This window comes from Periplaneta americana, chromosome 8 (assembly GCF_040183065.1).
Source record: "Periplaneta americana isolate PAMFEO1 chromosome 8, P.americana_PAMFEO1_priV1, whole genome shotgun sequence".
Taxonomy (NCBI): Eukaryota; Metazoa; Arthropoda; class Insecta; order Blattodea; family Blattidae; genus Periplaneta; species Periplaneta americana.
Genome location: NC_091124.1, coordinates 142,365,089 through 142,941,804, shown reverse-complemented (window position 1 = coordinate 142,941,804; position 576,716 = coordinate 142,365,089). Strand labels below are relative to the sequence as shown.

General features: G+C 35.2%; 3 protein-coding genes and 2 long non-coding RNA genes across 23 annotated transcripts; 2 read left to right on the top strand and 3 right to left on the bottom strand.

Annotated features, from left to right (window-relative positions):
- Window positions 1-111,827: 111,827 nt before the first annotated feature.
- On the bottom strand, window positions 111,828-118,010 carry LOC138705122 (uncharacterized). The gene is made up of 3 exons (XR_011333628.1): window positions 115,854-118,010; window positions 115,628-115,770; window positions 111,828-112,391 (listed from the first exon to the last, which is right to left on the bottom strand). It is a non-coding gene; the product is annotated as an uncharacterized lncRNA (long non-coding RNA).
- Window positions 118,011-255,304: 137,294 nt separating this feature from the next.
- Window positions 255,305-285,273, bottom strand: LOC138705119 (vacuolar protein sorting-associated protein 52 homolog). Of its 3 annotated transcripts, XR_011333624.1 has the most exons (4): window positions 284,699-285,273; window positions 275,577-275,652; window positions 267,983-268,160; window positions 255,305-264,134 (listed from the first exon to the last, which is right to left on the bottom strand). XR_011333624.1 is itself a non-coding variant. In XM_069833773.1 (3 exons), the coding sequence occupies exons 1-3, from the start codon at window positions 284,765-284,767 to the stop codon at window positions 263,887-263,889; spliced, it is 495 nt and encodes a 164-aa protein (XP_069689874.1). In that variant the 5' UTR covers window positions 284,768-285,241; the 3' UTR covers window positions 255,305-263,886. The 3 variants fall into 3 exon arrangements, 1 of the variants encoding a protein (XP_069689874.1); XR_011333625.1 differs by lacking the exons at window positions 275,577-275,652; window positions 284,699-285,273 and adding an exon at window positions 274,672-275,561; XM_069833773.1 differs by lacking the exon at window positions 275,577-275,652 and having other exon boundaries at window positions 284,699-285,241.
- Window positions 285,274-301,531: 16,258 nt separating this feature from the next.
- Window positions 301,532-506,408, bottom strand: LOC138705117 (CD2 antigen cytoplasmic tail-binding protein 2 homolog). Of its 8 annotated transcripts, XR_011333622.1 has the most exons (14): window positions 504,965-506,408; window positions 499,850-504,500; window positions 499,581-499,726; window positions 498,616-498,711; window positions 493,460-493,582; window positions 472,492-472,638; window positions 459,424-459,602; window positions 448,134-448,344; window positions 393,823-393,969; window positions 388,290-388,463; window positions 364,860-365,033; window positions 349,807-349,892; window positions 320,218-320,321; window positions 301,532-304,012 (listed from the first exon to the last, which is right to left on the bottom strand). XR_011333622.1 is itself a non-coding variant. In XM_069833769.1 (8 exons), exons 5-8 carry the CDS (start codon window positions 489,642-489,644, stop codon window positions 440,205-440,207), a joined length of 504 nt encoding a protein of 167 aa, XP_069689870.1. In that variant the 5' UTR covers window positions 489,645-489,833; window positions 493,460-493,582; window positions 498,616-498,711; window positions 499,581-499,726; window positions 499,850-503,319; the 3' UTR covers window positions 437,381-440,204. The 8 variants fall into 8 exon arrangements, 6 of the variants coding, with proteins under 6 accessions (XP_069689870.1, XP_069689872.1, XP_069689873.1 ...); XM_069833769.1 differs by lacking the exons at window positions 301,532-304,012; window positions 320,218-320,321; window positions 349,807-349,892; ... (3 more) ...; window positions 472,492-472,638; window positions 504,965-506,408 and adding exons at window positions 437,381-440,305; window positions 489,632-489,833 and having other exon boundaries at window positions 499,850-503,319; XM_069833771.1 differs by lacking the exons at window positions 301,532-304,012; window positions 320,218-320,321; window positions 349,807-349,892; ... (2 more) ...; window positions 393,823-393,969; window positions 504,965-506,408 and adding an exon at window positions 437,381-440,305 and having other exon boundaries at window positions 499,850-503,313.
- LOC138705121 (uncharacterized) lies at window positions 385,652-441,511 on the top strand. The gene is made up of 3 exons (XR_011333627.1): window positions 385,652-386,532; window positions 422,451-422,505; window positions 426,923-441,511. It is a non-coding gene; the product is annotated as an uncharacterized lncRNA (long non-coding RNA).
- On the top strand, window positions 506,054-576,396 carry Blos3 (Biogenesis of lysosome-related organelles complex 1, subunit 3). Of its 10 annotated transcripts, none has more exons than XM_069833758.1 (7): window positions 506,054-506,083; window positions 520,771-520,860; window positions 524,189-524,285; window positions 530,663-530,806; window positions 541,812-542,080; window positions 572,595-572,742; window positions 574,768-576,396. In XM_069833758.1, exons 1-6 carry the CDS (start codon window positions 506,069-506,071, stop codon window positions 572,724-572,726), a joined length of 747 nt encoding a protein of 248 aa, XP_069689859.1. In that variant the 5' UTR covers window positions 506,054-506,068; the 3' UTR covers window positions 572,727-572,742; window positions 574,768-576,396. The 10 variants fall into 10 exon arrangements, with proteins under 10 accessions (XP_069689859.1, XP_069689857.1, XP_069689865.1 ...); XM_069833756.1 differs by having other exon boundaries at window positions 574,764-576,396; XM_069833764.1 differs by lacking the exon at window positions 572,595-572,742 and having other exon boundaries at window positions 574,764-576,395.
- Window positions 576,397-576,716: the final 320 nt, after the last annotated feature.

The window sequence follows — 576,716 nt, the reverse complement described above, 5'->3', positions numbered from 1 at the left end:
CTTAGCTATTTTCTGAAAATATTAATTTCTGTTAGGAATTGGACGTCTACGCAATATTGTACAACTATTTAAAATAACTTAAATAAAAGGGCCTCGTTAATTAATTAACTGTCACGTGATTTCCCTCCTTACTACGACCCTGCGACAACACCATTTGGACGGACAGTAAACAGTATGTCTGAGTAATGTTATCTTTTCTGATCGGGCAGAAGTGAAGATTGAATTTACAGTACGTTAGGTAGGGGAGATGGAGGCAGGTTGGCTATCGTCGAGGCACGTTGGCACAACAGTTTATTTAGGTAGTTATGCAATGGATTGCAGCACCACGCAGGCAATATGATCCCTGCTTTATAAAGCACATTCCACGGAAGCGTCAGACTTTTGTGGCAAGCGGTAGAAGAAGGAAGCTGTAAAGTTGTTTTTTCAGCAAGATAAATAAATTTTCACCATCTCGTGATTATTTTTTTACAGGTTACAAATGTAATATTAGGTGAACTTTAAATACATCGTTGGAAAGTACTTTTAATTTGTTCTGTTTCGTGCTAATTTCATTTCGATCGTTCATTATTCTAATTCGTAATTTTTAACCCAAATCAAATATCTACACCAGTGGCAAGTTGGCACAGTTGTTAGGGGGCAGATTGTTACGGTGTTTAACCTACCCCGCTGTGTTACTTGAAATGATTATATAAATTATACAATAGATAATTTACTTATTCATACAATTTGTAATTATATAAGTTCAATTTAATTGATTGTAAATATAAAAAATATATGTTCATTGCAGTGAATGAGAAAATGAGGACTTTAAAAAAACTGACAGCGCAATTACTTCTACTGATAATGTGATGATGCCACGAGCTGTCAGTGCTGTAAAGTCAGAAAACGCTCGTATGAAAATTATAAAACTCGCTTGCGCTCGTTTCATAAATATACTCGTGTCTTAATTACTACCATTATAGGCTCGTTGCATTATGTACTATTAGTTTTGTCTTATAGCTGCGACGCCCAAAACATAGACCGACGATGCTCCAGGGCGTCGCGACGCACAGTTTGAGAATCCCTGCCCTAAAAGATAAATGTCGCTTCCCTCTTGTTGTTTCTAGAAATTCACCCTACATAATTTTTATACATCCAAAACATCTATAATTTTTAAGCAAAAACAAGTAACCTTAGAAACTGTAACAGGAACTATTAACAATATGCACATACAGTAGAGTATGTCAAAATATGATATGCGAATATACAAATGAAACAAAGTAGTTGTAGCCTATGCCAGAAAAAGTAAAATGTTATGTCAAATTAAACTAGATGAAAAATAAATAAGCCAAATACTTGTATGCAGTGTTGCCACGACCTACTCACAAAAATCAGGAGAAAATCACCGAAAAAAACAGGAGATTACAGTAGATTAAATTAACATGAATTTCCTCTTTGTACTATATTAATTACAAAACAGTGTACTGTAAGAAAGATGATTCTGTTGTATTACTATATAGCACATCCCTAACCAATGAAATGGAACAATTTTGCTAAATGAGGGGGTCAGAAGCAAAGGAATATAAGTGCACTTAAGTTATTTGTGAGAAAATGTGGTTGAAAGTACTTAAGATTTCGTAAATTCCGTGAAATTTTTTATTTCAATTTTAGTGTGTGATGTGATTAAAACATATATCTCTTTGCCACTAAAATTGTAAATATTTTGGCTTGCCCTGGATGCACTTAACTCATGTTTTTAGAAATGTCACTTGTATCCCTTTGCTTCTGACTATTCAATTTTGTTTTTACACAGCAATGTCTTACTGACAATGTTTCGCATTAAAATATATTAATCAGGAATTTTTCGTGTATTTACAAAAGATTTTCAATACGACGAGATTTATTTTAAAGGTGATATTAAATACAGTACTGCATTAGCTGCGACTATAACAGATGAAAAATTACCCCCTTTCCTGCTTTTGCATAACTACTCTTTAAATTGTTCATCATTTTCCCACTCTGATTTATAATATTCTGGGAGTATTTACTTTTCTTTCTTGCTGGGACACTTTCACTCATTTTAAAAGATCACTGTGCAAGATATGTAACACAAAAATGCCATTACCTACACTTCACTCTCTCACTGTTTCACGTGCACACAATCAGAAACAAACTTCACTGCTGAATAAGTTTTGTTCTTCCTCTGTTCCCCGGGTCCCCAAAACAATAATGAAATAACTTAATTCTGTCGTCGATTTGCAAAAGGGGATACGTCCAAAATAACAAAGTGCTGGAAAATCTCAACTAAAAAATCATAACACACTTAAAATATTAAAATGTTCATGGATCCTGAATGTATGTATCGATAGTGATCTAATTAGAAAAAAAAATTATATATATATATATAACTTAACTTATAGTTTTTGCGATTTTCCAACACTTTGTTATTTTCGACATGTCTCATTTTGCGAATTGACGACAGTTATCACATGCTTACGTTGCATGAAGATTATATACTTGTGTTTGTGTGCGTGCGTGCGTGCGTGCATCCTTTCGTGGTAAGGTTTCAAACATTCGTTCTCTATGATTCTGTAATATTATGGAGAGACCCATAACTCTGAGCCATGTGCATAGAACATGGTCTTTATCTGCTGTGTGCTGCTATCATAATCCGTCGCTGGACTCCAGGCGAGGGAGACGAAAACATTGACTTGTGTATAAGATGCAAAAATAAGACATGATGACAATATATGTGTACTAAAGTAATGAGTTGAAAATCTGGACGTAGAACTAGGTGACTGCAGCATGCCAAAAGGCAGGAGAAATTCGGACTTTTGACAAAAAAAATCAGTAGAGCAGTAGAATCAATGAAAAACAGGAAATCTCCTGCTAAATCAGTAGGTATGGCAACACTGCTTGTATGTAAAATAGGTTTTGTGTCAAATAACTTTATGTCAAATAAAAGTAGGTGAAGTGCAGTATGTCAATCCACCCGGAACCGAATGACACCACTGGATATTCGCTACCAATAAGAATTCAAGTCTCCGAACTTGTGCACAGTGTCTGTGGATATCCAGAGTACTGCAATCCTTTACACCGGAAATGCCGACAAATCAGCTATTTTTATTCCAGCGCATCCTATTTTCCGTATACACATATATAGGGAATGAATGTAGCCTAATTCATAATGAAATTCTTTTAATTTTAAGTGCCATGAACACTGACCTAAATTGAGTTTTACTTTAAATGTTCCTATCTCAAGCGTGTTGAAATGGAATACCAATTGCGGCCGAATAGTTGATTGCGCTACTCTGGATATCCACGGACTCTGCTTGTGCATAGCTGAAAGCGCCACTAGTTCAGAATGTAAACAATTACTTACCACTGTCAGTGAATTCTCTGTCTAGGAAGCAATGAAACAGGTAAGTCTCCAGGAACAACAGCTTCCTCCACTCCTCCGTGCGGACTAACTCTTCTTCCCACTTGGCGAACCGTCTGCTGGTTTTCTTGAAGTAGTAGCTCTTTGTGGTCTGAGAGGCAGCGTCTACCAGATTCGGATTTCTATTTCGTCGCACTGAAAGGTAGTGTAATTCTGAGTTGAAATTTTCGTAATACACTGATTGCTAACTATGAAGAGTTACGTCAAGATTAATTTTTTGGTCCTACAGAATTTATCTGTTATGATAACAATGATTGCTAGAGGAGAAAAATTTGCTCTGGCGTCGGGGATCGAATCCAGGTCCTTGGTTCTACATATCAAGTGCTCTAACCACTGTCATCATAACAGATAAATTCTGTAGAACCAAAAAAAAAAAAATCTTTATGTAGATTCTTATCCCAAGAGTGCATATACATACTCTGGGATCCCGGCCACCAAATCACTGAATTGAGTGCGCTCCTTGTATCATGACTAAAGATGAGGGGTTTGTGCGCAGCACGAAAAACACGTTGACTCGACAGGGAGCATAGGTGGACAGACAGGTGAACGACTACGACCAGTGCAATCAAAAGAAATGCAACTACACGCTATCCATTTGCCTACTTACCGTCTTATCATAACAACACGAGACGAACACAGGCCTTCATAGTCCAATGCACTGCAGTAGTGAACGGACGTAGTGAGCAGTAGTTACCTACAATGACGGGAACTATAGGGCATAGCAATAATAAAAGAGGTGGCAGAAAAAATCAAGAAAGGACATGCAGGACCTTGCACACAGCGAATAAAGAATAAATAACAGAAAAATAAGAGCTATTTAACAATTTGTAACAGGCTGAATAATGCAAAATCATCAGACAATAGGGCAGTATACTTAACGTCCTGTGACGTTGAAAGAAGCTTTTCGCAGTTCAAAAACTGTTTGAGTGATCAACGACGACGTTTGACATTTGATAATTTAATAGTCTGTAGTTAGTGCAATTTGGCTTCTGATTGCTCTGAAGCTATGGATGAATCATAAAAGCAAGTTTCTTCTTCTAACTATACTAATGTTTCTACATATTCCTCATATATTTTGTAAATTGTCATCTGCTAGACATTAACGGAGTGTTGCATTTCTCATTTTTAGGCTGTACCCTTCGCATGGTTTGTTTACGTCGGAATTCAACACAGGCACTGGGCATACAGCTGTGTAACGTCTATGCACACGCAACCTGACGACAAACCGCACAAATCCCTCATCTTTAATCATGACAGTTGAATTAGTATATGTCAACATATGTCGAACATAGAGTACGGTCACATAGGAAAAAACAATAGAAGAGGGAGATTCGATCCGGTGCTGTGGATTGAACTTCGGCGTAGCTCAGTGGTTAGAGCGCTTGGTACGTAGAACCAAGGACCTGGGTTTGATCCCCGGCGCCGGAGCAAATTTTTCTCCTCTAAGAATCATAACTATGAAGAGGATAAATAAATGCTCTCCAGTCGAATGGTTATGTCGCATCCCGGTTTGCCCCACTGTTCCTCATGTCCTCTCTGTAAGGGCTAGTGGATGAGCTGTTAGGTCTTCTCTGCAATTATTTGCTGTATGAAATTGAAAGTTTACGTAGTATTCTAAAACTGTTTAAAATAATTTAAAGAAAAGGGCCCCCTTAAGTAGGTAACTGTCATGTGATTTCCCCCGTTTTGACGACCGTGTGACATAACCACTCCGACGGACAGTAGCATGACAACACATATGTCACCAAACTATTAACATTAACTGAATCATAAAAGTGAAGTCTGAAAAGGAATCAAAACGATGAAGCACATAGTAACGATTACTTCTAATGTAAAAATAAATTCAGGGAATTGAAATAAAAGAAGTTTAGACTTTTATTAAAAAATGAAATTAATTTATCCATATTCTTTTATTTACAGATGGCTCCTAAATGCTGAGTGGCAGTGTGCACCAGCAATTATTAGAGAGCTATAAGTGAGTATGTTATGTTCAGGCTTAGAGACTTTAGACCCGATAGACGAAAACAGTGCGGTTTCAAGTTGGAAAGCAGGACGATAGTGGGAGGGGGCAGTGATGGTAGCGACCTACCTGTCACCCCATGTGCTTTATTTACTCAGATACTCATAAGTAGGCCTGTGACATTGGAGCATGTTTACAGTGAAAGGAAACCAATTCACTACAAGATAGACACAGAGTACGCAAGTGTAGGTGTGTACGGAGACGACACAACCGCCGCGGTACAGTTCATTCAAGTATAATACAAACTGTCGTTAAGTGTAGTGCGCTCTGCAGTATGGCTCAGAAAGAAAGAAACACGTTTTGGAAACTAGAATATTTAGTTGCACAGTATGGTGCATTCTAAATAGCAATCTGTATTGTAAACTTTGAAATGTCAGAATTACATCTGCTAAAAACAAGGAATATAATGTTCAAAGGCACGTAAGTACAATGAAACATAAACGGCTGGAACAAGGAAATGTACAGAAGGACTCTTTGTCAAATTCAACATTTTATGAAGACATGTGTAAGGCATGTATAGTACTATGTCGAGAAAATTTACAACACATGCATTACTGAGGTCAGAGATAAACTAACAAACCAACACATATGGGTGTCAATTGATGAGACGAGGATGCTTTTGGGCGGCATGTAGTTAATGTGATTGTTGGGGGTCTGGATCCGGAAGGCCCTGCTGGATCATATCTATTGTCCGGTAATGTTATAAATGCTGTGAACAATTCTACAATATGTGGGGGATTTTCAATATGCAATGCAATTATTATGGCCATTAGGTAGGTATAGAAGATGACAAAGGACTTCTGATTGTTACCGTTGCTGCATCCTAAGTGTTAAAGGCAGTAACTATATTAAAAACAACATACAGAAAGATGGTAAACATCACAGTTTACCCTGTCAGGTAGCTAATATTCTGCCGGATGATAAACACACTGCAGATAATTTAGATGTCAAATATTTCACATATGCAACTATCGTTTCTCAGTTTTCTGCATTCAAATCCATACTAGACAGTAGTAGACACTCATTCGCTTTCGAAACTTTGAGGATGCATCTTGTTGTTCACTGTAATTACAAACTAAACACGCAATAGACAATAAATCTAACCCAACATGTGTTGAATGGAATTTTCTAATAGTTGAGATGAAATTAAATAAAGATGATTCAGTGGGATGTGTGTATTATTCTCTTCTGCAGACTGTACCGTACGGTGCTGTGTACTCTGTGCATATCCTGGAGTGAGTTGGCTTTCTTTCACTGTACACATGCTCCAATGCCACAGGCCTACTCATAAGGCAGGTACTGTTCTGATAATAAAAACAGTCCCGTACACCTAGTTCACGTTGTCAGAAGAGAGGACAGGAGATAGCAGTCTATAGTTTTGATGTGTGCATGTGGTTATCTATCTGATTAGTCGAAGAATATAATTAACAGTAAGTATGCCAAAAGTGAAATACTCTAAGACGCATTTATTTGTGCAGGAGTCCGGAAGTGATTATTTTGAAGTTAATGGGGACCATGTTACAATAAACTGTGTCATGTCAGACTAAGGGGAGACACAAACGATACATTGGGACCCACTGTAACTCTCAAAAACACATTTCACATATAAACATTTTGTCTCTTAACACAGAAGAAATTCCACCTGTGACAGACTAACGTATAAATAAAGAATCCTAGTTCTTCCTAGTTCTATGTGAAATGATGGTGGCTGTAAACATATCATTTAATAAAATAAATAACCCTAATTTCAAAGCTTTCATGGAAAATTATACCAAGAGAATAGTCCCTACTGACTCGACGTTTCGGCAGACTTACTTGAGAAAGTGATACGATAGAACATTAAGTAACATTAGACAACAAACAGCAAATAATAAAATCTGGGTGTCGATAGATGAAGCCACTCATAGTCGGAACCCTCGTGACTGACAGTTCAGGAACAAAAAATTCTACTAACCAGTGAGGTTATAGAAATGGTCAATTATTCGTCTGCTGAAGCTCTAAGATTAATTGAGGAGATAACAAAAGTAATTCATCAAGAATCCGCTACACCAGCTAGTAATCGTGTTAAACAGAAATTAAGCTCAGTTTTGTGTAAAAACAGTGGATATGCTATATTCTGTGACATAAAAGACATGCTAGCAGGGAAGAAGTCTACGGACACTGCTGAGGTAGCGAAGACAGATTTCAATGATTTAGTGTTTTATCGTTTTGCACCCATTACATCATGTGATGTAGAACGGAGCTTCTCCCAATACAAATTTTGTCTTGCCGACAACCGAAGAAAATTTAGTTTTGAGACCTTGAGAATGTGTGTTGTAGTACATTGTAACAGTTCAAATAGTATTCTGGAAGATAAAGCTGGAAAATAAACAAGTTGAACAGAACATAAATTCTCATTACATTATATTGTAAATATATTATATAGGCTATATTGTGGGGATATCATGGATTGCACATTATAAGTTGTGTATATTGTGTATGATTCTTATGTATGTTGTGTAAGTATTGCACATGTGCTTATGGAAGAAGCCGAAAAGAAATGTATATTAATTTAGTTTGAAAATTTCGCATTATAGGTTTGTATTTTAATCTACGTATAGATTTGTTTTTGGTCCTACAGAATTTTTCTCCTCTTACAATTATTTTATTTTAATGTTTGATAAATTAGTTGTCTTTCTTTGGAACGTCACTGTACAGCACCAGAAGACTGGACTGGACTTGGTTTCATGTAAACATGTCTCTCCTTCTGCCGACTCCCATCCCCCTCTAACACAGTGACAAAGCTGCCTATAGTATGGACTTAGTAAACTTGTTCTATCAGGTCCAAAATCTCGATGTCTGGACTTATGTTACAGTTCTCAAATTTCCAACTGAAAAGGATGTTATGTGGGTGGAAGCTACTCGTATACCAAGAAATGTCTTCACGCCAACAAAGCATTCAGTTGTGTCTATTAAACACTTTGAAGTAAACTATTTGTATCTGACACATATTTCTAGAGACAGAGGAGGAAATGTGCAAGAATAGCCCCGAAACAGATCTCTCTTAAAACAAGAATATTTCCAGGTTTATCAGAATGGTTCTAGATAATTTTATTCCTCAACGAAAATGGACCCTGCTAATAGGTGGCAGAAGTACAGAGTTCAGAGATTTGAGCAGCAACAAATTAAGTGGTTGCAAATGGACAAAATTAATTCGTTTGATGACCCGTGTAACATAGATACTTTAAAAAATATAGCAAGTGGATTATTAATGTCAATGCAATGTTTGTGTACTTTTTGTTTGTTAATTTTAAGACTATTAAAATAGGCCTATATGAAAACATCTTTATATCCTTTAGTTTTGTTGCTAATTTCTAGTTTGCCCCTTACTCAGTTATATTGTTTAATTTAAATTTCAAAATTGTATTAAATTTTATTTTGTATAAGACAGTTTGATATGTTTTTAGATAATATTGTTTTAAAAAATCTAAAATCATATTGAAGACAACAATATATTCCGACAAAAGTTATAATAAACAACATTCTGTGCAATTATTGTGTGTAAATAATCAAAATTATATTCACTGCATCACAGATTCGGTAACTGCAAACATGAAAACAGAAATGTGGTCCCAATTTTAGAAAATTCTTCTGAAGTATGTAAATTATTCCATAATAATTATTACAGTGTCATTGCTAACATTGAAAGCATGTTGGTCACGTTTGTATGTTTACTTAAATAGAATAGGTACTTCATTGGAGGAAGTATTCAAAAGGCGCTTGTTATGTTTATTAGAACAAATTTTAAATTCAATAAGTCTCTTAAATTGGTGGGAGATTTGTCCATAACCATGGATCAAGTCAATAAGGGACCTGCCCTAGTAGTGACACACATATTGAAAACTATTCTGGAGAAAAATTTAGAATATTCTTATCTTTCTCAGATACGAGATCAGCTAGCAGCTGCTGAAAATCGAACAGAAAACAGTGACAGTGAAAACATTCGGTATTTTAAGTTTGTTCCCGTCACGTCATTGGAAAAATCTTCGAATGTTCCTAGTCATACACTGTAATAAAATGTACAGAGACATAGAATATGTTGAAAACCAAGCTCTCACACTCATTACTGGTGGAATCAAAACAACTCCAATAGATTCTATGAGATTCCTCACTAATATTAACAGCATCAAAATGACAATAGAAGAAAAAGCACTGATTCAATATGAAAAACTTATCAGATTACCAGGAAACAATTGGCATTCATACAGTCCTCTCTGTAGATTGAAAACTCAAAAAAGTTTCATATCCATTGTTCAAGAATTAAAACAGAAAATCAATATCCCGAATTTAAAAGAAAACCTACAAATTAAACCAAACCCTTTAACTCTATTAAATATAGAATATAATCTAAATTTAACAGAAGAAATACTGAAATCAGAAGTAAACATTGAAATACTAAAACAATCGTCTTTAGAGACAATTAATATTAGGTACCCTCCACAAAACTGGCTTCATTTATACACCGATGGATCCTTGATCTCCAGAGAACAAGGTGCCAGTGCAGGTGTTACGTGCTGTCTCTTCTCACTTTATAGATCTCTTGGATATGGAACAACAAGTTTTGATGGTGAAATCATTGCAATAAGTGAATGTCTCAGGAACCTTCCATGCCACATTAATAAATTTAGGAATGCAGTTATATTGTCGGACTCCAAAGCAGCTATTCTATCAATCGTCTCTAAACACACACCTTCATCTCAAACAGCAGATATAACTAAAATGCTCTCTAATTAATATCACTCAATGAAAGAACTGTATTCCAATGGATACCATCCCATTGTGGAATCCTGGGGAACGAGAATGCGGATGCTTTAGCAAAGAAGGGCAGCACTGCTACTTACAGACCTGTTACTAAATCTACGTATTGCTCTGTGAAGAGATTTATTAAACCTACATACTTAGACTTCAACAAACAAAATTTGATAACTCAATCCCAAGGGAAAAAATGGAACTCCCTGCATCAAAACCCACAGTTAATTCCCGATTTACCACGAAAATCGTCTGTAGCTGCATTTAGATTGGCAATAGGCCATGATTGTTTGGCCAAACACCTGCATAGAATTGGAATATATCAGTCCCCTAACTGCCCATTGTGCAACTCAAACCAAGAAATGGATTCGGAACACCTCAAAATCTGTGCTTCAGTGGCTGGTCATGATAATATCTTTGAAAAATATTGGAGTGCAAGAGGTCAAATGACTTTATTGTCAAACACCTGGCATTAGAAAACAACAACAACATAAAATGTACAGAGAACAGTAAATTTTATATGTTGCTCATGTTTATTATTATTATATAGGATGCAGTAGCGGCTGGTGGTCAAAATAATGAGTGTGCTACAATCTCTATATTGGCCTACTGCACACACTTATATGTATTTATCTCAATTTGAGACTCGCCTAGTGACGAAATATGAAGTCCATACGACGATCCTTCCTACTGCAGAACTTGTCAATTACCCTGGAGTTAAATCCCTCCATCTTGGACATCATACTCTTTTCTATTGACACTATTGCAAGAGCAGTGAGGCGATCCTGGGCCATAGTGTTCCTTAAAAACGTTTTTATGCGTTTTAAGCAAGAAAAACATCTTTCTGGCTCAGCAGTGGTCATTGGTTTTGTAACCAAAATATTTAATAATAATAATAATAATAATAATAATAATAATAATAATAATAATAATAGTGGTTTATTTTAACTGGCAGAGTTAACAACTTCGTTACTTCACAGAATGGATCCTGTGAATTGTTGGAGGCTATGTTATGTATTGTAACAATTGAACAGCTGCATCTATATTTCGGAAGTCGGGTCTTCCATATAGAACTCCAAGTTGTATCTTTAACACTCTTTTGTTCAGTACAGTATAGCTATTGACAGCAACTTCAAGTTCGCGTTCAGGAAAATTATGCGAAAAATTGTCAAAAAATTTGCTGTTTAACAATTTTGTTGCGTCTAGGTAGGTTAAAGTCTGAAGCGATAAGTAGTTTCCTGAATTATATTGTCACATAATTCCTTGGCTTCAATTTTCTGGACCGACTGATTCAGGAGGAACCTCAAAAACCAGGTAGATGGCAGCAGCGGTCGGACCCTTGAATTGCCAAACACATTGTGCATAGTTCCGAGATCTTCCACAAACAAGCATTCTTTCATGCAAATCTAGTCTTTCAGGTGAAGCTCCCTGTAAAGCAGATTTGAATAATTTCAAGGGAAAAATTGTTCCGGAACAATTTTTCCCTTGAAATTATTCAAATCTGCTCTACAGGGAGCTTCACCTGAAAGACTATACGTTACTGTGTACTTTAACAGAAAACCACAATTCCAAGTCACACAGAGATTGTGTGCACTCGTTGTGGGTCTCTGGCGTTTCGTCAGCCCACGCGAGTTGTGTGGATATAAAGGGAAAGGTTGAGACGGTGTCGGGTAGAGTTCCCGGGTAGCTCAGTGGTAGAGCGCTGGTACGTTCAACCAGAGGTCCCGGGATCGATACCCGGGCCCGGAACAATTTTTCCCTTGAAATTATTCAAGCATTCTTTCGTTACGCTTTACTTTTGTAATCTCCAAGCTGTGTTGTGCTGAAGCTGACTACAGCACTTCCCCGCGTAAAAATAGCCAATAAGAGCAGTGATTTCAGCTTCGCACATGCGCATTAGTTGTCTACATTCTCATGTAGACCTTTGAGTAGCACAACGTACCCCCTGAGGCACCAAAGAGCGAAGAGTGAAGACTAAACACTCTATAACGCGTCGTGAACATAACCACTGGAAATTGTCAAATGGCAGATCAAATACTATGGTATTGTAAATACATTATTTGAGCAAAAATTATCATTGTGCTGTAGCACTGTAGCACAAAAGGACGGGCCGCCACTGATAGAATGTTTCCGAGGTGGTGTTACAAACTTTGTTGCGAAGGGCACATGTATCAATTTGAGATAAGGAACCATGGTCCGGAAATGACTGAGTCGAAAGTTATAAGCAAAAATAGTTGTGTGGAAATGGAATTGTAATTTGGCACCACGTGTCCTCCTGCCCTTCACCTTTGGAACAATCGTGGAAAGATGGTATGGGCAGGATGTCTCCTACGTGGGTACTTGTCCCGATACAATCTGGAGCTTGTCTACTGTTCTCATAGGCTCATCCGTATTCGAAAATCAGGTCTGCTTATTCTGCTCTCGTGTACTCCTTCATTTCACTAGGACTGATCGACTGGACACTGCATCTTGTACACATACACTGCCGTCTACAGACGTGCATATCAGAGCCGACCATGTCCGTTACACATTATGCTATCTGCATTGCTTTAGTGTAGTTTCCTGTCCCCATTCGCTCAGACAGGGCACTGAATGAAATACTGTAAGTAGACAACGTAAACAACATTGTATAGTGAAAAAGGGTTAAGAGAAGTGAACAAGTGACAACATGAAATTAGTACTAACTTTTGAACGTTAGAACAGTAAATGAATATGAGAGAAAGATAGGAGAAAAGGCCAAAGAACAAATAGGACAAATAATTCAATGTGATAATTTATAGAGAAAAACTGAAATCGAGATTTTAGTGAATAGTAGTTAGAGAAAAAGGGGGTTTGAAAGACATATATAATATTGGATATATTAGGATTAATGAACAAAAAGAGAATAGCAAATGAAATGTAGGGGAAATACTGAAGGGGAGATTGAACAAGTAATGAAAAAGATACATTGTGTAATTGGGAGAATTTGTGTAGACGCGTACTGCAAATAATGTGTTTCTGTAATATGTTAATGATGACACCGGATACAGAAATGTGACGTACACCATTACATGTAAAGAAGTGCTGTGACGAAATATATCATATCATATCATATCATAAACAACGTTGTATGTGTAAGATGTACAGATAAATACATATAAATAAAGTGTACAGAGGAATAGAATTATTTCATTTTCACACAACTATTTTTGCTTGTAACTTTCGACTCGGTCACTTACGGACCAGGGTTCCTTATCTCAAATTGATACATGTGCCCTTCGCCATCATCCCTGAAAGTTTGTAACACCACTTCGGAAATGCTCTGTATATATGCTATAAAATTACGTGTTTCAATCTACCATAATATTATCAACATGTTGTTCCAGCCAGATCTAGCAGATCTGACAGTACGGTACCTCTGTACTGAAAGCGGAATTTGTTGACACTGAAATCGGGTCGCTTAGCCACGTGCAAGTTCCTAAGTTTCGAGCTTTGTTTATTGTTTTAAACCATGAATTTAAATACAAAAAAAAAAAGCTCATTCTTCCTTCCTTTCATACACTTCATTTTCATCTGAATTTACTTAGAAAATGTGGGAGAGAGTACCGGTATTTCGGTTTAATGAATAGGAAATTTGAAATAAAAATATTAAAATTTTGCCCTGAAGGTACTATTGGTAGCCGTAACTGAATGTTTACGATAAATATAGTTGACTTACTATCAGAGGCGGCTCCTCAGGGCAGGCAGGGTAGGCTAAGCCTACCTCAACACATTTAGAAAAACCTAAAAGTGGATATTTATTAACTACCCCAACACATTTGGAAAACCTTATTATATAATTATATACTCTTGTCTAGGTGCTTAGATATTCTTCAATTAACTATGAATGGGATTTTTTAGGGTTAGTTGGACGTTGCTTACTACTGGCAGTTCGATTTATGCGACAAGAATACACTGGACAGATCACGATGCGTCAGAAGGTAGGCAGAAGCGAAGTTAGCCGACCTTCCACGTAACTTCAAAGCTGGCCCTGGAGTAAGCATTAAAAGAGATCGCTATTCTAAATGCTTTCTTAGTGCATGCGTTCTATGCTTAAGCCAGCGCGCTAGAATTCTGCCTGCCCTAACGAGAACCCACGAGCATTATCGAACATCTACGATTTGCGAAATTTCTGATTGAAAGTTTCACGAGTTGGAACGTAGATTGTTACGAGTAGTATAACAGTTTTTAAACAGTGTGTTTTAAAAGATGTTTTTTTTAACAGTGTATTTTAGAAAATGTGATTTTTGCAAGTACGTACTGTACATTAATGTTACGTATATTTGGTGATTTATAGTTAATGTAAGCGATAACAATAATATTATATTATGACAGATATAATAAGTAAACTGTTACGTTGTCCGTTTTCGCGTCGTAATGACACTGAAAAGTGAAGTATTTTGGACAATGGACGACCCACTCCTGCATTAAGCTCTATTGTTCATAAAGTCAGTGCTAAAGGTGCAAGAAAATTTAATCCTTCATGGTATGAAACACTATGAAAAAGAAATATAAAAATTGGAGGTTTATCTTTCGAAAAGGTGGAAAAATTCAAATATCTTGGAGCAACAGTAACAAATATAAATGATACTCGGGAGGAAATTAAACACAGAATAAATATGGGAAATGCCTGTTATTATTCGATTGAGAAGCTTTTGTCATCCAGTCTGCTGTCAAAAAATCTGAAAGTTAGAATTTATAAAACAGTTATATTACCGGTTGTTCTGTATGGTAGTGAAACTTGGACTCTCACTTTGAGACAGGAACATAGGTTAAAGGTGTTTGAGAATAAAGTTCTTAGGAAAATATTTGGGGCTAAGAGGGATGAAGTTACAGGAGAATGGAGAAAGTTACATAACGCAGAACTGCACGCATTGTATTCTTCACCTGACATAATTAGGAACATTAAATCCAGACGTTTGAAATGGGCAGGGCATGTAGCACGTATGGGCGAATCCAGAAATGCATATAGTGTGTTAGTTGGGAGGCCGGAGGAAAAAAGACATTTGGGGAGGTCGAGACGTAGATGGGAGGATAATATTAAAATGGATTTTAGGGAGGTGGGATATGATGATAGAGACTGGATTAATCTTGCACAGTGTAGGGACCGATGGCGGGCTTACGTGAGGGCGGCAATAAACCTGCGGATTCTTTAAAAGCCATTTGTAAGTAAGTAAGTAAGTATGGTATGAAATACATAAATGGCTAACAGGAAGTGAAGTTAAAGCTAAGCTGTAGGTGATCACGTTTGTTATTGTAATCTAAAGAAGGTACTTGGAATCAGATCATATTTGTAACTCGGTAAGTCTAAAGAGACTTGAAAAGAATTTGAATCCTATTTCGGAAATGTTGTCTGAACAACAAGGGTTGCAAGACAACAGTATAACAATAAACTAGAAAAAACCGACAAATTATGAGACGGCTCATTGATGTAACAGTATTGTTATGTAAGCAAGAGTTAAGTTTTCGGGGGGCATGATGAAAGCGAGCTGTCATTGAATCGCGGGAATTACATAAAAATGTTCTGTAAATTTTGCCTACCCAGGACATTTGACTACGAGCCGCCACTGCTTACTATAGTCACTGTGAACAGAGCGCAACTCTTCACCATTATTCGGAATATTACCTTCATCATCTCTACGAGCATCTATGACGGCGTTCCTGTACATGATCTTCGCCCTCTCCAGAGCCATCTTGATGTCAAGCTGGCTCTTGTTCGGCATAATTCCTGTCAAGCAATGCAAACATTGAACAACATAACTAAATTGCACACTTTGAAGTTTGTTTTCTCAAACATCTTACTTTGTTCGTATTACTTTGACCTTATAAGACATTTTAAAATCCACCCGTAGCCAGTAGCAAAGCCTATATAAATCATGAATGTTTATTTAATTGACTTACAAATCAGTGCATTGTGATGGAGGATATATTTTTTATAATTACCGTATTTACTCATATAATTTCCTCCCCTCGTATTTCCCCCCCCCCCTAGATTTTTCATATATAATATTATAAGATAAAATATATTTCTCGCGCAATTTTCCCCTCTGATACAATGTGAATTACCTAGGCCTAAAATTTTTGGACACCCTTATGAAGATTTCAGATACAGCACAACGGAATTCGTGGAAAACCCATGGTCGAATCCATCTCCTTTTACAGACCCCTAATGGTACCTCAATCTCCGTCACCTGCGCATCTGTCGATATTTGGTCAGTCAGTCAGACTACGGTTAGGTATCATTGTGCATAGGTTACAATGTTATTGTGTCACAGCGCCAGTGTAGTTAATCTCAACTATGGGGAGAAAGTTGTCAGGGATGAGTCCGAAGTCGGCCACAAGATGCCGGCAATGTAACCAAGACACAGCTTACAGGACGAAAAAATCGCAAAACTTTAATAATTCGTTTAAGTAATTACCAAAATTGTCACTGATTACAGTTATTTTGTACTAAAATTATTTAAGCTTATTACATTAGACCAGGCCTGCACAAACAGCGCTCAACGAGCGCACGCGCTCCTTCGGAGCGGGAGAGTCGTGTTTACCGCTCGCCGAAACGGAGAGGAAGATAGGCTACGTCAGAATGGCATAGACTTGCTATAGGTAGAAGAGAGAGAAACGACCACTCATCTTGTGGAGTGCAGTGTGTAGGCCTATTCTCGGTAACTGTTTCACGTTGCTTACCTACTTCTACAGTACAGTATGGAGGAATCTAAAAGACGGAACATAACATTTAACATTTAACGATTTACAGCTCGAACTTATTGATCTTCAATGTGACCTAAGGGCTAAGGTTCTTTGAATAATACTACTAGCCTGGATGAGTTTTACAAGACTAAACATTAACAATAATATCCACGACTACACAGGCTGGCTGTGAAAATGATTGCTATGTTTGGCTCAATATTTATATATTTTGTGAGCAACTGTTTTCTATAATCAACTTTAATAAAGGCAGGCATCGAACATCTGTAACTGATGTTTCATTACGATCAGTAGGCTACTATTCCTTTCAGCTGCCAATAGCATAAAACCTCGTTTTGATGTACTGATAAATAAAAATATAACAAAATGATATTGTACATTTAAGTAGCTATAAAATTTCTATTATTTCTGTAAAATAAATATTTCTTTATTAATTAATAATAGTCCAAGATAGTTTTGCAAACACTGAACGGGAATTCATTTCATAAGCACTGGTAACAGTACTTCCTTTTCTGTATATCTTGTACGAGATCACCACTTCTTCCAGTCCACTCTTACACAGAGCGCAGCTAATATCTGCATTCCACTCATTAGCTGTGAGCCGGCTCGGAGAGCCCAAACGTTGTGCAGGCCTGCATTAGACTTTCAACAGTGCACTATTTGTTTGATGTTATTTATGACCAGTTTACCCCTAATATTTTTATAGTCATCGCATAACTCCCCCCTCCCCCCGAATTTTCGCTCCTAAGCCGTGAAAAAAAAAAAAGGGAGAAATTACGCGAGTAAATATGGTATTTATAATTAGGGCTCGGAAGTTAATGGCCTAAAAGTCACAGGAAAATGGCTTATAAAATGACCTTAACTTAGTGAAAATGTGACATCAAAATTTAAGAAAACGACCAAGATTTTAATAATAATAGTAATAATAATAATAATAATAATAATAATAATAATGATAACAATAACAATAATAATAACAATAATAATGATTCGTAGAATCTAGGGTTTGAAGGATCACCGGTTTTCTTGAAAATTAAAAAACTCCTCTCTACTTCAACTGACGTCATGGGCATATACTTGAAGTGACCAAAGTCCGCTGGTGAAAAATATTCATCAAAAACACTGAAGTCAATGTTTTTACCTTGCAGAACTTTCTCGACTTTAGACATTGACTGGTATCCAATGTTGTTTTCCAGTACTTTTTTTTTTTCATTTTCTCTCTAACTTCTTGTCAAATTTTTCTTACTCACTGTTGCAAGTGTTCTTCAAAGCCTTTAATCTTTTTAACAGCTGAATGAATGCTCCCATCTCTTTTCTCTAGCCATGGTAATGTTTTTGCTAAAATTGAAAAGTTACCATTGATATATGACACATCCCTTAATTTGAGGATCAGCCAGCAAGTCTTGAGAAACTTCTATAGAAACAGCACTTTCTCTATCAATGCTGTCTTCACTTGTAAGATACAAAATGCTGACTGCGAGCACTGCAGCTGCAGTACTTGTACTGTTGCGCTGAATCGGGGCAATCACGTTACACATACCATCAGGAGTTAAGATTTTTCCTGCATGGTGCAATCTGCATTAGGTTTTGGAATTTAGGCTATGATTACATCGTAAAAAAAGTCCGTTCAAAAGAACAAATATAACAAAAAGTAGAACATTTCCTATAAAATGACCTATAAACAATAATATACCAAAAAATGCAAATAAACTCAAAATCAAATTATTCTATATTGGTTTGTATTGGAGTGAAATGAATTTATATTGCATCCTTCATTGTCTGTGATGTCTCAGAAAAAATATATTTCATCAATTTCTGAGCCCTATTTATCACTCACCAACTCACCACTATTTTCCCACCTCACTTCTGATATTCCCATCACATCCACTCTGTTTTTTCTCATTGCTTCCTTCATGTTTTCCAACTTACCTGGCAGCGGTGTAGTATCCAGATAACTCGGTGCAGTATTCGGTCTTCTGTCCCACGTTGCAGTCGTCGATCTTCTTTCCAACGGTGCGCTCTTCATTCTTCCTTTCTTCTCTATGTTGTGATACGTCATGACATGACCTTGCCCAGTATCCCCCACCCGGACATCCGATTGGGGGGATAGTTTACGTCCGGAATTTTTTACAAGACAAGGTCTCATCATGCAATTCTTTTATCTTATTCTTCTTGGGATGTAGAAAATGCGGAAGCTTCCCATTGCTTTCCGCACACCACTCTCTCTTTCGCATCTTAAAAGATCCCAGGGGGCCCCAGCGTGGCGGTGAGGAGAGTGGATTTGACTAATTAGGCCCACCGGACTTCACCGAAATTCACCACAAGGGTTAAATATCAGTTTCATCAGGGTTTTTGACCCGATCAGAGACTGGGAAATCCCAATTAGCCTTTGCCCCCCTTACTGAGTCTAAAACATTATAAAGGTCATCAATGTAAAAAGATAACTAAGATACTTATCGAGCATGACACAAGAAAGTTAGTCTTCCAGGATGATTATGATTAAAGTTGTCATTAAAATACTATATATGTAAAATTAACGTTATAGGAGAATGAGAGAACTAATGGCTTCATTGTCAAAGCCACGCATTTGATAACAACAACAACAACATTATTAGTAGACTGCGGGAGTGCGGGCCCTAAAACGGCAATTACAGTTGACTATGCAGACGGGTATAGAGTATGACGTAGGTAAGTCTCTCTCGCCTTTCGTCGTACTGTTCCGTGCATCGGATCCGAAACATTCAGAGTGTGTTTAGCTGTCATACTAAAGAATTGCTTGTGTGAAATGACACATATTGATGGCCCAGAACCAGATTGTTCCAAGTCCATTTTACTATTTTTTTTTCAGAAGAGTTATTTTAAGCTCCTGACATTCAAAGCTTCATGAGACAATTTGGAATAGCTTCATAGCAACCTTATGGAGAGGAATATTTACAATTTTGTTCGATTCATATATGCAGACAAAATCTGAAACACAATGAAACACAGATTTCTTTCTTATAAAAAGTTGGACTTAGAACAGTCTGGATCTCAGCCAACGATATTACAATGCCTAAAACAACTCGCTCACGAAATGCGATACTAAATAATTTGATGGAACAATTCGGAAGCGATATATTTAACCCAAGGAGAAAATGTTGTATGTGTCGTGTATAATTTCAGATTATTACGAACTAAGAAGTACTATTTTGAAAGACACTGTAATAGTAAAGCACACAAGGAAAATGTTGAACGCAATTCAAACAAGAACCAATCGAGTTCAAATAGTCGGTCATAATTCAATATAGACTTATGTGACATATTAGTACACACAAACATTCCATTCAGAATTTTGGACAACCCCCACTTTAGATCATTTCTGGAAAAATACACAAATCTACATATTCCAGGAGCAGCAACAATACGTAAAGAATATTTACCAATTTCGTACCAGAATACGATTGCCAAAATATTAAATTAATTAAGAAAGTATCGGAAACAATTAACAAGGTATACCAAGGACTGTATCCTGATAAGGTAAATGACAAATTACATACAGTAGTGTAATAAAAAATAATGGCTATACAGTGTTGAACAGTTTGGTGAAAAAACAGGACAAAAACTTAAATGACAATGTAAACCTTTTCACTTACTTTCCATTAACCTCATGTGATGTCGGAAGAAGATTTTCGCAGTACAAACATATTCTAACTGATACACGCAGAAGTTTCTCCTTTGACAATCTACATATGTACATAGTTGTAGTCGACACCTGTGGAGTAACGGTCAGCGCGTCTGGCTGCGAAACCAGGTGGCCCGGGTTCGAATCCCGGTCGGGGCAAGTTACCTGGTTGAGGTTTTTTCCGGGGTTTTCCCTCAACCCAATACGAGCAAATGCTGGGTAACTTTCGGTGTTGGACCCCGGACTCATTTCACCGGCATTATCACCTTCATATCATTCAGACGCTAAATAACCTAGATGTTGATACAGCGTCGTAAAATAGCCCAATAAAATAAAAAAATACATAGTTGTAGGAGTATATTGTAATTCCTTATTGTAAAGAAAAGGATTCCGTCGACATCACATCAATTAGATAAGTACGAAATGTGTGATTATTGTATGTATGCAATTCATATACTCAAGACTACGTCTGAAGCACGCACAGTGAGTTGCTTACCTGAGAGTTCAGTACACTCGCCACGTAACGCTCCAGTCATACTTAACTTGACGGTAAAGGGCCCGCACTCCCGCAGTTTAATTATTAGTAAAAAATAAACATGATGTTCTATCTACATTAAGAATAAGATTATTAGAACGACATCATTTTTAAATTCACAAATACCATTAATGCTTGGACGAGATGATATATTGAAGCTGGGTTACAACAAAACCTGAAGTTAGTAAAATACAAGCGGCAGAGATGAGATTCTTGCGGAAAGTAAAAGGATGCACGAGATTAAATAGAATTAGAAATGAAGATATTAGGCAGGAACTAGGAGTATAATCACTTATTGATAAAATAGAAAATTATAGACAAGATTGGAAATTAGATGTAGAGAGAATGGACGACTACAGACTTCCTAAAAAAGCAATAAGTTATAAACCAAAAGGACGAAGAGATCAGGGACGACCGATGAAAAGATGGAGCGAACTTTGAAGCCGGAACGGGCAATTACCTATACCATCGTAGAATTCAAGATCACCAGTAGTTCAGGAGACACTGATGAAAGATTAGAATTGCATAATATATACGTCACTGTGTACGACGGGCAGCCACCATCTCTGCTCTTCCAGCCCACTATCTTGCCACACCGGGCAGCCACCATCTCTGCTTTTCCAGCCCACTATCATGCCACTCCGTTCAGCCATCATCTCTGCTCCTCCAGCGAACCATCATGCCACGCCGGGCAGTAACATTCTCTGCTCTTCGAGCCCACCATCATGCCACGCCGGGCAGCAAAAATCTCTGCTCATCCAGCTCACAATTACGCCACGAAAGGCAGAAAATATATCTGCTCTTCCAGCCCACCATCATGCCACGCCGGGCAGCCACCACCCATGCAATTCCAGCCCACCAACATGCCACGCCGGGCAGCTACCATCTCTGTTCTTCCAGCCCACCATCATGCCACGCACGGCAGCCACAATCTCTGCTCTTCCAGCCCACCATCATGACACGCCGGGCAGCCATCATCTCTGCTCTTCCAGCCCACCATCATGCCACGCCGGGTAGACACCAATTCTGCTCTTCCAGCCCACCATAATTCCACGCCGGGCAGCCAACATCTCTGCTCTTCCAGCCCACCATCATGCCACGCTGGGCAGCCAACATCTCTGCTCCTCCAGCGAACCATCATGCCACGTCAGGCAGCAACAATCTCTGCTCCTCTAGCGAAACATCATGCCACGCCGGGCAGCAACCATCTCTGCTCTTCCAGCTCACAATCACGCTACGCCAGGTAGCCACAATCTCTGCTCTTCCAGCCAACCATCATGCCACGCCGGGCAGCCACAATCTCTGCTCTTCCAGCACACCATCATGCCACGCAGGGCAGTTACATTCTCTGCTCTTCGAGCCCACCATCATGCCTCGCCCGGCAGCCACTTTCTCTGCTCTTCCAGCTCACCATCATGCCACGCTGGGCAGCCAACATCTCTGCTCTTCCAGCCCACCATCATGCCACGCCGTGCAGCCACCATCTCTGCTCTTCCAGCCCATCATCATACCATGCCGGGCAGGCAAAATCTCTGCTCGTCCAGCAAAACATCATGCCACGCCGGGCAGCAACCATTTGTGAACCTCCACCCAACCATCATACCACGCCGGTCGGCCACTATCTCTACTCTTCCAGCCCACCATCATGCCACGCCGGGCAGCCACCATCTCTGCTCTTCCAGCCCACCATCATGCCACGCCGGGCAGGCACGATCTCTTCGCTTCCAGCCCACCATCATGCCACGCTGGGCAGCCAACATCCCTGCTCCTCCAGCAAACCACGTCGGGCAGCTACAATCTCTTCTCCTCCAGCGAACCCTCATGCCAAGATGGGCAGGAACCATCTCTACTCTTCCAGCCCACCATCATGCCACGCCGGGCAGCCACCATCTCTGCTTTTCCAGCTCACCATCATGCCACTCCGGTCAGCCACCATCTCTGCTCTTCCAGCCCACCAACTTGCCACGCCGGGCAGACACCATCTCTGCTCTTCCAGCCCACTATCTTGCCACGCCGGGCAGCCAACATCTCTGCTTTTCCATCCCACTATCATGCCACTCCAGTCAACCATCATCTCTCCTCCTCCAGCGAACCATCATGCTATGTGAGGAAGCAACCATCTGTGCTCCTTTACCCAACCTTTCTGCCATGCCGGGCGGCCACTTTCTCTGCTCTTCCAGCCAGCATCATGCCACTCTGGGCAGCCAACATCTCTGCTCTTCCAGCCCCCCATCATGCCACGCCGGGCAGCCACCATCTCTGCTCTTCCAGCCCACCAATATGCCACTCCGGGCAGCCACCATCACTGCTCCTCCACCCAACCATCATGCCACGCCGAGCAGCCACCATCTCTGCTCTTCCATCCCATAATCATGCAACGCCGGACAGCCATCATCTCTGCTACCCCAGCTAACCATCATGCCACGCCGGGCAGCCACCATCTCTGCTCTTCCAGCCCGCCATCATAACACGCCAGGCAGGCTACATCTCTGCTCCTCCAGGAAACCATCATGCCACGCTGGGCAGCAACAATCTCTGGTCCTCCACCCAACCATCATACCACGCCGGGCAGCCACTATCTCTACTCTTCCAGCCCACCATCATGCCATGCCGGGCAGCCACCATATCTGCTCCTCCAGCCCAACATCATGACACGCCGGGCAACCTGCTCTTCCAGCCCACCATCAAGCCATGCTGGGCAGCAAACATCTCAGCTCCTCCAGCGAACCATCATGCCACGTCGGGCAGGAACAATCTCTGCTCATCCAACGAACCATTATGCCACGCCTGGCAGCCAATATATCTGCTCTTCCAGCCCACCGTCATGCCACGCCGGGGAGCAACCATCAATGCAATTCCAGCCCACCAACATGCCACGCCGGGCAGCTACCATCTCTGATCTTCTAGCCCACCATCATGCCACGCAATGCAGCCACCATCTCTGCTCTTCCAACCCACCAGCATTCCACGCCGGGTGGCCACCATCTCTGCTCTTCCAGCCCACCATAATTCCACGCCGGGCAGCCACCATCTCTGCTCTTTCAGCGTACCATAATGCCACGCCAGTCAGCCACCATCTCTGCTCTTCCAGCCCACCATCGTGCCACGCTGGGCAGCCAACATCTCTGCTCCTCCAGCGAACCATCATGCCACGTCGGGCAGCAACAATCTCTGCTCCTCCAGCGAACCACCATGCCACGCCGGGCAGCTATTATCTCTGCTCTTGCAGCCCACCATCATGCCACACCGGGCAGCCAACATCTCTGCTCTTCCAGCCCACCATCATGCCACGCCGGGCAGCCACTATCTCTGCTCTTCCATCTCACGAACATGCCACGCCGGGCAGCCATCATCTCTGCTCCTCCAGCGAACCATCATGCCATGCCGGGATGCAAACATCTCTGCTCCTTCACCCAACCATCATGCCATGCCGGGCGGCAACCATCTCTGCTCTTTCAGCCCACCCTCATGCCACGCCGGGCTGCCATCATCTCTGCTCCTCCAGCGAACCATCATGCCATGCCGGGAAACAACCATCACCAGTAGTTCAGGAGACACTGATGAAGACGTAACATCACGTCGAAATGGGCCGTCTGACCAAGGTATATACCTTTTTTAAAAATTTCAACACTTTTTAACATGTGACTAACCAATTTTATGTTTTTAACAAACAAAGTGTTAACGTGAACTATAATCAATGATTCTTATGTAGTTACTGGCAGACAAACCGACACAACTAGAAGCATTAACGCTTTTCGTGTATCTCAAAGTTGAGCATCATAATAATATCAAATAAGGGTTCTAAATAAGAGATACTATCTCCTAAAAGCACCCATAGGTATCTCTTAGTAGAGAACGGAATAAATAAAAGTGAAATACCTAACCAAGGTTATAAATTATTCTCTTCCTTGTTAGCAATCTATTATATTATATGCAACATTTTGCTAGCACTTTTATAAAATTAATAATAAGTTTGTTGTAGCTTACATTAACTGTTGTTCACTTCTTCAACAAAAACCACTAAAAAGTTCCAAAGTGTGAAAAATTACTTTGGCTGCTCTCAGCTGCTAACTTGCAAATGAGGTTAGACAAAGAACACGATGCCTTAGAAGGACAAACATTGAGCAAATCTAATCTTTCAGGTAAGGCTCCCTGTAAAGCAGATTTGAATAATTTCAAGGGAAAAATTGTTCCGGGGCCGGGTATCGATCCCGGGACCTCTGGTTGAACGTACCAGCGCTCTGCCAACTTACCTTCCCAGAAACTCCACCCGACATCGTCTCAACTTTTCCCTTTATATCCACACAACTCGCGTGGGCTGACGAAATGCCAGAGACCCACATCGAGTGCACAAACTCTGTGTGACTGAAATTGTGGTTTTCTGTTAACGTACACAAGCATTGACTTTACAGGAAGCTTTACCTGAAAGATTAGATTTGCATAATGTATACGTCACTGTGTACGTTAAAATAAATTAAACAAATTAAATAAATAAATCAATATGTAATTAAGTAAATAAATAAATTACATAAATAAAATAATATATACATAAATAAGTAATTGAATGAATATATAAATATATAAATAAATTAATTAATAAATTAGCAAATTAGTAAATAAATAAATTATAAACAAATAAAAAATAAGTAAATAAACAAATTAAAAATTTAATAAAATATATATAAATATATAAATGAATAAATAAGTTAGTAAATAAATAAGAAATAAATAAATAATTTAATTAATTAAAATTAAATAATTAAATGAGAAAATAAAAAATATAAATAAATAAATAAATAACAAAGTAAATACATAAACAAGTAAATGAATAAATGAAAATTAATAAATATATAGAAATAGATAAATAAATAAATAAATAAATAAATAAATAAATAAATGCACTCTTAATGAGATGGTCGTCGTTCCTCACCTCTGTATTCACCAGATTTGGCCACCAGCGACTTTTTTTTTTTTTTTTGTTTCCGAAGATGAAATTGAAGCTACACGGTCACCGTTTTAGCACTGTGGAGGAGATCCAACGCGAATCGCAGAAGGTGCTTGACAGGCTTCAAGAACGCGACTTCCAGGAGGCATTCCAAAAATGGCAGGCACGCTGGGATCAGTATATATTGCTGCCCAAGAGGACTACCTTGAAGGTGATGGCAGCCACATTTAAATGAGGTAGTTTTATTTCCACTTATGGGACAGGTCTCGGAATTTAATGATTATACCTCTTCTCTCCGTTAATGTGGGCAGACTGCTTGTTGGAGTACAACTTACTGGCAGCAGGCAGCTCTTCTTTCAGTCATTATTGTCCTCACTCGATTTATAATGATACTTGGAGAAAAGTAGTTCCCTGCTGCATTGAAGTGAACAGGTCAGACAGCTTAAAAAATATATGAGGCCTAATATTTCTCATCAGTTTAATAATACAACTCCCGTGTTACTGAGATATCACACACGACTTTGCGAAAACCAAATGATAATAACTAAATATTTTCTTATAATTACTTACTTACTTACGGCTTTTAAGGAACCCGAAGGTTCATTGCCGCCCTCACATATGCCCGCCAGCGGTCCCTGTCCTGTGCAAGATTAATCCAGTCTCTACCATCATACCCCACCTCCCTCAAATCCATTTTAATATTATCCTCCCATCTACGTCTCGGCCTCCCTAAAGGTCTTTTTCCCTACGGTCTCCCAACTAACACTCTATATGCATTTCTGGATTCGCCCATACGTGCTACATGCCCTGCCCATCTCAAACGTCTGGATTTAATGTTCCTAATTATGTCAGGTGAACAATACAATGCGTGCAGTTCTGTGTTGTGTAACTTTCTCCATTCTCCTGTAACTTCATCCCGCTTAGCCCCAAATATTTTCCTAAGAACCTTATTCTCAAACACCCTTAACCTATGTTCCTCTCTCAAAGTGAGAGTCCAAGTTTCACAACCATACAGAACAACCGGTAATATAACTGTTTTATAAATTCTAACTTTCAGATTTTTGGACAGTAGACTGGATGATAAGAGCTTCTCAACCGAATAATAACAGGCATTTCCCATATTTATTCAGCGTTTAATTTCCTCCCGAGTGTCATTTCTATTTGTTACTGTTGCTCCAAGATATTTGAATTTTTCCACCCCTTCGAAGGATAAATCTCCAATTTTTATATTTCCATTTCGTACAATATTCTGGTTACGAGACATAATCATATACTTAGTCTTTTCGGGACTTACTTCCAAACCGATCGCTTTACTTGCTTCAAGTAAAATTTCCGTGTTTTCCCTAATCGTTTGTGTATTTTTTCCTAACATATTCACGTCATCCGCATAGACAAGAAGCTGATGTAACCCGTTCAATTCCAAACCCTGCCTGTTATCCTGAACTTTCCTAATGGCATATTCTAGAGCGAAGTTAAAAAGTAAAGGAGATAGTGCATCTCCCTACTTTAGCCCGCAGTGAATTGGAAAAGCATCAGATAGAAACTGACCTATATGGACTCTGCTGTATGTTTCACTGAGACACATTTTAATTAATCGAACTAGTTTCTTGGGAATACCAAATTCAATAAGAAAATCATATAATACTTATAATTATTAACTATAAAAGCGGATTATTTTATAAGTAGTCTTTAGGTCTACAGCGGATTGAGACATTGCCGCACATAAAAAATACAGTTCAAACTTGACGCCATTGTGAAAATTTAGAAACGTTATTACTGTGAAATTATATAAATTGTTAAATATAAGAAGTTAGGGTTTATACAAATTATACTACATTAACTTTTTAAAATCAAAGTGTATTGATTAAATAGTGTATATTAAATTGTTTAATTTCTTTATTACTAGTTTCACAATCGAAGTTTCATCACTGCGTATTGGAGCAGTAATAAACTGTTCATATTTTCCTACACACATCTTGTTTAATTGGTACGTTTATTTAAATTAAACGTGGCATTAGCAAACAAAAAGTGAATATATGTTTATTATTGTACCGTAATCTTAAAAAGGATGATTGATAAATGTATTTCTGTAACACTGAGTAAGAATTAAGTACCAACTAATTGGTTATGCACCGTAACTCTGCAGTGCTCGGGAAAAGTGACACAAGTCAGTTTTCACAAACCTTTGATAATTTATTGACAACTTACGGAACATCTGCTAGCTTGGAAAAAATATATATAAGTATTTCTCCCATTACAATAATTCATACAGAAAAAAATCAAATCGACATAAACCAGTGTAACTTGTCAATAAAGTATCAGAAAAGGTTTGTGGAAACTGACTTATGTCACTTTTCCCAAGCACTGCAGAACTGATGAAATAACTATTAATTCACAAACTAATAACTAAGTAATAAAACTGGTTACTAACTACAAACTTTACAGTTTATAGCATGTAGATGAAATGTCCAGATCTACGACAATGGCAGTGTCCTAGGTAAGCCAGCTATTGTCTATTACTAAAGATGTTTTATCAGTAGTGTTATTGAACTTTAGCTCTTATGTTAGTGCTAACGTTTCTCAATAGGCCTATACAACAACAATAATAATAATAATAATAATAATAATAATAATAATAATAATAATAATAACAATAATGGATTTATTTAATCTGGCAGAGTTAAGACCGTAAGGCCTTCTCTTACACTCAACCAGGATTAAAACTTACTTACATAATTGAACATAAAACTGGATCAGAATTAAGTAATTACATACTGATACAATTTAGGTACATAATGAAATCAAAAGAGATAGTTACATAAAAATTTACCTCATAAAATAAAAATAAATATAGTGAAATACATATTAATGTTGTTAGAATCAAATACGAATCACATAAAAACAGAAGCCGATAATTCAATAAAAAATGTACACATAGAAATAAAAATAAGTTGATGGTCATATGTACAATGTGTCGTCGAACTGAGGTATCCCATGTTGTGACATTAATTAAATTTACTCACCGAATGGTACATTTCCACGGTCCAGAGAAGGAAGTTCGGGTGCTTGTGGCCACACTTGATGGACATAGCCATTCCCAACTCACAGATGTATAGATGTGAGTGAAAACTGAGAAAGTGAGCACTGTTAATCTCAGTTTCAGACGAAAGCAAATTGTCAACATCACACTCCCACCACTTGGAGGTCCGGCGTTCGAACACTGAAGTCCGCTATCCTGCCAGAGATTCACATTGTCTTCATTTCTACAAGGTAAATAAATGCTTGGATATAACTTTAAAATAGAACACGACCGCTTTCTTCCAAAGTCTCTCCTATTCACATAACAATTCTACACATTTCTGTTAGAAATGAGGATAGGATTAGTTCCACCCTTGTGACAGTTACAGAAGCTGACAGTTCTATATTTAATAATGCTTTTAACGTACAAGTGTAATATATAATTGGATAGCTCACAAGCAAACGTTCTGATGGGGGCAGATAAAAAAGTATTTTTTTCTTCCACCATGTTAACAATGTCAAAAGAAGTACTTATACAAAATTTGGGCACTCGACCGCAATTACGAGTCCGTCCAGAAAGTGATTTTCCCTGGGGCCGTTTATAGAAAAAAAGCACAATTGCATGGAAATATTTATTAAAACAGATAGAGCTATTGTTGCGCTATTTGTTAACACATCCCCCAGTGGAATTGAGACATTTGTCATAACATGGGATCAATTTTTGTGTTGTAGAAGTCAGCCGCCTCAGATCGGAACCAGCGTTTGACTGCGTCTGCACCTCTCTCTATCGATCCCATGATATGAGAAATGTCTCAATTCCGATGGAAAATATGTTGAAAAATAGCTCAACAACTGCTGTGTCTGTTTCAATAAATTTGTCCATGAAATTGTGTTTTTTTTTCTGTTAACGACCCCTGGCGAACTTATTTTTTACGGACCTCGTAATTGCGGTCTAGTGGCCAAAATTTGTATAAGCACTTCTTTTGACATTAATAACATGGCTGAAGAAAAAAAATAATAATTTTTTTATCTGCCCCCATCAGAACATTTGCTTGTCAGCGGTAAAATGTTGAAAAAGACATTTTTATATCCTATTGCAACGTTTTAATATAAACTCTGTTGGTGGAAAATGGAAGTACAACCTTCAATACAGCTTGTAGAATCTAGGAGGTTTATAGGTTATGAGAAAACGTCACAACGCTAAGCATCAACAGCGTTGCCAATTTAGCCCTTTTCGGGCTAGATCTAGACGTTTGTACTTCGCTTTTGGTCGTGCGATTATTTAATTAAATTTATTAGTTCGCTGTCAGTTCATTCTCACACTTCCTCACTGAAGTAGGGAGATAGAACCGATATTTAGTGTATTGAATGTAGCGAAAAACAAACCAAGAAATAGAATGCATCTTCATTTGCTATTTCCATTTCTCTCAACACGGTATGGATTAAAAAGAAGTGACAGCAATTGTTACACATATAATTAAGTTACCAGATAATGTTATTGACCGCATAGGAACGAGTGTTGTGTATCAAAGTGGCGATAAAGACTGTGAAAGTGGATCCTCAAGACAGATTGAAACAGTAGACGAAGAGGAGGAAGACAACTGCTTGGCGATATAAACATTTTGGGTGGAATGACACGGTTAGAGAAGCATTAATTGAAGCTATATTATTACTTTTAGTAGGTTATTTTACGACGATTTATCAACATCTTAGGTTATTTAACTTCTGAATGAGATGAAGATGATAATGCCGGTGAAATGAGTCCGGGGTCCAGCACTGAAAGTTTCCTAGCATTTGCTCATATTTGGTTGAAAAAACCTCAACCAGGTAACTTGCTCCGACCGGGAATCGAACCCGGGCCACCTGGTTTCGCGGCCAAACGCGCTAACTGTTACTCCACAGGTGTGGACTATATATATGTACAATGAATTCAAACTTTATTTATGCCCCCTTGAGAAATCCACTCGCTTTCTATCATATTAACACGAACGTTTTGTTCAATAGTAATATTGTAAAGTCACACACAGTTTAAAGGCAACGAAACTGACGCAGAAAAACATACAGGCGACTCCACGAAATGCAATGTTAGCAGATGAACACACAAGATGCTTCCCGATTGTCAACGCACGCACGCACACACACACGTGTATGTGGTGCAGCGACCGTGAGAAAGATAGACAAGAACAGATTTTTCTGTCCATGTGCAGGTCTGTCTAGCTTCATTTTCTTACATTGCGAATTTTATTTTCCAACCGCAATTCAGTCTTTACTTTCTTGAAGGATGACCGAAAATCACATTTTCTGTTTCTGCTTTTTACTAATTCAACACTTGTTCTCTACGTCTTGTCTCTAATATAAGGTATATGTACACCTTCACATACAAAAATTTTTGTTTTGTAAACTTTTGCTCTGTAAAATTTTTATACAATTGAGAATGGTATCAGAAAGAGAATGAAGTGAACAGATCCCTTGAAATTATGTCTAAATTGTTTTTAAAAATTATTTTGTTTATACTTTTGACATGCAACTTGAAACATGATAACTCATGCAGTTTTTAAGATAGAGACATTTTTTCACTGTTTTATAGCTAAAACTATTCTTTAGTGCCTGACATAGAGCTATTTTTTATTTTTATTTACATTAATTAAATATTACCATATATGTAATTTACAATAATAGTTTATGTTCCATAAATCATGTAAAAATCCATAGATAATTATTAATTATATTAATGTTATTTTACTCATTGTCAGGCACTAGGGGACATTTCAAGCTTGCAAATGACACCAATATCTTCTTGGTATCAGCATATTTGGCTGAGATATCATGTTTGAAAGAATTAAATATTCTAAAATTACTATTTACAGGAAATGAGTCACAAACTTTGAGAGCCTAGAAGACTCCATCTCGTTTTTCCAGAAATTGTTAAAGTTATATTTCTTAAAATTTTCACTAATCTCCCAACTATTATACATATGTGCAGTATGTGGATAAGCTTAATACAGTCTGCAAAAATGTATGGTGGGGTTTCATGGGATTACTCCAATATGCTTTTATTTAATTCAGTAAGTCGGTCTCGGTAGCGCAGTTGGTATAGCGCTGGCCTTATGTGCTTGAGGTTGCGGGTTCGATCCCGGCCCAGATCGATGGCTTATGTTAGTAGATTTACTTGCATGTAAAAGAACTCCCCTGGGACAAAATTCCGGCACACCGACGACGCTGATATAATCTCGGCAGTTGCGAACGTCGTTAAATAACATACTTTTGTTTTAAATTCAGTAACTCAGAAAGATTGCCTTCTTCTGTTGTTCGCTCTGTCAGTATAGTAAATTGATTACTTCTCTTGCTTTTGCCTTACTAATTCACAAACTAAAAACGATTGTGTTCATGTATTTCTATCTAATACCATTGTTGTTGTTGTCGTTGTCATAATAAAGCCATTGTAGTTAAATTAATCATTTTTACTTAAAAGGAACGGGAGAACCTCGAGAAAACCCCTCTGCAACGTCTGCTTTGTCCACCACAAATTCTATCATGATCTCCCGGGGGTCGAACACAGGTCACTAGGATGGAAGACCAGTCCGCTGGCGGCATAGGCGCGGCGATTGACAAGGGAGCACACTCTACCTGAAATTTTGGAGATGCTGAGATACATAAAAAATAAAGATAACCTGTAAATATTATCTACAAATTTCAACTGAAATACTTACGGAAACAAGTTGTGTAAAATATCGCTGATTGAAGTTGAGGAGCCTTCTTTCCAGGGCTACCACTCCACTCTAGCTCCGCCTTCTGTTCGTCTCGACCCTCGTACAGCTTGAAGTTAAACCAGCTGCAAATTTGTTATTGTGAGAGATGTAGTAAAAAAATTAATACTAAGCCTCTTCACGAAAAGTGTATTATGAATATAATAAATAAATAAATATTATTATTATTATTATTACTACTACTATTATTATTTGTTAGTGATTTACTAATCCATACTTACACTAAGTCGAGTAAGACAATTTAATATTTTCATTCATTCAGCCTTTCATAGTTGTCTGCGCAAAGACAGGTCTTTCACTCCAAATCCAGCTTCCTTCAGTCTTTCCTATTTTCTGCCTTCCTCTTCTCTCCGCATATGATCCACATAATATCTTAATGTCGTCTATCATCTGATATCTTCTTCTGCCCCGAAATTTTCTCCCGTTCACCATTCCTTCCAGTACATCCTTCAGTAGTCAGTTTCTTTTCAGCCAGTGACCCAGTCAATTCCTTTTTCTCTTCCTGATCAGTTTCAGCATCATTTTTTCTTCACTCACTCTTTCCAACACAGCTTTATTTCTTATTCTGTCTGTCCATTTCATACGCTCTATTCTCTCCATATCCAAATTTCAAGTGTTTCTAGTCGGTTCTCTTCACTTCCTCGTAATGTCCATGCTTCTGCCTCATACAATGCCACACTTCATACAAAGCACTTCACTAATCTCTTCCTTAGTTCTTTTTCCAGAGGTCTGCAGAAGATGGTCCTTTTTCTATTAAAAGCTTCCTTTGCCATTGCTGTTCTCGTTTTCACTTCCTGGCAGCTCATGTTACTGTTTATAGTACACCCCAAGTATTTGAAGCTGCCCACTTGCTCTACTGCCTCATTGAGAATTCGCAAGATTACCTTCTTTATTTTTCTTCCAATGACCATGCTCTTCGTCTTATTTGCATTAATCTTAATTTCATTCTGCTCACAGCTGTCATTTACCTTCAGTAGCATATCCCTTAGTATCAGCTCCTCTTCTGCTAAAAATGCTGTATCATCAGTAAATCTTACGCACTTTATTCATCTTCCTCCTACTATCACTCCTCCCATGTTCTGAAAACAGTTCTTCACTAAATCCTCCAGTATATGTTGAACAGGGTAGGTGATAAAGAGCATCCTTGACGTACTCCTCTCCCTATTTCACTTCTTTCAATTACTATTTTAAGAAGTAAAAATAAAGAAACAGGGCGCTCACAGGTTGCAGAGAAAAGTACCGGGGCGGCGCTTCATCGCACCCTGACTGCGCCCCTGCAGTTATTGTATAACGTTGTTACACTTGTATTGTGGTTGGTAAATCACGGAGTGGTTGAAACACAAATTAATCGTGCACCAAGCACACCGGATTAAGGCATTTTAACACTCTTCTCGCTCACAATGCTTACACTGCTTGTTAGAACAAAATTCTGTGGGGATTTGAAACACCGTTCGTTGCTCTGGTAGCCTATGTGTTTTGTTCGCCGGCAAAAAATCCTGTAAATTGCTTTCCATAATCGGACACACGACCGACCTGTTTGTAGCATCGTCAAATCCGTCTCGAAAACTGTACCTGCAATGACGGAAGAGTTTTGCCGTTCCCTTGGGTCACACACGCCTCTTTCAACATAGTGCTTCTATATACAGTGTGGCTTTTTGCTAAGTTCTATTCTCTGTTTTTAAGTTTATTATAGTTTTAACTTCTGTTTTTAACTTTATATGCCAAGTGTTCACTTTTTATAACATATTCTATTCGACCTACACGACCTGAAGATGCCAATCAAAATTGGCGAAAACGTTTGTTTTTAAATCTGTTTAAATGTTGTTATAACTTGTTTTATTGTGTTTTCATGTGAAGTATTGACTGAATAGAACTCATTTATCAAGTAACACTGAACTTAACGGAACCAATATGCCTTTAAAATTATTTATTGCGCTTACGTCCAAGTTAAGTCTAAAATATTTAGTTAATAAGTCTAACACAACGAAACAAGTGCCACTTCCATTTTCATAATTTTCCTCTTCCACACCATAGAAAACAATTTTATTTCTTCTGCTTTCAATTTCCCATCTTTTCACTATTGCTTTTAACACAACCTGCTCTTGAATAACCTCTTGTAACTTATTTTCCACTTCATTATACCTATTAACTAGTGTATCTAAGTCATTTGAAACATTTTTTAGTAGAACACTTGCTTTCTGTCTCGTTTCTTTCATGTAGTTTATCCATCCTCTTTGAAACACTTCATCACTGTTGTCTCTTCCTTCCCTAGAGCCTGGCCCAGGGTTTAACTCCACATTTCCAATAATTAATAGGATTGATAAAACAGACGCGGTCAGAAATATATTGTATCTATCTATCTATCACTACAGCGTTTTCACATTTTGTATGCCTGTGGTAATGCCCTGCATTATAGCCTCTCATCCGCGCTCTGTAGGAAACTAGGTCGTCACCCATAACTTCTTCACACACGCTAACCTACTTATAGACACTGTTTACCACTCGACCGCTCTCTACGACTGCACTTTGTGAACTGGCATTCGAATATAAGACTATTTCTTTTTTTCAATGAGGTGTTTTTATGAGCATCCCTTGCCCATTTTATTAATACGGCAGTTGATTTGTTAATTCTTTTCAATGGAAAAGCCCGATCAAAAATATATGTAACAATGTTTATAAATGTGTCTGCCTTTTTCTCAATGTCACTTTCGTTTAATACTTCATTCCAATTATCCTTAGATAATAAGAAGTTAAATTGTTCAATATTTTCAGCATTATAAATCTTTTCCATATGCAAATGTTTTCATTTAGATTATTTTTGTTTGTTTTGGTATAGTTACATGTAACAGGACTGCATTATGGTGAGATAATCCTAGATCTATGTTCTCTGTGTTAAATCGATTTATTACTAAATAAAAAGAAAGAAATGGCGAAAGAAGAGATGCAGCTCTTTGCTTGTTTCATTCTTGAACTGAAACAACCCAGAACTCACCACGTGGAGGTGGCTGCATGTCGAGTTCCGCCCTGCCCATCCCAACCTCCCTACCTTGTGGGCAAGTCCATTTCATTATTCATTCTTTGTTCTTTCAATTATGTTCATACTCTTCGACTTGAATCAGTATTTAGATTTCCACTTCATATCTTTTTTGTCTCAATTTATGAAAATCACATTATTAAGATATTCCAGTACAATATAATCAATTACTGTATATCAGTGCAACAAGATATATGAAAAAATGCTCGATGTCATTCTTGTCGTCTGTCATTTTTTTCCCTTTTAGCTAAAGTGTAGGATAACTTTCGGTATGATGAATAATATTTTGTGACAAGAATTTAGTAACTTCTATTTCTTGTTTCTCTATTTTATGGCTTTCTCTCTTTCTTCCATTTCTTCTCAATTTTTTTATACGTATTGAAGTTTCTCTCTTTCTGCTCTTGAAATACTGTAATTAAATAACATTTTAATTGGAAATTGTAAAGAAATATGGAAACAAACATGTCAGTATCCACTGTCAATATTTCTAGCAATTTTTTTTTCATTTCAATAACGATTTATTCTCTTAGGACGTCAAGTGTGTATCCGGGTAGGAGAGGATCAATGGTTGCCAGCAGCAAGTCTCTCAAATTCCTTTGCCAACGATCCGCCTACTGGACTAGGATCTATACCTTTCCCATCGAAGGCAACTGCTGAAAGTAGGACGCCGTTAAACGTAAAGTAAAGTATTATTTCGAAATGGTGAATTTTCCACCACACCTGAAGAGACGTTGAAGCACCTCCACATTTTCTGCGAATTTTTCAGCAAATTCTTTTCTCGGCATGTGTCTTAACTATCTGAATTGTGAAGACTTCCCAAAATATATGCTTCCCTTCATATGCTGAAGTTATTACATTTATATAATATATAATTTTATAGATTTCTTCCGTCTGCCTTAGAGGTGTACATTTTTACTATTTTTTTTTTGTTACATTTCAAACATGATATTTTCTTTCATTTAAAGGAAGCTTTACGTTATTTAATGTTCTCGGACATTGTCTTAATACACTTTATTGTCCTTTTTCACACCACTGTTGTTCTTATTACTGATCCAGGTCTTCGTACTGTACAAGATAATAATATCAGGAGTTATTTTCAGAGTCTGTTATATTGAGGCGATGAAGATGTCTTTCCATGCTGTTCTCACTATTTGAGGATATGAATAAGGCGACTGCGTCTCTTCTTGTTTTACGACTAACTTCCATCCAGAGTTCACTTGCCCTCTCTGTTAAGTCACATTTTCGTTGCACATCATTGCAGTGTAGTCCAACTTCGGTTTTGTTACACGTTTAATAAAGTATTGTGAATTTTTTCTTTCAGCACAATTGCAAACATAAAAATTCGAACGATTATTCAGTGATAGATGTTCTTTCTTAAATAACTGGAATGATGCAAATTTTCGAAAATTAATATTCTGATGTATATTTTGTATCTAAAATTTTTACATTGTTGTAATGTAAAAGATTATTGAATATTGTAGATGGTATAATAAAATTTATTGTTATTTTAAAAATTACGATTTTATCCTTCATCATGGTGTTGCAATATCAAAGTTTAAAGTTTTCTTTGCGATGGTGTAAGCCAAGAAATGATGAACTATTTTCAACGTTGTATATATTGTGAAGTGTATGTCTTTGTAGGGTACAATTTTAATTCTGTTTCATACTTTAATTTCCGTTATTACATCCATATAATATTTCTTCAGTAAAATAAATGCTCTCGAATAGGAGATTATTAAATTTGTATAATATGTAATGAGATTTCTTCAAATCATTGCTCAAAATTTAGAGAAACAAATGTTTTATGTTATAAAATTGTAGTGACAGATGTTCTACTATTCGGTGAAATAATTTAGAGAACCAAATTGTAGACCATTATTTGAAGTTAGCTGTGCATTTTACTATGGATTATCCATGTGAAATTGAAAGGATTAGATTATTTTCTTTATCGATAATACAGTCGCATCCAAAGAAACTACAGACTATACCGAATTCGACGATTTAATTTTAATTTAATAACATCTTATCATTAAGTACATATGGTAAAATTAAATAGTACATACTACAACTGATGTATTAAATTTGAATATATATACAGAATACAGAAATATAATTACAACAGTAGAAATAGAAATGTAGCTAATATAGATGTAAATGTAACGCATGCGTAATAGGTACCAACTACTTCTAATCTAACGATCTCTATCGGTCAAGATATTCCGAGAGTATTATACCAGGTGGCCCATCTGCGCCGTTTTAAAAACTATTATTGAAAACCCATCAAACAGAAGAGCACGAAACGAGTTTTGCATTACAGGAGCAATGTCTTCATGAAATCAATGTGATGGCGATTGTCGCTGGTTTCTATCCATGGCTAAATATACTGAAAGGGATTTATAGCTTGTAATTATTGTGATGATGATGATGATTATTATTATTATTATTATTATTACTATTATTATTATTATTATTTTTATTATTATTAACATCACTTTCAAATCACTGCCAGTAAAGCCTACGAGCTACAGCTGCATTTTGCAGTGTTTCACCAAAGAGTAAAACAATGTCTGTGTACCAGGAATACTGCAGTTATCATTCATTAGTAGCAAAAGAGGAACGAACTAAATGAAGCGGTTTCATAACCCTGTTATTACTGTAGTTGTGCTTGATGTTTGAAACAGTGGACACTCGAGTCAAACACTTGCATTTGTTTTGGGATCCGTTCTCTAAGCCTCTAGGCAACTATTTAGCGTTTAATACCCGAAGGGAAGTGTAGCTCAACAAAAGACGGCGCAGATGGATCACCTGGTAGCTATGCCACACTAGCGTTGAAATGAACAATGCTGTACATACGAAATTAGCCAAAATTGAAGTCAAGTGGTCACTTAAACAAACTTACATTGCAAGACACTTCTTTCGACGTCGCAAAAAGTTTTAGAAGCTTAAGAATAACATGAAATGTCAGTGATGATTTTACATGATGAAATAGTCTGAAGAGTCGATCGAAAGGTAGAAATTAAATAATCCACCATAACTATGAATTGTACAGTTGGCTGACAAATAAATATCACATCACATCGCATCACATCACCATGATAAATAAATAAATAAATAAAGAAGCGAACAAACAAACAAACACACAAAAAAACCAAACAAACAAATTAATAAATAGATTAATATATAAATTAATTAAATAATAAAAAAATTAATAAATAAATATAAATAAATAAATGAATTTATTAATTAATTAATCAATATGTAAATTAATAAATTAATAATTTAATAAATGGGTTAAAAAATTAAACAAAATTAATCAAGTAATAAATAAATTAATTAATAGATAAATTCATTAATTAATTAATTAATATAAATATATAGATATTAACAAGTAAATAAATTAATAAAAAAGTAAATTAATAAATGAAATAATTAATTGAAAAATTTCTACATGGATAAATATATAAATAAATAATTTAATAAATTAATAAATACATTAATAAATAAATTAATAACTAAAAAAAATATAAAGTAAATAAATAAATAAGTGAATAAATAAATAAAATAAATAAATAAATATATTCATTAATAAATTCATAAATTACTAAATAAATAAATAGGTTAATAAAGTAATAAATAAATAAATAAGTAAATAATTAATTAAACAAATATATACATATATATAAATAAATACATTAATTAATTCATAAATCAATACATAAATAAAATAATAAATTACTCAATAAGTAAGTAAATAAATAATTTGGTAAGTAAATAAATAAATAAAAAATTAATTAATCAAGTAATTAATTAATAAAATATATAAATATATAGGTAAATCAATATGTAAATAAATAAGTAAATAAAGCAGTAAATAAAAATAAGTAAATAAATAAAGACATAATTTAATAAATAAATATAAATATAAATAAATATATAAATATATGTATTAGTAAATAGATAAATAAATAAATAAGTTAGTAAATAAATACATAGGGAAGTAAATAAATAAATTATAAAATATAAATAAATAAAAAATTAATTAATTAATTAATTAATAAAAAGATAATAAATGAATAAATATGTAAGTAAATAAATAAATAAAAAAGTAAATAAATAAATGAAAATAAATAAATAAATACATATATGTAAATATATATAAATATATAAATAAGTGAATAAATAAATAAATATATAAATAATTTAATTAATTAATAAAGTAATAAATTAATAAATGCATTAATACATTAATAAATAGATACATAAGTAAATAATTCTATTAATAAATTGATTAATTAATACATTAAAAAGTAAATAAATAAATAAGCAAGTAAATAAATAAATAAAAAAATGAATAAGTACATAAATAAAAAATAAATAAACACACAAAAAACCAAACAAACAAATTAATAAATAGATTAATATATAAATTAATTAATTTAATAATACATAAATTAATAAATTATTAAATTAATATAAATAAATTAATGAATGAATGAATTAATTAATCAGTATGTATATTAATAAATTAATAATTTAATAAATGAATTAATAAATTAAAAAAATAATCAAATAATAAATAAATAAATAAAAGATTAATTAATATAAATATATATATTAGTAAATAAATAAATTAATAAAAAAGTAAATTAATAAATTAAATTATTAATTAAAAAATTTCGAAATGGATAATTAAATAAATAAATAATTTAATAAATTAATAAATTAATTAATAAGTAAATTAATAACTAAAAAAATATAAAGTAAATAAATAAATAAAATAAATAAATATATTCATTAATAAATTTATAAATTACTGAATAAATAAATAGATTAATAAAGTAATAAGTTAATAAATAAGTAAACAAATAAATTCATAAATAAATTAATAAATAGCTAAATAAATTAATACTTATACATAAATAAATCTAATCATATCAGTAAATAAATAAATAAATAAATAAGCAAATTAAATAATTAATTAATTAATAAACAAATAAATAAATCAACATATATATATATATATATATATATATATATATATGTAAAGAAATATATTAATTAATTCATAAATCAATACATAAATAAATTAATAAATTATTCAATAAGTAAATAAATAATTCCGTAAGTAAATAAATAAATAAAAAATTAATTAAATAAGTAATTAATTAATAAAATATATAAATATATAGGTAAATCAATATGTAAATAAATAAGTAAATAAGTAAGTAAATAAAAACATAAGTAAATAAATAAAGTAATAATTTAATAAATTCTTATAAATATTAATAAATATATATATTAGTAAATAGATAAAAAAATAAGTAAGTAAATAAATAAATAAGGATGTAAATAAATAAATTATAAAATATAAATAAATAAAAAAATAATTAATAAATTAATTAACAAAACGTTAATAAATGAATAAATATGTAAATAAATAAATAAGTAAATAAATAAATAAGTAAATAAATAAATGAAAGTATATAAATAAATACATATGTATATAAATAAATATATAAATAAGTGAATAAATAAATAAATAATTTAATTAATTAATAGAGTAAAAAAATAATAAATGCATTAATACATTAATAAATAGATAAATAAGTAAATAAATCTATTAATAAATAAATTAATTAATTAATTAATACATTAAGAAGTAAATAAATAAATAAATAAGAAAGTAAATAAATAAATAAGAAATTAATAAGTATATAAATAAAATATAAATTAAGAAATAAATAAATTAATTAAGGAATAAATGAAGAAATCTATCATTAAATATACATAAATAAATAAGGAAATAAATAAATATTAAAAAATATATAAATATAAATATATGAATCAATAAATAAATTAATAAATTAATAAATTAATTAATAAATTAATAAATAGATAGATAAATTTATAAATACATAAATTAGTAAATAAATAAATTAATAAATGAATAAGTGAATACATAAATAAATAAATAAGTAAATAAATAAATAGATAAAGAAACAAATATCTAAATAAATAAATAAAAACATAAAAAATTAATTAATTAATTAATTCATAAATAAATTAATTCATAAATTAATAAGGAAATAATTAAGTAAAAAGATAAAGAGATAAAAAATAAATAAATAAATAAATAAATAAGTAAATTAATATGAAAATAAGTAAATAAATAAACAAATAATTTAATAAATAAATAAATATATAAATTCATGAATATATAAAGTAGTAAATCAATAAATAAATAATTAAATAAATAAATAAGGTTGTAAATAAATTAATTAAAACATAAATTAATTAATTAATTAAATGTTAATAAATACATAAATAAATAAATAAGGAAATATATGAAAATAAATAAATATATCAAAATAAAGAAAGAAATATATAAATAAATAAACAATTTAATTAAGTAATCAATTAATAACATAATAAATTAATAAATACAATAATAAACTATTAAATAGTTAAGTAAATAAATTAATAAATTTTTTAATATATTCAGAAGTATATAAATAATCAAGTAAATAAATAAATGAATAAATGCACAAATAAATAAATAAAGAAATTAATAAAGAAATTTAAAAAATAAGTAAATACAAATATATATATATATAATTATATAAATTAATTAACTAATAAATTAGTTAATATATTGATAACTTAATAAATAGATAAATAAATAAATACAAAATTTGTAAATAAATTAATTAATAACTTAATAAACGAATAAATTAATAAATCAATATGTAAGTAAAATAAATAAATAAGGAAATAAATAAGAAAATAAATAAATAAATAATTAAATAAATATATAAATATTAAATAAGTATATATATATAAATATATAAACAAATAAATAAATTAATTAATAACTTAATAAATACATGGGTAAATTTATAAATAAATAAATAGTTAAATATATTAGGAAATAAATAAATGAATAAATAAATAAATTAACTAATAAATAAGTAAGTGAATAATGAAAATGTTAATAAATAAAAATAAGTAAATAAATAAACAAATAAATAAATAAATATATCAATAAATAAACTAATCAATTGATTCATAAATAAATAAATTAATTAATTAATAAGGAAAAAATAAGGAAACAAATAAGTAAACAAATAAATAGACAAAAATAAATAAATAAATGAAATACATAAATAAGTAAATAAATTGTAAAGAAATAAAAAATAATTTAATGAATAAGTATATAAATAAATACATATATATTTAAATTAGTAAATAAATAACTAAATAAATATGGAAGTAATTAAATTATTTAAAAACATAAATAAATAAATTGATTAATAATGTAATAAAAATTGATAAATAGATATATAAATGTGTAAATAAATAATAAATATATGAAAATAAATAAATATAAATGAATAAGTAAATAAATTCATTAATTAAGCAATAAATTTTAATAAAATAATAAATTAATAAATACATTAATAAATTAATGAATAGATAAGAATATAAATTAATTAATAAATAAATTAATTAATACATTAAGAAGTAAATACATAAATAATCAAATGAATAAATAAATGATAACAGTGAATAAATACATAAATAAATAAATAACAAATAAATAAATTAAGGCATTTGTAAATAAAATTAAAAAGTATATACAAAAATATATAAGTAAATAAATAAATATAAAATAAATAAATAAATATATAATTATACAAAATAATTAAGTAATCAAATAAGTAAAAAAGTAGATCAAAAAGAAATAAAATACATAAGTAAATATGTATATATGAATAAATAAAGAAACAAATGTGTAAATAAATTATTATATAAATTAATAAATACTTAAATAAACACATAATAAAATAATTATGTAATTAATATATAACTAAATAAATTATTAATTTGTAAATAAATAAAGAAGTAAATACGTACATAAATAAGTATGTAAATAAATAAATAAATAATAAGTAAATAAAGAAATAAAAAAAAATTAATTAATTAATATTTATATAAATTAATAAATTATTGAATTAAGAAATAAATAAATATAAAATAAATAAATAAATTAATTTATTGCTACAAATAAATAAATAAGTAAATAAATCAGTAAATAAAGAATTAGTAAATAGAACAAGAAATCAGTTAATAAATAAATAAATATATAAATATATATAAAAATATATAAATTAGTAAATAAAAATAAATAAGTTAGTAAATAAATAAATAAGGAAGTAAATAAATAAATTAAAAAACATAATAAATAAATAAGTAAATTAAGAAAAAGTTAATAAATTATTAAATATATAAACAAATAATAAAATAAATAATTAAGTAAATAAATAAATGAGTATATATAAATGAATATATAAATAAGTAAATATATAAGTAAATAAATAAATAATTTAATTAATTAAGTAATAAATTAATAAATGCATTAGTACATGAATAAATAGATAAATAAGTAAATAAATCAATTAATCAAGATCAACTCATTTTGAAACACTACAAACAATTCAAAACATTCATACAATCAATAGACTTTAACACATTATAAACACGAATACAAATAAGTACAACACATTGTAAACATGAATCCAAACAAGCATACAATTATAAGATTTTAAATTGTGGATCTGTGATGTACAATTCAAATATGACTCCGTCTATTGCAATAGTGTATTGTTAAATGACTGTGAACATGTATGTAACGTAAAAATAGCATACAAATATATTAAAACACATGTACAACATTGTCTTGTAATGTATGTAAGCATAAGCCTTATATTTGGCTAGCTTATCATCCATTGTACAGAGTAGAAAATGTTATTTAAATTTGTGATTTGTAATGTATAATATTTTAATTGTGAATTTGTAAGGTGCAATTTAAATTGTGGATTTGTAATGTATAATATTTTAAATTGTGAATTTGTAAGGTACAATTTAAATTGTGGATTTGTAATGCATATTTTGAAATTTTGGATTTGTAATGAATAATATTTTAAATTGTGAATTTGTAAGGTACAATTTAAATTGTGGATTTGTAATGCATATTTTTAAATTTTGGATTTGTAATGTATATTTTAAATTATGAATTGTAGGGTACAATTTAAATTGTGGATTTGTAATGTATAATATTTAAATTGTGAAATTCTAAGGTACAATTTAAATTGTGGATTTGTAATACATATTTTTAAATTAGTTGATTTGTAATGTATAAATTAAATTGTGGATTTGTAATGCATATTTTAAATTTGTGGATTTGTAATGTATAATATTTTAAATTGTGAATTTGTAAGGTACAATTTAAATTGTGGATTTGTAATACATATGTTAATTTTTGGATTTGTAAGGTATAATTTAAATTTGACTCTATCTATTACAATAGTGTATTGCTAGATAACTATGAACAATTCTACGTATATCAAATTCGATTAATAATATAAACATAGTATGTAATATTGCAACACTGGGACAAAATTTTTCTTATAATGCATTTAGGCATAAGCTTTGTAAATGGCGAGCGGATTGATTCTATATTGTACATGGATAATTTAATTGTGGATTTGTAATGTGTATTTGTAATGTATTAATTAATTGTGGATTTGTAATGTACTTAAGCATAAAACTTATAATTGGCTAGATGATCATATATTGTGTAGAGAAGATAATTTTTATTTATTTTAATTTTTGTATTGTAATATCTATTTTAACCGACTCTGTATATTGCAATAATGTACTGCTATATGAGTATCAACTATGAACTATAAAATATGTAACATAAACATAGCATGTAGTATTGAAAATCTTGTATGCAATGGAACATGCTGTTTTAGCACAATAAAGGGAAAAATAAATAAGTATATAAAGAAATGAAAATAAATAAATATACAGGTACATGATTATATAAATAAGTAAATAAATAAATAAATAATTTAATTACTTAATTAATAAAGTAACAAATTAATAAATGCATTAAAACATTAATAAATACATAGATAAATAAGTAAATAAATCAATTAATAAATCAATTAATAATATAGTAAGAAGTAAATAAATAAATAAATAGTAAATAAATAAATAAAAAATGAATAAGTACATAAATAAAAAAATAATTAATTAATTAAGAAATTAGTAAATAAATTAAGGAATAAATAAATATATAAATAAATCCATAAATATACATAAATAGGTAAATATTAACAAATATTTAAATATACATATATAAATAAATTAATTAATTAATAATTTGATAAAAAAATTAATAACAATAAATATATAGATAAACAAATAAATAAACAAATAAATAAATAAATAAATAAATTAGTAAATAAATTAATAAATGAATAAGTGAATACATTAATAAATAAATAAGTGAATAGATAAAAAATGAATAAATAAATAAATAAACATAATAAAATAAATAAATAAATATATAACAATTAAATTAATTAATTAATAAAGAAGGAAATAAGTAAATAAATAAATAGATAAAAAATAAATAAATAAAATACATATATAACTAAATAAATACATAAATAAGTAAATAAATAGGAAATAATTTGACAAATAAATAAATAAATAAATAAATAAATATACAAATAAATACATAAATATATAAATTATTAAATAAATAAATAACTAAATAAATAAATAAGGAAGTAAATAAGTTAATTAAATACATAAATAAATTTATAAATTAATAAATAATTAAATATATGAAAATAAATAAATATATCAAAATCAATATATATATAAATAAATAATTTAATTAAGTAATAAATTAATAAAGTAATAAATCAATAAATACGTTAATAAGTTAATAAATAGATAAATAATTAATCAAGTGAATAAATAAATGAGAAGATGTATAAATACATAAATAAATAAATAAATACATAAGTAAATAAATAAATTAACTAATAAACAAAGAAATTTAAAAAATAAATAAGTAAATATAATTATATTTATATACACAAAAATGAATTAAATAAATAATTATTAAATAAATATATATAAACATATAATTATATAAATTAATTAATTAATCAATTAATAAATTAATTAATAACTAAATTGATAACTTAATAAATAGATAAATAAATACATAATTTAGTGAATAAATTAAAAAATTAAGAAGTGAATAAATTAAGAAATTAATAAGTAAGTAAATAAGTAGGTAGAAAATAAATAAATAAAATACCTGAGTAAATATATATATAAATAAAGAAATCCATATGAAAAAAATAAATAAATATATACTCAAATAAAATAATTAATTAATTAATTAATATGAAACTAAATAAATAAATAAACAAATTAGTTAAGAATTAAAGACATAAATAAATACATAATGAGTAAGTAAATAAATAAATAAGTAATAAGAAAAGAAAAGAAATGAAATAAATAAATTAATTAATAATTATATAAATTAATAAATGTTTAAATTAAGAAATGAATAAAGACATAAGTAAAGAAATAAATAAATAACTAATGAATAAATATATATACATATATATAATAGAAAATAAATATGTTAATAAAATAAATATATAAATAAATATATCAGTAAATAAATATTGGAATAAATAATTTAATTAGGTAATTAATTAATTAATTATTTCTTAATACATTAAGAAATAAATAATCAAGTAAATAAATAAATGAAAAAATGAATAAATACATAAATAAATAAATAAATAAATAAGAAATTAATCAATTAAGACATTATAAATAAATTTAAAAAATATGTAAACATTAATATATAGATGTATATAAACAAATAAGTAAATAAATAAATGAATATTAAATAAATATATATAATTATATAATTAATTAATTAATCAAATAATATATAAATTGGTAACTAAATAAATAGATAAATAAATACATAAATGAGTAAATAAATTAATTAATAAATTAATAAGTGAATAAATTATTAAATATATAATTAAGTAAATATGTAGATAAAAGATAAATAAAATACAGAAATAAATAAATAAATAAATAAATAAATAAATAAATATATATATATATATGAATAAATAAAGAAATAAATATGTAAACAAATTATTAAATAAATAAATACATAAATGAGTAAATAAATAAATCAAAATAAATATGTATGTATATAAATATGTAAATAAGTATATATAAATAAATAACTAAATTAATTATTTAATTATGTAATTAATTAATAACTTAATAAAGTAATAATTTTTAAACAAATAAATAAATTCATTCATTAAGAAGTAAATAAATAGATAAATAAATAAGGAAGTAAATAAATTTATTAATTAATTAAAAAATTAATTAATTAATTACGAAATTATTAAGTAAATTAAAGATTAAATAAATAAATGTATACAAATAAATAAGTAAATAAATAAATATTAAATAAATATATCTATTAATATGTAAATAGAAAAATAAATTAATGAATAAATTAATAAATAAAGTGATAAATAAATTAATTAATGACTTCATAAATATATATAAATAAATAAATAAGTAAACAAATAAATTAATAAATTAACAAGTGAATAAATAAATAAATAAATAGGGAAGTAAGTGTATAATAAATAAATAAGTCTAATTAATCAATTCATTAATCAATTAATGAGTAAATAAATAAATCATAAATATATAAATTAATTAATTAATAATAAATAATGAAATTAATTCATAAATAACACATAAATAAATTAATAAACTACGTAAATAAACTATTAATTTAGTAAATAAATAAAGATTAGTTAATTATTTAATAAATAAATAAATATTAAAATAAATAAATATGTAAATAAATAAAAAAAGAAACAAACAAATAAGGAATTAATTTAATAAATGAATATATAAATAAACACATAAATATGTGATTTAGTTTATAAATAAATAATAAATAAATAAGTTGGTAAATAAATAAATAACGAAGTAAATAAATAAATTAAGAACCTAAATAAATAAATAAATAAGTATATAAATAAGTAATTAATTAAATATATATATGTAAATATGTAAATAAATATTTTAATTAATTCATTAAGAAATTAATAAAGTAATAAACTAATAAATACATTAAGAAATTAATAAATAGATAATTAAATTACTTAATTAATTGATATATTAAAAATTAAATAAATAAATAAGGAAATAAGTAAATAAAGTGTAAATGAATAAATACATAAATAAATAAATTTATTAATCAATTACGAAATCAATAATTAAATTAAAGAAGTAATAAATTAATAAATATAAATAAATAAGTAAACAAATACGTATTAAATAAATATATAAAATGAATAAATAAATGAATGAATTAATTAATAACTTAATAAATAGATAGATAAATAAATTAGTATATAAATTATTTAATAAAATATTAAGTGAATAAATAAATAAATAAATAAGGAAATAAATAATTAAGTAAATAAATAAATAACAAAATGAATAATAAATAAATAAACAAATATGTAAATAAATAAATTAAATAATTAATCAATTCATTCATTCATTCATAAATAAATAAATAAATGAATAACTTAATAAAGAAGGAAATAAGTCAGTAAATAAATAGTTCAAAAATTAATCAATTAATTAAATACATGAAGAAATATATATATATATGTAAATAAATAATGAAATAAATATATCCATAAATGAATGAATAAATAAAGAATTAAATAAATTAAGTAATTAATTAGTAAATAAATAAATACATAAAGAAGTAAATAAATAAATAATTTAATGAATGAATTAATTAAGAAGTATATAAATTAATAAATTATTAAATTAAGAAATAAATAATTAAATTAATTAATATATTAATAAATAAATAATGCAATAAATATAAAATAAATATGGATGTGCAAGATGGCGGACGAGGCTAACACGCTTCTCGAAAGTGCACTAATACACCTAGAGAATATCGCTGATGAAGGCGGATATATGAAGAAATGAGCAAAGGAAGCCATGCACAAAGATGTGACATTAGAAACAGTTTTAATGAATTACAATTCGCCCTAGATGATAGAACTAAGGCTCAGAAGAGGCCTCACAATGAGGTTGGAATAGATAAAGCAACAAATACGGAGGGAGACGAGAATCGACCTAAGGGACAAATAGCGACATCTGCCGGCCCCTGCGCAGGAAGCTGCCAGCGGAAACCAGTCACTACCGACGCCTACCGGACAGCAACGTAATCACGTCAGCCAGGAGACTGGGGATGAAAAGGACTTCCCCCACCAGACGACACCTATAGAACAGACCCACATAGCATACTCAGTCACCGAAATGGAACACAAATCACTAAAAACGTAACACAGATGCTAAAAAACATGATGGATAGCTTCACGAGTAATATCTGAAACGTGATAAGAGAAGAAGTTACAAACAAAACAAACCCAAAACTGACGGCTGATAAAAAAAATCGTTCAGATGCAAACACCTCAAGAGCAACCACAGAGAGACAAAGAACTATGGACAACTGTAGTCACTAAACCCTTAACGCCCAAGGAAAACAGCGCGAAAATGAAGGCCACAACAACCGTGGGTACAAGAAAACCCGAAAATGAGAATGATAACCAACAATCGCAACCAGGACAACTGCAAGCCGCAGAACGCAGAGCCTGGTTATACATAAGGAAACTACACCACAATACAACCGAGGAAGCAGTTAAAAGACATCTCACAAATTTACATGTAACCAACGTAATGGAATGCGAAGAACTCCAATCAAGAGGCACACTTAAGGCATACAAAGTGGTGATCCCTCTGACAGATGTAACAAAAGTCAAGACACCGGAGGCGTGGCCAGACGGAGTCGTCATAAGACGCTATTGGCTTTTTCGGCCACAGGGAGCAGGAGCCAGACTACCAGTTTAGTCTACTTCTGTGGAATGTAGAAGGGATAAAGAGCGCCCTAGCACTAACACTAATAACTTTCTGCACACACATGACATAATAGTCCTCGTAGAAACTCTGGCAACTAAAACATTAGAAATAAACGGATTCTACTCACAACACATACCTGCAACGCAAGGTCCAAGACGACGGCCAAAGCGAGGAACCTCCTGTTTCTTCAAACCTCAAATGGGAAAATTACTAAGCACGCATCAGGATCAAGACACACTAGTGATGAATTTCGAAAACCTCTCCGTAATAGCCATATACACAGAGCCACTAACCCCAATAGAAGACATAATAGAAACCATCATGACCGCCTTAAGGCACGTTGCGCCAGGGCAAAACATCATCATAGCCAGGGACCTGAACTGCAGACTAGACGTCGCCAGTCACAGAGCAAACGAACTGCTAGACATGATGACGGAAGAAGGTTTCACCCTTGCCAACAAAGCAGACGAACGAACATACTTCGCACACTCCGGATGTAGCACCATAGACCTAATCTTCTTCAAAGGACCCAACATCTCGCTCAATAATTACAAAGTTTGTTACACAGCAGATGAAACACCCCTAAAGAAACACTGCCCGGTTGTGGCCAACTTCCGCATCCCAAAAGTGGAGAACAGAGTAAAAATCACAGCTACCAAAACCTCACGACAGCTAAATAACCAACTACTAAGCCAGAAGACAAGTGAATGGAGAGAATTTGAAAACCACATAAAAGAAAACGATATTGAATTGGCAGCCATCACACTGGAAAAAACCATTCAGTCTGCTATGGTATACAACCCCGAAAGAAGAGCACAGAAATGGTTCGACAAAGAATGCTATGGAAAAAGAAGAACCACCCTCCAGGTGCTGCATACGGCAAGATCCAGTAGAAGCCCAGAAGACCTCAGATACTACAGCCAAAACAGGAAAGAATACAAAGACCTCCAGAAGGCCAAACGCAAGTACATGGAACAGGAAGAAACTAAGATGGTGGAGGAAGCCAAAAAGGACCCGTACATAGCATTGAGGCCGCGAAGAGCTCAGAGCAGCGGAAAAATGGACATAAGAATCTGGGAAGAACACTTTAGCAGCATTCTCAACATAGAAAAAACCACCTCAGCATATGAACCGATCACTGCGGGGATACACCTAGCGGAACGAACCCCTTCACGATGGAAGAGGTGCACGAGACAATAATGTCTCTGAAAAAGAAAAAGACTCCAGACCCAGATCGGATATGTAACGAGCATATCAAAGACTCAAACCTAATACCACAAGCAATCACAGACATGTTAAATCTATGCCTAAAAAAGGGCAACATACCAGATATAAGGAGGCTCTCGACAATAAAAATGTTATTCAAAGGGAGAGGCGACCAAATGGACCCGAATTCCTACAGAGGCATCGCCCTGGAGAAAAGCATACTGAAAATACTCACAAGCATAATCACAAAACGCATCTGCAAGGAAGTAGAACACAAGATACCGGAAGAGCAATTCGGATTCCGAAAAGGCCGGAGCACACTACATGCCATCAAGAACCTGCTAGATGACACTAAGACACCCCTGAAGAAAATTCCACGCAGTCTTCGTAGATTATACGAAGGCCTTTGATGAATTAAACAGACGCCTTCTAGTATCGAAGCTGGAACAAATAAAAGGAAAAGATAAACTCACAGTGCTGATCCATAATATGCTGACAGCCAACGTCATCCAGATCACAGACGACGTAACCACATCGAAAACAATAAGGCAAACCAACGGCGTATTGCAGGAGGACCCATTAAGCCCCCTACTCTTTAACATTGCCACATAGGATGTTGTTCAGATGATTAAACAAGAGACGGAGGAAGTCAAAGTCTACATATACGCAGATGACATGGTCATCGGATCGAACTCCACACACACCCTGCAAAGAGCAACCAACCAACTTGAGAAGTGGGCATGGGAAAACAAAATGGAAATTAACATGGAGAAAACGGTACAGATGACATTCCGCAACGGAGGCCGAGAAGCTAAGGAGGACAGAATCTACATAGGATAAGAACCTCTCAGGACAGTTAACAGCTTCAAATACCTGGGTCTAACTCTGCAAACCACCGCCAGGTCATTTAGAATACACATAAAATCCCGAGCAGCAGCAGCAGCCACAAAAGCCATGTTTGACATCCAGGCGATATCCAGAATATCACTCAAAACCGCCATGGCCTTGTTCAACGCAAAAATAGTTCCCATCGCAACCTACAGAATAGACCTCATCTGGGAAAAGCTGAGCCTAAAAGACTTAATGACTCTGCAAGCAGTGAAGTCACGATTTCTGAAAGCCACCTTGGGTATCTCCAAATACACAAAGTCGAGGCTAGCATACGAACTCGCCAGGGAACCCTTCTTCATAGAAGACCTACGTATGAGGCTCCCATCTACCGACAACTCAAAGAAACTTCTACACGAAAGGGAGAAAAAGAGAAGGGACATATGGTTGGATTTTTATACAACAGAAGCCATGACAAACAGATCCTGGACCGAAGCAAATCAAGATCTCCGACACCTAGTGAACTCAATAGCGGTGCATGGATACCACCACAAAATATGCAAGACTAAGTGCTTCCACGAACCTGGGAACAACTGTGTGTGTGAACTGCGCGAGCAACCATGTGACCGATACCACGTAACCAAATGCAAAAAACGAATGAAATCCCTGGTAGAATTCTGTGAATAATGAACAAGGTGAACCGTTAGAGGGAAATCCTCGGTAGAACATTGAGCACAAACAATGTGAGCAACAGAGTGCTAAGTTCAATCTGCAGCTTATGTAGCTTAACTACCTTATGCACGACTTGTGCGCATTTATTCTATTATTATTATTAATAAGTAAATAAATATATAAATATTAACTTAAATATATATAAATAAATAAATAAATAAATTAGTAAATAAATTAATGAATAAATTAATAAGTGAAGAAATTAATAAATAAATAAGTAAATAAATAGATAATAAACAAACGAATTAATTAAATACATAAATATATATACATAAATAAATATGTAAATAAATAATGAAATAAATAAATAAGTAATAAGTAAATAAATATAAAATTAGTAACTTAATTAATTAATAATTATATAAATTAATAAATGATTAAATTAAGAAATAAATAAATAAAGTAATAAATTAATATATTAAGAAATAAATATATAAGTAAGCAAATAAATACAAAATAAATAAATATATTAATTAATTAAATTAATAAATTATAAAAGTAATTAATAAGTTAAGAACTAATTAAATATATTAATTAATTAATTAATAATTAAATTAATAAATTAGTTAATAAATTAGTAATTTGTTAAATAAATAAATAAGTAGATAAATAAGTAAATACTTTAATTATCTAATTAGTAATTAATAGATTAATAAATAAATATATAAATTAATAAATAAATTAATAAACGAATAAATTAATTAATAAACTAATATGCTAGTAAACTAATTATCAAACAAACAATGAAACAAACAAACAAACAAATCAATAAATAAAGAAATCAATCAATAAATACAATTATCATATTGTACTGTACCTTACCCTAACCTACCATACCATACCATACCATGCCATGCCATATCGTATCATCATATAATACCATACCATACCATACCATACCATACCATACCATACCATACCTTACCATACCATACTATACCATACCATACCATACCATATCATATTATAGAAACATTGGAGTATTGAATACTGAACACTGAATGAATGCAAGAGTAAAATTCTGAGAAAGGGTCAGTAAAAAGTAGAGCAAATAATGTAATATTGCAATGTAAATGAAAAAGTGGAATATAGATAATTACCGTCAACCGGGTATACTTTACACAAGGGGGGTAACTTTACACATTTCTAGAAAAAATGTTTAGATGGCAGCAAATTACAGACAATGTGTAGCAACTCCGTGGAACTGATTCTGTGTGACAACAGCACATGTGTGTAGTAGTCTGAAGTGTGTGCCATTATTAAAGCTGTTATACACCATTGTTGCTGGTGAATTTCACGAGGCAAGTATTTTTACTCTTTTTTTATGTGTAAAAACTTTGTGTTGCACTGAACAGTTCAGTTCACACATTCAATGTTGACTAGTATTGTATGAAATTATGAAGCTTTCGGACTGCCTGACCAGTTTTTCGTTACATGTGCTATCCTGCGAGAGGGAAAACAAGAATGATAATAACCTAATGTACCTCTGAACGGGGCAACTTTACACAGATGTGAAGTGTTTATGGACACTAATTAAAAATAAAAATTCTTTTTAATATGATATATAATGTCACTATTAATGGTAGTAGGATCGATTCCCGTCAATGATAGGGGAAAATAAATGACTTTCAAAACAGACAAGGTTGTTACTTGTAGATTATTATTATCATTACTATTATCATTATTATTATTTTAAATAATCCGTGGCACGTCAGCTCTGAAGGATCAATGCCAGTTGGATCGGTTACTGCATCTAGTAGGTAGCAGTATAGTCATGTGGTTAGCATGACGCTATCCCTCAACCGTTGGACCGTCACCAGGTTCTGAAAGGCTTCCTACAGCACCTTCCCAGGAAAATCACAATGTAGCAGCGCGTTCATGAACAGCATATAACCATTTATTGTACTGTTATTACATTTCTTTACTTTTATATAAAATATTTCATTTTCAGGAATTTACCTATACATTTTATTCCCACTGTGCTAACTGTAGTGGGCTAATAAATTGCGAAACACGTCATGTTCAGAAATGTTTTACCTTTCCAATCCCAGTACTTAAAACAGTGCAATGATGGACCATATGGGACAAAATACTCGATTATAAGACAAAGTAAATATGTGTGTAAAGTAACCCTGTAAACGGAGCATCTTTACACACGTGATTATTTATTTACAAGTGTGTCATAATGCATATGTACAACCACTAGATTTTCAAATTTACTCAAATTAACCAGGAACATTCACATAAAAATTAATTTGTGTATCTAACTTTATAATCTTCAATTATTTTAACGAATAAGCAAAAAAAGTGTGTAAAGTAACCCCAGTTGACGGTAGTGAATATTAGTCAGAGATAGTCCCCGTGTGGGACCTTGTAACCCCTATCGGGCGCGTCCCTCAGGTGGCGGATGAGGGATCCCACCAGATATGGTGGGGTGGTCCGAATAATTAACAATAAAGACCCGTGGACCAACAAGGAGCCCAATTCCTGGGGGCTTTAAAATACTGGGACACCCTCTCTCCAGGGGACATAAATATGGAGAGCCCTGCCAGGGTTATGGTGAAGAAGACCTTAACGGCGACTCAGGCGAAGAAAGACTCTTTCAACACGGCTCAGTCGGCGGAGAAGGCACCCCTCCTGTTTGGGGAATTAAACAAGGATGCCAGTCCAGAGGCATTAAGATGGCAGCCCCATCACTGGACTAACCCATCAACAGGCTCGTAACCTGTTATGGGGACATTTTTATACTGACAATCCTCAACAAATGAAGCCGGACGGAAACAATGGTGACGACCACAGCAAGAACAAAGGAAAACGAGTAGGTATTAAAGATATAATGAACTTGGGAGTATGGAATGTAAGAGGACTACGAAATAAAGAAAAAGAATTGGAAAATGAACTTATGTCTAAGAGAATAAACATAGCAGTAATATCAGAGACAAAATTAAAATGTAAAGGAACGAAAGACCTAGATAATTATGTAATGATTTATAATGGAAAACCTCAAAATGAAAGAGCTAGCAGTGGTGTCGCAATATTAATAGATAAGAAATGGAAAAATAAGCTACATAGCTATACTTTCATAAACGATAGAATCTTAATGACGAGGTTTAATATAGAAAGAGGACATCTAACCATAATTGGAGTATATGCTCCGGAAGAAGGCAAAAAAGAAGACACAGAAGAATTTTACGAAAATCTTCAAAAACAACTACATAAATGGAATAAGAAAGACTATCTTATTATTGCAGGGGATTTAAATGCTAGGGTTGGGAATATAAATATCCCTAATGTAATCAGAAAATTTGGAGAAGAGGCTATAAACAAAAATGGAGAAGAACTAAAAGAGTTTGTAACATATAATGATCTTAAAATAACAAACACATTTTTCAGGAAGAAACATATTCACAAATATACCTGGAGCGCTAGAGGAAGTAGATCAATTATAGATTATGTAATTGCCAATAGAAAGATAGCATCACAAATAATTGATACAACGGTTTATAGAGGAAATGATGTGAACTCAGATCATTTCCTAGTAATGTCAAAAATCCAAATAATGGCTAGATGGAAAAGAAATAAAATAAAAAATGTTCCACCAACAGAGACACAGATGTACAAGATCTACCTTCTGAATCAAGAAAGTATCAGGAATCTATATCAGACACGAATAAATTCGATCACAGCTAATACCCCAATAGATTTGGATATAAATAAAGAATGGAACAATATACAGGGAATCATAAAAATAGCAGCAAATGAAGCTTTAGGATCAAAAACCAAAAATAGAAGAAGGAAGGGTTTAAGAATTTGGACACCCGAGATAGCTGCAGCCATAGAAGAAAAGAAAGAAGCGTACAAAAAGATGCTACAACTAAATACAGAAGAGACGAAAGAGATATATAAACAAAAACGAAACTATTCAAAGATATTAGTAACAAAAGCACATCAAGAATCCTGGGACCGGTTTGTAAGTAATATTGAAAATGATATTCATGGAAGACAAGAAATAGCTTATAAAATCATGAGACATTTAAATACGGAAGAAAAAGATAATGCAGAAATAAATATCATTAAAGAGAAGGGATGGTTGGAGCATTACAGAAAATTATGGTATGATCCAGAAATTGAAGAGGAGGATTCAACCTCATATGAAGTATATAACATCGATCCACTCACTATGGATGAATTTGAAGAGGCATTACAAAAATCAAAAAATAGGAAGGCTCCGGAACTTGATGGAATTAATTTAGAGTTGATCAAATACTCAGGAACAACATTAAAACAAAGATTATTACATCTTCTGAATGTATGCTGGAAGAATTGCAAAATACCAGATGAATGGACAAAATCGAAAGTAATATCTCCTTTTAAAAAGGGAAACAGAAGCTCACCAGAAAATTATAGAGGAATTACGTTATTAAATGTTCCATATAAGATATATACGAAAATTATAAATAAAAGATTTACAACTATATCTGATAAAATACTGCTAGAAGAACAAAATGGGTTTAGACATGGAAGATCTTGCATGGATGACATATTTACATTTAACATGGTTATACAAAAGCGAAGAGAGCATAATTTAGAGACACATATTGGCTTTATCGATTATGAAAAAGCCTTTGATACACTACATCGCAAGACATTATGGAAAATCATGGAAAGAAGAGGCATTCCACTGCACTTAATACAAGTTATAAAATCGATTTACGCCAAAACAATGAACAGAATATCAATAAAAGGAAAATTATCGGAAGAATTTATGATTAATAAAGGTGTCAGACAAGGATGTAGTCTATCACCAAATCTTTTTAATATATACATAGACGACATTCTTAGAGAATGGAAGAAATGTACTAATGACGGGATTTCGTTAAATCGACAAAACATTTTAAATACCCTTTTATTTGCAGACGACCAGATAATTATTCAGGATAGTGAAGATAACTTGCAAAAGGCCATACACAAATTAAATACAATATGTGGAGAATATCATCTAAAAATATCAATACAAAAGACAAAAGTAATGGCTTTCAGAGGAAAACATCAAGTTAGAAGTAAAATAATAATAAATAATACTGTTATAGAACAGGTGAGCCATTTCAAATACCTAGGTTGCGATATTACTTATGATTATGATAAGGATGTGAATATTAAAACACAACGCTTCCAGGCTATATGTGGCACAATTGCCAAGAATTTAAAGAAGAAAACAAGGAAAGAAACGCAAATAAAATTTTATAAGACAATGGCTATACAAACTCTCTTATATGGATGTGAAGCATGGACCCTGAAGAAAAATGATATTAATAGAATCCAGTCAGCGGAAATGAAATTTCTCAGAGGAGTAAAAGGATGTACAAGATTGGATAGATATAGAAATGATGACATAAGGAATGAACTAAACTTGCTCCCAATTATAGATAAAATAAAGAAATATAGAATTCGTTGTTCGAATCATTTGAGAAGAATGGATAAGGAACGAATACCGAAACAGGTGTTGGATTATAAACCACAAGGGAGAAGAGATATTGGTCGGCCAAGAACAAGGTGGAAAGTTGAGGACGGAACAGGAGACTCTCCTACTCCATGAAGAGAAGAAGAAGAAGAAGAAGATATAAAAGCTTGAATATAGACAGAAAATTAGGGACAATAGTAATGAAATGTAGCAATAAATAGTAGATTGTAGCCGAGAATGTTTTAAACAAGAGCAATGTATACAAGTATTGCTGCAGTAGAGGGAAGATAGAGGAGTATTGCCACTACCATCACTGCTGCTGCTACTGTAAATTCTTGTTGCTTTCTATTACTTTTTACAATGAAACGACTTAGGAGCCATAATCAGATAGTTGACCCTTTTCAATTTTCGAAAATAAATATAAAATAATTGTTATTAAAATAATACATTTTCCTATACTCATATTAACGTTTAAGTGCGCTTTGATATCCGAAAATTTTGCATAACCAACTGTGTGTTTAATAATATATATATTTTTAATTTCTACTTTTGAGTAGTGACTCTTATCTCCCCCCCCCCCCGGAACGAAATCACAGCCCTATTGTCACAGAATCAGTTATACTGGCCTGAATATTTAATAATTTAATTCACTAAATGGAACGGAATTTCCTTATGACCTGCACATAAACCGATACACACCCTTCCCCATCCCTACTCAAGGCATACACAGATACACAATCTGTCAGTGACCTGCTTATACTATTCAAGATACATGTAAACCTTATTCTTAAGGGTATGGATTGTATAATTTGAACTTTTTCCTATTTGATGGTCATTTTTAATTTTTGTTTGGACTCTCACTTTGAGGAAAAAACAGAGATTGAAGCTGTTTGAGAATACTGTTCTTAGCAAAATGTTTGGGGATAAGAGGGATGAAGTTACAGGACAATGGAGAAAGTTAAACAACACAGAACTGCACGGATTGTATTCTTCACCTGAAAATTAGGAACATTAAATCCAGACGTTTTGGATAGGCAGGGCAAGTAGCACATATGGGCGAATTCAGAAATGCATACAGTGTTAGTTGGGAGACGGGAGGAAAAAAGACATTTGACGAGGACGAGACGTAGATGGGAGATTAATATTAAAATGGATTTGAGGGAGGTGGGACATGATGATGGAGACTGGAGTAATCTTGTACAGGTTAGGGACTGATGGGGTGCTTATGTGAGGGCGGCAATGAACCTGCTGGTTCCTTAAAAGCCATTTGTAAGTATGTAAGTAAGAAATATCGTTGCTGCAACAATTTAAATTTAAGATTAGTAAAAGAAAAGGTTCAGAAATCTTGGAAAAAAGTATCAGGGCACTTCAGTTCACCACAGAAATTCGAGAGTTTGAGGGAGCTATGACTTATCAAACTGTTGTTTGTTCTGTTGTTTATTAGGCCTACAAGAAATCTATAGGTATCAGCGATTTATTTTGTTTTATTTTTTAGTAGTTTATTTTACGACGCTGTATCAACATCTTAGGTTACTTAGCGTCTGAATGAGATGAAGGTCATAATGTCGGTGAAATGAGTTCGGGGTCCAGCACCGATAATTACTCAGCATTTCCTCATATTGGGTTGAGGGAAAACCCCGGAAAAACATCAACCACGTAACTTGTCCCGACCGGGATTCGAACCCAGGCCACCTGATTTCGCGGTAGATACTTCATTTTTGTATTATAATTGACGATAACTGTTTCAATATTTTCTGTGAATATTCGGATGTGCATTATGAATTTTGTGTGTAATTCAAGATTTTTGTGATGTCTTCTGATACGTCCCTAGTTACGGATAAACAACAGTAGTCAGAAAATGATATTGACATCGTTGAATCAGTATTTGTAATGATTAATTTAAGGGGAGGAGATCGTATTTTTTGTAAAAATGAATAAATAAAAAAAAATCTTTAAAATACTCTGTTATATGTGTGGAATACATTGCATAAATTTTGTGGGTATTTTTGCCCTTATTGGATGTTGAGATGCCATTTTAAACTTCCTGCACTCTGGATTTTTAAATCACATGCCCCCTTTGATTGTTGTTTCCGCCAACTTCATTTTTTTTGCTACATTGCCAAACAAAAATGGATATAATTTCTAAACTATTAAAGATACGTGCATAAAATAGAACACATATTCCCTAGACTATTAGGAAACTTTTTTCTGTAACAGAATTTTGGTAATTGTTTTCATTTTAAAAATATGTCTGTCTGTTTGCAAAAAAGGAAATCAAAAAAGGGTTATTCAATTTTAATTGTTTATTTTACAAATGTAAAGACTAATATCAACATTCTGTGACAGACAGTTCGTACACATTGCTTTTACAAGTGAAATGGAAAAAAAAAATGTTGAATTTATCTTTAAAAATGGCTTAGATATATCGGTTTTAGTAAAATCCTACATTGAGTACATTTTTTTTTCAAATCTGAGTCCCAAAATATATATATATTTTTTTTTCAAAATATTTATATTTGGTTGAGTTTCTATAGCCATGAGCTCTCTACATACAAAAAACAATATTTTACACCAAATAGAGAAAAAGTTTTAACAAATACCGTCTCTCCCCTTAATAACTGTGACTCTCATTCTCAGACTGCGTGCATTCACTGTGGAAAATTATTCAAATTCGCTAAAGGTGTTAATATTCATGTCACAAAAGTGCATCCAGAGCTACATCGTACATGGTTAGTGAACAGACAGATAAATGACCCATCTAATAATTCTGTTACTTCTAAATCACAAGTGACTTTATTGTTACCCCTTGAACAGGAAACCAGTAATGGAGTTAAGTCTAACAATAATAGTCAACAACAAAATTCAGAATATAAGCAAATGGTAATGTAGAGAAGTAAATTAAATAATGATATCGATGATAATACGTTTTTCTCATTAGTAGACGAGTTTGTAGCTCTTCTTAGCCAAAGTCATTGACAGACTTTTTTCAGATAAGTTACTAATAAATTAATTGTATTGGGTTACTGTTCAGTCTAAACTTGCCACTATCCAATATCCACCTACAACTATCATTGTATTTTAATTATTTTACCTGGCATATAAGACATATATAATGTGCATAATATTGTATATTTCTGGTTCTTCCATATTGAACAATAATATGCAAATGCCTCATAAATTATATATGCATCCTGACATGCTCCTAAGCAAATCACCGGTATTTCTAGTCTTCATCGCAATGTTGTAATTCATGCATATTATATGTTGTTAACCAGATGCTTTATAATGTGTTTCTGTTATGATCATGAAACCTGGTGATGCTGTAAGGCGAAAGCGCTCGTCATATAATAAAATAAAATATATTTACATACAATGATATAATTCATTGTGTAAAAGTGATAAGTTTTAACTGAACAGTAACCCAATATAATCAAATTAAAGCCATTGATTTTCTGCCTGCATCTAAACATCCAGTGAAAAAATTTGAGGCACGTCAAAGGAAAATTAACGTTACTACAGAGAGATCATATGCACATAATTCAAATCCTGGTTAAATCCAATGATAGGTTGCCAAGTGTCATGGCAGGCGAGCGCAAGGCTACTACGTCATTCAAAATTATGCACGTATAAATTGCAGCCAACACTACACTATTTAGCGATGAGAGAAAGCCTGCAATCATGTATTTGAAAAGCCAATAAGTTGTGACTATGAAATCGTGGACGTAGTTTATAGACACAACACCAGAGTCGCATTGATACGATGCATCCAGCACAGTAAACCCGTGCGGTACAGCAAGTGTTGATCCAACACATTAATACCCGGGATCGATACCAGTATAGAAGTAATTCTTTGGGAAATGTATGAGAGAATTGCAAATTATGGAAAAATTAGGAACTTATACATCCAATGAGAGGACAGGGAAAGGACTGACAAGACGGAGACTGGACTGAGAGCACATAGAGCGCACTGGGAAGATATAGAGTAGACTGAGAGGAGATAGAGTGGACTGAAAGGACATAGATTGGGCTGAAAACATATAGAGTGCACAGAGAACACATAGAGCGTAATGAGAAGATATAGAGTAGACTGAGAGGAGATAGAGTAGAGTGAAAGGACATAGATTGGACTGAAAACATATAGAGTGCATTGAGAGTACATAGAGTGTACTGAGAGGACATAGAGTGGACTGAGAAGATATAGAGTAGACTGAGAGGAGATAGAGTTGACTGAGAGGACATAGAGTGGACTGAGAGGACAAAGAGTGGACTGAGAGGACATAGAGTGGACTGACAGGACATAGAGTGGACTGAGAAGATATAGAGAAGAGTGAGAGGACATAGAGTGGACTGAGAGGACATAGTGTGGACTGAGAGGACATAGAGTGGACTGAGAAGATATAGAGTAGACTGAGAGGACATAGAGTGGACTGAGAGTACATAGAGTGGACAGAGAGGACATAGAGTGGACTGAGAAGATATAGAGTAGATTGAGAGGAGATACAGTGGACTGAGAGGATATAGAGTGGACTGAGTGGACATAGAGTGGACTGAGAGGATATAGAGTGGATTGAGAAGGTATAGAGAGTGGACTGAAAGAACATAGAGTGGACTGAGAGGACATAGAGTGGACTGAGAATATATAGAGAGGACTGACAGGAATTAGAGTGGACTGAAAGTACATAGAGTGGACTGAACAGAAGTAGAGTGGACTGAGAGGACATAGAGTGGCCTGAGAAGATAGAGAGTGGACTGAGAGGACATAGAGAGGAATGAAAGGACATAGAGTGGACTGAGAAGTATAGAGTGGACTGAGAGGACATAGAGTGGACTGAGAAGATATAGAGTGGACTGAGAGAACATAAAGTGGAATGAGAAGATATAGAGTGGACTGAGAGAACATAGAGTGGACTGAGAGAATGTAGAGTGGACTGAGTGGACATAGAGTGGAATGAGAAGACAGAAAGTGGACTGAGAGGACACAGAGTGTACTCACAGGACGTAGAATGGAATGAGAGGAGATAGAGTGGACTGAGAGGACAGAAAGTGAACTGAGAGGACAAAGAGTGTACTGAGAGGACGTAGAATGGACTGAGAGGAATTAGAGTGGACTGAGAGGACAGAACGTAGGCTGAGAGGACACAAGAGTGTACTGAGAGGACATAGAGTGGACTGAGAGAACATAGAGTGGACTGAGAGAACAGAGAATGGACTGAGAAGATATAGAGTGGACTGAGAGGACATAATGTGGACTGAGAAGATATGGAGTGAACTGAGAGAATATAGAGTGGATTGAGAGGATGTAGAGTGGACTGAGAGGACATCAAGTGGACTGAGAAGATATAGAATGGAATGAGAGAATATAGAGTGGACTGAGACGACATAAAGTGGACTGAGAAGATATAGAGTGGACTGAGAGAACATAGAGTGGACTGAGTGGAAGTAGAGTGGACTGAGAGGACATAGAGTGGACTGAGAGGAGAGAAGGTGGACTGGGAGAATACAGAATGTACTGAGAGGACATTGAGTGGATTGAGAGGAGATAGAGTGGACTGAGAGTAAAGAAAGTGGACCGAAGGGACATAGAGTGTACTGAGAGGTCGTAGAATGGACTGAGAGGAGATAGAGTGGACTGAGAGGACAGAAAGTGGACTGAGAGGACACAGTGTCCTGAGAGGACATAGAGTGGACTGAGAGAACATGAAGTGGACTAAGAGGACAGAAAGTGGACTGAGAGGACACAAAGAGTACTGAGAGGACATAGAGTGGACTGAGAAGATATAGAGTGGACTGAGAGGACTTAAAGTGGACTGAGAAGATATAGAGTGGACTGAGAGAACATAGAGTGGACTGAGAGGATGTAGAGTGCACTGGGAGTACAGAAGGTGGACTGAGAGGCTACAGAGTGTACTGAGAGGACATAGAGTGGACTGAGAGGAGATAGAGTGGACTGAGAGGAGATAGAGTGGACTGAGAGGACAGAAAGTGGACTGAGAGGACACAGAGTGTACTGAGAAGACATAGAATGGACTGAAAGGAGATAGAGTGGACTGAGAGGACAGAAAGTGGACTGAGAGGACACAGAGTGTACTGAGAGGACGTAGGGTGGACTGAGAGAACATAGAGTGGACTGAGAGGACAGAAAGTGGACTCACAGGACACAGAGAGTACTGAGAGGACATAGAGTGAACTGAGAGCACAGAGAGGAGACAGAGTGGACTGAGAGGACAGAAAGTGGACTGAGAGGAAACAGAGTGTACTGAGAGGACATAGAGTGGACTGAGAGGACATAGAGTGGACTGAGAGAATAGCAAGTGGACTGAGAGTACATACAGTGGCCTGAGAGGACAAAAAGTGGACTGAGAGGACACAGAGTGTACTGTGAGGAGATAGAGTGGACTGAGAAAACAGAAAATGGACTGAGAGGACCAGAGTGGACTGAGAGGTCTCAGTTTGGACTGAGAGTAGAAAGTGGACTGAGAGGACATACAGTGGACTGAGAGGACAAAAAGTGGACGGAGAGGACAGAGTGTACTGAGAGGACATAGAGTGGACTGAGAGGACATAAAGTGGAATAGAGTTGAGTGAGAGAATAAAAATTGGACTGAGAGGACACAGTGTACTGAGAGTACATAGAGTTGACTGAGAGAATAGAAATTGGACTGAGAGGACATAGAGGGGACTCAGATGACAGAGTCTACACTATCATCTCTCAGTCCACTCTATGTCCTCACAGTCCACTCTATCTCCTCTCAGTCCACTCTATGTACTCTAAGTCTACTCTATGTCCTCTCAGTCCACTCTGTCTCCTCTCAGTCCTCTCTATGTCCTCTCGGTCGAATGTATGTCCTCTCAGTCCATTCTATCTATTCTCAGTCCACTCTATGTCCTCTCAGCCAAATCTATGTCATCTCAGTCCACTCTATATCATCACAGTCCACTCTATGTCCTCTCAGTCCACTCTATGTCCTCTCAGTCCACTCTATGTTCTCTCAGTCCACTCTATCTCCTCTCAGTACACTCTATGTCCTCTCAGTCGAATCTATGTCCTCTCAGTCCAGTCTATTCTCAGTCCAGTCTATCTAATTTGAGTCCACTCTATGTCCTCTCTGTCCTCTCAAATCGTCTCAGTCCACTCTAAGTCCTCTCAGTCCACTCTATGTCCTCTCAGTCCACTCTATCTCCTCTCAGTACACTGTATGTCATCAGAGTCCACTCCCTGTCTTCTCAGTCTACTCTATGACGTCTCAGACCACTCTGTGCTCTCAGTCCACTCTATTTCCTCTCATTCTATTCTATGTCCTCTCAGTCCACTCTATCTCCTGTCAGTACACTCAATGTCATCTGAGTCAACTCCCTGTCTTCTCAGTCTACTCTATGTCCTCTCAGTCAACTCTATGTCATCTCAGTCCACTCTATGTCCTCTCAGTCCTCTCTATCTCCTCTCAGTCCACTCTATGTCCTCTCAGTCGAATCTATGTCCTCTCAGTCGAGTCTATCCATTCTCAGTCCAGTGTATCTCATCTGAGTCCACTCTATGTCCTCTCAGTCCACTCTATGTCCTCTCACTCCTGTCTATCTCCTCTCAGTCCACTCTATCTCCTGTGAGTCTACTCTATCTCCTCTCAGTCCACCCTATGTTCCCTCAGTCCACTCTATGTCCTCTCAGTCCACTCTATGTCCTCTCAGTCCACTCTATGTCCTCTCAGTCCACTCTATCTCCTCTCAGGCCACTCTATATCTCCTCAGTCCACTCTATATCCTCTCAGTCCAGTCTATCTCCTCTCAGTCCAGCATGTCTGCTGTCAGTCCAATCTCTGTCCTCTCAGTCCTCTCTGTGTTCTCTCAGTCCACTCTATATCCTCTATGTCCACTCTATGTCCTCTCAGTCCACTCTGTGTGCTATCAGTCCAATCTTTGTCCTGTCACTACACTCTCTGTCCTAGCAGTTCAGTCTTTTGCCTCTCAGTCTTATCTCTGTGCTGTAACTACACTGTCCGTCCTACCAGTCCATTGTCTGTCCTCGTAGTTCACTCTATGACCTCAGTGCAATACCTTTCCTGACATTGGGGCATTATATGTCCTAGTATTACGATTATTTGCATATCTGTGGTACTTATAGGCTACATGTTTAACGGAATTACATTTATACGGGGATCGAACCCGGGTAATAATTTGTTTGGTCAACAGATTCTTTGCCGTACGGTTTTCCTGAGCTGGAAGCATCGTGTCAATGCGACTCTGGTGTTCTGTCTGTAAACTACGTCCATGATTTCATACAGTTACAACATATTGGCTATGGAAATACATGATAGCAGCTCTTCTCTAATCGCTAAGCAGTGTAGTGTTGGCTGCCATGCATACATGCTTAATTCGATTTACGTAGTAACCTTGCGCGCGTCCGCCATGACACTTCGCCTCGGCAACCTAAAGGTGGATTTAATCATTATATTATATGCATTCTGACATGATCCTAAGCAAATCACCGGTATTTCTAGTCTTCATCACAATGTTGTAATTCATGCATATTATATGTTGTTAACCAGATGCTTTATAATGTGTTTCTGTTATGATCATGAAACCTGGTGATGCTGTAAGGCGAAAGCGCTCGTCATATAATAAAATAAAATATATTTACATACAATGATATAATTCATTGTGTAAAAGTGATAAGTTTTAACTGAACAGTAACCCAATATAATCAATTTAAAGCCATTGATTTTCTGCCTGCATCTAAACATCCTGTGAAAAAATTTGAGGCACGTCAAAGGAAAATTAACGTTATTACAGAGAGATCATATGCACATAATTCAAATCCTCAAAAAGCAACTAAAAGAAATAGAGAGAAAAGAAGAGATAAATACTTTTATCAACTAACGAAATACCAATTTTATAATCAGCGTAGAAAAGCTATTAGAACAGTTCTTAACGATAAGAGTGACAGATGTCAGATATATTCGCAGAAAATTTTTAGATATTTTGACGACCTTCTAGGGCAACTGAACAATTTAGAAAGAGACCATTATTCCACTGCAACATGGGAAGTTAAATCAGCTGTTGAAAATGATATCTTTAATCCCATTGTTACTAAACAGGAAGTACAACAGGCCACACAAAAAATTGCAGTTGACACTTCACCGGGTTCAGAACATGTCATTGTATGCACCATAAAGAGTGATATCGCTTCAGATAATAATAGGACTGATTGCTACTCGCATGTTACAAACAGGAATAATACCAGTATGTCTTAAGAAATTAAGAGCAGTACTTATATTCAAGGGTGATGCTAGAGATGACATTGCTAATTGGTGATCTATTACGATCTATTCTGTTTTTCGGAGGGAATCGAAAGGGTTTTGAATAACTCCTTAGAGAATACATAACCTTTAATCCTCAGCAACAGGGATTTACATCATCTGCAATTGCAAATATAAATACTTCTACCCTTGCCTCAGCATTACAGTCTGCTAGAATACAGAAATCAGATGTTACTGTAATATTCCTAGATGTCAGAAAAGCTTTTGACAGCATTGGACATAATCATCTAGGTGAAACTTTAAAAACAGCAGGAATTCCTAAAAAAAACTGACTGAATTAATAATAAATCTACAGACTGATAACTTACTGGAATAGAAACAAACAGTGAGAAAACTGCTGATTTATATATCAGAAGAACTGTTATGCAATACTCGCCCCTTTCACCTATTCTGTATAATTTGTCAACATATCATATTTTAGATGAACTAACTGAAGATGCAATAACTTCTCACTATATGTTTTCTCTGGTACCCAATCTGGCGCCTTTAACAATAATGGGATTTGTTGACTATCTGGTTTTAATAGAGAATAATCAAAAGTTAGCTCTGGAACTCTCAAAAATCATCACAAAAAGATTCCAGCAAATAGGATTTTCTATAAATCCGAACAAATCCACAGCAATTTATATTGAGCAGAGGAAATTGAATGAAGACCCTTTTGTATTTCGGAATATTGAAATTACAACTTTGCTACATGGAGAAGCAATTTGTTACTTGGGTGTAAATTTTTCCAATGAAATTACTTTTAAACCAGTTCAAGGACTGCAAAATAAAATAGAAAAACTTGCTTCTTCTCCATTATTACAGACAGACCAAAAATTCATTGTAATTAATACCGTCATTTGTCCTGGACTAACTTATCCATTCCAAACCACCAAGCTACAAAAAATTCCTAAAAAAATTCTTAACTGATACTGATATTTTGATAAGAAGTGCCCTTAAAGAAATAATTCAGATACCTGCAGACATTCCTAATGCAATGGTGTATGCGGAAAGAAAGAATAAAAGTTTGGGACTCTTCTGTGCTAAATGGGAAGCGTATCTCCAACATATTAAAATATGAAGTGTGTAGTTGCAAAATCAGATACATCACTTTTTTTTTAAATGAGTTAATGTTATACAGGGTATATCAAGAGATCAGGTCAGTCCTTAAGGAGGTGATTAAGGACCTTACTTGCAACAAAAAATCCTAAGACACTTTTTCAATATTCATCCCCGTTTCCGAGTTACACGAATATCACGTACCGTATCTATCCCCATTTGATTCCATACCTAATGAACCTGTCTGATTGAGAGAAGGTAGGCTAATTGTCAGTTGTCTAGAGCAGATGCTCAAAATGTCCCATTCTCGCACGACAGCACGCCGTCTGAACTCTCGCTGCCCATTATCCAATCCGGGCTGGTGTATCTCCATTGCATCCGTGTTAATCTTTGCAACGAGCTCTTCCCTACTTACTATCTCAGTTTGGTACTCTTTCTCCTTCATGCAGGCCCAGAGAAAGAAGTTCAATGGTGTTAGGTCTGGGGACCGAATTGGCCACGCAATTGGACCACTCCTTCCAATCCATCTACCTGGAAAATGGTGAACTAACCATTGGCGTACTGGAAGTCTAAAATATGCTGGAGCACAGTTTAGTTGATACCATAGTTGTCTGACCAGCCCGGTCCCCAGACCTAACACTATTGGACTTTTTTCTCTGGGGTTGTATGAAGGAGAAAGTGTACTAAACGGAGATAGTAAGCAGGGAAGAGCTCGTTGCAAAGATTAACACGGCTGCAATGGAGATACACCAGCATGGAAAGGATAATGTGCAGCGAGAGGTCAGACGGCGTGCTGAAGCATGTGTTCGTGCGAGAGAGGGAAATTTTGAGCATCTACTCTAGACAACTAACAATTAGCCCACCTTCTCTCAAGCAGACAGGTCAATTAGGTGTGGAATCAAATGGAGATTAGATACGGTACATGATATTCGTGTAACTCGGAAACGGGGATGAATATTGAAAAAAGTATATTAGGATTTTTTTATGCAAATAAGGTCCTGAATCACCTCCTTAAGGATTGACTTGACCTTTTGATACATACTGTATATTTTTATATCTTCATATGATTCTACAACTGCTATAGCACTATTATGCTCCAAAACCAGATACATCACATGGATTTGTATGATGAAAGAATAGTATTGGTTGTAAATCCTTGGTTCCTTGCAAACACTTTTCCTTCATACTGAAAATTATGTTTTAGTGATGTATCTGATTTTGCAACTAAACGCCTCATATGTAAAGTGTTAACCGTCTCAAGTAATGATTATATATACGCCACAAAAAACCTGGAAAAATAAATATCTCTATCACTACAATCACGATGATCTTAAAATTCTCACTTCCATATTATCGATGCAAGGAAAGTGATAACGAAGCTAAGAACAAGGGCCCTCCAAGAGTAGAGTAATTTGCAGCATAGACCTAAAGGGAAAGGCGTATGTCTATACAAGGAGAATACACCCACTAACTCATGAATCTGAGACCATCGTGGCTTGTCAAGCAGTAAATGGCGAGAGACTATCAAGATGACAGAAAATTGTTTCTGCAGTTAGATCTGTACTGGGACGATCTCAAACCGATTATCTTTGTAGGCACTGCCGCAGAGGTAGGAACCCTTGCGCATGTTTAGGGATCCTGCTCTCACAGTGATTTATTAAGGAATACGCGTTCTCATAACATTTGCTCCATTATAGCTGGAGCACTAAGAGATAATGACTTCAAGGTTTTCGAAAGAAGTCCACGGCCTAGCAGAAAATGGAAGCCGCAGAAGAATCATTGTAATTGCCTTTAAAAACAAAAGTGAAGGTTACATTATTGACTCAACCATCAGATTTGAAAGCCATCAGTCCCAGCCTTTAGAAGTTCATCAAGAAAAGCAGAGCATTTATACACACGCATCATTTCATATTATAAAGAAAAATACGAACTCGACGATATGGAGGTACTTGGTCTACTCGTTGGTGCTAGAGGAACAATTCCAGGCTTTCTAGCAACATTTTGGAAATCTCTTCTCCTGCCAACATCTATCTTAAAAGAAATAACTATTGCCACTATCAGGGGTTCCCTACAAGTTAAAAAAAAAAAAAAAACTTTCTATTATCCACCTTAATTATTGAGCTTTTCAGGATTTTCACTGTTGTAAACTTGTATTTTCTTTAATTGAACACTGTATTTAATGCATTACATAAATTCATTATTATCTGGTATGCCTTGTCTACGACCAACCTCAAAATACGAGGAAGCAATAAAATAAAAAATGAAAATATATACAGTATCTCAGCCATTTTTAAGATGAATTCAGAAGCTCTTAGTTATTTTACTCCTAAAAACACAGTGTTTAAAATGTCTGTAGCATTATTTTGATATTCGCTTTCATAATGTTAAAATAAAGAATACATCTTAATCAGTTTTAGAGATACTTTTATAGAATACATCTTAAGAATCAATTTTAGAGATACTTTTATAGAAACATGGGAGGATATTTTTCAAATGCAACAAAATAACAAATCTCTGTTATACAGAAAAGTTTCCTGATCGCCTAAGAATCTGTGCTCCAAATATCATGCTTGTAGCATTAATATTTCCGAAGTTATAAAGATATTAACTCTTCTGTGAGAATAAAGCAAAAAAATTAAGGTTACCAGAAATTGCAATCCAACTTTATTGTCATTTAAAAACCCTGTGCACCAGAGCTTTTAAAATGACAGCTAAAAGGGCTATAAATGTGCATTAAATGTTGTGTGATGAAATTTTCACATTTCAAAGATTATTTTAGCAAGCATTTTTCCTTGTAAAAATTACTGGTTTTGTACCACATTATGATATCTGATATTTTATTACCTTACCCTTTCAACATTTATAAAAAATTGAAATTAAAATATTTAAATGAGGAATTCTACGCGACCACACGTGCTTAATAAAATTGTCACCGCATTTATTGGAACCAAGGGATGGAGCGTGAGATTCAGACATTATTTTAGTGCAAAAAGAAAAAGGCCGCCAAACAAAATGAAAGTTATAATGGTTGATAACATTAAGGAATGTACATAATGTACTAATACTGTAACAGAATTGCTTAACCCTTTCCAGCCCAATGATTCCATCTGGCATCATACACTTTACCTGCTCTGAAAATGCATGTAAAATGCCAAATGTCTCCATATGTTATCATAGCCATATTCTTAGTTATTATTTAAAATAGCTGGCATCCCTGAAATCCCGAAACAAAACACTATCGGGCAGCGTTTCTCCTTCATGTCAAAATCTATTTTTTTTTTAATTTTCAATTTAATTTGGGCTGGAAAGGGTTAACTGTGAACAAGATGAGGGAAACAGAAACACACTAAGGGCGATCTATCTAAAAATGGCTCTTAGACAACAAAATTTATAACTACTTACGCCTAAAAAGACGCAATAAGAATCTAAAACATGACAAGAAGCCACGCTTCTTTCTTCTCTTACCTTTTTTTTCTGTTGCTAGGTGCTCCAATGATGGTAGTGGCATGGGAACAGGCACGGACTTTTGCAAGGGATCTAGTATGGGATCTTTCCTGGGATCTGACATCGAATCTAGCATAGGACCTTGCATGGGACCTGGCATGGGACCTTGTGCGCGTAGTGGCATAGGAGATAACATGTTATCTGTCATGGGGTGTGGTGTGATAGTTTGCATGGAAGCTGCCAAGAACGTGGGATCAAATCTGTCATGAGAGCTAGCATGGGAGCTCGTATGAGATTTTATATGGCAGCTAGCATCGAATCTAGCAAGGGAGCTGGCAGGAGAGGTGTCATGGAATCTGGCATAGGGTCTATCATCGGAGCTGGGTTTGGATTTCCCGTGGGAGCTGATATGAGATGTGACATGGGAGATGGCATTGGAAATGGTATGGAAAGTGACATCTGACCTAGCATGGGCGCTGGCATGAGAGGTGGGTTGGAACCTGGGATCGGATCTGCAATTGGAGAGGGGCTCGGATCGGGTGTGAGAGGCGGCATGGAATCTGGCATCGGGTCTATCATCGGAGCTGAGTTCGGATTTCCCGTGGGAGCTGATATGAGATGTGACATGGGAGATGGCATTGGAAATGATATGGAAAGTGACATCTGATCTAGCATGGGCGCTGGCATGAGAGGTGGGATGGAAGCTGTGATCGGATCTGCCATTGGAGATGGGTTCGGACCTGGTGTGAGAGGTAGCATTGAATCTGGCATCGGGTCTATCATCGGTGCTGGTTTCGGATTTCCCGTGGGAGCTGATATGAGATGTGACATGGGAGATGGCATTGGAAATGGTATGGAAAGTGACATCCGACCTAGCATGGGCGCTGGCATGAGAGGTGGGATGGAAGCTGGGATCGGATCTGCCATTGGAGATAGGCTCGGACCTGGTGTGAGAGGTGGCACGGAATCTGGCATCGGATCTATCATTGGAGCTGGGTTCGGATTTCCCGTGGGAGCTGATATGAGATGTGGAATGGGAGATGGCATGGGAAGTGGGATCGGACCTGCCATTGGAGGTGGGATCGGAGTTGGTATGAGAGGTGGCATGGGAGTTGGGATCAGATCTGCCTTTGGAGGTGGGATCGGAGTTGGTATGAGATGTGGCATGGGAGATGGCATTGGATCTGGTATGGGAAATGACATCGGATCTTTCAAGGGAGCTGGCAGGAGAGGTGGCATGGGAGATGACATTGGATCTGGTATGGAAATCGACATCAGATTTAGCAAGGGAGCTGGCAGGAGAGGTGGTATGGGAGCTGGGATCGGATCTGCCATAGGAGATGGGATCGGAGCTGGTATGAGAGGTGGCATCGGATCTATCATGGGAATCGAGTTCGGATCTCGCGTGGGAGCTGATATGATTTGTGGCATGGGAGATGGCATTGGATCTCGCATGGAAACTGACTTCGGACCTAGCATGGGCGCTGGCATGACGGGGGGGATGGAAGGTGGGATAGAATCCGACATTTGAGACGGGCTTGAACCTGGTGTGAGAGGAGGCATGGAATCTGGCATCAGATCTAGCAAGGGAGCTGGCATTAGAGGTGGCATGGGAGCTGGGATCGGATCTGCCATAGGAGATGGAATCGGAGCTGGTATGAGAGGTGGCATCGGATCTATCATGGGAGCAGGGTTCGGATCTCGCGTGGGAACTGATATGATATGTGGCATGGGAGATGGCATTGGATCCGGTATGGAAATCGACATCAGATTTAGCAAGGGAGCTGGCAGGACAGGTGGTGTGGGAGCTGGGATCGGATCTGCCATAGGAGATGGGATCGGAGCTGGTATGAGAGATGGCATCGGATCTATCATGGGAGTCGAGTTCGGATCTCCCGTGGGAGCTGATATGAGTTGTGGCATGGGAGATGGCATTGGATCTTGCATGGAAACTGACTTCGGACCTAGCATGGGCGCTGGCATGACGGGGGGGATGGAAGGTGGGATAGAATCCGACATTGGAGATGGGCTTGAACCTGGTGTTAGAGGAGGCATGGAATCTGGCATCAGATCTAGCAAGGGAGCTGGCATTAAAGGTGGCATGGGAGCAGGGTTCGGATCTCCCGTGGGAACTGATATGAGATGTGGTATGGGAGATGGCATTGGATCTCGCATTGAAATTGACATCGGACCTATCATGGGCGCTGGCATGAGGGGTGGGATGGAAGCTGGGATCGGATCTGCCATTGGAGATGGGCTTGGACCTGGTGTGAGAGGTGGCATGGAATCTGTCATCGGAGCTGGGTTCGGATTTCCCATGGGAGCAGATATGAGATGTGGCATGGAATCTGGCTTCGGATATCGCCTGGGAGCTAATATGAGATGTGGCATGGGGCATGGCATCGGATCTAGTATGGGAGCTAGTTTGAGATGTGGCATGAGAGTTCACATCGGCTCTCACATCGGATCTGGCATGGGAGCTGTCATGTAAACTGGTATGGAAGTTTGCACTGGAGAAGGCTTCAAATCCGACATCGCCAGTGGCACCAGTGCAGGCTGCGAAGCTGCCATCGGAGACAGCATCGAAGATACCGGAACTGATATCGGAGTCTGTTTCTGATTGGAGCGGTAGGATAGGTGGCAATGCCCTGCAGATTTCTTCGAACTCTGCGAGAAACAAAATAAACTTGATCGTTAAGCATGTGCCATTGCATTCATAGGATTTCTGTGAATGGCATATTAATAGGGTGAGGATTCTTATGCAACTGTATATTTTTACTGTCCATTTACAAGTCGTAGAAAACCATTGTAAAGGCCTACCTTCATTGAATGACTGTAATGACGAATATTTAAAATTAATTGTATAGATTTCAGACGTTCCTGTACATAATCGACTATTGAGCATGTAATGTAGCATATTTTCAGTATTTTATGGCATAACGGGCCAAATTAGCATATTTTGTAAAAACAATAATATTCTAAATTGTTTCTAAGCACATAATTTTTTTCTCTTAATTGTACTGTTTGGTAGAAAATTTCTTGCATATGCAGTGTGGGTGTGGGAAACCAAAACAACCACACTATGCTTTTGTTCCATTATGCCACTGTCGGTAAGCACGTCTAGCCGCGAAACCAGGTGGCCCAGGTTCGATTCCCGGTCGGGGCAAGTTACCTGGTTGAGGTTCTTCCGGGGTTCTCCCTCAACCCAATATGAGCAAATGCTGGGTAACTTTTGGTGTTGGACCCCGGACTCATTTCACCGGCATTATCACCTTAATCTCATTCAGACGCTAAATAACCTAAGATGTTGATAAAGCGTCGTAAAATAACCTACTAAAATAAAAAAAAAATTATGCCACTGCACAAACTGCACAACAAGAAGCATTCCCAAACATCTCTACCTGCCTTACTTCTTCATCATCATGATCATCATAGGAGTCTACACCTGTGGAGTAAAAATCAGCGCGTCTGATCAGGTGGCCCAGGTTCGAATCCCGGTCGGGACAAGTTACCTGGTTGAGGTTGTTGCCGGGGATTTCCCTCAATCGAATTCGAGCACATCTGTTATTTGATCCATACTAACGTATTTTGTTTCTAATTTTGTTCATTACATCCTTGTACAAAGAGGGAAATAATTTTTCCGTAATGTTGACTCGCTGGGAATATAGTCGCTTTGGTAGTGAATGGTTCTATTCCACAGAGAGCAAGTTTCGAGATAAAGTGATTTGAAATTTTTGTGCAATCAGAAAAACTACATTATTTAACATTGTGAGAGTAAATTTGAAATTGAAATGGATTTGATATTCTCATACAATTAAGAAAAATGCTATACTATGTTTCATTTAATTAAAATATTTAAATATCAAACTTATATTTTATAATGTGGCTTAGAATCTTTCACCATATTTATTAATTAGGGATTATCTAACTTAAATTGATGAAATGACATAACCCAAATCTGATAATATGAGACAAAAGTATTGTAGATGATGCTAAAGACATGTAACTTATTTAAAATATTATCAATTACGGAAAAATCAGTGTATTTAATCCTTTCTAGCATCAATTTTTATTTGCAGCACAATGCAAAAAACCGTTCTAAGTGTTATTATTTAAGGGATCCTCAATCTCATTTAAGGCCCAAAAATAAATTAATGTCAAATATCTTCAGAAATGTTTCCAAATTAAGAATTTACACTTAAACTTACTATATTTTTTAAATTCGGATAAACTGTTTTTGAAAAAGTGATGTACACATGCGTGAAAGGGTTAATACTACATTGAACAAATGATACAAAGCATTAATTATATATAAGTCATCTTCTTCTGATGACGTCACTGTATCTGAGCAGAGTATACTGTTATCACTAGTAAGAAAATCTGTTTCTCTTCGTTTAGGTATCTTTTGTCACTGTGATGGTTCGAAATTCTAGGTCACTCAATCTTTCTAGAATAATATGCGGGTTGAATTTCCTTTTCTGCATTGCAACTATTTTACCTTCAACCAGTTTAGTGTATCTCCATCCTCATACTTGTTCTTATTAGTTATCAGTCCAGCAGAGAAGCTCTTAAAATCAAAGAAATCAGCGAAGTCCATTTCAACTACCCTATAGAAAGGGTTTCATATTTTGGCTGTTCGTACCATCTATCTGGGGTAAAAATAACAGTCTTGTCTCTACCTTCAATGGCAGAATAGATACTATCACATTCCATTTCAGAATGACAGACTCCATAAATTATTGGTTAATCACGTTGATAGGTAACATTATTACAGCAAGCTGAAACATAGTCACATTTATATGGCTACGGTTCTGTCCTGATGCTGTTTCCAAATAGATAGTCGCTTCTTGTACTGCTGGATGAAGATTTCTTATTAAAGTTTCCCAAAGACACATTGCTATTTCTTAGGACCTTCATGCTACATAAAATTTACAGCCTCAGAGTTGCCCAAATTATATGTAGTGAAATTAAAAGTTTTCAATTTCTGTATGTAATATAGTTTTCCAATATTCAACGCTGGTGATGTGACAAGAATTTCTTACACATACATTGTGAAACAGGAAATGAATTTTCAGATTTAACTCTTCTTTTATTAGCTGTTTTATATACACTTGCTTCCTGTTTCCTAGCCACATCCAGATCCATATTATTCTTGAAGTTCTTGTTATCCTGCCTCATCTTTGTTATTAAAAGCATACAGAAATCACATTGATCCTTTTTCGGCTTGTGGAAACCATAATTAAATACAGTGGTGACTTTTTTTATAATAACTGGCCTTCTCGGGAGTTATGCCAAGTTCTGCACAGTATTCTTTATAGTCACTGTATAGCCTGTTTTCGGATAAGCCAGAAGCAAGGTACTTCATTTTAGCAGAACTTCGACAGTAATGTGAATGATACTACTGGTAATGGCTATATTATGAGACCTTATTATGTTTTTCGCACTCTCTATTTTCTTGTATGGTAGGCGTTTCTTGCCCCTTTATCTGTCTCTACTGTACCAGTATTTGTAATTTATTTTGAACATTACATTTCCATTTTGTCGAATTTCGTTTCCTTTTCTTAGTTAAATTGCTGTCCTCTGTTACATCTTCATTCCTCTCGCTTATCTGATTTTTCTCAACTTGTTCTGTTATCTTCTGTCCATCAGAGTGTGCTGGTGATTCTAAATTATCTTCAGAAGTTGTCTCTTCATCATCCCCTTCTGGATGGTATGGCCGATCATTGTCACTTATATCCCCAAATAATTCATCACTACTGTTTTCAAAGTCTGGATTTATGTCAGTTTTACCAGAAGTTGATTTTGATGGCTCAGTACACAAAAAATAATCAAACAATGGTGCCACAAGTCTAAATTCCTAAGCTTCCAGAAATTAAAAACAAGATAATTTAAGCATTTTATGTGGTTTAAGCCTCTTCACAATTCACAACCTTTCGAGCATCCCTGTTCAAATGAAATTGTGAATGGATGTAAGACACTTGCAGGTGGATTAAGACCCTTCACAACCGTACAAACATTCCAGTTCCAATGGAACTGTGAATGGATTAAGACACTTAAGTCTATTCACAACTAAGTAACTGTGGTATAGGGCTTTTCACAAAATTCAAATATCTCCTTATTTTTTAAATTAATCACATATTACCTTTAACAAATGTAAAATTTAGACTTCTTAGACTCCATAAATGGTTCTAAGTCGAAAATAAAAATTTTGTGGGTTAGGCCCCTTCACCACCAAAGCGACGATATGTCGCTTTGTATATTTACGTAGAAAGTCTAAAATAATGTGGATTGTCTAATTTTACAATGGAATATTTGCACCGATCATCATAGCATACAAGTCGTTGCACAATGTCGCATTTAAATTTGCATCTGATGTCTTGCATATATTCCCTGCGATATCTGCTGTTGCAGTGCCTTTCTAATTGCCATTTTTCGTAGCTCTTAACATCACTTTACATATATTACACGTAATTATTTCTCCTTCACTGCTGAAGATATTATCTCCGAACTGGTGTACAAGACGTTCACTTTTTTCACTTTGCGCATATTTTTCCTTAGGCATTCTGACAGTTTATACATAACAACACCAATACCACACACTTGTTTCTAACTGCTCTGTTTAACTATAGGCCCACTACTATGCGTAGTTCATCAGATACGTCGTATTTCCAAATAATAACTCCGCATTTGCTTTCACTAGTAGTATCATACGCCACCTGTTTGCAAAGCGGAACGTGATGTTCCTACTACATACTGTATAATTCTTTACCCACTGTCTGTACCTACGGAACAAGTGCCGAGACTTTCTGCTCTGCATCAGTAACGTGAAGTCACGGAACCTGTTCACTCTGATCCGCCCTCTGATCATTGATCATCATCATCATCATCATCCATACATCCATGAATGGCGCAGTTGGTATAGCGCTGGCCTTCTGTGCCTGAGGTTGCGTGTTCGGTCTCAGCCCAGGTTGATGGCATTTAAGCGTGTTTAAATGCGACAGGCTCATGTCACTAGATTTAGTGGCATGTAAAAGAACTTCTGCGGGACAAAATTCCGGCACACCGGCGACTCTGATATAACCTCGGCAGTTGCGAGCGTCGTTAAATAAACCATAATTTTAAATTTTTAAATTTGCCATACAAGTATTAGGCCATGTAGCCTACTACGATCTCATAATAAAGAGGAATTTTCTCCCTAACTCTTTCCAGAACGTCCCAAAGATCTCTCCCCATGGAGTTGATACTGAAGCATGGCGTTTGAGATTCTGTGGGATCTCATACATCACAAATAACTCATCCAGTTGTCCTGATATTTCTGTTTGAAATGGAATACTGATTCCACACCGAGTTCTTTCATTACTTTATCGTTGCGTTTATGGTCCCATTTTGTACATAATGCTGTTCTTCGCCCTCGGTAACGTAGTTCGTATAGCGCTGGCCTTCTATGCTCGAGGTTGCGGGTTCGATCCCGGCCCACGTCGATGGCATTTAAGTTTGTTTAAATGCAATTTACTGGCATGTAAAAGAACTCCTGTGGGACAAAATTCTGGCACATAGGCGACGCTGATATAACCTCTGCAGTTGCGAGCATTAGATAAACTATAATAATAATAATAATAATAATAATAATAATAATAATAATAATAATAATAATAATAATTATTATTATTATTATTATTATTATTATTATTATTATTATCATGCTGTTCTTCGCAAGAGCATGTACAACATGCATGCTATTTTGTCCACCACATTCATTGGCGAACAGCCTAATACATTTGGTGAACTGTCGAAATTAAATTCACTGTTAAATGTAGTGGCACAAGATTCCACTTCAATAGCGCCCACCCAGCCTGTGCTTCATTTCATGTAAAGAAACTTAGCCTCTGTGAAGCTTTTTCAGTTACACATAGGATATAGAAAGCTGATTGTCTTGAATAATAAACTTCACTTATGCTGAGTTTCGAGAGCGGTTGCTGTTGCTGTAAGTCGAAACAAAATGACTGTGTCTCATTAGGTTCTGTTCTCATAATTTTATGGAACGTATTGGCACGAAGCTTAAGTGCGCCTAAATCGACTAAGAGCCTAGTCTTTTTCAGTGTATCATCGCAGTTTCTTATTGGGAACAGCATGGGTGCGCAATAACTGCATTCACCATTGGCCAGTGTACAAAATCCTATAGCCTATTGAATTCTGTTCCGAGAAATATTTGGAAAAAAAAAAAAAAAAAAAAAAAAAAAAAAAAAAAAAAAAAAAAAAAAAACAAAACAAAAAAAAAAACAAAAAAACAATCTTTTTACTCTTAAGTCTGGTATTAACACTTTAATTGTACATTTTGAAGAGCTGTGTAATATTTAATTCGGAAGCCAAATAAAGTCTCTGACTTTTACTTCTATTGTAATGTGAACCCCTTGCTCTTTCTTATAGTAGGTTATTTTACGACGCTCGATCATCTTCTGAGGTTATTTAGCGTCTGAATGAAGTAAAGGTGATAATGCCGGTGAAATGAGTCCGAGGTCCAGCACCGATAGTTATCCGGGATTTGCTCATATGGGGTTGAGGGGAAAACCCCGGAAAAGAACCTCAACTAAGTAACTTGCCCCGAACGGGAATCAAACCCGGGCCACCTGGTTTCGCGGCCAGACGTGCTCACCGTTACTCCACAAGTGTGGACCACTTGCTCTTAATTTAGAGATAAATTACACTACTTCCCTCTTCTTAGCTACATATAGTTCTCTCTTTCGGGTACCACCTCTCCTCTCTCTGATTCCCTTACTGCTCTTAATAGATATTGCTAGTGTACATACCTTGATAATCACAATGTTATAAAACAGTGGGAAACTCGATAATGGTAGGAAGATACAGCATGATGCCAATGCTGTCCATTTAAGATTTTAACTAATGGAAGTTGTACATAATACGATTTGATCCGACACATCATTGGAGTTGAACATAATACGATTTGATCCAACACATAATTTTCAACATAGAAAAAAGCCGGGAAAGAATACGAATTGCTCCAATATGAGATCAGGGTCTTAAAGAATACCGTCTCAGCTATGCGAAACCACTTCAAACTAAATTTCGACCGAGGATGTATTTAATACTATTTGAAACGACACGCCACAAATGTAAAGTTGTCGCCTTTACATGCACTGAAGATATTTGCGAGCAAAGGAGGTAGAACATCACGCCCAAATTTCCTCCCATAACTAGTGAGAAGAAAATAACTAGGGGATTGTAAATAGACAGAATAATTAAATAACATTACTTCATAATATGAATACACTACTTGAGGTTGTTCCACTAATTTATCTTCACAGACCTATAATAAAGTCAGGCCTTCTCTCTTTCTGCGATGCATAGTGGTCTGTACTGTATAAAATTCCTAATAATAAGTGTGCATTATGATAACTTGAAATTACAATATTAAAACTTTTGCTTATGGACATGCTTGTTCAGCTTCGTAGTCAACGTCATAAGCTTAACACATCGCAACTCCAGTAATCACACGTGCAGATACGTTGATATATACAGTGGCGTCATTCTAATTTTTTAACAACCGGTTCTCTGCGCTAATGACCGCAAATTTAAAAATATTAAATAACATAACAATAAACAGCTAAAAATAAAGGCAAACTGCAATTCAACATGTTCTTGCATAACAAAACTGCGTGCATAATTTAAAATGCTGACTCACGTCACGAAGAAGGGGAGTAGACTTCTGACACTTCATCTGTGCGCTCGGCCGACGTCAGAGCGGCAGAGAGTTGCCTCGCTACAACTCACTACAGAAATATATCATATCATTACAGCATCATACAGGAACATAATTTTATTTTTACTTCAATTTTTATTGTACCTGAGTTTTTTAATGTACTTCACTCCCACCCCGTCTATTAGTAAACTTCCAACCGTTATCAACATAGAACCAAGCGCATACAATCAAAGTCGCTTTACGGTCATAGTAAACACAAACAGTACTGAGTTAGTGAGTATAGTACGTTCCAGAAATATGTTCGCGTTTTCCAGTGACGAAAGAGCTTTCAATATTGAATCATATTTTCGCACAGGTACTGTCGTCCGTTTGCCTACGTCGCATCCCGGTTTCCCCCACCCACTTCTGCTCGCCCCTCTGTAGAGACTAGTGGCTGGGCTGTCTTAGCTATTTTCTGAAAATATTAATTTCTGTTAGGAATTGGACGTCTACGCAATATTGTACAACTATTTAAAATAACTTAAATAAAAGGGCCTCGTTAATTAATTAACTGTCACGTGATTTCCCTCCTTACTACGACCCTGCGACAACACCATTTGGACGGACAGTAAACAGTATGTCTGAGTAATGTTATCTTTTCTGATCGGGCAGAAGTGAAGATTGAATTTACAGTACGTTAGGTAGGGGAGATGGAGGCAGGTTGGCTATCGTCGAGGCACGTTGGCACAACAGTTTATTTAGGTAGTTATGCAATGGATTGCAGCACCACGCAGGCAATATGATCCCTGCTTTATAAAGCACATTCCACGGAAGCGTCAGACTTTTGTGGCAAGCGGTAGAAGAAGGAAGCTGTAAAGTTGTTTTTTCAGCAAGATAAATAAATTTTCACCATCTCGTGATTATTTTTTTACAGGTTACAAATGTAATATTAGGTGAACTTTAAATACATCGTTGGAAAGTACTTTTAATTTGTTCTGTTTCGTGCTAATTTCATTTCGATCATTCATTATTCTAATTCGTAATTTTTAACCCAAATCAAATATCTACACCAGTGGCAAGTTGGCACAGTTGTTAGGGGGCAGATTGTTACGGTGTTTAACCTACCCCGCTGTGTTACTTGAAATGATTATATAAATTATACAATAGATAATTTACTTATTCATACAATTTGTAATTATATAAGTTCAATTTAATTGATTGTAAATATAAAAAATATATGTTCATTGCAGTGAATGAGAAAATGAGGACTTTAAAAAAACTGACAGCGCAATTACTTCTACTGATAATGTGATGATGCCACGAGCTGTCAGTGCTGTAAAGTCAGAAAACTCTCGTATGAAAATTATAAAACTCGCTTGCGCTCGTTTCATAAACATACTCGCGTCTTAATTACTACCATTATAGGCTCGTTGCATTATGTACTATTAGTTTTGTCTTATAGCTGCGACGCCCAAAACATAGACCGACGATGCTCCAGGGCGTCGCGACGCACAGTTTGAGAATCCCTGCCCTAAAAGATAAATGTCGCTTCCCTCTTGTTGTTTCTAGAAATTCACCCTACATAATTTTTATACATCCGAAACATCTATAATTTTTAAGCAAAAACAAGTAACCTTAGAAACTGTAACAGGAACTATTAACAATATGCACATACAGTAGAGTATGTCAAAATATGATATGCGAATATACAAATGAAACAAAGTAGTTGTAGCCTATGCCAGAAAAAGTAAAATGTTATGTCAAATTAAACTAGATGAAAAATAAATAAGCCAAATACTTGTATGCAGTGTTGCCACGACCTACTCACAAAAATCAGGAGAAAATCACCGAAAAAAACAGGAGATTACAGTAGATTAAATTAACATGAATTTCCTCTTTGTACTATATTAATTACAAAACAGTGTACTGTAAGAAAGATGATTCTGTTGTATTACTATATAGCACATCCCTAACCAATGAAATGGAACAATTTTGCTAAATGAGGGGGTCAGAAGCAAAGGAATATAAGTGCACTTAAGTTATTTGTGAGAAAATGTGGTTGAAAGTACTTAAGATTTCGTAAATTCCGTGAAATTTTTTATTTCAATTTTAGTGTGTGATGTGATTAAAACATATATCTCTTTGCCACTAAAATTGTAAATATTTTGGCTTGCCCTGGATGCACTTAACTCATGTTTTTAGAAATGTCACTTGTATCCCTTTGCTTCTGACTATTCAATTTTGTTTTTACACAGCAATGTCTTACTGACAATGTTTCGCATTAAAATATATTAATCAGGAATTTTTCGTGTATTTACAAAAGATTTTCAATACGACGAGATTTATTTTAAAGGTGATATTAAATACAGTACTGCATTAGCTGCGACTATAACAGATGAAAAATTACCCCCTTTCCTGCTTTTGCATAACTACCCTTTAAATTGTTCATCATTTTCCCACTCTGATTTATAATATTCTGGGAGTATTTACTTTTCTTTCTTGCTGGGACACTTTCACTCATTTTAAAAGATCACTGTGCAAGATATGTAACACAAAAATGCCATTACCTACACTTCACTCTCTCACTGTTTCACGTGCACACAATCAGAAACAAACTTCACTGCTGAATAAGTTTTGTTCTTCCTCTGTTCCCCGGGTCCCCAAAACAATAATGAAATAACTTAATTCTGTCGTGGATTTGCAAAAGTGGATACGTCCAAAATAACAAAGTGCTGGAAAATCTCAACTAAAAAATCATAACACACTTAAAATATTAAAATGTTCATGGATCCTGAATGTATGTATCGATAGTGATCTAATTAGAAAAAAAAATTATATATATATATATATATATATATATATATATAACTTAACTTATAGTTTTTGCGATTTTCCAACACTTTGTTATTTTCGACATGTCTCATTTTGCGAATTGACGACAGTTATCACATGCTTACGTTGCATGAAGATTATATACTTGTGTTTGTGTGCGTGCGTGCGTGCGTGCGTGCATCCTTTCGTGGTAAGGTTTCAAACATTCGTTCTCTATGATTCTGTAATATTATGGAGAGACCCATAACTCTGAGCCATGTGCATAGAACATGGTCTTTATCTGCTGTGTGCTGCTATCATAATCCGTCGCTGGACTCCAGGCGAGGGAGACGAAAACATTGACTTGTGTATAAGATGCAAAAATAAGACATGATGACAATATATGTGTACTAAAGTAATGAGTTGAAAATCTGGACGTAGAACTAGGTGACTGCAGCATGCCAAAAGGCAGGAGAAATTCGGACTTTTGACAAAAAAAATCAGTAGAGCAGTAGAATCAATGAAAAACAGGAAATCTCCTGCTAAATCAGTAGGTATGGCAACACTGCTTGTATGTAAAATAGGTTTTGTGTCAAATAACCTTATGTCAAATAAAAGTAGGTGAAGTGCAGTATGTCAATCCACCCGGAACCGAATGACACCACTGGATATTCGCTACCAATAAGAATTCAAGTCTCCGAACTTGTGCACAGTGTCTGTGGATATCCAGAGTACTGCAATCCTTTACACCGGAAATGCCGACAAATCAGCTATTTTTATTCCAGCGCATCCTATTTTCCGTATACACATATATAGGGAATGAATGTAGCCTAATTCATAATGAAATTCTTTTAATTTTAAGTGCCATGAACACTGACCTAAATTGAGTTTTACTTTAAATGTTCCTATCTCAAGCGTGTTGAAATGGAATACCAATTGCGGCCGAATAGTTGATTGCGCTACTCTGGATATCCACGGACTCTGCTTGTGCATAGCTGAAAGCGCCACTAGTTCAGAATGTAAACAATTACTTACCACTGTCAGTGAATTCTCTGTCTAGGAAGCAATGAAACAGGTAAGTCTCCAGGAACAACAGCTTCCTCCACTCCTCCGTGCGGACTAACTCTTCTTCCCACTTGGCGAACCGTCTGCTGGTTTTCTTGAAGTAGTAGCTCTTTGTGGTCTGAGAGGCAGCGTCTACCAGATTCGGATTTCTATTTCGTCGCACTGAAAGGTAGTGTAATTCTGAGTTGAAATTTTCGTAATACACTGATTGCTAACTATGAAGAGTTACGTCAAGATTAATTTTTTGGTCCTACAGAATTTATCTGTTATGATAACAATGATTGCTAGAGGAGAAAAATTTGCTCTGGCGTCGGGGATCGAATCCAGGTCCTTGGTTCTACATATCAAGTGCTCTAACCACTGTCATCATAACAGATAAATTCTGTAGAACCAAAAAAAAAAAATCTTTATGTAGATTCTTATCCCAAGAGTGCATATACATACTCTGGGATCCCGGCCACCAAATCACTGAATTGAGTGCGCTCCTTGTATCATGACTAAAGATGAGGGGTTTGTGCGCAGCACGAAAAACACGTTGACTCGACAGGGAGCATAGGTGGACAGACAGGTGAACGACTACGACCAGTGCAATCAAAAGAAATGCAACTACACGCTATCCATTTGCCTACTTACCGTCTTATCATAACAACACGAGACGAACACAGGCCTTCATAGTCCAATGCACTGCAGTAGTGAACGGACGTAGTGACCAGTAGTTACCTACAATGACGGGAACTATAGGGCATAGCAATAATAAAAGAGGTGGCAGAAAAAATCAAGAAAGGACATGCAGGACCTTGCACACAGCGAATAAAGAATAAATAACAGAAAAATAAGAGCTATTTAACAATTTGTAACAGGCTGAATAATGCAAAATCATCAGACAATAGGGCAGTATACTTAACGTCCTGTGACGTTGAAAGAAGCTTTTCGCAGTTCAAAAACTGTTTGAGTGATCAACGACGACGTTTGACATTTGATAATTTAATAGTCTGTAGTTAGTGCAATTTGGCTTCTGATTGCTCTGAAGCTATGGATGAATCATAAAAGCAAGTTTCTTCTTCTAACTATACTAATGTTTCTACATATTCCTCATATATTTTGTAAATTGTCATCTGCTAGACATTAACGGAGTGTTGCATTTCTCATTTTTAGGCTGTACCCTTCGCATGGTTTGTTTACGTCGGAATTCAACACAGGCACTGGGCATACAGCTGTGTAACGTCTATGCACACGCAACCTGACGACAAACCGCACAAATCCCTCATCTTTAATCATGACAGTTGAATTAGTATATGTCAACATATGTCGAACATAGAGTACGGTCACATAGGAAAAAACAATAGAAGAGGGAGATTCGATCCGGTGCTGTGGATTGAACTTCGGCGTAGCTCAGTGGTTAGAGCGCTTGGTACGTAGAACCAAGGACCTGGGTTTGATCCCTGGCGCCGGAGCAAATTTTTCTCCTCTAAGAATCATAACTATGAAGAGGATAAATAAATGCTCTCCAGTCGAATGGTTATGTCGCATCCCGGTTTGCCCCACTGTTCCTCATGTCCTCTCTGTAAGGGCTAGTGGATGAGCTGTTAGGTCTTCTCTGCAATTATTTGCTGTATGAAATTGAAAGTTTACGTAGTATTCTAAAACTGTTTAAAATAATTTAAAGAAAAGGGCCCCCTTAAGTAGGTAACTGTCATGTGATTTCCCCCGTTTTGACGACCGTGTGACATAACCACTCCGACGGACAGTAGCATGACAACACATATGTCACCAAACTATTAACATTAACTGAATCATAAAAGTGAAGTCTGAAAAGGAATCAAAACGATGAAGCACATAGTAACGATTACTTCTAATGTAAAAATAAATTCAGGGAATTGAAATAAAAGAAGTTTAGACTTTTATTAAAAAATGAAATTAATTTATCCATATTCTTTTATTTACAGATGGCTCCTAAATGCTGAGTGGCAGTGTGCACCAGCAATTATTAGAGAGCTATAAGTGAGTATGTTATGTTCAGGCTTAGAGACTTTAGACCCGATAGACGAAAACAGTGCGGTTTCAAGTTGGAAAGCAGGACGATAGTGGGAGGGGGCAGTGATGGTAGCGACCTACCTGTCACCCCATGTGCTTTATTTACTCAGATACTCATAAGTAGGCCTGTGACATTGGAGCATGTTTACAGTGAAAGGAAACCAATTCACTACAAGATAGACACAGAGTACGCAAGTGTAGGTGTGTACGGAGACGACACAACCGCCGCGGTACAGTTCATTCAAGTATAATACAAACTGTCGTTAAGTGTAGTGCGCTCTGCAGTATGGCTCAGAAAGAAAGAAACACGTTTTGGAAACTAGAATATTTAGTTGCACAGTATGGTGCATTCTAAATAGCAATCTGTATTGTAAACTTTGAAATGTCAGAATTACATCTGCTAAAAACAAGGAATATAATGTTCAAAGGCACGTAAGTACAATGAAACATAAACGGCTGGAACAAGGAAATGTACAGAAGGACTCTTTGTCAAATTCAACATTTTATGAAGACATGTGTAAGGCATGTATAGTACTATGTCGAGAAAATTTACAACACATGCATTACTGAGGTCAGAGATAAACTAACAAACCAACACATATGGGTGTCAATTGATGAGACGAGGATGCTTTTGGGCGGCATGTAGTTAATGTGATTGTTGGGGGTCTGGATCCGGAAGGCCCTGCTGGATCATATCTATTGTCCGGTAATGTTATAAATGCTGTGAACAATTCTACAATATGTGGGGGATTTTCAATATGCAATGCAATTATTATGGCCATTAGGTAGGTATAGAAGATGACAAAGGACTTCTGATTGTTACCGTTGCTGCATCCTAAGTGTTAAAGGCAGTAACTATATTAAAAACAACATACAGAAAGATGGTAAACATCACAGTTTACCCTGTCAGGTAGCTAATATTCTGCCGGATGATAAACACACTGCAGATAATTTAGATGTCAAATATTTCACATATGCAACTATCGTTTCTCAGTTTTCTGCATTCAAATCCATACTAGACAGTAGTAGACACTCATTCGCTTTCGAAACTTTGAGGATGCATCTTGTTGTTCACTGTAATTACAAACTAAACACGCAATAGACAATAAATCTAACCCAACATGTGTTGAATGGAATTTTCTAATAGTTGAGATGAAATTAAATAAAGATGATTCAGTGGGATGTGTGTATTATTCTCTTCTGCAGACTGTACCGTACGGTGCTGTGTACTCTGTGCATATCCTGGAGTGAGTTGGCTTTCTTTCACTGTACACATGCTCCAATGCCACAGGCCCAAGAGGAGTAGAAATTCTACTCCTCTTGCACAGGCCTACTCATAAGGCAGGTACTGTTCTGATAATAAAAACAGTCCCGTACACCTAGTTCACGTTGTCAGAAGAGAGGACAGGAGATAGCAGTCTATAGTTTTGATGTGTGCATGTGGTTATCTATCTGATTAGTCGAAGAATATAATTAGCAGTAAGTATGCCAAAAGTGAAATACTCTAAGACGCATTTATTTGTGCAGGAGTCCGGAAGTGATTATTTTGAAGTTAATGGGGACCATGTTACAATAAACTGTGTCATGTCAGACTAAGGGGAGACACAAACGATACATTGGGACCCACTGTAACTCTCAAAAACACATTTCACATATAAACATTTTGTCTCTTAACACAGAAGAAATTCCACCTGTGACAGACTAACGTATAAATAAAGAATCCTAGTTCTTCCTAGTTCTATGTGAAATGATGGTGGCTGTAAACATATCATTTAATAAAATAAATAACCCTAATTTCAAAGCTTTCATGGAAAATTATACCAAGAGAATAGTCCCTACTGACTCGACGTTTCGGCAGACTTACTTGAGAAAGTGATACGATAGAACATTAAGTAACATTAGACAACAAACAGCAAATAATAAAATCTGGGTGTCGATAGATGAAGCCACTCATAGTCGGAACCCTCGTGACTGACAGTTCAGGAACAAAAAATTCTACTAACCAGTGAGGTTATAGAAATGGTCAATTATTCGTCTGCTGAAGCTCTAAGATTAATTGAGGAGATAACAAAAGTAATTCATCAAGAATCCGCTACACCAGCTAGTAATCGTGTTAAACAGAAATTAAGCTCAGTTTTGTGTAAAAACAGTGGATATGCTATATTCTGTGACATAAAAGACATGCTAGCAGGGAAGAAGTCTACGGACACTGCTGAGGTAGCGAAGACAGATTTCAATGATTTAGTGTTTTATCGTTTTGCACCCATTACATCATGTGATGTAGAACGGAGCTTCTCCCAATACAAATTTTGTCTTGCCGACAACCGAAGAAAATTTAGTTTTGAGACCTTGAGAATGTGTGTTGTAGTACATTGTAACAGTTCAAATAGTATTCTGGAAGATAAAGCTGGAAAATAAACAAGTTGAACAGAACATAAATTCTCATTACATTATATTGTAAATATATTATATAGGCTATATTGTGGGGATATCATGGATTGCACATTATAAGTTGTGTATATTGTGTATGATTCTTATGTATGTTGTGTAAGTATTGCACATGTGCTTATGGAAGAAGCCGAAAAGAAATGTATATTAATTTAGTTTGAAAATTTCGCATTATAGGTTTGTATTTTAATCTACGTATAGATTTGTTTTTGGTCCTACAGAATTTTTCTCCTCTTACAATTATTTTATTTTAATGTTTGATAAATTAGTTGTCTTTCTTTGGAACGTCACTGTACAGCACCAGAAGACTGGACTGGACTTGGTTTCATGTAAACATGTCTCTCCTTCTGCCGACTCCCATCCCCCTCTAACACAGTGACAAAGCTACCTATAGTATGGACTTAGTAAACTTGTTCTATCAGGTCCAAAATCTCGATGTCTGGACTTATGTTACAGTTCTCAAATTTCCAACTGAAAAGGATGTTATGTGGGTGGAAGCTACTCGTATACCAAGAAATGTCTTCACGCCAACAAAGCATTCAGTTGTGTCTATTAAACACTTTGAAGTAAACTATTTGTATCTGACACATATTTCTAGAGACAGAGGAGGAAATGTGCAAGAATAGCCCCGAAACAGATCTCTCTTAAAACAAGAATATTTCCAGGTTTATCAGAATGGTTCTAGATAATTTTATTCCTCAACGAAAATGGACCCTGCTAATAGGTGGCAGAAGTACAGAGTTCAGAGATTTGAGCAGCAACAAATTAAGTGGTTGCAAATGGACAAAATTAATTCGTTTGATGACCCGTGTAACATAGATACTTTAAAAAATATAGCAAGTGGATTATTAATGTCAATGCAATGTTTGTGTACTTTTTGTTTGTTAATTTTAAGACTATTAAAATAGGCCTATATGAAAACATCTTTATATCCTTTAGTTTTGTTGCTAATTTCTAGTTTGCCCCTTACTCAGTTATATTGTTTAATTTAAATTTCAAAATTGTATTAAATTTTATTTTGTATAAGACAGTTTGATATGTTTTTAGATAATATTGTTTTAAAAAATCTAAAATCATATTGAAGACAACAATATATTCCGACAAAAGTTATAATAAACAACATTCTGTGCAATTATTGTGTGTAAATAATCAAAATTATATTCACTGCATCACAGATTCGGTAACTGCAAACATGAAAACAGAAATGTGGTCCCAATTTTAGAAAATTCTTCTGAAGTATGTAAATTATTCCATAATAATTATTACAGTGTCATTGCTAACATTGAAAGCATGTTGGTCACGTTTGTATGTTTACTTAAATAGAATAGGTACTTCATTGGAGGAAGTATTCAAAAGGCGCTTGTTATGTTTATTAGAACAAATTTTAAATTCAATAAGTCTCTTAAATTGGTGGGAGATTTGTCCATAACCATGGATCAAGTCAATAAGGGACCTGCCCTAGTAGTGACACACATATTGAAAACTATTCTGGAGAAAAATTTAGAATATTCTTATCTTTCTCAGATACGAGATCAGCTAGCAGCTGCTGAAAATCGAACAGAAAACAGTGACAGTGAAAACATTCGGTATTTTAAGTTTGTTCCCGTCACGTCATTGGAAAAATCTTCGAATGTTCCTAGTCATACACTGTAATAAAATGTACAGAGACATAGAATATGTTGAAAACCAAGCTCTCACACTCATTACTGGTGGAATCAAAACAACTCCAATAGATTCTATGAGATTCCTCACTAATATTAACAGCATCAAAATGACAATAGAAGAAAAAGCACTGATTCAATATGAAAAACTTATCAGATTACCAGGAAACAATTGGCATTCATACAGTCCTCTCTGTAGATTGAAAACTCAAAAAAGTTTCATATCCATTGTTCAAGAATTAAAACAGAAAATCAATATCCCGAATTTAAAAGAAAACCTACAAATTAAACCAAACCCTTTAACTCTATTAAATATAGAATATAATCTAAATTTAACAGAAGAAATACTGAAATCAGAAGTAAACATTGAAATACTAAAACAATCGTCTTTAGAGACAATTAATATTAGGTACCCTCCACAAAACTGGCTTCATTTATACACCGATGGATCCTTGATCTCCAGAGAACAAGGTGCCAGTGCAGGTGTTACGTGCTGTCTCTTCTCACTTTATAGATCTCTTGGATATGGAACAACAAGTTTTGATGGTGAAATCATTGCAATAAGTGAATGTCTCAGGAACCTTCCATGCCACATTAATAAATTTAGGAATGCAGTTATATTGTCGGACTCCAAAGCAGCTATTCTATCAATCGTCTCTAAACACACACCTTCATCTCAAACAGCAGATATAACTAAAATGCTCTCTAATTAATATCACTCAATAAAAGAACTGTATTCCAATGGATACCATCCCATTGTGGAATCCTGGGGAACGAGAATGCGGATGCTTTAGCAAAGAAGGGCAGCACTGCTACTTACAGACCTGTTACTAAATCTACGTATTGCTCTGTGAAGAGATTTATTAAACCTACATACTTAGACTTCAACAAACAAAATTTGATAACTCAATCCCAAGGGAAAAAATGGAACTCCCTGCATCAAAACCCACAGTTAATTCCCGATTTACTACGAAAATCGTCTGTAGCTGCATTTAGATTGGCAATAGGCCATGATTGTTTGGCCAAACACCTGCATAGAATTGGAATATATCAGTCCCCTAACTGCCCATTGTGCAACTCAAACCAAGAAATGGATTCGGAACACCTCAAAATCTGTGCTTCAGTGGCTGGTCATGATAATATCTTTGAAAAATATTGGAGTGCAAGAGGTCAAATGACTTTATTGTCAAACACCTGGCATTAGAAAACAACAACAACATAAAATGTACAGAGAACAGTAAATTTTATATGTTGCTCATGTTTATTATTATTATATAGGATGCAGTAGCGGCTGGTGGTCAAAATAATGAGTGTGCTACAATCTCTATATTGGCCTACTGCACACACTTATATGTATTTATCTCAATTTGAGACTCGCCTAGTGACGAAATATGAAGTCCATACGACGATCCTTCCTACTGCAGAACTTGTCAATTACCCTGGAGTTAAATCCCTCCATCTTGGACATCATACTCTTTTCTATTGACACTATTGCAAGAGCAGTGAGGCGATCCTGGGCCATAGTGTTCCTTAAAAACGTTTTTATGCGTTTTAAGCAAGAAAAACATCTTTCTGGCTCAGCAGTGGTCATTGGTTTTGTAACCAAAATATTTAATAATAATAATAATAATAATAATAATAATAATAATAATAATAATAATAATAATAATAATAATAATAATAATAGTGGTTTATTTTAACTGGCAGAGTTAACAACTTCGTTACTTCACAGAATGGATCCTGTGAATTGTTGGAGGCTATGTTATGTATTGTAACAATTGAACAGCTGCATCTATATTTCGGAAGTCGGGTCTTCCATATAGAACTCCAAGTTGTATCTTTAACACTCTTTTGTTCAGTACAGTATAGCTATTGACAGCAACTTCAAGTTCGCGTTCAGGAAAATTATGCGAAAAATTGTCAAAAAATTTGCTGTTTAACAATTTTGTTGCGTCTAGGTAGGTTAAAGTCTGAAGCGATAAGTAGTTTCCTGAATTATATTGTCACATAATTCCTTGGCTTCAATTTTCTGGACCGACTGATTCAGGAGGAACCTCAAAAACCAGGTAGATGGCAGCAGCGGTCGGACCCTTGAATTGCCAAACACATTGTGCATAGTTCCGAGATCTTCCACAAACAAGCATTCTTTCATGCAAATCTAGTCTTTCAGGTGAAGCTCCCTGTAAAGCAGATTTGAATAATTTCAAGGGAAAAATTGTTCCGGAACAATTTTTCCCTTGAAATTATTCAAATCTGCTCTACAGGGAGCTTCACCTGAAAGACTATACGTTACTGTGTACTTTAACAGAAAACCACAATTCCAAGTCACACAGAGATTGTGTGCACTCGTTGTGGGTCTCTGGCGTTTCGTCAGCCCACGCGAGTTGTGTGGATATAAAGGGAAAGGTTGAGACGGTGTCGGGTAGAGTTCCCGGGTAGCTCAGTGGTAGAGCGCTGGTACGTTCAACCAGAGGTCCCGGGATCGATACCCGGGCCCGGAACAATTTTTCCCTTGAAATTATTCAAGCATTCTTTCGTTACGCTTTACTTTTGTAATCTCCAAGCTGTGTTGTGCTGAAGCTGACTACAGCACTTCCCCGCGTAAAAATAGCCAATAAGAGCAGTGATTTCAGCTTCGCACATGCGCATTAGTTGTCTACATTCTCATGTAGACCTTTGAGTAGCACAACGTACCCCCTGAGGCACCAAAGAGCGAAGAGTGAAGACTAAACACTCTATAACGCGTCGTGAACATAACCACTGGAAATTGTCAAATGGCAGATCAAATACTATGGTATTGTAAATACATTATTTGAGCAAAAATTATCATTGTGCTGTAGCACTGTAGCACAAAAGGACGGGCCGCCACTGATAGAATGTTTCCGAGGTGGTGTTACAAACTTTGTTGCGAAGGGCACATGTATCAATTTGAGATAAGGAACCATGGTCCGGAAATGACTGAGTCGAAAGTTATAAGCAAAAATAGTTGTGTGGAAATGGAATTGTAATTTGGCACCACGTGTCCTCCTGCCCTTCACCTTTGGAACAATCGTGGAAAGATGGTATGGGCAGGATGTCTCCTACGTGGGTACTTGTCCCGATACAATCTGGAGCTTGTCTACTGTTCTCATAGGCTCATCCGTATTCGAAAATCAGGTCTGCTTATTCTGCTCTCGTGTACTCCTTCATTTCACTAGGACTGATCGACTGGACACTGCATCTTGTACACATACACTGCCGTCTACAGACGTGCATATCAGAGCCGACCATGTCCGTTACACATTATGCTATCTGCATTGCTTTAGTGTAGTTTCCTGTCCCCATTCGCTCAGACAGGGCACTGAATGAAATACTGTAAGTAGACAACGTAAACAACATTGTATAGTGAAAAAGGGTTAAGAGAAGTGAACAAGTGACAACATGAAATTAGTACTAACTTTTGAACGTTAGAACAGTAAATGAATATGAGAGAAAGATAGGAGAAAAGGCCAAAGAACAAATAGGACAAATAATTCAATGTGATAATTTATAGAGAAAAACTGAAATCGAGATTTTAGTGAATAGTAGTTAGAGAAAAAGGGGGTTTGAAAGACATATATAATATTGGATATATTAGGATTAATGAACAAAAAGAGAATAGCAAATGAAATGTAGGGGAAATACTGAAGGGGAGATTGAACAAGTAATGAAAAAGATACATTGTGTAATTGGGAGAATTTGTGTAGACGCGTACTGCAAATAATGTGTTTCTGTAATATGTTAATGATGACACCGGATACAGAAATGTGACGTACACCATTACATGTAAAGAAGTGCTGTGACGAAATATATCATATCATATCATATCATAAACAACGTTGTATGTGTAAGATGTACAGATAAATACATATAAATAAAGTGTACAGAGGAATAGAATTATTTCATTTTCACACAACTATTTTTGCTTGTAACTTTCGACTCGGTCACTTACGGACCAGGGTTCCTTATCTCAAATTGATACATGTGCCCTTCGCCATCATCCCTGAAAGTTTGTAACACCACTTCGGAAATGCTCTGTATATATGCTATAAAATTACGTGTTTCAATCTACCATAATATTATCAACATGTTGTTCCAGCCAGATCTAGCAGATCTGACAGTACGGTACCTCTGTACTGAAAGCGGAATTTGTTGACACTGAAATCGGGTCGCTTAGCCACGTGCAAGTTCCTAAGTTTCGAGCTTTGTTTATTGTTTTAAACCATGAATTTAAATACAAAAAAAAAAGCTCATTCTTCCTTCCTTTCATACACTTCATTTTCATCTGAATTTACTTAGAAAATGTGGGAGAGAGTACCGGTATTTCGGTTTAATGAATAGGAAATTTGAAATAAAAATATTAAAATTTTGCCCTGAAGGTACTATTGGTAGCCGTAACTGAATGTTTACGATAAATATAGTTGACTTACTATCAGAGGCGGCTCCTCAGGGCAGGCAGGGTAGGCTAAGCCTACCTCAACACATTTAGAAAAACCTAAAAGTGGATATTTATTAACTACCCCAACACATTTGGAAAACCTTATTATATAATTATATACTCTTGTCTAGGTGCTTAGATATTCTTCAATTAACTATGAATGGGATTTTTTAGGGTTAGTTGGACGTTGCTTACTACTGGCAGTTCGATTTATGCGACAAGAATACACTGGACAGATCACGATGCGTCAGAAGGTAGGCAGAAGCGAAGTTAGCCGACCTTCCACGTAACTTCAAAGCTGGCCCTGGAGTAAGCATTAAAAGAGATCGCTATTCTAAATGCTTTCTTAGTGCATGCGTTCTATGCTTAAGCCAGCGCGCTAGAATTCTGCCTGCCCTAACGAGAACCCACGAGCATTATCGAACATCTACGATTTGCGAAATTTCTGATTGAAAGTTTCACGAGTTGGAACGTAGATTGTTACGAGTAGTATAACAGTTTTTAAACAGTGTGTTTTAAAAGATGTTTTTTTTAACAGTGTATTTTAGAAAATGTGATTTTTGCAAGTACGTACTGTACATTAATGTTACGTATATTTGGTGATTTATAGTTAATGTAAGCGATAACAATAATATTATATTATGACAGATATAATAAGTAAACTGTTACGTTGTCCGTTTTCGCGTCGTAATGACACTGAAAAGTGAAGTATTTTGGACAATGGACGACCCACTCCTGCATTAAGCTCTATTGTTCATAAAGTCAGTGCTAAAGGTGCAAGAAAATTTAATCCTTCATGGTATGAAACACTATGAAAAAGAAATATAAAAATTGGAGGTTTATCTTTCGAAAAGGTGGAAAAATTCAAATATCTTGGAGCAACAGTAACAAATATAAATGATACTCGGGAGGAAATTAAACACAGAATAAATATGGGAAATGCCTGTTATTATTCGATTGAGAAGCTTTTGTCATCCAGTCTGCTGTCAAAAAATCTGAAAGTTAGAATTTATAAAACAGTTATATTACCGGTTGTTCTGTATGGTAGTGAAACTTGGACTCTCACTTTGAGACAGGAACATAGGTTAAAGGTGTTTGAGAATAAAGTTCTTAGGAAAATATTTGGGGCTAAGAGGGATGAAGTTACAGGAGAATGGAGAAAGTTACATAACGCAGAACTGCACGCATTGTATTCTTCACCTGACATAATTAGGAACATTAAATCCAGACGTTTGAAATGGGCAGGGCATGTAGCACGTATGGGCGAATCCAGAAATGCATATAGTGTGTTAGTTGGGAGGCCGGAGGAAAAAAGACATTTGGGGAGGTCGAGACGTAGATGGGAGGATAATATTAAAATGGATTTTAGGGAGGTGGGATATGATGATAGAGACTGGATTAATCTTGCACAGTGTAGGGACCGATGGCGGGCTTACGTGAGGGCGGCAATAAACCTGCGGATTCTTTAAAAGCCATTTGTAAGTAAGTAAGTAAGTATGGTATGAAATACATAAATGGCTAACAGGAAGTGAAGTTAAAGCTAAGCTGTAGGTGATCACGTTTGTTATTGTAATCTAAAGAAGGTACTTGGAATCAGATCATATTTGTAACTCGGTAAGTCTAAAGAGACTTGAAAAGAATTTGAATCCTATTTCGGAAATGTTGTCTGAACAACAAGGGTTGCAAGACAACAGTATAACAATAAACTAGAAAAAACCGACAAATTATGAGACGGCTCATTGATGTAACAGTATTGTTATGTAAGCAAGAGTTAAGTTTTCGGGGGGCATGATGAAAGCGAGCTGTCATTGAATCGCGGGAATTACATAAAAATGTTCTGTAAATTTTGCCTACCCAGGACATTTGACTACGAGCCGCCACTGCTTACTATAGTCACTGTGAACAGAGCGCAACTCTTCACCATTATTCGGAATATTACCTTCATCATCTCTACGAGCATCTATGACGGCGTTCCTGTACATGATCTTCGCCCTCTCCAGAGCCATCTTGATGTCAAGCTGGCTCTTGTTCGGCATAATTCCTGTCAAGCAATGCAAACATTGAACAACATAACTAAATTGCACACTTTGAAGTTTGTTTTCTCAAACATCTTACTTTGTTCGTATTACTTTGACCTTATAAGACATTTTAAAATCCACCCGTAGCCAGTAGCAAAGCCTATATAAATCATGAATGTTTATTTAATTGACTTACAAATCAGTGCATTGTGATGGAGGATATATTTTTTATAATTACCGTATTTACTCATATAATTTCCTCCCCTCGTATTTCCCCCCCCCCCTAGATTTTTCATATATAATATTATAAGATAAAATATATTTCTCGCGCAATTTTCCCCTCTGATACAATGTGAATTACCTAGGCCTAAAATTTTTGGACACCCTTATGAAGATTTCAGATACAGCACAACGGAATTCGTGGAAAACCCATGGTCGAATCCATCTCCTTTTACAGACCCCTAATGGTACCTCAATCTCCGTCACCTGCGCATCTGTCGATATTTGGTCAGTCAGTCAGACTACGGTTAGGTATCATTGTGCATAGGTTACAATGTTATTGTGTCACAGCGCCAGTGTAGTTAATCTCAACTATGGGGAGAAAGTTGTCAGGGATGAGTCCGAAGTCGGCCACAAGATGCCGGCAATGTAACCAAGACACAGCTTACAGGACGAAAAAATCGCAAAACTTTAATAATTCGTTTAAGTAATTACCAAAATTGTCACTGATTACAGTTATTTTGTACTAAAATTATTTAAGCTTATTACATTAGACCAGGCCTGCACAAACAGCGCTCAACGAGCGCACGCGCTCCTTCGGAGCGGGAGAGTCGTGTTTACCGCTCGCCGAAACGGAGAGGAAGATAGGCTACGTCAGAATGGCATAGACTTGCTATAGGTAGAAGAGAGAGAAACGACCACTCATCTTGTGGAGTGCAGTGTGTAGGCCTATTCTCGGTAACTGTTTCACGTTGCTTACCTACTTCTACAGTACAGTATGGAGGAATCTAAAAGACGGAACATAACATTTAACATTTAACGATTTACAGCTCGAACTTATTGATCTTCAATGTGACCTAAGGGCTAAGGTTCTTTGAATAATACTACTAGCCTGGATGAGTTTTACAAGACTAAACATTAACAATAATATCCACGACTACACAGGCTGGCTGTGAAAATGATTGCTATGTTTGGCTCAATATTTATATATTTTGTGAGCAACTGTTTTCTATAATCAACTTTAATAAAGGCAGGCATCGAACATCTGTAACTGATGTTTCATTACGATCAGTAGGCTACTATTCCTTTCAGCTGCCAATAGCATAAAACCTCGTTTTGATGTACTGATAAATAAAAATATAACAAAATGATATTGTACATTTAAGTAGCTATAAAATTTCTATTATTTCTGTAAAATAAATATTTCTTTATTAATTAATAATAGTCCAAGATAGTTTTGCAAACACTGAACGGGAATTCATTTCATAAGCACTGGTAACAGTACTTCCTTTTCTGTATATCTTGTACGAGATCACCACTTCTTCCAGTCCACTCTTACACAGAGCGCAGCTAATATCTGCATTCCACTCATTAGCTGTGAGCCGGCTCGGAGAGCCCAAACGTTGTGCAGGCCTGCATTAGACTTTCAACAGTGCACTATTTGTTTGATGTTATTTATGACCAGTTTACCCCTAATATTTTTATAGTCATCGCATAACTCCCCCCTCCCCCCGAATTTTCGCTCCTAAGCCGTGAAAAAAAAAAAAGGGAGAAATTACGCGAGTAAATATGGTATTTATAATTAGGGCTCGGAAGTTAATGGCCTAAAAATCACAGGAAAATGGCTTATAAAATGACCTTAACTTAGTGAAAATGTGACATCAAAATTTAAGAAAACGACCAAGATTTTAATAATAATAGTAATAATAATAATAATAATAATAATAATAATAATAATGATAACAATAACAATAATAATAACAATAATAATGATTCGTAGAATCTAGGGTTTGAAGGATCACCGGTTTTCTTGAAAATTAAAAAACTCCTCTCTACTTCAACTGACGTCATGGGCATATACTTGAAGTGACCAAAGTCCGCTGGTGAAAAATATTCATCAAAAACACTGAAGTCAATGTTTTTACCTTGCAGAACTTTCTCGACTTTAGACATTGACTGGTATCCAATGTTGTTTTCCAGTACTTTTTTTTTTTCATTTTCTCTCTAACTTCTTGTCAAATTTTTCTTACTCACTGTTGCAAGTGTTCTTCAAAGCCTTTAATCTTTTTAACAGCTGAATGAATGCTCCCATCTCTTTTCTCTAGCCATGGTAATGTTTTTGCTAAAATTGAAAAGTTACCATTGATATATGACACATCCCTTAATTTGAGGATCAGCCAGCAAGTCTTGAGAAACTTCTATAGAAACAGCACTTTCTCTATCAATGCTGTCTTCACTTGTAAGATACAAAATGCTGACTGCGAGCACTGCAGCTGCAGTACTTGTACTGTTGCGCTGAATCGGGGCAATCACGTTACACATACCATCAGGAGTTAAGATTTTTCCTGCATGGTGCAATCTGCATTAGGTTTTGGAATTTAGGCTATGATTACATCGTAAAAAAAGTCCGTTCAAAAGAACAAATATAACAAAAAGTAGAACATTTCCTATAAAATGACCTATAAACAATAATATACCAAAAAATGCAAATAAACTCAAAATCAAATTATTCTATATTGGTTTGTATTGGAGTGAAATGAATTTATATTGCATCCTTCATTGTCTGTGATGTCTCAGAAAAAATATATTTCATCAATTTCTGAGCCCTATTTATCACTCATCAACTCACCACTATTTTCCCACCTCACTTCTGATATTCCCATCACATCCACTCTGTTTTTTCTCATTGCTTCCTTCATGTTTTCCAACTTACCTGGCAGCGGTGTAGTATCCAGATAACTCGGTGCAGTATTCGGTCTTCTGTCCCACGTTGCAGTCGTCGATCTTCTTTCCAACGGTGCGCTCTTCATTCTTCCTTTCTTCTCTATGTTGTGATACGTCATGACATGACCTTGCCCAGTATCCCCCACCCGGACATCCGATTGGGGGGATAGTTTACGTCCGGAATTTTTTACAAGACAAGGTCTCATCATGCAATTCTTTTATCTTATTCTTCTTGGGATGTAGAAAATGCGGAAGCTTCCCATTGCTTTCCGCACACCACTCTCTCTTTCGCATCTTAAAAGATCCCAGGGGGCCCCAGCGTGGCGGTGAGGAGAGTGGATTTGACTAATTAGGCCCACCGGACTTCACCGAAATTCACCACAAGGGTTAAATATCAGTTTCATCAGGGTTTTTGACCCGATCAGAGACTGGGAAATCCCAATTAGCCTTTGCCCCCCTTACTGAGTCTAAAACATTATAAAGGTCATCAATGTAAAAAGATAACTAAGATACTTATCGAGCATGACACAAGAAAGTTAGTCTTCCAGGATGATTATGATTAAAGTTGTCATTAAAATACTATATATGTAAAATTAACGTTATAGGAGAATGAGAGAACTAATGGCTTCATTGTCAAAGCCACGCATTTGATAACAACAACAACAACATTATTAGTAGACTGCGGGAGTGCGGGCCCTAAAACGGCAATTACAGTTGACTATGCAGACGGGTATAGAGTATGACGTAGGTAAGTCTCTCTCGCCTTTCGTCGTACTGTTCCGTGCATCGGATCCGAAACATTCCGAGTGTGTTTAGCTGTCATACTAAAGAATTGCTTGTGTGAAATGACACATATTGATGGCCCAGAACCAGATTGTTCCAAGTCCATTTTACTATTTTTTTTTCAGAAGAGTTATTTTAAGCTCCTGACATTCAAAGCTTCATGAGACAATTTGGAATAGCTTCATAGCAACCTTATGGAGAGGAATATTTACAATTTTGTTCGATTCATATATGCAGACAAAATCTGAAACACAATGAAACACAGATTTCTTTCTTATAAAAAGTTGGACTTAGAACAGTCTGGATCTCAGCCAACGATATTACAATGCCTAAAACAACTCGCTCACGAAATGCGATACTAAATAATTTGATGGAACAATTCGGAAGCGATATATTTAACCCAAGGAGAAAATGTTGTATGTGTCGTGTATAATTTCAGATTATTACGAACTAAGAAGTACTATTTTGAAAGACACTGTAATAGTAAAGCACACAAGGAAAATGTTGAACGCAATTCAAACAAGAACCAATCGAGTTCAAATAGTCGGTCATAATTCAATATAGACTTATGTGACATATTAGTACACACAAACATTCCATTCAGAATTTTGGACAACCCCCACTTTAGATCATTTCTGGAAAAATACACAAATCTACATATTCCAGGAGCAGCAACAATACGTAAAGAATATTTACCAATTTCGTACCAGAATACGATTGCCAAAATATTAAATTAATTAAGAAAGTATCGGAAACAATTAACAAGGTATACCAAGGACTGTATCCTGATAAGGTAAATGACAAATTACATACAGTAGTGTAATAAAAAATAATGGCTATACAGTGTTGAACAGTTTGGTGAAAAAACAGGACAAAAACTTAAATGACAATGTAAACCTTTTCACTTACTTTCCATTAACCTCATGTGATGTCGGAAGAAGATTTTCGCAGTACAAACATATTCTAACTGATACACGCAGAAGTTTCTCCTTTGACAATCTACATATGTACATAGTTGTAGTCGACACCTGTGGAGTAACGGTCAGCGCGTCTGGCTGCGAAACCAGGTGGCCCGGGTTCGAATCCCGGTCGGGGCAAGTTACCTGGTTGAGGTTTTTTCCGGGGTTTTCCCTCAACCCAATACGAGCAAATGCTGGGTAACTTTCGGTGTTGGACCCCGGACTCATTTCACCGGCATTATCACCTTCATATCATTCAGACGCTAAATAACCTAGATGTTGATACAGCGTCGTAAAATAGCCCAATAAAATAAAAAAAATACATAGTTGTAGGAGTATATTGTAATTCCTTATTGTAAAGAAAAGGATTCCGTCGACATCACATCAATTAGATAAGTACGAAATGTGTGATTATTGTATGTATGCAATTCATATACTCAAGACTACGTCTGAAGCACGCACAGTGAGTTGCTTACCTGAGAGTTCAGTACACTCGCCACGTAACGCTCCAGTCATACTTAACTTGACGGTAAAGGGCCCGCACTCCCGCAGTTTAATTATTAGTAAAAAATAAACATGATGTTCTATCTACATTAAGAATAAGATTATTAGAACGACATCATTTTTAAATTCACAAATACCATTAATGCTTGGACGAGATGATATATTGAAGCTGGGTTACAACAAAACCTGAAGTTAGTAAAATACAAGCGGCAGAGATGAGATTCTTGCGGAAAGTAAAAGGATGCACGAGATTAAATAGAATTAGAAATGAAGATATTAGGCAGGAACCAGGAGTATAATCACTTATTGATAAAATAGAAAATGACAGGCAAGATTGGAAATTAGATGTAGAGAGAATGGACGACTACAGACTTCTTAAAAAAGCAATAAGTTATAAACCAAAAGGACGAAGAGATCAGGGACGACCGATGAAAAGATGGAGCGACCTTTGAAGCCGGAACGGGCAATTACCTATACCATCGTAGAATTCAAGATCACCAGTAGTTCAGGAGACACTGATGAAAGATTAGATTTGCATAATATATACGTCACTGTGTACGACGGGCAGCCACCATCTCTGCTCTTCCAGCCCACTATCTTGCCACACCGGGCAGCCACCATCTCTGCTTTTCCAGCCCTCTATCATGCCACTCCGGGCAGCCATCATCTCTGCTCCTCCAGCGAACCATCATGCCACGCCGGGCAGTAACATTCTCTGCTCTTCGAGCCCACCATCATGCCACGCCGGGCAGCAAAAATCTCTGTTCATCCAGCTCACAATTACGCCACGAAAGGCAGAAAATATATCTGCTCTTCCAGCCCACCATCATGCCACGCCGGGCAGCCACCAGCCATGCAATTCCAGCCCACCAACATGCCACGCCGGGCAGCTACCATCTCTGTTCTTCCAGCCCACCATCATGCCACGCACGGCAGCCACAATCTCTGCTCTTCCAGCCCACCATCATGCCACGCCGGGCAGCCATCATCTCTGCTCTTCCAGCCCACCATCATGCCACGCCGGGTAGACACCAATTCTGCTCTTCCAGCCCACCATAATTCCACGCCGGGCAGCCAACATCTCTGCTCTTCCAGCCCACCATCATGCCACGCTGGGCAGCCAACATCTCTGCTCCTCCAGCGAACCATCATGCCACGTCGGGCAGCAACAATCTCTGCTCCTCTAGCGAAACATCATGCCACGCCGGGCAGCTACCATCTCTGCTCTTCCAGCTCACAATCACGCTACGCCAGGTAGCCACAATCTCTGCTCTTCCAGCCAACCATCATGCCACGCCGGGCAGCCACAATCTCTGCTCTTCCAGCACACCATCATGCCACGCAGGGCAGTTACATTCTCTGCTCTTCGAGCCCACCATCATGCCTCCCCCGTCAGCCACTTTCTCTGCTCTTCCAGCTCACCATCATGCCACGCTGGGCAGCCAACATCTCTGCTCTTCCAGCCCACCATCATGCCACGCCGTGCAGCCACCATCTCTGCTCTTCCAGCCCATCATCATACCATGCCGGGCAGGCAACATCTCTGCTCGTCCAGCAAAACATCATGCCACGCCGGGCAGCAACCATTTGTGAACCTCCACCCAACCATCATACCACGCCGGTCGGCCACTATCTCTACTCTTCCAGCCCACCATCATGCCACGCCGGGCAGCCACCATCTCTGCTCTTCCAGCCCACCATCATGCCACGCCGGGCAGGCACGATCTCTTCGCTTCCAGCCCACCATCATGCCACGCTGGGCAGCCAACATCCCTGCTCCTCCAGCAAACCACGTCGGGCAGCTACAATCTCTTCTCCTCCAGCGAACCCTCATGCCAAGATGGGCAGGAACCATCTCTACTCTTCCAGCCCACCATCATGCCACGCCGGGCAGCCACCATCTCTGCTTTTCCAGCTCACCATCATGCCACGCCGGTCAGCCACCATCTCTGCTCTTCCAGCCCACCAACTTGCCACGCCGGGCAGACACCATCTCTGCTCTTCCAGCCCACTATCTTGCCACGCCGGGCAGCCACCATCTCTGCTTTTCCATCCCACTATCATGCCACTCCGGTCAGCCATCATCTCTCCTCCTCCAGCGAACCATCATGCTATGTGAGGAAGCAACCATCTGTGCTCCTTTACCCAACCTTTCTGCCATGCCGGGCGGCCACTTTCTCTGCTCTTCCAGCCAGCATCATGCCACGCTGGGCAGCCAACATCTCTGCTCTTCCAGCCCACCATCATGCCACGCTGGGCAGCCACCATCTCTGCTCTTCCAGCCCACCAATATGCCACTCCGGGCAGCCACCATCACTGCTCCTCCACCCAACCATCATGCCACGCCGAGCAGCCACCATCTCTGCTCTTCCATCCCATAATCATGCAACGCCGGACAGCCATCATCTCTGCTACCCCAGCTAACCATCATGCCACGCCGGGCAGCCACCATCTCTGCTCTTCCAGCCCGCCATCATAACACGCCAGGCAGGCTACATCTCTGCTCCTCCAGCAAACCATCATGCCACGCTGGGCAGCAACAATCTCTGGTCCTCCACCCAACCATCATACCACGCCGGGCAGCCACTATCTCTACTCTTCCAGCCCACCATCATGCCATGCCGGGCAGCCACCATATCTGCTCCTCCAGCCCAACATCATGACACGCCGGGCAACCTGCTCTTCCAGCCCACCATCAAGCCATGCTGGGCAGCAAACATCTCAGCTCCTCCAGCGAACCATCATGCCACGTCGGGCAGGAACAATCTCTGCTCATCCAACGAACCATTATGCCACGCCTGGCAGCCAATATATCTGCTCTTCCAGCCCACCGTCATGCCACGCCGGGGAGCAACCATCAATGCAATTCCAGCCCACCAACATGCCACGCCGGGCAGCTACCATCTCTGATCTTCTAGCCCACCATCATGCCACGCAATGCAGCCACCATCTCTGCTCTTCCAACCCACCAGCATTCCACGCCGGGTGGCCACCATCTCTGCTCTTCCAGCCCACCATAATTCCACGCCGGGCAGCCACCATCTCTGCTCTTTCAGCGTACCATAATGCCACGCCAGTCAGCCACCATCTCTGCTCTTCCAGCCCACCATCGTGCCACGCTGGGCAGCCAACATCTCTGCTCCTCCAGCGAACCATCATGCCACGTCGGGCAGCAACAATCTCTGCTCCTCCAGCGAACCACCATGCCACGCCGGGCAGCTATTATCTCTGCTCTTGCAGCCCACCATCATGCCACACCGGGCAGCCAACATCTCTGCTCTTCCAGCCCACCATCATGCCACGCCGGGCAGCCACTATCTCTGCTCTTCCATCTCACGAACATGCCACGCCGGGCAGCCATCATCTCTGCTCCTCCAGCGAACCATCATGCCATGCCGGGATGCAAACATCTCTGCTCCTTCACCCAACCATCATGCCATGCCGGGCGGCAACCATCTCTGCTCTTTCAGCCCACCCTCATGCCACGCCGGGCTGCCATCATCTCTGCTCCTCCAGCGAACCATCATGCCATGCCGGGAAACAACCATCACCAGTAGTTCAGGAGACACTGATGAAGACGTAACATCACGTCGAAATGGGCCGTCTGACCAAGGTATATACCTTTTTTAAAAATTTCAACACTTTTTAACATGTGACTAACCAATTTTATGTTTTTAACAAACAAAGTGTTAACGTGAACTATAATCAATGATTCTTATGGAGTTACTGGCAGACAAACCGACACAACTAGAAGTATTAACGCTTTTCGTGTATCTCAAAGTTGAGCATCATAATAATATCAAATAAGGGTTCTAAATAAGAGATACTATCTCCTAAAAGCACCCATAGGTATCTCTTAGTAGAGAACGGAATAAATAAAAGTGAAATACCTAACCAAGGTTATAAATTATTCTCTTCCTTGTTAGCAATCTATTATATTATATGCAACATTTTGCTAGCACTTTTATAAAATTAATAATAAGTTTGTTGTAGCTTACATTAACTGTTGTTCACTTCTTCAACAAAAACCACTAAAAAGTTCCAAAGTGTGAAAAATTACTTTGGCTGCTCTCAGCTGCTAACTTGCAAATGAGGTTAGACAAAGAACACGATGCCTTAGAAGGACAAACATTGAGCAAATCTAATCTTTCAGGTAAGGCTTCCTGTAAAGCAGATTTGAATAATTTCAAGGGAAAAATTGTTCCGGGGCCGGGTATCGATCCCGGGACCTCTGGTTGAACGTACCAGCGCTCTGCCAACTTACCTTCCCAGAAACTCCACCCGACATCGTCTCAACTTTTCCCTTTATATCCACACAACTCGCGTGGGCTGACGAAATGCCAGAGACCCACATCGAGTGCACAAACTCTGTGTGACTGAAATTGTGGTTTTCTGTTAACGTACACAAGCATTGACTTTACAGGAAGCTTTACCTGAAAGATTAGATTTGCATAATGTATACGTCACTGTGTACGTTAAAATAAATTAAATAAATTAAATAAATAAATCAATATGTAATTAAGTAAATAAATAAATTACATAAATAAAATAATATATACATAAATAAGTAATTGAATGAATATATAAATATATAAATAAATTAATTAATAAATTAGCAAATTAGTAAATAAATAAATTATAAACAAATAAAAAATAAGTAAATAAACAAATTAAAAATTTAATAAAATATATATAAATATATAAATGAATAAATAAGTTAGTAAATAAATAAGAAATAAATAATTTAATTAATTAAAATTAAATAATTAAATGAGAAAATAAAAAATATAAATAAATAAATAAATAACAAAGTAAATACATAAACAAGTAAATGAATAAATGAAAATTAATAAATATATAGAAATAGATAAATAAATAAATAAATAAATAAATAAATGCACTCTTAATGAGATGGTCGTCGTTCCTCACCTCTGTATTCACCAGATTTGGCCACCAGCGACTTTTTTTTTTTTTTTGTTTCCGAAGATGAAATTGAAGCTACACGGTCACCGTTTTAGCACTGTGGAGGAGATCCAACGCGAATCGCAGAAGGTGCTTGACAGGCTTCAAGAACGCGACTTCCAGGAGGCATTCCAAAAATGGCAGGCACGCTGGGATCAGTATATATTGCTGCCCAAGAGGACTACCTTGAAGGTGATGGCAGCCACATTTAAATGAGGTAGTTTTATTTCCACTTATGGGACAGGTCTCGGAATTTAATGATTATACCTCTTCTCTCCGTTAATGTGGGCAGACTGCTTGTTGGAGTACAACTTACTGGCAGCAGGCAGCTCTTCTTTCAGTCATTATTGTCCTCACTCGATTTATAATGATACTTGGAGAAAAGTAGTTCCCTGCTGCATTGAAGTGAACAGGTCAGACAGCTTAAAAAATATATGAGGCCTAATATTTCTCATCAGTTTAATAATACAACTCCCGTGTTACTGAGATATCACACACGACTTTGCGAAAACCAAATGATAATAACTAAATATTTTCTTATAATTACTTACTTACTTACTTACTTACTTACGGCTTTTAAGGAACCCGAAGGTTCATTGCCGCCCTCACATATGCCCGCCAGCGGTCCCTGTCCTGTGCAAGATTAATCCAGTCTCTACCATCATACCCCACCTCCCTCAAATCCATTTTAATATTATCCTCCCATCTACGTCTCGGCCTCCCTAAAGGTCTTTTTCCCTACGGTCTCCCAACTAACACTCTATATGCATTTCTGGATTCGCCCATACGTGCTACATGCCCTGCCCATCTCAAACGTCTGGATTTAATGTTCCTAATTATGTCAGGTGAACAATACAATGCGTGCAGTTCTGTGTTGTGTAACTTTCTCCATTCTCCTGTAACTTCATCCCGCTTAGCCCCAAATATTTTCCTAAGAACCTTATTCTCAAACACCCTTAACCTATGTTCCTCTCTCAAAGTGAGAGTCCAAGTTTCACAACCATACAGAACAACCGGTAATATAACTGTTTTATAAATTCTAACTTTCAGATTTTTGGACAGTAGACTGGATGATAAGAGCTTCTCAACCGAATAATAACAGGCATTTCCCATATTTATTCAGCGTTTAATTTCCTCCCGAGTGTCATTTCTATTTGTTACTGTTGCTCCAAGATATTTGAATTTTTCCACCCCTTCGAAGGATAAATCTCCAATTTTTATATTTCCATTTCGTACAATATTCTGGTTACGAGACATAATCATATACTTAGTCTTTTCGGGACTTACTTCCAAACCGATCGCTTTACTTGCTTCAAGTAAAATTTCCGTGTTTTCCCTAATCGTTTGTGTATTTTTTCCTAACATATTCACGTCATCCGCATAGACAAGAAGCTGATGTAACCCGTTCAATTCCAAACCCTGCCTGTTATCCTGAACTTTCCTAATGGCATATTCTAGAGCGAAGTTAAAAAGTAAAGGAGATAGTGCATCTCCCTACTTTAGCCCGCAGTGAATTGGAAAAGCATCAGATAGAAACTGACCTATATGGACTCTGCTGTATGTTTCACTGAGACACATTTTAATTAATCGAACTAGTTTCTTGGGAATACCAAATTCAATAAGAAAATCATATAATACTTATAATTATTAACTATAAAAGCGGATTATTTTATAAGTAGTCTTTAGGTCTACAGCGGATTGAGACATTGCCGCACATAAAAAATACAGTTCAAACTTGACGCCATTGTGAAAATTTAGAAACGTTATTACTGTGAAATTATATAAATTGTTAAATATAAGAAGTTAGGGTTTATACAAATTATACTACATTAACTTTTTAAAATCAAAGTGTATTGATTAAATAGTGTATATTAAATTGTTTAATTTCTTTATTACTAGTTTCACAATCGAAGTTTCATCACTGCGTATTGGAGCAGTAATAAACTGTTCATATTTTCCTACACACATCTTGTTTAATTGGTACGTTTATTTAAATTAAACGTGGCATTAGCAAACAAAAAGTGAATATATGTTTATTATTGTACCGTAATCTTAAAAAGGATGATTGATAAATGTATTTCTGTAACACTGAGTAAGAATTAAGTACCAACTAATTGGTTATGCACCGTAACTCTGCAGTGCTCGGGAAAAGTGACACAAGTCAGTTTTCACAAACCTTTGATAATTTATTGACAACTTACGGAACATCTGCTAGCTTGGAAAAAATATATATAAGTATTTCTCCCATTACAATAATTCATACAGAAAAAAATCAAATCGACATAAACCAGTGTAACTTGTCAATAAAGTATCAGAAAAGGTTTGTGGAAACTGACTTATGTCACTTTTCCCAAGCACTGCAGAACTGATGAAATAACTATTAATTCACAAACTAATAACTAAGTAATAAAACTGGTTACTAACTACAAACTTTACAGTTTATAGCATGTAGATGAAATGTCCAGATCTACGACAATGGCAGTGTCCTAGGTAAGCCAGCTATTGTCTATTACTAAAGATGTTTTATCAGTAGTGTTATTGAACTTTAGCTCTTATGTTAGTGCTAACGTTTCTCAATAGGCCTATACAACAACAATAATAATAATAATAATAATAATAATAATAATAATAACAATAATGGATTTATTTAATCTGGCAGAGTTAAGACCGTAAGGCCTTCTCTTACACTCAACCAGGATTAAAACTTACTTACATAATTGAACATAAAACTGGATCAGAATTAAGTAATTACATACTGATACAATTTAGGTACATAATGAAATCAAAAGAGATAGTTACATAAAAATTTACCTCATAAAATAAAAATAAATATAGTGAAATACATATTAATGTTGTTAGAATCAAATACGAATCACATAAAAACAGAAGCCGATAATTCAATAAAAAATGTACACATAGAAATAAAAATAAGTTGATGGTCATATGTACAATGTGTCGTCGAACTGAGGTATCCCATGTTGTGACATTAATTAAATTTACTCACCGAATGGTACATTTCCACGGTCCAGAGAAGGAAGTTCGGGTGCTTGTGGCCACACTTGATGGACATAGCCATTCCCAACTCACAGATGTATAGATGTGAGTGAAAACTGAGAAAGTGAGCACTGTTAATCTCAGTTTCAGACGAAAGCAAATTGTCAACATCACACTCCCACCACTTGGAGGTCCGGCGTTCGAACACTGAAGTCCGCTATCCTGCCAGAGATTCACATTGTCTTCATTTCTACAAGGTAAATAAATGCTTGGATATAACTTTAAAATAGAACACGACCGCTTTCTTCCAAAGTCTCTCCTATTCACATAACAATTCTACACATTTCTGTTAGAAATGAGGATAGGATTAGTTCCACCCTTGTGACAGTTACAGAAGCTGACAGTTCTATATTTAATAATGCTTTTAACGTACAAGTGTAATATATAATTGGATAGCTCACAAGCAAACGTTCTGATGGGGGCAGATAAAAAAGTATTTTTTTCTTCCACCATGTTAACAATGTCAAAAGAAGTACTTATACAAAATTTGGGCACTCGACCGCAATTACGAGTCCGTCCAGAAAGTGATTTTCCCTGGGGCCTTTTATAGAAAAAAAGCACAATTGCATGGAAATATTTATTAAAACAGATAGAGCTATTGTTGCGCTATTTGTTAACACATCCCCCAGTGGAATTGAGACATTTGTCATAACATGGGATCAATTTTTGTGTTGTAGAAGTCAGCCGCCTCAGATCGGAACCAGCGTTTGACTGCGTCTGCACCTCTCTCTATCGATCCCATGATATGAGAAATGTCTCAATTCCGATGGAAAATATGTTGAAAAATAGCTCAACAACTGCTGTGTCTGTTTCAATAAATTTGTCCATGAAATTGTGTTTTTTTTTCTGTTAACGACCCCTGGCGAACTTATTTTTTACGGACCTCGTAATTGCGGTCTAGTGGCCAAAATTTGTATAAGCACTTCTTTTGACATTAATAACATGGCTGAAGAAAAAAAATAATAATTTTTTTATCTGCCCCCATCAGAACATTTGCTTGTCAGCGGTAAAATGTTGAAAAAGACATTTTTATATCCTATTGCAACGTTTTAATATAAACTCTGTTGGTGGAAAATGGAAGTACAACCTTCAATACAGCTTGTAGAATCTAGGAGGTTTATAGGTTATGAGAAAACGTCACAACGCTAAGCATCAACAGCGTTGCCAATTTAGCCCTTTTCGGGCTAGATCTAGACGTTTGTACTTCGCTTTTGGTCGTGCGATTATTTAATTAAATTTATTAGTTCGCTGTCAGTTCATTCTCACACTTCCTCACTGAAGTAGGGAGATAGAACCGATATTTAGTGTATTGAATGTAGCGAAAAACAAACCAAGAAATAGAATGCATCTTCATTTGCTATTTCCATTTCTCTCAACACGGTATGGATTAAAAAGAAGTGACAGCAATTGTTACACATATAATTAAGTTACCAGATAATGTTATTGACCGCATAGGAACGAGTGTTGTGTATCAAAGTGGCGATAAAGACTGTGAAAGTGGATCCTCAAGACAGATTGAAACAGTAGACGAAGAGGAGGAAGACAACTGCTTGGCGATATAAACATTTTGGGTGGAATGACACGGTTAGAGAAGCATTAATTGAAGCTATATTATTACTTTTAGTAGGTTATTTTACGACGATTTATCAACATCTTAGGTTATTTAACTTCTGAATGAGATGAAGATGATAATGCCGGTGAAATGAGTCCGGGGTCCAGCACTGAAAGTTTCCTAGCATTTGCTCATATTTGGTTGAAAAAACCTCAACCAGGTAACTTGCTCCGACCGGGAATCGAACCCGGGCCACCTGGTTTCGCGGCCAAACGCGCTAACTGTTACTCCACAGGTGTGGACTATATATATGTACAATGAATTCAAACTTTATTTATGCCCCCTTGAGAAATCCACTCGCTTTCTATCATATTAACACGAACGTTTTGTTCAATAGTAATATTGTAAAGTCACACACAGTTTAAAGGCAACGAAACTGACGCAGAAAAACATACAGGCGACTCCACGAAATGCAATGTTAGCAGATGAACACACAAGATGCTTCCCGATTGTCAACGCACGCACGCACACACACACGTGTATGTGGTGCAGCGACCGTGAGAAAGATAGACAAGAACAGATTTTTCTGTCCATGTGCAGGTCTGTCTAGCTTCATTTTCTTACATTGCGAATTTTATTTTCCAACCGCAATTCAGTCTTTACTTTCTTGAAGGATGACCGAAAATCACATTTTCTGTTTCTGCTTTTTACTAATTCAACACTTGTTCTCTACGTCTTGTCTCTAATATAAGGTATATGTACACCTTCACATACAAAAATTTTTGTTTTGTAAACTTTTGCTCTGTAAAATTTTTATACAATTGAGAATGGTATCAGAAAGAGAATGAAGTGAACAGATCCCTTGAAATTATGTCTAAATTGTTTTTAAAAATTATTTTGTTTATACTTTTGACATGCAACTTGAAACATGATAACTCATGCAGTTTTTAAGATAGAGACATTTTTTCACTGTTTTATAGCTAAAACTATTCTTTAGTGCCTGACATAGAGCTATTTTTTATTTTTATTTACATTAATTAAATATTACCATATATGTAATTTACAATAATAGTTTATGTTCCATAAATCATGTAAAAATCCATAGATAATTATTAATTATATTAATGTTATTTTACTCATTGTCAGGCACTAGGGGACATTTCAAGCTTGCAAATGACACCAATATCTTCTTGGTATCAGCATATTTGGCTGAGATATCATGTTTGAAAGAATTAAATATTCTAAAATTACTATTTACAGGAAATGAGTCACAAACTTTGAGAGCCTAGAAGACTCCATCTCGTTTTTCCAGAAATTGTTAAAGTTATATTTCTTAAAATTTTCACTAATCTCCCAACTATTATACATATGTGCAGTATGTGGATAAGCTTAATACAGTCTGCAAAAATGTATGGTGGGGTTTCATGGGATTACTCCAATATGCTTTTATTTAATTCAGTAAGTCGGTCTCGGTAGCGCAGTTGGTATAGCGCTGGCCTTATGTGCTTGAGGTTGCGGGTTCGATCCCGGCCCAGATCGATGGCTTATGTTAGTAGATTTACTTGCATGTAAAAGAACTCCCCTGGGACAAAATTCCGGCACACCGACGACGCTGATATAATCTCGGCAGTTGCGAACGTCGTTAAATAACATACTTTTGTTTTAAATTCAGTAACTCAGAAAGATTGCCTTCTTCTGTTGTTCGCTCTGTCAGTATAGTAAATTGATTACTTCTCTTGCTTTTGCCTTGCTAATTCACAAACTAAAAACGATTGTGTTCATGTATTTCTATCTAATACCATTGTTGTTGTTGTCGTCATAATAAAGCCATTGTAGTTAAATTAATCATTTTTACTTAGAAGGAACGGGAGTACCTCGAGAAAACCCCTCTGCAACGTCTGCTTTGTCCACCACAAATTCTATCATGATCTCCCGGGGGTCGAACACAGGTCGCTAGGATGGAAGACCAGTCCGCTGGCGGCATAGGCGCGGCGATTGACAAGGGAGCACACTCTACCTGAAATTTTGGAGATGCTGAGATACATAAAAAATAAAGATAACCTGTAAATATTATCTACAAATTTCAACTGAAATACTTACGGAAACAAGTTGTGTAAAATATCGCTGATTGAAGTTGAGGAGCCTTCTTTCCAGGGCTACCACTCCACTCTAGCTCCGCCTTCTGTTCGTCTCGACCCTCGTACAGCTTGAAGTTAAACCAGCTGCAAATTTGTTATTGTGAGAGATGTAGTAAAAAAATTAATACTAAGCCTCTTCACGAAAAGTGTATTATGAATATAATAAATAAATAAATATTATTATTATTATTATTACTACTACTATTATTATTTGTTAGTGATTTACTAATCCATACTTACACTAAGTCGAGTAAGACAATTTAATATTTTCATTCATTCAGCCTTTCATAGTTGTCTGCGCAAAGACAGGTCTTTCACTCCAAATCCAGCTTCCTTCAGTCTTTCCTATTTTCTGCCTTCCTCTTCTCTCCGCATATGATCCACATAATATCTTAATGTCGTCTATCATCTGATATCTTCTTCTGCCCCGAAATTTTCTCCCGTTCACCATTCCTTCCAGTACATCCTTCAGTAGTCAGTTTCTTTTCAGCCAGTGACCCAGTCAATTCCTTTTTCTCTTCCTGATCAGTTTCAGCATCATTTTTTCTTCACTCACTCTTTCCAACACAGCTTTATTTCTTATTCTGTCTGTCCATTTCATACGCTCTATTCTCTCCATATCCAAATTTCAAGTGTTTCTAGTCGGTTCTCTTCACTTCCTCGTAATGTCCATGCTTCTGCCTCATACAATGCCACACTTCATACAAAGCACTTCACTAATCTCTTCCTTAGTTCTTTTTCCAGAGGTCTGCAGAAGATGGTCCTTTTTCTATTAAAAGCTTCCTTTGCCATTGCTGTTCTCGTTTTCACTTCCTGGCAGCTCATGTTACTGTTTATAGTACACCCCAAGTATTTGAAGCTGCCCACTTGCTCTACTGCCTCATTGAGAATTCGCAAGATTACCTTCTTTATTTTTCTTCCAATGACCATGCTCTTCGTCTTATTTGCATTAATCTTAATTTCATTCTGCTCACAGCTGTCATTTACCTTCAGTAGCATATCCCTTAGTATCAGCTCCTCTTCTGCTAAAAATGCTGTATCATCAGTAAATCTTACGCACTTTATTCATCTTCCTCCTACTATCACTCCTCCCATGTTCTGAAAACAGTTCTTCACTAAATCCTCCAGTATATGTTGAACAGGGTAGGTGATAAAGAGCATCCTTGACGTACTCCTCTCCCTATTTCACTTCTTTCAATTACTATTTTAAGAAGTAAAAATAAAGAAACAGGGCGCTCACAGGTTGCAGAGAAAAGTACCGGGGCGGCGCTTCATCGCACCCTGACTGCGCCCCTGCAGTTATTGTATAACGTTGTTACACTTGTATTGTGGTTGGTAAATCACGGAGTGGTTGAAACACAAATTAATCGTGCACCAAGCACACCGGATTAAGGCATTTTAACACTCTTCTCGCTCACAATGCTTACACTGCTTGTTAGAACAAAATTCTGTGGGGATTTGAAACACCGTTCGTTGCTCTGGTAGCCTATGTGTTTTGTTCGCCGGCAAAAAATCCTGTAAATTGCTTTCCATAATCGGACACACGACCGACCTGTTTGTAGCATCGTCAAATCCGTCTCGAAAACTGTACCTGCAATGACGGAAGAGTTTTGCCGTTCCCTTGGGTCACACACGCCTCTTTCAACATAGTGCTTCTATATACAGTGTGGCTTTTTGCTAAGTTCTATTCTCTGTTTTTAAGTTATATTATAGTTTTAACTTCTGTTTTTAACTTTATATGCCAAGTGTTCACTTTTTATAACATATTCTATTCGACCTACACGACCTGAAGATGCCAATCAAAATTGGCGAAAACGTTTGTTTTTAAATCTGTTTAAATGTTGTTATAACTTGTTTTATTGTGTTTTCATGTGAAGTATTGACTGAATAGAACTCATTTATCAAGTAACACTGAACTTAACGGAACCAATATGCCTTTAAAATTATTTATTGCGCTTACGTCCAAGTTAAGTCTAAAATATTTAGTTAATAAGTCTAACACAACGAAACAAGTGCCACTTCCATTTTCATAATTTTCCTCTTCCACACCATAGAAAACAATTTTATTTCTTCTGCTTTCAATTTCCCATCTTTTCACTATTGCTTTTAACACAACCTGCTCTTGAATAACCTCTTGTAACTTATTTTCCACTTCATTATACCTATTAACTAGTGTATCTAAGTCATTTGAAACATTTTTTAGTAGAACACTTGCTTTCTGTCTCGTTTCTTTCATGTAGTTTATCCATCCTCTTTGAAACACTTCATCACTGTTGTCTCTTCCTTCCCTAGAGCCTGGCCCAGGGTTTAACTCCACATTTCCAATAATTAATAGGATTGATAAAACAGACGCGGTCAGAAATATATTGTATCTATCTATCTATCACTACAGCGTTTTCACATTTTGTATGCCTGTGGTAATGCCCTGCATTATAGCCTCTCATCCGCGCTCTGTAGGAAACTAGGTCGTCACCCATAACTTCTTCACACACGCTAACCTACTTATAGACACTGTTTACCACTCGACCGCTCTCTACGACTGCACTTTGTGAACTGGCATTCGAATATAAGACTATTTCTTTTTTTCAATGAGGTGTTTTTATGAGCATCCCTTGCCCATTTTATTAATACGGCAGTTGATTTGTTAATTCTTTTCAATGGAAAAGCCCGATCAAAAATATATGTAACAATGTTTATAAATGTGTCTGCCTTTTTCTCAATGTCACTTTCGTTTAATACTTCATTCCAATTATCCTTAGATAATAAGAAGTTAAATTGTTCAATATTTTCAGCATTATAAATCTTTTCCATATGCAAATGTTTTCATTTAGATTATTTTTGTTTGTTTTGGTATAGTTACATGTAACAGGACTGCATTATGGTGAGATAATCCTAGATCTATGTTCTCTGTGTTAAATCGATTTATTACTAAATAAAAAGAAAGAAATGGCGAAAGAAGAGATGCAGCTCTTTGCTTGTTTCATTCTTGAACTGAAACAACCCAGAACTCACCACGTGGAGGTGGCTGCATGTCGAGTTCCGCCCTGCCCATCCCAACCTCCCTACCTTGTGGGCAAGTCCATTTCATTATTCATTCTTTGTTCTTTCAATTATGTTCATACTCTTCGACTTGAATCAGTATTTAGATTTCCACTTCATATCTTTTTTGTCTCAATTTATGAAAATCACATTATTAAGATATTCCAGTACAATATAATCAATTACTGTATATCAGTGCAACAAGATATATGAAAAAATGCTCGATGTCATTCTTGTCGTCTGTCATTTTTTTCCCTTTTAGCTAAAGTGTAGGATAACTTTCGGTATGATGAATAATATTTTGTGACAAGAATTTAGTAACTTCTATTTCTTGTTTCTCTATTTTATGGCTTTCTCTCTTTCTTCCATTTCTTCTCAATTTTTTTATACGTATTGAAGTTTCTCTCTTTCTGCTCTTGAAATACTGTAATTAAATAACATTTTAATTGGAAATTGTAAAGAAATATGGAAACAAACATGTCAGTATCCACTGTCAATATTTCTAGCAATTTTTTTTTCATTTCAATAACGATTTATTCTCTTAGGACGTCAAGTGTGTATCCGGGTAGGAGAGGATCAATGGTTGCCAGCAGCAAGTCTCTCAAATTCCTTTGCCAACGATCCGCCTACTGGACTAGGATCTATACCTTTCCCATCGAAGGCAACTGCTGAAAGTAGGACGCCGTTAAACGTAAAGTAAAGTATTATTTCGAAATGGTGAATTTTCCACCACACCTGAAGAGACGTTGAAGCACCTCCACATTTTCTGCGAATTTTTCAGCAAATTCTTTTCTCGGCATGTGTCTTAACTATCTGAATTGTGAAGACTTCCCAAAATATATGCTTCCCTTCATATGCTGAAGTTATTACATTTATATAATATATAATTTTATAGATTTCTTCCGTCTGCCTTAGAGGTGTACATTTTTACTATTTTTTTTTGTTACATTTCAAACATGATATTTTCTTTCATTTAAAGGAAGCTTTACGTTATTTAATGTTCTCGGACATTGTCTTAATACACTTTATTGTCCTTTTTCACACCACTGTTGTTCTTATTACTGATCCAGGTCTTCGTACTGTACAAGATAATAATATCAGGAGTTATTTTCAGAGTCTGTTATATTGAGGCGATGAAGATGTCTTTCCATGCTGTTCTCACTATTTGAGGATATGAATAAGGCGACTGCGTCTCTTCTTGTTTTACGACTAACTTCCATCCAGAGTTCACTTGCCCTCTCTGTTAAGTCACATTTTCGTTGCACATCATTGCAGTGTAGTCCAACTTCGGTTTTGTTACACGTTTAATAAAGTATTGTGAATTTTTTCTTTCAGCACAATTGCAAACATAAAAATTCGAACGATTATTCAGTGATAGATGTTCTTTCTTAAATAACTGGAATGATGCAAATTTTCGAAAATTAATATTCTGATGTATATTTTGTATCTAAAATTTTTACATTGTTGTAATGTAAAAGATTATTGAATATTGTAGATGGTATAATAAAATTTATTGTTATTTTAAAAATTACGATTTTATCCTTCATCATGGTGTTGCAATATCAAAGTTTAAAGTTTTCTTTGCGATGGTGTAAGCCAAGAAATGATGAACTATTTTCAACGTTGTATATATTGTGAAGTGTATGTCTTTGTAGGGTACAATTTTAATTCTGTTTCATACTTTAATTTCCGTTATTACATCCATATAATATTTCTTCAGTAAAATAAATGCTCTCGAATAGGAGATTATTAAATTTGTATAATATGTAATGAGATTTCTTCAAATCATTGCTCAAAATTTAGAGAAACAAATGTTTTATGTTATAAAATTGTAGTGACAGATGTTCTACTATTCGGTGAAATAATTTAGAGAACCAAATTGTAGACCATTATTTGAAGTTAGCTGTGCATTTTACTATGGATTATCCATGTGAAATTGAAAGGATTAGATTATTTTCTTTATCGATAATACAGTCGCATCCAAAGAAACTACAGACTATACCGAATTCGACGATTTAATTTTAATTTAATAACATCTTATCATTAAGTACATATGGTAAAATTAAATAGTACATACTACAACTGATGTATTAAATTTGAATATATATACAGAATACAGAAATATAATTACAACAGTAGAAATAGAAATGTAGCTAATATAGATGTAAATGTAACGCATGCGTAATAGGTACCAACTACTTCTAATCTAACGATCTCTATCGGTCAAGATATTCCGAGAGTATTATACCAGGTGGCCCATCTGCGCCGTTTTAAAAACTATTATTGAAAACCCATCAAACAGAAGAGCACGAAACGAGTTTTGCATTACAGGAGCAATGTCTTCATGAAATCAATGTGATGGCGATTGTCGCTGGTTTCTATCCATGGCTAAATATACTGAAAGGGATTTATAGCTTGTAATTATTGTGATGATGATGATGATGATTATTATTATTATTATTATTACTATTATTATTATTATTATTTTTATTATTATTAACATCACTTTCAAATCACTGCCAGTAAAGCCTACGAGCTACAGCTGCATTTTGCAGTGTTTCACCAAAGAGTAAAACAATGTCTGTGTACCAGGAATACTGCAGTTATCATTCATTAGTAGCAAAAGAGGAACGAACTAAATGAAGCGGTTTCATAACCCTGTTATTACTGTAGTTGTGCTTGATGTTTGAAACAGTGGACACTCGAGTCAAACACTTGCATTTGTTTTGGGATCCGTTCTCTAAGCCTCTAGGCAACTATTTAGCGTTTAATACCCGAAGGGAAGTGTAGCTCAACAAAAGACGGCGCAGATGGATCACCTGGTAGCTATGCCACACTAGCGTTGAAATGAACAATGCTGTACATACGAAATTAGCCAAAATTGAAGTCAAGTGGTCACTTAAACAAACTTACATTGCAAGACACTTCTTTCGACGTCGCAAAAAGTTTTAGAAGCTTAAGAATAACATGAAATGTCAGTGATGATTTTACATGATGAAATAGTCTGAAGAGTCGATCGAAAGGTAGAAATTAAATAATCCACCATAACTATGAATTGTACAGTTGGCTGACAAATAAATATCACATCACATCGCATCACATCACCATGATAAATAAATAAATAAATAAAGAAGCGAACAAACAAACAAACACACAAAAAAACCAAACAAACAAATTAATAAATAGATTAATATATAAATTAATTAAATAATAAAAAAATTAATAAATAAATATAAATAAATAAATGAATTTATTAATTAATTAATCAATATGTAAATTAATAAATTAATAATTTAATAAATGGGTTAAAAAATTAAACAAAATTAATCAAGTAATAAATAAATTAATTAATAGATAAATTCATTAATTAATTAATTAATATAAATATATAGATATTAACAAGTAAATAAATTAATAAAAAAGTAAATTAATAAATGAAATAATTAATTGAAAAATTTCTACATGGATAAATATATAAATAAATAATTTAATAAATTAATAAATACATTAATAAATAAATTAATAACTAAAAAAAATATAAAGTAAATAAATAAATAAGTGAATAAATAAATAAAATAAATAAATAAATATATTCATTAATAAATTCATAAATTACTAAATAAATAAATAGGTTAATAAAGTAATAAATAAATAAATAAGTAAATAATTAATTAAACAAATATATACATATATATAAATAAATACATTAATTAATTCATAAATCAATACATAAATAAAATAATAAATTACTCAATAAGTAAGTAAATAAATAATTTGGTAAGTAAATAAATAAATAAAAAATTAATTAATCAAGTAATTAATTAATAAAATATATAAATATATAGGTAAATCAATATGTAAATAAATAAGTAAATAAAGCAGTAAATAAAAATAAGTAAATAAATAAAGACATAATTTAATAAATAAATATAAATATAAATAAATATATAAATATATAAATTAGTAAATAGATAAATAAATAAATAAGTTAGTAAATAAATACATAGGGAAGTAAATAAATAAATTATAAAATATAAATAAATAAAAAATTAATTAATTAATTAATTAATAAAAAGATAATAAATGAATAAATATGTAAGTAAATAAATAAATAAAAAAGTAAATAAATAAATGAAAATAAATAAATAAATACATATATGTAAATATATATAAATATATAAATAAGTGAATAAATAAATAAATATATAAATAATTTAATTAATTAATAAAGTAATAAATTAATAAATGCATTAATACATTAATAAATAGATACATAAGTAAATAATTCTATTAATAAATTGATTAATTAATACATTAAAAAGTAAATAAATAAATAAGCAAGTAAATAAATAAATAAAAAAATGAATAAGTACATAAATAAAAAATAAATAAACACACAAAAAACCAAACAAACAAATTAATAAATAGATTAATATATAAATTAATTAATTTAATAATACATAAATTAATAAATTATTAAATTAATATAAATAAATTAATGAATGAATGAATTAATTAATCAGTATGTATATTAATAAATTAATAATTTAATAAATGAATTAATAAATTAAAAAAATAATCAAATAATAAATAAATAAATAAAAGATTAATTAATATAAATATATATATTAGTAAATAAATAAATTAATAAAAAAGTAAATTAATAAATTAAATTATTAATTAAAAAATTTCGAAATGGATAATTAAATAAATAAATAATTTAATAAATTACTAAATTAATTAATAAGTAAATTAATAACTAAAAAAATATAAAGTAAATAAATAAATAAAATAAATAAATATATTCATTAATAAATTTATAAATTACTGAATAAATAAATAGATTAATAAAGTAATAAGTTAATAAATAAGTAAACAAATAAATTCATAAATAAATTAATAAATAGCTAAATAAATTAATACTTATACATAAATAAATCTAATCATATCAGTAAATAAATAAATAAATAAATAAGCAAATTAAATAATTAATTAATTAATAAACAAATAAATAAATCAACATATATATATATATATATGTAAAGAAATATATTAATTAATTCATAAATCAATACATAAATAAATTAATAAATTATTCAATAAGTAAATAAATAATTCCGTAAGTAAATAAATAAATAAAAAATTAATTAAATAAGTAATTAATTAATAAAATATATAAATATATAGGTAAATCAATATGTAAATAAATAAGTAAATAAGTAAGTAAATAAAAACATAAGTAAATAAATAAAGTAATAATTTAATAAATTCTTATAAATATTAATAAATATATATATTAGTAAATAGATAAAAAAATAAGTAAGTAAATAAATAAATAAGGATGTAAATAAATAAATTATAAAATATAAATAAATAAAAAAATAATTAATAAATTAATTAACAAAACGTTAATAAATGAATAAATATGTAAATAAATAAATAAGTAAATAAATAAATAAATAAGTAAATAAATAAATGAAAGTATATAAATAAATACATATGTATATAAATAAATATATAAATAAGTGAATAAATAAATAAATAATTTAATTAATTAATAGAGTAAAAAAATAATAAATGCATTAATACATTAATAAATAGATAAATAAGTAAATAAATCTATTAATAAATAAATTAATTAATTAATTAATACATTAAGAAGTAAATAAATAAATAAATAAGAAAGTAAATAAATAAATAAGAAATTAATAAGTATATAAATAAAATATAAATTAAGAAATAAATAAATTAATTAAGGAATAAATGAAGAAATCAATCATTAAATATACATAAATAAATAAGGAAATAAATAAATATTAAAAAATATATAAATATAAATATATGAATCAATAAATAAATTAATAAATTAATAAATAAATTAATAAATTAATAAATAGATAGATAAATTTATAAATACATAAATTAGTAAATAAATAAATTAATAAATGAATAAGTGAATACATAAATAAATAAATAAATAAATAGATAAAGAAACAAATATCTAAATAAATAAATAAAAACATAAAAAATTAATTAATTAATTAATTCATAAATAAATTAATTCATAAATTAATAAGGATATAATTAAGAAAAAAGATAAAGAGATAAAAAATAAATAAATAAATAAATAAATAAATAAATAAATAAATAAATAAGTAAATTAATATGAAAATAAGTAAATAAATAAACAAATAATTTAATAAATAAATAAATATATAAATTCATGAATATATAAAGTAGTAAATCATTAAATAAATAATTAAATAAATAAATAAATAAGGTTGTAAATAAATTAATTAAAACATAAATAAATAAATAAATTAATTAATTAAATGTTAATAAATACATAAATAAATAAATAAATAAATAAGGAAATATATGAAAATAAATAAATATATCAAAATAAAGAAAGAAATATATAAATAAATAACCAATTTAATTAAGTAATGAATTAATAACATAATAAATTAATAAATACAATAATAAACTATTAAATAGTTAAGTAAATAAATTAATAAATTTTTTAATTAATATATTGAGATGTATATAAATAATCAAGTAAATAAATAAATGAATAAATGCACAAATAAATAAATAAAGAAATTAATAAAGAAATTTAAAAAATAAATAAGTAAATACAAATATATATATATATATATAAATAAATATAAATATATAATTATATAAATTAATTAACTAATAAATTAGTTAATATATTGATAACTTAATAAATAGATAAATAAATAAATACAAAATTTGTAAATAAATTAATTAATAACTTAATAAACGAATAAATTAATAAATCAATATGTAAGTAAAATAAATAAATAAGGAAATAAATAAGAAAATAAATAAATAAATAATTAAATAAATATATAAATATTAAATAAGTATATATATAAATATATAAACAAATAAATAAATTAATTAATAACTTAATAAATACATGGGTAAATTTATAAATAAATAAATAGTTAAATATATTAGGAAATAAATAAATGAATAAATAAATAAATTAACTAATAAATAAGTAAGTGAATAATGAAAATGTTAATAAATAAAAATAAGTAAATAAATAAACAAATAAATAAATAAATATATCAATAAATAAATTAATCAATTGATTCATAAATTAATTAATTAATTAATAAATAAGGAAAAAATAAGGAAACAAATAAGTAAACAAATAAATAGACAAAAATAAATAAATAAATGAAATACATAAATAAGTAAATAAATTGTAAAGAAATAAAAAATAATTTAATGAATAAGTATATAAATAAATACATATATATTTAAATTAGTAAATAAATAACTAAATAAATAAGGAAGTAATTAAATTATTTAAAAACATAAATAAATAAATTGATTAATAATGTAATAAAAATTGATAAATAGATATATAAATGTGTAAATAAATAATAAATATATGAAAATAAATAAATATAAATGAATAAGTAAATAAATTCATTAATTAAGCAATAAATTTTAATAAAATAATAAATTAATAAATACATTAATAAATTAATGAATAGATAAGAATATAAATTAATTAATAAATAAATTAATTAATACATTAAGAAGTAAATACATAAATAATCAAATGAATAAATAAATGGTAACAGTGAATAAATACATAAATAAATAAATAACAAATAAATAAATTAAGACATTTGTAAATAAAATTAAAAAGTATATACAAATATATATAAGTAAATAAATAAATATAAAACAAATAAATAAATATATAATTATACAAAATAATTAAGTAATCAAATAAGTAAAAAAGTAGATCAAAAAGAAATAAAATACATAAGTAAATATGTATATATGAATAAATAAAGAAACAAATGTGTAAATAAATTATTATATAAATTAATAAATACTTAAATAAACACATAATAAAATAATTATGTAATTAATATATAACTAAATAAATTATTAATTTGTAAATAAATAAAGAAGTAAATAAGTACATAAATAAGTATGTAAATAAATAAATAAATAATAAGTAAATAAAGAAATAAAAAAAATTAATTAATTAATATTTATATAAATTAATAAATTATTGAATTAAGAAATAAATAAATATAAAATAAATAAATTAATTAATTTATTGCTACAAATAAATAAATAAGTAAATAAATCAGTAAATAAAGAATTAGTAAATAGAACAAGAAATCAGTTAATAAATAAATAAATATATAAATATATATAAAAATATATAAATTAGTAAATAAAAATAAATAAGTTAGTAAATAAATAAATAAGGAAGTAAATAAATAAATTAAAAAACATAATAAATAAATAAATAAATTAAGAAAATGTTAATAAATTATTAAATATATAAACAAATAAGAAAATAAATAATTAAGTAAATAAATAAATGAGTATATATATAAATGAATATATAAATAAGTAAATATATAAGTAAATAAATAAATAATTTAATTAATTCATTAAGTAATAAATTAATAAATGCATTAATACATGAATAAATAGATAAATAAGTAAATAAATCAATTAATCAAGATCAACTCATTTTGAAACACTACAAACAATTCAAAACATTCATACAATCAATAGACTTTAACACATTATAAACACGAATACAAATAAGTACAACACATTGTAAACATGAATCCAAACAAGCATACAATTATAAGATTTTAAATTGTGGATCTGTGATGTACAATTCAAATATGACTCCGTCTATTGCAATAGTGTATTGTTAAATGACTGTGAACATGTATGTAACGTAAAATTAGCATATAAATATATTAAAACACATGTACAACATTGTCTTGTAATGTATGTAAGCATAAGCCTTATATTTGGCTAGCTTATCATCCATTGTACAGAGTAGAAAATTTTATTTAAATTTGTGATTTGTAATGTATAATATTTTAATTGTGAATTTGTAAGGTGCAATTTAAATTGTGGATTTGTAATGTATAATATTTTAAATTGTGAATTTGTAAGGTACAATTTAAATTGTGGATTTGTAATGCATATTTTGAAATTTTGGATTTGTAATGAATAATATTTTAAATTGTGAATTTGTAAGGTACAATTTAAATTGTGGATTTGTAATTGCATATTTTTAAATTTTGGATTTGTAATGTATATTTTAAATTATGAATTGTAGGGTACAATTTAAATTGTGGATTTGTAATGTATAATATTTAAATTGTGAAATTCTAAGGTACAATTTAAATTATGGATTTGTAATACATATTTTTAAATTAGTTGATTTGTAATGTATAAATTAAATTGTGGATTTGTAATGCATATTTTAAATTTGTGGATTTGTAATGTATAATATTTTAAATTGTGAATTTGTAAGGTACAATTTAAATTGTGGATTTGTAATACATATGTTAATTTTTGGATTTGTAAGGTATAATTTAAATTTGACTCTATCTATTACAATAGTGTATTGCTAGATAACTATGAACTATTCTACGTATATCAAATTCGATTAATAATATAAACATAGTATGTAATATTGCAACACTGGGACAAAATTTTTCTTATAATGCATTTAGGCATAAGCTTTGTAAATGGCGAGCGGATTGATTCTATATTGTACATGGATAATTTAATTGTGGATTTGTAATGTGTATTTGTAATGTATTAATTAATTGTGGATTTGTAATGTACTTAAGCATAAAACTTATAATTGGCTAGATAATCATATATTGTGTAGAGAAGATAATTTTTATTTATTTTAATTTTTGTATTGTAATATCTATTTTAACCGACTCTGTATATTGCAATAATATACTGCTATATGAGTATCAACTATGAACTATAAAATATGTAACATAAACATAGCATGTAGTATTGAAAATCTTGTATGCAATGGAACATGCTGTTTTAGCACAATAAAGGGAAAAATAAATAAGTATATAAAGAAATGAAAATAAATAAATATACAGGTACATGATTATATAAATAAGTAAATAAATAAATAAATAATTTAATTACTTAATTAATAAAGTAACAAATTAATAAATGCATTAAAACATTAATAAATACATAGATAAATAAGTAAATAAATCAATTAATAAATCAATTAATAATATAGTAAGAAGTAAATAAATAAATAAATAGTAAATAAATAAATAAAAAATGAATAAGTACATAAATAAAAAATTAATTAATTAATTAATTAAGAAATTAGTAAATAAATTAAGGAATAAATAAATATATAAATAAATCCATAAATATACATAAATAGGTAAATATTAACAAATATTTAAATATACATATATAAATAAATTAATTAATTAATAATTTGATAAAAAAATTAATAACAATAAATATATAGATAAACAAATAAATAAACAAATAAACAAATAAATAAATAAATAAATAAATTAGTAAATAAATTAATAAATGAATAAGTGAATACATTAATAAATAAATAAGTGAATAGATAAAAAATGAATAAATAAATAAATAAACATAATAAAATAAATAAATAAATATATAACAATTAAATTAATTAATTAATAAAGAAGGAAATAAGTAAATAAATAAATAAAATACATATATAACTAAATAAATACAAAAATAAGTAAATAAATAAGAAATAATTTGACAAATAAATAAATAAATAAATAAATAAATAAATATACAAATAAATACATAAATATATAAATTATTAAATAAATAAATGAATAACTAAATAAATAAATAAGGAAGTAAATAAGTTAATTAAATACATAAATAAATTTATAAATTAATAAATAATTAAATATATGAAAATAAATAAATATATCAAAATCAATATATATATATAAATAAATAATTTAATTAAGTAATAAATTAATAAAGTAATAAATCAATAAATACGTTAATAAGTTAATAAATAGATAAATAATTAATCAAGTGAATAAATAAATGAGAAGATGTATAAATACATAAATAAATAAATAAATACATAAGTAAATAAATAAATTAACTAATAAACAAAGAAATTTAAAAAATAAATAAGTAAATATAATTATATTTATATACACAAAAATGAATTAAATAAATAATTATTAAATAAATATATATAAACATATAATTATATAAATTAATTAATTAATCAATTAATAAATTAATTAATAACTAAATTGATAACTTAATAAATAGATAAATAAATACATAATTTAGTGAATAAATTAAAAAATTAAGAAGTGAATAAATTAAGAAATTAATAAGTAACTAAATAAGTAGGTAGAAAATAAATAAATAAAATACCTGAGTAAATATATATATAAATAAAGAAATCCATATGAAAAAAATAAATAAATATATACTCAAATAAAATAATTAATTAATTAATTAATATGAAACTAAATAAATAAATAAATAAATTAGTTAAGAATTAAAGACATAAATAAATACATAATGAGTAAGTAAATAAATAAATAAGTAATAAGTAAAGAAAAGAAATGAAATAAATAAATAAATTAATAATTATATAAATTAATAAATGTTTAAATTAAGAAATGAATAAAGACATAAGTAAAGAAATAAATAAATAACTAATGAATAAATATATATACATATATATAATAGAAAATAAATATGTTAATAAAATAAATATATAAATAAATATATCAGTAAATAAATATTGGAATAAATAATTTAATTAGGTAATTAATTAATTAATTAATTAATTATTTCTTAATACATTAAGAAATAAATAATCAAGTAAATAAATAAATGAAAAAATGAATAAATACATAAATAAATAAATAAATAAATAAATAAGGAATTAATCAATTAAGACATTATAAATAAATTTAAAAAATATGTAAATATTAATATATAAATGTATATAAACAAATAAGTAAATAAATAAATGAATATTAAATAAATATATATATAATTATATAATTAATTAATTAATCAAATAATATATAAATTGATAACTAAATAAATAGATAAATAAATACATAAATGAGTAAATAAATTAATTAATAAATTAATAAGTGAATGAATTATTAAATATATAATTAAGTAAATATGTAGATAAAAGATAAATAAAATACAGAAATAAATATATATATATATCTATATGAATAAATAAAGAAATAAATATGTAAACAAATTATTAAATAAATAAATACATACATAGTCAAATAAGTAAATCAATAAATAAATATAATAAGTAATTAAAAAATCAAATAAATAAATCAATTAATAATTATATAAATTAATAAATTATTAAATTAAGAAATAAAAAAATAAATATAAAATAAATAAATATTTAAATCAAAAACTAAATAAATATAAATATGTAAATAAATAAATAAATAAAGTAAATAAAAACATAAGAAAATAAATAAGTAAATAAATAAAAAAGTAAGTAAATAAATAAAGAACTAATTTAATAAAAAATTTTATATATAAATATAAATACATTATTATACAAATTAGGAAATGGATAAATAAATAAATTAATATATAAATAAATAAATAAATAAATAAATAAGTTAGTATATAAATAAATAAGGAAATAAATAAATAAATTAAAAACCATAAATATATAAATTAATTAATAAATAAATTAATAAAAGTTAATAAATAAAGTGATAATAATAAATAAATAAATAAATATAAAGATCACAGCATGTAATATTGCAAATTATTGTATGCAATAGAACATGCTGATTTAGCACAATAAAATAAAAAAAAAATTAATAGATAATTAAATAAATAAATACATAAGAGTAAATAAATAAATCAAAATGAACATATATAAATATATAAATAAGTACATATATATAAATAAATAATTAAATTAATTAATTATTTAATTAATTAATAACTTAATAAAGTAATAAATTTTAAATAAATAAATAAATAAATTCATTCATTCATTATGAAGTAAATAAATAGATAAAGAAATAAGGAAGTAAATAAATTGCTTAATTAGTTAAGCAATTAATTAATTAATTACGAAATTAATAAATGAATTTAAGAATAAAGGAATAAATGTATATAAATCAATAAGTAAATAAATAATTAAGTAAATATATCTATTAATATGTAAATATATAAATAAATTAATGAATAAATTAATAAATAAAGTGATAAATAAATTAATTAATGACTTCATAAATATAAATAAAGAAATAAATAAATACATAACTAAATTAGTAAATAAATTAATTAATAAATTAACAAGTGAATAAATAAATAAATAAATAAGGAAGTGTTTAATAAATAAATAAATAAATAAATCTAATTAATCAATTCATTAATCAAATAATGAGTAAATAATGAAATAATAAATTAATTAATTAATAATAAATAATTAAATTAATTCATAATTAACACATAAATAAATTAATAAATAAGTACGTAAATAAATAATTAATTTAGTAATTATATAAAGATTAATTAATTATTTAATAAATAAATAAATATTTAATTAAATATATAAGTAAATAAATAAAAAAAGAAGTAAACAAATAAAGAATTAATTTAATAAATGAATATATAAATAAACACATAAATATGTGATTTAGTGTATAAATAAATAATAAATAAATAATTTGGTAAATAAATAATGAAGTAAATAAATAAATTAAGAACCTAAATAAATAAGTACATAAATAAATAATTAATTAAATATATATATATATGTAAATATATAAAAAAAAATTTAATTAATTCATTAAGAAATTAATAAAGTAATAAAGTAATAAACTAATACATACATTAATTTAATAAATAAATAAACATATAAATAAATAAGTATATAAATTAGTAAATAAACAATAAATAAGTTAGTAGATAAATAAATAAGGAAGTAAATAAATTAATTAAAAAAAATTAATTAATTAAAGTTAATAAATAAATTGATAATAGTAAGCAAATAATTGATAATAATAAATAAATAAATAAATAAAAATATCATAGCATGTAGTATTGCAAATTATTGTATGCAATAGAACATGCTGTTTTAGCACAATAAAATAAAAAAATAAATAAATAATTAAATAAATAAATACATAAATGAGTAAATAAATAAATCAAAATAAATATGTATGTATATAAATATGTAAATAAGTATATATAAATAAATAACTAAATTAATTATTTAATTATGTAATTAATTAATAACTTAATAAAGTAATAATTTTTAAATAAATAAATAAATTCATTCATTAAGAAGTAAATAAATAGATAAATAAATAAGGAAGTAAATAAATTTATTAATTAATTAAAAAATTAATTAATTAATTACGAAATTATTAAGTAAATTAAAGATTAAATAAATAAATGTATACAAATAAATAAGTAAATAAATAAATATTAAATAAATATATCTATTAATATGTAAATAGAAAAATAAATTAATGAATAAATTAATAAATAAAGTGATAAATAAATTAATTAATGACTTCATAAATATATATAAATAAATAAATAAGTAAACAAATAAATTAATAAATTAACAAGTGAATAAATAAATAAATAAATAGGGAAGTAAGTGTATAATAAATAAATAAGTCTAATTAATCAATTCATTAATCAATTAATGAGTAAATAAATAAATCATAAATATATAAATTAATTAATTAATAATAAATAATGAAATTAATTCATAAATAACACATAAATAAATTAATAAACTACGTAAATAAACTATTAATTTAGTAAATAAATAAAGATTAGTTAATTATTTAATAAATAAATAAATATTAAAATAAATAAATATGTAAATAAATAAAAAAAGAAACAAACAAATAAGGAATTAATTTAATAAATGAATATATAAATAAACACATAAATATGTGATTTAGTTTATAAATAAATAATAAATAAATAAGTTGGTAAATAAATAAATAACGAAGTAAATAAATAAATTAAGAACCTAAATAAATAAATAAATAAGTATATAAATAAGTAATTAATTAAATATATATATGTAAATATGTAAATAAATATTTTAATTAATTCATTAAGAAATTAATAAAGTAATAAACTAATAAATACATTAAGAAATTAATAAATAGATAATTAAATTACTTAATTAATTGATATATTAAAAATTAAATAAATAAATAAGGAAATAAGTAAATAAAGTGTAAATGAATAAATACATAAATAAATAAATTTATTAATCAATTACGAAATCAATAATTAAATTAAAGAAGTAATAAATTAATAAATATAAATAAATAAGTAAACAAATACGTATTAAATAAATATATAAAATGAATAAATAAATGAATGAATTAATTAATAACTTAATAAATAGATAGATAAATAAATTAGTATATAAATTATTTAATAAAATATTAAGTGAATAAATAAATAAATAAATAAGGAAATAAATAATTAAGTAAATAAATAAATAACAAAATGAATAATAAATAAATAAACAAATATGTAAATAAATAAATTAAATAATTAATCAATTCATTCATTCATTCATAAATAAATAAATAAATGAATAACTTAATAAAGAAGGAAATAAGTCAGTAAATAAATAGTTCAAAAATTAATCAATTAATTAAATACATGAAGAAATATATATATATATGTAAATAAATAATGAAATAAATATATCCATAAATGAATGAATAAATAAAGAATTAAATAAATTAAGTAATTAATTAGTAAATAAATAAATACATAAAGAAGTAAATAAATAAATAATTTAATGAATGAATTAATTAAGAAGTATATAAATTAATAAATTATTAAATTAAGAAATAAATAATTAAATTAATTAATATATTAATAAATAAATAATGCAATAAATATAAAATAAATATGGATGTGCAAGATGGCGGACGAGGCTAACACGCTTCTCGAAAGTGCACTAATACACCTAGAGAATATCGCTGATGAAGGCGGATATATGAAGAAATGAGCAAAGGAAGCCATGCACAAAGATGTGACATTAGAAACAGTTTTAATGAATTACAATTCGCCCTAGATGATAGAACTAAGGCTCAGAAGAGGCCTCACAATGAGGTTGGAATAGATAAAGCAACAAATACGGAGGGAGACGAGAATCGACCTAAGGGACAAATAGCGACATCTGCCGGCCCCTGCGCAGGAAGCTGCCAGCGGAAACCAGTCACTACCGACGCCTACCGGACAGCAACGTAATCACGTCAGCCAGGAGACGGGATGAAAAGGACTTCCCCCACCAGACGACACCTATAGAACAGACCCACATAGCATACTCAGTCACCGAAATGGAACACAAATCACTAAAAACGTAACACAGATGCTAAAAAACATGATGGATAGCTTCACGAGTAATATCTGAAACGTGATAAGAGAAGAAGTTACAAACAAAACAAACCCAAAACTGACGGCTGATAAAAAAAATCGTTCAGATGCAAACACCTCAAGAGCAACCACAGAGAGACAAAGAACTATGGACAACTGTAGTCACTAAACCCTTAACGCCCAAGGAAAACAGCGCGAAAATGAAGGCCACAACAACCGTGGGTACAAGAAAACCCGAAAATGAGAATGATAACCAACAATCGCAACCAGGACAACTGCAAGCCGCAGAACGCAGAGCCTGGTTATACATAGGGAAACTACACCACAATACAACCGAGGAAGCAGTTAAAAGACATCTCACAAATTTACATGTAACCAACGTAATGGAATGCGAAGAACTCCAATCAAGAGGCACACTTAAGGCATACAAAGTGGTGATCCCTCTGACAGATGTAACAAAAGTCAAGACACCGGAGGCGTGGCCAGAGGGAGTCGTCATAAGACGCTATTGGCTTTTTCGGCCACAGGGAGCAGGAGCCAGACTACCAGTTTAGTCTACTTCTGTGGAATGTAGAAGGGATAAAGAGCGCCCTAGCACTAACACTAATAACTTTCTGCACACACATGACATAATAGTCCTCGTAGAAACTCTGGCAACTAAAACATTAGAAATAAACGGATTCTACTCACAACACATACCTGCAACGCAAGGTCCAAGACGACGGCCAAAGCGAGGAACCTCCTGTTTCTTCAAACCTCAAATGGGAAAATTACTAAGCACGCATCAGGATCAAGACACACTAGTGATGAATTTCGAAAACCTCTCCGTAATAGCCATATACACAGAGCCACTAACCCCAATAGAAGACATAATAGAAACCATCATGACCGCCTTAAGGCACGTTGCGCCAGGGCAAAACATCATCATAGCCAGGGACCTGAACTGCAGACTAGACGTCGCCAGTCACAGAGCAAACGAACTGCTAGACATGATGACGGAAGAAGGTTTCACCCTTGCCAACAAAGCAGACGAACGAACATACTTCGCACACTCCGGATGTAGCACCATAGACCTAATCTTCTTCAAAGGACCCAACATCTCGCTCAATAATTACAAAGTTTGTTACACAGCAGATGAAACACCCCTAAAGAAACACTGCCCGGTTGTGGCCAACTTCCGCATCCCAAAAGTGGAGAACAGAGTAAAAATCACAGCTACCAAAACCTCACGACAGCTAAATAACCAACTACTAAGCCAGAAGACAAGTGAATGGAGAGAATTTGAAAACCACATAAAAGAAAACGATATTGAATTGGCAGCCATCACACTGGAAAAAACCATTCAGTCTGCTATGGTATACAACCCCGAAAGAAGAGCACAGAAATGGTTCGACAAAGAATGCTATGGAAAAAGAAGAACCACCCTCCAGGTGCTGCATACGGCAAGATCCAGTAGAAGCCCAGAAGACCTCAGATACTACAGCCAAAACAGGAAAGAATACAAAGACCTCCAGAAGGCCAAACGCAAGTACATGGAACAGGAAGAAACTAAGATGGTGGAGGAAGCCAAAAAGGACCCGTACATAGCATTGAGGCCGCGAAGAGCTCAGAGCAGCGGAAAAATGGACATAAGAATCTGGGAAGAACACTTTAGCAGCATTCTCAACATAGAAAAAACCACCTCAGCATATGAACCGATCACTGCGGGGATACACCTAGCGGAACGAACCCCTTCACGATGGAAGAGGTGCACGAGACAATAATGTCTCTGAAAAAGAAAAAGACTCCAGACCCAGATCGGATATGTAACGAGCATATCAAAGACTCAAACCTAATACCACAAGCAATCACAGACATGTTAAATCTATGCCTAAAAAAGGGCAACATACCAGATATAAGGAGGCTCTCGACAATAAAAATGTTATTCAAAGGGAGAGGCGACCAAATGGACCCGAATTCCTACAGAGGCATCGCCCTGGAGAAAAGCATACTGAAAATACTCACAAGCATAATCACAAAACGCATCTGCAAGGAAGTAGAACACAAGATACCGGAAGAGCAATTCGGATTCCGAAAAGGCCGGAGCACACTACATGCCATCAAGAACCTGCTAGATGACACTAAGACACCCCTGAAGAAAATTCCACGCAGTCTTCGTAGATTATACGAAGGCCTTTGATGAATTAAACAGACGCCTTCTAGTATCGAAGCTGGAACAAATAAAAGGAAAAGATAAACTCACAGTGCTGATCCATAATATGCTGACAGCCAACGTCATCCAGATCACAGACGACGTAACCACATCGAAAACAATAAGGCAAACCAACGGCGTATTGCAGGAGGACCCATTAAGCCCCCTACTCTTTAACATTGCCACATAGGATGTTGTTCAGATGATTAAACAAGAGACGGAGGAAGTCAAAGTCTACATATACGCAGATGACATGGTCATCGGATCGAACTCCACACACACCCTGCAAAGAGCAACCAACCAACTTGAGAAGTGGGCATGGGAAAACAAAATGGAAATTAACATGGAGAAAACGGTACAGATGACATTCCGCAACGGAGGCCGAGAAGCTAAGGAGGACAGAATCTACATAGGATAAGAACCTCTCAGGACAGTTAACAGCTTCAAATACCTGGGTCTAACTCTGCAAACCACCGCCAGGTCATTTAGAATACACATAAAATCCCGAGCAGCAGCAGCAGCCACAAAAGCCATGTTTGACATCCAGGCGATATCCAGAATATCACTCAAAACCGCCATGGCCTTGTTCAACGCAAAAATAGTTCCCATCGCAACCTACAGAATAGACCTCATCTGGGAAAAGCTGAGCCTAAAAGACTTAATGACTCTGCAAGCAGTGAAGTCACGATTTCTGAAAGCCACCTTGGGTATCTCCAAATACACAAAGTCGAGGCTAGCATACGAACTCGCCAGGGAACCCTTCTTCATAGAAGACCTACGTATGAGGCTCCCATCTACCGACAACTCAAAGAAACTTCTACACGAAAGGGAGAAAAAGAGAAGGGACATATGGTTGGATTTTTATACAACAGAAGCCATGACAAACAGATCCTGGACCGAAGCAAATCAAGATCTCCGACACCTAGTGAACTCAATAGCGGTGCATGGATACCACCACAAAATATGCAAGACTAAGTGCTTCCACGAACCTGGGAACAACTGTGTGTGTGAACTGCGCGAGCAACCATGTGACCGATACCACGTAACCAAATGCAAAAAACGAATGAAATCCCTGGTAGAATTCTGTGAATAATGAACAAGGTGAACCGTTAGAGGGAAATCCTCGGTAGAACATTGAGCACAAACAATGTGAGCAACAGAGTGCTAAGTTCAATCTGCAGCTTATGTAGCTTAACTACCTTATGCACGACTTGTGCGCATTTATTCTATTATTATTATTAATAAGTAAATAAATATATAAATATTAACTTAAATATATATAAATAAATAAATAAATAAATTAGTAAATAAATTAATGAATAAATTAATAAGTGAAGAAATTAATAAATAAATAAGTAAATAAATAGATAATAAACAAACGAATTAATTAAATACATAAATATATATACATAAATAAATATGTAAATAAATAATGAAATAAATAAATAAGTAATAAGTAAATAAATATAAAATTAGTAACTTAATTAATTAATAATTATATAAATTAATAAATGATTAAATTAAGAAATAAATAAATAAAGTAATAAATTAATATATTAAGAAATAAATATATAAGTAAGCAAATAAATACAAAATAAATAAATATATTAATTAATTAAATTAATAAATTATAAAAGTAATTAATAAGTTAAGAACTAATTAAATATATTAATTAATTAATTAATAATTAAATTAATAAATTAGTTAATAAATTAGTAATTTGTTAAATAAATAAATAAGTAGATAAATAAGTAAATACTTTAATTATCTAATTAGTAATTAATAGATTAATAAATAAATATATAAATTAATAAATAAATTAATAAACGAATAAATTAATTAATAAACTAATATGCTAGTAAACTAATTATCAAACAAACAATGAAACAAACAAACAAACAAATCAATAAATAAAGAAATCAATCAATAAATACAATTATCATATTGTACTGTACCTTACCCTAACCTACCATACCATACCATACCATGCCATGCCATATCGTATCATCATATAATACCATACCATACCATACCATACCATACCATACCATACCATACCTTACCATACCATACTATACCATACCATACCATACCATATCATATTATAGAAACATTGGAGTATTGAATACTGAACACTGAATGAATGCAAGAGTAAAATTCTGAGAAAGGGTCAGTAAAAAGTAGAGCAAATAATGTAATATTGCAATGTAAATGAAAAAGTGGAATATAGATAATTACCGTCAACCGGGTATACTTTACACAAGGGGGGTAACTTTACACATTTCTAGAAAAAATGTTTAGATGGCAGCAAATTACAGACAATGTGTAGCAACTCCGTGGAACTGATTCTGTGTGACAACAGCACATGTGTGTAGTAGTCTGAAGTGTGTGCCATTATTAAAGCTGTTATACACCATTGTTGCTGGTGAATTTCACGAGGCAAGTATTTTTACTCTTTTTTTATGTGTAAAAACTTTGTGTTGCACTGAACAGTTCAGTTCACACATTCAATGTTGACTAGTATTGTATGAAATTATGAAGCTTTCGGACTGCCTGACCAGTTTTTCGTTACATGTGCTATCCTGCGAGAGGGAAAACAAGAATGATAATAACCTAATGTACCTCTGAACGGGGCAACTTTACACAGATGTGAAGTGTTTATGGACACTAATTAAAAATAAAAATTCTTTTTAATATGATATATAATGTCACTATTAATGGTAGTAGGATCGATTCCCGTCAATGATAGGGGAAAATAAATGACTTTCAAAACAGACAAGGTTGTTACTTGTAGATTATTATTATCATTACTATTATCATTATTATTATTTTAAATAATCCGTGGCACGTCAGCTCTGAAGGATCAATGCCAGTTGGATCGGTTACTGCATCTAGTAGGTAGCAGTATAGTCATGTGGTTAGCATGACGCTATCCCTCAACCGTTGGACCGTCACCAGGTTCTGAAAGGCTTCCTACAGCACCTTCCCAGGAAAATCACAATGTAGCAGCGCGTTCATGAACAGCATATAACCATTTATTGTACTGTTATTACATTTCTTTACTTTTATATAAAATATTTCATTTTCAGGAATTTACCTATACATTTTGTTCCCACTGTGCTAACTGTAGTGGGCTAATAAATTGCGAAACACGTCATGTTCAGAAATGTTTTACCTTTCCAATCCCAGTACTTAAAACAGTGCAATGATGGACCATATGGGACAAAATACTCGATTATAAGACAAAGTAAATATGTGTGTAAAGTAACCCTGTAAACGGGGCATCTTTACACACGTGATTATTTATTTACAAGTGTGTCATAATGCATATGTACAACCACTAGATTTTCAAATTTACTCAAATTAACCAGGAACATTCACATAAAAATTAATTTGTGTATCTAACTTTATAATCTTCAATTATTTTAACGAATAAGCAAAAAAAGTGTGTAAAGTAACCCCAGTTGACGGTAGTGAATATTAGTCAGAGATAGTCCCCGTGGGGGACCTTGTAACCCCTATCGGGCGCGTCCCTCAGGTGGCGGATGAGGGATCCCACCAGATATGGTGGGGTGGTCCGAATAATTAACAATAAAGACCCGTGGACCAACAAGGAGCCCAATTCCTGGGGGCTTTAAAATACTGGGACACCCTCTCTCCAGGGGACATAAATATGGAGAGCCCTGCCAGGGTTATGGTGAAGAAGACCTTAACGGCGACTCAGGCGAAGAAAGACTCTTTCAACACGGCTCAGTCGGCGGAGAAGGCACCCCTCCTGTTTGGGGAATTAAACAAGGATGCCAGTCCAGAGGCATTAAGATGGCAGCCCCATCACTGGACTAACCCATCAACAGGCTCGTAACCTGTTATGGGGACATTTTTATACTGACAATCCTCAACAAATGAAGCCGGACGGAAACAATGGTGACGACCACAGCAAGAACAAAGGAAAACGAGTAGGTATTAAAGATATAATGAACTTGGGAGTATGGAATGTAAGAGGACTACGAAATAAAGAAAAAGAATTGGAAAATGAACTTATGTCTAAGAGAATAAACATAGCAGTAATATCAGAGACAAAATTAAAATGTAAAGGAACGAAAGACCTAGATAATTATGTAATGATTTATAATGGAAAACCTCAAAATGAAAGAGCTAGCAGTGGTGTCGCAATATTAATAGATAAGAAATGGAAAAATAAGCTACATAGCTATACTTTCATAAACGATAGAATCTTAATGACGAGGTTTAATATAGAAAGAGGACATCTAACCATAATTGGAGTATATGCTCCGGAAGAAGGCAAAAAAGAAGACACAGAAGAATTTTACGAAAATCTTCAAAAACAACTACATAAATGGAATAAGAAAGACTATCTTATTATTGCAGGGGATTTAAATGCTAGGGTTGGGAATATAAATATCCCTAATGTAATCAGAAAATTTGGAGAAGAGACTATAAACAAAAATGGAGAAGAACTAAAAGAGTTTGTAACATATAATGATCTTAAAATAACAAACACATTTTTCAGGAAGAAACATATTCACAAATATACCTGGAGCGCTAGAGGAAGTAGATCAATTATAGATTATGTAATTGCCAATAGAAAGATAGCATCACAAATAATTGATACAACGGTTTATAGAGGAAATGATGTGAACTCAGATCATTTCCTAGTAATGTCAAAAATCCAAATAATGGCTAGATGGAAAAGAAATAAAATAAAAAATGTTCCACCAACAGAGACACAGATGTACAAGATCTACCTTCTGAATCAAGAAAGTATCAGGAATATATATCAGACACGAATAAATTCGATCACAGCTAATACCCCAATAGATTTGGATATAAATAAAGAATGGAACAATATACAGGGAATCATAAAAATAGCAGCAAATGAAGCTTTAGGATCAAAAACCAAAAATAGAAGAAGGAAGGGTTTAAGAATTTGGACACCCGAGATAGCTGCAGCCATAGAAGAAAAGAAAGAAGCGTACAAAAAGATGCTACAACTAAATACAGAAGAGACGAAAGAGATATATAAACAAAAACGAAACTATTCAAAGATATTAGTAACAAAAGCACATCAAGAATCCTGGGACCGGTTTGTAAGTAATATTGAAAATGATATTCATGGACGACAAGAAATAGCTTATAAAATCATGAGACATTTAAACACAGAAGAAAAAGATAATGCAGAATTAAATATCATTAAAGAGAAGGGATGGTTGGAGCATTACAGAAAATTATGGTATGATCCAGAAATTGAAAAGGAGGATTCAACCTCATATGAAGTATATAACATCGATCCACTCACTATGGATGAATATGAAGAGGCATTACAAAAATCAAAAAATAGGAAGGCTCCGGGACTTGATGGAATTAATTTAGAGTTGATCAAATACTCAGGAACAACATTAAAACAAAGATTATTACATCTTCTGAATTTATGCTGGAAGAATTGCAAAATACCAGATGAATGGACAAAAGCGAAAGTAATATCTCTTTTTAAAAAGGGAAACAGAAGCTCACCAGAAAATTATAGAGGAATTACGTTATTAAATGTTGCATATAAGATATATACGAAAATTATAAATAAAAGATTTACAACTATATCTGATAAAATACTGCTAGAAGAACAAAATGGGTTTAGACATGGAAGATCTTGCATGGATGACATATTTACAATTAACATGGTTATACAAAAGCGAAGAGAGCATAATTTAGAGACACATATTGGCTTTATCGATTATGAAAAAGCCTTTGATACACTACATCGCAAGACATTATGGAAAATCATGGAAAGAAGAGGCATTCCACTGCACTTAATACAAGTTATAAAATCGATTTACGCCAAAACAATTAACAGAATATCAATAAAAGGAAAATTATCGGAAGAATTTATGATTAATAAAGGTGTCAGACAAGGATGTAATCTATCCCCAAATCTTTTTAATATATACATAGACGACATTCTTAGAGAATGGAAGAAATGTACTAATGACGGGATTTCGTTAAATCGACAAAACATTTTAAATACCCTTTTATTTGCAGACGACTAGATAATTATTCAGGATAGTGAAGATAACTTGCAAAAGGCCATACACAAATTAAATACAATATGTGGAGAATATCATCTAAAAATATCAATACAAAAGACAAAAGTAATGGCTTTCAGAGAAAAACATCCAGTTAGAAGTAAAATAATAATAAATAATACTGTTATAGAACAGGTGAACCATTTTAAATACCTAGGTTGCGATATTACTTATGACTATGATAAGGATATGAATATTAAAACACAACGCTTCCAGGCTATATGTGGCACAATTGCCAAGAATTTAAAGAAGAAAACAAGGAAAGAAACGCAAATAAAATTTTATAAGACAATGGCTATACCAACTCTCTTATATGGATGTGAAGCATGGACCCTGAAGAAAAATGATATTAATAGAATCCAGTCAGCGGAAATGAAATTTCTCAGAGGAGTAAAAGGATGTACAAGATTGGATAGATATAGAAATGATGACATAAGGAATGAACTAAACCTGCTCCCAATTATAGATAAAATAAAGAAATATAGAATTCGTTGGTCGAATCGTTTGAGAAGAATGGATAAGGAACGAATACCGAAACAGGTGTTGGATTATAAACCACAAGGGAGAAGAGATATTGGTCGGCCAAGAACAAGGTGGAAAGTTGAGGACGGAACAGGAGACTCTCCTACTCCATGAAGAGAAGAAGAAGAAGAAGAAGAAGAAGAAGAAGAAGATATAAAAGCTTGAATATAGACAGAAAATTAGGGACCATAGTAATGAAATGTAGCAATAAATAGTAGAGGAGGATTAGTTAGATTGTAGCCGAGAATGTTTTAAACAAGAGCAATGTATACAAGTATTGCTGCAGTAGAGGGAAGATAGAGGAGTACTGCCACTACCAGCACTGCTGCTGCTACTGTAAATTCTTGTTGCTTTCTATTAGTTTTTACAATGAAAAGACTTAGGAGCCATATTCAGATAGTTGACCCTTTTCAATTTTCGGAAATAAATATAAAATAATTGTTATTAAAATAATACATTTTCCTATACTCATATTAACGTTTAAGTGCGCTTTGATATCCGAAAAGTTTGCACAACCAACTGTGTGTTTAATAATATATATATATTTTTAATTTCTACTTTTGAGTAGTGACTCTCATCTCCGCCCCCCCCCCCCGGAACGAAATCACAGCCCTATTGTCACAGAATCAGTTATACTGGCCTGAATATTTAATAATTTAATTCACTAAATGGAACGGCATTTCTTTATGACCTACACATAAACCGATACACACCCTTCCCCATCCCTACACAAGGCATACACAGATACACAATCTGTCAGTGACCTGCTTATACTATTTAAGATACATGTAGACCTTATTCTTAAGGGTATGGATTGTATAATTTGAACTTTTTCCTATTTGATGGTCATTTTTAATTTTTGTTTGGACTCTCACTTTGAGGAAAAAACAGTGATTGAAGCTGTTTGAGAATACTGTTCTTAGCAAAATGTTTGGGGATAAGAGGGATGAAGTTACAGGAGAATGGAGAAAGTTAAACAACACAGAACTGCACGCATTGTATTCTTCACCTGACATAATTAGGAACATTAAATCCAGACGTTTTGGATAGGCAGGGCAAGTAGCACATATGGGCGAATGCAGAAATGCATACAGTGTTAGTTGGGAGACGGGAGGAAAAAAGACATTTGACGAGGACGAGACGTAGATGGGAGATTAATATTAAAATGGATTTGAGGGAGGTGGGACATGATGATAGAGACTGGAGTAATCTTGTACAGGTTAGGGACTGATGGGGTGCTTATGTGAGGGCGGCAATGAACCTGCTGGTTCCTTAAAAACCATTTGTAAGTATGTAAGTAAGAAATATCGTTGCTGCAACAATTTAAATTTAAGATTAGTAAAAGAAATGGGTCAGAAATCTTGGAAAAAAGTATCAGGGCACTTCAGTTCACCACAGAAATTCGAGAGTTTGAGGGAGCTATGACTTATCAAACAGTTGTTTGTTCTGTTGTTTATTAGGCCTACAAGAAATCTATAGGTATCAGCGATTTATTTTGTTTTATTTTTTAGTAGTTTATTTTACGACGCTGTATCAACATCTTAGGTTACTTAGCGTCTGAATGAGATGAAGGTCATAATGTCGGTGAAATGAGTTCGGGGTCCAGCACCGATAATTACTCAGCATTTCCTCATATTGGGTTGAGGGAAAACCCCGGAAAAACATCAACCACGTAACTTGTCCCGACCGGGATTCGAACCCAGGCCACCTGATTTCGCGGTAGATACTTCATTTTTGTATTATAATTGACGATAACTGTTTCAATATTTTCTGTGAATATTCGGATGTGCATTATGAATTTTGTGTGTAATTCAAGATTTTTGTGATGTCTTCTGATACGTCCCTAGTTACGGATAAACAACAGTACTCAGAAAATGATATTGACATCGTTGAATCAGTATTTGTAATGATTAATTTAAGGGGAGGAGATCGTATTTTTTGTAAAAATGAATAAATAAAAAAAAAATCTTTGAAATACTCTGTTATATGTGTGGAATACATTGCATAAATTTTGTGGGTATTTTTGCCCTTATTGGATGTTGAGATGCCATTTTTAAACTTCCTGCACTCTGGATTTTTAAATCACATGCCCCCTTTGATTGTTGTTTCCGCCAACTTCATTTTTTTTGCTACATTGCCAGACAAAAATGGATATAATTTCTAAACTATTAAAGATACGTGCATAAAATAGAACACATTCCCTAGACTATTAGGAAACTTTTTTCTGTAACACAATTTTGGTAATTGTTTTCATTTCAAAAATATGTCTGTCTCTTTGCAAAAAAGGAAATCAAAAAAGGGTTATTCAATTTTAATTGTTTATTTTACAAATGTAAAGACTAATATCAACATTCTGTGACAGACAGTTTGTACAGCATGCTTTTACAAGTGAAATGGAAAAAAAATTGTTGAATTTATCTTTAAAAATGGCTTAGATATATCGGTTTTAGTAAAATCCTACATTGAGTACATTTTTTATTCCAATCTGAGTCCCAAAATATTTTTTTTTTTTTCAAAATATTTATATTTGGTTGAGTTTCTATAGCCATGAGCTCTCTACATACAAAAAACAATATTTTACACCAAATAGAGAAAATGTTTTAACAAATACCGTCTCTCCCCTTAATAACTGTGACTCTCATTCTCAGACTGCGTGCATTCACTGTGGAAAATTATTCAAATTCGCTAAAGGTGTTAATATTCATGTCACAAAAGTGCATCCAGAGCTACATCGTACATGGTTAGTGAACAGACAGATAAATGACCCATCTAATAATTCTGTTATATCTAAATCACAAGTGACTTTATTGTTACCCCTTGAACAGGAAGCCAGTAATGGAGTTAAGTTTAACAATAATAGTCAACAACAAAATTCAGAATATAAGCAAATGGTAATGTAGAGAAGTAAATTAAATAATGATATCGATGATAATACGTTTTTCTCATTAGTAGACGAGTTTGTAGCTCTTCTTAGCCAAAGTCATTGACAGACTTTTTTCAGATAAGTTACTAATAAATTAATTGTATTGGGTTACTGTTCAGTCTAAACTTACCACTATCCAATATCCACCTACAACTATCATTGTATTTTAATTATTTTACCTGGCATATAAGACATATATAATGTGCATAATATTGTATATTTCTGGTTCTTCCATATTGAACAATAATATGCAAATGCCTCATAAATTACATATGCATTCTGACATGCTCCTAAGCAAATCACCGGTATTTCTAGTCTTCATCGCAATGTTGTAATTCATGCATATTATATGTTGTTAACCAGATGCTTTATAATGTGTTTCTGTTATGATCATGAAACCTGGTGATGCTGTAAGGCGAAAGCGCTCGTCATATAATAAAATAAAATATATTTACATACAATGATATAATTCATTGTGTAAAAGTGATAAGTTTTAACTGAACAGTAACCCAATATAATCAATTTAAAGCCATTGATTTTCTGCCTGCATCTAAACATCCAGTGAAAAAATTTGAGGCACGTCAAAGGAAAATTAACGTTATAACAGAGAGATCATATGCACATAATTCAAATCCTCAAAAAGCAACTAAAAGAAATAGAGAGAAAAGGAGAGATAAATACTTTTATCAACTAACGAAATACCAATTTTATAATCAGCGTAGAAAAGCTATTAGAACAGTTCTTAACGATAAGAGTGACAGATGTCAGATACATATAAGACATGTCTAATGTGCATAATATTGTATATTTCTGGTTCTTCCATATTGAACAATAATATGCACTGCCTCATAAATTATATATGCATTCTGACATGCTCCTAAGCAAATCACCGGTATTTCTAGTCTTCATCACAATGTTATAATTCATGCATATTATATGTTGTTAACCAGATGCTTTATAATGTATTTCTGTTATGATCATGAAACCTGGTGATGCCATAAGGCGAAAGCGCTCGTCATATAATAAAATAAAATATATTTACATTCAATGGTATAATTCATTGTGTAAAAGTGATAAGTTTGAACCGAACATTAATCCAATATAATTAATTTAAAGCCATTGATTTTCTGTCTGCATCTAAACATCCAACGAAAAATTTTGAGGCACGTCAAAGGAAAATTAACGTTAGTACAGAGAGATCATATGCACATAATTCAAATCCTCAAAGAGAAACTAAAAGAAATAGAGAGAAAAGGAGAGGTAAATACTTTCATCAACTAACGAAATACCAATTTTATTAAACAGCGTAGAAAAGCTATTAGAACAATTCTTAACGATAAGAGTGACAGATGTCAGATATATTCGCAGAAAATTTTTAGATATTTTGACGACCTTCTAGGGCAACTGAACAATTTAGAAAGAGACCATTAGGGAACCCCTGATAGTGGCAATAGTTATTTCTTTTAAGATAGATGTTGGCAGGAGAAGAGATTTCCAAAATGTTGCTAGAAAGCCTGGAATTGTTCCTCTAGCACCAACGAGTAGACCAAGTACCTCCATATCGTCGAGTTCGTATTTTTCTTTATAATATGAAATGATGCGTGTGTATAAATGCTCTGCTTTTCTTGATGAACTTCTAAAGGCTGGGACTGATGGCTTTCAAATCTGATGGTTGAGTCAATAATGTAACCTTCACTTTTGTTTTTAAAGGCAATTACAATGATTCTTCTGCGGCTTCCATTTTCTGCTAGGCCGTGGACTTCTTTCGAAAACCTTGAAGTCATTATCTCTTAGTGCTCCAGCTATAATGGAGCAAATGTTATGAGAACGCGTATTCCTTAATAAATCACTGTGAGAGCAGGATCCCTAAACATGCGCAAGGGTTCCTACCTCTGCGGCAGTGCCTACAAAGATAATCGGTTTGAGATCGTCCCAGTACAGATCTAACTGCAGAAACAATTTTCTGTCATCTTGATAGTCTCTCGCCATTTACTGCTTGACAAGCCACGATGGTCTCAGATTCATGAGTTAGTGGGTGTATTCTCCTTGTATAGACATACGCCTTTCCCTTTAGGTCTATGCTGCAAATTACTCTACTCTTGGAGGGCCCTTGTTCTTAGCTTCGTTATCACTTTCCTTGCATCGATAATATGGAAGTGAGAATTTTAAGATCATCGTGATTGTAGTGATAGAGATATTTATTTTTCCAGGTTTTTTGTGGCGTATATATAATCATTACTTGAGACGGTTAACACTTTACATATGAGGCGTTTAGTTGCAAAATCAGATACATCACTAAAACATAATTTTCAGTATGAAGGAAAAGTGTTTGCAAGGAACCAAGGATTTACAACCAATACTATTCTTTCATCATACAAATCCATGTGATGTATCTGGTTTTGGAGCATAATAGTGCTATAGCAGTTGTAGAATCATATGAAGATATAAAAATATACAGTATGTATCAAAAGGTCAAGTCAATCCTTAAGGAGGTGATTCAGGACCTTATTTGCATAAAAAAATATACTTTTTTCAATATTCATCCCCGTTTCCGAGTTACACGAATATCATGTACCGTATCTAATCTCCATTTGATTCCACACCTAATTGACCTGTCTGCTTGAGAGAAGGTGGGCTAATTGTTAGTTGTCTAGAGTAGATGCTCAAAATTTCCCTCTCTCGCACGAACACATGCTTCAGCACGCCGTCTGACCTCTCGCTGCACATTATCCTTTCCATGCTGGTGTATCTCCATTGCAGCCGTGTTAATCTTTGCAACGAGCTCTTCCCTGCTTACTATCTCCGTTTAGTACACTTTCTCCTTCATGCAACCCCAGAGAAAGAAGTCCAATAGTGTTAGGTCTGGGGACCGCGCTGGTCAGACCACTATGGTATCAACTAAACTGTGCTCCAGCATATTTTAGACTTCCAGTACGCCAATGGTTAGTTCACCATTTTCCAGGTAGATGGATTGGAAGGAGTGGTCCAATTGTGTGGCCAATTCGGTCCCCAGACCTAACACCATTGAACTTCTTTCTCTGGGCCTGCATGAAGGAGAAAGAGTACCAAACTGAGATAGTAAGTAGGGAAGAGCTCGTTGCAAAGATTAACACGGATGCAATGGAGATACACCAGCCCAGATTGGATAATGGGCAGCGAGAGTTCAGACGGCGTGCTGTCGTGCGAGAATGGGACATTTTGAGCATCTGCTCTAGACAACTGACAATTAGCCAACCTTCTCTCAATCAGACAGGTTCATTAGGTGTGGAATCAAATGGGGATAGATACGGTACGTGATATTCGTGTAACTCGGAAACGGGGATGAATATTGAAAAAGTGTATTAGGATTTTTTGTTGCAAGTAAGGTCCTGAATCACCTCCTTAAGGACTGACCTGATCTCTTGATATACCCTGTATAACATTAACTCATTAAAAAAAAAAAAAAAAGTGATGTATCTGATTTTGCAACTACACGCTTCATATTTTAATATGTTGGAGATACGCTTCCCATTTAGCACAGAAGAGTCCCAAACTTTTATTCTTTCTTTCCGCATACACCATTCCATTAGGAATGTCTGCAGGTATCTGAATTATTTCTTTAAGGGCACTTCTTATCAAAATATCAGTATCAGTTAAGAATTTTTTAGGAATTTTTTGTAGCTTGGTGGTTTGGAATGGATAAGTTAGTCCAGGACAAATGACGGTATTAATTACAATGAATTTTTGGTCTGTCTGTAATAATGGAGAAGAAGCAAGTTTTTCTATTTTATTTTGCAGTCCTTGAACTGGATTAAAGTAATTTCATTGGAAAAATTTACACCCAAGTAACAAATTGCTTCTCCATGTAGCAAAGTTGTAATTTCAATATTCTGAAATACAAAAGGGTCTTCATTCAATTTCCTCTGCTCAATATAAATTGCTGTGGATTTGTTCGGATTTATAGAAAATCCTATTTGCTGGAATCTTTTTGTGATGATTTTTGAGAGTTCCAGAGCTAACTTTTGATTATTCTCTATTAAAACCAGATAGTCAACAAATCCAATTATTGTTAAAGGCGCCAGATTGGGTACCAGAGAAAACATGTAGTGAGAAGTTATTGCATCTTCAGTTAGTTCATCTAAAATATGATCTGTTGACAAATTATACAGAATAGGTGAAAGGGGCGAGTCTTGCATAACAGTTCTTCTGATATATAAATCAGCAGTTTTCTCACTGCTTGTTTCTATTCGAGTAAGTTATCATTCTGTAGATTTATTATTAATTCAGTCAGTTTTTTTTAGGAATTCCTGCTGTTTTTAAAGTTTCACCTAGATGATTATGTCCAATGCTGTCAAAAGCTTTTCTGACATCTAGGAATATTACAGTAACATCTGATTTCTGTATTCTAGCAGACTGTAATGCTGAGGCAAGGGTAGAAGTATTTATATTTGCAATTGCTGATGATGTAAATCCCTGTTGCTGAGGATTAAAGGTTATGTATTCTCTAAGGAGTTATCCAAAACCCTTTCGATTCCCTCCAAAAAACAGAATAGATCGTAATAGGTCACCAATTAGCAATGTCATCTCTAGCATCACCCTTGAATATAAGTACTGCTCTTAATTTCTTAAGACATACTGGTATTATTCCTGTTTGTAACATGCGAGTAGCAATCAGTCCTATTATTATCTGAAGTGATATCACTCTTTATGGTGCATACAATGACATGTTCTGAACCCGGTGAAGTGTCAACTGCAATTTTTTGTGTGGCCTGTTGTACTTCTTACTTAGTAACAATGGGATTAAAGATATCATTTTCAACAGCTGATTTAACTTCCCATGTTGCAGTGTTAATGGTCTCTTTCTAAATTGTTCAGTTGCCCTAGAAGGTCGTCAAAATATCTAAAAATTTTCTGCGAATATATCTGACATCTGTCACTCTTATCGTTAAGAATTGTTCTAATAGCTTTTCTACGCTGTTTAATAAAATTGGTATTTCGTTAGTTGATGAAAGTATTTACCTCTCCTTTTCTCTCTATTTCTTTTAGTTTCTCTTTGAGGATTTGAATTATGTGCATATGATCTCTCTGTACTAACGTTAATTTTCCTTTGACGTGCCTCAAAATTTTTCGTTGGATGTTTAGATGCAGACAGAAAATCAATGGCTTTAAATTAATTATATTGGATTAATGTTCGGTTCAAACTTATCACTTTTACACAATGAATTATACCATTGAATGTAAATATATTTTATTTTATTATATGACGAGCGCTTTCGCCTTATGGCATCACCAGGTTTCATGATCATAACAGAAATACATTATAAAGCATCTGGTTAACAACATATAATATGCATGAATTATAACATTGTGATGAAGACTAGAAATACCGGTGATTTGCTTAGGAGCATGTCAGAATGCATATATAATTTATGAGGCAGTGCATATTATTGTTCAATATGGAAGAACCAGAAATATACAATATTATGCACATTAGACATGTCTTATATGTATCTGACATCTGTCACTCTTATCGTTAAGAACTGTTCTAATAGCTTTTCTACGCTGATTATAAAATTGGTATTTCGTTAGTTGATAAAAGTATTTATCTCTCCTTTTCTCTCTATTTCTTTTAGTTGCTTTTTGAGGATTTGAATTATGTGCATATGATCTCTCTGTTATAACGTTAATTTTCCTTTGACGTGCCTCAAATTTTTTCACTGGATGTTTAGATGCAGGCAGAAAATCAATGGCTTTAAATTGATTATATTGGGTTACTGTTCAGTTAAAACTTATCACTTTTACACAATGAATTATATCATTGTATGTAAATATATTTTATTTTATTATATGACGAGCGCTTTCGCCTTACAGCATCACCAGGTTTCATGATCATAACAGAAACACATTATAAAGCATCTGGTTAACAACATATAATATGCATGAATTACAACATTGCGATGAAGACTAGAAATACCGGTGATTTGCTTAGGAGCATGTCAGAATGCATATGTAATTTATGAGGCATTTGCATATTATTGTTCAATATGGAAGAACCAGAAATATACAATATTATGCACATTATATATGTCTTATATGCCAGGTAAAATAATTAAAATACAATGATAGTTGTAGGTGGATATTGGATAGTGGTAAGTTTAGACTGAACAGTAACCCAATACAATTAATTTATTAGTAACTTATCTGAAAAAAGTCTGTCAATGACTTTGGCTAAGAAGAGCTACAAACTCGTCTACTAATGAGAAAAACGTATTATCATCGATATCATTATTTAATTTACTTCTCTACATTACCATTTGCTTATATTCTGAATTTTGTTGTTGACTATTATTGTTAAACTTAACTCCATTACTGGCTTCCTGTTCAAGGGGTAACAATAAAGTCACTTGTGATTTAGATATAACAGAATTATTAGATGGGTCATTTATCTGTCTGTTCACTAACCATGTACGATGTAGCTCTGGATGCACTTTTGTGACATGAATATTAACACCTTTAGCGAATTTGAATAATTTTCCACAGTGAATGCACGCAGTCTGAGAATGAGAGTCACAGTTATTAAGGGGAGAGACGGTATTTGTTAAAACATTTTCTCTATTTGGTGTAAAATATTGTTTTTTGTATGTAGAGAGCTCATGGCTATAGAAACTCAACCAAATATAAATATTTTGAAAAAAAAAAAATATTTTGGGACTCAGATTGGAATAAAAAATGTACTCAATGTAGGATTTTACTAAAACCGATATATCTAAGCCATTTTTAAAGATAAATTCAACAATTTTTTTTCCATTTCACTTGTAAAAGCATGCTGTACAAACTGTCTGTCACAGAATGTTGATATTAGTCTTTACATTTGTAAAATAAACAATTAAAATTGAATAACCCTTTTTTGATTTCCTTTTTTGCAAAGAGACAGACATATTTTTGAAATGAAAACATGAAAATGAAAAAATACGGGGCATAATTTCAGGTATGTATTTCCCACATGTAGACAATCAAAATAGTTCATTACAACATGTGTCCGGAAATGCTTCATTTCCGAGTTATGGCCTTCATAACATTGAAATTCACCGGAACGTTTTTCTTTCAGCAGGTCATTGTCATTACAGAAGATGTTCAAAATGTCCACCTCCTGCTTGAATACAGACCTCACATCGATGTCTCATTGACCTGTGAACACGATCCCAGACTCCAGGAGTATTGCGTATGTCCTCAGAACATGCCACAATTCGATTCCAAAGGGATTCCAAGTCAGGCACCGGAGACGAATAAACCAATGATTTTAAATGGCCCCACAAGTAGAAATCGAGAGGGTTCAGATCAGATGAGCGTGGAGGCCAAGCAATTGGGTCACCTCTACCTATCCATCGATCAGGAAACCTTCGATCCAAGTACCGGCGAGCCGTACGACTGAAGTGTGCAGGAGCGCCATCATGCAAGAAGTGAATGTGTTGACGATTGATCAGTGGAGTGTCTTCTAAAACATGAGGTATGGTGTTTTCCAGGAAGTTTGTGTATGCCTGCCCCGTAAGTCTGTTTACAAGTACATGGGGTCCAACTAATCGATCACCAATGATACAGGGCCCACATGTTGAGGGAGAACCGCACCTGGTGATGAGATGGAACAGTTGCACGTGGGTTTTCATACGCCCATACATGCTGATTGTGGAAATTTGTTATGCCATCTCGTGTGAACTGTGCTTCTTCTGTAAATAATACTAAGGCAGGAAAGTTCGGATTTACACCACACTGCTGCAAGAACCACTGACAGAACCTAACTCGTGCAGGGTAATCTGCTGGTGACAGGGCCTGTACACGTTGCAAATGATAAGGATACAATTGATACTCTTTCAACAGTCTCCAGACAGTCGTATGAGGAACACTGACTTGCAACGCTGCCCTTCGTGTGCTAATAGAAGGAGTTATGTTCACAGCCTCCAGAATCTCCTCCTGTGCCTCTGGAGTTGTAGATCTTGGTTGTCCCCTTCCCAAACCAGGAGAGTTAAATTTTCCATACTCACACAGACGGTAATGGAGACGTACAAATGTCTTCCGATCTGGACATTGTCACTGTGGGTACCTATCCTGGTACAAGCGACGAGCCAGCGCAGCATTGCCGTCCACCTTACCGTACATGAAGTGTATCTCTGCCAGATCTTGATTTGAATACATGTCGCACAGTCTAACGCCTACACAACACTGAATGTAACCTTCGCCTCGGAATGAACTATCAGAGTGCCCTCTTAATGTCTCCTTTGATGGCAACGACCTGCGGAAAGGAAAACGTTCCAGTGAATGTCAATGTTGTGAAGGGCATAACTCGGAAATAAAGCATTTCCGGAAACATGTTGTAATGAACTATTTTGATTGTCTACATGTGGGAAATACATACCTGAAATTATGCCCCGTATTTTTTAAACACCCTGTATATACACTGACTGACCAAAAAAATCACGCACCAAGAAGGAGTTGTGGGAATTGCATGAAACCTAATGTGGATGATCGTTACATTGATGTATGTAAATGATTACAAAATTAGAGCAAAATAATAATTTTATTGCTGAAAACTGACCACCTGGATTGAGGCTCTAGTACCCTGTTTGCCCACCTCTAGTTTGGATGCAAGCTGTAATACGGGCGGGTATGGAGGCATACAGATTTCGTATGGTATCCTGTGGCATATCTGTCCATATTTGCCAGAACTGGTTCTCTATATCTTGTAAACTCCTAGGCTGCTGAAGTTGGCGTCCCAGGTGATCCCAGACATGTTCGATTGGTAACAACTCTGGCGATCGTGCAGGCCATGGAAGTGTGACAATATTACGGAGGCATTCCGGTGACATCCTTGCTGTGTGCGGCCGAGCATTATCCTGCTGGAAAAGACCTCTTGGAAACCTTGCCGTGAGTGACAACACATGTGGCCAAAGGATGTCCTGCACATATCGCTGCACTGTTATTGACACTCGTATCATTACTAGGGGTGACCGACTGCCATACGTGATGACCCCCAGACCAACATGCTAGCAGTGGCTGCAGTGTGTCGCGCCACAGCAAATGTAGGATTGAGGCGTGCACCACGAGGTCCCCAGACACGAACACGACCGTCGTCAGAACTCAAAGAGAACCTGGATTCGTCACTAAAGACAACCCGGTTCCAGTCTTCAGTAGTCCAGGTTTGTCGCTCACGACACCACTGCAAACAGAGGCGACAGTAGATGTGTGTCAATGGCAGGACACGTAATGGGCGCCGTGAGACCAAATTTCCTTCAGCCTAGTGCCTGGAAATGGTTCGGGCAGACACAGGGGCCTGTAACGATGGTGCTACCTGTCTCAGGATGGTAGGCGGTGAAACAGTTGGATCTGTTCGGGCTTGTCAGAGGATCCGACTATCTTCTCTCCTGGTGGTCAGTCGAGGGCATCCTGAGCCCAGTCGCCATGTGTACGTGCCCTCACGCGTCCACTGGTCCCAACACGTCCTAACAGTGTGGTCAGAGCGGCGTAGGTGGCTGGCGATTCGCCAATACGACCATCCTGCCTCGCGCATTCCAATAATGCGCCCCCTCTCAAACTCCGTTAACTGGGTAAAGTCTCTTCGATTGCGTCGTAGAGGGATGTCGAATAATCGACGACTTTTATGCAACCGGAAATGACAGTCCACTACGTTCGAGCAGCCTGTGCAAGCCCTTTAATAGGCCGCGGATGACAGCCGGTTCACAGCCTCTGGTGGCAACACCATTCAACTAATTATGTTACCATGCTAATCATTTGACTATCTCCCTGAGATGTAACTGTATGCCGAGGTTTGCAGCAAAACGACAACTCCTTCTTGATGCGTGATTTTTTTGTCAGTCAGTGTAATACGCAACATGCTTCATTACAGAAAGACATATTACAAAAAATCTAAAATTGATTACTGGATATATACACGAGTCTACTTTTAAACACAAGGCCTGTTTAACCCATAATTGTGTGAACAAGTTTTATAGCTTGTATGTAAACGTAAGTATATTTCACAATAAATTATTTAACAACATTCACTTTTTATACTAGTACTTATAATATATAATGTATTACAGAATGAAATACATCATAACCAGGCTCAACATCCAGTTAATAAAATGTATCTACGATCTACAAGTCGCACTCTCAAACCTCCTGACGTTTTGCGAAAGCCAGTAACATGCGAGTGCGACGTTGTCACAACTACTCTCTCCATCTCTGTCTCTCAGCGGGAGTACTTTAAAACTGTGGAGCGCGACCTTTTACCTGAGGTTGGTTTGATAGGAAGATGCAGAAGACTTAATAATAATAATAATAATAATAATAATAATAATAATAATAATAATAATAATAATAATATTTTATTACTATCCTCATTGCTGTATAATGTACCATTCCTTAGATATTAGTTTTGAATAAATTTTTAATCGCTAAATTTATATTTCGTCAATATGCACGAGGCGATGAATGGTTTCAAATTTCTCTTAATAATAGATTTAATAAATTGAATTTAATATATGCCTCACAAGACCAATATAAACAAACTGATTTGTTGTTCAGTCCTATCTGCACAGTTGACTAAACAACAATCACCATCATCCTATTGTCCTAGAATTTTCCAGTGGAGGACACAATATTAAAATAGAAAATTTATTCATAATAAAATACTGAAAAACTAAAAAACATAATTTTTCATTTTCGGCCAAAAGTTGACTGATGTATTGCCTTAAGTTTCTTGTCATTTTACTCGTAAATGCACATTCTTTTAAACGTCTGCAGTATAATTTTGATATTCGCTTTCAAAATTTTAAAATGAAGAATATATCTAAAGAATCAATTTAAAAAATACTTTTATAGAAACATGGGAGGATATTCTTCAAAGGCAACAAAATAACACATCTCTGTTATACACAAAAGTTTCCTAATAGCCTAAGAATGTGTGTTGCAAATATCATGTATTATGTAGCATTAATAGTTCGGAAGATATAATAGTACATTATGAAACGAGCCTATAATGGTAGTAATTAAGACGCAAGTATGATTGTTTACGAAACTCGCTTGTGCTCGTTTCATAATTTTCATACGAGCGTCTTAATTACCATTATAGGCAAGTTTCATACGACTTTTTATGCTCGACCATATTTCTAACTTGAAAGTATTCAAAATTATGGTTATGTGCGAACTGACCTGAATTGTGAGATGTGCGCAGACGCGAAAGTATTGATTTTTTCCGAGGCCGAATTTCATTGACCTTGGCACAGAATAAGATGAACATTACTCTGATATAACCTGAAAAATGATTTAGATTTGAAAAACGAGATGACAAAATTGAATTTATTTGAATATTATTTACACTTAACTCTAATTATTATAGTAACAGAACATAACCTTCTGCGACAGTATTGGATTTCCAGCCTCCGTGACTTTTCGCATATTGCACATCCGAGAATAATCGATACTTGCGGTTTTATAATGGTACAAAGCTGACTTGTCATTGGCTGAACACCTGTACTTTAATGAGTAGGTGTACTTTAATGACATGCATTAACCCATTATATCCCAGTGGCAACTAAAGTTGCCAAGGCAATAATGCTTTACTGAATGGTTGATTTCAATTTTTTTTCTTTATTCACAATAATTGGTATAAAGATTAAAATATCCTCCACTAGTTCGTGTTGAGGGTTAGCTCATTCGTTCGTTACGTCGTTAGTACAGAAGAAATTAATGAGGAGTGCACACAAAAGTTTCTAGACTGCAACACATTCCTTCAATAATGTAAGTATAATTATATCTAACAATTGCTGCACAACAATTTAAATTACATAAATCTATTAAGAATATGTGCAATTTTATTATATTAACCAAATTTTTAATGTACAACTTATCACAATTTCATTAGAGTGGTTTGAATTTGTGTGGCAACTTTAGTTGCCAGTGGGCACTTACGATTGTTTGTTTATCCATTTTACAAATTCTTTCAAATTTTACCATTGCTAACGCTGGAAACGAACAATGACATAATATAATTTTTTTATAGCAATTCTTTCCTTCACTATTGGCTAGTTCGTAGTTCGATTCCGTGCTGTAGTACATTTTTATTTACGTAATATCTGGAACTAATATGTCTGATTTTCATCTGTTATTGCATTATCGTTTCATAGGTAGGCTATATATAAAACTGTAAGTATAGAGATTTTATACATTCATTATGAAGTAATTGCAATAAAATTTATGTTTATTTTAGGATTTCACAAAATTCCAAGAAAAGTAAAGGTAAAATCTTTAACAGTTCACAAAATTCTGGCTATTGCAGAAGACAAAGAAAGCAAGGTGAATAACATAGCAATCGGTCCTCCATTCGAGGAGAAGGAAGCTGAAACAGATCAGGATTTAGACCTCTCGTATAGTGAAGCTCAAGACAAAGTTGATCACCTTCCAGCTAGAATACTTCGCTCTCGAGCTCCCCTAGAGTTTGACGCTGGGTATCATTCAGACACTTCTGCTGTATCTAAAATTACAAGAACTTTTGGAATATATACTAAGTTACTCCTACTAATACTAATGCTCTACTCCTGCTATGGTATCTTCATCCATGGTTCCAATGAAGTCTAATGTTTTGTCAGCGACCCAATGTTCATTTGCAGGAAATGTTCCAATACAGCCTCGAAAAATAATGAAGCTAACTACTTCAAATCTAAAATGGAGCAAAGGCAGCAGAGTAAAAACTTCAGAATCAAGAAGAGAAGTCCTGATATTCGACCATACGCTAAAGATCTACTTACAGAGAAAGAGCAAAATCCCCTTTATATGCTCTTAGACCAGAGATACAGAACTGGCGAGAGAGGAGTGGAAAAGCATGAGGAAAGTGTTGGTTCCCCGGCCACAGTCACGTCACTGTCTGTGACCCGTACGCATTCACATACATAGACAGTGAATACAAATTCCCTCTTCTACCAAGTCAATGACACGGGGAAGAAGGCAGGAATGAGTGACGTATTCTGATGAGTGATGCAACGCCACAATTGGCGCCCACTTCTGCGAGCCTGTCTTAGACCCTTTTTCTCTAGAGAATTACTTCAGCTTATAGTTATGGAAACCAACAGATATGCAGCTCAGCCAGCATCTTAGGCATAATTTGGAAACCAACAGATATGCAGCTCAGCCAGCATCTTAGGCATAATTTGAATACCTCAATGGAAGAGATTCTTATTCTAATCGGTATTCTACTTCTGTCTGGGTACCACAAACTGCCATCAAGAAGGCTTTATTGGAAAAGCGATTCGGATGTTCATGTGCCACTAGTGCCAGAATCTATGCGACACAACCGATTTGATGAACTACTGAGATTCCTTCACCTAACAAATATTGACGGATTAGATGTTCTGATTCTCTCTATAAAGTGAGACAACTCTTCCATATACTGAACGCTTCCTTCAAACAGGTGTCTGGCAAATATGTAAGCATTGATGAAAGTATGATCCTATGAACTGTCTAGCACCAGGACAATTCATAAGGGGAAAGACTGTGCGCATCAGATTCAAATGCTGAACCATATTGTGGAAGTTCAACTTGCCTTCCTGAAACAGATCCTGGCCAAGGAAGTAATGTTGTTTTGGGATTGGTTGCTCATGTGCAGTTACCACAAGGAAAAAAATTCTACTTCGATGATCTCTTCACAACTGCAGTTTGCATTTTTATTTTTCCTGATTCGTGTCTCAAAACATTTCATGATGCATGAGGACTATTTGGTGTTGAATAAAATCGACTCTTCCCTTAAATTAGACATAATAATTATGTACTGAGTGAAAAATAATTGTCTAAAGCGATGTGGTGTTTGTTCTAAATAAAACAAAAGCTTTTATCGAAGTAAGATGCATTTATTTCACAATAACAAAATATTAGACACGCAAGTGCCCAGTGGCAACTAAAGTTGCCAGCCTAGAATGGTACTTTTGGTTGAAGGTACATGAATGATATAAAATTATAGTGCTTAGGGTTCTTCCAGGATCACATAACAGAAATATCACGCTAAAATTACGGGCATTAATGGGTTAAAGGACTGCTACCAGGCGTATAATTACTACATTTCGGCCAAGCCAAGCCAAGCCAAGCCAAGCCAAGCCAAGCCAAGCCAAGCCAAGCCAAGCCAAGCCAAGCCAAGCCAAGCCAAGCCAAGCCAAGCCAAGCCAAGCCAAGCCAAGCCAAGCCAAGCCAAGCCAAGCCAAGCCAAGCCAAGCCAAGCCAAGCCAAGCCAAGCCAAGCCAAGCCAAGCCAAGCCAAGCCAAGCCAAGCCAAGCCAAGCCAAGCCAAGCCAAGCCAAGCCAAGCCAAGCCAAGCCAAGCCAAGCCAAGCCAAGCCAAGCCAAGCCAAGCCAAGCCAAGCCAAGCCAAGCCAAGCCAAGCCAAGCCAAGCCAAGCCAAGCCAAGCCAAGCCAAGCCAAGCCAAGCCAAGCCAAGCCAAGCCAAGCCAAGCCAAGCCAAGCCAAGCCAAGCCAAGCCAAGCCAAGCCAAGCCAAGCCAAGCCAAGCCAAGCCAAGCCAAGCCAAGCCAAGCCAAGCCAAGCCAAGCCAAGCCAAGCCAAGCCAAGCCAAGCCAAGCCAAGCCAAGCCAAGCCAAGCCAAGCCAAGCCAAGCCAAGCCAAGCCAAGCCAAGCCAAGCCAAGCCAAGCCAAGCCAAGCCAAGCCAAGCCAAGCCAAGCCAAGCCAAGCCAAGCCAAGCCAAGCCAAGCCAAGCCAAGCCAAGCCAAGCCAAGCCAAGCCAAGCCAAGCCAAGCCAAGCCAAGCCAAGCCAAGCCAAGCCAAGCCAAGCCAAGCCAAGCCAAGCCAAGCCAAGCCAAGCCAAGCCAAGCCAAGCCAAGCCAAGCCAAGCCAAGCCAAGCCAAGCCAAGCCAAGCCAAGCCAAGCCAAGCCAAGCCAAGCCAAGCCAAGCCAAGCCAAGCCAAGCCAAGCCAAGCCAAGCCAAGCCAAGCCAAGCCAAGCCAAGCCAAGCCAAGCCAAGCCAAGCCAAGCCAAGCCAAGCCAAGCCAAGCCAAGCCAAGCCAAGCCAAGCCAAGCCAAGCCAAGCCAAGCCAAGCCAAGCCAAGCCAAGCCAAGCCAAGCCAAGCCAAGCCAAGCCAAGCCAAGCCAAGCCAAGCCAAGCCAAGCCAAGCCAAGCCAAGCCAAGCCAAGCCAAGCCAAGCCAAGCCAAGCCAAGCCAAGCCAAGCCAAGCCAAGCCAAGCCAAGCCAAGCCAAGCCAAGCCAAGCCAAGCCAAGCCAAGCCAAGCCAAGCCAAGCCAAGCCAAGCCAAGCCAAGCCAAGCCAAGCCAAGCCAAGCCAAGCCAAGCCAAGCCAAGCCAAGCCAAGCCAAGCCAAGCCAAGCCAAGCCAAGCCAAGCCAAGCCAAGCCAAGCCAAGCCAAGCCAAGCCAAGCCAAGCCAAGCCAAGCCAAGCCAAGCCAAGCCAAGCCAAGCCAAGCCAAGCCAAGCCAAGCCAAGCCAAGCCAAGCCAAGCCAAGCCAAGCCAAGCCAAGCCAAGCCAAGCCAAGCCAAGCCAAGCCAAGCCAAGCCAAGCCAAGCCAAGCCAAGCCAAGCCAAGCCAAGCCAAGCCAAGCCAAGCCAAGCCAAGCCAAGCCAAGCCAAGCCAAGCCAAGCCAAGCCAAGCCAAGCCAAGCCAAGCCAAGCCAAGCCAAGCCAAGCCAAGCCAAGCCAAGCCAAGCCAAGCCAAGCCAAGCCAAGCCAAGCCAAGCCAAGCCAAGCCAAGCCAAGCCAAGCCAAGCCAAGCCAAGCCAAGCCAAGCCAAGCCAAGCCAAGCCAAGCCAAGCCAAGCCAAGCCAAGCCAAGCCAAGCCAAGCCAAGCCAAGCCAAGCCAAGCCAAGCCAAGCCAAGCCAAGCCAAGCCAAGCCAAGCCAAGCCAAGCCAAGCCAAGCCAAGCCAAGCCAAGCCAAGCCAAGCCAAGCCAAGCCAAGCCAAGCCAAGCCAAGCCAAGCCAAGCCAAGCCAAGCCAAGCCAAGCCAAGCCAAGCCAAGCCAAGCCAAGCCAAGCCAAGCCAAGCCAAGCCAAGCCAAGCCAAGCCAAGCCAAGCCAAGCCAAGCCAAGCCAAGCCAAGCCAAGCCAAGCCAAGCCAAGCCAAGCCAAGCCAAGCCAAGCCAAGCCAAGCCAAGCCAAGCCAAGCCAAGCCAAGCCAAGCCAAGCCAAGCCAAGCCAAGCCAAGCCAAGCCAAGCCAAGCCAAGCCAAGCCAAGCCAAGCCAAGCCAAGCCAAGCCAAGCCAAGCCAAGCCAAGCCAAGCCAAGCCAAGCCAAGCCAAGCCAAGCCAAGCCAAGCCAAGCCAAGCCAAGCCAAGCCAAGCCAAGCCAAGCCAAGCCAAGCCAAGCCAAGCCAAGCCAAGCCAAGCCAAGCCAAGCCAAGCCAAGCCAAGCCAAGCCAAGCCAAGCCAAGCCAAGCCAAGCCAAGCCAAGCCAAGCCAAGCCAAGCCAAGCCAAGCCAAGCCAACATGAAACAGAAGGCCTTCCTCCCATACATAGAAGGAACCACAGACAATTGGGAAATTACTGAGGAAATTCAATATCAAGACGGTATACAATGCCCCACACAAAATCTCCCACTCATTAGTCAAAGTCAAAGATAAACTTCCATACCTCCAATCAGCCGGAATATACATCCGACTCTGCGAATACGGACCATACGAAAAATCAGCAATAGCCTTACACTCAGCAGATTCAGGCCACGCCATCGAATTCGACATCAAGATAATAGATAAAGAAGGCAACTTATACAGAAGACTGGTACATCAAACAACATCAACAAGGACGAGGGGTTACAACTCAGCAACTCATGGGAAAGTCTATTCCAAGATCATATTTAGGAACGAGAAGCCAGGTCTCCACATGTACGCGGCGCCCCCCCCCTTCATCCGGACATCGGGCACGATACAAAGGTAACTCCTTCGGACCTTATGAGGGCCAGTATTTAATATGAATACTCCCCTCCATACAGACCTCAACCAGATTGGACAACGAAGGACCAATCAGATGCCAGAAGGAGAACCTGCGATAGTTAGGAAGGCTGACATTAATATGTACGATTGTTGTACGCACACAGTACTAAAAAGTCAATGAAATTCAGTATTTTCATCCTGATTCATAAAAAACCGTAACCTTAATCAAGCAGCCACCTGATAAGACGACCATTTTACAAGGTAACTTCAGATGGCCGCTTTAGACAGGTTTCACTGTAGTTTGGTTCTTGAAAAGTTCAGTTTCGTGGTCCATGTTGCCTTAATCATCGCTGGTTGCTATACTACACGCCTTCCCACTACTGGCCATCTCCGTATAATCTTGCGAACAGGAGGTAGTACACAAATTTGCCGCTCTGTCGCTTATAGCGTGGTACAACTCGACCCACTGAATACTTATTGCCGTGAGTCAACAGTACACAGCTTCAGTTAGTTTGACAGCCTAACGTGATGTGTTCTTAAGTAACGTATAACACGAAGGTATCAGTCTTCTGTGTTAATATGTAATTATGGTGTATTGCTGTGTACCTTTCATTTCATGAATTTCCTGTTAATGCAGAGCGAGCTGAAGCATGGTTGAAAGCAATTTCAAGAGACAACTTCCTACCGAATTTTAATTCAAGAAGTTCTGTAGTGTGTAGTTTACCAACCTGGACTGAAAATAAGGAAACTAAAATATGATTCTATTCCCAGTGTTTTCAGTGAATACCCTTCTTACAAAATTACACCTAGAAAGGCGCGCAGAAAACTTGTCTGCTAATCAGAGAGGTACAAAGAGGAAACGTAATAATAGTCCTGAATGCAATACCACTATTACCGAAAATGCAAATGACGTGGATACTGTTACTGATAAGTCATTCCACTCCGTTGCAGTTCAAACTGAAAGCAACATTCAACATAAATTAAGAGATACTGAGGCAGAAAAAAGAAAACTTCGATTGAAATTGTGGTGGGCGAATGTAAATATACGAAAAATAAAAGCTCAGCCTACAAGATGCCAACAGGAAATTAGAAAAATATAAAAACAAGTATTACGAGGCTCTTTCTGCCATATTAAATATCAATGAAAATGATCCCTCGTATCTTAAGGCCTCAATGTTATTAGACTTAATAACAAATTTTCAGAAGAAATATCCTAGATGGTCGGAAAGTACAGTGAAGCACTGTGTGATTTGGCAATATGCGAGTCCTAAAGGGTACAGTCATGCCAGAAATTACATTTTCGATATCCCTAGCAAGAGTACACTTTCCAGATATGTAGGGTATTTGTCATGTGACACTGGAATAACACCTCTCATAAAAAGTCGTCTCCTTCTGGAATCGAATCAACTACACCAGGCAGAAAAATTGTGTTCATTAATAGTGGACGAAATGTCAATCAAGCAACAGTTGATATATGACAAGAAACTAGATTCTTTCTTCGGTGAGTAAGATACTTCTGCCCATATTGCAAATTTATACAATGCAGAAGATAATGATAATAGAGAGGGTAATAAGAAAACAACAGAGAAGCAAACCATCTTGGCAAATAACCTTCTTTCTTTTTTGATATTATGATTGACAATGCAATACAAACTTCCTGCAGCATACTTCTTCTCAAAGAGGCTTTCTGGTGCAGACCTCCATAAACTCACTCTGTCCGTAATAAAAGAAATCGAATCTTGTGGGTTCTTAGTGTTACGTGTAGTAACAGACAATCATAAAACAAATATAAACATGATGTGTAAACTGTCATCCTCGAAAAGTGTGAAACCAAGAATACCTCACTCCCACAAAGTGAGGGACCTCTTTATCTTGCATTCGATCAATGCCACATAACTAAAGAACATAAGAAATGCATTCCTAGATAAAGTTATGTTCGATGGTGATGAGGCAGCCACGTAAAGGAACTGTGTGAACTTCAGTCAACAGAAACTACGAAGCCAGTTCCTTTTCTCACCCGCAAACACATTGCTCCCACTAATTTCGAGAAGATGAATGTCAAACACGCCAAAGATATATTTTCCTTAGAAGTTATCATGGCATTGGAATACCTGAAAGACCATTCACAACAGATAGGCGCACATGAGTTTTGTAATGCTGGAGCAACAATCACTTTCATGAAGAACATTAAAAAGTGGTTCGACATTCCTGATGTTAGCAGCAGTAATACGGACGTGCATAAACCGGAGAAAATGCATTTCTTTACCATTAATGATGAGAGGTTGCAGTGGCTCAAGCATGATTTTCCTCGCTACCTTGCCAAAATAAAAGACGCGAGTGAAAAGGAAGGAAAGGGATTTCTAAATAAAGAGACATACCAAGCCATCCTCGTAACATCGTCGTCTACAGTAGAGTGGATTCCATTTTGTGCTCACAAGGGCTTTTAACAGTGACGCAATAGAACTATTTTGCAGTGCATTACGGCAAATGTCAGGGAATAATGATATGCTGGATGCAGAGCAGTTTAAACAGAATTCTGAAAACAGGCATTCTTTCAGTTCCATCAACCAGCAACATTGAAAGCAGGAGTGAGACAAATATGATAGGAATGACAAGGAAAAATATTTCCTGTGCAGAAAATAGTACACTTACCGCAGGCAGTAACTGATATACTTCTACGAGTGCAGAAGACACCTTGTAAGTAACTATAAAAGTAATAGTGGCATTTTAAAATGAAGTTTAGTATGCAAATGATACATTACAAAATGAACCTCATTCATAGGCTTGAATATCATAAGTATCAAGTTTCTTGCAAATGTAACATTTTTATTCCACAGTTTTAAATTCGTAATGATTTATACTTGTTTTCTTACACAGCTCTTGGGTATCCAACTATTGAGATAGCAAGTATGGCATACATCGGAGGCTACATTGTGTCTAAAGTGGTAAAGAAAATTAATTGTCATCTGTGTGTGAATAATATAGCCATATCGAAATGCAGCTCCATACTAATGGATTTAATCTATAAAAGAGACGACTGTAATAAGCTCAACTACCCTTCAAACTCTCTACTTTGGATTTTGAAAGTAATTCACGAGTTTGTTATGAAGGCAGTTGCTTCTGTATCATCTAACATCAGTGCCAGTCTAACAGAAGTTGTTACTCCCATTCTGAGTGAAGCTCCACTACTGAAGTGCTCTCAGCCTGGCCATTCACAAACAATGAGTGAAATAATTTGTGAAAGTGTAATTCTCTTGTTTCTAAAGAACATAGCCTTACAAACAACTGAACATTTTGAACGAGTAAAATATTTGAACACGAAACCTCAAAGTAGAAAGGTTTTGCGTGTGTAACCAAATACGATCGATGTTCTAACAGTGACACGCAGGTCACTGCGTCGATTTCAAGCCTGGCATGGAGGTGGGAAGGCGTGTAGTATAGCAGCCGGCGATGCCTTAATAAATATATATATATATTTTTTTTTATGAATAAGGATACTTTTTTAACAATCAGGCAGTTTTTGCATCCCCTTTCACAGATTGGATATAATAATAATATAATCCGTGGTGCTACAGCCCGTGAAGAGCCTAGACTGACCAGCTGGCTGCTGGCCTCACGCCCACATGCCGAAGCAGAGGTGGACGATCATCCTACCAGAATGGAGGTATCGTGTGGTTAGCACGATGATCCCCCAAGCCATTATAGCTGGTATTCACAACCGGATTTCGCTACCTATCGTAGCTCGCCGAGTGCATCACGATGCTGGGTGAGCACCGGTCCCATACACTGGCCGAAATTTCATGAGAAAATTTCTTCCCCCATAAGGAATCGAACCAGCGCACATTACGTAACGCGAGTCCTAGGCGGGATGCCTTAGACCACGACGCCACGGCGTGGGACACAGATTGGACATAAAACCCAAAAAAACCTACTTCACTTATTCCAAAAACCTAAAATGGTCCAGTTCCTAGTTATTGCTACCACTGCTACTGCTGTTGTTGTTACTGCTGCTGCTCCTGCTCCTGTTGCTACTGCTGCTGCTGCTCCTGCTGCTGTTGCTACTGCTGGTGCTGCTACTGCTGCTGCTGCTGCTGTTGCTACTGCCAGTGCTGCTCCTGCTGCTGCTGCTCCTGCTGCTACTGCTACTGCTGGTGCTGCTCCTGCTGCTGCTACTGGTGCTGCTCCTCCTGCTGCTGCTGCTCCTGCTGCTGCTTATACAACTGCTGCTGCTCCTGCTGCTACTGCTGCTGCTGCTCATACAACTGCTGCTGCTGCTCCTGCTGCTCCTAGTGCTGCTGCTGCTCCTGCTGCTGCTGCTGCTACTGCTCCTGCTGCTGCTGCTACTGCTACTGCTGCTCCTCCTTCTGCTGCTGCTCCTCTTGCTGCTGCTGCTGCTCCTGCTGCCAATGCTGCTCCTGCTGCTACTGTTGCTGCTGCTCCTCGTCCTAGTGCTCCTGCTACTGCCATTCCTACTACTGTTCCTTCTACTACATCTGCTGCTCCTTCTGCTCCTGCTGCTGCTGCTGCTACTATTGCTACTGCTACTCCTGCTCCTCTTACTGCTGCTGCTCCTGCTCCTGCTCCTGCTATTGCTGCTTCTAATGCTGCTGCTACTCCTACTTCTCCTGCTCTTGCTGCTGCTCTTGCTGCTCCTGTTGCTGCTGCTGCTGCTGCTGCTGTTGCTACTGCTGCTGCTGCTCCTGCTGCTCCTGCTGCTGCTGCTCCTACTCCTGCTATTACTGCTGCTGCTACTGCTGCTGCTGCTGCTCCTGATACTGCTGCTCCTGCTACTGCTGCTCCTGCTGCTGCTGCTGTTGCTACTGCTGCTGCTGCTCCTGCTGCTGCTGCTTCTCCTGCTCCTGCTCCTGCTGCTGCTGCTGCTACTGCTACTGCTGCTCCTACTGCTGTTGCTCCTGCTCCTGCTGCTGCTGCTCCTGCTCCTGCTGCTGCTGCTACTGCTGCTGCTGCTCCTGCTCCTGCTGCTGCTGCTACTGCTGCTGCTCCTCCTGCTACTACTGCTGCTCCTGCTCCTGCTGCTGCTGCTACTGCTACTGCTGCTGCTGCTCCTGCTCCTGTTACTGCTGTTGCTCCTGCTCCTGCTCCTGCTGTTGCTGCTCCTACTGCTGCTGCTGCTCCTGCTTCTGCTGCTGCTGTTGCTGCTTCTCCTGCTCCTGCTACTGCTGCTGCTGCTGCTGCTACTGCTGCTCCTGCTCCTGTTACTGCTGCTGCTCCTGCTCCTGCTCCTGCTGCTGCTGCTCCTACTGCTGCTGCTGCTCCTGCTTCTGCTGCTGCTATTGTTGCTGCTTCTCCTGCTCCTGCTACTGCTGCTGCTACTGCTGTTGCTGCTGCTACTCCTGCTGCTACTGCTCCTGCTGCTGCTGCTGCTCCTGCTGCTCTTGCTGCTGCTGCTCTTGCTGCTGCTGCTGCTCCTGCTGCTGCTGCTGCTATTGCTGCTGCTGCTGCTCTTGCTCCTGCTGCTGCTGCTGCTCTTGTTTCTGCTGCTACTGCTCTTGCTCCTGCTGCTGCTGCTGCTCTTGCTCCTGCTGCTGCTGCTCCTGCTGCTGCTGCTGCTGCTCCTGCTACTCCTATATATTTAGGAGCCACAATCAGATAGTTCACCCTTTTCAATATCCCAAAATAAAAATAAAATAATTTTTATTACAATACATTTTCCTGTACCCATGTTAAAGTTTAAGTGTGCTGCAACGTCAGAGAAAATTTACACAGCTATTCACCAACTGTGTATTTTAATAACTTATTTTTTTCTTAATTTCCACTTTTTTTTAGTGACTCTCATCTCCATCTCCCTCCGGAATGAAATTGATATTCTCACAGAATCAGTTAAGCTGGCCTAAATATTTAATACTTTAATTCACTTATGGAACGGAATTTCTTTATAATCTCTACATAAACTGATACACACTTTCCCCCACTCACACACACGGCATGTACAAGCTGTCAATTACCTGCAGACTATTTCTGATACATGTAAATCTTATTTTTAAGGGGAGGTGGTTGTATAATTTGAATTTTTTCCTATTTCATCGTAATTTTCCTTTTTTTTTTAATTATGTAGGAATATCATTGCTGCAACAACTTAAATTTGAGATTAGTAAAAAAAAAAATTGGGGCAGAAATCTTGGGGAGAAAAAGTACCAGGGCACTGCAGTTCACAACAGTGAATATATCTCAGCCATTTTTAAGATAAATTCAAAACCTCTCTGTCTTTTTACTCCTAAAAGCACATTCTGTAAAATGGTTATAGCATAATTTTGATATTTGTTTTCACAATGTTCAAATAAAGCATAGGCTACATCTTAAGAATAAATTTTAGAGATATTTTTTAAATGCAACAAAATAACAAATCTCTGATACACAGAAAAGTTTCATAATACCCTAAGAATGAGTGTTTCAAATATCATGCATGTAGCATCAAATAGTTCCGAAGATATAACGATATTAACTCTTTTGTGTGAGAATAAAACAAACAATTAAAGTTACCAGAAATTTCAATCAAAGTTCAGTGTAATTTAAAAACCCTGTGCATCAGAGCTTTAAAAATGACAGCTAAAAGTACCATAAATGTATTAAATTTAGTGTGATGAAAGTTTCAAACTTCAAAGATTATTTTAAAGCAAGAATTTTTCTTTTTAAAAATATACTGGTTTTTCGCCAAATTTTAACCATCCTTTCCCCTTGAAAACACCGTGCACCAGATCTCTAAAAATGGCAGCTAAAAGCGCTATAAATGTACATTAAATTTGTGCGATGAAAGTTTGAAATTTCAAAGATTATTTTAAAGCAAACCTTTCCTTTTTAAAAATTTACTGGTTTTCCACCACATTTTAACTATCCTTGCGCCTTGAAAATCATGTGCACCAGAGCTTTAAAATAGCTTTGCAGTAGCTGAAAAGGGCATAAATCCACATTAAAATTTACGTAATATATATATATATATATATTTCTCACATATCGAAGTGTATTTTGCAACAAAATCATTTTTTAATTCAACGGTTTTCCACCATATTACAGCCATCCTCTCTCCTTAACATTCACTGTAGCATTTACAATGAATTTCCCTATTTTCTTTTTGTATTAAAATTTTCTTTTCTTATTGCTTGCCTATTTTTATTTAACAATTTTAATGACAAATACATATGTATTTATTTCCTTCTAGTTACTTATCCTGTATTATAAACCACAAAGTCATTAAATTGTGATATAAATATGGAATTTATTGGTGAAGCTATAAGAGATGAACATTTTCGCCATGTAATGGCATCTTCAGGTCTTGTACAATTAGTTAACACAAAATGAACACTTTCAGGAATATTTGGTTTTCTAAAAAAATACTCTCTTAAATATGAATATAAGCATGGATCAATAACACTAATGAGGATGTCATAAAATAAATAGTTGATTTACTTTCGATTACATTAAAACACAATTATTTTTCTTTCAATGACGAAGTATACCAACAAACTAAGGGATTAGCAATGGGTGATCCGATCTCAGGCCTTCTAGCCGAGATTTTTCTACAGGAATTGGAAAACAAACACGTTCCCAATTTCAAGACAGAATTCAATATACAATTTTATGCTCGATATGTTGATGATATATCGGTATTTTGTAACAATAACAATCTCCACCTGAAGATGATTTTTAAAAAGTCGAAAATATTTGTGGATATATAACCTTGTGATGTGAAAATTGTTTTCTGTATTAATTGATAAGTTGTTGAATGAAATTATAAAATAATTCATTATTAGAGAAGGATTTAATTAAATCATCAGCCCTCCAGCAAGGGTGACTACAAGGATCCTGAATACAGAGCAGTTATGTTTTTTTATTAATTAAAAAAAAATACTAAATTTTAGATTTGGGATTCGCTTGTTGCCAGAATGTCATATTCACAAAATTATCTTTCTTGAAAATATAAATGATATTGAATGATATGTCTGAAATCTTAACCTCAATATGATTTTCAAATTTATCGAAACCAGTCAGGCAAAGAAACTTGGATACACGTAGTTGAACATTAAGGTGAAATTACATAAAACCAAAGCCAATCTTCGGTTCAACAAACAATGCCTTCAACATAAAGTGATCAATAATAATTCCATAGCTGCCAAGAAATTCAATTCTGTTGGCTCAAAAATTAAATTAAATTTCAAAATAGGAAAAAAGAAACACTCAGCAATAAATTATATACACTGCATTTACTCACAGCAAAATCAACTGGTATATATTGGGATAGCATACAAAAAAAAAAAGATAAAGTTAATCAATTGATGAAAACTAAATATGAAACTTTAAACAAGAAATTAGACACCCTTCTAACATCAAAATCGCAGCGAACTACATCATCAATTCAACTAATAGGTTAACCAACTTAAAAGACACTTCTCTTTCCCCATCAGAAATAGAAATCATTAACAGAGGCTACAATACATAACTACGAACCATGTGATGAAAATAAAATTCTCGACAATTTAATAATAGAGACAGAACATATTATACAAAGTAGCTCACATGAAAATAAAGAACACCTAAGATATCAAACTTCAAAAATAATTTCAGAGTATATTAAAGATCCCAAAACCAAACATCAAATACAAAAAGCTAAATCCGAACATAAGAAGGTCATCAAGCTAGAGAAAAAATTTAATCGAAATAATATCATTCATATTAAAGCTGATAAATCCGATTCTATTGTTCTAATGGGAAAAAAAAGAAGATTACGTTAACAAAACATCAGAATTTATCACTATAAATCAAATAACAGAACTTAAAGTGGATCCTACTGAACTCTATCAAAAACAAATAAAGCAGGCTATAAATCAGGAGTTGACCTAATTCCCCCGTCAAAATCCTACAGATATATAAGTAAAAACCCTAGTATCTCCATCTTGAAGACTACCCAAAACTCATAAAGCAAATTTATAAATGACACCTGTCGTTAATAGTATGCAGGCTCCAAATCACAAAATTAATCAATTCCTGTTACAGCTAAAAAAAACACACACACTTCCAATAGAAAATAAATGTACACTTCTGAATTCTCAACAACTTATTCAACAGTTAGGTGTGTTAAAAGTCAATAAACATGATAAAGTTAACTTATGAAGTCATAGGCGATAGTGAATTGGTGCAACATGATGTAAGCATAGCACTCGTAAGTCTTGTTTGTGTAGTATTACTGTGCACAACAAAATAGAAACATACTTTAAACAAAACAACATCACAGAACTCGAAAAAGATCCCACCACACAATATCACAACACAGTAAAAAGCACAATCAACAAAAGCAAACACGTAATACCGCAAAACATGAAACAACACTCAAACCAATCAAACTAGCAGCACCTAAACTCAATGCACTACCCAAAATACACAAAGAAAACATCAGACCCCCAATCAACTACAAACAGGCACCAGCACACAAATTAGCCAAACACATGGACAAAATCATCACAAACAATATAAAATTCAGAGAACAGACAACAATGAAAAAACACTATAGACCTAGTCAACAAAACAAAACAACAACACATACCACACAATGCAACACTAGCATCTTTCGATATCACTAACTTATACACTTACATACCAATACAAGGTACATTACAGATACTAAAACAAATGCTCATAGACAACAATACACCACAAGAATACATCGAAGAAATCATCCAAATCACAGACATCATAACAAAGCAAAACTATTTCACACACAACAACAAATACTACACCCAAACAGAAGGATTGCCAATGGGATCACCCATATCTAGCATACTAGCAGAGATATTTTTACACAATATAGAACAAACATACATACTCAACAATGAACACAACAAATATGCAGGCAACATAATATACTGGCACAGGTACGTAGACGACATACTCATACTATACAAAGGAAACAAAAGACAAATACACAAACTACACCAATACATAAACAAATTACACTCAAAACTTCAATACACACTGGAACTTGAAAATAACAACTCCATAAATTTCCTAGACATCACCATAACAAAAATTGACAACAAACACACCTTCAAAATAAACAGAAAACCAACCACCATCACCACACACATACACAACACATCTAACCACCCCATACAACACAAACATGCTGCATTCAGGACAATGGTACACAGATTACTCAACATACCCATGAGCCAACAACACTACAATGAAGAAGTGAACACAATCAAACACATAGCACAAGAAAATGGTTACAATCCAAACACAATAGACAACATCAAACACAATAGACAACATCATAAGAAAAACAAAACAAAAAGTTAACAAACACAAAAACACGCAAAACAAAACACAAACACAAGAACACAAGAAATACATCCCACTAACATATGAAAACAAAAGCACACAAAAGATCGCATCTTCATTCAGAAAGCAGAAATACAACATAGCATACAGAACAGAAAACACACTACAAAGACATCTCAACACACAAAAAACACAAACAAATAAATACGACCACACAAGTGTAAACAAACTCACATGTAATAGTTGCGACAAGTTCTACATTGGACAGACAGGCAGATCATTCTAAACACGCTATAAAGAACACATTAAAGCAATAACCAGAGGACACAATACATCTACATACGCCGATCACATAAACAATGCTAATCATACATACAATAACATAAATGCGGACAAGGAAATCCTACACATACAACCCAAGAACCAAAAACTCAACACACTAGAACAATACGAAATATACAAACACACTAAAACACACCCCGATCAAATTCTCAACACACAGATCAATTTCAGTACACACACACTATTTGACTCCACTTTTCAACACTTTTCAACAATCAAACGCACCCACACAACAGGCAGAGAAGTTTTAGATGACGCCGAGATCTAGTAGGCTCTGAGGATGGTGTGATGAAGCACCGAAACAGCTATAAGCCGCACAGACTTACATAATTAACACGAGTAAGTCCGCTAGTTAATCAATTACTTAAATTTCATTAATAGTCCATCATTCAATTAATGTCTTGACCATATTTTCCTAAAAACTGGAAATAACATAAATTTTATACTAGAGTTTACGCAAGTGCAATAACAGATCATTATATGATTTTTGCATTGTTGTCAATCAGTAATAAAAGTATCAGCAGAAAAGCCACTGAACCTTCGGACAATTATAAGCTAATTATAAACCATAAAAGCTTAATATATCATATTAATAATATGACTTGGAAATCTATATTCTACAATGAAGTCCTTACTTGCAAATATTCTAATCTTGTCCCTCTCAAATTCTCAAGTACAAAAAAATTAAAACTTGGATTACCATAGGTACCGGTATTGTTAAATCAATACTATCTAGAGATAAGCTAGCTAAACAAGTTAAACGTTACCCACAAAACATTGTTTTATTAAATTATTACAGAAAATATAGAAATATTCTCACTAATGTAATAAGGAATCAGAGAATCAAATATTATTCTGAAAAATTTGACAAAAATAAAAATAATCCAAAGCAATTTTGGCAGACCATAAACGAAGCTACTGACAGCCAATGTAATAAAAATACTATATTAAAGACAATTATAAGTCGAAATGGAATAAAAATTGAAAATAAGGAAACTATTGCAAACGAATTTAACAATCATTTTACTAATGTAGGTCATGACATCGTATATTCTAATATAAAAAAGAAAGTATTTAATACTCATCACTATAAGCTTACTTATAATAAAAGTTTATCATCTATGTTTATGTGTCCTGTAAATGAATGTGAAATCGTTAATATTGCAAATATTTAAAAAATAATGTTGCTCCTGGTATTGATGGTATTACAACAAATACCCAGAAACTTATTATCGAAGCTATTTCTAAACCACTTGCCTTTATATTTAATTGGGGCATATCTCAAGATGTATTTCCCTCAGCCCTAAAACATGCTGTGGTGATACCAATTCACAAGTCTGGTGACAAATGTAATCTTAATAATTACAGACCCATTTCATTATTACCCAGTCTCTCTAAAAAGTATTTGAAAATTGTATAAAAACACTGTTAACACAATTTTTAGAAAAAAAAAAATAAACCACTAAATGATAATCAATTTGGTTTCAGAAAAATTTGTGCACTGATGATGCTATTATGGCCGTTACTTAAAAAATAATTCAACAATTAGATGTAGGAAATAAATGGCTAGGAATTTTTTTAGACTTACAAAAAGTTTTCGATACAGTCAATTACAATATACTTTTAATAAAATGGATAGATTGGGAATTAATGAGTGGCTTTAAAATTATTTAAATCTTACTTAAGTAACAGAACTCAGTCAACTAAAATCAATGATCACCTTAGTGAATTACGTAACATTAGTATAGGTGTATTTCAGGAGATGATATTAGGTCCTGTTTTGTTTTTAATATATATCAACGATTTACTTAAAATTGACATTGAGAAATATTCTGGTACTCTGTATTCTTATGCTGATGATACTGTGGTTATATTTAGCAGTTCGAGTTGGAATGAAACTTATCAAAATTCTAACAGTAGTATTAACATTATTAAAGAATGGCTGGATGCTCACTTATTTTCTTTGAACATTTCTAAAACAAAATTAATACCATTTTCATTAACATCACATGGCCTTGAAGAACTAAACATAAATAATAATAGAAACATAACAATGCATGATTGTAACCTACCTACTTGCTCATGTAATGCTTTGAGTATATCCTCACAAGTTAAATATTTAGGCATTATTATTGACCAATATTTAAAATGGAACAAGCATATCTCATTCCTATATAACAGATTGTGTAAAACAATCCAAAAATTTTCCATTCTACATTCTTATTTACTTATTTATGTTCTGCATACTGTGTACTTAGCTCTGTTTCAATCAATAATTCAGTATGGTATATTAGGTTGGGAAGAAATGTCAAAATCCACTATCCATCCTTTAAATTTACTCCAAAAGAAGAATTATCAAAATTTGTCGATATAAAACTTTTGATTACCCAACGAAATTAATTTTTCAGGAATTTGGTGTATCAAATCGAGAACAAATTTATAAACAAATATTGCTGATTTACTTCCATAAAAATCACAAATTTAAATTCGATCCTCATGAATACCATACGAGACAAAACTATAGTTTCTTCTAAACACCCCCAAATGCTACATAAGTACTGGATTAAAACACAGCAGAAATTTTAGATCCAGAATTTATAATGCATTAATTAGAGCTTATCCTGAACTAAGTACACTGAACACACATAGATTTAGGAAACAAATTAGATTAATTATTTAATTGTTTGGTCTTTTATTAAGCTGTACGAGTTTAAAATTGTAATCCAATACTCGTGTATTTCGTATTTTCTATATTCGTGTATGTTGTTACATGGTCTGTAATTTACTATATATTAATATTATTGTGCTGAATTAACACTATTCAATTTTATATAAGTAGACTGAACTGCACCCGAGCACGAGCTTCTGCTCTTTCAGGCTGCAATGCCTAATGTAGTGTAAACCTAGTGTAGTACATAAATAAATTTAAATAAAAATCCTTATTCCCACAAAATTTGTAAATACAGGTTTTTAGTCGATCATTTAATAAACACACCTCTTAATAACCAAGCCTACTTAACAAAATACAAATACATAATACAATTAGCTATTGAGAATGGTTTTAATAAAAAAAGATTCAAAACTTCATCCAAAACAGAATTAGAAAATTAAAAAATAAGACACCCATCACCTTACAACACACCCATCACCTTACAACGTACAGAATCCAAAAAAGTCAAAATCTGGAACTCTATAACCTACATGGAGGAAATTAATAATCAACTATCTGCCTTTTCAAGAAAGAAAATATAAACATTACTTATAAAAGTAACAATAAATTAAACAGTATAATGCCCAATAAAATCGGGAAAATTAACAAACATTTACATAGTGGAGTTTATAAATTAAATTTTACTAACTGCAATATGAAATACATTGGCCAAACAAAAAGGAATTTTCATGCTAGGTACAAGGAACATGAATCCGATTTCATTCACAATAGAAATAAATCAAAATTTGCCACTTACTTAATTAACACAGGTCATGAACTTAATAGTATTCACAACACATTGCAAATCTTAAAAACAGTGAATAATCCATATTTAATTAATACAGCTGAGGAATATTTTATAGCCAGGCATTATAATCAAAACATACAATTGCTAAATGAATAAATTCCTGATTTCCAAAATCCCCCATATAACCATTTATAGAGCAGTTTTGTCTGGCTTCTCGATAAAACTCCCCTCTCCCTTCCTACCCACATTCCACAGTGTGTACACGATCAGTCACAAGCTTTGTAACGCTTCGATGAGATGACCTCAACGTCTGATTCTGCATCCTCCTCTGAACATCATAAGTATTAATAAAAATGCATAACTCTTACTTTTCTAATTATTGTTTCATAAAATTACTTTTTGGTTAATTTCAGATGTCACGCACACCTTATTGATTCAAGTGACTGATTAATAAATTTACAGAACACCAATAATTGTAACCTTTCGTATGAACATGGTATCACTAATGGCTTTAAAAAAATTTTAAAATTTAATTATTAATAGATACATACAATTTTATGATTGAAACTTGTTATATAACATCAAGAGATTCAAGTAGTGTGTTCATCACTTTGTATGACTGTTGGTTTGAAAACTTTACAGAATGGTTTATCATATTGAAATGATTTAGAACCACATTTTATATCACATTCTTTTTAAACAGTTTTGATTTTTATTTATAATATGTGTGTGTGTGTGTATTATTTTCTTGCATGTCACGTACAGTTTCCCTAGAAAAGGATGAGACGATTGAATATTCCTAAGTCTCAGATGTAAGACACTGCGCATGATCGGAGACCAGAGCACTGATACACAAGATAACGAATATTGAGTTACTTAAATTCAGGCTATTTGGTTTGTTACTAGCATCGTTCCGAAATTCACTTCAAAAACTACAAAAAATATGATAATATTACGTAAATAAAAGATAAATATATACATAAATCGTGTAGTTAAATCGATGATGGACCTTCATGACTAGATCGACACTCCGCACAGAAAGGAAAGCCTTCATGTCGTTGCAATAGCTCAGATGCTAAGACTTCCGCGTGTTGTGTAGAAGAGAGTGAGTTCGATTCTTAGTCTACATCAACGATTTTTTTTGTCTAAATAACGTTGAAATAGCTAAGTAACGTTGAAATAGAGTTTTACAAAGTCCTCAGATTAAGTGTTAATGATCACAGACAATACAAAATTACAAGTTATAATATTATAAACGTTAATCTAATGAATGCATTTATATATACACATATACAATGTAAATGCATATATATTAAAAACTAACAATTAAAATGAAACTAAAAAATATTCCTAAGCCACACAGACAAACTTTTACAAAGGTTTAGAGTCCTTAGGCTATGTCATTTGTTGAGTAATTATTACAATATTTTATTAGTAGCTTTCCTAAATGTGTAATAAACGCACTTGCACAAAACAATTTTCGTTAAAAGTGTGGCTTTGGATTATTTCATTCTCACCCCTTCAGTTGATTTTAACTATTTTATCTACGTGTTTGCAATAGTGTTTAATTTAATGTGCTTTCAACTTTATTCATGTTATGATTGAATGAAAAAGCACTGTTGCAGTTATTGACTAATTATATATATTAATACTAATTATTAAATGCATCTGTTAAGTAACTAATTGCAGTATCTTTTGCAAAATATTGAATGTTTAAGTTGTCAATAATATTTCTGTACTATATACTATAAGACGTTAAAAGAATTTGCAATAGATTTGGGATCCTCTACTTTATATTCACTGGTTTCAATGAAAAAAATATTTTCTTTCTTAGGATATCTACAAGTTCAACTTTAATAATATTCCGAATAGCTTTAATTGCATTATCTGAATTTTATACTTTTCTATTCAAATGTATTATATTTCCCTCTTTCATAATTGAAAAAGAGAAGGATAGCCACCTATGCCCACCGATGCCATCGAAATCGAGACGAATTGTGGGATCAAGTTGTTGACACCTGGGAAGATCTCGCCGGGGATTAGAACTTATTCCACAATCTCGTGACATCCATGCCGGACTGACTTAGAGCTGTAATAGAAGCTGCTGGTATGTGGACAAGATTTTAAGTTAACAGGTCTCTTTTTGTTTCTTATGATTTTTGTTTGAGGAAGAATACTTTTAACTTCCAAGTAAGATTTATTTTTTTTGACGAGGTTCAGCCCACTTGTAAGACCCAGAAATTGGGCATAAATTATTCATATTTTTCGACAAATTAGACAGTCGAGGAACTCTGAAGAAATTAATTACACCTCAATAAAAAAAAAGTTTTACCTGGGATCGAACACGAGATGTTTCGGTTAAGCAGTGGAACCGACACGTTACTATATGAACTACCGAGACAAGATAGTGACAGTAGCAGTCTAGAATGTAGATCCCATAGCAGGCATTTGCCATTCAGTACAGAGAAGCAATGATATTTTGTGACCCGAGCTATGTTGTGAAATCGTGGCCTTAAATGGCTATCTTCTTTGTGATCCTTATTCTGGTCCTTGTAACAATTCTTTTTATATTTGTCATGAAACTTATCGTTATGTCGATATCGAGAAACCACGCTATAGAACTTTAACTTCCGACGACCAAGAGTCGTCTCATTCCTTTTAAGGGTAACTGTACCTGTTCAATATTTGTCAATTTATGTCTCTCCACCTGAAGATGATTTTTAAAAATAGAAAATATTTGTGGATATATAATGTTATGGTGTGAAATAACAGAAAATTGTTTTCTGTATTATTAGGTTAGATAAGTTGTTGGCTGAAATTATAAAATAATTCATATATAATTTCGAGGGAAAAATTGTTCCGGAGCCGGGTATCGAACCCGGGACCTTTGGTTTAACGTACCAACGCTCTACCACTAAGCTACCCGGGAACTCTAACCGACACCGATCCAATTTTTCCCTCTATATCCACAGACCTCAAAGTGGGCTGACAACCGTCAAGCAACCAACTTCGAGTGCACACTGACTCCGTGTGACTTAAATTGTGGTTTTCTGTTAACGAACAGTGACGTGTATTATGCAAATCAAGATTTCAGGTATAACTCCTTGTAAAGTTGATTTGAATAATTTCGAGGGAAAAGTTGTTCCGGAGCCGGGTATCGAACCCGGGACCTTTGGTTTAACGTACCAACGCTCTACCACTGAGCTACCCGGGAACTCTAACCGACACCGATCCAATTTTTCCCTCTATATCCACAGACCTCAAAGTGGGCTGACAACCGTCAAGCAACCAACTTCGAGTGCACACTGACTCCGTGTGACTTAAATTGTGGTTTTCTGTTAACGAACAGTGACGTGTATTATTCAAATCAACTTTACAGGGAGTTATACCTGAAATCTTGATTTGCAATTCATATATACTTTAAAATTGTCTGAAATCTTAACCTCAATATGACTTTCAAAAAAGCTATTGTTAACAGGATCCGCAAATGGAAAAATAAGTTTAAAACTAAAACCAACATAGGTATCACATTAACCAAATTGGACAAAAAAAAACTGTAAACAATAACCTTTTTTTGGTAATATCTCACACAAGCTACGTAATTTCTTTGAAAAAGAAAAAAATCAATATTACTTTCAGGACAAATAATAAACTAAAAAAAATATTATTCCTAATAAAATACTACATCGAAACAATCTAGACAAAAGCGGAATATATTTAATAAACAATTTGTAAAAATTGTTGTAGTAAATACATAGATCAAACCAAAAGGAATTTCAGAACCTGTTACAATGAGCATAAAGCAAATTTTTAAAACATAACAGGAATAAATCCAAGTTTGCGACACATTTAACTAATAACAATCACGAACTCACGAACATATAATAAATACCGGTACCTTACAAGTTCTTAGAACAATTAATAATAATAAATACATAAGCATAGCAGAAGAGAACTACATTGCAAAACATTAAAATAAATAATAATACACATTTAACTAACGAACAATTATCCAACTTAAATACCTAATCCTCTATACAAAATCGTAATAAAATAAATTCTTGGATTGATCCAGTACTTCTGCCAGGTAACCTACATAGTTTTCTTCATGCCAATCACTTTTTGTAAAGGTCAGTCGTGTTCTGCTATGTTACTTGAAGGTTGGTGACCCTCCCCCCAACAACTTCCATGTACGTATTACATCGAACAGCATTCTTCATACATCATCTTTCACGGTTCATGTATTCATACTTAAATTTTTCTAAAAATCTTCCCTTATTGTGGTTGCAGGATTTCTCCTCAAATTTATCATCCAAAATGAAACAACACGATCACGTTACGTAACACAGCATGTACAACCAGATTGCATATTGATGAAGATACTCAGGATATTTATATTATACACTGTGTACCTTAGTTTTAAATTATGTTAACTGTTTTGAGTAGGCCTAACCATTAAAAGTGTTCTAGCCACTTATGACATATACACTGTTACTATCAAGAAAATCCTTTATTAGTTTTTGCATTTAACCATGGCATCATATTTTATAATACGGACTTTGGTTATTCTCTATAACCTATTGATGTTACATTTGTAACACACATTTTAACAATCCAATAGTTAAATTTTCATTGTGGTTGTTTTATTGATCCATGCTTATATGTATATTTAAAAGAATATTTTTTAGAAAACCAGATATTCCTGAAAGTGTTCATTTTGTGTTAACTAATTGTATGAGATCTTGTAGCTTCACTAATAATAAATTCCATATTTATGTTGTAATGACTTCATGGTTTATAATAAAAAATAAGTAATTAGAGGGAAAGTGAGCAAATGCTGGGTAACTATCGGTGCCGGACTCCAGACTCATTTCATTGGCATTATCACCTTCACCTCATTTAGATACTAAATAACCTATGATGTTGATACAGAATCGCAAAATAACCTACTGAAAAGATATAAAATAAATGGAAAATGTGACCACAATGCTTAATTGTCGCCACATTGCACAGTGTTTCCAAGAGACCCAAAAGCTGGCCAAAAATATTTTTTCCACTTTTAGTTTTATGGTGTTTACAATATACCCCAACTATCTCCAAGGTCTGGCGGTCATAAAACAGCCACCCTCGTAGCAGGTCTAATTCTATGCAGTTGTATTCGAACCTTTCAAGCAAGTGCATGAAGTGTCGTTTTTGCTCTGTTGTAGCTGTGTGTTTTTCAATCAGAATTTCAGTTACCGGTATTATTTTTTGTGCTTCTATGGTTGATTTTCAAGTAAGTGTTATTATAGATTCTTAGAGTTATGTTTTTGAATTAAGAGTACGTTGTTATTATTATAATGATTAAGTATATTATGCTTGGCTAAGGACATGTAACCATATTATGTAAAAAAAAGGTATCCCTGTAACATGCCATGAAGGCACTTTGGGGACATGGAGGTAGAGCCCCATGCTTTCCAAGACCTCGGCACTAGAATGAGGTGGTGTGGTCGGCACCACGCTCTGACCGCCTTTTACCCCCAGGAAAGACCCAGTACTCAATTTTATAGGAGGCTGAGTGAACTTTGGGACCATTCTGAAAGTTTGACAACGAGAAAAAAATCCTGTCACCACCTGGGATCGAACCCCGGACTTTCCAGTCCGTAACCAGTTGCTCTACCAACTGAGCTACCCAGCCGCCAACCATATTATGTACAATTTTATTTTGTGATTCCTTAAGTTCGGTCTTTATGCAGACTAACAAAAATTGCCTCACGTTGCCCCGTGTTATTTCCTTGACCAATGTGTAGTCTGACATGTTTACTTAATGATCTCGAAAGGTAAAACTACCCATACTTGCCCCTTTTGATAAGATTTAGATAAATATATTTATTGGTGTATTTCAAATTAATCGTCTAAAATACAAATATTCTCAGTATTAGTTAATTTCTTCTCTAAAGCAAAACTATCAAATAGTTAGAAAAGTTAAAAGTAACAAATTTTTCGTCATTTATTTTGGTTTCAGAATGGAGTACCATTGCAAAAGGAAGGAATTGTTAGATGATATATAGAAGGAAAAAAGCGGTAGTGAAAAACAAAAAGACGTAGTATTGCAGTTTCTTATTACAAAAATCAGTATAGAAGACTCCTACGATCAAATTAAATTGTTAGAAAGACATTTTTCCCGTTTTTTCAGTAATTTGCTTTGCAGACTCGATAAATCGAACAGGATGAGTGATAGATTTTTTAAAAACAATGAGCAGTGGTTAGATTAAGAGTTTTATGTGGTTTAAATGTTGTGAAACCTACTCTACAGAAAAGAAGAAGACCAAAGGCAGAGTTTGGGGGGAACAATAGTAGGTCTCAGCGTAGAAAAATTGAAAATTGTAAGAAAATCAGCAGAAAGTGCGGAAAGTTTAACATTTGCTGCAAAAATGAAGTATCGCGAGTCTGGCAGTGAAGACCATGCTAGGCTTTTAGAGGAGATGAATAAAACGTCTACTAGAGCTTTCAAAATTAGAAAAAGCTGGACGTTGGCATCAACTAGCAACTCTGTTACAAGATGCTATGATGAAGAAGAAGCGTTGGCGCTTTTCCTGGAGGCAGATTTTACAACACACCAGTACAATATGATGAGATGAGGTGCCAAAGATCAAAATGCAGATATATATATCCATCATATAAAAGGATTTTAAATGTAAAGAAAAGTTATCCTGAATGTGTAATGGTCACAGAATTCCTTACAGAAGTAAAACTTCACGATCTATTGAATCATACTGCTAGCCGAATTCTGAGGTCACAAGAACCAGTAATTGAGAATACGAAAGACGAAAAACTGTGTATGACATTATTTTCAAAGTGGGGCTGTGATGGCAGTAGACGACATTCGCTCTACAAACAAAAGGCGGAGGGATTTTCTGACTCTGATATATTCTTCACGTCTATGGTTCCCTTGCAGCTTTATTCTTCAAACGAAAATGGAGAAAAAATTATTATTGATTGGCAAAATCGTCGACCGTCTTCTACATTGTACTGTCGCCCCATATGGGTACAATTTCTAAAAGAGACTGCCAAACTTTCTAAGGAAGAAGTAGCTTACATTGAAGAACAGATATGTGCTCTCAGTTCCACTCACATTAATTTATTTGGAAAAGAGCTAGAAATTAACCATGAAATTGTACTAACCATGATAGATGGCAAAATTTATAACGCTGTGATGTCAACTTTATCAATCCAAAGGTGTTACATCTGCAGGGCAACACCGAAAGAAATGAAATGGCATAGGCAAGAAGAAAATTGACACATCTACTTTTAAATTTGGCTTGTCAGCTTTGCATGGCTGGCATCTTTCCTACTGTTTAGCATTTCAAGTTTGGCAAGTGAGAGGCAAGATGTTGAAAGAAGGTGTGGCCACTTGCAAGAAAGAAATCCAAAGTAAATTCCATTCTGAATTAGGGCTCTTGGTAGACCAACCCAAGACAGGAGGAAGCTGAAACACAAATGATGGCAACACTGCCAGACGATTTTGTGATAATGAAGGAGTAAGTGCACAAATAACTGGCATTGACAGGAATCCCATCCACAGATGTGTAATTATATTTAAAACTATATCCTGTGGATTTGAAATAAACACAAATGAATTTTAAAAAATGCAAGAGAGACTGCCAGATTATTTGTCTCACTGTACTCTTGGTATGTCCCATGCCATGGCGTCGTGGTCTAAGGCATCCTGCCTAGGACCCGCATTATGGAATGCGCGCTGGTTCGAGTCCTCATGGGGGAAGAATTTTTCTCATGAAATGGGACCAGTGCCCAGCCCACCCGGCATCGTGATGTACGATAGGTAGCGAAATCCAGTTGCGAAAGCCACCTATAACGGCTGGGGGGATCATCGTGCTAACCACACCTCTGCTTCGGCATGTGGGCGTGAGGCCAGCAGCCGGCTGGTCGCTCTAGGTCCTTCATGGGCTGTAGCACCAAGGATAATAATAATAATAATAATAATAATAATTATTATTATTATTATTATTATTATTATTATTATTATTATTATTATATACTTTTGGTCACTGTACATAAAATACTCATTCATGGTTCTGCTATTATTTCCGAGGCATTACTTCCAATTGGACAAATGTCGGAAGAAGTCCAAGAAGCAAGGAATAAACATCTTAAGCAATTTCGTGAATATCAGGCCAGAAATATTTCAAGAGAGGCCACTAATTGGGATGTATTCAATCCACTCCTTGCCACCTCTGATCCTTTTATAACATCCCTCCGCCAACAGTACCGAACAAAAGACAAAAAAAGGATCCTACCTGTGGAAGTCATAAACCTATTGAGTTCTGAAACAAACAAGGGATGCCTCATAAGTAGGCCTACTACAAGCACAGTAACAACTTTCGGAGAGGAGGACAATACCAATACTAGTGACAGTGATCAATGAACATTCTTTACCCTATTAAAGTGTTTCTAAAACTGCATTGTGTGCGTGCTCACTTAGATTTCTTATTTATTAAGTGCCCCATAATAAATACAATAAACAGTGAAGTTACTTTAATATCTGACAACTACTAAAACGTTACTATTAAACAGTCATGGACATAATCGTACAATGTTTCTAACACATAAGGGACATATTAACTCAATGAACACTAATAATTAGGGATCGGAAGTTTAGGAAAATGCCTATTTTCTTAATGTACGTTTTTTTAAGGCTGTTAATTTATGTATACGAATCACGAAAAATTAAATCTTGTGGTGAAGTTTTATATTGCATATATTTGCCTTTTTTACAGTTTGTGCCTTTTTTGTTTTTATTTTTGTTCTTTTTTCTTTTTCTGTATAGGGATATATAGCTAACAGCACTCATTATTATTTTTTTCCATGAAACTGACAAAAAAACTGATAGTTCTTATAGTATACAAAGATTTGTAATGGAATCCTTAAGACCCTCTACCTAACTAGCCCCATCATTCATACCGACAGTCACTGTCTTGAGTTCAGATAACGGTTTACTTTATTACCTACCCTTCTCCTGCATAACATAGACGACGTATCTACTTACAGTCTAGGATTATCTTTGTGTTCAGAGAGAAGTTATCTGACACTCCCCTGCCCCCTGAGCCTATTGTTACGAAGTGAGGGACATCGTTGAGAGAAGTAAAATACTATGCGAATAACTTTGAACAAATAGCACTAATTGTTAAGGAATTTTCAGAGAATGATTCTCTGTCAATCAAAGAAGCTCAATGTGTGTTTCAAGAAAAAGGACTTAAAGAAGACTTAGCATATATCGATGCGCATTTCACTTTAGTAGCAGATACCATGCAACAACTGGAATCCAGCAGTCTGTCATTTTGTGAATCCACGTCTCTGTTATTGAATGCAAAGATAGATTATGTGTAGCTCCTGGCAAGTATGCTGCTCAAATATGTGAGAAGCTAAAAAGTTTTTTTTTTTTTTCAAGAAATCCTGGATATGAAACCATTAATTCTGTGTATAAAGTTCTAAGTGGTGAGCTTCCTGAGGGGTTTAATGTAGCCAGGACGGTACTGTATAAGCACGTTCCAGTCACTTCAGTGCATGTTGAGAGATCCTTTTCGGCATATAAACAGATTTTGTCCAATAGACGTCACAAGAGCAAGTGTTTTAATCTTGAGAAGTTGTTTGTTGTGTACTGTCATTCAAATTATGAACATGAAGACGAATAAGTGCACACTAAATTAAACATTCTGTAGGACAAATACCACTTATCTAATTCTTTTAAGTGGTCATGCAGTGTTATGTTAATTTGCTGTGTATACCTACATAAAGAACAAAAAAGCGAATACTGGCATTTAATTAAAACATCGAGCAAGGAAATAGCCCAAATTAATTATTGTGTGTGGAATAAATTTTCAGTGGTTAATTTTCCCTAAATTTTTATTTTTAGTGTCTTTTAGGTGTCTGGAATACAATTTTTAGTGCCTTTTTAGGAACCTAAAATACCATTTTTCAGAGCTTTTTTAGGAACCTAAAACACCAATTTTTAGTGTCTTAACTTCCGATAATATATAAAGTGTTAAATTAAGCGCCTTTATTACGGACAAAGAAAACTGGGCCTACCACTTCACTGTACCCAGGGGGACGCGAGCCATCAGTTGAGAAACACTGTCCCAAGGTAAGCTAGTAGACCTGATATATTATTAATATCACTGTGCACTGGGTGGAAACAAGGACGGAGCATGAGATTCAGACATATTTTAGCACATAAAGAAAAAGACCGCCAAACAAAATGCATGTTTTAATAGTTGGTAACATTAAGGACTGCACATAATGTGAAATTACTCTAACAGAATTGCTTAACTATAAACAAGTGGTGAGGGGAACAAGTAGGAACAAGCAGAGGGTGATCTATCTGAAAATAGCTATTTAAGACATAAAATTGGTAACTACTTACGGGTAAACAGACGACGAATCCCACGAAATACATTTCTTAAAGAGGGCCAGCGGCAACCCATCATTCTTCTTTCCTCAGCTTCTTCTTCTGCTGGTAGAAGGCCTGGCATGGCAGCTCGCACGGCAGCTAGGATTGGGCCTGGCATGGCAGCTGGTGTGGGGGCTAATATGGGAGCTGGCATGAGACCAGGCAAGGCAGCTCGCACGGCAGCTAGGATTGGGCCTGGCATGGGAGCTGGCGTGGGGGCTGGCATGAGAGCAGGCATGGCAGCTCGCACGGCAGCTAGGATTGGGCCTGGCATGGGAGCTGGCGTGGGGGGTGGCATGAGAGCAGGCATGGCAGCTCGCACGGCAGCTAGGATTGGGCCTGGCATGGGAGCTCGCGTGGAGGCTGGCATGAGAGCAGGCATGGCAGCTCGCACGGCAGCTAGGTTTGGGCCTGGCATGGAAGGTGGCGTGGGGGCTGGCATGAGAGCAGGCATGGCAGCTCGCACGGCAGCTAGGATCGGGCCTGGCATGGGAGCTGGCATGACAGCAGGCATGGCAGCTCGCACAGAAGCTAAGATTGGGCCTGGCATGGGAGCTCGCGTGGGGGCTGGCATGAGAGCAGGCATTGCAGCTCGCACGGCAGCTAGGTTTGGGCCTGGCATGGAAGGTGGCGTGGGGGCTGGCATGAGAGCAGGCATGGCAGCTCGCACGGCAGCTAGGATTGGGCCTGGCATGGGAGCTGGCATGAGAGCAGGCATGGCAGCTCGCACGGCAGCTAAGATTGGGCCTGGCATGGGAGCTGGCGTGGGGGCTGGCATGGGGGCTGGAATGGGAGCAAGCATGGGGGCTGGCATGGGGGCTGGTATAACAGCTGGAATAGGGGTTGGCATGGGGGTGAGATGGGGGATTGCATGAAACCTGACATGGGGGCTGGCATTAGAGCTGGCATGGGGGATGGCATGGAAGCTGAAGGCTGGCATGGCACTTGGCATGGCAGCTAGCATAGGAGCTGACAAGGGGACTGGTATGCGAGATGCCATGGGAGCTGGAATGGGAGCAAGCATGGGAGCTGGCATGGGGGCTGGCATAGGATCCGGCATGGAGGGTGGCATGGGGGCTGGCATGTCGGATGGAATGGGAGCTGGCATGGGACCTCGCATGACATCTAAGGCACCTATACAGGCAGTTACCCTATCACGAAGCATGGCAATTAGAATGTCAACTGGCAGAAGGTCTGGCATGGGAGCTGGGAGGGGAGCTAGCATAGGACCTCGCATGACATCTAGGGCAGCTATACAAGCACTTATCCTCGCACGAAGCATGACAATTTGAATGTCAATTGGCAGGGGGGCTGACATGAGACCTGGCAGGGGGCCTGCCATGGGAGCTGACATGGGAACTGATATGAGGGCTGGCATGAGGTCTGGCGTGCGACCTGGCATGGGGTCTAGTATGGGAACTGGCATGGGGTCTGGTATTAGAACTGGCATGGGGTCTGGCGTGGGAGCTGGCATGGGGGCTGATGTGGGAGCTGGCATGGGAGCTGGCGTGGAAGCTGGCACGGCAGTTAGGATCGACGCAGGCATGTTAACTAGAACGGCAGCTGGTATGTGAGCTGGAGCTGGCATGGCATCCAGCATTGCTGGTGGTAGGTTATCTGACATGGGAGCTGACATAGGAGCTTGAATGGGGGCTGGCATGTTAGCTGGAATGGGAGCTGATATGGGACCTAGCATGGTATCTAAGGCACCTTTACATGCACGTATCCTGGCACGAAGCATGGCAAATTGAATGTCAACTGGCAGAGTGCCTGGCATGGGACTTACCAGGTGGGCTGGCATGGGTCTTGGCAGGGGTGTTGCCATGGGGGCTGGCATGGGAGCTGGCAGGGGGGCTGGCATGGGAGCTGGAAGGGGGGCTGCCTTGGGACCTCGCATTACATCTAAGGCACTTATACAGGCACTTATCCTGGAACGAAGCATGGCAAATTGAATGTCAAGTGGCAGATTGGCTGGCATAGGGGATGGCATAGAGGCTGGCGTGGGAGCTGGCATGGGGGCAGGCATGGGATCTGGCATGAGACCTGGCATGGTGGGTAGCATGTGATATGGCATGAGAGCTGGCATGGTGGCTAGCATGGGATCTGGCATGAGAGCTGGCATAGCGGCTAGCATGGGATCTGCCATGGGACCTGGCGTGGAAGCTGGCACGGCAGCTAGGATCGAGGCTGGCATGTTAACTAGAACGGCAGCTGGTATGTGAACTGGCATGGCATCCAGCATTGCTGGTGGTTTGTTATCTGGCATGGGACCTGACATAGGAGCTTGAATGGGGGCTGGCATGTTAGCTGGAATGGGAGCTGATATGGGACCTAGCATGATATCTAAGGCACCTATACATGCACGTATCCTGGCACGAAGCATGGCAAATTGAATGTCAACTGGTAGGGTGCCTGGCATGGGACTTACCAGGTGGGCTGGCATGGGTCTTGGCAGGGGTGCTGCCATGGGGGCTGGCAAGGGAGCTGGCAGGGGGGCTGGCATGGGAGCTGGAAGGGGGGCTGGCTTGGGACCTCGCAAGACATCTAAGGCACTTGTACAGGCACGTATCCTGGCACGAAGCATGGCAAATTGAATATCAAGTGACAGATTGGCTGGTATGGGGCCTGGCATAGAGGCTGGCGTGGGAGCTGGCATGGGGGCAGGCATGGGATCTGGCATGATAGCTCGCATGGGAGCTGTCATGGGGTCTCGCGTGCGACCTGGCATGGGGGCAGGCATGGGTTCTGGCATGGGGTCTGGCGTTGGAGCTGGCATGGGGAATGGTGTGGGAGTTGGCATGACAGCTGGCGTGGAAGCTGGCATGGGGGTTGGCATGGGACCTGTCAGGAGGGCTAGTATGTGAGCTGGCATAGGGGCTGTCGCGGGACCTGGCATAGGATCTGGCATGATAGCTGGCATGGGACCTGGCAGGGGTCGTGGCAGGGGGCGTGGCATGGGACCTCCCATGACACCTAAGGCACTTATACAGTCACTTATCCTGGCACGAAGCATGGCAAATTGAATGTCAAACGGCAGAGTGGCTGGAATGGGACGTGGCAGGGGGGCTGGAATGGGACCACGCATGACATCTAAGGCACTTATACAGTCACTTATCCTGGCACGAAGCATGGCAAATTGAATGGCAAGTGGTAGAGTCGCTGGAATGGGACGTGGCAGGGGGGCTGGCATGGGGGCTGGCATGCGACCTGGCATGGGGGCTGCCATGGGAGCTGGCAGGGTGGCTGGCATGGGACCTGGCAGGGGGCGTGGCATGGGACCTCCCATGACACCTAAGGCACTTATACAGTCACTTATCCTGGCACGAAGTATGGCAAATTGAATGTCAAATGGCAGAGTGGCTGGAATGGGACGTGGCAGGGGGGCTGGAATGGGACCACGCATGACATCTAAGGCACTTATACAGTCACTTATCCTGGCACGAAGCATGGCAAATTGAATGGCAAGTGGCAGAGTGGCTGGAATGGGACGTGGCAGGGGGGCTGGCATGGGGGCTGGCATAGGAGCTGGCATGGGGGCTAGCATGGCAGCTGGCATGGGGGAGGGATTGGAGCTGGCATGGGGGCTCCAATGAGGGTTGGCATGGCAGCTAGCATGATAGCTGCCATGGGAGCTGGCGGCTGGCATGGCAGCTGGGACGGGGGCTGGCATGGGATCCGGCATGTGGCGTGGCATGGGAGCTGCCAAGGGATCCGGCCTGGGGGCTGGCATGGGAGATGACATGGGACCTTGCATGACATCTAAGGCACCTATACAGACACTTATCCTGGCACGAAGCATGGCAAATTGAATGTCAACTGGCAGAGTGGCTGGCATGGGACCTGGCAGGGGGGTTTCCATGAAAGCAGGCATGGCAGCTCGCACGGCAGTTAGGATGGGGCCTGGCATGGAGGCTGGCATGGGGGCTGGCATGGCAGCTGGCATGGTGGCTGACATGGCAGCTGGCATGGCGGTGGGATTGGGGCTGGCATTGCAGCTGGCATGGGAGCTGGCATGGGGGCTGGAATGGCGGCTGGCATGGTGACTGCCATGGGAGCAGGTGGCTGGCATGGTGGCTGGCATGGGATCCGGCATGTGGGCTTGCATGGGAGTTGCTAAGGGATCCGGTATGGGGACTGGCATGGGACCTCGCATGACACCCAAGGCACTTATACAGTCACTTATCCTGGCACGAAGCATGGGAAATTGAATGTCAAGTGGCAGAATGGCTGGAATGGGACGTGGCAGGGGGGCTGGAATGGGACCTCGTATGACATCTAAGGCACCTATACAGACACTTATCCTGGCACGAAGCATGGCAAATTGAATTACAACTGGCAGGGTGGCTGGCATGGGGGCCGGCATGGAAGCTGGCATGGGGGCTGGCGTGGGATCTGACATGAAAGCTGGCATGGGATCTGCCATGGGAACTGGCATGTGGGCTGGCATGGTAGCTGACACGGCAGTTAGGATCGAGGCTTGCATGTTAATTAGAACGGCGGCTGGTATGTCAGCTGGCATGGCATCCCGCATGGTTGGTGGTATGTTATCTAGCATGACACCTAGTATGGCAGGTGGCATGTCAGCTGGCATGGCAGTTAGCATGGCAGGTGGCATGTCACCTGGAATGGGAGCTGACATGGGACCTAGCATTACATCTAAGGCACCTATACAGGGATTTATCCTGGCATATAGCATGACAATTTGAATGTCAACTTGCAGGGGGGCTGGCATGGAACCTGGCAGGGGGTCTGGCATGGGAGCTGGCATGGTGTCTGACATGAGCTCTAGTATGGTAGCTGACATGAAATTGCTGGCATGAGAGCTCGCATGAGACCTTGCAAGGGATCTGGAATGGGTCCTCGCAATATATCTGGCATGGGAGCTGGTAATGGGACGTGGCATGGAATCAGGCATGGGAACTGCCAGGGGATCGCTGGCATGGGAATTGGCAATAGGAGCTGGTATGGGATCTGACGTGGGGGCTGATAAGGGATCTACCTTGGGATCACTGACAAGAGAGCCGGAAATAAGTGCTTGCATTGGATCTCGCATGGGAGATTGCAAGGAATCTGACATGGGAGCTGGCATGTGGGCTGGCATGGTAGCTGACACGGCAGTTAGGATCGAGGCTTGCATGTTAACTAGAACGGCGGCTGGTATGTCAGCTGGCATGGCATCCCGCATGGTTGGTGGTATGTTATCTAGCATGACACCTAGTATGGCAGGTGGCATGTCAGCTGGCATGGCAGTTAGCATGGCAGGTGGCATGTCACCTGGAATGGGAGCTGACATGGGACCTAGCATTACATCTAAGGCACCTATACAGGGACTTATCCTGGCATATAGCATGACAATTTGAATGTCAACTTGCAGGGGGGCTGGCATGGAACCTGGCAGGGGGTCTGGCATGGGAGCTGGCATGGTATCTGACATGAGCTCTAGTATGGTAGCTGACATGAAATCGCTGGCATGAGAACTCGCATGAGACCTTGCAAGGGATCTAGCATGGGTCCTCGCAATATATCTGGCATGGGAGCTGGTAATGGGACGTGGCATGGAATCAGGCATGGGAACTGCCAGGGGATCGCTGGCATGGGAACTGGCAATGGGAGCTGGTATGGGATCTGACGTGGGAGCTGATAAGGGATCTACCTTGGGATCACTGACAAGAGAGCCGGAAATAAGTGCTTGCATTGGATCTCGCATGGGAGATTGCAAGGAATCTGACATGGGAGCTGGCACAGGTGTGCTGGCATGGCATCTGGCAAGGGATTTCGCATGGGAGCTCGCATGAGACCTTGTAAGGGACCTGGCATTGAAGCTGTCATGCGAATTAACATCGGTGACATGAGGACTAGCATGGGATCTAGCAGTGGGAGCTTGCATGGCAGCTAATATGGGATGTGGTATGGAAGCTGGCAAGGAATCTGGAATGGGATCTCGCATGGGAGCAATGGCACATCTGGAATGGGAGCTGGCAATGGGATCTGATATGGGAGCTGGCATGGGTGATGTGGGAGGTGGCATGGGTGGTATGGGAGTTGGCCTGGCTTTCGAGAACCCTGCAACATAAAAATAAACTTGATCGTTAAGCATGTGTCATTGCATTCACTGGCTTTCAGGAATAACATTAATACGGCCACGATTCGTATGCAATTACATAGTTTTACTGTCCATTTGGAAGTCATACAAAATCATTTTATACACATTTTGAACTACTGTAATGACGAATATTCCAAATTAATTGTGCATATTTTTGCATATTTCAGGCGTTCTTGTACATGATAGACTAATGAGCAAGCAATACTTTTAGTATTTTGTGGCACAAAGCCCCAAATTCGCATATTTTGTAAAAAAAATTATTCTGAATTGTTTATCACATAATATTTTTATCTTAACTGTACTCGGTGGCGGGAAATTCCTTGAATATGCAATGTGGGTGTGGAAAAATCAAAACAACCACACTATGCTTTTGTTACTGCACAACAAGAAGCATTCCCAAACACCTCTACCTACCTGAATTAATCATCATCATCAGCAGCTATACAAATAGCCTATTAGGCCATGTGGCCTATTACGATCTCACAATAAAGATGAATTCCTCCCTCCTCTTTTTGGGTCGTCCCAGAGATCTCTTCCCATAGACTTGTAGTGAAGTATAGCTTTCGGGATTTTGTGGGCTCTCATACGTCGCAAATGGCTCTTCCAATTGTTGATATTTCTATATGAAATGGAATACTGATTCCAGATCAAGCTCTTTCATACTTCGTCGTTGTGTTTGTGGTTCCATTTTGTACAGCAAGCTGTTTTTCGTATAAATCTAATTCCGTTATTGTTATTCTGCTTTCATCCACCCGCCTTAATGTTCACGCCTCACTACCATAACAGTGTACAAGGTTTATTAAAGGCGTAAAATGGAAGGTTGCATTATCCTGTTGATTATTCCCATAATTTTGGAGTATTTTACAATTTTGCTCATATTCAAATCAAATATTAATTTCTAACCAAGATATGTAAACTCATTAATTCTTTCTAAAATTTTGCCTTCTAAACATTTTACGAGAGATTTGTTGCGACGAAAGTGCGAAAAAAATAAGAACAGAAGACAGAACATCCCTTTCCTGTTCCTTAGCAATACAAATATGATTAATTCATAATATACAGCTCCAAATATTTCTAAGCATGATGTACTTGTTCGGAAACGAAAGAATTAAATGAAAATTACAAGCACACGTGCTTAATTGTCGCCACATTGAATGAAACGAAGGGACCGAGTGTGAGATTCAGATATATTTTTAGCACATAAAGAAAAAGAGCGCCAAACAAAATGAAAGTTTTAATTGTTGGTAACTTTAAGGAGTGCACATAATGTAAGTACTATTACTGTAACAGAATTGCTTCACTGTGAACAAGTGGTGAGGGAAACAAAGGAAGACGCCGAGGGCAATCAATCTGAAAATGGCTCTGAGACATAAAATTTATATTTACTTACGCCTAAAAAGACGACGTCTACGAAATACACTTCTTAAAAAGGACCAGCAGCCAGTCTTCGTTATTCCTTCCTCAGCTTCTTCTTCTGCTGGTAAGTGTTCCAATGATGGTGCTGGCATGCGAGCTGCCATGAGATTTGGCATGGATGGTGTGGCCTTCAGGATGGGGATATTTCGATAGTCATCCGTGGCTTCCTTCACCTCTGCAAGAAGCAAAATAAACTTGATCGTTAAGCATGTGTCAATGTATTCACTGCCTTTCAATGAATGGCTTATTAATAGGACTTTAAGGAGTGCACATAATGTAAGTACTATTACTGTAACAGAATTCCTTCACTGTGAACAAGTGGTGAGGGAAACAAAGGAAGACGCCGAGGGCAATCAATCTGAAAATGGCTCTGAGACATAAAATTTATATTTACTTACGCCTAAAAAGACGACGTCTACGAAATACATTTCTTAAAAAGGACCCGCAGCCAATCTTCGTTATTCTTTCCTCAGCTTCTTCTTCTTCTGCTAGTAGGTGTTCCAATGATGGTGTTGGCATGCGAGGCGCCATGAGATTTGGCATGGATGGCATGGCCTTCAGGATGGGGATATTTCGATAGTCGTCCGTGGCTTCCTTCATCTCTGCAAGAAGCAAAATAAACTTGATCGTTAAGCATGTGTCAATGTAGTCACTGCCTTTCAATGAATGGCTTATTAATAGGACAAGGATTCGTATGCAACTGCATATTTTTGCCGTTCATTTGGAAGTAATACAAAATTAATTTATACACATTTTGAACGATTGTAATGACGAATATTCCAAATTAATTGTACATACTATTTTTGCATATTTCAGGCGATCTTGTATATAATACACTAATGAGCATGCAATGTAACGTATTTTTAGATTTTTGTGGCATGAAGCCCCAAATTAGAATATTTTGTGAAAACATTCTAAATTATTTGTAATCACATAATATTTTTTTCTCTTAACTGTACCCGATGGCGGGAAATTCCTTGCATATGCAATGTGGGTGTGGAAAAATCAAAACAACTATACTATGCTTTTGTTCCATTTAGTTACTGTACAACAAGAAACATTCCCAAACACCACTACTACCTGACTTCATCATCATCATCATCATCATATTCATCCAAACATTTAGCCTATTACGCCATATGGCCTATTACGATCTCATAATAAAGAGGAATTTCCTCTTCAACTCTTTGGGACGTCTCAGAGATCTCTTCCTATGGGACTGATAGTGAAGTATAGCTTTTCGCATTCTGTGGATCTCATTCATCGCAAATGGCTCATCCAGCTCTGATATTTCTGTATGAAATGGAATACTGATTCCAGACCGAGTTATTCCATACTTCGTCGTTGCGTTTATGGTTCCATTTTGTATATCAGGCTATTCTTCGCATAAGCCTCATTTAGTTACTGTTATTCTGCTTTCAGCCACCAGCCTTAATACCCATGCCTCACTGCTATATCAGAGCACAAGGTTCATTAAAGGCGTATTCTAGTGATTTCCTGTGCCATGGAAGGTTTCATTACCCTATTGATTATTCCCATAGTTTTGGAGCATTTTACAATTTTGGTCATATTCAAATCAATATCAAATATTAATTTATAGCCAAGATATGTAAAATCATTAAGTCTTTCTAAAATTTTGCCTTCTAAACGTATTTTACGTGGAAGAGAATATTTTTCCCAGAAGGCCATAACTTTGTTGCTTTTCTTCTGTATTTATTTCCATGTTATATTGTTTTGCAATTATATTTAAATTATGTACTGAATACTGTAAATCATTTTCTGTAGGTGCTATTGAAACCAGGTCATCTGCAAATACTGCAAATATCAATGAACCTATTTTTAAATTTCTGTTTATCTGCAACTGATCATGTCGCATTTGTCTCCATTCCTGAAGAATTTCGTTCTTGTGCATTATAAACAGAAGGTGGGAAAGGCCGCAATCCTGTTTTACTCCTGTGTTAATTTCGTCATATCGCGTGTGTAGGATGTTTGGCTATATCAGTAGCTCGTGGATTTTTGTTCTGTGTCTGTTTTTATTGTCGTGTGTTATAGATGCCTTATGTTCATGTAACTGATTTACATTTTGTTTTAATGATTATATTAGTGATTAAGGAGATCATGAATCATGGCAGGCCTATGTAAATTTCCAATCTGGCATGTGCCTTCGTTACGGAGGGAAACCATGAAAAACGATTGACTGAGCACGGGATTTGAACCCAGGGCCTTCCGAATACTAGTTTCAAACACTACCGTTTGAGCCAAGTCGCTCAGTTTTCTTTATTTCTTATCCATTTCTTGTAATTTTATTGTTTGTTAGTTGCAATTATAACAATAAACGTTACACTAACAATTATAACAATAAACGTTACACTAAAGTAGACTACTAAGACATGCTGTGTTGTGCAGTGTTGTTCAGTTGTGCAATTAAAAGTTCTTCGGAGAAAATTTTGTCACTATAACTCTTATAACTCTTTCATCCAATATTCACACGATGCATAACATGCGAAAATTTCGGGGCATTGTACTGGAATGTGACGCTTTTTAGATTTTAATAATGATGAGGGATATCTTGCTCCAAAACATGACGGCCTTTCTTCCAGAAATTGGTAAATTCCCATCTTCTCCTCAAGTCTTAGGCACATGGCAGAAATGAAATATGACAATAACTTCAAAAATTGGCAACTGAGCTAAGTGTTCACATCTTGCTCGTTCCTTAGGGCCCTTACACACGAGCGACTTTTAGCCGCCAAGGTCGACTGCAAAAAGCAGTCGGTTTGCCGCTGACATGAGCGGTTCTTCAACAGCAGACGCAGTTGACATGAGCGATTCTACAGTCGATATGGGCGTTGTGTGTCGTCGGTTCCGGCGGCAGTCGAACTGCAAAAGGTGTGTCGTTTTCACTCTTATTACAATAATGCACGTCGAGGAAGAACTACTTTTATTATTTCTTCTCTGTCCTAGAAAAATACGTGTTAAACATAGAAAATATCGGATACATCGGATTCTCATTCAATGAGCGCAGTATGGCCAATTTCACTGTATTTTTCACGAGCTTCGTGCCTATGGAGATAATTTTCTTCACTATTTCAGAATGTCAGGGTTATCATTCGATCATCTGTTGGAAAAAGTGACAGACGGTGCAGATCTAGGAAACCTTTTTCTGAAGCTTCTGAAAGGTCTGAGAGAAGGAAAGCTAGGAACATATTGCAGGCCACCGGCGTCAGTCGACTGAGGTGCACGCCTGTTGATCTGGAGTTGCACTTGGGCGTGGGTTCGATTTCCGCTTGGACTGATTACCTGGTTGGATTTTTTCCGAGGTTTTTCAACCGTAAGGCGAATGTCAGGTAATCTATGGCGAATCCTCGGTCTCATCTCGTCAAATAACATCTCGCTACCACCAATCCCATTGACGCTAAATTACTTAGTATTTGATACAACGTCGTTAAATTACCACACACACTGCAGTCACAAAAAAAGGAGTAACTTCTCTTTCTTACACAGATAAGCTCGACAGATCAGGGAAAGAGAGATACTGCTAATTTTGTCAAGGAAATTACAATTACTACACCGAAAAGTGCCTCAAAATAAAAAGAGCATACATGTCAGCTGCCATAAAGCCTATTCCACTAACTTTTGCCTCTTGTTACAAAATAAATATTTTACCTCTAACTACTGTACAAAGTTTGATCATAATCTGATAGATAGAAGGAAACTTATTAAATTTATCTAATTTCACCCCTATAATGGGGTAGTTTGCTTTACACAAATATAATTAGAGCTTGTATACAAAACAAATATGTTACCCTTAACTAACGTACAATTTTGATGAAAATCTGTTTCGTATGAGAAAAGGTACTAATTTTATCTAAATTCACCCCTACAATGAGACAGTTTCTTTTACACAAGTATGGATTTGAGGGAGGTGGGGTATGATGATAGAGACTGGATTAATCTTGCACAGGATAGGGACCGCTGGCGGGCTTATGTGAGGGCGGCAATGAACCTTCGGGTTCCTTAAAAGCCATTTGTAAGTAAGTAAGTAAGTATAGTTAGAGTTTGTATATAAAACAAATATAGTGTAAATTTTAACGAAAATCTGTTAGATAGAAGAAACGTTATTAATTTCCTCTAAATGTGCCCCTTATAAGGGGTAGTTTCCCTCAAACGTAACAAGAGTTGCTGTACAAAACAAATATACTACCTGTAACTACTGTACAAAGTTTCATGAAAATCTGTTAAATTGGAGAAAAATTAATAATACGAGTAGTTGTTAATTTTTCTATAAATTCAGTCCCTATAAAGGGTAGTTTCCTTTATACAAGCGTAATCGGAGTTTGTATACAAAACCAATATACAACCTATAACTACTGTACAACTTTTCATGAAAATCTGTTAGATAGAAGAAAAGTTATTAATTTTTCTCTAAATACCCCCCTTAAGGTGTAGTTTCCCATCTACCAACGTATTCAGTTTGTATATAAAACAAATATACCACTTACTTACTACTTACTGGCTTTTAAGGAACCCGGAGGTTCATTGCCACCCTCACATAAGCCCGCCATTGGTCCCTATCCTGAGCAAGATTAATCCATTCTCTATCATCATATCCCACCTCCCTCAAATCCATTTTAATATTATCCTCCCATCTACGTCTCGGTCTCCCTAAAGGTCTTTTCCCCTCCGGCCTCCCAACTAACACTCTATATGCATTTCTGGATTCGCCCATACGTGCTACATGCCCTGCCCATCTCAAACGTCTGGATTTAATGTTCTTAATTATGTCACGTGAAGAATACAATGCGTGCAGTTCTGTGTTGTGTAACTTTCCCCATTCTCCTGTAACTTCATCCCTCTTAGCCCCAAATATTTTCCTAAGCACCTTATTCTCAAATACCCTTAACCTATGTTCCTCTCTCAAAGTGAGAGTCCACATTTCACAACCATAAAGAACAACCGGTAATATAACTGTTTTATAAATTCTAACTTTCAGATTTTTTGACAGCAGACTGGATGATAAGAGCTTCTTAACCGAATAATAACAGCCGTTTCCCATATTTATTCTGTGTTTAATTTCCTCCTGAGTATAATTTATATTTGTTACTGTTGCTCCAAGATATTTGAACTTCTCCACCTCTTCAAAAGATAAATTTCCAATTTGTATATTTCCATTTCGTACAATATTCTCGTCACGAGACATAATCACATACTTTGTCTTTTCGGGATTTACTTCCAAACCTATCTCTTTTCTTGCTTCAAGTAAAATTTCCGTGTTTTCCCTAATCGTTTGTGGATTTTCTCCTAACATATTCACGTCATCCGCATAGATAAGCAGCTGATGTAACCCATTCAATTCCAAACCCTCTCTGTTATCCTGGACTTTCCTAATGGCATACTCTAGAGCAAAGTTAAAAAGTAAAGTAATACTGCATCTCCTTGTTTTAGCCCACAGTGAATTGGAAACGCATCTGACAGAAACTGACCTATATGAACTCTGCTATAAGTTTCACTGAGACACATTTTAATTAATCGAACAAGTTTCTTGGGAATACCAAATTCAATAAGAATATTATATAAAACTTCTCTCTTAACCGAGTCATATGCCTTTTTGAAATCTATGAATAACTGATGCACTGTAATCTTATACTCCCATTTTTTCTCCATTATCTGTCGAATACAAAATATCTGGTCAATAGTTGATCTATTACGCCTAAAACCACACTGATGATCCCCAATAATTTCATCTATATATGGAGTTTATCTTCTCAAAAGAATATTCGACAAAATTTTGTACGACAGCAACAAAAGTGATATTCCTCGAAAGTTACTACAGTTAGTCTTCTCCTTCTTCTTTTCGAATATAAAACAAATATACTACCCGAAACTATTGCACAAAGATTTATGAAAATCTGTTAAATAGGAGAAGAATTATTAATTTTTTCTCTAAATACACCCTCTGTAAGGAGTACTTCCCCTTGTATCAACGTAATCAGAGTTTGTATACAAAACAAATATACTACTCGAAACTATTACACAAAGTTTTTATGAAAATCTGTTACATAGGAGAAAAGTTATTAATTTTTTCTCTAAATACACCCTCTGTAAGGAGTACTTCCCCTTATACCAACGTAATCAGAGCTTGTATACAAAATAAATATACTACTCGAAACTATTACACAAAGTTTTTATGAAAATCTGTTACATAGGAGAAAAGTTATTAATTTTCTCTAGATGCACCCTATAAGGGGTAGTTTCCCTTAAAAAACGTTATCAAAGTTTATATACAAACAAATATACTACGTGTAACTACTATACAAAGTTTCATGAATATCTGTTAAATTGGAGAAAAGACATTAATTATATCCAGATAAATTTATATTCTGAACCACTGCGTGTCGCCGATCTTGGTGGCTAAAATTCATCCTTGTGTAAGCAGAAAACGCTGCCGCCGGTCGCGGGGACCGATTGTAAGTCTGCCGTCGGGGTCAGCACTCGTGTGTAAAGAAACCTACATTTTCCATTTAAATACATTACCGACTGCATCCCCGTGACAAGCCGCTAAGGTCAACTGCTTTTTGCAGTCGACCTTGGTGGCTAAAAGTCACTCGTGTGCAAGGATCCTTAAGTGGTGAAGAGTGTGAGGGAAGGCCGTCATATTTTGGGGCAAAGTAATCAAATGTACGTTTCCTAAAGAATGTAAAGGTGTAGTCTCTATAAATTACGTATTTTAATGTGATTTAATTCTAAAAGTAGTCTTAATTACACAACACATATGAACAATATCATCAACATACTACCTCTGATTGAGGTTCTGGCTGATATGTACATCTGTTATCAGGCTGTACATCTCACTTGACGATATGTGTCAGAGGAAGAGCAATATTGTTTGTATGTATATGAAGTCTGACTAGTGTAATTTGTAGCTAGTCGGCGATATATGCAATGGAAGGGAAAAGGAACTGGTCACCCTACCCCATGATATTCTGGCCTAGTTCCCTCATAAGTGGTGCCTTGTTGGTATCACTTGTGAGGTTCAGACTTCTCTTTGGACAGTTGAATAAACAAGATCAACATGCGGAAGAAGTTCAATTGATAGTTTGTGTAAAATGTTATACTGTATATTTTAATTCGCTGAATGCACCTTTCAACATGAATTCGAACACTGGCAACGCTGTAAGTAGTTTCGACTTCTTCAGCTGTTAATTTATCATCATGCAGATACGGTGGAGTAACAACATGATCCCTTTATCGGAGAGGTTTGTTATTATTCCGGGAAAACCTGACTTCATCACCACCTTCTAATAACGTCAATAATCCGCAATCAGTTGTCATGAATGTGTCACTCGATCTGCCACAGTAGCATTTAGATTTGAAGGCCACCATCTGATCCACATTGGGTGGCTGTTCCACTTTTGAACAATTAATTGTCACTCTACATTTTTCAATATTGCAGGCACTGTTTCCTGAATACTTTCTCTGCTAGGCCAAAACCCAAAATTACAGTAACCATTGTGGATGTCAGGTGAAGAATACAATGCGTGCAGTTCTGTGTTGTGTAACTTTCTCCATTCTCCTGTAACTTCATCCCACTTAGCCCCAAATATTTTCCTAAGCACCTTATTCTCAAACACCCTTAACCTATGTTCCTCTCTCAGAGTGAGAGTCCAAGTTTCACAACCATACAGAAGAACCAGTAATATAACTGTTTTATAAATTCTAACTTTCAGATTTTTGGACAGCAGACTGGATGATAAGAGCTTCTCAACCGAATAATAACACGCATTTCCCATATTTATTCTGCGTTTAATTTCCTCCCGAGTGTCAGGGCATGTAGCACGTATGGGCGAATCCAGAAATGCATATAGGTGTTAGTTGGGAGACCGGAGGGAAAAAGACCTTTAGGGAGGCCGAGACGTAGATGGGAGGATAATATTAAAATGGATTTGAGGGAGGTGGGGTATGATGATAGAGACTGGATTAATCTTGCACAGGATAGGGACCAATGGCAGGCTTATGTGAGGGCGGCAATGAACCTTCGGGTTCCTTAAAAGCCATTTGTAAGTAAGTATTGTGGATGTCAACAACATTAAAGTGGCGGTAAAAATATATCATAATTATAAATGTACGATTAACTCCGAACATCACCCTCATAGCAGAATATGACAATCCAGTTTTCATTTTAATTTAAAAATATGAGTAGACGATTTTCTTTACTAATCTTACTCTTGGACAGAATTTTTCGAAAGCTTTTGATGTGAAATTCACTAATAAAAATGGAAAGAAAAGAATATGTATGGTCTACATCTTGGGGCGTTTCGACTATCTATGGTAGCTATTTTTGGGTTAAATGATAGAATTGGAAATATTTCTTATTATGATTCTATGGGTATGATTGTGTTTCAATTGGCAGCAATTTTAACAATATATTCAAAACCACAAATGCCACTCCCATTAAGTCTGGTAGTTCCCGCTCATATTTTATTGTAGAATAATCTCGGAAACCTTGCATTTCATTAAACATATATTATCATCTGTTCCTGAACTCTTCTCATAACATTTCTTATGTGACTTCAGTTCGGCATATAATGGAATAAACACTTGAGTAGAAAATTCACACAATTCAGTTGTGAAAGAAAAAACAAAATTACTAAGAATAGTTTCATTTACTTCTGCCTGTATGGCTACTTAATTTTTATAAATAACACTTGTTGAACATTCGCCTTCCATAAAACTTAAATTTTCATCTTTTCTTCTTCTTTTTGCGTCTCTTTCGTATCTTTGGGGAGCTAGTTGAGATGAGGCAGTCTTTTACTTGTAATCTTTTAGTAAAATACTGGGAATGGTAAGCTAGTTTTGGGGGTTTCCTGATCTCGTTCCCAATAAAATGAATACCACAAATTCTTGTTGCGGGTGTTTGTTTCCAAGGTGAACCATCAACACTTGAAATCAAGATCTTAAAAAACAAGGCTTTAGAAGACTTGATGAAATGCCTTCATGTTTCATTGCACTACACTGATTGCTGTGTGGGATTTAGATTCAAACATAAGCACAGTTAAATGATACTGACTACTAACGACCCAGCAACCATAAAGCATTCTGAATTTTATTGTCAATACTTTCAAAGAAAAAATAATAGCTATATTTCATCCAATTGGAATAAAAATTGTAAGAGGAATATTAAAAGAGGAATGCGAAGTAGGGTAAAAGTTGGTAATCCTGTATTACGAGTAATATCGTGATACTGTGTTTGATAGCTTATCACCGTTTTACAGAGCGAGAGAAGGACCAATTTTATGCAACAATTTGTCCGCGAACTTATCCTTAATACGTTGTCATAAAAAAACTGATTTTTGTCTCGATACGTAAAATTGTAATAAATTCTCAAACAAACTATCACGATATTACTCCTATCACGATATTACAAGCGTTTACCGTATCTTATTAACGTGCGTAATAGTGTATTTTGTAGTTAAAAATCTATTTATTTATTTAAATTGTGTTTTTTAATAATAAACTATGGTTCATTGTTGTGTGTACGGTATTAGCACTCAAAGGGAAAGGGTATTGGTAAACGACTGCCTAAGTAATAACAGATCGATTTCAAGCCTGCAAGCATAATATCGACAGGCCAGTTCAAAAGGGAAACAACTCAAAATTTAAAGTTTTCAGAAAACTGAAGTTTAAAGCTTCAAGCATTATATAAAACATGATCCGAATTTGGATTAAGTTAAACGATCCTTTGATTTTTCACAGCAACATAAAACTTCAAAATGCAGGTTTCTCAAAACTTTAAATTTTTAGTTATTTCCCTTTCAAGCTGGGCCGTCGATATTGTATTCCTGTTCTGACTGCCTACACACTTGGATAAGAAACAGCGATTTCATAATATGATATGATTATGTTTACTGTCATATTAAAAAGCTAGAGAAATTCGTGTTAATGTTAAATTCATGTTCCTTTCTGTCAAGAACCTAATTTGTTTTAATATCAAACATTTAAGAACAGGTTCTACAAACTACGACAAATTCAACAAGTGAATCGGGCGACTGGCATGAACTGATTGAATGACACCACTGGATAAATGCTCTATTCGCTACCAATAAGAATTCAAGTCTCCTGAACTTGTGCACAGAGTTCGTGGATATCCAGAGTACCGCAATCCTTTACGCTGCAAATGCCGAAAAATCAGCCATTTTTATTACAGAGCACGCTATTTGCCGTATACATTTGCATAGGAAATTAATGCAGCCTAAATTAGAATCAAATATTTTAAATTTTAACGGCCATGGGCATGGCAGCGTGTACTTTCATCGGCTTTGCCGGCTTGCCAGTTGTATCATGTCCAGCTAAAAGACAGTGTTAAAATTCTGTGTTAAAATCTTCGTAATACACTGATTGCTAACTATGAAGAGGCTAAAAAGGTACTGTCCAGCCAAATGGTTAAATCGCATCCCAGTTTGTCCCACTCATTCCTCCTGTCCTCTCTGTAAGGGCTAGTAGCTGAAGTGTTGGGCTCTTCTCTACAAAATATTTGCTGTACAGAATTGGAAGTTTACGTAATATTATACAACTGTTTAAAATAATTTAAAGAAAAGGGCCCCGTTAAACAAGTAGGCCTAACTGTCATGTGATTTTCCCAGTTTTGACGACCGTGTGACATAACCAATCGGACGGACAGTAGCATGACAACATGTACGTCACCAAGCTATTAACAATAAAACTTAATCATAGGAGTAAAGTCTGAAAACGAATCAAAAGATGAAGCACGTAGTAACGGTTACTTCTAATATAGGTATAACCTCAAAGAAAGATAAATTCAGGGAATTGAAATAAAGAAGTTTAGACTTCTATTAAAAAATGAAATTGATTCGATTCTGGAATGTAGACTATGATTAGATCGTAAAAAAGTCCGTTAAAAAGAAGAAAATGGCACCAATGCAACAAAAAGTATAACATTTCCTAAATATGGCCAGTAAACATTTAAAGACCAAAAAATACAAGTAAACGCAAGTAAAAGTAGAGTATATTGGTTTATGTTGACGTGAAACGAGTTTATATTGTATCCTGCATTGTTTGTGATGTCTAAGAAAAAATATGATATTTCATAACTCCGAGCCCTATTCATCACTCATCAATTCACCACTATTTTCCCACCTCACTTCTGATATTCCCATCACATCCATTCTGATTCCTCTCATTGTTTCCTTCAAGTTTTCCAACTTACCTGGTACAGGCGGAGTCTTCGGTCTTCTTGTCAATCTTCTTAATCTTCTTGTCCATCCTGTCCATCTTCTTGTCCATCTTGTCCATCTTCTTGTCCATCTTCTTTTCTTCTCTCCTTTGGATTTCGTCATGACATGTCCTTCCCCAGTATCCCCCACCCGGACATCCGATTGGGGGGATAGTTTACGTCCGGAATTTTTTACCAGGGAAAGACTCATCATGGCATTTTTATCATTTCATCTTCTTGGGATATATAAATGCGGTAGCCTCCCAATGCTATCCGCATACCACTCTCTCTTTCGCATCTTAAAAGATCCCAGGGGGCCCCAGCGTGAAGGTGAGGAGAGTGGATTTGACTAATTAGGCCCTCCGGACTTCACCGAAATTCTCCACAAGGGTTAAATATCAGTTCCATCAGGGTTTTTGACCCGATCAGAGACCAGGAAATCCCAATTAGCCTTTGCCCCCCATACTGAGTTTAAAGCATTATAAAGGTCATCCATGCAAAAGAATAACTAAGATACTTATCGAACATAACACCAAGAAAGTTAGTCTTCCAGGATTTAAGATTAAAGTTACGTCATTGAAATACTAGATATGTAAAATTAACATTATTACAAGAAATAAATATTAAATCTCAAATCTCTCTGCAGTGCATATGAAGAGAAGGTATATGTCACTGTTGTTAGGGATTCGTCTGTCGGATAGGGGCATTAAGCTTGACGGCCCCCTTAGTGCTATTCGACAGGAGTAGGCTACATGCTGGCACCGGGTTTCTCCTTCTCTCTTTCTCATCTTCATCATCATCACTCATTCCATATACTATACTTACATATACACTCACTCTAGTACAAGACATAACTCTCCACAGATACACATCATGTACAGCGTGACCCGCCGAAGTGGTGTGCAACTAGAAAATGGGGCACAGTTCTGCCATCTATCCGCAATATGCGAAACGCGAATCACGTAAGGTGAAGTGGGTAGACATTAAATACACACATACTAAGGAATAAACGTGAAGTTCTGTCACATTAATAAATAAAATTACTATAACGGTCGACCTGCGTGGTGCAGGCGGTATAGCGCTGGCCTTCTGTGCCCGAGGTTGCGGGTTCGATCCTGGCCCAGGTCGATGGCATTTAAGTGTGCTTAAATGCTACAGGCTCATGTCATTAAATTTACTGGCATGTAAAAGAACTCCTGCGGGGCATAATTCCGGCATGCCGGCGACACTGCAGGTGCGAGCGTTGTTAAATAAAACATAATTTATTTGTTATTAGAACGACGCCATTTTTAAGTTCACAAATACTATTAATTAATTTTTGGTTTGCTCATTACCTAGATGCGAAGCAGAAACAAGATGAAATCAAATGTCTATCAAGATTAAGCAAACTAACACTTCAATATTATTCATTTATGCAGTGATAAGAGAAGTTGTGAAACAAATACAAAGGAAAAATCGTGAACTGAATACAGTTTATTAAATTAATAACTATAGGATTGATATAATTCTGAAAAAAAAAAAAAAGTTTTAATTTTAATTTTTATATTCGTGTGGAGTGGGGGACACACAGGTATGCATGAGATAATTTTGATTGTGCCACTAAAACCCCTTGAGTCTTGGTGTTGCCTAAACCCCAAAAGACACCGCTATAAGGAAGAACATACTGTTTTATCGTCGTTGAAATCAACATGTTTTCACACATTTGAACATGTTGTTGTTGTTGTTTTCTAATGCCAGGCGTTTGACAATAAAGTCATTTGACCTCTTGCACTCCAATATTTTTCAAAGATAGTATCATGACTAGCCACTGAAGCACAGATTTTGAGGTGTTCCGAATCCATTTCTTGGCTTGAGTTGCACAATAAGTTAGGGGACTGATATATTCCAATTCTATGCAGGTGTTTGGACAAACAATCATGGCCTGTTGCCAATCTACATGCAGCTACAGACGATTTTCGTGGTAAATCGGGAATTAACTGTGGATTTTGATGCAGAGAGTTCCATTTTTTCCCTTGGGATTGAGTTATCAAATTTTGTTTGTTGAAGTCTAAGTATGTAGATTTAATAAATCTCTTCACAGAGTAATACGTAGATTTAGTAACAGGTCTATAAGTAGCAGTGCTGCCCTTCTTTGCTAAAGCATCCGCATTCTCGTTTCCCAGGATTCCACAATGGGATGGTATCCATTAGAATACAATTCTTTTATTGAGTGATATTAATTGAGAGAGCATTTTAGTTATTTCTGCTGTTTGAAATGAAGGTGTGTGTTTAGAGACGATTGATAGAATAGCTGCTTTGGAATCTGACAATATAACTGCATTCCTAAATTTATTGCTGTGGCATAGAAGATTCCTGAGGCATTCACTTATTGCAACGATTTCTCCATCAAAACTTGTTGTTCCATATCCAAGAGATGTATAAAGTGAGAAGAGACAGCACGTAACACCTGCACCGGCACCTTGTTCTCTGGAGATAAAGGATCCGTTGGTGTATAAATGAAGCCAGTTTTGTGGAGGGTACCTAATATTAATTGTCTCTAAAGACAATTGTTTCAGTATTTCAGTGTTTACTTCTGATTTCAGTATTTCTTCTGTTAAATTTAGATTAAACATTTGAACATAGAAGCTATCAAAAAATCTCTACAAACTAATTTCAAGAATTAAGAAAAATTGCCCGTTCAATACGTTATGAACATGCAATAATTTAACGTGTATATTTCTCAAAGCAAAAGCCTTACATTTCTAGAGGTAAATAATCTTAAACCCTCAGTTCCCTGCTACTGCAATGCAGACCAGGAATATTTCTTGAGTAATAGTTCATGCTAATTCAATTATTTGACGTAATAAAGAAGATGAAAGTCGCAAGGCCTTACCTTGTTGGCGAAACGTTTAGTCCACCGTCATGAATTCCATTGTCTGTTATCCTGATGTTCGACAGGGTTAGTTAAAGGGTCCCACTCCATGGGCTGCATGTCACTGTCGGCGTCAATGCCTTCCCACTGCATGGGCTCCTGTTGTTCCTAGAAAATTTCAGAAATGTGGAATAATAAATGTTAAAATTTTAATCGACGATGGTGAAGTTTTAAAGGCTATAAACGGCGTAATTTGTCTCACTTTAGAACAAAAGTAAAGTGATGTGTCCCATGATTTAGATTGACGCAATTATATTAGACTACTGGGTGTTCATTTCAAAGTGTCATGACGTCACTGTTGATGAGTCAGCGATTTGAAGCGAGTTTCAGCTTTTGTGTCAGAGAAGTTGCCTATTAATCAAGGCGTTCAATCTGAACTTCAGAACGTGTACGGTATAACTTGAACGTCGTAGCAACAGATGGTCTGTACGGTCTGTGTGCTACCATAACCTCTTTCGAACTGTGTTTTGCGCGGGGGAGTCGTATGCAGGGTATTTCTTAGAATCAGTTGCATACGGCTACATTCCACAATACATATCAAATGCTCCGTGTCCATGTTGACCGTCGAAGTTAATGTCAACAAATACGTAAGTAATCGTCTTAACCCTCTCCCCATATCACGACAGTAAGAAAAACTCACCTCAGTATATGTTTCGAAACAGTTCACATTCCTGCCACTACCGGCGTTACCGTACATATCTGTAAGTACTCTTCTGAATGAACGCCGTACTTGCTAGGCAACTTCTCTGACACATAAGTAATACACCTCTGCGGAAGTGTAGGAAGATTGAATTCTCTAGGCTCACCAACTAGCCACATGACGGCATACAGCGAGCTATGACACACTTTGAACTGAACACCCAGTAGTCTTACCTAAATGAGAGGATTCTATGGAAGATTTAGAGTTCACTTTGTCTGAAAATGTTCTCTGTCGCAAGCAGATCTCTCTGTAAACCTACAATACTGCAAGTAACTTCAATAATAATCGAATCAGTGAATTACTTGAAAATTCCTGGAATTATTTCGAAAGTTCTGAAAGACTTGTAAAAGCCACCTAAAATGTTTAATTTAATTTAATACAGCTAGTGACAATCGGCATAGATGGACTAGGGAAAGAGACTCGTGTGCTGGGATGTGAGTTAGATTACACTCCGGCTGATTGATTATAATTATGTGCATAACCTATATTTTATTTCCACGTTCTCGGAGGCAGTGCCGAAAATGCAGTACAGACAGTGCAACTTTCTACATTCGAACGTGGAAAGATAAAATGTATCCACTTTTTTTTTCTTTCCGGCAGCTTGTAAGTCTGTTATTTAACGAGGTCACTCAGCATCGACTGAATTGGTGGAATGGAAGTGATATTAAGGCAAAATGAATCCATGGTGAGCTACGGGATTATGTGACCCAAACAATTGATCAGACCAAGTGGGCTGGAAGTAGTTATGAGATTCAATATATTTCAATTTCTGTCAACATTGAGACCGCTTCGATAATAAAAGCACCAAAAAGGAAAGATGAGTTCGAGTCAATTTAGCCGTTATTAATTGAGGGGTCTATGATTAGTTCGTGACCACCTGTAAGACCTCTGATATTGTGAGTTCGTAACGTTGGTTAAAAATTATAGACATTTCGAAGCAATTGTTCATTCGTACAATATATTTCTATTAAATTAGAGACAGATGAAGATTTTCGTAACAGTTACTTGAATTTGAATTAGATTTAATAACAACTACGAGTATGAACATATTGTAATACATTATGCCAGTCTTTCTCAAACTTTTTTCCATTTCGGATCACTTTTAACGTAGTGTACAAACTTGGAATTCTTGTAGTCCATTTTATTATTATTATTATTATTATTATTATTATTATTATTATTATTATTATTATTATTATTATTATTCATTTAATGAGGTGGGTGTAACTGTAGAACTGAAACTATGTTAATAATGCACATACACTCTCAAAAACTTGCATTTTCAATTCAGTTTAAAGTGCACATTCGCTATAATCAGTAGGCCTACTATGAACTTGTATAAGATTTTTAAAAGAGTAAAAAAATAATAACTTAATAAAAAATAATCCTTAGTATACAAATGTTAATATATTTTAATAGTATTTAACAATAATTCACACACGTAATTATATAAAATCTAGTACTTAATTATTGTTCTGTTGAGTGGGATGAATATGTTACTTTTTAAAGGCATAATTATCTGGTTTTAGGGCGGAAAGCTGTAGACTATTTCTGTGATTTGTTTTCATGGATAAATACACAGAGAATCCAGATATGAAGTGATAAATATTATATTTCTTTTTAGATATTCAATAATAATAATTATGAAATATAATAATGATTAATATTTTGGGGTCGGGCGCAGAAATTTGTTATCATTATTTTACACTAAACCTTGTTTTTAAATTAAGACTAGTACACTGTCTAACATCATGTTTTTATAGATTCGTATTTTCGTGACTTCATATACCTACATTTTGCAGTAATCTCCAAATTTGAAATACTAGTTAAATAGTCTACAATTACAGAATTCCAAACTTTCAGAAGCGCTGCATTATACGATTTATTTTGTTTATGTTTATTGATAAAAAAGGATGGTCATAAAGTAATGCAATGTATTAAAACCATAAAACTTCCTTGTCCTCAGTATTTTTTAAATTGTGTCGCATGATCGGTAGTGTTTTTAAATGTGCCTGTCCAATCGAGGCTTAATTATCAGCCTCCAATATACATATTTATTCTTAGAATCGCTATTGACACTATCACATGATAGCTCATCTAATGCTCGCACTATGTTTTTAGGCAGAAAAGTTTGTATGGACTTTAGGATTCCCTTATGATTTAAAAACCTGTCCTTGAGCTGACTAATGAAATAGTCTAATAAGAGAAGGAAAATTAAAAGCCTAAAATACTCTTCATGACTCTCTGTCTTGAAGTAAGAACGCTGTGTTTGTCTTCCTGCAGTTCTTGGAATTTAACATTTTAGCAAAGAAAATTTACGTGGAAAACTATCTAAATCCTATGTACATTCACGAATTAAAATTAATATTATTTTTTCCTTGTTTCGTATTTTTCTCAAAATTTCGGGAGGGGATATATCGCCTTAATCTTCCCCCTTGCATCCGCCCCTGTAGTCTAGTGCCGGACCGAAGATGAGTCCTCCATCTCTAGCCATTTAGTGGACAGCATGATCAATTTCACACCACGATGCGATGCCATTCTTGAAAAACACGTCTCTTGATCCGTTAGAATTCCTAAGTCGTTCCGGATGGCACGTTCCATTGAAAATCTCTGCAGGGAGTGGAGCATGACTGTCCATCTCGCAAGAAGAATAGCTTATCTGTTCACATACAATAGTCGTAGGTGCCGAATCTTAGTTTATGATATATAACTACAACGTCTTTGGTTTATTGCACTATGACGAACTCATGTTTCCGACGACTTGGGAAGTCGATGTCAGTCATTTGCTTAACGCGAGTCTTTAGTCAAGTGTGAACTTCTATCACATTAGAATTCTTCTGCCATGATTCAATTGACAGTATGTTCATTAAAGTCTAGCAGACACAGGTTCAATCCTCATCAGGAAGTGGCTCTATTTGTGAATGTCTAATGTAAGTTTAAAGTTATTATTATTATTATTATTATTATTATTATTATTATTATTATTATTATTATTATTATTATTATTATTGGCGGGTGGATGTTGATGAAAAGTCATCTTCTTATTTTCACATTAGGACGATGCCTATTAATATAGAAATCCTTACTATGTTAATATCAACGTAAAAAAGTAATTTCTTATATTACATTTTTTTACTCTTTTAACTAACAGGTCATTTTTATATTTTTTCGGCATTTTTTGGTCATTTTTAATACTTTGAAGAACTTTGAGATAATTTGGAATGCATTTTACTTTCTTCTTTACCGATAGGTCTGTTATATCATTTTCTAATCAAATAGATCAGTAGCAATTACCTACTGAATAAGTGAATAACAATGGAGTTTGAGTTTTATAGTTTGGAATAGACTCTAAAGTCCATCCCTCATTCCACTGAAGGCTTCGCCTCACACAACGGAAGTAATATCAAATGCTTGATAGCAGCTTAGTTTAAGTGAGGACTTCGACCGCTAATGTTCTTTTGTTGGTACGAGGGTGTCTTTAGAATTTATGTTTGGAACGGGGGAAACTTTCACCATGTCCTGAACAAGACGTTGTGTCCTCAACATGGTTCGGAAGGGATGTCTACTGTAGTAGACAGTATTTTTAACACAAATATTGCAAGAATGCATGCTGCACCACAATTTGTTTCGTCATTCACACTCCCTCATCTGGAAGATCTGGTAACAAAAGTGAAGTGCGGAAGGAGGAGGAGACAGAATGAAGGCACTGACATGGACCACCCCTGATTGAAACACAGTGTAAACCCTCATTAAAATCTATAGTTTTCCCTTGAAACCTTCATTTTGTTGCATGTTCTTTTCCTTTATCTTAGCCAAATTGCAGGAAGTTGCCTCCTCTCTCCGAGATTTGGAAGGCAGTCATTGAAACAAGATGACTAATTTTTAAGAAGTTGTGGTGTGAGTACGGTGAATAATATTTAAATGTCATTTTCTTTTAATTTTATGTCATTTTTCCATTAGTTGAAGGGCATTTTAATGATCATTTTATGTAAATTTTGAGGTCATCAACATCCGCCCCCTAATTATTATTATTATTATTATTATTATTATTATTATTATTATTATTACGCCGAGCAAAGTCCTTTCGTTGCTTTGAATGCGGGACTAATGAAAATTTGAAGAAAACAATAATAAAGTAATTATTAATTATTAATTAATTAATTATTAATTCTTATTGATTTACATATATATATATATATATATATATATAATGCAAGTCTTCACATATGAGATAATAACCATGATACATACGTTTCTGAATGGTGAAAAATATATATATTATTGTGAAACAGAAATAGGAATATAATAAATGTAATTACTGTAATGTTGCAACTCTTCACATTCATAATACTTTTTATCTCAGTTTTATATTTTATTATTTTTATCACTTTTAAATCATGTCATTTTATTATCTCATATATGAAGACTTGCATTTTATATATATATATATAAATCAATATTTTTGTAATCTATACGTGTATTTTAAGTAAGTGACAATCAAGGCAGTCATACAGAATGTCAATGTGTATCACAGCAATGTTGGTTTTTAATATGTCTCATTTTGCATGCCACTAAATATGTTTTGTATTTGTAGATATTATGTAGAGAGCACTGATATTGCTGAAATGTACTTCGTATCTGATGATGTTGGCTTAGACCAACGAAAACGTTCATACGTCTTTTAAATATGTAATGTAAAGGTGCAGCACCTTAAACATATGTTGTGAAGTCAGTGACTGAAATAAATACTTTTAAGATACAATATAGACTTCTCTGAAAATTAAAAATGAATTGCAAAATACTAAATCTTTAGGTTTAAACCCTGATATAAGTGTTTTAGATTATAGGAAAATGTTTTTTTTTTCTCTGAAAAATGCTGCAGACCATCAGGTGTTCCCGAATCTGAAGACTATTTTCTGTCTGCCATCATCAAATGCATCAGTAGAGAGAGTTTTTAGCCAGCTAAAGCTAATAAAAACTCGTCACAGAAATCAGCTATAAACAGACACAATGAATGAAATTATGCGTACCAAAAATGGTGTTCAGGACTGTGTTAAATTTGAACCCACAAAAAACTGTTACAGCAGAATTGGAAATAAGACAGATATAGTTCATTATTAATAGTAAAATAATGCTTTAATAAGCAATTTCTTTTTCCATATCAAAGCTTCTAATTTTTTCATTATTACCCTAAAATTACCCTAAGAGTAACCTTACCTTAGAATTACTCTATGTAGTACAGAATTACCCTAAAAGTGGCAACACTGCTGTATTTGTAGTATTTAAATCTAATTCCATCTAATAAAATACATATTTCGCATACATGGAATGAATTATACCATTATACAGAGTGGAAGGGAACCTATTGCACTAAATCACAGTGGTAATAGATAAAGTCAATGCAAACCAGTTTTGTCAAATAATTTTTTGATACATCCAATTATAAGAATAAGAAATGTAAGATGTTGCAACACTGCAACGCTCCTTGAGGTCATTGCTACTCAGTATGGGTGGGTCAGTGTAACTGCAATCATCCACTCCGCAGACTTGCGAGAGGAGAATGTAAACAAAAACGTCTCATCAAATACATTTCAATAAAATTACTGTAGATGAAACCAAAGTATTGAATCAATTAATTACGCAAATTGTTTGGTTTTTAGCATTCTTCATTACATGATGAAGGATGGATAGAATTTTTGTCTGTTCTATCCATACTTAATCACATGGTAACGCAGAATTCCTGCACGGAAATATCATTATGTACTTCAGTACATAATAATAATATGATATGCGTAAGTAATCACTTAGTGATTCAAGATGGCGTTCATCCCATCAGATTCCGGCCACTTAGTCACTTGTAATGAGTGCACCTCTGTACACATTGCGTTGGACATTATGCCAATGTCACATATTCTGTGACACAGTACATGAGAGTAGGCCACCAAAGGAAAACTGAGAGGTAGAACTTAACTGAGACGGATTCGATCAGGCATCGGAACTATAATCCGGTGTGGCTTAGTAGATAAAGCGTCAGCACGTAGAACTGAAAACACAGATTCGAGTCCTGGTGCCGGAGAGAATTCTTCTCTGTTCTATCCATCCTTTACCATGTGGTAACGCAGAATTTCTGCATGGAAATATCATACTGTTAGTGACTGGTAAATCCGACCCTACGTAGAACTTGGAGAAGTTAGGGGTGAAAATTGCTCCCGACCCATCACACGCTTCAGTAGCAAGAGTTTGTCAGTCAGTTTATGGTTGTCAGGTGGTCAGATCCTCAGTCTTGCCTGCCTGTGTGTTGTACGTGTTGAAAACATTTGGTTTGATGATCTTTTGCTTTCGCGTTCTGTAATATACAGTGAAACCTGTTCAAATCGGAACCTGAATAATCCGGAATCCTGTCTATTTCGGAACAATTTTTTGGTCCCGGCGAAATTTGTATGTATTATGTGTAATTTTTCCTGAATAAAACGGAAACTGTCCAACGCGGAAACAGAAACTGTCTGCTACTGTTCAAAACGGAAACAATATTTTGGACACACTATATTTTGTAACTATATTTTGAAACAGCGTGTAATTTCAAGGAATATACGAAATATGTAGGTCACTAAGATAAAAACAAGTTTTCTTTGCAACATTCTAGAGGGTACGAGGGTGTGTTGGTCTGTCGGTCATAAATTGTATTACCCTATTGACTAGGCAGATTTTCAATGATTCATACCCGTATACTGCCGTAGCTAAACAGAACGCAAGTATAGTAATTTCCAGGTAAAAAAAAAAGTTGCATAAAATGTGGCATTAACATTAAGTGATGAAATAAAAGTTATCGAGATAAAGGAAAATTAGAAACAAAATCTATGTGAAATAATATAGAAGTAGAGTTGTGGAAAACTCAGGTGTGACACTTTAAAAAATAAAGATCATAATGAGTGAGTGGTGTGCGGCCAATATTGGTGACACAAAAGGAACCACAAAGCAACTGTTTATGTGGAAATAAATGAACTGTTGTGAGAGTGGGTTCTTCATGACCTTTCAAAGAACAAGCCAATTTCTGGATCTATTCTGCAAAGCAAGCTATTGAACTGGGAAAGAAATTAAATAAACTAGAATTCAAGGCTTCTAATAGATGGCTCCTAGTCCAATTAATTAATAATGTGCAGTGATATGCAGTACAGTATTAGAGTATAGTGTTAGATATTAAATAGAATGAGATTAGTAAACTTTAGTAATGTTTAACGACTAATGAGTGAGTTATGATAATATTTATACAGAAAATGAGATTTTAATCAAGACGATTCACCAACGTAATGAGCGACAGAAAGCGTTAAATGGAATTTTTGTACTTCTTGCAGTTTGCGGCATGCCATTTTGTTTTTCATGTATATGAATGACAAAATATTCCATTTTAATGTCACACCTGAATAATACGGAAACCTGTCCACAACAGAAAAAAAATTAGGACCATGTCACTTCCGTCTTGAACAGGTTTCACTGTATTACTAGCTCTTTAGTTTTTGTTATAACAATTTAGTTTAGTTAGTGTGTTCTTCTTTATAATTGTTTCAAGTTTTTAGTTATAATAAATGTCGCCTTGGACTTACTCATTCGGTGTTAACATCTGACTCCCTCTGCCCAGTTTGAAAGCGGGAATCTGATTTCAATGCCAAACCTGATTTGATAATTACTCATGATGACGGGTAATGAACTTCTTCGTTACTTTAGCCCTTTGTCCATTTCTTAATGATTCGAGGGAGTCTCGCTATCCTTCGGCAGGCCTTCGTACACAACTTCTTTCTTTGTCTTGTTTTATCTCCGCCTTAAATGACTCAACAAGCCAACGAGATGTAGGGGATGGCATATCTCTCACAATACAGGACCATCATGGAGACGTTACAGGACAAGTGCAAGACCTACCGAGTCCCGTGGCATAGAGATAAATTTCACCCCACATCAGGAATGGAACCACGGACTGCCTAGTTGTGAAGAACACGCTGTCGTAACTGCGGATCCTACACTTCTTTCCTGTGAAAATTTATTGCTAGCTACTTTCACAACACGACTTCTTAAAAGTATTATTTTATACTATTTTTACAGCAAAGTGCTGGCTGGCACTTTCTCTTAATTTGCAGTTAGCTTATCGAAACAATTTTGAAATTACTGAAGAGTGTGATTAACTCGCAATTTATTAAAGGAGTATGTTAATTCATTTACAGCTGTTGAAAGGACTGCGACTGGATAGGCAAAACGTTTTCCCGTTACTAATTAAACTACATAATAACAAACTAGTATTTACTATTTAGATGTAGTTATAGTCATTTTCAGAATACCCTCAGATCGCTTTAATGTGTATTTGCTATTTGATGTATTACATTTAGGACACTGCAGTCCTAAGTTTCCAATAATGTTTTAATTACCATTGGTCACAAATGTTTGATGAAATAGTTAATTTCGCCGAACTAATGCACGTAGTAATTTACCAGAAATCTTTTCAAACTTATTTTCCTTCTGATTTTGTTGTCAGAAATATGCAATGCGAATTCATCCCTTTCTTGCAATATGTCATTTTGGTTAATATGTGAATTTCGGCATTTCTCGTGTGATTTATCTAAGTGTATCCAACCGTTCATATAGTGCTGTTTTTTTTTAAACAGCGCCCTTTTTTGTAACAGAAAATAAGCAAGTAATATGTAATAGTAAATAAAATATTTGAACAGGTGAATATGTTCAGTTTAATAGTATGGCTGTTATCAAATACAGCTAAAACGGTTTCTGAGGCTAACGTAATTGAAGCAACAGCATTATGATTCACCAGTGAGTAATATGTTTTCTTTATCAATAGTAGCAGTAGCAGGGCAGTCTCTTCTCTCCCTCTACCTCGGTTTGTCACGTGTTTGTTGGCAGCTTGAGGACTGTTAGAAGTGGAGTGGGTGAAATTCGTTACATGGCCGGATTTACCAGTCACCAACAGTACATACTTCGGTACATCAAAATAATATTCTTTATGACGCTATAACCACTTTAACTTTAAGTTTAGTGCCATGAAACTTAATTTAACATTCACTGTATCTATTTCCATTAAAGATTCCTTTGCATTAGATGTAAACTCAAAATAACATTATTACGAATAGACATCCTATAACTCAATCTTCATTCAAGTTATTATCTTTGAAGGAATTAAAAATAAATTAATTTAGAAAAGAAATTAAGTTTACAGTATTGTTAAATAATGTGTTAAGTGTTACGATAGTACAGTAATTTGATCGAAACGTATGTGATGAGACGTTTTTGTTTACATTCTCCTCTCGCAAGTCTTGGAGTTACACTCGTCCCCACTGTGGAGCAATGACCTCAAGGAGCAGTGAAACATGTTATGTTTCGTACTCCCAAAACTATTGACGTATCAAGAAAATTATCTGTCAAAACTGGTTCGCATGACTTGATCTATTATCTCTGTGAATATTGTAATAGGTTCCCTATGTATCTAGTTACTTCTCATACATAGCACACAATTATTCTCTTTCTAAGAAGAGCATGTAGAAATTATCGTGAAAAATTAATTTACCACAATTTTATTTAAAGAACAACTTTTAGTTACTTCGTAAAATATTTAAAAAGAAAGTACGTACTATTTCACACATTCTTATTTATTTAACCGCAATTTTCTGCCATAAGCAATGTTTGTAGGAAAGCCTGTAGCATTTCCCACGTATCAGGCCAATTAACTCTGAGCACCGAATAGAGGCATCAGCACTGTTACTATCCGTGTGAAAGTCTCTTGTCCGTAAAACGAAACTTTGAGGAAATGCATTAGGTTTCATGAACATCACATTCGTGTATATTTCATAACGTGAAAACTAGGAAACTTGGGAAGTTTACAGTCGCCAACGGAGCGACTGCGAGCTTCTCCTGTACAGCAACTCAGCGGAGCGCACAGCTGAATGAAATAACGAAATAGGTTTTTGATTCATTCATAAAACATCAGAGTGGACGCAAAACTGAACGGCACGCAGCATGCAGTTTGACAACTGGAACAAATCTGTCACTCGGTAAATAATTTGTACATATTAAAGTAAAAGCTGCTGCCAGGAAAAATGGCCAAGGAAGCTTTTAATAGAAAAAGGAGCATCTTCTGCGGACCTCTGGAAAACGAACTAAGGAAGAGACCAGTGAAGTGCTTTGTGTGGAGTGTAGCATTGTTTGACTGCAGAAACATAGACGTTACGACGAAGTGAAGAGAAGTGAATAGAAGTATCTGAAATGTGGATATGGAAAAGAATGGAAGGTTGAAGTGGCCAGACAGAATAAGAAATGAAGCTGTGTTGGAAAGAGTGGGTGAAGAAAGAATGATGCTGAAACTGATCAGGAAGAGGAAAAGCAATTGGTTGGGTCACTTGCTAAGAAGAAACTGCCTACTGGAGGATGCATTGGAATGAATGGTAAACGAGAAAAGAGTTCGGGGCAGAAGAAGATATCAGATGATTAAGATATATGGACATATTATGTGGAAACAAAGAGAAGGCAGAAAATAGAAAAGCTTAGAGAAAGCTGAGTCTGCAGTGAAAGACCTGTCCTTGGACAGAACACTATGAATGAATGAATGAATGAATGAATGAATGAAAGTACAATTTGAATATCGTAATTTTGTGATAGGCTATATTGTTGTAGTCATCTCTTGTCCCCAAGGTATCACATTTGCCATCTTCAAAATAGTGTAAAATCTTCAATGCTTTGTGTAACGTAACACAATGTAGACCTTACTGATGAGCCCTACACCTCTTAGCTGAGAAAAATAATTATCTCCACCTCGTACAAGTGCACTTATATATTTACTGGATGTACCTGCTCTACAAACCTACATATTTAAATTGATTTTTTAAATTTTTAGTAGGTTATTTTACGACGTTTTATCGACATCTTAGGTTATTTAGCTTCTGAATGAGATGAAAGTGATAATGCCGGTGAATTGAGTCCGGGGTCCAGCACCGATAGTCACCCAGCAAATGGTCATATTGGGTTGAGGGAAAATCCTGGATAAAACCTCAATCAGGTAACTTGCCCTGACCGGGAATCGAACCCAGGCCACCTGGTTTCGCGGCCAGACGCGCTAACTGTTACTCCACAGATGTGGACATATGGTCTTATATCATTATATGGACACTGACACCGTTTATGAAAGAAATGTCCTGTAAATGATGTTTTTACACAATAGTGTGTTTTTTCGTCGTTACTGCAAACGGCCGCAATTTCTTTTTATGAAAAGTTTTTGATTATTTCCACCTAATTTTCTTCTAATTTCATTAAATATTCCTCAAAATTCCCCTTTCAGTCATCCATAATCTCTCCAATAAAACAACACTCTTTCTGAAAATGATTAATGTAACCAAAACCGCTTCCATTTTACCTACACTTTGAAAAGCTAAAAACCCAACAAAACAAATTTACAATTCTTGAACCAGGTGACAACCACGTAGATAAAGTGCAATTGTTTTTTGTAGGATTGCTTTTCAAGTACCGAAAGTCAAGAGTTGGTTTGTTTCTTCTCCTCAAATATTGTTACACAGCATTCATCTCTTACACATCACGTGCCGCTTGAAGGTACCTCTGCCTATCTGTCCGATAGGGCTGTGTAAGGTAGACAAATATTCTTTTAGATATGTCAATTCTGCTTTATAGCACTAATATCATGTTAATTCAATATAGCATACTGCGCATCAGATAGCTCAGTGTAAAATAAAAAGTACATTAGCATATTAAAACATGATATCGTTCATATAAGGAGATTCCCTCAGATATAGAAAAATTGGAACAAGTTCAATTCTCAAAATTTCCCAATTCTATAACTTACAGAAAATCTTATTATAACCAAAATATAAATAGACTAATTAGGATATTTTTAAACACACTTCCATACAAATTTTTCTAGTTTTATGAGAGGAATGTTGGTAAAGATTTCTTACTGAAATGAAACAAATATACAAAATATTTTAACTACTTATTGCACTATTTTTTTATTTAGAATCTTCATGAAAACTCTTCCTTGAGGGACACTAGGACTGAATTTTTGGCCAAAATAGTAAAAATAAACATTTTTGTTTCTTTCCATAAATAATTATCTTATACAATTGTTTATATCCTCTGATTGAAGTTCTGGCTGATATGTATAGCCTATCTATTATCAGGCAGTACAACTCACTTGACGATATGTGTCAGAGGAAAAATAATTGTTTGTATGCATCTGAAGTCTGACTAGTGTAATATGTAGCTAGTTGGCGATGTATGCAATGGAGGGGAAAAGTAACTGACCACCCCACCCCATTATCTCCTGGTCTAGTTGCCTCAGTGCTTTGTTGGTGTCACTTGCGAGGTTCAAACCTGTCTTCGAACAGTTGACTAAACAACAACATAATTTGTTTAACATTCTGTCCTATATTTAACCCCCACCTACAAATTTTAAAGCTCTGGCGACCATTTTTAAGATGCTACGTGCAGCTCTCTTAAACCTACCACACCCACTAAAAATAAAGTTTTCTCAAAACTAGGGCTTTGGTCAACATAGAACGGCTATTATTTCAGGAGTTGCATAACTTAATGCGATCATTTATGTTGAAGGCTTCTGTTTGCTCCGATTTACATGAAACTTTGCATTAATACTCAGCTTAGTCCAATACACAAAGCTGTGTATGGAATGAGTTCTTTACCGAAAACTTTTCATGACATGAATTTTTAACTTTAAATTTTTTTTTTTTATTTTAGTAGGTTATTTTACGACGCTTTATCAACATCTTTGGTTATTTAGCGTCTGAATGAGATGAAGGTGATAATGCTGGTGAAATGAGTCCAGGGTCCAGCACCGAAAGTTACCCAGCATTTGCTCATATTGGGCTGAGGGAAAACCTCGGAAAAAACCTCAACCAAGTAACTTGCCCCGACCAGGAATCGATCCAGGGCCACCTGGTTTCGTAGCCAGACGCGCTGACCGTTACTCCACAGGTGTGGACTAACTTAAAAAAAAAATTATTAAGCAAAAATTATTATTTGTAAGAAAATGTTTATCTCGTGAACCAATTCTCAAATTTAAAAATCCATACACAGTTTTCTTTATCATGGAATTTAAGTCCCTCACAGAAAATGTTTAAAAGCAAAAACAATTCTGAAGCCATCAGCTAGGACTATATTTTGAATTTACGCATAATTTAAAATTACTTACTTATTTACAAATGGCTTTTAAGGAACCCGCAGGTTCATATTGGCGCCCTCACATAAACCCACCATCGGTCTTTATTCTGTGCAAGATTAAGCCAGTCTCTATTTTCATATCCCACCTCCATCAAATCCATTTTTATATTATCCTTCCATCTACGTTTCCACCTCCCCAAAAGTCTTATTCCCTTTGGCCTCCTAAATAACACTCTATATGCATTTCTGGATTCGCTCACACATGCTAAATGTTCTGCCCATCCCAAACATCTGGATTTAATATTCCTAAATACGTCAGGTGAAGAATACAATGCGTGCAGTTCTGTGTTGTGTAACTTTCTCCATTTTTCTGTAACTTCATTCCTCTTTGCCCCAAATATTTTCCTAAGAACCTTGTTCTCAAACACCCTTAATCTCTATTCCTCTCTCAAAGTGAGAGTCCAAGTTTCACAACCATACAGAACAACCGGTAATATAAAATTTATAAATTCTAACTTTCTGATTTTTTGACAGCAGACTAGATGACAAAACCTTTTCAACCGAATAATAACAGGCATTTCCCATATTTATTCTGCGTTTAATTTCCCCCTGAGTATCATTTATATTTGTTACTGTTGCTCCAAGATATTTGAATTTTTCCACCTCCAATTTTTATATTTCCATTTCGTTCATAATCACATACTTTTTTTTTCTGAATTTACTTCCAAACCTATCTCTTTACTTTCTCAAGTAAAATTTCCGTGTTTTCCCTAATAGTTTCTGGATTTTATCCTAACATATTCACATCATCCGCATAGACAAGAAGCTGATGTATCCCGTTCAATTCCAAACCCTCTCTGTTATCCTGAACTTTCCTAATGGCATATTCTAGAGCGAAGTTAAAAAGTAAAGGTGACAGTGCTTTAGCCCGCAGTGAATTGGAAAAGCATCGGACAGGAGCTGGCCTATATAGACTCTGGCGTAAGTTTCACTGAGGCACAATTTAATTAATCGAACTAGTTTCTTGGGAATACCAAATTCAATAAGAATATCATATAAAACTTCTCTCTTAACTGAGTCATATTTAATATTAATTTAATATTATTAAAATAAATGAAAATTAATGTCTATGGGCCATATTCATAGACATTCTTAGCGCGGACTTCCGGTGTATGATCAGCGAACTAATGTTTTTCGTATTCACAAACCAGTGTTAGCAATATGATATGATATGAATCCTGTACAAGTAATCAGTTGATAGCCGGGGCTAGTTTAGCATGTTCGTAGTGCGGGCTAGCAAAATGTCTATGCACAGCACCCTTAGTAACTAATGAATAAAACTTGATGAAATTTGGTACTGTTATTTAAATGTACAGACACAACAAACTCGCCGAATTTGAAATAAATTAATAAAAAACATTAAAAGCTTCAAAACTCAGTCCGAGTGTCCCTCAAACCTCCGTATTACCGCAGAACCTCTGAACAAAAACTCCAGTTTTATTTTGACTGCATGAAATCATGTAAAATAGCGCAAGATTTTAACGTTGAGGCTGATAAATAGAAAACAGATTTTTGAATAGATATGTGTCATCCTAATATCGCATTGGCGCACAATTACACAGCACCCCCCACCAAATAATTGATTCGTAGTGCGAGCAGCTGCAGTGCCATGATAACTCGAGACTGCAGCGGAATAAAGCCAGCCCTGTGCAGTCGTGACCACCCGCCTCTCTCTTTCCTTCACCGCGTTGCGAAGTTGTAAGAAATGTCGACACAAATGTATTTTCCACCCGAGAGTGCACGTCGTTGCACTACCATCAATGTAAAACAGCATTACACGGGTTTAAATGTAAACTAGTGGCTTGTGCAGCAAATGCTGCTGCAAACTAAGTTCGTGAAACGTTCAAATAAAATTTTTTCAGATTTATTTTCAGTGAAGAATACTTGACATTTTGAAAGTTATTTGCTTCCATAATAGTGAAACATTCTCCCTCTGAATGTTTCTTTTTATACCAAATAATTTTTCTTGAACTTATCCATCTTCAGTTCTTGAGTTTCAATGCGAAATCGCAAGTAACAATGTCAGGACGATCAGCGAGTTTTTCATGTGGGAGTAATGAAGTAGCTAATTCAGGTCATTGCGGATTGTAGGTGAAACTTAAGAAAATGTAAGGTTTGTCATGCTTTGAACAAAAGACTTAGCATCTTGGTATATCTGCTGCATGTTTCGTGAACTACCCTGAAATGTAGAGTGCAGAATCACTTTTTCCCACTAAGAGATCTTGCTGATGTGATCAAGAGACTACAAAATCTTGTAGGCCTCTTATTTTACCAGGAAGTAATACCTTTTGGTCTTTTCTTAGGAATTGTAATTTTTGCGCTTCCTCCAGACAATACTGATCTACCAAATACTCCTGGATTAATTTGTGTAACAATGAATGTTGTTGTTGTTGTTTTCTAATGCCAGGCGTTTGACAATAAAGTCATTTGACCTCTTGCACTCCAATATTTTTCAAAGATATTATCATGACCAGCCACTGAAGCACAGATTTTGAGGTGTTATCCCGTATATTTTCTGTAATATAGGCTGTTGTGAGGAATCTATTGCTGAAATGCGGAAAATGAGGCGAATGATATGTCAGAGTTGTAGAATCTTATATGCGCCCTAAATAAAATTGTCCGTCATAAATCATTAGCAGTTTCAGCGTTTCATTCGTTGCTGGTTGCGGGAAATAAACTTACTCATCACAGTAGCAAGAAGTGAAATGGCATTCTATTTTCCCTACAACAAAATATGCTTGGCAGCGATTACAAATCTAATCTATTAAACCAAAGAAATATTAAATTAATTTTTATGCAGTTTAAAGATGCAGCTAAAATAGGAAGCATGACTCAATTACTACCAAGGAAAATTAGAGAATCAGACATCATAATTATACATATCTATACCACACTGCCATTAAATACTGTATATGAAAAAGACCCACACTACTTGATTAATAACTATAAAAGTATTTCATTTTTAATAACACTATAGTTACCTTATGTAAGTTTTATAGTTTTCAGTAACATATATAGCCGTTACTCTGTAAATTATAAAAATGAAGACCTAATATAAAATATTCTCTCTGCGTCTACTTACTTAAAGCCCCAAAAGGATTCACTTTCATATCACCAATATATCATTATGTGTTGCATTAACTATAATAATATTTCATTTTAATGGTAACACTCATAAAATTCAAACAGTTACCAGAGGAGGCTCAACCTACTGCAGACTTCATCCTGTTTATGGATAAAGCTTTTGATTGTTTTAACTCTTCTAGTTTCCAAACTAGTAAAGCCTTAAATAGGCCACTAAGTGAAAATTCCACACATTGGAATTTTTTTAATGAAATAGAAAAAAACATTTAGAAATATTCAGGTAATAAACAATAGGAAAATGAACCCAAAATGTATAAATGGCTGGCTAGAAAATTTACAATCTTTAAAACTGCTATGGAAAGAATTGCATTATAATTATGGATTTAAATTTTTAATAACAAGAAGATTAACACAAGACTGCATAGAAAATCTCTTTTCTATTATTCGATCTAAAGATGGAAACAACATAACTCCACACTGCTCGAAGTTTAGAGCTACAATTCGGGCAACCATGACGAATCAGTTCCTAAATCCTCCTGAAACAAGCAACTGTGAAGCTGACGTTTGTTCTTTCTTACTCAAGAAAGGAGATATCGAGGCAGCTAAATTGAATTTTTGCAGTCCAGGCATTACAGATGTCTCCGATTTGGATGTAACTGTTGATGACAAAAATATACAGCATACAAACAAAGAAACCGTGTTGCAAGAAAATGCAAGGGCTTATGTTGCAGGTTGGGTGTGTAGCAGAATAAATCACGAAATTTGTCGAAGAAATTTATCTTGTAAAGAAAACCCCAACGATGATGTAACAACACACATCGCAAATAAAAAATACTGTAAAGATTAAAAAATTGTTTTTCCTAATGATGTTTCTCTAATGCTCAGCCAATTGTGTTCCGATGTTTTCAAAGAAATTGATCATGTTATTTATAAAACTAAAATTGGTGTAAAAAAAGAACTAGTTAAAATGGTAGTGCTCCCTGTTAACATGTCCATTTGCAGTGACTGTGCCTATGTCTTCATTGATAAATATTTCAATGTGTTAATAAATTGTTACATCAAAAATAAAATGGACAACCATACAGATAAAAAAAAAAACAAGCGATGTATGAAAGCTGCTAAAGTCATGCACAACTAAATTTCATCAAATTTGAAAATATGAGAATTTATCAATTCATTTCTATTCCAATAACTTTGTAATTTGTTATTAATTAAAAATGTTATGAACAAAGTGACTCTAAAGTATACTATTTATTGCTTTGCAGATTCTTATTGAAATCAAATGCACACTTCTCCTCTTTTCCTCACGTAATCCAGCACGATGCACGGAGTGTGCGAACGTTTCAAGCCACTAGATGGCAGCACTGTTACTTTTCGTCGCCGCTTGCAATGCTAAACAGGAAAGCTTTCCAGTATTAATGTTAGAGAGTATTTGTTGGTATTCAAAGTCCATATAATGATATCAAGCTTCTTACTCTCCATAAGAAATATCCCAACCAAACTGTAGATAAGAAAGCACAATTATAGGCTATTATGGCATTTTGCCAGGGGCGTATACTGGTTAAAGGGTTTGGGCTACCACTGACCCTATTATTACACAAAATATATCTAACAATTACTTTAATTTTAATTACTATGGTAAAACTAATAATACAAAATTATTACATTATGTTATATTATAAACTTTTTCTTTTGTAATTTCCTTGGGCTACCGCCAGTAGCCCCGGTAGCCCGCAAAATACGCCCCTGCATTTTGCCAACATCTTTGGTTTCTCTCTGAGCATCTAGTTGCTTTTTTGATGACCAAGTGACCACAGAGAAAAAGAAAAATCATCACAATCATCATCATCATCATTTACTAAACAGGCTTTAGATAATGTGGTCTGTTGCGGACTCAATTCATTTAACCAGGAAAAAAGGAAAATATAGTAACAGACTTGCAGCCTCCACAGAAACCTGATACTCCTCAATGACTACAGACCATGCTAAATTGGAAAACCTGAAATTGGAGAATCCTTGTAACAGTAAGAACCAGTTATTTATTTGAAGATTGAAATAGGAAGAGACAAATCTCAATCTTTCCTGCACAGACTTCCTACAGAGTGGTTTTCAAGGAACTTCGTGATTGCTCCTCTTAGACGAAAGTAGTAAATGACACGACAGAACGCACTATCAACCTGTTCCAAAAGTACAATGAGACATTGACGAAGATGAATAGAAACAGTTTCTTCTATAACTTTTATCCAAACACCAATAAGAGTTTTCTACTCCTTCAAAAGCTGCTCTGACTTTTTTCTTTCACTATGTTACACATTATAAACTTCTCAGCTCTGGAGTGACTTGTAAATGGTAATATTTTAATGAAATTTTTTGTGCTTGTTTTACACATTAATGCATAATATTAGCCTTGTGGGAATTTGAATTTTTGAAAGTTCGGTTTTTTGGACCACACTACCATGTAAAGACACTGGAGGAATTTCTGTTAGCTACTAAGTGAAGAGTTTTCTTTTAGATCTCTTATGTCAGATTCTAGACTATTGATATAACTAAGTACTTGACTGAGGGTATCGAATGTATTTTGTATGTTTAATCTTACTGTTTCTAGTTGGACTGTAAGAGATTCGGTATCATGTACGTATCTCTGGCAGACTTAGTGTTCTCTCAGAAGATAAAATTTTTTTGGTAGGCGATCTATTGCAGACTCCATCCTGTTGTTCTCTCACCAGTGATAGCTTGGTTGAAACATGATGTGAACTGACATGAACTTTTGTACTGTCACCCCTTGACAATCTTTCTGATGACAAACATTTCTTGCATGGAAAGATGAAGGACCCACCTCATGTAAAAGCCTCATACTCAGGATTGCCGAATTTGAGACAATCAAGATGGAATGCACTTCTGACCGCGCACCTAACACGAGCACAGTTTAAATGATATTGACTACTAACGACCCAGCAACCATAAAGCATTCTGAATCGTTAGAGACTGGAATTTTTTGTTGAGTTCAAAGTGCAAAATGTGGGATTTTCAAATGGGAAAATCGGTGCTTTCAATTGAATTTTTCAGTATTTTCACATTGTTCCTTTTCGAGCTTGGAAATTGGTATGTTCGTTTTTATAAAGTCTTTACAACACTTTTCCCCAGATATTCGCAAGTTTTCTTTTTGTTTTGCACACTGCAAAAACAAGTGGCAATAGAAGTCAGCACAAGAGATTGTTCGTCTTCCTTGCAAAAATTAATTGCCGATGCATGTTTTACAGACTTCAAATCTTTCTCAACAGTATCTCTTCTTTCCCACGAGACCTCACAATTACAAAATTTACACATGACTGTACTTTTGTCTGTGCAATAAAACCCATGCCTTATATACTGGAAAGCTCTATTGGAGCTATTTTATTATTAAGCATTCTTGTAGCCTCACTTGCACAGGAACACAATAATGTTATTTCGCCTACGTGTGACACTATAAACAAATAAAACAAACACACTCAACACGCTCCAAAATAATATGAACTAAGGGTGCATTCAGAAGGCTCGCAACGCTTACCATGCTTACAATACGATTTTCGCACATCGCTACATAAATCAGATATGATGTCAGGAGTGTGTTTAGACCAGGTATTTGAATTAAAACCTTCTAGCTCGTTGACCGTTGACTAAAACAGATTCAGTATTGAATGTGCAATACTAGCGACCATAAATATCGGCCTTATCTGTGCGACAGCTATCGATTATCGATTGCAGTAAAAAAAATTAAAAATTGAAAATTCGCGCACATAATTCGCTAATTGCTTAAAAAACCCCATTCCCGACTTGATACGGATTTCGCGATGTTTCACGAATTCAAATCAGGCATAAATTAATTGAAGAATGTATATTTACTGTAATTAGATGTTGAGAAATATTTTTTTCCAAAATTAGAGAAATATTCCATTCCCTATGAATTGTCAATACTTTAAAAGAAGGAAATAATATATTTCATTCAAATGGAATAACAAATTGTAGGAGAGAGGAAAACGAAGTAGGGTAAATCTTGTTAATATTGTGATATGAGTAATATCGTGATACTGTGTTCGATAGCCTATCATGGTTTTACAGAGCGAGAGAAGGACTGATTTTATGCAGCAACTTGTCCATGAACTTGTCCTTAATACATTGCACAAAAAACAGATTTTTGTCTCGATAAGTAAAATTGTAATAAATTCTCATACCAACTATCACGATATTACCAACCTTTACCCTATCTTATTAATGTGCTTAATAATGTATTTTGTAGTTGAAAATCTATTTATTTATTTAAATTATGTTTTTGAATAATGAATTATGGTTCATAATTGTGTACGCGATATTAGCACTCAAAGAGAAAGGGATATTGGTAGACGACTGCCAAAGTAATTGCAGATCAGTCTCAAGCCTGCAAACATAGTAATATCGACAGGCCAGTTCTAAAGAGAAACAACTCAAAATTTAAAGTTTTGAGAAAAATGAAGTTTAAAGCTTCAACCATACATAAAACATGATTAATTGAATTTGGATTAAGTTAAACGATCTTTTGATTCTTCACAGCAACATAAAGCTTCAAAATGCAGGTTTCTTTAAACTTTAAATTTTGAGTTGTTTCCCTTTCAAGCTGGGCTGTCGATTTTGTATTTCTGTTTTGACTGCCTGCACACTTGGATAAGAAACAATAATTTAATAATATGATATGATTATATTTAATGTCAAATTAAAAAACTAGATAATTTCGTGTTAAAATGTTAAATTAATATTCTTCCTTTTATGTCAAGAACCTAATTTGTTTTAACTACAAACATTTAAGAACAGGTTCTATGGACTAAGGCAAATTGAACAAGTGAATCCACTGGATAAATGCCCTATTCCCTACCAGTAAGAATCCAAGTCTCCTGAACTTGTTCACAGAGTATGTGGATATCCAGAGTACCGCAATCCTTTGCACTGGAAATGCCGACAAATCAGCCATTTTTATTACAGCGCTTGCTATTTGCCGTACACATTTGTAAAGGGAATGAATGTAGCCTAAATCAGAATCATTTAACTTTAAGGGCCATGGCCTAAATTGAGTTTTACTTTAAATGTTCCTATCCCAAGCATGTTGAAATGGAATAACAATGGTGGCCAACTAGTTGATTGCACTACTCTAGGATTCTCCTTGTGCATAGCTGAAAGAGCATCTATTTCAGGATGTAAACAGTTACTGTACCTCTGCACTCAGAAAATTCGAAAAGACGATTCTCCATTCTCCTCAGATGCCACCGCCCCTTGCACCTGACTTCCTCTTCTCACTCGGCGTACTGTCTGCTGGCTTCCTCGAAGTTGTCGCTGCTCAAGGTCTGGGTGGAAGCGTCTAGCATCATTGGCTTTGCCAGCTTGCCAGTTGTATCATGTCGAGCTAAAAGGCAGTGTAATTCTGAACTGAAATCTTCGTAATACACTGATTGTTAACTATGAAGAGAATAAATAGGTACTGTCCAGCTGAATGGTTATGTCTCATCCCAGTTTGTCCCACTCGTTTCTCCTGTCCTCTCTGTAAGGGCTAGTGGCTGAGCTGTTAAGTTCTTCTCTGCAAATATTTGCTGTACGGAATTGGAAGTTTACGTAATATTATACAACTGTTTAAAATAATTTAAAGAAAAGGGCCCCGTTAAGTAAGTAACTGTCATATGATTTCCCCTGTTTTGACGACCGTGTGACATAACCACTTGGATGGACAGTAGCATGACAACATGTACGTCACCAAACTAAACTATTAACAATAAGTGAATCATAAAAGTAAAATCTGAAAAGGAATCAAAAGATGAAGCACGTAGTAATGGCTACTTCTAATATAGGCATAGTAAAATCTGAAAAGGAATCAAAAGATGAAGCACGTAGTAATGGCTACTTCTAATATAGGCATAACCTCTAAGAAAAATAAATTCAGAGAATTGAAATGAAGAAGTTTAGACTTTTATTAAAAAATGAAATTAAATCATCCAGATTCTTTTATTTACAGATGGCTCCTAAATGTTGTGTTCCTGTGTGTACCAAAAATTACTAGAGTGCTTTAAGTGAGTGTGTTACATTACAGTTCTCAAATTTCCAACTGAAAAGATAAGTTATGTGGCTGGAAGCTACTCGTATACTATGACATATTTTCACGCCAATAAAGCATTCAGTTGTGTGTATTAAACATTTTGAAGTAAACGATTTGTATCTCGTACATGTTTCTAGAGACAGAGAAGGAAATGTGCAAGAATAGCCCTAAAACAGATGTCTCTTATAACTATTTCCAGGTTTACGGGAACAATTAGATAATCTTATTCCTCAACAAGAATGGACCCTGCTAACAAGTGGCAGAAGTATGTTCAGAGATTTGAGCAGCAACAAATTAAGTGGTTGCAAATGAACAAAATTAATTCGTTTGATGAACTATGTAACATAGATACTTTAAAAAAAGATAGCAGGTGGATCATTAATCTCAATGCAGTGTTTCTGTACTTTTTGTTGGTTAATTTTGAGGGTGTGTCACAAATATATTGATGTATTAAAATATATGAAAATTTATCAGTGCAATTGTGTGTAAATAATCAAAATGATATTCATTGCATCACAGAGTTGGTAAGTGCACACATGCAATTAGAAATGTGGTCTCAATTGGAGAGCATTCTTCTGAAGTACGTAAATTATAATAATTATTACGGTGTAATGATGTTTAGTGTTAACACGACAGTATGTTGGCCACGTTTGTATGTTTACTTAAGTATAATGCTTTATTGTAGGAAGTATTCGAAAGATGCTTGTTATGTTTATTCGAACAAATTTCAAACACATTAAATATAATGCCAAAATACTTCTGTGATGTATTATAAGTGCATCTTTGTTGTACAAACAGTCATCTTCCTCCTACAATGTTATTATAACTGTCCATTTTATATGCTAATAGAATACTGAAATCTTTTAACAAATGCAGTAAATCAATAATAATGAAGTAATTTTTCACTTTTTTGAACCCGTGTGCTAGTAATCTTTTCTCATGCGTTAATTTACGACTCTTTATCAAATGCTATTATTATCTAGCATCTGAATAAAATAAATAAGTGCAAGAACAAGCGCGATAAAGACACAACATTTGCTCTATATGGGTTGAGGGAAAACTGCGGAGAAAACCTCAACATTGACATCCCTTAATTTGAGGATCAGCCAGCAAGCCTTGAGAAACTGCTATAGAAGCAGCACTCTCTCTATCAATACTGTCTTTACTTGTGCAATACAATATGCTAACTGCGAGCACTGCGGCTGCAGTATTTGTTCTGTTGCATTGAATGGGGGACAATCACATCACACACGTGATCAGAAGTTAAGGTTGTTGCAACCATAAGGCAAATTCCTGCATGACGCAATCTGCAGTAGGTTCTGGAATGTAGACTATGATTACACCGTAAAAAAGGTCTGTTCAAAAGAATAGGGCAATAATGCAACAAAAAGTAGAACATTTCCTAAAAACAGTAAAAGACCAAATAATGCAAATAAATGTAAAATAAAAGTAGATTGTATTGGTTCACATTGAAGTGTAAAGAGTTTATATTGTATCCTGCATTATCTCTGATGTATAAGAAAAAATATGATGAATAGGGCTTGGAAGTTGACGAGTCCTATTCATCACTCATCAACTCATCAGTTTTTTCCGACCTCACTTCTGACATTCCCATCACATCCACTCTGTTTCTTCTCATTGCTTCCTTCATGTTTTCTAACTTACCTGGTAACTGTGGAGTCTTCATATCCCGCACTGTACTCTTCAATCTTCTTTTCTTCTCTTCATTGTATTGCCTCATGATGTGCCCTTCCCCAGTATCCCCCACCCGGACATCTGATTGGGGGGATAGTTTATGCCCGGAATTTTTTACCAGGGACGAACTCATCATGATATGAAATTGCAAATTATTAATGGGATATATAGATGCAGTAGCTTCCCATTGCTATCCGCACACCACTCTTTCTTTCACATCTTGAAAGATCCCAGGGGCCCCAGCGTGGAGGTGAGGAGAGTGGATTTGACTAATTAGGCCCTCTGGACTTCAGGGTTTTTGACCCAATCAGAGACTGGGAAATCCCAATTAGTCTTTGCCCCCCTTATTGAGTCTAAAGCATTACAAAGGTTATCAATGTGAAAAGATAACTAAGATACTTATCGAACATGACACCAAGAAAGTTGGTCTTCCAGGATGATTTAAAATTAAAGTTATGTCATTGAAATATAGATATGTAAAATTAACAGTATTACTAAGAAATAAACATGAAGTTCTGTCTATATTAATAATAAGATTATTAGAACGACACCATTTTTAAATTCACGAATACCTAGATGCAAAACAGGAACAAGATGAAGTTAAACTTCTATGAAGATTAAACAAACTAACACTTCAATATTATTAATTTATGCAGTGATAAGAGAAGTTGTAAAACAAATACAAAGGAAAAATCGTGAACTGAATAAAATTTATAAAAGTAATAATTATATGATTGATAGAATTCTGAAAACAAAAAAGTTTTAACTTCAATCTTTATATTTTTGTGGAGTGAAGGGCACACAAGTATGCATGAGGTAATTTTGATTGTGCTACTAAAGCCCCTTGAGTCTTGGTGTCTCTGAGTGAAAATATGTCTACCAGAGTTCACAGTTGACTTGAACGAAAAATTGTGTGTGAAGATTTTATGAGCTATGCACTTATCTTTGGACTGATACTAAAGACAGGTAGGCCTACATATTGCAAGTCTGCATGATGGTCAGCACAGCACACAACTACTGCTCACACAACATTTTCCACAGACTATGGTTTGCAGAATTGCCCAGTGTTAGTATTCATTATTATTAATATTGTAAATTCGTGTATCTTACACTATTTAACAGAATGTTGGAAAAATCTTACTCTCGCCTTTTTGTATTTGTTGTACACACAAGAAAAAGCGTAGTTAAAGTTACAGCAGTTTTCATTTCCAGGACTGATCCATTAAAGTTACACGAAAATGCACTACAAAGAGCAAACAGCTCATATCAACAAAATCGTAATAAAAAAATAAATTTTATGCATTCTCATAAGCACCGAGTACTTACTCTTATCGAAATTCTTTCATGGAGCAAGTCTTGATGGGAATCTACCTCTATGTAGGCAACAATTTCGCACGACTGTCTACAAGTAGCATATATACAGGGGCTCTTGTTTACTGCACATGCGCAATGTGTTGTAACGAAACATACAATAAGGGAGCTCCAAATTTTTTTCCATCTCTGTACATATTCGTAGATCTGTAGTTGATACTTTTGTACGTGGTTTGTAACAGCTGGTGTTGCCTAAACTCCAAAAGACACAAAACTCTATATGGAAGAACATACTATTTTGTCGTCGTTAAAAGCTACATATTTCCACACATTCAAATATGCAAGCTATCAAAAAATCTCTACAAACTAATTTCAAGAATTAAGGAGAATTGCCCATTCAAGATATTATGAAAATGCAATAATAATTTAACCATGAATATTTCTCAAAGCAAAAGCCTTATATTTCTAGAGGTAAATAATCTTAATCCCTTAGTTTCCTGCTACTGCATTGCAGACCTGGAATATTGCTGGAGTATTAGTCCATACTAATTCAACAATTATTTGACCTAATAAAGAAGATGAAAGCTGCAATGTCTTACCTTGTTGGCAAAACATTTAGTCCACCATCATTAATTCCATTGGGTATCCACTTCATTATCTGGTATCCTGATGTAGCCAGATGTTTGACTGGGTTAGTTAAAGGGTCCCACTCCATGGACTGCATGTCATTCTCGGCATTGATGCCTTCCCACTGCATGGGCTCCTTTATTTTTAGAAAAAATTCAGAAATGTGGTGTTACAATTTTAATCGACAATGGTGAAGTTTTAAGGTCTACAATGCCGTAAATTGGCTCACTTTAGAACAAAAATAAAGTGGGCGTCCCATGATGTAGATCGATGCAATTAAATTAGTGTTATTCCTGAATAAGTGGATTCTATGGAACATTTAGAATTCACTTTTTTTGAAAATTTTCTCTGTCGCAGGTAGATTTCTCTATAAACCTACCATACTGCAAGAAAATTCGATAATCGAATCAGTGAATTACAGTAGATTCCTGGAATTGTTTTGAAAGTTCTGAAAGACTTGTAAAAACTGCCTAAAATTTCTTAACACAGCTAGTGATAAGTAGGGAGCACATTTTTATCTGCTAAACATTTTCAATATATTTATTTCTTATGTGCAAAAAAATACGAAAATATTTGCTAAAATAATATATTTCTTTTAATATGATAAAAATATCTTACTTAGCTTGAAAAAATTGTTATTAGGTACTCACCAATCACACTTGAGTATCAGTTGCTAGTAGCTGGCCAAGAATTGTAGTGGACAACAAAGGTCATCTCCAAATTCCCCATCACAAATACATGCCGATTATCTCTGAACAACGACTTATACTGTGAAAACGATCTTTCCACAACACAGGATGTCAGACATGAATATTTAAAGGGAGGAATGTCACAAAGACATACAGTACACCATCAATTTCACCTACAGGCACACCCTCCAATACTTGAGTAACTTCACACATTTTTTTATATCCACTGTTTTTTCCCAAACACATTCTGGAATTTGTCACTTAGTAAGCTTTCTTGTACTTCTGAACCTGGTAGCGAGTCTAGTTTAATCCATGGATGTTTCAAGTTGGATGCTCTTGGAGGCAATGTCGACAATGCAGTACACACAATGCAGCTTTCCACATTCGAATGTGGAAAGATAAAATGTATGCACTTTTTTTTCCTTTCTGGCAACTTGTAAGTCTGTTATTTAATGAGATCACTCAGCGTCAAATGAAATGGTGAAATGGAGATGATATTAAAGCAAATTTAATCGATGATGAGCTACGGGACCCAAACAAGTAATCAGATCAAGTCAGATACAAGCAATTATGGGATTCAATATATTTAAATTTCTGTCAACACTGAGACCGCTTCGATAATAGGAGCAGCAAAAAAGAAAGATGAGTTCATGTCAATTTGGCCATTATTCGAGGAACCTGTCATCAGTTCGTGGCTACCTGTAAGACCTCTGATATTGTGAATTCGTGAAGTGACTGAAAAATTACAAACATTTCGAAGCAATTTTTCATTCGTACAATATATTCCTGTTAAATTACAGATATATTAAGATTTTCGTAACAGTTACTTGAATTTGAATTAGATTTAAGGCACTCTGGCACGCCCTATTTACCTACCAATTTTAAATTACTGATTTGAAGTGTATGTTTTCTCAGGATTTGCTTGGAGTAGAACTATGAAATTTTGTGGACTTGTTCTTGGGACACTTTTGAGCAATTTAACATGGGTTTTTCAAATTATGTCATATACAGTCTGATCCATTTGGATATGAATAATATTAATTTATCATTATAAAGCTATTATGATGGTAGGAAAAATTTCTTGCTTATATATATTATGATTAAAAGATGGGAGTTTCCATATATGACAATCAACAATGCATAATCTGAAAGGACAAATGAAAATCGTAGATGATTAAAATGGCTACTAAGAATCAACAGGAGGCACAATGTGTTCTTTGGTATGCTAAATTTCAGTGTGTTAAAAGAGGTCAAAGGGAATTTCGACGTGAGTATGGTGTGCATAATGTACCTAAATATGATTCCATAATGTTGTTGCATTGAATATTTGTAAAAAGAGGTTCTGTGTTAAAAAAAATATGCAAGAGATCGCAGGCGAAACCCAATAAGAGAACCAGCTATCCCTTGGCTTGGTCTCCAAACTACCCAGATCTAACCCCTCTTGACTTCTTCATGTGGGGTTTTGTTAAAGACATTGAATATTCACAGAAACCCAAGAACATTGATGATCTGAGAGTAAAAATTACTCAAGCTTTTCAACAAATCACCCTCTTATGTTACAACGGACATGGGCTGAATTACATCACCATTATGAGTTGTGCAGGGTGCGCAATGGGGGTCATGTTGAGCTCTGAGGAATCTCCCATCTTTCAGTGTTGTGTGCACAAAGTTTCAACAAATAAAGTTCAGTAGTAAATGTTTTACGGTTGTTTTATTTTAACCACACCAAAACGAATCACCCTGTAGTATACTGATTAATTATTTTCTCTTTTCAGGCATCTCATCAACAACATTTTTCATCATATTTTTTTTAGCTATAACTCATATAAAAAATTGAAAATCACAAAAAGCTCGTGTTAAATTACTGACGTGTTCATGATTAATAAGCCCTCAAAATCTGAACTAATTTTTACCAGTACAACCTCAAAAAAAGTACAATTTATAGAAAAAAAACACAACTTACGAGAAATGGCCACTGAAGTTTCTCAATACATTCCTGGTCCATATGATGGATTGTCAGCTTCCTCTTCCAGATCATCCACTAGTTTTCCTTATGCAGATCTTCTGTGCTGTCTAGTCTTCATTTCAATGTCCCTTGCATACTAATCACCAGCTCCAAGTCTTTCTTTGTCCATCTTCTACAAGGCTTTCACTGTACAGAGTCCGATGGTTTTCAACAAGCTCTGTAATACTTTACATCTACACATGTTGCCATCATTGAATGTAATCACAGTATCGAAAGTGAAGTGCACTGATTGAAACAAACACTGTCTCTTTGGTAGTTGTGCCCATATGATAGTGTTGACGCACTCATTTGGATTCTGTATCTGATCGTAGAGGCATTTTTTCAAAAGCTCAGTATTTGTAAGATCTTTGAATATTGACTTGTATATGTTGTTTTCTAATGCCAGGCGTTTGACAATAAATTCATTTGACCTCTTGCACTCCAATACTTTTCAAAGATATTATCATATGTGCTTCAAAGATATTATCTGAAGCACAGATTTTGAGGTGTTCCGAATCCATTTCTTGGTTTGAGTTGCACAATGGGGAGTTAGGGGACTGATATATTCCAATTCTATGCAGGTGTTTGGCCAAACAATCATGGCCTGTTGCCAATCTAAATGCAGCTACAGACGATTTTCGTGGTAAATCGGAAATTAACTGTGGATTTTGATGCAGAGAGTTCCATTTTTTCCCTTGGGATTGAGTTATCAAATTTTGTTTGTTGAAGTCTAAGTATGTAGATTTAATAAATCTCTTCACAGAGTAATACGTAGATTTAGTAACAGGTCTATAAGTAGCAGTGCTGCCCTTCTTTGCTAAAGCATCCGCATTCTCGTTTCCCAGGATTCCACAATGGGATGGTATCCATTAGAATACAATTCTTTTATTGAGTGATAATAATTGAGAGAGCATTTTAGTTATTTCTGCTGTTTGAGATGAAGATGTGTGTTTAGAGATGATTGATAGAATAGCTGCTTTGGAGTCTGACAATATAACTGCATTCCTAAATTTATTGCTGTGGCATAGAAGATTCCTGAGGCATTCACTTATTGCAATGATTTCACCATCAAAACTTGTTGTTCCATATCCAAGAGATTTATAAAGTGAGAAGAGACAGCACGTAACACCTGCACCGGCACCTTGTTCTCTGGAGATCAAGGATCCGTCGGTGTATAAATGAAGCCAGTTTTGTGGAGGGTACCTAATATTAATTGTCTCTAAAGAGAATTGTTTCAGTATTTCAGTGTTTACTTCCGATTTCAGTATTTCTTCTGTTAAATTTAGATTATATTCTATATTTAATAGAGTGAAAGGGTTTGGTTTAATTTGTAAGTTTTCTTTCAAATTCGGGATATTGATTTTCTGTTTTAATTCTTGAACAATGGATATGAAACTTTTTTGAGTTTTCAATCTACAGAGAGGACTGTATGAATGCCAAGTGTTTCCTGGTAATCTGATAAGTTATTCATATTGAATTAGTGCTTTTTCTTCTATTGTCATTTTGATGCTGTTAATATTAGTGAGGAATCTCACAGAATCTATGGGAGTTGTTTTGATTCCACCAGTAATGAGTCTGAGAGCTTGATTTTGAACATATTCTATTTCGTTTATGAAAGGTGAAGTAATTAAAATTTCTCATCAGTATGTCAGCATTGGCTGTATAAACATTTTGTATGTAGTATTCAAAGTATTCCTAGAGCATCCCCATTTCTTTCCTGCTAGTCTTTTTAGAAGGGAGAATCTTTTACGAGCTTTTTCAGAAATGTATTTCAAATGGTTGCTCCATGTTAACTTACTGTCGAAAATAACTCCAAGATATTTGGATTCATAAGTCCTAGGAAGGTGTTGGCCATTGTATTGGATATTGAATTCTCTTTCTTTTTTACCAAGTGAAAATATTTGGTAGTTACTTGTATATGTATGTATATGTATGCATATATATGTGTCTTTAAGCAATATACCTTTCGGTGGGGCAGCACTTCACAGGATATTGACTTGATTTCTTCTACTATTGCACAAGGTAAACTGTTTTTGTGACTGAAAGGTTGGCCAGAATCTTTGGCTTTTTGGTATTTACACCAAGAGTCACCACCTTTAGGGCATAGTTCATGATTTGGACTTTTGTCACTCGAAGATATGTGAAATAAAATACACCACACTGCAGTTTTCATTGCCTCAACACTATGGGTGTTCTGCCTTATAGCCAAAACCATAGTAATTTTGTATTTGAGACAAGAGGCACCAGTAAAGCATTCAAAGTAGGTGTATCCCTCGAAGAGAGACACACTATATTCGATCCTTCTGCATGGTGAAACCATTTCGATTTCGGCAGAGCAGTGCGATTTCCAGAGCAGTGGATGGATAGGGAGGATGGCGTTTGGTTTCTGGAAGACAGGATCAGCAGTCATGAAACCGGAAGAAGAAGAAGAAGAAGAAGAAGAAGAAGAAGAAGAAGAAGAAGAAAGAAAACGATCGGACAGATCCTCACAGAAACAACAGGAAAGGACTTCTGGACTATGCTCTTATGAAATGTGGAAGGGTTAAAAAGCATAGGTAGGTACTGAACTTAGCACTGGATAACCTGCTGGAGACACACGACATAAACCAGAGGTCTGCATCGAATGTTTTTGCTCGAGCGCCAAGTAGTTCATACTTGGTAGCATAATCCGATAGGTAGTGCACATGCATGATGGGTAAAATTGTCGTGAGCGATAAATTCTCGAACGGTATAAGCCGAGCATTAGACATTCGTTCTTGTTACAGTGATGAACTGTGTAGTAACATCATATATGTTATGATGTTATCATTTCAAAACTTTGGAGTGTTTAACTAACCTCTCCATAGTACAACTACAAAACTTGCTTTAAAATGTAATATAAATGTTGTAGGTAAACGTTTTTTTTTTCCTACACAGGAGTGATTATACTTTTGCCACATCTGATAGATGTTATTGGATGTAAATGTAATTATTATAAACAGAGAACACAATCATGATAATGCAAGAACTGTATCAAGTTTTCTAGTAATAATAATAATAATCTCTAATAATTAGTATATCAATCTTTGTGTCTGTAACAGTTGTGCAACATGATTATTCGTTTTATTATATTTTCTGTGATGTTATCTCTGTAGTAATATTGTTATTAATCTACTGCTATATCAATAATATTTTGTAAAACGTTTCTACACTGTCGCAGTATATAGGTGGAACACTATGTATGGACCTATCATATTATATATGTGGTAAATCATATAGTGAATAATTCTTAATTAGCAATAATAACTGTATATCAAAGTTTTTCATACTATTTTATTTATAACTTTGTGCTACTGTTTTGGTACGTTCCATTAGACCATTCCATTAAACGTTTGTCATGAACGCAGAAAATAAAGCCTTATTTTTACCGTGTGAGCAAAACATATGCATCTTATGTCGCCTTCCATACAAGATAAGATATGTCGGTGAGATGACCTTGTACTGTGCTTCTATTTATTACGAGCGTATCACAACAGATCATATCTCACTTGAGGGTGCAACATTCGACCGAGTGCAAGTGAGTGATTTAACTCCAATGCAGCACTCTGACGTAAACATACTCACAGAAACCTTCACCACAGAACCTGCCGAAATACCAGGTTACTATAGTATACATGCCTTGGCTACACAAGAAACAGGAAGATCCTCAGGTGGTGTATCATGTTATTATAAACCAATCATTGGTAGGATAGTAAATACACACATAAGTTGCATACACAAAAAAACCTGATCTTCCTAGAGACAACAAGTTTATACATAGCAGGAATGTACTGCAGGCCCCAAGAAGACTCAGCAGACATCACAGCAAAATTACTAACCGCAATATCAAAAAATGTGCCATGACAAGCCTGCGCTGATAGTGGGCGATTTAAACTGCAGACTTGACCAACCGAAACTCAAAACAAAAGAAGTCTTGAAATGCCTAGAAGAAGGTTTGATACTTATAAACGAGGCAAAAACGAAAATCTACTTTGCACCAAGTAGATATAGCACAATCAACCTCGTTTTCTACCAAGGAAACATCAGTCATGGAAAGCAGACAGGGAAGTGGAAATCTGGAACAACCCCACTCAGAAAACACCTACCCATTACCACGGAATTCCCCTTCAATGAAGACAGGGGATACAACAGGAAAGACGAGCAAATGACCACCAACTCGAGAAAAACAGACCCGCAAAGCTTACTACCGAAAGGATGGAAACAGCCGAAACTCTAATACAAGATGGTAACATAAACGAGGCAGTAGAAATACAGTGTGTCCACCATGAACCTGACACATTTCATTTGGCTGCCAAAAATCAATGAATGGAAATAAGTTGGTAACATGCATTGCAATATGTAGAGAAACTGTGGAAATTTCGTTGGCTATTTTTAAAAACCTGTGCGAGAGGTTGTACGTGGCGCTGCGGTAGCTTAAGTCAAAATGGCGACAGAGCAAGAGCGAGCACAAGCGATCTGGTGGTATGCTGAAACAAATTCGGTGATTCAAGTGCAACGCAACTTTCGGCGCGTGTTCCAGAAGGACCCACCATCACAGAACACCATTAAGACATGGAAACAGCACTTTTTGGCAATGAGTAGTGTGGTGAAATTGCATGGTGGCGGTAATGTGCGCGTATCAGAGGAGCGTGTAGCAGCAGTGAGACAGGTGTATGAACGAAGTCCACGCAAGTCAGTTCGACAAGTGGGACGAGAACTGCAGATGCCGAAGTCCACGGTACATAAGATACTGCATCGCTCTCTTGGGTTTCATGCATACAAATTGCAGTTGGTTCATGAACTGAAACCAGATGACGGTAATAAGAGGCAGGCATTTGCTATCGACATGTTACAGCACATTGATCAAGACCCAGCATTTTAACTCGCATTGCTTTTTCTGATGAGGCCACTTTTCATTTATCGGGCAAAGTCAACACACTTAATGGACCGACAAGATGGCCACCTCGATCACCGGATATTACCCCTCTAGACTTTTTCTTGTGGGGATATGTCAAGAACAAAGTGTATACAGGCCACAAAATTCGTGATCTTCAACAGCTACGCGGCCGCATAAGAGATGCCGTCAATTCCATTACGCCCGAGATGCTTCAGAAGACCTGGCAGGAAATTGAATTCAGGCTAGATGTTCTTCGTGCAACGAGAGGATCTCATGTTGAGGTGTACTGACTTTTTTTAATAAAACTTGGTGAGTTACTGTTGATATTGCATGCATTCTTTTCTTTTTACCCCAAGCAGTATGAATTATACAGCAATTTCAAATGTGTCAGGTTCATGGTGGACACCCTGTATTAATAAACGTCATCAAAGAAGTAATTGTGCCAGCACACATCAAACAGGGGAAGATGTGTTTCGACCACGACTGCTACCAGAAGCACAAGAGAGTACTAGAACTTCTCCACGCCATGAAGACAAGTCAAACATCTGAACACATGAAGGAATACTTCAAGGTTCGAAAGGAATACAAGAATATGATCAAGCCGAGAAAAAATGAATACTTAGAAAGAGAAGGAAGAAAAGAAGCCGAGGAGGCAAAGGTGGACCCCATTGAAACAAAAGAAAAGATACTGAATACAATACCAATGGAGAAATGGGAAGAGCACTTTGAAAGCATCCTCAACAAAACTGGACGAATTCCACCCTTAACAAGAACCTTAAACAAGTCGAGCAAAGAGTATAATAGAATCTGAGAAGAGGAAGTAACAAAAACGGTAACAGCCTTAAAGAAATGCAAGGCTGCCAGCCTTGACAAATTATTCAATAAGCACATACAGGACACCAGCATGTTAATGACGAATCTATGGTCAAAAATCTTCAACCTAGAAATGGGAGACATCCCCGACCAGTGGAAGATCTCGCAAATAAAGTTCTTGTACAAGGGAAAAGGATCCACTGATAGCGTCGACTCATATCGAGGCATCGCCCTAGAGAACACCTTCTTCAAGGTCTTCACAAAGATTCTAACGGAAAGACTGACCGAACAAATCGACCATCAAATTCCAGACCAGCAACTCGGCTTCCACAAAGGCAGGTCGACTTTACACACAATCGGGAACCTTATAGACGACATAACAAGTGCCATAAGGAGACCAAAATGAAAACTATACACTGTGTTCGTAGCTTATAAGAAGGCATTCGATTTTGTCGACAGGAAAATTCACAGGAAATGACGAACCCAGTATGATCCTAATCAGAAATATTCTGACAGAAAACAAAGTTCATATAAGTGATTCTATAACAACATCAAGAGAAATAACTCAGATGAACAGTGATCTACAAGGGGACCCCCTCAGCCCTCTCCTGTTCAACATATTCACATCTGATATCGCCAAAGCACTGCAAGACACGCCAGCCTCACTGTACATGTACCTACACCGACAACATGATACTAGGATCAAGAGATAAAAACGAACTACAAGCGACACTGGACACCCTGAGTGAATGGGCACACATCAACAGCCTGGAAGCCAACGAAACAAAGACCATGCAGATGGTATTCAGAAAAGAGGGGCAAATAGCAGGAAGTGAATCTATTGTACTCAATGGGAAAAAACTGCAGTTCATGAACACCTTCAAATATCTTGGGGTAACTTTCCAGACAAGCGGAACATGCTTCAACATACATGCAAAGGAAAGGACAACAACAGCAACGAAAGTTTTTTTTACGAGGTAAGTCAGCTACAGAAACTGTCGCTGGATACTGCAATGACTCTTTTCAGTGCAAAAATATCCCTGATTCTCAATACAGCATAAATCTAATTTCGCCATATTCATCCAAAAACTCTGGAAAACTTGGAAGCAGTTAAAGCCAGATTTCTACAAACAGCGCTGGAAATATCAATATATACACCATCACGACTAGCTTACGACCTTGCCCGGGAAACCTTCTTCATCGAGGATGTTCGAACACAACTACTCCTGCCATCTTCAGAACGAGCGGAAGAGCTCTTACTCGAACGAAGAAAGAAAAGAGAAGAGATCTCGCAGGAGTTCTTCGCAAGGATCCCATGATAGATAGAAATTGGACAGGACCAAACTGCGAGCTGCGCAGTGCCCTGATAAGACTAACAGTCCACGGATTCCACCACAAGCTATGCACAAAGCAAGATTCCAAGAGCCAACAGAACAGTGTGTGTGCAATCTGTGTGAGAAACATTGTCGCTGCTACCATTTCACTGTATGTCCCAACAGTACAAGGTCTCTGAAAGACTACAGCGAAGAATAACCACACAATAACTATACAATCTGCACATTTGTGCGCATTCCTCGTTATTACTATAAATATTCTAAAGAAATCCCTGCATAAGCGGGCTATTCAAATATGTAACAGTTCAAATCTGTGAAATGTGAAAACCCAGACAGGCACGTCCATGTAACGTTTTGTTTAAACGATTATTAAAACTATTTAGAATGGGAAAACACACATCCAGCATATATCATTCAAAAGAGGAGTTTAAAGAACATGAATCCATAAAATAAAAAAAATAAAATAAAAAATTTCACCATTTTCAGCTATCCGGAGCAATGACGTTATATAGTGGACCGGAGTGCCTTAATAATAACTATAAACCTAATGTAATACATTATGCTAGTGCTTCTCAAACTTTTTCCATTGCAGTTCTACAAACTTGGAATTCTGAAGACTTAGTCCATTTTTATTTTGCTTTTTATTATTATTATTATTATTATTATTATTATTATTATTATTATATTATTATTAAATTATGGTTTATTTAACGACACTCGCAAATGCTGAGGTTATATCAGCGTCGCTGGTGTGCCGGAATTTTGTCCCGCAGGAGTTCTTTTACAAGCCAGTAAATCTACTGACATGAGCGTGTCGCATTTAAGAACACTTAAATGCCATCGACCTGGACCGGGATCGAATCCGCAACCTCGAGCACAGAAGACCAGCGCTATACGGACTGCGCTACCCAGGTCTACTTTATTATTATTATTATTATTATTATTATTATTATTATTATTATTATGCATAAATTACAAAAAATTATCTTAATAGGTTACACAATCCATGCTATTGAAATTGGTTTGGAGTGATTTATTAAGGATAGTATCCAAGTTTGATTTAGAAACATGTTAAAGGAATATGCTCCATTGACTAAAATTATCGTATTTTATTATTTAGATACAAGTTCAATTCAGAAACATGTTGAAGGATTTATTCTTGTGCAAAAACGGATGCTGCCTGGACCAAATGATCATATTTTTATTATGTAATTACTTTATAAAGTTTGTTCTAGCATGGTCCAAATATTGATTTGCAAAGAAAGGAACTTAGTCAAACCTTTCTCTGTATCTCTAACATCCAGTTGATACACTCGTATTTAGCCTATTCATGAAAATAAGTTTCTTTGCTCTCCTGAAAACTAGCAAATTTTGACTTAGTTCCTTTCTAAAGTGTGCTATTCATTTGTAATATTAATATATTTCTCAATTTCATTTGATCATGAATTAACGCAACGCAAATCTGATAATAGTCTCATGTGTGGTATGGGAGGATTTTCAAGTTTCATTATTGTTAGAATTATTATTTTCTGTATTTTATGTAAATATTAAGATATACACATAGCCTACACTAAATTGAAAATGCAAGTTTTTGACAATATACGAGTATGTGTATTATTAACATAGTTTCAATTCTACAGTTAAACTTACTTCAACAAATGTGTAGCAGCAGAGCAGCAGTAGTAGTAAATAATGTAATTTGTTTTCATAGACAAATACGCACAGAATCCAGACATGAAACTGATAAATGTTATATTTCTTTTTAGATCTTTAATAGTATTAATAATAATGAAATATAATAATTAATATTTATTTTGTAATATTACGATTATATCATAATAATTATTATTGGTGAGGTTTCATATTTTTATTGATTCGTATTTTCGTGATTTTTGTACACATTTTTCAGTATTCTCCAAATTTAAAATACCATTTAAATACAATTTATGATTCACAGAATTCCAAACTTTCAGAAGCGCTGCATTATACTATTTCTGTTGTATTTACTGGTAAGGAAGGATGGTCATAAAAAAGTTTAATGTATCAAAACCACAAAACTTCATTCTCCACAATAAATTTTTAATTGGTTCGCACATTCGGTAGTGTTTTTAAATGTGCCTGTCCAATTGAGGCGTAATTATCAGCCCTCAATATACAGATTTATCCCTAGAATTGCCATTGACGCTACAAAACGTATTTTTTTTATTCCCTACTTATTGTTGCAGTTTTCAAGCAAGAATCATAAAATAACTTAAAAAGCTCACCTCAGAGTGGGAAGAGGTTCATCCTGGTTGTCCCATGGGTATCGAACCGAGCTCCTCAATACACATACCCTCCATAAAACGCTATCTTTGCTTTGATCTTTGCTTGCTTTAATTGAAATCAAAAATCATGATGGCGGTTCAATATGTCATCTGCATTGTTATGTGTTGAGCAATGAACACGAATTCCATAGAAAATGAAAAAAATGGATCAAGCGTTAGTGAGTAGAAGCTGTAGCCACAGTCTAGTATAGGTATACAGTCACAAAGCTATACTAGACTGTGCTGTAGTACAGTCGCTGTAAATAAGAAAATTGATAGTACTTTGGTTGAGAACTTTCGATCTTATTTTAAAAGTAGTCAACCGACCACAAGGAAATTTAAATATTGTCGTTTTCATATTTTATATTTAAAAGGAACGTATTTTTAAGTTTTCTGACGAAATTGATATAACGTACATTTTATGAAGCAATTATGTATTACATTACTGTTAGGCTGCTTGATTTTTATCAACAGTAATCTCACTAGATATTGTCCGACTGTGTGTCAAGAAGAGATTAAAGAAATTCAGTATTACCACTCAAGTTGGGCTCATAGAATAATAATACCACAGTCTAGTATATACAGTTGCAAACATTAGATAGTTGCTCACCACTAGGATCGCTAATATCGCCTCATTACAGGCAATGCAAAATAGTACCATCACAGTCTATTGTTTCTAGCACCCTCAAAACTCAAGCTTCGTGACTGTATATAGTAGACTGTGATAATATGATACCAATTTGCCACTGAGATACTTAAATTCAGAAGTCTTGCTGAAATATTATAAACACTATTCGAAAGAGACTTGAAATTCTCACAAAGGCAACAGAAATCCATATAAAATATTAATATTTTTTCGGAATATGTATGATAAGAACTTTCTTGTGTTAAATATTAACGTACCTTGTTAACATGTTTCGACCTATTTTCGGTCATCTTCAGAACTGGTCGTTGTTCCGAAGATGACCGAAAATAGGTCGAAACATGTTAACAAGGTACGTTAATATTTAACACAAGAAAGTTCTTATCATACATATTCCGAAGTGATACAGTGTTTAAAGTTGTGTAATCAAGATGTATAATATTTTTTTTATCACAGATCATGAATTATGTATTCCATTTTAAAAATAAATAGACCAAAGTATGCAAATAATTATATTTAGTCTAGTCCACATCTGTAGTTATGTATAATTGTGAGGGCAGGCTAGAGCAAATAACTCCACTTTGAATTTTTTTTTTTTTAGAAATACTCGGAGGTAGAAATTGAACAGTATTTAAAAATCTGAATCTGCTGTCAGTGGTACCATCAAATGTTTAACATTCACACCATATATATATATATATATATATATATATATATATATATATATATAATGTAACTTTAAATTTCCACAATAAATAGACGATAAAAATCAATTATGGTTATTACACAACTTCTAATCTAGTTTAAACCTATGAAGGTAAGCTTGTGAACTCTGGTGATATGAAGATTTTGAGTTAATCGTTGTTCTATTGTTGGAAAGAATGATTTGCATGGACACCTTTCTGTGTGTTTTTCCATTGACTCTGCCACTTTTCAAGACATTCTTTCCCAGCTCAGTGATGACTGATGTTACAGTTTTCCTGTTATAGATTATAGCTAGTTCACTATCTTTGGCTGCTTCTTTGGCAAGTCTGTCTGCCAATTCATTGCCTTCTATACCAATATGTGCCTTTACCCATCCAAAGTGAATTGTCCAGTTGAGATCCTTAAGTTGGCGAATGTCCTTTCGAATTACTTCTATTATTGGGCTATGTATAACAGTGTTTTTCAGTGAGGCAAGCGTCACCTTGCTATCAGTGTGAATGGCTCCTCTTTTGTTGTTGTTAGTACAGTTGAGGAGAGATTGTAGTTGTTCCAGGGACTTCAAAATGGCCTCGGCTTGATTGTTTGAGCAATTTTGATATAGTCTGTACTTAAATTTCTTTGTCTGAGTTCTATTTACACATATTGTTACTCCTGCACAACTTTGTCTTCAATTTTGCTGCCGTCCGTGAAGATATCTACCTGGTATGATGTTGAGCCATTTATTTCATATATTTTCGTCTGTTGTGCTGGGTGTGGCCAGTCAACAGGTAGTGGGAGATCATAATCAGATCTCTCTATGTGGTGTTTTTCTTTGTAGAGCTGCACTTTTTCTTCTATTACCATTCACTCCTATTGGTGGCACACTGACCATCACACAGGAGGCTTCAAAGAGATAGTTCTATAGGCCTTAGCCATCTTTATATTAATTATAAGTCTTTGTACCCTCTGCAACTTCCGGAGGTTTGCTTGTTTATATATAGAATCTCGGTATGTGTGAGTGTGTGTGTGTGTGTGTGTCAGAGATCCTATTATGAATGATAAGAGCGAAGAAAATGAAATTTTTCTTTTTCGTCGCTTTTATCGTCCTATCTTTGCTTTTATCATTACTCCAGTATGCACACCTCAATGACAATGCATGCTTCAATTCTCTCTGATATAGCATCACTGCTTCTTTTATAATTGATCGTCGCTCCAACATGTACATTAAGATCCATCGTTTGAGCTTACACCAAAAGCGTGATATAGTATACTAGCATGGGTAAATTGAACCAAAATATCGAGAAACCCCACATGTCTAGAAAACTAAACTTTTCGTTCAGAGACATCCAACTCTTCCTATTCCTTATTAAATTAAAAATATTTTCATTACCTTACTTTAAATGTATAGAATCTTTATAACTTACAAATAACCCATGTGCTTGTGAGGACCTCAGAAAAATCATGTATTTATCTCCAAGAAAAAAGCGGGTTATATCCCACTTCTGAAAACCAAATTTGTCGTGTTCTCCTGGTCTATTATTCCACAAGGATGGCAGATGGGTTCGAGTTAAGAATTATTTACGTTCATCACCTCCTTATTATTCTACTATGTTACACTATCAGGATTCTAACACCACTATTGTAGAACAGTAGGACTACAAGGAACTTCATACAGGATTCCTACTTGGAAATGACTTGTGGTTATTCGTAAATTATTAGAAATTTGCACTTCTAGTAACTGAAGTCTAGTTCACAACAAAACAAGGTTCATTACGATTGTAAGTTGGAAGAACCTTAAAGGATACATACAGATACAATATTGTTGGCTTGTTGCCTCTACGTTTTGGTGATGGGTCTTCCTCTTCTGAAGCCATGGTGACATCAGATGCAAAGTCTAAACTTCTTCCTCGCAGAAGGATAAAGCCTTCTTGTCGAGTTCATGATGTCTTGCTAGCAATGGTTCAACTACTGACTGACTACTGACTATCTAACTCGGGGTGACGCAACACTTAGCTGTGAACGAACACATGCAAATTGATGGCAGTGTTACGAAACCAGCAAAGATGACGTTAAGCCAGTCTTGCTCTAATAAAAGGTCTCAGAAATCTTTCCGACAATAGTGTGCAAATGGACACATTGAAAGGACAACTGTCTTAAGAGTTACAAACAAGACTTGATCATACGATGACGTATGTTAATGTGTCTTTACTTTAGCCAAATAGATTCGTACAATGTACATTAACACTCAGTGCATGCATGCAGCTTCTCATGGCGAAGCAGCACTAGAGTGCTTAGACAACTTGTCTCAGGTTGGGATTCCCTATCATCTTCTCTGATAATTGGCTTTGAAACAACTTGTCATTCTAGCTGCAAAAAACAGCTAGTGGTTCTGAATACAATTGAATTAAATAAATTTCTTGCCTGTGTTCTTTGTCCAAGAGTCATAATTTTGAAAGGTGCTGCTGCGTCCAAAGACTCTCTATACATCATAATCCCATTTTCTTGAATAAATCGATGCCATTTCACATTTTTCCACATAAACTTTTCGCCATTATCATTCTTCTCCTTCATTTGCAAGGCATCTTTGAAGAAATCAGAACACTGGTAAAAATTTGCTTCATTTTTATCACTTTAATTGGTTTCTTTCTCCCTGTTCCTCTGACAAGTTGCATCCAATCATGTGGATGATCGATAGACATTCCACTTATTTTCTTTCTTTTTTCTGTCCGAGCTTGATCTGATTTTAAAATCTATATTTTCTCATTTATTTCAGTTCAATATTGCTTACAATAGGTATACTATCACTTACCTCTTGATGAAGAATTGCCAAGACGCATAGAACAGAGTGCTGTGATATTACAAGTCCTTTGCGAAATCTTAATTCACAACTCACAAAAATTTTACTACTATTTAGGAAGTGCCAACACAACATACTTATGAGCTCTAATTTAGAAATTACAATTTAATGCCACGAAACTGTGCTTAAGGAAATAAGTTTACATATTTCCTTTTATCCAAACCAAATTATTACATTAAAGTTCTGTGTCCTTTTATACACGTGGATTTAACAATTTCTAATAGAGATATCTCTTGTTTCCCTTTACCCAACCAAAGAACATGCTTTCAGGATTATAACAGTATATATAACTCATTTTGGCCAAATTTTGACATATTCCCCTTTACCTGAAGACCACAGGTTTTATCCATTACTAACGTCTAAGTTTAATTTTAAATTGTAGCCCTTTTCTTTGTAATGTGTTGTTTGTGAAGAAGTTAACTTCACTCCAGTTTATTTATCGACATCCTGCGAGTCTGCACACAACTGATATTAACGTCCTTGCACTTGTTTATCACTTGTAGTGCGTTTATTTGTTGTAGGGAGAATCTGTGAACGTACCAACTTGAAAATTTGTTAAAGCTCCATTTTAAAATTACAGAGATGTCTATTAATGAATGAATGTATGAATTTTATTGCTGTGCTAATGTTGTCAAGGAGAGAGTGATTTAAAAACTTTTAATTCACTGCTGTGAATGAAGTAATTGTTTAGGTTGCTAAGGACGGTGAAATAAAGACCAGGTTAGATACGAGTAATGGATAAAATCAATTAAAAGTTGTCCAAGTTATTACTTCCATGTGAATAGATAGTGTACCAGAATATTCAAATAAACAATTCATTTCTTTATATAAAAGATAATAGCTTAGAACTAAATCTCCATGCCTTCATGACCTCGGCACTATAACGAAGTTGTGTGGTTGGCACCACGCTCCAACCGCCTTTTATCCCCAGGAAGGATCTGTTACTCAGTTTGATAGGAGGTTGAGTACACCTTGGGGCCATTCTGAAAGTTTTGGCAACGAGAAACACTCACGACCCAATTGAGTCTGTAGCCATTCCCAACTGAACTACTAGACGTTATATTCGTTTTTCCGTACTGAAATGATTTTTTATTCCACACAAAACCAATCCTTTGTTACAATAAAATATACTGTGTACTAATCACTACACTGAGCACCAATATTCCTGGGTTAAATCCCAATCTCTCTGCAGTGCATATGTCACTGTTGATAGTGATTCATCCATCGGATTGGGATATTAAGCCTGGTGTTATTCGACAGAAGTAGGCTACAAGCCAGCACCAGGTTTCCCCTTCTCCCTTCCTCACCCATTCTCTACAATACACTTACACACACACACTCACCTAAAAACACGACATAACTCTTCACAGATACACATCATGCATAACGTGGTCTGCCGAAGTGGTGTGCAACTTGAAAAAAAAAATGGGTCACAGTCCTGCCATCTATCTGCAGTATGTGGAACCCGAATCACGTTAAGTGAAGAGGGTAGGCATTAGACACACACGTACCGGTACACACAATGTATACAACATTTTCAGAAAATGTATGTGTACCTAATGCCTACCCACTTCACTTGCGTGATTCGCGTTCCGCATATTGCGGATAGATGGCAGGACTGTGACCCATTTTCAAGTTGCACACCACTTCGGCGGGCCACGTTGTGCATGATGTATATCTGTGAAGAGTTATGTCGAGTACTAGGGTGAGTGTATGTGTAAGTGTAGTGTAGGGTATGGGTGGTGATGATTGTAAGTGTAGTGTAGGGTATGGGTGGTGATGATGATTATGATAATGAGGAAGGAAGAAGGGGAAACCCGGTGCCAGCACATAGTCCACTCCTATCGAATAGCACCAAGGGGGCCGCCAGTCTTAACATCTCCATCCGATGGATGAATTACTATCAACGGTGACATGTGCACTGCGGAGAGATTTGGGATTTAACCCAGGTATATTGGTGCACAATTGAGGAGCATTTTTGCAAAAGTCGATAGATGCAGAAATCAAGACTTTACAGAAATTACATTAAGTGACAGGATCTATCGAGTTTTGAAAAAATCTGGAAGGTTTGGTAGTCTCTACATACAGTATGAATCAAGTTTTGGTAAATCTGATTTCATAGATTCATTCCGGAGATAGAAAACATACAATATCCATATGTAACTCACTTTAGAAAATTTCTGCATCTATCGACTTTTGCAAAAACGCTCCTCAATATAGTGATTGGAAATTGCGCACCGCCATCTCTCCTAGACCCGAGGGTGAAATTTTACATGAAAACTTAGAAGAAAATGTAAACTACTTTTTATTGAGGTTTCTTTATTCGTTTTTTCATGTTCATATTTCATTTTTACACTGCATGTAAAATTATTTAAACTGGAATGTTTGCCTAATTACACTAGCATTCTACCAGTCATTCTTTATTAATATTATGCATCTGTGCACTGAGGGATACTTCCAGCTCACTTCTTTGGTTAAGGGGTTAGGTACAGCTTACAGCAATAACATTTTGGAAATATTCAACATGTTTTTCCTCCATTACTGTATCTTGTACAATAATGAAAATTAGTATATGTAAAGCACTGTCCTTCTGCTATATGAAAAAAATACTTTTAGATTTTAAAAAAATATTTACATTTTTTTTCTTCAAAATTCAAAATGGTGGCAGTTCACTGTGCAATGATGAAGCGTTTCCCTCATAACTCAAAAACTATCCAACACTGTGATGAAATGTTTTATATGTATTTATGCATGTCATATCTACAATATGATGCAGAATCACTTCTCTACCTTTGATAGATTGTGTGATAAAAAAATAAATTCATTTAAAATATGGTCAAATATCAGTATTTTCTTCTAACACAAAAAAAAAAAAAAAATTATTTATTAAGGACTGTAGTTGAAAGAGCATGATATTGTAAACATGGGTTTCAGCAATAAAATAAAAGGGAGAGAACATGAAAAAGTTAACAAGTTTATGAGTTAGAGGGAAATGCTTCATCACTGTACAGTGAATTGCCACCATTTTGAATTTTGAAGAAAAAAGCTGTACCTAACTCCTTAAGTACTGCATTTTAGCTTTGTTAAAACAGCAGCAGCTCTGTTAAAATTTTAAAATGCATGCACACTCGCACACACAAATACACACACACACACACACACACACACAGATAATAGCTGAGCATTGTCCCAAATCAAGGGCATCTACTGTACCATGGTGATACAAATTGTTACTAAATATATTTTACTGGTCTTAACAATGATAATTTTCGACAGAAGGCGTGAAAGTGAAGGCCAACATGGGTTAATAAGCTAAGGATGCAATAACTTCAACAAAAATAAAAAGGACTGAGAAGAATCATCAAGATTTACGGATGGAAGGTGAGCAACTGGAAACACAGTTGAGAAGAGCAAACTAAAGGGATACGTCCAGAAGTCTGCTCAGACAATTGTACAAGTACCGCTCATTATCAGACTTGGAGGGTTGCAACACCCTCAGATAGGAGAATTTCGACCATGTTATAGGAAACTACATGGACTCCGTAATTGAAGTGGACACCACCATCACTGAACCGTGATTGTAACCTCTGAGAAGTGCATAATTTTGAAATGCACATCAATACCTGTGACTTGTTAACTACTAGAAATGGGGTACAGATCCCTTTCCTTTGATGAGTGCTGTTATGTGTAAAACTAGTCTATTCAAAGCCAATATTTCATTAAAAAAATGTCTGGGGACAAACATGGCAGCTATTTTATTTATTTCATCTCATACAAGAAGAAAAATAAAAAATGCAGTCAATTTCGTGTTGACTGCCTTTTTATTCCATTATTTATTTCAAATAAATATCTATTAATTTCTTTGCTAAAATGATTGTAATTCACGTTCATCATTCTAAGATAAACTGATTTGTGAATACTGAATATGAACAAAATCCGTCAAATAGTTTATACTTTATAAGACTTCCCTGGTGCCGATAATATTAATAATGATCTAATTAAATATGCTTGCAACTAATTAAAGTAGGCCTACCGCACATTAAATCTATTAAACATATCTTAAAATTCGGTCATATACCTAACTGAAAAAAAGGCACAGATATAAATATAACAACTACAGAGGAATCAGCATTTTGTATATAATATGTTGTATTATAAAACATATGCGACAATAATAAAATAAACTACTTGGAAATAATAATAGATATTAATATACTACTTTAGAAGTTCAAGACAGATTCTGAAAATGCAGAGTTTATGCAGAATGCATATTCACAATCAAATAATTAAAATCAGAGTTTAACATAACATGTATGGTTTTTATAGATTTTAAAGAAACTTTTGATAATTTTAATAAAATCACATTATGGATTATAATGAAACAAAAAGGTATAACGCAACATTTAATAGTAGTGATGATGATGATGATAATGATGATGATAATGATGATGATAATGATGATGATAATAATAATAATAATAACAATAATAATATATTTGCAAAAATTTAATTGATGGCAGATTGAAAAATATTGAGAAAGAAGAAAAGATGTACAGACCGATTATTTAGTCCTGACAGCTCGACGAGGCAAAAGAGGGGAAGTAATAGGAGTAGAGTTAAGAGTGAGTGGTCAGTAAAGGAATGCAGTTAAGCTTAACTGTACTAGAAACATACCGCTATACCGCACACATGACATCCGATCGCTCTGAAGACAAGCGACTGACTAACCCAAACATCCCTTGGCATAACTAAATGGACTCGCCTGACCCAGGCACACACTGCTGGCGACTGCCAGGACTAAATAATCGTACTGTAAGATAAAGGTGTCCTTATCACAACCATAAGAGCCATACAAGGAAGACATTATAAATACATTTATCATATTTTCTCGAATACTTCAAGTCCTCGCATAAGCTGCACACCCCACTTTTGAAAGGCAAAAAAATAAAAATAAAACAAACACAAATTTAAAAAACTGAACTTCGAAAAAAATGTATTCACGACAAATTAAAACACAAATACAGTTCAGTTAATAAATTAATATATTTTGTACTGGAATAGGAAGCATTTCAAACCCATCTTATGCATACACACACTGCACACATGTCAGCTGTCGTGTTAGGCTGGTATTCATAGTCGACACTTTATATCACCACTTTGCAAAGTAACACTTTTGACGAAAGTGGCTCTTTCATATTATTGGTATTCATAGACGACTGAAGAAGTGCACTTCACAAAGTGTCACTTTACGCCAGCAAAGTGTAGAGTTACAATTTGGTTGGTAACAGAAGTCCCACAATGCCTTTCAAAACAAGTGAATAAACAATAACAAATTAATGACGTATAACCTACAAATTACAATGCTTGTGATTTGAATTGGGAGCCTAATTGATCGCGCGAGAAAGAAAATATATATTTAAAGTTGTTTTATTTCAGTTTCTAGTTTTGTTGACGATAGTTTAGATTATTTCAGTCAGTTCAGATATATAACATTTTATTAAATAGTGATACTGCTGGTGAAATTAGGTTAGGTTTTGTACAGTACATAGCTGATCCATTAATTTATATAGTTAGATTGGGTTCTGTACATATCTTGTTCATTGATTTATGTCGCTAAGTTTAATTTTGTATGTATCCGTTCCACTGATTTATATAGTTTGGTTAGATTTTGTACATATCTTCTATTAGTTTATATAGTTAGGTTAAGTTGGATTGAGTAGGTAAAGTTTTGTATATATATATATATATATATATATATATATATATATATATATATATAATTTATATCGTTAAGTTAGGTTTTGTACGTATCTCCTTCATTGATATATCGTGTTATTTCCTTTATTTTCATTTTTGTCTTTTTCGTGAATAGTGAATAAAAGTAAAAAAAGAATGAAATAAACACATTACTACTGCTATTATTATTATTATTATTATTATTATTATTATTACTATTACCATTTTCTCTCTCTCGTTTCCATTATTGCCTGCTCTTCAGGAATATTTTGAATGCCAAATGTTTCTACAATGCATAATAAAATAGGCCTAATAGTATGAGATCTCTTTTCATGGTGAGGTTATGACTGCACATGAACTAGAGACAGTAGATGTATTGCTTACCGGCGTGAAAATATATATTACCGGTATCAAAACAGTAATGGTTATATCAACATCAAGATAAATCTTATCTCAAAATACAGGTAGTCAACAAAAATCAAAATCATTTTAAACCCAATATAAGAGTAATTATGGAATCTGCTTAGAAGGCAGGCACTTGAGATCTCTCAATGCTAATTTATAGTTATGCCTACATTAGATTGAAGTTAGTTTAATATTATTTAAGTTAACAAATTCGTTTCAGTAATAAAAAAAATAGATTATATAGGCATATGTACCTACATATCACTTCATCGAATTGAGGTTATAAATATACGAATGTTACTACAGAAATATCTTAACTATAATATTATATATATATATATATATATATATATATATATATATATATATATATTAATGTATGGTACATATCTGTAGCATAGAATTTTAATGCAGTCAATAACTGTATTATTGGAGGGACTGGCAAACCTCTATTATTCGTTTTTGTCAACAAGTCATCGAAAATATAAGCAATCTCAATAAGTTTCTTTATCAGATTGGAACAGTTTTTAAAATTCTATATCATTATAAAATTCCACGGGATTGTCTTTAGGCATATCCCTAATGTAGCGCTTTTGTACATTGTCCACATTGTGCCATCTCTTCCTCACGTTCTAATAATCGACAACTTCCTAGACGTACGCCATTTTTCTACAAAGTGTCACTTTCGGCTCAAAGTGTGGTCGGAACTACACTTTCATCCAAAGTGTTCCTTTGCACCAAAGTGTCGACTGTGCAACGGAAAAGTGATACTTTGCGTCTTCCAAAGGACACTTCAATCGAAAGTGTCGACTATGAATACCAGCCTTAATCTTAACATGATATCCTGAAACATTATTAGCATGCATTACGATTTCCATGTTCCTCCGGATCTTTGATCATTTTAAGATTTTTGCTGTAAGTAAAGGATCACAATCTCATACTTTAGTGGTACTGATTTTCTTCTTAATTCAGCTATCCACTTTTCAATGGTTGCTTCTAATTCCTGTTCACCATAAGGATCTATCATTCCACTGTCCACCTTCTAAGTCGAATTTAATAACTTTTTTCACACTACCACACCAACTTAAACGAGTTCTTCCTCTTTTCCTTCTGTCCTTGTGGGGGACCAATGAATTATCCGTCTGGGCCATCTCTCCTCCTCCATTCTTTGTACATGACCATACCACTGCAGTATCCGTTTTTCAGTCCTGTTTACTACAATTTCTCTTGCTTCCATCTCTGCTCTAATAAAATCATTTCTTACATGCTGCAACCGAGACACTCTCATACTTCGACGTAACCCATCCATCTCAGTGCTCTCCAACTTTTTCCTCCATCTGTCATTCAAAGTCAAAAACTCTGACCCATATATAAGGACACTCTCTACCACTGTTTTCAAGATACATTTCTTAGTTGCTTTTGTCATTTCTCTGTTCCAAAGGATACCATTCAAGGATCTAGTTATTTTTCTCTTTTCTAGTTATTGTCCTTTTCACAAGTACCAGAACTATCTATAATTGATCCTGAATATTTAAACTGGCTGATATTCTTAATTGTTACACCATATACAACCAAGTCCTCTCCTTTCCCTCCAACAACCATATATTTTGTCTTCATAAAACTCACTTTCAATTCGTGTAGTCTATACTCACTTACAAGCTTGCGGAACATATACTCAATATCTTACTCATCTTGTCCTACTATTACCTGGTCATCGGCAAATAGCAAGGTATGCAACATATGGTTATTAATATTGATGCCCATACCTCTGCATGAGTCATTCCATTTCTTCGAGGCATTCTCTAGGAAGATTTTAAATAAAGTTGGTAACATTCCACACCCTTGCCTCAAACCTTCTGTAGTACAAAATTCTGCTGATAGATTTTCCCCCATTTTGACACATACTATATACTTATACATTCTCCTTATGAGGTCTATGAGAGGATTTGGGACTGCAGTTTTTTGTAGGGCAGTCCAAAGTCGATTAACTGGTACTGTGTCATATGCCTTTTCTAGATCAATGAAGATAAAATGTATCTCTTTTCCTTTGGTTAACATTCTTTCCATCATCTGTCTAATTGTAAATATATGGTCTACACAGGACTTGTCTGTTGTAAATCCAGCTTGCTCTTTGGATATCTCATTTTGTATTAAAGACTCCAATCATATCTTGATTATTTTACTGAGTATCCTACTCACTGATGCCAAGACATTGATACCTCGATAATTCATTGGGTTCCTCTTTGTATATTGTACTTATATATGATAAGGTCCATTCTTGTGGAATAGTATCACCCTCTATGATCTGGTTGAAGAGTTTGGTTAAGATGGTACTGATTTTGAGAATTGAAAATATAAGACGCACAAACTATACATTTATCACACTTGAACTTGATTCTGACACCTGTACTGCTAATTCAAATCCCAATTAACAATGTTAACAATACTGACATACTCACGTGGAAAGTTAGTGGTATGTACTATCACCTTAGGAGTTCCGCAGGAGGAAAATTGGGCAATGTTGCCAACTTTACTTAGAATAAGCCAAGTACCCGTATTTTTTACTTGTATATTTTGGAAAGAAAAGTGCGTGGGGTATTCAAGAAATTACATTTAATTATGTGTGTGGCACAATAAAAAGGTAACTTAAGAATACCGGAAAGGAAACTAAACTAAAACTGTATGAATTAATGGCAGTTAAAGTGAAGTTCAGAATTATGGAATTAAGCAAGAATAAGGAAAGAAAAATTGAGGCCGAAGAAATTAGATTTTTAAGAAATGTTGCTGGATATACTCTACTAGACAAGAACAGGAACAAGAATATCAGGAGAGAACTCAATATCTGCAAATCAACAAATAAAAATATACATCAATACAGAAATGCTGGAAGGAATATGGAGGTCAGATACAAGAACACCGCATTATGAAATTAACATTAAATTATAAGGATAGAAGATATGTTGGCCGACTTAAGAAGAGGTGGGTACAACAATTCTAATTCATGACATTTGGAACTGGCCATGCAAGGCTTAATCCCTGAAAATGATGATGACAACGAGTATGATGATAATTAAATTAGTTTCCACACATTCAGCAATATCGCAGAAATTATGAAAGGTATAAACAATATACCCTTACCCTTTTTATTCTTTATCTTATTAGGAACAAAAAAGTTTATTAGGACACTTGTTGTAGAACCGACCTGAGACAAGTTACAGAGTTACGTCATACATCTTGAAATGGTGACTTTGCACAGGCTCTCTGCCACAGATTCAGACAAAACACCTCTCACTCATAAGCTGTACATGCTCAGTAGTCATGCTGTTCCTTCATTTAAAATCTTACGGACTAGGATATATGAACTTATACCCCTCCACTATACTGGGTGTAAAAAAATACATGCTACAAGGCTCGGTGGTAGGTAAGTGCATACTACGTGATCATATTTTGTTAATAAACTCATGTCTGGAAACACTTTGTTTACATGCTAACATCTCTGAAATGTGGAGGAGAATATAGGCAGTATGGATCACAAAAACTAGGAAAGAAGTACAGTAAAAAAGACAATTGAAATTAAAATTGCACCCATGTCCAGAGACCCATCCCCAAAAGTCTGGCCCCCTCGCTCACCTGACCTGACACCATTGGATTTCTTTGTACATGGAAACCGAGACTCCCATGGAGACACAACAAGATCTTATGGCACGAATTCAGGTAGCAGCTGGAGTCATCCGAGATATGCCAAGAATATTTCCAAGAGTTCGACATGACATAACCAGGAGATGCACAAAATGTATCGAAGTTGGTGGCAGCCATTTGGAGCATCTTCTGTAGTTGATTAAAATAATGTTTACTTACAGTATTTCAATTGCCTTTTCAACTTCTTTCCTAGTTTTTGTGATCTGTACTGCCTATGTTTTCTTCCACATTTCAGAGATGCTAGCATGTAAACAAAGTGTTTCTGGACATGGGTTCCTTTAACAAAATATGATCACGTAGTATGCACTTACCTACCACCAAGGCTTGTAACTTTCTTTTTACATCCTGCATATGTTGTTAAAAACTTGCTACACTACATTCATTTAATACAGTTGGTATTAGCATTGTGCATTATAGGCGTTATGTTTGATTCAAGTTTGTCAAGTACAACGAAGTTCGATATTTGCCAATGTAGGAGGAGGCTGTCGTGTTTGTTCCATCTTGTTAAAAAATATTCTCTGTTCTCCCCTCCCACCCATTCATGTTTTAACTGCTTAAGCATTTTAGCACAGATCTTGCGATTAGTTTTTCATATGAAATAAGACGAAATTTTTAATGTATTGTTGTCTCTCTCATGTTCAAACATTGCAGACACTAACTGGTACAACTTCTACAAACTGAAGCACCACAAAAGCAGTATGATTGTCGCACGTGATTTGAGAAGAATGCTCAACTATGATATGATTCCAATTTTAAATCTTGTTCACATTTTTGTAACTAATTCATAAATAACATCTGAACCACATTACTGTGAATGGATATCTAGCATTCAAACACTAAAACAAAAATTATATCAACACATTAATTGTTCATATATGATTAATTAAACAGTGACTATATATACACAATTCAGATCTAACAAATATTTAAATATATTAATTTAAAAAAGTCAAATATTCCTAACTTAAATATATTAAGCTCTTCATGAAACTATTCCCTCATTTACCTATCACAGCAGCCATAATATATATTCAGAAATTTGTCTTGTATTTCTTTAGCTCCACCTTCATGTGATGAATATTCGTCAGCTGCGCACGAGCATTTGCTGTTAATAATTTTTGGAAACGGTGATAGTACTGTACCAACTGGGTGAGAGCCAACTGCAGAAGTGAGGAACCAGTCACCAAATTGGGAAATGAAGCCAGGATCTCTCGATTCAACTCCTCCAAAGATCGTTTCCATCCCGCAGAGAAAGACTGAACAAGTGCCAATGCTTTTTCTGGAAAGAAGATATAAACTTTTAACCTTTCAGAACATTTTGCAAAATATACAGTCATTAGGACTGGCTATGTTTACTAAATTTTGAGCTCTCAAGTTCCAGTCATCACTCATCAGGAAAAATGAGAGGATTCAGAAATAGGTGGCATACCTCTTGTTGTATAGGTCTATGCTTTGTGTCACCAAATCCTATCATCGGAATTTCAATTCTCTCATTTTCTGTTAACATTTGAAGGGTACACAGGAATAACGATCAAGGTCCATTTCAGAAAGTTTCGAAAAAAAACTAATTTTAAAGTTTTAGTATTTAGTTATATGTGTATATAATAGAAATTGACGTGGTGGAATGTAAAGAACGATTATTTCTTATTAATTATACAATGCCATTTTGTTCTAAATTTGGATGGCAACAATGGAAAATGCAATATAAACAAACAATGTGTAAACTTCAAAATAAGAACGATCAAGTTCCAAATATGAATCTTCGAGATACATGGGATACAGCGTGCATTATAGTGAAACACCACTTCTACCTCAGACATTTAATTTGCTTTTGATCGTTTTATATATAATTTCAAAATATAATTCTCCTTTTCCTTTCATTGGTCTTGTACTGCAGAACTGCTTCTTTATTTGAAAGTCATTGAATGTTGCCGTTTTCAAATCTAATAATCCTTGGCGCTACAGCTCATGGCCGACCAGCCAGTTGCTGGCCTCACGTCCACATGCCGAAACACAGGTGGACGATCATCTAATCAGAATGGAGGTACCGTGTGGTTAGCATGATGATCCCCCAGCCATTATAGCTGGCTTTTGCAACCGGATTTCGCTACCTATCATAGCTCCCCAAGTGCATCATGATACTGGGTGGGCACCGGTCCCATACACTGGCCGAAATTTCACGAGAAAATTTCTTTCCCCATGAGGACTCAAACCAGCACGCATTCTGTAATGCGAGTCTTAGGCAGAACGTCTGAGACCACAACGTCACAGTGCAGGACTTGAAATATGTCATCATATAAAGCAGTTGAACATTTTCAACTCTTTCGCATTGTTCTTCTTCTGATTTCTTTTTAGTGGCTTGAAATATAATTAAAATAATGTTAGAAAATGGCTATTATAGACTAATTTGGATGTTTAATAGCATTTGAAATTAAAATGCTATAAATAAAATTAAAGATAAAATAATTTTGACAAATAAAATAGAAACTCACTATATAGCTTTCATATCATCCGCTTGATGATAATCAGGAACATATTTTTAGTACAGTATCTTATTTTACATTGTAGATTGCAATGGACCTCTAGGCGAAAGGGCTTTCTTTTTGCAGTAGCTATTCAGAAATTCTCCCCATCCATAAAGTACTTCTTCTATCTTGTAATCAACTATGGAGAATGGTTCAGGTTCCTTCCTAGGATTAGCAATCTCATGTCACATAGTCATCAGGAAACTCACATCTTATCTTCTGGTTTATAAATTCTACATTATTATTGCACTTGAGGTACGAATGGCCTCTTATTGGAAATGTTGCCAACAAACAAAATTTCTTCACTATATGCACTAAGAAATGGAAAAATCGAATCACAATAAAATTTGTTATTCTGTCATCAGCAGGATTCATAGAACATATTGAATTCACGCATAGAGTCAGGCAAAATTTCAAAACAGGAATACCACAACATTAAGCATACTTCATCATGCGCTTTGTTCGAAACCGTTCTGGACTTGAAAGGTATCCAAACATTCAGAACACTTTACCTCATACAAAGTATCTCTTTTCCTCTTATGTAGTTCATTTTGAGTCGCTGTCGTTTTTGCCTATTCAAATTGTGTACCTGAGTTGCATCTTTATAGTTGTTTATTTCTAATTCAAGTTGAGATATATTGGTTCTAAATTTATCACAAATACATGCGTCACTTCTGAAATACTCAAAACTTATGCTGACCTCATAGTATTTACAATGATGTCCTGTCAGGTGAGCATTCTATGTAGCACAGGAAGCCATTGGATTTCATTCACTCATTAATCTACTACTTTCTATAAGTAAAATATTCTGAGAACATCTCAATCCTCAACACTTAAACAAGCGTCTTCTGTAATTTATTTGACTCATGATCTGTATTCTTTTTGATGAGTTAGAAGTACATCAAAAAATTTTATTTTCTTTGTACTAGCATTCTGCATAGCTATATTCTCTGTTATTTCTGATACCTCCATTTCACTTATGACTTAATTTTAAGACAACATCTGGAACAACTAACACAAGCCTGAAAGAATGTCCATGAAACAAGCTGCAAATAAGACCTTGTTTACTTTAGTGCAAAAAATAATCATTGCATTCTTACTCAACAGTGCAAAAAGTAATGAAATTGTCATCAGTGGCACAGCCAACGGGTGGGCCAGGTGGGCCTGGGCCCAAAAAAATTTATGAATTTTTAGTTTTTTTTTTTTTTACGGAAAACACTCAACATTAAAAATAAACCATGAATCCAGAGCAATAATTAAGACACCTTATTTTATTTGGTTTATTTAGACCATGTTCTTGCTCTTGCAAATTCATTATCGGAAGCACCTCAGTCTTCAAAAATGGATATTAGTAAATGTTCGTCCCTCATTAAGGCAATGATAGAAAACTTTTCAAAGCTCCGAAACGGAGAAAAATTCGAAGAATTTTATTCTAGTGCTGTTTGTATGACAGAAGTTTTCGGAATCAGTGTCTCTGCACAAGAAAAAAAGAAATCATTGATCACCTCAAATGCCACAGGCTCATGTCAGTAGATTTACTGGCATGTAAAAGAACAGGACAAAATTCTGGCACACCAGCGATGCTCATATAACCTCTGCAATTGTGAGCGTCGTTAAATAAACCATAATTAAATTAAATCAATCACCTCAGTCTCTGGTAAGAGACTATTTCGTTACTGATGATGGTGACGCTATGCTGAAAAGTTACGATTCAGAACAACAAGATAAGATTTTGCTGACAGCAAGTTTATATAATATACTTGATATTGTCATATCAGAAATGAAAAGATGGTTTGAAGAAAATTCTGTTTTCTGCGAAGCAGTATCAGTTGGTGATCCAAAGTCTTCTGATTTCATGAACTTCAAGATGCTGCCAGAACTGGCTGACTTGTATGGATCTTCAAATTTTGTGTTAAACATAAACAAGGAACTTCTAGAGAAAGTGTTCCCTGTGAGTATTAAATCAAAACATGTGTGTGACCTATATTCTAAACTACAGAACATAAGCATGGGTTTGGCATTCCAGGAACTACTCCAAGTTTTACAAATTATAGGCCTACTGATCTGTCCCATCACGACTGCATCCGCAGAAAGGAATTTTTCTGCGTCATGACGAATAAAAACTTATACCAAGACAGCCATGTCAAGCACAAGGCTTTGTAATCTAGCAATTTTATCCATCGAGAGGAAGAAAAGTTGTAATATGTTGAAAGACTCATTGTCAGTGGTCAACAGATTCGTGCTAGGAAATCTCGACAGCTCCAGATCAACTTATGAAGCGTTTGTATGACTCGCATGATTGTTTATCATAATTTTGCATGTTATTAAATAAGACTTCCGAGAATGAGTTTCAAAAGAGTTGACGACAGTGCCACTGTCAGGTACTTAATAAGATCCTGTCCTGTAAACGCAGTACCAATCTAAGATAATAGCTCGACCATTACCTTTCTGATTACACAAGTAGAGCCACAATAATTTTGGTGTCAGAACTGATCATAACAAAACTGATGACCGGTAGAACCAGCCATAACAACATGTTGGAAGTATCGAATATCTATAGTGGCAGTAACAAAATCAAATGATATGCAACAAAGATACTCACTTTCATGATTTTTCAGTTCATCTGCTTGTCCCTTGTCAACCAGCACTTCACCTTCCTTCACAAACCGCAATATGCCACCAAAGTGAGGTGACAAGATTTCTTCCACATATTCTGCACTGCGAGTATTGAACTGTTCATGGAAGCCTTCTGCCTCTTTAGAATTGTCCCGAGTGTGTTCCTTAATGCAAACATCAATATTTTACTTTACATTTGTTTGTTTATCAACTGTCCAAAGACAGGTCTGAACCTCATTAGTGACATCAATAAAAGTGCATACACACATAGGGAACAAACAATGAACTAGTGATGAAGCAAACTTTCACTGTTTGGAGCAACATACAAATAATCAGCAAATGGTCAGGGAACATTCGTGTTTGCTGGTTATTCGCAATAATGGTAGATGATTTATTATAGTAAGTGCAGCAGTTATTATGGGCTGTCTAACAAAAATTAAGTTGAAAAATAAAGGGTGATTGTGATAGATTACACTATACAAAAGTCGCAATTGGTATAGAATAGAAGCATTGACTTGTTTAATTACTTACGTTAAATTCAGTGGGATAGTTTTAAAACTTCTGTCGAATTTCAGCAACAGACTTTGAAATGTTACTATGCAAAATAGGCTAACACTTTGCAAGAAAGACAGACTGGTGAGAAGCAATACCTGTTCATGAAAGATTAGCACTAACACTTCAATATCTGGCAACAGAGGATTCGTATACAAGTTTTATGTATTTATTCGAAGTTTCCAAACAGCCGAGTTCCATGATTTTTCCAAAAATTTCCTGGTCCCGAAATAATTCAATAAGGTTGATGCAGACTGTATTTATAATTTCTGTCACCTCAGGCAACTAAAGAAATGTTGCCCCCTCTACATAAATAATGATATATGAAAATTAGTCAAAATGAAAACAGAGAATCGAATAATCAATATTCAAATAGAATTAATTAGTAAAAAGAGAAAATAATACAAAAGAAATAAAATTAAATATAACTTTAAATGTCAGTAATGTATTACAGTATATTCAGCGATCTTCTAGAGGGGCTTGTTGTTTCACTCCTTGACTGGTGAAATAGTTACTTCATTCATTGCTCAGAATGCTGGATCTAATTTTACTTATTTCATTTCCATACTCATCAGTCATTATTTTAATTACATGGGTGCTGATCACTACTGACATTCATTTCACTTTCATTATTGTACTTATTGTTAGTTTAGAAGATGTATCACATAACAGTGACGATGTACTCACATCAGTTTTTGAAAGAATACCTCAGTCTCATTTTGAACAACTGTGTCTTACAACATAAGCACTTTTTGTTTCTTTTCTAATTATTTTAAGTTTTCACTGTTTTCTATATTCAGCCTCAATTCTTTTCATATCCGAACTTAATAATACTAATAACTTAAAACTTCATAATTTAACAACTGCCGACAGTCATTTTAAACCTGTAACTTGTGTACTAGTTCATTTCAACTGATAATAACAATAATAATAATAATAATAATAATAATAATAATAATAATACTAATAATAATAATAAAATTTCAGGTATTTAACCAATAAGTTACCAATTTTTGCATAGAACAAGTATTATTTTGCTTTAAGATGTTATGAGCTGCCATGTAAAAATAAGTACGGTAACTTACAAGCTTTAATTATGTGACGCACATGTGAAATAAAGCTTGTATATTATAATCAGACAACCTTACTACCTTTTACTAATTAGTTAATTAATTACATCCTGTTCGCATATAGTATAAAATACCTATTGTTCGGATATATAAAATTAATGTAAAATGTTTGTCATAAATGCACATGTGTATAAAATTTCTCAAATTTTCACAGCTTGAGTATGGTACTAATCCCAAAAATTTGCCATCCAGTGCCATGGCTCATGTTGGTCCATGCGTAAATATGGCCCTTTGTTGATGACATCTTCTTCAATCCATTCCAGTTTTGATATACTAGTACTGGTTTGTGAAACAACAAACTACAAAAAAGTGACAAATCCCATCCACAGTGAATACCAATTTCCTTTGATGTACTGACAAGCAATGGATCACATACAAAGCAAATCAAATGACTGGTTTACCTTTGCTGTACGTCCACATGTTCCGAATTCAGTCAGCAAATGCATTTGTTCATTGTTCAGTCGCTATATGGGCTTAAAACTAGTGTTGTGGGATTTAAACGATTACTCTAATCAATTAATTGATCAATTTCTGTTGTAAGATTAATCGATCAAAAATATTTAATTGATATTCCTCTCTCGGAAATTGCTTACTTAAAAAGCACAATAATACTGTTATTTTTTTTATTGCAAAGCAGGTAGCGTAGGGAAAATCTTTGCACAAACACTTCAGAAAGAGATGCAAATATGAGGACAGTGACCTAGTCTACCTCTATTGAAAGTTGAAACACAATGCGAAACCCTTATTAAGTTTTATGCTTTTCCAAGAAAACTTCCACCTTGTTGATAGCTCATCTTCCTAGCATATGAAATACATACTTTTCTGGGCTTGTCTCCCTCATCCATTTCAAAATAGCCATGTCTATACTGTGTGCAAGTGAGAGCATAACTACCTTCTTCTCTTTTTAAAATCTGGCAATTCAATTACAACAGGGGCCAGTCTTCTGTTTCGACCATTGTACTTTTGCAGTTGCAGTTTCTGTACTGAGTTGGTATATGAAGGTTGTGTGTTTAGTTTGAAAAAGAAAAAAAAAATCAGTTTTCTGTGGTTTGTGAAAAGTGTAAACTCCATTATATCATATGAGAATTTGAGAGGCAAACTTGGTGAAATGTTAGGATTTAAATTAAACGATCGTGGAGAAGTGCTTGACAGAAAAAAAGTTTTTTCGTGTTTAGTGATGCAGGAAACATTGTTACTAAACATAGAGCGGCACTTAATTTGGAGCATGTGAATGCACTCACATGTTTAAAATCATGGATGAAGCAGTATTAACTAGATGAGTCTTCATACTTTTTGTTATTTATGTTTGTCTCAAAAATTCCCAGAGAAATTGACACAATAAATTATAAGCCTCGTAATAAATATGTTAATAAGTAATTAAAATAGTTCTTCTGTAATATAACAATACAATATATACAGATATACAATATTTAATACTTATGCTAATCACCTAACACAAGTTGAGTGGCTCAGTGCCAGACTTGCCTAAACCACAATTACACTGAAAAGAGTTATTCAAGTCTAAATTTGGACGTCATTTTTTTAAATAATCACATGTCAAAAGAAAATTATTTCTCTTTTACCGTAATCTAGTATGTATCTAGTTCATGTAAAAAAGTAAGTTGAAAAATATCATTAACCCAGAAATGTGTTAACTGTAAAACGAATGATAGGCAAGTTTAGCCCTAAAACAAATTATATTTCAAGCCCAAACATGTGGCATAGGCAATGTTAGGCAAGTTTGGCCCTCGTAAAAAAAATTTAAAACCAAATAAGTGGGATATGCAAGTTAGGTTCAAAAGTATAAGACATTAAAATCATTGCAGGTCAGTGGTATGATGCCCGATTTATTGGACTAATTAACAAAGTTACGAACTATAAATCTTTGGAACACAAAGAAAAATATGGAACTCTTTATTCATTAACCCTGTCAGTTGCTTCCATGTCTGGATTGTTGAAACCTTCTCCTCCTACTTTCAGATTTCGGTAATAATGGTGGTAAATTGGAGGGATATATTTGAGTAGTGACATTAAATCTTTCTTCTTCTCTTTCGTGATTGGCCGACCTCTGGGATACAGGAGGTTCAATTTCTGAGAAAAGTTTCGCGATGGGCGCCCTCAGAGCCCTTTCCGTGCTGTATCAACCACATCAAAATCTATGCAGTCAGACACACTGTATGTTTTGTAGAAAAGATTCTTGGGTTCATCTTTCCGAAACTGTAACCATCGAATCTTGAGCCATTCCACTTTTTGTTTATTTTCTGATATCTTTCTGTCTGTTATTTCATTTTCTAAAGTATCTGAACTATATAATAGTTCGCTAGTCATACGATGGACCTGAAATTTTGGATTTCTTTTCTTCGCATCAGCTATTACTCTTTCCCACTTTTCAGGAACATATACTTCGTGATAGCGTTTAGACCTCTTGATGACTCCAAAGTCTATAACAGATATCAAAACTGTGGCCAGGAATTAAAAATTTTTGATTGATCACTTGAAGGATTGGATGGTTTTGGCAATACGTAAGATAAGAAGAGAGCTGTTCTGCCCTCCACAGCTGTCACTATAGAGTGTAAGAACTTTGGTTGTCTGTGGGAGAAAATTGTTGATATGATTGAGAAGGCATGCCATTTCGAACTCTATAGTCATCTAAAATGACAAAATAAAATGGTACATGTGGTGACATAAGCTGTAAATTTTAGCCAAACAACAACAATTATTCGTACTTAGCACTAAGCTTGCCAAACCAACCTCATCAAGGGATTTTAATAGATTTGATTTCGTAAAATACTACCTTTAATTATGTTTCATATGCATGCAAATAGAGCTAAACTTGCTTACATTATAAAATATTAACTGAAAATATCCAACAAAAATAGTGCCTAACCCTCTGCATTTCTTATAGGTTTTGAAAAAATGTAAGAGACAAACTTGCCTAAGCATCACATTATATAAACTTTGCAAAAAATACAATTAAAAATAAGGGTTATTTACAAGAAGTCGTCGCTGAACGATTCACATTATTTCCAGGTTAGTTGAATCAACTCATCTAGTGAACGACATAAATCTTTAAAATACTAGATGTCTCTATCCCTTCTCCTCTTGTTACTTGTGAGCCGTCCCAAACCCCGACCTCCACCCGTAAGAGCGCCAGTCCTTATATACCCGTCAGTCAAGGCCTTCTGACAAATAAAAGCAATTGACAATAGATACCTCAGTCATGACAACCTCATAAAATATCCTATCAATTGAATAATCGATCTTGCTACGTACAACATAATTATATTATATTATATTATTACCCATTTCAGCGAGTACCGACGACCACTGCAAAATACGATAATTTGGTCCAGGGAGCATTCTCTTTTAGCACAAGGATGATTTATGTAACATGTTTCTAAATTATTAGTCTTTTAAATACCGATACATTCTTTAATAAATCACTGAAAAACAAATGTGAATATAGGAAGTGGAGTGAGTACGAAATTATTATTATTATTTGGCGCATCATTTTTACGTAAATAACGACAAATAAAAAGGGATTATTAGCAAGTACGTACACTGGGTTTGTCAAATGCGCATCACCATGCTTTCCAAAAGGCACTTTTAAGTGCCCGACACCCCGCTTTTTACATCATGTGCTACACGTCGGATCATCATCGGGGCTTGCAGCCCCGATACCCTGCTTTTTTCATCATGTGCTACGCGTTGGATCATCATCGGGGCTTGCAGCCCCGATACCCCGCTTTTTACATCATGTGCTACACGTCGGATCATCATCGGGGCTTGCAGCCCCGATACCCCGCTTTTTTCATCATGTGCTACACGTCGGATCATCATCGGGACTTGCAGCCCCGATACCCCGCTTTTTACATCATGTGCTACACGTCGGATCATCATCGGGGTTTGCAGCCCCAATACCCCGCTTGCTATGTGCAAAACAATTATATTATATTATTACCCATTTCAGCGAGTACTGACGACCACTGCACAATACAATAATTTGGTCCAGGGAGCATTCTCTTTTGGCACAATGATGATTTATGTAACATGTTTCTAAATGCTACGTACAACATTATTTTATTATACTATTATTACCCATTCCAGCGAGTACTGATGACCACTGCAAAATACGACAGTTTGGTCCAGGGAGCATTCTGTTTTGGCACAAGGATGATTTATGTAACATGTTTCTAAATTATTAGTATTTTAAATACCGGTACATTCTTTAATAAATCACTGAAAAACAAATGTGAATAAATAGGATGTGGAGTGAGGACGAAATTATTATTATTTTTTATTTTTTGGCGCATCATTTTTACGTAAATAACGACGAATAAAAACTAACATGCCACATAACATTATTTTAAGAAATACAGGAAACAAGCATAAACAATATTCACCATTCTTAATGATCAGGGGATAGAAGAAAAACGTATGGAATAGAAATTACATACAAATGTGCGTGTAATAAACAATAAGCAAACCATCTTCGATTAATCATTTCAAAACAACGTGAATATAGCGTGGATTGTGTAGGAAAATAATTTCTTATATGTTGCTTCCAATGTGCATCATTGTTAACTTATGAAAACAAATGAAAATTAACATGGCATATGAACACTATTTGAAGAAAGATAGGAGATATTAAATAATATTCATCGTTCTTAATGATCTTTGGATGGAAAATAACAATGAAATAAGTATAAAATAGAAATTACATACAGGTGAGCATATAAAAAACCGTAAGTAGAATTATTTATTTGATTAATAAGCTTAAATTACTCCAGGTTTAGTGTGTTGTGTAACAATAGACAATGGAATCGTTCACAGAAGTGAACTATAAATGATGTGAATCGTTCAGTGCATCCATCTTGTTGTGTAACAATAGAAGTGAACTATAAACGATGTAAATCGTTCAGCGACGACTTCTTACAAATAACCAAAATAAGAAATCATCCATTAAAATATACTTATTACAAAAATTACTTACCTGATGAAGTCAGATCACCATAATTGGGTTGATAATCTTTGTCAGCATCACTGTTATCTTCAAACATGTTATGAATGGACTTCAGGTCTAACTCTTCATATGCCATGTTTGTTTGTTGCTTAGGCAACTATGTCGCACAACTTGCGTCTAGAGCCTAACCTATTCAAAAGCTTTCACTTGAGTAAATAGTTAGAATTTCACTCGCCAGGTGGCAGTGGTGTTACAGTTTTCGTATTAATAGAATCTTTTGACACTAGATGGCGGCAACACTAAAGCCGAAAAATAGAGATGTGTATTGTTTTATTAAGTCTTGCTGCTTTACACTCTATTCCCTGAGGAACATTCAGTAAATATGTTAAAGGTTAAAAAATATTTGGCAAAAAATATTAATTTACAAGCTGTCCGACAGGGAATATGATCATTGTAGGTCTACTAATCAAAACCAAGTAACTGCAAATGGAAAGAAAAACCATAATTCTGATGACAAAATGTAGGCCTATTCTGATTTCCTGAAATATAATGATTTAACATAATATACCATTTTATGAGGTCAAACATTTGTTTGAAAATGTCGATTCCTCAACATATTCTCAAATACTTCAAAACAAAATCTCATCTAGCTCTGATAGAAATTAAAAATCAGAAGAATTCAACACACGGCAGTGATACCAAGCCGAAAAGTTATGTTTCCAATAATGTACGATGCAATATAGTCTCATAGCAACACTTCATTGGAGAGGAACAATATTTCAAGATATAATTCTCATAAATTAGATTCCACTTGTGTAGATCCCATTATGTAAAATTTATCCTCCAACAATTTGATGAATTCTGGAAAAAAAAGCTAATGAACAATTTTCTAAAACAAAAAATAGAACAATTAAAGGATATAATTAGCCACCTACCCATTATCTCCTGGCTTAGTTGCTTCATAGGTGGTGCCTTGTCGGTATCACTTGTGACCTGTCTTCAGACAGTTAACTAAACAACAAGAAAACAAGGGATCAAGATGTAAACACCAGGGATATAATATGCCTTTACTGAAATCAGACATTTTCCCTAGGACTGGTATTTAATTTTAATATTAGGATAAATTACTATCTTGGAAATTTCAAGCTCATAGGGAACTTGCACTCTAAATATCATGCAGTCGAATACAGGGGCGTTTTAAATGAAAATAATACTAATTGATCTTATTTCTCATTACGAATGTCATAACAATAGAAACTTGTTAAAACTAGGGTTGCCATAATGAAGAAACAAAGAAACCAGTACATGATTCACATGTCAATTTGATCGACAGGAAAAAACGTAGGAATTTATAAGAAACTTATAATTTATTTTTCAAATTAATATCACTTGTTTACTTAATGTGGATGAGACTGGCCACTTCAGTAATACATTTTACCTTATCTAGCACATTATTTGGCATGCAATTTACATTATTACCATTTATTTTAGCACCACACCATTCATGTCTGTATATCACCGTCACAGAACCTCTCATACTTCTCAGAACTGTGAAGAGAAGGAAGGATGAGTTTGTGAAGCTAACTGCAATTTACATTTACCATATTATACTCTATCTGCAGATGTGTTTACTAACTTAAGTGATACCGTAATTTGTTTCTTTCTTGTATCCACTGACTATTCATCAAAGAAAATGATCTTTGAACGTTGGTATTATATCCACATAGAGAGAAATAACAATTCTACCATTTGCAGCTGTTCTAAGTACTGCACCACGGAAATACAACTGCGACAAAAATTTATCGAGATTTCGTGTGAAATCATATTTTTAGAAATTTCCTCTTTGTTGTGCAGTAGGAAAAAATTAAATTTTATCACCTAGTCAGACAGAAGGCTCTTCCTGAGTTCGTAAGACGTATTATCTTGCACCCATTTGAGTATCATTTGAACACTATCTTACAAATTACTGCATTTTTCCAGATTTCTGTCCGACTTCATTCAAAATCGTGGGCATCAGTCTTTTCTCCCTACACTATAAAGCCATGGACTGTCTGCAGCATATGGCAGCCCTTTGTTACAACCCAATTCCAATTAAATTTAATGCATTTTCTCAATTCTCTTCATCAGATAAATCAGATCATTTTGAAGGGATATGTGTTTACATTCACAAAAATATACAAGTAAGCTCTTGAAGGATGTTTAATTTACATTCAAACAATATAATTTATTGCAAACAATAAATGCATAATATTCTAAATTGCAAAACTTTAATTAATAATATAATTTGTTTATATCTACATTTTATACAGTTATATTACTGAATCATCAATCAATGCAGAGAACTTAAATTATACAACGAGAAAGTGAACTGGGCATCAGCAGAAATATTTAAATGTTCCTTATTAATGTTGGAATATGTCTTGAAATGTTTGTGAGATGCCACAGAAACTAGTGAAATGCCATAAGTACGCCTCAAAATTGATGTTTCTATTTCGATAAATAAGATAAATTGATGAAATGAAGAAACTGCTGTAATGGAATTGAAAACTGGCAAAGCTATAGGAAGTTTTACAGGTTTTCCCGATTGCAGGGTCATGGGGATTGTGTCAGTCTTCAGTCTGGGCATTGCACACAAGTATCTTTGTGGCTACTCCGTGCTGAAGGTGAGTGTAAGCTCACGTCTATCACGTGTGTTGTGGGGGAAAGGCGTCATAAGACACAGCTTCTCTCTGGTGCTGACCAGCCTGTACAGCTACCACAATGCCCCTGATGTATGGGACGATCCCCAGCCAGAGTGAGGATTTTGATTACTTAAGAAATGATCTATAAAAGACCCAAAAAGGGAACAACTGGATAATACCCACGGCAGAGCAATGTCGATAGTCGACATTACTCGCTGGCCACTAGTCACCAGGCCGTACCGAGCCGTGCCAAACAAAACACAATCAAAATGGTGGTAGTAAAATTCGCGATTATATTCTTAAATAATTCACTGCATTAGTCAAGTGCAAGACTTCTGGCTTCTGTTGCATTCAAACAATTATAAAATACGATAATTTGGTCCAGGGAGCATCCGTTTTTGATGCAAAGATAATTTGTTTGGCTTGTTTCTTAAATAAAATTACGAAATGGCGTTCCTGTGCTTAACATTTAATAAAAAAAGAAATATAGCAAAACTGTTTTGTCTCGAGACTCTCATCTAAGTCACGTAATAGGTCAAGTAATCTACTTCAATATATTTGCGCAAATATATCTTGTAGCTAACAGTGGTGCTATCTCTCAGTAATGTTCAGAACGAAGGAGGTAGAGAGAGAAAAGAAACAAATTTCTCCCTCCAACGACGCCACACACCAATGTCGTGTTCTTATGTTGGCAAGATTGTGTATTTACTTAAATTTGGTGCTAAACATAACGGCACGGTTCAGAGATACCGTGGGAATTCTCCAGTTTAGCGCCAAAATGTTATACTATAATGACTAGAACCCGGAATTTTAGGTGCTAAAAGTTAATATTGTTCCTCGCTATAGTTTAATATAAAAGCCATGCCTCCACTTCATTGAAATGCTATTCTTGTCATTCAGTATTTTCCCTTCGGTACTGCTAAAGGTCTCTAATCCTCTTAACCACCACTTACAAACTAGCGCACGATTTACAAGATCATTGCCATACCTCTACTTCATTGAGATGCCATTCTTGTCATTCAGTATTTTCCCTTCGGTACTGCTAAAGGTCTCTAATCCTCTTAACTACCACTTACAAACTAGCATACGATTTACAAGATCATTGCCATACCTCCACTTCATTGAGATGCCATTCTTGCCATTCAGTATTTTCCCTTTGGTATTGTTAAAGGTCTTTAATCCTCTTAACCCCACTTACAAATTAGCACACAGTTTACAAGATCCATTGCTCAGTCCTTCTTCTGACTCTGTTGTCTATTATTACATATCAGACTCTTGTGAACTAAGCTTAAAACTTTCCTCACGGGCACTAGGCCTACTTCTATTCATCTACACTCAGTGACATTAACTTTTAGCACATAAAATTCTGGGCTCTAATAATGACCTAAAATGCTGAAAAAACAGACCTAAAAACAAACAGTCCTATACATAAGTAGTCAAAATACAACCTTAAATTAACAGCTCTTCAGACTGTCTACTATGGTATTCCCATATAAAAGTATAAAAATTTCCCACACGAACACAAATTTTCCCACAACCTACAGTGTGAGCTATAATAAAATAATTAATTAGGTCATAATTAAATGTTCAGCTACAATAAAAGAGAAGGGTGGATGTACCAACCACCAAATCTCCTCCACATCTAGCATAGTGTATCCCAATAGCGGAAACTAAAATGGATGCTGGTGACTTCAAAGGTGCTCTAGTTCAATTCTTTTATTTGGAAGCAAAGAGTACAACTTAGCTGAGAGCTTCATGTGCTATTCTATTCTCTTCTTCCTTTTGACATGACTATCGAAAAAATACTTCGAAGTTCTGCATTTGAATGAGGTAGTGTCAGTACTAATTTTGCGAGTTTTCCTATATAGGGAAATTTTACTTCGTCATTGAAGACTAGCTTAAATTACTAAAAAAAAATTACACGACTACTATGAAGTAGCCAATGTGTGTTATCACCATTTAATTTGAGAAAAATTCGTTCCAGCACAGGGAATCGAACCCAGGACCTCTAAGCTCTACCCGCTGAGTGCTCTTTCCAACTGAGCTATGCTGGGACACGATCCACGGTGCCGGCCGAACTCCTCTCATAATGTTTTACAGCCTTACTACCTGCACTTTAGACAATGTAAGTCATACATGCAGGAGCGCATATTTAAATGACTTTATGGCCATATTCAACATCAGTTTGTGAAAACTGCTAACAGTTAATAGCTATATCACATATTCATTATATATGAGGTCTCGCCTACCTCATCCTGACATTGTATACACACGCCCAGGAAAGATTCAACTGTTACATGGGAAAATGCCAAAAAGGTGACACTACAAAAACATTACATTACAATGTTTTTGAAAGAGGCTTATGCTATCTTTCGAGAGGAACAGTTCAGGCTTTTCAAAGTTTTGCAGTTTGAAACTCAAAAATGTCCTCTTATTGAAGGATATACCATGTGATCAATGCAGATGTCATTTACATGAACACTTCATTTTTAAATTGAAAGCACTAAAAATAATTTATTCTGAAGAATTCTGGAAATTTACGCTAAGTAATGTTTCATTAAATTCTGCATGTTGATAGAACTCTTGCTGGAAGGTCTGGGGAAAAAGATTCAGAGGCAGACTGACTTTGTTCTTGAAGGAAGGCTTTGTTGATGAACTTCGAGATATTGTAATTAACTATTTTCCAGAAATGATGTGACATGTCAATCTGAAGAGAATTCAAACCATGGTATTTGAAAATGACAAACTGGATTATAATATTTGTATATTACAGGTGGACTTCTCAGTGTGATTCAGTTGTGAATACCAGGATGAAATACAAAGTGCTTTATGCATAGGCAGAGTTATGGGAGAGGGGGAAATGGGGGGCGGGGCACTGCCCCCCCAAACTTGTCTGAACTCTTTTTTTTTTCCGGTTAACGTTAGAAATTATTGAATTCAAAAGATCTCAATTTAGATCTTATTTGCTTTTGTTTGTGATTAAGTTTCTGTGCTTAAATTGACGAATTAATGTCTTCAGATCGTGTGCCTGCACTATAATTTTATTTTAAATTTCTGAATGTATAAGAATTTCTATAGGCCTACCTCATTTGAGGAATGTTTCTTTTGTAACTGCCTGTGTTACAAGTCTGCAGGTGTTCAGACCGCTACTTGGAGATGATGAATAACATACTGCACAACAATGCAGAAAAAAGAAAAGTGATCCCGGTATAATGTTTAAACTTAAATACGAGATTAAATAAAATAATTAGAGTTTACATTTCATATGATATCTTCAGGAAGGTAAGCTTCATATAAGGAAGTTTCTGTTAGCACTGTTACGTAGTTTTATTGATGCATGCTTGTGTTTCTGTATGATAAAGAAAAAGAGGGAGATTGTTTTAAGTTATGCCCTGTTAGACCTATAATATGTAGTAAACCTACAGTTCAAGCTCTATAAAACTCGGTCCAAACTATCACAGATATGGATGTAACACTGTAAGAAACATGTCCTCCCAAAAATACTTTTATTAAATTATCATATACTGATGTCTGATCAGAAAGAGAAAAAGGAATTGGTTGGGTCACTGGTTGACAAGAAACTGCCTACTGATTTTTTTGTCCTACAGAATAACCATTAATAACCAATAATATCCATTAATAACCATTGCCTACTGAAGAATGCACTGGAAGGAATCGTGAACGGGAGAAGAGTTAGGGACAGAAGAAGATATGAGATGATAGACGATATTAAGATATGTGGATCATAGGCAGAAGTTAAGAGGAAGGCAGGAAATAGGAAAGATTGGAGAATGCTGGGTTTGCAGTGAAAGACCTGACCATCAGCAGAACACTTATGTACCACAGTCAAGCTGTAACAGGGGGAGGAAGTAAATGATGTCCCCCACAACCCCATTATATGGGAATTCTGTGGTTTTACTTTGTCCCAGCCAAGGAAACGGTTCTCTCTCCGCCTATGGTTTTATGGTCTAGGAGAAGAATCCTTTTGTTTACAGCTGCTACATTTTTCATGGATAAATGCAAGATGTTTCAAGTCTGTTTTATTTTTATTTATCAGAGCTTCCTCAAATTAGAGGCTGCCATTAGACAAAGCATACAATACAATACAATAGAAGATGAGAGCTAAAAGAGTAAGAAAAAAGGCAAACAAATACACAAACAATGGCAGTTTACAGAAGAAAAAAAAAATTCAAGTAAAGAATCAATGAAAGCTAAGAAGGAAAAAGAAAAATGATAATGGTGCGTCAATTTTTTTTCCATACACTGAATTAGAGTCCATATACGTGGTTCCGTAAAAGTTTGACTGACTCTTTAATTATGAGGAGGGCCAGTTCGTTCAGAAACGATTTGTGCAGTCCTAGGGTCTTACAGAATTGAGAACAGAAGTTGGGTATCGTTCCTCTTGCTCCAAACATCAATCCCATAACACTGATATCGTGAAGTTGGTATTTATCTTTATAATACGGGATGGTTGGAACGTAGATTGCTCGTTTCTCCTCATGTATGTCTTTGGGCTGTCCTTTGTATGTTTCAAACCTGATGGTGGAGTCGATTATCATACCCTGAGACAGGGATTCGCTAATGGCGATTATGTCAATTCGTCTGTTACTGCCATTGTCGGCGGTTCCGTGGACTTCTTCATAGACGGTGTATTTTAGTTTTCTAAGGGCATCGGCCAATTTAGTTCTAATTGCATGGTGCCTATTTATATACAATGTTTCGCCATAAGGGCAGGCTCCCAGGACATGTCCAAGGGTTTCTATCTCACTAAGGCATCGCCTGCAGTGGCTGTCCTGAGACCTACCGGGTATGGCTCTTACAGCGCTTACGTTGGCAGTCATCTTGATAGCCTCCTTCCATTCACCGCTAGTCATTCCATCGGGCTTAGTTATCCATTTGTTAGAGGGAGTGAATTCACTGTACAGAATAACGCCTTTTCCCTTTTGAGGTAAGTTGCACCATGCGTTGTACTCTCGCTGGCGTAATTCGGTCCTAATTTTTCTGATGTTTATTACTCCACTCGTAGAAGTTAGGTGTTCAGTTTCATTGATTTGAAGGTTGTTCAAACAGGTTGTTTCTCCGTTAGACATCTAGTGTTGTTTATGTACATATTATTACACATATTCAACTTCATGCAAGAGTTGACGTGTTGCAAGTAGGTTTCCCAACGTGCGCAGAAAATACCTAAGCCTTTAAATTTTTTGTTGGAATACAACATATTGTCTGGAATATCTCTAGGAAGTTGTAGGATGTCCTTAATTGAGCTTTTAATAAGAAGATCTACATCTTTGAGGAACTTGACAGGTAATTTATCGGGAGGGGTTGTTTGAAAAGGATATACAAGCTTCGGACAAATGAAGGAAGAAACCACGTTGTATTTTTGGTAAGGCTGGAGCAAGGGTGAGGTGGTCAGACGTTCTAACTGAGAATTTAAGTGTTTTAAAAGAAATAGCTTGATTCTTGAAAAGTGAATGAATATACAGTAAATAAAATGAAAACGTAACATATTTCAGAGTTGTCCTTGGTTACAAGCGTAAACAGATTGTAGCAATGTCTTCTTTTAATATTTAAAACACTATAACATAATGAAAAACACTCCTAATATTTTCAGGAAGCACTGACGCACTATTTCACCAATACACAAAATATCCATCAGAATCTTCGAAGAAGGAAGCGTTAAAATTGAACTAATTACAAGGATAAAGATATTATATTTGTCATGATCAACTTTGTAACAGAATATTTATGTTGGAAAGGGATTCACAACAGCCTGCTGAAGAAGCAATTTGGCGTGATGAACCAGCTTTTGAATTTAAGAATAAGTACATTGTTAGGTTGATGCAGTTCCTCTCTGATAACACAAGAAACAATTCAGTTGAAAATACTTCGTTACGTCTCACAGGAAAGATGTGATAGATGATGTGGGCAGTAATGTGAAACGCTTAGTGAGGCAAAAAATTATAAATAAAAGAAATTCCAACTTTGTGCAGTGTGCAAAATATTTTCCTGATTTGGCAACACAGCTATACCGTAAACTTGTATTTTCCACATTAATAAAGACGATATCAGAACTGAAATAGAAAAGGCAATCCATGGAACACAGTGGCCAAATTTTTAACATTGATAGTTTAGCTGAATTTTGATAGTAGTCTTACAAAAGCAATATGATGGTGGACTTCAAGTATCCCATACGTGACAATAACATCTTAATTAAGTAACCCGAGTAATAGGGCTTGCACTAAGAATCTAAATGCACTCTGAATCTCCTGAAGTGTCCTGCTAAGTCTCATAACAAGCCAAATTTTTTTGCAACTATTTTACTAGCTGTTAGAGCAGGGGCGGCTCTACAACAAGAACTGCAGAGCTGCAGAACCGCCATTTAAATGGACCTGAAAAAAAATAAAAATGTAAAACATGCTTTTATGTAATCTACTTCACTGTTTCATTTATTTTTCCAATTCATTCTCCTTCGATTCGAGATTTTACTGTCTGTAGGAGCCTTGAACTGCTCGAGAATTTTAGCTGTAGTGTACTTTTCAGATCTGTGATTGGCAGTTCCTGAAGCTCAACGTAGGTAGTCGGCAGCAGAAAACTGGTTTTCTTCACCGTCCCATAAGACTGCATTAGAGCTGCAACCGAAGCAGCTCTCTCCGAATATACAAGAGAACCGCCAACACCCTCATCTCTTTATGACCTGCGTTAGAACACATAGGCTTCTGGACTACTGTATATCATTACAGTTCCAGTGTGTTATAGTACTGTGGGTGGTGTGATGTGATTAGTCAGTGTGCCTAAGGAAATATTTGATATTAAAAATGAATTAAATGAAAACCTAATCGACCAACCCTTTTCGAAATTAAAACAGAAATTGCATGTTAACTCAAGAAATTAGGACGTCCTACACAAAGTTTAAATATTAAAATTTCTGGAAAAAGTCGAGGAAATCATGTAGCCTACTAGTCATTTTAATACCGAAATGTGTAATGGACACGATTGTTTTTTTGCTGCGCCCATGAAAACGCTTTCTCCCCCACCCGTGTATTCTGTTTAGAGGAGAAAATACATGGACAAACACCGGAGTGAAGGATTTAGTTAATTTGACTTAAAAAACTAGAAAAGCTTGTGGGGCACATCTCCACTACGTGACTAGTTGTACCAGGTGGGAGAGGTGTAGTGCACGGATGGTTGGAGTACAATTTCGGGTGCACAGTCAACTTCGAGAAGGGGCTGTAATTACACGCGTTACCCGATTTAGATGCAATAAACAGCATGCGTTTGCTAAATACACTACTTTTCATGCAGAACTGCCAACCTTTGTAACCGCGGGCCGCTACTGTGTTAGAGTAATTATTTCAAAATAAAATGTGCTTTTTTACCTTAAGAGACCTTTGCACAGCCTTTACAGAATACATTATTTTGCAGTACACTAGATAGTATGCGAACATCTATAACCTCATTGGTATCACTAACACTGTGTTCTTGTTTCAGAGTTTCATTTTAGAATCTTCAAGTTTCTTTCCTGATGCACAGCCACTTTTACAGATTCACTATGACCACATGCTAGAGGGTTGTAGGTTAGAATTCACATTACTAACAGTGTTCTTACGTTTACCAACATTTCTTCTCTTCTTAAATACGAAATGGCGTGCCCAAGCTTCACAATTAATTTAAATACTTTCAAACTACTTCTATAACCCATATTGTAAGAAAATATCACAAAATGCACATCTATAAACCAACTCAACTGTAACGTACAGCACGTGTATAACGTCACAACCATTGTAAACAAACCGTTGCTACGAAACAAAGCACAGGACGCTAAACCAGGTGTGCCAATACATATAAATTCCCTACAATGAAAAAATTTCGCATATAAGGCGCAAAATTTGAAACATAGTAGAATGCCAGACGAACAGGAGACACACCCACTTTAAATGTCGCTGTCCATTTAAACCGAAAAAAAAAACCATACTTAGGAATCAGATACACACTTAAATCAAGGCTCATCTGAAAGATAAAGCTTCATAGATCAATAAAACAGGAAAAAAATGAAAAATTCAAGATTTTTTGGCTTTCTGGGTCCCTTAAGTTTTTGATCTGGTTTCAATAGTTTTGTTTTGACAAGGTTATTCAAGTCAGGTGTTATGCATTTTATTACTTTAGTTTTATCAAGTGAGATTTCATTATTAAACTATATCCCTAGATATTTAATATGTTCGTTTTTTGAGGTAATTGAAGCAATAATTGATCCTTCTAGAGTGGTGATTTTTCCTTTTCGTAAGACAATAGATTTACTTTTTAGAGGATTGAGATTTAATCCTCTTTCTGAAAGGCTGGTGTCGGTATGTTCTGTTCTTCTTATTGTCAAGTGACAGAATTTTGAGGTAAAATTGGACAATACTCATTTTGTACATTTATACTGCAAGAATGTGTAGTATGTATCTTACATTTTACATTGCATTAAACCACAAAATTGGCTTTGCACTGAATATTTTCGTACTGGTTTCATCATCTTTTTTTTATAGAAACAACAATCTCAACTTTATTACCCCATCTTGTGATAATATGTGTTGCATTGGTTGCATATAAGGAAAAAGTTGCTTGAGATCCTTCAATTTGGCTTCTGTGATTTTTCTTACTTTTGGATATAAAGTACTGGGCCCACCCCTCTCTTTCCAATGAAGGGCGACCTTTCTTTCACCACACTCTTTCAGACCTCAATGTTACCCACTTGTATTTTAATTTCATTATCATTGGTTGACTACTCTATATTCTATACGTAGACATTGAGTTTGTAACCATTCTTCTTCATATACAGTATGTGTATATACAACATCTTTCACCCAATCAGCAAGAGACACAAAACCATTTTTCTGCAGTCTTATAAAGACCCATAAATTCTTTCTTCTTTGTCTTTTGTAATATCTTCAATCAGTGCTAGTAAATTGTGATTTACATTTTTCATATGCAGTTTGCGAAGGAGGGATTATTTGATCAATTCCTTTCATAATAATTTTTTATCCAAAAATTTGTCATAGGTGCTCTAGTGGAATGATACGTCTTCTATTCTGTTGGCTTTAGTTGTAATTATTTTTGTATGTTTCCATTTTTTGACAATATTCCAACCTGAGTACTGTGTTAAACAGCTTAGTGATGTGGTATAGGTACTGTCTTACAGGACATTATTTTCAAAGCAAAATTATTTATTTTGTCAGATCCCAGAGCTTTGAACGATTTTAGAGTTTTAATTACCAGTATCTTCTTTTTTCTGACGGAGTAGTGTAAGGTAGGCCTATACTAATATTTTCTATGAAATAATTTATTCATTAATGTTCAATTCATGAATAGAGGGTTCTCTAAATAGTCCCTTAAGTACTTTCCAAGAGCTTCAGTTTTGTTCATAAGTTGACAGTAGATATTCCAATGAATTCTGAAGATATATTATTTTATAGTTGGTTTACTAAGATGTTTTGTGATACACCAAATATTACTAGAGGGTCCGGCATATCGAATATGAGCCTCAAATTTGTTTATTTTTATCTCATTTGTTTTCCCATAGTCTGTTTTTGAGATTACCATATAGCCTACATTTCTGTCAGCCTCTGATCTAGTTCTTTGCCATTATTTCTGGCTTTTGATTTTTGTAGGCATAAATACTTAATTCCTGGATTTGTTTAGAATGAATAGTCATATCATTTTGTTGCTGTTTTGACTGCAAATTTAATAGTTGATATATAAGTACATATCCATTGCAATATCCAAATCTTCAATTCACGTAGGATTTATAATTCCAGGAATGGAAATGACTTTGTAAGTTTTACAATCATTGTCAGCATCACTGTTAACTTTTATTGCTGCTGAGGCTGAAGAATAGTGCAAGATAAGAATAACAGGGTTATGATCAGAAGTTAGAGCTACTATTGATTCTGCATAAAGTAATATCATAACGTAACTATATGAATTACTGCAATATCCAATAAATCAGATCGATGACTGATGTATGGAAAACGTGTAGGTTGAGATATAATATTGCAATGATATTGAGTTGAATGATCAACAACTATTTCTTCACTGAAAGTTGTGATTGATGAATTCTAACTTATATTCTTGTCCCGTGCCGTGGCGTCACAGTCTAAGGCATCCTGCCTAGGACTCGCGTTACGGAATGCGCGCTGGTTCGAGTCCTCATGGGGGAAGAAATTTTCTCATGAAATTTCAGCCAGTGCATGGGACCGGTGCTCGCCCAGCATCGTGATGCACTTGGGGAGCTACGATAGGTAGCGAAATCCGGTTGCAAAACCAGCTATAACGGCTGGGGAATCATCGTGCTAACCACACGATACCTCCAATCTGGTTGGATGATCGTCCACCTCTGCTTCGGCATGTGGGCATGAGGCCAGCAGTCAGCTGGTCGGTCTAGGCCCTTCACGGGCTGTAGTGCCACGGATTTTTTTTTTTAACTTATATTCTTAGTATTAAAATCCCCAGCGTGCATATAGGCCTAAATATTTGAAAGAAAGCAAAGTAAATAGAGATATGATTTTAATGATGTCAAATTCGGGGAACAGTAAATGTTTCCAATTTGCAGATTTGTGTTCTTTATAGGAATTTCTATAAAGGAAGCTTCTAGATTGATGAATTAAGATGTTGGGAATGGCCTTTAATGAAATGAAGATTTCACTGCTATAGCAGTGGCACTCTGTGGTGTTCTTGGTCCGTCATTTCGATATATAACATAATTTCTTATTGTCAATCATCTAATTGCAGTAAGATGCATTTCATTTATGAGAGATATGTTAATACAGTTTCCTTCACGAAAATCTGTTAATATAAGCTTTTTCAAAAGTAAGAGGTAATTTTAATTGTTCATATTTCACTGAAGAACTGTCAAGTTATTCACATAGAATACTTCGCTGTATTACTATTAAACTACGTATTTTTTCCTTTCTTGACTAGTTTCGATGTGAATAATTTCACAGGGAGCATTACCTGAAAAACTAGACTGGCATAATACGAGGCATGTTCTTAAAGTAAGTTCCGTTTTCAATTATAGCCGTCGCATCGCTGCAATCGTTATTTTGTGCATGTGTGTTTTCTTCTTCAGTCCTCACGCAAGCTGTGCATGCAGTTTCAGAGCTTCAGTCTGTGTGTGTGTGGTTAGTTGTGATCAATTGAAATGTTTAAAGTGATCAAGTACCCTGCCGACTATGAGATGCAATCTGTTATCCATTTCTTGAATGCGAGAAACATCAAACTAGCTGACATTCATCGTCAACTTTGTGAGGTGTATGGTGATGATTTAGTGATGGAATGGTCAGGAGATGGGTTAGGAAGTTCAACAAGGACCGCGTCTCTGAGCATGACGAGCAGCGTACCGGTCGGCCATCTTTAATCAATGATGATTTGGTGTGTGCTGTCGATGAAAAAATTCATGAGGACAGGAGGTTCACAATTTCTTTACTTTCCATGAATTTTCCACAAATGTCGCGGAGTGTTCTCTACAAAATTGTGACAGATCGATTACAATATCGAAAATTGTGCTCACGATGAGTACCCAAGGTGCTCACCGAGGAACACAAAACCAAACGAGCTTCCAGTGCATTAAGCTTTCTCACAAGTTACAGTGAGCAAGATGATGAGTTTCTTGACCATATGGTGACTTGGGTGTCTCACATGACACCTGAATCGAAGCAGCAGTCCATGGAATGGAGGCACACTGCATTGCCAAGGAAAAAGAAATTCAAACACCATGTCAACACGCAAGATCATGTGCACTGTTTTTTGGGACAGAAAAGGAGTCCTACTCATCGAATTCTTGCCTCGGGGTGAAACCATTAATAGAGAAACCTATTGTCAGACCTTGAAGAAGCTCCATCGCGCAATTCAGAACAAGAGATGTGGGATGCTGACCGACGGAATTGTGTTGCTTCATGACAACGCTCGGCCACACACAGCTCATGAAACCCAAAATCTCATCTCGAAATTTGGCTGGGAACAAATTGACCATCCCCTCTACAGCCCGGATTTGGCTCCAAGTGACTTTCATCTCTTCCTGCACCTCAAGAAGTTCCTCGGTGGTCAACGTTTTGATGGCGACAATGAAGTGAAAACAGCAGTGTGGGAGTGGTTCGCATCGCAGGCGGGCGAATTCTACAATGAGGGGATAGAAAGACTTGTGCCATGACTTGATAAATGCCTCAATAATGGTGGAATTATGTTGAGAAGTAATTGAAGTGTGGGGAATATGATGCAACAAAAATGGTTTGTAAATATCTTCCCGTTTACTTATTACACCCTTTTGGAACTTACTTTAAGAACACGCCTCGTATATACGTTATTCTAGGTACGCTAACACAATTCTGAGTCACACAGAATTTGTGTGCACTCAATGTGGGTCTCTGGCATCTTGTCAGCCCTGTCGAGTTGTGTGCATATAAGGAGAAAAATTGAGATGGTGTCGGATGGAGTTCCTGGATAGCTCAGTTGGTAGAGCACTGGCACGTTCATCCAGAGGCTCCGGGATCGATATCCGGCCCTAGAACAATTTTTTCCTTGAAATTATTCAAGTCTGCGTCACAAGGAGCTTTGCCTGAAAAACTAGACTTTCATAGTTTCGATGTGATGTGCACTATCTTCTGAATTCTAGTGAGGTCTCGTGCAATCTTCTGGCTTTCTGTTATTCTTGGTGCGATATGTTCCAAATTAGTAGCGGGTGTATTCAGTATGTGAAGTGGGTATGGTTTTGTGTGTCTATAAATTTCGTATTGTTGTAGAGCAGAGCTGGGCATAACAATATTTCTTGGCTTTTCTTCTACTTAGGGATATACAAAATTAATATGGCAAACAGTTACACTGAACATGTAATATACTCATTATAAATACTCACTTACAAGTTAGATCGCCTATACTGTTTGGTCAGGATGAGTCTGTCTATATTAGGATGAATACTATTACTACATAAACGTAGAGCAGTTACGAGATGATAGGTTTTTAGACGTGTACAAGCAATATTTTTCATTGGATTCACTTTAGAAAAAAGAAATGTTCTCAGACATAAGGGGATTCAGAGATTGCCAGCATCTTAGTTGCGAAATTACGTAAATTAGGAGACCTGTTATTAGGTAATAATTCATACAATTCCTTGCTGGTTTTACCTGACATTTGAAAAAGGGGATTGTTCTCTATGACCGGCTTATATGATTGAAATGCAATAAATTGATCGAACTGCATTTTCAATTAGTAATCTAGCGATTATGGGTTGGCTTTTCCATTAAAAAATTATTCTTATGGATTTTTTAAAACTTTCTTACTATTTCAACTTGCACAACAAATTACTTAAAATAACACACTGCTTCATTGCATGTAACAACTATTTCATTAATGTAAACCATTTTTAACAATCCCATTTTAAACTTTTACGTATAAATGGTAGTGAAGTTCATTCCATCTATCACCTCTCCTACCTAATTCCCAACCTCACCTTCACGTGGTGCAACCTGTTCCTAAACAGACGAGGCTCTGGGGACCAAGTCACAACGGTATAACTGTTCCAACACATATGGAGGAAATGCCATATAAACGCCTGTCCAGAAGACTATTAAGGTAGCAGTCCTACCACTGAACTACTGTGTGACAGGCTTGTAACCTATCCACAGGAACTCTATATTACATTCAAGTCTCATAATATTAACAGCCGGAATGCAGAATCTGTTGACGACTATGGCGTGAATAGGACTATGAGTAAAAATAAATGAAAAAAAAAAAAAAAAGGTATTTTACAATTTGCCACTTGGAATGTTCAAGGCTTATCATACAAGGACGATCAGCTTGATGACATTTTAGCAAAAAAAGGTATCAAAATTGCAGCAATTAGTGAAACAAAAAGAAAACAAAACGGATCGAAAGAAACAAATAACTATGTTCAATTATACAGTGGTGTTAATAGACAAGAAAGAGCAAGAGCTGGGGTTATCTTAATGATTCATAAGTCACTACGCTCCTCTATTGATCATTATAAATTTTGGAATGAAAGATTAATAGAAGTTCGAATTAAATTGAGAAGAGGTTTTATGACAGTAATAGGCACCTATCCACCTGTGGAAGGAGACGAAGATAATAGTGAGTTGTTTTACAATAAATTACAAATCATCATCAATAAAGTTAATAAATCAGACATGTTACTTTTATTAGAGGATTTCAATGTAAGAATTGGTAATAATGAAGTTAGAGGGCACACTGGAAAACACGGCGAAGCACCTTGTAATAATAATGGACAAAGACTACGAGATTTTGTGATTTATAATGATCTAAAAGTAATGAATTCTTTCTTTAAACACAAAAATATACACACATATACATGGCAAGCAAGAGGATCACAATCTATTATTGACTATGTCATCTGTAATCAAAAATTGTTTAGCTTCATTTTAGATGTCAAAGCTTGTAGAGGTCCTGAATTAGAGACAGATGATTATTTAATTGTATCCCCTATTAGAATACCAGCACCATGGCATAAAAGAAATATTAAAAATTCCAAGCAAGAAAGTAATAGGCTTATTTTTAAAGTAGACTTATTGAGAGATGATAGTATTAAATGGCTTTATGAATGTCGCATAAAGGAATATCTTCAAAAAATCAAAATCTCGGATAATATAGAGGAAGAATGGAACAACTTAACAGATATTTTAAAAAAGGCTGCATTTGAAAGTATTGGCGTAAAAAATATTAAGAAGAGAAAAAGAGGCATACTGAAATGGGATGAGGATATCAAGAAGGTGATAAATGATAAGCGAGAAGCATATCTCCGATTTTTACAAACAAAAAAACTTGAAGATGAAATTGATTATAAAAGAAAGAGAGCAATTCCAAAACGGGAAACAAGAAAGCGACACAGAGAGAAATGGAATGATTTCGTCTCAAGATTAGAAAGAGATTTAACATTACCAAGACCCAAAACTTTCAAAATTTTAAAGAAAATAAATACGGAGATAAAAGAAAATGTTGTTATAAACCCTATTCCTAACGAATCTCTACTTGATTGCTTTAAAAATATATGGTTTCACAAAAACATCTCTCTTACATTAAAGACTTCCAACAACAACACAACAGATATTATTACTTATGATGAACTCATTGAAGTATATAAAAGTTTAAAAAACGGGAAAGCCCCAGGCAAGGATAATTTAAATTTCGAGCTTTTTAAATACGCTGGAGAAGAATTTACCTTTAGATTTTTATATTTCTTAAACAATATATGGGCAGGATCTAAACCCCCAGAAAGTTGGCAAAAAGCAATTGTAGTACCCATTTATAAGAAAGGAAACAAAAAATTATGTGCAAATTACAGGGGTATAAGTCTTCTCAATTCTGGATATAAGATCTATACAGCCATAATCAAAAATAAACTATCACATCTTTACGAAGACAAATTCACTGAAGAACAGAATGGATTCTGAAAAGGAAGATCATGTTGTGACAGCTATTTCACCATGAAGATTTTAATTGAAAAGCACAGAGAATTTAATATTCAAACCCACTTAGCTTTTATTGATTTCATAAAAGCTTTTGATAGAGTTGATAGAAATAAACTTTTAGAGATTTTACGCTATGATAATGTGCCAAACCAAATCATTCTCTCCATTTATAATTTATATCAACAAAATGAAATTGCCATAAGAACTGAACACGGAACTACTAGCTGGACTTCCATCAACCAAGGTGTTAGACAAGGGTGCGGTCTTTCCCCTCTGTTGTTTATTATATATATATGAACCATATTTTATACATTTGGAGGCAAAGTCATCATGCTGGAATTCAAATTAATCGAAACACAGTTCTCGATACACTAATGTTTACTGACGATCAGGTTATTATCGCTCAAACAGAGGAAGCTTTACAAAGAGCCATTTATAATTTGCAAATAATCGCCTCAGATTTCAATATGGAAATCTCGAAAGAGAAAACGAAATCATGGCATTTTCGGGAGAGAACCCAATTCCCAGTAAGATCATGATAAATAATACTTTAATTGAACGTGTTAATTCATATAACTATTTAGGTTATAACCTCTCTTACATCACTGATGAAGATATGTCAAACAAAATATCTAAATTTATAAAAATCACTGGCGTAATTAATACCATCTTCAAATCATCCCATGTTCAGAAACATACAAGGCTAAAGGTATATAAAACACTAGCTCGACCGGTCCTCACTTATGTTAGCGAGGCATGGACAATCAGAAAAGCTGATGAGCAAAGGCTGACGACAGCTGAAATGAGGTTCATGCAACGAACAGCGTGATGCTCTTTGCTGGAACACCATAAAAATGTGGACATATTGCAGGAACTAAAAATGGATCCTATAGTTAATTTTGTTCAACAATATCGACTTCAGTGGAAAAAACATGTCGAAAGGATGGATCGCACAAGATGGCCTAAACAGATTCTTACTTATGTACCAAGAGGAAAGAGGAAATTGGGAAGACGACGCAAGCGCTGGCATGAGACTGTAACAGATCCTGTAGGGTCTAATACGTGAAGGATATGATGATGATGATAATGATGATGATGATGATGATGATGATGACGTATAAATAAATTTTGATAAAAGAACCTTCATTTGACTGTCTATTTATTATGAATAAGTTTATGTTCGCCAAAATCCTTCTGATGTTCAAGATTGAAGTGGTGTCTGATATTATAACATTTTACATAAATCTCAACTGAACAATTGAGACATTGAATTTTACCTTTATTCATAATAACAAAACAGTCTTGTTCCCATGTTTCTTGGAAATTAAAACGAAACCTACAATTTATTCGTCATATTCAGACTTTACACACCCCTAATCAGAACACTATGGTACCGACGTCAACCTGTGATTACTGTATCAGCTTTTTTTCTCAAAAACAATATGTTACTGGTTATTCATATAACAATTTTGATAACCAAAACCTAAGTAAAGAATCCATTGGTGGTAGTAGATACCATTTCCCATAACAAATCGGAAGTAGAGATATCTGTGGTCAACTTCCAAATTTCAAATGAAAACATAGGTCATTGAAGGTACCATAGGATACCACTTTTGAAAAGAAACAACTTTTACTCAAACATTTTTTTTCTAGGTTTTATTGTTTATTCACAAAGCAACAGAAATTGTCTTCTGAAAAATGCTGTATGTTGTTTATGTACTTACTGTACCTGTAGTATGTACAGCTATTGTAAACAATGCAGGTTTTGAAACCAAGTCACTTTTCACTGTCTTTTATTTTACATAGCCATAGTGCATTTTGTTCATTCATCCATATCACATCGTCTTCCTTTGGGTTTGCTATTTGGAAAATGCCATTCACAAACGAAGAAACATTTAACATGTTCATGATACTTGGAAGAATGCCATTGGAATTGCAGAGAAGCAGCACATGTTTACACAGAGAAATATCCATTGTGAGCCCATCATTCGTACAATGTTTTCCAGCGTCTTGCAAAGCGTGTGCATATAAACGGCATGGTGCAACCGAAACACAATTAAGGTGAACGTATCAGACGACCTGTGAGGAATGTCCTCACTGCAGTGATAATTATATTCATGACTCCACAAGAAGGAGTGCCCATGAATTACACGTAGTACAATATTTAGAATTCTCGAAGACAAATTTCATCCATACCATATTCATCTCCATCAGGAACTTGGGGAACATGACTTCCAAACTCGTGTTGATTTCTGCAACTTTCTAAACATGGACTATGATTTCGAGCTCAAAATTCTGTTGACTGGTGAGGCAACTTTCAAAAGTAATGGTCAGGTGAATCTCTACAATGTCCATTATTGGTCTCAGGTTAATCCACACTGGCTAAGGGGAAATGGATTATTAGCACGTGTGGAGCCTCAACACTGTGTGGCCTCCTCAGACACTAAGTCATAGGACCATACTTTTTTGAGAATTTGAATGGTAGAATGTACACACGCTTCCTCTAAAACATTTTGCACCATTTGCTTCATGATGTTCCCCTTGCACTTTGGTTAATAATGTGGCTTCAGCAGGATGGCTGTCCAGTTCACCCTTCACATAGGGCTCAGTGAGTTATTAACTGGTTATTTCCCCTACAGTGGACTGAACGAGGAGGACCAGTAGCTTGGTTGGCCCAATCTCCTGACTTTGCTCCAAATGACATCTTGTGAGAGAGAATTAAAGACATGATCTACAAGGTGCGTCCAACAACTAGAGAAGACATGAAACAAAGAATTAGAGAAGCCTGTGGGTCTCTCACGTCAGGTGTGCTGAAATGCTCAGTGCAATCATGGATGTTAGGAGGAGATCATAGCGTTGTTTAGACAGGCTGGCGGTCATTTTGAACACTTACTATGAAGAGTGTACGTACATAAACAATGTAGTACAGCCTTACTCAGAAGATACCATTTGTGTTGCTTTGTGAGTAAACAATAAAAAGTTTGAGTAAAAGTTGTTTCTTTTTAAAAGTAATTTCCAATAGTGCCTTCAATGAACCATGTTCTCATTTGAAATTTTGAAGTTGACCACAGGTACTCCTACTTCCGTTTGTTACAGTTATAGAAAATGGTACTACCACCAATCGATTCTTTACATAGCTTTTGGTTATCAAAATATTGTTATATGAACAAACAGAATCATATAGTTTTCGAGAAGAAAGGCTGATACAGGTGGTCTGAAACACACAGTATATACACACAGATAGGTAAAATATTTGTGGAGAGAGAAATGAAGTATGGAAAAATCAACAACATTTCAAAATCTACAGTGCCTATAACCCACCTAATAAACCCCTTGATCTAACTTTGTTTGATATACAACCTAAAACTATCATAATTGGTGACTTTAACGCCCACTCCCAACTTTGGGGCTACGATAATGTAAACCAATCTGGAAAAATGATCATGGACCTCCTAAATACTACAACCGCAGAACTTGTCTACAGAAAAGAAGTTCCCCCTACTTTCATTCATTATTCTGGTTCTGGTACAAATCCAGACTTATTACTAGTAACATCAGATATCCATCACGAAACCAAGAAAAAAATAATTGAAGACCCTGGATCTGGCCATAGAGTCATCATTGCTTCTATCCAACTCCACCAAAACCAAAAAAAAGAACCCTACAATAACAAAACAACATGGAACTTTAAGAAAGCGAATTGGAAACTATTTAAACAGAACTCGACAAACACCTCAAGCTCAACACACCACTAATGGAAAATACAAACTCAGATAGATTGAACAAATATTTCTGTGAATCTCTTCTTAAAATTGCAAAAAAGCACATTCCACGAGGCAAACCAAAAAAATACACCCCATTCTGGACAGAAAACCTGAATTTATTGAAACAAGATAGAGATAAAGCAAGAACCAAAGCAGAACATAGCAAAACACCAGAAGATACTCAAGATTGGAGGAAGAAGACTGCCATTCTTAAAAAAGCAATCATAACAGCAAAAAAGAACAGTTTCAATAAATTTATTGAAAATATTAATTACAGAACCGATAGCGCTAAAACATATAAATTTCTGAAGAATATTTCCAATACACAGGAAAATACTAGCCAACCTATTATTCATAATAACAAAACACTAACAGATAGTAGAGATATAGCAAATGCATTTAATAAACACTACTCAAACTCTCACAGATTACATCCCAATATCAAAAAAACTGACAAATTTATCAAAAGAGAATTACATAAAAATAATAAAAACAATATTACTAGTACAAAACCTGAAATATTTCATCAAAATTTTACTTCCAAAGAATTAACAAAATTTAAAAATCAAGAAATCTCCTGGCCCCGACAACATTCATTCTGAATTCTTGAAACATCTGGGGGAAAAAGCCAAGTCTGTACTTTTATCCATTTTCAATTTATCATGGAACACCTCAATTCCTGCAGCTTGGAAAAAAGCAATCATTGTACCAATTCACAAAAAAAAGGGAAACCTGCTCATGATGTTAAAGTTATCGACCAATAGCACTATTAAGCATGATAGCAAAAACCATGGAGTCCATGATCTCCAACAGACTAACTTGGTATTTAGAATCCCAAAATCTTTTATCACCAAGACAAGCTGGTTTTCGACAACTACACTCTATCAATGAACAAGTTATATGCCTCGGCCAAGAAATAGAAGACAGTTTTAACAAGAAAGAAGATACCTTGGCAATATTTATTGACTTTCAGTTAGCATATGACTCTGTTTGGAGAAATAAATTATTACTAAAACTCCAGAAATTAGGTATCTCCAGCGATATGTTCAGATGGATATCAGAATTCCTTAGTCAAAGATTCATTGCCACTAAATTCAATAACTCACTTTCTAGTTACAGACAAACATATCGAGGTCTACCTCAGGGTGCTGTCCTCAGCACAACTTTATTCAATATTTATATAAATGACTTACCCTCCCTATTAGAGGAATCAAACATGAAAACAGCACTATTTGCAGATGATATAGTTTTGTGGATTTCCGGATCTTACAGACATAGAGACAAAATTCAAAATTCTGCTCTTAAAGCTCTAAATCAACTACATGAATGGAATACATCAAATTTGATGACACTCAATTTAAGCAAAAGTAACTACCAAATATTTTCACTCGGTAAAAAAGAAAGAGAATTCAATATCCAATACAATGGCCAACACCTTCCTAGGACTTACGAATCCAAATATCTTGGAGTTATTTTCGATAGTAAGTTAACATGGAGCAACCATTTGAAATACTTTTCTGAAAAAGCTCGTAAAAGATTCTCCCTTCTAAAAAGACTAGCAGGAAAGAAATGGGGATGCTCTAGGAATACTTTGAACACTACATACAAAATGTTTATACAGCCAGTGCTGACATACTGCGGAGAAATTTTAATTACTTCACCTTCATAAACGACATAGAATATGTTCAAAATCAAGCTCTCGGACTCATTACTGGTGGAATCAAAACAACTCCAATAGATTCTATGAGATTCCTCACTAATATTAACAGCATCAAAATGACAATAGAAGAAAAAGCACTGATTCAATATGAAAAACTTATCAGATTACCAGGAAACAATTGGCATTCATACAGTCCTCTCTGTAGATTGAAAACTCAAAAAAGTTTCATATCCATTGTTCAAGAATTAAAACAGAAAATCAATATCCCGAATTTAAAAGAAAACTTACAAATTAAACCAAACCCTTTAACTCTATTAAATATAGAATATAATCTAAATTTAACAGAAGAAATACTGAAATCAGAAGTAAACACTGAAATACTGAAACAACTGTCTTTAGAGACAATTAATATTAGGTATCCTCCACAAAACTGGCTTCATTTATACACCGATGGATCCTTGATCTCCAGAGAACAAGATGCCGGTGCAGGTGTTACGTGCTGTTTCTTCTCACTTTATAGATCTCTTGGATATGGAACAGCAAGTTTTGATGGTGAAATCATTGCAATAAGTGAAAATCTCAGGAATCTTCTATGCCACATCAATAAATTTAGGAATGCAGTTATATTGTCAGACAGCAGAAATAACTGAAATGCTCTCTCAATTATTATCACTCAATAAAAGAATTGTATTCTAATGGATACCATCCGATTGTGGAATCCTGGGAAACGAGAATGCGGATGCTTTAGCAAAGAAGGGCAGCACTGCTACTTACCGACCTGTTACTAAATCTACGTATTACTCTGCGAAGAGATTTATTAAATCTACATACTTAGACTTCAACAAACAAAATTTGATAACTCAATCCCAAGGGAAAAAAATGGAACTCTCTGCATCAAAATCCACAGTTAATTCCCGATTTACCACGAAAATCGTCTGTAGCTGCATTTAGATTGGCAACAGGCCATGATTGTTTGGCCAAACACCTGCATAGAATTGGAATATATCAGTCCCCTAACTGCCCATTGTGCAACTCAAACCAAGAAATGGATTCGGAACATCTCAAAATCTGTGCTTCAGTGGCTGGTCATGATAATATCTTTGAAAAATATTGGAGTGCAAGAGGTCAAATGAATTTATTGTCAAACGCCTGGCATTGGAAAACAACAACAACATGTATGTATGTATGTATGTATGTATGTATGTATGTATGTATGTATGTATGTATGTATGTATGTATGTATGTATGTATGTATGTATGTATGTATGTATGTATGTATGTAATGCTCAACCAGATTGATTCAACATCATTTGGTTTCTGGCAGACCAGTACAAAATTCCCATAGAGGATTTAAAATGTAAAGTTTTTTACAAACATTTCAAACAGAAAACAGAAAGTTGAAATTAATACAACTATGAAATCTGCATCGACATGGGGAACTATTAATAATGGAATTCCTCAAGGATCAATATGAGTTTTGGAATAATATTCTTGGCAAATTCCACAGATAGTAACAATATTTTTCTATTACAAAAAAGAGTAATTAGAATAATAGTAGGTGCCAAATCTAGGGAATCGTGTAGGGCTATTTTAAAAAAACTACAAATAATGCCCATGGCTTGTCAGTATATCTTTTCATTAATAATCTTCCTCGTATGCAATCGTGAAAACTCTGTAACTAATTCAACAGTTCATAGCATAAATACACGTCAAAAAAATGACTTTCATACTCCATCAGCAAGTCTATCGTGCTATCAAAAAGGAGTGCGTTATATGGCAGTAAAAATTTTTAATAGCCTCCCTATCGATATAAAAAATGAAATTCAAAACATAAAATTATTTAAGGCCAAATTAAAGAAGTACCTAATTTCTCACGCCTTCTATTCTGTAGGTGAATTCATGACATTCAATAACACTTCATGAAATTGATACTAAAACTTTGTGTCGTACTAGTAGACTATATTGTAAATCTCGTCTATATATATTTCATCTAGACTTTGACTATACATTAAGATTTTATAATAGTATTAAGTTTTTTGACTTGTTCCATATTCTAGCTGTAAGCATGTATGAATACCATGGAATGTTAATAAATACAATACAATACAATGTTCCCAATTCATAATAGAATTTTCCTCATTACAAATGACACACTGAGGTGATGGTAAAATACCCAGTTTATATAAATATTCTGCCAGGCAGTTGTCAACAAGACCAGCCCATTTCTTGCCATCATTCTTTATTTGAAGATCTGAGAGAAACTCATTCCTAAATGAGCGGTTAACTAATCATTTCAAGTTGTGATACAAAAGTTGGGAGGTCGTCCATAACAATATTTCAGTCCCTTTTTGTTTCTGTATTGTTGTAGTTGTAGTTGGGTTTTGTTATGTGCTCTGGATAGGTCACATTGTAACTAATCAATTAAGGCAAAAATACATAGTTTAATATCAACACAGTAAAGTAGTCCTTTATTTAAAAAAGAACTTAACAGTTCTTCAGTAATATATAAACATTAAAAGAGCGGACAATAGAAAAGAATGGAGAATGCTGGTCTTGCAGTGAAAGACCTGCCCTTGGGCAGAACACTATGAATGAATGAAAAGAGTAATACCTAATCAAGAATAAAAATTCTGGCATTGGCATATTACACAAGAAATAGGATTTTTCGCATCACCACCCATCGTAATAACTTAATCATAGTTGTTGTGGATTCACTATGTTGTTCTTGTACAAGTAACAGCCCCTCTTCAATGTTTTACACAGCAGGCTGAGTTTGTGTTCTGTAATATCTGCCACGGTGTGTGCGATGAAATCCAACTCATCAATTGTCGTAGGTTTCCTCAAGAACACTCTTTCCTTCAGATAGCCAAAAAATCAATAATCTTCTGGTTTAATATCTACTGATAACAGTATTACCAGAACAATCATGAAACAAATAAATCATACATGGGCAGAATTTTCAGTTGCGTGAGGCACAATATTACACAATACTTTGTTTACTAGGAGGGCAGAGTAGGAAGGAAGATTCAAACTGTGACCAGCGTCCACTTATCTTTTTTTTTCAGTAGGTTATTTTCGATGCTTTATCATCCATCATCTTAGGTTATTTATCGTCTGAATGAGGTGAAGGTGATAATGCCAGTGAAATGAGTCCGGGTCCAGCACCAAAAGTTACCCAGCACTTCCCATATTGGGTTGAGGGGAAACCCCGGGAAAAACCTCAACCAGATAACTTTCCTGGGCCACCTGGTTTCGCGGCCAGACGCACTAACTATTACTCCACAGGTGTGGACTCGTCCGCTTATCTTAATTGCTAGGATGATCAGTGGCGGATTGTTAGTAACCATTAACAAAGCATGCTATACACAGGAAAAGACTTAAAAATGTTATAATTGAATCAGTCAGTGGAATAAGAACTGAAGTCCAGAGAAGTAAATATTTCAGGAGACGAAAAAAACATCACATCTCCTAAATCATTACACCAACACTAACAAAAATTTGCATAGTTGCAGGTCATAATGCACCACTCTAACTGATAATGAACACTCACGTCTGAATTTAATAGTGTGGGTAATAAATAGGATGATAAGTGATGAACTTCGGTCTTTATTACATTGTTTTACTACACAAGTGTAAAAGACATGCGCAATAATCTGAAATAGTGAATTTTATTTATTGAGTAAGTTGTATTTTTAGAATACACAAATCACTTAAGCTAAATGACTAGAAAAAACAGGATATGACACCAATATGATTAATAATAGTACAGTGGCGGCTCGTGAATTATTAAATTCGGGGTTCACGATAGTATATGGATAACAAAGGAGACTATTGATTAAATGTTGTCCTTTTCTTATGTGTCTTTAATTGCCAATAATATAAGACAAATATTTTTAAATAGGTACTGGAAGAGAAATTCATTTTGACAAGGTCTGAAACTAAATTTAAACAATAAGCTTAATTAATATGAAGATTAAAATTCAAGTTCATATCTAAAATTTTCAAAGTAAAAGCTACTATTTGTTTCTACAATAAACATTTCCTTTTACTAAAACAATTTGATAGTTTGTACTTAAAAAAAAATAAAGTGTATTATCTTAAAAGTACCCATTAGGAATATGCATCTTTCAGTTTTTATGTCACGGCTGGACTTCGATTTTTCTTGTATCCTTTATACAAGTATAAGCTAAATATAAACAAAAGATCTGATACACAATGATACTGTATGTTAAATATGACACAAAATTAGAAAATATCTAAATATTTCACACATAATAAGACATCCTGAAGATCGGATATAAAATAAAACAATATTTGTACATTTGACACAAAAATAAGATAGAACAACATCTAAATATTTTACACACAGTAGGAAAATATATAAAGATCTGACAAACAATAAACACAAATATCTAAAGATCTAACACGCTGTAGGGTAATATAACACATATGTATGAAGCTTCGACATAAAATAAGACACGTAGGCCTAATGATCAGTTACAAAATAAGATAGGCCTAATATTTATAGATTTGACACAAAATATTTTTATAGTAGGAACATATCTCAAAGTTTTACACACAATAACACAAATACTGTATATTTCTGCAGATAAGACGACAACTGAATTATAAAAATATCCGAAAGACGAGGGTAGTCTCATCTGGCAGATACAAAAAGGAGGAGATCTTAAAATTCTACACTAAAACCATTACAAAATACAACAAATCACTTACTTGTATATTTAAAATCCTGCGAAATCATAATTTTCGTCGTCAAAGGCAAAGAACTGGTCAAGCACGTCCTCACTTTCAGTGTTAACAGCGTCGTCATATGGTCCCATTCTGAAAGTGGTGACTCAGTTCTACTTCATCAGTATTCCATAACAAATCATCCTCTGGACATCCATAGCGTTAGAAATTCCGCACTTATTTCTTAAAGGATTTTATCACTGTTTCCACTTCCACTTTTTTCCATGATTTCAGCGCGAACTCATAAGTGACGCAGTACACATTCATAGTTTGGGGTTCGTCTTGAAGAACAGATATAAGCTACAGTAAAACCATAATACTGTGCTCGAAATTTATACTTCGTCTTATCTGTGGAAATATACGCCTTCTAAAAATTTAACACATGATAGAAAAACATCTAAAGCTTTACATACAATAGGACAATATATACAAGCATAAAAATATTTAAGACAATACTGGGTGTTCAGTTCAAAATGTGTCTTGGCTCGCTGTATGCCTTCATGTGGCTAGCTGATGAGCCTAGAGAATTCAATCTTCCTACACTTCCGCAGCTCAGGTGTATTCATTCATTCATTCATTTATTTTATTCCATAGATCTTACATGAGCAATGAAGCTTTAAGATGTGGAACATGTCAACATTTTACATTATTACAATTACAATTTTTACAAATTTTTATAGTTTTACAATTTAGTAATTTTCTACAATTTTTACAATGTTGTACAATTTTTTTTTTTTTTTTACATTTTGGCGAGATGTAGTGAGATGAAATGAGGTCCGAGGATTCGCCAAAATATTACCCGGCATTTGCCTTTTCGGTGGGGGAAACCTCGGAAAAACCCAACCAGGTAATCAAATCAAAGGGGGTAATCAAATCAAAGGTGTTGATGCCAAGGACTCGCCATAGACCATCCGGCTTCAGTCCCACGGCTGTGGAAAACCTCGGAAGAAACCAAAGTCCAAAGGGGGATCCAACCCAAGCCCGAACGCAGCTCCGGAACAGCAGCCCAGCGAGTCTGCCGACTGAGCTACATCGATGGCTCTACTAAAAGTATACAATACATAGCCAATCAGATTATTAAATTTACAAACGCAAACGATTATTCATAAGTTGAGCTATATTATAATACAAAACAATTTAATTAAATTTAAGATATAAACAATTCAACCAGTTGTGATATACAGAAATTGATAATACATATCATGCAAACTACTTCAAATTACAAACACAAACAATTTATCAGTAGAGCTATATAGATTACTATTCAATTTAAAGCATATACAATTCATCGGCCAAAACTATACAAATATATACAATACAAAGTAGCATACTTTCATTAAGCTATACAAATTTGTGCAATTAATATCAAGTAGATTAATTCAATTTATAATCATAAACAATTCATCAGCTGAGCTATACATATTACCATTCAATTTACAGTAGGTCTATATACAATTCATCAGTAGAGCTACACAGACTAGTAATCATTTTAAGAACATATACAATTCATCAGCCAAACTATACAAACATATACAATCAAATTAGTTCAATTTACAAACTTATTTTCGTTAAGCTATACAATTCATATGAAGTAGATTAATTCAATTTATAAGCTTAAACAATTCATCAGTTGACGTATACAGTACATACAATTCATCAGTTATGCTAAACAAAAAATACAATACATAGTAAACAGATTAAGTCAATATAAAAACATATTTTAGTTGAGCTATATAAAATTGTACATGTCATTTAAGTAGAATAATTCAATTCATAAGCATAAACAATTCATCAATTGTGTAGAAGGTATGAGTATGTAGAAATTTGGTTAATTCTTTTCTGAACCTTTTCTCGTTGTTCTTCAAATCTTTAAGATTATTAGGCAGTGCATTGAAGACTGTTATACATGAATAGCGAACTCCTTTTTTAAAACAGCTTAGACTAACAGAGGGTAGATGAAGATCTGATTTATGTCTTGTATTAAAATGATGAATGTCTTGATTAGTACTGAATTTATCTTGGTTCTTAATATACAGCATCATTAGGGAAAGAATGTATTCACAAGGTAAAGTCAAGATTTCTAAGTTTCGGAAGATATTTTTACATGAGGTCCTTTTATGCACACCGGCCATTATTCTTATAGCTTTCTTTTGTAAAACAAAAACGTGTTTAGCTTCAGACGAGTTACCCCAGAATATTAATCCATATTTCATTACAGAGTGAAAATATGCAAAGTATGACATTTTAAGTAAGTTTATATCACCAATAGTAGATAAGGATCTTAATGCATAACAGGCAGAGCTCAATTTACGAGTAATACATTCTATATGCGTTTTCCAGTTCAAGTGATTATCCAATTCTAAACCAAGAAACTTTGTGCTTATAGATTCTTTGAGATGAGTTCCATTTAATCGAATACTGTAGGAAACCTGAGCACTATTGTGTGTACTAAATTTGACTGCACTGGTTTTATCAACATTAAGTGCTAGTTTATTTGCATGGAACCATTCATTCATTAGATTGAGCACTGTATTAGAAGTGTTTATAAAATGATCGTATTGTTTGCTTGAAATAATTACACTTGTATCATCTGCAAATAAAATTACTTTAGATAAATTGTTTATGGTCAAGGCTAAATCATTAATATAAACTAGAAACAACAATGGACCTAAAATTGACCCCTGCGGAACACCATGTTTAATATTTTTAAATTCTGAATAAGTAACTTTATGACTATTTGGTACATTTATTTCTACTTTTTGTTTTCTATTTGATAAGTACGATGTAAACCAACCCAACATCTCATCTTTAATACCATAAAACTTCAATTTTTTTACTAATATACTATGGTCTACACAATCAAATGCTTTAGCCAAGTCACAAAAAATCCCACCTACATGTAGTTTCGAATTTAATGAATTTAGTATTTCATCCACCAAACTAAAAGCAGCATTCTCTGTCGATTTTTGTTTTCTAAATCCAAACTGTTCTAAAACTAATATATTGTTGGACTCCAGGTAATGATATAATCTATTATACATAACTTTCTCAAACACTTTTGAAAATGTTGTTAATAATGATATGGGTCTGTAATTAGCAATAGTACATTTATCTCCCTTTTTGTATATTGGTTTTACTATTGAATATTTGAGTCTTTCTGGAAAAATACCACATTGCATTGACAAATTGCATAGATAGCTTAACGGATGGGATAATATTTCAGAACAAGCTTTCAGAACTTTACTTGGAATTTCATCATATCTAGAGGAATATTTTGTTTTTAGTTGTTTTATCACATGCATGATTTCTGCTGCGGTAGTGGGAATAAATTTGAGACCTAAAAACTCAGTGTTAAATGCATCAGTTAGGTAACCAAGTGCAGCATCTTCTGGACAATCTTGAATGTTTAAGTTCTGAATAATATTTATATAGAAGTCATTAAAATGATTTGCAATTGATTTTGGGTTATCTATTTTACTATCATTGATTTTAATGCAAGTAATATTTTCACTCTTTGAATATCGATTAGTTTCATTTTTAATAATATCCCAAATAGTTTTAATCTTATTATCTGAATTTTGTATTTTTTCATTCAGATACATTTTCTTTGCATCTTTTATAACTTTTGTCAAAGTTTTACAGTAATTCTTGTAGTAATTAAGAACATGAGGATCATCACTATTCCTACTCATTAAATATAGATTCCTTTTTCTAGCACATGATATTTTAATTCCTTGAGTTATCCACATGTTTTTACTTTTACATTTTTTCACCACCTTGACTGGAAAACATTCATTGAAATAATTCGTAAATGTAGTGAAAAATGCATTAAATTTAGTATTAATATCAATGGTATCGGTACTATATACATTTTCCCAAGATTCATTTTGTAGACATGTATTTAAATGATGAAGAGATTCAGCATTTATAATCCTTTTTTTTATTTTTAGATTAACACTTTGGAATTTTTCACTCATATTGAAAACACTTAGAATTTGTGCATCGTGATCAGACAGGCCATTGACTAATGGTACTGTTGAATAGGAATTCAATCTACTTTTATCTATAAATATATTATCAATGGCAGTACTACTTCCAGCTTGTGTTCTGGTTGGAAAACTTACTGTGTGACTAAGATTATAAGTTTCAAGAAGTAAGTTTAATTTTCTTTTACGTGAGCTTTCTGATAGATAATCTATGTTTATGTCACCACAGATTACAAATTCGGTATGTGGTTTATAAAGTCTTTTCAATAATGAATCTAAGTTAGTTGTAAATTTCTTATAATCTCCCATTGGCGCCCTATAAACACTTAAGATAATTAAATTTGATATCTCATAACCAATTTGTATTCCACAGATTTCAATATCTTGTTCAAGGCAAAAATCAGATATATCAGTTTTACTAAATAATAGATCCTCTCTGATAAAAATACAGGCACCCCCTTTTTGGAAGACATCTCTACAGAAATGAGAACCTAATACATATCCATGTATAATCTAAGAGGCAGAGAAGATGGCTAGCAAGTACAGCGTTCATTCTGAAGAGTACGTGCCGATACGTACGGTAACGCCAGTAGTGGCAGGAATGTGAACTGTTTGGAAATACGTACTGTCGGGATATGGGGAGAGGGTTAAGACGATTACTTACGTATTTGTTTACATTAACTTCGACGGTCAACATGGACACGGAGCATTTGATTTGTGTTGTGGAATGTTACCGTACGCAACCGATGATAACAAATACCCTGCGTACGACTTGCCGGCGCAAAACACAGTTCGAAAGAGGTTATGGTAGCACACAGACAGTACAGACCGCCATCTGTTGCTACGACGTTCAAGTTATACCCTACACGTTCTCAAGTTCAGATTGAAGAACGCCTTAAATAATAGGCAACTTCTCTAACATTTAAGCTGAAACTCGCTTCAAATCGGTGACCCAACAACAGTGACGTCATGACACACTTTGAAATGAACACCCAGTATTTAAGAATTTGGCACAGTAAAACAATGTTCATGTACAGTTTTGGTATAGAAAGTCGATCCTTCTTTCTTTTTTCGAAGCAAACAAATCAATCACAGTTTCATTAAAATTAGCAATGTTGCTAATCATGCTTTTTTCAATAGAAAGCATTGCTAATGCACTTAACTTTCCTTCGGTCATGGTACTTCTTAGAAAGGTCTTTATCATTTTTAAGGTTGAGAAGCATCTCTCGGCCTCAGAAGTTGTCATAGAAATTGTAATAACAATAAGCAATAGCTTGTAAGTCTCTGAAAATGTATATTGTAAGTTATTTTCTATGAGAAATTGCAAAAGACTGACAGCGCCACTCATATTCCTAAAATCCGATCTTCTGTAGATAATCTGCAATTCTGTTTTAAGGCGATCCTTTTCCAGAAGTTCATAAACATCTATTATTTCTTCAATTAGTTCATAAGGGAAGTGTTTCTCATATTGTTGAAATTTTTTGGCATCAAAGAGACACAAGGCAGAAAAGTGAGCAGTAAAAGAAAATCTTCTTTTTGCTTGATTTGCATTGTTGTCGCAGACTTCCTTAGCTGCCACAGTCTTATTAATGTAAGTAGACCTATTTTCTTCTTTTTTTTTTTTTTTGTTGGCACCTCCACATTCTCAACTTCCATGCTTACTGCCTCCATTCCCTCTCTTTCCTTCTGCATTGCAACAACATAAACTGGCACAGATACGTAGACGACATACTAAAACTATACAAAGGAAACAAAAGACAGATTGAAAACCTACACAAACACATAAAAAAAAAAATACACCCGAAACTACACTACACTAATGTAAGTAGACCTATTTTCTTCTTTTTTTTTTGTTGGCACCTCCACATTCTCAACTTCCATGCTTACTGCCTCCATTCCCTCTCTTTCCTTCTGCATTGCAACAGCATAAACTGGCACAGATACGCAGACGACAGACTAAAACTATACAAAGGAAACAAAAGACAGATTGAAAACCTACACAAACACATAAAAAAAAATACACCCGAAACTACACTATACACTAGAAACAGAGAACAACAAATCCATAAATTTCTGAGACATCGCAATAACAAATACAGACAACAAACACAAGTTCAAAATATACAGGAAACCCACTACCATGGTAACACATACACAACACCTCCAATCATCCCACACAATACAAACACACAGCATTCCGATCCATGATACACAGACTCATCAACATTCCTATGAACTAGCAGGACTATAAGTAAGAAATACACACTATCAAATACGTGGCATAGGAAAATGGATACAACCCCAACATAATAGACAACATCATAAGAAAGACTAAATGCAAACAACACTAACATATGAAAACATGAACACATACAAAACTGCATCATCATTCAAGGAACTAGAATACAACATAGATCTATGGCGAATCCTCGGCCTCATCTCGCCAAATATCATCTCGCTATCACCAATCTCATCGACGCTAAATAACCTAGTAGTTGATACAGCGTCGTTAAATAACCAACTAAAATAAAAAATAAAATACAACATAGAACACAGAACACACTACAAAAACATCTTAACACACAGACAAGACATCACAAATAAATACAACTTAACAAGAGTTTACAAACTATCATGCAACAGCAGTAACGACTTCTACATTGGACAGACTGGAAGATCATTTCAAACACGTTACAAAGAACATATCACAGCCTTACCAAACTACACAACAATTCAATCTACGCAGAACACAACACAAACTCCAACCACAGCTACAGCAACATAGACAAAGACATGAAAATACTACACATCCAGCCAGAAACTTGACGTCCACACCTGTGGAGTAACGGTCAGCGCGTCTGGCCGTGAAACTAGGTCGTCCGGGTTCGAATCCCGGTCGGGGCAAGTTACCTAGTTGAGTTTTTTCAGGGGTTTTCCCTCAACTCAATACGAGTAAATACTGGGTAACTTTCGGTGCTGGACCCCGGACTCATTTCACCGGCATTATCACCTTCATTTCATTCAGATGCTAAATAACCTAGATGTTGATACAGCGTCGTAAAATAACCCAATAAAAAAAAAGAAACTTGACACCCTAACAATATGAAATTTATAAGCATACAAAAACAGACCCACACAACATCCTGAACACTCAACTCAATTTCAAAACACACACAATCACGAACACATCCCACCACAACAGGAAACCAGAAGATAGCGCAGGATTTCCACTAGACTTTGGACAATGAAGCACAAGACTTCGAAACTAGTCAAGCAAGGTAAATCCTAAAGATTAACACAGTAAGGAAGTCGGAAATTTAATCATAATTAATAAGACATGTGAAACCAGTTTTAATGTATGGCAGTGAAGTTCTTATATCAATACAACTTAACGAAACAGAACCAAGCTAAGAGGATAATTACATGTAGTGTTAAATCTGCCCCCACGCAAATAAGTACTGACAATATACGTACAATAAGGTTAAAAAAGAATGGGCTGATGACACATGTCTGAGTTCCAGGAACAGAACAGTGCGCATGGTGTCGCCTTGAAGCTCCAGTTCATGTAAGTGTGCTGCATTTTGTTCTAAAACAACTGAAGAGTGAAATGGCAATAAAATTGATAAATACTAAATCTATCAAAATGGGGTACAAAATTTACCAAAACGAAGATGAATGAGAAAGCTACGTAATACGCCAGATTAAAGTATGAGCCATTGTAGCATAGGTGGCTTAAACATGGGTCTAAACGAGATAGCATTGGTTGTAGGAGGTTCGAATCTCGGTTAGTCTTAGTGTTTTACATTACAAAATTACCATGTCGATTGAATATTTAGTACATAGCACAACCCGTCCCCTGGGCAACACTACTGTCTTAATAAAACTGTCTGCATTTATATCTCATTTATAGCTTTTAAAAATATGTTTAACTACAACATTAAAACATGTTACCATTGTAAACATTAATTTTGTTCTATTTCTTTTAATAATGGCTATACTCAAGTGATACTGTTTACCATTCTTCAGTTTAGCTTTGTTTTGTTTACCTATATTCTTCACAGGGAGTGTTGACAACATTTGAAAGCCAATTTTCATAAATAATAAAACAATATTTGAAATAATAATAAAAAGTAGAGTGATATGTTATAATAATATATAACATATTGAATGATCGTCCACCTCTGCTTCAGCATGTGGACGTGAAGCCAGCAGCCGGCTGGTCGGTCTTGGCCCTTCATGGGCTATAGTGCAATGGATTTACTTTACTTAATATATAACATATTATATTGATATTTCATATTCTTCATCAGTTATATGTCAGCCGATACCTGCAGCCGTTTAGGTTCTTGAAGCCCCTTTTTGGGCAGACATGATATTGCAAACATTAATTGGGGCCTACATATCGAATTAAACCATAAAATTTTGCATGGGGACTAGAGAAGGATAGTTCGTCTTTTTATTTAGATACATATTAAAATTATTTTACTTTAATATGTGTTTTGAATATTAACTCCAGAAATAAATTGTATTTTCGTCCAAAAACACCCGTGACACGAAGTTTTTACAACTCTCATAATGTTGGATCATTCACGTCTTACAAATGTGTTATGACAAGAGAAGAGAATTCTATTACAATGAGACAATCTTCACTCAGCGATTATGTGGCTTGGTCTGCGACATTTCTCAACAAACAAGTAGAAATAATATCATTATCAACATCGTCATATTTTACGACACGGATTAAGTAAAATTATTTCAGTTTCAAAGTGGTTTAATATTTGTCTGATCAGCGTTTTCTTGGACGCTCTATGTTTCTCCTTTCAACTGGTTTGTAATAAAGCAGTTTACTTTATATACTTTATATGGTACTCCAGGATTCTATTCATTCTACGTGTTGTCTCCATTTATTATTGTAATCTTCTGTTTATTGAGATATAATTATAATTTCCCTATGTAGCATGGCTGTACTTATATAATTAATATCACATAAAATTATTAATTTCTGCAAAGTATAAGAGTCTGGGAAATTATTATTATTATTATTATTATTATTATTATTATTATTATTATTATTATTATTATTGTTGTTATTATCGCTATTATCACGGTTGTCATTATCCTCGTTATCATTATTACTATTATTATTATTATTATTATTATTATTATTATTATTATTACTATTATTATTAAGGTGATATGATGAACACATGAAACTGACTATAAATGTATGTATGTATATATTTGTATGTATATATTTGTCTTGTCTTTAAGCAATATACCTTTCGGTGAGGCGGCACTTCACAATATTAGCATACAGTGCCGTCTCACCGTTTTACACGCCTCTCGTACAAGTCAATTAAGACATTACTTTGTTTAAATTTCTTATTGCAATTCTTCCACTAGTCTTTTTTTGTCTGTCATCAATTCATCCCCTATTTTACTCCTAATCATCATGATACCAAAAATACTGTAACCCCCTCCTGTATGACACATTTCCCCTCACTCTACATCTCTAATTATTTGCACTTTTCACTACTCACTTTTCCACATTGCTACTTTTTAGATCTTAGTTTTCTTTTCTCACGATTTATTTCCCCTTCACACCATTTCCTTAAGTCATACTGTTTTTTCACCTTCTTTTCCCCTCTCCCTTCATCACTGCTCCCTGAACTATCTCCTACTTGCATTACTCTGCTTCTCGTCAGCCTCGATTTAGATCTTAGTTCCTTCACCCGCTTCGGAATTGCTCCCATCTGATGTCCACTATTTCCATTCGCTTGCATTGAGGTCTTGTTCTGCTCAGCTTGTTGAATGCCAGTTTGCGTCACTTCTGTTTCATCAATTGACATCACTGCCTGCTTTCCGGAGATCGTCACTGAGTTTGATACGTTTGCATTTTTCTCGTGTACACTCACAATACTTGTGTCACTAACCTCGCCTTTAGCTACGATATTCTTGATTTTTTCTTTCAAAATTTTTCTGTTCCTTTCCTTTTCTTCTGAGCCTACAATCGGTTCCTTTAATGTTACTAAACACTCCTCTACACTAAAAACCAAATTGTTTATCTTAATTTTGTCCTTGATGAGTTTCGCGAATTGTCCATTATTACGTGCTGCTTTAAGAAAAGGGATTAGAACTCTTCTTCTACTTCTCACTTCGTAGCTCCAGTCGTCATCTATTCTGATCGTTGTGTTCCCTAGCATTCTTCTATTCTTCATAATCCTCTCCTTCGTAACCACACTCTTAAATTTTACTAATATTGGCCTAGCTTGTTCTGAATGTTGTACTTGCTTTTTTCCCATTCTAAATGCTTCCTGTAATTGTCCATCGCTCACGTCCATACCAAAACACTCCCAACACACTCCTAATATCTTCTCATATGTATCGATACTCTGTTCTCTATCTTTTTCTTCCATACCGAAAAATAACAAGTTTTTTCTCCTCTTTTCCTCTTCAAATTGATCCCATTTGCTTTTCAGAATTTCGTTTTCCAGTTGAATTTCTTCCATCTTCTTCCTTAGCTCTGCCATGCTCTCCTTCATTACCATTAGGTCTTGTTTCACTGTACTGTCCTCCATTTCACTATTACGCACACTTATTCACCAGTTTACACAGGTCAACGCCTCTACTACACGTTACTATCTCCTGACTTGCACAAAGCAAACCGACTTCCTCTGCAACTTGCTTAAGACTCCATGAAACTGACTATAAATGTTGTTTACTCATATTTGATGTGCTTCTGATTTTCAAAAAAGCAAATAAACTATTAATTTTGTACACAGGCTAGGTCGTGCCTAATAATAGCCCACAATGATACTTGCATAACTAAGTTTATTAACAAATTCCACTAACATTTGTCATTAAAAATATAAAATAATACAATACGAGAAAATCAACTCTACCAGGAAGCGAACTTACACCTCTGGTTTCGAAATCAGAAACATTATCCCAATGCCACACCACCTCGTTGCAAGTGCTGCATTGCAGATGGGTCGCTGTCAAAGACTCAACCGGAACAAACAACACAGCATTGCCTTCGAACAAAATGAGTTTGCTTGTGTGAGCCTGACTTAAAAACGTTACATTTAAACTGCCAATTGTACCTATTAAATACGAACTTGAGAAACGAAGTCTTATTTTGTTTGAGAAATTAAAACGAATTCCAAAGAATGCTTACTAGGAGGAACTACAAAAATTCTGAAGGAAACTCAAAACACAATCTGGCTTCTTCCAGAATATTTAAAAATTACGAAGTAAATACAATGTACAAACAACTGAAAATATAGAAAAACTTCTATTCCCAGAAATTAAATGTGAAAATGAACTGATACAATACATCACTGCAAAACATGACATTGACCAATCAGTATTAAAATCATTAGCTATTGAAACCATATGTACAAGATATCCAAAATCTGAATGGCTTCATATTTGTACAGATGGATCTCTGCTTGACAAACACAGTAACGCTGGAGCAGGAATCTAAGTGACTTTTTTAGCTTTTACGTATCTCTTGGAACAATGTCCACTCATTATGATGGTGAATTAGAAGCAATCAATAGAGCCCTGAAACAGCTTTCCATCACATACATAAATTTAACAAAGCAGTTATACTTAGTGATTGTAAATCTGGACTCCAAGCACGAACATCGAGTCCTCCAGAAAACAGACTAGTAAGAGAAATTCTTTCTGCTCTTAAAATGTTACAACGGCTTCGTAAAGAGGTAGTTTTTCAATCAATACCCTCACACTGTGGAACAGTAGCTAATGAGAAGGCCGACTTCCTAGCCAAAAAAGGAACAAACATGAGACAAACTCGAAATAATATGAGTACAATCTCCTTTCATACCTCAAAAGTCAGGATCAAACACACAGTCCAGTCCTTATCTCCTTTCATACCTCAAAAGTCAGGATCAAACACACAGTCCAGTCCTTTTGTAAACAGGAATCCCTGAAGAAAAGCGATGCAAACCTTGGAATATTCTGCTAGACAGTAATAACATCCCAGATTTGCCACGATAAAAAGGGCTATAGTTATATTTCGCTTAATCACCTCTCATTTGCATTGGATTAATATTTACCAGCATCCACAGTGCACACTGCACCCTCTGTAGAAATCAAAACTCCATCATGGAATAAACAACATTTGCTACAATGCCCAGCAATAAAGAAAATAAATGCTGATTTATCACCACAGCCCACCATATATTATTGGGAGAATCAGAGAAATCCAAGATCCTTAGCATTGGTTAACAACAATAACAGTATTCAGTATTCATATTGTAAATTTGTGTACGTTACACTGTTTAATATGGAAGCTGGAATAATCTTACTCTTGTGCATTCCAGAAAAAGCACAGTTAAAGTTACGGCACTTTTCATTTCCAGGTATGATCCATTAAAGTTACACGAAAATGCTAAGCAGACAGAACAGGCACTACAAAGAGTGAACAGCCCATCTCAACAATATCGTAATAAAAATACGCGCATTCTCATATGCACTGAGTACTTATTCTTCTCAAAATTCTTTCTTGGAGCGAGTCTTGTTGGGAGTCCACCTGTATGTAGCCAACAATTTCGCACGACTGTCCACAAGTAGCATACGAGTATATACAGGGGCTCTTGTTTACTGCACATGCGCAGTGTGCTGTAAGCAAAACTTATACAATAAGAGAGCTCCAAATTTGTTTTCCATATCTGTACATACTCGTATATCTATGGTTGACACTTTTGTATGTGGTTTGTAACACCTGGGGCTATTCCACAAAGATATGGTGTTGTAAATTACAAATTACTGATGAAAGATGTTGTAAAGTATGGAGTTGTATCTTTCTGTTCCACGAAAGAATTAAAGTGTATTGTACATTACCAATGAACCGCTACTAATGAGTCATATCAATAAACATACTATGTCATAACATGAAGCAACTGGTTATCTTCGTATTTCATTAATCGAATTCAGTTATGTTTGCCTCTTTAATTGTAATGTATTTTAAGGTTGGTTATAGAGCAAAGATTCGTAGATTCTATGAATTTCGTAACACTGCAATGTTATTTATTTTAGTTTACTTCTTTAATAATGAAAAATTTACTTCCTTATTATCATCATGTTCCTCTGTGATCCACACATAATGCTCCTTGATAGTTCGATAGTTTCCCATATTAGCACTTTACTAGGGACAGAAGAAATAGGCGGGAATGGCGAACCCCTCATTCACTACCCCGACTCTATACCCCTCAGAACCTGCTGGGTGTATGGTCCTGTGCCAAATAACTTACTCCTCCATTCACACTTTTTGCATTATAGGAAAACTTAAAAGAACAAATGAAATAATAACGTGATTTCTAGTAATTGCAAATACCTGATTTACTGAATATTGTTGTTTTGTTTAGTCAACTGTCCAAACACAGGTCTCAAACTCATAAGTGACAACAATGAGGCATCATTAATGAGGTAACTAAGCCAGGAGATAATGGGTTATGGTGGCCAGTTCCTCCTTTGCATACATTGCTGAATAGTAACATATTACACTAATCAGACTTTAGATTATATTATCATTTATAATATTTTGCAAGTTAGCCATTTCACAAATGTAATAATCAGGGAACGGATTTATATGGACTAAAAATATATGAAATATGTAAATATATATGTAGTTATTTTTACCAAAATATGGAATTAAATATGGATTTTTACCAAAATATGGAATTAAATATGGACTTAAAATTATAAAAAAAATGACTATGTACGTTAAATATTGGTACATTTTAATCAAACTAAACAAAAAAATATAATGGACGTACCTTATCTTCCAATGTAGTTTCAACAAAACACAATTTTTATTGTCTGTTACCATAACAATAGGTTACAAACATTTCTTTCAAGTGCTGAAAAGTGAATCTTCTTCTATTGTCTCTGAGGATAGATTTATACTGACTAAAAGAGCGTTCGACGTCACAAGAAGTAACTGGTACATAATTCAATTTCACAATGTCTGCTGGGGATAAGTCCAAGTTAATCTTCACTGTTGATTCACCACTCATCACAGCAACAACCTTTTGTAGTTCTTCATATCCAGGGTTTTTTGAAAGTACAGTGTCCACCTTAGCTCTTACTGCATCTGCAACTTTACCTCTACCACGATTCAGTTGTTCCACAGTACTATTTATAATTTCAGAACTTTCAGATAGTGAAAGGTGCCTATTTTGGAGACTTTTGAGCGTTTTTATGATGCATGAAAATGTATGCTGAATGTGAGCTAAGTCATTCTTCACACTTATGTCACAGGTAACTGTTTTCGCAGTATCAATTGAGACTGCATCTTCAGAGTCCAATGCAAGGAGAACATTGTTAATAGAGTCTATATGTTCGGCATAATATTCAACTGCTTCTAGCCATGTACCCCATCTAGTTAAAATTGGCTTTGGTGGCAATGGAATTTCAGGGTACATTTCTTTCAACACGTTAACTCTACTGGGAGCTTTGAGAAATACTTTTTTCACTGATGAAATCAACAAATCTACTTTAGGGAAATTGTCTCTGACCACTTCTGCCACACGATGAAATGCATGCGCCACACAAGTAAAATGAGTCAATTTAGGATATACAACAGATAATGCTTGTCCAGCTTTGACCATATAAGGGGCAGCATCGCTAATAAAGAATAACACATTATCGTACATAATACCCTTTGGCCACAGGATACCCATAGCTTCGTTGAACAGTTTAACTATAGTTTTGTTATTGCACTTTTCTAGAACATCACAATGTAAAAGAATTCGTTCAGAATATTGTTCACTTAACAAACCGATAACTACATTACCAACAAGTCTACCTTCTTTGTCGGGAGTCTCATCAATGGAAACCCAAATTGAACTATCTTTAATTTCATCTCTTATCTTCTGTATTGTCTCATCGTAGATGGATGGAGCATACGTCTTCCTAAGTGTTGACTCATCCGGGATTGTATGTTGAGTATATTTTTCAAGGAATTCCCTGAAGACCTTATTCTTTAGTTTGTAGAGAGGAATATCAGCAGAGATGAGAGAACGGCACAGGTCGATGTTAAACTCAGATCTTACATTCGATGTTGTTGGTTGTGTTAAAAACAATTGTCTCTGCTTGGAATTTAGTTGTTTGTTGGCCTGATGTTTACTAGTTGTAATGTGTTGTTGCACCAGGAACTTTTGTGTAGATGATACTGCACACTGACACAAATTACAAAATAATATTTTATTGTCAGTTGATAAACCATCTTCTTTAAATTCTGAAATGTAACTTGTTAGTTTTGATTTTAAATTGACTGAATGACGTACTTTTGGCATATTTACCGTCTTTATAGTATGATTTACAAAACTGAACCTATGTGTACTCTGACTGGCATTTAACTGTTGAGCTGCACAACTGAAGTCTGTTAAAAATTTTAAATTAAATTAATACAGTTTTGTAACTTACTTTCCCATTGTTGATAGGACTGCTAATTTTCAAATAACTCTGATGTTAAAGGGATTACTGAACATGTGTTTAAATCCCTATTGTTGAAATGTATTTTTAAAAGTTAATGGAATTTTGTTTTGTTTTATTGTTAAACCTAATATAATATGGACTGTTTTATATGAAATATGGAAAATATATGGAAATTAACGAAAATATGTACTAAACTCTAAAATATGGAAAAATATGGAAAATAAAAGTAGGATTTTTCAACCCTACACATTGTGAAACATAAAGATAATGCAAAATATAAATTATATTAGCTTTATAAGTAAATATGTATTTACATATAAATCCTTTCCCTGGTAATAATTATCATCATGTAATGTGAACGTAATACGAGAAATCAAATATTTAGCATTAAACACAATTATTAGTATTTTGTTTTTATGTGTTTTCAGAATATTGTATTGAAATAGTAACTACTAAATAAAGTTTATACAATTGTCGACTTTGTGAATCATGAGGAAATTAAGAATTAAAGTGCAAAAAAGTAATATATTTTTCTGTGTGTAAAAAATATACACGTTATTGTAACATGAACGAATATCATAATAAAAAATACTTATGTATTAGAAGCACACTTAAGAATGGCTTAGCTTAACAAAAGAAATAACACAATAAATATGACTAAAAATTGTTCTGTACAGATTCTCTTAACTGATGTAGAGATACACCACACTCCTTCGCAGTGGCTGTCTGTGTTGACACTTTTAATGTCGTCACAAACTTTAAGTTCTTTCAAGAAACAACAAACTTGATAAATAACGCCTTTAGCATGACTTCTGATATCAGGGCTCCACTGAGACATGACAGTGATTGCCTGGATAATTAGTATTTCAAAATACTGTTTATTGTGTTATTATGATATATTTTTTCGAACAAGCTCTAACATAGTAATATCACAGACGAGCACTTGTCAACAACTAGCAGCAACAGGAAGGTCTCTTTGTTCAGGTCATAAACCGCTGGGGAAAGTGTGGAGTGAGTAGTTTCCGCACAAGACCAAAAACCCGCCTATTTCTTCTGCCTTTACTATAATAACGATCTTCACCCTCAAACTTAATTGTTGCGAAATTACAAACACTGCAAAGTTATTGAAATGGCGTCAAAGGAGATGAAATTGTTTCTTTTGAAGGAAATAGGAGCAAGAAAAGAAGATATTCTATAGCACATATTTATCAAAATATATCTTAATATTATGAAATAAATATAATTAAATCGCATAAGTACATGTAATGTATTAGTCTCCTAATACTTGACAATTCACTAGTAAGTTAAATATACTAGTACTTTTGTGGAACACAATCAGGAAACTTCATTGGTAATTTGTAAGTATGGAGTGGTAAAATACTACTGTAGAGGAGTCTTTTGTGGAATAGAAACTCTAGTACGTTCACTACTTACTAGAGAATTTATTTGTAATGTACAACACCATACCTTTGTGGAATAGGCCCCTGGTGTTGCCGAAACTCCAAAAGACATAAAACCCTATAAGGAAGAACTTAGGCTACTGCATGCAAGTTATCAAAAATCTCTACAAACTAACTTCAAGAATTAAGGAGAAATGCCCGTTGAAGACATTATGAAAATGCAATAATTTGACATGAATATTTCTCAAAGCAAAAACCCTATATTTCTAGAGGTAAACAATATTAAACCCTCAGTTTGCTGCTATTGCAATGCGGATCATGAATATTGTTGGAGTAATAGTTCATGCTAATTCAATTATTTGACCTAATAAAGAAGATAAAAGCCGCAAGGTCTTACCTTGCTGGCGAAATGTTTAGTCCACCATCATTACTTCTGTTCGGCCGGGTTAGTCTCACTCCATGGGCTGCATGTCATTCTCGGTGTCACTGCATGGGCTCCTGCTGTTCCCAGAACATTTCAGAAAGTGGAATAATAAATGGTAACATTTTAATCGACAATGGTGAAGTTTTAAGGGCTATAAATGCCGTAATTTGGCTCACTTTCCAACAAAAATAAAGATTGATGCATTAAATTAATCTTATTCCTGAATGAGTGGATTCTATGTTACATTCAGAGTTCACTTTCTCTGAAAATTTTCTCTGTCACAGATAGATCTCCCTATAGACCTAAAATACTGCAAGAAACTTTGATGATCGAATCAGCGAATTACATGTAGAGTCCTGGAATTGTTTCGAAAGTTCTGAAAGACTTGTAAAAGCCGTCTATAAAATTTTCGGAAAGCTTGGAATTTAATTTAACACAGCCAGTGATAACAGGCGTAGATAGAATAGGGAAAGGGACTCGTGTGCTGGGGAAGTGAGTTTGATTACACTCTGGCTCACTGATTATATTAGCATATATTTTTTCTTTCAACGCTCTTGGAAGTAGTGTCGAAAATGCAGTACACAGTGTAACTTTCTACATTTGAATGAGGAAAGATAAACTGTAGGCCAATGCACTTTTTTTTCTTTCCCGCAACTTATATGTCTGTTATTTAACGAAGTCACTCATCGACTGAATTAGTGGAATGGAGAGGTTATTAAGGCAAAATGAAAGGGTTATGTGACCCAAACAAGTGATCAGACCAAGTGGGATACAAGCAGTTGTGGAATTCAATATATTTCAATTGCTGTCAATGTTGAGACCACTTCGATAATAGTAGCTCCAAAGAAGAAAGATGAGTTCATGTCAATTTAGTTGTTATTAAGGGACCTGTGGCCACCTTTAAGGCCTTTGATATTGTGAGTTCATAACGTGGACGAAAAATTACAAACATTTCGTAGCACTTGTTCATTCACACAATATATTCCTGTTAAATTAGAGATACCGTAGGTGAAGATTTTCATAACAGTTACTTGAATTTGAATTAAATTTAATAATAACTGTAAACTTATTGTAATGCATTATGCCTGTGTTTCTCAAACTTTTTCCATTTCCGATCACTTTTAACATATTGTACAAACTTAGAATTCTTGTAGTCCATTTTTATTATTATTATTATTATTATTATTATTATTATTATTATTATTATTATTATTATTATTATTATTATTATTATTATTATTATTAATCATAGGCACTTCTTCACCACACTCAGGAGGAAAAACGTACATATATCATTGAAAATAACTTCAAAATTGTAACATACCATTCTAGAGACACAATGTCTTCACTGACAAGGTGATATTAGTAGGTAACAGTTGGGCTGGGGGGTCCCTGGCAGATATTCATTATCCACAAACCCCTAAAAGCCCAACCTTGAGTGGGTATCGGACGTGCCAGCAGGTGGTGGATAGCCGAGGACCTGCACTGGGAATAGTGCGAAATCACTGGGCCTGTCTCTGAATATCAAATAACAGACTGTGAACAAACTCCCCAACACTAAAATGTTATGCGTTTCCGTGCCGATGGGGTGCATGGCACATGGGATGTGTCACTAATGGAATCTCCGAGAAACTGGCGACCTCTCGGAGTAAACAGCCTTGCACTGGCAAAGAGGGCTCTGCCAGTGTGGACTGTTTAATCCCCCCACACTCGTGGGATCTAAATGAACACAAGTACAGAAATCAAACTAACTGAAACTGACCAAGGAGCCACTTCGGCAGACTTGGCAGTACTTCCTCAGAAAAGGCTGTCGAGTCCTTGGCTGCAGGCATTGACTGCAGTCCGGAAGATTTCAGGAGCTCAAAGGAAAAAACTCCTGAAAAATAAAAAAATGAAAGAAGGTACTTAAACAGTTGAAAAACCGTGCAAGAATACCTCTCCAAAAGGAAAAGAAATAGCGGGACCCAGTGGGAGATTTAAAAGGCCCCACTCGGATTCTAGCACCTCTACTTCCGTCAAACAACATCCCAAAAACCACAGGAGCTTCACTGCGGAGCAGACTGTGTCTTATTGCGGGTATCAAGATGGCAGTTGTCTGTCAACGTCATCCTGATACCAAGCTGACCTGGTTTAGCAGATCAATAGACACTGCACTTTTTCAGGTTTCACGAAAACTGGAAAAGACAATTAAAGCAAAGTAGGTGGCACTAGGTGCCTTCATTGATACTGAAGGCGCCTTTGACATTACCTCCTTTAAAGCTTTTACTACAACTGCAAAGAAACATGGTATAGATGAAACCTGTATCAGATGGATTGAGTCCATCTTGAAAGGCAGAGTGGTACATACAACCCTCATGGGCAGCAATTTAGCTGCAAAGGTCATGAGTGGATGTCCACAGGGAGGTGTATTATCACCCATCCTGTGAAATTTAGTTGCAAATGGATTACTGGATGAAGTCAGTAATCTAGGATTTGATATTATGGACTATGCTGATGATATGGCCATCATAGTTCGGGGAAAATTCACGAATACCATTAGGAAACTTATGCAAGTGGCCCTAAATAAGGTAACGACATGGGCTGAGAGAGAAGGTCTTAAGATCAGTCCTCATAAAACAGCCTTAGTACCTTTCACCAGATAAAGAAATTTGAAGGGATTAGGACCTTATTTCTTAAAGGTGAAAAACTCAAAATGGTTGAGGAAGTCAAATACTTAGGGGTGATTTTTGACTCTAAGGTAGACTGGAATCAACATTTAAAAAGAATAACACAAAGAGCAAATACAGTTTTTGAAACTGTTAGACGCACGTACGGAAAAAAATTGGGACTAAGGCCTAGTATGATTCACTGGATCTACACTAGAATAATCAGACCATCTATAACCTATGAGCTCTCGTTTGGTGGAAAAAAGTTCTTCAAAACAACTCCAAAATCAGGCTATGCAGAATTCAAAGAACAGCCTGCATGGCTATAATGGGAGCTATGAAAACGACTTCCACTGCAGCTATGGAAGCACTCATAAACTTGACTCCATTAGACACAGTAGGAATGGAGGAAGCGAGACTGCAACATTCTAAGCAACTGATATTCTCAGATGTAGAGTTGGGTTTGCTGGAATTCAAGAGATTTATGGCAGATGATATACTGTGCATGGAATCAGACCATATTAATCCTGTTCGACATTATACAAAGAATTTCAATCATCATTGACTCTGAAATATGGAAAAACAAAACTCCAACATTTCCTGAGAAGTCTCTGAGGTTCACAGACTTAGGAACTGAATCAGGAGTCTATGGCATCAGACCAATGGTTAGCTTAAGCTTCCCCTTGGGTAAATATGCCACTGTTTTTCAAACACAGATATACGCCATTATGCAATGCGTTCTTGAAAATATAAGAAGAGCTTATATAGGAAAGCAGATTCTTATATTCTCGAATAGCCAGGCTGCCTTTATGGCTTTAAATGCCATATTGTTACTTCAGGACTGGTTCTTAACTGCCTCAATATAATTTCGATCCTGGCAGAACAGAATGAGGTTAAACTCATCTGGGTACGAGGGAAACGAAAAAGGTGACGAACATGCAAGACAAGGAGTGGCTTCAAAATATATTGTAACAGAATATCTAGTTGTTCTGTCAGAGAAGCAATTAAAAAATGGTCCAAGGTTCAACACTACTAAACCTGGATTAAGACACCAGGTATCAATCATGGGAAACAATTTATTATTAGACCAAGCAACAAAAGAGCTGAAATATTACTACAATGTAACAGATTTCAGCTGAGAACAGTCACAGCTTTTCTCACAGGTCATGCACCTGTGAAAAAGCATCTTAATTTAATGGGCCTACTTCAAGGTAACCTACACTGTAGATTCTGCGGGAAGGAGGCTGAAACAGCCCAGAACATTACTTGCTTCTGTGACGCATTGGCTCGCAGAAGATACCATACTTTACCTTTGGAAAAGATTCTCTAGAACCAAAAGATTTTGAACCGAGTTCTATATCTGAACTGTATACCTTAATCAAGTTAACAGGGCTGATGAATCGGTATTATATTATAAAACATAGGTAGCACAATAAGCTTAAGGCTGTGGTGCGTCCGGAGCAATGACGGGCCTAAATGTTGGAAAAAAAATACAACCCAAATCAGATAACAGTCTCATGTGTGGAATGGGAGGATTTCGAAGTTTCATTATTATTACACATTTATTGACGTGGGTGTAACTATAGAATTGAAACTAATTATGTTAATAATGCACATTACATTGTCTAAAAACTTGCATTTTCAGTTTACTCGAACAAAATAATCATTACGATTAAAAATGTTAATATATTTTAATAGTATTTAATAATTAACATAGGCAATTATATAAAATCTGGTACTGGTACTTAATTGGCCTGTTGAGTGGTATGAATATGTTTCTTTTTAAAGGCTACAAATTTTTTGTATTCAATATCCAATACAATGGCCAACACCTTCCTAGGACTTACAAATCCAAATATCTTGGAGTTATTTTCGATAGTAAGTTAACATGGAGCAACCATTTGAAATACTTTTCTGAAAAAGCTCGTAAAAGATTCTCCCTTCTAAAAAGACTAGCAGGAAAGAAATGGGGATGCTCTAGGAATACTTTGAACATTACATACAAAATGTTTATACAGCCAGTGCTGACATACTGCGGAGAAATTTTAATTACTTCACCTTTCATAAACGAAATAGAATATGTTCAAAACCAAGCTCTCAGACTCATTACTGGTGGAATCAAAACAATTCCAATAGATTCTATGAGATTCCTCACTAATATTAACAGCATCAAAATGACAATAGAAGAAAAAGCACTGATTCAATATGAAAAACTTATCAGATTACCAGGAAACAATTGGCATTCATACAGTCCTCTATGTAGATTGAAAACTTAAAAAAGTTTCATATCCATTGTTCAAGAATTAAAACAGAAAATCAATATCCCGAATTTAAAAGAAAACTTACAAATTAAACCAAACCCTTTAACTCTATTAAATATAGAATATAATCTAAATTTAACACAAGAAATACTGAAATCAGAAGTAAACACTGAAATACTGAAACAATTGTTTTTAGAGATAATTAATATTAGGTACCCTCCACAAAACTGGCTTCATTTATACACTGACGGATCCTTGATCTCCAGAGAACAAGATGCCAGTGCAGGTGTTACGTGCTGTCTCTTCTCACTTTATAGATCTCTTGGTTATGGAACAACAAGTTTTGATGGTGAAATCATTGCAATAAGTGAAAATCTCAGGAATCTTCTATGCCACATCAATAAATTTAAGAATGTAGTTATATTGTCAGACTCCAAAGCAGCTATTCTATCAATAGTCTCTAAACACACACCTTCATCTCAAACAGCAGAAATAACTAAAGTGCTCTCTCAATTAATATCACTCAATAAAAGAATTGTATTCCAATGGATACCAGCCCATTGTGGAATTCTGGGAAACGAGAATGCGGAAGCTTTAGCAGAGAAGGGCAGCACTGCTACTTACAGACCTGTTACTAAATCCATGTATTACTCTGTGAAAAGATTTATTAAATCTACATACTTAGACTTTAACAAACAAAATTTGATAACACAATCCCAAGGGAAAAAATGGAACTCTCTGCATCAAAATTCACAGTTAATTCCCGATTTACCACGAAAATCGTCTGTAGCTGCATTTAGATTGGCAACAGGCCATGATTGTTTGGCCAAACACCTGCATAGAATTGGAATATATCAGTCCCCTAACTGCCCATTGTGCAACTCAAACCAAGAAATGGATTCTGAACCTCAAAATCTGTGCTTCAGTGGCTGGCCATGATAATATCTTTGAAAAATATTGGAGTGCAAGAGGTCAAATGACTTTATTGTCAAATGCCTGGCATTAGAAAACAACAACAACAATTTTTTTGTATAATTATTTGGTTTTAGGGCGGGAAGCTGTAGCCTCATTTCTCCTTCTGCATTTAGCCTATTTCGATAATTTGTTTTCATGGATAAATAGGCAGAGAATCCAGATATAAAACTGATAAATACTATATATTTTTTTAGATCTTTAATAGTATTAATGATATTAATAATGGAATATGATAATTATTAATATTTATTTTCTAATATTACGATTATACTATAACAATCATTATTGGTGATATTTAATGTTTTTATTGATTCATATTTTCGTGACTTAGTATTCATTTTGCAGTATTCTCAAAATTTAAAGAACCGGTACTATTAAACCATTGCTCACGTGATTATACTATGTAAGCAACGATTTAAATACAATTTATGATTCACAGAATTCCTATCTTTTAGAAGCACTGCAATATAAGATTTATTTTGTTTGTATTTATTGATAAGGAAGGATGGTCATAAAATAATGTAATGTATTAAAACCACAAAACCTCTCTGTCTCAGTCATTTTTAAATTGCATCGTGTGTTTGGTTGTGATTTTAAATGTGCCTGTCCGATCGAGGCTTAATTATCAACCTCCAATAATATACATATTATTTTATTTATTTATTTATTTATTTTTTTTTTTCATAGTAAATTAACTCTATTTATTAGAATATTAAAATTAAGATGAACAGAATTTATTTTATTTTAAACTAATTTCATAATAATGGTCCATGGGCGTGAATTTGAACTGCCACTGGGGGAGACCCTGGTGTACCAGCATCATGCAGAAGTACTGCGTGAAGTCTGCAGCCAGGTAGTGCCACTCGAAACTTCTGTCCAGCAGCCAGATCTTGGGGTCCTCTCGTTTTAGATCGGATTCGCACTCGCTCTTGTGAAGGTACACCAGATACACCTTTCCGATGCCTTGGCAAGCGTCCAGTTCGAAGATCTTGCACTTGACGCCGAAGTTGGGGCGCTGCCTGGGGTCGTCCTGCTCGCTGCAGATCTCGATGTCCAGCAGCGTGGGGCATTCCGCATCGCCCATGCTCTTGACGCCGGCCAGCCGTTGTAACTCAGACATAGAGTTGATCTTCATGTTGCCGATGGGGAGCACCTCGCCTTGTGGATATTCTCGACCATGGCTTCATTAAAGATCGGACATCCTCTCTCCTTTCTTCGTGGAAGTTTTGTTCTTGCGAACTTTCTACCCGTGCTCAAGCAGGTACGCTACACATTAAATGAGAAAGATCTCTTCTAACGAAATAGAGTTAGGAAATGATCCCAGGATGGAGGCAGCATTCCCTCGCTGAACCGCTATTCCAATGCGTTGACGAAGGAAATTGATACATCTAGGATCGCCGGTACGGGACAGTAGGCGTGTACCAATTTGGGTGAGTAGATCTTTAGCGTCTCTACACCACGGACCAAAGGTCTCAACTGCAAAAGCGACGAAGATGTAATTTGATGTTAAATGTTCATATTTGCGTCGTTTAGCATGATAAGCGGATTCAGCAGCAGATCCGGCACAATTGACAGAAGATTTTAAATGGGAAAGGGCTAATGTATCTACACATGTAAAATCCCAGATGAGTGATTTACCTTTGGACCAAGGAATTAATGTCAAGCCGTCAGGTCGTTTACCATCCGACCGGCTAATACCAGATGGTTCAAGAAGAGTTGGAATGTCACAGGAGGTTAAAGATCTACTAATGATGTTATTAATAGCAGAATGCCTAGGAAGGCGGCCTTTACTTCTGGCACAGCTTAAGGCATGATGTCCAAAGGAATCCACAGTCTCTCCGCATATACATTGGTGTACATGGCAAATTTTGCAACCCAGACGCAATGCAGTAGCGATTTGGAAAGATTTACCGTCCATCAAGGTACCAACATAGGAGGAAGGCAGAGCATGGAGCCAAGATCCAGATTCCTTCTCTTGGATAGCTTTAATACGAGCGATGTCCTTGTCAGATGTGAAAGAGGATATAAGAGAATCAAGTATTTGACCTGCAATAATCTCATCCCAGGCTTTTTGAATGGCTGGATTCTGGGGAGGAGCAAAGTTATTCGTTTTTTCGTACCACTTATTTAAGGCTTCAGGAACATAGCAAATGTCGACAGCATCACTGTAAATAGGGAAAATAAATTTGATGAAGTCAATAACGCCAAAGACTGAAGATAAAAAAGCTGGTATTCTTAGAAACGCCATTGACGCTACAAAACGTAAATGTTTTTATTCCCTACTTATTGTTGCAGTTCTCAAGCAGGAATCGTAATGTAACTTAGAAAGCTTACCTCAGTAGGAAGAGCTTTATCGTAGTTGTCCCATGGGAATCGAACCGAGCTCCTCAATAAACGTACACTCCATAAAGCGCTATCTTTGCTTGCTTTATATGAAATCAAAACTCATAATGGCGGTCCAATATGTCATTTGCATTGTTGAAGACAGCATTGTTATGCATTGAACGATGAACGCGAATTCCATAGAGAGTAAAAAAATGGAACTAGCGCCAGTGAGCACAGTTCAGTGAGTAGAAGCTGTAGGTAAAAAAAACTGATAATACTTGTGTTGAGAACTTTCGACCTGATTTTAAATGTAGTCAATTGGCCGCAAGGAAATTTAAATATCGTCATTTTCATATTTTATATTTAAGCCACCAATTTTCACCTCTCTGGGCTAGCAACCCATTGCGCATCATTTTCACATTGCTTTCAAGTCTCAACAGAAGCCTCGGATGACAAGGATGGATTATAACGATGACGACTCAGGCAAGAACAAGGACAAGACATGGAAAAAAGAAAATATTTTAAAATTTGGAATTTGGAATGTACAGGACATTTAACACAAGGAAGATCAATTAGATGATATTTTAGCCAAAAAGAATATATCAATAGCAGTAATTTCGGAAACTAAGAAAAAATTGAAAGGATCTAAAGAAACTGAAAACTACCTTCAATTCTATTCTGGTGTTGAGTAGGGCCAGAGCTGGAATCATGGTAATGATACATAAACGTTTCAGGCATGTTGTAGATAATTATTATTACTCGAATGAACGATTGATTCAATTACGATTAAAATTGCAAAGAGGTTATCTTACAGTTATTGACATCTATGCTCCAGTAGAAGGGAAAGAAGAAGAAAATGAAGAATTTTATACTAACTTACAAAAAATTGTCAGTAAAGTTAACAAATCAGATATGCTTTCAATCATGGGAGATTTTAATGCTAGAGTGGAAATATAAAAATTGAACAATTTGTAGGTACTCATGGTGAAGACACATGTAATAATAATGGTAATAGATTAATTGATTTTGTGATGTATAATCAACTCAAAATCATGAATACAATGTTCGAACATAAAGAAAGTCATAAACATACATGGGAAGCCAGGGATTCAAAATCTATCATCGATTATATCAAATGTAATTTTCGTTTATCAGACATGGTTATGGATGCCCGAGTTTTTAGAGGCCAGGAATTAGAAACAGATCATTATCTACTAATTAGCTCAGTACGTTTAAAACCAAGATGGTTGGGAAAGAAAACGCATATGAAAAATAATTTACTCTTCAAAGTCAGTTTACTTAGAGATTTTAGTATTGCTAATCTCTACCGAAATAGAATGGCTATTCTTGTAGATCAATTACCCCTTCTTGATAATGTTGAAGATGAATGTTTGAATATGAAACAAATTTTAACACAAGCCGCCAAAGAAAGTTTGGGACAAAAAAAGGTGTGGCTTAGAAAGAAAGGCTTGCGACAGTGGGATGATGACATAAGCAAGATAATTGCTGATAACAAACAAGCATTCAATAAATATATCTCAACCAAGAAAGAAGAAGATCAAATTGATTATCGTAAGAAATGGGCAATCACAAAGAGAGAAGTTCGAAAAAAACATAGACAGAATTGGATAAACTTTGTGGCATACTTAAAAAATGATATTACTCGGCCTCAATCACAGACTTATAAAATTCTTAAGAAATTAAATTGTGAAGTAAAAGATAATCTAAGAATAAATGTTATTTCTCAGGACAATTGGTTACAGTATTTTCAACTACTATGGTCTACATCAACACAATCTCTCATGCTTCCATTTTCAACTAATCCTTTAATGAAGTTAATTTCTATGGATGAACTACAAAGAGTCTTGAAAAACAATAAATCTCCAGGAGAAGATTTAATAAATAGTGAATTATTTAAATATGCTAGCCATAAATTTCTACAAAGATTTTTGAGATTTTAAAATTTGATATGGGAGGGACAAGGATTTCCAGAAAGCTGGATTAAATCTATTGTAATCCCTATACATAAGAGAGGAGATTTGAAAATTACAGATAACTATAGAGGAATAAGTTTATTGAACGCAGGATATAAAATTTATGCAAATATTTTGAAAAACAAACTCAATAAGCATTACGACAATATTATCAGTGAGGAACAAAATGGTTTTCGTCGAGGAAGGTCCTGTTGTGATGGATATTTCGCATTGAAATTACTGGTTGAGAAACATAGAGAATTTAATCTAGAAACGCATATGGCATTCATTGACTTTAAAAAGGCTTTTGATAAAGTTAATCGGAATAAATTACTTCAGATTTTGGCAGATGATCAAGTGCCTCAACAGATTATACAAAATATTTACAATATATATAAAACAACCATCATAGCAATTCGAAGCAACAATAAACTTTCACAATGGCGACCCATTTATAGTGGAGTACGACAAGGCTGTGGCCTTTCACCACTTCTGTTTATTATATATATAAATAGAATCATTCAAGATTGGCGACAGACACGCCATGGATTTATTCCAATTAATCGAAATTTGCAGCTTGATGCTTTACTTTTCGCTGATGATTTAGTTCTCATGGCATCAACTGAGGATGATTTACAATATTCAGTACACAATTTAAATATGGTCAGTGAAAAATATAACATGGAAATTAATATTGAAAAATCGAAAATCATGTCATTTTGTAGGAAATTCCCTGTACCAAGTAAAATTTGTTTGAATAATAAAATAATAGAAAGAGTAAATACCTTCACTTACCTTGGCTATACACTATCACCTTATGATGAAGTAGATATTGCTGAAAAAATATGTAAATATAATAAAACAATGGGGATCATTAATAAAATCAAGAAACCTTCAGTAGTACAAAGACACACAAGAATAGGCTTGTATAAAACCTTAGCACAGCCAATATTAAGCTATGGTAGTGAAGCATGGACTGTGAAGAATAAAGATGTCAATAGAATAACAGCAAGTGAGATGAGGTTTATGAGAGCAACAGCTGGATATACTCGCTGGGATCATAAAAAAAATGACATAATGCAAGAACTTCAAATAGAACCCATTATACAGTTCATCAGCAAATATCAACTTCAGTGGAAGGGTCATCTCGAACGAATGAATCAATGCAGAATTCCAAAAGCACTGTTTCATTACCATCCATATGGCAAAAGATCTCTAGGCTGTCCAAAGAAGAGATGGACTGAAAATTCTAGTTTGAGACTGTAACAGGCCACTTGGCCTAATACTTGTTAGGAAGATGATGATGATGATGATATTTAAGCCTTATTTAGGGCTTGTTCTTTCATTTGAAAAATATGTAGGGCCTACGTATTTAAGTTTTCTGAGGATATGATATAACGTACATTTTATGATGCAGTTATGTTTTGCAGTCTTGTTACTTGATTTTTATCAGTATAACAATTCTCCGGCAGCACTCTTGAACACGACGTTACTTCAATCTATCCTTAAGGCCGGGATTACGATCGAAGTTCGTTTGCATTACGTTACATTGCGGTGAAGTACGTTGAAGTTAGACAAATACAAGCTCCGTGTATTTGATTACGGTCAACGTTAGAATGAATGAACGCATGACGGCATTGATTCAACATAGATGTTGGAGAAAAGCTTCCCACTGTGCTTTAAAAATTCCAAGTCCTCTCAAATTTCGAGGTCATATAGCATTGCATCTGGTACATCTGTCGGTAAGCCAACGATTTCCTTGACAGAACTATGGATAAGTTTATCAATATCATTAAGAAATTTTAATTTAAGATCCTTTAACGGTGCACATTGAAATGGATAGATAAGCTGAGGCCAAATATATTGGTTTAAAATGTTCAGTTTTTGATCAGGAATGAGCAAAGGTGATGACACTAGGTGGTTGAGGCTATTGGTCAATTTATTAATAATTTCTGTAGGATTAAATTTAATTTGATCATGAAAAGTGATTCCCAAATATTTGATGTTTTCATTAGAAGTCAGACAGGATATTATAGATCCATCTATTAACTTAAAGGCTGAGAAGAGAGTTGACCTTAGTGAAGAGAAATGACTTTACTTTTATCAGTATCAATCTGCAGTCCAATTTTTGCAAGTGAGTTCTTGACTAACATTGTCAGATGTTTTGCAGCACTATCATTTTGACTTATAAGAACTAAATCATCAGCAAAAGCTAGCACTGATATTGTTTTCAAGGTTACGAATGATATTGTAACCATATTCTTCTACAACTTGCTTTCCACTCAATTCTTTTAAAAGAAAATCTAGTGCCATATTGAAGAGAATAGGAGAAAAAGGAGCACCTTGTGCAACTAATTTTTGCATTGAGATTTGTCCTGTTTTAGATGTTCTTTTTATGGAAACACTAGTTGTATTGCCCTTAAGCAAAGCAATGATGAGATTTTTCAATTTAGAAGGAACAGGGAAAGTATGAAGAATCTGTTCTATGTGAGCATGAGAAATATTATCAAAAACTAGTGTTATATCCAAGAATACTACTGTACAATCTTTATGTTTCAATTTGGAATCAGTTAAACAACCATTCAAAATCGATGAATTAATGTAAGCTCCTGGAGTGGCTATACATCCTCGTCAGTTGGCATTAAGGCAGAAAAACATTCTAAATTTGGTGTCATTTATTCTTTCAACAATTCGGCAGATTAAGGAGAAAATTGTGATTGGGCGCCAGTTTTTAACTTCAGCTGGGTCACCATTCTTAAAAATTAAAATTGTTCGACCATGCTTGAGAGGGAGTGGGACATAACCCCAACGAAGCATGTAGGTAGCGAGATAAGAAATTGCTTTATATATTTTAAGTTCTCTTATAACTTTCATCCTTACTCCATCCTCTCCCGGGCAGTATCAATGCGTATACTCCTACAAGCTTTGATGACGTCAGTATCTGTTATTAGTATACTTTCTTGGTCTAAGTTATCAAGATCAACATATAGGTTATATCTTTCCATTAGAATATAATTTGTAGATCCAAACTGGTTATTAAAATAATCGGAAACAGTTGAGGTATTGAGTTTACATTCAATTGAATTAGAAGAAGATATTACATGACGAACAATTTTCCTCCTTTGATAATAGTAATAAAATTGAGCTAGTTCAAAGTCAAATTTATTTTTTCTTCTTTCAGATTGCTTTCGGCTGTTTTTTTCAGATTAGCTAAAGTATTCACTCCAGGGCAAATAAAAATGCTTATAGCGGGAAAAGGAAGCAAAGAAGGGAAGAACAAGACATAATCCCTGCATTAGCTCAGAGAGCAATTAGTGATAAACTGTACAATCATTTGAGATCACAGGTGGGAATTCCTCTACCAAGCATTGCTACCCTGCAGCATTGGACAAAAAAATTGCCCTTTTCTCCTGGTATTCTTACACCGGTACTGAAAATTTTAAAAGAGCAGGGACTGTCTTTGAGCGAAATGGATAAGTTATCAGTGTTACTATTTGATGAGTTGAGTGTCAATGGTGTCATTTGTTATGACCACGAGGATGATTCGATATTGGGCCCTCACAGAAGTGCTCAAATCGTAATGATCCGAGGATTGACAGGTGAGTGGAAGCAGCCCATCTGTTATGATTTCGATAAAACAATGGACAGAGAGCTACTGTTCGAAATTATAACAGAAATTGAAGTGGCAGGTTTCAGAGTAGTTGCAATAGTTTCTGATCTGGGTGGCAGCAACAGAAGACTGTGGAATGAGTTACAAATAAATGTAAATCAGACCTGCTTTTCAAATCCTGCTTCGGAAGAAAATATTTGCCCCACCTGATTAAGTTATTAAGGAACCCTTTTATTGATGGTGGGTTTCAATTGAAAGACAATTATAGAAAAAAATGTAATTGAACGGATTATTAAATCCGATTCTTAGGAGTTGCAGCTATTCCCGAAATTACATTGGGGTCACTTTACCGTGCAAGAGAATGACAGCCAAAGAGTTGCACCAGCCATGGAACTTTTTTCGCATCTCACTGCTGCGCTGATTAAATATTTGGTACCCGAAACTGAGTAAGTTCATGAATTTTTTAATTCACAAATGACTTCACAGATGTAATGAATTCGGGAATTCCGAAAGATCCCACAAGAAACAAGTAGAGAAGGAATGTAGGAAACAGTAGAACTGAGCGTCAGAGGCAAAAATACTCTTCTACCTTTTCAGAATGGCTTCCTTACCACTATTTAGAGCTTGAAACGGTTGTATAGCGATTTAAAAGAAAAGGAATTGATTCTATAATGACCAGGAAACTCAATCAGGATGCTCTGGAGAACCTATTTTCCCAAATTCGTGGGATGGGACATTTTTATAATAATCATCTGACCGTGGAAGTGAAAAATCTCTTGCGCCTATTAATATTAGGACGTCGCCTGCCCCACCCTACAAGTGCCACAGTAGAAGATTCAGGTGGAATAATAATAACAAAGCAAGTTTTTCAGGATCTCGTGGACATTTCTCATGAAAGCGTGAACGAAATCCTTGAGGAAATAAACTCATTAGAAGTGGATACTGATGATAGAATTGACACAACAGAGCTAATAGAAAGGGAAGAAGTAGAATTGCTCAGATATGTTGCTGGTTATATTGCTAGAAAATGTAACAACAGAAGTGCTGTTTCGAATGCTAATTCCAGTCAACAATCTCCAGGATGAATAGAGGTCGTTACACGTGTTGGACTGGTTCATCCCTCTCCTCAGTGGATGGCAAAAATTGAAGAGTGTGAAGTTATATTTAGAAAATTTCATAAAAAATCAGTCAAGAGAAAAAAGAATGTCATAGGCCACTTATTTAGATTTTTGAGGACAAAGTTTCCAAATGAAGACCTGGAATTACTAAAGTTATTTAGTAGAGCACGAACATTTTTTAGAATTCGTTACCTAAATAGAAGAAAACAGGACGTCAAAAGAAGAAACCGTATGAAGCAGAAGCAATGGCTGCAGAGCTGCTCATCGCGTCCTTCACAAGACTATTTGAGTCAGTTCAAATTTTGTGAAACATTCTTAAAATAAATTGTTGTATTTGTACAATCAGTGTTAAAATTGGGATACTTTTACTCTCCGCTGCTATTGCAATCCATCCTCAACCATTTCACTAAAATAGGTTAATTTACAAAATTTCATTTTACAATCCTGTATAAAATTAATTATCAATTAGTTTTAGTACACACTCTATTCCACTGTTATTAAGAGAAATTTAATACATTTTGCATGCGTAATTTAAATTCTGTCGTTCATCAGTAATATAATTAATATTTTGAGGCTCGGAAACAGAAATTGCCATGTAAAATAAATTAAATATAGGCTACCTATTGAGCAATGTGTATTCGTTAATAACGTTCTTTAAAATTGGACTGAAATATTCTACAAAGATTAGAGATACAATGAAGCATTCACAGTAGTTTTTATATTGCTATGAGAATTTGGAAAGTAAACGATCATTGAATTAAAAAAAAAAAAAAAAGATGGGATATTGAAGTGAGAGTTCTACCTCTAAACCTTTACTCCTCCAGTGTGTATGTAACCCAAACAAATATATATAAATATAGGTCTTTAAATCACTTGGTTATTGTTAGAAAGTGTAAGCTGAGGGTTGACAATGTTGCCGTGGTGACGTCACAGATTTACAACCCTCTTGACTGTCTCTTTAAATGCTGTTATGAAGGGACCTGTGAGAGTGATAGCGACCGACAGTTCACCGACCTTGGTTTTTTGTATTAACACCACTGCCACCTGGTGAGTGAAATTATAACTACTTACTCAAGTGGAAGCTTTTGATGGGTTAGGAGCTAGACACAAGTCTAGAAAATGGGTCACAGTCCTGCCATCTATCCACAATATGCGGAATCCGAATCACTTAAAGTGAAGTGAGAAGACATTAGATGCATAGGATACATGCTAAGAAATAAACGTGAAGTTCTGTCTACATTAATAATAAGATTATTAGAACGACATAATTTTTAAGTTCACAAATACTATTAATTAATTTTTAGTTTGCGCAATAACTAGATGCGAAACAGGAACAAGATAAAGTTAAACTTCTATCAAGATTAATCCCTTCAGACCTGAATTTATGTTTTAAAAAATTGAAAAAAAAAAAAAAAAAAACTGGTCACATAATCATTCTCGGGATCCAAAATTCCCGAATCAAGTCTTCACAGAAAATCAAAATTTAGGAACAATTCCCAAAATTTTAAATTTTATTTTTAATTCAGGTATAGAAATATTTAAAAAATAATATTCTCCATTTCTATCACATTGAATTTTTCAAAATATTTAAAAGTATCGAAAACATTCCAAAAAAGAAAAAAAGAAACAATGTACAGTATAATGTAGGAACATCAGGCCTGAAGGGGTTAAGCAAACTAACACTTCAATATTATTTATTTATGCAGTGATAAGAGAAGTTGTGAAACAAATATAAAGAAAACTCGTGAACTGAATATAATTTATTAAAGTAATAACTATAGGATTGATAGAATTCTGAAAAAAAAAAAGTTTTAACTTCAAGTTTTATATTCGTATGGAGTGGAAGGCACACAGGTATGCATGGGATAATTTTGATTGTGCTACTAAAGCCCCTTGAGTCTTGGTGTTACCTGAACCCCGAAAGACACAAACCCCTATAAGGAAGAACATACTGTTTTATCGTCGTTAAAATCAACATATTTTCACACAATTTGAACGCAGAAACTATCAAGAAATCTCTACTAACTAATTTCAAGAATTAAGAAGAATTGCCTGTTCAAGATGGTATGAACATGCAATAATTTAACATTAATATTTCTCAAAGCCAAAGCCTTATATTTCTAGAGGTAAATAATCTTAAACCCTCGGTTTCCTGCTACTGCAATGCGGACCAGGAATATTTCTGGAGTAATAGTTCATGCTAATTCAATTATTAGACCTAATAAAGAAGATGTAAGCCGCAAGGTCTTATCTTGTTGGCGAAACGTTTAGTCCACCATCATTAATTCCATTGTCTGGAATCCTGATGTTCGACTGGGTTAGTTAAAGGGTCTCACCCCATGGGCTGCAGGTCGTTGTCGGCGTCAATGCCTTCCCACCACATGGGCCCCTCTTGTTCCTAGAAAATTTCAGAAATGTGGAACAATAAATGGTAAAACTTTAATCGACGATGGTGAAGTTTTAAGGGCTCTTTGTCTCACTTTAGAACAAAAATAAAGTTGTTGTTGTTTTCTAATGCCAGGCGTTTGACAATAAAGTCATTTGACCTCTTGCAGTCCAATATTTTTCAAAGATATTATCATGACCAGCCAATGAAGCACAGATTATGAGGTGTTCCGAATCCATTTCTTGGTTTGAGTTGCACAATGGGCAGTTAGGGGACTGATATATTCCAATTCTATGCAGGTGTTTAGCCAATCATGGCCTGTTGCCAATCTAAATGCAGCTACAGACGATTTTCGTGGTAAATCAGGAATTAACTGTGGATTTTGATGCAGAGAGTTCCATTTTTTCCCTTGGGATTGTGTTATCGAATTTTGTTTGTTGAAGTCTATGTATGTAGATTTAATAAAAATAAAGTGAGATATCCCATGATACAGATTGACGCAATTAAATTCGTCTTATTCCTGAATGAGTGGATTCCATGAAAGATTGAGAGTTCATTTTCTCTGAAAATGTTCTCTTTCACAAAAAGATGTCTCTGTAAACCTACAATACTGCAAGAAACTTCGATAATCGAATCAGTGAATTACTTGAAGATTCCTGGAATTCTTTCGAAAGTTCTGAAAGACTTGTAAACACCGCCTAAAATTTGGAATGCAATTTAACACAGCTGGTGATAACCGGCGTAAATGGAGTAGGAAAAGGGACTCGTGTGCTGGGATGTGAGTTTGATTACACTCCGGCTGATTGATTATAATTATGTGCACATATTTTTTTCTTTTCACGCTATTGGAGGCAATGCCGAAAATGCAGTACACACAGTGCAACTTTCCACATACAAACGTGGAAAGATAAAATGCATACACTTTCTTTTTCCTTTCTGGCAGCTTGTGAGTCTGTTATTTAACGAGATCACTTAGTGTCGACTGAATTGGTGGAATGGAGGTAATATTAAGGCAAAATGAATTGATGATGAGCTACGGGATTACGTGACCCAAGCAAGTGATTAGACCAAGTGGGACGCAAGTAGTAATGGAATTCAACACATTTCAATTTCTCAGTCCAGAGCGAACAGCGGATCAGTATACACGTGTGCGGAGGGAGTTCGGCAGTGAAGAAATATTGTATAGAGGCACTGACACTGACATCGAAGATTAGGATGTTACTGTTCATAACAAATCCTGTATCTGAAAAGTCGTAGTTATGTATACCTAAAAGGGGTAGCTTACCGATGCAGAGCTGTAGTGTAGCTCCACATCAACATAATATATGTGCAGCATAACTGTACAGGCTGGCTGATATGACGACACAACTTATCCTACTTTCGTAATTGAAGGTCAAGAATTAACTCAACCCAAACCCAGTCCCTGCTCATCTCCACTTTCATCCCAGTGCAAAAGCCTCCTACACTTGGTGTAACATAAAGTTAATTAAATTATTTTCTTAAATTCTGCTCATTTTTAATCAATAAATATTTGCTCAAATTAAATTTGAGTGTGTGTAATCGAGAGACAATAAATTAATATAAAATTCTGGAGCAGGACAATAAAGATAATTCAAAATATTACTTAGACTTTACTGTTTTCAGTTAAGGATGGCATTTGAACCAAAAAAATACAGACGTGGTAGAAAAACTGTACTAGAGCCTTAGACCTGCGTAAAATAAATAGGCCTACCATACATTTGAGTTTTCAGGCTTTCATGGTGACTGTGAGCAGAATTAGGTGCTTCTGGGTATTTCACCGTGTCTTGGAACTTGACATCTCCAAAATTTTGGAAATACATACAGGTTCCATCATCAGGGCAGATAGGGTGGCTTACTTTGTTGGGCCATTATGCCAGGCTCAGTTGTCCGGGTTAGCCTGGTATAATGAGCCCAACCTATCTGCCCTGATGTTGAAACCTGTATCTAGTTCTTGAATGTTCCAAATCTCAAGTTCCAGGACATGGTGAAATACTAAAAAGCCTAATTCTGAATATTAGACAGCTCATAAATTAAAAGACAAACTAAATATAAGCTTCTTTCGTAACACCACTGAAATATTTTATTATATTTATTTCATCAGCATTTTAAACACCTTAAAAATAGAATGCTTAGAGAGATGAATAAATACAAAACATTCATCAAAGCACATTGATACTGCCCGCAGTGCAAACAAGGGGCTTATAATGCTGACATCATATTGAATGAGCATTGCGAAGCACGTTGGCTTATTTGAGACCCATATGCCCGTGTCTGTTACATGCTATGATCACAAGAAAAATGGGAGACAAGAGTTGGACTAAATAAATCTTACATTCGTCTCCAGCTCAGACTGAGTGCTGCAAAATAATAAATGTCTTCATAGGTAGAAGAACAATGCACATTTCGATAGTTCCTGGCACATTATGGCATCACTGTGAATCAGTAGCAGCTCGTGCCTGAAAAAGTAGGTGAAGCACAAAATTGTTGCAAGGTTTTCAAAGCCCATGTAGCTAGTTGCATTGATAATAATCGGAACTCTATGCAACTAAAGTAATTCCCTCCCATAAATTTCCATTATATTCAATCGTGGAAAGTGATTCCATTGTATTTATTTCTGCCAGCTATCAGTGCACTTAACAGTACATGTAAATTAAGATATGCTTATTGCTTACCTATCTTTTGTACACTAAGTTGATCCTCCATTCCTTCAGGGCTGGAACCTGTTAATAACGTTCTCATGGAAGGGCTGTGATTCCAATCTCTTGTCCAACACATCTTTTTGGAGCGAAATATTCCCTAACACCGACAGTCTCTTCTGTGACATTGAGTTTCTCTGTTTTGTTTTTATTCGTTTTAAATACAAGAAGCTCCTCTCGACGGATACGCTAGTAGATGGTATTATTAAAATGAGGGAATTTAACTTATACATTTCTCCAAATACATCTTTGTTGACATCGTTGTCATGAAGAAGTCTAGCACTTTCTTAACTGATATATTCCTTTATTCACTATTCTGGTACAAAAGCTCAAGTTTAGTTTTCAGAACCTGCGTCTTTTTTTTAATATGCTGAAATAGCTAGCTTGCAGTGAAGAAAGTGGATCATGTGGAAAGTTTCTACTATAAGTGTCAAATTTGGATGCATCAGCCAGGCTGACAAAACGAAGTTATACATCTTGATTACACAACTTTTAACACTATATGACTTCGGAAAACATATTATGTGTCTTTCTCGTGTTAAATTTACATTACCTCGTTAACAGGTTTCAGCCTGTTATCGGTCATCTTCAGAACTGGTTGTAGCTGGTCTTGGCACCTTTTGTTTGTGTTTCCTGTGGGGATGTGTTTGTGTAGTGTAATGTAAACTGCAACACCTGCAACAACTTCTACATAGGACAGACAGGCAGTCACTTCAAACATGTTACAAAGAACACATCACAGCCATAACAAAACTACAAAACACTTCCATATATGCAGAACACATCACAAATGCTAACCACACCTACAGAGACATGAACACACATGTAAATTCTACATATTTAACTAAAAAGCCAGAAACTAAGCACACTAAAACAATACGAAATATATAGGCACACAAAAACACATCCAAATGAAATTCTCAACACACAACTCAATTTCAGAACACACACACTCTTTGACTCCACACTACACTATACAAACACACCCCCACAGGAAACACAAACAAAAGGTGCCAAGACCAGCTACAACCAGTTCTGAAGATGGCCAATAACAGGCTGAAACATGTTAACGAGGTAATGTAAATTTAACATGAGAAAGACACACAATACATTTTCTGAAGAAACAAAGTTTTTCTAAATCCCCAAATCTTTCATCGATCTGCATGATGATGTCAAGGATCTCAAAGAACAATATCTTGTAATGACGATCATGTTCTACATCACTTTTTCCACTGTAGCAGCAGTCAGTCTGTACTTCCTCCCTGAGAATTCACTTCTACTTTTCTCTACGTTCAAAATTCTAGCATGGTGCAGTATCTGAAATTTCCACGAGTAAGCGAAGAAGCGCTTTCGTCATGGCCCCGAAATGATAATTCCTGCTTGCTTAAATACAAAGCAGCATCAATGACTGACCGCATAACATGTCTGTTTACACGAACAATTTCAATATACTGCACTAACAATAGCCTAGCATTTTCTTTCAGAACATTCCCAATAGTGTTCACATTCTTCTGTAAATGTTTGAACTGCAGCACGCACTTTAAATGTTCTGCCGAATTTTCATGTTTTTGTAGAGCATGACTAACATTATTTTAGAAAATCACTGAATCCGGTTTCATTCCACACGTCTTTTAACTCCAATAGTAGGCATGACTAACAAAATAGTATGCAAATCTAAACAAAATAGTAATAGTAATAGAAAATTAAACAAAATAGTATTTCAATGTAGTGGCTCCCACACTACCACTCACTGATGCTTGCAGTACCATGAAGTTTTAAAATTAAGTTCGTATGATTCACCAGCTTGTGAGTTTAACTTTTTACAGTTTATGTCTAAAATTGGTTGAGTTCTGTCTAGAAACAATAGATAACTCTTATCCTGCTCACACCAGTGATTAAACGAGGTATGAATTAATGTACATACTGTGTGATTGAATGGATTCATTTTGACATTGCAACATAACAATACAAAAACTTACATAGTAGTTCCTAACACACTTATTAGAGATTTATTAAAAACTGAAACGCACTTAATGTCTTCACCTAATAAAGTAATAAGTAAAATAAATGATATTTTAAAAATTATCACAACTGAATAGCGAGAGTCGAGAACTGACATAAAAAACAATGAAAAACAGACTGAGGTACTGAGGAAAGGCAAAAATTCATTCATAACTTGCACTAACAAGGCTGTGTTCAGAACATTAAACTTTCTTTCCATTGCTTTTATAGTATTAATTTTTAGTGGAATTTTCCTATGAGGTACAGTAAAATTGTAGCCAGAAGAATAAAAAATGAAGCAGCACAAAAATTAAAATCATAAAACATAATAGGACCTATATAGAAAGAAGACTTGACAAAGCAGAATTTTAAGGAAAGTTTTCTTTAGGATGGGCCATGTTGCTGGACAGACAAGTAGTCGTAAATCTCCGTGTCACCCATTATAAAAAGCGCATCGACTGGGCCGAAGACCAAATACGTGTTCGTCACAGCAACACCCATTTTTTGAAGAATATGGAAGTGCGGGGGGAAATGACTCAGTCATTGTCATAGCAACCACCCTAACACATAGGAACAAAATAATATTTTAAATTTGAGAATCAGTGCCTTGTTGCTGCCGCTCGAGGAACTGAGATGTGAAAGTTACACAACAGCGGGAATATTTAAACAGACTGGTGATACTGTACTTGAGATTTACTGATTTATAGTGCTTTAGTTTTTAAAATTAAATAATTTAATATATGAAATATAAATCAAATGGCTCGCAAAATAACAAGTGAAATGTTCTTCACCTTCTTCATTTGAATAACCGCTACTGTTGTGAATGAAACTGCCAACCAACTTACCACGAAAGGATGTGCAATAACTACAGAATTTCAACATCTCACTCAACCAGAGAAATTCACCACAACTCAAGAACTAACAATGACCACGAACTTTAGCTAGAGAACAATGTGTGACAGTATTTTTAATGATCAATTGATCAGCCCAAACATATTCCATGGAGAAACAATGACACAACATTTCGACTCATTTTGTAACACAGTTACCTTGACAAAATATTTAAACAAAACTGGAACCCTATCTCATTGAACTGTGTACTAAGCATGAAGAATGATCATGCAACGGGCTTAAACCACTGAGCAAACTGTGTAGTTCCTACTAACAACACTAAAATTCAACATTAGAAGTAGGCCTACTTAATGTATTAATATACTTTAATGATCAGTCTATTATCCCAGCAGCAACGGCAGCATGCAGAATCCTTAATAAACATTTATACAAGATTATAATGCTTATTTCATCCAAATGTTTAACAGCAATAACAGAAAGTATCGTTATCTATAGCAGTAGTAATAATACTTAATGATGCTTTAAACTTACAGATGTCATTCAATATACTAAGTCAGATTAATTCAATTTAGAAGTATAAACAAGTCATCAATTTACTGAGTAGAAGGTATAAGTACCGGTATGCAGAAATTTTGTTAATTCTGTTCTAACATTTTCTCTCGATTTTCAAAGCTTTGAGATAGTTAGGCAGTGAATAGTGAACTTCTTTTTTATAATAGCTGAGACTAACAGAGGGTAGATGGATGTCTGATTTGTGTCTTGTATTAAAATTATGAATTATTTAATTAGTACTACATGTATTTTGGTTTTTAACACAAAACATTACAAAGGAAAGAATGTACTCACAAGGCAAAGTCAATATTTATAAATTTTTAAAATCTTTTCACATGGTGTCCTTTTATGCATAACTGTCACTATCGTTATACCAGTACCTTTCTTTTGTAAAACAAAAATATGTTCAGCTTCAGATGAGAATATTAATCCACATTTCATTACACAACGGAAATATGCAAAGTATAAAACTTTAGGAATGTTTATATCACTAACAGAAAATATGGATCTTAATGCTTCAACAAGGAGAGCTTAATTTAGGAGTAATATATTACATGTGGGTTTTCCAGTTTGATTGTCCTTATAGATTGTTTGAGATCAATACCGTTTAATCTAATCTTGTAGAAAAACTGAGCACTATTACATGTAGCTACTGGTACACTAAATTTGACTACAATGGAATTATCAACATTAAGTGCTAGTCTATTTACATTAAACAATACACTCATTAGATTTAACACTATTAGATGTGTTAATAAGGTGATTGTATCGTAATCACACTTTTGACATCTGCAAATAAGATTACCTGGGATAATTTATGTATGGTTGAGATTAAATCATTGATGTAAATTAAAAACAATAATGGACTCAAAATTGATTTCAAGGACTGAGCAGATAGAAATTATTCAAAGATGAGCACTGCAAAGCCATTAACCTTTAAGAGATAAATGTTAAAACAGTATTATAGTCATGACTTGATATGTTACAAATTGTGTATTATTTATAAAGTATGTTGATATTCTTCAATTTTATGTAACATTAAGAACATTAGATTAAATAAAATAATTTTAAATTTTTTCTATTGTAAAGTTTCTTTCTTGAAAGGAGCAAACTCAGTTCTACTACAATCAACTAGATCCAAAGTATGAGCATGGTCAAGGACAATGAATTTTGAAGAATAAAACTTTGTATCTAATGGCAAGCAACTAATCACTACGATGGGAACACTATATAAAACCACATAGGGGTTAAGTAAAAAAATTATAGCTTTAAAACATAAAAACAAAAGAACTGACAGTGTTATCTCAATTACCAGCAGCGGCAGCAGCAGCAAGTGTGCATGTCTCGTAACCTGCATATTTATTCACCATAAATTTTCACACAATGGATTCTGAATAGACAAAATCTGTCTACTTATATATTTTTACTACCCACAATGTCAAAACACCTCTGATTGAGGTTCTGGTTGATGTATACTGTACATCTATTATCAGGCAGTACATCTCACTTGACGATAGGTGTCAGAGGAAGAACAATACAGTAATTATTATTTGTATACATTTTAAGTCCGATTAGTGAAATATGTTACTAGTCAATGATGTATGAAATGAAGAGGGAAAGGAACTGGCCTTCCTACCCCATTATCTCATAGCTTAGTTACCTCATGAGTGTTACCTTACTGATGTCACTTATGGGGCTCCAACCTGTCCTCGGACAGTTGACTAAACTGACAACAATGTAACAAAATTGAAATTAATTCTCCAGAAAAACATCAAAGGAGGTACATCTCTCTTTCTCTCCACTACTAAATACCAACATAATAAGCGAGAGGTCCAAAACGAATTACTAGGGAAATGGTCTGCTTCCCTAGTATTGCGTCCTGAACCTCTCGTCTGTTTAACAAGAAGGGAGCAAAGGCAGATGTGCCTCCTTCGGTGTAATTCTTTTAGAGAATTACCAAATTCATTTCCTGTCATCAGTACATTTTAGAACCATGTACGAAGTATCAAGGAATATGTTTCCAGAAAACCTCAAGTAGGTCTAATTTATTCAAAATTTGGTTATTTGTATGTTTGCGACAAAACTCACTACTTTCTTTTAAGTAGCCTTACAAACTCAAGAATAAATAAAAAATATAAACGCAATTTCAGTTCATAACACTTTGGGCCATAAGCTATTCCCATACTAGTCGGATGATCGTTCACCTTTTCCTGTCATCAGTACATTTCAGAACCATGTACGAAGTATCAAGGAATATGTTTCCAGAAAACCTCAAGTAGATCTAATTTATTCAAAATTTGGTTATTTGTATGTTTGCGACAAAACTCACTACTTTCTTTTAAGTAGCCTTACAAACTCAAGAATAAATAAAAAATATAAACGCAATTTCAGTTCATAACACTTTGGGCCATAAGCTATCCCCATACTAGTCGGATGATCGTTCACCTTTTCCTGTCATCAGTACATTTCAGAACCATGTACGAAGTATCAAGGAATATGTTTCCAGAAAACCTCAAGTAGGTCTAATTTATTCAAAATTTGATTATTTATATGTTTGCGACAAAACTCACTACTTTCTTTTAAGTAGCCTTACAAACTCAAGAATAAATAAAAAATATAAACGCAATTTCAGTTCATAACACTTTGGGCCATAAGCTATCCCCATACTAGTCGGATGATCGTTCACCTTTGCCAGCAGTCAGCCTTGATCCTCTACAGGCTGTTGTGCCACACGTTTATTAATTTTTAAACTTGAAGCTCAGGTTGTAAATAGACAATACGAGGGGCACAAATGACATTCTAAACTCCAACATACAGATGAAACTATCTTAAATGTAAAAAATATGCACAGTTTAAAACGTACTGTTGCACTACACAATGAAAAGTCAGAAAGAACAATGAGAATGAATGGCCCTAAAAGAACCAACCAAACAATGAATTCACATATTATTTAATTATATTTTACAAAATATGGTCAGTAACAAGAATGTGTACTTCAACATGTCATACGAAGACTGCACTGTAACACAAGGGGCCACAGAACAATAACAAGCTTGTCTCCTTCCACCCATTCTTTTTAATAATTCTATTCATGAAGTCACAAGGGAATTGTATAGGCCTACAGAAAAGGAGACTTATGCCAAAAGAATTCTTAAGCATACTTATGGCTTTTAGAGAACTGGAGGTTCATTGCCACCCTCACATAAGCTCGCATCGGTCCCTATCCTGAGCAAGATTAATCCATTCAATACCATCATATCCCACCTCTCTCAAATCCATTTTTATATTGTCATGTGAGTGCAAGAACTAGGTAACTTGATTTTTCATATTTTGTGACATTGCCTATTTACTTATTTATTGCACTAAGGAATATGTCTCGTTTTCATTTACCTATTTGTTATATTGGAAAATAGATGCCGCTGGTATCGTTTGATCAGTTACCAAGTTCTTGCATTACATTTTATTCGATTCTTGCTATGCTATAAAAAAAGGTAGCTAAAAAACGCTAATTTCGAGTTACCTAGTTCTAGCATTCACACAAAGATATTATCCTCCCATCTATGTCTTGGTCTCGCCAAAGGTCTTTTTCCCTCCAGTCTCCCAACTAACCATACATATCCATGAACTCATTATTATATCTTCTTCATCAGTTGACGCCATCATGAACCGCTATCAATATCTTCCTCAAAATCTTTCTTTCAAAAACTGCTAGCCTGTTGCACGTTTCAACATTTAACGTTCATGTTTCTGCACCATATAAAACAACTGGTCTTATTAAGGTTTTATATACCGTACGTTCTTTTCCACCTTTTCAAAGAATAAATTTAAATTTCCAATTTGTATATTTCCATTTCGTACTACAGTATATTCCAGTCACGAAACATAAACATATATACTTTATCTTTTCGGGATTTACTTCCAAACCTATCTCTTTACTATGAGCACAATTCAGGAACTAGAAAAGAGCAGTCTAAAACCATCATTGAATACACTTAAAAAATCGCGTTCTTTCTTTTTGATGCAAATAACCCACAGTAGGATTAGTTGAGGGCTGGATAATGGAGATCCTATTGTACTCTCCAATGACATAGTGAGCCTTAGTGCTTCCGACTGACTAAAGTTTGTGCTATCAATGAAGAACAAAGAAGTTACAGTAAAGAGACAAATTCTCGATGAATAAAACCTTTACTACATTTGAAGCAAATCAGCAACCCCCCGTTTTGCAGTGTAGGCTTTCACGACCGGAGTCTATAGATCTAGATTCATTTTCCGTGCTGAGAGGCCGTGGTCTATTGGTTGGTTTTATACCAGACATTTTGTCTGCAACTGCGGCAGACATCTTCAGTGGAGTGGTATCCAAGGTCGCAAGACTCTTCTCGGCGTACCTGAGGCAACCACAGTTTCTTTGCATTCCCATTCCGTAATTCAGTACTCTGTTTCAGAGCTATCTGTTGCAATAAATCGATTCCAAGAATTTTGTTTTCTTGGAGCATTTTCTGTGATATCTAAGGCATGTCCAATACAGTCACACATGATCTGTCAAGCTGTGGAGAACAAACCGTGTACAATCTGGATATTTTTCCTTTACATGTTTGACACCAACTGCCAAGTGTGAGTTGTTACTGTACTTATAGTTTATACTGTCCTCTGTTTTTATTGTGATTTCAAATCATTCCATTGTTCCTATAAGGGGTCACTGGGACTGAGTTTAGAAACTTTTAAAATTTTTTATAAATTGCTTCCAAATTCGTTGTGTTTCTTGTGTCTGTACATTTAAATGATAGTAACAAATTTCATAAAGTTTCAGTTAGTTCCTTAGGTAATAATGTTCACTTATTTTAATTAAATTATGTATAAATTCAAAACATTCCTCACAGCTTCAGATTTTTTACTTGCATTTTTTAAATTACATCTCATGATTAGGAAAACTGTGCATGAATTTTTAGATTTGAGTATTGATTAATGAGATAAAAATTTTAATAGAAATCATAATTTTTACTCGATAATATTCTTTGATGCACTGGTAGAGAAGTATTGGGAAGCAAGAGAGAAGATGATGGCCATCCAAATTCCATCATTCTTGCTGAGATGAACTATTTTTGTACTCTTCTCACTGTTTATTTATTTACTTATCTCACACTATTGCATGTTGCCTTTATCAGGCTGAAGATAAACTCTACAGCCCTGCATAAATAAAAGTAAATAAAAAAATAAAAAATATTCTTTGATTTTTTTAAAGTTAAAAATCTATATGATGAAAAGTTTATAATGAAGAGCTGATTTCATGCACAACTTTGTGTACTGTACCCACTGGAGCATGCTGAAAAGTTTCATATAAATCAGAGCAAATAGAAGCCTCTAGGGACCTTTTATTGATCACAAACGTAGTTCTGAGAAAACCCAAGTTTTACTGGCTGTGACAGTTTAAAAGAGCTGTGCATAGCATTTTAAAAATGGCTGTCAGACGTTTAAAAATGACAGATGAAGGCTAAGTATAGGACAGAATATTAAACAAATATATTTGCCTTTTTGGTAAAAAAAAAAAAATAAATAAGGCTGTAAGTTATTTTGTATGACAGCAAGGGAGCTGTGCACAAAATGCTTGTGACCGGTGACCAGACAGTTACTATTATCTGGAAACTTTGAGATTCCATTGTGTACAGTGTAAGTGTCAAGAAGAAAACAGTTTGTTCCTATTGCCTGACTACACAATACGTCACAAGGCTTGCATTACTAGGAAGTTTCTGATCAGCACAAAAAAAATATGTGTTGTCTCATCTATTGTAGTCAGGTAATCACCGATCTTAGCACCATGCGACTTATTTTTGTTCCCAGAAATCAAAGTAACCTTGGAAAGGTGTTATTTTGATGTGGTAAAGCTTGAATAGAATTCCATACATGGCCTTCCACCATTCCTTTCAATTGCTTCACGATCATTGTCTGCAGTGTGTAGGTGAAGGAGAAAGAAGAACTTAGTAAACAATGCTTAGATTGTTCATACATGGAATCTTCACTTTTTAGTCCCTTTTTCCAGATGTTGCACTGAGTGGAACAATCTTCACAACTAATTAGAAAATCGGTGGTTTTTTATTATACATAACAGAGAAATGCTACAAATGAAAGATATACTTTAAAAAGTTAAAGTACCATCTTTTTCATCCACTAGAACCAGTGCATCCAGGCCCTTCATGTGATATGTTGACTGTTTCAGAGGGTTATCATCTGGACACCATCTGCAAATGGAAGTACAAGAAGTAATGAAAATTTAAGACAAAATATAATAACAGTAGTGGCTCGTGGGTATTGAATTCAGAGGGGCTGCATACATTATAAATCATGCAACTTCCTTATTTAAAGATTAGTTCCATTCGCCTTGTCTTGTAGGTTGCAGACTTTTGAATCACCTTCTTATTAATATCGTTTAACATAGTCTTTTCAATGGACAACATGGCTAATGTGATCAGTCCCTCTTCTTTCATCGTATTTCTAAGACAGGATTTTACTCTTTTCATATGAGGCGCCTGAGATCAAAATGGGCTATGTGACTTTTTTTTTGGAAAATGAATTACTGACGTCATGGGCAAGTTTGGGTTGAAGACTTTATACAGAGAAAGGTTCAGTTTCAAAATGGTTTATTTTAGACGTATAAAATGCATGGAGAAAATCAGTACATAGATCAAAATGGGATATATTATTATTAATGAATTAATCAAAATGGGATATGCCAACCATTATTTGAACAGAACAAAATGGGCCATATTTCATATTGTTACGTTATATTTCCAGAGCACATGAAACAGAATGGTCAATGTTTGCCAAAGTTTGTGTGGTTATAGTTTTTCCACCAGATTTTTCAGAAAGCCAACATGGTTGAGGCTTTAGTTACACAGTAATTATACGTCTACACTTCTCTTCTCATTTATAAGGCCAGGACTGCATTGCTATGAAAAATATTGATGAAAGCTAATGTAATAAGCATTATTTTATGAATTACGATAATACTACGTCAGATGGAATATTACAGTCCATCTTGAGTCTTGTGTACACTACTTTTAACACTTTATTACAGAAGATTGATAAATGGGCAACTTACAGTGTTATATATTTAAGCGCGTGTTAAAAGAATTATCCTTGCAGGAAATGACTGCTCTCTGGACCAAAATGATCGTATTTTAATTATTTAAATACAATTTCAATTAAGTAACATATTAAACAATTTATCCTCCTATCAAACACGGATGTTCCCTGGACCAAATGTCCTATTTTAATGATGTAATTACTTCATATTTATTTCTAACAATTGCAGTGAAGCGCACAGGTATGACTAGTTTTTAATATTTTTCAAAATGTGGAAACAGTAATGGTAGGCTTAATGATATTGAGGGTCCCAATTATTTATTTTTATCTAAAAATAAACTATTTGAATTAGTTGGGAGGCTGGGATGTAAGTGTGGAGGCAGAGCAAATCTTGAAATAAGTTCTTCTCGTGGTTATAGTCACACACTGGTTTTATATGCGAAGATTGTGGCTTTGGAGGAAATGTTACTTCATCAAGTAGAGTAAAGTGTGATGATACTTCAAGCTTTGCTTTTGATGTCAAACGCAGGATTGTACGAGCATTTTCCGAAATTGGAAAAAGTTACATGGTACAAGAAAGTTTCGCAATGGTCATGGATATGAACCCATTGTCTGAAACTGCATACAATGATCATCTAAGTAAAATATGTGTTACTGCTACACACACTAGTACAGATGTTCTAGCTTATCCTAGACAAGAAGTGCTTGATACCCACAAGCTACATAATATTATGGTCAGTTTCGATGGTACTTGGAACAAACGAGGCCATACCTCAAATTTTGGTGTCGGTTGTGTGACTGATGTAGTCACAGGATATGTGACAGATTTTGTTGTTTTTTCGAAAACAGCCAAAGATGTTCAGTAGCAAAGAAAAGCTTCATGAGAACAGTGCAGAATTTCACTTTTGGTTTGAAGGCCATAAACCAGATTGTATCATAAACTATATTGGTTCCTCTCCTGCCATGGAACGAGAAGCTGCTGTACGCTTGTGGACAAGATCTGTTGGCCATGGATTTAGATATACAACAATACTCAGTGATGGGGATTCCAAAACGTTCAAAGAACTGGTCGGGCTAAATGTATCTGGAGACAGTCACCCCATTGAGAAAGAGGAATGGGTGAACCATGTTCTGAAATGAATGGGCACTGCTTTACATCAACTTATTAGTGAGACAAAGAAGGGCACCACTTTAGGCCCGGTTCACATGAACGGAATGTCTGTGGAACGGCAGTCGCGCGGCGGCCGCACCATTCTGAGGCCACACGAGCGGATGAAAGATGGACGGAAGGATTTGAGATGGACAGTCACCATAGATGCTAATCACTGTGCAATACTAGTGTACTTCGAAATGCAGTTATTGATAAGCAAAGTAAAGATGAAGACATTGAGTACATCCAATAGTCAACAGTCCTTTATTACAAGGAACTTTTCATGTATTGTTTAACTAGTTGCACAAGGAGGAATCAGTTTATTTTAATTAACTTCAAAATGACATTTCCCAGCTTCGATGAATTTTATTGTATCATACTCTGAAAAATGCATTAAGAAAGAATATATTAACGTACGACTGGCTATACCTCCAATAGAATGCTTTCTATAACATTTATGGCAAATTAATGTCAATAGTTGTATGCATTTAATTGTGGAAGTGAATAAGTTGTTGTTGCAATGTCAGGACGATCAGCGAGTTTTTCATGTGGGAGTAATGAAGTAGCTGTTTCAGGTCATTGCGGATTGTAGGTGAAACTTAAGAAAATGTAAGGTTTGTCATGCTTTGAACAAAAGACTTAGCATCTTGGTATAGCTGCTGCATGTTTCGTGAACTACCCTGAAATGTAGAGGGCAGAATCACTTTTTCCCACTAAGATATCTTGCTGAGGTGATCAAGAGAATATAAAATCTTGTAGGCCTCTTATTTTAGCAGTAAGTAATACCTTTTGGTCTTTTCTTAGGAATTGTAATTTTTGCGCTTCCTCCAGACAATACTGATCTACCAAATACTGCTGGATTAATTTGTGTAACAATGAATGTTATCCCGTATATTTTCTGTAATATAGGCTGTTGTGAGGAATCTATTGCTGAGATGCGGAAAATGAGGCGAATGATTTGTCAGAGTTGTAGAATCTTATATTCGCCCTAAATAAAATTGTCCATCGTAAATCGTTAGCAGTGTCAGTGTTTCAGTCGTTGCTGGTTGCGGGATATAAACTTACTCATCACGGTAGCAAGAAGTGAAATGGCATTCTATTTTCCCTACAACAAAATATGCTTGGCAGCGATCACAAATCTAATCTATTAAACCAAAGAAATATTAAATTAATTTTTATGCAGTTTAAAGATGCAGCTAAAATAGGAAGCATGACTCAGTTACTACCAAGGAAAATTAGAGAATCAGAATCATAATTATACATATCTATACCACACAGCCATTGAATACTGTATATGAAAAAACCCACACTACTTGATTAATAACTATAAAAGTATTTCATTTTTAATAACAATATAGTTACCTTACATAAGTTTTATAGTTTTCAGTAACATATATAGCCGTTACTCTTTAAATTATAAAAATGAAGATCTAATATAAAATATTCTCCCTGCGTCTACTTACTTAAAGCCCCAAAAGGATTCACTTTCATATTATCAGTACAGGTATATCATTATGTGTTGCATTAACTATAATAATATTTCATTTTAATGGTAATAATGTCATAAAACATTCTTAAGTTTTGTAGTTCTTAATATCCAATACATAGCTGTACTCAGAAAACTACAGACCAGAGAATCAGACCTGTAAATTATTTTTTTATAGGTTATCAAAAAATTACACAAATGAAGATAGACATATTGAATTATGATGTGAAATAATCTGAGCCATCTGAACTCTATGTCAGCAATCCTGTAGGTCATGGCCTCCGTGTAATAGTCTATTGTTTGTTGTAGTGTGTGTTTTGTTTTATTCTGATATGCAATTAATTAGTTCTCAAAACTGACGAAAGACGGATTTTGGAAAATAGGAAAATGATGTAGGAAAATTGAAATTTCACTGAAAACTACTATTTTTCTGAAAAACTTTGGGTTCCAAGCTTCAAAATGAGGGGTCATTTATTAAAATCCGTTCAGCCGTTTTCCCGTAATTTCCATTACCAGTTCAAATTATATATACAGATATATCAGCTCCCTGTGCCTGATTGTTATACTACAATTGAAATTTTCTTCCTACATTCAATTTACCTTCCCAGTCACCATCCTGTAATTCTCTCGCTTCCATTACGCCAATAAACACTCTTTAATCAAAGCTTGATTAACTTTGTGGTTCCGATAGCTTAAATAATTTTACTTACAAGTTTTTATTTCCTTCATAACTTATGTTTAATACAAATTTATATTTGAACTAACGTTTTCACTGATGTGATTATTATTAGGTCCTAACAGAGACGTACGCAAAGAGTGGAGGGGGTTCGAACCCCCTTTAAACTAAAAAAAGACATATTTAGATCTGAGTATTTTTAATCCATAATCGTATTCTTTCTAATTTTTCACGTCAGAGTAACAAAAACTACATCGACATAAGGTATAGTCCTCCTACCCCTCCTTCAATATAATCCCTGTGCTTGATGCTTCGCCACATTCGAATTATAACAATGCTATATTTATTATACCGCCTAGTACCGACCTTGTAATAAAATGAATCTGACACAATATGAAATTTAACTCGTTGAACATACTGAAAAGTTTGTTTTGACAGTTCTGCAGTGCAGACGTTAAATATTGTGCATTGTCGATTTTAAAATCATTTTCAGAGCGGTATTCATCCGTTCCTTAGTTATTATGAAAAGTTCGTTTAACATTTTGTGCATTTGACAGTTCATATCTTTAATACAGTATAAACTTCTTATGTAAGTATAATAATGACACAAGTATTTTTATTATACAAAATTAAACAGAAGTTAAAATTTGTTAACAATTGACTATGAAAAAATCACGTTACAGAGATTTTATAAAGATATTCATGAATATGTTCTAGTAGAATAGTACAGTATTAATAAATAATACCAACATAATAATAATAATAATAATAATAATAATAATAATAATAATAATAACAATAATAATAACAACAAAGCACAAAATTTAGAATACCGATGAAGAAAAATAAAAAAGGTAAACTTTCAAATTCTAAATGAGACAGTACAGTAAGTGAACAGGTTCAAATACTTGGAGTGTAGGCTACTATAAGTAGTAACATGAACTGCTGCCATGAGGTCAAAAGAAGGATAATAATGGCTCATGAAGCTTTTAATAGAAAAAGGAGCATCTTCTGCGGATCCCTGGAAAAATAACTAAGGAACAGACTAGTGAAGTGCTTTACATGGAGATGGCATTGTACGAGGCAGAAACATGGACATTACGACGAAGTGAAGAGAAGTGAATAGAACCATTTCAAATGTGGATATGGAGAAGAATGGAGCGTGTGAAATGGACAAACAGTATAAGAAATGAAGTTATATTGGAAAGAGTGAGTGAAGAAAGAATGATACTGAAACTGATCAGGAAGAAAAAAAGGAATTGGTTGGGTCACTGGCTGAGAACAAACTGTCTGCTAAAGGATGTACTGGAAGGAATAGTGAACGGGAGAAGAGTTCGGGGCAGAAGAAGATATCAGATGATAGACGACATTAAGATATGTGGATCATATGTGGAGACTAAGAGTAAGGCAGAAAATAGGAACGATTGGAGAAAGCTGGGTTTGCAGTGAAAGATCTGCCCTTGGACAGAACAATGAATGAATGAATGAGTCATAGTTTGATGGCATTGTGGTTCTGATAACTTAAATAATCTTTCTTACAAGTTTTTATTTCCGTGAATAACTCCTGTTTAATACAATTTTATATCATTTGAACTAACGTCTTCACTTATGTCGGGCATCATCAGGTCCTAACACGGCCGTACGTAAGAGGGGGTTACGGGATTTACCCCCCCCCTTTGAACTTAAAAAATGGCATATTTAGATTTGAGTATTATTTGTATCCATAATCGTTTTCATTTGTCTAATTTTTCACTGCCAGAGTAACAAAATCTACATCGACATAAGACATAGCCCTCCTAACCCTTGTTCAATATAATCCCTGTGTTTGATGCCGCGGCACGTACGAATTATAATCATGCTATCTTTATTACAAAGAGACCTACAGCCTAATAAAATAAAGCCAACACAATATGAAATCTAACTTCTTGTGAAACATATTGAAAAGCTTGTTTTGTCAGTTTTACAGTGCAGATGTTAAATATTGTGCATTGCCGATTTTAAATTAATCTTAAGAGTGGTATTCACCTGTTCGTTAGTTAGAGTTCTGACTTTATTGTGAAACGTTCGTTTAACGTTATGTGCATTTGACAGTTCATATCTTTAGTTTAAACTTTTTATGTAAGTGTAATAATAACACAAGTATTTTTTATTATACAAAATTAAACAAAAGTTGAAATTTGTTAAAAATTGGATAAATGTGAAAAAATTACGATTCAAAGATTTTATAAGGATATTCAAGAATATGTTCTATTAAAACAGTACAATATTAATAAACAAATACCTTACTTACTTATAGCTTTTAAAGAACCCGGAGGTTCATTGCCGCCTTCGCATAAGCCCACCATCGATCCCTATCCTGAGCAAGATTAATCCAGTCTCTACCATCATATCCCACCTCCCTCAAATTCATCCCATCTACGTCTCGGCCTCCCCAAAGGTCTTATTCCTTCCGGTTTACCAACTAACACACTATATGCATTTCTGGATTCAGCCATAAGTGCTACATAATAAAAATAAATAATACTGTAACATAATAATAATAATAATAATAATAATAATAATAATAATAATACATAACATTTAAAATAACGATAATGTAAATTATAAACAATTTTCATAATGACCGTTATAAACATCTGTTGGTGACAAATCGTTGCCTTGGAATAAAATAGTCACAACTCAAAAATCACCATTTTTTTATTTTCCCATAATTTTAATTTTATGTGGAAAACCGTCACAAATTAAATTCTTTTACTTTCTGAAAAAATAAAATAATTACACTCTAATAAAATGAAAGCTTCGCCTTTAATTCACCTAAAATGATCTCCCAATTACTGAGGAAAGACCGTCATATTACGAGTAGAAAAGGGTCTAATAAAAGAGATTTATTATTATCATAATACTCAGAGATTAAAGTCTAACGTAGCACATAGTATCTTCATTTTCCACATAAAACAGTTTTGTTGTAGGTTAATTTTCGGATTCATATCAGGGTTTATGTAACGCCTAATTTTTTTTAATGTTTCTCCTGAAAAGAATTTTAATAATTTGTTACTAGATGTGATTTTAGTCAGTTTGTAAAATATTTTTGGTCCAGGGAAAATATACATCTTTTTATGACTATACAACAATGGCTGACTTAATGGCTTATGCAACGAGAACCGGGTACTAGGAAACTTCCGAAATTAGTAATAAGTATACATATTTTTACTTCAATTTCAATCTCATATCCCAAAGAAAACACCACGCCATCAGTTCATTATTAAGCTTGCATATTCTGCCCTCCCAAGCCAAAAGGGCGTATCTCAATGATTTTCTGAAAATCAGTTTTTGAAATAATTGGATAGTTCAGATGCTAATATATCTATTTCCTAAAGGAAATGGCCGTTTCTCAATAAATTGTGCCTTTAAGATGTGATTTAATGAAAGCCGTATCTCAAAATTAATATGAATTCCTAAGCGAATTTGGCGGAAGTTCATTTTTCTAAGCAAAAAGGCCGTTTCTCAGGCATACGTTCTTTTCGCTTAGTATTTCCTATTTGCCATTCTAGTCAAATTAGACGTAACTGCATTAGTAACAAATCCTTCAGCATGTAATCGCCACTACCCGAATACTCATTTCTCATAGTTTAAACATAGTTCTTATAATTAATTCATTGTTGATCATGAAAATTAATATGCAAGGTGTGTTCCAATTAATTTTTCTAGCTTATTATTGAAAACATGTCAATTTTCATTTTCCTGTTTGTTGTTATGTAGCCAAAACACAGAATATTGATTCTACTCAACCTTATTTTAGAAACACCATTATAATCACCATGTAAGTAAAATAATTTATATTTTTATCACTATTGAACTGATAGTTCATATGCACATATGTTTTAGAGACAACGAAATGGACAATGAAATTATTCGTAGACACATAAATTCATTTAATCCTACCATATCACATTAGTACATTACCGGAGGGAACATGCATCTAATCGTCTTTATTTACCAAGTGATATAACGCTGACTGCCATGCACCATGATTTTTTTACTCAGAATGTTAATTAAAAATGTTCATATGAAAAGTACAGAACGGTAGCCAGTGAAATGGACATATCTTTTGATAAACTGTGAAATCTTCAATGCCACACAAAGGAAAATTTGGACACTAATTTTTAAACTTGTAAAATGTGGAAAACATATTGAGAGAGCATCAAAATCTCGGGCCAAATATAGAGAAGATGCTGAAAAAATTGAAGAGATTAACAAAATAATTTATTATGCAGATCTTCATAGAGTTATCTTGTTGCCAAGACTAGACACATTTAAGGTAGCTATATTCACAAGTGTTTGACTGTCTACATGAGAGCTTCGTTCCTGTTGGGGGTGGGGAACAAAACAAAAAATGTGCAAGCCGTTTGCAGCTGTCCGGCACAAGGCTCTCTTTAAAAGGAGCAAAGAAGAAATAGTAAGCACTTTCTACAATTTTTTCAAGTACAAGAGAGATTGTTCAAAATTACTCTATGGTTGGACAACTGCACGGTCCACAACAAAAATTGGACATTCTTTTCATTTTTGATTTACATTGTTAATTCAAATGAAGTAAGTACTAATGAAATTTTGATAAGTTATTTTGAACCAGGCCATTCTTTAATGGCTTCTGATCCTTTCATCACAAAGTAGAACAGTCAGTGAAAAGACGTGGATATAAAGTATATGATTTTGCAGACTTTGTAGATGCAGTAAAATCAGCATCTTACCAGACTGAGGTACTGCCAGTGGAGCTTCAGTATTTTTTTCATTTGGTCTGACTACTCATCACAATATAAATTGAAGCTGATTAGTTTATTGATTACTTTTTGTAAGGCTAAAGATACTATCAATGTAAATTCCAACTTATCATGTCATACTCAGTCTCTTTGTTTGGAATATCACTTTCTTTATGAATGATGTGTTTCATCCACTTAATACAGTATGATATTATACTACTATGCAATTTAAATGAATATTCCTTCTTAACTCTCTACTATGTTATTAAGATTTAAGACACAAGTACAATATTAAGAAATCAGTGTTAGTACTTCTGTTTTACAGACAATATAGATAACATTAAACAGAAAGAAGCCATATAAAAATAACGACATAAAATTTCACGTTCCGTTCGAAGTTTGTGCACCACTGTTTTCTTAATCCAACAGGTTGCTTATTCATATACACAACCCTTCCTCTTTCCATACTTAGCGCTTGCTGTCCACATACGACATCAAGGTCAGAAAAATGCGCTTGCTTTGACATCTCTGGGCTATGCTTTACAGAATTGCCCAGTGTTATTCATATTGTAAATTTGTGTACATCACACTGTTTAACATGAATATTGGAATAAGCTTACTCCCGTCTTTCTGTATTTCGACGGCTTAGTGTCAAAGGACACTAAGTCCAAAAATCGACTTTTTGAGTTATTTATAGTATCATATTGTACAAAGTAGCCTTTATATAGTGTGAAAGTAATATGTCTCTACAAATAATAGTTTTATTTATTTTTTTTTTTTTTGAGATAGTGTTGTGTTAATTTAGACAGATGCTGAGTGTCAAACAACACTATCTAGACTTAGTTTTCTTTGACAGTAACAAAATATAGACTAGAAGAACACTAAGTCGAGATAGTGTTCTTTGTCACTAAATTATTTAACATTTCTAAGATTTTATTGTTGACACTGCCTCAGAACATACAACGAAGAATGTAATACAGTCACCATATTGTTCATTGTTAGAGAATTTATAATTTTTTAATTAATAGAACAAGAATTCTTAAATCAATCCAGTTTGTAAGAAGTTTACAGTTTGTAAGAGACGCAGCACAGGATTTCTCTGATAATTTGATACTTTTTTATTAGAGCTAAGAAATACTCAGATCGAATATTAGGGGCAGGTTAATGGTGAAGTTGGCTTTAGCGACATATAAAATTTCGCAAGGAATGAGTGATGAAGCTAATAAGAGCATAGCTGTTAGTAGTCCATGTCCAACGCTGGATAACAGGAAAGCCCACAAGTCCTTAAATAGTGGAAAGAAATTGCTGGTAAAAAAAGTTCTAGACAAAGATTGTACAAAATGTCTTCTTAAATGCAACCTCTCATTTAGTGCTAAAGACAAACATGAAATTCATAAACAATATTGGAATATTGAGAATAACAATTTGAAGCGGCAATTTTTTTATGGGCCTTACAGAAGTGAAGGAAATCCAAATCCAAAAAGGATGAATCTAGAAGGCGAAACACCAGTTCTTGCCTGGTGAAAAATAAAGAAAACATATGGATATGCAGGGGTTTTTTTTCTCGCCATCTTTGACATATCCAACACAATAATAGAATATATTTTGAAAAAAGTGACAATAACATAGTGAAAACTGATCGAAGAGGAAAGCATGAACACGGAGTAAAGAAATCTGAAAATACTCGTGAATGTATAGTGAACCACACTGCATCATTTTCAAGAGTACTGTCCAACAAGAGTACAAGAAACGAACTGCAAGAGAATATCTGTCTTGTGATTTAAATTTACAAAAATATGTATGAATTGTATAAAGAAAAATTCAGATTTTGAACCGATTTCTATATCTGGACTGTATACCTTAATCAAGGTAACAGGGCTGATGAATCGGTATTAAATTATAAAACATAGGCAGCACAATAAGTCTAAGGTTGCAGTGCGTCCGGAGCAATGACGGGCCTAAATGTTGGGGGGGGGGGGGACACAGGAATGCTAATGTTAAAGCAGAAAAACCTTTCATATTATCGTCATATTTTCAAAAATAATTTTAATATACCTTTTCATAATTCCAGAAAGGATCAATGAAAGTAAGAAGATAGAGACGGAGGAAGTTCATCAGTCCCACATTGAAAGAAGGAAGCAGCTCGTCAAGTAACAAAAAGATTACAAAATTTAGAGCATCAGTAAATGATCTTTACTTTTTTAAATTTGATTTGAACCTGTCCGCAATGGTCCAGATGTTAAAATGGAATGAGTGTTTTATAAACGTGGATTACCTGTACATAATTTGACCAAGTATGGATGTAGCCAACAGAACAGCAGGAAATTTTTTATGGAACGAGAAAATTGCAGAAAGGGGAGCTGCAGAGGTACCATCATGTCTCATTGCTCAAATGAAAAAACTGCATAATGGTAAAAGGTTCTGCTTCATGTCCGATACCTGTGGAGGACTGTGCTTATATCAACCATGCTCCTCTACGCTGTGAATGTTTTGGACGTATCTCAAATTGAACTTTATTTTTAACTAAGAAATTCACAAATGGACACAGTCCACACGCACATTGAAAAAAAACAGCAAAATATACAGAAATATTTGATCCATCAGAGTGGTATACTATAGTTAGAGCTGTATCAAAAATAGAAGTGGAACAGAGTAATGTAATGATGTAAGAGAAATTCAGAAGACATTAATAAAGAACAAGAAAGTTGACACTAATGGAAACATTGTAGATGGCTGGATATAGTGTGGTTCCAGTATCGGAAAAGTGACAGTGAACATGTATTTTTTTTAAATACAATTATGATGAAGAATTCCATAAATTCAAGGTACAGAGGAAGATTACACGTGGATTTAGGCTGGATAATCTTCAACTTAAACCAAAGGATCATGGTGCACTGAAAATATACAAGATTAGAAAATGAATAATGTATTGCAACTGTGTAAACAGAACATTATACCAGGAAATTACCATTTCCTTTACAACAGTTTAAAAATGAACAGGAAATCGTAGAAGAAGATACTCAAAATGAAGAGCAATAAGTGATTATAAAATCAAGAAGAAATTTTAAATTTTTATATGAGAGGTATGGATATTGATACTATTCAAAACAAATACTGAATAAAATCAAATCATTCAGATTATAATTTTATTCAATGTCATTTAGGGTATAAAGTCTGAGTTAAGTGTGTATTTTCGTTTTATTACGTGCAGACAGACTTTTAAATCAACTGAATTCGTAGGCTTTGCTATTTTTAAAAATAAATTGATAATTAGTTAAATAACTTTTTCGTCGAAACTCCTCATCAGCTGTGGTAAATTAAAGTAGTGTAACATTAGCAACTATTTAAAAACACTGTTGTTCTAAAATGCAATGTAAATTGAAGATAACTTTTACTCTTTTATTATTTTATAAATGCACTGTTAAAATTATTATTTCAGATAATAGTATAAATTAATGTAATAATGATAACATTATGCTTTTATGCTTTATAAATAATATTAACTGGCACTGTTATAATAATGCAGATATGTTTTGAGTTTAGATAATATTCCTTTATGAAGAAGAAGAAATATGATAATTGCAGCTCTCCACAATAAGTTAAATTTATTAATTTGGATTGTCAAATAGATCTATAATTTTTTACTAGAGTGTTTGAATTCAATATTTTGGCATTTATTTTTAACACTATCTACTAAATTGAATGCTTCGTGTCAGTAACAAAGAACACTATCTCCAAAATATGTTAATTTTTAAGTCAATATTAAATATTTCTAGAAAATATGTATTGTATTGTCTTTAAGGTTATATCCTATATATATATATGGTTTAAATTTTATCAACATATCTCTTAAATTAAAGCAGTAACATAAGAAAATATACACAATTGAACTGTTTTTTGCCTCTCCTGTAAAGTTGTGATTTTGGAGTTAGTGTTCTTTGACATTATTGTTGTACACACCAGGTCGAATTATGTTTCTAATTGTTTCAATACATACTATGAAAGGTATTAAAATTGGTGAAGTTCCTATGTTTTGTCATCAGAAGGAATTGCTAAATTACTATAATTTGGTTTAAGAGACCATTACTTGTTTTCAATCCTCTGATGATTCGCGTAGAAAAAACATAGCTAAGCAGACCGAACAGGCGCTACTAAGAGCGAACAGCCCGTCTCAATAAAATCGTAATGAAACAGAAGCGCTACGCATTCTCATACGCACTGAGTACTTATTCTTCTCGAAATTATTTCATGGAGCGAGTCTTGATGGAAGTCCACTAGTAAGTAGGCAACAGTTTCGCACGACTGTCCACAAGTAGCATATTACAGGGGCACTTGTTTACTGCACATGCACAGTGTGTGGTAAGCGAAACTAGAACAATAAGGGAGTTCCAATTTTTTTTTTCCGTATCTATACAGTACATACTCGTAGATCTGTGATTAATACTTTTGTACGCGGTCTGTAACAGTTGGTTTTGCCTAAATCCCAAAAGACACAAAACCTATACGAAAGAACATAGTGTTCTATCTTCGTTAAAATTGCCCGTTCAAGACGTTATAAAAATGCAATCATTTAACTAGAACAATGGTGGGCATTCCTGCGGTCGCAGTGACGTCAGACCTCAGCGAAGCATCAAACTTATCCCCTACCTTCCCCTTCCCCACTCCATGAAAATACTGCACGTGTACGTGGCGGATTATACTGGATTGCTGTACTTCGGAGCTCCATTAGTGGTACAATGTCTTTCGCAGAATCATATGAATCGAGAGGATATCACACTTACAAGAAAGGCGGTTCTTTCATTTCTCATGTTTAGGATTAGTTACAAGTATTCAGGACGCGAACTTAAATATGTACATTCTTAAAATAGATCACCTGTTATACGAGTTCAAAGAACACAGATTCAGTGATTTTCAAAGGATGGTGAAAGATTTCAATATTTTTGCCGCTCCTTTTCATGTTTAAATTGAAAATGTTATCCCAGAATTGCAGTTAGAGGTACTGGATTTGCAGAATGATGGCTTCTTGAAAGCAGAATGTGAAGGTCTACTGGGGGCTAAAATTTTTAAAAGATGTCCAGTACTACATATCCACTGCTTAGACAGTTTGCTTAAAAAATAATGAGTACCGTCATTTTCCATAACTGTGGTCCTGGAACATAACTATTGTCCACGATACAACCATTCAAATTTTGTACTCCATAACGTAGTACGTCGTTTGTCTATATTCTTGCTGTACTGTAGTTTGAATTCAAGTCACTGCAGCTATCTACGAACGGTCTATGTTGCTTCTGCAATGATCTTTGAATGGTTGTATCGTGGACCATAGTTGTGTTCCAGAACCATAGTTGTGGGAAATGACGGTATGTATTCATCAACCTACCAGTGCGAACAGCTGTTTTCTAAAATGAAATCCAGCCACAGATCCCGCTTAAGGGGAGTCTGTACTGCCATCCCATCAATGTAAAGCAGAGCAATAATAGATAAAGACCGTAATTTTAGCCCGTTACATACAATAATACTTGAAGAATAACCCCTAAAAATTTCAACTGTGTATATTATGTAAGTCCTGAGACAAGTGTACCTAAATTAGATGAAATTTACATTGCTGGGATAGGCAGTACAGACTCCCCTTAAGCGATGCTCATCTTCTTGCGCAACTGAAGATAGCATACACAGATATAAATCCCAATTTCGAAGAAAATACTTTGAAAAATGATTAATTAAATATCAAGTGAATGGACTATTCTAATTACATATGGTAGGTAGGAGTGTAGTGGCGCAACTGTCTGTAAATCCGTCACTGCACTGTAGAGTGCAACCCCTCCCACTGTATGTAGTTGCCATTTAAATCCTGTCTTGTGGGTTGCGTTTATTTTGCCCACCATTGAATTAGAATAATTCTCAAAACAAAAGCCTTATATTTCTGTAGGTAAATAATCTTAAACCCTGAGTTTCCTGCTAGTGCAGTGCGGACCAGAAATACTGCTGGAGTAATAGATCATGCTAATTAAGTTATGTGACCTAATAAAGAAGATGAAAGCCGCAAGGTCTTACCTTGTTGGCGAAACGATTAGTTCACTAGCATTACTTCCATTGGGTATCCCATTCCATTGTCTGGTATTCTGTTGTAACCAGATGTTCGACTGGGTTAGTTGCAGACTCCCACTCCATGGGCTGCATGTCATTCTTGGCGTCGATGCCTTCCAACTGCATGCGCTCCTGATGTTCCTAGAAAATTTCAGAAATGTGGAATAATGAATTTTACAGTTTTAATCGAGTATTAACTCCATATGTAGATGAAATTATTGGGGATCATCAGTGTGGTTTTAGGCGTAATAGATCAACTATTGACCAGATATTTTGTATTCGGCAGATAATAGAGAAAAAATGGGAGTATAAGGGTACAGTGCATCAGTTATTCATAGATTTCAAAAAGGCATATGACTCGGCTAAGAGAGAAGTTTTATATGATATTCTTATTGAATTTGGTATTCCCAAGAAATTAGTTCGATTAATTAAAATGTGTCTCAGTGAAACGTACAGCAGAGTTCGTATAGGTCAGTTTCTGTCAGATGCGTTTCCAAATCACTGTGGGCTAAGCAAGGAGATGCACTATCACCTTTACTTTTTAACTTTGCTCTAGTCTAGAGTATCCCATTAGGAAAGTCCAGGATAACAGAGAGGGTTTGGAATTGAATGGGTTACATCAGCTGCTTGTCTATGCGGATGACGTGAATATATTAGGAGAAAATTCACAAACGATTAGGGAAAACACGGGAATTTTACATGAAGCAAGTAAAGAGATAGGTTTGGAAGTAAATCCCGAAAAGACAAAGTATATGATTATGTCTCGTGACGAGAATATTATACGAAATGGAAATATAAAAACTGGAAATTTATCTTTTGAAGAGGTGGAGAAGTTCAAATATCTTGGAGCCACAGTAACAAATATAAATGATACTCGGGAGGAAATTAAACACAGAATAAATATGGGAAATGCCTGTTATTATTCGGTTGAGAAGCTTTTATCATCCAGTCTGCTGTCAAAAAAACTGAAAGTTAGAATTTATAAAACAGTTATATTACCAGTTGTTCTTTATGGTTGTGAAACTTGGACTCTCACTTTGACAGAGGAACATAGGTTAAGGGTGTTTGAGAATAAGGTGCTTAGGAAAATATTTGGGGCTAAGCGGGATGAAGTTAATGGAGAAAGTTACACAACACAGAACTGCACGCTTTGTATTCTTCACCTGACATAATTAGGAACATTAAATCCAGACATTTGAGATGAGCAGAGCACGTAGCACGTATGGGCGAATTCAGAAATGCATATAGAGTGTTAGTTGGGAGGCTGGAGGGGAAAAAGACCTTTGGGAGGGCCGAGATGTAGATGGTAGAATAATATTAAAATGGATTTGAAGGAGGTAGGATATGATGATAGAGACTGGATTAATCTAGCACAGGATAGGGACCGATGGCGGGCTTATGTGAGGGCGGCAATGAAACTGCGGGTTCCTTAAAAGCCATTTGTAAGTATTATTATTATTATTATTATTATTATTATTATTATTATTATATTTTTGTAATTTTTTTCAATTTATTTGGGAAACAATCATGTTACAATAACGATTACAATTATTGCAATCAGGAAACTACAAAAATAGGTGTTAAATACAAAAGACATAAAAATTCATTAAAAGAGCTATTACATCGTCGAACAAAAATGTACGTGTCAAATATTAAAAAAAAAAAACAGATATATAAATTAAAGAATTTGTCTCTCGTATGAGCAAATGCTCATGGTCGGGAGATCAAAACCGCGCTGTAGATAAGCTGAAAGAAGAAGGCAAAATAAACAATTAATATAAGCAATAGGCTAAAGTAGCAGAAATTACAAAAACAAGAGTCGACAATTATGATATAAAGGGATCACAATTGAAAAAAATTTATAACCAATATTCACAAGGATATAAGACTAATACAGGAGTATCTTCTGCGGACCTCTGGAGAAAGAACTAAAGAAGAATCTAGTGAAGTGCTTTATGTGGAAAGTAGCATTGTATGGGGTAGAAACATGGACATTACGACGAAGTGAAGAGAAGCATTTTAAATGTGTATATGGAGAAGAATGCAACGTGTGAAATGGACAGACAGAATAAGGAACGAAGTTGTGTTGAAAAGAGTGGATGAAGAAAGAATGATACTGAAACTGATCAGAAAGAGGAAAAGGAATTGGCTGGGTCATTGGTTGAGAAGAAACTGCCTACTGAAGGATGTACTAGAAGGAATGGTAAACGGGAGAAGAGTTCAAGACAGAAGAAGATATCAGATGATAGACCACATTAAGATATATGGATCATATGCGGAGACAAAGAGGAAGGCAGAAAATAGAAAAGACTGGAGAATGCTGCGTTTGTAGTGAAAGATCTGCCCTTGCGCCGAACACTACAAATGAATGAGACTAATACATAGCAACTAATTATTAAACCCTATATTAATTTCCCTTAATAATTTATTTAATCTTAAGTTTATATTTAATCGTACCCTGTGCATGAGTAGGTAGTTCAGTATCTATTCCGAACCATGCCTGAACAAACTTTATAAAGTAAATTGCATAATAAAGATATGATCATTTGGTCCAGGCTGCATCCGATTTTGCACAAGAAGAAATTCTTCAACATGTTTGTGAATTCAACTTAACTTAATTATATCTACGATAATTTTAGTCCATGAAGCATACATTTGATGTAAGAATAATTTCTTTAACACGTTTCTAAATCAGTCTTGTATACTATCCATAATAAATCACTCCACACCAATTTCAATAACGTGCATTGTGTAACCTAGGAAGTCATTTTTTGTGTTGACCAATTTGTGCATCATTGTTTAAGTTGTAAACAAGAACAAATAAAAATTAACGTGCAACATAAGTATTATTTTAAGAAACACAGGGGGCAAATGTTGGTAAATGATGAACACAGAAATGGCATTTCGGGACACTTTGTTTTCTTAACTACTAGGATAACCTAAAGAATGAAAATGAACAACTTCAGTAGTAGGTCCACAATAAAATACAAATTGTTACTTAATTTGTATTTCATTTTTTGGTCCAGGGAAAATACTCGTCCTTCACAACCCTCGCAAGAATAGGGTTATTATTATTATTATTATTATTATTATTATTATTATTATTATTATATTGAAATTCAGTAAAAATTAGTATTTTACGTGGAACAAATAGAATTTAAGCTTACATTACGGCAGGTCACCCAGATACTATGTTACTAGGTGATAAAATATGTGTACTTTATCCAATAATTAATATAAACCACCTGTGAGGAAATGGATCAAAATCATCTTCAACACTACCCAGCCACTATCAACTTAGCGTCCTTGAGTGAAAAATACTGGAGAGAGAGAGAGAGAGAGAGAGAGAGAGAGAGAGAGTTAATGATTTTATTGTCAGAAATTCAGCACTAGCAAACAACAACAACATTATATATTCAACCTGTATATTTGAATAAAACTTTTTAGAAAGGAACTAAGTCAAAATTTGTAACTTTTTTTACTGATGAAATGATTAATACTTTCAAGTTCAAGTTGATATTTATAGTACGGGACTGGTACACTCATATTTAGCCTATTCTTGAAAATAAGTTTCTTTGCGCTCCTGAATAGCAGGAAATTTTGACTTAGTTCCTTTCTAAAAAATGGCTATTCATTAGTAATATTAATGCATTTCTCACCTTCATTAGAACATGAATAAAATTAACACAACGCAAATCAAATAAGTTTCATATGTGGTATGGGAGGGTTTCGAAGGTCCTTTATTGCTAGAATTAGTGTTAGAATTTATTATTATTATTATTATTATTATTATTATTATTATTATTATTATTATTATTATTACACATTGTTCTGTATGGTTGTGAAACTTGGACTCTCACTTTGAGAGAGGAACAGAGATTAAGGGTGTTTGAGAATAAGATTCTTAGGAAAATATTTGGGGCTAAAAGGGATGAGGTTACAGGAGAACGGAGAAAGTTACACAACGCAGAACTGCATGCGCCTGACATAATTAGGAACGTTAAATTCAGACGTTTGAGATGGGCAGGGCATGTAGAAGGTATGGACAAATCCAGAAATACATATATAGTGTTAGCTGGGAGACCGGAGAGAAAAAGACCTTTGAGGAGTTCGAGACGTAGATGGAAATATAATATTAAAATGGATTTGAGGGAGGTGTGATATGATGATAGAGAGTGGATTAATCTTGCACAGGATAAGGGACCGATGGCGGGCTTATGTAAGGGCAGCAATGAACCTGCGGGTTCCTTAAAAGCCATTTGTAGGCCTAAGTAATTATTATTACAAATTTATTGAAGTGGGTGTAAGTGGATTGAAACTATGTTAATAATGCACATACATTGTCAAAACTTGTATTTTCAGTTTAGTTTGAAGTGCACCTTCGCTTTACTCAGTAGGCCTACTATGAACGGTCATAAGATCTTTAAAAGAATAAAAAAAGTAATGCTTACGATGCAAATGTTAATATATTTTAATAATATTTAATAAATAACACACGTAATTATATAAAATATAGAACTGAATTGTTCTGTTTGGTGGAGTGAATATGTTCTTTTTAAAAGGCTACATATTTTTTGTATAATTATTTGGTTTTAGGGCGGGAAGGTGTAGCCTCATTTCTGCATCTTCATTTAGCCTATTTCGGTAATCTGTTTTCATGGATAAATACGCAGAGAACCCAGATATGGAACTGATAATTATTATATATCTTTTAGATCTTTAATTGTATTAATGATATTAATAATAATTATTATTATTTATTGGAAGTTTCCTAGTACCTGGTACTCGTTACATAAGCTGTTAAGTCGGCCATTGTTGTGTAATCATAAAAGATGCATATTTTCCCTGGCCCAAAATTATATTATAAAATGACTAGAATCACATCTAGTAACAAACTGTTAAAATTCTTTTCAGAAAGGAGCCACTGTGTAAACACAAAAATGATCTATCTAACGAGTACCGGGTACTAGGAAACTACCTATTTATTTTCTGTTACGATTATATTAAATAATTTTTATTGGTGATATTACATGTTTTTATTGATTCGTATTTTCGTGAGTTTGTATACATTTTGCAGTATTATCCAAATTTAAAATACTGTTTAAATACTATTTACGATTCACATGTTTCGAAACTTTCACATGTGTAGCATTATATGATTTATTTTATTACTATTAGTAAGGAAGGATGGCCATAAAACAGTGTAATGCATTATAACCATAAAACCTCATTGTCCTCAGTAATTTTTAAACTGCGTCATGCATTTGTTAGTGTTTTTAAATATGCCTGTCCAATGCAGTCTTAATTATCAGCCCCCTAATATACACATTTATTCCTAGAATAGCCATTGAAGCTACGAAACGTAAATGTTTTATTCCCTACTTACTGTTGTAGTTTTCAAGCAGGAATCTTAATATAACTTAGAAAGCTTACCTCAGTGGAAAGAGCTTCATCCTGATTGTCCCATGAGAATCGAACCGAGCTCCTCAATACACATAAAGCGCTATCTTTTCTTGCTTTAAAAGAAATTAAAACTCAAAATGGCGGTCCAATATGTCATTTGCATTGTTGAAGAGGGCTTTGTTAACGCGTTGAGCGATGAACGCGAATTCCATAGAGAATGAAAAACTGGAACTAGCGTCAGGGATTAGAAGCTGTAGGTAAGAAAATTGATGGTACTTGTGTTGAGAACTTTCGACCTGATTTTAAATGTAGTCAACCGGCCGCAATGGAATTTAAATATTGTCGTTTTCGTATTTTATATTTAAACCGTATTTTTGAGTTTTGTAAAGAAACTGATATAACTTACATTTTATGATGCAGTTATGTATTGCACTCATGTTACTTGATTTTTATCATTATAAAATTCACTCTTTGGTTTGGAGTTCTTCTTCCTCTTGTTTTATTAATTCTGCAGGAGAAATTCATTCTATACTATGTTGGCTGCGTTTTCATAATAGGAGATGAACTTCAATGTTGCGACTGTGCAGTTAAGGAAATATAGTTCTTACCACGTGTTCAACTGTGTATTTGGTTTTTAAAAAATTACATTTATTTGCATGTGTCCCCATTTTCTCTTGAACAAGTGAAAGTAGACAGATGAAATTTCACCGCTTTTTATCACACTACGACAGTTTCTGATACTACATTATGTCAATCATGTGGTAATGAACTTACTGATAGAAGACATAGATTAGAAACATTTGTAGGAGTCAAAACTTTTTCAAACAATAATACTATAGAAATAGGTTAATTCGACATTCGATCATTGCAATAAATGTCTATTTCCTAGTAATTACTTTCAAAACTAATGTTGGTCACTGTGTAAGCAATTTTAACTTTTTTTTTTGCACTGGGCATGTGATACATGTTTTCTACATAATTTTAACCTTCTGAATACGAATATGACAATAAAAAGCAGTTTTAGGTTACGGTTTTTTAAGAAATTTTTCGAATTTATATCTATTCAAAATACTGCTTTATATATCGTAACGACCGTAAAGTTAAATACTCACTCTTCAAAAGATTACAGCTTTCTTTTTCTGCATTTTCTTTTATACTGGACATCAGGTACATCACGAGCTAAAGTCCAACAATAGTCTGCTAGCATATTGGTACTCCACTGTTCTTGGTATCTTTTTTAAATAGATAAAATTTCTTCATCAAAGCGCTTACAATGCTCATCACTGAATTTGTCACAATTCTCAGGAAAGAAGTCAAGATGGGAGTAAATGAAGTGAATTTTAAGGGATATGTTACAACCCATAGCTTCAAACGCCAACAGTAAATTTTGTACTAGTTCTTAGTTGTACTCACTTCCACGGTGTCCACACCTGTGGAGTAACGGTCAGCGCGTCTGGCCGTGAAACCAGGTGGCCTGGGTTCGAATCCCTGTCGGGGCAAGTTACCTGGTTGAGGTTTTTCCGGGGTTTTCCCTCAACTCAATACGAGTAAATGCTGGGTAACTTTCGTTGCTGGACCTCGGACTCATTTCACCGGCATTATCACCTTCATTTCATTCAGAAGCTAAATAACCTAGATGTTGATACAGCGTCGTAAAATAACCCAATAAAATAAAAATAAACTTCCACGGTTACCCAGAAAATTTAATACAGCCTCTTGAATGCGGCTCTCTCTTTTCCTTCCAACAAAGATTCGAAGTGATTGTCCTTCATTATTACTGTAATTTGTGGTCCGTTGAAAACTTTCTCTTTTATTTTTGAGTCACTAAATGCATCAGTTTCATGAGTCATCCCTTTAACAATATTCTTCATTAACCCTAACTTAATGTGTAAACGGGATGAAATTACTTTACTTTGAGGTACAATGAGTTGATGTATAATATTTTTCTTCCCTGGCTCTAGTAATTGTGTTGGCCATACTTTTATTTTATAATGCTCATTTCGAGCATATCCCATTCGCACAGAAAGATTTTGTGTAGCCATAATTGCATTCTAAGAAACAATGCTACAACCTTCAAATCCGCACATTTAAACATTCATACTTTGAATGTTATCATTAAAACACTTTTTAAAGCAATACACGTCTTATACAGAATACTAACATCAAGGAAATCTCCTGGTAATCTGAAGTGATTTCATGTGGCGAACCTGAATCTCCCCCTCCAAATGGAAACGAAAAGGGCATTAAAACAATTTCTGCTTCTATAAATGGTTTTTACAGAGTAGCATATTGAAAAATATAAACTACAGTAATGTCATCAAAGCTCAGAGTGAAATAAATACACATCTCAAGTAAAATCATGTCAACTCAAGCGAATTCATATCGCGAACCTGTTTCCACCTCCTCCAAATAGATTCGTGAAAGGGCAGTAAAATAATTTACATTTCCACAAGTGTTTCTAACACATTGTTTTCCACATAATAGGCCATCACAAATAGTTTTACAAGAAATATGCTGATTTTTTAAATAAAATACATAGAAAATTATATTGTTCACCTCGAAAACCCAAACTGATGGAACATTTTTCTTGTTATTTTTTTTTAATTCAGGAGGTCGAAATTAGTAACAATTTGTTAGTGTTATGTCTGGCGCAAAATGACTGTTGACCACTGTAATGAACATTGCATTGCAATTATTTTCGAATCTTACGTTTTCGGAAAATTAAAAAATTTCAACGAAAATATTGTGATTCTGGAATCCTAGAGTATGTTGATGAAATGTCATTATTTTTTTCTTTTAGCTATAAAACGTGAGATCGTAACAGGCCATTTGGCCTAATACTTGAAGGGAAGAAGAAGAAGAAGAAGAAGAAGAAGAAGAAGCTATAAAACGTTGTCCTTCAATAGAGCAATTAATTTTATTTTATAACAAAACAAAATAATGTAATTTTTATGTCTTTATGTTGTACCATCTGAAAGCACCTTCTTGATTCTATTTTTAATTAAACTTGTTAGACTTTTCAGAAATCTCAACTCAACTATAGACAAACAAAATGAATAAATTGCCTTTAGGTATATGTACACCTTTACATATAAACAATTTTGTTTTGCATAATATTGCCCTATAAAATTTGTAAACAATTGAGTATAGTACCGGAAAGAGAATGAACTGAACAGATCCCTTGCAATTGTTTCTAAATTGTTTCTAAAAATTATTTTGTTTTTAAATTTGACTTAAAACTGATACATATCTCATGCAGTTTTCAAGATAGAGCCACAGTTTTTTTTTTCACTATTTTATAGCTAAAACTATTGTTTAATGCCTGACATAGAGCTATTTTTTATTTTCATTTACATTAATTAAATATTACCATATATGTAACATATGACAGTGTTTTATGTTCCATAATTATGTAAAAAAAATCCAAAGATATTAACTATATTATTGTAATTTTATTCATTGTCTGGCACTAAGGAAGCTTCAAAATGATACCAATATCTTCTTGGTATCATCATTAGGGAGCGGATTTTTATGTGCTAAAAAATTTAAATATATTTATTTTTATGTGCGAAAAAGTACGAAAATATTTGCTAAAAATTAAAAAATATTTTTTTTTAATATGACAAAAATACCTTACTTAGCTTGGATAAAAAAAATGTTACTAGATACTCACCAACCACACTTGAGTGCTAGTAGTTGGCCGAGAATTGCAGTGAACAACAAAGGTCATCTCCAAATTCTCCATCACAAATGCTTCCCGATTATCTCTGAACAACGACTTATACTGTGAAAACGATCTTTCCACATCACAGGACGTCAGACGTGCATATTTAAAGAGAGGAATGTCACAAACACATACACCGTCAGCTTCATCTATAGGCACACCCTCCAATACTTGAGCAACTTTACACATTTTTTTTATATCTACTGTTTTTCCCAAACACATTCTGGAATTTGTCCCTTAGTACTTGTACTTCTGAACCTGGTAGCGAGTCTAGTTTAATTTTCACGGCACGCACCTCCCTGTTTCAGACAACAGGTTTTTGGATGTTTCGAGTTTTTTTTGTGGTGTCACACAAAAAGCTTAGATTTGCTAATATGAAAGCCAAATCGTTTTTTAAACAACCATCTTTCAGTATATCTTGAAGGATATCGATTGACGAAGCCGATATCAGGGAATCACAACAAGACGTATTGCCGAACGAGAGGCGAGAGATTTGTCTAAATTAGCCGGCCTGGGTGGCGCAAGCACTAGAGGCACGGACTGTCTCTACCGCTTGCTCCGAAGGGCTGTGGGTTCGAGTCCCGCCTCGGGCATGGGTGTTGTGTTTGTATTAGTATAAGTAAAACAAAGGAAAACAAATTAGAAACAGAAAACAAAAGAGATAACTTTGGTAAACGGCCTCTGGCCGGTCTAAATTAAAAAAAAAAAAAAATATTCATACCCGAGCTCTTATCTGTTGTGTTTCACAAGCAAAGCGTTGAATGAAATCATCTTCAGCAACAATAAACATTCCTAATTATGTGTTGCAAGATCTCTCCTCCTTATCTATGTTAATTTATTCTCCTAATAATAACATTGATATGCTGCCTAGCAGTTCTCAGAACTTGAGGCGAAACTAGGACTATTACAAAAATGGATCACGGATACACCACACAGCGCTTAGAAACACAAAGCAACCAAGAATTCTTAAAAAGATAACGTCCTTCTGAGTTACATAATTGATTTAGTTTTAAAATGTTTAAAAATTCTTGTAAAAAATTATTTAAGTAAAAAAACTTCAAGATTTATGTGTTTATAATAGATTTCCTGAAAATATGTATTTACATAATTTTTTGTGAAAATATGTGTTTTTATGTGAAATAAAATTCGGGTTTTAAGCTTGAAACTTCATGTTCGGAATTTTTAACTTTGTTAAATGTGTTTTATCACACGCAAAAATAATATTTAATTACATAGGAATCCGCTCCTTAATCATCATATTTGGCTGAGATATCATGTCTCAAAAAATTAAATGTTCTAAAATTACTACTTACAGGAAATGAGCCACAAACTTTCAGAGCATAGAAGCCTCCAGCTTCATATGTCACCCCTTCAGCAGCTTCATGTTGGTCCAGTTTCAGCTTCTTTCTGTCTCTCAGATACCTCCTCCTTGTTTTAACTTCAGGTGTTGTTGTTTTCTGGCACTTTTGTCCCCTTTTTCCATTGATGCGGCTTTGTCCTCATTTTCCATTGATGCAGCAACTCCTGTGATGGTGCTTGTTTCAGGGTTTACATCCATCCTCCTTAGAATTTCAATTTCTACTTCTGGATCCAAAAATAAAATGACACACAGCATTACTGACACACAAATTTACAGTTTCCTGAGCTGTATAATCTTCCTTGAGGCACTTATTCCATATTGTTCCATTGAAACCTCGTTCACATTTTGGGTTTTTCTATGTAAGCACCTTGCCAACAACTTTAGGTCGATCAATCTCTTATATACAGATTTAATCTCTCTTACGATATCTATTTTCATGCCAGGTCCTTTGTGTTTGTATGTTTCTCCTTTGACTTTCACTACTTGGTAAGGACACCAACTCCCTTCACCCAATGGACGCTTAGCATGGAGAGGCTGATCATCATCTGCTGCGATATGGAACAAGGAAACCCAGATTGCTCTACAATTATCTTCTACACTGCCAGTATTGTCCCTCAAAGCAATGCCAAAGTAGTTCTGGAGGTTGTCAATAAGTTTGTGCGTTAGCCCCCCTCTACAACATAGATTGTTTGATTTTGCTAGTTGGCGTAGAGCATTTCCAACATGTTTTTAGCAATATTCCACACATTTAAATTTTATAATAATCTTTCCATTATATGGATCTAGTTCACACACCGTTTCACTGTCATTGAGTGGTGCACAACCATCTTCACATAGTGAACAGAGTCCAGTTTCCTTTGTGCTACTCATCTCGCAGGTTTCGTGGTATCCAAGTCGATTACCAGAGACACTTATCATATTTTCGATCCTACTTTTGAACTGGTTAAAATCTGGAAGAGCAGTTCGAAGTGACGGTAGTGCTCTTGTAGTGCCCAGAAAAATACCTAAACTCACAGATGATGCAGTCCCTTCAAAACTTTAAAATCAGCCATCATATTTGTCCTCTGAATGTAAACAAAAACGTGAAGAACCAGAAGAAAGACGAAAAGAAGCAGAGGCGAGAGATGGAGATGCGTTTAGCAAGTGGTTGGCAAATGACGTGATTTCAGATTTTAACCAATACAGAAGTAGGATCGAAAATATGAAAATTGATGGGTTCACGGTAATAGTAAATGATACTGAACGTTGTATTTTTGAAAATTGGCAGTACTTCTGTTGTGCCAAAGATTATCGCGAGTTTAAAAGTAATTAACGAACTTAGAATTATTATTTCAAACAACGACATTTCCATTGCTAGTTCTAAATTTAAATGGGTTCTTGGCAAAGATATGATAATGCATAAGTGGTCTAAATTCGACACTCTTTTGAGTCATTTGAATTCTTAAAAAATTTGGAATTTATCACCAAACGAGAAAATTGAACTAGCGTCAAACTTGTTGCGCAACTACTGCGATGAAGTTGACTAAAGTTCTGGACTATACAGTAAGGTTAAGTTTTTGAAGGAGCAAGCATAGGCGGAGTTATAGGGGGGTACATGGGGGACACTACCCCCCAAAAATTGTCAACTCCTTTACCGTTATACAGGATGATTCAAAACCTCTGCGACAAACTATGAGGGGTGATAGATCTAACAATAAGGAACTCTTTTTGTAAAAAAAACCTATGTTTTTTGACGCGTCGTTTCGAAGTTACCGTTGAAAATGTTTTTGCGCGGGCGTATGTCAGTGTAGGCGAATGTGTGCATCCCTGTTTGTTTGTTGAGATGTATGTAAGAGACGAAAAGGGCTGTTGTTGTTTGTTTACGTTTAATGTTCAATACCTTTTCCTTTCAGTTCAGCCTAATCATCAATTGAGAAAGGATGTCTACACTTTCCCGAGTTAGACGACATGGTAATGTGTTATGGGGGAGGCTCACGGAAACGGAAGAAGAGCTCTCCACATGTACCAACAACAGTTTCAAAACAGAAATCACCCTCACCACACAATGTCTGCTCTACTTTATCAGCGCCTTCGAGACGATGGGTCTCTTCGTCTCAGGCGCATTGGTGGAAGACTACGTAGACATCCATTCTAAATTGATGATTACACTGAACTGAAATGAAAAGGCATTGAACATTAAACGTAAACAAACAACAACAACCCTTCTCTTGTCTTACAAACATCTCAACAAACAAGGGTGCACACATTCTCATACATTGACGTATGCCCACGCAAAAACATTTTCAATGGTAACTTTGAAACGACATAGATTGTTTAACAAAAAGAGATCTATCACCCCTCAGAGTTTGTTGCAGAGTTTTTTAATCATCCTGTATATTAAAATTAGAAAATAATTAATTCAAAAGATGTTTTTTGTTTTCGTTTATGATTAAGTTTCTGTGCTTAATTGACGAATTAATGTTTTCAGACCATGTGTCTGGACTATAATATATTTTATTTTAAATTTCTGAATGTATAATAATCTCTATACATCATTTGAATGGGAATATTGAGAAACCACACACGTCCATAAAAGTAAAATTTTCAGGAACGACAAAAACCACACAGCTACTTTTATCTAATACTTTGACCCCGTAAAAAAATATATGTGGTTAAGTACAGTAAGTTAAAGATTTTCAGTAGATTTCATCCCTATGCGACATCTATTTTCCGAGAAAAAATATATAAAAGCCGTTGGATATGTGTTGTTTCTCAATATTTTGAACATAAATTAATTAGCAGAATACAATAAAATATTACATCTTTACTCACAACAAATGGTTTCTTTGCAAAATTGTCACAGATCATCAATATATCATTTTCATGTGTAGTATTACTGTAAACTTCAAAACAGAACAATAAAATTAAATTTTTATTCAGAATAAATTGTTACTTAGGATTGCAAATCCTTCACAGATCATCAATATAATAAAATATTCATTCATTTTCATGTATAGTCAAACTTTAAGCTTCAGAATAGAACGTTAAAATGATATTCTTATTCAGGAAAAATTGTTACTTATTTCTAAACATTCACAGATCATCAATATAATACAATATTAATTTATTTTTATGTGTACTCAGAGAGTAAACGTCGGAATAGAACAATAAAATTAGATTTTTATTCACAACAAAGGGTAAAAGTAAAAAGTAAATTGTCCACACCTGTGGAGTAACAGCTAGCGCGTCTGGCCGCGAAACCAGGTGGCCCAGGTTCGATTTCCGGTCAGGGCAAGTTGCCTGGTTGAGGTTTCTTCGGGATTTTCTCTCAACCAAATATGAGAAAATCCTGGATAACTTTCGGTGCTAGACCCCGAACTCATTTCACCGGCATTATCACGTTCATCTCATTCAGACGCTAAATAACCTACTAAAATAATAAAAAAAAAAGTAAATCCGTGGCGCTACAGCATATGAAGGACCAAGACTGACCAGCCGGTTGCTGGTCTCACGTCGACATGCTGAAGCAGAGGTGAACGATCATCCAACCAGACTGGAGGTATCGTGTGGTATTTTTAAGTAGGTTATTTTATGTCGCTTTATCAACATATTAGGTTATTTAGCGTCTGAATGAGATAAAGGTGATAATGCCGGTGAAATGAGTCCGAGATCCAACACCGAAAGTTACCCAGCATTTGCTCATATTGGTTGAGGGAAAACCCCGGTAAAAACCTCAAGCATTTAACTTGCCCCGACCGGGAATCGAACCCGAGTCACCTGGTTTCGCGGCCAGACACGCTAACCGTTACCCCACAGGTGTGCACTGGTATCGTGTGGTTAGCACGATGATGACCCCAACCGTTATAGCTGGTTTGCGAAACCGGATTTTCGCTACCTATCACAGTTCCCCAAGTACATCACGATGCTAGGTGCACATCGGTCCCATTAGTAGGCCTACACTAGCAGAAATTTCATGAGAAAATTTCTTTCCCCATGAGGACTCGAATGAGCGCGCATTCCTCAGAACAAAGGGTACATATTGCAAATTTAATCCTTCACAAATCATCAATATCATATTATAATACTCAATCATTTTCATGTGTAATCATAATGTAAACTTCCTGCACCCCTTCGTTTTCTGGAAGGAATCTGTGGGACTTTTCCAGATGATCAGTCTTTTGTTTATTAATTGGCGAACTTCCTTTATATGATATGGTTTTAGGGCTCTGAGGAATCAATGAACGTTCTGATAATACAAAAGTATGTTCCATTATTCTTCCATCTATGTGTACTTTTGCTTTTACAACTCCGAAATTTTCACTGGAGTAATGAAACTGATGGAATTCAGTTTAAAATGGTTCTTACTGAGAACGTGGGGTTCCTCTCACTTGAATTTCCAGAGACTATGTATTCTTGCGATAATGGTGAGGCCACCATTCTTTAAAATCAATATTTCAGTTCTTTCTGGAACTGTAACTTAAAGTAATTTTTTGAACTGACTAACTTTTTCAGTTTCCTTTCTATAACGCCAAAATCACGGTCGCAGGGGAGGAAGGAATGGCCTCTTATGGGGAAGTATTGTGTGATTGTTTCAAACCTTCCCTGTGCTGGGGAAAATTGTATTTAATATACATTGTTACCAAACTATAATAATTATTTTTAATTAATTGATGGTAAATCTTATGCATGTGCTGCCAATCTAAGAATCTAAAATATTGAGAAACCTCACAAGTTCTGAATATGTGTGGTTTCTCTTCATATTGGAAATAAGTTGAACTGAATTCTGGCATAGGATATGATGGAAGATGTAGTGTCCAGTGACGATTCCTCCATGAAGGATATGAGGATGATCCTACAGTTTAATTTCGTGCCTCTGAGGATAGAAAACATTTTAATGACAGATTTTATTTTTAATGCTTCCCGATGTAATAATTTTCTTCAAACTTTCACTTTCTGTCGTGAGTTGTCGCCACTGCACATCTCAGACCTTAGGAAAACTTTCCGAGGAACCATCCAAATATCTTACAATTAATATTACAGCAAACGGCTTTTTCTAGCAGTGAAGTTACAGACAGGGGTGAGTGCGGAGGGCGGGGTATGGCTTGCCTTTAACCGCATTTGAGGATATGACCGTATATCCTAATACTACGACCCTTCTTTCTGGGTGGTGGTGAGGAAACCCTATCAGAGACTACAATACGAATTTCAAGTACCCTTGTAGCCTCCTTAATTGCAGTTCATTGGTCATTTTAAAAGGCCGGAATAAATGAAATAATAATTTAAAATGATATAACATAAAAAATAAAATGAATCAAAACCAAAATTACATAAAAATAAATAAAATAAGCTATAGGCTAATAAAACACAAGAATTAACAGGACTTTCAGATGACAGGACTGCCGAACGAATATCTGAAGTTGCATTTGATCATTTAGAAGAATGTAACTGTAGCAAGAAATTAGTTGCGCATGCTTTATTATTATTATTATTATTATTATTATTATTATTATTATTATTATTATTTTATGTCTTGGTCATCAGTCGTCAATCTCATCCTACAAACAAAAAATATCACGAGTCGCCACTGGTAGTGTCTCTCTTCAGAATGATGCGTCCTGGTGTGTAGAATACAAAATGGAATGTAACTCAATTTCGTAAAAAAGTGGACATTTCGGGTTTCTCAATATTTCCATTCATTTGAGGAATGAAAGCATTGTAATGTTTCTTTTGTAACAGCCTGTACTCATGTGTTAGAAGTCTGCAGGTGTTCAGGCCGCCACTTGGAGAAATATAAATAACATACTGCACAATGTTGCAGAAAAAAAAAAAGTGATTCCGGTATAATGTGTAAACTTAAAGACGAGATAAATAAAATAATTAGAGTTTACATTAATTGTTATGATATCTTCAGGAAAGTAAGCTTCATATAAACAATTTTGTTAGCACTGTTACGTAATTTTATTGATGCATGCATGTATTTCTGTACGAAAGACAAAAACAGGGAGATTGTTTTAAGTTATGCCTATTATAATATGTACTAGACCTACAGTTCAAGCCCTATACAGCTCGGTCTGAAACATCGCGGATATGGATGTAAATGTAAGAAACAAATGCCCCTAAGGTAAATGATGTCCCCTCAAGAAAACTGTTCTCTCTCAACCTATGGGAGCAAGTATCACTGTTAACAACAAAAGCGCCGTAATACTCGATTGATATTTTAGTACAGGCATCCTTGAATTATTTTTCAAATCCGCCATCCTATAGAACAGCCGTGGCGAAAATATGACTCATGAGCACATTGTGGCTCGCAATGATATCTGTGCATTTCTCTTGCTTCCTGTCTTCCCCAACCCCACCCTCTCACTCACTGGAGTCAAACTCCGTTCCATTTGTGTTTGTCTCTGACCTGCGAGTGGCGTATCATCGCAATGTCTCTCTCAAAACCATGTACCTCTACAAATACGAAAGATTTTTTTCTGCCAGTATGATGAGAATATTAAATATTTGAATTGTTCACAAGTATTACGAGGAAAATGGTCGTATAACAAAACGGCATTTTACTACATGTCACTCATGAAACATTAAAAGGTTAAGTGTTATTATTATTATTATTATTATTATTATTATTATTATTATTATCTCTGTACGTCGATCCTTTTTCAGCGGATGTACGAATAATGCGGTTAGATCTTCTGTCTAAACTAACAGATTTACAATGTATTGTGATGTTAAATGAAAGCTAGATGTAAGGATTTCACAAATGTTGAACTTTTCAAATCTTGCCAAAAAATAAATATCCGAATTTTCGTTCTTTCGCTTGCTCTGTTCAAGCCATGTTCGCTGCAACTTACGTTTGTGAAAAGTTATTTTCAACAATGAAAATAGTAAAAACCAAATTTAGATCACGACTGACAGACAAATACCTTCGTGATCAACTACAACTGGCAGTAAGTGACTTAATTCCTGATTTTTGAAACTCTATCACAGAGACATTCTGAAGACAGTTAATTTTAGGTTGTGATAATGTTTCCTATGTTTCCTTGTTCATTTCTTTCTTCGTTACACGTGCTAAACATTAGTTTGAAGCCTTGTACTGTATAAAATTATATTTAAGTGCTTGACGTAAGGAAAATGAAAATCCGTTAATAAGTCAGACAGTTGCTTCACTTCCCTTTCGGGTGTCCACCTCCCTCCATAGGTGCTATGCACGTTGCAGGTTACACAGTGGCTCGGCGCACTATCACACTTTTGCCACGGCTGCTGTAGACAATTATGGAGTTCCACCATCCTCATCCTATCTAAGACAGCTATCCCACGTCTTGAGTCCACTCCCATGCTCAAATCCCTATTGATTAAAATATCTTTCTGAAAAAGCTTAGATATTAGAAGATCACGAGAAAGTTGTTAACTTATTACTGGATGAAATTTATGTTAAACCTGCAATTTCTTATAAGGGTGGCAAAATACAGGATTTCGCAGATAAATTGAACCTGCTACCACAGTGCAAGCATTTATGATTACGTCACTCTGTCAAACAATAAAGATACATCATAAAGTCTTTTTCCCGCAAAAAATTTGACTTCAGGAAAGCTTTACGAGTTCGCAGTATCAATTGTAAATATCCTGAATCAGTGCGGTTTTCGAGGTATCACTCTCATTTCAGACAACAATAGAATCAACTGGAACATGCTAGAGAAATATGTAATGGACGACTAACGTCTACTTTTAAGAATCCCTTCAAAATGGGAGTGGAGATGATTGCAACTACAGGGGAGATTTAGATGCTGTTGTGGAATGTGGTTGTGAAGATGTTATTTTTGTTTGTGAGGATGTTGAGGTAGAGGAAAATATTGTCGGACCATCTGATCTGTGCCCCCGTAAGATATGCGAACTGAACCGTAATTCCTTCTCAGCCTCGGTAATTCATTTCTCTCCCTGCATTCCTATCTCTCTCTTTTCTAGCTCTCTCCCTTTCTCTCTCCCACTACTCACAATTTTGAGCCTTCTTGCGGGACAGTTTATTTGCACTTGCAGTCCAGTGTTGTCAACTCAACATGAACACTGTAGCACGGAGTGGCGAAAGAAATATTATTAAGCAAGTACGTAATAGCATCTTGCGATGAAGAGAAACAAACAGGTCAATATCTGTTTCCTATAAATCAGGCAACGTAAAGAGCAGCTGCAATCACAGGTGGGGCTAATTTTATTTCAATTGATTACATATTAAAATTACTTAGTTAACTAATACTAATAATACAATATTTTTATGTAATTTATAATTTATATAGGCAGGTCAGAGCGCCTAACAAAGAAAATCAGGAGAGAGGGAGGCTGTACAGGAGATGAAGAGAAGAACAGACCAAGGGAACCTTTAATTCTTGTAGATGATATGAACCGATGTATTTTAAGAAGAAAGACACAAGAATTTTATACCGTGTAGAATGAAGTTCCGACATTGAAGAAATTACTGAAGATTGCGAGAGACAATATTTTCCAAGGTTGGAGAAAAACGCTGCGGAAAGTGATTCGAGACATGGGATTTAGGTTTCAAAAATGTAGAAATAGAAGATGTATTTTGATTGAAAGAAATGATATTGTAGCATGGAGGACCAGTTATTTATGATACTGTTTGACGAAAGTTTGGCAACATCCCTATTCGGCAAGATTCGTGGCTTGCTGTTTAACATGGTGGGAGCAAAGCAGGTGGAATGGAGTGAGTACAGGCGTTAACTTTTTCAAGAACGGCGACAGCGCTGAAGGGGCACAGATCCTATGGTCCGACAATATGATGGCTCTGATATAGGCCTACTACATTGCAGGTTATGTTGCCAAGTGTGTAAGTGTAGCAGTAAAGTGTGTTAGATGTAGATATGTTTTATACAGTCATCAGACATTGGAATATTCCAGTTATACAGTAGAATTGAATAATTATATAAGAATAATAGACAGAAAAGGACTCTTGTGGCGCACAATTTGTAAAAAAATGTGACTGTACTGGCATATAAAGTGTTTCAGTGTTTAATTTCGAACGAATATGAGAGCGACTTCATTAACCCTCTGCTGCATGAGTTATTTTCTCAAATAACGTTCAGCTGTTTTATTGGCGCCATAGACTCAGAGATACCAACTTCTTAAATTTTCTTCGACTCTGTCTTCGTCAGTGCAACAAATCAAAGGCATCTCTAGTCCCTATCATGGTGGAAGAATACCATTCTTCCACCATGGTCCCTATTTACACTTGCTATTTGTCGTTCGACTTACAGCGCGGGCGCATGCGCAGTACTAATTTCGTTCCTTTCCTTTCGACATCTGCTGAGTAGAAGCTGTTTCTATCATAGACTTACTAAATAACCGAGGTTTCTATTTCTGTGCGACATTTCCTAGGTGGGCCAGCCGAATTGACGCGACAGGACCCGAACATGGTTCGGAAAAGCAGTAGCAGACAACTTTTAATCAGCTGTTTCCATAGACTTACTAAATAACCGCGACTGTTTCTCTCTTTCCACGTGCTTTGTAGCATAATGTCAGAGTGGAACAAAAACCAAGTAATGAAATTAATCAAGCTTTACGAGGAATTTCCATACTTTTATGACATCAGAAATAAGGACTATCACAATAGGATTTGGAGGGAAAATGCACTGGAGTTTGTTTGTAAAAATTTGGAGTCTGTTCGTCCCAATACTATTCCTTCCGACATCAAAACAAATATAAAGAACATCAGGAGTCAATATGCAAGAAAAAAAAATAAACTTTCAATTCATTTTAATATAATAAATATCTATTGGACAATTTTGTTCCAGTTTGAAATCTTTACTGAGAACATGGAATAACCCTTTCTCCTGCCTTCTGGACCTCCATCTCCTTTCCCAGTCTCTCTCTCTCTCTCTCTCTCTCTTTTTTTTTTTTTTGGCTTCTCATTAGTGCAAACTAACAAAACACTTGAACCTGCAGAAGCTAAAATAGCTACTTTTTGTTGTTAAAATCCATTTTGTTCATTTAAAAGGCTCACCACATCATTCACACGTTGCTCGAGCTCAACAACTAGCCTCGAGTAGCAGACGAGAAATCTGCCAAGAGTGAACGGTGATACTACATTTAGCCGACAGAAAGCGCAACAACTTGCGTCGACTTGTGGACGAAAAATCTGCCAAGTGTAAACGGTGATGCCAGCGAATAGGGATTATAAAGAATGGACACTTCGCGTCGGTACCTTTGATGTAGCCGGACCGATTTCAATGGCCTTTAAGCCAGCTAGAGCGTCAGATTCTGCTTTCTCCCTAGAGCTGGCGCTGACATCACACCAGCTAGCAGTCGACACAGCGGAAATATAACACATATAATTAATACATCTAGGTACATTATGTACTCAAATAAAATAAATTGGATCCATAAAATAATAAATCCTTCATTAACTGTAATGTCTAGATTCTAGAGTTCCTTTATAATGAGAGTTCAGACGTTGACCCCAACAACAATTAAAATATGTAATGATTTGATAGCGCTGAAAATGGAAAAACAAAACTCTCACGAGAAGTAAAACCATATACCTATATTATATTATATACAAATATTAAACGAATTTGATACTTCATTTTATAATGTATTATATTATTTTATAATATAATTTATGATATCTGAAATATAAAATATTATTATTACAACTAGTTTGTCACTGAGAAATAAGGAAAAGCTGTTAACTTGAATTTATTTGAAGCAAAGCGTTACTGGATTATGCAATGAGGTAGGCGATGTTTGGATCCTGTGTCTCAACTCTATTCTCAATTATTATGTTAGCGTATGCTCGATTACACTACCTCTAGCGCTTGAAAGTGGAACTATCCGCTGGCGCACAGAGAAACAAAACACAGGAAAATTAACTCAGTGTCCATTCTTTATAATCCCTATTCGCTGGTGATGCTACATATAGCCGACAGAAAGCGCTTGATGTTGCGCGACAAATAGCAAGTGTAAATAGGGACTTAAAAACATTAATACGTAAACAATGTGAAAGTGTTAGTAATAGTGGTGACTTTACAGTGTGTGATGCCAACATTCCACAAGTATGCTAGTTTCTAGAGCCACAACTATATTGGCTGATATTCTAAAATGAAACAAGATAGTATTGCCGGTGCTTCAGGAACAAAAAGAAAAGTGCAGACTTTCATAAAAAACAGGTACGCTACCGGTAACAGTGTGTATTTAGATGACATCTGATGAATAACTTTACTGATTCTACTTCTTTAGAGAACTGCGCATTCCTGTCGTTTTTCTGTACTAACAGTAGTAAGAAACGAGCTTTGAATGATTTCCGCAGAATTTGGAATAGACATAGACAGATTTGAACTGCCAACATAGAAAACAAAAAAATCATTACCTGTTCAAGGGGGCCACACTCAATCGCTTTCACCTTCATCTTGACAATAATAAAAGCCAAAACTAACCTAACCTAACACTAAAATCCTAAACTAATCTAACCTAACCTAACTTGTCACAGATTCGCCTATACAAGGCATAACAAAAGCCTAAACTATCCTAACCTAACCTGTTACAGTTTCGTATATGCAAAGCATAATAAAAGCCTAAACTAACCTAACCTGTCACTAAAATCGTAAACTAACCTAACCTAACTTTTCACGGATTCTCCTATACAAGGCATAACAAAAGCCTAAACTATCCTAACCCAACTTGTCACAGTTTCGTATATGCAAAGCATAATAAAAGCCTAACCTAACCTAACCTAACTTTTCACAGATTCGCCTATACAAGGCATAACAAAAGCCTAAACTATCCTAACCTAACCTGTTACAGTTTCGTATATGCAAAGCATAATAAAAGCCTAAACTAACCCAACCTGTCACTAAAATCCTAAACCAACCTAACCTAACTTTTCACAGATTCGCCTATACAAGGCATAACAAAAGCCTCAACTAACCTAATCTAACCTGTCACTAAAATCCTAAACTAACCTAACTTTTCACAGATTCGCCTATACAAGGCATAACAAAGCCTAAACTATCCTAACCTAACTTGTCACAGTTTCGTATATGCAAAGCATAATAAAAGCCTAAACTAACCTAACACAGATTTGCCTATACAAGGCATAACAAAACCCTAAACTACCGTAACCTATCCTGTCACAGATAAGTACGTAAGACATAATAAGTCTAAACTAACCTAGCCTTACATAATAAAAGTTTAAACTAACCTAGCCTGTCATAACACTCCATTTTCTTATCCCTGCACACTTCCCTGAGGTATGAAAATGGCCGAATTTCTATGCCGCTGGAACATTGCAAACTAGCGTGAAACGTTTGTAATGTCTCGTATGATATGTTGGTACGACATGTAAGACTCCTGAACATGCATATATCCACAATAGGAAAAGAAGTCAATCAACGCTCGTTTAACAACCGCAGTACGTAGCAATACTAGTAGTAGTAGTAGTAGTAGTAGTAGATAAAATAATAATTATGCTGATTACTGTCTTGTTAATATAATTTACTATTAACTAGAGTAAATAACGCCAAGCACCGCTATTAAATATACTCAAGAGAAATGGCATGCAGAGCATGCCCCATTTGTATGATGTCACGATTCTGCTATCCAGTCCTGATAAAGAACTTATAGCGAAGGCCCCAGCAGACCCTATGAATGAATGAGTGTATGCCCTCTTGTTCTCCTTTGTATCCACTGTCCACGTAGAACTACGTCTTTCTCCTCAGGAGGTGCCTATCAGTGATAACTCTGGATTTTTTTTTTCTTGTTAGGAGGAAGGGAGGGAGGGAACATCCCACGCACTACGACCTGAGGTCTATTGTACACCCTCTATATGGGATGAGTTGCATGCCCACCGATCAATCCCCTACGCGCACTGACCTAACCACTTGACCCCCTTAACTATCGGACACAACAGCCAACAAAGTCCATGTACCACTCCTGCTCCGGCAACCCCTCCAAGGCTCCCTTAACGGTCTGAGGCAGAAGTCCTCCACAGAGAAGGTTTGCCCCAGGTTCCGTTGCAGAAGCTATCCATCATCACTTGAATACAATCCACAGAGGCCGGTTGAGAGAGCCAGGAGCTTCGGAGGGCCGCCTGTAGAACGATCTGAAAACCAGAAGAAGCAACGGGATGATGAATGAAAGGATGATAGGGGAGGAAAGGAAGTGGCGAAGTTGAGTGGGGTTCCAGTCGCCTGATAAAGTTACCTGATATTCACCTATAGGAGTGAGGGAAAAACCCCGTAAAAACCTTACCCAGGCATCTCGTCCCGACCGGGAATCGAACCCGTGCGCGCTGAGTTCGGAGTTAGACTCGCTAACTCTTCAGCTACAACAGTGGACTAACTCTGGAATTAACTGTCACTGTCCTGGTGGAGTGGAAGAGAAGGCCTGATGGCCTTAGCTTTACCAGAATAAATAAATAAATTAGTATCAATAATAATAATAATAATTATTATTATTATTTTTATTATTATTATAAATAACCCACACTTGTTCTCCTTGTCTCCTCAGCAATTAGAATAATAGTTGGAGCAATGGCTAGAGAATTGTATAGACCATTTTTTTTTAAATGAGAGATTCTGACCTTAACAAATCAGTACATATACTCTTTAATAAATTTCCTCTTACGTAATAAAGAAAATTTTCTAACTAATTCAGCCATACATAGCACAAATACCTGCAGAAAGAATGATTTTCATACACCATCATCAAATTTATCATGCTATCAAAGGGGAGTGAGTTACATGACAATAAAAATTTTCAATGGTCTTCCTGAAGACATTAAGAATCATTACCAAATCACTGCGTTATTTAAGGTGAAACTAAAAAATTACTTAATATCTCACACATTTTATTCTGTAGATGAATTCTTGACATTTCACAGTAATGAGTAAATATTTTAGTACTATTAAATGGTAAACATATTGCATTGTATAATATATTATTGTTATTAAGGTACCGGTATTAATTCTGTATATATTTTATATTTGCATTTTTATATGTTAAACGTAAGAAATGGATATGTTAGTCTATATTCTATGCTATAAAGCAACTGTAAGAATATTATGGAAAAAATTAATCTATCTGCCTGCCTGCCCATCCATCTGTCTTCACCTTGATCGTCTTGTATTTTCTTTGTTTATGTATTCCCTATTTTCTCCTTGTATTTTGAGGAAAAAAAAGTTACATTTGTTCGTACCAAATTTTCTCTTTAAAGGACAAAACTAAAATTTTTTCAAACATCTATTATCATAATACACTGCTCTCTTAAACTGACTGAGCATATTGGGAATTCAATCAATAGCTTTCCCAAAATAGGCTATGAAAAGTTTCATATAAAACAATGGAAGATAAAATTAATGTGCATTAAATTGTGAATTATTTGAAAGAAACATCATATATTCTGTGTGACAATGTCATGAACTGTGAAGGAACGAAGGTACTTGCATATCATATGAAATATACACTGTCTACATATCGAAATAATGGTCTTTATACATTGGGAGGAAAAAACAAAACAAGAAAAATATATATTTTTGCTGCCAAACACTTCGCCATTCTATTTCATCACGTTCGTTTGTATCCTGGCAGTAATATTAATGCAATTTTTAGACACCAAAAAATGTTGTAAAGTGAGTTTTCAATACATATCATTACAGCTTTAAAGAAACTATTGAAGTAATGTCTATAAACTACAAACAAATATTATATGTAGGCTACAGATATACTAGGTTTGAAGATTATGGCTATAGAAACAATTGAGACAAGATACACACGTACGGAGTGTTGACAAATTTATACGGATGAATCTCTTATGTCATATTCAAGAGGTGCAGAAACTGGGATGAATATGTCCTGTCTTTTCATTTTACTATTATGTAGGAGAATATACAACAAATTTTTAAGTTACTGCTATTTACATAGGCCTATTACTTACAAATGGCTTTTAGAGAACCTGGAGGTTCATTGCCGCCCTCACATAAGCACGCCATCGATCTCTATCCTGAGCAAGATTAATCCAGTCTCTACCATCATATCCCACCTCCCTCAAATCCATTTTAATATTATTCCCCCATCTATGTCTAAGCCTACTCAAAGGTCTTATTCCCTCTGGCCTACCAACTAACACTCTATAGTTTGACAACTTCAAGTGAAACCCCGTAAAATACGCCAACTTCTGGAATCTCTCTCTTTCTTTCTTCTCTCTCCCTCGCTCCTCGTCATTCAGTCACCAATCACCATGTAAATATCTGAGAGGGTGCGTGTGGGCATCGTGACCAATAGAAGAACCACTCTCCAGTATAACCACAATAACGGATTCTTCATTTTTGCCTCTTCTGTCGGCTAGGAAGGTTCCATTATGATAGCATTGCAGGCAACTAGTTAACCTTTTAAAGCTTTTGTTAGCAGGTTTGACAAACTGTGAGTGGACCTGCAAGTACACAGTGCATAGTGCTCTCTCCCTTCCCCCCGTGCTTTCTCACTTGCTCCTCCCCAAGACAGCCAGCACTCACGTAGTAACTCTGTCAGGGTTTGAGTTCGATTTGTCAATCTATATATGCATTTCTGGCTATTTACATATTACGTTTGCAAAATCTCTTATACAGATTAAATAAATTCTAATTATCAGATTGAAGGGCAGCCATACAGACTATAATCTTACAATAGACCACAAAAAAGGCTGAAATACAAGATTATAAAAAAAGATGCATTATCTAACTAAACTACAGAAAAAAAATAGTTGATTCCTTCCCATTGTTACATAAGGAAAATGAAACAGCAGACTTTTGGCTAAAAAGGGAACTGAAATTTTACAACAATCCAATAACAGACTTCCATTTTATTCTGTAAAACAACTAATCAGTTCGATCAGTTCTAATCAGTACTTCTAAGTAAATTCAGATCTGCCCAAAACAATAAAATTCGGATGGAGCAAATGATACAACCTGGAAATTTTGAATGGTTAACCCCGAGATAATCCCTCAAGGGCCTCATAAATCAGGTTGATAACAAGTCATGTCATGATTATTTGACAAGCCACCTGAACAGGATAGGAATTTCAACATACATCAGCCCGTGTACGGTATTGTGTGATGCAAATGAAGAAATGAACATCGAACACATCAAGGGATGCAAAACATTGCTACAACAAGATAACATCGTACAAAAATATTGGGATACAAGACAGCGATTGACTTATTGTCAAGTGCTTAGGATCTGGACCAGCAACAATATATCACCTGTACAATCTAAGTACAACATTCGTATAAAAATATGTAACATTCAGGAAGGTAAACATTACACTGCAACCAGACTTGCAATCGAAGTTCATGTTGTAAACATGCCGCGTTCCTACAGTATGTGGGCTGTACTTTGTAACTTCGGTGCACAACCTGAGACTGTATCTTGAATAAAATCGATTAGGCACGTTACCAGGGGCGAATTTAGGCCTAGGCAGACTAGACAGCTGCCTAGGGCGACAGATTTGAGGGGCGGCTTTTAAGCTATTACTGTTAATTTTTTTTTTTTTACATTTTTTAAAATTTGATTCATAACTCTTTAAAAGAGTACATGAACTTAAACGCACATTGAAAAAGATATCAATAACATTGGCAACAATCAGTTAAAATTTAATCAACAGTATGCCAAGGAAAAATGACAGTTTTTCAATATTAGTGTCACAATGCAATAATAGTACCTTTTTTAATGTTATGCCCTCTCATCGTGAGAGTCTCACGAAATACCATTAAAGAACTTACTGGTATTATATAATGATACGTTAGGAAGGCAAATCTCGTTGCTCGCAATCATAAGCTTTGTGATGAAATTATGAGAGAGACGCTGCTCTGTCATAAGAGTAGCCAGTATCAACACTCAGTAATCCCCATGCAGACTTAAATTCAAAGAAAATACCGCCAGTCATTGTATCAGCCGGACGCTTGGGAGTTCAGTTTAATTTGAAACGGTAAAGAGTGCAGTTGTTTTGTACCTAGGAGACATATTTTAATTTTCATTATAATAAGTGACAGTCGGAAAAATGTCAGTGGTTCTCAATACCGGAAACACATCTGATTGAGGTTATGGCTGATATGTAAATCTATTACCAGACAGTACATCTCATTTGACGATATGTATCAGAGGATGAACTGCATCTAAAATCTGATTAGTGTAATATGTAGCTAGTCAGCGATGTATGCAATGGAGGGGGAAAGGAACTGGTCACCCTACCCCATTATCTCCTGGCCTAGTTGCCTTATGAGTGATGCCTTGATGGTGTCACTTGTGGGGTCCATACCTGTCTTCAGACAGTTGACTAAATAACAATACCAGAAACTCGAGAAAGACAAGGCAATAAAAAGAGAGGAAATGGTGAGAAAAAGTGCAAAAATATGTGTTATTTAAAAAACAAACATAGCCAGCTTGGTCCAGTTCGAGTCCAGGTACATCAGAGTGTAATAATGTGGTGAACAGTAGTTTCTGAAAATAGTGCAGCGTGTGGTTTATTTTAGTCAGGCGTTTCTGATATTAGAAACAGTAATAATGACGCAGAATCAATTATTTCATTTGATCCAAATGACGCATATAGGGCGAAATAAGGGGCAGAAATATTTTTCTCTGCCTAGAGGCGCCAAGTAGTTAGATTCGCCCCTGCACGTTAACACACCGAATGGTGCAAGAAACATGATGCATGGCACATGGAGTGTGACACATAACGCCATGTTATTTGATCTAACGAGCCATTCAGTGTGGAGTCATCAGATGGAGATCTTCTGCTATTGTCAATAATAAGAATGCGAAGATAAAGGCATAGGTTTCGGATTCATTGGTTCAAAACGTTGAAAATCATGGTGCTTGTAGTGTTTTTATTGGTAGAGTTAGCACAGGATCCAGAAAAATTCGCAGAATATTATAGAATGTCCAAAGAATCATTTGAAGATACGACAAACTGTAAATATTCCTAATAGATGGAAAACATGTATGAGTATTACACAAGCACATGGACTTTTCACTCTGATTTCTGTTGAAGACTTGGGTAGAAATAGTGTTGGTGCTAGGGTTGGCAACTATTTTTGAAGAAAATACGGGAGACTAAGTGGTCTACAATATTTGACATAAAAAATTGAAAAATTATTAAATTCAGTTAGCGGCACTAAAAACAATTTTATTCTACATTTTGGCAGTTAGGCTTAAATTAAAGTATTTTGAGATATTTTACCTAGCGTAATAGTTTCAAACAAATTGTAAAAATTACCTACATGAATAGTTGAAGTTGACTGTGATTTGCAGTTCTGATTTGATTAAAGTGTCGCTCTCCTTTTTCGAACATCTGAGGATTGCGAGACTTCATATGTGAGTATAGGTATATATCAATGTTAACAGTATTAAAGAAAGCTTGTTAAAATTGGCCATAAAGTCATTTAAATATGTGCTCCAGGAGCACTGCTCCTGCATATATGACTTACCGGTATATGTCTAAAATGCAGGTAGTAGGCCATTGATGATATAATGAGGAGAGTTCGGCTGGCACCATGGATCGTGTCCTGGCATAGCTCAGTTGGAAAGAGCACTCAGCACGCAGAGTTGAGAGGTCCTGGGTTCGATTCCCGGTGCTGGAACGAATTTTTCTCAAAATTAATAGGTATCTACATGTTGACTACTAACAAAAAATAGTAGTCTCGATTATTGAATGAGGATGGCGAGACCTCATATATGAATGTATGTATGCATGCATGTATATATATATATATATATATATATATATATATATATATATATATATACATACATACGACACTTTTCATAAAAGAAACACTCTTTGTATTAGCTTAGCTGCACATTTCAGTGCATCTCTGGAACAACAGAATCCATCATATAAATCACCTTCAACCATATAAAAATTAAATGTTTCAAATAAATTTTTATATTATGCAAAAATAAGGGAGAAAAAGGATCGAAGAGAAGAAAAATGTGGAAGTTGGGAGACTGTTAAAAATTGGGGCTAAATACGGGAGAGTTGGCAACACTAGTTGGTGCTGTGCTGCCCATTACGCCGTATGATGACCGACCTACAGATGAAAATGTCTATACGAGGGATAGGTCAGTTTCTTATTTTTTTAAGTCTAGCGTAGCTCTTCCTTGGCAATTAATTCCCAGTGGCTTAATAAAACTTGTTATGAAGTGGGATATTTATATTTAAGTGAAGATTTATATTTTAAAACAAATAAATAAATGAATGAATACATATACGAGAACTAAATAGCTACTTTCCCGGACAATCCTATTTCAGTTTATGTTTTACTTCTGCAGCTATCTCCGCCCAAATTTTATCTCTGAGATTCTTCTTTGAATAATCTGCTCCTGTATAGTCGTAAATAACTGGATACCTCTTCATCACATTAAATTTCTGGTAGTTCATGATGATCGGAAAGTGTACACTGACAACTGAACTCTGGGCTGTAGTGGCCAGGTTGCATGAAGTACGACACAAAGAATCAGCATGTTTTATCTTGGTTATGATGCAAGGCACATGCATTATGTTGCTTGTGTGTTGCATTATCTGGCCTGACTAGTAGCACCTAAAGGCGTTCGTTTATTCTACTTTGATGCATGCTTAATGTTCCATGCATACTGCTTCATGTAACTGTATCGACTGGTGTGTATCAGTGGCGGCTCCTGCGTATTTCTTAAGAGGAGGAAAGAAGGTAACAGGACGAAATGACACCTTCTTGAATGAAACATGCTGCAAATTAGCCAACATGCACACATGTAAGACCAGGTAGTGTTGGGGTTGGCCTTCCCTTCTGTATAGCAATAATCTGTTCTTGTAAACTGAGTTTCCTAAATTTTCCATAAAATATAATGTTTTCACTTCCATTCATTGTTGAATAATTGCACAAATTAACAATTACAAGGAAATTCACCTCGCAGCATTTTTCGAGCACACTACAGCATCACACGTGTTGGAAGAGACTATAGCTACTAACACGTAATCGGAACTGCGGAAATGGGAATGGGAAATAATTTGAGGAAAGCGAGAACACAGCACCCACCCAAGTGGTCTGTGTTGCCACATGTACATTTTACAAGTTCAGTATCACATGCTTTTGAAGAATATCAGTTCTTGTAAAGTCATACTACCATTATTGTTCAAAGTTGCCGGTGGCCAATTTTTTATGTTAAAATAATGTAGTTTGGAGTACCTACTTTCAATTTCAAATATATTTGTACAAAACTGACAACTTGGCTGTTGCTCTGTCTAGTAAACAATGAATAGAAGTGAATTTCAGGGGCCAAAAGGATCTGTGATACCAATGTAGAACTACTTCCTCTTTGTTTTATATAAACACGACTTTAACTTTCAAATATCCTTGAAAGTTTCAAACCATGAATAGTAGCCTATATAAAGTGCAATGAATAATATTTTTGGTTTATAATTTTAGAAAAAAATTTATACGGTGTCTTTCATAGCGTTGCGTTAAAACTGTTTTATTGTGCCTCCTCCTAGATGTGTTATAGTCTGGTTGAATGCAAGATCGTTAGATGGCAGCGGTAGCAAGCTTGCTGCACGACCAGTCGGTTTCTATTTCCCGCCCATGACTGATTCAGAGGAGGATCTCCTCCCTCTCCGTTCATTTACTCGCTTTAAAACTCTGCTTCTTTCTCTGGCCACTAGTGCGCTGTTGTCTATGTGTGCTAACTGCAGTAAAGGAGGAATGTCTTGGCTTTCCTCCGCACAAACAATTTCGCATCTTTCTTAGAGTTTTCTAGCAGCACATGAGCGCGCATCGTTTAAAACTCGATCAACCGAGGTTTTCTTATAGCTGTGAACTTAAAAATTATCGAATCTTCCTTGCATTTCAAGGCACATATTTTATTTGGTATTTACTTTCGAAAGAAGAAAAATGTGAGGAGGACGTTCCTCCCTTCCCTCCCCCGAGGAACTGTCTCTGGTGTGTATCCTGTCTTACTTGAACTGCTGTGTTCCATAGCTTGTCGGTTTTTCGCTGTGACATCAAAAGGGGTTTAGCAAGCTCGAACTGCATTAAGTGTGATTGTGCAAATAACATTTATTTCAGTCTTCATCAACAGTGAACATAGAGTGTATTGAACAAAATACAACACACTTTACTGCTACAGAGTATATATGCAGAGTACTTTTTATCATTACTGTTACATCAGGTTAGTTTAACATTATGGGTGATATTCATAGACATTTCGCAGCATGCACTATGAGCGTACTAAGCTAGCCCCCTGCTATCCACTGGTTACTTGTACAGAATTCAAATCATATCAAATCGCTTTCACTGATTTATGAATACGAAAAACGCTGATCATCCACTGGAATACGGCCCTAAATGTTTAACACATCACTGCCACTTTCTAGCATGCCATATTGTATTTTTGGTCCAGGGAAAATACACTTCTTTTACAGTAATACTCGTAAAAAATAGGAACGTTTTTGTAAGAAAGTATTAATATTTTCTCTAGACTAGGGTAACCAGACGCCCCATTTTTAACGGGATTGTCCCTTTTTTCAGCTTCTTGTCCCCTGTCCCGAGAAAAGTATGCTCGGTGCGCCAAATGTCTCGTTTTTTTAAATGGCATCGCATTTCCCTAAATTATCATTAAGATATTTATTTTTCTTTTATTTTATTATGAAAGATAAATACATTAACTTAGTGTTACAAACATAATTCAGATTGTAAGTTTTGTGTTAGGAATACCTGGTACCAATGCATCATCAGAAAGAGTGTTTTCGTTGTTGAATTCAATTTGATCTGACGAAAGGAATCAGTTTCCAGTTAAAACCATAATCACAAAATGTAATTTCAAAAATGTGTCTTGCATGGACTTTTATAGTTTCTTGAAGGAAAAGCCAACACTTCTACAGCAAATTCACTCATCAAAGAAATATGATGCAAATTGTACAGTTGATCTTAATGGAGAATGTTAAAATACTTATTATTTCTCAGTAATATTTGCAATTACCATGGACATATACCGTATATGTTTAACATAGGTACACATGAGTGAACTGGTGTTAAATTTCTTGAATATCACCACTGGTTAAAAGGTAATATGAGGCAAAAAATTTTGTCACGAAACAAGTTCAGAATACAGTGACATGAATATAATTGTAAGGTCCAATTAATCTGAAGTATTTTTAAACAGATAAGTTAACCTATTTAATTCAGACTAGCTGCCACATAAAAAATTGTCAACAGTGACTTAAGCCAAGTATCCATACTACTCTATTACATACTCTTCTCACTTTATAGATCTCTTGGGTATGGAACAACAAGTTTTGATGGAGAAATCACTGCAATAAGTGAAAGTCTCAGGAATCTTCTATGCCACATCAATAAATTTAAGAATGCAGTTATTTTGTCAAACTCCAAAACAGCTATTCTATCAATAGTCTCTAAACATACACCTTCATCTCAAACAGCAGAAATAACTAAAATGCTCTCTCAATTAATATTACTCAATAAAAGAATTGTATTCCAATGGATACCAGCCCATTGTGGAATCCTGGGAAAAGAGATTGCGGATGCATTAGCAAAGAAGGGCAGCACTGCTACTTACAGACCTGTTACTAACTCTACGTATTACTCTGTGAAAAGATTTATTAAATCTACATACTTAGACTTCAACAAACAAAATTTGATAAACAATCCCAAAGGAAAAAATGGAACTCTCTGCATCATAATCCACAGTTAATTCCTGATTTACCACGAAACTCGTCTGTGGCTGTATTTAGATTGGCAACAGGCCATGGTTGTTTGGCCAAACACCTGCATAGAATTGGAATATATCAGTCCCCTAACTGCCCATTATGCAACTCAAACCAAGAAATGGATTCGGAACACCTCAAAAACTGTGCTTCAGTGGCTGGCCATGATAATATCTTTGAAAAATATTGGAGTGCAAGAGGTCAAATGACTTTATTGTCAAACGCCTGGCATTAGAAAACAACAATTATTATAGCCTAGTTATTGTAAACAGTGTAGTATTTATTACTTTAATATAAATAAAACTGGACCTTATTGCTCACTGACATTATATAAACACAAGTAGGCTAATAATGAATGTTTAGATAAAATGTTGATTCATGTCAACTTTAATAAATGTCTCGTTTTTTTATTTTGTAAATCTGGTCACCCTACTCTAGACCAAAAATACACCATGGCATTCATAAGAAGTGGCAGTGATGTACTGAAACAACAATATTATAATAATAATACTTTACTGCTATGAGGGCTATTCATAAAGTAACTTCCGTTTTCATATAGCGTGCGTAACAACAGAGACAGTGGCGCCGCTCTTGCAGTGGAGTGTACCTTGAAGCAGTATGCATCAAGCAGCGGTAGAGTCAAGGTCGTGTCTTTGTTCCTGTCAAAATGTGTGCTGCAATTGCAAGTCCCGCCAGGTGTGAGATACTTTCTGTAATAAGATTTCTTGTGGCCAAAAACTGTAAAGCCAATGAAATTCATCTCCAATTTTGTGGAGATTATAGGCCAGACATAATGAGTGAAGGTGGTGTAAGACAATGGTGCCGTATGTTCAAAAATGGGCGAACCAATGTCCATGATGAAGAGAGAAGTGGTCGACCGAGTATCATGAATGCAGATCTGATTCGTTGACGAAAAGGTTAGAGCAAACCGCAGGTTTACCATGTCAGAGCTTAGTGAGGATTTTCCACAGATTAGTCGTACTCTTCTGTACAAGGTGATTACCGAAGAGTTGGGCTACGACACTTTCTGCCAGATGGATGCCTAAACTCCTGAGGAGCAAAAGGCTCAGCAGATGAGGGCAGCAGATGAGACTTGGGTGCTTTATGTGAATGCAGAAACAAAACTTGAATCAATGCAGTGGGGCCATACTCACTCCCCGATAAAATCCACAAAGTGTCGTCAAACACTTTCCACAAGGGAACTTATGACAACTGTCTTCTGGGACAGAAAAGGAAATTTGCTAGTGGAGTTCTTGGAGAGGAATGCCACTTTTAACGCTGAGCGTTACTGTAACACACTAACAAACTTGAAAAGGGCCATTTAAAACAAACATCGTGGCATGTTGAGCTCTGGGGTGATTTTCCTGCATGACAACGCTTGGCCGCATAGAGCGTGTCGTACTGCGACCAAACTGCAAGAGTTGACTGGGAAGTATTGGATCACCCTCCCTATAGCCCAGATTTGGTGCCTAGCGATTACCATCTCTTCATGCACATGAAAACGTGGCTTGGCTCGAAGCGCTTTGACAATGACGAAGAGTTGAAAACCAGCATTGTAGGTTGGCCGAATTCTACAATTGCGGAATTTCAAAGCTCGTCAAACGCTATGACAAGTGTCTCAATGTGACTGGAAACTGTGTGGAAAAATAAATTAGGGTGTATAATTTCAAACGTATTGTAACCCAATTCTGTAATGTTATTCACAGGTTTGTAAAAAATAAACTGAAGTTACTTTACGAATAGCCCTCGTAGAACAAAGATACATATTGCTTTTTTTTATATAAAAACATTCTAACATCCCCAGAAAGAGTTAAGTTCCATACTCGTGCTCAGAGGGCATTCCACATAAGATATTTTATTAAATAACAGAGTAAAAAGTAAAAAAAGAAAAAGAAAAAAGAAGAAGAAAAAATATATCACAATAAATGAATCTTAAATTTTCTCTCTAAACAGCAATTTTTAATTGATTTTTTGAAATAAGGAGTATTAGTAAATTGTATATTTGAGAATTTAGCTATTAAGCTATCATGTTATAAAGCCTTGGACTGAAGTTGCTACTGTGATGCTACAGCTATGATACATTTAGGTTCTGTTAAGCGTAATATGTGTTTTCTGATCTTTTGGTTTTATATTTATGTGAATATAAATTAAATATATTTCGGTTTTTTATGTACGAAATTCAATAATACATCTTGTTATAAATATGATGGAAGTCAAATACTTTAAATCCTGAATACAACAGTTCTGAAGGATAATCAAGAGTTTATTAAGGCATAATTTTATTATTCTTTTCTGTAGCAGAGTTATTGGCATGAGGGAGGTACTATTAGCACTATATTAACTTTCTTAAACATCAACCATAGTACACCAACTATTTACTTTTCTTACACATAATGCTACCACCACCACTAAAAAATTTTGATCAACACTTCAACCATTAATGCTTCATTATACTAGGGTAGACGTAGCATTTGTGGCCAGTGCACCATTAGTGGCCATTTTCGAATTTAAAATGTTATATTAAGTGCCTAATTTAGTTCTGGCAATGGGAATCATGCTAACATGTTCCAGTGTGTTGCTGTGCAACCATGATTCTGATTGGTTGCCATTCAGCTCCAATCTTTTGTTGTACAAAATGGTTAATTCATAAATGTATTGAAGTTGTGCTTCTTGCTTACGTATTTTCTTTAGAGTTGCAGGTAAGAATTACAATATAAAACCTGTACTAGTTTCTATAAAGTTACATGATATTGTTGTTGTGATCCATCTCAAAGCATAAAGGTATCTACTGATATTCAGTATTTTATGAAAACATAATCACAATCCTTGATACCAGGGATGGCCACAAATGGAACATGAATGTAGTATCAAGCACCATTTGTGATCACAATAATGACCACAAATAGGGGTTACTTAAGCACCATTTCTGACCACTTTTGAAATGTATTATTCCAGTTAGGAAATTCTAATATTTTGTTTTTTCTTTATTTTATTTTTTTACAGCACTTTTACTTAACATGAGTTCTAAGAAAAATCGTGAATACAAAAGAAAATTATTTCAATATTCGCCATCAAAAGTATCACGTGCTCTGTGTGCAGTGAGAGATGGAATGAAAGTTGCAACAGCTGCCACAACCTTTAATGTTCCCAGATCTACGTTAAGGAATAAACTATCAGGACGTGCACCTGAATCATCTGGAAAAGTTGGACAGTGTGCGGTTCTCGGAGATGTTGCTGGCAAAATGGTTGAAAAGTTGTGCGAGGTCTGGATTTCCAATAAATAAAGAAAGCTTGCTGGATTATGCTGAAAAAATTGTACGAAACTGTAAACTAAACACACCATTCATCAATTGCAGACCTGGACGTAAGTGGTTTGATGCATTTATGAGAAGACATCCTGATCTAAGTATAAAAGAAGCAGAGCATATCAACAAGGCTCAGGGATTAATCACAGAGGAAAAAATCCGGAATTGGTTTAGGGAAATTACTGATCTGCTTACTCCTGAAGAACAGGAAATATTAAATGATCCCCAGAGAGTGTGGAATTGTGATGAAACTTCATTCTGCCTTTCACCCTCAGGAGGCTTAGGTCTAGCACCCAAAGATGAGCATGTTTATGACACGTCAAAGACTAGTGATAAGGAGAACATTACAACACTTATCACAGTGAATGCATCTGGAGTATTGGCACCTCCTCTGACTTTGTATAAATATGAAAGAATTAATATGACAGTTGTGAAGCAAGCAAATTGAAAAAAAAAAAAGCAGAAAGAGAATGAAATTAAGAAGAGGCGTGAAAATAAACAGAAAGTGTCCTAAAGATCAAAAACTAAAAATCAAAGGAAGATGGAAGATGAAATAACCACATCCGAAAGTGACATTGCTATTTCATCTGAATCTGAACTTTGTGACGAATCCAGTGATGAAAATGTTCATGCCAAAGAGGCTGAAGTAAATGATTGGGTACTTGTTGCATTTAGGCACAAGAAAAGTGTCCGAAGATTTGTGGGTTTAATACAAGAAAAACATATTGATGGATGGCTTGTGAAATTTGCTAGACGAGTTGGGGCGAATAAATTGAAATGGATTGTAAATGATGACATATCAGTAGTTGACAATGAACAAATAGAAAGAGTGTTATCTCTTCCCAAATTCCATGGAAAAGATGACCGTGCAATATGCTTCAATTTCTCTGGAGGCTTTAAACGTTTGAATGTGGAGTGATTTTTCTGTTTATTTAGTAAGCTTAACATAGTATGTTGTTTGTATTTAAGATTTGTCTGCTGCAAAACATATGCTCATTTGTAAACTCAAATTACAGTAATTTATCCCTTATCTTGTTAAATTTATGGAAATGAAAGATTGTGACAATGTTATGGCAAAAACAAAAATGGCCACATATGGTACAAGCAGGTGGCCAAAAATGGCGTTTTCGTCGCCACAAATGGTGAAAATTGTAAATATGTATAAAAGTTTTTGTGTAAGTGTATGTATTTGTTTTGAGCTATGCTAATAAAACAGTTCATAGTAAACATATTAGTTAACACGTACCTCAAGAAAGTTGGGGATTATAGTGTCCCATTTATTGATTTTCTAAATAAACTTAAAAATAATCCTAAAAGTGGCCACAGATAGTGCATCTACCCTACTCTGATTGCTCTCTGCAATTCTTTTATTTGGTTATTGAACGACCCTGTATTAACTACTAGGATATTTGGCATCGATTGTATTGGTAATAGCGTGATGATATTTGGCAAGATGAGGCCGAGGGTTCATCATAGATTACCTGACATTCGCATTCGCCTTATGGTTGGAGAAAGCTTGGAAAAAACTACCAGTAATGAGCACAAGCTGGAATCGAACCCATGCCCGAGTGCAACTTTGGAGCAGCAGGATGCTTGTCTTTGTAAGCTTTTTATTTGTTATACACATTAATAGGAACATTTTCACAATTCACTTTTTTGCTTTAAAAAGCTAACAATTTGTGTCTACTTACTGATGTCCACGTTTTTCTTCAATGATATCGTACACCGCAGCATAGAATAATGAATCCACAGAGAACTTGATTTCTTCTTTTCACTTTTCATTGAAAAATATTCCAGCATAAACTTTTCAGAAATATTCTCTACTTTTTTTTTACACCAATCTTCAAACTTCTTATATTCCTCTTCATACCTCTGTCGCGATTTTGTTGGAATTAATAAATCAGTACAGCTGTTAATACAATACCATTGACACTTATATTTATAAATAGTCATGGTGATAATACCGACAATAATAACATTCTTCAAATGTTTCTTGTACACGGCCCTCTATATGAATTGATCACTTACAAAGCAAATGTATATAGCTTCTAATGTTTCTCGTACAAGGCCCTCTATATGAATCGATCACCTACAAAGCAAATTATATAGCAGGCAATAAAAATGTTACATTTAGACAATATTCAATTTTACATTATTTTTTTATCAAAGCGGATAAAACTTTGTACGATACACATGTCGTAACTTCATATTACAATAGTAGACTGGTTATCAAACTCGGCCTGCAGCCTTGTTTGACAAAATCTCGTATTGTAAAATAAAACGTTACGACATTGGTATCTAAATAACTATTACATTATGTTTTGTGCAATATTAAAATGCTTGATAATATCGTATTGTCAGTGCTCTTCCATCCTGTAAATGCTATTTTTTTTAATTTAAAACATTTAACAACCAGTTCTACATTGTGGACAAACTAAACAAGCAGTGATCTGACTGAATGACAAGACATGTAAAAATGTGATAGCTTTCAATTGCATTATATTAATTTCTACTGAATCATTTCATTGCTGTATAGCCTACTATATACCAAAAGATGTATATAGGCCTACCAGTATTTAGATATGGTGGTAGTTTCCTAGTACCCGGTACTTGTTACATAGGTCGTGTTTGTGTTTACACAGTGGTTTCCTATCTTTTTACATATTTTTTATTTCAAAAGTTTCATTTATTGGAACTGAGGATATAATATATCAGAATACACGATTTGTATTCAAGACTTTGCCGTTTCTATGGAAGGACAAGCCTCGAGAAGGATTAAACACTGTAAGTTCAATTTTATTTAAATACCAACTTGTATAATGCATGATGCTGTCACATTTTAAACATATTTTAGTGTGAGCACAAAATTTCCATTTCCTATGACAAGTTCATAAAGATATTCACGCGAAATTATTTTGCTAAGGAAACCATCCTTCATTATGGGGGGAAAAAAAAACTGTGGTAACTCACTTTGAATTGAGTATCTACTTAACCTTACAAAAGGGCTAAAGAGCCAAATTAAAAATAAATAAACAAACAAGGAAACAAGTAAACAAAGAAGTACAATTCATATTTATTGTAGAATGAAGTTATTTCATATTCTGCATTTCCTCTACAAGAGTGCTAAGTGAAATTCGTAACTTAGTAAGTACTGGTAGTACCTATGAGCATCAAACGGCTTCAATGACGTCACAACCCAGTTAGCCAAGCCACTTTCCTTACAAAAGTGTCAAGTAGCAATGATTTTCGTGTGCATTTCCCTCCTTCAACATATTGTAACAGCTGGTCTGCTGTATTTGGTGTTATAGCTTAGTGAGTATAACGAGGTAGTTGCGTATAATATATTGTTTCAAATTCCTGAACCAGTCATTAAGAAGGGAAGGTTGAAAGAGTCTGGCAATGAAAGCAAAAAGTTAGAGGCAGCAGGAAATGAATATATGATTCTAAATAACGTTCATTCATCTATCTGCAAAGAAACCATATTTATTAGAGGTAAATCTATGCTGTGTAAGCTGTATATGTATGTTAATTTGAAAATGTATATGTTACCAGTACTGTTAAAACCCGAAATCCGTCAAAACCAGTAATCCGTCAAACTATATCATACTTAAAGCAAAATATACTGATTTTTTGTGCTACTAATATTTTATTTGAGAAACCACATACATTGGAAATTTCGGGTCTCATTGCACCTTCAGATTACAAGGTAAGTTTCTTAAGAATAGTCAGGAATATTGAAAATCATATACAGCTGACAGTTTTTTACACTTTTGTCAAAACTAAGCAGAAGGGAACATGTGTAGTTTCTCAAATAATTGACTGAATAATTTTTAATCACAACAGAAAAAAATACACCACTAAACTGGAGAATTAGGTACCGCAGCTTTCAATGTACCATTACAATGATAATCAAGTACACAATTTTGTTGACATAAGGACATGACATTTACCTGTGATGTCGTTACTAGGAGAAATTAATTTTTTCTCTCACTTTCTCCCTCATTCTCAACATTACTGAGAGATAGCTCCACTATTAGCAACAAGGTTGGATAAGGTTTGATGAGGAGATAAGTACATTAGTGTTAATTACACACTTTGCCAGTGATAAGGTTGGCTGGGGTTTGACGAGGAGATAATGTATTAATGTCAGTTGCACACACTGTTGATTTCAACGATATTCCCTGGACCACATCATATTTCTCATTAATTTGTCTGTGGTAAAGTGTTATGATATCTTCGAAAATGTGCATTTTCTTTTAGTGTACCTATTAAAAAAATCGCCATTATACTCCATAGATCTTACATTTAACAAGTACAGGGAATTATTAAAGAATATCGTCCACACCTGTGGAGTAACGGTTAGCGCGTCTATCCGCGAAACCAGGTGGCCCGGGTTCGATTCCCGGTCGGGACAAGTTACCTGGTTGAGGTTTTGGTGAATGTTACTTATGTCCCGCCCACTATAGGAGACATAGGCCAGTTTTACACTAATCCTAAACATTTGGAATAATAAAAGCGTAAACTAACCTAACCTAACCTAAGTGCGTCGGTGTCTTCCAAAATCGGAGGAAGTCGCTCAACGCTCGTTTAATCAATATTATTCGTTCAGTGGGTGGTGGATACTCTACATTGACCGAGGTTTTTTCCGGGGTTTTCCCTCAACCCAATATGAGCAAATGCTGGGTAACTTTCGGTGTTGGACCTTGGACTCACTTCACCGGCATTATCACCTTCATCTCATTCAGACGCTAAATAGCCTAAGATGTTGATAAAGCGTCGTAAAATAACCTACTAAAGTAAAGTTAAAGAATATTATCACCAATTTTACTAGTAACATTTCGATTCTCTTTGTTTACGGCTTAGTATGGCCTGGTCACTAATGACACATGTAGCTCACGACAGGAAGGTCTTGACTGTGAGATCAAACCGTACATGTGCGGACTTGGTTAATGAAAACCTAAACTAACCAAACCTAACCTTCGTATATACAAGATGGGTAACTGGAGTACAAATGGAACTTCATTTGATTTGGAATGTACACGCGAAAATAAATCCAGATAAGAATCATGCTGACACTACAAGAGAAGTCTGTGCATGTGCAGTTTGATCTCACAGCCAAGTTCTTCCTGTCGTGAGCCCCGATGCGAGCATAGTTGGCACTGCTGTATGGCAGGCATTATCCAGTTGTTCCAAATGAATAAAAATTTTTTTCTAAGTTGACTCTTCAAATGCCGCAGATAGAATAATACAGAGTGGACCCCTCAACTTTCCTGATTTCCATTGCTTCTAAAAGAGAAACCAAAAACACGAGGATTATTATTTCTTATTTCATCAGAAAGAACAACAATAATAAAGATAATACGCCTTCATCTCCACCTTTCATATCTAAAAAACAAAGAATCGAGGAATAGAAACTCAATATGGCATATTTGAAATTTTAATGGCATCTGCAGCAAGGCAACATGAAGTGGTTGAATGCCAGATCTTCGGGAACTTTATAGCTAAAAGATGTAGCAATGTTCATCCATAACACAGAGCAAAGTCCAACATGCTATTATAAACGTTCACTTGATGTGGAATTGAGGCAGTGTGTCCAAACATGCCATCCAGTTCTTTCTACAGTTTACCATATACATTGTTCTCAACATCATACTGTAATGTTCATCCACCACAATGCCCGTTACCATATTAAGAAAATTCCTTCAATTCCCCTAACCTTGTCAAGCAATGTACTCAATTCAAACCCAAATTTTTCTAGCATCAAGTACGTCCAATTGCCAAGATGTGGATATGAATTTTCAGGCTTTTTTAATTTTTAAAAATAGTGTTTCATGGTGTTACTTAACCTTTTATATATTGGTAGAAAATAAGAATACCTACCTGTAGACTTCTGACACATTACCTGTGCACTCGGTTGATGTCAGAATGGTGTGGAATTGCCTCGCTATAACTCACTACAAAAATATCAATTCGAGGAGACTTACTTAGCGCAGCAGAAGCAGGAAATATACACTTTTGAGAACACGACAGGTAGACGTGTTATTTACTCCGCGAGAAAAATTAAAGTTTTCTGGAAATGTAGTAGTGTATGCACAGAGTCTTTTATCATTATTTTCTCCATTAACAGAAAAAGTGTCCGAAATCTAAATGTAAGATTGAATATTCTATTAAAATGACTATACTTGTGTATTTTGTTTAAGTCCTTCATTAACCCTCCTGCTGCCAATAGAACTACTCCACTGATGATTTGTCAATGTAATTTTCAGTTTTCTCCATATTTCTTTTTGAAATTCCATGTATTTCTCGTTATATGCCTACTAACAATTTGAATTAAAAATAACCTAAATAATTAATCTACTTTAAGATATAATTCACATTATTCATGTGGGGTGATCTTGTTACCCTCCTTGATAATCTATCATGAAAATTCCAGGGTATAAAATTCAATCTGTAGCTTAATTCTCTTAATTTCTAAGTTAGTCTGCTTTCAAATTATTTTATTTTGTGATATTTATACTAATTTTTATATTGTTATTTATATTATCATGTTTTTTTGTTCCCTATTTTTAATTTTTTATTTCTGTGTGTTATGGTTTTTCTAAAAGTGATTTTGTTTGAAATAATTATTAGTGGAGCCTCTTTTCGATAATGGTTTATTTAACGACCCTCACAACTGCAGAGGTTATATAAGCATCGCCAATGTGGCGGAATTTTGTCCCGCAGGAGTTCTTTTACACGCCAGTAAATCTACTGACATGAGGCTGTCGCATTTAAACAAACTTAAATGCCATCGACCTGGGACGGGATCGAACCCGCAACCTCGAGCACAGAAGGTCAGTGCTATACTGACTACGCTACCCAGGCGGACTTCCTCTTTTTGATATGTTATTGTTATATAGGTGGTGCTCGAATATTTTAATTTCAACAAAGAACTAAAATTTGATTTATTAGTTTTATATTTTTATTATAACTTCAAAAAATTTTTATTTTATTTTATTATAAACAAATGTTTTTGAAATGTTCATTGTTTTATATATGGTGTTCTAATATTTAAATTTAAAAAATTAACTGAATTGATTTCCAATTTATGTTATAGTACTGTGACTTTCATTGCTTGTACAGAAGTGTTTTCTACCATGTCAAAATTATGTAGCATTAAGGAGTTTGTCTTGAAATGAAAGGGAGGTAAATTTAAATTTACTGTACATGTTACCTCATTGTGTCATTGGTAACATATCTAAAGTTCGTTAATTTTGGTATACTATGTTTTCAACAAAATGGAACAGGACTTTTGAACCACTCTGTATTTTTTAAAATAAGATGATTACTTTATATTTTTACACTTTTTGTCTATAGAAAAGAAGATCCCTCTACTTTCATACATTATTCAGGTTCTGGCACAAATCCAGACTTATTACTGGTAACATCAGATATCCATCACGAAACCAAGAAAAAAATAATTGAAGACCCCGGATCTGGCCATAGAGTCATCATTGCTTCTATTCATCTCCACCAAAACCGAAGAAAAGAACCCTACAATAACAAAACAACATGGAATTTTAAGAAAGCGGATTGGAAACTATTTACTACAGAACTAGACGAACACATCCAGCTCAACACACCACTAATGGAAAATAAAAACTCAGATAGATTGAACAAATATTTCTGTGAATCTATTCTTAAAATTGCAAAAAAGCACATCCCACGAGGCAAACCAAAAAAATACACCCCATTCTGGACAGAAAACCTGAATTTATTGAAACAAGATAGAGATAAAGCAAGAATCAAAGCAGAACATAGCAAAACACCAGAAGATACTCGAGATTGGGGGCGGAAGACTGCCATTCTTAAAAAAGCAATCATAACAGCAAAAAAGAACAGTTTTAATAAATTTATCGAAAATATTAATTACAGAACCGATAGCGCTAAAACATATACATTTCTGAAGAATATTTCCAATACACAGGAAAATATTAGCCAACCTATTATTCACAATAACAAAACACTAACAGATAGTAGAGATATAGCAAATGCATTTAATAAACACTACTCAAACTCTCACAGATTACATCCCAATATAAAAAAAAAATGACAAATTTATCAAAAGAGAATTACATAAATATATAAAAAAACAATATCACAAAACCTGAAATATTCCATCAAAATTTTACTTCCAAAGAATTAAGCATAGCTATACAAAATTTAAAAACCAAGAAATCTCCAGGTCCCAACAACATTCATTCAGAATTTTTTAAACATTTGGGGAAAAAAGCCAAGTCTGTACTTTTATCCACTTTCAATTTATCATGGAACACCTCAATTCCTGCAGCTTGGAAGAAAGCAATCATTGTACCAATTCACAAAAAAGGGAAACCTGCTCATGATGTTAATAGTTATCGACCAATAGCACTATTAAGCATGATAGTAAAAACCATGGAGTTAATGATCTCCAACAGATTAACTTGGTATTTAGAATCCCAAAATCTTTTATCACCAAGACAAGCCGGTTTTCGACAACTACACTCTACTAATGAACAAGTCATATGCCTCGGCCAAGAAATAAAAAACAGTTTTAACAAAAAAGAAGATGCCTTGGCAATATTTATTGACTTTCAGTTAGCATATGACTCTGTTTGGAGAAATAAATTATTATTAAAACTCCAGAAATTAGGTATCTCCAGCAATATGTTCAGATGGATATCAGAATTCCTTAGTCAACGATTCATTGCTACTAAATTCAATAACTCACTTTCTAGTTACAGACAAACATATTGAGGTCTACCCCAGGGCGCTGTCCTCAGCACAACTTTATTCAATATTTATATAAATGACTTACTCTCCATATTAGAGGAATCAAACATGAAAACAGCACTATTTGCAGATGATATACATAGTTTTGTGGACTTCCAGATCTCACAGACATAGAGACAAAATTCAAAATTCTGCTCTTAAAGCTCTAAATCCACTACATGAATGGAATACGAGTACATCAAATTTGATGACACTCAATTTAGGCAAAAGTAACTACCAAATATTTTCACTTGGTAAAAAAGAAAGAGAATTCAATATCCAATACAATGGCCAACACCTTCCTAGGACTTATGAATCCAAATATCTTGGAGTTATTTTCGACAGTAAGTTAACATGGAACAACCATTTGAAAAAGCTCGTAAAAGATTCTCCCTTCTGAAAAGACTAGCAGGAAAGGAATGGGGTTGCTCTAGAAATACTTTGAACACTACATACAAAATGTTTATACAGCCAGTTCTGACGTACTGCGAGAAATTTTAATTACTTCACCTTTCATAAACGAAATAGAACGTGTTCAAAACCAAGCTCTCAGACTCATCACTGGTGGAATCAAAACAACTCTAATAGATTCTATGAGATTCCTCACTAATATTAACAGCATCAAAATGATAATTAATAGAATAAAAAGCACTGATTTAATATGAAAAACTTATCAGATTACCAGGAAACAATTGGCATTCATACAGTCCTCTCCGTAGATTAAAAACTCAAAAAAGTTTCATATCCATGGTTCAAGAATTAAAACAGAAAATCAACATCCCGAATTTAAAAGAAAACTTACAAATTAAACCAAACCCTTTAACACTATTAAATATAGAGTATAATATAAATTTAACACAAGAAATACTGAAATCAGAAGTAAACACTGAAATAATGAAACAATTGTCTTTAGAGACAATTAATATTAGGTACCCTCCACAAAATTGGCTTCATTTATACACCGATGGATCCTTGATCTCCAGGGAACAAGGTGCCGGTGCAGGTGTTATGTGCTGTCTCTTCTCACTTTATAGATCTCTTGGATATGGAACAACAAGTTTTGATGGAGAAATCACTGCAATAAGTGAAAGTCTCAGGAATCTTCTCTGCCACATCAATAAATTTAAAAATGCAGTTATATTGTCAGACTCCAAAACAGCTATTCTATCAATAGTCTCTAGACACACACCTTCATCTCAAATAGCAGAAATAAATAAAATGCTCTCTCAACTAATAACACTCAATAAAATAATTGTATTCCAATGGATACCATCCCATTGTGGAATCCTGGGAAACGAGAATGCGGATGCTTTAGCAAAGAAGGGCAGCACTGCTACTTACAGACCTGTTACTAAATCTACGTGTTCCTCTGTGAAAAGATTGATTAAATCTACATACTTAGACTTCAACATACAAAATTTGATGACAAATCTCAAGGGAAAAAATGGAACTCTCTGCATCAAAATCCACAGTTGATTCCTGATTTACTACGCAAATCGTCTGTAGCTGCATTTAGATTGGCAACAGGCCATGACTGTTTGGCCAAGCATCTGCATAGAATTGGAATATATCAGTCTCCTAACTGTCCATTATGCAACTCAAATGAAGAAATGGATTCAGAACATCTCAAAATCTGTGCGTCAGTGGCTAACCATGACAATATCTTTGAAAAATATTGGAGTGCAAGTGGTCAAATGGCTTTATTGTCAAATGCCTGGCATTAGAAAACAACAACAACAACATTTTTCGTAAGTCTATACATACAGTAAATTGTTTATATTTCAAATGCTTAACAAAGATCGGTATATGTTTTTGATGGTGGTAATTTTATTATCCCCCCCTTGGTAGTATAGTAGTAAGTTGTAAAAAACCTTGGTAGCAAGATGGTTGAGAACTTGATACATTTCAGGAACAGTAACACTTATAGACTGTTAGGAAATTGTGACTAGATATTGCGGATAGTATATGAATCACCAAGCAATCAGAAAATGCATTGTCATGGTCAGATTTTCTTGGACATAAGTAGGTTCTCTATTCTATGTGGTATCCTTTCTTGCTACCTAGTAGCGTCCCCAGACGTCCCAGTTTAGCTAGGATAGTCTCGAATTTCTAACATTTGTACCCCTGTCCCAAAAGAGTGTGTCTAGGATGCCAAATGTCCCAGTTTCCTCCAAGTATAATATCGTTTATGTGATAAGGCATTGCAAAAAATTTTTTTCTTAAATTTCCTAAGTGCACCCCCGCCATGTTATTACAATTATTGAAACATACTTATGTACAAATTTTCAGATGTTTAGGTCATATTTTGACCCCCGCCCACCTCAATAATCACTTTTGCTATAAGGTACACAACATGTACAGAGCAAGCAAGAGCTACTTTTAGTTTTGCAAATGAATGAGAGCTCTCTGATAACATGAGATCTCTCGTTTTTGATACTACAGCTTCAAATTCAGGATGGAAAATTGGAGCACGTGTACAGCTCAAAAAATTACTGGACAAAAACTTGTTTGTTTGCTTGTCTGCATCACGTTTTTGAGAGAATTTTGTGTTCGGTTCACTAGAAATTGTTTGGTGAAACATCAGGTCCTGAAAATGACAATTTCATTCAATTCAGGTACTCTATTTGGGAAACTATCAATACAGAAGAAAAATTTACGACCATACAAATCAAGGACAGGTCACTGAAACTCATAATGGAAAATACAATTCAATCACTGAAGAGAATACTTTCCACCTCAGATAGAAATAACTTATTACCTCATGCTGATTATTGGAAGTGTGCTGAACTGATGTTGTTAATTCTGGGAGAAATACCTGAATGAGGAATACATTGGTTAAAACCTGGAGCAGCTCAGCACACTCGATGGATGCCGTCCATTTTGTATCCAGCAAAGATGTTTGCTTTCAGTGCTCAAGCAGGATATGACAAGATCATGATCGATAAATTAGAAGCACTATGCAAATTCAATGCACTCCTCTATGTTGAAAAATGGCTCTCTTCATCCAATGGTGCCGATGCAGTCTACAATGATCTGAAGCTGTGGCATGACTTGACCAAATACCGCAAGCACGATCATCAAGTTGCTAATGCAGCCATACAAGCCATGGAAGGACACTTGTGGTATTTAACCAAAGAGTGTGCAGTGTTCTCCCTATTTTCAAACAGAGTTACTGATTCGGAATGGCAGAAAATTGCTCGGACATTATTTCGATTTCTGAGACCAAAAGAATTTGAGAGGGGCATTCCAACATTTCCAATCCTGAACCACAGTACGAAATTCTCGTCTCTTAGGGTACGGCCACACGAGCTACATTTGTAGCAAGTTTTCTGCTACAAATGAAGCTGCCGTAATTGTCGCAAAATGGGTGGCCACACGGGCGCTACAATTACTGCCAGTTTCTGCGTTAAATGTCGCTACGTGTGGCCACATGATATGCCACACGTAGCGAAATTTGTAGCTAGTTCTTTTGCATTTTGCAGCACTCAACCGTAGTGTAGTAGAAAGCTTTCTTCCGAGATGGATTATGAAGCCAAAGTCGCTTTGTGTGTGATGTTAGTGTACATTATTACGGTCACACACAATTGTAATGCGCATGAGAAGAAAATTTATAGCAGTGCCATAAAGTTAACTTTTATTCCTGTGTCGATTTTACAACAGGCAATATTGTTCGTCAGTAACAATCGGAAGTACGGTGTGGGTGAAGGGTTTGCTGGAAGGCTGTATGAAGACCTAATTTCTCGTGGTTCTGTAGAAGGGTCATTGGGATTGTACGACAGATTAGACATGCTCTTCCCTTTTTAATACATGAATTTCTGAAGCATCTCCAAGTAAAAAGGAGTTGTAAAAATGACCCAAAACACAACTCAAAGAGGCCATCTGTTTGTAACATATTTGAGAGATCTGTCTTGTAAAAGAATTGTGTTTTTTAACAAATGAAGTCGCTGTGAAGGGTTTACTGGAACACTATTGTATGGATTTTATTATTGAAGGAAACCTTTGGTCGAAAATGAAACAAAAAAATGCGTACTCTCAAAGAACGGTATTTTGAATAGAGTATAAGTAAACACATCTATCATAAAAGTTCTCTTTTTCTTGGTTTTGCAGAATGCTTATTGGACGTTGCGGCAATTTAAACTTGACCCTTATATCGCAAAATACAACTAAAAGTGGAAATTTCTTTATAAACAATACTGATTTGTGAGGTCTGTCCTGCAAAAGAATTGTACGTTTTTTACCAAACAAAATTGCTGTGAAGGGTTTGCTAGAACGCTATTGTATACATTTTATTATTGAAGAATTCTTTAGGTCGAAATTGAAAGAAGAAAAATGTATGTAGTTTTTAAAGAAAGATATTTGGAAGAGAGTTAAAAAAAATAGGGCAACTCAGCTGGACTATACATAAGCGAAGCAATATTTATTGGCACCGTATTGTTAGTAACAAAATATGTCATATATAATAATAATAATAATAATAATAATAATAATAATAATAATGGCTTTATTTAACCTGGCAGAGTTAAGGCCGTAAGGCCTTCTCTTACACTCAACCAGGATTAAAACTTGCTTACACAGTTGAACATAAAACTGGATCGGAATTAAATAATTACATACTGATACAATTTAGGTACATAACGAGATCAAAAGAGGTAGTTACATAAAATTTACCTCATAAAATAAAAATAAACATAGTAAAATACATATTAATGTTGTTAGAATCAAATACGAATCACATAAAAAACAGAAGCCGATAATTCAATAAAAAAATGTACGCAGTAAAAATAAAAATAAACACATTAGTATACGTATTACTATTAGATTACAATTAAGTAGGATTTACATAATTAAACCAGAAACCGACAATTGAATAAAATGTACAGAAAAAAATAGATTAATAATAAAAAAACGACAACATAGTGGGATACATATTGGCGTTAAGTGATAAATAAACACGATTTCGATAATAAAAATAAGAAACAAAAAAAAAATAAATAAAAATAAATACAGTGGAACACATTCCATTAAATATTTGCAACGCGTTAGATTTGGCAACTCATCATAAGATATTTTTCTAATTTACATTTAAAGGAAATTAAAGTTCGGCAGCCCTTGACTTCGGGCGGCAGAGAATTCCAGTGACGAGAATTAGCAACAGTGAAAGATGAAGAATAAAGAGATGATGTGTGCAGTGGTATTTCTAGCGTGTTATATTGTGACCGAGTATTTAAGTTATGATACCGAGAAAGACTGTGGAATCGGACAGATAAGTAAGAGGGAGTAGAGGTGTGCAAAATTCGGTATAAGAGAGAAAGGGAATGTAACTTTCTCCTCTCATTTAACCTGAGCCACAATAATTTATCGAAAGAAGGCGAAATGTGATCGTACGGTAGTAGCGGACATTACAAATGAAACGAACACATGCATTATGAACACATTGCAGTTTCTGGGATAAATCCACCCTGAGATCACTGAATAAAGCGTCACAATAATCGAAATGAGGCATAATAAGAGTCTGTACAAGCATCTGCTTTAATTTAGCTGGATAGTGGTACAATCGTTTTAATGAGTGAAGAGTGGAAAATACTTTCTTGCATGTGTATTTGATATGCGTGTCCCAGGTAAGGTTAGATTCAAAATTAACTCCCAGATTTTTCACAGTTGAACTGAATAGAATGATCGCTTTATTCAGAGTCACAGGAGGAAAGTTCAGCTTATTAATATCGAGGATTAATCTTTTATTCGAAAATAAGATAGCCTGTGATTTATCTGTATTTAAGTTAAGTCCGAATTGTTGAGACCAAGATGAAACGGATTCGAGATCTTTACTGAGTCTATTAATACAGTCACTTAGTCTATTAGGACTGGCAGAAATGTATAATTGAACGTCATCTGCATAAATATGATATCTGCAATATTTAAATGACTTGGCGATATCGTTAATATAGAGACAGAAAAGCAATGGATCCAATACCGAACCCTGGGGAAATCCTGACTCTACTGTCTGCCAGGAGGAGAACCGATTATTAAAGACAACACACTGCTGGCGGCCAGTGAGATAGGAGTGCATCGTACTGTTATAAATTTGTCATGATAATAATTTCCCATCTAAAAGTCAATCTCCCTCTCTACTTCACTCCCTCATAAACACAAGTAAATTCTGTTGTTATGATTACATATACATACTGAGAATTTCAACCATTAAAAAGAACGGGTTTTCCTTCCAATTTCAGAATGCCTTTCTTCCATTGTAGACCTACATCTTATCCAATAGAAAACAGAGTTTACGTTCTCTTAAACATGATAGATCACGTTTCTCAGATTATTAAATTTCGAGGGAGGGGGAAACTGAAAGGTGAATCTTAGGGTATGTTACAGTTTCATGTCTCATAAAGTTTTTTTACCAACAAAAGAAAATTTTAACGCTAAAAGATAAGCGGGGTGGTACAAATTGCGATATCTTATAGCTAATTCAAGAGACAAATTTCACTGCACTCATCAATGTCACTTGTTTTATTTTTAAATACATTAGGCCTGAATAAAATGCCAAGCTGTTGCATGCCTGGCTGCAAATTCAATTACCAGAAAGGAACTTAGTGGCGATATTTACTTTTCCTTCTGGTGAAGTAACAAAAAACAGGAGTAAGATTAAGAAAATAGTATTTAAAATTAGCTTACGCGTGTTTCCATACGCATTTGTAAATTTACATTGAGCTAAATTATTGTAATTCTCTACTGTAAAATGAATAACTTTGATTTGTTATTTCACTCTTTTTAAAGTCTTAATCTGTGTGTCCTTTACATGACATTTGATTTTCGCTTTCTATCTCATTCCTAAAAAATTAAAGCATAACCATTCATTTTACACGGTTGTTTGTACTTTTACTACAATTTTTTTTTTGTTTTCGTTTGCATGATATTTATTCTTTATTTATTGTCAATTAGTAGATAAAAGTATTTTGACATGTATATTCTTTGACTCACTGAGTCTCCTCTGGGAATTAGTAAAGCGGAAATAAATATTAATATAAATTTAAAGTTTAAAATATGGATTTCATAATAAATTCCCAGTAACTAACAACAATGTTAATTCGTTTAAGGTGGAAAATTATTGGTCACGAGTAGACCTAACATGTCAGACGGCGCCAAACTTGCTACACTTACTGCTCCGTGTGGCCGCTTCCATTTAACTCAATGCGGTCTATAGTTCCAGCTACATTTGTCGCAGAAAGTTGCTACAAATGTAGCTGCACGTGTAGCCACCCATGTCGCTACGTGTGGCCACCCAACAGCAGTAAATGTCGCAGAAAAAATGGACCCGGACCCATTCGAGTTGTGACACGACCTTGGGATGCGCCAAACTTGCTACATTTACTGCTCCGTGTGGCCGCTTCCATTTAACTCATTGCTGCCTATAATTCCAGCTACATTTGTCGCAGAAAACTTGCCACAAATGTAGCTCGTGTGGCCGTACCCTTATTGGCCCTAAATCTTGGTTCTTGAGGTCCAATGGCTTGGACAATCCATTAGCCAATGGCATCTAGATCCCAGATATCAAGAAGCTGAGGCATACATACGGCATTTCAAAGTGGTGAATGATCTCTCTGAATGGGCCGTAAAGGTGATTCAAGACTTCTCAACTAGTGTTATCAATGACGAAACTCAAAAACAATACTTAGAGACATTAAGGATGTTAACAGCAGCCTCCAACAAACCTTAAATTCAGTAAATCTAGTGATTTGATGTGGATATTGTATAGCTGAGAGCAAGATTTAATTACAGTACTTATTAATTACTATATATGTGGATTTACAGTATTGCATAATGACCTGCATTAAAAGAGAAACATTTAATATTACATTTTCACATTATTTTTCTATAAGAAAAGAATGTCTTATTAGTCAGTCATGTTGGGCGGGGGTCAAGACATGACCAAATTACCTAAAACTTGGTATACACTCATATTTTATCAAGTGAAACAACATAGAAGGAGTGCATCTCGGAAATTAAAAAAAAAAAAAAATTTAATTTAATTTTAAAAATAATTTTCCCCATATCCTCATGCAATGGCCTACCTATTTAAAATTTCTAAATTTCATTAGCAAATATTCAACTGGTTGCAGTTCTATTCCCTCTGACACTCAATGAGAATATCTTAGTATGAGCATGAGTAACATTCTTACTATTTCCGGTGTTCGTCATTCTGATTCTGATTGCTTCTCTAACTGGCATTTACAGTTGCAGTTCGGATACATTTGCACATGGGAGTTTTGTTTTAGTTTTATTGAATTTGAATGTTAATCATTATTAGATGAACATTAAAAGTGTAGACCACGTGTAGGAAGTGAAGTCTGTTCTTTGAATGTTGTTGTTGTTGTTTTCTAACGCCAGGCGTTTGACAATAAAGTCATTTGACCTCTTGCACTCTAATATTTTTCAAAAATATTATCATGACCAGCCACTGAAGCACAGATTTTGAGGTGTTCCGAATCCATTTCTTGGTTTGAGTTGCACAATGGGCAGTTAGGGGATTGATATATTCCAATTCTATGCAGGTGTTTAGCCAAACAATCATGGCCTGTTGCCAATCTAAATGCAGCTACAGACGATTTTCGTGGTAAATCGGGAATTAACTGTGGATTTTGATGCAGAGAGTTCCATTTTTTCCCTTGGGATTGAGTTATCAAATTTTGTTTGTTGAAGTCTAAGTATGTAGATTTAATAAATCTCTTCACATAGTAATAGGTAGATTTAGTAACAGGTCTGTAAGTAGCAGTGCTGCCCTTCTTTGCTAAAGCATCCGCATTCTCGTTTCCCAGGATTCCACAATGGGATGGTATCCATTGGAATACAATTCTTTTATTGAGTGATAATAATTGAGAGAGCATTTTAGTTATTTCTGCTGTTTGAGATGAAGGTGTGTGTTTAGAGACGATTGATAGAATAGCTGCTTTGGAGTCTGACAATATAACTGCATTCCTAAATTTATAGATGTGGCATAGAAGATTCCTGAGACATTCACTTATTGCAATGATTTCACCATCAAAACTTGTTGTTCCATATCCAAGAGATCTATAAAGTGAGAAGAGACAGCACGTAACACCTGCATGTAGTTATAGCCATTTGTTCTCTTGTAAAACCTACCTGCACATAAGAGGAAGAAGAAAGTGGGCTTAGAAGCTTCCCTCCCTAAAAGCTTCCACTTGCAGCTAGCTAGCTAGCTCACTTACCTCCACCATAGGATTTTTACTATGAGCAATGGTGCACACATTCATTTGGTTTCACAAGATAACGAATTGCCTATATCAGTTTAGTTTCTTACCAGCATGACTAAGAGAAAGTTCCTTTCTTGTTTTACTGAATTTGAATAATTTCAAGGGAAAAATTGTTCTGGGGCCGGGTATCGATCCCAGGACCTCTGGTTGAACGTACCAGCGCTCTACGTTAACAGAAAACCACAATTCCAAGTCACACAGAGATTGTGTGCACTCGTTGTGGGTCTCTGGCGTTTCGTCAGCCCACACGAATTGTGTGGATATAAAGGGAAAAATTGAGACGGTGTCAGGTGGAGTTCCCGGGTAGCTCAGTGGTAGAGTGCTGGTACGTTCAACCAGAGGTCCCGGGATCGATACCCGGGCCCGGAACAATTTTTCCCTTGAAATTATTCAAATCTGCTTTACAGGGAGCTTCACCTGAAAGACTAGATTTGCATGAATTTGAATGTTAACTATTATTCAATGAACGTTAAAAGAATAGACCTGTTAGAAAGTGTAGTATTTTATTTTAAACAGTTTAATAGCTATCAATTCCTTACCATCATGCCTAAAAGAAATTATAAATTTCTAGACAATATAAAAGTGCGATATCCTTAATTGAAAAAATTTATTCAACTCAAAAGTGAAAATCAGTGTTGAGCATCAGTCACGTAGGTAGGACAGATATTGTAGACTATATCAAGACTACAAAACACAAAACTGCAAAATCGGCAAAATGCTCACGTCAAGCATTCCCTAAATTCTTCAGGTACAAATTTATAGGTAAGAAAAAGAAAAGGAATTGACTATCCAAGAAGCCACTTCTGCATTTAACACTATCGAACATAATCAGAGATTCATAATTGATGAATTTCATCTCTATTCTCTTTAACCCAGGAGCGGTCGCTAGGAAAAAGTCATGCGCTTGGTCGCACTTGTGGGATTCCCTTCACATTACGTTTTCTAGTTCTTTTTTAAAATAATGTTCAAATCTGTAATAAATAATAAATTTGTACTTGCATTGACTGTTATATTTATTTACATTGAAGTGAATATGAGTAGGCTAGTATAAAAAAGGACATGAAAATGTGGCACTAAAACAAAATAGTAATAAACTACGCAGTTACAAGACAGACAATTTTAATCAATACGAATAAAGTAGGCCTATACAAGTAAGAATTGAAGGTAACGCAGATCAACGTAAACATAGAAAAAAAATGCAATAATTTCCATAAAAGCCTGATGTCTACTACTCCTCCTCTTGGTCAATAAAATGTCACCATCTCTGGTTTTCTTTTCTCTCCTGTCATCATCTATTCGGTCATCATGATGAATTGTTGACAGAAGCAACACACTTTTATTCCTTCTTAGAATAAACGATGCCAACATGCCTATTTGTTTAAAAGCTGAACGTGCCGTTTCTGGATGATTGGCACACAATTGTCACACAGGTCATTGCACCTAGTGTAAGATGACACACAGCAATTGTCACATTTCGCCTACTCCAATATAACCTACAGCATATTTTGACATACTGTACGTATATGCAAGTTAAATAAGAATAATTAACAATTTTTTAAAAATATATATACATACAGGGTGATTCAGGAGGATTTACTATCACTTACGGAGCTTATTTCCGAAGACATTCTGAGCAAAAAATGTCATCTAAACATGAGTCCTAATCTAAATATTTTCAGAGTTACACTAATTTGAAGTTATTTGTAAAATACCATTATTATTGAGTTTTAAGGGTAAAAGAATATTACAGATAAAGAATGAACTAATGAGAGTATCAATTCTTTAATTAGCTAGAATTCTGAATATTAAAGATATTATTCATTTGTCCTACAGAATAATATCTGTAATATTTCTCCTCAAATATTAAATAGAATTGTGAAGCTAAAAATGTGCTGTGAATTCCATAATTGCTTCGTACAGAATTTTTTTCTATTTTTAACTACAAAATTACATTTTTCTTACGTATTTATCACAATTGCTACAAATCAATTGCTTGTAAATTCTGTAAGATTGTACATTAGGATGCATAATTAAACTGCAAAGAATCAAGTTTCTAAAGTCGTATAATTTGTAATAATTTTTGTGAAACGTGCATGTGAATGATATACTTTTTAGTTAAAAATTGAAAAACAAAATCTGTACAAAGCAATTAACAACACATTTTTAGCTTCAGAACACTAATCGTTATTTCTGAATAGTTCATTCTCTATTTGTAATATTCTTTTACCCTTAAAACTTAAGAAAAAAAGGTATTTCACTAATAATTTTGAAATTAGTGTAATCTAAAGATATTGAGATTGGACACATGTTTACATGAAATTTTTTGCTCAGAATGTCTTCTGAAATAAGCTCCGTAAGTGGCGGTAAATCCTCGTGAATCATCACCATCATCATCATCATCATCATCATCATCATCATCATCATCAATGGCACGACAGCCCTTCATGGGCCCTGGCCTTCTTCAGAAGTTTTCGCCATTCCTCCCTATCCAATGCCAAACTTCTCCAATTTCTAACACCCAAAGTCTTGATATCATCCATCACACAGTCTTCCCAACCTTCCTTCTTTCCATCGGAATAAATTTGAAAACTCTCTTCGCAACTCTATCATCTTGCATTCTCACAATATGCCTGGCCCAATCCAATCTTCTTATTTTTATGAATTTAACAATATCCGGCTCATTATATAATCTGTACAGTTCGAAATTATATCTTCTTCTCCATGTTCCGTTTCTCTAACTGGTCCAAAGATTTGCCTAAGAATCTTTCTTTCAAATGTACATAATAATGTCGCATCTGACTTCGACAATGGCCAAGTCTCAGATGCGTAGGATAGTACAGACCTTATAAGAGTTTTATACATCACAATTTTTGTATTCCTAAATATAATTTGAGATTTCATATGTCTTCTAAGACCATAAAAGCATCTAATGGCAGATAATATTCGTTTTTTTATTTCAGAACTAACATTATTTTTGTTGTTAATTTCAGAGCCAAGATAGATAAAACTATGGACAGTTTCAAATTTAAAAGAGCCTATTTCCAGGTAAGGGGGTCCATTTATATTAGCTCTCGTGACTGGCATATACTTTGTTTTTTCTTCATTAATTTGTAAATGCATCTTTCTTGCTGCCTTTTCCAGCTTAATAAAGGCCTCTTTCATTGCTGCCTGACTTCTTCCTATGATATCTAAGTCGTCCGCATAAGCCAGCGCCTGAATCGACTTATAGAAAATAGTTCCTCTAGTATTAATACGTAAATCCCTCATGACTTTCTCCAGTGCTATATTAAAAAGGAGACAAGCTAGTGAATCTCCTTGTCGGACGCCACACCTAGTAGAAACAGAGTTAGACATCATGTTTTGAATTTTAACTATGCACTTGGTATTTGTCATCGTAGCTTTCACCAGAGAGATCAATTTTTTTGGGATCTTCAATTCCTCCATTGCAGCATAGAGTCTTTCTCTATTTATGGTATCATAGGCTGCTCGAAAATAAACAAAAGGATGATGGGTCTCGATTCCAAACTCGTTGCACTTTTCAAGTAACATCCTCATGAATCACTCTGTATATTTGGAAAAGTTGTTGAGTATCATAAGTATTGTTTATAATTTTGAGGCTGATAAATTTTACGAGTATTATTAAATTGTATTTCATACTTAACAAATCGAAGTTATGCTCGCAGGAACATAGATAATCCAGGATTCGGCCCTCATCTTTATACTCATCATAACACTCAGCAATACTGTGCAACTGACGATTGACTCATGCATAATTCATTCTTTGTCTCTTCCTTATTCTTCTTCCGGCATTGAGTTCAAAAATCATTTGTGACATGTCTTCTTGTTCCGTTTTAATTTCATTCAGTACTGAACACAGAAAGGGTGACTTTTTTCAACCATTAGTTGGAAACATTGATGCCATCCCTCTGTAACGTTATTAGTTCTTGGCTCTTGCAATATGAGTGCATTGTATTGGTTCCATAAATGGGGTGCATACCTCGTCTTCCCCTTCCATCTTCCTCGAATATAAGTTACATTAAAATAATCTGCAACTTTTAAGGGTAGTGGGTAGTGATGCCTGTATGATTAAATAATTTCAGTACAAAAGTTTAGTTCAATATTTTTAGGCACTTGAAATTTGGTGTTCAAATAATATGATGTCAGTGAACATAGAAAAAACAAACTTTAAACTCTTCTCATTAAGAAAGAAACCAGTGAAAATAAATCTAAACTATAGAGATGATAAGTTACAAAGAACTGAAAAAGTAAAATACCTGGATATACATTTCGACAATAAGCTCTCATGGAGAAATCACATTGAACTGATCAGCACAAAGGCAACAAATCGTTTTAAATTACTAAAAAGACTGGCGGGAACAAAATGGGGTAGCTCAAGGAGTACACTCAATACAACCTACAACACATACATAAAGCCTATCTTAACGTACTGTGGTGAAGCACTAATAACCTCATCAACCACAAATAAACAGACATTAGAACACACTCAAAACCAAGCTTTATGTCTCATCACTGGTGCAATCAAAACTACTCCAATTGAAGCCATGCAAATAATCACATCTAATAAACCTGTTGTAACAGATCTTGAAACACAAGCCCTTTTAACCTATGAAAAATTAAGAAGGCTTCCAAATTGGGATAAATGGAGTAAATACAAAGATTCTAAATTTACATTGAGGACCCAAAATGGATACATACAAGAGGTAGAAAAGCTTAAGCAAATTTTAGAAATACCAAGTGAAAAGGAAAACTTGATGAATCGATATAATCCACTTAATAACTTCAAAGTAGATTGCTGCCTTGATCTTGATGAAGTCTTCAACAAAAAAGATATAAATCCAGAAATAGCAAAAGCCATTGCCCTACAAACAATTAATAGAAAATATCCACAAAAGGACTGGTTGTACATTTACACTGATGGATCTCTCATGGATCAAAATGAAGGAGCTGGAGCAGGAGCTACTTGCCAATACTTTTCTCTTTATAAAAATGTTGGCAAGTACACAACAAATTTTGATGGCGAAGTTGAAGCCATTTATACATCACTTCAAAATGTATTTGTTTGGCTAAACCAGTGCAAAAACATAGTCATCCTGTCTGACTCCAAAGCTGCAATCCAGTCCATCAGCTCAACTACATCCCCTAAAATGGAAAAAGTGAAAGAAATTCATTGCATGGTAAAACAAATTCAAATGCTAAATAAAAAAGTGGATCCCGGCCCACTGTGGACTGAACGGTAACAAGAAAGCAGATATGTTAGCAAAGAAAGGAACTTATATCAACTTAAAAACAAATTTCAAGTTCCCATATGAATCAATAAAGCGAGTCATAAAAAGAATAAGTTACAGCGAACAGGCAAAACATCAAAATTAAAAATGGAAAGAATCATTCAAAGATCCAAAACTAATTCCTGATCTACCTCGAAAATCTGCCGTGGCCATGTTTAGATTGATTACTGGTCATGATTGCCTCGGTAAACACCTCCATCGTATTGGAGTACTGAATTCACCTAAATGCTTACTGTACACCAGAGAAGAGGACATGGAGATGGAGCACTTGGCTAATTGTGAAACTCTTAGGACATTTGTGGACCTTCCATCAAAATATTGGGAAGCAAGAAGGATGATGACTTCATTGTTAAATCCAGAGCATTAGACACACACACACACACATATTTTTAGACATTTAGTATTTAAAGTGGAACAAAAATTTCCATGGTTATACAATAAATCATTCTGAATTCAGTTCTATAAAAGACAACTAATTAGTTTCTTATCCAAGTGCAAAAGAAAGACCCTAACTGATAACCTGTTTTCCCACTTTGCTAAATGTACCCCAATCTTCAGGTGCACATCACTTGCTACAATCTTCACTCATATGCCTTGTATTTCTTAAAGTTATCAAGTATTGTATATTGTAAATTCTAAAGCAAAAGTTACTTAAATATTTCACCCGTAATGAAACAGAAAAATATTGAACTTTGATTAACCATTTTTGCCATTTTTTAATGCATATATTTCCCCCCCCCCTTGTGTTATGTGTGTGATATTCTTAAACCCGTAGGTATACTTTGTAGAACACAGGCTGTAGAAAACACTGTAAAAGTTTCATGTAAATAGATTCAATAGTTTCAGAGAAAAATGCACTTAAGTTTGGAAAATATCAACTTACGAAAAACTGCATTAAAAATGATGCATGAATTACATGTGCCATCAAATTTAAAGAGGTCATTTAAAGGGATTATCTGCAGAGATACCCCCACAATATATTATTTAAAGAGCAAGTTTTGTACTTTTTAAACACAAAACAAAAAGTAGCATTTTTAACCACTAATCATAGCTGGTTCCCTTAATAACAGTTCTGAAATATCTTCATACAGCTAGTCATATGCTAAAAGGTATATCTGCTCTTGGAACGAACGCCAGACTTAACAGCTGATGTACTCCATTCCTAAATGCCCTATTGTCTGCAATGTTATATGAAGCTTGCAAATCTGTAGCCTTTACAGTCCTGTAACCTGATTGTCCCAAGTGAAAGAAACATAGGCCCCTAATCTGGTAGAAGCTGCAGGAAACACAGCTTGATGGGCATTAATAAAACATTGTTCTAATAATAATGTATGAAATATACCAGCAGGCTAAACAAGCAGTATGTATAATATATAATAGGTGAAGTGAACATAGGTTAAATGTATCGTAGGTTAAAATAACAGTAGGCAAAAGCTCCACGGAGTGTGCCAAATGTCACGGAACCGAACATGGTGCTACAGAATGACCTGATTACCGTATTCAGAAAAAATTATAGAATTTCTTTTTTATCATCATCATCATCATCATCATCTCCTTCAAGGCTTAGACTTTTCGACCTATTCCGCCTCCACCAAAATTGGTCTCGCCATCTCTTAACTGGTCTTCCTAGTGACCTCCCTCCTTTTGGATTATAATCCATGGCTGCTCTAGCAATACATATAATTGGCATTGTATGTAGGTATGTGTTCTTTTCAGTCCTGTTGTTTTGTTCTGATTATTTCTATTACTGTATATTTAGTGCCTTTCTTATATCTTCAATCCTCTTTCTATCCAATAAAGTATAGCCAGCTATGTATCTAAAAAATTTCATTTCTTCTGCTTCGATTCTTCGTTTGTGGTCTTTGGTTAGAGTCCAGCATTCACAACCATACAAGAAAGCAGGGAATTGCCAAGACTTTATAAAACTTCAGTAAAGTTTCCTTTAGCACCTTTTCACCTAAAGTACAGCGAATTGTACCACAAAAATACTGTAGTTAAATATATTTAGTTTAATATAAATTTCAAACTTTTTCTCATAAGTTATAGAGCAACCCAAATATTTAAATGTACTAACTTGTTCTATTATTTTACCATCTATAACTATTTTTGCTCTAATTGGGTGAGGTCCTAGAAAAGCCATTGTTTTTGTTTTACAGTCCCATTGTGAAGAATTAGATAGTGTTCTATATGAATGGTTGGCAATTAAAAGATCTAAGGGAATGTGCATTTCTTGACTGAGAAAGCCAAGGAATTGCACCAGAAAATGAAACTGCAAGGTGAGTGTGGATTTTTCGTTGGGTGGGTTAACAGATTTAAAGAGAAATATGGAATCCGAAAACTAGATGAGTCCGGTGAACAAAGGAGTGTCGACAAAGTGTCAGTGGATCAGTTTATTAATCAGTTCCAGAAAATTGTGTCTGAGAGTAATGTTAATGCGGAACAAATACACAACGCTGACAAGACTGGATTATTATGGAGATGTCTTCCACAACACTGGCATGTGCGACAGAAACCTCACCTAAGGGCTTCAAACAAAACAAAGATCGTTCAGTGAATATGCTAAATTAGTGTATTTTTGTGTTAAGTGATGTTTTTTAATAAAGAAAATCTACACAGTTTATGTTATTTAGTTATGATCAAGTGACTGAGAAATAAGCTTCATATGACTGCGATTTCAATAGGTTGGCATCATAAAATACGAACAGGTAATTTGTTAAAATACTTGTTCAGTTATCCGGAAAAATCTCGTATCCGGAATTTGCCTGGTCCCATTGGTGCCGGTTAAGAGGGATTCTACTATAGTTGTAAGATTTAGTTGTTTTTTCTTAAAGTTCTCAGAATTGAGGTTCTTTCTTCAAGCCTAGGGGGATAGACGTGGAGTAGTTATTCATTGCAATATTTCTCCAATTATTTAATATTGGAGACGCAAATCTCTTGACAAAACTACTTGCGCTATAGTCATCTATGTACGTCCCCTTTGGCTGCTCTCCACCATAAATTACAAAAATGTCTGCATAAAATGTGCGGACATCTACCAGAGAATATATTTTTATGCTGTATTTTGTAACTTTATTTTCAATATATACGCGAAATTTACACCTTCCTCGAAAATCTTCCAACATTTCGTCCACCGTTCCATATTCTCCAATCTGATAGCTTGCTTACAGTGTGATTGAATACTTCTCATATAGCAACCTGTGCCTGTCATTTATGTTATCCAACCTCAAAGCACAAAGGAGAAGAAAAAAATCTTTTCATACACATTGTAGCTCTCAAGCACTCTGGATAATCCCATAATTTGTTAACTGAACAACTGAATCTACAATAATTGCATTTTGCAAAGAATGACATTCGTAAGACATTCTGAGAATTGGCAGAAAAGCCCAAGCATGGTTGGTCGCATGATAAGAGAATCCCTCACAGATGATGCAGGGGCTTAATGAAATCGCAATTATGGGTTTGGTGAAAATAATAGCTGCTTGTGACTAAAAGTCATAAACTCAACTAGAGAGAAAACCAGAATTCAGAATCAAGATTTAAAGAGATGTGAGAGTAATATTCATACAGCGACCACTGGCGGGTTAAAGTCATGGATAAGGAATTTACTTATGGACTAAATGCAAATCCATAACCATAAATGATTTGACACCTCATGCTCAAAAGGACATCACTGAAGATTTAAAAGGTTCGCCCTTTTGCATATTATAAATTGATACATCAAACCACATTGACAAGAAAACGTCATCAGTTTTTGTTGGTACTGGAAAACTCCAAATTTTGAAATTAAAAATTAAATTTAAAATTCACCAGTACACGTGGAGAGACTTCAGATATTCTGGTTCATTATACAGTGCTCTCATTTTATGAGAAAACTTTGCATCATTCCTCCGTTGGCCGACTTCCTGCTCTCCCGACCGTATCGTGGGAAGCCAGTTCTACAAAACTTCCCAGCAGTTAGTTGCTTCTGAGAATTGTACCGGAACATGTGAGTGACTGTTGCTTGTGTACTAAGTAAAGTGTACGCCGGGTAGGGTTGCCAACCCTCCCGTATTTGCCCCTCATTTTTAACACTCTCCCGGCTCCTGTATTTTTTTTCTCTTCGAGCATTTTTCTTCTTTATTTTTGCATAATGTAAAAATTATTATTCTAAGCATTTGATTTTGCCGTGAATGATGATTTATATGCTGAATTTTGTTGTTCAAGAGATGAATTAAAATGTGCAGTCTTCAGAGAAGATAATGCTTGTCAGAAATAGGTTTTTATTGCTGACTCGTTTAAAATCAAACCATGTTTATATTATAAACTGGAAAAAACTGGTGAGTTTTATTCTAAGCGTACCAAGTAGTAATGCTCATACAAAGAGGGTATTTCATTTCCTGAACAATAATTACACAGATGTTCAAAACAGGAGCACGATGCATCTAATTAGGCTGACCAGACGTCTCCGATTTCCTGGGATAGTCCCCGGTTTTGAGATGCTGTCCCCGGGGAGAAAATGTCCCTGTTTTTGTCCCCGGAAGTGAATTTTGTCCCCAGAAGCTTTGATTTTGTTTCAATAGCATTTTACTGAAACTGCTGTGATTCATCCACATTTCTGAAAGTTTCTCAGTATGAGACAGAAGAACCAGTGAGCACAGTATGAGATATTCTGCACTCTTTGAGAAGAATATAGCATCTTTCTCTTTGGTCATCTTAGCATTCGCGTTGCATGGAAGCGTTAGAACTGTCACAGCGTCCATTTTTATGTAATTCAAAAAATGAGGAATTTTGTGACAAACCAACAGATGAAAAGTGGTAAGATGTTTTTCAACATTTATAAAAAAAAAATTCCATTGAGTTTGAAAATCTTCTCAAAATAGTGTCATTAATCATGTGTCTTTCAGTCAGTAATTCATCAGTTGAAAGACTTTTCTCCACAATGAACTCAATCTGGACTGATGAAAAGTCAAGAATGAAAATTGAAATATTTAAAGCTTTGTTACAAGTGAAAACAAACTTTCATTTCTCATGTGAAGAACTTAGTGGAAAGCTGTATGGGAATGAACAGATTCTTCAGACAAGTACTTGTAAAATGTGTGTTAGAGTTCAGTGTGTACAATATTATGTGAAAGACTTCCATGCATGCGTCAGAACTGAAATTGAATTCTTGAATTCTTAGTGGCTATAATTATGTATAGGAGTTACCTCTGTTTCTGCACTTAATTAAAAAAGTTAAGATATTCAACAAATTTAATGTGCAAAGTTCTATCATTGTATCTAATGTTACATGTATTTTCTGCAACATTTCAATAGAGCATGACTAGGTAAGTGTTAGTGGTTTTTCTTGAAATTGCCGATGTCCCCTGCTGGACCACAAAATATCTGGTCGGACTACATCTAATCATACCAGAACAGCAAACTGCTGACGACTTCAATTATTATGCGACACAAAATGTGTCTCAAAATACTCTTAATTTAAGCTTAGGTGCTGAAGTGCAGAATAAAATTCTGTGGCCGGGAGGAAAAAGGTCTTAAGTCAATTTTTTTGTGAAAATGAGATTTTTATATATTGTGAAAGTGGAAACAATTCTCTACAATCTGGTAAAATGGTTAAAGTCAAATAAGACTCCTGACTGGATTTATAGAGCATTACTGTAAACAGTCCTATAATAATTGTTTAAGACCCATTTTGCATTCCTAATAATTTACATTTCTCATTTATTTTGACATGAAAAAGGTCTTATGTTTACATAGTCCCTTCTACTCAGTTTGGGTTCTAGTCTTAAAAGGGCTTAAGTGCGGCTATTTTTGGAAATAATCAAGAAAATTGTTAAATGAGCAACATTACCTATTTTAGAAGAAATATAAACAAATAATATCCAGGGAAAACCTCTTAAAAAAACTCTATAATTGACACCAATTGCCATCTTTCTACTGCTCTCCTGAAAAGTATAAAATTTTTACTTAAGACCTTCTTCCTCCCGGCCACAGAATTGTTTTTAGTAATGGAACTGAATAATTTGTCAATTTTCTATGTGAAATTTTGTCGATTCCTTAGTCTCCCATATTTTCTTCAAAAGAAGTTGGCAACCCTAATGCCGGGGTTCTGTTGTAATCTAGATCCCTTGTAAAATGAGAGTACTGTATTATGGAAATTGTTGAAAGATTTAACATTTCAGACAAAATACTAGGAATATCAGCAGACAACAATACAAACACCAATTTTGGTTATTTAAAAAGAAACTTTTTTTAGGCTAACTAATGGCGGGTACTTGACTTTTCGTCATTCACCCATATGAACCCAGTTGTGTAGACCAATTTACCAACAGAGTCATTGCCAAGGATGTGACATAGGAGGCTGGCATACACTACACCCATGATGAGGTGATAAGATTTGTTGGAATGCCACAGAGGAACCGGAACTGCTGGAGAAAACCCATGTTACCTGGATCACGGGCTTGCCTAACACAAGTTATAAATTGAGGTATGTCGGGGATCGAACCCAGGTTCACAACATAATAAGTCCAGCACTCTACCACTAGACCACTGTGGCGGCTGGTAAAAAAAATATTTAATAAATAAAAAAGAATTGAGTAGGCAAATATGTGGGGTAGTTGTGCAGCCCATATAATACACAATACTGTACAGAACTGCTGTAGGTATTTTGCCACTTGACTTTCAGGCTGTTATAGAAAGGATTTTCCAATTTTTTTCGTTTGCTTACTGTCAAACTGGAGAGTTTAAAATCATTCTGTGAATTTTCTGAAGGAGAAAATAAAATTACGTTAGACCATAGCAAAACCAGATGGTTTTCTTTAAAGTCTGCTTTGAGTTGTTTGAGTGAAATGTATAAATCCCTCAGGTCTTGTTTCTTAAGCTTGGATAAATTTCCAAGCAGGCTTGTGGTCTTTTTCAACAAAAGGGAGAATTTTTACTATTTCAATTTCTTAAAAAGTCAAAAAGATATTTTCTGAAGCTGTACTGATGACTGAGCGTGAGGATTCCTCAGGTATTGAAGTGAAAAAATGAAGCTGACAATCTTTTGTTGAAGCTTAGGGCAGGACAAGATGAGGTCTTTATAAATAGTAAAGTACTTTATAAAGTAAATAATCTCCAGTCTGCTGATTGAAGCCCATGTGACATCTCTGGGATATGTGCAGCTCCTGCAGACAGATGCCACCTGTAGGCAAATTCCTCCTGGTCAACCTGTTAACTGTTAAATATGATTAATGAAATGATGCTAATGAAGGAGAAATGAGTCCGAGGTCCAACACCGAAAATTACCCAGCAATTCTGCTTCGAGTGGTTGAGGGAAACATGGAAAAAAACCCCAACCAGGTAACTTGTCCCAACCAAATTTGAACCCAGGCCTGCTCGTTTCATGGTCAGGCAGGCTAATCGTTACTCCATAGTGGTGGACATAATTACTGATTACTCTACACTGAACAAAATATAATCATGTCATTTAAACATTATTACCGCAAGAATCTTGTGAGAAAAATAATATGTGCAATTGACAAGTTGATTCATGATGCAACTCTGATTAAGGTAAATGTTCTGGATGTTCTGCATGTCATTGCAGAGGCTTGGAAAGCAATCACAGATTCAATAATGTCAACTATTTTCATACTATGTGGATTATCTATGGATGAAAGTGGATCTTTCAGGACTGAAAGTGGAACAGAATTAACACGACAGACGACTAATGTGATCGATTAAAAGCTGGTGTGTCATATGAAGAATATGTAACATGTGAAGTTCAAATCATGGAACAATTAATGTTAGAAAGAAATCTAACATTTGATGCATCTGAAAATGAAGAAAAGGACGAGGGAAATAAAGAAAACAATGAGTCCCCAACAATTTTCCTGTTAGCGCTGGAAGACATCAGCAATACTACTAAATACCTAATGAGATTTGATTGTGATGATAATGTAATGCCTGCACCCAGCAGTGTTGAAAATGTGGTATATAGGGTTTATAAGAAAGCAAAAACCAGCAACCTGCCTTAATGGATAGGTGGAAGAAGTAAATCAGATTGTAGGTAATATTATTTACCGTAGTGATTTTATAATTAGTCTTTGTAACTTTAAGTAAATATACTTTTTCCTCCCTTTTACCTACCTATAGCTATTAGTAAACCAGTATTCTGTTATGTTAAAATGTTTACATTTCTCTGTTGTGTTAATATAACAGTTGAATATGTGTAGAACAACAGTTGCTGCTGTAACTGCGTTCTTCCATGTTTGCACCACAACCTAACTGATAGAATGCTGGTAGGTTCCAGGTTACATATTCTGATGCAGGTTTAAAAAGTTTATGCGGTAAACACATTGCATAACTTTGTCCTCTTTTAACCTTGGTATGCAATGTAGTTACAGAATGGGATTTGGCTCACATGTTCACACACAACATTTACAGAAATGTCAGAAAAAAAAAGGTTAAAAGTGTGTATTTTACAATAGTAATATTCCGAAGCTTATTGTATGGTTTCGTAACAAGCTGTTTTTTATGTTAATGGGTTGTAGCCCTTTGCCCAACTCCAAGCTGGAGGACCACTCCTTATCGGCTGTCCACGACTGCTTATTCAATATATTCGCAGCTACCCTCCACATCTGGAGGCCACATAATAACTCGAGTGGGCTGACAAGACGCCAGAAACTCTCACAAACTCTGTGCAACTTGAAATTGTGGTTTTCTCTTAATGTACCTACGGTAATGTATTAGATTTGCAGAGGTTAAAGGTGTTTGAGAATAAGGTGCTTAGGAAAACATTTGGGCTAAGAGGGATGAAGTTACAGGAGAATGGAGAAAATTATACAATGCACCTGACATAATTAGGAACATTAAATCCAGACGTTTCACATGGGCAGGGCATATAGCATGTATGGGCGAGGGAAAAAGACCTTTGGGGAGGCTGAGACATAGATGAGAGGATAATATTAAAATGGATTTGAGGGAGATGGGGTATAATGGTAGAGACTGAATTAATCTTGCTCAGGATAGGGACTGATGGCAGGCTTATGTGAGGGCGGCAATGAACCTCCGGGTTCTTAAAAGCCATAAGTAAGTAAGTAATAATTCATATTAGCCATTAACAATGAAATCCCCATTGAGTTTTCTAAGTGAAATAACATACCACTTCCTAATGAATACTGAAGTCCTTCAAATTAAATTCAACAAGTGGAACCAGTGTCATCAGTTTAAATTTATGATATGTTATGTGATGTATTCTAATGCCACTTTGTTTCTATTTCGCTCGTATTTCATTTTCATATATTTCTGTTCGTTTTCTTTCTTTTACATAGATGGCAGTCCTAGTGGCTTATCATCTTTGCTTTTGATTATATCAATTGGCACCTCAAATGAGGGTAGTAATTCACGGGTGCTTGTGTAAAGGGGATTAATTATGAATTGGCTAAAGTGGGATAAGTAAAGATTTGAACCCTCCACGATTATTTCTGTTAAATCATGCTTCCATCCATAATGCAGTTACAGTGCTCTGTATTTTGTGACAAAGTGGTTTTGTTCAATACCAAAGGAGAGAAGTTTACATATCTTATAATTTGACTTAACCCCCTTTACACGAGTACCCGCGAATTTTGCATGTTGGATAGCCAGTGTCTTGTATGATTTTTCTACTATGGGTGCTTTTTCAAATTTGTCAGTTAAAATCCCTACTCCTGTTTTTCGGACATCATCCATTGGAAGTGACTGTAGGGCAGCATTCGACTGGAGTGGTGGTGCATCATGGAAGAGTGATCTGCGATGTGCAGCCGAGTACACATCAGAATTTGATGTCTGACAACAGTGGTGGTTGTTTGTCCACCGAGTGAGGGGTCAGTCGACGAGATGTGTAGCTGTACAGCAGCAAGTGATTAGTAACTGCACTATAGTTTCGCCTGTGTTACACGGGTTTTCAGTCTGCTGGAGCTGCCTAGGTGACTCTTCCTTGGACTTGCGGATATTAATTCAGTGGCTGGAGTGGTCCGCAAGTAATGCTTGACAGTGCAAGTTATAAGTATGAATGTGTTTGATTATATGTTGACTTAATTCGTATTGGTTGTCTGAAATTTCTTTATCACTGTCCAGTGAGTGCACTGTCGTTTGTTGACATCTGTATGTAGGCACTGCAGGGACTATGCGGAGCAAGAGGGAGGGCATGTACATTCCACTTCAAAGCATTATTAGCACGAATGTTATCAGCACATATAATCACATGCTCTCCTGCACTTGGTACCAATATAACAAGAAAATTATTATATTAATACCAGCACCTCTTTTAATGTCAATTATTACTTATAATTAGAGCCCGGATGTTTAGGAATTTATAACAGTTAAAGTAGGCAGGTAAAAAAGGCAATAAAATTTAAAAAGAGGCACAATAATCTTTGAAAAAGGCATCCCTGTCACTTTGATTTACTCCAAATCACATTTATATCTATGGAAATAATGATTTACTTCCACCAGTAAAAAAGCCATTTTGCCAAACATCCTGGCTCTAATCATAATATTTCAGTTTATTTCATTTTACAATATTATATATTCTTACTGTGAAATCATTAATGTAATGTGTGCCGATAGCTAATTGTAATTAGTTCTTATCTACTGCTATATAGTCCTGCATTCAAAGTGAAATAAATCATGTGTTTACAATATTCAAAATGTGTGCTGTCGAGTGATTAAGCTGATTAAGGTGAATGTTGATAACAAGAAATTGCTTCACAGCCTCTGTCTCCGCTTATTATTGTTTCAGAGGAGGATTGATTTTTTAGTATGAGTCACGAATTGTAGTATTTAGTAGTAGTCGGTGTAATGTTAACAGGCAGATTATTTCTCGTTTTCGAGAATGGCAGTGCCACTAATACAATTCTAGTAAATGGTGTTATCTGTCCAGTACTCTCGCCAACTATAATGATCGGTACTGAGAGGGTGCATATTCACTGTACTTGAGCAACAGCTGAACTTAATACTGTCACAACGATACACTGCATGGATGTGAAAATTAGACTGCAACGCCTGAGATAAGAGATTGTCACAGGTTTCATTTCGAGCAGTTGTCTCCGCTGCCACAGGTAATCATTCATCAGACAAGTAATATAAGAGGCATTTTATTTCTAGGCCACGTTAGTTATTGTGCAGTCACTCTTGTTCTTTTATTGAATTTACCTCATTGTCAGGAGGAATTGTTTTATGTTCAGCTTTACTAGTAAGTTGTTATTATTCCCTTGGTCGGTGGAGGATAGATGTACCTTGCCTAATTGTTTGAGGATAGATGTACCTTGCCTAATTGTTACACAAGTTGAGGACTGCTTTCTATAATGTTAAGATTGACTTTTATGTTATTAAAGTAGTCATTATTAGTACGAGTTTGTTAGCGTTTTATTTGCTATTATTAAATCTCGAGACAGTTCAGTTATGTCATCATGTTCTGTATCCTGTCATGTCCTCGGCAGGGAGAAGGACACTATGCCACAGCTACAAAGACATATGTGTGCTTTAAAAGCATAAAAAGTCAGGTAATATGTTAAACTCTTCTGAAGTGTTACTTTTATATGGAAGCTAAGATGCCTGTTCTTCTCTCATATCTTTTACCCTTCTATAAAGAAATTCATGTAAAGTTTGTGACCATGGAGCTCATTGAAAAGTATTTCAAATGCTACCATACCATAAAATATATTTTATAACTATATATTTGATAACAATACAGGTAATGAGCATCATTATATTTCGAAAACAGTAGTGGAGCACCACAAGTGATTACAAATATTCACTTCAATTCTTAATTTTTTTTCAATGTTAATGTTTGAACTAATACAAAACATATATTACAGATATTCTAACTGTTACATAGGAAATTACATGTGAATTTTATGTTAAGCTGCAAAATACAAGGTGCAATCAACATATTTCCGAACTGTGCTTGTATTTATTATACTGTTAACCATATTATATGTATGTGTGTCACTGAAGATTGCTGCTTTCATGGCTGTTAAGTCAATCTATCAAACAGTGTCAGATTGTCTTTAAGCCTTCAGTACTCGTGTGGGGAACACCTGTCAACCAGCGTGTTTCTTTTCATTGTTGTATTTCCTAGAAAGGGTTTACAATGGTGAAACTTTAGGTACCTTCAAAACCAAGTTCACGTTCTTTAGTTTCAGTCTTGAAGTTCCTCATATTGTAGCTAAAGTTTTATTCTTCGGGTGGCAATTGTCAACTACGCAACTTTTTACATTACAGTTTCTGTAAAGTTCTGGTAAATATTCATTATCACTTTTGTGAGTTATATACTGTATCTTTAGGGATAATTTGTTCTATTGAACTTCGAAGGATTGTGGATCTACGTTTATCAGATTTCTTCAGAGATTAGAAGACGTTCTCATGTATTACTGGGAATTCAAGAAACCGATATGCCAATCCCAGAACAAAGGAATGGATCCAGGGGCCGTTGTTACCTGGCGATCATACTAAGAATGATGCACCACATGTTTTAAAATCTAGTGCCATGGAACTAATCTGTAATAAATAAGATAATTTTCTCCATATCTATACTGATGAGTCACGGAATCCTGATAATGGATTTTCAGACGCAGAGTATTATATCCCAAAATACAGGGCATATCAAAAGTCCGGTAACACTTTCAATATTTTATTACACAAAAACTACTAATAATAGCACTTCAAACAAACGTCAGTTTAAAGTCAAACTCTCAAAGTTCTGTTTACACCTTACAGAGATTCAATGTGTGAACCATGAGTGACTCGGCAGATGTCCAAATGATAATGAAACTCTTCCCATACTCTTTTCAACATATCCTCTGTGACCGTGGCAGCAGCTTCTCGAATTCTGGTTTTTAGTTCCTCTAAATCACGTGGCAAAGGCGGTACAAACACACGGTCCTTTAGGTACCCCCATAGATAAAAGTCACATGCAGTTGTATCGGGTGACCTTGGTAGCCATGTCATGAAACATCTGTCCCTTACTCCAGCACGTCCTATCCAATGATCAGACATCTCCGTATTCAGGTAAACACGAACTGCATTGTGGAAATGTGGCAGAGCCCCATCTTGCTGAAAGATGAAATCGTCATCAAGATCTTGTCTTGTGTCCACAAAAGAGGAGTGGCCATCCCAGGGTGAGTGAAGAGAACGTTGAGCGAGTCAGAGAAGCATTCGTAAGGAGCCCGGGGAAATCAGTCCATAGAGCGTCCCATGAGCTTCAATTTCCTTCAATGACTGTGTGGAGTATTTTGTGTAAGAGGCTGGCTATGAAAGCATACACACTGCAGCTTCTACATATGCTAAATGAAGATGACAAATGCAAGCGCTATGAGTTTTCTTGCCAGCTACAACAACAGGCAGCAGACGACGATGACTTATTCAGCCGCTTAATTTTCAGCGACGGAGAAGTCTGTATAACGAGAAATATTATATATCATATTCAGCTCCCTCTAGTCTCGAAACAGAACTACTGGCCATAGAGACAGTGCTTTTACATCTCTCTTCCTTATCTGATATAATTATATGCACTTTTAGTGACTTGATGGGAGCTATTCTAAATATCATGAAATATACTCCAACTTCCTATGCACAAATTACAATTCTATACAGAAAATATTAAATAAACTAAATCTTCAAAAAGAAATAGTTTTCCAATGGATACCTAGTCATTGTGGCATTACTGGAAATTAGATTGTTGATAATATTGTCAAACAGGCAACATCTTTTGGGCCCAAACCTATGCAAACAACTTCTTTAACCAGCGCATATTCTGCAGTTAATTCTCATTTAACAAATTTATGGGTCGAATTATGGCATTCTTCTGATAAATGCAAAGTTCTTCAAAACAAACAAAAGAAATGTAATGATTTACAAATGTTCCGCAGCATTCCCAGACACATACAAACTTTCTTAGCAAGAGCCAGGACAGGCCATATTGTCACTCAGAAGTATCTTCACCGCTTTGATCTTGTTGACTCTAGTAGTTGTTGCTGGTGCAACAATAACGAAGAAGATTTGGAACATATCCTCTTAAACTGCCCTGTCACAAACATCCATAGAACTAATCTAAAATGTGCAATCCCTGTAAGCTTGGACAATTCTCTCCAATATATACTGAATACACCTCATCTTTGGAATGTGGCTGCTGAAATATACAACCAGCATCGTGCTTTTACCCATCATTTGCAAGAAGAGGAAATTCATAGTGAAACATAGTGGAACACGTGTTGTCAGCAAATAGCTGGATACACTATGAAGATAGATAGAGACAAAAGACTAGAAATGATGTGTGAAATGTTCAAAACAGACATGTGTCGACCATTTGAGGAATATCTGTTAGGTACTGCAAAGACATGTCTGTAGAAAGCATTCATGAGAATGCATTTAGAAGAATAATCCAAGAAAAATAGGACAATAGGACATAAGCTATTAAGGCATTATTGTAAAGAAAGATTTTCACAACAAAGCAAGGATTATAAACGTGTTTCCAGTGTTAATTTTGTAGGTAAATGTAGAAAGCATTTGAAATTTACACATAAATAATTGAATGGGTGAGTGGAATAAGGATAACATTCCAACTTCCCTAGTTTGTGGGAAAACAAAAAAAAACAAGTTTGCAGAAAAAGCTTAGGGTTCTATTGGAAAAGTTACTAGTAGACAATTGTAGAACTAGTCATTCTGTATTCCTCGTACAATCTCAAAGTCAAATACTTATTTTTTTTAATAATTATTAATAATTAAATGTGTTGGAATATTATCCTTTTTCCACTGAATGTTTTCACAACAGATAAACTTATTAACTATAATATTTTTTTGTGACATGAAATGTTTAATAGTACAAAAGACACTTTAAAATGGTTTTACTCTATACAGTGATGACCATAATATGAGTCCTTATTCATCCTTATCACTGTCTGCTGTATTTGACACTTAAGGATGTCTTCATAGAGTGACTTGTACTCATCAGGTATGTAATGCGTGACTTTTGAGATGTCCTCTAACTTTTTATATCGGTTCCAAATTTTCCATTATATGCTGCAGTAGTGGGGAGCCCCACATGATCTTGTTCCTTCAACCTGAATGTTCCATGGTGCAAACCATCAATGTACTCTGAAGTCTCGACACAGCCTTTCATCTTTCCGAGTGAATATAAGTTTCCTGTACTTACTGATGTTAAATGTCAGGTTTTTATTCTCAATATCTTTACATGTTTTCTTGAAATACTGTGCCATAGTGTTTGAAGTTGAGTACCTGGTTGTTTTGAAGTCCCTTTACTTGATATGGCGGAGGGGGTTGAGTTTCCTGGCACTTCTAATGATGTCATCATACTGATTTGGAGAGTAAATCCGATCTAATCTTCGAACTCGTCGTTTAATAACTGAAAATGTTCTGTCAAATGGCAGAATGTTATCCTTATTTCACTCAACTAAAGCTTCGACTGCCTCCGTGGTCTGTTGGTCAGCATGCTGGCTTCCAGATCAGGAGGTCCCGGGTTCGATTCCCGGGCTCGGTTCTCGGGAATTTTTCTTGAAGAAGAGGAATTCCTGGGCGTCTAGAGTCTGGAAATTTGTATGAATGTGAGTGTGATTGTGCCGGGTTAATATTAATTAACCAATCATCACAAATATAAAAATATATCAGGACTGTCACTGGGCAGTAACCTGAACACATGTTTCAGCGTCATTGTTGACAAGTAACTCCATCTGTTAGCACAACCATAAAGCAAGTAATAGATGCTATAGAGTTACCAACAACGAAAAAAATATATATATAAAGCTTCAATGCTGGTTTTAATAATATGAGAGTGGAATATTCCCCTTTTTACACTCATTAAATAGCTTAAGCAAAAATCTACAAAATGGCTATTTCAGTTTAATTTTTCAATTTTTTGGAATGTTATTCTCTTTTTCACTCACCAGTTCAATTACTGTATCTATTAATTATAAATAAACTAATTCCGTTTCAAAACTATTTTTACATTTATTTATAAATGAACTCTGTATACTTCGTATTAACACATTTATGTAACCATTCATATTCAAAGAATGTTCAAATTCATTCTCTAAAGCAAGAATATAACTTCGGTGACAGCTGTTCCACACCTGACTGAATACGTTATGAAAAAGTACACGAATACTGAAGGGTTAAGAACTGAGCTTCTATACGTGATTTTGTGCAAACACTGAAATGCGATTTTTCCTGGAATCTCTCCATATATGCCTTATGGCTAGTCTTCTTCTCTGCCTTTCAAGTAATGCATTAGTATAGATTCCAGGCATTTCCCTGGTTCTAGATAACTTCTTCGTTTCATATGTCCTATGCGTGTTCTACATTCCAGGACAGTCTGGAAATTTATTGATTGCCCTTTGTATTTAAAAGCCTAATTTTAATTAAAAATTAACAGTAAGAACTCCTGAACAGAATGTACAAACATGTGCAATCATAGTAATCATCCTCTGTACAATGAAACAATACAGACATTAATTCATGCTGCCAGACTCGAATGTTCTTAGACTAGTAACTAGGGCCCGGATTCTTATGTAATTACATATTGCATTCCTTTACTTGTGGACTACTGAAAATTACAAATGTTGGCGATTTGTGGTTCCGATATGGTTATAGTTGAGTTTCATTTTACATATTTTTACATATTCTTAGTAATATTACATATTTTACATATTATGCAAAGAATGTAACATTTTTGTACATATCTAAACAATTATCGAGTTTTTAATACTTTTATTAAATTCGTTTTATTTTTCAGAGTACAGTATTGAATTTTCTTTCATATATACTTGGAAATAAATCTTATCGTCCCTGTCCCATAACACCGCCTGGAGGGCCACCTTTTGTTCTCACTACTGGGTGTTCATTTCAAAGTGTGTCATGACGTCACTGTTGTGAGTCAGCGATTTGAAGCGAGTTTCAGCTTTTATGTCAGAGACGTTGCCTATTATTCAAGGCGTTCTATCTGAACTTGAGAACGTATACGGTATAACTTGAACGTCGTAGCAACAGATGGCGGTCTGTACGGTCTGTGTGCTACCATAACCTCTTTCGAACTGTGTTTTGCGCGGGCAAGTCGTACGCAGGATATTTGTTATCATCGGTTCCGTACGGCAACATTCCACAATACAAATCAAATGCTCCGTGTCCATGTTGACCTTCGAAGTTAATGTCAACAAATACTGTATGTAAGTAATCGTCTTAACCCTCTCCCCATATCCCGCCAGTAAGAAAAAAACTCACCTCAGTACGTGTTTTCAAACAGTTCACATTCCTGCCACTACCGGTGTTACAGTACGTATTGGTAAGTACTCTTCTGAATGAACGCCATACTTGCCACGCAACTTCTCTGGCACATAGGTAATACGCCTCTGCGGAAATGTAGAAAGATTGAATTCTCTAGGCTCATCGGCTAGCCACATGACGACATACAGCGAGCCATGACACACTTTGAACTGAACATGCAATATAGTACATGATGATAGTAAAGAGAGAGGGCCTGGAACTGACGTCGTTATATTCTGTTCACAGTTATAGAAAATATTTCACTTCAATTTCTAAAGCTGGCTTAAGAGAGAGAGAGAGAGAGAGAGAGAGAGAGAGTAATTCTTTTAAAAATAAAAGTAAACATAAAACTGGGGATTCCAACCCTATGTCTGTAAAACACAGTAGTTCAGAGTTTGGGTCGGGTGTCAGGTAAGTCAAAATACCATTCTGTGTGCGACACAAAAATATTTTTATACGAAATCTTATGATAAAAGAAAAAGCATAGATTGTAGCAGAGATAATTTGTATTTGCAAGCCATACTATGGGGTGGAAATGGCAAATCGACTTGCCAGGCAGCATAACTTATTCACACTTCAACTGATCAGTTAAATTGTGACGACACTTTTGTGAATTTACATATTTCCCCGATATTTACAATATTTTTATGTACATATTTCGCACTTTGATATTACATAAAAATCCAGGGCCTACTAATAACAACAATATAACATTGGAGAACAATGAAAAAACACAGTCTAAAATAAAATTGAATCAACATAGAAAAGAAAATAAAGTGAGTGTACTTGATATCCATTAAATGGAGTTACTACACATCCCAAACTTGTATTTTTATTACCTACCAGAAATATATATTAGATATACTGCCCTTGCCTCACTTCCTGAGCTGTTTCTTTGCGGGGCGAGATGCAGAGGGGGGGAGTAGGAGGTACTGGGTACCGTATGTGCCTACTACCCTACATTCAATACATCGGCCTTTTCAGGATTCCTTTCGTCAGCTATGGAGCAAGATCAGCCATGGACAAGCGAATGTATAGGCTATCCTCCCACAAAACAGATATGTCCTCATCAATTCCTGTAACTAAACACTAATACCAGTGGTACACTACAGTCTCTACTCGAGATTATCGACCTAATCACGATTACAGTTATCACGTGTTTCTCAAACTTTTTCCACCGCGAAATCCCTTTTAATCTAAAGTGTAATAGCAGAATCCTTGTAATATTTTATTAATATTTAATAATTAACAGACAAGTGAAAGCTAGTATCTCAATAATTCTGTTCAGTAGGACTAATGTATTTGCTTTTTAAGCCTGCAATCTGGTTTTATGGCGGAAAGTTGTAGTCTCATTTCTACTGTACTTCTGCATTTTGTCTTTTCGATATTTTGTTTTAGTGAACACATACGCAGAGAATCCAGTAATGAAAGTGATGAGTATTTTGGGTATTTTCCGTTTTAGATGTTCATTAAACATTATTATTAAGCATATTCTTGGGTTATTATTATTATTATTATTATTATTATTATTATTATTATTATTGGTGGTGGTTTCATGTTATTATTGATTCATATTTTCGTAACATTTATATATTTTTATAGTATCCACTAAGTATAAAATAGCTACCAGAGCAGCCCAGTCGGCTAAGGTGCTTGCCTATCGATCTTGAGTTGCGCTCGAGCGCGGGTTCGATTCCCGCTTGGGCTGATTATCTGGTTGGATTTTTTCCCCGAGGTTTTCCCCAACCGTAAGGCGAATGTCAGGTAATCTTTGACGAATCCCCGACCTTATCTCGCCAAATACTATTTCGCTATCATCAATCCCATCGGTAGTAGTTGATACAATGTCGTTAAATAACCAAGTAAAAAAGTATAAAATAAAATTTAAATTCACATAGGGCTCACGGAACCCCGGAACATACTTTGAGAAATGCTGCTCTATGGTAATTCAGCAGTTGTCCAGACTGAACGAAGAGTGGCCTAGTGTGTACATACATTTTAGGAAATCGCCATCAGAGATAATAGCGATAGTGGTAACCACGATTACAGTATCCAGTATTATAAACAGTAAAAACCCCTGTACTGGCATAGGATGTTTTCAGAACATGTAATATGCTGCCGTGCCGCACGCTGCAGCTGACGTGCCAGTCCGTGCAGACCAAAGAGGCGTGGTTATAAGCACTAGGGAACTCTCGGTTCAGGACGTGAGACACGGGCAGTAGAATGTATTCTAAATCCAATAATAATTACGAATATACCAGTGTGACATATCTATCAACATCAACTCCTGATATTATAAATGTATAAACAAAGAATCTGTACAACACACTACAAAACCTGACGCTTGACAATGATCTCGAAATATAAAGCAAGGCATACAGATAAGTAACAAACAATTTAGAAATAAAGTATAAGAACATTTTTATTAGGTTAATATAGATGTAAATATTCTCAAACGTTCAAAATAGGAAACAGGCTTCTATCATACAAAATTCATAATTAGAAAGCATATATAAGACGTTTTTGTGAAATGGAAAGAGATTTAAGCAAAAAGAAGAGATGTACAACCATCCAGAAAACACTAAGCACAATTACATATATTCCACCTAATGTCTTCATGACTACAAATTAAATACATCATATTTGCTTGAAATAATAATCTCCGTACCGAATTTTGACCACGTAATTGTATACTCGTACATTACGAATTATTTTTCATTCTTCATTTGAATTAGTTGAAATGAAATCAATTAATCCACCAATTAATCCACAATATGTTGCTTGTATATACATCTTGATTACATAACTTTTAACACATATAACTTCGGAAAACATATTACAGTATATGTCTTTCACGTGTTAATAAGGTACCATAAAATTTAACACGTGAAAGACATATAATATGTTTTTCAAAGTTGTCTGTATTACTTTAGTAAGCGAAATAAGAACAGGATTTCATTCCAACAAAAAAATTAAACATCAATTAAAAGCTAAATAATTATTTCAAATAATTTGTTGCAATTCATGTTAAGGTCTGAGGGAAAACCATCAATAATAATGCATCTTATGATAAAAATGGTAAGTTCTATATAAATTACACATTGCGCTGAGATTTTATGCTTCTGACAGTATTTAAGGTAGAATAAAACAAATTTTAACACAAACATGCTAAGAACAACCATTAAGAAAAACGACACGTGTGATAAATCCAAATAAATATCTCAATAAATAACCAAAGAAATAGGTTTTAGAAAAACTAACTTTATGTATGCCTTTTACAAAGGTGCAAAATTATCTTATGTATGAATTTTCACATTGATTTTTAAGAAAAGGAGATACAATTATTTTATACTTTTAACATACCCTAGCTCTTAAATGAAACAAGGATATACAGCGTGGACTGTAAGAAATGTTATTATTTTCAGAGGGTTATTCTTTGAGATACTTCAAACAAAAAAGTTTAACACAATTTTGCTCGTTTTTTTTTGCTTCATAGTGTGTTTTGGGAAAGTCATTGACTTAATTTCCAGTACGCTCAGTCAGTTTAAGAGAGCAGTGTATTGCGATGATAAAGGATTGAAGGAATTTTACATTTGTCCTTTAAATGTGCAGAACTTTTATTTGAACAAATGTAACATTTCGTTCTAAAAAGGAATTTAAAAATATTACATTTGTTCAAATCAAATTTTTGCACATTTAAAGGACGAAACTAAAATACTTTTAATAATTTATTATCAAAATCAGACAGCAGAGTTTAGGTCCCTACACAACGACATGACGTCACGTCCCTTTCTTACAAAGGGAGCATAACAATGAGTTCAATTACCTCCTTGCAACTGATGTACACCTATAGTACAGGCAGAATCAATAGGCGGGTTTTTGGTTTGGTACAGAAACAACTCACTCCACACTTTCTCTAGCGGTTTATGACCTGAACAAAGAGACCTTTCTGTCGCTCCATTCGAATGTTAGTTATTGACAAGTGCTTGTCTGTGATACTACTGTGCTAAGATTGTTCGTAACTAAATTTATTCAGGTTACTTTTGACATGATATAATTCAAATAGAGTCCCCTGCCATGTCAACAATACGTTGCCAAATCCTTGGAAGATGATTGACTCCATCTACAGCATCATTTCTGGATATCTCTGTCACTGATCCAACTAAAGCTCTTTGGATACCAACTCTTGATTGATTGCCTTGCTTCCACCCAATCTTGTAATAGTTTGGTTACCCTAGCATTACAAAAAGCTTGTAAAGGCTCGTCTCCACTATTAAACATTTAACAACAACATGTTAAATGATTTACCATCAACATCCCAACATGTTGATTGATCATGTTAATGCTAATTTCATTTAACACTTTGTCCACACTGTTAAACATGTTAAACTTACAACACTGGGAAATTCTGATAACAGCCATGCCAGTTATCATGGATGTTACATTTTTACTATTTTCAAATTATATATATTGAAAATGAAGTGACTTTTGTCAGTTTTTATTATTAGAATCAATTTAGAATATCAGTATCATTTTACAGAAAAAAGTTGTTGAATAATATTTATTATTATTGCAGAAAATAAAGGAAAGGTTCCGTCACAGATGTTACAAGATTTGTGAACTCACTTCACACCTTATTAACAAAAAGTGTAAAACTCAGGTCTCTGCCTCAAGCAAAAGGAAATTCATTCCCATAGTGTCCATGTGAAAGCTATGCAAATCTCATGGCATGTAATTAGTTCACAAAAACATAATCGCTAAATATTTTATAGCTGTTTCTTCCATGTCACGGATGTTACACACATTTTGTCATGGATGTTACAGATGAGTTAATGTCCTTAATTTTTCAAGTTTCAAAACAACTGTGACATTTGTAAGTCAAAAAAATATTCACTTGAACTCTTAATTGTTATTAACTCAAACTACTGAAAATGAATGGCAGAAAGAATATAGTACAGAGTAAAAAGTTGATCCTGGAATTAACAGTGCAGACCCTCAAAACATTTCTTCAACAATAGCTCCTTGAAAAGCATACATTAACAGCTGATCTCTCTATGAGTAAATGCTGCAAACTTTAGGGAAACAAAACAGTACCTATTACCTAGCCAAGATAACTTAGATTCAATGTCCAAAAACTTGTAAAATATTTGGCCTTTTGAAAATAAAACATTAGATCATATTAATCTACTAATTATCAACATAATGTGTGAGAGGTCCGGGAGAAAAGTATACTTCACAAATTATTGAACCATTTACAAAACACCTCCCAACATAAAGATGTGGTAAATAAGTACAGTAGTGGCAAAAAAAAACCGGACCGACCCTTGTAGCTGATTTCAGAGCCTTGTTCACTCCAGAGCACGATAGACTGGTAACTAAGACTTTCGTGGTTCGAATCCTGCCTTGGAAGGAAACTTTTTTTTGTTCCTTATTCAAATTTATTCCCAATACTTTTCGATTGCAGCGATATTTTACTACTTAATTAACTTATTATTCCCAGAACATGAATTTTTACCAGCAATCGAAAAGTATTGGGAATAAATTTGAATAAGGAACAAAAAAAAAAGTTTCCTTCCGAGGCAGGATTTGAACCACGAAAGTCTTAGTTACCAGTCTATCGTGCTCTGGAGTGAACAAGACTCTGAAATCAGCTACAAGGGTAGGTCCGGTTTTTTTTGCCACTACTGTGCATAAGCAAGACAATGTTATTGTTAATACTACAGTACATTATTATTATTATTATTATTATTATTATTATTATTATTATTATAGTACAAGGCATTGTGATTTTACCCTCTTTGGTGATAACTGGTATTAGTTGTCAATACTGAAGAGACAGTCAAATCAGCAATTTAAGAACTGCTCTTAAATGATCCTCACTATGATATATGCTATTTTTTTTTAATTAGTGCCTCTAAACGTTTCAGACAGATCTTAAATACTGACACATATAAAAATTCTAATGGCTTACAGGAGTTGAACAAAAGAAAACACACGCACACTCACATGTGCATGTATGTACACACGAACACACTCCATCACTATCACTCTACTATTATTATAAATTTGAATGCCTGACTATGGGATTATAAATACCTTCGCTCTCTTTGTGTGCACTTCTGGATGTATCATCAACTCTATTTCCATTTTCTTCTCCTGTACCAGCACTAGATACTCCTTCCTTTTTCTTTTCAAGTCTTCCTTTTTCCTTTTCATCAAAGTCTTCAGCATACATATCCAATGCATCATCATAATTTATTGCTGATCTACTCTCTTTCTTGACATTTTTACGTTCTGAATCCTCAATCTGAAATGAACATAAATACAATAAATAATAATTACAAGTTACCAAAATTCTAAAAATAATAAAAGAAATATGTTTTATTTAACGACACACTCAACTGCCGAGGTTATATAAGGACCGTTGGTGTGTCAGAATTTTGTCCCACAACAGTTCTTTTACATGCCAATAAATCTACTGACATGAGCCTGTCACATTTAAGCAACCTCAGGCACAGAAAACCAGCACTCTACCGACTACATCACCAGGCTAACTCTTAAAATAATTAAAAAATGTATTTTCAACTAAAGTTTTTCCAAATATCCATTCCTTTTATGTAATATAATGTTTTATTTTAATTGACAGAGTTAAGGACATTCAGCCTTCTCTTCTACTCAATCAGTATGATATAAAATTAGTATATTGCTTAAAGTGTGCTTAAATGCGACAGGCTCATGTCAGTAGATTTACTGGCATGTAAAAGAACACCTGCGGGACAAAATTCCAGCACACCAGCGATGCTGATATAACCTCGGCAGTTGCGAGCATCGTTAAATAAAACATAACATTTAACATTTATAATATAATATAATAGCTACATAATACATCATTAATGTAATACAATAAATACAGTTTCTTTTGTCATTCCAAAATACCAATACAATAATTATGTAATAATAATAATAATAATAATAATAATAATAATAATCATTATTAAGCCTACAATATAATGAAATGATTAAACTCAATCATGATTACAATTATAACTTCAATTTGACTATGTTCGTAAGAAATTGCTTAGCCTATTCTTGGAAGTAGTTATTGTCTGGTAGTCCCTAATATTCTGAGTAGAGAATTCCATTGACGAGGGACTGAGACAATAGAAGAGGATGAATAGTAATAATAAAAATAATAATGGTTTTATTTAACCTGGCAGAGTTAAGGCCATAGAGCCTTCTCTAACATTGAACTCAACATTCTATGACGAGAAATTGCTAGGACTGGCTCTCCTGTGACTTGTGGTAGTGACTAGACTACCAAAAGGGCTCGGATTTCTATTTCTAAAAACTCTGGAAATATGTATGCACTTAGGCCATAAAAGCACTAAAATATAGCAAAAAAATTGGAAATATGACGCAAAACAAGTTATTGGCTATTTTACAAAACTGTTTTCGTGAATATTAACTCCTTGTACTGGCCATAGCAGACTGTTCAGCCTATAAATATAGCAGGGCAAAAGAAGGGTGAAAAATATCCAACGTCTGTCCTCTGCATGACAGCTATGTTAACAGGGTCACTGAATGTTATGGCAACAGTATAGTTAGAACCTCTTAAGTGTCACATGTTTGGGAGGGTGAAGAGGATGAAGGTGAGACCGATCAGCAACAATTTGACCATAATCCTAACATTCTTTTGTCCTCTGTATTTTGACAATTTACTGCTGGCGAATCCAGTTATCTTCAAACTTCATTTAACCACAAAATATTTCTAAAGAAAATAAATCTAAATAAATAGCCAAACGTAAACAAAATCTCTTGCCATTATTGACAAAAAACATGTTTGGAGAACTGTTAAGACTGTTGTAATGTAACTAAAAATATGCTTTTCTACCATTTTTGATCAAATATGACTTAATGCTAAAATATGGTAAAATATGGATTTTTATAAACAATAAACAATGATTTTTGGAGGAACTAAAAAATTCTGAACGGAAACTCAAAACACAATCTGGCTTCTTCCAGGATATTTATAAATTACAAAGTAAATACAATGTACAAACAACTGATAATATAGAAAAGCTTCTACTCTCAGTACAGCCACTTTCTCAGCCTGAAATTAAATGTGAAAATGATCTGATACAATACATCACTGTAAAATGTGACGTCGACCAATCAGTATTAAAATCATTAGCTATTGAAACCATATGTACAAGATATCCAATATCTGAATGGCTTCATATTTATACAGATGAATCTCTGCTTGATAAACATAGTAATGCTGGAGCAGTGACATTTTTAGCTTTTACATATCTCTTGGAACACTGTCCACTCATTATGATGGTGAATTAGAAGCCCTGAAACAGCTTTTTCATCACATACATAAATTTAACAAAGTGGTTATACTTAGTGATTATAAATCTGAACTCCAAGGACTAACATCAAGTCCTCCAGGAAACAGACTCGTAAGAGAAATTCTTTCTGCTCTTAAAATGCTACAAGGGCTCGTAAAGAGGTAGTTTTTCAATGGATACCCTCACACTGTGGAATAGTAGGTAATGAAAAAGCTGACTTCCTGGCCAAAAAAGGAACAAACATCAGACAAACTCAAAATAATACAATCTCTTTTCAAGCCTCAAAAGTCAGGATCAAACACATAGTTCAGTCCTTTTGTAAACAGGAATTCCTGAAGAAAAGCGAAGGCAAACCTTGGAACATTCTGCTAGAGCTAGACAGTAATAACATCCCAGATTTACCACGAAAAAAAGGCTGTTGCTATATTTTGTTTAACAACTGGACATGATTGTCTCGCCTCTCATCTACATCGAATTAATATCTACCAGCATCCACAGTACACCCTCTGTAGAAATCAGAACTCCATCATGGATAAAGAACATTTGCTACAATTCCCAGCAATAAAGAAATTAGATGCTGATTTACCATCACAGCTCACCAAATACTATTGGGACGCCCGCAGGAGAATGGAAGAAATCTAAGATCCTTAGTATTGGCCAACAACAACAACATAATCAATAAACACTGTGACATGTTTAAAAAAAGCTGGAAATATGTTTAATTTAACTTAAGCTTATAAAATGAGACTGGGATAAAAATATGACTTGTCACAGAAATCCAATCCCTATTCATAAATACTAAGCACTGAGTTATGCATATAGCTTGGAATTATTATGGGTGAGAGGTACGACATTTCAGAATATTCTTTTCAGGAGGTGTGAGATGAATCTGATGTTTCATTCCCAAACAACTAGAGCACAGACTTTCCAATCCAGGCAATCTAAGTAAAATTTGTAATGAGCAATGATGATGATGTATCAAGTTTTTCCAGAATATTCCTTTTTCCTGTGCTGTCATTCCACCACTGCTTCATAATTCACACAGTCATCCAGAAATCAATGGAAATCGATTACATTGTACCTATAATTTTTCCAGGAGACCAATGCCATGAGATTTTTGTGATAAATGATCTATGGAAGAAATCCCTGATAGCTAGCACTACTTGAGTTGTCAGTTATGGTACATTGAGAAACACAAAGTGAACCTACTTTACTCTACACAGATTAAAGCCTCCTTCACACAGCGACAGTTCTCTCATGACAGTTGCTATAGTCCACTCTCATGATGGGAAGTGTTTATACGAGACTCAGAATGAGACCATACTATCATAAGAAAATGTTAGAAGTGGGAATGGTTGAAGCCATGGCCAGAATTGTTAAATTAAGGGAATCATCAAGACCCAAAAAAAAAATAAAATAAAATAAAATAAATAAATAAATAAATAAATAAATAAATAAATAAATAAATAAATAAATAAATAAATAAATAAATAAATAAATAAATAAATTTTTATTTTTTACATTTTATGACAGTATGGTTCATTCTGCTTAATATGGTATTTGGTTTATGAAAATATTCGAATATTTAATATTTTAAATGTTTTTTAAAAAATATTAGTGTATTTATGTTTCAGAGAAAAAAATTTATCACTTTTCACAAAAAAATTATTATCTCAGGAACTAAAATTGTCTTAGAAGGCTGTGGTTCGGCTTGTTTTGTAGTAAAATTAATGCTTCATAAAGTCTGTGTTTTAAGATCTTGTCCATTCTGATTTGCTAAAAAAATGTTGTTGTCTAGTGCCTTGCATCTGGCAATGAAGCCATTAGCAGTATTAGCTAAAAAAATGTTTGAGAGGAAGAACTCAGAATACTAATGAATCATTCAATAACGTTGTTGGGTATCGAGTCCCAAAAATGGGTTTGTTGATATAATCGTCACCTGAATGCAAGAACTAGGTAACTTGATTCTTCCTATTTTGAGATAATGCCTATTTACTTACATATTGCACTAAGGAATATGTCTCGTTTTCTTTTACTTATTTGTTACAGTGGAAAATAGATGTCGCTGGTATCGTTTGATCGGTTACCTAGTTCTTGGATTACATTCTGTGCGATTTTTGCTATGCTATGATAACTAAAAAACGCAAATTTCGAGTTACCTAGTTCTTACATTCAGGTGACGATATCATCGTTGGAACTTGGTGTACTAGATGCTATACTCACATTTAATGATGAATACACTGCAAGAATACAGGCGTTCAGGGATCGGTATTCAAATAGGATACAATACCTCAAAAAACATGGCGGATGAGATAGATGTAACAAACACAACCTAGGAGGCAAGATCCAAGAGAAGGGGGGCAGTATTAGGTGAGCAGGATAGGAAGAAGACAAGGACCACCAACCAGAAGGGTTTTAAAACATTTTTTCTGTAATAGGTGAATTTTTATAGAAATTTTTACTTGAAACATGATTTACTTAAAACTACATTTTTCAACATAAATGACCTGTTTTCTCAGAAACTACTAGGTCTATCTGCATGAAATTTTTACGATACATTTCAGGTAACAGTGTGATGATATGGAATTCCTTTGATTGAGTTTTCTGTAATAGTTTATTAAAAAAATAATAATAATAAAAATAAATAAAATGTCTAATTCTTGTTTTTAATTTTAGAAGTTTATAAAAAAAAATATTGTTTTTCTATTAGATATTTTATCATCAAAACGAATCAGTGCACTCAGAAGGAATGCATAAAAATCCTGTAAAATATCACATTTCTATACCTAGTATGTTCTGTGATAACGGGTCATTAATATTGCTGTTTTAACATTAGTAAGATAGGGCTTGACGACTCCCTTTAATAAAAGTGAAAAAATAAATATAAGAAACAGAAAATAAAAGTGTGGGTTAGGAAGTGGATAGGGAGAAGTGAAAAGTGTGCTTGATGCTTTCAGCACTCTTATGTTAGAGGTGACAAATGAAGATTCAAAATCGTTTTGCAATTTCGTTGAAAATATTCAGTTCATAGTAATTTACAGCAGAAAATTGTATTATACACCATATTAGTGTGGTGTATAATTTAATACATTATTAATTATTAGTAAAAGTTCTTGTATAGTATTGTGGAATATAAAGTTACAACTCTACTGTTGTAAGTATGGAGTAATAAAGTACAAATGTACAAGAAATCTTTGTAACTAATAACTGTTACAGCTCAATACACTTGTAATGTATTAGACCATACTTTTGTAGAATAGGGTCCATGTTGGATGCTAGCCGAAAGCTGGCCTCTTCATTGCACTTTTGGTCGTCCAAGGTCTCGCTTCCCACAAGGATTGTAGTGAAATAGCCTCTGAGGCAGCCTGTTATTGGGCGTCCGTGATACATGTTCATACCCGTTGTTTCTGTATGTTGATATGGTATCAGTGATGCAGTTATGTTTAATTCATTACTGTTGTCGACATTCCATTTGTGATCATTAGGCCTGTGACATTGGAGCATGTTTACAGTGAAAGGAAGCCAATTCACTACAGGATATACACGGATTAAGCAAGTGTATGTGTGTATGGAGACGACACAACCGCCGTGGTACAGTTCATTCAAGTATGATACAAACTGTCGTGAAGTGTAGTGTGCTCCGCAGTATGGCTCAGAAGGAAAGAAACACGTCTTGGAAACTAGAATATTTAGTTTCACAATATGGTGCAGATGTATTTTGCATTCTAAATAGCAATCTGTATTGTAAACTTTGCAATGTCAGCATTACGTCTGCTAAAAACAAGGAATATAATGTTCAAAGGCACATAAGTACAATGAAACACAAACGGCTGGAACAGTAAATGTGCAGAAGGACCGTATATTAAATTCAACATTTTATGAAGACATGTGTAAAGCATTTATACCTGCCGACAAACCATTTAACAAACTCGCAAATACGGCATTCCGCGAGTTTTTACAGAAATACACTAGAAGAGAAATTCCACATCAGACTACGTTACTGAAGTAATATGTCGAGAAAATTTACAACACATGCATTACTGAGATCAGGTGTAAACTAACAAACCAACACATATGGTGTCAATTGATGAGACGACGGATGCTGTTGGGCGGCATGTAGTTTATGTGATTGTTGGGGGCCTGGATCCAGAAGGCCCTGCTGGATCATACCTACTGTCGTGTGATGTGATAAATGCTGTGAACAATTGAGGCACACAGTTCCAAAACCCTCTAAATCCACTTTTTCACCAAAATTATTTTTTATCTCTTTATAGTAAGAATTAATGCACTCTATTGACCTATATATCAATAATGTTCAAAAGAGCTCTACATATAGTGAAAAAATTCATTTGAAAAATAGTTACTATTCCAATATCCTCTAAATCCAATCTCTTACTTACTTACTTACTTACAAATGGCTTTTAAGGAACCCGAAGGTTCATTGCCGCCCTCACATAAGCCCGCCATCGGTCCCTATCCTGTGCAAGATTAATCCAGTCTCTATCATCATATCCCACCTCCCTCAAATCCATTTTAATATTATCCTCCCATCTACGTCTCGGCCTCCCTAAAGGTCTTTTTCCCTCCGGTCTCCCAACTAACACTCTATATGCATTACTGGATTCGCCCATACGTGCTACATGCCCTGCCCATCTCAAACATCTGGATTTAATGTTCCTAATTATGTCAGGTGAAGAATACAATGCGTGCAGTTCTGCATTGTGTAACTTTCTTCATTCTCCTGTAACTTCATCCCTCTTAGCCCCAAATATTTTCCTAAGCACCTTATTCTCAAACACCCTTAACCTATATTCCTCTCTCAGAGTGAGAGTCCAAGTTTCACAACCATACAGAAAAACCAGTAATATAACTGTTTTATAAATTCTAACTTTCAGATTTTTGGGCAGCAGACTGGATGATAAGAGCTTCTTAACCGAATAATAACACGCATTTCCCATATTTATTCTGCGTTTAATTTCCTCCCGAGTGTCATTTATATTTGTTACTGTTGCTCCAAGATATTTGAATTTTTCCACCTCTTCGAAGGATAAATCTCCAATTTTTATATTTCCATTTCGTACAATATTCTGGTCACGAGACATAATCATATACTTTGTCTTTTCGTGATTTATTTTCGAACCGATCGCTTTACTTGCTTCAAGTAAAATTTCCGTGTTTTCCCTAATCGTTTGTGTATTTTCTCCTAACATATTCACGTCATCCGCATAGACAAGAAGCTGATGTATCCCGTTCAATTCCAAACCCTCTCTGTTATCCTGAACTTTCCTAATGGCATATTCTAAAGCGAAGTTAAAAAGTAAAGGTGATAGTAATCCAATCTCTACTTTTCCAAAATCCTCTAAATACCATGCGACTTTTCCAATATTCTCTATAACCAGTATTTATTTTTTGCATATTCTAGTAGTGTAGGCCTACTGATTGTGAGATCTGGCACTTGGTATGCCTTATCATGTTTTCCCGCAGGTAGAGTCTTTGGTAGATTAGAAAAAGAATAAGGAAAATAAATACGATCACTGATTCTTCTGAATACATCAGAATTTATGTAGAAGAAGGAACTGTTAAGAAGCTAGTATATGATGTTCCTGTCAACAGCTGGAAGGAAAGGAGTGACACAGGTGCTGAAAGCATTTTCAACTTAGCCCCTTCTAAGAGAATTTTCTTCAAAAAGGGAAGTCAGGTGTATTAGTGAGAGGAGAATGCCACTATCGTAACGATTTTGGAGTTTACCGAAGTCTTTTGAAACGAGGAGAAGCGATCCATGACTTGCAGTTGCAAAGAAAACAGTTTGGGGTGGCAGTAATAAAGGAGAAAATTCAAGATATTGATAAACTTTTTTCAAAATATTTCGGTCCTTTGTGGAAAACAAACAACGATCTGGAATTTTATGCCCATCTCATCAATGAAAATGGAGAGCAAGCAGAGGAAGCAGAAGAAGACGAAGGAAACATTTTGGTTACCTAAATCTGTGCTTCATTGGCTGGTCACGATAATATCTTTGAAAAATATTGGAGTGAAAGAGGTCAAATGACTTTACTGTCAAAAGCCTGGCATTAGAAAACAACAACAACAACAACATTTTGGTCACCTGAAGCTGTAGGAGTAAATGTCAATTTATAAAATGATGGTTCAAAGTAAACCCTGGACTGAGTTCTATTTTTTATTGCTGGAATTCCATTATGATATTTGTGATTATTGCATACATCTGGAGATATTTTTGGTCGATGAAAGTGACGACCTGAAGCTGTAGGAGCAAAGTGTATTTGTAAGGAGATTGTTCAAAGTAAATCCTGGACTGAATTCTATGTTCTTTATTGCTGGGATTCCATTGTGATATGTGTGATTGTTGCATACATTTGAAGATATTTTTCTCTTGGAATTCAGCTCAACAGTGTTCTATTAAGAGTTGAGTAATGATTACTTTCGTATGTATTCGAGCACGTAGCCCACCATATCCAAATTTGTAGCATGATTATAGGTTATTTTCTTTATTTTATTGGGTTATTTTACGACGCTGTATCAACATCTAGTTTATTTAGCGTCTGAATGAAATGAAGGTGATAATGCCGGTGAGTCCGGAGTCCAGCACCGAAAGTTACCCAGCATTTGCTCGTATTGGGTTGAGGGAAAACCCCGGAAAAAACCTCAACCAGGTAACTTGCCCGTACCGGGATTCGAAGCCGGGCCACCTGGTTTCGCGGCCAGACGTGCTGACCGTTACTCCACAGGTGTGGACTATAGATTGTTTCTTGAGTAATTCTTTATCTTCAATCTGCATTCTTATTTACGTGAACAGTATAATAATCAATAATATCCTTGTAAAGCTTCTATAAAAAAATATGTTAGCTGAAATCTACTAAGGAAGAGACGAGTGAAGTGCTTTGTGTGGAGTGTGCCATTGTATATTTGCCGGCCTGGATGGCTCAAGCAGTAGGGGCACGGCATGTCTCTATCACTTGGTGGGTTCGAGTCCCGCCTTGGGCATGGGTGTTGTGTACGTACTAGTTTAAGAAAGCGGAAAACAGAGAAAGAGAAACGAAAAAGGGGAGAAAGAAAAAATGGATAAAGGGGAAAAAAACAAAGTAGAGTAAATTTCTACAAAAAAAAAAGAAAAAAAAAGAAAAATATGGGGGCAGAAACATGGACATTACGACGAAATGAAGAGAAACAAATAAAAGCATTTGAAATGTGGATATGGAGAAGAATGGAGCATGTGAAGCGGACAGACAGAATAAGAAACGAAGCTGTGTTGGAAAGAGTGGATGAAGAAAGAATGATGCTGAAACTGATCAGAAAGAGAAAAAAGGAATTTTTTGGGTCACTGACTGAGAAGAAACTGTCTACTTAAGGATGCCATGGAAGGAATAGTGAACGGGAGAAAAGTTCAGGGCAGGAGAAGATATCAGATGATAGACGACATTATGATATACCGATGATATTGCGGAGACCAAGAGGAAGGCAGAAAATAGGAACGATTGGAGAATGCTGGGTTTGCAGTGAAAGATCTGCGCATGGGCAGAACATTTATGATTGAATGAGTTGAAATCTTTGTTTTCATAGGCTTCATCTCGTGTCTAAAACTTGACATATTTAAAGTTCCTTTCCAATATCCGCTAAATACATTTATTCCTTTCCAATATCCTCTAAATAAAGATTGAGTTCCAAAACCCACTAAATACAAAAAAGAACATTAATTTTTGGCAATATGGTTTATAATATTTATATGAAAAATTATATTGATGTTTTCTACTTTCAAGTTAAGTTCACTAGAAAAAAAAATCAGTCATTTCAAAATAAAAACAAAAGCAGTAAAAGTTTTTTTCGTTTCCTGAAAAATTTGCTCAAATCGATTTAGAGGGTTTTGGAACTGCACTCCTCAACTACAATATGTAGGGTTTTTCAACATGCAATGCAATTATTATGGCCATCAGGTATAGAGCATGACAAGGTACTTCTGATTGTTACCGATGCAGCATCCAATATGTTAAAGGCAGTAAACATACAGAAAGATGGTATGCATCACATGTCTCGCCCAAACAGCAGAGGAGGTTAGACGCCATTCAGAGAGATGTATGTATTATTCTCTTCTGCAGACTGTACAGTACAGAGTGCTGCGTACTCTGTGTACCTATATCCTGGAGTGAGTTGGCTTTCTTTCACTGTACACATGCTCCAATGTCACAGGCCTAGTGATCATATAAAATATATCCGACCAAAGGTCTTAGGACTTCTCATTTCTGCACTTCTATTCTTTGAAGTTGTCAGAATGTTAAGGTTCATGTTTCTGAGCTATATTACAAAGTTGGAATTGCCATGACTTTATAACATTTCGAAATGTCTCTGGTAGACTTTTTTATTATGTCTTACTAATAAAAACTCTTATACAGACATTTAACTGTCTTATACTTACACAATGAATAACTCATTCATAATTCGTATGTAAATTCCAATAATCACTACATATGTCATGTATAACAGTACAACTGTTACATAGCTATGTCATAGTTTCGTCATTACTTCATTACAAAATGTGATAGAATAATAAAATTGTGGTTCTCTATTGCATCCGATTCTGAGCGTTAGTGTGCCACGCTAAGTATCGACAGTACAACTGGACCTGGTCGATTACCACATTATATTTTGGTCAAAGAGTATAGCTACAGCAATATTATTCTAATTCTTCTGTGCTCCTTGGTTTGTTCTTCTGTGGTTACAAGGCAACCATCATCGTAAAATGACAATCTATACAAACAGCTGTTAGAGGGGTGCCCATTTTTTTTATCTCTGTACAACACTCAAACAAGGGATTTCTGTATATAACTACTGCAAAGCAATTCCCATGTATAATTACAGGCTGTTTATACATCCATAGCTTATGCATGGTTTATTAGTAATGTTTTCTGTCCCAACTCTACTTAAGTCTCCTATAAAAACTATATATGGTTTATTAGTAAGACCATATATCTCTGAAATTTATGTAAGAAAGCCATTCTAGATATTTATCTAAATGAACTTACCAACTTCGATATATGTTCATAGCTTTCCTGGTAAATATCCATGTTACCAGTTTCAGTAAGGAGACGATTAGCCAGTTCTGTCAAATCCGTTAGTTGCTGTTGGTTTCCCTGTTGACCATCATCTTGTCCAGCTTTCTTTTGCCACCATCGCTCTGATGCTGACATAGTTTTGTTGCCTCCTGAGGAAGTAATAGTTCTAATTTTTATTTTGCATTAAAAAATTTAAAAGACCATAAATTAGTGAAGAATAATAAACAGAGCTACCTCTGATTGAAGTTCTGGCTGATATGTACATCTATTATCAGGCAGTAGGTACATCACTTGATGATATGTATCAGAGGAAGATTAATTGTTTGTATACATCTGAAGTCTGATTAGTGTAATATGTAACTAGTCAGCGATGTATGCAATTATCTCCTGGCCTAGATGCCTCATGAGTGATGCTTTATGGTGTCACTTATGAGCAGGGAAAGGATTTATATGTAAATACATATTTACTTATAAAGCTAATATAATTTATATTTTGCATTATCTTTATGTTTCACAATGTGTAGGGTTGAAAAATCCTACTTTTATTTTCCATATTTTTCCATATTTTAGAGTTTAGTACATATTTTCGTTAATTTCCATATATTTTCCATATTTCATATAAAACAGTCCATATTATATTAGGTTTAACAATAAAACAAAACAAAATTCCATTAACTTTTAAAAATACATTTCAACAATAGAGATTTAAACACATGTTCAGTAATCCCTTTAACATCAGAGTTATTTGAAAATTAGCAGTCCTATCAACAATGGGAAAGTAAGTTACAAAACTGTATTAATTTAATTTAAAATTTTTAACAGACTTCAGTTGTGCAGCTCAACAGTTAAATGCCAGTCAGAGTACACATAGGTTCAGTTTTGTAAATCATACTATAAAGACGGTAAATATGCCAAAAGTACGTCATTCAGTCAATTTAAAATCAAAACTAACAAGTTACATTTCAGAATTTAAAGAAGATGGTTTATCAACTGACAATAAAATATTATTTTGTAATTTGTGTCAGTGTGCAGTATCATCTACACAAAAGTTCCTGGTGCAACAACACATTACAACTAGTAAACATCAGGCCAACAAACAACTAAATTCCAAGCAGAGACAATTGTTTTTAACACAACCAACAACATCGAATGTAAGATCTGAGTTTAACATCGACCTGTGCCGTTCTCTCATCTCTGCTGATATTCCTCTCTACAAACTAAAGAATAAGGTCTTCAGGGAATTCCTTGAAAAATATACTCAACATACAATCCCGGATGAGTCAACACTTAGGAAGACGTATGCTCCATCCATCTACGATGAGACAATACAGAAGATAAGAGATGAAATTAAAGATAGTTCAATTTGGGTTTCCATTGATGAGACTCCCGACAAAGAAGGTAGACTTGTTGGTAATGTAGTTATCGGTTTGTTAAGTGAACAATATTCTGAACGAATTCTTTTACATTGTGATGTTCTAGAAAAGTGCAATAACAAAACTATAGTTAAACTGTTCAACGAAGCTATGGGTATCCTGTGGCCAAAGGGTATTATGTACGATAATGTGTTATTCTTTATTAGCGATGCTGCCCCTTATATGGTCAAAGCTGGACAAGCATTATCTGTTGTATATCCTAAATTGACTCATTTTACTTGTGTGGCGCATGCATTTCATCGTGTGGCAGAAGTGGTCAGAGACAATTTCCCTAAAGTAGATTTGTTGATTTCATCAGTGAAAAAAGTATTTCTCAAAGCTCCCAGTAGAGTTAACGTGTTGAAAGAAATGTACCCTGAAATTCCATTGCCACCAAAGCCAATTTTAACTAGATGGGGTACATGGCTAGAAGCAGTTGAATATTATGCCGAACATATAGACTCTATTAACAATGTTCTCCTTGCATTGGACTCTGAAGATGCAGTCTCAATTGATACTGCGAAAACAGTTACCTGTGACATAAGTGTGAAGAATGACTTAGCTCACATTCAGCATACATTTTCATGCATCATAAAAACGCTCAAAAGTCTCCAAAATAGGCACCTTTCACTATCTGAAAGTTTTGAAATTATAAATAGTACTGTGGAACAACTGAATCGTGGTAGAGGTAAAGTTGCAGATGCAGTAAGAGCTAAGGTGGACACTGTACTTTCAAAAAACCCTGGATATGAAGAACTACAAAAGGTTGTTGCTGTGATGAGTGGTGAATCAACAGTGAAGATTAACTTGGACTTATCCCCAGCAGACATTGTGAAATTGAATTATGTACCAGTTACTTCTTGTGACGTCGAACGCTCTTTTAGTCAGTATAAATCTATCCTCAGAGACAATAGAAGAAGATTCACTTTTCAGCACTTGAAAGAAATGTTTGTAACCTATTGTTATGGTAACAGACAATAAAAATTGTGTTTTGTTGAAACTACATTGGAAGATAAGGTACGTCCATTATATTTTTTGTTTAGTGTGATTAAAATGTACCAATATTTAACGTACATAGTCATTTTTTTATAATTTTAAGTCCATATTTAATTCCATATTTTGGTAAAAATCCATATTTAATTCCATATTTTGGTAAAAATAACTACATATATATTTACATATTTCATATATTTTTAGTCCATATAAATCCGTTCCCTGCTTATGAGGTTCAGACCTGTCTTCGGACAGTTGACTAAACCACAACAATAAGCAGATCAATATTAAGATATAGAGATTGTATAGATAGTTTAAGAAGTAGGAGGAAAAGAGGAAAAAATGGAAAAAATGGAAAAAATTGGATTTGGACTGATAGATTCTGCCCTTGGGCAGACAATTACGAATGAATGAAATAAACAGATACATAGAAATTGAAAATAAGGACTGCATTAATAAACAAGGTAAAGGAAAATATAGTAATGGATTATCTGCATCATACAAAATGAATTCAAACATGATTTGAGAATATCTTAGAGAGAGAAAAGTGTCGCTTTAAGAAGAGCACAAGTTGTATACGCAGTATTGTAAAAGAACGACTTTTATAACCATATATCATATTTTATTGGTTGTGAGAAACTTAAGGTAACATGAACAGTAATTTATTAATACTTTAAAAAAATTTACAAAATAATATTCCCAATAATTCTGAGAAACGACAATATAAACAAGTTGAAAACAGGAAAACAGAAGTCCGTAAAGAATTTAAGAATAGCATGATAGCAAGATTTCAGAACCAATAAAAATGAAAAGAAAAATGTGACTGAATTGTGATCTACAACGGATATTAATGCTTATTTTATGAAAGAGAATACAGCTAGAATATATTCATGAACAATACAATTAATACAACATTGTATGATGTTACGCTTACGAAATTATGGAAAAATTTAAGATCATAACACATTATATAAGTACTGTACCACATGTCTGGCTTATAGGTTTAATATTACGACGTTTTATAACTTTCACTGTATTAAGATTCCAATTCGAAATTGTTGTAAATATGATGATATCTATGACAATTTATGAAAAATACCATACTTTGGTGCTGGTGTGGTGTGCATGATCAGAATGAGCAAAGATGACGATATGAACACCTCAACAGAAATTGTTCTGCATTCTTTCACTGATGGAAATGAAATCTGTGAAGTGTAGACAACGTGCATTTCAGAATGAATTTAACTTTGGCATCACAAAGATGTTCCTACCTAGATGTGAGCATAGTTAAATGGGACAAGCATTAAGAGAAATGGGCTGTATTGTGTCCGTGCATGGAAAGCATAGTAAAATAAAGGTCTTTGAGAAAAAAGTGGAAAGATTCACATGACCTTTGCAAAAATCCTAAGGAAGTCAATTCGAGCCGAAGCATTCACTTGTCCTCCATGCTCACTGGATCTTACTCATCTGAACTTTTTCCTGTGGAATTTTGTGAAGGACCAAGTGTATCATGTACCTCAGGATAACTTCAACGATTTGTGACACAAAATTCGTCAAGCTATCCACAGTACAAATGTTTCTGAATATCTGGTTGGAGGTGGAGTGCAGGTTGGATATCTGCCATGCCACTGGGGGGGGGGGGGGGGGGGTTGCACATATGAAGAGGTGGATTCCAAAGTGTCCTAAGTTATTTTTTTTTTTTTAAGATTTTAACTTGCTTTATTCACATTTTAATTTATCCTTTTCCAGTTTATAGGGCTATTGTTAAATTTATTTTACCATTTTTCGTCATTTCTCTCATAACTTGTCATTTGGACTTATGCCAGTTTGGAATCCACTTCTTCATATCGAAGTTCCTTGAGTGTGACACAAAATGCTTGAGTCTCTGTACCAGAATACACGAGGTTTGCCAATAAATTATGGTAACTTTTTAAATTCTGTTGAGTCTAAATCGACATTTTTGTGTATCCTAATCAAGCACACTATGCCAGTGCGATGATGTGGTATTTTGCATGAAGCCACAGATATCATCACATATACAAGAATTTCGAGTCTGAATCTAAAATCTAATACAACTAAAGTTATAAATAGCTATGATGTTAAACCTAAGCTGGACTCACTATATTATAAGATAATGGTACAAATGCATAATGCAAGAACTGTAAACGTTTCAAATGCTCCTAGTTGCTTCTCTTCACTTCATCGTAATGTCCATGTTTCTGCCCCATACAATGATACACTCCACACAAAGCACTTCACTAGTCTTTTCTTTAGTTCTTTCTCCAGAGGTCCGCATAAGATGCTCCTTTTCCTAATAAAAGCTTCCTTTGCCATTGCTATTCTCCTTTTGACTTCTTGTTACTGCTTATAGTACATCCCAAGTATTTTAAGTTGTAAACTTGCTCTATTGCCTCATTTAGAATTCGCAAGTTTACCTTCTTTATTTTTCTTCCTATGACCATGGTCTTCGTCTTGTTGGCATTTATATTCATTTCATATCGCTCATAGCTGTCATTTAGCTTTAGTAGCATATCCCTTACTATCATCTCCTCATCTGCTAACATTGTCATATCAGCAAATCGTATACACTTTATTCTTCTTCCTCTTACTATCACTCCGCCCATGTTCTGAAAACAGTTCTTCACTAAGTCCTCCAAGTAGATGTTGAACGGGGTAGGTTATAAAGGGCATCGTTGATGTACTCCTCTTCCTATTTTGCTTCCTTCTGACATTTCTTCTCCTATCCTGACTTGACTCATTTCATATAAAGGTTACTGAATAGCCTCTGCTCTTTCCAATTCACGCCAATTTTCTTTAGGATCCCCATCAATTTCGTCCTATCCATTTTGTCAAACGCTTTTTCTTGGTTCAAAAATACTATAAGAACTTCTTTATTCTTCTCTAGGTATCTTTCGTTGATTGTTCATAGGACTCCAATTGCATCTCTCTACCTTTTCCCTTCCTGAAGCCAAACTGCTCTTCTTTCAACTGTACTTCCATTTTCTGATTATATGTATACTTACATGAAGTACAAAATGTTATGATGTAGTACAATTATCACAAGGGACCATACTTTGTCCAACGAGGTTATAAGATTAAGTATTACTGGAGTTTTAAGTAGATGACGCGAGTACATCTAGCAAGCGAAGTACTTGACAGATTGCTCACGTGACTGTGTTCGGCAGAACAAAACATGGACTACTTTAACAATTACACTAATATTTACAATTTAAATTATTTACATTATGTATACTAAACTATGCTATTTATATATATAATTTGAACTGGTAATGGAAATTACGGGACAATGGCTGAATGGATTTTAATAAATGACCCCTCATTTTGAAGCTTGAAGCTCAAAGTTTTTCAGAAAAATAGTAGTTTTCAGTGAAATGTCAGTTTTCCTACATAATTTTCCTATTTTCCAAAATCCATCTTTCATCAGTTTTGAGAAATAATTGCATTTCAAAATAAAACAAAACACACACTACAATAAACTACAAGCTATTACACGAAGGCCATGATCTGCAGCATTGCTGACATATTTAGAGTTGAAATTCAATTGGTTATTAAAAACTTCAAGATTTACTAAAAATAATTTACAGGTCTGATTCTCCGGTGTGTAATTTTCTGAGTATAGCTGTGTATTGGATATTAAAATCTACAAAACTTGAGGTGGTTTGATGACATCATTACCATTAGAAATTAATTATTAATATAGTTAATGCCATGCTGTTAATATATCAACTACAAAACTTGCGTAAGATAATAATATTATTATTAAAAATCAAATATTTTATAGTTATTAATAAAGTGGGTTGGGTCTTTTTCATATATTTAATTATTTATTTCTCAAACTATTTATTTATTATTTAATTATTTTTTCATATATTTAATTATTTATTTCTCAAACTATGGTCCGAGGACCACCTGTGGTCCTCGAGGTCTGCCCTTTTGGTTCTTCAAAAAAGACAGAAGAAAAAATAAAATTCAAACGAATTTCTTATCACACTATAGCTGAAAATCTCAGTTTGGAAATGAACCATGGCAATCGCTTTTCACTTTTTCTCCCAGTACTGACATTTTATGAAATTTATTACCCTACTCGTCTACCGAATTCGCACTCTACCCTCAGCAACAAAAGAGGGATGTAAAGCACCATGAACGTGGTGTTTCTCGCCACCTTTTCCCTGCACATCCCGTGTCTGTAACCCAGCCAGGGACCGCCCGAATTCATAACAGAGGTCCAAAGTACCGAATCTTTTCATGTATTTATGACTTTCTTAATAGTTTTGCCGACACCCAGTCTGCACACTGAAATGGTCACATACTGTACGTCGTACACCAATAATAGAACGTGCCAAATTGCATATTTACTTGTTGGAAATCAGGCATGTTTCTGCATTAATTCTTTTTATTTCTGTTTTTCCAGATGACGATATAAGAAATTTTAGACTCTGTCTATTTTAAAATCCGGGCAAATCAGATCCAAAAATTCAAATTACAATACTTTTCTAATTATATTTTTTGTACCCAATCACAAGTAACTTAAAAAGGTGGTCCTCACTTCAAAAAAATTTGAGAAACGCTGTGCTAGAGAAATTATGTAATGGACAACTAACGTCTACTTTTAAAATTCCCTTAAAATGGGAATGGAGATGATTGTAACTATAAGGGAGATTTAGATGCTGTTGTGGAATGTGGTTGTGAAGATGTTATTTTTGTTTGTGAGGATGTTGAGTTAGAAGAAAATAATATGATGGCGCTGATATAGGCCTACTACATTGTAGGTTCTGTTACCAAGTGTGTAAGTGTAGTAGTAAAGTGTGTTAGATGTTGACAAGTTTATACAGTGATCAGACATTAGAATATTCCAGTGATACAGTTGAATTGAATAATTATTTAAGAATAATAGACAGAGGAGGACTCATGTGGCGCACACAATTCGTAACAAATGTGACTGTACTTGCATATAATGTATTCCATTGTTTAATTTCGGACAAATATGAGAGCGACTTCATTAATGCAACAAATCAAAGGCGTCTCTTGAAAACATTAATATGTGAACAATGTGAAAGTGTTGGTAATAGTGGTAACTTTACAGTGGGTGATTGCGAACATTCCACAAGTATGCTAGTTTCTAGAGCCACAACTAGATTGGCTAATATTCTAAAATGAAACAAGATAGTATTGCCGGTGCTTCAGGAACAAGAAGAAAATTGCAGAGTTTCACAAAAAAAACAGGTACCGATAACAGTGTGTATTTAAATGACATCTCATGAATAACTATACTGCTTCTACTTCTTCAGAGAACTGCGCATTCCTGTCAATTTTCTGCTTTCTTAACTGTCGTTTTTCTGTACTAACAGTAGTAAGAAACGAGCTTTGAATGACTTCCGCCGAATTTGGAATAGACATCGACTGACTTGAACTGTTAACATAGAAAACAAAAAATCACTACCTGTTTAAGAGTTCCACACTCAATCGCTTTCACCTTCATCTTGACAATAATAAAAGCCTAACCTAACCTAACCTAACCTGTCACTAAAATCCTAAACTAATCTAACCTAACCTAACTTGTCACGGATTCGCCTATACAAGACATAACAAAAGCCTAAACTTTCCTAACTTAACCTGTTAAAGTTTCGTATATGCAAAGCATAATAAAAGCCTAAACTAACCTAACCTAACACTAAAATCCTAAACTAACCTAACCTAACTTTTCACAGATTCGCCTATACACGGCATAACAAAAGCCTAAACTATCCTAACCTAACTTGTCACAGTTTCGTATATGCAAAGAATAATAAAAGCCTAAACTAACCTAACCTAACCTAACCTAACACTAAAATTCTAAACTAACGTAACACAGATTTGCCTATACAAACACCCTAAACTACCGTAACCTAACCTGTCACAGATAAGTACGTAAGACATAATAAAAGTCTAAACTAACCTAGCCTGTCATAACACTCTATTTTCTTACCCCTACACACTTCCCTGAGGTATGAAAATGGCCGAATTTCTATGCAAACTAGCGTGAAACGTTTGTAATGTCTCGTAAGTTATGTTGGTACGACATGTAAGACTGCTGAACATGCATATATCCACAATAGGAAAAGAAGTCAATCAACTCTCGTTTAACAACCGCAGTACGTAGTAGTAGTAGTAGTAGTAGTAGTAGTAGTAGTAGTAGTAGTAGTGGTAGATAAAATAATAATTATGCTGATTACTGTCTTGTTAATATAATTTACTATTAACTAGAGTAAATAACGCCAAGCACCGCTATTAAATATACCCAAGAGAAATGGCATGCAGAGCATGCCCCGTTTGTATGACGTCACGATTCTGCTATCCAGTCCTGATAAAGAACTTATAGCAAAGGCCCCGGCAGAACCCTATGAATGAATGAGTGTATGCCCTCTTGTTCTCTTTTGTATCCACTGTCCACGTAGAACTACGTCCTGACCGGGAATCGAACCCATGCCCACTGGATTTAGAGTTAGACTCGCTGACCCCTCAGCCACAACGGTGGACTAACTCTGGAATTAACTGGCACTGTCCTGGTGGAGTGGAAGAGAAGGCCTGATGGCCTTAACCTTACCAAAATAAATAAATAAGTAGTAATAATAATAATAATAATAATTATTATTATTATTATTATTATTATTATTATTATTATAAATAACCCACACTTGTTCTCCTTGTCTCCTTAGCAATTTGAATAATAGTTGGAGCAAAGGCTAGAGAATCGTATAGACAATTTTTTTTTTTAATGAGAGATTGTGACCTTAACAAATCAGTACATATACTCTTTAATAAATTTCCTCTTATGTAATAAAGAAAATTTTCTAACTAATTAAGCCATACATAGCACTAATACCCGCAGAAAGAATGATTTTCGTATACCATTATCAAATTTATCATGCTATCAAAGGGGAATATGTTACATGGCAATAAAAATTTTCATTGGTCTTCCTGAAGACATTAAGAATCATAACCAAAACCCTGCATTATTTAAGGTAAAAGTAAAAAATTACTTAATATCTCACACTTTTTTATTCTGTAAATGAATTCTTGACATTTCACTGTACTATGTAAATGTTTTAGTACTATTAAATGGTAAACATATTGCATTGTATATATGTTATTAAGGCACCAGTATTAATTCTGTATATATATTTCATATTTGCATTTTTATATGTTAAACGTAAGAATTGGATATGTTAGGCTATATTTTATGCTATAAAGCAACTGTAAGAATATTATGGAAAAAATTAAACTATCTGCCTGCCTTTCTGCCCATCCATCTGTCTTCACCTTGATCATCTTGTATTTTCTTTGTTTCTGTATTCTCTATTTTCTCCATGTATTTTGAGGAAAAAAATGTTACATTTGTTCGTACCAAATTTTCTCTTTAAAGGACAAAACTAAAATTCTTTCAAACATCTATTATCATAATACACTGCTCTCTTAAACTGACTGAGCATATTGGGAATTCAATAGATTTCCAAAAATAGGCTATGAAAAGTTTCATATAAAACAATGGAAGATAAAATTAATGTGCATTAAATTGTGAATTATTTGAAAGAAACATCATATATTCTATGTGACAATGTCATAAACTGTGAAGGAACGAAAGTACTTGCATAATATCATATGAAATATACACTGTCTACATATCGAAATAATGGTCTTTATACATTGGGAGGAAAAAACAAAACAAGAAAAATATATATTTTCGCTGCCAAACACTTCACCATTCTATTTCATCACATTCCTCTTAAGACATTCAACTTCTTATGTAGGGTTCCAAAACAATTAACAAGTATGAAAAATACGTTCGTTGTATCCTGGCAGTAATATTAATGCAATTTTTACACACCAAAAAATGTTGTAAAATGACTTTTCAATACATATCATTACAGCTTTAAAGCAACTATTGAAGTAATGTCTATAAACTACAAACAAATATTATATGTAGGCTACAGATATACTAGGTTTGAAGATTATGCCAATTGAGACAAAATACACACATATGGAGTGTTGACAAATTTATACAGATGGATTTCTTGTATCATATTCAGGAATGCAGAAACTGGGATGAATATGCCCTGTCTTTTCATTTGACTATTCTATAGGAGAATATACAACAAATTTTTAAGTTACTGCTATTTACATATTACTTACAAATGGCTCTTAGAGATCCTGGAGGTTCATTGCTGCCCTCACATAAGCCCGCCATCGATGTCTATCCTGAGAAGATTAATCCAGTCTCTACCATCATAACCCACCTCTGTCAAATCCATTTTAATATTATTCCCCCATCTGTGTCTAAGCCTCCTCTAAGGTCTTTTTCCCTCTGCCCTACCAACTAACACTCTATATGCATTTCTGGCTATTTATTTATATGTTTGCAAAATTTCTTATATAGATTAAATAAATACAGTAACAAATATAAATGACACTCGGGAGGAAATTAAACGCAGAATAAATATGGGAAATGCCTCTTATTATTCAGTTGAGAAGCTTTAGTCATCTAGTCTGCTGTCAAAAAATCTGAAAGTTAGAATTTATAAAACAGTTATATTACTGGTTGTTCTGTATGACTATGAAACTTGGACTCTCATTTTGAGAGAGGAACACAGATAAGGGAGTTTGAGAATAAGGTTCTTAGGAAAATATTTGGGGCGAAGAGGGGTGAAGTTACAGGAGAATGGAGAAAGTTACACAACACAGAACTTCACGCATTGTATTCTTCACCTGACATAATTAGGAACATTAAATCCAGACGTTTGAGATGGGCAGGGCATGTAGCACGTATGGGCGAATCCAGAAATGCATATAGAGTGTTAGTTGGGAGACCGGAGGGAAAAAGACCTTTGAGTAGGCCGAGACGTAGATGGGAAGATAATATTAAAATGGATTTGAGGGAGGTGGGATATGATGATAGAGACTGGATTAATCTTGCTCAGGATAGGGACCAATGGCGTGATTATGTGAGGGTGGCAATGAACCTCCAGGTTCCTTGAAAGCCAGTAAGTAAGTAAGTAAGTAAGAAAGAGTAAATAAATTCTAATTATCAGATTGAAGGGCAGCCATACAGACTATAATCTTACAACAGATCACGAAAAAGACTAAAATAGCCTACAAGATTTAAAAAAGATGCGTTATCTAACTAAACTACAGAAAAAAAAATAGTTGTTTCCTTCCCATTGTGACATGAAAGAAATGAAACAGTAGACTTTTGGCTAAAAAGAAAAACTGAAATTTTACAACAATTCAATAACAATTATTCTGTAAAACAACTAATCAGAAGTAAATTCAGATCTGCCCAAAACAATAAAATTCGGATGGGGCAAATGACACACCCTGGAAATTTTGAATGGTTAACCTTGAGATAATCCCTCAAGGGCCACATAAATCAGGTTGATAACAAGTCAGGTCACGACTGTTTGACAAGCCACCTGCACAGGGTAGGAATTTCCCATACATCAGCCCGTGTATTGTGTGATGCAAATGAAGAAATGAACGTGAAACATGTCCAGGGATGCAAAGCATTGCTAGAACAAGATAACATCATACAAAAATATTGGAGTGCAAGACAGCGATTGACTTATTGTCAAGTGCCTAGACACTGGACCAACAACAATATATCACCTGTACAATATAATTACAACATTCGTATTTAAAAATATGTAACATTCAGAGAGGTAAATATTACACTACAACCAGACTTGCAATCGAAGCTCATGCTGTAAACCTGCTGCATTCCCATGTGGGCTGTATTTTATAATTTGGGTGCGCAACTTGAGTCCATAGCTTGAATAAAATCGATTACACATGTTACACATCGGGTGATGCAAGCAACATGATGCACGGCACATGGAGCATGACACATATCGCCATGTTATTTGATCTAATGAGTCGTTCAGTATTGAGTCATCGGATGATGAAGATCTTCTGCTATAGTCAATAATAAGAATGCGAAGATAAAGGTGTAGGTTTTGGATTCATTGGTTGAAAATCGTGGTGCTTGTAATGTTTTATTGGTAGAGTTAGCATAGCATCCAGACAAATTCACAGAATATTACAGAATGTCGAAAGAATTATTTGAAGATGCGACAAATTGTGAATATTCCTAATAGATGGAAAACATGTATGAGTATTACACAAGCACATGGAATTTTCACTCTGATTTCTGTTGAAGACTTGGGTAGAAATAGTGTTGGTGCTAGGGTTGCCAACTATTTTTGAAGAAAATACGGGAGACTAAGTGGTCTACAATATTTCACATAAAAAATTTAAAAATTATTCAATTCAATTAGCGGTACTAAAAACAATTTTATTCTACATTTTGGCAGTTAGGCTTAAATTAAAGTATTTTGAGATATTTTACCTAGCGTAATAGTTTCAAACAAATTGTAAAAATTCCCTACATGAGTAGTTGAAGTTGACTGTGATTTGCAGTTCTGATTTGATTAGATGTGTCGCGTTCCTGTTTCGAACATCTGAGGATGGTGAGACCTCATATGTGAATATATGTATATATCAATGTTAACAGTATTCAGAAACTGTTGTTGAATACGGCCATAAAGTTATTTAAATATGTGCTCCTGCATATATGACTTACCGGTATATGTCTAAAATGCAGGTAGTAGGCCATTGACGATACAATGAGGAGAGTTCGGCTGGCACCGTGGATCGTGTCCCAGAATAGCTCAGTTGGAAAGAGCGATCAGCACACAGAGCTGAGAAGTTCTGGATTCGATTTCCAGTGCTGGAACGAATTTTTCTCAAAATTAATAGGTATCTACATGTTGACTACTAACAAAAAATAGTAGTCTTGATTATTCAATGAGGATGCGAGACCTTATATACGGATGTATGTATATATCTGTTCACTTACTGTTCATAAGAGAAAACACTCTTTGTATAAGCTTAGATGCACATTTCAGTGCATCTCTGGAACAACAGAATGCAACATATAAATCACCTTCAACCATGTAAAAATTAAATGTTTCAATTCATTTTTACATTATGCAAAAATAAGGTAGAAAAAGGCTCGAAGAGAAGAGAAATGCTGAAGTCAGGAGGTTGTTAAAAATTGGATGGTGCCGTATGTTCAAAAATGGGCTAACCAATGTCCATGATGAAGAGAGAAGTGATCGACCGAGTATCGTGAATGCAGACCTGATTCATTTGGATGACGAAAGGATTAGAGCAAACCGCAGGTTTACCATATCAGAGCTTAGTGAGGATTTTCCACAGATTAGTCGTACTCTTCTGTACAAAGTGATTACCGAAGATTTGGGCTACTGGAAACTTTCTGCCAGATAGGTGCCTAAACTTCTTTCTAAGGAACAAAAGGCTCAGCGGATGGGAGCAGCACTGTCCTTTCTTGAGTGTTACGAAAGAGAAGGTGATGCTTTTCTCGATCAGAGTGTGACAGGAGATGAGACTTGGGTGCGGTATGTGAATGCAGAACCAAAACTTGAATCAATGCAGTGGGGCCATACTCACTCCCCGAAAAAATTTACAAAGTGTCGTCAAACACTTTCCATGAGGAAACTTATGGCAACTGTCTTCTGGGACAGAAAAGGAATTTTGCTAGTGGAGTTCTTGGAGAGGAATGCCACAATTAACGCTGAGCGTTACTGTAACACACTAACAAACTTCAAAAGGGCCATTCAAAACAAACATCGTGGCATGTTGTTATCTGGGGTGATTTTCCTGCATGACAACGCCCGACCGCATACAGTGTGTCGTACTGCAACCAAACTGCAAGAGTTCAACTGGGAAGTATTGGATTATCCTCCCTATAGCCCAGATTTGGTGCCTAGCGATTACCATCTCTTCATGCACATGAAGACGTGGCTTGGCTCGAAGTGCTTTAACGATGACGAAGAGTTGAAAACCAGCATCATAGGTTGGCCGAATTCTATGATTGCGGAATTTCAAAGCTCGTCAAACGCTACAACAAGTGTCTCAATGTGACTGAAAACTGTGTGGAAAAATAAATTAAAGTGTACAATTTCAAGCGTATTGTAACCCAATTCTTTAACGTCATTCACAGGTTTGTAAAAAATAAACGGAAGTTACTTTATGAATAGCCCTCGTAGAACAAAGATACATATTGCTTTTTTATATAAAAACATTCTAGCATCCCCAGAAAGAGTAAGTTACATAACTCGTGCTCAGATGGCATTCCACATAATGTTAAGATATTTTATTAAATAACAGAGTAAAAAGTAAAAAAAAAGGAAAAAGAAAAAAGAAGAAGAAAAAACACATATCACAATAATTTAAATTTTCTCTCTAAACAGCAATTTTAATTGATTTTTTTAAATAAGGAGCATTAGTAAATTGTGTATTTGGGAATTTAGCTATTAAGTTATCATGTTATAAAGCCTTGGACCGAAGTTGCTACTGTGATTATATGCTACAGCTATGATACATTTAGGTTTTGTTAAGCATAATATATGTTTTCTGATCTTTTGGTTTTATATTTATGTCAGTGATGTCAAAGCAAGCGCATTTTTCTGACCTTGACGTCGTGCGCAGGCATCAAGCGCTAAGTTGGAAAGAGAAGGGTTGTGTATATGAATAAGCAGCCTATAGGATTAAGAAAACACTGGTGCACAAACTTCAAACGGAACGTGACATTTTATGTCGTTATTTTTATATGGCTTCTTTCTGTTTGATATTATCTATATTGTTTGTAAAACAAAAATACTAATACCAATTTCTTAATATTGCAGTTGTGTTTTAAATGTTAATAACATAATAAAGAGATAAGAAGGAATATTCACATAAATTCCATAGTAGTACAACTATACTGTACTAAATGGATGAAACATGTCATTCATAAAGAAAGTGATATCCCAAAAAAAGAGATTGAGTATGACATGACAAGTTGTAATTGATATTGATGATACCTTTAGCCCTATAAAAATAATCAATCAACTAATCAAAAAAATATTACAGTACAAAGCAGTTACCTAGGTGCAGTATATGTTTTAAGTGTAACTAATATTCCATAACAAAACTCTTATCGCATTATGCTTTTAAGGTGATATTGGTGAGCAACTTCCTATCATCAGAATATTAAATTATTTTCTCGAAACGTGCTGAAGCTATAGAGCTGACATTTTTACAACACATGGGGAGGTATCTTTTGCTTATGATGTAACAGTAGTTGCTTTGTTAATAATTCATTTCCATGCGAATATTTTCAAAACTTTTAATACACTATCTTCAGTAATACGCATTTACGGTATATTAAATTAACGAAAACATTCTGTAAGGCTACTAAATAAATAGGCCTATATCTGAAAATTTCACTTTTCTACAAAGAAAGTTGAGAAAATACGGTATTTCTTTTGGACAAAAAAATCAAACTTGTGAAAAATGAACATTAAAATTAAAACTTATATTTTTATAATGCATTTATACTTCCAGACAAATCTAAAAATTAACATGGATACAGTTTTAATAAGTTCTCTTCCCTTTATCTATTGAATCAGTGCTGGCCATCCCTGAACATAGCTCGGCCAAGCGGCATATACTACTTCTTTCGTCTGTCTCTTTCCTTTCCGCTGTAAACTGCTCAGGCTCTCCTCAGCTCTAAAGCGCGCGCTTGTTCCTGTGGGCATCAATTGACATGACTGATTTATGTGAATATAAATTAAATATATTTCGGTTTTTATGTACGAAATTCAATAATACATTGTTATGAATTTGATGGAAGTCAAATACTTTAAATCCTGAATACAACAGTTCTGAAGGGTAATCAAGAATTTATTAAGGCATAATTTTATTATTCTTTTCTGTAGCAGTTATTGGCATGAGGGAGGTACTATTAGCACTGTATTAACTTCGCACTTTCTTAAACATCAACCATAGTACACCAACTATTTACTTTTCTTACACATACTGCTACCACCACTAAAAAGTTTTGATCAACACTTCAACCATTAATGCTTCATTATACTACTCTGATTGCTCTCTGCAATTCTTTTAGTTGGTTATTTAACGACCCTGTATTAACTACTAGGATATTTGGCATTGATTGTATTGGTAATAGCGTGATGGTATTTGGCAAGATGAGGCCGAGGGTTCGCCATAGATTACCTGACATTCGCATTCGTCTTATGGTTGGAGAAAACCTCGGGAAAAAGTACCAGTAATGAGCACAAGCTGGAATCGAACCCATGCCCAAGTGCAACTTTGGATCAGCAGGATCCTTGTCCTTGTAAGCTTTTTATTTGTTATACACATTAATGGTAACATTTTCACAATTCACTTTTTTGCTTTAAAAACCCAACAATTATTGTGTCTACTTACTGACTGATGTCCACGTTTGTCTTCAGTGATATCGTACACCGCATCATAGAATAATGAATCCACAGAGAACTTGATTTCTTCTTTTCACTTTTCATTGAAAAATATTCCAGCATAAACTTTTCAGAAATATTCTCTACTTTTGTTTTTTACACCACTCTTCAAACTTCTTATATTCCTCTTCATACCTCTGTCGCGATTTTGTTGGAATTAATAAATCAGTACAGCTGTTAATGCAATACCATTGACACTTATATTTATAAATAGTCATGGTGACAATACCGACAATAATATTCTTCAAATGTTTCTTGTACATGGCCCTCTATATGAATCGATCACCTACAAAGCAAATGTATATAGCTTCAAATGTTTCTCGTACAAGCCCCTATATATGAATCGATCACCTACAAAGCAAATGTATATAGCTGGCAATAAAAATTTTACATTTAGACAATATTCAATTTTAGATTATTTTTTTTTAATCAAAGTGGATAAAACTTTGTACGATACACATGTCGTAACTTCATATTACAATAGTAGACTGGTTATCAAACTCGGCCTGCAGCCTTGTTTGGTGTGTTGTGTGCATTTATAATCGTTAGTTGAGTGTTTAGTTTTGTGTTGTGGGTTTATAATCGTTTTCTGAGTGTTTCATTTACACAGAAACATTTGCATAGACCTAAAAATAGTGAAATAAGTATAGTTGTAGTGTTCAGTTTATTTATAGTTGTTATATTTAATTGGCTAAGTTGTTAATTATGCCTAGGAAGAAAAATATTAGATCTGTACTTAGTTCTGCTCTGAATGAAAGAAGATGGGGTCCTAAAAGAGTGAAACAAATTGAGAAAAATTTCTCGTTTTTCATGAAATTGTAGCTTAATATAGGTGTTCAAAGTGGCCACCAACAGCATCCAAAAACTATTGATGCCGCCGAACTGTTCCACGAACTAAGTTCTGTAATGTGTCCAGTGTCATAGCTGCACATGACGTTAAATTTTGATTTGTTCTCGTAGCACATCCAGTGTAGCTGGCGTTTCCTGATAAACAACATCCTTTAGGGTCCCCCATATGTAGAAATTGGTGTTAGGTCTGGGGACTGTGCTGGGTACTCGACAGCACCTCTTCGACCTATCCATTAAGCTACAATTTCCCCGAAAATGAGAATTTTATCTGAATTTGTTCTAAAGTTATTTATAAACAAATAGTGTATACATTTTTTGGGCTAATCTGTATTTTAAGTCATGTTATGTTACACTGCATGTATTAATATAGTGCAATGTCTCTGCCATAGTAATCAGCCACTGTACACTCACCTTGCTGTACAGCATTCTCTACAAGCATCGATGAATCTTTGATGGCACGACGAAATGTCAGGTGTGTTATAGGACAAGACAGTGGATCTTTATAGAAATAGAATTCCTTTATTTTTATATCAGACATTCTTTAAACAGTGAGTAGGTCTTAGAATGGTAACAGAACTAACTTCAGATCAAAAATGAACAAATATTTTAAATATCTTAATATCAAATCTTTTACCTAATATAAAATAACGCTATACTGGAGAATTAGCACGGTCGCTTTGAACCGTGCCGTTACGTTTACCACCAAATTTAAGTAAATACACAATGTCACCAACATAAGAACATGACGTTGGTGTGTGGCGTAGTTGGCGTGAGCAATTTTTTCTTTCTCTGTCTACCTCCTTCGTTCTGAACATTATTGAGAGATAGCACCACTGTTAGCGACAATGTGTATTTGCGTAAATATTGCGAGTAATTTATGACGAGTGCCTTAGATGAGAGGCTCGGGACAGAAACAGTTTTGCTGTAGCGCATGCGCGAACCTCTCATGCAGTGGGAGCGTGATCCTTACTTGAATTTATTTTTGCGTGTACTTGCAGATTAAATGATTGAGATCCCTTCTTGCTCCGGTTACAGGCCTTGCATTTACGAAGGTTATGTTATGTTAGGTTAGGTTAGCTTAGATTAGCTTAGCTTAGGTTAGGTTAGGTTAGGTTAGCTTTGGTTAGGTTAGATTAGCTTTGGTTAGGTTAGGTTAGTTTTGGTTAGGTTAGCTTAGCTTTGGTTAGGTTAGGTTAGGTTAGGTTAGCTTTGGTTAGGTTAGGTTAGGTTAGGTTAGCTTTGGTTAGGTTAGGTTAGCTTTGGTTAGGTTAGGTTAGCTTTGGTTAGGTTAGCTTGATTTCATTCGTCCATGTAGTAGTTAAAATTATATAATATGACAGTTTTTGATTCGTAATATTGTTAATAAATAATAGGCCTATAATGTAAGCGGTGAATAATTTCATGGTCCCTAAATTTTTTTTCGTAAAAGGCTAGGTATTTTTCTATAGGCCAGAAATAAAACAGCAACGCTGTCATAATTACGTACTTTACGCTTTGGCGAACATTAACCGGAAATTTACTTTCCGTCATTTTAATGGTATTCTGTGAAACACACCTTTTTTCCTGTTAATTTCCTTGTGATAACCTAGTTTATTATCTTATTACATCTTCATGTTCTCTTAATGCATTCAAAAAACCGCCGTTGTACTACATAAAACCTTTAACTTGACTAATGGAGTGAATTATTTAAGAATATAGTCGCGAATTTGACTACCACCATTTCGATTATATTTTGTTTGATGCGGCTCGGTACGGCCCGGTGACTAGTGGCCAGCGAGTAGAGTCGACTATCGATGTTGGTCTGCCGTGCGTATTATCCAGTTGTTCCTAAAATAATAACTTGTTCAGTAACTAACAGAAACCATTCTTTCAGTAACAATTATCTTAGTAGATTGCCCTTAAGGCGAAGATATTTGAGCTTTAGTTTCTTTAATGATAGATAATTAGAAAAAATTAAGGCTCTGTTTTGAATGATGTAACAGGCATGACATGGAGTAACAGATCTGACAGGTAACAGACATGACAAAGCAAACATAAGCATGTGCGAACCTAAAGTTTTTTTTTCTTAAAAATCTCCAAAATAGCAACTTAGCTACTGCACACGTGTACTATTATGTCCTCTTGATCTTGACTTTATATCCTGTTATTTGTGGAAAACACAACACTAACAGATCTGACATAGTAAAAATGCATGCTTAGACTAAAACACAAAGCAAGAGTATGACACACAAACTCGCCAAATCAAAATGGATGAACATAGCAGTACAATCAAGATGGTTTTTGTGCATCATCTTGGCTTGTGCTAACACCTGTGGGATTTATTTTTCAACTGTGTACCCATAGGAACAGAATGGTGTAACAGAGCTGACTGATTTACTGGACTAGAGTAATTATGCAATCATATACAGTGAAACCTCTCATTTACAGACATCGAAGGGACGTAACAATCTGTCTGCATCTGGGAGGTGTTCTTTATTGGGAGGGAGGCTCCCCAATGTAACAGTAAATTTATAATAACTTATACATTATGTATTTCTTCATGCTTTAAATGAAATGTATTACTGTAGTTTAATTCTAAATATAGTATACTACAGTAAATTCTTTGCAACTTTCAACTACAGTAGATAAGACTGAAAAAGTAAAATACAGTACTATGCCATGCAATTTTATTCTAGGTCTACAGTTATGCAGTACTGTAATTTACTGTTTTCAACTTAACCTTTACGTTCAGGTGCCATGTCTCTCGAAACAGAACAACTGATTGAAGTGAAGAGAATAATCCTACTAGCCCTATCATGTGTCGAATACAATTTCACCTTGGACCCATCAGACAGGTTAAATTTTATGACTTTGTTTATCCACCCGCTTCCAGGCAACAAGGGGTAGCCGGTTGGGCTAGTGGTAGCCTACGAGACCCTTATTGTCTTCTTTCATGGTAAGGAATTTCTGTACAGTTCTCAAAACTAAATTTTCCATTTTTGTAACACATTAGGTTTTGAAATCAAAGTTCTGTCCGCAGTCAGGAGGTAAAGCAAGCTTTAGAACTGTGAAACAGCTGTCCGTGTCCATGTCTGAGAGTGTCTGTAAATGAGAGTTAAATTGATCATTATTTCTATATTATTTCAGTTGGGACATAAAAATCTGCCCTATATGAGGAGTGTCCGTATCTTGGAGGCGTCCGTAAGGAGAGGTTTCACTGTATAAGGAAATATAAAGTCAGACATAAATGAAGAAGTTTTGAAGAAGTTTTGATAATATCAAATGTTCATAATTGATTAAATGGCGATCTTACTCGTGTTAATTGTGTAAGCATTTGCGGCTTACAGCTGTTTCGGTGCTTCTTCACACCATCCTCAGAGCCTACTAGATCTCGGCGTCATCTCGAACTTCGCTGCCTGTTGTGTGGGTGCGTTTGATGATTTAATCAATTATTTATATTCAAGTGTTAAAAGTAGTGTACGAAAGATTCAACATGGATCAAATGTTTCTTTAATTTTTTTTTTCTCAATTACATTATTAAACAGTGCTTTATCTGTACATAATCGTGCTCCATTTTAAATACTTAACTAGTATGAACACGAGATTTTAGCTGTTACTGTGAGAATTTTATTTTATTCTTATGAAATATTTCACATCAAGGAAATAATTCTTGTGACGTTTACTACATTAGTATTGAAACTACTCACTGTTAGGAATTTATAACTCTATTGTTACCGATGTAAATGCAATAATTGGAAGGATATGAATTGATGGACCTCATTTATTATACAAATTCTGCAAATGACACTTCTACAACCTAAAGCAAGAAAAAGAGCTAGTGGCGTACTAGTTGGCATCAAAAGAGAATAACTTTAACCTTCAACATTATTAAACAAATGGCTGAGGAAGACAAATCTGAAGTAAGGAATATATTATGCAAATCTGACTTTCAGGTAGAAGCTCCCTGTGAAGCAGGCATAATATATTCATTACTGTAGGTACGTTAACAGAAAGCCACAATTTACGTCACACAGAATTGTGTGCACTCAAAGTTGGGTTTCTGGCGTCTTGTCAGCCCATTTGAGTTGTGTGGATATAAAGGGAAGAATTGTGACGGTGTCTTGTATAGTTCCTGGAGTAGCTCAATCAGTAGAGCATTCATGCGCTAAGCAAAGGGTCCCACGATCGATACCCGGCCCAGGAACAATTTTTCCCTTGAAATTATTCACAAATCTGAAATTTGTGAAATAGAACTTTGGATAAATAACACTTCAAAATGTATGGCATATACCCCCCCCCCCCCAATAACAAACCCAATTTGGACAATATAGTAGTTACACCAAAGACTCTCATAATTGGAGACTTCAGTGGTCATTCTAAAGAATGGGGATATGTAGGCATCAATTCTGTTGGCCGTTCAATAGAAGATTTTCTTAACACCCAATCAATCCAATTATTATTCAACCCAGAAGATCCTCCAACATTTCTTCATTCCCATGAAACATCTAATCCAGATTTAACTCTAATATCTTCAGACATATATAACAAGGCAAGCAGGAAAGTTTTGGAAGACCCTGGACTTGGCCACAGAATCATTGTTACTTCTATTTTACTACCATCAGAAACCTACAAACAAATCTTATAACAGATGTTCTTGGAATTTTAAAAAATCCAATTGGACTAAATTCAGAGAAGACCTAGAAAATAACCTCTCCATTAATATGAACGAATCCCCAGAAAAATGTAACAATATAATTTGTGCAACTATAATACCGGTACTAAAAGGAGCAAAGAAATGGGTGCCCCGAGGAAAGATCCCAAGCTACAAACCTTTCTGGACAAAAGATTTAGAAACATTAAAAAAAGATTATTTCACACATAACAATAAATATTATACACGAACTGAAGGATTACCAATGGGTTCACCTATATCAAGTATATTAGATGAAATCTTCATTCATAATATAGAACAAACACATATCTTTGAAAAATATTGGAGTGCAAGAGGTCAAATGACTTTATTGTCAAACGCCTGGCATTAGAAAACAACACAAAAAAACAACAACAACACACATATTAAACACTGACAACAACAAACACGCAGAGAGAATAATGTACTGGCATCGATATGTAGATGACATACTGTAATAGTCCTATATAATGGAAACAAAAGACAAATAGAGAACCTACATCAATAACTCAACAAAATACATCCCAAATTAAAGTGTATAATAGAAACAGAACATAACCAAGCTATAAATTTCTTAGACATCACCATAACCAAAACAAATAACAGACACGAATTCAAAATATACAGGAAGCCCACCACAACTACAACACACATACACAATTCATCAAACCATCCCATACAACATAAACATGCAGCTTTCCGTACAATGACATACAGATTAATTACCATACCAATGAACAATGATAACTATACTGAAGAACTAAACACAATAAAATATATAGCACAAGACAATGGATATACCCTAACATGATAGACACACTAATAAAAAAGACAAAACAAAAACAGAACAAACCAACACAAACACCACACGAGAATAAATACATAACATTAACATATCACAATACCAATACTCACAAAATTGCAACTTCATTCAGAAAGCTAAAAATGCAAGATAGCATACAAAACAAATAACACAACACAGAAATATCGAAATAATCACATTAAACATTCAAATAAATATAATTCAACTGGGGTTTACAAACTAAAATGCAACAGTTGCCCACATTTTTTCATAGGACAGACAGGAAGAAACATTCAAACAAGGTATAAAGAACACATTAAAGCTATAACCAAACCACACATCACATCAAATTACGCAGAATATATTATCAACAATAATCATGACTACAATAATATAGAAACAGATATGGAAATTCTACACATCACACCAAAAAGTCCATAGTTAAACATCTTAGAACAATACGAAATATACAAACATACAATAACACACCCACAACATATACTTAATACACAAATACAGTTCAATACCCACACATTATTCGATATCATGATACATAACACACAAACAAACACCCCCCACCATAGGAGCAACACACCCCCACCCCTACAACTGACGAATGCAAATGACAGTATGCAAGATCAACAGGAACATTAGTAGTTCGTAGGACACTGAAGATGACACAGAACCGGCGTCGAAATGGGCCGTCTGTCTAAGGTACATAACCTTTTTTAAAAATTTTAACACTTTTAATGTGTCGTTAAACAATTTTAAGTTTTTTAAACAAAGTGTCAATGACATTAAAATTAGCTCGTGATACAGCCAGAAAACAAGCAGAAGAGAACAGTAATAGAGACAATTTTATAGACTGGAAGCTTGTAAAGTGGCCACATTTAAGAAAGATGTACTCTCAGCCAAAAGGCAAAGTTTTAACAATTTCATCTCTAAAATGGACTATAGAAAAGATGGTATAAAAGCTTACCCGAATTTATATCTAATATCACAAAGAGTAATCCACCAAGTAACTCACTCATAATTTACAAAAATACACAACTAACAGACCCCCAGGTTATTGCAAATGCCTTACATATACCTACAATAATACATAGGATCACAACAACTCACAAAATGTTAGAAAAAAAAAAAAAAACATGAAAAAAATATGAAGGTGAACAAAAGAAGTGTGTTTACATGAAACACAAGAGAAGTGTTTGTTGATAGTTTCACAATCCATGAACTAGATGCAGCTATTGGGACTCTTAAATCGAATGAAGTCCCCGGTCCAGATTTAATTCATTCAGAATTTATCAAGAACCTTAGAGACAAGTGTAAAAAACCATGCTGAACTTTTTACAGTACCTGCTAACTGGAAAAAAAGCATTACCGGTATTATACCCATTTTGAAGAAAGGTAAAACTTCATCTAATATTAATAACTACAGACCTATTTCTCTGACAAGTCAGATATGGAAAATATGGAAAGAATGATTGCTGCACGTCTCAATTGGTTCCTTGAATCCAACAACTTGTTTTCAAAACAGCAGTCTAGCTTTATACAGTACCACTCACCCAGTGGTGATATTCAAAAAGTTTAACAATCTGTTCTCTCATGTATGTAAGCTTGTAGAAAAATTGCATAAAATAGGAATCTGAGGTAATACGCTCTGTTAGTTACAAGACTTCATCACACAGCGATTCAGCACAGTTAAATATCTATCATATTTTTCAAAATACAAACAAACAGCTATGGGTGTACTTCAAGGAGTAGTGTTGAGTATAACATTATTTAATATATTTATCAACGATCTTCCCAGATCTTTGGCAAAGAAGTAAAGTTTACATTATTTGCTGATGACCTCCTCATCTGGGTTTCAAAACCAAAGAATAAGCTCAAGTCATTGGAAACCCAAATTAACACAGCATGACTAAATTGGAATATTGGTGCTCTACTAACCTAATGCAAGTAAATGCAGTCAAAACTAAATATCAAATATTCACAAATGTCACTAAACATAACATCAAGCTTAATCAACTTCCCTTACAAAGAGCAATCAATTCACAATATCTAGGAGTCATATTTGATACCGGTAACAAATTATCTTGGAATGATCATATTAATACTGTAGTAGAAAAAGCCCAAAAGAGATTAAATCTGTTAGAAAGATTAGCTGGCTGCAAATGGGGAAGCCAGAGACGTACACTAAATTCCACATATATGTACATGAAACCTGTCCTCAAATATTGTAGTGAAATACTCATCACATGCACCCCACAACAATGAAATAAAATAGAACAATTTCAAAACCAAGCACTACGTTTAATTATAGGTGCAGTGAAATTCACACCAATAGATTCAATGAGACAACTTACTCAACAAAAACCACTGATACACGAGTTTCAAGAACAAGCAGAAATCCGGTATGAGAAATTAAACAGACTGTCTAATGCAGATTATTGGAGAAAATACAAAATCTTGCCTACTAAATTAAACACACAAGAAGGATTTATGCAGAAAGTTAAAAGATTACAAACGCATCTCATTCCCCAAACTAACATTGAAATGTCACAAATCCGACAAAATCCCTTGGAATACATAAATATTCAAACAGGAAACAACTTATTGGAACCAAACCAAACCAAACGCTCTTTTCTTAAACACATCCAAAACAACTGTTTTTCCGTTTTCACTAAGATCCAGTGGTCTTAAATCTCCTCAATCTTCTTTTAGGCCAATATTCATCATTCTGATTGTTCTTCCCAAAATTTTATTGTGAATGTCCCATATTAACCGAACAGAAGTTAAGTATTTAGGCATTACAATCGACCAACATTTACGATGGAATAAACATAGTACATATTTATGCAATAGATTACGTAAAACAATTTATATCTTTGTTATACTTCGGTCATATTTACCAGCTAATAATTTACGTCTCATTTATTTAGCTTTATTTCAATCCAGTCTTCAATATGGAATTTTAGGATGGGGAAATGATTGTAATTCTAATCTCACTCCACTAATACTTATTCAGAAAAGAATAATTAAAATATGCCTTAATAAACCAATTGCTTACTCATCCGAGCTTTTGTTCACTGATTTTAATGTTTTGAAAATTAAACAGATTTATTATATTGCCTTATTAAACTTAATACATAAAAATCGTAATAAATTCAAATTGTATCATCATAAATATGGAACTAAAAGATCCGATTTTATACGACTAGAGGAACCAAAGTGTTTCACAAGCACAGCTCTTAGCCATGGTACCTACTTTGGTCCAAGGTTATATAATAAAATAATTGAAAAATACCCGAATTTGGAATATTTTTTTATCAGAAATTTCAAAAGTAGCGTTAGGAATTTAAGTTTTAAAGAATATATGAATGGCCATTTGTTAAAAGGGCACATGTCCATTAGGGTAAACTTTTCAGTATTAACAAAAAACTGATTTGTATCCATATTTTGCTCATTTCGCAATTACTGCACAACTCAGGACGTAGTATTTATGTTCTTGAAAATGGCCATGGACTTGAAATCTCTTAAATTTAACAAATTGGCACTTCAATTACACTTTGAAAGTCACGGATTTCTGCCCTTTTAACAAATGTTGAAAAAACTTACAAGTGATGTTAATTTTAAAGACTCATTTATTGGTTTTCTTATTTTTACAACACAGTAAACTTTTCAGTATTAACAAAAAACTGATTTTTATCCACATTTTGCTGATTTATTAAATACTGCACGACTCAGAACATAGTATTTATCTTCTTGAAATTGGCCTTGGACTTGAAATCTCTTAAATTTAACAAATTGACACTTCAGTACACTTTGAAACTCAAGGGCTTCTGCCCTTTTAACAATGTTGAAAAACTTACAAGTGATGTTAATTTTAAAGACTCATTTATGGTTTTCTTATATTTTACAAAAATATCTCTTTGTTACAATTTATTGTTTAAAGATAGTTTTTCAATATCATAATCTTCAGCAAGAACTCTAGCTGCTGGTTTCCTCACTCATAACAGGACCCTGCAAAATGTATATATATATATATAAAATTCCCGGTGACCATCTTCCACATACTGAATAATTTTTTGAAGGTCTCCTACTTTTTCCTTTTTTAAGGGCACTTTATCTATAGGATAACTTACATTCTAAGCTAGTTCAACATGTTGTTGTAGGCCAACATTAAAGGTATGTTTGACCAGACCGTTAATGAATGCCATTGCCACAATATAGCCAGGAGTATCTGAATCATAAATGAAATGATGCAGTGAAGTTATGCCAAAATGGACCCTCTCATCCCTCCGATTCAATGAACTTTCCAGGGAAATAGCTATTCTCTTATAAAACTTTGTCCACCAGTCTTTAAAGTTTAAAATAGTATAACTATCTACTTCTCTCACAGTAAATTTTTGTGTGGTGCTACTTTCTATTATTAGTTCTGTTAACTGGTGTACAGTATAAATTCTATCTGTCTTTTCCAACCTCCTCTTCACTATATTGAAATCGCGGTCACAAGGGAGATAACTATGTCCCCTTGTGGGAAAGAAGTGTTGAATTATTTTCAATTGTTTTGTGTCAGTTAATGCTACGAGTAGTCTGGAAAGAGGATGATTTTTGTTCTGTCCGACACAATTGTCACTAAACAACCGGACTACTTCAATATGAGCAGGCAAATAATGTTGTAAATAATCTAACAAATATGAATACACTTCGTCTGGACCTTTCTTGGCTTGTTCCTCATGATATAAATAGAATACAGCTTTGTTTTTCTTTATATCATGTACGCAGAACAAATTTACTGTCAATTGCCTCAGATAAAAAAGATCTTGAACTAGAACTTTTGGAAGTGAAACATTCATCATATAATCAAAAGACAGTGATAGAACATTATTGTTAAGCCCTTTTAGTTCATCCAAGAATTCTTCTCTAAGTGCAGCATGAAACTTTTTACTTTTTCTATTATGCACAGCAAGATCTGCTATAGCACAGCATTTAGCAGCATCATTAATATGTGGTGATTTGATTTTAAGTTTTAGCTCTTAACAAGTGCAACAGCAATCAACTTGTGGCTGACCAAACTTATAATTAAAATTCTCCTTGAATATTTTACAGAAGCCACTATAGCTGAGCTTAGCATCTGGATGTTTTTGTCTGAACAAGTTATACATCATTTTAATAGTCAAATCTCCACTTAGATAACGATCTACTTTTCCAGTATAGTGAGTTTCTTTTAATGGAAATGAACTTATATGTTCATGAATTTTGATTTTTATATCCACTGGAAAAGAAAAACTAACATGTTTACCTCTCCTATCAGTAAGGCTTTGTCCCTTCAGCTTTAAATTTCTGAGGCGTCTAACACTCTTAGCAGAAACAGCATATAGTGAAAGAAATGACTTCAAACATACCTGGATGGGTTGAGTACCCAATAACACATGATACTTAAAAGAGGTTCTATCTAATTTTTTTTCACCTTGTCGTAGACGATTACGTGCTATGTCTTGCACATCTATTAAACCCTGCAGAAATATGTCTTGTTCATTCTTTGTTTTAAGAGTGTAAATTTGTTTGAAGATTTCCACGTAATCATCATCTCCAATATTCTGTGTGCACTGCATTCTGCATCTACAATGATAATATTATATTATGATTATTTTGTACTTTGATGGATATAAAAATGGTGCCAATGATAAATAAAAGTTAATCATTAGCGTGTTCATAGTCTATAATATGTGCAATGGAATTATTAAAGCTAATAATAATAATAATAATAATAATAATAATAATAATAATAATAATAATAAGAAGAAGAAGAAGAAGAATAACAATACCAATAAAAAATAATATGCCTACATTCAAACCACCTAAATATAAGGACTATGCTAAGTTACTAATATTGAAATATTAAATTACCTGCAATTTTCACCGACTGTTTTGGCATCTATTTTCTTTCCAGAGTAATTTGTGTAAGCTTCTCCTTTCAGTCTTGCTTGTTTTACAACATTTCTTTTATAACTTTGAGGATTGGCTTTTCTTTTTCCTCCAAGAGAAAATTCATCTTCTTCTGTAGAACTCATGATGCTTAATGATGCTGTTCAAGGTTTGAAACTTTGAAGTTTACAACAATGCAAATTCCACACAGTGTGAGTGGGTTTTGATTGGCCTTTGATCTAACTGGTGATATTTGCTCCCAACTTAACAATACAACTAATTATTGTTTAAAAGGCAGATGTCCAGGACATCTGACTTTTTAACAATATCTCAAGATCATTACAGCATTTTTAACTTATTTGTAACTAAGATATTGCTGCCCTTTTAACATAGAATGATGTATTTACCCTTATAGTTTCATTATCTGTGAAAAAGTAAAAAAAAAACAAAAAACAAAAAAAGTGACATCTGCCCTTTTAACAAATGCCCATATTATGTTCATTTAATATGTGTATGTATTTGTATGATTTAAATTGTTAAAAATGGAATTGTGTTTTTAAAGTTAATTTATTCCTATAATTTTTTTTTCCTTGACCCACTTTGTGTCAAATAATTATCTCTATTTGTGTTAAGTACGAGTATGTGTTTAGAACTCCCTGAGCACGAGTTTTTTTTACTTCTTCAGGGAAGAATTAAGACTGTATTTTTGTACATGTTATTTTACTAACAATAAACAACAATAAACAATTGTTAAAAAAATACAAATCCAAATGTAGCAAAACAATTAACATTAGAAACAATTAATAGCAAATATCGTTGTGAAACTTGGCTTCACATTTACAGTGATTCATCTTTATAAAACGATTTTGATGCTGCAGGAGCTGGAGGAACTTGTAAATTTTTCTCCTTCTATAAAGAAGTCAGGAAGGACTCCACAAACTGTGATGGAGGAGTTGAAGCTGTATGCACTATTCTAACCAAACTACTTCAAATAAAAAATAAATTGTAAATTTTTTTCCTTCTATAAAGAAGTCAGGAAGAACTCCACAAACTTTGATGGAGGAGTTGAAGCTGTATGCACTATTCTAATCAAACTACTTCAAATAAAAAAATAAATTTTCCAAACCTGTAATCTTCATTGACTCAAAAGCAGCTATACAAGCTACAGCTAATAATAGTTCACAGAAAACTGACACAACTTCTCAGTGCTGCACCCTCATCAAGAAGCTCCAAAAACTGGCAAGAAAATAGTTCTGCAATAGGTTCCAGTGCACTGCGGCTATACAGGTAATCAATTGGTGGGTCAACTGGCTGCAAAAGGCTGCACCCTAATAGAAAAACATATTACTGAAAAATCATTTATTTCTGTCATATTAAATAAAAAATTTCAATACAAACAACAATTTTTGAACAGAATAAAGGAATCGGCTAAAGATAACTCATGGGAACCCCTCCTCCAAAATTTAAAGATCATCCCTGAAGAACCAAGAAATTCAGCACTGATAGCCTTCCGTCTTCTGACCGGGCATGATTGTTTGGCAGCTCATTTATATATAATTGGCATCTCCATCTCACCCAATTGTGTGTTATGTGGAAAGGACGTAATCATGGATAAGCACCACCTGGAAAATTGAGAAGCCTTGCCTGTTCACCTCAACACCACGGAAAAATATTCGACTGCAAGACGGCTGATGGCTTCATTGCCATTATAGCAGAACTTTGGCTACCTACCAACCAACCAACCAACCTTACTTACTTACTTGCTTACTTACTTACTTACTGGCTTTTAAGGAACCCGGAGGTTCATTGCCGTCCTGACATAAGCCCGCCATTGGTCCCTATCCTGAGCAAGATTAATCCATTCTGTATAATCATATCCCACCTCCCTCAAATCCATTTTAATATTATCCTCCCATCTACGTCTCGGCCTTCCCAAAGGTCTTTTTCCCTCCGGCCTCCCAACTAACACTCTATATGTATTTCTGGATTCGCCCATACGTGCTACGTGCCCTGCCCATCTCAAACGTCTGGATTTAATGTTCCTAATTACGGCAGGTGAAGAATACAATGCGTGCAGTTCTGTGTTGTGTAACTTTCTCCATTCTCCTGTAACTTCATCCCTCTTAGCCCCAAATATTTTCCTAAGCACCTTATTCTCAAACACCCTTAACCTATGTTCCTCTCTCAAAGTGAGAGTCCAAGTTTCACAACCATAAAGAACAACCGGTAATATAACTGTTTTATAAATTCTAACTTTCAGATTTTTTGACAGCAGACTGGATGATAAAAGCTTCTCAACCGAATAATAACAGGCATTTCCCATATTTATTCTGTGTTTAATTTCCTCCCGACCATATTGGTGTTCTCTGAATGAGCTGCGTTTTGAGTATTAGTTTAATCAAAAGTGAATATGTGTTGTGTATTGCATATTAATTTTGTGTAAAATGACACATTGAAGTCATTATTTGTACAATTAAAAGAGAAACTGTTTCCAAGTTGGACATATGAAACAAAATGAGCTTACAAAGACAGAAGATCGACACCGAATTTACATATTAAAAAAAGCACATGGAGGAAAACAAAATATAAATTTTCAATTTTCATGGTATGAGAAATATCCTTCGCTAAGAGTGTTATGAGACATATCGTCGTTGTTCCTGCAATAACTCCTATGTGACATATTTATCGATTTTCAGGTTTTTGCTCTATTAAATAACTTAAATAGTGATACAGCAAACAATAAAATCTCCTATATGCAATTATATTTCTTTGTTTCGAAAATTAGGAATTCACAGTCTCCTATGTACGGCTGCCATAGGATGAATAAATGTGTTTTTTCTTCCTACTGAAAACTTTTATATTTTGCACATAGGAGTTATTGCAGGAACAACAACGATATATCTGTATTCTCTTCTGGGGTGAAAATGAGTGGACCTCATCTTCTTGAGGGGTCTGTCACAAAAACAAATGATAGAAAATCCGAGAATCTTCTGCTTTATAAAAATATATAAAGAAAGCAAATTTTTTCAGCTTAGGTACCCAGTATTTATACCTTAGCTTCATCACTGGTATGTAGAGCCCGGATTTTATGTAATTACATATTTTGTTCCTATATATGTAGCTATAAGGAAAGCTAAAATGTCGGCGAATCATATCAAAGGGATAATTATTCCAAAGGTTTAAGTTACTTATTTTTAACATTTTGGTGCATAATAAATATTTTGGAATATTTTACATATTTTGAAAAAATACACATTTTTTTCACCAATTTTCCCTCTACTTAATTCTTAAGTTATACATTTTAAAATTGTCTTGATAAAAACTCAACACACTAGAACAATATGAAATATACAGACACACTAAAACACAGCCAGATCAAATTCTCAACACACAGATCAATTTCAGAACACACACACTATTTGACACCACATTTCAACAATTTTCACTTATCGAACGCACCCACACAACAGGCAGCGAAGTTCAAGATGACGCCAAGATCTAGTAGGCTCTGAGGATGGTGTGAAGAAGCACCGAAACAGCTGTAAGCCGCACATGCTTACACAATTAACACGAATAAGATCGCAATCTAATCAATTATTTAGTTTTAAAATTGTCTATAAAGCTTATTTCTTTGTCTCTAGTGCGTAAATATAATTTAATAATTGAAAATAATAACGTATTCTGTGAAAAAATGGACATCTGTTTGCAATGCTAATAGTGTGTATATCCCTTAAGAAGTAACGGTAAAGTAGGAACAAATACCACTGCGAAGGGTGGGTCATTGTACTGCTAACGCGATGAAGGAAAAAGTGAAAGTTACCCTGTGGATATGACCATTTCGCACAAACATCGTCAATCAGATTGCTCTAAAAGAAAACAATAGTTTTTTCTGTTTTCTTAAGAAGCTTATTTTGACCTCAGGTGATACAAATAGCTAGTCTACTGCTATTCGCATCCAAGCTTAAAGACCGGATTTCAATTGACGATTCCTTTACTACGATGATAAAATCGTGCTGTGCAAAGTTTGTGACACGCATTGGGTACTCCATGAAGTCACAATTAGAACAGCATTTAGAAACTGAACTTCACATGAGAAATAAAAGTCGTGCTCCGTCGAAAAGAAAGAAGTTCTTCTTATACAAGTGGTGCTGAAACATTCTTCGTCTTGTACCAGTGAATTTAATAAAAATTTGTGCATGGCAATGGTTGCTGCAAACATACCATGGTATAAACTTGGAGTTCAAAAGTTTCAAGCTTTCCTACGCAAATACTACAACTTCAATATTTCGCATGAATCAACGCTCCATAAAAATTATTTGAACTCCTGCTACTCTGACACAATGGAAACAATTAGTGCTGAACTTGATGATTCCTACTTATGGGTTGCCACTGACGAGACGATCAATGACAGCAGAAAATATGGAAAAATATTTAATTATTAATTGCGCCACCAAACAATAATTAATTGACGTTGGACCACATGTGCACCTGTAATTTTTCATTAGTGTGCAAAAATATATCTAATAAAGTTTAATTTTTAAATTACATATTTTTTTATTTATTACATATTTATCTACATATTTTGCCATTTTTAGCCACATATTTATGTACATATTTCTCATTTTCATATTACATAAAATCCTGCTCTACTGATATGTGTGTCAATTTATTATTGTGTACTAAAAGGAAGGTGGGTATAAAGCAGATAATAATAACACATACTTATTTCCTTGTGGAAGTGGAATAAAATAAAGTTCTTAATGGAAAGCTTACAGTCCCAAAGCTGATATGAATATATCTTCTCTACAAAGTAAAGAAGTATGTGTTTAAAAATTGATTTCAATAAATGTTTATCATATGAAGATCCAGTGTTATAACAATTATAAAAAGTCTGTCAGCAACATACATTTTGATTTATGTAATTTATGTATACTAAAGTATTACCGGTACTTACTTTCAATACCGGTACTTTTCTCAATCTTAGAATCTCCTTGTTTTCCTTAGCAAGACTGTTGTGCAGAATATCTTGTAGGAGATCCTACTTTGAATCAGATAACTGCAATGCACCACTCGGCAGCTATGAATAAAAAAAGAAACCAGTAATAATTATGCTGGAAAGAGTATGAGGCGTTGTGGATACTTTGTATTAGGAGCAAACTTGAAATCGTGATTCTTTGTTGAGTTCACCCTACTATACGCAATGCCTCATATATTCCATTGCTTTTTTAAATCAATTTTCTGTATTTTTCCTTATACAGAGTGAACCGTAAGTAATGTCATTAATTTCTCGTTCTCGTTCTGCAAAAGAATTTTACAATCTAGCAGGATAGAAATGGGGATCCTCTAGGAATACTTTGAACACTACATACAAAATGTTTATACAGCCAGTGCTGACATACTGCTGAGAAATTTTAATTACTTCAACTTCCATAAACGAAGTAGAATATGTTCAAAACCAGGCTCTCAGGCTCTTTACTGGTGGAATCAAAACACCTCCAATAGATTCTATAAGATTTCTCACTAATATTAACAGCGTCAAAATGACAATAGAAGAAAAAGCACTAGTTCAATATGAAAAACTTATCAGATTACCAGGAAACAATTGGCATTCATACAGTCCTCTCTGTAGATTGAAAACTCAAGAAAGTTTCATATCCATTGTTCAAGAATTAAAACAGAAAATCAATATCCCGAATTTAAAAGAAAACTTACAAATTAAACCAAACTCTTTAACTCTATTAAATATAGAATATAATCTAAATTTAACAGAAGAAATACTGAAATCAGAAGTGAACACTGAAATAATGAAGCAATTGTCTTTAGAGACACTTAATATTAGGTACCCTCCATAAAACTGGCTTCATTTATACACCAATGGATCCTTGATCTCCAGAGAACAAGGTGCCGGTGCAGGTGTTACGTGCTGTCTCTTCTCATTTTATAGTTCTCTTGGGTATGGAACAACAAGTTTTGGTGGAGAAATCATTGCAATAAGTGAAGGTCTCAGGAATCTTCTATGCCACATCAATAAATTTAAGAATGTAGTTATATTGTCAGACTCCAAAGCAGCTATTCTATCAATAATCTCTAAACACACACCTTCATCTCAAACAGCAGAAATAACTAAAATCCTCTCTCAATTAATATCACTCAATAAAAGAACTGTATTCCAATGGATACCATCCCATTGTGGAATCCTGGAAAACGAGAATGCAGATGCTTTAGCAAAGAAGGGCAGCACTGCTATTTACAGACCTGTTACTAAATCTAAATATTACTTTGTGAAAAGATTTATTACATCTACATACTTAGACTTCAACAAACAAAATTTGATAACACAATCTCAAGGGAAAAAAATGGAACTCTGTGCATCATAATCCACAGTTAATTCCCGATTTACCACGAAAATCGTCTGTAGCTGCATTTAGATTGGCAACAGGCCATGATTGTTTGGCCAAACACCTGCATAGAATTGGAATATATCAGTCCACTAACTGCCCATTGTGCAACTCAAGCCAAGAAATGGATTCGGAACACCTCAAAATCTGTGCTTCAGTGGCTGACCATGATAATATCTTTGAAAAATATTGGAGTGCAAGAGGTCAAATGACTTTATTGTCAAACGCCTGGCATTAGAATACAACAACAAGAATCTTACATTTATCCAGATTCAATTTCTGCACATTTAAAGAACAAAACTAAAATTCTTTCAATCATTCATTATCATAATTCATTGCCCTCTTAAATTGACTGAGCATACTGGGAATTAAATCAGTGCCTTTCCCAAAACATGCTATGAAATGTTTCATATAAAACAATTTTTATCTCCAAAAGGAAGCAAAAACGAGCAAAATTGTATTAAACTGCTTTGTTTGAAATACCTCAAACAACTCCCTGAAATTAATGATAGTACTTACGGTTCACTCTGTGAATATTAAGCTCTAGTAGACTCACTGTATCATTTAATGATATTGAAATGAATATCTGTTCCCTGTGTTTCTTTTGGTCAGTAACAGGTTGGAAGGATATTAATAGAGCCTACTTTCAGATCTCCTATATGTTTAAGCCAGAAAATTTATAGTAAAGCAATTCTTATTTCTTTTAACGTGTATGAGTTCTGTTCAACACTAGGTAATATAGAAATTTGGTCGATACATTTTCAGGCCAGTTTTGTCGTGCATATAATTTCTAAACTACACGACACATTCCAATAAAGTAAATGGAGACCGACAGAAGGATAAATGTATCCAACATATCATTGAGTTGGAGTGAGTGACATTATCTATCTTCACTGCGGTAAAGGGGAAGTTTAGGCACGAATTGGCAGGTCCCATAGTAGCCTTGGCAGTGTAACTCGAGAATGCAAAGCGATAGAACATTTACAATTGAGATGCATTTTTGCTAAACTCAATCGATGCACAAAACTACTTTTCTCAGAAAACGAGTTTTATTGTATACACAGTTTATGTTGTGGGAAGGAGATATTTCTAATCATCCTCTACGCACGGTATGAACCGAGTTGTGCAAAATCTAACTGCATGGGTGATACAGAAGCTAAACACCATATGATTGTGATATATAACTCATTTTCGCAAAATTTTGCATCTATCGAGTTTAGCAAAAATGCTCCTCAATTGTGTAAATGATTCGTAACGAACCAGGCTACAATTCCAATTGAGAAACAATCAATAGTCGACAAGTTAAATTGAAAAAATTCCGAAGTGCAATTGAATGAAGAGAAAAAATTCACAATGTCGAGACATATGCAGCACAAAGGGGAGTGGGAGTACAAGCAATGGGTAGCAAACGATACAGTACAATGGTTAATGTAGCAACCGACATATTTACTTTCAATGCATACAAGGTTGGGACAGAATTTCATGTAACTACTAAAACGTTGAATTATATGACAAACAAAAATCTTTATCCCTCACCATCTGTTGTACATGATTAGCTAAGAACTGCAGACCTGCCATTAAAAAAAAAAAACAATCCAAGCATCCCTGCTTTGTAAATATTGATATTGTAATGGTATGTGTATGAATGATTTGTCTTTGTAATCCGGCAGGATGTAATGACATGTATGAGTGCTGTTTATTTATAATTTTAGAGCATGTGCATTCAGAAAAGGATTTTCGATGTGGTAAATTCTTATATGTTTTCTTCTTTCTACGCGCATGCGTCGATGGCCCTTTGGCCGCCAGTTCGATGGTGCAGACTGAGTCAGTCTGTAGTTGACTAGAGCTGGAGCCATCAGCTCAGACTGGAAAGGCTTGGTGTCCGTGTTTGGGAACCATAGGCCTATATCTCAACCTATGATGTGAAGGTAAACTGGCCACTGTACTTGGGTTTTTCTCTAAAACTAATTAAATTATAGCCCACCGAGTTTTTCTTTTGTGTATATTGTGGGATTTTGGTGAAATTATTTAAATTCTAAAAGATGTTTTCCTTTCCCTTTGAAGATTGGCCGTGGCACTTAAAGATTTTGCTAGGCTGAAACGAATCCACATCGTCAGTCTGCGTGCTGTAATGATTAGTTAAGATTGTGATTTATTCTGATAGAATAACAAAGATCATGAGCTGATTATATATAGATATGAGATGAATAATGTTGAATGACTGAATTTTAATTTTATTGTTATTGTTAAAATAAATTCTCAGTGTCAGTTTAATGTTGCTCAAAAACAAACACAATTTTGTACATTTAGCTTGTCTAATTTTTCAACATTATGAAACTGGTTTAATCAAAGGTTTTGAGGTTTAAAGAGAATTGTTGGTTTAAGGTTGAGTTTACTTAGTGAAAAATAAAGTTTTGATACAAATTGCATATTTCGTAGCGTAAGAATTTATTATAATCTTTGGTAGAAAAAGATAACTTCAGTACCATGTTACCGTAATATCACTCATCACCTGGCAATCCTGTGTGTAGCTACATGTCGTCTTTGTTCCTGCAATAACTCCTATGTGACATATTTATCGATTTTCAGGTTTTTTTCTAGTGATACAGCAAGTAATAAAATCTCCTATATGTAATTATATTTCTTCCTTTCGAAAATGTAAGAATTCACAACCCCCTATCTACGATGATGAATAAATGCGTTTTTCCCCCTACTGAAAAATTGTGTATTTTGCACATAGGAGCTATTGTAGAAACAACGACGATATAAGTCACTCAGCAGTCCTAGTATAATGGCAGTTGACATTGGGTCTATACTTCAACGTATATGCCTAACTTGGAGTCAGGCCATAAAGGGAAACATTGAGGGAAGAGAATTCGATCCGGTGCTGTGGATTGAATTCGGCATAGCTCAGTGGTCAGAGCACGTCAACTTATATGCCTAACTTGGAGTCAGGCCATAAAGGGAAACACTGAAGGAGGAGAATTCGATCCTGTGCTGTGAATTGAATTCAGCATAGCTGAGTGGTCAGAGAACTTGGTACGTAGAACCAAGGACCCGAGTTCGATCCCCAACACCGGAGCGAATTTTTCTCCTCAAATATTAATAATGAATTTACTTTGATTGATATATTTTGAATTTTAAGGTCATTTCAAAGGTCAGTTTAATAATATATGAGGTGTCACTGTATAAGGATCATGTGCAGAGACTAAGTAGAAGGCAGAGAATAGGAAAGATTTGAGAATGCTGGGTTTGCAGTGAAAGGCCTGCCTTTGGGCAGAACACGTGTGTGTGTACGTGTGTGTGTGTGTGTGTGTGTGTGTGTGTGTGTGCGTGCGTGCGTGCGTGTATTTTGAGAAGCCTCTTACAAATCCTAAGGAATTGAAATGAGAGAAATTTTAGCAGTCTATATATATTTTTGGGCAGGCTGAAAACAAACCATCATCTTTCTTATCATTCATCTCGGGGAAGGATTACAGCAAAGAGAGAAAATACTGCAATGGAAGAAAACTGGATTTGCAAGAATTTTACAATGGACAAATATTTAACATACCTTTCTGTATAATGGCAAAGAACATCATTTTCATGACATTTTTATTTCATATTTGGAATTACGTTGGTAATTTTAATATTCTAATTACACAACTTAATACAACATTAGCCAACATTTTAAGAACTTTAATTGAGTCACATTGCAAAATGTTGGTCATACCTGAGTATATTCATCAGAAGTCAATATCCGGTCACTGTTATCTGGTATTTCATGAGAAGTCCCGGTACATGAAGTATGATGTTCAAGATTAGGTTTCTGAAAATATACAGAATTTGATATTATAAATTTAATAAGAATAATTATAATACTCATTGGTCATTCCACAAAAAGTATTTCACATCTAGGTCTACAATATCTTTTTAATAGATATTATTGATAACTGATTAAATGACGATTTTACTAGTGTTAATTATGTAAGCATGTGTGGCTTACAGCTGTTTCGGTGTTACTTGACACCATCCTCAGAGCCTACTAGATCTCGACATTATCTCAACTTCGCTGCCTGTTGTGTGGGTGCGTTCATGTGATGAAGAGTTGTGTTAAATAGTGTGTGTGTTCTGAAATTGATCTGTGTGTTGAGAATTTGATTAGGGTGTGTTTTAGTGTGTCTGTATATTTCATATTGTTCTAGTGTGTTAGGTTTTGGTTTTTGGGTTGTATGTGTAGGATTTCCATGTCTGTATTTATGTTATTGTATGTGTGGTTGGCGTTAGTTACGTGTTCGGCATATGTAGATGTATTATGTCCTCTGGTTGTTTAATGTGTTCTTCTCAGATATAACTGTATTACATAATATTTTATTATTTGCAACAGGTTTTTCCTTATATGACTATGTAATAAGTTCAGATAATACAATGGAAAAATATGCCAAATATAGATTTAGAAACAAAATGAGACTGGTTGGTATCAGGATTATTACAACAATAAAAAGAAATAAATTACACCAACCAGGATGACTACAACAACAATAATAATAAATAAATTGTATCTTGTAGTGAGAAAAAGCATATGTTTATTTGTTAGTCAAATGTAGCTCTATTTTCTAAGATGTCTGGTACCAGTATATCTAGTTCATTGACTTTGTACATATTGACTTTTCTCTTGACCAATTTCAGTACTGGTACCTATTGCGTTGGCAGTATAATAGGTCCTCCTTTAAGAACTCTTCCCACCCCCACGTTCAATAGTAGAATGCACAGAGTCAATCTCATTCTGGGTATGCCCTGATTAAAAATTTCTGTGCTATGACCACGGAAAGGAAGTTCATGCCCTGAAAACATGAAGAATATGTATGCATTTATGCCGTAAAAATAGATAAATATGCTACAAAATATGCATTATCAGTCTGAGATTATTTTAACAGAATAATAAGGTACCGGTATAGGTAACTTACGTTTAGTCTATGGATTTTGAAGTGGTTGTCTCACTGCTGAATGCTCCATTTATGCTGTTACAGTTCACAACTAAGCAGTGACGTATGTTTTCTGTTGTCATTCTTCGCCTGTTGTCTCTCAGTATAGCTTTGTAGCGTGAAAAACTTCGTTCTACGTCACAAGAAGAGGGGCTTGCACAAAAGCTGGGAGCTGTTCTATAGAAAATTTTCTTGGTTTTTGGGGTGTTTTTCCTTCAAGAATATCTTGAATTTCTTTAAGTTGATAATAACCAGGGTTTTTGGAAAGAATATTTGCTGTTTTCTCGTTCACTTTATCTCCTACATTTCCTAGAACTGATGTTAAACTGGACATTGTTCTATCGAAATCTGCTAAAGACTGCAGTAAAGGAATACCAATTGCTAACTTGAGAGGCTCTCTATGAGGGCGTCATCGTTACATTCAAAATTCATAAACATAAATTAGTCGTGTTTACGAGGTTACACACTTTTGAAAAGGAGGGAAAGACTAATAAACATACATAATATGCAGTTTCCCTGCATAAATATTAAAATATGATGTTTTATAAATAAAGGCAAAATATGCACTTTTATGCACAATAAAAGTAATATCATTGTATTCGGAAATTTGTGATTCATGTAGATAATCTTTCAGCATATTCACACAACAATAGAGAACAAATATGCAAGTGCATGAAATTCCTTTCCCTAGTTATGACATTATATGACTCAGGTTAGTTACGCAGTACAAAAGCAATGAGGCAATGGATTTGTTCTTGTTTTGTCCACCACAATTGTCTAAAAATAAAATTACCTGGTTTTTTACTGTGTTGGGCAAAGAAGTAAGAAATTTATAGAGACATGTGTCAATCTGATTTGAACCTCTTTTGGCCAAGCCCTTATATCAAAAATAACAATGGCCCTGGCTGTCTGTGATGTCATTCATATATATATATATATATATATATATATATATAAATCCCCCCCCCCCGCTGTTATTTATACTTGCTTTAACATCTTTGGTGACATCACGGGTTAATCTTCTGGGTGAAATCCGAAGGCCTGTGTACTATTGTTGAGACTAGTTCTATTGTTGTGAACTAGATGGCGACTGTATATGTATTACTGATTTGTTATGAATACGATTTAGGTGATGAATGAGGCCGGTGATTTTCAAAGACATTGTGGCCCGAATTTCCTAGCATTTGGCTTACGTTTGAGGGAAAACCCTGAAAAACCTCAACCAGGAAATTCAACCCGACCAGGAATCGAACCCGGGCCCTCTGCGTAAGAGACCAGCATGCTGACCCCTACACCACAGAGCCGGTCATATTCATATATTGTGAGATTGTAACAGGACAGTTTTCTTTTATAGTATAAAGATGAACACTCACCACAAGATGAAATAAGTAGCCTACTACCTGAAGATCAGAGTAGCACAAAACTTTGCTTGGAGCCTGTTTTGCTGATTCAATATCTTTAGTCTTTGTAGCCCTTGATGTTTCTTTCCTTTATATCTCTACTAACTTAAATTACCCGGCGTTGCCCAGGTTTTAAATGTTGGTCTATATCTAAATAAACTGTTTGTTAGACTTATCGGAGACCTCGGCAAGGGAACTATATAAAACCAAAACGAACCATATTTATTTATGTTTTCTCCTCCCTAGTGACGAATATTAAAGAAAGTGCCACTAATATCCAAAGAAACTGACTAATCGAAATAATTCCATCTCACCTATGAATAGAGTTTTAACAACTTTAAGACCTTATGCTACAGGGATATTTAAGATATTTAACATTGTGATTGATGATAACATTTATCGTACCATGGCATTATGCATTATTAAGCCTTTCTGCCCACAATATATTTAATTTCCTTCAAGGCCAAACTACAATCTGTAATGGATGGATTCTATCAAATACATGGATTTCAGGGTGTTTTGCAGTAATGGAGACTATACTCATCAGAATTCACTCTCCTGGAGAAGGCAATGTAGAACACTACCACAACAGAAAATCATATTTTTCTATTAACGGCCAAGTCATTAGTGACCATAACTTATTAATAAGAGACGGATTAACAGTTACAGTAAAATAGGCTCTATATTATTATTGCAATATTATAATATTGTAATATTATCACAAATATTACTATAACTTATAATAATTGCTTAAAATCGAATGGCTATAATAGCAATACGTGGGATAAAAACATCATCTTCTTTCGCTTTTCCAGTTAATATTGCCACTCATATTATGTTTCGCATGAGTTTTTGACACAAATTCTTGTTAGTGCATAATTTTGGTGAATCAATATTTCGCAATAGTAGGTCTACTATGGCTATTCAATATTAAGTAAATTATGTGGTAGCAATCCTTGTAGTTTGAAAGAATTCTAGAATTCAATTGGATAAAACAGTCTGCTCACTATCTACAAAACTGCATTGAGGAATTTCATAATACGGTCCTGGACTGCGTAAAGATACTTATTGCATGAATTATTTAGTTTCAGCCTTCGTGATGTGTAACAACAATGTAATTTAATTTCGTGTAAAAATTTCCAAGGCCTCGTGAAAGTCTATGTTGAATACAAGAGACAATAATAAAGAACAATTGACTGTAGAAGATTTTGCATTTTAATATAATACATGAATATTTGACCTATTTATTTTTATTTTTTATATATTTAATTAATTTAACTTCCATTTACACAATTTTAATGTAGCCTATGTTCTTCTCCTGGTTATGAAGGTTAAATGTGCAAACTTTGGCACATATCGGTCAAAGCGTGTAGATTTGTATAGAGAATATACACACACATACATACATACATACATACATACATACATACATACATACATACATACCCACATTCAATTTTATATATTAAGATTATAACTTTCTTGCAGGTTTAATTTCTCTGTTTCTGTACCATTCTTATATGCAGTATATACACAACATTGATTTTTCTTAAGGATATAAAATATGAAGGATTAAAGTGAATTAAATACTGATCTGTAAGAACATGCACGATGATTAATATTTCAATACTACTTCGATGGTGAAGACAAAATTAATAACAACATTGTTTTTAAACAATGCAGGCAGCATTATGCTACCATTATTGTAAGTACTGCAAGGTGTGCAAAATTTAAACTCGAAGCATGGATATTTTCAGTACGAAAGTGTCACAAGTCAAAATGGAACATTGCTTTTAGCAACAGTTGAGAATGGAAAACTGTTACAACGTAAAATATAACACTTTCCAATTGAAAAAAAGACTAAATAGCATAACTTTAAAACTGTTATATGTGCATTTATGTCCTAGTAGGAAATTTTTAGAGTTGTAACTGTTACCCTCATCTAAAGATTAAGAAGATTAAAATTGAGATAAAACCTAATATTTTTACCCTTCTAGGGAGAAGATCTAAAAATATCAATATTCATGCACGTACAGAAGAATTATTGAAACACATACTTAGTGGTCAGTAATAATAATAATAATAATAATAATAATAATAATAATAATAATACATTATTAAGCGTGGCAATTGATGTTTCTATATACTCCTAATTGAACCGTTGAGCAAAGTAAACATAATATTACATTTTGTCCGAAAGAACAAGAAAAAAGTTCTTCATTCTTTACGATACAACCTCTTACTGCTTGTAGAGATAGAGTTTGTAGAGCGACATGATACTGCTACTGCTTGCCTTCAGTACATGAATGAAACACACAGCAATGTACAGTAAACTCCTCGTACCCGTTTGAATGTCTGTGATTACAAGATGTAATCACGACACCCACTTTGGTCACCGCTGTTCTAGAGGAAGAGAGGAGAGAATGCGTAACTATTTTGTATACCAACATACCTGAGTTATGTATCCCGACCCCGGTGGTCAAGCTACGAGCCCCAGAGGCCCAAAACTTAGGGTTCTAATAATTTAATATTAATATCATTATAATACACGAATAAGAATCATTCTGGCCAGACATATAGTCTGGGATTTATCGCTAAGAAAATAACTCATGACTTTAAGTCGTGCGTCTTATCGCCTCACAAGGGTACGAGTCACAGTTCACCCTAGCTGGACTCATACAGTATAGGATGACACCCCATCACAGGGTGACTGTCAATATGCAACATTATTCTGTCAGACCATGTAAGTTTGACACCAGAATTGACACGTGACCCAAGCCTGGAAGAATTGAATAAAACTGAGGGTTTTCAGCCACTCACCCTCTTTCGTTTAGCTGTCGTCGAAGTTGTAATAACTGACCAGTAGGCTTCACGTCTCAAGTCTTGGGTTCAAACCCTGACTGATTACCTAGCTGACACGTAGTTCAGTCTAAGGGAATTGTACATTTCAGAACCGGCTATACAGGATTGAAAATAAACCAAGTATCATAAAACCTGGCTTCTCATTTCGGTTGAATAAGATATCACACAGCGCGAAGTGAATCAATGGAACCGTGGCTTCAAGTTCGCGATATACAGTACAAATACTTGTTAAGCTGCAAAACTTAACTCCTGTACCTGCTCTGTGACGTCACATATACTTTGTATCAGACAACCTCATTCCAGTTTATAGGTAGCTGAATTACAAAGCTTAATTATTATTATGGGGTGTATACAGCAGTAGCGGCTCGTACCTGAAAAAGTAGGTGAAGCACAAAATTGTTGCAAAGTTTTCAAAGCCCATGTAGGCTAGTTGTATTGATAATCGGAACTCTATGTAACTAAAGTAATTCCCTCCCATAAATTCCCATGATATTCAATCGTGAAAGTGATTTCATTGCATTTATTTCTGCCAGTTATCAATGCACTTACCGGTACATATAAATTAAGATATGGAGAGTCCACTGCAAGAATGATGGATGTCATTTGGAATACATTCTTCAGGAGAAACAATTGAAAGTTTGAAATGCTTAGCGCTCAAAGCTTAACTATGATTTTCCGATCATTACTGGACAATGACTATCAATGTTAATGCCATATAACTCTCTATGTATATTCTGTATGTCTTAAGCTATGCATTGACAGTCTTGTTTCATTTTCGAAAAGAAAGTAACATCCATCATTCTTGCAGTGGACTCTTCATATGCTTATTGCTTACCTATCTTGTACACTAAGTTGATTCTCCATTCCTTCAGGGCTGCGAACCTGCCAATAACGTTCTCATGGAGGGGCTGTGATTCCATCATCTTGTCCAACATATCTTTTTGGAGCGAAATATTCCCTAACGCTGACAGTCTCTACTGTGACATTGAGTTTCTTTGTTTTGTTTTTATTCGTTTTAAACACGAGAAGCTCCTCTCGACCGGTACGCTAGTAAGACGGTAGTATTGAAATGAGGGAATATAACTTATACACTTCTCCAAATACATCTTTGTGTCACGAAGAAGTCTAGCACTTTCTTAACTGGTATATTCCTATATTCACTGTTCTGGTATAAAACTCAAGTTCACTTTTTGGAACCTGCGTCTTTTTTAATATGTTGAAATAGCTAGCTTATAGTGAAAAAAGCGGATCATGTGGGAAATTTCTACTATAGGTAATTGTCAAATTTGGAAGTATCAGCAAGGCTGACGAAACGAAGTTTTTCTAAATCCCCAAATCTTTTATCGATCTGCATGGTGATGTTGTCAATGATCTCAAAGAACAATATCTTGTAATTACGATCATGTTCTACATCACTTTTTCCACTGTAGCCGCAATCTGTACTTTCTCCCTGAGAATTCACTTCTACTTTTTGCTACGTTCAAAATTCTAGCATAGCGCAGTACGCCATCTGAAATTTCCACATTAAGCGAAGAAGTGCTTTCGTCATGGCCCCGAAATGATAATTCCTGCTTGCTTAAATACAAAGCAGTGTCGATGACTGACCGCATAACATGTCTGTTTAAACTAACATTTTCAATATATTGCACTAACAATAGCCTAGCTTTTTTTTTCAGGTTATTCCCAATAGTGTTCATATTTTTCTGTAAATTTTTGAACTGCAACACGCGCTTTAAAAAAATGTTCCGCCGAATTTTCATGTTTTTGTAGAGCACGACTAACATTATTTTAGAAAATCACTGAATCCAGTTTCATTCCACACATTTTTTTTTAACTCCAAGTAGAGGCATGACTAACAAAATAGTATTTCAATGTAGTGGCTCCCACACAACCACTCACTGATGCTTGCAGTACCATGAAGTTTTAAAATTAAGTTCGTATGATTTACCAGCTTGTGAGTTTACCTTTTTTACAGTTTATGTCTAAAATTGGTTGAGTTCTGTCTAGAAACAATAGATATCTCCTATACTGCTCACACGATTAAACGAGGTTTGAATTAATGTACACACTGTGTCACTGAAGGGATTCATTTTCACATTGCAACATAACAATACAAAAACTTATAGGGTAGGTCCTAACACACTTATTAGAAATTAATTAAAAACTGAAATGCACTTAATATCTTCACCTATTAAAGTGATAAGTAAAATAAATTACATTTTGGTATAATCCAATAATACCAATTTTGGTATAATCCAATAAACTGTTGCCAAGGCGAACTGTCATGGCGGACGCGCGCAAGGCTACTACGTAAATCAAATTAAGCATGTATGCATGGGAGCCAACCAACGAGCTAGATAGTATCTAGCTCGTTGGAGCCAACACTACACTCCTTAGCGATAGCGATGAGAGAAAAGCTGCCATCATGTATTTGAAAAGGTAATAAGTTGTAACTGTATTAAATCGTGGACGTAGTTTACAGACAGAACACCAGAGTCGCAATGACACTATGCTTACAGCTCAAGCTACCCGTACGGCAAAGAACTGTACAACAAACAAATTATTACCCGGGTTCGAACCCCGAATAAATGCAATCCCAAAAAATATGTATGAGTATGACAGATATGCAAATTGTTGCAAAACCAGATCATATAATCCCCAATGACAGGAAAGGAAATACACTGAGAGCACATACAGTGGACTGAGAGGACAGAGAATGGACTGAAAGAACACTGCGTGGACTGAGAGGACATAAAGTGGACTAAGAATTCAGACAGGGGAATATGAGTACAGAGAGAGTACTGGTTTGACTGTGAGTGAACTGAGAGGAAGCAGACAGGACTGAGAGGACAGAGAGTGGACTGAGTGCACATAGAGTGGACTGAGAGGACAGAGAGAGGAGTCCAAGCTCAGAGAGGGGACTCAGTGGGCAGAAAATGGACTCAGAGGACAGAGAGTGGACTGAGAGGAACCACATTGGACTAAGATGAGAGAGAGAGAGTGGACGGAGAAGAAAGAGTGGCCTGACAGGACATTGAGTGGACTGAGAGGACATAGAGTAGAGTGACAACTCAGAGAGTGAACTGGTGGGACTCTGAGCAGACAGAGAAGAACCAGATATGACTGAGAGGAGAGAGAGAGTGGGCCCAGAGCACATAGAGTGGAATAAGAGCACATAGAGTGGACTGAGAGGACATACAGTGGACTGAGAGCATACAGAGTGGATTTAGAGCACATTGAGTGGACTCAGAGGACATAGAGTGGACTAAGAGGACATAGAGAGGACTGAGAGGACATAGAGTGGACTGAGAGGACAGGGAGAAAAACTAAGAGGACATTGAGTGGACTCAGAAGACAGGGGGTGGACTGAGAAGACAGGGAGTGGACTGTGAAGACAGGGAGTGGACTGGGAGGACATAGAGTGGACTGAAGGGACATAGAGTGGACTGAGAAGACAGGGAGTGGACTAAGAGGACATAGAGTGGACTGAGAAGTCAGGGAGTGGACTGAGAGAACATAGATTGGACTGAGAAAGCAGGGAACTAAGAGGACATAGAGTGGACTGAGAACACAGGGAGAGGACTGAGAGGACATAGAGTGGACTGAGAGGACATAGAGTGGACTGAGAACACAGGGAGTGTGTTCTGAGAGGACATACTGTGGACTGAGAAGACGGAGTGCACTCAGACGACATAGAGTGGACTGAGAAGACTGGGAGTGGACTGAGAGGACATAGAGTGGACTCAGAAGACAGGGAGCGGACTGAGAGGACATGGAGTGGATTGAGAGGACATAGAGTGGACTGAGAAGACAGGGAGAGGACTGAGAGGACATAGAGTGGACTGAGAAACAGGGAGTAAACTGAGAGGACATAGAGTGGACTGAGAAGAAATAGAGTGGACTGAGAAGCCATTGAGTGGACTGAGAAGACAGAATGTGGACTGAGAGGACACAGAGTGGACTAAGAGGACATAGAGTGGACTGAGAGGACATAGAGTGGACTAAGAGGACATAGAGTGGACTGAGAGGACAGAGAGTGGACTAAGAGGACATAGATTGGACCGAGAAGACATGGAGTGGACTGAGAGGACATAGATTGGACTGAGAAGACATAGAGTGGACTGAGAAGACTTAGATTGGACTGAGAAGACATAGAGTGGACTGAGAAGGCATATAGTGGACTGAGAAGACAGGGAGTGGACTGAGAGGACATAGAGTGGACTGAGAAGACAGGGAGTGGACAGAGAGGACAAAGAGTGGACTGAGAGGACATAGAGTGGACTGATAATACATGGAGTGGACTGAGAGGACAGCGAGTGGACTAAAGGACATAGAGTGGATTGAGAAGACAGGGAGTGGACTGAGAGGACATAGAGTGGAATGAGAAGACAGGGAGTGGACTGAGACGACATAGAGTCGACTGAGAAGACAGGGAGTGGACTGTGAGGACATAGAGTGGACTGAGTAGACAGGGAGTGGACTGAGAGGACATAGAGTGGACTGAGAAGACAGCGTGGACTGAGAGGACACAGAGTCAAGTGAGAAGAGAGGGAGTTGACTCAGAGGACATAGAGCGGACTGAGAAGACAGGGCGTGGACTGAGAGGACATAGAGTGGGCTGAGAAGACAGGGATTGGACTGAGAGGACATAGAGTGGACTGAGAGGAGATAGAGTGGACTGAGAACACAGGGAGAGGATTGAGAGGACATAGAGTGGACAGAGAGGACATAGAGTCGACCGAGAACACAGGGAGTGTACTGAGAGGACATACTGTGGACTGAGAAGACAGGAAGTGGACTCAGACGACATAGAGTGGACTGAGAAGACTGGGAGTGGACTGAGAGGACATAGAGTGGACTAAAAGGACATAGAGTGGATTGAGAAGACAGGGAGTGGACTGAGAGTACATAGAGTGGAATGAGAAGACATGGAGTGGACTGAGAGGACATAGAGTGGACTGAGAAGACATAGAGTGGACTGAGAACACAGGGAGTGGACTAAGAGGGCATAGACTGGACTGCGAAGACAGCGAGTGGACTGAGAGGACATAGAGTGGACTGAGAGTGAACAGAGAAGACATAGAGTGGACTGAGAGTGAACATAGAAGACATAGAGTGGACTGAAAAGACTGGGAGTGGACTCAGAGGACATAGAGTGGACTGAGAAGTCAGGGCGTGGACGGAGAGGACACAGAGTGGACGGAGAGGACATAGAGTGGACTGAGAGGTCAGGGAGTAGACTGAGAGTACATTGAGTGGACTGAGAAGACAGGGAGTGGACTGAGAGGACTTAGAGTGGACTGAGAAGACGGGGAGTGGACTGAGAGGACATGGAGTGTACTGAGAAGACAGGGAGTGGACTCAGACGACATAGAGTGGACTGAGAGTACATAGAGTGGACTAAAAGGACATAGAGTGGATTGAGAAAACAGGGAGTGGACTGAGAGTACATAGAGTGGACTGAAAATTCAGGGCGTGGACTGAGAGGACGTAGAGTGTACTGACAGGTCAGGGAGTAGACTGAGAGGACATTGAGTGGACTGAGAAGACAGGGAGTGGACTGAGAGGACTTAGAGTGGACTGAGAAGACGGGGAGTGGACTGAGAGGACATGGAGTGGACTGAGAGGACATAGAGTGGACTGAGAAGACATGGACTGGACTGAGAAAACATAGTGTGGACTGAGAGGACATAGTGTGGACTGAGAACACAGGGAGTGTACTGAGAGGACATACTGTGGACTGAGAAGACAGGGAGTGGACTCAGACGACATAGAGTGGACTGAGAAGACTGGGAGTGGACTGAGAGGACATAGAGTGGACTAAAAGGACATAGAGTGCATAGAGAAGACAGGGAGTGGACTGAGAGTACATAGAGTGGACTGAGAAGACGGGGAGTGGACTGAGAGGACATGGAGTGTACTGAGAGGACATAGAGTGGACTGAGAAGACAGGGAGTGGACTCAGACGACATAGAGTGGACTGAGAAGACTTGGAGTGGACTGAGAGGACGTAGAGTGGACTAAAAGGACATAGAGTGGATTGAGAAGACAGGGAGTGGACTGAGAGTACATAGAGTGGAATGAGAAGACATGGAGTGGACTGAGAGGACATAGAGTGGACTGAGAAGACATAGAGTGGACTGAGAACACAGGGAGTGGACTAAGAGGGCATAGACTGGACTGAGAAGACAGCGAGTGGACTGAGAGTGAACAGAGAAGACATACAGTGGACTGAGAAGACTGGGAGTGGACTCAGAGGACATAGAGTGGACTGAGAAGTCCGGGCGTGGACTGAGAGGACACAGAGTGGACTGAGAGGACATAGAGTGGACTGAGAGGTCAGGGAGTAGACTGAGAGGACATTGAGTGGACTGAGAAGACAGGGAGTGGGCTGAGAGGACTTAGAGTGGACTGAGAAGACGGGGAGTGGACTGAGAGGACATGGAGTGGACTGAGAGGACATAGAGTGGAATGAGAAGACACGTATTGGACTGAGAGGACATAGAGTGGACTGAGAAGACATGGAGTGGACTGAGAACACAGGGAGTGGACTAAGAGGGCATAGATTGGACTGCGAAGACAGCGACTGGACTGAGAGGACATAGAGTGGACTGAGAGTGAACAGAGAAGAAATAGAGTGGACTGAGAAGACTGGGAGTGGACTCGTAGGACATAGATTGGACTGAGAGGACATAGAGTGGACTGAGAAGACAGGGAGTGGACTCAGACGACATAGAGTGGACTGAGAAGACTTGGAGTGGACTGAGAGGACGCAGAGTGGACTAAAAGGACATAGAGTGGATTGAGAAGACAGGGAGTGGACTGAGAGTACATAGAGTGGAATGAGAAGACATGGAGTGGACTGAGAGGACATAGAGTGGACTGAGAAGACATAGAGTGGACTGAGAACACAGGGAGTGGACTAAGAGGGCATAGACTGGACTGAGAAGACAGCGAGTGGACTGAGAGGACATAGAGTGGACTGAGAGTGAACAGAGAAGACAGAGAGTGGACTGAGAAGACTGGGAGTGGACTCAGAGGATATAGAGTGGACTGAGAATTCCGGGCGTGGACTGAGAGGACACAGAGTGGACTGAGAGGACATAGAGTGGACTGAGAGGTCAGGGAGTATACTGAGAGGACATTGAGTGGACTGAGAAGACAGGGAGTGGACTGAGAGGACTTAGAGTGGACTGAGAAGACGGGGAGTGGACTGAGAGGACATGGAGTGGACTGAGAGGACGTAGAGTGGAATGAGAAGACATGGATTGGACTGAGAGGACATAGAGTGGACAGAGAAGACATGGAGTGGACTGAGAACACAGGGAGTGGACTAAGAGGGCATAGACTGGACTGCGAAGACATCGAGTGGACTGAGAGGGCATAGAGTGGACTGAGAGTGAACAGAGAAGAAATAGAGTGGACTGAGAAGACTGGGAGTGGACTCATAGGACATAGATTGGACTGAGAGGACATAGAGTGGACTGAGAACACAGGGAGTGGACTAAGAGGGCATAGACTGGACTGCGAAGACAGCGAGTGGACTGAGAGGACAGAGTGGAATGAGAGTGAACAGAGAAGACATATAGTGGACTGAGAAGACTGGGAGTGGACTGAGAGGACATAGAGTGGACTGAGAAGTCAGGGCGTGGACTGAGAGGACACAGAGTGGACTGAGAGGACATAGACTGGACTGAGAGGTCAGGGAGCAGACTGAGAGGACATTGAGTGGACTGTGGAGACAGGGAGTGGACTGAGAGGACTTAGAGTGGACTGAGAAGATACTTAGTAGTGATACTGGTGAAACAATTATGTGTGTGTTATGTATGTGTGCATTAAAAAAGATAACAAAACAATTCGTTAGAAAATTAATGTAATACACAGTAAATTCCGCCTCACATATGTCATATGACTTTTGCCAGGATTTGTGTCGAATGATAAGTTTGCAATAATCTATTCAAAATGTTGAACAATACTCACTTTGAAGGGTTTATAGAAAAATTTACAGAATATGCTATTGCAATAGTTATAACAACGTACAACCTATATTCAGTGATTATTCCGAGGGTAAATTTACATTTCCCTCCGGCCTATACCTGCACGTGCCTCTAGTATGCCTACTGTGCTTATGTAGACAACAACCCTCTGACGAGACAAATTAGTTGTGTTGTAGTTACATTCACATCCGAATGACTTTTTTTCCACTGTCTAGTGATAATCATGCACATTTTGACACATAATTGTTACAGTGCCGAAAAATATTACCATGCCTACTAAAAAGTAATGACTTGCCAACTTGCAGTGACGAAATTCTTAAGAGCTTTTGAGACTTATCCTACCGGTTCCCACATTTATTTAAGTTATTATACCTAGTAACAATAGGCCAGTAAGTTCGTAACATCGATGTATCGTACCACTTGATTACACTCCAATCCTTCCAAAAAAATAAGTACACTGTTGGCACTCCTTCCAGTATGGAGAGTTCATTGCGAGGGGCTTGTGGCACATGCGTCTTAAAGACGGTAGCTACGACCTTGATTCGCAATGTAGAGGGGGATTCTGGGGAGGAGATATCGATTCGCTACATTTCCATATAAAACATCACTAGCCTCTCATTCACAATTTGATATGTCACTTTATATTTGGGGCTCTGTATATGCACTGTGTTGTTGAGTGTTAGTTTCGTTGAGAGTCCATGCCTGTGAGTGTTACATATTTTCTGTATTATGAATCTTAATGAGAGAACATTAAGGTAGATTTAAAAGCTAAACAGTTTTCAAGTTGGATGTATGAAACATAAGTGTGCTTAGAAAGTTAGTGATGGACTCCACATTTACACTTTAAGATCAGTGCTGTAGTTGGGCCGGTATGGGCCAATACGCCATACCGTCTAAAATAAAAACTTGCTGTTACCATACCAGCAAAAAATATAGACTTGAAAACATTCATTATGTTCAACTAGTCTTTCATACACTTTGAAATGAAGGATGTTAGATATCTGAAAAAAATTTAGTTCTGATTTCTGGCATAACAGTAACAGCTGGTATCTCATATCCTTTGCTTACACACTTGTATATTCGTTGTCTTATTGAAAACTATGGTCTGGCACCTCATGAATAGTAGTTATCTGTTAATTTCAAGCCTGTCGTGATATTTCTAATTAATAGGTCTACTAATTTGATGACACGACACCTCACAACTGAAGTCTCCCATTATATTAATAATAAGTTAAGAGACTCTGAATTAATTAAGGTCTAAATACGCAAGTTTTCCTGAAATTACAATGTCTGATGATTTTGTTCAGAATATGGCAGTAGTTGTGATGGCCTTATTATGAGACATATAACAATTTCGTAAGCTTAATAGCATACTGTACTGTTAAGGTCTTTGATTCTATGGTACATTCGCCTGGATCTTATGTTGAAGAGGCATTTTCTGCTTCATAATAGGAAGTTTTCAAAGATAGTGAGCTACATTGCAGGACAAATATAGCTAATATAAAACCTAGTCATTTTTACAGAACCCTGGCAGAAAATTTCAATCAGAGGCTTTTCAATCCCACAGTAACATCCTACTTATGTTGACAGTCTGAGATTAGTATTATAGAATGGAAGACACGTAAAATAGAGAATGTTGAAAGATTTCATTTGTAAATACAAACATTTACGTGTAGGCCTACCTATAACCTGTACTAATATGTTCATCTTAAACTTGTATGAGCATTTCCATTTTGAAGAAAAGCGAAAGTACATTCTGGCCTTTAGGGATTATACTGACTTCAATATGAAACCTCCAGACCTTCGTAATTTGTAACATAGACCTATAATGCATTCTATTCTAATTTCAACTTCAGAATACAAAGGCGCTTTAGTGTAATGAACGATATTTCGACTAAGAATAGGAATACTCTTCTAGTAAAATAAATCCTAGGCTTTTGTTCTCAATCCTGTGTTGGGCCATCATTGTCAACATTTAACCCCATGCCTTATGTGCTATTGTGGCTGCGATCTGGATGGCGATCTCCAACCTAGGAGATTTGAACAGTACCCCTAAAATTATTTTCCAACTACAGCACTGATTAAAACAGCGGATGGAGGAAGACTAAATGTAAATATTCTATTGCCTTGGTGTTAGAAATATCTTTGGTTAACTGGGAGTTCTTGGTCATATAGTTCAAATTGTTTTACCCGTATTCTATTGGATTTTTTTTTTTTTTGAGGGGATTATGTAACTATATTTGTCTTCAAAATGCCGTGAATCATCTAATGTATAAGATGATAGAAGGATAACAGATTTATATCACCCTATTTAGTTTTGACACATTTGCTTCGCCACTGTTACCTTGTCCCTTAATGTTAATACATATGAAAGTATTTTCTGTGCAGTTTTGTGCATTATTCACTTTTTCTTTGCAAACACATTTTTCCTACGTTAGGGAATTATATCGAAATACCATCCTTTACAGTTCATGCTATTTCCTTATTTTTAATGTTTATATTGGTGTTGTAAAATAATTGCATCTGCAACGCGTTTTTAATGTTTTACCGTAATTGCATTCATCATTACCTAAACATTGTCTTGCAATAAGGTATCGGTACTGGTATAACATTATTTATTAGTTTCTTCGTATATTGTGTACTCAAATCTGTTGTTTATTATTGATTATACAAGTATTGGTTAGGATTGTTCAATATGTGTACAATAAATATTGGTATTGGTACTAGTTTCATGATTAATGTCTCCCTTTCCCTGTGGATCACTTTCCCTCATACTAGGCCTATCCTTACCATCTCTGCCAACTGTTGTTATTAGATCACATTATTCCACTCAAGAAAATAATGCCCTTCCAGGTGCGATACTAAGGATATTTTAGTATATGGGCAGATATCATGTATAAGCCTAATAAACTTCCAATTTTTTTGGCTCTCCATACATACACTTATATCTTATAAGTTCACTATTCTCGAACTTAGGGATTAATGCCCTCTCAGCCTTAAATCAACTGCCTATTACCATTTCGCACCGGGACTTCTTTACAATTTCTGCATTTTTTAGAATACTAACTCCTTAATAGCCATACTAATGTCACATGATTACACTAGACATGAATTAGGAAAGTTATTCTTTACTTCAAAGTACGGCCTGTTACCATTCCAGTAACGGCATTTATATTTACAAATTCTACAATTTTTTTTTTTTGCATTTTCTTCATACCTGTACCGGCTCAACCTGTCATTCATAAGTTTACATGGATCGAATTATGGAAATAATGTCTTGAGAGTATTCTAACTAAGGCCTGCCAATACGTGGTCATGGGACATTATGTTTAGAAACATTGCCCTCAATGAGTCAGTCCACTTTCTGTCCTCTCAGTCCACTCTATGTCCTCTCAGTCCACTCTATGTGCTCTCACTCCATTCTCTGTCATCTCAGTCCACTCAATGTCCTCTCAGTCTACTCCCTGACCTCTCAGTCCACTCTATGTCCTCTCAGTCCACTCTGTGTCCTCTCAGTCCACGCCCTGACTTCTCAGTCCACTCTATGTCCTCTGAGTCCACTCCCAGTCTTCTCAGTCCACTCTATGTCTTCTATGTTCACTCTCAGTCCACTCTATGTCTTCTCTGTTCACTCTCAGTCCACTCTATGTCCTCTCAGTCCACTCGCTGTCTTCGCAGTCCAGTCTATGCCCTCTTAGTCCACTCCCTGTGTTCTCAGTCCACTCCATGTCTTCTCAGTCCCCTCTATGTCCTCTCAGTCCAATCCATGTCTTCTCATTCCACTCTATGTCCTCTCAGTCCACTCCCTGTCTTCTCAATCCACTCTATGTCCTTTTAGTCCACTCTACGTCCTCTCAGTCCACTCCAAGTCTTCTCAGTCCACTCTATGTCGTCTGAGTCCACTCCCTGTCTTCTCAGTCCACTCTATGTCCTCTCAGTACACTCCATGTCCTCTCAGTCCACTCCATGTCTTCTCATTCCACTCTATGTCCTCTCAGTCCACTCCATGTCCTCTCAGTCCATTCCCCGTCTTCTCAGTCCACTCTAAGTCCTCTCAGTCCCCTGCCTGACTTCTCAGTCCACTCAATGTCCTCTCAGTCTACTCCCTGACCTCTCAGTCCACTCTATGTCCTCTCAGTCCACTCTGTGTCCTCTCAGTCCACGCCCGGAATTCTCGGTCCACTCTATGTCCTATGAGTCCACTCCCAGTCTTCTCAGTCCACTCTGTGTCTTCTCTGTTCACTCTCAGTCCACTCTATGTCCTCTCAGTCCACTCGCTGTCTTCGCAGTCCAGTCTATGCCCTCTTAGTCCACTCCCTGTGTTCTCAGTCCACTCTATGTCCTCTCAGTCCACTCCATGTCTTCTCATTCCACTCTATGTACTCTCAGTCCACTCCCTGTCTTCTCAATCCACTCTATGTCCTTTTAGTCCACTCTACGTCCTCTCAGTCCACTCCAAGTCCTCTCAGTCCACTCCCTGTCTTCTCAGTCCACTCAATGTCCTCTCAGTCTACTCCCTGACCTCTCAGTCCACTCTATGTCCTCTCAGTCCACTCTGTGTCCTCTCAGTCCACGCCCGGACTTCTCAGTCCACTCTATGTCCTCTGAGTCCACTCCCAGTCTTCTCAGTCCACTGTATGTCTTCTCTGTTCACTCTCAGTCCACTCGCTGTCTTCTCAGTCCAGTCTATGCCCTCTTAGTCCACTCCCTGTGTTCTCAGTCCACTCTATGTCTTCTCAGTCCACTCTATGTCCTCTCAGTCCACTCCATGTCTTCTCATTCCACTCTATGTACTCTCAGTCCACTCCCTGTCTTCTCAATCCACTCTATGTCCTTTTAGTCCACTCTACGTCCTCTCAGTCCACTCCAAGTCTTCTCAGTCCACTCTATGTCGTCTGAGTCCACTCCCTGTCTTCTCAGTCCACTCTATGTCCTCTCAGTACACTCCATGTCCTCTCAGTCCACTCCCCGTCTTCTCAGTCCACTCTATGTACTCTCAGTCCACTCCCTGTCTTCTCTATGCACTCTATGTCCTTTTAGTCCACTCTATGTCCTCTCAGTCCACTCCCAGTCTTCTCAGTCCACTCTATGTCGTCTGAGTCCACTCCCTGTCTTCTCAGTCCACAGTATGTCCTCTCAGTACACTCCCTGTGTTCTCAGTCCACACTATGTCCTCTCAGTCCACACTATGTTTTCTCAGTCCAGTCCATGTCTTCTCAGTCCACTCTATGTCCTCTCAGTCCACTCCATGTCCTCTCAGTCCACTCCCCGTCTTCTCAGTCCACTCTAAGTCCTCTCAGTCCACTCCCTGTCTTCTCAGTCCACTCAATGTCCTCTCAGTCTACTCCCTGACCTGTCAGTACACTCTACGTCCTCTCAGTCCACGCCCTGAATTTTCAGTCCACTCTATGTACTCTCAGTCCACTCCCTGTTTTCTCAATCCACTCTATGTCCTTTTAGTCCACTCTATGTCCTCTCAGTCCACTCCCAGTCTTCTCAGTCCACTCTATGTCGTCTGAGTCCACTTCCTGTCTTCTCAGTCCACAGTATGTCCTCTCAGTACACTCCCTGTGTTCTCGGTCGACTCTATGTCCTCTCTGTCCACTCTATGTCCTCTCAATCCTCTCCCTGTGTTCTCAGTCCACTCTATCTCCTCTCAGTCCACTCTATGTCCTCTCAGTCCAATCCCTGTCTTCTCAGCCCACTCTATGTCCTCTCAGTCCACGCCCTGTCTTCTCAGTCCGCTCTATGTCCTCTGAGTCAACTCCCTGTCTTCTCACTTGACTCTGTGTCCTCTCAGTCCACGCTGTCTTCTCAGTCCACTCTATGTCCTCTCAGTCCACTCCCTGTCTACTCAGTCCACTCTATGTCCTCACAGTCCACTCCCTGTCTTCTCAGTCGACTCTATGTCGTCTCAGTCCACTCCCTGTCTTCTCATTCCACTCTATGTCCTCTCAGTCCACTCCCTGTCTTCTCAATCCACTCTATGTCCTTTAGTCCACTCGCTGTCCTCTCAGTCCACTCCATGTATTATCAGTCCACTCTATGTCCTCTCAGTCCACTCTTTGTCCTCTCTGTCCACTCCCTGTCTTCTCAGTCCACTCTATGTCCTCTCAGTCCACTCCCTGTCTTCTCAGTCCACTATATGCCTTCTCAGTCCACTCTATGTCTTCTCAGTCCAATCTAAGTCTTCTCAGTCCACTCTATGTCTTCTCAGTCCAATCTATGTCCTCTCAGTCCACTCCATGTCTTCTCGGTCCAATCTATGTCCTCTTAGTCCACTCTCTGTCCTCTCAGTCCACTCTATGTCCTCTTAGTCCACTCTATGTCCTCTCAGTCCACTCTATGTCCTCTTAGTCCACTCTGTGTCCTCTCAGTCCACATTCTGTCTTCTCAGTCCACTCAATGGCTTCTCAGTCCACTCTATTTCTTCTCAGTCCACTCTATGTCCTCTCAGTTTACTCCCTGTTTCTCAGTCCACTCTATGTCCTCTCAGTCCTCTCCCTGTCTTCTCAGTCCACTCTATGTCCTCTCAATCCACTCCATGTCCTCTCAGTCCACTCCCTGTCTTCTGAGTCCACTCTATGTCCTCTCAGTCCACTCCCAGTCTTCTCAGTCCACTCTATGTCGTCTGAGTGCACTCCGTCTTCTCAGTCCACAGTATGTCCTCTCAGAACACACTCCCTGTGTTCTCAGTCCACTCTATGTCCTCTCAGTCCACTCTATGTCCTCTCAGTCCTCTCCCTGTGTTCTCAGTCCACTCTATGTCCTCTTAGTTCCCTCTATGTCCTCTCAGTCCACTCCCTGCTTTCTCAGTCCAATCTATGTTCTCTCAGTCCACTCCCTGACTTCTCAGTCCACTCTATGTCCTCTTAGTCCACTCCCTGTCTTCTCAGTCCACTCTATGTCCCTTCAGTCCACTCTATGTCCTCCCAGTCCACTCCCTGTCTTCACAGTCCACTCCCTGTCTTCTCAGTCCACCCCCTGTCTTCTGAGTCCACTCAATGTCCTCTTAGTTTTTCTCCCTGTCCTCTCAGTCCACTCTATGTCCTCTCAGTCCTCTCTATGTCCTCTTAGTCCACTCTATGTCCTCTGAGTCCACTCAATGTGCTCTAAATCCACTCTGTATGCTCTCAGTCCACTGTATGTCCTCTCAGTCCACTCTATGTGCTCTTATTCCACTCTATGTGCTCTGGGCCCACTCTCTCTCTCCTCTCAGTCATATCTGGTTCTTCTCTGTCCGCTCAGAGTCCCACCAGTTCACTCTCTGAGTTGTCACTCTACTCTATGTCCTCTCAGTCCACTCAATGTCCTGTCAGGCCACTCTTTCTTCTCCGTCCACTCTCTCTCTCTCATCTTAGTCCAATGTGGTTCCTCTCAGTCCACTCTCTGTCCTCTGAGTCCATTTTCTGCCCACTGAGTCTCCTCTCTGAGCTTGGACTCCTCTCTCTGTCCTCTCAGTCCACTCTATGTGCACTCAGTCCACTCTCTGTCCTCTCAGTCCTATCTGCTTCCTCTCAGTTCACTCACAGTCAAACCAGTACTCTCTCTGTACTCATATTCCCCTGTCTGAATTCTTAGTCCACTTTATGTCCTCTCAGTCCACGCAGTGTTCTTTCAGTCCATTCTCTGTCCTCTCAGTCCACTGTATGTGCTCTCAGTGTATTTCCTTTCCTGTCATTGGGGATTATATGATCTGGTTTTGCAACAATTTGCATATCTGTCATACTCATACATATTTTTTGGGATTGCATTTATTCGGGGTTCGAACCCGGGTAATAATTTGTTTGTTGTACAGTTCTTTGCCGTACGGGTATCTTGAGCTGTAAGCATAGTGTCATTGCGACTCTGGTGTTCTGTCTGTAAACTACGTCCACGATTTAATACAGTTACAACTTATTACCTTTTCAAATACATGATGGCAGCTTTTCTCTCATCGCTATCGCTAAGGAGTGTAGTGTTGGCTCCCATGCATACATGCTTAATTTGATTTACGTAGTAGCCTTGCGCGCGTCCGCCATGACAGTTCGCCTTGGCAACAGTTTATTGGATTATACCGGCTTTCTGTAGGTATGAGTCAAGTTTTTTTTTTTTTTTAATGCAAGGTGGTGGTCTGTGGAGAAGCAGAATCGCATGCCTTGAATGTAAGCTTTTCGGTAGGTACATATAATGAGAGGTATGTAAGGTTGTGATTGACATTGCGTGGGCGAACTCACATGTGTAGAGGCTCGGACTTATGCTGTCCAATTGCAATTCATGATCCCGGGATGACGTAAGGGATCATGAATTGTTATTGGACAAGATAACACCGAGCCTCAGCACATGTGAGTTCATCCACACAGTGTCAATCACAACCCTACATTTCACTTACAATAGAGTTTTCGTCATATCGAGTACGAATGACAGATTAGGTTGCTTAGTTCAGCCTTGCATACACAGTACCTACGCATTTTGGTCGGTAGGTGAGTATGGTTAGATATCTACCTTTCTTTGTTAGCGCAATTAGGATTACCATTTCTCACGTTAAAATGTGAACTTCATTTAACATTATTCTCAGTCTAAAACAGTATATGTCTATAATTATTGGAATTCAATGACCGGGCTTTCTAGTGAACTTTCCAAATGTTACTCTATTTTTTTCTAGCATTGGTTCTTTCCAATGGAGCACAAACCATATGTAGTCTTTGGAGAAGCTCCAGAATCTGATAGTGAAGAAGAGGTCAATGTTTCTATTGTAAGTCTTTTTTTAATTATCTTCTTTATTGTAGTTCTGTTTCCACTTTTCCTTCTATTCCAGTACCATACTATTATTATTCAGTCAGTTTACAATGTTATAATGTCAATTAACATCTTCTGACAGGCAAATCAATAAATTTCTCGTATTGCAAGAAACCACTCTTCTCTACCCAATCATTGTCCATCTCTTAAATGTCTTCTCTCATTTGCTTCCAGAATGCCCACTTCAGTAATCCTAGTTTATCTCATAATTATTTTAAGAGACATTGGGTAGGAATCTGCACAAACATAAGTAGGCTACATGAATTTGTCTTGAATACATTTTAATTTTGCGGAGTAAAGAATTCCAAACCACAGATGAGTAATCCAATTTCATTCTCACTAATGCACAATATTAGAAGAGAATTAGCTAGATAGGCTATAAAAAGAGAAATTGTATGTATGGAAATAAATTAAATCAGCATGTTACAATCACTTACTCTAAGGGTGGACAGATGAGAAATAACACATTACTGAATTTCCTATAACTTTTACATTTTGGGACCTAGGACCTTGAAATTTGAAATATTAGTTTAAAACAGAGTTGTCTTTACCTTCAATTTTTTTTTTTCAGTATTTTATGAATAATAGTGATTATTTTTCAAATGTTTCATTTAAAAAATTAAAAAATTATGTTGTTTTCTAATGCCAGGCGTTTGACAATAAAGTCATTTGACCTCTTGCACTCCAATATCTTTCAAAGATATTATCATGGCCAGCCACTGAAGCACAGATTTTGAGGTGTTCCGAATCCATTTCTTGGTTTGAGTTGCACAATGGGCAGTTAGGGGACTGATATATTCCAATTCTATGCAGGTGTTTGGCCAAACAATCATGGCCTGTTGCCAATCTAAATGCCGCTACAGACGATTTGCGTGGTAAATCGGGAATTAACTGTGGATTTTGATGCAGAGAGTTCCATTTTTTCCCTTAAGATTGTGTTATCAGATTTTGTTTGTTGAAGTTTAAGTATGTAGATTTAATAAATCTTTTCACAGAGTAATACGTAGATTTAGTAACAGGTCTGTAAGTAGCAGTGTTGCTCTTCTTTGCTAAAGCGTCTGCATTCTCGTTTCCCAGGATTCCACAATGGGATGGTATCCATTGGAATACAATTCTTTTATTGAGTAATATTAATTGAGAGAGCATTTTAGTTATTTCTGCTGTTTGAGATGAAGGTGTGTGTTTAGAGACGATTGATAGAATAACTGCTTTGGAGTCTGACAGTGTAACTGCATTCTTAAATTTATTGATGTGGCATAGAAGATTCCTATCTTTTTCTAAAAATTTGCTAAACCTATAAACCTAAAACTTCGCACATGTATCACCAATACCTAAAGTAACATTTCTCTGCAACCAAATATTTTATTTAGGCTTTATTTTATTTTTTTTTTAAATATTAGGTATGAAACACTTTTCTTTTTTTTTTTTTTCAAAGTTTTGTAATGTATAAAACTCACAAATATTAACAAATCAAAATTTTGTTGCACGGAATTACAGATAATACAGTTTTAAGCTTGTGTGCAAAATTTCAAATTTTTACTCCTAATGGTTGCAGAGAAAAAGGTAACTTACATAAGAATTGAAAAATGTAAGTTACAGAAAACGATGTTTAAAGTTATATATAGTACTATTTATCTACTATCTCACCTCGTACAGTGCACTCAATCTTCTCCATATCCATAAGTAGTAAGCCACAGCCTTCCTAGAGCTGATCAGATAGTTTGCCTATCTAAATTCCAAGAAAATTTCTATAACACAGAAACTTCAAAATGGCTACTTAAAGCGGGAGTGACACATCGCGACGTGCTGTGGCATTTAAATTTTAAAGACCACTTAGGTCCTTCAGACAAGCAAAATATTTCAGATGATGAAAATTCTCTCCGACACCAGAATTTGATGATGCTCTATCCACTAACCCACACCGGATTCCCATCCCGATGTCTGATTGAATCCTCGGGAATCCGAATCATCATATGATGAAGCAGAATATCTGGACGGAAATATCATATGTACTTCGGTACATCATAATAATATAAAATATTTCAGAAAAGTATGCACAAATTATTAAAGCAATAAAAAAATTTACATTTTTGTCACACTTTCACATCTGTTCACCCTTAAAACCATACTGAATGAGAGTCAGTGTTCATTTTCTCCAAGTGAAGTGATAATGAGACACTTGCTGTCTATTATTATAAGATTTTTGTTTTCCGGATTTCTCTACAATTAAAAATGGTTACATTATCGTAGTAAACAATGCTTTCCATAGACATATTCACTGCAGATACATAAACTTTGTACAGCTAAATATTTCATATTAATATTCGTCAGTTTCCTGTCTAGGTTCAACAAAAGAAATTTCTCAGGCATGGTATGGTACATTTATAGAAATGAAAGAATTATATATAACAATGAAATATAATGAAGTCATATTGGATATTGGAAGTCATGCAGTGATGTACTTTTGTGTTACTTTGAGCCTTATGACATGGTTGACATCCCTCCACATTCCTTATTCATTTTGGTGACACTATCTCGGAATAATAGAAATCAGTTTTTAAAAACCACTCACATTTTGCGACCTAACACATTATAAAATAGTCATAATCAGCCCAATTTAGATAATACTATGCCCATGGCCCGGAAAAAACTTTGCTCCCTCACCAATTAACTTATACAAATCTCTGACATATGAAGATGTGGATTCCAAACTGATCTAAGTTAAGTCAAATGATAAAAATTGTTAAAACAGATTTGACGTTCCTAGTGCCTGCATGTGTTTTTTTCAAACGGATCTAAGTCAACACTTAGAAGAGTCTGTTAAACAAACTTACACAGTTATATATGGGCTTGAAAAGGATCAATTAAAACGTGAATAAACAAGTTAATATCTTAAAAAAATGACTTTGGACACTTCGGAAATCACCTTCATTTATAAATCAAACTGTAACAGATTTAAGATATGCTACAATCATCTGCATGTGCAATGTAGGCTGGAAAAATATTATTATTATTATTTTTTTTTTACTAATGGCGGTTATTTGATTGTTTGTCATTCACACATATAAAGCTAGTTGTGTAGACCAATGAATCAAGAGAGTAGTTGCTCAAGATGCACCATAGGAATCTAGTCTATGTTACACCTGCAATGAGATGACTATGGAGATTTATTGGGCTGCCACAGTAAAATGACATGGTTCGTAACAATAGATGGATCTAACAAGAAAGAAAATTTAAATATATGTATCTTATAGGCTACATGTTCCATCTTTTTGCAATTTCAGTTTAAAACAACACAAATAAAACAACCTGTCCAAAATAATCCACAAGGAATAATAGTAGCTGGTGAAGCTCCTGAATCTGATGAAGAACATGAAGACGGTAAGATAAAATGTTGATTATATAGTTCCATCTTCTACATTATATGTCACTTTGTTAGTTGGTCAGTCTTCGCCTATTGGTCTATCTGTCAACATGTGTACACCATAAGACAAAAAAAAAATTGGAAGACTCTTGAAGTCAGATTTCGTCCGGTAGGCTAAATTACAATATGAGGTATGAACTCAATGACATTGCTACATGTTGCGTTAGCTCAGTGGTAAAGTATGGATTTCTGTTCGCTAAGGAGTGAAGAGTATGCAGATTCGAATCCTTCTTGTTGTGATTTTTTTTATAACATTTCATTATTGTAAATAATGACTTTAAATCCACATTTTGTTTTAATTCCCATTACTTCATAGTATCAACATTCTTTCCTAATACAAAATATATTTATATATAATCAGTGGTAGTGCGTCCTATGTGTTCAATGGTTCAGAGAACCCCCAGAGAAAACAATTTAATTGTTTAAATAAATTTATTTATAATTTACACTATCATTCTTTGTTTCTTGCTCATCTTTAATAAATTTACTTGTGGCTCTGATGTATTTTTGTCGTATGAAAACCTATGAACCGCAGAGATTGATACCTTCATGCTTGTAAGCTTCGGAGGTTCAATTTCTCTTCTGAACCGTCCACACCTGTGGAGTAATGGTTAGCACGTGTGGCCGCGAAACCAGGTGGCCCGGGTTCGATTCCCGGTCGGGACAAGTTACCTGGTTGAGGTTTTTTCCGGGTTTTCCCTCAACCCAATATGAGCAAATGCTGGGTAACTTTCGGTGCTGGACCCCAGACTCATTTCACCGGCATTATCACCTTCATTTCATTCAGACGCTAAATAACCTAAGATGTTGATAAAGTGTCGTAAAATAACCTACTAAAATAAAATAAAAAATCCTCTGAACCTCACCGAGCCAGCTATTGGACTTGTGTGCAGGGTGAGATGCAAGGGTATTTATTGCAGGGCAAACGTGTGTATGCACGGGCCCTTGAACCATCGCAGCTGTAGAAATGTCGCCATGTAATTTGTCCCCGAGGTGCACTGATGGTGGCGTGGGACTGATGGGCAGACACAAGGGTGGAGCTTACAGCCTGATCAGTTTGCGAGAATACAGTGCCTCTCATTTATTTTCATGCACTTGCGAAGGCAAAAACGGAATCAGTATGAGGTGATACAACTCCTGCACAAGGTTGGCAAACAGCAGACTGCTCCAGTTGCATGTCAACTGAGATGCAGAGTTATGTTATCACCTCACTGACCGGCGCCAATCTCTCGTTATGAGCATAGCCAAATAAATGAATGACTGTGTTAAATATTGGATCAAAATTTTTGTTATTGGTATTGTGTCAGGATAACTGCTGACTGGGAGAATATTACTTCAGTATTATAAATCACAAATTCTGAGAAAGAAAAGCTGAAGCAAACATTATGATATTATAAAATAAACTGTCGTGCCCTCGTTGTCTACTATCCTACAAGGATGATGGATGGATTTGAGCGGAGATCACTTATGTTCATTACCTCATTATTCTATTGTGTTACACTATCAGGATCCTGACACCACTATCGTAGAACAATAGAACTACTAGGAATTTCATACAGGATTCCTACTTGGAAATAACTTGAGGTTATTCGTAATTTATTTAAAAGTTTGCACTTCTAGAAACTGAAGTCTAGTTCACAACTGTTCACAAGATTTATTAAGAATGTAAGTTTGAAATTTGAAATACATGAAAATATAATAATTTCTACTTACAATGTATTGTTGGCCTGAAGCCTCTATCCATTGTGATGGGACTTCTTCGCCTGATACCATGGTTACTGCCTTGTCTCGAAGTCCGGCCTTCTGGCTTCTGACTTCATCAAATTGAACCTTCCATCGGGAATTGAACTGACTGACCAACTGCCTGACTGACTCTCGAGATGCTACAATCCCTCATTTATTGTGGTTGTCGAATGCCACACCAAAGCATAGGCTTGGAGGAAAGGGGAAATGATGGAATAACTTATACCACTTTTACGCTGACCAATAGTCTTCCGAACTTCGTCGACAACACTATACAAATGAATGCTTACAGTCACGTTTAAGGAAATAAACGTCTTAAGGGTTACAAACAGGACTCAATTACACAGCTATAACATATGTTAATGTGTCTTTAATTTAGTCAATTAGATTCATGTTGTTGTTGTTGTTTTCTATTGCCAGGCGTTTGACAATAAAGTCATTTGACCTCTTGCACTCCAATATTTTTCAAAGATATTATCATGACTAGCCACTGAAGCACAGATTTTGAGGTGTTCCGAATCCATTTCTTGGTTTGAGTTGCACAATGGGCAGTTAGGGGACTGATATATTCCAATTCTATGCAGGTGTTTGGCCAAACAATCATGGCCTGTTGCCAATCTAAATGCAGCTACAGACGATTTTCGTGGTAAATCGGGAATTAACTGTGGATTTTGATGCAGAGAGTTCCATTTTTTCCCTTGGGATTGAGTTATCAAATTTTGTTTGTTGAAGTCTAAGTATGTAGATTTAATAAATCTCTTCACAGAGTAATACGTAGATTTAGTAACAGGTCTGTAAGTAGCAGTGCTGCCCTTCTTTGCTAAAGCATCCGCATTCTCGTTTCCCAGGATTCCACAATGGGATGGTATCCATTGGAATACAATTCTTTTATTGAGTGATAATAATTAAGAGAGCATTTTAGTTATTTCTGCTGTTTGAGATGAAGGTGTGTGTTTAGAGACGATTGATAGAATAACTGCTTTGGAGTCTGACAATATGACTGCATTCCTACATTTATTGATGTGGCATAGAAGATTCCTGAGACATTCATTTATTGCAGTGATTTCACCATCAAAACTTGTTGTTCCATATCCAAGAGATCTATAAAGTGAGAAGAGACAGCACGTAACACCTGCACCGACACCTTGTTCTCTGGAGATCAAGGATCCGTCGGTGTATAAATGAAGCCAGTTTTGTGGAGGGTACCTAATATTAATTGTCTCTAAAGACAATTGTTTCAGCATTTCAGTGTTTACTTCTGATTTCAGTATTTCTTCTGTTAAATTTAGATTATATCCTATATTTAATAGAGTTAAAGGGTTTGGTTTAATTTGTAAGTTTTCTTTTAAATTCGGGATATTGATTTTCTGTTTTAATTCTTGAACAATGGATATGAAACAGAGGACTGTATGAATGCCAATTGTTACCTGGTAAACTGATAAGTTTTTCATATTGAATCAGTGCTTTTTCTTCTATTGTCATTTTGATGCTCTTAATATTAGTGAGGAATCTCATAGAATCTATTGGCGTTGTTTTGATTCCACCAGTAATGAGTCTGAAAGCTTGGTTTTGAACATATTCTATGTCGTTTATGAAAGGTGAAAATTAGATTCATGCAGTAACGCCTTTTGGGTATTGCTTGTACGAAATGATTAGTAAGCCTCCCCACGCAGAGTTTCGAAGTCACATGCTGTTGTATATTTGCTGACACAGGTTCACGTGAAGGGACAAGTACTTTTTCACGCTGTAATGCTTACACGGGATTTCTGTTGGTGGAACAGTGGTGAAGCGCTGTGTGTGACAGATCTCTGGTTACAGTTTTCTACTGCCATCTGTGGTAACGGGCTTCGAAGCAACTCGTTTCCCTAGCTGCGAGAAACAACTGATGGCTTCAATACAATTGAATTAAATAAATGAAAATGATTCTTTTCAATCTATATTCCATAACTTATCAATAACCAAAACAGTTTACTATGTTGCCAAGAGGCAATACTAGCCTCGGGGCACAACAAAACCTACCTTTATCAGTCAGAAAACTTCTCGATCGCTGACATATCCTCACAAGATTCATTTGACTGTGAATCGGACCCAAGGTGAATATAAAAGGACGAGTGATAACACCATCTTCATAATCTTCTATTATTCCTTCACATTGTAAATAATCATGCTCTATTTTTTGCACCTTGAAGCCTGTTCTTCTTTTGTAACCTCACTAAATCTTTTCTCTACCAGTCTCCAAACATGCCAGTTTAAATGTTGCATTATGAGAAGTGGCCCAATTCTTCACTAATCCCCATATGCTTTCAATTGAATTTAATTCTGGACGATAAGATGGAAGTCTCAAAACAGAATGTCCATGTTCATTTAACAAAGCGTCAATCTGGCAAGCCACGAACTTTAGTTTGTAATTCTTAATGATGTCATATAGTTCAGGTTCGGTAAATTCGGGTGGAAAATAAATGTTTCTGTCTCTCAACCACTTTTGCATATCCCCTTTTCATATAATTGAAATAGGAGCAGAATTAATTTGAATGTTGTGATATGAGGCATTGTCAATTATGAGAACAGTTGATGGTGGTAAATTTGGGTTCAGTTTTTCCCTCAGCCATTTCGTAAAATTTTCTGCGTTCATGTCGTCATGATAATCACCTGATTTTGTCTTCGACTTGAATATAAGTAGAGCATTACGAACAAATCCAGTCTCTCCTCTCTCATGAACCATCACAAGTCGAGGTCCTTTTGAAACAGGAGCACGAAAATCCTTACCTGATATATCTGCCCAAGATAGTGGTAGTGCGTGGTCACTATTAATATATTATGTTTGATCGATGTATATTATTTGTCTGTTTTCTTGTCTGTATTGCATTATCTGTCCCAAAAACTTTGTCCTTTTAAATATAATATCTTCTCTCTCTGTAAGGTGTCTTGAGTTCTTTTCCACTTAAAGCCTAAATTTCGCAAAATCTGGCGCAAAGAGGTGTTACTCTTTGTAATCAGTGTCTTCAACTAAATCAGGGCTGGGTATCAAGAGCAGATTCTACTCTCTCACGGGGAGCCATATGACTTCTCTTCAATCCCTTTCTTCCCCACCGAACATCATGCAGCGTTGATGCCGTGACGAATGAATATTAAGCGTCCCCATTTAGAGTCTGGATTTGCTACGGGTGTCCAGCCCTGAACTAGACGAACATGGAGTTTATTAATGTAGACACTCATTTTCATGTGGAACGAAAAAAAAATCTTAGAAAGTAATAAAGTCTTAATTATAGTCACAGTCTAGTTGAAATATATACCGGTACAGAACAGCTTTACAATATAGTCTACTAGTACAACACAAAGTTTTAATATCAATACTTAATAGAACACAGAAATATTCATGAAGCGTTGTTGAATATCATGAATTCACCTACAGAATAGGAGGCGTGAGAAATTAGGTACTTCTTCAATTTGGCCCTAAATAATAAACATTTTGTAGATAATCGTTTAATATAACTGTTGAAAGTAGTCAGATAGAAATAAAATGCAATTGCTTAGTTACGCATATTCAAGTTATGAATACTGAATTCCCCCCCCCCCCCCAGGTTGTTTTTTCGACATTTCTGGTCTTCTCTCCTGGCTCCTGGAAGGCGGAGTTACATTACCCTGATGATATGGTAGGATGATTATGATTATGTGGTGCCAGGAGAGGTCTTAAATTTAAACTTAACCTAAATTCCAGACCATGGACGAACACAGGAAAAATTTACATGTTGGAAAAAATTCCTGTGCCCTAACCGGGAATCGAACCTGAGACCTCATGAACTATAGCCAGAAGCTCTGACCACTAGACCATGAGACTGATCGACTGGAATAATATTATATCACAGTTCGGTATATACAGTCACGAAACTTGAGGTGATTTTTTGCATTTCTCGCGATACAGTGCTCCAACTGAGAGTACTAGGAACAATAGACTGTGTCAGTACTATTTCGCATTGTCTGTGATGAGACGATAGTAGTGATCCTAGTGGTTAGCAACTATCTTCTTCTTCTTCTTCCCTTCAAGTATTAGGCCATATGGCCTGTTACAATCTCACAGTTGAATTAGCAACTATCTATGGATACATATTCCCAACATATTGAGCTTCGTGACTGTATATACTAGACTGTGGTTATATCTTGGAAAATAGTTATGCCTACAATTTCATGTGAGCAATTGAATATGTGCATGAATTTGATAATGCCCAATCCATTGAGCTATCGCCACACAAATTTGTAATCCATGTTGGATCTTTCGTACACTACTTTTAACACTTGAATATAAATAATTGATTAAATGGCGATCTTACTCGTAGGCTCTGAGGATGGTGTCAAGTAACACCGAAACAGCTGTACGCCTCACATGCTTACATAATTAACACGAGTAAGATCGCCATTTAATCAGTTATTTACAAATTTATATTTGAAGTAAATATAATAAAGCCAATTATTGGTATATAAAATTCTGATTCTTCTTAAACTCATTTGATTTAGAGTATTTTTTTCATTTAATAGTATTTTGATTTGTAAGTAGAAAAGAACACTGATTATGAAATCTTAAACCTGCTTCTAGATGCTAGTGTTAGCAGTATCAGCAGTGCTGCAAGTGTTTCATCATTAACGTCTTTAACATCAGGAATCAAGAGAAACAAATTAACAGGGAAAACAAAGAAACCTGATGATGCAAAGTACAATACATTATTACATAAAAGACTGCGTAAGTATTCTAATCATATGATAACACTTGAATGACAGCACAATCCCTTCTATATAGTTTATTCAACATGACAGAGAAAAATACATCAAAGGCTTTTCCTTGTACCTACTCCTTGCAATCTTAGTAACCATTATCAGTTTTAGGGTACAGCCACATGAGCTACATTTGTCGCAGGTTTTTTGCGACAAATGTAGCTGAAATTATAGACTGCGTTGAGTTAAATGCAAGTGGTCACATGGAGCAGTAAATGTAGCTTGTTAGGCGCATTCCAAGGTCGTGTCGCAGTCGAATGCGTCTGGGTCCATTTCTTCTGCGACAAATACTGCTGCTGGGTGGCCAGACATAGCGACAATTGTGGCTACATGTCACTACAAATGTAGCTGGGATGTGCATTTGGTGTGTCAGTATGTTTGTCATTTCGTTTACATATTGTAGCCAGGTCATCATTTCTTGTAAACTGGAAGGAAGTACTTGACTTCTCTGCCTTTGGTTTTCTTCACATAATTGTTGCATCCGAACACGGCACAATCTGGCATTTCGTAGTCCTTAAATCACTTTTTTTATATACATTTCTTAATTTTACAATAACGATAATAATAATAATAATAATAATAATAATAATAATAATAGCAAGCAATGTTCAGCGATAAAGCCATTAATAAAGTGATACTTGTGTGTCTCTTTATTGAACGAAAAACTTTCAAGTTATTGAAATATGCTGTAATTAAACTTATTCTACAAAACATTTCCTCTCAGCAGACTACCCGCACGTAATAATAATCCTTTATAAATGAATTTTAGAAACAACGAATAATTATAATAATAATAATAATAATAATAATAATAATAATAATAATAAAATAAAACTTAGGGGCAAGCGTCTGACATGTTAGACCTATTCATGACCATTTAATTTTCCTTCTTAAACGAATTAACATTATTGTTAGTTAGGTATTGGGAATTCCTTATTATGAAATCCATATTTTTAAACTTTAAATTTATATTAATATATTTATTTCCGCTTTAGTAGATCCCAAAGGAGACTCTGAGAGTCAGAGAATATACAAGTCAAAAGACTTTTATCCCCTAACTGACAATAAATAAAGAATAAATATCATGCAAAAAAATATTGTAATAAAAGCACAAACAACCATGTAAAATGAATGGCCATGCTTTAATTTTTTAGCAATGAGGTAGAAAGCGAAAATCAAATGTCATGTAAAGGACACACAGATCAAGACTTTAAAAACAGTGCAATAACAAATCAAAGTTATTCATTTTACAGTATAGAATTACAATAATTTAGTGTAATATCAATTTACAATACATGTGTAAGCTAATTTTAAATACTATTTTCTTAACCTTACTTCTGTTGTTTGTTACTTCATCAGAAGGAAAAGTAAATATCACCACTGAGTTCCCTTCTGGTAATTGAATTTGCAGCCAGGTATACAACATCTTGGCATTTTATTTAGGCCTAGTTGTATTAAAAAATAAAACAAGTGACAATGATGAGTGCAGTGAAATATGTCTCTCGAATTAGCTATAAGATATCACAATTTGTACCACCCCGCTTATCTTACAGTGTTAGAATATCTTTTGTTTGTCAAAAACTTTATGAGACACTGAGACTGTAACATACCCTAAGATTCACCTTTGAGTTTCCTCCTCCCTCGAAATTTAATAATCTGAGAAACATGATCTATAAAGTTTAAGAGAACGTAAACTCTGTTTTCTATTGGCAGGCGTTTGACAATAAAGTCATTTGACCTCTTGCACTCCAATATTTTTCAAAGATATTATCAAGACTAGCCACTGAAGCACAGATTTTGAGGTGTTCCGAATCCATTTCTTGGTTTGAGTTGCACAATGCGCAGTTAGGGGACTGATATATTCCAATTCTATGCAGGTGTTTGGCCAAACAATCATGGCCTGTTGCCAATATAAATGCAGCTACAGACGATTTTCGTGGTAAATCGGGTATCTGTCGGATACAGGGGGGAGAGCCATTAATTCTTCCCATTGAAGGCTTTAAGGAACCAACCTGGACAAATACCCAATGTCCCATCCCTACCTTCCCGCGGTGCAGCTGTTAGTAAGCATAATTTTTCCGAGCTGAACTAAAGTGTGGGGCTACTCATCCATTAGCACTGGTCAGCTTGATGAGTTAATGACTGAATTTGGTATAATTTTCCTCTATCCAATACCTAATTCCCTCTTTACCCTTTCCTATCCAGTCCTCTGACTGAACTCTTACTTTCTTCGACCCCGACGGCATTAGAGCATTCGAGGCCTAGGGGTTCATTTCCCTTTCCTTCCTCCCCTTTCTACTTTTCTGTTCCTAGTGCTGACCTGCTATGGCACTAAAATCGTCCTCCAGTGGCTTAAGGAGGGAAAGCTGGTGATCAACAAGATCTCCCAGCTAGGTCCAATGGACCCGTCAACCAACAGCAGGTGTGGTCCTCCAGACATTCTGGGGGTTGTGTGCGAATGAAGTAAACGTTAAACGTTAAAATATGGTGTTCACTTAAATTGGCTACAACTTGCCATTTAACTCCAATATGAAATGAGTACCATTGGATAAAATGTACAATGGAAGAAAGGCATCCTCAAATTTGAAGAAAAACCCGTTTTTCTAATAGTTGAAATTCTCAGTATGTATATGTAGGCATAACAACAGAATCAACTTGTGTTTATGAGGGAGTGAAGTAGAGAGGGAGATTGACTTTTAGATGGGAAATTATTATCATGAGAGATTTATAACAATACGGTGCCAATAAATATGACATATTTGTTACTAACAATACTGTGGCAATAAATATTGCTTAGCTTATGTATAGTCCGGGCTAAGTTGCCCCATGTTTTAATTCTCTTCAAAATATCTTTCTTTAAAAGTACATACATTTTTCTTCTTTCAATTTTGACTTAAAAAAATTTTCAATAATAAAATGTATACAAAAGTGTTCTAGCAAGCCCTTTACAGTGATTTCATTTGCTAAAAAATTTACAATTCTTTTGCAGGATAGACCTCACAAATCAGTATTGTTTATAAATATTATTGTGTTATAAATAAAATTTTCACTTCGAGTTGTATTTTGGGATATAAGGGTCAATTTTAAATTCCCGCAACGACCAATAAGCATTCTGCAAAACCAAGAAAAAGAGAACTTTTATAATAGATGCGTTTATTTGTACTCTTTTCAAAATATCGTTCTTTGAGAGTACACATTTTTCTTTCTTTCATTTTCGACCAAAAGTATCCTTCAGTAATAAAATCTATACAATAGCGTTCCAGTAAACCCTACACAGCGACTTCATTTAGTATTAAAAAAAAAAACAAAAACAAAATATGTTACAAACAAATTTACTCTTTGAGTTGTGTTTTAGGAACAAGGGTCATGTTTAAAACTCCTTTTTTTACTTAATGTTGAGATGCTTTAGAAATTCATGTATTGACAAGGGAAGAGCATGTCTAATCTGTTGTAAATCCCCAAGACCCTTCTACAGAACCATGAAAAATTAGGTCTTTATAATAGATATGGTTACAGCCTTTCAGCAAACCCTTCATCCACAGTGTACTTTCGATTGTTACTAACAAACAATATTGCCTGTTGAAAAACTGACACAGGAATAAAAGTTTTCTTTGTGGCTCTACTATAAATTTTCTTTTCATGCACATTACAATAATGTGTGTGACTGTAATAATGTACAGTCCTAAGATATGTCATAAAAATGGAAGTAGGGTTAAGGAGAGAGGGGGTGAAGAAGGAGATCTTTTAAAGAGTAATGCTGAGTGCTGCAAAACGCAAAAGAACTAGCTACAAATGTCGCTGGTGTGGCACATCTTATGGCCACACGTAGCTACATTTAACGCAGAAACTGAGCAGTATTTGTAGTGCCATCTGGCCACCCATTTTGCGACAATTACGGCAGCTACATTTGTCGCGGAAAACTTGCGACATTTACAGCTCGTCTGGCCATAGCCTTACATTGAAATGTGGCACTTCTTATCTGTTTGCATCCCTGAGCTTTGTTGAAAAGGGAATGTTAGATTGTTAGAAAGAGAGCACACAATTTCAAAGATCAGTGGTACAAAACATATATGCTTGGGTTGAAATCTGTTTAGATGGTTACTTCTCAGTTCACTTAAAGCTTCATGTCAACTGAAATGTGAAAGTGTTCTTAGAAATCAGTTCTAGTTTCATTTCTTGCTTGAAATTATTCATATGCAAATTGATACATATAGTTATAAATAGGGGGTGGATGTTGATGACCTAAAAATATACTTAAAATGATCATTAAAATGCCCTTAAACTAATGGAAAAATGACATAAAATTAAAAGAAAATGACATTTAAATATTATTCACCGTACTCACATCACGACTTCTTAAAAATTAGTCATCTGCAAATCTCGGAGAGAGGAGACAACTTCCTGGAATTTGGCTAAGATAAGGAAAAAGAACATGCAACAAAATGGAGGTTTTAAGGGAAATCTGTAGATTTTAATGAGGGTTTACAATGTGTTTCAATCAGGGGTAGTCCATGTCAGTGCCTTCATTCTCCGTCTCCTCCTCCTCCTGCGCTTCACTTTTGTTACTAGATCTTCCAAATGAGGGAGTGTGAATGACAAAACAAATTGTGGGCACAGCGTCCATTCTTGCAATCTTTGTGTTGAAAATACTGTCTATTACAGTAGGCATCCCTTCCGAACCATGTTGAGGACACAATGTCCTGTTCAGGACATGGTGAAAGTTTCCCCCCTTCCAAACATAAATTCTAAAGACATCCTCATACTGACAAGAGAACAGTAGTGGTCGAAGTCCTCACTTAAACTAAGCTGCTGTCAAGCATTTTATATTACTTCCGTTGTGTGAAGTGAAGCCTTCAGAGGAATGAAGGCTGGACTTTATAGTCTGTTCCATACTATAAAACTTAAACTTCACTGTTATTCACTTATTCAGTAGGTAATTACTACTGATCTATTTGGTTAGAAAATGATTTACCAGACCTGTCGGTAAAGAAGAAAGTAAAATGCATTCCAAATGATTAAAAAAGTTATTCAAAGTATTAAAAATGACCAAAATGTGCCAAAAAAATATAAAAATGACCTATTAGTTCAAAAACGTCAAAAAATGCAATGTAAAAAATTACTTTTTTACGTTGATATTAAGATAGAAAGGATTTCTATATTACTAGACATCGTCCTAATGTCAAAAATAAGAACATGACTTTTCATCAGCATCCACCCACTAGTTATAAACTACGAAGGTCAGGTATTGTTACCTGAAATAGTGACTACTTTTAATAGTTCGTTAGGATAAACAGTTCAGTTCCTTTTGTTCATTTTTAGTAGTAGTAGTGGTAGTGGTTTCTTTGCCCAACTGTGGAATCCCGGCCACCTAGTCACTCAGTTGAGTGCGCTCCTTGTGTAATGGCAGTTGATGTTGAACATGGAGTAAGGCCACATTATATGAAAGGGATTCGATCCGATGCTTTGGAGTGAACTTCATTGTAGTTCAGTGGTTAGAGAGCTTGGTACATAGAATCAAAGACTCGGGTTTGATCCCTGGCGCCGGAGCTAATTTTTCTCCTTTAATAACAATTGTTACCATAACAGATAAATTCTGTAGGACCAAAAATTAATCTTTACATAGATTCTTCACCCAACAGTGCATATACTGTGGAATCCTGGCCACCTAGTTATTCAGTTGAATCCGCTCATTGTATTATGGCAGTTGACTTAATATAATATATCAACATATATATCGAACATGCAGTAAGGTCACAAAGCGAAAAACAGTAGAGGAGAGGGATTCGATCTGGTGCTGTGGATTGAACTTCGGCGTAGCTCAGTGGTTAGAGCACTTGGTACGTAGAACCAAGGAGCCGGGTTCGATTCCCGGCACCAGAGCGAATTTTTCTCCTCTAATAACAATTGTTACCATAACAGATAAATTCTGTAGGACCAAAAATTAATCTTAACATATAACCTCTGAGAAAGCTTGTTATTGTCCCCTCCTCCCCGTAAACATGAATAACTCCTATACAGAATATCCCAAAATTCGCTCACAATGATTACATAGTGTGAATCCTGGATGAAAATGGAGACAAAAATGTTAATGGGTGATGTGGATGAAAGTGAGTTACAATGAGTGAGATTGAAGTTTTGAGCTAGCGGAGATTCAAGTCATCTTTGAGATGCATCTTGCAATGTACGTGGATAAAACTGCGATTCCTCGAATGAGATGCATCTTTATAGCTAGAGATGTAACTAAATCCAGCTCAGTTAAAATAACACGTGTTTCTAATACAACTCCATTGTTGCATCACGTACCGCCTGATCTGAGATAGAAGTACTGTCACTTCAGCTCCATTGTTGCGTAAGTTGTTTATTCTAGTTTAAAGATTAATTTACTTGCATTTATATGACTACCAATCATGGATGAAGACAACTCCAATTTAGCTAAACGTTCATTTATTGTTAAAGAACATCAAGTTATATTTTCAAAATCTCAGTTACCAGATATCAGAAAAAAGAAAGCTGCAGCTACTTTGGAAATAAGGAATAAATGTCGGGAAAACTTGGGGGTCGTTGTCTCACCTTTACGACAAGCTCCATATCCTGATGCTTTCTCAACGTTCTCCACTTCAGCAGGTGCGTTATGTTAGTCTTCATCCTGTAGATGTTTTGATACTTTATGAAGTACAGAACGAGTGATTATAACTGTTGGTATCCTCTCTGCAACTAATCATATCTTATGGTGAAGAATGGGGAATCATTTCAGTTGACTGAAACGCCTCTCAGTTATGACTCTTTCTTTTGTGAAAGAATTATTATAGGCCCTCTGTTCAGCAGTAATTACAATTAGTTATAGTGTCATCAGCCATGATACTATTCCATACTCTCTATCACCAAGTAGAACATTATTATCTATCATTACCCTGAATTCATCTGAGTTTCTCCATATTCTTGCGTCATGTAGGGAATAAGACCAGGATGCACCCACACTTGTGAATTTTATTCTTTTCTATTATTACATGTAGCTTGAACATTTACACTTGCAACCCTTTTCGGTTAACATATTCGTCACTATGTATCTTTGGTTTTTTAATTAACACATGGGTGCAGTCTACTGCCCCATTGCATGGGGGAATCTGTACCACTGTTGTCACTCTAACTTCGCATTTTCTAGTGCCTCGGTTGTAGATGAAATTTAATCCAGTCTTCTAACCATCTTGCAATACACTGGGCAACTTCCCAAAATGTATGAGACACCATGCTCTGATCCACACCATATCCTCTGCCATGCCACTTTGATAACCTGGGTCCCTCGCATTCTGTAAGAAAATTTTCATTTTTTGTTCTGCACTGAGAGTCTCACCTCTCTCATGAATTGTATCTAAAAAGTGTTCCAAGAGCCACTTCAGATTTTGTCTTTCAAATCGATACAACTCTTTATAATTTTGAACATGAGAATCTCTCCAAGTAATCTTATACATTTTCCTTCTCCTCTCAACAAACATCATGAACTCTGTCATCCTACTTTCCAACTTCACTGTCAACTGTTGAGCCACCTACTGAAGTAACTCAAAAATTAAAAAAAAATACTCTCAATTCTATTAGATCCATTTCAACTTTATCCACTTCTCGATTGAGATACATCTCGTTAGGGGAATTCTATTGAACTTCCATCTCAATGACCGCAGACAACAATTGGAACACATGTTTTTTATCCACCTGATGATGAGATTGATCTTGAAATTCTGAGATGCATCTTCAATCTCACTTTTATCCACATCACCCAATGAGAATTTTGTCCGAAGAATTTCTAATTTCACAATGTGGTAACACTATTTTGAAAATACTCCTGAGATCAAGCTCAAACTGTCCATATGCTGCTCTGAAACTAAACACATGGATCAATAATAGAATGCGAAACTTATTGACTTTCCCATTTCCATTAATGTAGAAATTGATATTCTGCCACCTGTTTTTGTCTAGTATAACTAATTACTCCATGCATGCAGCAGCACGCCAAGTGGCAAAAAAAGAACTAATTACTCCATGCTTCTAGCAATGCACCAAGTGGCGAAAAGTATAATTACTTGCATAAAACATCCCCTCTACTGAAACCAACAAATTTAAAGAAAACCATTTAAATTTTTATTTCTCCCATGTTCCACTCAAAATTCATATTGGAGCCAACAGCAAGATGAAAAAGACAGTCTATTTCACACTACCTTCTAATACAACTTATTAAAATGCAACCAAAAAGAGACAGAAAAGAAAACAAAAGGTTAAATACAGGTAATAATTTAAATTGTGTTATTTGAGTATTTAGTGTACAGTGCATTGGAAAAGTCTGCAGAAACTAGTTAGATAATTGAAATTATTATATTACTATCTGCTATTTTACAACACATTCAACAACACTATTTTAACAAGGTCCACAAATATCACTGTTTAACATACACTGCATATACACACATGTACCACTTACATCTAGAGGCAGAACATTTGTCTTGATTTTTTTTTTTTGTCAAGTTTCTGACTTCCATCTTCTCTTCTTATCTAAAGGCTGGTTCATAATAAACCGGAAACGAGAATGAGAACGGAAAAATTGTTAAAATGTATATATTTAAATGTGTAAATTAATAAGAAAGCTTGCCGGAGCCCGGGAACTGGAAAGTGAGGTTGCCCAATTTTCAACTTTGTTCTCATTTCCAATTCATTCTGTCGCCATGCTAAAACTCTTTGATCGTCGTATATTTTGTAGCAAGGAGTCCATGACGTTATTTCTTCTTCATGCATTGTTTCTAATAACTCGGAAATTCAGTAGAATCACTTTCAATGTATGCTACGTGTATATGATTTGGTCAGATTACCATGTGAATTGAATTCTTAAATATTCTGTGTCATACATTCTGAAGTTGGTTAACCTGTGTTTATGTTCGCTGGTTTGTTCTCATGAGAGAAGGAGTACGGTAATATCAACTATTATATCGTTATTGACATACATATCGTTTCCATACTCGATTTATTGTGAATCAAAAATCTTCATTTTCATGTCCTCCATTTCCAATTCTCGTTCTGGTTCTCGTTCCCGGTTTATTGTAGACCAACTTTAACTCTCTAATGCTAATGGATAAGTGGGGAACTCTGAAGGATCTACTCATTACGTTTTGTATTCTATTCTGTTCATCCATGCTAAACATTCATGGTTCAAGTCACCTCCCTTCAATTTTTATTTTAATATTATTCATTAATCTCAAGGGAAAAATGGGACTCTCTGCATCATAATCCATAGTTAATTCCTGATTTACCACGCAAATCAACTGTAGCTGCATTTAGATTGGCAACAGGCCATGACTGTTTAGCCAAACACCTGCATAGAATTGGAATATATCAGTCTCCTAAGTGCTCATTGTGCAACTCAAACCAAGAAATGGATTCGGAACACCTCAATGTCTGCGCTTCAGTGGCTGATCATGACAATATCTTTGAAAAATACTGAAGTGTAAGAGGCCAAATGACTTTATTGTCAAATGCCTGGCATTAGAAAACAACATATTATTCGTTATAATTATATTTATGTAATATAGGAATTATTTCTGTGTTACATTATATTCCATCATAACTTCGTAATAAATTGTTTATTAGCATTTTATTGCTTGTTGGTTACAATACAGTACCAGTTAAGCATTACATTACAGTAGACTACCAAGACATTCTGTGTTGTGGAATTGTGTAATTAAAAATTATTCAGACGAAATTTTGCCACTAACATTTTTGTCTCCATTTTAAACCAGGATTCTCACAATGTATAAGTCAATAAACTCTTCCATAAATTTCTGCTCACCAGCCACTTTCTTCACACCACAGAGAACTATGAACTTCGAATCAAAATTACAGGATGATTTAGAGAAAGAAAATAAAACTTGAATTGATGGTTCCATTTAAATGGTAAGATGGCATTGTTTAAAATGGCACGATCAGATACAGCCAAGCTTCTAGCCAGATTTATTTTCATGTTATTTGGCATGAAGCTTGAAATGAAGCCAAAAATGACCGTGTGAATGAATCTTTACACTTGTGCAATACAAAAACAGAGAGAAAGAGAGAGAGAGTCTGTCTTTACTGAGGAGCTTTAAACTTTTGGATAAGGTATTTTTCAGTGTAACTTGTACTGAAAATTTAGATGATCAGATTGAAGACTTAATAGTCTAATGAAAACCAAAATATTACCAGAGTTCTTTGCTCATAACCATTATATTTATTAGCAGTGCACTTTCTTAACTCACTCATTGCACATAATATTTTCAACTTGGATGCATCTAAAATAGTGTAACAGGGGTAAGATACAAGGGCTGTAGAGGATGAAGGGGGAAAAAAGATTGCTAAGAAGAGATAGAAGATGAAAGTGATGAAAAAGAAGTAGAAGGGGAAGAAAAACTGAATAATTGTATATTTTCATTATATATTTAGTAATTTCTCCATAAGTACATGCTTTTCGTCAGCATAAAGATACAGTTATACAGATATCATTTTACTTCCCTATAATATCATATCAAAAACAATCTTCATCAAGACCTTTTAGCATTGTTATATTTTAACGGTGAGTAGGAAGCTGGCCTTCCGCATCAACCCCATAACTTGGAGGACCAAGATTTTCTTTCAGTGTTAAATCTTAGTTGTTGGTGTTCCCACACCCCAGAGAATAAGCTCTATAACTTTGTTCATTATATAAAGGGACTTTTTATACATTTATTAATTTTCATTTCTTGCAATTTTTTTATCACTCTAGTAAGTCACTTAACCTGTATATTATTCAGCTGAATCAGTATAAATATTCTGTACACTGTACGATTTATAATATTGGGAATCACTGACGTGTTGCAGGAAATCAACTCTTAAATCAATCTGATTAAAATTAAAAAAGTATGACAAGTATTTATCATTTTATTTTATTTTGTATGTGAGTAAATTTTTAATTTAACTTTCAGGTGAACGTAATATATCTCTTCACAAAAATGTATATGACTTCGCTCACCAGACAATAGTTGCAGCAGGCCGTGATCTTAACACAATGAACCAACAGCTTCTTCGCTCACAGATCCAACTACAAGAAGCTGCGACAGCTGTCAGAGTCTTACAAACTCATGTCATGCAACTCCAGACGAAGTTGGCTGCTGTGACTTCGACAGCCTTCCTACCCCACATTAATGCTCCATTAAATTCAGATGCATGCCAGGCTGTTAAAAGTGAAGTAAAGGTAGAGTAAAAGTGCTTCCTCTGTTCCAGTGTACTGTTTATATCCATTACACCACAATTTAAAATATAAATAAATATATATATATTATTTATATTCCATGACGACATTGTGAAATATTTCATTATGTAATACTTCAGTACTCTGTATTTTTTCTTGTTACAACTACCCTATTTAGTCATATAATTGTAATTAGTACCTCATATATGAAAAGGAAAATATGCGAAATAGTGTAATGTTACTAGTTTGGGAAGAGAAAACCAGATTTTTTTTACATGATACTAATTCCAGTATTGAAGACCTAATATTTGTTATCTTTTTTTCTTCCTCTTCCTCCCCCCCTCCTCCTCCTCCTCCGAGAAACTATGTACTATCTAGCCTTGCATGTATTGCAACCTACTGGCTTATTGTGCTATTCTTCTTCTTCTTCTTCTTCTTCTTCTTCTTCTAACTTGTTCTATAGCAGACACAAATGGCCCATGTGCACCCCATAAACTGGAAATCAACCCAGAAGGCTGCAATGAGTTATCAGTTTCGAGATGTTACTGGGTTTCATTTCCTGAAATTCCTCGGGAGACAGCATATCGTTGGTCTGAAGGAAAAAGTCACTAACTGCAGTTTACATAGTTTTGAGAAAAGTGTATTTTAAAGTTGTTAACTCGATGAAAATTATTTTGGTTATCAAAAATTAAGAAAGCACAAACTTTTTTCTTTATTAATCATAGATACACAATACATGGCAACATTTTCTGAACAAAGAAATTTAAAGTTGAAATGGGAATGTGTTTTAACTGAAGAGCACTTAGTGATTTCTTCTATAAAAGTGTATACTTGTTTATGTGAATTAATGATTATATAAACAAACAAACACAAGTAAATATTTAGCTCACTGCCAACTATACAGTCAATCTTGGTTATAAAAAATGATAAACAATGTATTTGGTGGGAGGGAAGTTGTAGGCAGCTTTCATCTGGTCTTCAAATCTCTTCTAACTCTTCTAGTACTGTATCTTCCTTCTCTTCTTCATCATCAGTGTGTGGTTCTGGTACTCTGTCATAACTGAAAGCTGTGTATACCAGCCATGAAACTCCTCAGGTATTGTGCCATTTTTACAAAGGTGCATCAGATCTTGCTTCTTTTTTCTTTTGTGAGCGGTAGCAAGTTCTTGTAAATTTCACCAACTATGGAGCTCTCGGCTGGACTACCCCAGTGACAGTAATGGAGCGGTAGGATTCAGAATGGTCATAACAATAAAAGATTACATGAGGTTGCGCCTTTTCATACCTCAGACATTTAATTTGGAGCCACTTTACTTTCTCATCTGTATCAGATAGTGTACGATTTTTCAGTGTCGACACACAATCTTTGCAAATCATAAAAGTCCTGGTACTTAATCTCCTTGACCTTATGAGAACCGTTCTGGTGTTTCCTGCTCTTCTTAGCGTCTTTAAAAATTTGGATCCATCCAGACATGCCATACACGGATTTGTTTCCCTTTTCCTTTTCAATTGTAGAATGCATGCTATCATAGGGTGACCAGACGTCCTCTTTTGTCCGGACATGTCCTCCTTTTTAGGCCTTTGTCCGAGGTCCGGATGGATTTTAAAAAATCAAGAAATATCCTCCTTTTCGTAACTTGCATGCCTGATATTTTGAAATTATCTGCTTTGACACCTTTTCAAGTAATTTGCCTGTAGGTGGCAGAAGCATCGACAGAATATAGAGCAATTCCACGTGTATCTGACTGACATTTACAGTACACTTTGACAGCAAAATGTCTGCCTAAATTGTATAATGGGTTGAAATTAGACTGTGTCACCGCAGGATTTTATAGAGGGAAGTGTACACTTAAGATACATATAAAAATAAACGTCTTTAATAGGAAAAGTATACTATTTATTTACGTCCAAAGTGTGTGTAACAGACTGACATAAATGTCAACTCTCTCTTCGGGTGAACATGGTTCTCCACAGATTTCTCTGAATTGTCATTGCTGATACAATTTTGCAAAATATAGTTCGGAAAGGAAATTGTAATCTTCAGTTTAAGTTGAAAACGACCTCCAAACCACGATTAGTAATGGAGTTATGGCCGAAAAAGTGATGTGTAACAGACTGACCTCATTCTGTAACTGACTGACATCTCTGAATTATAAAATGAAGTTGCACTTACAGAACCGTAAATAGTACAAAATAATATAAAACTTGATAAGTAGTAAATTAACATAACGATTAATTTAAATGAATAATATGTTTTCCAGAATACAAAAATTAGTTTGCTTAACCATGCATCTTAAATGACACAAATTAAATGCACATACAAGTATTACATAGGCCTACTTAATAACATATATAGTTCTTTCTCTGTGATTAAATACTGTATATACAAGCCATATGCATTGGTGTTTAATTTTAGGACTATAAGAGTGTCATAGCAACCTTGACAGCGCTTATCACTCTATATGGCATCAACTCCCCAGCATAAGACAGTATGTTACGTTATTCAAGCGCGTTCCTAATCATCTGGCACTGACCTCCTTATCGGTTACGATAAGGTGACGCAGATCACAGTTTATATTTCCCATACCTATGGCTGTTATATATTATGTTCATAATAATAGATTAGAATGTTGAGTTCTACTTTTAGATTGAAACCATTGGAATTAAACACGTAGAAGCACTCCACAGCACTCGTTGACTCACTTATTTAGTCTAACAAGTATGTACTGCAGGAACACTGTCAATATGTCACTTGTTATCTGAACAAACTTTAGTTTCTTTTCACACACGGAACCTGTGGACCTTTCGCACTGATTGTTCACAAGACAGTTGTACATATTCTACAACATAGGAATCTAACACTTTCACTTAATGAACTCCATGAGATGCCGGAATAGGTGCAAGATGTTCAAATCGTTTTTCGAGATACTTTTTTCCTTCTTCTATCTCAATCTGTGCTACCTCCTTAACAATAATTTGGATGTTTTTATTGCTCACAATGTTACAAAATTCTGTAGCGCTTTGTATCTTCTTCTCCGATTTCGCAGGCATCCATGCCATCCTTTTTACTTGGCCTCCAATCACATCCACGGCCCCTTTGCCATGATGTGACTGAAAGAAGTTCCATTCTATGTTAAATCCAAATATGCGAGCAAGCAATGCCACATTGCTCAATGTTTACTTCTGTTTAAAATGACTCGCTGCTTTATCTGAAAATATTTTTACCACCTCAATGTTCGGAAGAATCGCCAAAATTTCCGAAAACACTTTTCGTAGACAAACATTCACTGCATAGCCTATTTGTCATGTGCTACATAATCTGACACTAATGCAGAGGATTTCTTCTGAACTTCCCTGTCACCTTCCTGTTTAAACCAGGCAACAGCAGTAAATATTGAGACCTGCTTATTGCTCCAATGAGCTGCCTGAATCTCATTTTGCTTTTTTCAGGTATAATTACTGCACATTTATCACCAGTTCACGTATAACTTCACCAAGGCCTTCCAAGTAACTAAGCACACTGTGAGAATGAACAACATAACAGCTGAGAGCGCGACATGTCAGTCACTCACAATGCCGCTGCGGAAAACGAAATCACTTTAGAAGAAAATGTTCTAATACTTTTTTATTGGTCATGTAGTAATAACGCAGAATACCAAAGGAAATTTTAATCTGTCAATTATTGTGCTGTGTGGAAGAGTTTTTATATGTTTCTTGTGACGGACTGACCGTAACTTACAGTACAAATAATTATAATGATTATAATGATTTAGGATCTTAGGATACTTCAACTAATTACATATTTACTTCAAGGAAAGACCAAAATATAGTATACAAAAAAGACGGCTTGAAGTAAAACAAATTTACGTGTCCAAATTGTGACACGAAACATAAGTATCTATACGTGTTTTTTTAAGCGTTTGGAATATGACAAGATCTGCAGCAAGTTATAGACTAAAACAAAGAGTATTTTAAACATTATCTTACGAAATAAGGCGATTTAAAGTATAAAGAAACATATTTCTTCAACAAAAATACTCCTACATCAATTTCAAGAAATTCACCTCAGTATGACATTTTCGTGGAATTGCTCTATATTATTTGCCAACGATCATAACTCCCTTTGCTCCTCCGTGTTATGGTCATTGCTCAGAAATAGCTAGTAAATCGAGGTGTGAATGTAAATCTAAATAGATATTTTGTGTTCTCTTTAAAAATTTTATTATAATTAGTTCCCATGAATTTTATATGTAGGTAACTGTAAAATCATTATTATGGAGTTTTTTAATAATTATTTTGTAATAAACTTGATATTAATATACTTTTAATATGACATAAGCCTAAATCTGTACTGTAAATATTTGTTAATAAAATACATATTGACGTAATTTAAAGTACAATATAAGTCTAAATCTAAGTACTTATTTTCTGTCCTCTTTTTTCGAACAATGTCCTCGTTTTTTTAAGCTTTGTGTCCTCTTTTTATATCGATAAGAATGTACATAATTACCCTTAACTTAATCTGAAGTACAGTGTCATTACTTGTTAATTAAAGCAGCCCGTGTGTTTTGTTTTGTTAGATACAATTTTTTCAGTCAAATCAGTATATTACTTTATGTAGGGACAAAAACACTCATTTTATTAAATACTAGCCGTACCCGTGTGCTCCGCTGCACCCATTAGAAATAAATATAAAGTAATTACATAATTAAAATAGGACGTTTGATCCAGGGAACATTCGTGTTTGATAGAAGGATAAATCGTTTAATATGTTACTTAATTTAAATTGTATTTAAATAATTACAATGCGGTCATTTTGGTCCAGAGAGCAATCATTTGTTGCAATGACAATTCCTTTAACATGTTTCTTATTTGTTATTACATGCAACCATAGTTTAATGAAGATTGACATATCATTTAGTTTTAATGTGTATACTTTATATTACTTGCTATATGTTTCCATTGAATTATGGTAATAACTTAATTTTAACCATTGTTTTCTACATCTTCAGTAAATGGCGCTTGGCCGACCATGGTTCTGAACCCTTCAAATAACTTAAATAGTGATACAGCATAAACAGTGATATGTAATTTTTCGAAAATGTAAGAATTCACGATCTCCTATGAGCCATTGCCATGGAATGAATAAATGTGTTTTTTGGTCCTACTAAAAAATGTTATATTTTGCACATAGGAGTTACTGCAGGAACAATAACGCTATAATCGGAGGCGGCGGTGAAAATGTTTTGTATTGTTATTTTAAAAGTCTTGTATATCCTTAAATATCAGTCGTATCAAAATTTTGCATGGAATAAAACTTATCGGAAATCATTTTTAAAGAAACTTTTGTTATGTAACATGTTTCATTAAAATTAATAATAAGAGAGATATTTCGATTTATTTAATTCAGGCCCCCTTATAACCCCCCTTTTAAATAAAGTATTTTGAATGCCATATAGCCTAAAATCTAAGTTACAACGAACTTAATTTATATTCCAATTTTCATATAAATCGGTTCAGCCATTATTGCGTGAAAAGGTAACAAACAGACAGACATACAAGCAAAAATTAAAAAAAAGTGATTTTTGGTTTCAGCAGGATTAATTATACAAGTTGACACCAATTATTTTTGGAAAATCGAAAATTACCAGAAAAATTTCGGTTACAGATTTATTATTAGTATAGATTAGGTACACATTTTTTTCAAATGGAAGTCCAAGAAATGAAGCAGCTAAATCGAGTCATACCACTATTTGACAAGTTTGACTGGTGTTCATATGAGATGTACTCATTTTCAGTTGCAGCAGTCTGTGTAACTCACTACCTTTCCTAAATTAAACAAATATATTTCATTAGAATTTCAAACAGCCAACAAAAAGTAAAAATATTTATGTACCTAGTAAAAACATGTAGGACTATCCACAAAATACATAGCTACTTACATACTTTTATATGTACGGTATGTTTACAGATATTAAAAAAAAAGGCTCGTAATATTGTTTTTTTTTCTCCTCTGAATACAAAATGTAGATCACAGTGACGTGCAGTCCACCCAAGCAACCCAAACATGGCTTGGGCAGCACTGATTGATTATAAGAATCATGATATCTACGTAAATCCATTATTAAACTCTCAGTTTATTTACTCATAAAGTCCTGAAATGTTTCTAAATACGTTTTGTTAATTGTAAGTCGCGTGATGGGGCATATACAATGTACATACTGCGTTCCTGAGCAGCCAGTAGCCTGCCTGGGCTGGCTGTGTGTGCGAAGTCGAGTGTAAAACATATTGTTTCTCTCACGTTTGTTTGTACTGGTACTTTGTAGTTACATTGTGTACGTGTATATAAATGCAATAAAAAGTTTTGTTTATGTCTGGTAATAATAATAATTTAATTCAGCAGCAAAAGCTAAATACAGTAATTTAACTAAGCAATACGGGATCATGATGTTGCTGTTGCACATATTAGTACTTTTAACGCACTCGCGACTTTTGGAACTGTGCATATTGAAACTGAGCAAAGTGACCAAACACAACAAAGTATTATTCTACATAATGAAAAGGTAACACGCAATAGAGACATTCTGAAAAGGCTTATAAATGCCGTTTGTTTACTTGCAAAACTGGAACTTTCATTTAGAGGAAATGGTAAATCGAAAATCTCCAACAACTGCTGTAATTATTTAGAACTTTTGGACTACACCCCCCAGTACGACCCTCTTCTAAAAAATCACTTGGAGACATCTAGAGTATTCAAAGGTGTATCAAATCGTATTCAAAATGATTTAATTGAATCTGTTGCCAGTGCACTTAATAAGGAAATTAAACAGCAATTACAGAAATCTGATTTTTTTTTTTTGCCATATTAGCTGATGAGACAACTGACATCTCGAATAAATCACAATTTTCTCTCATTTATCGATATACGATTGAAGGAAGGGTGGTAGAGCAGTTTGCGTGCCTCTGTGAGGACAAAACAGCGGCAGCACAATCTGATCTTATTTTTAAGAGATATTCAAGACTTTTCAAACTGCAGTAAGAAACTTGTCGCACAGAGGGAAGTGCAGTGATGGCCTCTTCATTACATGGTGTCAAGCTAATATTAAGGCGTCTTTTCCACAAGCTCTCTTTGTTCACTGTTTAAATTTAGCACTGTCCCAAAGTGCTTCAAGTATTCCTGAATGCCATATATTTTTTGCTACTCTTTCTGGGCTTGCAGCATTTTTCTCCAAATCATCAAAGTGCACAAAATTTCTTGATGGATTTCTGGGTCGACGATTATTACCACATGTTTCCCCAACAAGATGGAATAGCTCGTCATGACTTACCAATACTTAGAGTACAGTAGTCTTTTATAATAGTATTTTTAATTTTATGCAGTAGGCCTAATCTTATAGATTTTGTAAAAAAAAAACATGGGTACCAAATACCAACGTATTTTTATAATTAGTAATGTTATAAGTATTTGAATCAAATATAAACAAAAATGAAACATCATTTTAACCGCCAAAATCACAAACAGGCCAGGGTCGTCAACATGTCTCTTAAAAACTTGCTATAGAACAGTAGTAGTATTGGTAGTGGTATATTCACCATAAAGATTTTTACAAATCATGGCTTTGTCAATCTTCTTTCTAGGTCTAGGTCCGAATATACTATAGGCATATTTATGAATTTGTAACATTGTTATTGCAGGACATCTGCTGACACGATTTAAGAAGAATTGTATCTCAGATAGTATAACAATAATAATACAAACAACAACAACAATAATAATAATAAAAATGTTCTTAATAGCAATAACGACCTATATGCCTTCACAATTAGAGCCTTTTCACACTAGGACACTGGTGACGGTCACAAGTGACGGTCACTGACGGAGATACATTAGTTTGAATTGGAGCGTTCATACCGGGACATTGCAGTGTCTGACCCAGTCACAGTGTCCCAGCAGTGTCTCGCCCTCTACACATGTGTCGGATAGGGTCACTGTGTCCAGACCAGTCACTGCCCGACATACATTGCTTTGAATTGGAGTTTTCAGATTGCAGATTGCCAACAGAACATTCACTCAGTATTCAAGCACAGTGAAACTAGTCTGTCCATCCATGAGTTTAGATTTGATTAACACGGAAGATATTATAAGTGAAATAGAAAGTCGACCTGCTATTTGGGATGTCAAAAGCGATAACTATAGCAATAAAGTGGTGAAAACGAATGCTTGGCAAGAAATTATAGCTAAGTTTGTACCTGATTTCAATGAGAAAAGTACGAATGAAAGAAGCAAAATTTGTACCTAAGTTGCATATTTTCTTTTCCACCGTAAAAAACTATAAATTACATTTCATATGATGCAAAGTAATGATATATGCAATATGGTTTGTAATTTGTTACCATATTAATTTACAATGGAAAGTTATATTTAACAATACGTAACATGTAGCATTGAAGTACAACTATACACATCACAACTACAATGATACAAAAAATAAACTTAAATGAAATGTTAGCAAACAGTAAGAATAAAAGCATTCGAGATATATATAACCATATAAAGGAATTTAAGAATGGATATCAGGCAAAGGTAAACGTGATCAAGGACGAGAATGGTGACTTGCTTGCAGACACTCGTTCAATTCTGAACAGATGTAAAAACTGTTTTGGGCAACTACTAAATTTACATAGGCCAAATAGAAATGATTGGGACGAAATTCAAAACAAACTGCTGAGCCATTTATACCCGAACCCATACTTTCTGAAGTCGGAATTGCGATAGAAAATCTGAAAAAGTACAAGTCTCCAGGTATCGATCAAATTCTAGTAGAATTAATACAAGAGGGTGGAAGTGCATTATCTAGCGAAATTTACAAACTTGTACCTGCTATTTGGGAAAAGGAAATTGTACCAGAACAATGGAAAGAGTCCATAATTGAACCTATTTTTAAGAAGGGGAACAAGACTAACTCTAGTAAATTCCAAGGAATGCAACTTTTGTTGACGTACAAAATTTTGTCCAATATTCTTTTGAGAACATTAACTCCATATGTAGATGAAATTATTGAGATTCATCAGTGCAGTTTTAGGCGAAGTAGATCGACTATTGATAAGATTGTTTTGTATTCTGCAGATATTTGAGAAAAAATGGAATTACAAGGGTACAATACATCAGTTATTCATAGATATAAAAAAGTCATATGACTCGGTTAAGAGAGAAATTTTGTATAATATTCTTATTGAATTTGGTATTCCCAAGAAACTAGTTCGATTAATTAAAATGCGTATCGATGAAACTTACAGCAGAGTCCGTATAGGCCAGTTTCTATCTGAAGCATTTCCAATTCACTGTGGGCTAAAGCAAGGAGATGCACTATAACCTTTACTTTTTAATTTTGCTCTAGAATCGCCATTAGAAAAGTTCAGGATAACACAGAGGGTTTGTAATTGAACGGGTTACATCTGCTTTTTGTCTATGCGGATGACGTAAATATGTTAGGAGAAAAATCCACAAACAATTAGGGAAAACACGGAAATTTTACTTAAAGCAAGTAAAGCGATAAGTTTGGAAGTAAATCCCGAAAAGACACAGAGTATATGATTATGTCTCGTGACCAGAATATTATACGAAATGGAAATATAAAAATTGGAGATTTATCCTTCGAAGAGGTGGAGAAATTCAGATATCTTGGAGCAACAGTAACAAATATAAATGACACTCGGGAGGAAATTAAACGCAGAATAAATATGGGAAATACCTGTTATTATTCGGTTGAGAAGCTTTGTCATCTAGTCTGCTGCCAATAAGTCCGAAAGTTAGAATTTATAAAACAGTTATACTACCGGTTGTTCTGTATGGCTGTGAAACTTAGACTCTGACTTTGAGAGAGGAACAGAGATTAAGGGTGTTTGAGAATAAGGTTCTTAGGAAAATATTTGGGGCTAAGAGGGATGAAGTTACAGGAGAATGGAGAAAGTTACACAACGCAGAACTGCACGCATTGTATTCTTCACCTGACATAATTAGGAACATTAAATCCATATGTTTGAGATGGGCAGGCCATGTGGCCTGTGAAAAAGACCTTTGGGGAGGCCGAGACGTAGATGGGAGGATAATATTAAAATGGATTTGAGGGAGGTGGGACATGGTGATAGGGACTGGATTAATCTTGCACAGGATAGGGACCAATGGCGAGCTTATGTGAATGGCAATGAACCTCCAAATGCCATTTGTAAGTACCTAAGTAAGTATTGACATGTAGCAACCACAAATGTTGACATAACATTTCTAGTAATCTTTGTTATACTTTCCAACAGTTCATGAAGAGCAACGATGAACTTATCAGTGACAGTTTTATAATATTTTAAAATATATAATATACTACTACCAGTTAAAATCTGTCAAATATGCTCAAAATAAAAGAAAATAAAAGAACAGTAAAGTAAGAGAAAGTTTTTCATCTGATGAGATAGCTTTCCTTAGTATTGTGTCCATTCCTGTGATTTCTAGCAGTGAATATCTGTGTAATAAACGTTTTGTCTTCATCCTCCTCCTGTTCAATAGCAATGGGCCTAACATCCTCACTCGAATCCATTTTACTAATTAATCACAAATTGTTTTATCAGAAGCTACTAACTAATCAGTTGGCAATACTAGCTGTGTTCGACACCAGTGACCCATGAGTGTTCATTGCAAACACCAGTGACCGTCACCTGTGTCCCAGTGTGAAAAGGGCCTTACCTATTAGTACTTTCATGCAAGATCTAAAGACATAAATTCCTCTACAGTAAATGGCATATGATGCAGCAGCAACCTGTTGACTATGCTTTTAAATTTCTTTTTACTACTTATTATGGAGCTTGAAATTTTATTATACATGTTTATGTCTCTATGTAAAATACTTTTAAGACTTGTGGTAATTCTATGAGTGGACAGATGGATATGACTTTATGTTCTTGTTTGATACATATGGTAGTCAGAATTCAATTTGAATTTTGCTTTGTTTTTATGAATGAAAGACACATTTTCTAGAATGTATATACAAGGCACAGGCAGAATTTTGAGTTCTCTAAAAATTGCGACCTTATAGGTAGGGGAGGGTCGGGTAAGTTGGCGACCTTAAGCTTTCTTGTTTTTTTGCTTGCTTTTAATTTATCCCTAAGCGGTGTATTTATTATAGTATGATTACTTGATTTATTGTTTTTAAAAATACAATTTTCAGTTTTATCTCCTTTTCTTCATGCTTGTCTCTTTCGTCAACTTACCCACCCATGCGGGTAAGATGACTTCAAATTGCGGATAAGATGACGAAATAATATTTTTATTTAAGAATGAAATGAAATTTTATTGAAGCCTACTTAATTATCACAAAATCACAAATATAAGACTTTTCCTTTGCTGCCCTCTTATCCAAGCCTCTACATTGGGCATGTGCCCACTATTGGCTTAGTGAGCATGGATACTATAGTTCTGTCTTGCCAAACTCTTCACAAATGATGCACTGTCTTTCTTCTGCATAGTCTGAATCACTGCCTGCATATTCTATTTCAATTGAAGAGTTAGAAGAGGAGCCGGAACATTGTTTAGTTCATTTTTTTTTTTTTTTTTCCAGATCTGAGCTAAATGCTAGTTTACGTTTAGCCCCTAGGTGCACCATCAAGATGTGCTGGCTGCATTCTTACCATGGGGTAAATGAAAAAGGGAGGTATAAACTGTCACACTTAACACAACAAGCAACGCTAACATTTGTTACTTTCTCAGCATAGGACATTTTTATAACTATTCTATTGCCAATAGGGCTCAGTACTGGTGGTGGTGTCTTTGTGGTAAGTCAAACATCCAGTCTCATCAACATTGTATATCTGATAGGATTTAAATTTGATTTCGGTCGTATTTCTCTATGTAAATTGAAAAATTAATCTACATTCACTTTATTAAATGCAGCCAGTTGAGCAGCCAACATATCTTCTGGTTTGCGAAAAGAAAACTTGAATCTTTTCTTGAAATCCTGAATAAAATCTTGCCCTGCCTGTTTCTTCTCCTTGTTGAATCTGTGTGGTATCTTCTTCGATTCAGCATAGTAATATACAAGTCGAGCAAAATCTGACCACCTTAGACCGAAAACTCTTTTATCCACTTCTAACTTATAACATATTCTTATAATTCTTGTAATTGGTCATCTTTAAATGTGTTCTTATATCTGCCTGCTTTTTGCAGTAGATCCTGAAACAATATCAGAGGTTACCACAGGAATGTTTAAGTAACAAATAATTAATATAATTCAAATATATAGCGAAACATATCCTACTTACGTGTTCTGCATAATTTTTGACACAGCTTCAGATACATTGAATTTCTTGGCAGCAGCATTAACAGGGGCTCCATTTCTTACTTCCTGCCTTGTTTCCTTCATTGATTTTTTGCTCCATCTTTTCCGCCCTGTCTTCCGAACATCACTTTTCCCATATCTGTACCCTGCAATTCGAATTATATTACGGTATTACAAAATAAGAAAGGAACTAGGTATAGAAACTTAAAAAACAGAGTGGCAGGTAAGATGATGTAATCGTCATTTTATCCCCTGCATCATTCGTCATCTTAACCGAAGACGCCATTTTTAGTTGACATTAAATTTTTACGAGAGTTTACAAAATATTTTCAAATTAATCTTCATTAGGAAATCAATAAACGTATGTATTTAGAAGGAAATAAATTGAGTTAAGTTAAAAGCTCAATGACTCTTACATGAAACTTATTTTATAACTCTGAAAAATTGTAGCGAAATGCATTTCTGCTTGGAAGTTTCTGTTCTCATCAAAACCAGATGGTCAAACACGTTCCTTTCAACAGCAATGTCTTCAGAGGCGCTGTAAGGAAGTAACACTACGGAATAAGTGGTACTATCTGTCAAAACTTCGGAAAAATTAAGTATTCGTCATCTTAACCTCCTCATCAACTTAGCCGACCCTCCCCTACTTGTTTCACAATTTTTATAATTTTCTTCTGTAGCTTGAAAATTTCCGTAATTTTTATTGTTGCGCTCCATAATAGTATGCCATACTGAATCAGGGAATGTATATAGCCAAAATACCTAGATCTGAGAACTTGATTAGAGGTTGTTTTGCATAAAACTCTGAAAGCATATATATAGTGGTTCAATTTTTCTATAGTTCTCTCAATATGATAATTCCAGGTTAAAGCAGAATCAATCTAGATGCCTAGGAATTTTGTATTTTTAACTTCCATTATGTCTTTATCATTGATTTTGATAGGAGTAGAATTTTGATCGCGTAAAGAGTATGTAAACAGTCTTACTAACATTTAGTTGTAACTTATTTTGCTGAAGCCAGTTTTGGAGGTAGCCATTTGTAATATGTAATATGTAGATCTGCTGGTTCCATCAGGTAGTTTCGCTGATTCACCGATGCTCTGCGAGGTGAATGTCACCACCACTGCCAAGTGATGACGTAGTTGAATTGATGAAGGGTTGCGTGATTCCTCGGAGTATGGAGTCCGTAAATGAGCTAAGTCATTTAAGTTGCAATGCACAAGTAGATAATCTTTATTGTCAGAATTTATATTAGATGACAGAACAGATGACAGAATAGTGACGTAGTCTCAAGTACACTTAAAAAGTGTAGTATACTGAGTGTCTCTGGAATCTTGGGTGATTGGCCCTTTTAAAAGATCTAACTATGTGTGACGCTTCTCGCCCCTCTGATCACATGGCTTGAGGGTCCATCGATTACATCCCCTTATGATCATGGGAGTATCATGCGCGCGGATGAGAGGGCATATTTACTCGTGCTAATATGCACTCTGGCTGAGGGTAATGTTTGTTAAGTTAACAAGACATTCATCTCACTCTTATCGTAGAGAAAATAAGCTTCCTTCTTCTCGGGCGCCTTAAGACCAATATTCCAGAGTCTGGCTAAACTAAATACAATTCCAATTTCATATGACATTACATAGTATTACACAATTATTTAATAGTATACTTTGTTATTCTTTATAGCGAATACCATCACATATTACACATTGCTCTGATTGACTGTGCTTAGCAACTCATTTTTATCGTTAGAATTAAATAGCATATTTTTCTCATCACCAAACAAAACTGTGTTAGCAAAAGGTATATTGATCTGGGAGATCGTTGATATATAGTAAAAAAAAGTACTGGTTCAAGAATTGAACCCTGCGGAACATTGTGTTTCATAGAGGTGGAAGTCGAACTTATTGTGAAGAAGTCGCTAATATTGTTATATTATCATTATAATATGAGATTATTTTGATACTGTCTGTGATAAAAAAAAATTCGATAAATCTCTGTATCAACAACATAACTGCCTAGATCATACAGACCCAGATTGTTCAGCCTTATAGGCTTTGACGGTAACAACTTTTGTTAGGTTTACTATGCTGCCATCTAGTTGTTACATAAGGCGTCACGTCACAACTCCTATTTGAATTACATATTTGCATCTGGCCCAAGTCCCTACAGCCGAGGCTGTGCAGAAGTTTGGAGTAGGGACAAATTGAAGCTTGCATCCACCGCCATGCTTTGGGAGAATCACTGGCTAGCAGACGGCTGTACTATGCAATGTTGAATGTTTAATATATATGTATGGTCTCTCTTATAAATGAATCTGAATGGATAACTGAAAAAAAAAATCCTATTAACATTTAAAGCAACCATGTTATGGACAAAATCAAGCTTAGTTACTGTTAGTTTGACATGAAAAGAAAGAAAACTGTAACAATTTGATACCATAACCAAAGATGTTGTATAGTTATTTGACAACACATAGAGCGAACAGAAATACAAATGCATATTGTAGTAATAGTTCAGATGAAAAGAAAATTATTAGTATTAACTATTATTAACAAAACACTGCGTGTGTAAGACATTACATTAGGCCCATATTGTAAACACATGTTTGCTTTGATGTGGACGAGAAACAAACAATTATTTATTCGCTTCCATATTACATAATATACTGTACACCTGTAAAATAAAAATGCATGAATTAGTCATATAATAGAACTCAGGCCTAGTGTACAGAACATCTTGCCTATTGATTCATTATTATTATTATTATTATTATTATTATTATTATTATTATTATTATTACTATTATTATTACTATTATTGTTATTGTTATTTTTGTTATTGTTATTATTAGAGCTCGGATGTTTGGCAAAATGCCTTTTTTTACTGGGTGTAAGTAAGTCATTATTTGCTTAGATATAAATGTGATTTGGAGTAAATCAAAGTGATAGGGCCAATTTTTATTTGCCTTTTTAAGGTGTTTCTTACTAATAAATACCTTTTTTTTTTTTGTCATTTTAAGAGGTTAGGTACAGCTTACAGCAGTAAAATTTTGGAAATAATCAACATTTTTTTCCTCCATTACTGTATCTTGTACAATAATGAAAATTAGTATGTGTAAAACACTGTTCTTCTGCTATGTGAAAAAATATTTTTACGATTTAAAAAAAATGATTTACATTTTTGTTTTCAAAATTCAGTTCACTGTGCAGTGATGAAGCGTTTCCCACATAACTCAAAAACTATCCAACATTCTGTGATGAAATATTTTGTGTGTATTTAAGTATACTTATTATATCTACAATATGATGCAAGATCACTTCTCTACCTTTGATAGATGGTCTGATAAAAAATAAATTCATTTAAAAAATGGTCAAATATCAATACTTTCTTCTAACATAAAATAAAAAAAATATATTTATTGAGAAATGTAGTTGAAAGAGCATGAAATTGTAAACATGAGTTTCAGCAATAAAATAAAAGAGAGAGAACGTGAAAAAGTTAACAAGTTTATGAGTTATGAGGGAAATGCTTCATCACTGCACAGTAAACTGCCATCATTATGAAGTTTGAAAAAAAAAAAAAAAAATTAATCGTAAAAATATTTTTTTCATATAGCAGAAGGATAGTGTTTTATACATACCAATTTTCATTATTGTACAAGATACAGTAATGGAGGAAAAAAATGTTGAATATTTCCAAAAATTTTACTTCTGTAAGCTATACCTAACCCCTTAAAGCAATAGTTCTTGTTTATTTGCAATTTTCTAATTAATTGTAATGTAATGTGTATGAAATTTAAATATTTTAAACACTAACTTTACTAACAATAGTAAATAAAAGTAATTTATTTGGTGCTTAATCTGCTAATAATTGTGCTTTAATACTACTATTGGTGTAATATGAATAATGATTGACAATCCACAGTTACAAATATAATATTGTCATGTCTTCATGATACCAACAATCAGCTTTATAATTTTAAATATTAAGCTCATTCTCATAGGAGTTGTCACGTAGCATTTCCAATTGTTTGCTTTCATATTTTCAAATCTTACTGTTACAATTTTGTGCTACATGTGTTCATTATTGTAGGAGACAAATTTGAGTGAGGAACAGTCAGTTATTGTCGGGTGACAGAAGGTATAAGATCGGTTGGCTAGAATGCCTAAATTCAGTAAACCATTGAAAAGTAAACTTCATGCTCACGTTAGTGAATTTGATGCCTATGTGTTTTCAACTCTGATGGAACAGTTTTGTTATGTAAGGTTTGTGAAAAGACAGTTAATCACGAAAAAAAAAGCATTTTATAAGTCAACATACGTCACTTACGAAGTAAATATGTGATTTATGTTGATATCATTTAAATTTATTGGTAAAATTATTATACCTTTTTTAAATTTATAATGCCTTTTTCAAAGATTATTGTGCCTTTTTCTTATGTTTTATTGCCTTTTTTGCCTGCCTATTATAACTGTTATAAATGCCTAAACATCCTGGCTCTAGTTAATATTATTGATTTCGTTAAATGTTATCTTACAACATTTTTATGTAAAGTCGTGTTGTACTGGTAACTTTAAGCTGTGCGCTGACATCTGCTCTTTATGTAGTACCGTACTTTCCTTTATTTTGTTATTTAACGACGCTGTATCAACTACTAGATTATTTATATAATATTGTATAATTATTAATTTCAATTCAGGAATCCGCCCCTGAGCACGAGTTCTACTGTCTCAGGGGCGAGATAAAATTTTTTCTGTATATATTATATTTTATGTTACAATTATTAGCAAAATAATAAATAAATAAATAAATAAATTTAGCATCAGTGGTATTGATGATAGTGAGATGGTATTTGGCGAGACGAGGCCAAGGATTCGCCATAGATTACCTGACATTCGCCTTACACTTGGGGACATCTGGAAAAACCCAACCAGGTAATCAGCCCAAGCAGGAATCGAACCCACATCCGAGCTCGACTCTGGATTGGCAGGCCTTAGCCAACTGAGCTACGCCAATAGCTCTTTATGTACTTTTATGGTCAGTTTAACAAGTTTAAAATATGATTCTCGGGGGGAATCTGGGATCCATTTTCTAAAATATGTTCCTATAAGTGTAGAAAGTTTGTACAAATGTTCTACTGTTAGATCACATTGTTTTCACACGATGTAAGAATGGGTGGTAATATGCCATTGAACTGTCAACATCTGTATAATCGCTCTTTCACTTAGGCAGCATATTTCTATAATCTCAGATGATGGTACAAGACTCCTATTATTCTTTCGTTAAAAAAAATAAGAGAGATTATTTTAGAAAGCATGATGGAAATATTCAGATTGTCAATTAATATAGATAAACACAATATAATATTTGTTACTCAGTCAAATGACAAATCAATGTAAAATAATGACTTATATTATATGGTCATTAAGTTTTATATACATGAATTACAAATTGCAAACGTTTTCGCCCATTCAGGCATCTTCAGGCACAATTATACAATATCTCAATATCAAACTGTGTAGCCATTACATTGGTGGTAGATAAACTGTTTAAGATTAATTATGTACAAAACATCTCCATAATTAAAATGTAATATTACAGGTCATAAAATTAAAATAATGTTAAAAACCACGTAGTGTTGTAATTAAACTTCATAATATTCTGTGGAACTCTTGTTCAGTAGAGTCCAATGAGTGATGAATTATGTGTCGCTTGAACGTGGCAACTGTATAGATCACTATAAAACATCCTATGTTTGAAGTAGTTATGTAGACTTGAGACGACCTGCTGCTGTTGGAACTGTAGCTAGTATGACATGGGGGAAGTGTGTGTTCGTGTAAAGAACTAACGCGGAAGGATATTGCATAGTGATGGGGTTAGAGATTGTACAGGGGATTCCGGATTTGAGTCAAACTTTCATTAAGAATGCTGTTCTCTATTTGAATCTGTTTTGCAATATAATATTCCTCTGCAGAATTTATCAATTTAGTATCTATTCCTGATTTTAATATTTTTAAAGTTTTATGTGTTGGGCCTAATTCATGTCCAGTATCTATTAGATGGGATGTGTATGTGGATTTCTTACGATTATGTTTGAAATCAGAAATGTGCTCATTGTACTGTATCTAATTTTGAAATTTCTTTTGGTTTGTCCTATATATTTTTCCTTACATGTAAAACATTCCAATCTGTAAATACCATTATTGTGGAGTTTATTAACTTCTTGAAGTCTATTGTTTAAATTGTTATTGAGTTTATTAGTTGGTTTATGTGCTATGTAAATATTTTCTTTTTTAAAAAAGTTAGCTAATTTGCTGAATATATATTTATTATATGTTAAACTGAAATATTTTTTGTTGGTATTGTTTTGTTTTGTTAACGTAGATATATTGCTTAGTTCTTTTTTCCTTTTGTTCTTATTTATTAATTTTTTAATCAAATTAGTACTGTAACCATTTTCGTTGGCTATTTGTATTATTTTATTATATTCTTTCTTGTAATTGTTTTTGCTTAGTGGAAATTGTATTAATCTATTAATCATGTAATTGAAGTTACTTAGTTTATGTGCAGTAGGATGTTCTGAATTTATGGGGATACTATGGTTGGTGGTTCCGGGTTTTCTGTAAATATTAAATTCTAATCTATTTTTATGTTTTTTTATTACGATGTCTAAAAAATGAATCATATTATTGATTTCAATTTCTTGTGTGAATTTCAAGTTATTATGCAAGTTTTGAAAGATTCTAATATTTGTTCATTAATTTGTTGGCTTTCGTAAATTATTAAAGTATCATCTACGTATCTATTGTAAAATTTAACATTGTGTGTTTTTAGAATATTATTAACTTCCTTATCTTCAATATCTTGAATAAATATCTCGGCAAGTAAACCGGATAATGGATTGCCCATAGCTAATCCTTTATGTTGTGTATATATTTTATTATTAAACTGGAAATAATCCTACTGCACATAAACTAAGTAACTTCAATTACATGATTAATAGATTAATACAATTTCCACTAAGCAAAAACAATTACAAGAAAGAATATAATAAAATAATACAAATAGCCAACGAAAATGGTTACAGTACTAATTTGATTAAAAAATTAATAAATAAGAACAAAAGGAAAAAAGAACTAAGCAATATATCTACGTTAACAAAACAAAACAATACCAACAAAAAATATTTCAGTTTATCATATAATAAATATATATCCAGCAAATTAGCTAACTTTTTAAAAAAGAAAATATTTACATAGCACATAAACCAACTAATAAACTCAATAACAATTTAAACAATAGACTTCAAGAAGTTAATAAACTCCACAATAATGGTATTTACAGATTGGAATGTTTTGCATGTAAGGAAAAATATATAGGACAAACCAAAAGAAATTTCAAAATTAGATACAATGAGCACATTTCTGATTTCAAACATAATCGTAAGAAATCCACATACGCATCCCATCTAATAGATACTGGACATGAATTAGGCCCAACACATAAAACTTTAAAAATATTAAAATCAGGAATAGATACTAAATTGATAAATTCTGCAGAGGAATATTATATTGCAAAACAGATTCAAATAGAGAACAGCATTCTTAATGAAAATTTGACTCAAATCCGGAATCCCCTGTACAACCTCTAACCCCATCACTACGCAATATCCTTCCACGTTAGTTCTTTACACGAACACACACTTCCCCCATGTCATACTAGCTACAGTTCCAACAGCAGCAGGTCGTCTCTGTCTACATAACTACTTCAAACATAGGATGTTTTATAGTGATCTATACAGTTGCCACGTTCAAACGACACATAATTCATCACTCATTGGACTCTACTGAACAAGAGTTCCACAGAATATTATGAAGTTTGATTACAACACTACGTGGTTTTTAACATTATTTTAATTTTATGACCTGTAATATTACATTTTAATTATGGAGATGTTTTGTACATAATTAATCTTAAACAGTTTATCTACCACCAATGTAATGGCTACACAGTTTGATATTGAGATATTGTATAATTGTGCCTGAAGATGCCTGAATGGGCGAAAACGTTTGCAATTTGTAATTCATGTATATAAAACTTAATGACCATATAATATAAGTCATTATTTTACATTGATTTGTCATTTGACTGAGTAACAAATATTATATTGTGTTTATCTAAAAGAGATTATGTTTACTGCTAGTATGTACCATAAATTGAGTCTTTAGATTTATTACACCATATTTTCTTAATGATTTAACAACTAAACCAGCAATGAATACAATCACATTTTCACAATATTGTGTCATTGAGAATGATGTAAGAATGAGGGAATTGCAATCAATGTCTGAGTTGAAAGTTCTAAAGTGTTATATCGCCTCAGATTCTCAAAACACTGAGGATTATTATTACAGTGTGTTAGGTGTTTGGAAAATACCATTGGGTATATAGGCATTTTTTTAGTGTACATCTCTCTCTGGGTAATATGATTTAAATAAATTATTTACGTATTTTCTAACATATATAAAATAACATAAGTAAAATATTCCATGTATTCGGTCTTAGGAAATAGAAATAAACTAATAAATCTAATTTATTAGCAATATAAAGCGTTTATATTTAAATTTAAAGCAATGCTTAGTTACAGTATTTAGATTTACTTATTATACATTAGGAAATACGTAAATAAGTTTAGTTATATTACAGTGAAGGAGGATGTTTGCTAAGAAAACGCCTATATACCCAATGGTATTTTCTAAACCACAGATTACAAACAGTGTCTAGGAGTGTAGAGAGCGAGCACGAAATTTAAATATTGAATAATTATTGTGTTGTGTTACGCATCTTGTATTGAGTAATTATTTAGTGTTTAGTTTGTTAAATAACATATTAATTCAGTTATATATATATATATATATATATATATATATATATATATATATATAACTGAATTAATATGTTATATATATATATATATATATATATATATATATATATATATATATATATATATATATAGTTTCTTTTTCCTTTTATTGTTTTATAAATCTTGTGATTAAAGACACTGATTCTTAACAATTCCCTCACCAATGAAGAAATCCTTACAGAGGAAACAAATAATTATCCACAAGAAATAAACTATCAGACTTCAATTGATGAAGATACTTCAGAATTAACTCTTCACAGAGGCCCACATACGAAAATGTACACCTTAAAAAAAGGTATGTTACATAAAGTCAAGCAATCAAAAAAGTCTTCAGTTAAGAAAGAATTACTCAATAGAAATAGATCACTTGAAGTACATAACTTACCAATATCGCAAAATACTTCACATTCGCAAATCAAGATTTCAGGTGTAACTCCCTGTAAAGTTTGATTTGAATAATTTCGAGCGAAAAATTGTTCCGGGGCCGGGCATCGAACCCGGGACCTTTGGTTTAACGTACCAATGCTCTACCAACTGAGCTACCCGGGAACTCTACCCGACACCGATCCAATTTTTCCCTCTATATCCACAGACCTTAAATTGGGATGACAACCATCAAGCAACCAACTTCGAGTGCACACTAACTCTGTGTGACTTAAATTGTGGCTTTCTGTTAACGAACAGTGACGTGTATTATGCAAATCAAGATTTCAGGTGTAATTCCCTGTAAAGTCTGATTTGAATAATTTCGAGCGAAAAATTGTTCCGGGGCCAGGCATCGAACCCGGGACCTTTGGTTTAACGTACCAACGTTCTACCAACTGAGCTACCCGGGAACTCTACCCGACACCGATCCAATTTTTTCCTCTATATCCACAGACCTCAAAGTGGGATGACAACCGTCAAGCAACCAACTTCGAGTGCACACTAACTCTGTGTGACTTAAATTGTGGCTTTCTGTTAAGGAACAGTGACGTGTATTATGCAAATCAAGAAGATTATTTAAGGCGCCTCTTAAAAGGCATGAAATGTTCATATTGTGTAAATAGGCAGGCAGTTATCGCATTACAAAAGCATTTCGCTGATGAAACTGACGAAAACAAAAAAATGGGAATCCTAATTTATGATGAGGTGAAGTTACGCGAGGAGGTAGCGTTTAATAGTATTTCACTTAAGGTGGAAACGTTTGTTAACTTGGGAGACGTGACACCCGAAAATCAGAAGAACACCTTAGCTAATCATGCGCCTTTATGCATGTATGTGCCATTATTCCACAGCTGGGTACAACCTGTTGCAGTATACGCAAGTAGAAATGCTACACCTGGAGACACATTGTCAAAAATAATTTTGCAAGTAATTATTCAGCTAGAACGAGCTGGTGTCAAGGTGATTGGATTCACATCTGATGGGAGCCAGACAAACAAAGCCACTTGGAAATGTCTTGGCATATCTGGAAAAAATGGAAAAGTTAATTGTTCTCTCCCTAACCCCGTAGACCAGAAAAGGAAATTATGGGCATTTTCTGATGCGGTACATATTTTAAAATGTATCAGAAATAACTTTCATGATAAGGGTGTAGTACAATTTAGTAACCAGGACATAAACTTTGATGTTTATAGACGGGTATATTTTAAAGACACATCTCCTGAATTTTCAGGGCTTAGGTCATGCCCCAAAATTACATCTAGTCACATTGACCCTACTTCCTTCCAGCAAATGAACGCAAGACTAGCATTCCAGCTGTTTAGTGTGAGCATGGCAAAGTCCATACAATTTTTTAGGGCCATAAATTGTGATGGGTTTGAGGAAAGTGAAAGAACAGAAAAATTCACAAGGCAAATGAATGACCTTGCAGATGCACTAAACTCAAAGACTCCCTCCTCTGCCCTGTACAAAGGATCCTTCCATCATAAAATTTTAGGAAATATATTACACATAATTGACAGTAAAAAGAACACGTTCGCCTCAGAAAGAACCCTTGAATCACTCAGAGTAACAATTCAGAGCACTCTCGAAATATCCGACTTCTTATGGAATTGCGGATTTAAATAATTCTGACAGCAAAATTTAACCAAGACCCTCTAGAGCGACATTTCGGAATTATAAGATCATTATCTTGTGAAGATCATCCGTCTACCATAGACTTTCTACATCTGCACATGCTTCAATCTGTCTATGTTCCAGTTAAAAATGTGCTCTCTTCAAGTGCAAATTGTGAACCCCTAATTGAACCTCCCCTTACTTCCTTTATGAGTCAAATGCGCACCCTTGCGAGAGCTACAGAAGAAACAAATAAGGAGCGTAAAGCCGCCGCCTTGAAGAAAATCAGTGATAAATTGGTGGTTGACAATAATCCAATTGAAATGTACGATTGGGAAAGTAATCTGCCTTCTCTTACACAGAGTGACAAGTTAGCAAAAGAGTGTCTTGTGTATTATTTAGCGGGTTATATCGTCAATAAAGCAACCAGATTTACTGACTGTGTGTTCTGCGTAAATAAGCTTCGCAGTGCATCACTAAGAGAACAGAATGTCTCCGCTTTCACTAAAATTAAAGATTATGGAAGCTCGATATCGTCAAATAATAGTTTGTGGGGTGATATTTTTTATGATACGCTAGACAGCCTTATCGAGTACAAACTTCATGTGCCAACGCTAGGATGCAATGAAGAACATGCCAAGGAAATAGTTCCTAAACTTATTTTCCATTATTTGAAGTGTCGCTTCTTTTTCCGGGCCAAGGAAATTTGGAAGGAACTTCAGTCATCAAAAATGGCGAAATCATCCCACAAGCTCTCAAAAATCGCAAGCATCTAGTTTCTACTTCAGTAAAGGTACATGTTTAATAAAATTAGTATTTTATTTTTAATAACACTTTAGTTGTAATTAACGTAGAACTTATTTTAGTAACCGAACAAGTATAATTCTGCTTTATGTGTAGGCCTACAGTTGAATCTGGTTTGTAATTATATTAAGTTTGTTTATTACAATTCCACAATACAAGATGTTTCTAATCAAACATATGAGGATGTAATAACGCAAACATAGTTAATTTAATATTCTCCAATAAGTGGCATAAAACTACATAGTTAACGTAATGCTATTAAATTACTTTTATTAACAAAAAAAAAACTTAGATACGGTATCTCAAAAGTTCAAAACTTGCATTTGCATGGATATACTGTCAAAGCTTGATTTATAAGTCTGAGTTTCACGTAATATTTATTTTTCCCCTTGGGTTGCGAATAAACCAGATACAACTGAAACTAATAGGTAAGCAGTAGTAAAAAAGTATTGGTGAAAATATAATGTCCCATTTGATATATTATATTATACTTTCTTGTACATCGAAAACTATAATTTTGTGTCAAAATGTACTTACAACAACACAAAAATGTTCAGTTTTGCGAAGCTGTACTTTTTTTTTTTTTTTTTTTGCGTTCTTCTCTCTGAAGTTGGCAGAATGTTCCAGTTTACTGTTGATTATTATACTCGTATTTACGATTCAGGAGTGTATGATATAACTCAAGAGTAGTTAATGTAGTAGTATTACATTTTTTAAATAAGTAAAATATCGTGATAAACTATAATATACTTTTATCTAGTGGGTTTTTTAAAAACATCTGTATTGACTCGAATAGTGCTCCTGAAACTGAGAACAGAAAACAGAGCGAGCGCCGCTCTGCGACGAACCGCTGGACTAGTGGAAGTATCGTCATTTTCTCTTCTACCCGCTCTGCTGATACTATCCATGACACTTATAGAAATTCTTCCAGTTGCATAGATCATCATGACTTCAATTTGCAAGAAAATAATGAAATTCTCTTCCTTATCAAAGCAAAACATAAAGCAAGAAAGAATTGGCATGAAACTGGTAACCCACAAGCTAAAAAATACTATAATGGACTTAATAAAGCTCTCCAAAGAAAAATAAAATCTCACTGCATACAAGAGTTTGAATCTGCAGTTGAAAAAATAACAGAAAAACCAGAACAGCTTTGGTCCTTAAGTAAGAAACTACAAGGCACATTGAAGAAAATTTCAAGTACAGCAATAGTTGACAACAATGGAGTGAGATATTACAAACCAACTGATAAAGCGAATGTCGTTGCAACTTCCTTAGAACAGAGATTCTAGACAAACAACACTGTAATGAATATACAATTCGTTCATGATATAGAATCTCGAATACAAAATTTCCTAAGTCTTCCCATGAAACATGATATTGCTCAAACTTCGCCCACAGAAGTAAAAACTATAATCTTCGAAAGTAAACAAAAGACCAGATAAAATCACAACTGAAATATTAACTCAACTTCTGCAATTGGCCCTTACACATCTTACAAAAATTTATAACGCATGCTTGCAACATAAATATTTCCCTAGATTCTGGAAACATGCTCATATTGTTACATTTCCTAAACCGAAAAAGAACCCAACAATTTCTAATAACAGACGACCTATTAGTCTGTTAAGTATTCCCGGAAAAATTTTAGAAAAAATCATTGCAAGACGTCTACTTCCCCTTCTTTAGACACCATCAAGAACTCATCATCAGCAGTTCGGTTTCAAGAAACAACACTCCACAGCTCATCAGCTAAAAAGAATCACTACTCACATCAAAGATCATTTTCACACAGATCAGCATACAATGGCAGTTTTTCTCGACATCTCTCAAGCTTTTGATACAGTCTGGCACTCTGGTCTTCTCCATAAACTACAAGTACTCACCATAGACGATGGGCTTATATATATAATTCACAGTTTTCTCTCAGATCGAACCTTTCAAGTTAAAATGGAAAATAAACTTTCAGCAGTTCAGAACATTCACTCAGGAGTTCCACAAGGTTCCATAATTGCACCAAATCTCTATTCTGTCTATGTTCACGACATGCCACGCTCTGTTAATTGTAAATTAGGATTATATGCAGACAATTCTGTGTATTACACAAATGACTTTAACATCAACAATGCCCACATCAAGTTACAAACACAACTCAATGCTCTAGAAATGTGGCTTACAAATTTGAGAGTAAAAATAAATATTGAAAAAACACAAGCTATCATATTTACCATAGGAAAAAAAAAAAAATAAATAAATAAATAAAAAAATAACACATTGCCTTCGTCTATTCTCAGAAAACAATGACTACAAAAATAAAGTTAAATATCTGGGAGTGATTCTCAACAAACATCTGTGCTACAGTGAACACGTAGAATATGCAAGAAACAAAGCTCTGACCAGATTTATTCACTTATACCCACTGATTAGATCTCCGTATCTTAAAGTTCCCCTCAAAGTAAGGCTTTATACATTGGTCATAAGACCAGTGATGACATATGAAGAGTCCACTGCAAGAATGATGGATATCATTTTATAACTTCTTCAAAAGAATTTCAAATAACTTTTCTCAAAATTTGCTGTATCATTCCAACCCTCTCATTCAAGCTCTGGCTACTTCAAGTGAAATTTGATTAATTGTCTTTAAGAAAAGAATAACTAAATTGGAACCAGAAATCATTGTAATATCTTCCTATATTACTTTAAAGTAAAAGCCTTATTATACAGGGTGTCCGGGACAAAATTTACCGATAAGAAAGTTTAATAACTCACCAAATAATTGATGGATGAAAATGCTGTTTGCGGGAATTGACAAAGGGGCTTCCAAAGTTTCGAATGACCACTAATAAACTTCTATATGTGCACCTCTTGTAGCACGACATATATCCAGGCGATATTCAAGTTCTTGCCATGTGTTTCGTAACATCTCTGGAGTGACAGTTGCACAAGCAGTGACAATTCTCCGACGCAGATCTTCCAAATCTGCCACTACAGTCTTGTACACAATGTCTTTTATGTATCCCCAAAAAAAGAAGTCCAGTAGGGTTAGGTCTGGGGATCTGGGAGGCCATGCTGTAGGTCCACCTCGACCAATCCATCGCTGAGGAAAGCATTCATTCAAGTGATCTGTAACATGTAATGCATAATGAGGCAGAGCTCCGTCTTGTTGGAAAACATATCCCTGTGGAATTTGAGGAATGGCGTAATTTTGCAGCATATCAAGATACACATTTCCATTGATAGTGTTTTCCACAAAAAAGAACGGTCCAATCACAGTTTCATGTGTAAGTCCGCACCAAACATTAATCTTAGGGCTGCTGTCTCTTTCCAATTCCCTCACTACATGCGGATTTTCTGATCCCCAGATGCGACAATTATGCCTGTTGACGATCCCACATACGTGGAAGGTGGACTCATCACTAAACACGACCTTCTGCAGATATCCATTTTCAATATCAATTTTCAACAGCATGTCACTAGCGAAGTCATATCGTGCAGGCAAGTCGTTTGGTTTCAACTTTTGAACCAATTGAATCTTGTATGCATGCAGACGTAACCTCTTGCGCAGAACATCGTGGATAGTTGACTTTGGAATTGCAAGTTCCCTGCTGGCACGGCGAACAGACTTACACGGGCTCCGTTGGAAAGCTTGCTGAATTCTGTCGACTTGCGCGTCTGTCACTTTCTTCCCGTGTGGTGTTTTCTCTACAAGAGAACCGGTCTCAAGAAGCTTTCTATGCCAAGTTGTTATTGTGTGCCTATCTGGTGGTTGCTTCTCAGGCCACTGTTGTCTAAATCTTCTCTCCACTATCTTCGGACACTTGAATTCGGCAAGCCAATAGCAGCATTGAACATTTTGTTGCACTGTGAACGCCATTTTAATTACAGCTATGTCAACAACAATGACCAAATGTTGCCAACATCACACATAAAACTTAAAATGTCCCTCTTTCATTTGCCGCAAATTTCATTTTCCTATCTCCATTATTACGCGAGTTATTAAACTTTCTTATTGGTACATTTTGTCCCGGACACAGTGTATAATATAATATTATAAGGCTGAAACTTATGTAAAAATCAACATCATGATAAAAAAAAAAACGAACTCTATCATAGCCTACTTAATTGAAAGGCCACTGCACTGAATGTGGCAATGCCGCTACAATGCATTTGTAGGGGCCGACATGTCATGTTAGTCTGCTTGGATGTAAAATGTTTCTAAATTCTACCATGAAATAAAAGTACTTTAGATTCTCAAATTTTGTTGGATGCATATTCATAAAACATTAATCATGTATCAGTGAGCGAATTAAAGACGATTTCAGCACATACCTACTTAATATCTCACAATTCAGGAAATAATTCAGTTTTTAACGCCATATAGGCTCGATAATATTACTCTTCATTACTATTGCCTGAAATAATTGTTAGGAGCTGTACAAATAATAATAATAATAATAATAATAATAATACAAAATTGCGGTAAAACAAGTCATTTTATTGTCTAAATCTTCTCAGGGCAGGCCTGCAGACTGAACTTGAAAACATCACATTAAGTTGAGTAGTATGTTAGACAAGGTAGATACAATTTGTTTACAAATATCGAACACTGGTTTGCCACAAGGGCAGATATCCTCACGTGATCCTTGTTCCACCGATTTTGTTAGCAGTAATTTTTGACTGCCGCAACAAAGGAACATACTCTCATACTCTTGAGATACTAATTTCTGCATAATAGCACACACAAACAAACCTAAATACAACACAAAATCTGATGGCACTGTTAACCCACTTCGATTGAGATTATTGAAATATTCATCATTTACATGGTCACCAGTAATAAATGCTATGCATAATTCACAACTCAATTTTTTACAGCTTTGTGAACTGAATAACCAGTAACGTAAATTAATACATTTTCATTCAAATTCACAGGCTCTGTTGTTGTTGTTGTTTTCTAATGCCAGGCGTTTGACAAGAAAGTCATTTGACCTCTTGCACTCCAATATTTTTCAAAGATATTATCATGGCCAGCCACTGAAGCACAGATTTTGAGGTGTTCCGAATCCATTTCTTGGTTTGAGTTGCACAATGAGCAGTTAGGGGACTGATATATTCCAATTCTATGCAGGTGTTTGGCCAAACAATCATGGCCTGTTGCCAATCTAAATGCAGCTACAGACGATTTGCGTGGTAAATCGGGAATTAACTGTGGATTTTGATGCAGAGAGTTCCATTTTTTCCCTTGGGATTGTGTTATCAAATTTTGTTTGTTAAAGTCTAAGTATGTAGATTTAATAAATCTTTTCACAGAGTAAAACGTAGATTTAGTAACAGGTCTGTAAGTAGCAGTGCTGCCCTTCTTTGCTAAAGCATCCACATTCTCATTTCCCAGGATTCCACAATGGGATGGTATCCATTGGAATACAATTCTTTTATTGAGTGATATTAATTGAGAGAGCATTTTAGTTATTTCTGCTGTTTGAGATGAAGGTGTGTGTTTAGAGACTATTGATAGAATAGCTGCTTTGGAGTCTGACAATATAACTGCATTCTTAAATGTATTGATGTGGCATACAAGATTCCTGAGACATTCACTTATTGCAATGATTTCACCATCAAAACTTGTTGTTCCATATCCAAGAGATCTATAAAGTGAGAAGAGACAGCACGTAACACCTGCACCGGCACCTTGTTCTCTGGAGATCTGTATAAATGAAGCCAGTTTTGTGGAGGGTACCTAATATTAATTGTCTCTAAAGACAATTGTTTCAGTATTTCAGCATTTACTTCTGGTTTCAGTATTTCTTCTGTTAAATTTAGATTATATTCTGTATTTAATAGAGTTAAAGCGTTTGGTTTAATTTGTAAGTTTTCTTTTAAATTCGGGATATTGGTTTTCTGTTTTAATTCCTGAACAATGGATATGAAACTTTTTTGAGTTTTCAATCTACATAGAGGTCTGTATGAATGCCAATTGTTTCCTGGTAATCTGATTAGTTTTTCATATTGAATCAGTGCTTTTTCTTCTATTGTCATTTTGATGCTGTTAATATTAGTGAGGAATCTCACAGAATCTATTGGAGTTGTTTTGATTCCACCAGTAATGAGTCTGAGAGCTTGGTTTTGAACATATTCTATTTCGTTTATGAAAGGTGAAGTAATTAAAATTTCTCTGCAGTATGTCAGCACTGGCTGTATTAACATTTTGTATGTAGTGTTCAAAGTATTTCTAGAGCATCCCCATAGGCTCTAAATATGTATCAATTAAAATACTGGAGTACTGTTCTAGATTAAGATCGGTGTCATTATTACAATTTGAAGATACATCATCAGAAAATATGCCACAGTGAAATTTAAGCTACCCATATTTTGCTGAACGTATGCCTAAAAAACTCATTACTCTCAACTTTTTTTTTTTCAGATTCCAAGGCTTGGGCAACTGAAATATTATAATTCCATCCTGATAACTGTTGATAACAAGAAAAGCGAGATTCTAATTTGTCTGTTGGCAGTTTACCTGGTAGAACATCATTACATTCCAGTGATAATTTGATGAATTCAGAGATTACGTATGTACTTTAATACAAAGCTGCATGAGTGTTAGCTGTTAGTTTTCCATGAACAGAGTTGATAGATTTCCATCTTTCCAACCAATTCAAGAATTTGGTGAAAAAATTAAATCTGTCATCATTGAAATCTGTAAAAGGATAACAGAGCTTATTTCTTTTAGCAACTCCTTTGGAGCAACTCTTTATATTCATTATACTCCACCACTTCACAATGTTATCAATAAAGAAAACTATACCATAGTTTTCACCATATTCTGTCCTCATAGCAGACAGAGTTGTTTCACTGAATATATCCATCACTAATTTAACTTTTTGTCGCTCCAAGTTAGAAGGACAAAGGCTTGGAGCAGTTTTCAACAATTGGTTTGTTTCTTTCCTGTAAAGTACCTCTACATCTGAAAATTGTGCACTTAAAATTTCATCTGAATCATTATCAAAAGAAGGAAACAGGAATGTTTTGTTGGAATCTTTTTGGTTCAACCAATTATTTCTGATATTTTATTTAATATATGTACAGTATCATACATGAGAAAAATAGGAAAATGTAGATACTGAAACATATGATGATTATCAGAATTCTTGGTCAAACACGAAAAAAGCTGCCTGTTGAGTACACTGTTGTCAGTTATTATAGTCACAACAGTTAAGCCACACTTAAACACAATGTCAAGAACATGTTTACATATTTCATATTTCACTGCCTTAGTGGTGTTAGTGATACTTCTTTGAAACTGTCATAAACAGAGGATACGATAAATGCTAAAGTTGTTTTGGCTTGTACTGACACATCGTTGTTAGCATAACCAACAATTGTCCCACCCTTATAATGAATTCCTTGCTTTGATGTAAATTTCATCTATCTGTAAAGCTACATATAGCTCCCTTTCCGTTAATTTATCTACTGAACATTTTATAAAATGATGGTTCTGAGTAACATCATTTGGAGATATCGTAAAAGATGATGACAACTTATGTAAATTTTTTCATGCGGTAAAATCAATAAAATATTATATCTTAAGACTGAATAACATGAAGGCAACTGGTAATAAATCATGAATGCGTAAATCAACATACAAATAACGTCGTTTTTTTTTGTAACACATAATTCAGTCTGTTCGAGTAGAAAGAGCAAACTTTTACCAAGATCTTGATCAGCATCTACAATGATATTTCTAAGATAATACTTTTCTTAATTGTTTCTACAACTGAATTAGGTGAAACTATATGTTCATTACAATCTCCATATTTGTTCAAAACACACTGTAGCTGGGACCATCTTTCTAGTTTCATGCTTTGAGATAGAATTTCCTTCAATTCCTCTTGCAAAATTATATAACCATTCATAAAAACACATAACACCATTTTTTATCATTCACTTGTATACTCACACTTTTGAAATAACCAAGAAGTCTACAATATAGAAAAATATTCTGTCATCTTTCAGTTCAATTTTCCATGTGTTCCCTAATAACAGTTTGTTGCAATTTGAGCATAGGTCATTAAAGTTTTAAATTAAATCTTCATTTTTCAACTGCTGAGCTCTTTTTTCGTTTTCCTCTCATATTTTACTTCTTCTAACCTCTGGATCTGTTCTTGCTGGCGTTAGTGGTTTTGCCAGGTAAGAAGTCAAAGACGGAAATATTCTTGGCACTGCCCCTGGTAAACGAATTGGCCTGCTGCGAGAAATTTCTTTAGTAAGCTTAGTGCCTTCTCCATTTTTGTATATTTCAGTTCGGGGTATTGAAGTTTCATCGAAATGCTTTTCACATACAACACTGTCTTTAGAGTGAACCCATTCAGCACATGGTAGGCTATATATTTCAGCCATAATTTTTTTCTTTCTTCGTCTGAAGGAAATCTAAATACACTGACATAACAGTGGTTTTATTTGAATCATAGTTGCTTTTGCAACCAGGTACGGAGCATTTTGTTTGGCATCTGTCCTCTTAGGACAGTGTTCAACAAACTCACTGCAGTAGTCAACTGAAGACCACATTCCTCAAGTTTGGTCATTGTTTCAGGAAGTGTCTTGATGTGTGCACCTATGTACGAAAGTTCACTTTGAATTCCTACATCATCTGCTGCTGAATTAATACAGGCCACATCTTCTGGATTCAGTAAATGAAGCACCTAAGAACAAACATGTAATAAATTAATTATGAAGAAAATAAGGACCATTGTAGGCCTGCCTCCTAGTATTTCAATATATTCAAGAAATTTATTATCGAAATTCAATAAAAATAAATTGCTGTTTATCTAGTAGGAAAATGTAAACTAAATACAATGTAGTGTATAAAACCCCTTACTATTTAGTTTATTTATATAATTTATCTATTTAAATTATAGAAATGTATTTTAGAGTGAAACTTGGATCTATGCATCAATGAAAAACACAAATATTTAAACTTAAATTAGATAACTGGAAGACCCAAAAATAGGTGGCACGAGACCATAACAGACCTGCAAATGGCAAATGATGAAATTAGATAACTCAGAATACCAACCTTCTTAATATCTTCAATATGCGAAGAGTAGTAGAGTGCAGCATTGATCCATGTTCCCCATCTAGTTAATATAGGGTCTGGTGGAAGTGAATTTCTGGTAGTTCTTCTTTGAACAATGCAGTCCTTGCTGGAATCTTTACAAACACCTTTTTAACCAAAGAAATCAAATTGTTAGCCTTAGGATGCTGTGAACGAATCTTTTCAGCAGCACAATGCAAATAATGTGGATCATTTTGGGGTAGAAAACTTGAAGTGCTCCCATTGCTTTCAGCATATATGCTGCACTGTCATTTAAGAATGCCAAGAATCTCTCTTCATGTTCTTTGTCTGGCCAGAGTAAACCTAAAAACAAATGAAAATTTACACTCAAGTCATTCTCTGATATCTCTATTTTTTTTTTCAGTCATTTTCAGGATAATATACTTACGCAATGCATCTCTCATTGTCCTTGCAATGGTAGCATGATTGTTTTTTTTCTAAGACAGTGCACATAATCAGATGAGGAGATCCAGTGTTTATGGAGTTCATTTTCCCCACAACTACATTAGCTACATACCTCCCACAGGAATTTGTAGTTTCATCCACAGAAACCCAAATAAGTGAATCTTCTATGTCGTTTCTAATTTCTTGGAGAACCTAAAATATAATTTATTTTTAATAGTTATGAAAACAATTATTTTAAAGTAGGCCTACACATCAATTACACAAATGTTTTAAGCAATTAACTTTAATAAATGTTATTAAATAACTGAACTTACTTTTTCATAAAGTGGATCCAAGTAATTCCTTCTCAATGTGGAGTCACCAGGAATTTGCCTTTTAGTGTATTTCTGCAAAAATCCGTGAAGTAATGGATTGTTCAGTTTCCTCCAAGGTATATTAGCTGCTACTAGGGCTTCACAAAAGTTTGCACTAAATGTATCATTTTCAGTTTGTTTTGGATTCAAATTAAGCAAAGGCTGATAATTGTTTTTCGTTGCATTTTTTATGTGAGAGACAGTCTGCAAATGCTAATCCACTTGGAACTTTTTTGTGCAGTTCACCTATTAATTAAAACATTATTAAACTTTAAAATACACAACTGTATGTAATATAATGTGTCTTTGTAAATAAAATAATTAAACGTGTTTGTGAATAAATATTTTTAAAAAGTGCAAAAGCTTACTTTCTTCGAACAAACTTGACAAAATAAATGTTTTCCGTCTGATATTAAAGTCTTTTCTCCATCAATCCAGCTTTTCAGAAGAGTACTACTTGAACTTTTGTCTTCAGGCATAACGAATATTACAACAAACCACCATGAAACACACGAACCGAATAAATGCATGCAATGATGACAGTCAGTTTCAATTTTGCTGTTAAAATATAAACCAATTCATTCTATTGTTGAAAGGAATACTGTCAGCCCTGCGATAGTTTTAAAGAGGCGAAAAAAAAAAACGAGTGCGCGACGTGCTGCTTAACAATGTA

Bases quoted from the DNA above. Each gene is read 5' to 3' on its own strand.
- LOC138705119 (XM_069833773.1), bottom strand. From the start codon at position 284,767: ATGTTCGCATACTATCTAGTGTACTGCAAAATAATGTATTCTGTAAAG. The intron at 268,161-284,698 runs GTAAAAAAGCAC...GTTTGCATTAAG, and splicing joins CTGTGCAAAGGTCTCTTAAG to GAACACACTCGGGACAATTC. The intron at 264,135-267,982 runs GTGAGTATCTTT...TCTTCTTTCCAG, and splicing joins TGAACTGAAAAATCATGAAA to AAAAAGCATTGGCACTTGTT.
- Blos3 (XM_069833758.1), top strand. The intron at 524,286-530,662 runs GTAAGATAAAAT...ACCTGCTTCTAG, and splicing joins TGATGAAGAACATGAAGACG to ATGCTAGTGTTAGCAGTATC. The intron at 530,807-541,811 runs GTAAGTATTCTA...TTTAACTTTCAG, and splicing joins ATTATTACATAAAAGACTGC to GTGAACGTAATATATCTCTT.
- LOC138705117 (XM_069833767.1), bottom strand. From the start codon at position 505,064: ATGTTGGACAAGATGATGGAATCACAGCCCCTCCATGAGAACGTTATT. The intron at 448,345-459,423 runs GTAAGTTCATTT...TGTTCATTTCAG, and splicing joins ATGAACATATATCGAAGTTG to ATTGAGGATTCAGAACGTAA. The intron at 440,306-448,133 runs GTATTTATAATC...ACAAATTTCCAG, and splicing joins TGCACACAAAGAGAGCGAAG to ACTCTAGACGCCCAGGAATT.